The sequence below is a fragment of the Schistocerca nitens genome, chromosome 2 (genome assembly GCF_023898315.1).
Source record: "Schistocerca nitens isolate TAMUIC-IGC-003100 chromosome 2, iqSchNite1.1, whole genome shotgun sequence".
NCBI lineage: Eukaryota > Metazoa > Arthropoda > Insecta > Orthoptera > Acrididae > Schistocerca > Schistocerca nitens.
The window spans coordinates 321,447,329-321,977,553 of NC_064615.1; the positions used below are offsets into that span (position 1 = coordinate 321,447,329).

The 530,225-nt window shown below is 41.7% G+C and overlaps 2 protein-coding genes across 3 annotated transcripts; one reads left to right on the plus strand and one right to left on the minus strand.

The window, feature by feature from the left end:
* Window positions 1–19,959: 19,959 nt before the first annotated feature.
* On the plus strand, window positions 19,960–359,010 carry LOC126236108 (sialin). 2 transcript variants are annotated; one of them, XM_049945176.1, is made up of 11 exons: window positions 19,960–20,099; window positions 103,616–103,827; window positions 140,599–140,613; window positions 244,112–244,345; window positions 269,435–269,522; window positions 279,154–279,371; window positions 302,061–302,210; window positions 302,287–302,419; window positions 318,865–319,020; window positions 353,892–353,977; window positions 358,757–359,010. In XM_049945176.1, the coding sequence occupies exons 1-11, from the start codon at window positions 19,979–19,981 to the stop codon at window positions 358,874–358,876; spliced, it is 1,533 nt and encodes a 510-aa protein (XP_049801133.1). In that variant the 5' UTR covers window positions 19,960–19,978; the 3' UTR covers window positions 358,877–359,010. The 2 variants fall into 2 exon arrangements, with proteins under 2 accessions (XP_049801133.1, XP_049801134.1); XM_049945177.1 differs by lacking the exon at window positions 140,599–140,613.
* On the minus strand, window positions 358,920–471,602 carry LOC126236109 (5-methylcytosine rRNA methyltransferase NSUN4). Its single transcript, XM_049945178.1, has 8 exons — window positions 471,419–471,602; window positions 452,308–452,487; window positions 394,187–394,685; window positions 391,142–391,273; window positions 389,713–389,867; window positions 379,611–379,735; window positions 379,391–379,528; window positions 358,920–359,213 (listed from the first exon to the last, which is right to left on the minus strand). Exons 1-8 carry the CDS (start codon window positions 471,515–471,517, stop codon window positions 359,069–359,071), a joined length of 1,473 nt encoding a protein of 490 aa, XP_049801135.1. The 5' UTR covers window positions 471,518–471,602; the 3' UTR covers window positions 358,920–359,068.
* Between the last annotated feature and the right edge of the window lie 58,623 nt (window positions 471,603–530,225).

Sequence of the window (530,225 nt, forward strand, 5' to 3'; positions counted from 1 at the left end):
GACGGCAAGTTACATTTGGAGGAAGGAGGTGATTGGGGCGGCGAGGGGACAGTAATAAGCAGTAACCACCTCCTCCCCTTTTGCTAGAAACAGTCCGCGGATCTGCGCCAGCGTCGAATAGTTTCAACTGCATAACTGTCCCCCCCCCCCCCCCCCCCCCGCCCCCGGTAGCTGAGTGTTCAGCCCCACAGAATGTCAATCCTGGCTGGGTCGTAGATTTTCTCCGCTCAGGGACTGGGTGTTGTGTTGTCCTTATCATCAACATTTCATCCCCATCGACAAGCAAGTCACCGAAGTGGCGTCAACTCGAAAGACTTGCACCTTGCGAACGGTCTACCCGACAGCCACACGGCATTTCCATTTCCATCACAATAACTATGACCATTAACGAAATGATAGGCGGTTCATTATAAAGCTGTCGAATTAAACTATAAGATGTGAGTTTGTTACATAACAGTTTATTTAAAAACGTTTGAGAAAGAACGCAGATCGGCCGACTTGCGTGACTTGCTGTTCACGTAGTCAAGTGAGCCTGCTAGGTTCTGCGCCCAGTAGGTCTGGGCAGTGTAAGTGGTTCCTGACTGAACGGCACTTTAATACCTGTCACAAAGATCAGTTCGAAAATTTGTCGCAAGAGGAACGCCACTCAAAGCTTGAAGAACTGAAAGAAAATTTCAAGCAGCACTACAGTGAAGTAAGTGTTTCCAATCGTATGACTCTTTATTATTTATAAAGATGATAAATAAAACTATATATTAGAATCTGATATATCGCTTAGCAATGTGCCAGCTATCTAGTATCAGATTGTCAGCAACAAGGAACGTTTCTTTTCGGTTAAATTTTTTATTTCGGTTGCATTAAATCGCGTCGCACAGAGTTTCAGGTGCGATATTTTTTTGCCACTTCCTGAAAAGCCGTCAAAAACGCTCTCTCGGACAGGAAACTGTCATTGAGAGCCATTATTTGTTTTTGTGTATTTGTGCTTTTATGGATGGGATAACATATGTTGTAGTTTTATCTGTGTTTCAATTAATTAAAACGCAAATATTCCACTAGATAAAAATGTATTTTGCGACTACATTTCGCTGTCGTTGCTAGCGTCTATGACCGCTTTTCAGATGAACTGGGGGGAAAACGCACCTAAAACCAATCTTTTTTTGTTAGATTTTTATTTGGTCTTCAATAAATGAAACATTTTTTTTAAAAACAGGATTCTACAAAATTAATTGTAAAGTTTTTTGCCGTGGTAGGAGCAGGAAACAGGTGGACAAAGTTTGGGCGCAAGTTACAAATTCTCGCTGAGAATTGCGAAAGCAGGGAAACCCTTTGCGGCTGGGAATCTCATGAAGGATTGCCTCCTCGACACGGCGGATTGTATTTGTCCAGCAGACATCACGGAAAAGTGTGAAAAAATAGCTCTCTCGCCTCAACCTGTTCTCGCCGAGTCGAAGACATGGTCTCAGATATGGAGGAGTGATTAATGGAGAGAGCGGCAAACTTCGTTTCATTTTCTATCGCCCTTGATGAGTCCACGGGCGTTGCGCGCGTATCTCATTCGGGGTGTCGACGACAATCGCGCGTATCTCATTCGGGGTGTCGACGACAATCTGCGTTCACCGAAAAACTTCTCGACCTTATACTATTAAAAGACACAACCACGGGTTTGGATATTTTTCTAACAGTGGAAAACGTGTTCGAGTCAATAAATTTAAAAAGGGGAACGCCTGACCACTCTTAACAACGGATGGAGCACCAGCGATACGAGGGATACGCACTGGGTTCCTGGGTTACGTCAAGCAATTAAACAGAGAACCAACTCGTGGAGATAACATCTTGGACCTACTGATAACAAACAGACCCGAACTTTTCGACTCTGTAAGTGCAGAACAGGGAATCAGTGATCATAAGGCCGTTGTAGCATCCCTGAATATGGAAGTTAATATGAATATAAAAAAGGGAGGAAGGTTTATCTGTTTAGCAAGAGTAATAGAAGGCAGATTTCAGACCACCTAACAGATCAAAACGAAAATTTCTGTTCCGACACTGACAATGTTGAGTGTTTATGGAAAAAGTTCAAGACAATCGTAAAATGCGTTTTAGACAGGTACGTGCCGAGTAAAACTGTGAGGGACGGGAAAAACCCACCGTGGTACAACAACAAAGTTAGGAAACTACTGCGAAAGCAAAGAGAGCTTCACTCCAAGTTTAAACGCAGCCAAAACCTCTCAGACAAACAGAAGCTAAGCGATGTCAAAGTTAGCGTAAGGAGGGCTATGCGAGAAGCGTTCAGTGAATTCGAAAGTAAAATTCTATGTACCGACTTGACAGAAAATCCTAGGAAGTTCTGGTCTTACGTTAAATCAGTAAGTGGCTCGAAACAGCATATCCAGACACTCCGGGATGATGATGGCATTGAAACAGAGGATGACACGCGTAAAGCTGAAATACTAAACACCTTTTTCCAAAGCTGTTTCACAGAGGAAGACCGCACTGCAGTTCCTTCTCTAAATCCTCGCACAAACGAAAAAATGGCTGACATCGAAATAAGTGTCCAAGGAATAGAAAAGCAACTGGAATCACTCAACAGAGGAAAGTCCACTGGACCTGACGGGATACCAATTCGATTCTACACAGAGTACGCGAAAGAACTTGCCCCCCTTCTAACAGCCGTGTACCGCAAGTCTCTAGAGGAACGGGGGATTCCAAATGATTGGAAAAGAGCACAGGTAGTCCCAGTCTTCAAGAAGGGTCGTCGAGCAGATGCGCAAAACTATAGACCTATATCTCTGACGTCGATCTGTTGTAGAATTTTAGAACATGTTTTTTGCTCGAGTATCATGTCGTTTTTGGAAACCCAGAATCTACTATGTAGGAATCAACATGGATTCCGGAAACAGCGATCGTGTGAGACCCAACTCGCGTTATTTGTTCACGAGACCCAGAAAATATTAGATACAGGCTCCCAGGTAGATGCTATTTTTCTTGACTTCCGGAAGGCGTTCGATACAGTTCCGCACTGTCGCCTGATAAAGTAAGAGCCTACGGAATATCAGACCAGCTGTGTGGCTGGATTGAAGATTTTTTAGCAAACAGAACACAGCATGTTGTTATCAATAGAGAGACGTCTACAGACGTTAAGGTAACCTCTGGCGTGCCACAGGGGAGTGTTATGGGACCATTGCTTTTCACAATATATATAAATGACCTAGTAGATAGTGTCGGAAGTTCCATGCGGCTTTTCTACATCTACATCTACATCTATACTCCGCGAGCCACCTTACGGTGTGTGGCGGAGGGTACTTATTGTACCACTATCTGATCCCCCCTTCCCTGTTCCATTCACGAATTGTGCGTGGGAAGAACGACTGCTTGTAAGTCTCCGTATTTGCTCTAATTTCTCGGATCTTTTCGTTGTGATCATTACGCGAGATATATGTGGGCGGTAGTAATATGTTGCCCATCTCTTCCCGGAATGTGCTCTCTCGTAATTTCGATAATAAACCTCTCCGTATTGCGTAACGCCTTTCTTGAAGTGTCCGCCACTGGAGCTTGTTCAGCATCTCCGTAACGCTCTCGCGCTGACTAAATGTCCCCATGACGAATCGCGCTGCTTTTCGCTGGATCATGTCTATCTCTTCTATTAATCCAACCTGGTAAGGGTCCCATACTGATGAGCAATACTCAAGAATCGGACGAACAAGCGTTTTGTAAGCTACTTCTTTCGTCGATGAGTCACATTTTCTTAGAATTCTTCCTATGAATCTCAACCTGGCGCCTGCTTTTCCCACTATTTGTTTTATGTGATCATTCCACTTCAGATCGCTCCGGATAGTAACTCCTAAGTATTTTACGGTCGTTACCGCTTCCAATGATTTACCACCTATGGCATAATCGTACTGGAATGGATTTCTGCCCCTATGTATGCGCATTATATTACATTTATCTACGTTTAGGGAAAGCTGCCAACTGTCGCACCATTCATTAATCCTCTGCAGGTCTTCCTGGAGTACGTACGAGTCTTCTGATGTTGCTACTTTCTTGTAGACAACCGTGTCATCTGCAAATAGCCTCACGGAGCTACCGATGTTGTCAACTAAGTCATTTATGTATATTGTAAACAATAAAGGTCCTATCACGCTTCCTTGCGGTACTCCCGAAATTACCTCTACATCTGCAGATTTTGAACCGTTAAGAATGACATGTTGTGTTCTTTCTTCTAGGAAATCCTGAATCCAATCACAAACCTGGTCCGATATTCCGTAAGCACGTATTTTTTTCACTAAACGTAAGTGCGGAACCGTATCAAATGCCTTCCTGAAGTCCAGGAATACGGCATCAATCTGCTCGCCAGTGTCTACGGCACTGTGAATTTCTTGGACAAATAGGGCGAGCTGGGTTTCACATGATCTCTGTTTGCGGAATCCATGTTGGTTATGATGAAGGAGATTTGTATTATCTAAGAACGTCATAATACGAGAACACAAAACATGTTCCATTATTCTACAACAGATTGACGTAAGTGAAATAGGCCTATAATTATTCGCATCTGATTTATGACCCTTCTTGAAAATGGGAACGACCTGTGCTTTCTTCCAGTCGCTAGGTACTTTACGTTCTTCCAGAGATCTACGATAAATTGCTGATAGAAAGGGGGCAAGTTCTTTAGCATAATCACTGTAGAATCTTAAGGGTATCTCGTCTGGTCCGGATGCTTTTCCGCTACTAAGTGATAGCAGTTGTTTTTCAATTCCGATATCGTTTATTTCAATATTTTCCATTTTGGCGTCCGTGCGACGGCTGAAGTCAGGGACCGTGTTACGATTTTCCGCAGTGAAACAGTTTCGGAACACTGAATTCAGTATTTCTGCCTTTCTTCGGTCGTCCTCTGTTTCGGTGCCATCGTGGTCAACGAGTGACTGAATAGGGGATTTAGATCCGCTTACCGATTTTACATATGACCAAAACTTTTTAGGGTTCTTGTTTAGATTGTTTGCCAATGTTTTATGTTCGAATTCGTTGAATGCTTCTCTCATTGCTCTCTTTACGCTCTTTTTCGCTTCGTTCAGCTTTTCCTTATCAGCTATGATTCGACTACTCTTAAACCTATGGTGAAGCTTTCTTTGTTTCCGTAGTACCTTTCGTACATGATTGTTATACCACGGTGGATCTTTCCCCTCGCTTTGGACCTTAGTCGGTACGAACTTATCTAAGGCGTACTGGACGATGTTTCTGAATTTTTTCCATTTTTGTTCCACATCCTCTTCCTCAGAAATGAACGTTTGATGGTGGTCACTCAGATATTCTGCGATTTGTGCCCTATCACTCTTGTTAAGCAAATAGATTTTCCTTCCTTTCTTGGCATTTCTTATTACACTTGTAGTCATTGATGCAACCACTGACTTATGATCACTGATACCCTCTTCTACATTCACGGAGTCGAAAAGTTCCGGTCTATTTGTTGCTATGAGGTCTAAAACGTTAGCTTCACGAGTTGGTTCTCTAACTATCTGCTCGAAGTAATTCTCGGACAAGGCAGTCAGGATAATGTCACAAGAGTCTCTGTCCCTGGCTCCAGTTCTGATTGTGTGACTATCCCATTCTATACCTGGTAGATTGAAGTCTCCCCCTATTACAATAGTATGATCACGAAACTTCTTCACGACGTTCTGCAGGTTCTCTCTGAGGCGCTCAACTACTACGGTTGCTGATGCAGGTGGCCTATAGAAGCATCCGACTATCATATCTGACCCACCTTTGATACTTAACTTAACCCAGATTATTTCACATTCGCATTCGCTAATAACTTCACTGGATAGTATTGAATTCTTTACTGCTATAAATACTCCTCCACCATTGGCGTTTATCCTATCCTTGCGGTATATATTCCATTCTGTGTCTAGGATTTCGTTACTGTTCACTTCCGGTTTTAACCAACTTTCCGTTCCTAATACTATATGCGCACTATTTCCTTCAATAAGAGATACTAATTCAGGAACCTTGCCCTGGATACTCCTAGAGTTTACCAATATTACGTTAACTTTTCCTGTTTTTGGTCTCTGAGGACGGACGTTCTTTATCAACGATGATAATGTTCTCTCTGGTAAGCCGTCAGGTATTTTATCGTTTCGCCCAAGGGGGGGTCCCTCTAACCTAAAAAACCCCCGTGTGCACGCCACACGTACTCTGCTACCCTAGTAGCTGCTTCCGGTGTGTAGTGCACGCCTGACCTGTCTAGGGGGGCCCTACAGTTCTCCACCCAATAACGGAGGTCGATGAATTTGCAACCATTATAGTCGCAGAGTCGTCTGAGCCTCTGGTTTAGACCCTCCACACGGCTCCAAACCAGAGGACCGCGATCGACTCTGGGCACTATGCTGCAGATATTAAGCTCAGCTTGCACTCCGCGTGCGATGCTGGTTGTCTTCACCAAATCAGCCAGCCGCCGGAAGGAACCAAGGATGGCCTCAGAACCCAAGCGGCAGGCGTCATTCGTTCCGACATGTGCTACTATCTGCAGCCGGTCACACCCAGTGCGTTCAATAGCTGCCGGAAGGGCCTCCTCCACATTACGGACGAGACCCCCCGGCAAGCACACCGAGTGCACACTGGCATTCTTCCCCGACCTACCCGCTATTTTCCTGAGGGGCTCCATAACCCGCCTAACGTTGGAGCTCCCTATAACTAATAGGCCCGCCCTCTGTGACTGTCGGGACCTTGCCGGAGAATCGGCCACTGGCCGAACAGGCGAGGCATCCTGTGGTGTCTCGGAAACGATGTCATCACCACTAGGAAGCACCCCGTACCTGTTGGGAAGGGGTAAGGCAGCCGCCACGCGGCCAGATCCCACCTTCGCCTTTCGGCCAGGCACGCGCGAGCCCACCACTGTCCGCCATTCACCCTGGAGTGATGGCTGGCCGGTAAGATGCTCACTGCCGGAAGACGCAGCGACATCAGGGGTTCCATGTGATTCCAAGGCCACCGAAGTAGGCATAGGTCTCACCACAGTTGCCCCAACGCCACTACGAGCCGACGCCTGCGCCTCGAGCTCGATGAGCCTAACAGACAAAGCCTCCACCTGTCCCCGAAGAGTGGCCAATTCTCCTTGCGTCCGCTCACAACAACCACAGTCCCTACACATGACTATGTTTACCCTACTCTATACGGTGACAAATTCCCAAGATAATCTTCTGATGAGCTACTCTGATAATCAAGAAACACTCACTGAAATACGAGACGCGAAAACTACGCTAGGTTTTCCCAGAAAAACTATTTAAAAGCTAAGCGCAGCAAATAAGCACAAAAACACTGTTATTGAAATAAAAGGTTCTACCTAGTAAGCACTCGAACACGCAAGAAATTACAAAAATAAACTAGTAATTACACAGATAACTGAAAATAAGTCGCTGCTGTTTGTAAAATATGTAAGAAGCAAACGGTGTACTCGCCTTAGTAGTAGCAGGAGCTAGCGATGCGCTCTCGCTGACGGTCTAACTGACACTGACTGAGCTGCTCTAACCAAACATACAAGCCTGCACGATACGAGAGTCGATACAACGGTCGATAGCAATGGCGGTACTGTACACTACACTGTTATTGAAATAAAAGGTTCTACCTAGTAAGCACTCGAACACGCAAGAAATTACAAAAATAAACTAGTAATTACACAGATAACTGAAAATAAGTCGCTGCTGTTTGTAAAATATGTAAGAAGCAAACGGTGTACTCGCCTTAGTAGTAGCAGGAGCTAGCGATGCGCTCTCGCTGACGGTCTAACTGACACGGATGCTGTAGTATACAGAGAAGTTGCAGCATTAGAAAATTGTAGCGAAATGCAGGAAGATCTGCAGCGGATAGGCACTTGGTGCAGGGAGTGGCAACTGTCCCTTAACATAGACAAATGTAATGTATTGCGAATACATAGAAAGAAGGATCCTTTATTGTATGATTATATGATAGCGGAACAAACACTGGTAGCAGTTACTTCTGTAAAATATCTGGGAGTATGCGTGCGGAACGATTTGAAGTGGAATGATCATATAAAATTAATTGTTGGTAAGGCGGGTACCAGGTTGAGATTCATTGGGAGAGTGCTTAGAAAATGTAGTCCAGCAACAAAGGAGGTGGCTTACAAAACACTCGTTCGACCTATACTTGAGTATTGCTCATCAGTGTGGGATCCGTACCAGATCGGGTTGACGGAGGAGATAGAGAAGATCCAAAGAAGAGCGGCGCGTTTCGTCACAGGGTTATTTGGTAACCGTGATAGCGTTACGGAGATGTTTAATAATCTCAAGTGGCAGACTCTGCAAGAGAGGCGCTCTGCATCGCGGTGTAGCTTGCTCGCCAGGTTTCGAGAGGGTGCGTTTCTGGATGAGGTATCGAGTATATTGCTTCCCCCTACTTATACCTCCCGAGGAGATCACGAATGTAAAATTAGAGAGATTAGAGCGCGCACGGAGGCTTTCAGACAGTCGTTCTTCCCGCGAACCATACGCGACTGGAACAGGAAAGGGAGGTAATGACAGTGGCACGTAAAGTGCCCTTCGCCACACACCGTTGGGTGGCTTGCGGAGTATGAATGTAGATGTAGATGTAGAAGTCAAATCAGGCTGAAGCCGGCTGTTCCGTATTCGCGGCTGCCCATTGTCTGATATACCAGAAGGCACTTTGTGCGAAGATTGTCAACATGAAAAATGTTATGGACACAGTTGTTCGAACGGTTAATTATCTTCGCTCGCATGGACTCACACATCGCTGATATCGAAGCGGAATACCCAGACATCCCCTACCACGCCGAAGTAATATGGCTGAGCAGAGGGAAGGTGCTTCATCGGTTTTTCACCTTGTGGGACGAAATCATTACCTTTTTGGAATCCTAGGTGGATGGCGAGTTTGGCTTTTTTGAGTGACCTAACTGGTTATTTAAATACTTTGAACATTTCACTCCAAGGCGAAAATCACTCTGTTGTTGATTTAGTGCAGACGATTCAAGCATTAAAAAAAAAACTTACTTTGTGGGAAAAACAATAGCGCGAGGATAATTGTGGACACCTACCTGCATTAAAAAAGATGTGGATTTTTCAGATTATGTTCAAATCATTTGCGAATTACAAGAAGAGTTTGAAAAGAGATTTTTGGAGATAAGTGAGCTTCAACCGGCGTTAGATATATTTGTTCGCTCGTTTTCCCTTCGCGTAGAGGACGTCTCACATGTGTTTCAAAGTAGTGCTGATTGACCTGCAGTGCGATATCTGCCTGAAGGACCGCTTTCTTGTGTGTAAAACTTTGGATAACTTTTACGGCAGTTTTCCACGAGAGAAGTATCCTCTTTTGCACAAGCATGCGGCCAAAGTTCACTCAATGTTTGGTTTAACGTATATTTGTGAGCGCTTTTTCTCCCATTTAAAGCTTGCTAAAACTAAGAATCGTTCAATACTTACCGATAAAAATTTGACTAATTCTTTGAGGTTAGCCGTCTCCCGGAATATTATACCAAACCTAGACAAAATCATTTCCTCGAAAAATAAAAACGTGTAAAATGTTAATTGTCTTCTTTTACAATGTTGAATGTAAGGATTAAAGGATTTTATAACCTTAATTGAATTTTTTTCGTAAGTTTTCAAACGTGGTCAGATAAAGTCATTGCGTACAAAACAGCAGACTAAGGATCGGATGTCTAAACTCTGAAAAGGGATACAAAAAGCTGTAGCACGTAGTACAACAAAAAATATTTGCTTGTAACTACTAACAGTAAGAATGAGACTCTATATCCTTTATTTCTGTAATAGAATATTTATGATACTAGTTCATTTAAGAAATTGATTTATCTTGCAGAAGATGCCTACTGTACATATGACGAGTGTGCATGTGCAATACTAATTGAATCAACCTGTGGGTCAGAAAACTACTAAGTAGTTCTTAGAGTGTTGTTTTAGATAATGCCTTCTAAAGGTTTGCGTAGTAATTCTGCAACACTAACACTAATTGTTACCTAAACAGTAAATGGTTTGCTTGTTTCACCGCTCATCGACCACAGAGGTGCGCTTACTCTGTTATTTTGGTTTCGTTGGCTCTGACCGCGGGACAGTCCAGGGCAGAGCAGTGCTGTGCGGTGTGACTCGCTCCGCAGCTATCTCCCTCGCTCCTATGCCGACACTAACGACACACGGTCGCGTACGGGGCGCTGAACTACACTCCCTTGCGGCCGCGCCCGCCGGCCGCAATTCTCGGATGAGTCTGCACTAGACATTGCTAAGTCTTAACTGATACCGCGGCGGACAACATGTCCGTCCTCCGAGACTGCCGAACGAGCTCTGATCTTACAGCCGAACCACTTCGCCCGCCATCCAATTTAGGCGCAATCCGAATGTCACCGAAATGCTTCGTCTACCTTTTCGTTTTGCAGTTATTTATTTTTCTGCTGGTGGTTAATACTTATGAAATAAAGTGATGATAGCACGTTATTGAGAGATGCTGTAATTCGAAATTCAAGTAAATACGCTGCTTAGTTTGTCTAATATTAGTAACAGAAGACAGTCATTTTGGCGCGTAATTACCGAACGAGCAACCAGACGCGGAGAGAGACCACAATTTTTGTGGTCTTTCTCACGATGCCCGTACAGAACAAACCATATGTGATCGGTACCTCACGTCATCTTGCCACAGCTGCCTTCTCAACTGCTCTAAAAAGAACTTCTTGTAGCCGAATATGATGACTGCAAATACAGAAATATTACAGTATGTATTATTTGAAGTCTAATGAATGAGCGCGCCAACTTTCCGTCACTTCCGACATATAGTGTAACTGCAGGAGAGTTAAAAAAAATGGTTCAAATGGCTCTGAGCACTATGGGACTTAACTTCTAAGGTCATCAGTCCCCTTGAACTTCTTTTTTTTTTCTTGTTTTGTTTTTTTTTTTTTTTTTTTTTTTAATAGTTATACAATAATGACCCACCACCTTAATTATTAGTGGGTCCTATAAGTTTACAATAGCAGCTTTAACATTTATCTTTACTACAGACAGTTCTATGAGTTCTACTGGGCAGACTACGGCTGGTTTACTAGCTAACATAATTTCTAATTGCTACGATTAATTATTACTAACTGCCTGCAGCGTAACAAGTGTGCCAGTTTGGTAATATAAACCTACTTAGATGCCTTGCTCATAGAGCTAATCCCTATGAGCGAGCCCCTGGCACAGGGCAGGCAAGGGATAACTTATCGCTGCAGGTTCCTAATTTACTATCCTATTTTAATTAACTAAATCTAATTTATATTCTATGTCATAATTGGTGCATTTCCTAATTCGGGATCGCCCCAGTCCCCCTGGTCCTGGTCGTGGCGGATTCCAACTGTGAAGTCGACCTATCCACGAACAGGCGGTACAGGATTGGGGCAGAGGTCGCAATCGGTGTTTTCTATTTATTTATTTATTACGCATGAAGGTCTCTCAAAAAAGTTGTCAATACTTTCTGCGATACCTCGTTTGCAAGCGTGTTTATCAGTTGAAACGTCTCCTCTCGTCTTAAAAGGTCATAGGTGTCTGTGCTTGGTAGTTGTCGTCTCAATGTCCCGGCTACATCATCGAAGAGGGGGCACTCGTAAACCACATGGTCGGGAGTACCCTCCGGTGCGCCACAGTCGCACGCAGGTGTCGCCCTTCTCCCAAACCGACAAAGATAAGTCGGATAGGGGCCATGACCGGTGAGAAAGTGGAGCAATCCCCGGGTTGGCTCGAAGTACTTCATTTGCAGTCTGTCCTTTACGTCTGGTAGAAACTGGAAGGTTCTTCTACCAGTTTCATCTGACTCCCATGTTTCCTGCCACAACTCTACCCCTCTTTCCCTAATCTCCCCTTTTTCCCTGACTGGTGCCCCCATAATTTCTTCTACCTTGGTGATGACTCCCCTTTTTGCCCAGTACCACGCAGCCTGTTCTCTTATCTTTATATCCAGGGGACAGAGCCCCATTATGAGTAACAGGGCTCCCCCTGGAGATGTTCTGTATGCTCCCACGGACCTTAATATCATATTCCTTTGTACTCTTCTCACCGTCACAGCAGGCGCCACCCTCGTGAGCCTGTGAGCCCAGACTCCCGACCCGTAACCCACTATTGACGTCAGTATGCTATTATGGTAAAGTTTGATTAAATGAGGCGGGAGGTGGAATCTTTTGTGTCCTATGGAGATTAGATTATTTAGTAATTGTAGTGCTTTCTGGGTTACGGTTTCTATGTGCCTTGCAAAGTTCCACCTTTCGTCGATGATGATTCCTAAGTAGCGCGTTTCTCGTCTCCGAAGAACGGGCGTACCGTCAATTCTCACAGTCGGGTTTCTTATCAGCTGTCCTTTAAGTAGTAGATAGGTCGACTTGGATGGTGATATAGTCATTTTGGTCTTTTGGCACCATAGTTGTAATTTGTTTATTGCTCCCTCAATTTTCGGTTCTAAGTCCTCGCGACTTCGGCCGCCGACCAGCAGGAGGAGGTCGTCAGCATAAGCTATCACCTCTAGCACATCTTCGCTCTGTTGCAGGCTATCCAGAAGAGGCTCCATGTGGATGTCCCAAAATAGGGGACCCAACACGGAGCCCTGGGGGCAACCCTTAGTGATAGTTTTTCGGATGTTCCCGCTAGCGGATGATAGCTGTACCTCCCGATCTTCACAATAGCTCCTCAGACACCCATATAGCAGCCCTGGGCACTCCTTCTCCCGAAGGCAGGAGAAGAGCGAAGGCCACCACAGGTTGTCGAAGGCGCCACTGATATCCACCATGATGCCGACAACATACTTGCACGGGGCTGAGCCACAGACCTCGGCTGCCAGGGCGATAGCATCAGATGCCGATCGCCCCGACCTAAAACCGAATTGCCTGTCGCTCATCCCGCGCAGCATGCGGTGAGCATTCAGTCTTTCTGCTAATAGCTTTTCAAAGATTTTCCCGAAGCCATCCAGCAGGCAGATGGGCCTATAGGATTTGGCCTCTGTGGGATCTTTATCGGGGCCTTTCTTTATAATCACCACGTTTGCAGCTTTCCATATTTTTGGGAATTTCCCTTGCCTGAGGCATTCGTTAAAGATTTTTGTGAGTGGTATGGTTAGCTGTGGGGCTAAGAACTGCACTACCTCCGCCACAATGCCGTCTGGCCCGGGGGCTTTTCCTTTCTTTAAGGACTTGATATGAGCAGCAACTTCCTCCTCAGAGAAGGGGAGGACCGCCATGTCGTTGGCGTATCTACGAAGGTCTTCATTACGTAGTTGTCGCTGTTCTTCGGTGTCGTCATTTCTGTCATCGTCTGGCAACAGCGACTGGAGGAGGACCTCAGCAGTCTCCTGCCAGGATTCCGTCATCCCGTCCCCGTGCCTGAGCGATGATATCATTGTTGGGGAGCGAATCTTCTCCCTTACTAATCTATATGGCACACCCCAAGGGTCGAGGGCCAGCTGATCGGTAACGAACTTCTCCCAACTAGTAATTCTGGTCTTATGTAATTCTTTTTGGAAGTTGTCTTTTGCCTCCCGGTATAGCTGCAGCCATCTTTGTTTTTCCCACCAGACGACACTGCGCTGGTAGTGCTTCCTCAGTCTCCTAACAGACTGACGTAGTTGTTGCAATTCGGCTGACCATGGTGCCGGTGTGGCCGCCACGGCTCTCCTCCTGGTTGGTACGGCCGCCTTAATCGCCCTTGTTATTGCGTGTACCAGTTCTTCAGCTCTGTCGTCCACGTTGAAGTCCTGTCGTTCGTCTCCCTCTGGTGATGGAGGAATGTTGTACTCTCTGGCTAGGCGTTCCCAATCTGTTTTTCTAAAATTCCTTTGCACCTCCCACCCCATGGCCCAGCGGCACTCACTGTCTCCGATAATAAAGGTGATTAAATTGTGATCGCTAGTGGTGGCATTATCTTCCACTCTCCATTCTTGGAGTATGTTCACTGCGTTTGGAGTGAGCAGGGTCACGTCAATGTTGGTGCCCTGTCCTCCTCCAGCTACGTAGGTTGGAGGATTACCTGGTCTGTTTGCCACCACTAGTTGTAGAGCCATTATCATTTCTTCAGCTTTTGCGCCATTTTCATCCCTTGTGCCACTGTACCATAGGGGAGATTTGGCGTTAATGTCAGCAGTTATGATGATTTTGCGCCCCCGCAACGCCGTGACCACTCTCACAAGATGATCTATGTGTTGCTCAATTCTGTCTCCGTACTGAAAATACATGTTAATGATGATTACAATTCCCGCAGGAGATTGTATCTCCACGACGTTGCAGTGGCTGTTGGAGAACTGTGACAATGGTGTAGCACGCAGTGCAGCGTTAGTTATCAGAATGGCCGCTCTGGGGATGTCCCCACTGCTAACAGTTTGCCATGTTGCAGCAGTGAACGCGACTTTTCCAGCCAGAGAGTATGGCTCCTGTAAACAGAGTACATCCAGTCTCTTTTCCACCACTTCCTTTCGGAGCTCCTGCATCACTAGTCGACTGTTATGAGTGTTGAGTTGTCCTATTTTTATTTTGGTCGTCATGGGAAGTAAGTATGTATGTGGTCATGCGGCCAGTTTTTGTTCCAATCATATGCCAGTCGTCCGTTTGCTATCACTGATTGATGGTAAAAGTCATTTAGGTCAAAATTTTCTCCTCGTCTTTCAAACACTTTTTGGAGTAAGTCCCGCAGTGCTCCGAAATCAGTGGGGAGGTTCACCGACTTTAATTGTATTCTGTCCACAGCCTCCATCACCGAGAAGGTTACCCTTCGTCCGTACTTATGTCCTACTCGGACCACATGTCGTAAGGCAGTGGTCAGGGTAGTCGGCTGCTCCAGTCTAGCTAGTTGCATGGTGTACTCCAGATTTGGGTACACCCTCACCGGGTCCACAGGTGGCAAACTAACCACCGTGCTGTCTTTGGTGTTAGAGTAGGCAGTGGAGCTCGTTATCGTGCTTTCTTGGACAGGTTTTGCGGATTTATCTGTCACTACCACAGGATGCTCTTGCCGTTGTGGGTTTTTAATCGGCAGCGTGTCCCGGCATTGGGAGGAGGGTGCTCTAACCTCTGAGGGGAGCTTGGTTTGAATGCCGATGACCCTGGTGGGGGACTCGGTTTGTATGGATTTATCGACTGTTGGTAAGTCGGCGCTGATGAGCGACTTCAAGAAATTTCTGAATCTGCTTGCTCTCATAGCATCCCTCCTCCTTTTGCTCGGGGATTTATGCTTTGGCATCCTGGATGGTATGCCTTTTTCAGCCATAATCAATGCGAGAAATCAACCTCTGTTCGAGCATCCTGTAGGTAGGGCAGTTTCGTCCTGTGGCTCCACAAGACTTCTTGCCACGACTCTTGCATGGGATGCATACACCTGTGGCCTTACAGTCTTTCCTTGTGTGTCCATTGTCACCGCAGTTGGAGCAGGCCGACCCCCTGGTGCAGTGCCTCAGAATGTGGTCCAAGTCGCCGCAGTTGTGACAACGAGGTACCACAATATAATCTTTGGTATTTATGGCGTGGAATCCCACATATAGTCTGCCCAGTACCGTTATTTTCTTCCACATTGTTGCGGAGACCTCGGCAACGTGATGTACAACATCACGATCCCGAGGACCCGTTTTAAATCTTAGTTTGAAATTGTCTTGAAATTCTTTTTCATTTATATCTTCAAAATTTTGTTTTCTGATTGCCTCAGTCACCTCTTCATTGGTCATTACAGTGGGAACGTCATACATTATGACTAGGGGGTTCCTCTTTTTGGGGGGTTCGCATTTAACTACTGCATTTAATTTAGGATTTTCGAGTAGTTTATTCTTGTCCTCTTCAGACGCAACCTCCACAATCACCGAGTTGCGGCTGGGTTTGACTCGTTTAATCTTTATTTTGTCTTTTACTGGGTCTATAGTTGTAGTCAGAAGCTCCTGGATTCTTTTTACGCTTGTGTCTTTGCCAGGTAGGGTCCTAAGGAAGACTGCCGTTTCCTGTTTTCTTGTGACCCTGTCAATAGCCTCTTTTGTGTTGTTTTGTCTGGGGGCTTGTGCTGCCACTGCCGCCCAGGTCTTGCTCGGTTGTTGTTGTTGTCTCATCCGTGTGTTTTCTCTCTCTAGTTCCTCTACTCGTCATTCCAGTTTAGCATGAGCAATTGCCCATGCAGCCAATTCATTTTTTATTTGCAAGATTGCTGCCTGACTAATCTTGCCATTTTTAATACTCTGTTCCAGGAGCAGCGTAATTTTAGAGTGCCTCTGCATAACTGTGTAATCCTCTACTGCCTGTCCCGCCTCGTCCTGTGGAGAGGGATCAGGCGCAAGAGAAGCTCTCGAAGGCGCACTAGTATCACTCGTTTCTGTTGTGGCCATTATGAACGAGTGATGAAAGGAAGTGGGAGCCCGTCTCTTGCCCCGGACCGGCTCCTCTGGCATGGGGGGGGGGGACTTCTGCAGCTCGCCCACCGACCTCGCCCCCAGGTCAAGAGCACTCCAGAGCTGCCGGGTTCAGCGCGCCGTCGCCAGCGCACTGGTCCCCATCGATGGCCCCGTCGTCGATGATTTCATACGACGCTCCTCGGCAACTGCACCCCGCACTCCGGAGAGGCGGATGCACCCCTCGCCCTTCGCCGCCTACTTGTCCGAGCTTCCACCAGAAGGCCAAGGACCCACTCCTACTCAGGTGGTGGGTCGGTCCCCCAGTCGTTCAGCGGTCTGGGCCCATCTAACCTAGCCCAGGCGATGTCACCACCTCCTGGGTTTGGCAGAACACGCCCCGGTTACCCAGGGGCGCGGCGAAGCACCCTTGCCGATTCGCGCCGTGATCCCACGCCGACAAACGAGGTCGCCGGCATGCAGAGCACCTGCTGGTCTGTGCCCTGCGAACAGAAAGGGACTGATGTTCGGTCCCTTGACACAGCTCCCCCTGTGCCACGCACCCTTCGCTTTCGCATCGGGTTGGGTCGCAGCTCTCCCTTTCGTCGCAAGGCAGAATGCCGAGCTTAACGTCTGGCACCACGGGAAGGCGGAAAGAGCTGCTTGGGAAGGAGAGGCTATGAGAGACGCATCACTTCCCCTGTGAGGACTGCCACGGCACACCCGACTGGAAAGCGATACGCCCCAGTGCGAGCTTCCGTGCCTTACGGCGCGCCGACAACGGGCGGGCCCGTGCCGAAACGCGCCGTCAAGCGACTGACCTCACGCCAGACTCCCCTTGAACTTAGAACTACTTAAACCTAACCAACCTAAGGACATCACACACATCGATGCCCGAGGCAGGATTCGAACCTGCGACCGTAGCGGTCTCGCGGTTCCAGACTGTAGCGCCTAGAACCGCACGGCCACTCCGGCCGGCAGGAGAGTTTCAAAATGGCGTCTGTAGGTGATGTACGTCACAAGCAACGTGCCGTCATTGAATTTATCACTGCAGAGAGAGAAACTGTGGGGAATATTCACAAACACTTATGCAAAGTCTATGGAGCGTCTGCTGTTGACAGAAGTACAGTTAAAATAGTCGCCGGCCACGGAGGATGACGTCATCAGAAGGCGGTTCGGCGGAACTCCACGATTTGCAGCGGTCGGGGAACCATCCACGGCTGTCACACCTGACCTAGCCCCTCGGACTTCCACTTGTTTGGGCCATTAAAGGATGCCAGTCATGGAATACATTTTGAGGACGATGAGGAGGTGATTCACACAGTGAAGCGCTGGTTCCGCGACCAGGACAAGGCTCGAAACCGGCAGGACATACACGCCCTTGCTTCGCGCTGGAGGAAAGCCATAAAATGGAATGGAGATTACTCAGAAAAATAGGGTGTATAGAAAAAAAAAACACCATTCTTTCGTGTGTGTAATTCTCATTATGTTCAATAAAGAGTCGTTGAAGGAAAAATTCGGTGCATTAATTTCTGGGCATCCCTCGTATACAGGGTGAAAAGTATTTAAACCGACAAACTCTGGGAGGTTGTAGGGGACATCAAAGCAAATATTTTTCCCTAATGTCATTTTTTCATATGAGGAGTATTTAAGCCGGTAGAGGAAGATTTCTCTGGAGGCAAATTAATTAAACCAACAAACACTTTTCCATTTTTTTATGACCAACGGGCAACACATTGACACAACCCAATTTCAATCACAGTAGATTTTAAAAAATGCCTCCATTGACACGTAAACAAAGGGCAAAAACCCCAGGAGTATCCTGGATTGTTCCTGCTGCTGCTACTATCCAGGCAACCACATCCTCTTTTGATGCAACGGGAGTTGCGTAAATAAGGTAGCGCATCTCTTCCCATACAAAAAATTCCAGAGGGGACATATCTGGGGATCGAGCAGGCCATGGTACAGGACAACCTCTGCCAATCCACATTTCTGGGAACCGTCGGTCCAGAAATCGACGCACACGAAGACTGAAATGTGCCGTCATGTTGGAAACACATGCGTTGTCTTATAGGGAGCGGGACGTCTTCCAGCAATTCTGGCAATGCTCTGGCGAGCAAATTGTAATAGTGCCTGCCATTTAATGGCCTAGGTAGCAGATACGGCCCAATTAAACAGTTCCCAATAACACCGACCCACACATTAACGAAGAACCGCACTTGATGAACGCTAGTAACTGTGGCATGTGGGTTATCCTCACTCCAAACATGCGAATTGTGCATGTTGAAGACTCCATCACGCCCGACCGTTGCTTCATCGGTAAACAACAAAGAGGATGGAAATGTAGGATGCATTTCACACTGTTACAGGTACCACTGCGAAAACTGTGCCCTGGGTGGATAATCAACAGGTTCCAGATTGTCGACACGCTGTACGTGAAATTGACGTAACAATTGCTCTCGAAGGACTGTTCTTACATTCGTCTGATTCGTACCCATGTTACGTGCAATTGCACGAGTGCTGATTGAAGGATCCCGCTCCACATGCTCCAAGACAGCTTCCTCAAATTGCAGCGTTCTTACCGTGCGACGGCGTCCCTGTTCAGGCAATCTGCTAAATGAACCGGTCTCACGCAGACGTTGGTACACAGCAGCGAAGGTCGTATGATGCGGGATACGACAATTAGGATATTGTTGTTGATAAACTCGCTGTGCAGCTCGTCCGTTGTGGTGCGCTACGTAGTACGCACCAACCATATCAGTGCACTCACTCCAGGTGTATCGCTACATTAGTAAACAGAGACAATGCACTACTACACTGGTGGACAGCAGTTGCCTACAACTGAAGAGCGTAATACGTCCTCTAACAACTGAAGATCGTAATACGGCCTCTAAAAACTGAAGAGCGTAATACGGCCTTCACCGGTTTAAATAGTCCCTATAGGAAAAAATAACATTTGGGAAAAATATTTGTTTTGATGTCCCCTACAACCTCCCAGAGTTTGTCGGTTTAAATACTTTTCACCCTGTATAAACTGATGTACCTTGTTCGTTTCTTTTTCTGTGTCCTTGCTAGTCTGAGAAACTACTGTAGATAGTTTGATACGGTCTTAGAATTCCTGGGATCAATATCTCGCTACCATCGATACCGATAACAGGCAAAAATCATTGAGATTCTCGATTCCCAAACGGACGAACTACATATGTACATATCAAGTTTGTACGGAGTCCTCAGTGCGCAAGTCCTACTTGCACTTGACCAGTAGTTCTAAACGGTTGTCCGTCTGGAGCTCCCAGTTCCGTAGCCTTCACTTCTGGTCAAGGCTTCAAAATAGCATAAATTTGGATGAAATGGGCGATAACATGTTGGCGTTGTCTCCCTGTGAGATGAGCGGTCCTGCAGGCAACCGCAGAGCGTCCAGCATAAGCACGTACGAGCAGCGGCACACGTACCACTGTACCAGTGTGGCGGTTCCGGAAGAGAGAAGCAAATTCCGCTGAATATGAGAGGCACAGGCCGAGTGGTGGGGGGGAGGCGTCCACGTGGTGGCGGTGGTGGGGGGGCGTGGCGAGCCCCCACCAGCGTCAGCTGGGGCCGCGGCCGAAGCTACGGGCGCGCAGACAGTTCGCTGGGGACAGCCATGCAGGACGCCAAGGAAGCCGAGTTGCAGCGCGAGCGGCTCATGAAGCAGCCCGTCGCTCAGATGGAGCTGCGTGAGCACGAGCACAAGTACCCGATCGGCGGGAACCTCTTTGGGTGCAGTGAGTAGTCAGTCATTTCACTAAATTATGTACAACATGCCTAACAGTACGGGGCGACAGTGTGGCTATGACACTTTAAAGACTTTGCCGCTTACATTTTCTGCAACTATAGTGTCGTCGACTGGAATTTTGTGGTTTACTATTTCTTCCTTGGTTACGTACGGTTTTCGGAACGTACGCTGTGGTCTGGAGAATAATTTTTTAGCTGCCAACGTTGCGCCACCTGCTGCGGTTCACATTTTGATAGGCCGTTTCTGTTTCAGTTTCCAATTTAGTGTCTCCTTTATTGCACTTTAATTTTAGATTCGTTCTGAATACGAATTTATTGTGATAATAATTTTGCCTGACACATCGTAGGTTTCAGATATGTCGTCTCTCAGATCACTATAAACTTCTTCACGCCATGAAACATCGACTTGGCCGGCCAGTGTGGCCGAGCGGTTCTAGGCGCTTCCGTCTGGAACCGCGCGACCGCTATGCTCGCAGGTTCGAATCCTGCCTCGGGCATGGATGTGTGTGATGTTCTTAGGTTCGTTACGTTTAAGTAGTACTAAGTTCTAGGGGACTGATGACCTCAGAAGTTAAGCCCCATAGTCCCATAGTGCTCAGAGCCATTTGAACCATTTGAACCAAACATCGACTTGTGCTTTGTTCATGTTTATAGTTAGTCGCTGAACTTCGTGTATACGTCTTGATTTCTTCTTTTACTAGATTCTTGAATCTCTCTCGTTGGTCCCAATATTTTCCTGTATAATCTCGCGATCAGTTGTCAATTTTTAACCTTTCTCTATGTGCTAACACATTCAGCTCGAAACGAACATTCTGGTTTTTACTGCTATATGGGGCGGAATTTTGTCATGGCATGAACCGTTGGTCACAAAAAATCTTCTCAGTGGACGCTGGTGTAATTTAAGGGGTAATAAAATAGATCTATCGGGCAAACTCTAACTTAAAGCTTAGTCAATCCACAACGGTTTCCGAGTTACTGCAGCTATTAGTAAGTGTCGGAGCTGATAGTAAACCAGAATATCCTTTGTTAATGTACTTTATCGTCAATCTCTTTACATCTCATGTTCAGCGATACCACCGCAGATCTAGTTCTGCAGTTCGTATGCGTAGAATCTCTATTACTGGTCGTGGGCAGTTCTTAGATTCTTCTTAAACGGACAAACAAGTATTTAAAATATGCACAAGTAGTTCTTCTCATGGCAGTACGTTTTACCCTGTGCGTTTCTGCCTTCAGCTGGCACTCCAAAATAATAACGCACCAGTAAAATCGAGTGATATGCACAGCCAAGTTGTCTTATAGGAGAAGTTATATGAATTTCAAGTAAGTATAAACCGTTCCCGCCTGGTTAGCCGACCGGTCTAACGCTCGGCTTTCCGGAGCGGGAAGGAGCGCCTGGTCCCCGGCACGAATCCGCCCAGCGGACTTGTGTCGAGGTCCGGTGAGCCGGCCACTCTGTGGATGGTTTTTAGGCGGTTTTCCATCTGCCTCGGCGAATGCGGGCTGGTTCCCCTTATTCCACCTCGGCTACACTATGTCGGCGATTGCTGCGCAGACAAGTTCTCCACGTACGGTTGCACCACCATTACTCTACCACGCAAACAGAGCGGTTACACTCGTCTGGTGTCAGACGTTCCCTGGAGGAGTCCACAGGAGGCCGAACCGCACAGTAACCCTGGGCTCAGTGTGGGGCGGAGGAGGGGTGAAGTGGACTGCGGTAGTCGTCGTGGGGTTGTGGACCACTGCGGCTGCGGCGGGGATGGAGCCTCTCCGTCATTTCTAGGTCCCCGGTTAACATACAACATACAAGCATAAATCGTAACTTAAGCATACGACATATGGTTTATGATGTTTTCTTTTGCACACTGTCATTTCTTCGCATTTGTACGTTTCCCCTGCAAACGCCTTGTACGATTTTCCACATTTTCAGCAATTTGGAGTGTGTTTTAATATGTAGCCTCAAGACCAGCTTCTTTGACTGAGGAAGGTCATCAGATGTATCCATGTATGAAATTTTCAGTGCAGTTTTTTCTGTTTCTTCGGTTCAATTTCTTTCCTGTGAACTCCGCACGACTTCTTTCTAAGTGATCTTTTAATTTCGTAGGTTTAACAATCCATGCTCTGACGTCCCACTGCACATGACACTTTGGGATTATTCACTAGTTTTTCAAAATTGAAGCAAAAGGCAATTACAGGAATGTTTCATTTGTTAAATAAACGCTTTTATCCAGGTGCCAAGGAAAAATTTTCTAATATTTTTACAGTCTTCAAGTATACTGCAATGCGCCTTTTATTATTATACTAATCTGAAACTATAGTATCATGTCTCCAGTATATCTGTTCATGCCATTGTCGTACGTTAATACACTCCTGGAAATGGAAAAAAGAACACATTGACACCGGTGTGTCAGACCCACCATACTTGCTCCGGACACTGCGAGAGGGCTGTACAAGCAATGATCACACGCACGGCACAGCGGACACACCAGGAACCGCGGTGTTGGCCGTCGAATGGCGCTAGCTGCGCAGCATTTGTGCACCGCCGCCGTCAGTGTCAGCCAGTTTGCCGTGGCATACGGAGCTCCATCGCAGTCTTTAACACTGGTAGCATGCCGCGACAGCGTGGACGTGAACCGTATGTGCAGTTGACGGACTTTGAGCGAGGGCGTATAGTGGGCATGCGGGAGGCCGGGTGGACGTACCGCCGAATTGCTCAACACGTGGGGCGTGAGGTCTCCACAGTACATCGATGTTGTCGCCAGTGGTCGGCGGAAGGTGCACGTGCCCGTTGACCTGGGACCGGACCGCAGCGACGCACGGATGCACGCCAAGACCGTAGGATCCTACGCAGTGCCGTAGGGGACCGCACCGCCACTTCCCAGCAAATTAGGGACACTGTTGCTCCTGGGGTATCGGCGAGGACCATTCGCAACCGTCTCCATGAAGCTGGGCTACGGTCCCGCACACCGTTAGGCCGTCTTCCGCTCACGCCCCAACATCGTGCAGCCCGCCTCCAGTGGTGTCGCGACAGGCGTGAATGGAGGGACGAATGGAGACGTGTCGTCTTCAGCGATGAGAGTCGCTTCTGCCTTGGTGCCAATGATGGTCGTATGCGTGTTTGGCGCCGTGCAGGTGAGCGCCACAATCAGGACTGCATACGACCGAGGCACACAGGGCCAACACCCGGCATCATGGTGTGGGGAGCGATCTCCTACACTGGCCGTACACCACTGGTGATCGTCGAGGGGACACTGAATAGTGCACGGTACATCCAAACCGTCATCGAACCCATCGTTCTACCATTCCTAGACCGGCAAGGGAACTTGCTGTTCCAACAGGACAATGCACGTCCGCATGTATCCCGTGCCACCCAACGTGCTCTAGAAGGTGTAAGTCAACTACCCTGGCCAGCAAGATCTCCGGATCTGTCCCCCATTGAGCATGTTTGGGACTGGATGAAGCGTCGTCTCACGCGGTCTGCACGTCCAGCACGAACGCTGGTCCAACTGAGGCGCCAGGTGGAAATGGCATGGCAAGCCGTTCCACAGGACTACATCCAGCATCTCTACGATCGTCTCCATGGGAGAATAGCAGCCTGCATTGCTGCGAAAGGTGGATATACACTGTACTAGTGCCGACATTGTGCATGCTCTGTTGCCTGTGTCTATGTGCCTGTGGTTCTGTCAGTGTGATCATGTGATGTATCTGACCCCAGGAATGTGTCAATAAAGTTTCCCCTTCCTGGGACAATGAATTCACGGTGTTCTTATTTCAATTTCCAGGAGTGTAGTATTAATGACACAGCAGACGCCATAAATCTGACTGATTCACCGCGGAACAAATATGATGAACCAGCCACTCCAAAATACTATAAAATTTGCGTCCAATTAAATTGGGCTCAAGAATATGATGAAACTAGAGTTTGTTATTTTTCTTCCATACGATTGCTTTTACTTTTATCGATATAAATACATTTGTGAATGTATCAAAGTACCTCGCATGATAAAAAAATCTCAGACGATTTGGCTGTAATTTTCAAATGTCGTCTCTATGAAATAATGTTTACATTGTGAATAAGGTCGTAATCTATGATTTTTTGTCATAATTACTACTCAGTGGCACCATAACAAAAAATGTTCAAATGTGTGTGAAATCTTATGGGACTTAATTGCTAAGGTCATCGGTCCATAAGCTTCCACACTAGTTATCCTAAGGAACAAACACACACACCCATGCCCGACGGAGGACCCGAACCTCCGCCGGGACCAGCCGCACAGTGAATGACTGCAGCGCCACAGACCACTCGGCTAATCCCGCGCGGCAGCGGCACCATAGATACATACAATAAGTAAATTACACATTTACTGTGCGCATCACAGGCACATACAATAAGTAAACCACACACTCACTGTGCACAAATGTCTTGGCATCTGGACTCCCTTGTTCCGTATGACTTAGCTTGGTGGTGTTTTATGGCCACCTACACCGAACCTTAGCAATGAGATGGTTTAGCATACGATAGCATTGTTGAATTCTGCATTTTGTTATACCGTATTCGGGATGTTTGTGCTAGAATGAGCGATGCAGCGGGTCCTCGTCCATAGCAGGTAGGTCGTGCATGACGCAGGTTTCAGGCGCTCGCAGCCCGTATAGCTCGCTGATACGTGTGGGCCACGGACTAGCCTGCTGCTTGGCTAACAAGGGGAGCGTAACTTCCACTCACCGATTTGATTCGTATTGACAGGGTGTGTAGGGCACGATTAGGACTTCAGCATGTGTAAACAGGAAGACGCAACTCTCAACTGTTTTTGAGAAAATCGAGTTTGAAAACTATAGGCGTGCTTATGCTGTATGTTTTGTTGGGGCCCTAGTATATCGGGGTCAGAAGCCGAGCGAATAAGCACTTAAGTGTTCTCCCGTCAGTTCTCTGGATCGAATCTAGCTAACGGTACTACTTCTTTTGGTGAGTTGTCAGCACCAATATTCGGTGCTATACTTCGATATTGTGTGCGACCGAGAAGCGTTTACGATCGTAAAAAATTTGTTTTGCAATTGGCAATTGAAAAAATCCACGGAAATGCAAAAATTCGGCGTTCATTACATCTGCTGTGTATCGCGATAGTTACTGTTTGCTATGCTTCTACGGTGAGTATCATTCTGAGTCGTGGAGTGCTGCGTAGGTCACACATTATGCTTGTCACAAATGTAGATAGGATAGTATAAATAAAATGACTACACTGATTCCATTGAAATTTCTCGTGTATACTTTCGCCATTTCCAGTCTCTTTAAGTAAAAAAATCTTTTTCTCATTTTTTTCGTGTTAAACATTGAAGGAAATAGTAAATGTATGATTAAATATTGGTACTTTGCATGGTCACAATTAATCTTTTGTCGAAATTACATGGTAACGAAAAAAAAGCTGCGAGATTCGATCCAGAGACCTCGCATTTATGGAACTAAGCGTCTACAGAACACGCAGCTTAAGCAAGCCCATGTTTTCAGACTCGATATTGTCAGAAACGGTTGAGAGGTGCGACTTCCTGTTAACATACATTAAAGTCCTGGTCGTGACCTACATTTAACTGTCAATATGAATCAAATCAGTGAGGGCGATTTCGTACGGTCCCCTTGTGAGTGCAGCCCGCCACTTGTACATTAGTACTGCTGCTGTTGCTGCTACTGCTACTACTGCAGATGACTGTCAATGGCGTTCATACTAAAAATTTATGCCTCCAAACGAATTACTAGTCCTCCTCGTCCTATCATTTGGTTGTCGTTAAGTTTTCTGTTACAACTATCATTTGGTTGTCGTTAGGTTTTCTGATACAACTATCGTGTTTCCTAGCGTGCTGGCAACCCGCCGTGCTGTTACAGCGGGCGAGTCAGACAGCCTGCTGCCGTCTTTCTGCATCCCTTTGCGGTATTCACATCTGCAGACCGTTCGCTGTGCTACGTACGGCGCACCGTAGCGTCTGTCTAATAAATCCTAAACATGACGGGAGGAAAATCTGGCTCTGGGGTCGTGTACTGCGCGGTCCTTACAGTACCTCAATGGGCTCTTACCTCCAGATTTTCGGATTTCATGCAACAAAAGTGCAATGCTTTTAATTCTGTCAGTGCATATTTAATATGTGGAGTTCGGAAATTAAGACGCATGATTAGAAGAATCTATCCAGACCAACGATATATTCTATAACTGTTAATACTGTCACATACACATCTGCAATTATAAAAAATCAAGTGCTAGTAGGAGGACCCGCGTACCGAGCGTCCCGTATAAAATTAATTACATACATAGATAGTTCATCCATCCCGGGAAGAGAGAATTCTGATGATTTTCCTTGTAATCGATATCGACACTGGCATTATACCGGTTCCAGGAATTCAAAGACTCAGGAATATTTTAATTTTAATTTTAAATGTTTATTCGTGTAATTTCGCATTTGCTAATGTAATTTTTTACATATTTTGTTAATTTTTGAGTTATATTAACACGCTATATTAACTGGCAATTACATTTATGTCACATATTTTGGTAAGACCTATAGGGTACTTCCCGTCGATCTAGAATCATGAAATTTTGCAGGAAGCAAGGTTTCACAGTACAGGTAAAGGAAAAAAATATGAAAACTGTTAATTAAATCTCCAATGGATTGTAGATCCTAGTATCTGATATGTCTACCTATTCCTGGTAAAAAGTTATCTTAATAGACGGATTGACAGACACATGGGAAACAAGTGACAAAAAATATTTTTTCGTGTGAGATAACTACAAATTAACCATTTTCGGATTTGTCCCTTTACTTGTACGGTGAAATCTTGCTTCTTGACAAATTTCATGATTCTAGGTCGACGGGAAGTAGCTTCCGGGTTGTGATGAGTGAGTTTGCGAGTATCAAAACACGTGACACAAATAGCTGTATCTTTTGATTGCAATGACTTACAAGCTTATTTTTTTACGCCATGAAGGGACTGTAGAGCACAAATTTTGACTTGGTGTGTCTACCTATCCCTCAGAAAAATAGGTCTTAACAGTCGGACAGACAGATATTCGTGACCCATATGGGTTCTGTTTTTACCAACTGAGGTACGGAACCTTACAACTATCAGTTTGGATTCTGTAACTAATCTAGAGGTATGTGGCTCGAAGGAAGAAAGATTAAATGGCTCGTCGGCAGCATAATCATTAGAGACGGAGTACAAGCTCGCCTTGCGAAAGGATGGGGAAGGAAATCGGCCATGCCCCTTTCAAGAGAACCATCACCGTATTCGCGTAAAGCGATTTAGGGGAATCATTGAGGGCCTAAATTTGGATGGCCAGACGGGGATTTGATCCGTCGTCCTTCCGAATGTGAGTACAGAGAGCTGATCACTGCGCCACACCGCGTTGTATGTGTCTCAACGGCCTTTTCCAATTCTTTCAATTGGGCTCCACTTCGGCGGTTACCCCCAATAATCCCACCGGAGGGAGATACAGCTCTAACCAACACTGCTGGCTATGAAATCTTCATGTGAAATATTACTTTTTATTTGGCTGTCAAAGGGGATGGCCAGATGGCCACGAAGGGTAGCCACGCGGTCTAGGGCGTTTTGTCACGGTCCGCGCGGCTTCCCCCGTCGGAGGTTAGAGCCCTCCCTCGGGCATGGATGTGTGTGTTGTCGATAGCGTAGGTTAATTTAAGTTAAATTAAGTAGTGTGTAAGCTTAGGGACCGATGACCTATGCAGTTTGGTCCCACAAGGTCTTACCACAAATTTACAAATTCAAAGGGGATGGCTTGGTGTTCAGTTCTTTGCCACTTTGAAGTGACAGTTTTTGCAATAAGCCATGGGTTATTAAAACGTTTGCAACTAACTGAGCAAAGCAAAAAGACATACTTCACCTTATTCCAACGTCATCTATGCACGGCAGCACTGCACCGTGTGCCACCGCCCTCCCAAACTTGCTCTGCTTTCGAGATACAGTCCCCTCCAAAAAGACAATAACTTTTTTACAAAATCCACAGATTCAGACATTCTAAAAACGAATTACTGTGGTTAACTATTCTATTTAAGCTCTATGTAGAAAATTCTCCACGTTGTGTGGCACGTAGATAACAAATATGCTCACAATGTCTAAAGCCAGGTCCACACATTAAGGCCAAAGTTGGCGCTAGAAGTTTGTCCAACGACTAGATCGATGAAGTACCACTGAAACCAAAATTGGCCGCCATGTTGGTACGCTCCGCCGCTTGTTAGAAATGAGACCAAACATCAAAGAGCACTGCGGCCAATACCGGTACGTCAATCACTCATTGGCGCCAACGCTGTTTTTGGTTGTCGTCTCGAAACCAAAGTTAGTTTTGTTTGTCGCATGTACTTCCAGGTTATATTTTTGAAATCACAATGTCGCAGGAACAGTGAAGTAACATGCAGCTTCTTACCAGCAAGACGTATATTTGTGGAACCTCCCCCCCCCCCTTTTTTCCACAGGGAATCACAAAAATCGCGATGCCACTGTGAATGCACGGCAGTGAATCCAGCAAATGTTCAGTATGGATTGCACCATAGCACAATTATAAAGAAAGAGTCTTTAATGGCAATTATCGCCTTTTATTTTATAAACCAACCCCACAAACAGTACTCTAATGGAATAAGATCAGGTGACCTCAGTGAACGTAATGGATCAGTCATCGAGGAGTCATTTCTTGGGCACCGAGATCACCGGATCATCTTATTCCATTAGATTTCTTTTTTTGGGGTTGACATAAGAGCAAAGTCTATAAAATCAGAGCGGAGACAAAGGAGGAACTTTCAGCCCGTATTTTACAAGCGTGTGCTCAAGTAAAGGACCGTATGAATGAGCTCACATCAGTAACAAAGCAGTGTCTACAAGAGTTGTAAAATGCATTGCAATTGATGGTGGACTTTTCGAACATTTTTTGTGAGGAAATGTACACAACTAAACAAAACATTAGATCATAATGTTTCATTTATTGTCACTTGTATTTATCCTGTTCTCCACTGTTTTCACCAGTTTTCCCAGAAACTTCTAAGAACAGGACATATGGTCGGTCATATGACGTTTTTTGTTAAGAATCAGTAATACTATCAACCATCAAAACATGTATTTTTCTTGACAAATCTTCCATTACTTGGAGGTGATATTTCCTGTTGTCTGACAGGGATTCGATCCCAAGACCTTGCAGTTTCCCCTAGATCCAACGCTAGGTGAAGTTTTAAGAAAGGGATAAACTGGCATACAATGCAATCTCTAAAATTCAGTCAAATGTCTTCCATTCTCTTCTGCACAGTTAATCAGTATAATAGTAAACTACCCTTGTAGCCACAGTTTCGCCTGCATATGTGTTCAACGCATATATTGGATAATTGAATGTACCCCCTTCTCCCTCTGTCTGCGTCCCCCCTGTCTGTCCACCTCATCTTCCCACCCCTATCTGTCTACCTCCTCCTCCCCACTCTCTCTGTCTCTTCATATCCTTCTGCCCCTCTCTTTGTCTATTTCCTCCACCCCTTCTCTCTGACCATATCTCCCTCTTCCTTTGACCATGCCCTCCTCCTTTCTTTTTATCTCCACCTGCCCCACTTCCTTTTCCACCTGCCATTACCCCTCTAGATCTTCCACCTGTCTCATATATTTCCCACTCCTCCCCTCCCTCTGTCCATTTTCTCCTCTCCCTCACTCTACCTATCCCTCATCTATCCATCTCAACTTGTCCCCAGCCATACTCACCGGGATGTATAGCCCTGAAATACGGGTTCAACAAAGCAAGCTGACGCTACTCCCACACCGCACCTACCATGCTGGTCGGGCTACACATTGGAGGCTTGAAAAACATTTATTTGCCCATGACATACAGGCCTCCATGCAAATCAGCCTGATGCTACTCCTAGAAAACACATCTGTCATGCAGGGTAGCCTAAATGTTGGGGTACAGAAAACTGTGTCTTGCCTCTGACGTACAGGCTGTCCTGTAACCAGGCTGATTTGCAGGCTGGTACTGTTCCCACACAATATACCCATCATGCAGGGCAGCATATATGGCAGGGGCTGAAAAATATTTCTGCTCCTGCTGGTGCTAGGAGGTTATAAATCAAATGGTTCAAATGGCTCTGAGCACTATGGGACTTAACATCTGAGGTCATCAGTCCCATAGAACTTAGAACTACTTAAACCTAACTAACCTAAGGACATCACACACATCCATGCCCGAGGCAGGATTCGAACCTGCGACGGTAGCGGTCGCGCGGTTCCAGAATGTAGCGCCTAGAACCGGTTATAAACTCCTCAGTACTGATACTCGTGAGTCCTGCTGTTTCTGTGCCAAATATGGCTGAAATCAACGCAGGGGTTTGGGAGGAGATCCTGGACACACACACATACACTCTGCTTAACATATATGACAGATTAAGATACAGGGCTGTGCCGAGGGAGACAGAAAACAACACAGCAGATGCAACAGTCTGGCCTGCAAGGCTGCAGAAGCGATGGGCTGCTGAGAAACATTAACCCGGGCGTGCTGGCTATGCAGGTTGCACTCAGCTCCACAGCAGAGCTGACTGTGGGTTCTAGCTCGTGGGCCATAATGCAAGGCACAGGCTGAAACCAGCACTGAGCATAACTAAATCAAGGGCGCCATGTGCAGCCTCTGCTGTGTTTCACATGACAGTCATTCTGCTCAGCCGGCCAGAGTGGCCGAGCGGTTCTAGGCGCTACAGTCTGAAACCGCGAGACCGCTACGGTCGCAGGTTCGAATCCTCCCTCGAGCATGAATGTGTGTGATGTCCTTAGGTTAGTTAGGTTTAAGTAGTTCTAAGTTCTAGGGGACTGATGACCTCAGAAGTTAAGTCCCATAGTGCTCAGATCCATTTGAACCATTCTGCTCATGTGCAGTCTGGGAGTATGCCCTCGGCCATACATCATATATGTGTAAATGTAGAAAAGAATTCTTATCGCCCATAACAAGGGTGGACACCACCACCAAAACCCTCTTCTGGTGCTCCACTTCTCCCCCCGTCGCAGTCTGTATGGGTAATTTATAACTATTTTTATATAACTTTGTCGCTAGTCTCCCTTATCTAGTTGAAGGGGGAAGACTGCAGGCTGCCAGTTGTCTGTGTCCGGCCATTTCCAGCCTTAGAAATCGAGTAATAGCAATACTACTTACAGCACTGATATAACTATTAATGCAGTAACTGTGTACTTGTGCTTCGGGCCTCTTTGCTTGTTTCGAAATGAATGCTGAAACCGTTTTTCCTCCAGTGTGGAGGCTGCAAAAAATTCCTGGTGAAGCATTTCCACGAGTTATTTAAGCATCTAAGCATCTTTTACTTCTACTTTCAATTTATGCTACGAAGCGCAAAGCACGCGTGTATGGCTGTCTAGGCGCCGTGTGAAGCTTACTTTCTCCCTACTCCTGTCCTTCATTCTATGAAGAAAACGTTTGCAAAAAACTCAATATTCATGTCCCTTGTTGAACGCAAGACAATGCTGTGAAGTCATCAGTTTCTTGTCCAGTACTTGACATTCAAATAGAAAAATATTTTACCCACCCGCTTCTCTTTCTTGTCATACAACTCCCCCCTTAGGAAAATAATCTTCGAAAACTGACCACGTGTACTACCCCGCCACACAGACGGACGTATCAGTTCAGTACCACATTGAAGAGAACCACAATATGTAATGATTGGAAACTGATTACTAGAAAGTGTGTCCTGAGCCATTTGTTGTGAAATCTCAAAACTGTTTCATCATTCACCTCTCGCCGCCCCCTACTTCCTTTCACAGCTAAGATCGTGAGTACACACTTGGTTGATAATGTAGCGAAATCGCTACTACGGATGCACTTCACATGGATGTGGGCGAAGGAATAACTTTTTTTCTGTCTTTGCGTAACAGAATAATAATTATAAAAATTATATTTTTTACTGGAAAATGGCCTCTGACCGAAATCGGTCGTACAATTAAAAACATATTATACAGCAGCTTCAAATGCTACAATATGTCACTTCTGAGATTTGTTATAACCGTGGAACACAACCAACAAAAATTCTTTTAAAATCAACAACTAACTGAAGAAATAATGATGGATGAGCACAGCGAAAATGCAGTAGACATAAGTCGAGGCAACGAAAGCTCCGAAAGAAACATGTGCACTGTCTGCAGGGATATTGATGGCAACGTGCGAATTTCAAATTAAGTCATTAATATATTGATTATATCAGCTTCTGCCAAGCTGCGTCAAGGGCTAGTGCTATTTTTAAAATTTGTACAGTTGTAGGTTATTAATCAAATAACATGAGTGTAATGAACGACTGAGAATTGCGATGACAAAAATCAAAGTTATTTTTATTTTTGGTGGCTATTAATAATCTACATACATATCAGACCACGTATGCCCCTACATGTGCCTTATTGAGCTTTGAAACCAATATCAAAGTCACTTGACTGTTGCAGTAAAGGACGTGTCCATGTCATTACTCGTTATTTGAAATGGAGCTAAATGTCGCGATTTTTCTCGTATATAGTTGAAATAAAGTACAGATCTTAACAACTGAGCGGTGTTCTGTATTAGTATTACATATGTAAAACCGCAGTTAATATAATTTCTTCGGAATTCCAGTAGTAATGCAGTGATTATCGTTGCAAAATTCGGCCAGGTAAAATTTTATTTCATTTTTTTGTTCGGTTACATGCAATAAAATTGTGAAAAATTGCATGTCGCTCTATAACGTTTTCTTATTTGTGTAACTTATCACGTAGTTCTAAATTGGTAGAAATCGCTGATTGTCGGGACAAGGAGTGTTTTGTAGGCAGGTTAGTTCACAGGGAGGACATTGCCATAGGCTGACGTCAAGGGGCGTGGCAGTCCGGCATCTTGGTGTGTTCAAGATGTGTTTTTCTCTATTAAAGTCCTGTGTGAAACTTTCCGTCTTAGTTACAAGTTATTGAACTGACAGTTAATTTCGAACATATATTTTAATACGACGCACTTTCGTGGTGGAATACTCATCATCGGACGTAATTTGTTGACGCAACATTTCTTGTGAAGCATGACTTACAGCGCTGTAAAATAAACGATCGCTATACTACTCTTTACGTGAAATCGAATTATCAGTTGTAGTAGTATACACGAGTGATAGAATCTGATCGACACTAGAAGATGTACGATTTGTGGAATGTCGATTCTGTAATGGCTATTTTTAGTAGGAGGAACAAGGCAATGTTGTGTGAAAATTGTTGGCTTTGTTAAGCGTTCGTGCTAAAATTAATTTTAACGCACAGTTAAATATTACATAAAACCTCTGTTTCCTTTCTGTTCTTTCCGTTGCACAATGTTTCTTTTTCTAAGAACGTTCAGAACGTGCTAGGCTTTACTAACTTTGTTTTGTAATTTTGCATAGTCAGGAATAAATCTCGGTCAAGATTTAACTTTTGAGCTATTGCATCAGTAAAAAGAACGTTAAAGAACAAATGCAGTATACGCTTAAATGAAATTTTATTTACAACATTAGAAACCCCCAGTACTTTAATTTTTCACAGTAAATATTTCACTTTCACATACAACAATTTTTGGCTTCATTCCGAGCCATATTCATAGATGCTACTGGCCGTAAGCGTTAATATTATCAGTCATAGCACCGTCTAATGGAGAATATAAATTATACGAGTATTCAGTTTGTAGGATATCTCTACATGTTTCGACATAACGTAATGATATACTGCCCTCAATGCGTTATTTTTTTATTTTTTTAATAGAAGTTACCCTGGACATATATTAACCAATTTACGCTGTCTTAAATATGGGTGTACTTTTTCTCGGAGAAATTTATTTAGTGAATTTGCACCTCTACTTCTCTTTGTGGACAAAGCCTCTGAAAATTTTCACCGCATTACTCGTTATAGACTGAGAATTTCGTTTTACAATGACTTTTATCATAATTTTCAAGTGATGGTCAAGTGGCAACTGATCTCTCAGTTCAGAATTAATGGCTTGTCTAGAGACTTTCAACAACTAAAAGCAAACAAATGGCTCTAAGCACTGTGGGACTTAACATCTGAGGTCATCAGCCCCCTAGACTTAGAACTACTTAAACCTAACTAACCTACGGACATCACACACATCCATGCCTGAGGTAGGATTCGAACTTACGACCGTATCAGGCGCGCGGCTCCGGACTGAAGCGTCCAGAACCGCTCGGCCACAAGGGCCGGCCTTTCAACTACTATGAACCATTGTGTGCGAGGGGGGGGGGGGGGGCAAAAAGGAGGGAGGTTAAGATCAGTACAGTCGGAGCACAAGCTCGCATTCGGGAAGGATATCCCACTGCGTTCTTGCAAATGGACTACCTCTGTGTTGGACTTAAGTGATTTAAGGAAATCACGGAAAAACTGAATCTAGATGGCTAGAATGGACATACATATTTAGCACTCTTATTGCTGCGAAGGGACACTTGATTTGCACATGTGGAAACATCGATGACATCGTCTGTTGTCAGGACCGTTGCTCGGTGGCAGAAAAATGACGCCCCATCTTTTTTACTATCATCGATCTCTCCGATATCCTCCCCGCCCCCCCCCCCCTCCACCACCACCCACATCCAACGGCACAAGAATGCAAGTCTCCTATTATACTTTTAATCGCTAAACTAAGGTGACGACGCATCCTCATTTTCAGGGGACAGTCCTCAAGTTTCAGTCAAGTACGAATCACGGGAGGGGGCCGGGAACGGCTACTGCCACCCCGGGCAGCCGAAGGCGAGAATTTTTAGAAATTTCTGTATGGTTTTGTTACATTTAACGGTATTTTAAAATTCTAATTGTTCGATGAAAAAAAGTATGCAATAAGGGCACAGGGCATACGCACCAAATAATTCTTTCATGGTATGATATTATTATTTTAACACATGTAATAATTCAGTTAAAACTGTAACGTAAATTGTAATTTAATGATTAAATCATAAAATATACAGAACTCGTTTCTACGATATTATCGCACCTGGTGGATGTTATTGATACTTGGCTAATCAGTCAACAACTTCGTCAAATTTCTGGCCATAGATACCGCAGTATGCATTAATGTGTAAATTAAAGTGAGACAACGGCTTGCAAGCACAAGGCACACAATTTCTACAATTATGTCCTGACGATAAACAAGTCATGACACTCTCTTCCTGATATTATTTGCGTATACCTCAAATTTTAAGAAAACGACAGCTAATTTGTTTGAGAAAAGACAACGTAGCACTTTTCTTGTGCTGCGAGTCTCAGACACTTGGAGACAGACTTAACTGTGAGAACAGAAAGAAAGTCGGTAATCTGCGTGTCAACTGTTGGCGCACACAGAGAACACTGGTTATCCTGCTAGTGGAGGTGCAGTTGTGCCATTCCTGGTAGGGCATCATGGGCGAGCCGTTAGCTCTTTAGTCTTTCCCACACTATTTTGGAGAAACTATTCGTAAAAAACACAGTTCAGTACATCTTCTTCCGGTTTTCATGCTTGATTTATGTTCAGTTTTTGACATGTTGTCCACTGGGCCATCTTACCACTAAATCTGAGTGGAGTGCGATGGGAGATTGCCGTGTTAGGTGGTTTCGAGAAAATCGCGAGAGATGTTTTACGCGTCAGTGATGTGCCGGAGCGTTGCGACCCGGAACACGAACTGACGGCGGTCGTGTGGTTAGGATTCAAGCTCCGTAATCGGTGGATCGCTGGATCAATTCTCGTTTATGTTTTTTTTTTAATTTAAAATTTTTCAACATTAATCATATTATTTCGTACATATTACATTTGAAAGATAATATGATGAAAAGACACTTGTATTTGCACGAAATTTTGTTGAATTTCAATGTTTACTACTTTTTCTTTATTACAACAAATATTTTCAGACTTTTACGAGGGTGATTCGAAAAGTTCTCGGAATCACCACGAGAGGTCAGCGCTAGCGCGACGAGTTGTTCACGTGATATTCATTGAACTGTTGCCTGTAAACATGTGACACGTCACTGCTCTTGGAACAGAGCTGTAACTGTTACGTGGCTCTGCTGTTGTTCCCGCGTAGTGATTTGCGCAGATGGAAAAAATCGAGACTCGAGCAATGAATAAGTACTTCGTAAAGAAAGGTATGAAAGCAAAGGACATTCATGCCGATTTCCAGAAAACACTGGGAGACTCTGCTCCTTCATATTCAACTCTTGCCAAGTGGACAAATGAATTTAAATTTGGTCGGGAGAGCTTAGATGACGATCCACGCAGTGGTCGGCCAACATTTGTCACTACTCCAGAAATCATTGCAAAAGTGTACAAAATGTTCATGGAAGATCGCCGATTGTAAGTGCGTGGCCGGACGGGGTGGCCGAGCGGTTCTAGGCGCTACAGTCTGGAACCGCACGATCGCTACGGTCGCAGGTTCGAATCCGGCCTCGGGCATGGATGTGTGTGATGTCCTTAGGTTAGTTAGGTTTAAGTAGTTCTAATGACCTCAGAAGTTAAGTCCCATAGTGCTCAGAGCCATTTGAACCATTTGTAAATGCGTGAAATTGCTCAAGCTTGCCAGATGTCATCTGAAAGGGTATATCACATTTTAACGGAAGAATTAAAATTATCTGCAAGATGGGTACCGCGACTCCTGACGCTGGATAAAAAAACGCTTGAGAATGGACTATCTGAACAATGTTTGGCCCGTTTTAGGAGAAAAGAACAAGATTTTTTGCGCCGGTTTGTGACCACAGATGAAACTCGGGTGCACTAATATACCCCAGAGACAAAACAACAATCAAAACAGTGGAAACATGCTGATTCTCCGCCACCAAAGAAAGCAAAGACAATTCCTTCGTCGGGAAAGGTCATGGCATCAGTGTTCTGGGATGCGAAGGGGATTCTGTTTGTAGATTATTTCCCCACTGGGCAAACAATTACTGGACAATACTATGCTAACCTCCTGCAACAAAGGATACGCGAAAAAAGGCCAGGTTTAGCAAGGAAGGCTTGGTTCACATGGCTCTGAGCATTATGGGACTCAACTTCTGAGGTCATTAGTCACCTAGAACTTAGAACTAGTTAAAACTAACTAACCTAAGGACATCACACACATCCATGCCAGAGGCAGGATTCGAACCTGCGACCGTAGCGGTCTCGCGGTTCCAGACTGTAGCGCCTAGAACCGCACGGCCACTTCGGCCGGCGTAGCAAGGAAGAAAGTCATCTTCCATCAAGACAATGCGCGCCCGCACTCATGTGCCGTCGCCATGGCAAAATTACAGGAACTAAGGTATGAATTGTTGCCACACCCGCCTTATTGATTTGATATGGCTCTTCCCAGAACAGAAAATTTTTCATGATGGACGAATATTCACTTCAAACGAAGAATTGATAGCCAGAATTAACTACTATTTTGCAGGCCTGGAGGAAACTCATTTTCGAGATGGGAACAAGGCACTGGAACATCGTTGGACCAAGTGCATTAATCTACAAGGAGACTACATTGAAAAATAAAAAAAAAGTTTCAGTGATGTAAGTCCCTTTTTTCTATTCCGTTCCGAGAACTTTTCAAACCATTCTCGTATTTCTGTAGACAATTTAGAAACTTTATCAAGCGTCTTCAGACTTGTTCATACTTGATTGACAACGAATGAGATTCTTTTCTCGTGAAGATGCTATTAAAATACATTCAACTGTAAATCGCTAATTTTTGGCACCGATATTTAAGAAAATGTTACGGTACGCATGGTTTGGATCCAAATTGTCGGAAGAAAGAGAAATTTTTCAAAATGTCAACGAGCTTTGTTTTTCCTAAGAAACTCTGAAGATTCCTTATGCATGTGGGAATATTGCATTCATTCGATGTAGTAGATGCCGTCTTAATTTTTGTTTTCCGTGTCTGTGTGAAAAATATCATCCTGCAACTTGTAATGTAGAAAGCAAATCAGACGGTTAATGCATATTACCCACAGCTCATATTGTAACTCACGGTATTACTGAATAGTTATTTACACCATTGTTTATCGATGATTTGACTTCGGCTTTCCTAGCCTGTCCCTCGCCCCTGAAACCTGTCAGCAGATCGAAGCGTTCAGGTGCTAAAGCAGTTCTCGGTGCCTCACTCAGTTGCACGTATAACGGGTTTCGGAAATCTCGACATATATTTTCAGGCAAAGTTCATGCGTTTGGTCGTTTACTTGTTAATACTTATAATAATTTTTGTTGTGATGATAAAAATTAACAAACAACCAAATAACTTTGGATATTCAACAAACGTTCCCACAAAAACTGTCTTTTCAGATATTACCTTTCAAATGTAATATGTATGAAACAACAAGACTAGTGTTGAAAAAATTGAAAAAAAAAAAACACGAGCGGTAACCGATCCAGCAATCCACTGCTTACTGAGCCTGAACGCGTGAAACTTCTCTTGCGATTTTCCCGAAATCGTCTGCGTAGTATGTCTTAGTACTTGCACCTTATGTTGTCCTAATGCAATACTAAAATTGTGCGAAGTTTTCAGTAAATCCGTGGCCTTCCCCTGGTTAGTTTAATAAACAGCTCCCCAGAAGAAAAAGTTGTGAACTACTGAATTAAGTGATTCGACACTCAGGGTAAACTTACTCTTTTGGGAACTTGTTGGCCTTACCTCTGTTTCTTCATTGCACACGCAGATTTTTTTATAATGATTTCCGTACTTGCAACATTACAACACATGCTCACGAATGCAGCATATGTTCAGCAGGTTGCGTTCAAGATTTTAAGGCTGAAACTGGAATGCTTTTGGTATACAATGTAGCTGAGTAGTTCATATGACCATCGGTAGTATATAAAGCGTTATGGGAGTTCTAGGGATTACGCAGTACGGACAGTTTGAATACAGACTTCAGTAAGGGACTAACTTCAGCGTGAGAGAAAAATCAGTACACCCTAAGGTTCGAGATGTTAAGCTATTCCTAAAGAGACAATCTTCCTAAAGATATATTTCTCAATATAGCAAAGCCTGGTGCAGAGCTACGTCTCCGTTAAGTATCTTCAGACTTTTTAATATTTTTCGAGAGCAGAGAAGCTGCTCGGATGTAAGGAGAAATACTTGCTAAATAAGCATTACGTAATGGCTACGATGTGACGATTTGGAAAGTCGTAAATTCACAGTTGTAGAATACAAAAGTCATTTAAAGGTAAGTCTAAATTTCAAGCGTTTTACATTTTTGAAAATCACTGATGGTATTAGGTCGAAAGCACAAATCTGCTGCAGTTTCTCTGCAGACACGGTTCAATCACGAGAAGAGCTGAAGTGTACAACGAATGAAATTTACGGTGTTAGGTGTGAAGAAACCATTGTGCACATAAAGCATTGAAGGATGAAAACCTGTATACCTTATACTACGTACTTAACATCGGTGTTACACCGTACTTCAACATTACAAGGATGGTATGCTGCAAGTGAATGTATCCTCTTGCAAGACAGTTGGGGTGTATTCTCCACGAAGCGTGACGCGTTAGTTAAAATTGGATAACCACTCATTGTGAGTCCTTCCATTAGGAACTTTTTTAGCAATTCCCTTCCAATTCCGAATGCACCTTCCATGGTCTGTACTGCCACTGCAGTTATCTAAAATAGAAAAATAAAAAATAACTTTTGGTTGGAACGGAGAACAAATCGCGTAACTTTATCGCTCTGGATTTTATTGTGTCAAACTATCTGGCAATGTATTGAGCCTCGTCCACCACTGCCTATAGTCTAAATAAAACCTAGAAATTGCCATGTTCATTCCTGAGTGATTAACATCGAAGCTTGAAAACGATGCCTACAAGCACACAACATTGACCGTCTATATAATATGTTCCAAGTCGTACATGGAAAATGTATATAATATGGGAGTTTGGAATATTGCCTCTGAAGGTAGGCCTGTATTAGGCCTACCTCACATGGGGCGAGAAGACAGTTATCTGGGCACCACAGTATAACACATAAGCCATGACACACCTGCTCATTTTTGTTGTAGACTGTGATAGCAGCGCTCCAAGCGGCCAGCAAGCTATACTTTTGAATACGATATCGGATGAGTGCGAATAGTCGTTTATTTGTAACGTAGTTTTTACAAAGGGAGAGTACGTAGTGCAACAAATATCAACAATAGCATAAAAATTACAGCATATCTGTCTTTCTTTAGTTTTCTAAGCAATCTGAGAGGTGTGAAATGGCACATTACAGGACAGTTTATTTACGATTCTCTTGTTGACTGAACAATGTCGTTTCCCTATAAGAACAAAAAATCGCTACTAAACAGCAGAAGAACTGACAGTTTATTTACGATTCTCATGTTGACTGAACAATGTCGTTTCCCTATAAGAACAAAAAATCGCTACTAAACAGCAGAAGAACTGACAGTTTATTTACGATTCTCTTGTTGACTGAACAATGTCGTTTCCCTATAAGAACAAAAAATCGCTACTAAACAGCAGAAGAACTGACCTTTTCCCGAAAGACGTTGTATATCTACCCAACAGCGTTAAGTTCTGTTCGCTTCACTTCCAGCAGAATAACGGAATGTGGAACGTAGGGAACTTGTATCGAATGCAGTACGGTACTTCCGTTATTTAACGTACCAAATAAGGCACCAGAACTGTAGATAAGCAGAAAACCACACAGGAGTGGTAATAAAATGTCAAAGTAATAAAACTGTTCCCCAAAACAGAAGAAACTAGTTCTGCAATTCTTGGCACCTCGAAGACGCGACTGGCAAGAATCTTCAATACAGTCGTCTTTCGAAGATAACTACATTTACAAAAATATTCGTGCGTTGGAAAGTCAAGTGAAGGATAGGAAATGCGAATCATTACACTCCATAGAAATTTGTTATATGTCAAGAAAAGCGGCTATTAAATAAGAACAGACAGCAGCAGAAATACATGTTTCTCATACAGGAATGACTGTACTTATATTCTATTACTTTCTGTGGAGTTAGCTGCAGTTATAGACGTATTCAAGTATTTCTTCATGAATAAGTTGCAGCTTATGTCACTGAATCAGTGAGATTCGGCTCTTTTTACATTTATTTCACGATCATTCGTTTATCTGATATTTACTGATGATTGGAACGCAATAATATAGTAACTATTTCTTTAATTAAGTACAAATATAATTAAAAACAAACATTGATCTTACGGCTAGCTTTCTCGTCGCTTGGAGTGCTAGTGTCATTCCAACTGTCCGTCGATAACAACTTTCACAGCAGTCATTGTCGCGACTGTTGTGTAGACATCTCCTCCTGCGCAAGAGCTTGTATATGCCACGGGCAAAAACGATTAGTAACTACAAATGCTAAAGCTTCCCTTCAAGTAATGCAATAGTAACACTATCACATACTCCTCATATATGAAATAGGAGAGCTGTTAGATAAAATTGCCTGTTTAATTCTAGCGTATGATTCTACATGTCACCTTTGAGTAGTTATGTCATGCTGAACTCAAAGAGGCAATACACAGAGATATCAAAATGTCGATCAATACTCGTAAACGTTTCCATGCCGCCGAATTGTAATCACGGGAATTATTAATAATAAATATAGAAGCGGGAAAATGGCGTTCTGAATGGAGAGAAACTAACATGTGAAGTAAGATCCTCAAAATGACATTAACAGTAAAATATAGGAAACCGCAAAAGAGACGGAAGCAAGATATATCTAAAATACACGAAAAATAACGAAACGTGTAATCGAAAACTTCAATTGACCCATATGGCTCAAGAAGACAGATCAATACAAAAAAATTGTTTCTAAAAGAAGTCGCACTACACACCTATCGAAAATTCACGAGAAATGACGAAACGTGGAATCGACAACTTGAATGGAACTATATAGCTCGCGGAAACAGAGTGATAAAGGGTAAATAAATAAAACCTAAAAGAAATTGTGGCAAATTCGGAAAAAAAAACAAATATTTGTCAGAAACAAGATTATAAAATATGATTGCCATTCGTTTCACTCGCAGCAATTTAAGCAATGTTCTTAGGTTCCTGCCTAAACACTCCCTTGAAAATTGTGATATATTTGGAATTACGCAAGTTACTAAGACAATCAGAGTTAATATTTATCAAGAGGCCGCTCACATCCTTCGCATCGTAAACTCATGACGTCACACATGACGTCGTGGCTCAAAGTCGAAATGGGAACAGGAATTCTAGTTAATGCTGCGGACTTTCCTTTCGTTCGGAGTAATACTGAAGTTGAGTCACGAAACTGTTGCAACTCCGATTTAACCAAAATATTAAGTAACAGTTCGACAGTACACTGCAGATTCCATTGTCAGCCAAAGATCGTTTATGCATTTGACTAATCTCATTGGTGTTTTGTGTTCGACCACTGCCAACATTACATATCGAATAAAAGCAATACTGTGTGTGTATTAGTAACCAATACAGTAGGCAGTGAATGCCTTGACACACTGTCGATCTTGTTTGTTTCAAAATTGCTTATAAAGAACCCTGGGCTCACTGCTGAAGCTACGTACGATTTCTCAAAGCATTGTTGCGATACAGACTGGTATGAGTAAAATGTCGCGAATACTTGTTCTGGAAACCATAGGCAAATTGTTGAAATGGATACCATCCTCCAGAGCAAATAAGTCAGTGAGACATTTTCACAAAACATATAAACGCATGTTACTTCCGCGTGTTATTTCTTTCGGTTTTATTCTCGGTACTGAACTCTCAACTCTCGCGTGTAGTACCAGCACTGCATGTGTTTGGCGAAGTTTGTTTCCGTGCGCTGCGCGCCTGTTGGCTTTTGGCATGCTGCATTCCATCATCAACATCTGCATGCCATCAGGAAATGCTTGACAAATAACACCAAATGGGTAAGTACATATAAATATCTTACTGTGTGGTATCCTCCAGAGTTTAATAGATAAGTATAGTTTTTACTGCTGCTGTTATCATCGGAAGCAACGTGTATATCCTTTACATAAATATACATCACTTGCCATCCCTTCTCGGAAAATCTTCTCGAATGTCACATCTAGAGTTTATGAAGTATTTGCGTTACAAAAGCAATGAGTAAACTTATCGACGACTGAAATTAATTACCAAAGTTAAATATGAACATAGTTCAGAAGCTCGAGCTATATCCCACCGCATGTACTTTTTTAAAAACCACTTGTGGGTAAAATCAGTGAAACTAGAACTGAAACAGGAGATAAATGCGAAAGTAATTACAAAGAATCAAAGTGCGGGCCAGTACTGTAGCACAAAAATCATTAATAAAAAGCTAATAGAAATAAAACACAAAAATGAAAATGTACACTAATTAAAAAATTGAACTATGTTTCCCGTAAAAAATAACAACACTATTTAGGAAATCGTTGAACGGATGGCTGGCCCTTTAATTATTCTTGTCGACAGTAAACTCGTGGATAACAGGTATTCCCGTATAATTACAAATTAACTGTCAACCCGTTTATTCAGTGTCGTTTAATCAAGAAAAAATATTTATACCATATAAAATACTGCAATCGAGTATTTGTGCCATTGTGGCAATATTCTGTTTTATCTGTAAAAGTAAGAATTACGTGCGATCCGTGTGTTGGTTTTTCCTGAAATAATACTGTAGTGTTCCTGGATCAGAATAACAAAGTGACTGACATCTACTTGTTAACGGGACAGCTATCTTAGCAACAACAATCCGAGCAAGAGTTTAGTAACACCTTTCCCTGTGCACAGTTGTCTTATCGCTATGCTGCCGGTTACCACTCAGCTGCGGACAACAGTTTCGTACCTGTAACATTATTTTCGAGATTTATTCATACATGGTTTGTGCCTGTTTCTCTGTACGGAATGCGTGAAGCTAACCGTGAAGTATATGGGGAAAGTGGTAAGGCTATTAGCATCCTGCAAAGTGAGCTCAATAGTGCACATTAACGAGGAACGTATAAACGTACTCAATGCGAAACAGCACAGGTGCTGCTATCAGAAAAATAATGATTGTCTAGAGAAATCACCAACGACGCAAGCGTGAATGAACAAAAACCAACAGTCGCAGTAATTTCGTGTGACTCAGTGGTCCGGTGCAACTCTTAATTGGAACCCACTCGGTGACTTGCGTCTTCTTAACCCAAACCAGTTATCCAACCAGGGCAGTGGTGCTTACAGTTTAACGTGGAATCCGAATCACGTGTACTTCGTGGTGAACCTCCACGTCTTTGAGAGGTGAATGCTAGTTTAAAACGCAGATCGAAAAAGCCGATGGTCCGACTGAAATTCGATCTCGAACCTTCCAGTTTCCATGCACGCACTTTACTGCTAGACTACCAAGTCGTTAAATCAGAATCTAGGTCAGATAATTAATGGTCAGAATTCTTCCCCTCTGTGCCAACGGCCTTGCCGCATTGATAACACCAGTTCCCGCTAGATCACCGAAGGCAAGAGCTGTCGGGCTTCGCTAACACTTGGATGGGTGACCGTCCAGGTCTCTGGGGCGCTGCTGGCAAACTGGGTGCACTCTGCCCTTGTGAGGCCAATTGAGGAGTTTCTTGACCGAGAAGTAGCGGATCCGGTCACGTAAGCTGCCAACGGCAGGGTGAGTGATGTGCTTTCGACACTCCTCTCCATATCCGCATCCAGTGACGCCTGTCGGTTGAGAATGAGACGGTTATCGGTCGGTACCACTGGGCTTTCGGAGGTATTTTCGGACGGAGTACATTCTTTCCGTCTGTGTACACTCCACTGTTGCAGTGCGACGGAAAATACACGACATTTTAAAGCGATTACAAACGGCTGTAACCTATTTAATACATAGCGATATATCGATAAGTGTTACAGAGATTGTACAATAAAGTTCAGAATTTCCATCGTTGTGCAAGAACAGTGGATACCTATTTAATACATAACGATATATCGATTAAGTGTTACACAGGATGTAAAAGAAAGTTCAAAATTTCGATCGTTGCGTAAACTCAGTGAATCGGAAGACGGCGCATGCGCGGTGATGCAGGACCGTAGCGAGAGGGTGGTAGTTACGCTCCTGCCAAGGACGCATGCCTAGAGATAGCATAAAAACTAACCGAAAAAAGAAACAAGAAAGATTAAACGTTTACCAGGAGAGGTTAAGCGACTTCTCCGATACCTCATGTAGTCATCTTCTGCGTTCTTGAAGCATTTCCCTCGGCCATTGAATGTAAACATACGCTGTTGTCACAATCTCATTGCGCCCAAGTAGCAACATAAAGAAACGACTACCAGCGAACAGACGTCCACCGCTAAGATGGTTTATGGAACCCTAAATTAAAAAAAAAAAACAAAAAAAAGACGGTAGTGTGGTGAGTAATTGTGTTTGTTATCGGTGGTAATGTTTGTGTTGGCACAGATGACCTTGTTGGAGATACACAGCACGTGATATCGAAGCAGCTTTTTATGTCAGTATTCAGTTAGCTGCGTGCGAACAAACGTGCGTTTTTTCTAGACTCAATGTGTGTTCATTCTAACTTTCCCTGCCGACTGGTGTTAAGTGACACCACCATCCAAAAAGTAGCAGCTAACATGAAAAAACATTTCGGTGCTTGTGTTGCAACACATGGACGATTGAACGATATTGCCAGCATCTACATATATTATACACACAGTAGTAAAGATTTGAATTTTTAGAATTTAGGGTTGCACATCTTCTGGCTTGATTTAAGTACAGTTTTACAATAAAGCTTCTTTTCTACTAGACCTACATACAAAATTATAAAATTTGTTAAATCTGCGTAGAAAAAAATTACAGAAAGGTGATATTAATAGGATGCGGGTTAGGGTTGAGGGTGCAGGTTCGGCAGATCTGCGCAAAACAATAAAAGGGAAACCCCGTAATTGTCTCCCATGGTGACACAGAATTTTGAAATTTGGTTGAAAGGTGCGTACAACCTTCTTCTGTAATGGTGCGCCGGCCGGAGTGGCCGGGCGGTTCTAGGCGCTACAGTCTGGAACCGAGCGACCGCTACGGTCGCAGGTTCGAATCCTGCCTCGGGCATGGATGTGTGTTATGTCCTTAGGTTAGTTAGGTTTAATTAGTTCTAAGTTCTAGGCGACTGATGACCTCAGAAGTTAAGTAATAAATATGGCTAATAGCAAAAAGATAACCACCTCATCATAAGGCTGTGATGTAAGGCTTAGAGTTTGAAATAATCATATATATTTAACCAGTAGTTCCCTGCAATCGCCTGAGAACAGTAGCAAAGGGAAAAACAAGCGAATACAAGCTATGTGGTTTTTTATGTTGCAAGCAAAACGTTTTCCCAAAAACTACTGCACGAACTTTGTTTCGCTCACATACAGTACGTTCTTTCAGCGCCGCAGCAGACGAGTCAGCCAACGGCTTCCTGCCTCCCTTGAATCACACATAGATGCAGACGCGATTCGTCGCGTGGCATGGCGAACAAGTCTGCTCTAGTGAGTGTGCGCCAAAGAATTGCGGCGATGAGCATCAACAACGCAGCATAGTGCAGAGCCATTTGAACTTTTTTTTTTTTATGGTGCAAAAGCGATGTGTCACCCTCGGGCAGGCTCGTCGCCGCTTCCAAAAGCAAGGTGTCGACACATACAGGAAATGGCCGGAGCTCAGAAGTTCATTTGAAGCGTGAAGCGGCTTAATTATGTCACATTGACCCAAATTTCACAATTCTGCACAACGCAGCCATGCACGTGTCACACGATGGGAAGGGCACCTGCCCCTTCCCCGTTACGGGTGGCCGACGTAAGCCGAGGTAAACGTTTCAGACATACCGCAGCTCAGAATCGCCATGAAAAAGCCTCAACAGGTGGCATAAAGGTCCTTAGTGAAACTAGCCCCTCCCTCAGGGGGCGCTGATTCCCACACATTTCGTGGTCGAAAACGACTGATCGCATCGCAGTGAGCAACAGGACGGCGTTCCTGTTGACACCCCACGGGAGATTCAACCTTTCTATAAGGTCTCTGTGGGCCAGCAAGTCCAATGATCGTGATCGCACCCCATAGGAGTGTAGCTCGACCGCGTTTTTTGCTCTGGGGTACAGGGTGGAACCACTAGGAACCATTGAATACCATTCGACGACATTTGAACGTGGTCTGAAACAGGAAAGAGTGTTTATGCTTCTTCAATGCTTCTGTTTCAAGTCCTTATGTGTCGTGATCACGGGTGGGGGGAGGCATGTGGGGGAGTGTGACATTGTCACATGCGTGAATGAAACGGCGAAACACCTTTCAGCTCTGTGGTGCTACGCTGCTACTCTAGCACCTGTTTGCGGGCATGTCGAATCTGAGGGACCAAAATTTTCTTCCGTTTGTTGGCAAGATATCTTTTAACCTACTTAAGGTGTTCATTGTTGATGGATGCATTATTTTGAGAATATTTGGTTTCAGTAAATTCCCATCATTGACTTTATTTGTCTCTTATTGAAGTATATTCTGCAGAAAAAAATATCTTGGAGGAATAGCACTTCTCAAGCTGTTCGGGTCATTTCAGACCCTCCGTATTTTAACCATAATTATTAGAACAAATTCTGACAAAATTGAATTTGTCAGTACTTGTGCAGTAAGGAGGCTATGAAGAAGTGGAGTCATTGTTGCTTTGAACAATGGAATGTCTATTTCTATGGAAAGACGGAAAGGGGGGGAGTACAAGTCCTCTCTCTTTCTCTCCCTCTTATACAGAGGTCACGTATTTTGTAGATATTTTTTCTCAAAATGACCTCTCTGCAAGATAATGAAAAATCAGACACGCTGAATGTAGCTCATAGTGATGAAGTAGTCAGAAAGTGAAATCATATTTTAGAATGCAGCTCTTACTCTTCACTAGAAGACATAGATGATAACGCCAGAACAGCAAATGGTAAACAGCGCAGTTCTGACTCCAAAAGACTTGTCAACTGAATGGAAGACAGAACCCCAGCCTCAGATGGGTCGGCATGCATATAGTTCACAAAAAAATGGTTCAAATGGCTCTGAGCACTATGGGACTCAACTGCTGAGGTCATAAGTCCCCTAGAACTTAGAACTACTTAAACCTAACTAACCTAAGGACAACACACACATCCATGCCCGAGGCAGGATTCGAACCAGCGACCGTTGCGGTCGCGCGGTTCCAGACTGTAGCGCCAGAACCGCTCGGCCACCAGCGGCCGGCATATAGTTCACATGGCTCGAAGATCAACAATGTATGCCACTTCTCGCATTTGGAATGAATGCTCAGCTTCCAAATTGTTCCTTCCTCCATCAATTGAAAACGCAATACTCACTCATTCTAAAGCTGAAGGAAATCGTCTATATGGAGGTACGTGGAAAAAGTTAGATGTTCTTGATCTCGATGGTTGTATAGGTCTATTGTTAGTAGTAAGACTTCGTAAGTCACATAATGAGGGTACTGAAAATTTATGGGATGAATACAAAGGTCGCCCGATTTTCAGAGCAACAAGTTCACTAGAAACGTCCAGAAAGATATCAAGGGTTATTCGATTTGATGATCGTGAGGTAAGACTACGAAGACGTGAACAAGATAAGTTCGCCTACAACAGATTTGTGGCAGAAATAGGTAGAGGTTATATAATCTCAGTATGTTTGTCACAGTAGACGAGCAACTTGTTACATTCAAGAGTAACTGCCCTTTCCGCCATTGTGTGCCTAATAAACCAGCTTTGGGTGCTTTGTGACAATAGATAAGTTGCGTGTGGAAAATTCAGCCATGCGCCGGGAAACGACCGGCTAGCGCTCCTAAAAAGAACCAATGCCTAAGGGCTGTAATTGACTTGTCTTACGGCTTGAAAGGGCATAACATTATCTGTGGCAACTTTTCCACGTCCGAAGAGCTAGCACAAATGCACATTATGAGAAGTATCCGAATGATTGGAACTGCGAAAAAACGCCTTCCATTCGATCAAAATTATTGCAGAGCAGGGGCACTCCTATTTATACACCAACATTTGCTTTCAGAAAGGTCACAATGCTTGTATCATACTCCCCAAAGAATAGGAAATATGTTATTCTGCAAAGCACTCTTCACCACGATGCAAGACTCAGTGACGGAACCAAAAGAAAAACTGAAATTATTTGAGACTACAACACTACGAAAGCAGCTGTGGACACATTAAACAAGATGGTTGTGAATTACACAACAAAGAGGAAGACATGGATGATCTGTTATAGTGATCTCAGATATCATCGAGATATCTGCGTATAATCTTTACATGATATTCGAGACAACTTACCCTCAATGGAAAGCAAACACCCTTCAGCCAAGCGGACTGTTTCTAGAAACTCTTATCGAGCAGCTAATTGATGGGGAAATGGAGAGACGAGGACATCTTCCAAGAGGAAATGTTGCAAGAGAAGCTGCAGAGAGAAGAATATCGTTTGACTCTGCACCCTGTGTATCGGAAGAAAACGATCCTACGACTTGTAACAAGAGAGGCAGATGTCATTTACGTGGAAAAACTAATAACAAAAGTTCAGTAAAGTGCGCCAAGTGTAAAAGGTTTCTTGCAAGAAACGTCTTACATACACATGTAAAAGCTGTTAGTAAAAGTTGGGCATATACCTAGCGGAAACAGAAAAACAAGGAAGCCTTTTTTGTCCCAAACATCTTGAGTTTATGTGCAAAGTAAACACCGTAATAGGGCTAAAATAGCAGGAATTTTCAGTTGAAAGTGGTTTTTTACCCACAATTGAGGACTTCCGACAATCTGGGATCAGCGAAGGACAGTTTGTTTTTGCGAAACGCTGGATTTAAAAAATACCTTGCCAATTTGGTATGGATTATATAGGCGAGGCCACGCGCACTCTGAAAGAACGCTGCGCTGCGTTCTCCATTTGCAGTGCACGTCTCCATCGTCACAATCTTGTGAACACCTTCCTAGTGGAGCATAGAATCAGTCGTATAGAGTTGCCTCCATATTGTCCAGATATGAGAATCCATGGGTCATGCTAAAACGAGCGGTTTCCAGTCGTTCTGTCCTACCAGAGATCTTTACAGGACATCATAGACGCCGCTGTGGAGGAATGGGACCAAATCACATAGGCTTGTCTGGACAATTTGGTAAGGAATATGCCTGACCGCATTCAAAAGTGTCGCCAATTACGAGGAGGGCCAATTATTTCGTAAACAATGTGGTATGCGAGATGATAGTGAGAAGCAACTGTAGTGTTTGTAATGAACTCCTTTGTAACGCCCTTTCTCTCTCTTTGTTTTCAAAGTTTGTGGTTATGTGGTGGAAATGCGTTTATCTTCTTTATTTTCTTATGACTGCACCTGACGATAAAAATCGCTTTTGTTTTCTATTATGTCCTATTTTGACCACTGTACTTTGTTTTTGTTGCCAACATATCGTACGATATCGCCAGCGGACAAAGGAACGTAAAATCACGGATAAAGTTTTGCCAAACTGCCAGCCTCATGTGCAACCATTCAGTCTGTATTTTCGTCTTCGTTTATTCCAACCAATCCATCATAGACCTCTCCTATGTTATACTTACGAGGAGCGACTGCACCAATCTTCTATTCCTTTCTTGTCGTACTCAGTGCTTCACCATTAGGGGAGATGTATGAACATTCGAGACTGCCCAGCGTTGCGTAGACGCGGAAAAAAATCATATATTTTTCTCACCAAACAAAAGAATGAAACTGCATATTCTGACATTTTTTCAGCATCATTCTATTAACAAGAGCGAGAAAGAATAGGAGATGCGGAGAAACGTAAAAGAAGTTACAGAAAAAGTAGAAAAAAATAAGTTAGAGAGGCGCGGCAGGAAGAAGAGCGGTGCAAATGATGTTAATGGCAGCTCCAAATGAGAGGGAGTGCTGCGGGAAGGATGCCATGCATCTTTTCACGCATAAACGCCGCTGAATCACAATGTGTGGATTCAAAAGACTACGGCGTGTGACGCTCGTTGCATATTTCACTTACTCTTTATTTATTTATTACAAAGTGTTTTTCTCAGCGATACTGCTATAGATGTTTAAAGCTGCTTTTATTGGTACTGTTAGGCACTCATATATTGACAGTTGTCTGTATTTCTTCATTGTAAAGTTTTTCGTTTCTGTAGGAGCTTTCGAACTGACGTAGCTACAGTTCAAGTGTGTGTAGGCGAATAGTAAAAACTCAGGTGGTAACACACCACAAGCAAGTTTTTCGCTTTTGAGAGACTCAGGCAAGATTAACAACTCCAGGGCTTCATTTGTCATCTGTTGTATAGTATCGTAAACAATTTCCAAGAAGACATGACACTGTATGAATTATTTGTCTTGTTTAACTCATCCTTTTACAACCACATTAAAATTTAAGATATTGCCGCAGTCAAAAGCCTGCCGCCCTAGGTGGTGGAAAGGTTCGTCCCCCCTTCCCCCACTCCCCCCCCCCCCCAGACACACACCGCTCTCCCATGGAGCCGCACCTGATCAAGACTGCAAATCAGTGTATCTGGGAATGACAGGTGGAAATTTCAAAGGACACATAAGAAGCTGGAAATACGAAAATAGCCATTCTGCCTTTGCTGACACCTAATAAATCATGGGCATAAACCATCTAACGTGGAAATCATTAGGATGGACAATCACAACAGAAAACTTCTAACGATATAGTAAAACTGCCTCATATAAAGAGCCCTTGCAATGAACAAGAAAGTAAATGACCAAGTCAGTATAAGCAGCAACTCACTGATCATGTTGGCCACTAAAACAGGAACGGAGATGTATAGTATACTCAGACAAAAAATTTAAAAGGATATTGTTGTTGTGGTCCTCAGTCCGAAGACTGGTTTGATGCAGCTCTCCGTGCTTCTTTGTCGTGTGCAAGGCTCTTCATCTCCCAGTACTACTGCAACCTACATCCTTCTGAATCTGGTTACTGTATTCATCTCTTTGTATACCTCTATGATTTTACCTCCCCCCCCCCCCCTCCCGCCACTCACACACACCGACGGTACCCTCCAATACTAAACTGGTGATTCTTTGATGTCTCAGGAAGTGTCCTGTCATTTGATACCCTCTTTTGGTCAAGTTGTGCCACAAATTTCTTGTCTCCCAAGCCTACTCAGTACCTCTTCATTAGTTACGTGATCGACCCATCTAATCTTCAACATTCTTCTGTAGCACCACATTTCGAAAGCTTCTATTCTCTTTTTGTCTAAATTGTTTATCGTCTATGTTTCATTTTCATACATGGCTACTCTCCAGACCAACATCCGCAGGAAAGGCTTCCTAACACTCAAGTCTGTATTCGATATTAACAAATTTTTCTTCTTCAGAAATGCTTTTCTTACCATTGCCAGTCTACATATTCTCTCCAGTTCGGCCATCATCAGTTATTTTGCTGCCCAAATAACAAAACTCACCTAGTACTTTAAGCGTCTCGTTTCCTGATCTAATTCCCTTAGCATCACTCCGAAAATTGAACATTCTGGATACACAAACTACCTCAGTACTTCTTCAGGACGGTACAAATACAGTAATATCATCGCAAATTTTAAAAAGAAACAAATATTAATTTAACAAAAAAATGGTTCAAATGGCTCTGAGCACTATGGGACTTAACATCTACGGTCATCAGTCCCCTAGAACTTAGAACTACTTAAACCGAACTAACCTAAGGACATCACACAACACCCAGCCATCACGAGGCAGAGAAAATCCCTGACCCCGCCGGGAATCGAACCCGGGCGTGGGAAGCGAGAACGCTACCACACGACCACGAGCTGCGGGCATTAATATATCATAAAACATGTGCCACGAAAAGTTCTCTCTTATCTAACATCAAAAGAATAATATAGTAATATAGTAACATACCTGTAATTATTATATAACGCAAATATTGTATACAAAAAACAAAGTATACCACAAGCCACTGAAGGCGCTTCACAAATAAAAAGAAGCGAATAACGTATGGCACCATAAAAACAGCCTTTCATTTAGTTACATTAGACGACAGTTTAGTTTATGACATTTGGTTCGCACTGGCAGCGTTCTCGTTGCGGTTACTACGTGTAAAGTGCTTTCATACGAATAGTACATACTAATAGTTGTAAATGGTTTGTGCACGTGCACACCAACTGTCGCTTGAAAATGACATAACGGTGGAAAATAAACGTTATTTTAGGATTTTTGTATGACTGTGGTACCTGTCTTATGCAAGTAATTATTAATAACGTTGCATCTTACAGTACCACATGTCGACTATCTTACTGCAGTACAACTTATGTCTTAACAAGTCAGTGATAGTGCGGTATTTTTAAGGTAGCTGATTTAGTAGTAAAGCCTTGACCAGTTAAACATCATAAAAAATTCGCGTCTAACGTAAATAGTCAGGGCTAAGATTTTAGGTTTACCTAGCTTCGACTGTCAGCTGAAACCATTAGCTTTCATTAATTTAATTAGTAACAGCGTCTTTTAACATAACAAGAATTAGCTGTGGCAAGCTGGCCGGAGTGGCCGAGCGGTTCTAGGTTCTTCAGTCTGGAACCGCGCGACCGCTACGGTCGCAGGTTCGAATCCTGCCTCGGGCATGGATGTGTGTGATGTCCTTAGGTTAGTTAGGTTTAAGTAGTTCTAAGTTCTCGGGGACTGATGACCTCAGCTGTTAAGTTCCATAGTGCTCAGAGCCATTTGAACCATTTGAGCTGTGGCAAGTAATAATCATCTTGTGGTGCAGCTCTTCTTGTTGTCTCCGTGCTTGCTAAGAAAATGGGATGAGAAGTTCCGCCTTATGCAAGACACCCTTTTTTTTTCCCCTTTTGTTTCACCCATACATGTTTCAGCACCTCTGTGCCATCATCAGTGGGTTTTATTTTTATTTTTAACTGTAAATTTGTTGTTAACATATTAACATTTTCATCGTTTACAACATTATGTAAAGGTTGCATTTATAACTTAATTGGCGAAAAGTGACATACCTTACATTATACTATTGTCCTCTTGTTTTGGTAGCTGTTATGCTACACAATATACAACATGTCATCTGCAAACAGCAAAACGTAATTTATTTTCTATTTGTTATGTATTTACGAACGGAAATAAGACTGTATCACGTTTTCTTTCAGTAACTTACAGTTTTAAAGTTGTGGTACGTTTTCCTGTTTTGTTGGAGAAGTAAATGGGCTTACTTCTTTGCCTGTGTTCGTGTGGTAATGCAGTTTTTCGATTGCTCAAAACATAGGCGGAGTTTTCGCTGCCATTACGTGTTGTTGTGGCTGTGTGGCGTTCATTTGTTTCGTAGCGTGTTCTGCTGGCTGAGGCGCGCGAGTTTGAATTGTATTTGGTGTTAGTTGTGTGTGGTTTATGTGGGTTTGCCTGTGTGTGATGAGTACTGGGGCAGAGAGAGTGTGTATGTGTGTGTGTGTGTGTGTGTGTGTGAGAGAGAGAGAGAGAGAGAGAGAGAGAAAGAGAGAGAGAGAGACTGAAAGAAAGAAATAAAGAAAGAAAGAAAAGAGAAAGGATTTGTGTGTGTGTGTGTGTGTTTTACTTGTATAGTTCTTCTATTGTGGCGAAGAGAGTTTTGTTGCAGAGTGATGTGTATTCATTGAGTACTTTCTTTCCTTGGGCTATTGATTTTTGGATGTGGTAGTTTTCTTCTATAGTTAATTTTTGGTATAGGCTGCTGCTAGTTTTTAGGATGTGAAGGTCAGTTTCAATGTTTGTTGGGTGGTGGTTGTGTGCTACCAGGTGGTCTGCAAATGTTGAATGTGTGCTGTTGCTTTTCAGTGCTCTGAGGTGTTCATTATATCTGGTTCTGAAGGTTCTGCATGTTTGGCCCACATATACAGATTGACAGCAGTTGCAAGTAAGTTGGTAGATGCCAGACTGGCTGTATTTGTCAGTGTTGGTGGTAATTCTTCCAAGTCTGCTCTGTATTGTGTTGTTGGTTCTGTATGCTATGTTGAGTCCTTGTTTCTTTAGTATATTACCCACCCTGTGTGTGACTTTGTTGTTGTAAGTTATTATGTGCCATTTGTTGCTTACAGTCTGCCGATTTGTTGTGTGATGAGTTGTGTTTGTATGTGTGTGTGTTTCATGGTTATGTGCTGTTTGTTTTTGTATTTTGTGGTTTATTTTGTCTACTCTCTTTGCATCATATCCATTCTCCTGTGCAATTTGTTTTATTGTGTTCAGTTCTTGTGTGTAGTCATGCTTATTCATGGGTATTTTGTTCAGCCTGTGAAGTAAATATCTGAAGCTGGCTTCTTTGTGGGTTATGGGGTGATTGGATTGGTTATGAATAATGGTGCTGGTGAGTGTGGGTTTTCTGTAGATTGTGAATTCATGTTTGTTGTTTCTCTTGTGTATAGTGAGATCTAAGAAATTAAGTTTTTCATCTGTTTGTGTTTCTATGGTGAATTGTATTTGTGGGTGGATGGAGTTTATGTTATCATGAAGTTCTTTTATGCGGGACAGTGGTTCATCTATTAAGCAAATTATGTCATCTACGTATCTGTACCAATATATTATTTTGTACTGTTTTGGTATTACTATTTTGTCAAAGATTTGTTTTTCTATCTGGTTGAGGAAAATGTCAGCTAGGAGGCCACTGATTGGGGATCCCATGGGTAGTCCATCTTGTTGAGAGTAAAATCTGCTGTTGAATGTGAAGTAGTTCTGTTCTGTGATGAGCCTGAGTATGGCTAATATTTCTTGTATGTTTGTTGTGGGTATGTTTCCTTGCAGTTGGAGGTTTCTTTCTATTATGTATGATTTCTTCTGTTGGGATGTGTGTGTACATTGAAATTATATCAAATGAAACCAATGTTGCTGTGTTTGATATGTTTTCATTTTTAATTTTTTCTATTAAGTCACTTGAGTTCTTTAGACTTCTGTTGTCAGTGTATTTGTATACTGTCTGTAGCACAGTGTGTGTGTGTTTGGCTAAGTGGTATGTTGGTGCTTTGGTGAAGTTAATTAATGGACGTATGGGTATTCCGGGTTTGTGAACTTTAGGCAATGATTTTAGGGTGGGGGCCTTGGGATTTTTCTGTATCATTTTTTTAATCTCTGTTTCTGTGAAAATTGTTTCTATGTTTCTCAGGGTTTTCTGTAACTTACTTTGGTATCGGTTTGTTGGGTCACTTGTTAATTCTGTGATGTTGTTGCTTTGGATGAATTCTAATGTTTTGTGAATGTATTCCTGTTTGTTTATGACTACTATTGAATTACCTTTGTCAGATTTTGTGATGATGGCATTTTCTTGTGTTAATTTATTTTGTAGTTTTATGTAGGTTTTTTCTTCAGGAGTCCTAGTGTTTTCTTTTATGGTGGTTTTGTTCTCTTTGATTATATTTCTTATTTGGGTGTATGGGTGAAACAAAAGAAAAAAAGGTGTCTTGCATAAGGCGGAACTTCTCATCCCATTGTGGCAAGTAAGTTTAAATGCACACGTTGCCGCATGCTCGCCGGTGATTGGCCATTGTTTTACGGCTGTAGCTCCTGTGCTGCAGTTGTGACCGCTGGATGTCTGGAAACCCTGCTCTTCTCCGCTCTGCATGTCAGCCAGTCAAGCTGTCAACCCATAACCGTGTGTGACTCTGCGGTCAGATGAGGCGACCGCAATCGTGCCGTGGAGGAAACTTGGGTTGCTGGCGGTTGCGAGCTTCCGGGAAGACGGAGCTGGTCTTCGCGGTATGCCTCCGCGGCGTTACTTCACAGAAACACGTTTGTGACAACTCTCTTACTGGAAGGATAATGTTATCTGTAGCTGTATATCGCCGGTACTGGTCGGTCCCGTGCTGCTGTTTGAGCTTGTAGTAGAATACGTTCACATCTCTCGACATGTTTGAAATATTGTTGTTGTTGTGGTCTTCAGTCCTGAGATTGGTTTGATGCAGCTCTCCATGCTACTCTATCATGTGCAAGCTTCTTCATCTCCCAGTACTTACTGCAACCTACATCCTTCTGAATCTGCTTAGTGTATTCATCTCTTGGTCTCCCTCTACGATTTTTACCCTCCACGCTGCCCTCCAATGCTAAATTTGTGATCCCTCGATGCCTCAGAACATGTCCTACCGACCGGTACCGAACACAAATCAAATGCAGCTAGAAGTGGTCAGCACGTGCCTCAAGCTCGCTCATTATACATGACAATGGTAGCTACTCATGAATGGTTAGCGAGAATCTCGTGGTTCGTGTGTGCAAGGGTTCATGTACACTCGTAGTGAAAGAAAAATCGGTGAATTGTGATAACAAATTTCATGTAATGAAAACTGCTTGCATGACATCTACATCTGTTCCTGCATCGATTCCTACATCTACATCTACCCGTTAAAGAAATACATTATTTCCTCATCAAAATACACTGAGGTGACAAAAGTTATAGGATATTTCCTCATCAAAATACACTGAGGTGACAAAAGTTATAGGATATTTCCTCATCAAAATACACTGAGGTGACAAAAGTTATGGGATAACGATATGCACGTACACAGATGGCAGCAGTATCGCGTACACGAGGTATAAAGGGGCAGTGCGTTGTTGAAGCTGTCATTTTACTCTGGTGGTTCATTCGAAAAGGTTTCCGACGTGGTTATGAGCGCACGACAGGAGTTAACGGACTTTGAACGCAGAATAGTAGTTGATGCTTGACGCATGGTACATTCCATTTCGGAAATCGTTAGGGAATTCAGTATCCCGAGATCCACAGTGTCAAGAGCGTGACGAGGATACCAAATGTCAGGCCTACCTCTCACCACGGACAACGCAGTGGCCGAAGGCCTTCACTTAACAAGCCAGAGTAGCTGCGTTTGCGTAGAGTTGTCGGTGCTAAAAGACAAGCAACACTGCGTGAAATAACTGCAGAAATCAATGTGGGGCGTACGACGAACGTATCCGTTACGACAGTGTGGCGAAATATGGCGTTGATGGGCTACGGCAGTTGGCGACCGACACGGCGTTCTTTCCACAAATAACGAAAGTTATTCAAATGCTGGGATGAAATGAAAGGAAACCTTTCTCTAAATTTGTTTTACGTTCCAGCTTCCGTCTTACTATTTTTTAAAAGCGACAAGTCGCGACATTCCCGAAAGTTTCGTTCGTAATTGAGATTTTTAGCTTTATATTGAGCCGAGGTAACTTAAAAGAGGCATTGAGCGACATAAATACTTCAGCATTTATAATTTTAGCACGTTCAGAAACTATAAGAGGCAGAAAATAAACGTCTCTACTCTCAATTCAAATAGTTATAAAAGTGAAGACGGAAAACTTTAAGAAAAATCTATGACATTGGCTTTGGCACCTCGTTCAGCTGAGATTGAATGATGCAAATTCCTAGGAACACTAAACAACCGGTAGCTTTAAATTAGCCCAGCTGGAAATACCCTGACTCATTCAGGGTAGAATGCACGCTCCACCTGTTAAGTTTCGCAGAACTCCCTCCTTCGCCGTCGTAACATTGTGACAAATTGCACCGGAGCGTCTTAGAGTCTTATTAGGTGTACGAGAACATTGCGAACTCGCCGCGCCACAGATCACTATTGCAGAGTGCCACGTGGCTGCGAGTATGTGTCACTGCGGCGACGTACGTTCGCATCATTCTGAAGGCTGAGATGACCGCAGCTCCTTTGCAGCCGAAGGGACAAATTGCGGATTTGCGCGCATTGATCCAGAGATTACTGAAAATAATTCTGATAATGAAATGGTTCAAATGGCTCTGAGCACTATGCGACTAAACTTCTGAGGTCATCAGTCGCCTAGAACTTAGAACTAATTAAACATCACACACATCCATGCCCGAGGCAGGATTCGAACCTGCGACCGTAGCGATCGCTCGGCTCCAGACTGTAGCGCCTAGAACCGCACGGCCACAGCGGACGGCTCTGATAATCTCTTTGTGAGTGTTTCTATTGAGATGTGGTGTATGACGACACTTTTTAAACAGTAATTTCTTGCCATTTTATTTCGAAACTTCACAGATCAGAATGTAGACATATTTTTAGTTCTTTGAGCATTTGAGCATGTGCGCTCGTGCCCAGAAGCAAAGAACAATGAGATGCTTGAAAAACTGCCGCATTGTGCATGACGCTTAAATTTGAGATTTCGTTGCTACTAACTCCATCCGCATCACATTTGCAGACAGTATCCTCATATACCGTTGAATGTACCTACAAAATTGTATCATTATACGACGCATAGTTCAGGAGATATGACGTCATAAACATGAAGTGCAATGCGAGCGGGGTACCTACAAACAAATACCTGGGCAATAGCCAATGGCTTCTCCACCAGTAACCTAATATGACGAGAATACGTAAATCAGTCGATTAATAAAACAAATTTAAAGCACCTTCGACAGATTCTTGTGCGTTGATAGAGTAATAACGTTTTTAATCATCAAGGAAAGAACCCATTTGGTGAAATATTTTAAGGTCAGATCAAATGAATTGGAGGGCCTGATTCAGGACTCAGGGCAACGTCCCCATGTGGCACGTAAGCAGACGTCCATTTCATCGAGAGCCAAGGCGTAAATACTGAACAGTACCAATTAAAGCCATTTACTCGCGGCCCTAGTCAGAATGAGAAATCATCGCGGAAAAGAAACAGTTTTTTTGCACACGTCACGTGACGTCAGATTCTTGTGCGTTGATAGAGTAATAACGTTTTTAATCATCAAGGAAAGAACCCATTTGGTGAAATATTTTAAGGTCAGATCAAATGAAGTGGAGGGCCTGATTCAGGACTCAGGGCAACGTCCCCATGTGGCACGTAAGCAGACGTGCATTTCATCGAGAGCCAAGGCGTTACATAAGCAATGGTTGTTCGATGACCCCTTTTTAATTATTTGCAACCGATCCCTAGATGGCGCTGTGAGATGTGACGTAACTGTTGTTATAAAATTTGCAATTGTTAATGCAACTGCAGCTCAGATATTGGCTGAGTAGTTTATTTACAGTGAGCGTTTAGCGAAACAGTATTTTGCAAGAATGTAAATCACGCGCGAAGGTTATCGTTGGACGTCTTGCTTAACGATTATTGCAGATGCATATCTCTACAACAATGCCTCTAATCACTTCGTTCAACTTCTGGCAATCAATCATCTTCGGAAAAGACTATTTACCGTTGGTTTGCAGAACTTAGTCGTGGTATTGACTAAATCAGTAATGCATTTTGCAAAGGTCGACTAAAAACAGTTGTTGCACCAAAAAGCATTGTTGAAGGCGATCGGTCTCTGACTTACTGTGATATGGAGGCATCGTGATGTATATTTTGCAAGAACGTTTAGGGGCGAGGAACATCTCTTCCTGACGGATTTCAGACAAATGGCTTAAGCCAGTGGAGGAAATATAAAATATGAGCACAGTATCGTAACAGTAATCGAAACATTGGTATGTTTGTAAGAACCGGAAACTAAATAGCAGTCGCCTGTTTGGCTGTTCCAAGACTAACCAGAACCAGCAAAAGCGGTCCGTTTAAGAATCCGTGTCGAAAGTAGGAAGATGAGGGTGTAGCATCCCTTCGACGACGAGGTCATCTGAGACGTCGCATAAGCTAGGAATGGGTAACAACAAGGAAGGAATCTGCCGTTTCGTTTTTAACTTAATCATCCCATCATTTGTCTGAAGCAATTCACTCAAGATCCAAATCCGGCTGGTCGGACAGGTATTTGAAGCGTCGTCTTTTCGAATAAGACCCGACCGGAGTGTGCTCATAGGTACAGAGAATAGAAAAGAAACTGACGTTAGGAAACACTGGCAAAAATTAATCAACACTGCATTACGCATTTCGAGCTATTAACTTTTATTATCAAGTAGTTCACTACTTCTATATATTGAAATCGTTCCAGGTACAAGCCCGCACAGCCGTAAGGCCGAGGACAAGATTGATATACCAAAACGTGGAATGCCAGTTTGCTGGTATAACGATATGGGGTCATTGCACACTGGACGATTTCAAAGGAATCGCCGCGCCTTGCGGTAGACGGGCTGAGCTGCGGCAAAGGCTCTCGCGGCCGCAGACGCTTGTTGCATCAGCCGGGGCGGGCTCGCCAGTGACGTCACGCAGACACACCCACGTGACGTAACTGCGCCAGCAGGTGTGGCGAGTGACGTCACAACGGCACCGGGCGTGACGTGACGACGTGCCCACCGTCTCGTAGCCGCGCATGGCTTACGAGGAACTGCTCCGGCAGACTTCGTGTACAGATCATAACAAGTTTCTGCTGTTCCAAAGCAATGCTATTGCAGTGACAATTATTACGCACACATAATAAATTGTCATTCATTGCGCGATAGCATACAGGATGATCCATATTTCGGAAATCTCAAATAGCTTCTCACACAATGAAATTCTCACCGAATGGTCTGCCACCCTATTTCCACTAGTGCCACCTGAAGCAAACAAGCAACCTATGTGGCACAGATCCACATCTCACCATTCTGGTTTAGGCTTTACGTGGTATACTTGAATCAGTTCAGACAAATGGTTCCTTCGACAAGAACATGGACGATTCATTTTCCCTAAACTTGTCCCCCTAAATTAGAGTTCCATCTCTAATGATCTCGATGTTGATCGAACTTTAAACCGCAACTTCCTTTCCTTCAGCAGCAAACTGTATTTTACAGGTATCATGATGTCTGTACGACGCAAGGTAGGGCTAGAAATGCCCAAAGTGAATTCTCCCGCCCTCCTTGGAACAAGTCCAAGAAGTGTATAGACGCATTGGGACAGTACAGTCTGTCGTCGGACGCTGTAAAAGATTTTAATCATGTGCAAATCGTTTGAGGTCCCAGTGTGTTGACCAATCATTCAGCTCTGTAGCGTCCATCAGACTTCTGCCGCATGTCACTTTATTAGTCACTTTTCATTATGTTCTTGCTTTGTTCTATAAATCTGTTGGTAATGTACATAACAGCTCCATGTTCAACGACATACAGTCAAATTCATCACCTTCAGCGCTTACACTAAAGTGCTCCCATGAAATTTAAGTGAACATGCATGTAGACGAATAGCATGTCTACTACAATCACATTCATCTGTCTTTCGAAGTTCCATGACCAGAAATGTTAAAAGAATGTTGTCAGTTTGACTCCGTCGTCAATTGAACGAAATGAAAATTCAATATATCGTTCATCTCGACATTGATCATTCCCCATTACGCCGCGAACCCCTGACACCGTATTGGTCGCCATTGCACGAGGTAACGCTATAATTACAATGTTTCTTCCTTGTAACATGCATTTTTGAACATAATGCGATTGCAGTTCGTATTGGAACTTTTCATTTCGAACTCATTCTACCGTGGATGATATCTAAATAAGCCGTTTTAGCTTAGTCTTTCCATTCCGCTTCTTAAAAAAAATACATAAACTCGTGAATTATAAATAAAACACGTAGTAACTCGTTCTTTCTAGATACTGCTTGTTACAGCGTCAGCGATGATGACGGGCAGCATAGTTTCAGTGTGTTGCAGATGTTGTGGAGAGGCATTACAGGTACAGAAGAAGCTATCTTGTGTGTGTTAAACACGTAAAACCGTGAATTGTGTAAATGACATGTATTGTTTCAGTCTGCGGCAAAGAGACGTTTGAGAGCAAAGGAACATACTGTATTTTCAATGCACCCAAGTAACTCGCTATCTTAAACAAAGGCAAAAGGTTAAACACATGTACAATTCGTTATCGCACTCAACGTCCGGAAACAGTTTCTTGTTACGTTTTATTTATAATTCCGTGTGCTCATCATACATGAAGATGAGTGCAAAGCTTAACTTAAGAGTACAGCATTAAACGATTTATCACCAAATGATTGGTTGCAGGATTTTTATTACTAAATGTACAAGTTTTTTTATCGAGCAGTTCTCATTGATGGGACAAACAGAGGCATATGAAAACAACTGCAAGATGTCCAAGTGCATTTAGTAAATGGTACTACTGTGTGTCTTTATTCAAGTATTTGTCCCGGCTCTCTACTTGTTTTATTTTATTTTGTACCTCATCATTTAGCAGTTAGCCGAGTAAGCCATTTATTGTTTACATAGGAAAAGTTTTCAGAATGAAGCACCAGGTCCGAAAGTTGTGCATCTTTTGTTTTTTTGTGAATGTCATTTACTACACTAGACGCATTGCGAACTTATATATGTAGAGTTGTTGGTTGTTTACGTCTAGATCCATTCGAGCCTGCCGACCTAGGGATTCCGAGTTGGAAATGAAAATAGTTCCGGCATTTGTTTTACAACTGGTTCGTTTTCTTGTTTTATTTCTGTGACAGTAGCATTCCAATGCAAAATATGTAAGCCCAGCTTCCGCGTATCTGTTTTTGTGCTTGGAAAAGACTACGGTCGATGACACGCCGACATACTCTCACACGCCTTTGTTTTGAGAAGTGGGACATTTGTATCCTGGCATATTGCCTCACTTCAAAGCTCTGAGTTACTTACGACAGATTCTGTGGACTGGAAACTGATTTGTTTATTAAATCTCCTGAGCAGTGAACCCTTCAACATAGTGTTTCTCAAATATATCCTGGCATCAAACTACTTCTTCTTGTTCTTCTTCTTATCCTTTCTTCGAGTGTTGGGAATTTGAATGTTACGTCTTCTTGTTAATTGTCTCTGTAATTCGCGGTTAGTTTGTTTTCCATCCGTCCACTCTTTCTTGGTCTGCCCCTTGATATTTACCTATTGCTCGATAATTTATTGCTGTTTTGGGCATTCTCTTTTCATTCATTCTTGTCACACGAACTTTTCATTTGTTTCTATACTCCTTGATCTGTTCAATTACGCTTTGAAGCCCTTGGTCTTGTCTGGTCGTTGTATTCCTTATTTAGTCAGCTAGTCTATAGCCAGCTGCTCTTCTTAAAAACCTCGTTTTTGCCATTTTGTATTCTTCGTTCATTTCTACCTGTCACTGTCCAAGTCTCACTGTCGTAAAGTGTAGATATTATTGTGATTGTTTTGTAGAAATTTATTGGAGTTTCTTTCCTCTCTATTTTATTCAGTGTTCTGTAGAATATGGTTCCTTTAATGTAACTGAATCTTTCATTTTTTTCGTTATATATTTTTCGTTTGTCGAGGAGAAGTTATTTCTCAAGAGACTGATTCCCTGCCTCTACTTTCTAGTCATTTATTAATAATTTTGTTTCGGGCTGGATCTTTACCGTTAAAAGCCATGACTGTTTTTTGGCCAAAACTGATAAGTTATAGATCTGGCAGTTATTTTTAATTTATGAATGGCCTTTTGAAAGTTATCATTGCCGTCAGCTGTATGAAGCTGATTATCAGGAAAGAGGTTTTCCATTAAGTCATTTTGTTAGTTATGAGTGTGAGTCTCAACTCTTTTAGTCATTGAAATAGCGTCAAACTTATATCTGCGGAAACAAAAACTCCGATTTGAACAGTACAGCTACTGCGAGGTTGACCTTCTACAGTAGTACTTGTACTACCATGTTTATGTTCCTGTTTATTTCTTTTGATGTCCATTCAGTCATCGTCTTCAAGCCGCCATAGATACGAAAACTCATCGACTCATTCTATGATTCCATCGTTTACACTATGCTATTCTCGGTATGTTGATAATACCTTATTGTTGTCTCACTATAATTGATTTTCATGCCAAATTTCATACTTGTTCGTCCATTAGTTGTTTAAAGTTATTATCATTAATGGCAAACTGTACAATATCATCGGAAAAACGAATAATTCATATTCCGTGTTCCGTTGCACTAGATAACGAATCTAAAAAATTCCGCAAAGCTTGCTAAGAATGGAACGCTAAGAGATGATCCATTGTTTTCAAGCCCACTTCCATACTTGTTCTGTTTGGCGAAGTTTATTTGCACTAGTGCCAAACAGCACAGTGTCATGACCAAAACGAATATCTCGCATTCAGTCTTTGTTTTCCAGTTTAATATATGAAAACCTGAGCTAGGATTTTTCAGAATGGAATGCTTGAAAATAGCCCATCCGTTTGTAGAGCCATCCTGTTTCTTTGCATGATTCAAATCCAATCTGTGAGGGTGGTGAGTATGTTAGTGTGTACCTTGTACATTACGGATATGAGTCCGAAAGGCGTGTAACGAATGTGTTGCGAACGGCAACTACAAGAGACGGTCGTACCCTATCCGTTGACGGGGATGCAAGCACTACCTTGGCGCTTCCAAATGACTAGCTAATCCAACCCTAGTATTCAAAAATGTATTGAGAGATTGATTGTATTTTATGATTTACACAAAAATAGTTTTTCTAGAAACTTCTTTACCATCGAATGAAACAACGAATTTACTGTTACCAGTCCCTGTTCATTTACATCCACAACGCGTTTCAAAGGTTTAAACCCCCATCATCAGGTGGAGTTTTATGTGTTAATATGACAAGTATCTGTTGTGCTACACATGTCTTACTAGCACATACAAATCCGCCCGATGATGGAGGTTTAAACCTTGGAAACGCGTTGTGGATGTAAAAAACCAGTGACTGGTAACAGTAAACTTGTGTTCTATTCGATATCTATAGCAGTCACTGCAAAACCTAACTTAAAATGTTTGCATCTAAAATTCATTTATCATTGTTCATACGACACTAAAATATATAATTATTCATTCAGTTTCAAGAATAACAACAACCTACTGTCTGAGCTGTAGTATTCGTAATATTCTTGACAACGTCACTAATTTTGACTACCGATATCTTGGTCAATAGTAAACAAAGATAAATTAATTTAGTATACTTTGTGACAACGATCAGAGGTAATTTTTATTATTTTCCGTACAATCAAAAGTATGTCACTGTCAGCTACTGTGACTGCAGATGTTAGGTATATTCTAAGCACTGGCGATAAATTTGAAAATAAACTAAGCAATATGAAACAATATGAAACTTTGAGTTCCCGTGTGGCAGAGGCAGCCGATTTTGCTGAAAGACTGTGTACTTTAAAGGAAAAAAAACCTGCTGAACTAAATATTTAAAAGGCACACTGCTTAATTATGCTGCCAATTTTAAAGCTGTGCAACAGCATCATCTCATTTACTTAGGTGTGATTATGGGTACTCGGTTTGCTGTCGATCAGAGATCGTACTTCGATCACTGAAATCCTGAACACACATTTACGGACCAGGGGCTAGCAAGAAGGCAGCTAGGATCGGTCCAGCCAGAGGTCAGAGAGGTCACCTTCCTGTGGGAGAGCAACAAACGCAGCCGCGTGCAGGCTCGGAGGGGCGGGGCAATCGATGCGTGCGGAAAGCCAGTGGTAGGGGCAGCGGAGGCAGAGGGCGCCTCAAGGAGACCCGCCAAGGACGCGCCAAGGACACGCAACTGGGGCACGTTTGTGCTGCACTCCTATTTCAAAGGGACGGGTCTATAAACAGCTGCAGAAACTCTCGTGTCTTTGGCCGGCTGGTGTGGCCGAGCGGTTCTAGGCGCTTCAGTCTGGAACCGAGTGACCGCTACGGTCGCAGGTTCGAATCCTGTCTCGGGCATGGGTGTGTGTGATGTCCTTAGGTTGGTTAAGTTTAAGTAGTTCTAAGTTCTAAGGGACTGATGACCTCAGATGTTAAGTCCATAGTGCTCAGAGCCATTTGAACCACTTTTCTCTTGTCTTTGGTTGGATCATCTTCGAAATGCGCTACGATCCGACAATGACGCCTGATTGGCAGAGTTATGCGGTTGACACTATTTGACGCTGCCGCAGATCCGGGGACTGTTTCTGGCAATAGGGGAGCAGGTGGTTAGAGCTTATTACTGTCTCCTCACCGCCCCAACCCCCTCCTTCCTCCAAATGTAACTTGCCGTCAACCTCACTTTTGGCGTGCACAGATATCTAGGATTTTAGTAATAATGACAGTAAAACATATATGTAACCCGCCCGGAAAGCCGTGCGTCTTAAATGGGCGCTTCCGTATCGAGGAATTGCGCCAGCCACTGATCGAATCCACCCCTCGGTTTAACGACTAAGGTCAGTGTGCTTGCCAACGTGGATGGAGTTTTTAGGTGGTTCCTCACGTCCCTCTAGATGAATACCAAGCTGGTACCCATGTCCCGCCTCAGTTACACGATTCGAAAACTTTTATAAAATGTCGGTAGTTTTTACTTGAATAGCACTACTCACACACAGTGGGGGTACATATATTCTCAGGCTAAAGGGATGGTGACAATAAGGGCAACCGACCATCCGCTAAAATGGCCACGTCGACACTGCGCGGATGCGGGACAAAGGCACAAGAAGAAGTAGAAGAAGAAGTACGAGACAGTGCATTTGGCAAGGAAATGCAGAAGAGCAGCTGTGACGGGGATGCGAATAAAGTAAGCTCGAGAAAATGAAAAGGGCCTTTCAGTTGACGAAAGTTTTGTACAATAAGAAATCTACCTCCTTTCAAGCAAAGTTACAGCACTATGTCACAGTAATAAAACCACAATGTTAATGCAGTCGAGTACCTGGATTTGACTAAGAGAGACGAAGTAGGAAACCTGAAAAAGAAAGAGAGGAACATTCTAAGAAAAATATCTGTGCCAATAACACACAGGCGCGAATACAGGGACAGGAATAACGAAAATCTGTACTAAGAAATTGAACAACGAAATGTTACGTTGGGGAGAAAGCGTAGAATGATAATTTACGGCCTTCTCGTTCGGATGAATGAAGACAGGATATGCAAGAGAATTTTTGAACATGTGAACCGGATGAAATCTCACTGGTGCAAGTGGCTCCAAGAGAAGCGTCCTCAAAGATATGTAGATTGAACAATAAGCCACTCTGAACACAGATACGTTTCGGAAAAAAAAAGTTTTTACATCAACATCTCCAGAGAAAATCAAAAAAGAAAACTGGAGCAAAGTGGTTAAAGGAACAACATTGTTCGAAAGAAAAATTATTGTAATTATCGGAAGTTAAATGGGAAGTAGTTATTTATGTTGTCTATAGCTAGCGCAAATCGAATAAGAAAGTCTTAATATAATTATAATAATTTTTTATATCAGTGCTTCGTACATCGCTTTAGCATAACTTCCAAGACATTGCATTTCAGAGAAATTGTCATCTGAAAAAGGTTTGTCCGAAAATTTGAGAGCTATAATAATAACAGACTCCAACAATTTTGGAAGCGTCATAACTTGCAGAATATAAATGGAAGTGTGCACCAGCCATGATCACTATTTGACACAAAACTGTTGTTGTGAACATAGGTGTGCTGACTAGGCTGTGCCACCGGCTAGCTGTTTCTCTCAGTCATTTCCGCCTGCTTTCAGTGAAATTTTATTTTGTTTTGTCCTTAGTGGTGCCGTCTATTAATTTGTTTACATCAGTGAGTCGTACATTGCTTTAGAATAACGTCAAGGAAATTGCAACTCACAAATATGTAGCCTTTCAGTGGCACAACCCGAAAATTTGAGATGTAGGTGTGTCATGCTGCTAATAGCAAAAAAGTTTCAAACTTTGATAAAGTCTTAATTTACAGAATATAAAATCGAAGTCTGCACTCGCTGTTACAAACTTGGCTACAAACTATGACTGCACGAGCGTGTGTATGAAGGGATTGCTGTTTCTTTCAGTTGTTTCTTGCTACGTTCGGAAAGTCAGTTTCTGTTTTTTTCCCTTTCTCTCTCTTACTGAAGCGTTTTTTTCTTATTTCTTTCCTTCCCTAATCAACTTCCTGTGGTTTGCTGGCTCTACCTGTCGCTGCACGAACCATGTCGGATTTATTATTGATAGCAGCTGTGTATATACACCTTTACCTAGCTGGGATGTAACGAGTCACGCTGCAGGCACACCGACGTGAGCAGGCCATCACGTAAACAATTGAAAACTATCCTGTGATAAACGTAGCTTGTAACCTTAATAATTTTTGTATAATGGACATTAGACCATGCTGCAAGCCATAGCTCTCAAGTTCAAGTTCCGTCTTCCAGTGCTGGAGACGTCATCAGAGGGTATAAAGGCCAAGAAAGTTGTTGCAGTTTCAAACAAGTTCAGCAGCCGAACTGTTTATATGAGCGAGGGAGGTAGGGCAGTGGTTAGCACACTGGACTCACATTCGGGAGGATGAGACGGTTCGAACCGTCGTCTGGCCATCCTGATTTAAGTTTTCCGTGATTTCCCTAAATCGCTTCAGGCAAGTACCGGGATGGTTCCCTTGAAAGGGCACGACCGACTTCCTTCCCGACCCTTCCCTTATCCAATGGGACCGATGACCTAGCCGGCTGCGCGGGATTAGCCGAGCGATCTGGGCGCTGCAGTCATGGACTGAGCGGCTGATCCAGGCGGAGGTTAGAGTCCTCCCTCGGGCATGGATGTGTGTGTTTGTCCTTAGGATAATTTAGGTAAAGTAGTGTGTAAGCTTAGGGACTGATGACCTTAGCAGTTAAGTCCCATAAGATTTCCCACACATTTGAACATTTTTGATGACCTAGCTGTTTGGTCCCCTCCCCTAAATCTACAGACCGTTTACGTGTATCCACGCAACTGCCAGTTCGTCACGTCATCAGACAAGGGTGCAGAGTCACGCCGACGTGTCTTAAGAAGCTTCTAGTGATAAAAGAGTTGGCGCTGTTTGCTGTATTTAGCTTGTCTAAGTCCAGTGACTGTTCTTTATTGTTGTCCGAGTCCGTAGCTGAGTTGTCAACGCGACTGATTGCTATGCAGCCGACCCAGTTCGATTCCCGGTACTGATTGGGATTTTTCGTTGGCGGGAGGACTAGAACGTGGTGCTCTCAGCCTCGTGAGGCCAACTGAGGAGCTACTTGACCGAGTAGTAGTAGTGGTTCCAAAGTCAAGAAACACGGCAACGACTGGTAGAGTGGTGTACTGACCACATGCACCGCCACACTGCAACCAGTGAAGCCCCTGACAGAGTGACACGAGGATCTGTTGGCAACGATCGGCCTGTCTAGGGCCAGACAACGGAATTTCACTTTTATTTTGGGCTTTCCAACTTTTATGGCCTCTCTGTACGTCCTAACATAGTAATAATGAGATCTTTATAAAACCATAGTATCGGAGAAACGAATTTGATGGTTCCGTGGTCCCAGTGCATGATCTGCTATTAGCCGATTTATCCGTGTTGCCCAGATGACAATTTCTCTTGTGTTCCTTAAAGCGGACGTTAATATGTAGCTCCTACATACACTTGACCACATGTACAACGGATTTTCATACTCGTCCTGCAGCAAGCGACGGGCATAGGTCCCTTTTTAACAGAACAGTGTTCAGGTGTTGTCGCACCTTCCTTGTTGGTTTAAACATTGTGTCAGTACCTCTCTCCTGAGTGACTATCTTTACGAATGGGAGGAAGACTTTCCCTGTAGCTGTTTCCTTTTAAACTAGAAGCTCCACATTTTTTAGGTTGTAGTGCCCTGTTATCACTTTATTGGAGTGGACGTTTCTTCTGATGGCAGTTCTTATATGATTAAGTTCGTCGTCCAAGTACAATGATTCACACATTCTCTTAGCCCGATCCACCACTGTTATGATCATTCCTCTTTTCTACTGGGGATGGTGATTGAAATTTCTGTGGAGGCATCTATCTGTTTGAGTGGGCCTTCTATAGACAATGTATCTTAATGTTCCGTCGGGTTTTTTAAGTACCTGCACTTCCTTCTTCATTCTCATGACCTTTGTTCCACATCTTCCCGGGCCGTCCTGTTAATTTTTGGACGTTATAGGTAGAGGGTGGCCGGATGCGCCTCCTGTCGCCGCTCCTCATCGCTGAACAACATAGGTTACCACTCAAAGACCCAGTTAAATCTTACTGTACTCTGTGCAAGTCCCTGTTGCCTGTGGTATGGTGCCAGCAGTGAACGACGCAAGACAGCAAGAGATCTCAGCCCAGCTTCCAGTAATCCTCTCCTGGCGGTTCGCAGTGACACACCGCCTGTAACGTCTGCCCGGGTTTCAGCTATGATCATTCGCATATGCGTCAGAGCCAGTCGAGCGAGCCTACGATCTTCTCGTGAGGTAGTTCTTTCGGAACGACCTGTACGTACCCTTCCGACCACACTGTCGTGCTCAGTCCAGCCCGTTGCTATTCGGTCTGCAGTGATAACACGACAGCCAACTCCCTCTACGTTTTGTAGGTATGATGTCGCCACGTCCTTCACACCGATGATTCGACCTTTGTACCTTTCTGAAAGTCGCAAACATGACGATAAGCTACTCGTGGATGTCACCTGAGCGTGCTGTATTGCGATCTCCACTTCAAAAGTTCCAGTAACTTTAGACACAGCCAATAGCCATCATGTTCTTATGCCATTTTCATCTGTAGGATGAGTTTTTCTTTTTTACTGGAAATTAGCTCGCATGAATGTGAAATTTTAATCAACGTATGCCACAGGCGTATAGAAATACTAGAGTATTAGATTGGTAGAGTTCGGCCAAAGTGTCCACGTTCACATACGTCCCATTTCCGTTTCAGGTCTAAATTTGTACTCATTTGTACTTTTCCCTACCAGTGTTATCCACCAGATCACTGATAGAGAGCCAGGATTCTTTGAGAACAGGAACGTCATTAGCACTATACAGGGTGGTCCATTGATCGTGACCGGGCCAAATATCTCACGAAATAAGCGTCAAACGAAAAAACTACAAAGAACGAAACTTGTCTAGCTTGAAGGGGGAACCCAGATGGCGCTATGGTTGGCCCGCTAGATGGCACTGCCATAGGTCAAATAGATATCAACTGCGTTTTTTTAAAATAGGAACCCCAATTTTTTTATTACATATTCGTGTAGTACGTAAAGAAATATGAATGTTTTAGTTGGACCGCTTTTTTCGCTTGGTGGTAGATGGCGCTGTAATAGTCACAAACATATGGTTCACAATTTTAGACGAACAGTTGATAACAAGTAGGTTTTAAAAATTAAAATATAGAACGTAGGTACGTTTGAACATTTTATTTCGGTTATTCCAATGTGATACATGTACCTTTGTGAACTTATCATTTCTGAGAACGCATGCTGTTACAGCGTGATTATCTGTAAATACCACATTAATGCAATAAGTGCTCAGAATGATGTCCATCAACCTCAATGCATTTGGCAATACGTATACCGACATTCCTCTCAACAAGTAGTAGTTCAACTTCCGTAATGTTCGCACATGCATTGACAATGCACTGTTGTCGGTGGATCACGATAGCAAATATCCTTCAACTTTCCCCACAGAAAGAAATCCGGGGACGTCACATCCGGTGAACGTGCGGCCATGGTATGGTGCTTCCACGACCAATACACCTGTCATGAAATATGCTATTCAGTACCGCTTCAACCACACGCGAGCTATGAGCCGGACATCCATCATGTTGGAAGTACATCGCCATTCTTCACGCAGTGAAACATCTTAAAGTAACATCGGTAGAACATTACGTAGGAAATCAGCATACATTGCACTATTTAGTTTGCCATCGATAAAATGGGGGCCAATTATCCTTCCTCCCATAATGCCGCCAAGGTCGCTGATGTTCCACTTGTCGCAGCCATCGTGGATTTTCCGTTGCCCAATAGTGCATATTATGCCGGTTTACGTTACCGCTGTTGGTGAATGACGCTTCGTCGCTAAATAGAACGTGTGCAAAAAATCTGTCATCGTCCTGTAATTTCTCTTGTGCCCAGTGGCAGAACTGTACACGACGTTCAAAGTCGTCGCCATGCAATTCCTGGTGCATAGAAATATGGTAAGGGTGCAATCGATGTTGATGTAGCATTCTCAACCCCGACGATTTGAGATTCCCGATTCTCCCGCAATTTGTCTGCTACTGATGTGCGAATTAGCCGCGACAGCAGCTAAAACACCTACTTGGGCATCATCATTTATTGCAGGTCATGGTTGACGTTTCATATGTGGCTAAACACTTCCTGTTTCCTTAAATAACGCAATGAAACGTCTCCTTAGAAAAATTATTGAATTACTGTGCTGATAAACCTCTTACATTATTTGATTTTCAAACAGCTGAACAGAACTGAACGTACTCAGTTTCGCTCTTTACCTATTCTGATCAACACTAAACTGACACACAATATTTTTTAGCGCAACGCAATCTGACTTTCAGTAATCCCTACAAAAGAATGGCCCTAACTAACATTAACCTATACCTTTCATGTATCACTTACCTCACAAAAGTCTTCGTTACTCGAACTACTGCAATACAGCGAGCGCCAATACTGCCAGCTAAATAAAGGATTCTAACTACTGAAGGCAGTAACTACTGATAGGCATAGTTAGCAAATGAAAGATTTTGATAGAGAACAAACAATGTATTTACCTTAAAAGTGTTCAAAAGCCATAATACATATAGCAGTTCATGATATCCAGTCTTACAAATTTACTGTCTCTGTCCAGATCATCCGCTCTCAAAACTCCGCAATCTCACTCCCCACATTCACCACTGCTGGCGGCTCACCTCCAACTCCGCAATGCTACGCGCTGTTAATAGCCAACTGCCCAACACTACAATAGCCAACAACAACGCGAACCTGCCACAGACTGCACACAGCAGAGCCAGTGATTTTCATACAGAGCGCTATGTGGCGTTACCAATATAAAAACCTAAACAGCCTACTTACATAGCCCCCATGCTCCCCACAAAAAAATTTTACAAATTGTTTTGGGCAGTGGCCAATACACATTTGAAAAAAAATTTCATAATTACAATAACAAAGAAATCAAATGCACACACTTATTGATCCAATGTTGGTCAAAAGCTAAAATTTTCTCACAGTCCATAAAGACAGTCCTGATCATTAATCACAGTAAAATTGCAGCGTTTTTTTTCTCAAAGTCTGAGCAGTAAAAGGAAATGCACTCGGTAGTAGTGGATTTCTATGCAGTCTTGAAGAAGTAGTGTTGTCCTTCCAACGGAACGACAGTGCTGACTCTTGACATGCAGACGGGTAATGGGCCACAACAGAGCAAACCCACAGCAGAGTCAGTCGAAGTTTTGAAGATTATTGGTAGGTAGGTCATCACAGAGCAGACCCACTGTAGTCCTGCGTTTTGTCGGTAGTTTACATAGTTTCTTTTTTGTCGGTCATGTGGTGGAGAATTTCTCCCGGAATCGTAACTGCGCGGTGGACCATTGCGTCTGACGTTATTCTCTCTCCCTTGATAATAATTATTTTGGTTCCCATATTGTCTGTTTCTCTGGCTGTCTCTGTGATAGTCATTACCGCGGAGAGGTGATCTTTCCCTGTATTTATTACTACTCTGTCCAACGGTTGTCATACGGGTGGTGTCTGTTTTGGTCACGATTTACGTTGTAAGAATAGCCTTGTCGTGTGCAGTTATTATTTCTTTCATCGCGGAATTGTGACGGATGTGACCTGTAATTGTTGTGTTCTTGTTTTCGCGTCCCGTTATTGTCAGTGGCAATTTCCAGTTCTTGTAACAGTCCCTGAAAAGCTCCAATGTCGTCTTTGCAACGTCCTGCCAAAATAATATGTCGTAAATGTTCAGGCAATTTGATTAAGCAAATGCGGATGAGTTCTGAGGGGCTGTATGGGTTTGACAGGTACTGATTCTTGTGCAACATGTCTCCAAAATATTTCACAAGACTGGAAAATTCAGATTGTTGGAAATGTTTCATCATTATGATGCTATGTTTTACTCGGTCTTGTGTAGCTTGAGACCAATATGCTGAGAGGAAGGCATGATAAAATTCTCCTTCACTGTGACAATCCTGAATGACCGATCGCATTCTTATAGCTGGTTCATTCTCTAATTAGCCACACATAAATTCTAATCTGTGCTCTAATGACCAGTTGGGAGGAAAACAATGAGAGAATTGATGAAGCCACGCTTGTGGATGAATGTCGTTGCCGGAATTCTTAAATGTTTTGAATTTACATGTAGTAATAAACAGCTTATAATCAAAACATCATGTCGGCGAGTCGCATATCGATCATTGTTACTGCTTTTCGGCGGTTCCATCTCAAAATTCGGTGTACCTTCCCAATTTCTTTCATAATTTCCAAAGTGCCCTGTGTTATTATTTTGTGGCTGTTCCGTATTTCTATGTCCCTCTCCCCGTATTGGAGCGCCAGTGTCCTCTGAAATATGTAATTCTTGCATTACCTGTGTCAACTGATCTTGTACTTCCCAGATTTCTCTTTGGTGTTGCGTATTAATTTGATTATGATTTTGTTTGAATTTCCTAATTTGTTCGTACTCTTCTATATCATTGAAGACTACCGGTCTTGTGTCATTCAGATTATCATCTACCTTCGTAGATAAATTATTTAGCTGATACGAAAGTTCGACTACTTTCTCTGATAATGAACTAATTTCCTCCATGTGTCTTTCTGAACCAATTTTCAGAGTATCTACTGTGTCCTTTAAGTTTTCCTGAGTTTTTGCAAGTTGCGTAACCGAATCGGTAGATGCAACTGAGTCAATTTTAGCTTGCAGGGTCTCATGATTTTCATGAACAATAGTTTGCAGTTCTTTTATGGCTGCTTCGTGATTCTGTAATGCATTTTCATGCCGCGAAAAAATAGGTTGAAAATGCTCACAAATTTGTGTTTTTACATCATTAAAGACCTTTTGACATTTCGATTCGATGTTATGTAACTCAGTAGTTAAATCTTCACGTGTTTGTTCAAGCGTGGTGTCTAACGTTTGAAGATTTTGTTCCATTGTGTCTAACTTTTGAAGATTTTGTTCCATGGTGTCTAACTTTTGCTGTGTTTGTCTCTGATTTTGTTCCATTGTGTCTAACTTTTGAAGATTTTGTTCCATTGTGTCTAACTTTTGAAGATTTTGTTCCATTGTGTCTAAGTTTTGAAGATTTTGTTCCATTGTGTCTAACTTTTGAAGATTTTGTTCCATTGTGCCTAACTTTTGAAGATTTGGTTCCATTGTGTCTAACTTTTGAAGCTTTTGTCCCATTTGTTGCATTAATTGTAATAACAATGCACTGGTATCTGAAACATGTTCCTCAGTGCTATTCGGCAGTGCATTTGAACCAGCAATATTCGCATTTTGAAAAGCGGAAAATGTGTCTTGACTTATTTGAGAAAACGGTGAGGACCCAAAACCTGAATCTACAGTATTTGCAAGATTGTGTCCTGTCATTTCGGAATCCTGAGGCGAGCTGTTGCCGACCGATCGATCGATAATGCTTCTCTGTTCACTAATTGTTTCCCTGTCACCACCATTATTTGCCGCCCGCTCCATTTCCCTATGCACAATTACCAAATTACTACTTTGAACATTAGTTAATTCATTACTCGGTGGCGCTAACACACTGCTTTCGTCTTCACTGTCATTTCTCAGTTTACTTTGGAGCCTAGTATTACGTTTTTCACACGCCGTTATTGTCACAATATTTCACACGATAACACAGAAAAGCACAATTTGAAGAGCAAAATAAGAAAGCACATTAACATAGCACTGAAAATAGTATCTCGTTAATCGCAAGCGCAGCTATGAAATACTTGGTGCAAATCTACATGCATGCCACAACTCTTTTACTGTACAACAATGAAAGACTGCAACTACAAAGGAGATTCGCTCTACAAGTACGCGCTAGCAGTAAACAAAAGCTACACTAATTACACAAACTACGAGAAAAATTCAGAAGATTCCAGTAAGGTATCCTCGGCTAAGGGTCGACATATGTAACGTCCCCTTAGAAAAATTATTGAGTTACTGTGCAGATACACCTCTTACATTATTTGATTTTCAAACAGCTGAACAGAACTGAACGTACTCAGACATTTCGCTCTTTACCTATTCTGATCAACACTAAACTGACACACAATATTTTTTAGCGCAACGCAATCTGACTTTCAAAAATCCCTACAAAAGAATGGCCCTGACTAACCTTAACCTATACCTTTCACAAATCACTTACCAAAAATCTTCGTTACTCGAACTACTGCAATATAGCGAGCGCCACTCCTGCCAGCTAAATAAAAGATTCAAACTACTGAAGGCAGTAACTACTGATAGGCATAGTTAGCAAATGAAAGATTTTGATAGAGAACAAACAATGTATTTACCTTAAAAGTGTTCAAAAGCCATAATATATACAGCAGTTCATGATATCCAGTCTTACAAATTTACTGTCTCTGTCCAGATCATCCGCTCTCAAAACTCCGCCATCTCACTCCCCACATCCACCACTGCTGGCGGCTCACCGCCAACTGCGCAGCGCTACGCGTTGTTCACATCCAATTGCGCAACACTACAATAGCCAACAACAATGCGAACCAGCCACAGACTGCACACAGCACAGCCAGTGATTTTCATACAGAGCGCTACGTGGCGTTACCAATATAAAAACCTAAACAGCCTACTTACAGGTCCGGACACTTGGATGATGTTGTCCAGGATACCGAGCAGCATACATAGCACAGGCCCGTTGGGCATTTTGATCACAATAGCCATACATCAACACGATATCGATCTTTGCCGCAACTGGTAAACGGTCCATTTGAACACGAGTAATGTATCACGAAGCAAATACCGTCCGCACTGACGGAATGTTACGTGATACCACATACTTAAACGTTTGTGACTATTACAGCGCCATCTATCACAAAGCGAAAAAAGTGGTCCGACTAAAACATTCATATTTTTTTACGTACTACAAAAATATGTAATAAAAAATGAGGGTTCCTATTTTTAAAAACGCAGTTGATATCCGTTTGACCTATGGCAGCGCCATCTAGCAGGCAAACCACAGCGCCATCTGGTTTCCCCCTTCAAGCTAGACGAATTTCGTTCTTTGTAGTTTTTTCGTTTGACGCTTATTTCGTGAGATATTTGGCCCGGTCACTATCAATGGACAACCATGTATACTCCGCGACGTAAGCGAAAGTTGACAGGCATGTTTCTGCATCTGAAAGATGATGTCTATTCAAATTTCGCGCAAGCCGCATAAGAGTGGCACAAGTAGCGCCACCATGAGAATGCAAATAAGGTTTGTTTGCAAAAAATGTGTGTGAAATCTTATGGAACTTAACTGTTATGGTCATCAGTCCCTAATCTTACACACTACTTAACTTAAATTATCGTAAGGACAAACACACACACCCATGCCCGAGGGAGGACTCGAACCTCCGCCGGGATCAGCCGCACAGTGCATGACTGCAGCCGCCCTAGACCGCTCGGCTAATCCCTCGCGGCGAGGTTTGTTTTAAACACACGCTGTAACAGTCGTGAGCGTTAGTTACCTTTGGGACTGGACGTGGTGAGTGGATTTGAATCAAGAATGCCATTAAGGGGACAAAGACGCCATTATCAACACCTCACTGGGTTTGAACGAGATTGTGTAATAGGGCTACGAGAAGCTGGATGTACCTTCTACGATACTGCAGAAATACTTGGCAGGAATGTAGCTACTGTACATGATTGCTGGCAGCGGTTGTCACTGGAATGTATGGTCGCAAGAAGACCGGGCTTTGGATGGCCACTTGATACTACTGGTAGGGAAGATTGCGTGTTTGTCGTATAGCTCTGGCGCATCGTAATGCGCCTGCAACAGCAATTGGGACCGCAGTTGACACAACAAAGTGTTACAAATCGATTAGTTCAAGGACAGCTCCGAGCCAGCCACTAACCACCCCCATTGGCGACATCAGTGGTGTCAAACGAGAGCTCGTTGGAGGTCAGGCTGGAGGTCTGCTGTGTTTTCTGAAGAAAGCTGGGTCTGTCTCGGTGTCAGTGATGGTCGTGGGTTAGTTAGGAAGAGGCCAATTGAGGGCCTGTAACCATCCTGTCTGCGTGCTAGACACACTGCACCTTCACCTGGAGTTACGGCCCGGTGTCTGATTTCATATGACAGCAGGAGCGCTCTCGTGTCAGTCTAGTGATTCGACCTGTTGTGCTGTCATCCAAAAACAGCATTCCACGGAGCGTTTTCCAACAGGATAATGCTCGAGCGCATACCGCTTTTGTAACCCAACATGCTCTACAGAGTGTCGACATATTGACTCGGCCTGCAAGATCACCAGATCTATCTCCAGTAGATCACATATGGGACATCATCGGACGACATCTCCAGCGTCATCCACAAACAACAATAACCATTCCTGTACTGACCGAAAGTGAGACAGGCATGGAACTCCACCCCCGCCACCTGTGCGTTACAATGCACGCAGGTGTGCATGTTTGCATATTTTGGCGCTTAGACCGGATATTAATGTACCAGCATGTCACATTTGCAATGGCTTATCTCGAGCTAACAATATACGCGTTATCTTGCAATGTTAATCATTTAAATATGTTACCTAGACAAGTGGGTTTCCGAAATGTCGTTACTGCAAAAGAAAATGGTTCAAATGGCTCTGAGCACTATGGGGCTTAACATCTGAGGTCATCAGTCCCCTAGAACTTATAACTACTTAAACCTAACTAACCTAAGGACATCACACACATCCATGCCGAGGCAGCATTCGAACCTGCGACCGTAGCGGTCGCACGGTTCCAGACTGAAGCGCCTAGAACCGGTCGGCCACACCGGCCGGCCTCGTTACTGCACATTAATTATTTTATGTGTTGCGATTTTATTTTCCATCAGTGTAGCTGTAGCGACACCGTAAGCTTCCAAAAATACGAGAACTCTCGATACAGTGACATCGGTAAATGGTCTGTTACCGTAAGCTTCCAAAAATACGAGAACTCTCGATACAGTGACATCGGTAAATGGTCTGTTATGAGACTCGAGCGCTCCGTGACGCCGGCCATCGGTAAATGGTCTGTTATGAGACTCGAGCGCTCCGTGACGCCGGCCGATGTAAACAATTTAACTCGCTAAAATGGATTACAGAATCGTCACAGATCCAGATGGAATCTCGGCGAGACGTCTTTGAGATGTGGTAGTCGGGGCACGGCAGCCATTCATCATACACACACTGAACGCATGAGGTTTTCCAACGGCTTCTCGCTGTGCTCTCCGTAAGGAAACGAGCAGCTCACGCTCTACTGGCCTACTTGATGTGACAACAGTCCAGTCGTGGTCCTTTTACGACACGAGATGGCAAAGGGTGACAGTTGCAGGAGCAGACTAGGGGAGTACTAGAAGGGACTTAGTTAACAGTGGTAGCAGCTAGAGAATATGCAGTGTGCAGCTGGTCGCCCCAGGAAGTGTAACATTTCCCAACTCGTAAAACGCCAGTAACCCAGGTTTTAATGGGAAAAATAAATGAAATGAAAACAAATCAGAAAGATGTTAACCTTGATTTTTGTGGTATTACCTGTTACTTCGGCGGTGGGAGAGCTATTTAAAGGAGTGAACGATGGTGGAGAATTTTTGCATTTGTTAATATTACGAGACGCTGTTGTGGACTACACTCTGAAGACTTTCCAGATTCCAGATGTTTGACTGATATTAGAAATGTTTTCAAATGTAGATTAAAGATGTTTCTACGTAACAGTTTCTTCAATACAATGGAGGAATTGTTGATTACAGATGTTAAGTCATTTTATACAGAAAAAACCCTCCTGCCAATGCGAAAGTATTTTGTTGACCGCCAGCTAAATAGGGATAAATGATCCTCGCAATAAAATAACAGAAATCGGAGCTCGCACGTAAGAAATAGGTGTTCGTTTATCCCGCGCAGTGTTCGAGAGTGGAACGATGGAGAAATATTGCGAAAGTCGTCCGATGAACCGTCTGCGAGCCACTTAAGTGTGAATTGCAGAGTTGTCATATAGATGTAGATATAGAAGAAATGACCAATGTGTTGTCATATAAATGTTTGTATATGTCTATGTCTGTGTTTGTTTTCTATGCTTGTTCTTTTAACGTGTTCTATATCATAACTTTCATCGTGAATATCATCTGTGAAACTAACTTGTTCCAGCCATTGAAGCTCCGTCTCATACTTGCAGGCAAAATTTAGGTGTCCTGAACATCACGTTGTGATAATTATCACTGTGACCGTGCATATAAAGGACCTCCCTCCTTCTACCAAGTATACCTTAAGCTTTTACAGGGGAAGCGATAATTTGAGACACTAGCCATTCTCTAATCTTTCTTCAAGCTGCCTATTAGGAGCTTAGACCATTGATTCCCAACCTTTTCTTCCTGGTGCCCCCGTTTGCAAGCCCAGAATATCATATGACCCTCCTATGTTTATTTATTTACATATGTATTTATAATTTGTTTCAAAAACTGTCAGTAATCTGCAATCCACACTTTAGTAAAAGGGAATTATCAAATGCAGAGTAGTACAAAATTGTTGTTGTGGTCTTCAGTCCTGAGACTGGTTTGATGCAGCTCTCCATGCTATTCTATCCTGTGCAAGCTTCTTCATCTCCCAGTACCTACTGCAACCTACATCCTTCTGAATCTGCTTAGTGTATTCATCTCTAGGACTCCCTCTACAATTTTTACCCTCCACGCTGCCTTCCAGTACTAAATTGGTGATCCCTTGATGCCTCAGAACATGTCTTACCAACCGATCCCTTCTTCTAGTCAAGTTGTGCCACAAACTTCTCTTCTCCACAATCCTATTCATTACCTCCTCATTAGTTATGTGATCTACCCATCTAATCTTCAGCATTCTTATGTAGCACCACATTTCGAAAGCTTCTATTCTCTTCTTGTCAAAACTATTTATCGTCCATGTTTCACTTCCATGCATGGCTACACTCCATACAACTACTTTCTGAAACGACTTCCTGGCACTTAAATCTATACTCGATGTTAACAAATTTCTCTTCTTCAGAAACGCTTTCCTTGCCATTGCCAGTCTACATTTTATATCCTCTCTACTTCTCATCAGTTATTTTGCTCCCTAAATAGCAAAATTCCTTTACTACTTTAAGTGTCTCATTTCCTGATCTAATTCCCTCAGCGTCAGTCGACTCAATTCGACTACATTCCATTATCCTCGTTTTGCTTTTGTTGATGTTCATCTTATACCCTCCTTTCAAGACACTATCCATTCCGTTCAACTGCTCTTCCAAGTCCTTTGCTGTCTCTGACAGAATTACAATGTCATCGGGGAACCTCAAAGTCTTCTTCATTCGTCTGTAAAGAATTCGCCTTAGTATTTTACAGCCGTGACTTACTAAACTGACAGTTCGGTAATTTTCACATCTGTCAGCACCTGCTTTCTTTGGGATTGGAATTATTATATTCTTCTTGAAGTCTGAGGGTATTTCGCCCGTCTCATACATCTTGCTCACTAAATGGTAGAGTTTTGTCAGGACTGGCTCTCCTAAGGCTGCCAGTAGTTCTAATGGAATGTGGTTTACTCCCGGGGCCTTGTTTCGACTTAGGTCTTTCAGTGCTCTGTCAAACACTTCACTCAGTATCATATCTCCCATTTCATCTTCATCTACATCCTCTTCCATTTCCATAATATTGTCCTCAAGTACATCATCCTTGTATAGACCCTCTATATACTCCTTCCACCTTTCTGCTTTCCCTCCTTTGCTTAGAACTGGGTTTCCATCTCAGCCCTTGATATTCATACAAGTGGTTCTCTTCTCTCCAAAGGTCTCTTTAATTTTCCTGTAGGCAGTATCTATCTTACCCCTAGTGAGATAAGCCTCTACATCCTTACATTTATCCTCTAGCCATCCCTGCTTAGCCATTTTGCACTTCCTGTCGATCTCACTTTTTAGACGTTTGTATTCCTTTTTGCCTGCTTCATTTAATGCATTTTTATATTTTTTCCTTTTATCAATTAAATTCAATATTTCTTATGTTACCCAAGGATTTCGACTAGCCCTAGTCTTTTTACCTACTTGATCCTCTGCTACCTTCACTACTTCATCCCTCAGAGCTACCTATTCTTCTTCTACTGTATTTCTTTCCCCCATTCTTGACAACTGTTCCCTAATGGTCTCCCTGAAGCTCTCTACAACCTCTGGTTCTTTCAGTTTATCCAGGTCCCATCTCCTTAAATTAGCACCTTTTTGCAGTTTCTTCAGTTTTAATCTACAGTTCATAACCAATAGATTGTGGTCAGTCTCCACATCTGCCCCTGGAAATGTCTTACAATTTAAAACCTAGTTCCTAAATCTCTGTCTTACCATTATATAATCTATCTGAAACCTGTCAGTATCTCCAGGCTTCTTCCATGTATACAACCTTCTTTTATGATTCTTGAACCAAGTGTTAGCTATGATTAAGTTGTGCTCTGTGCAGAATTCTACCAGGCGGCTTCCTCTTTCATTTCTTACCCCCAATCCATATTCACCTACTACGTTTCCTTATCTCCCTTTTCCTACTGCCGAATTCCAGTCACCCATGACTATTAAATTTTCGTCTCCCTTCACTATCTGCATAATTTCTTTTATTTCATCATACATTTCTTCAATTTCTTCGTCATCTGCAGAGCTAGTTGGCATATAAACTTGTACTACTGTAGTATGCATGAGCTTCGTGTCTATCTTGGCCACAATAATGCGTTCACTATACTGTTTGTAGTACCTTACCCACACTCCTTTTTTTTGTTTATTATTAAACCTACTCCTGCATTACCCCTATTTGATTTTGTATTTATAACCCTGTATTCGCCTGACCAAAAGTCTTGTTCCTCCTGCCACCGAATTTCACTAATTCCTACTATCTCTAACTTTAACCTATCCATTCCCCTTTTAAATTTTCTAACCTACCTGCCCGATTAAGGGATCTGACATTCCACGCTCCGATCCGTAGAACGCCAGTTTTCTTTCTCCTGATAACGACATCCTCTTGAGTAGTCCCCGCCCAGAGATCCGAATGGGGGACTATTTTACCTCCGGAATATTTTACCCAAGAGGACGCCATCATCATTTAATCATACAGTAAAGCTGCATACCCTCGGGAAAAATTACGCCTGTAGTCTCCTCTTGCTTTCAGCCGTTCGCAGTACAGCACAGCAAGGCCGTTTTGGTTAATGTTGCCGGCCGAAGTGGCCGTGCGGTTCTAGGCGCTGCAGTCTGGAACCGGGAGACCGCTACGGTCGCAGGTTCGAATCCTGCCTCGGGCCTGGATGTGTGTGATGTCCTTAGGTTGGTTAGGTTTAACTAGTTCTAAGTTCTAGGGGACTAATGACCTCAGAAGTTAAATCCCATAGTGCTCAGAGCCATTTGGTTAATGTTACAAGGCCAGATCAGTCAATCATCCAGACTGTTGCCCCTGCAACAACTGAAAAGGCTGCTGCTCCTCTTCAGGAACCACACGTTTGTCTGGCCTCTCAACAGATACCCGTCCGTAGTGGTTGCACCTGCCGGACGGGGTGGCCGAGCGGTTCTAGGCGCTACAGTCTGGAACCGCGCGACCACTACGGTCGCACGTTCGAATCCTGCCTGGGGCATGGATGTGTGTGATGTCGTTAGGTTAGTTAGGTTTAAGTAGTTCTAAGTTCTAGGGGACTGATGACCTCAGAAGATAAGTTCCATTGTGCTCAGAGCCATTTTAACCATTTGGTTGCACCTACGGTACGGCTATCTGTATCGCTGAGGCACGCAAGACTCCCCGCCAACCGCAAGGTCCATGGTTCATGGGGCCGGGGGGGGGGAGGGGGGAGTACAAAATTATAGTGTAGTAGAAATGTATTTGTGTCCTACTTAAATAGATAATGATATTGTTTTCTCTTGGAAAGTGACAAACAAAATTTAGAATATCAGTGAAACTGTTTGTCTTTAAACATCCCCTGAATACTATGTTTCGAACTAATTGAAGTACATCTGAGGTCACTGTCCACGTCCAGGTGACTGCAGTATTTTGTTGTCATGATGGCTAGTGACGAGAATCCGGTCTCACATAGGTATATAGATAAGAACTGCACGAGGACTTGACGAAAAGTTAGGAGTGATAACCCCAGGCAATTCTTTCATAGTTGTCTTTTCCAAGATGGCATCATTGGCAACCATTATTGTGGTGTTTCTACCTTGTAGTTTCAAATTCAAATTATTCAAGATTTCTAAGAACAGTGCAAGGTACGCTAGAGAAAATATAAAGATGCCATCAGTGAATGACCAATGAAGTTCACCTTTTCCTTTTACCAAAAGAAATAGTTATTTCTTTGATTTCAATTCATACAGCCTGCTAAGCATATTGCCCTTCAAAAGCCACCAGACTTGCATGAGGCCATTACATAGGACTTGGAAAAAACGAGTTACACAGCACTTGACTTAATTTTAATAAGTACATTAACAGTCACTTTTAGTGCAGTGCTTCGTTTCTGAGATAAAATTTTTGAAGCTAGGGTCTGTCTCTGGATCATATAGTGACAGCCAGTAAGATTAGGATTTTTTTCTTTGGCAGTACTTAGTAAACAGAAGGTGGCTGGTGCTCTGCCAGTACAGATTCCAATAACTCCCATCATTTTTTCTCGTCCACAAATCGGCAGTGTCCTATTAAGTGATTTTGTTGAGCTGTGTTAGTAGAATTGTCACACTGCAAGACAAAAATGTATACATTTTAACTAGATGTTCTTTCTCATGTAGGCCCATTTCTTCGATCCTACGTTGTTCACTGTTGTTTGAAAGAGTTGTCTTGTATATTTTTCGCGAACATTTTCAGTCTTTCAACTAGCTGTTCTTTCACATTCATTTCTTCGATCCTATGTTGCAGACTGTTATTTGAAAGGCGTACTATCTTCTCCAGAAATAACTCTGGTTGCTTTAAGAATGGAAGGTTCGACTAACGTCTCACCAATAGTATGAGATTTTGTTTTGTTTTTACTATTAAGAGATAAATTTCGTATGATGCTTCAACAACTTTCTCGTTTTCCTGCTGAAAGGCCCCAGCAGAGTCCAGTTTCACGCTGTTTACAGAAGTTGTTTTTTCAGCAAATTGTTTTGGTTTATTTTTCAATGCCGGGTGAGCTGTTTTTATATGGAGTTCAGACGCACGGGCCGTAATGTGTTGTTCCTGGGATATTATGACACACAACACACTGTGGCAGTTGGACACTACCTTTTTCAATAAACATGTATTCATACTTACTATAGTCTTAATTATAAAATCTTGCTTCAGCAGAATTTTTTACTCAACGTACAAAACCGATAAAAAACTATCGGCATTTTTACTCGACGTACAAAACCAATAAAAATACTGTTTACTTCTACAGAGCACAACATACATAATACTAAATTAAGAACGCAGAGCGCATATTGAAGAATGTGTTGTGTCACCAATAACCTGATGACGTGCAAAGCAAAGCTGAGACTGACAATTTTACCAAAAAAATGCTCCCGGTAACTGTAATAAGAATATGAATTTTTGACTAGTCTGACTGCATGTTCCGGTTTTCTTCCTCTCGGCGACCACCCCCTATAAATCTCTAATGCCCCCCCCCCCCTTCCAGGAACTGCACCCCTCATGTTGGGAACCACTGGCTTAGACCGTGGTTTGTGCGTCAAGATCAAATATTTTGACGATTCGGGCATACCTTCACATGGAGGCGCGTTCCATCGTTCTCGACTACTGAGTGAGAGGGAACAGTCGTTCGTCATAGGCTTTATAGCCTCAGTACATGATATGCCTCTGAGCGGCGCTCCCGCTGCTTGACACTGGGTATCAGCACAACCAGAAGCAGCTGTCCTTAGCCTGCTTTACGCGAGCGATTTCCTGCTCAAAATCGACTACTCGTTGCGGGTGCACATAACGTGGTTGCGTGTAAATCAGCCACCAACCGCATTGCGAGAGCGATATATACGATGCCTGTGTTGACTACAGCCACTATGAAATACAGCTGACGAAGGCCGTCGGCTGATGCTGGGTTTGGTGAACCACAAACTGCTCCACAGAATTATTAAACATTTAGGCATTCCAGCCAGTCCGAATTAGAAACAGAATGTTGGCAGTGACCATTTGCTGATCCCATATGTAGCGCTTCTGCAAGATGGTGTATGCTGCTTGGACTTTTACAAGTTTCTATGTAAAGGAAAACGTAGTTCGTCATGGGGAAATCACTCGACCCTGAGTCGGCCTCATATTCCCGGACCATTTACCTATTTGGGAACACAGAGTACTTTTTCTACTCCATATTATGTCAAAATCAACACTTGCTTCTTTCATACACTATTTGTGACGTATATGTTTACCAGTTTTGTAGTTCATCACAGTTAATGCAGAATACTTTCTGTATAGTTTACAAGCAATTTGAACAGTTTAGGGCTTATTGATGTTTATAAACAAAACACTAACAAAAATTGATGCACAGTTATTTTTACAATTTTTCCTCGAATTGTAGCCGGCCGGAGTGGCCGAGCGGTTCTGGGCGCTCCAGTCTGGAACCGCGCGACCGCTACGGTCGCAGGTTCGAATCCTGCCTCGGGCATGGATGTGTGTGCTGTCTTTAGGTTAGTTAGGTTTAAGTAGTTCTAAGTTCTAGGGGACTTATGACCACAGCAGTTGAGTCCCACAGTGCTCAGAGCCATTTGAACCTCGAATTGTGGTGCTATTTAATCCTGTAACACGCATGTGAAGAAGACCAAACTTTAACAAGTTATGTTTGACATGATGGCTGACATACTAGGGCTTTCCAGTTCTGCATATAATGTATATTAACCACAAAAATATATCACCATCATCATCATCATCATCATCATCATCATCATCATTATCATCATAATCATTTAAGACTGATTATGCCTTTCAGCGTTCAGTCTGGAGCGTACCCCCCTTATAAAATTCCTCCACGATCCCCTATTCAGTGCTAACATAGGTGCCTCTTCTGATGTTAAACCTATTACTTCAAAATCATTCTTAACTGAATCCATGTACCTTCTCCTTGGTCTGCCCCGACTCCTCCTACCCTCTACTGCTGAACCCATGAGTCTCTTGGGTAACCTTGCTTCTCCCATGTGTGTAAGATGACCCCACCATCTAAGCCTGTTCGCCCTGACTGCTACATTTATAGAGTTCAGTCCCAGTTTTTCTTTGATTCCCTCATTGTGGACACCCTCCTGCCATTGTTCCCATCTACTAGTACCTGCAATCATCCTAGCTACTTTCATATCCGTAACCTCAACCTTGTTGATAAGGTAACCTGAATCCACCCAGCTTTCGCTCCCATACAACAAAGTTGGTCGCAAGATTGAACGGTGCACAGATAACTTAGTCTTGGTACTGACTTCCTTCTTGCAGAAGAGAGTAGATCGTAGCTGAGCGCTCACTGCATTAGCTTTGCTACACCTCGCTTCCAGTTCTTTCACTATGTTGCCATCCTGTGAGAATATGCATCCTAAGTACTTGAAACCGTCCACCTGTTCTAACTTGGTTCCTCCTATTTGGCACTCAATCCGTTTATTATATCTATTTCCCACTGACATTACTTTGGTTTTGGAGATGCTAATCTTCACACCGTAGTCCTTATATTTCTGATCTAGCTCTGAAATATTACTTTGCAAACTTTCAGTCGAATCTGCCATCAGAACTAAGTCATCCGCATATGCGAGACTGCTTATTTTGTGTTCACATATCTTAATCTCACCCAGCCAGTCTATTGTTTTCAACATATGATCCATAAATAATATGAACAACAGTGGAGACAGGTTGCAGCCTTGTCTTACCCCTGAAACTACTCTGAACCATGAACTCAATTTACCGTCAACTCTAACTGCTGCCTGACTATCCATGTAAAGACCTTTAATTGCTTGCAAAAGTTTGCCTCCTATTCCATAATCCCGTAGAACAGACAATAACTTCCTCCTAGGAACCCGGTCATATGCCTTTTCTAGATCTATAAAGCATAGATACAATTCCCTGTTCCACTCATAACACTTCTCCATTATTTGCCGTAAGCTAAAGATCTGGTCCTGACAACCTCTAAGAGGCCTAAACCCACACTGATTTTCATCCAATTTGTCCTCAACTAATACTCGCACTTTCCTTTCAACAATACCTGAGAAGATTTTACCCACAACGCTGATTAAAGAGATACCTCTGTAGTTGTTACAATCTTTTCTGTTTCCATGTTTAAAGATTGGTGTGATTACTGCTTTTGTCCAGTCTGATGGAACCTGTCCCGACTCCCAGGCCATTTCAATTATCCTGTGTAGCCATTTAAGACCTGACGTTCCACTGTATTTGATGAGTTCCGACTTAATTTCATCCACCCCAGCTGCTTTATTGCACTGCAATCTATTGACCATTTTCTCCACTTCCTCAAATGTGATCCTATTTCCATCATCATTCCTATCCCATTCTTCCTCGAAAGCTGAAACATTACTGATCGTATTTTCACCTACATTGAGCAACTCTTCAAAATATTCCCTCCATCTGCCCAAGACATCCACAGGATTCACCAGCAGTTTTCCTGACCTGTCCAAAATACTTGTCATTTCCTTCTTACCTCCCTTTCGAAGACTGCTAATTACACTCCAGAATGGTTTTCCAGCAGCTTGACCCATAGTCTCCAACCTGTTTCCAAAGTCTTCCCAAGGTTTCTTCTTGGATGCTGCAATTATCTGTTTGGCTTTGTTTCTTTCTTCAACATAACTTTCTCTGTCTACCTGAGTTCTAGTATGTAGCCATTTCTGATACGCCTTCGTTTTCCTTTTACAGGCTGCCTTGACTGTGTCATTCCACCAAGCTGTTTGCTTCATCCTACTTTTACACACTACTGTTCCAAGACATTCTTTAGCCACTTCTAGTACTGTGTCCCTGTACCTTGTCCATTCCTTTTCCAATGACTGTAATTGACTACATTCAACTAACTGGTACCTTTCTGAGATCGCTGTTATGTACTTGTGCCTGATTTCCTTATCCTGAAGTTTCTCTACTCTTATCCTCCTACATATGGACCTGACCTCCTGCACTTTCGGCCTCACACTCCCAATTTCACTGCAGACTAAATAATGATCAGTGTCATCAAAGAATCCCCTGAATACATGTGTGTCCCTCACAGCCTTCCTGAATTCCTGATCTGTTATTATATAGCCAATGACAGATCTGGTTCCCCTGCCTTCCCAAGTATACCGGTGAATGTTCTTATGTTTAAAAAAAGGAGTTTGTGGTTACTAAGCCCATACTGGCACAGAAATCCAAGAGTTGTTTCCCGTTCCTGTTGGCCTCCATATCCTCTCCAAATTTACCCATAACCTTTTCATACCCTTCTGTTCGATTTCCAATCCTGGCATTAAAATGACCCAAGAGCAGAACACTGTCCTTGTCCTTTACCCTAACAATCACTGAGTGCCTCATAAAAACTATCCATCTTATCTTGATCTGTCCCTTCACAATGCGAATATACTGACACAATCCTAATTTTCTTGCTAGACACTGTCAAATCTATCCACATCAGTCGTTCGTTTACATACCTTATTGCAACTACATTGGGTTCCATTTCTTTCCTGATGTAAAGCCCTACACCCCATTGTGCTATTCCTGCTTTGACACCTGACAGGTAGACCTTGTATTCTCCCACTTCCTCTTCTTTCTCACCCCTTACCCGAATGTCACTAACAGCTAAAACGTCCAGCCCCATCTTGCTTGCAGCCTCTGCCAGCTCTACCTTCTTCCCAGAGTAGCCCCCATTGATATTAATAGCTCCCTATCTCATTACCATTTGTTTGCCAAGTCGCATCTTAGGAGTCCCTGGTTTGTCAGTTAGAGGTGGGACTCCGTCACCTCCAAAGGTCCGAGGCATTTTGCTCTGATTGTTGCCAGCATCATATTTAAAGTACCAGGGAAGCAGGTTGCTAGCCTTACTTGCACCGAGTCCCATTGGGTTTTACCCCTAACGGTTGAGGGACTAACCGGTGGATTTGGTAGTCTTTGCCGTATGAGCACAAAGGTGACCACGACTCAGATTATGTCCGCGATGCCCAGCCTTATTCCAAAGTAACTGGTATCCCGACTGTCGGGACCACTTACTTGGCCACTCATACGTTGCCTGTGGTTCATGAACTAGGACATGACTACAGGAACCCACACCATGAACCACACAAAAATATATCTAATATTTTAATTTTTAGAATATTGCTAAATTAAAATATTATTTCTCTATAATTTGTCTGCAAGCGCAGGAAAGTTTAGCTCTGCTAGGTAGGTATAAAAAAAGTTTGTGAAATGCTTTATAATCTTAATGACATGTGTGTATCGTAATTCTGAGAAACGCAACTTGCGGAAGATAGCGATCGAAGGGATGAGTCACATTAAATTGTGTCTCAGGACATTCCTGAAGGAAAGTCTTTTCTTCATCTTCAGCATTCCTCTTGCCATTCGGTTTAACACTTCTGAAGGGCGAATTTTCCAGGTTTCTGCACCCATAGTCTACCACAGGCAAGCAATTAGTCTTTCATATGAGAGCCACATTTTATGCCCAAATTTCTCAACAGTTCCAATCAAGCTACCACTCCATCATTGAAACGTATCACTGCACATAAAAGCCTATCTACACCCACAAACACCTGTAGCACTTAGGCAACAAACTTTCAGTCGGACGTAAACAAAAGACTTCACAACAGCAAAGTTAAACAGGAAGAAATATGGTAACTCACATATACCGGAAACAAGCAGTGTTACCAATATACAAATGTCCCGAACAGAGTCGCTGGAAGGAAACATTTTCAGTTTTTTCCGAAATATTGATGGTTCCCTATAACTGAAATAAAGGGGGTGTAGGAGCGTACACGACCCTAACAATAAAATTTAGTAGGCCTATATAGCGGTCATTTATCATTCTAAAGGCAATAATGTATGTTATGTAATCAGGAGAGACTACAACATTTAATGATTTTTTTTAATTCTTTTTTTCCGTCATTCTAAAGTATCCTGTTGCCTTAAGAGGTTTAGAGAAAGATCTGTCCATGTTCTGTAGGCTGAAGAAAGGATCCTTCCTCCAGAAACGGTCGCTTGTTTTAGGCAACAGCCTCAGGAAGGGCAGACAAGCGCTGTCCGGGAACGATACGTTACGAAGGCAACTTACTCAGCATTGACACATTTACATTGTACGTTCCGTCGTCTTTTCCGTCAGTGCCACTACGGCTTTCTCCTTCTCATTGTGATTAAATTTAATGGCGTCGACAGCAGGCCGTCGCGGTTGCACGCGAAGGCGTTTTCCGCGATCACTGGGAGCTAAAGACGAGTTGTAATCTGGAGCTTGGCTGCGTCAAGTCGGTTCCGAGGCGGAGTCTAAGGCTCGCTTTGTTGAGTAATAGTATCGCCGTGCATCTGATAACAGCGCTGAACCTGCCAGCTCCGTAAACAAGAGTGCCACGGGACGCAGGCGGTAAGTGGTTTGGCTTCCGGTCAGGGTTGCTGGAGCGCATTATTCACTGGTGTGGAGCTTGGCCCGAATTTCAGCGCTACAGCCTCGCTCTGAGCTATTACTCATCATCAAGCACATTGAAGGGATTAGGCGCGCTCGGACGACGGCTGTTGCGTCAGGCCGGCCGAAGACACCCGACCAACTCGTATACTCCTTGACATCGTCGTGACTATCGTATGAATCACCACGGCACAGCTACTTTGCTTACGAAATAAGACCGCTCACAAATAGCACCGTAACTACCCACTGCTGGTGGCTTGCGTGCCTCTACGATACAGATTGCCGAAGGGTAGGTGCGTCCACATCGGTGGGGTACCTGTGGAGAGGCCAGGCGGACACGTGGATCTTGAGAGGGGCGAGAGCCTTTTTAGTAGTTGTAGGGGTGTCTGGATGGCTGACTAATCTGGCCTTCTAACATTAGCCAACATGGCCATGCTTTGCTGGTACTCTGAACGGTTCAAAGCAAGGGGAAACTACAACCGTTATATTGTACGGCTTAATGACGATGGCATCGTTTTGCGTAAAATATTTCTGAGGTAAAATAATCCCCCATTCGTATCGATGGATGGGAGCTAATCACGGGGATGCTGTCATCAGGACAGACATAACTGCGTTCTACGGGTCGGAGCGCGGGAGTTTAGATTCCGCGATCAGGTAGGTAGGCTGGAGAATTTCAAAACGGCAATTGATAGGTTGAAGTAAGATAAAGTGGGAATTAATGAAGTGCAGTGGCAGAAAAAGAGGGACTTCTGGTCAGATAAGTACAGGTTTATCGACATAAGATCAAATAGTAGTAATGAACTGAGTTGCTCTAATAATAAATAAGAAAAAAGGAAAGTGGAAAATTGGAAATTTGTGGTAAGATCTGAGGTCACTGGTCCCTCAGCTCACACACTACTTAATCTAACGTAAACTAATTTACACCCATGCCCGAACTAGGACTCGAACTTCCGACAGGGGCAACCGCGCGAGCCGTGACAAGGCGCCCGAGACCGTGCGGCTACCCTGCGCGGTTGCAGCGTGGGTAAGCTGTTACGAGCAGCATATTGAACGCATTACATCTACATCTATACTCCGCGAGCCACCTTACGGTGTGTGGCGGAGGGTACTTATTGTACCACTATCTGATCCCCCCTTCCCTGTTCCATTCACGAATTGTGCGTGGGAAGAACGACTGCTTGTAAGTCTCCGTATTTGCTCTAATTTCTCGGATCTTTTCGTTGTGATCATTACGCGAGATATATGTGGGCGGTAGTAATATGTTGCCCATCTCTTCCCGGAATGTGCTCTCTCGTAATTTCGATAATAAACCTCTCCGTATTGCGTAACGCCGTTCTTGAAGTGTCCGCCACTGGAGCTTGTTCAGCATCTCCGTAACGCTCTCGCGCTGACTAAATGTCCCCATGACGAATCGCGCTGCTTTTCGCTGGATCATGTCTATCTCTTCTATTAATCCAACCTGGTAAGGGTCCCATACTGATGAGCAATACTCAAGAATCGGACGAACAAGCGTTTTGTAAGCTACTTCTTTCGTCGATGAGTCACATTTTCTTAGAATTCTTCCTATGAATCTCAACCTGGCGCCTGCTTTTCCCACTATTTGTTTTATGTGATCATTCCACTTCAGATGCGAACATAGACACGAGTTGATCATCAAATATAAATTTAAATGTTAAAAAGTCTTGTGTTAAGGAAATTGTGTGGAGTCTGATCTTGTTCAGAAGAGAAGCGTGGACGATAAACAGTGCAGAAAAGAAGATAATAGCAGGTTTTTAAATGTGGGGCTACAGAAGAATGTCGAATATTAGATGGGTAGATGTAATAACTAACGATGAGATACTGAATGGGATGCAGAAAAATTCGTTACACAACTTGACTAAAAGAAGGGATCAGTTGGTAGGACAGACCTTAAGGCACAAAGGAATCACACATTTGGTAATTGAATAAAGCGCAGAAAAAGAGGGTGGGTAAAATTTGTAAAGGTATACCAAGACATGAATACAGTAAATGGGTTCAAAGGAATTTTGTGAAGCATCCAGAAGACATAGATGAATGTCAGTGTAACTTCCCTATCCTCCATCGGCTGGTAATAAGGAAGTGATTTGAGTTGCAGTTCACCGGCCGAGGTGGCCGAGCGGTTCTAGGCGCTTCAGTTTGGAACCGCCCGACCGCTACGGTCGCAGGTTTGAATCCTGCCTCGTGCATGTATGTGTGTGATGTCCTTAGGTTAGTTAGGTTTAAGCAGTTCTAAGTTCTACGGGACTGAAGACTTTAGATAAGTCCCATAGTGCTCAGAGCCATGTGAACCATTTTTTGAGTTGCAATTCTCCGTGACAGAACGGTCACCAGACTGCATTATTGTTGTTCCATTTTCAGTGTTGATACCAGGCCTGCTAGGATACATAAGTGGCGTGAACAGCGTCAGATATTATACTGTGGAGGGCACGGAGATGCCGCATACTCGTGTGAGACAGCTTTATCAGCACATGACAGAGGGACAGTGGGCTGATGGACTCCATGGGAATGTGAGGACAGGCATCTTCGTCTTCAAGGTTCTGGTCGACCACGTGTGACCACCAGGCGGGAGTATTACCGTATTGTGCACATGGGCCTGCCCGCTGAGAACAAGTAACGGACTCTGCAATATTCTGTGACGCACAGTACCAGTGGTCGGAGACTAAACAGCAACAGTAGCAGCGAATGACCGTCCTTTGCTTAGGCTGCCGTTAACAATACAACACAAACGGCTGCGTTTGGAGCGGTGCCGGGAATCATCGATTGCTGATGAATGGCGTCACAGTGAGTTCAGTGATGAATCTTTTCCACACTGCACCAAATGACGTTGGTCGGCGAATGTAACAGTGGCTTGCGAAGAGGCCCCATTCTTCCATTGAGTTGGAGAGGCACAGCGATGTCAGTGCTAGCGGTCATAGTGTGGGGAAGGACATTCTGCGACCTCATGTGTTACCTCTCATGCGACATTATCGTAGTGCAATTTGTGAACAGGACGATGGTCGACCACACATGACACATGTGTCTATGAGCTGTAAGCCTGATGTTGAGGAACTCCCGTGGATAGCAAGGTCCCCAGATACGCCCCCGACAGAACAAGTGTGACAACCGAGGTGGCGAAGTGGTTAGCACACTGGACTCGCATTCGGGAGGACGACGGTTCAATCCCGCGGCTGGCCATCCAGATTTAGGTTTTCCGTGATTTCCCTAAATCGCTCCAGGCAAGTGCCGGGATGGTTTCTTTGAAAGGGCACGACCGACTTCCTTCCCCGTCCTTCCGTAATCCGATGAGACCGATGACCTCGCAGTTTGGTCTCTTCCTCCCCCCCCCCCCCAAAAAAAAAAGAACAACCAAGCAACCAAGAACAAGTGTGGGACCACCTCGGACGTTAACTCTGTCCCAGTGCAAGTAGATTGTTTATCAACGACCAGTTGCAGCGGTTGTGGGCTATCTCGTCTCAGGAGAGGATGCAGCTGCCTTATGACACCCATCCCAACCGAATCGGTGCATGCACTCAGATCAGAGGATGTGCAACATCATATTGATAAGTGGGCTATTACTGCCAAGTTCTTTGTAGATTGTACTCGATTTTTTAACCACAGAAATGACATCACCTGCCCCCTCAACCTGGACAGTTTCATTTAGATTTCTGCTGCCCTTCTGGATGCTTTGCTTTTTTTGTCAGGCAGTGTAAATTTCCTTAAGATACTTCCAATGATCTCAGCCTGGCGTCTGCTTTTCCAGCTATTCGTAGTGTGTGGTCATTCCTCCTTAAGTCGCTCTAGACTGTTACTCTGAAAAGTCTTACAGTTGTTACTGTTTCCTGCGGTTTATCGCCAGTACCGTTAACGAACAGTAATAGGTCTCTTCAAGTGTAATGCGTGAATGTATTTACGTCCAAGGACAACTGCCAGTTCCTGCAACATTTATCGACCTTCCTCAGGTCTTTCTGCATTTCACTTAAGTCATCTGGCGTTGGAACCTATCTACACATATCAACATCGTTTGCAAACAGCCTCATCGAGCTCACGAAGTTATCCAGTAGTTCATTTATATAAACTGTATACAGAATCGCCACTGTATCACTTTCGTGGGGTATTCTTCAAATTACCTTTGCATTTGTCGATTCATTTGTTAAGAACCACATGTTACGTTCTGTCAGCATAATATTCATTTGAAAAATGTTTATCAAATGCAGTTGAACAGTTTTAGTTGTAATCCGGATGACAGGAACAGCTGCTACAGCTTGATGGAGGTTTCTCATAATGCATCAGTAACATCTGGATAGTCTTCACAAATTGCAGTTCTGTATTGTTGCCTTTTCATTTATGTTTCTTTGTTTTGTGGGTATTGCCAATGATAGCGTTCTTAAGAAAACATTTTTAAGTCCGTTATGATCAACTCATGTGTTACCTACTCATAATGTTTACTGTGTAATCACTGAAAATTCTCTGAACAAGTGAACTGTGTTTGACATTTTCAGTTTGAAGTGTGCTTAATAGAGAAAAACGAAAAAATAATTGTTACAGTCATTGTATTTTAGATTGTAGTGGAAGCCTTTGAATATTATTAGTAACTACGCTTCAGACCCTAAACCTAGTTACAGAGATGAAAGCTATACTCCTCACTTCTGAGCTCGCTCTAGAAAGACGTCGCGTGTGGAAACGTATTCTTCCTGCTGTTAGTATAACCTACACATGAGAACAACAAAGAATGTTTGGAAACTTTGTTATTTATAGATACTTCCAGGATAGCACAGAATTATTCCGACAGAATTGTCCTGCTAAATTCACTTGATATTTTCTTGTCATGTACATCAAATAAGTTTATTTTGTGACATCGCGTTATCGATGTATGGCTTTCATTTCAGGCAAATCGTTCCACACAAAAACTATAATTAATTTCGTCTTTTACAGTGCAAATTACTTGTGTTAGCGACCACTGATGCATTGCTAGAAAGACAAATGCTACAGTTGTTCATTATCTATAAGGTAATGTGTATGCACTGTAAAACAAAGGCTGCCTTAGCTCTTGGTTCTAATTTGGGCAGAGACAAGCTATTTACCTCTTCTGCGACAGAGCTACACTCAGACAGATCGAAAATCAACAAGAACGTAAGAAAACTCCTCCCTTACAAAAGTCTTGCTAGTTACAGTAGCCCATAAAATAAGGGTAAACATATGGGACTACAAGTTTGATAATGCCTGTTTTCTCTGCTTGTGCTAGAATAATTTTCAGCTTTTTTGAATACAGAGATGTGGCACAAAAATTTGTTTAGTGAATTTGTTGATGAACCTCCTCCAATTACCAATTTCCATAATATGAGGGCGTGCAGAACAATATTGCCTCCGAATTTTGTACGGGAAAACACCTTTTAAGTAAAACAAACGTTACTAACATTCTACATCGTTGTTCTTCATGTCAACATATTTATTTCTCAACATAAGTCACCCATTTTACCCAACGAGAGACCAGTTTGCTAATACCGTCACTGTAGAATGTTTGACTTCGTTGACGGAGCCACAACCTCACCTCTGCTTGCACCGCTTCGTCACTATCAAAGTGTAGTCCTGGAAGGTGCTCTTTGAGTTTTAGAAATAGATGAAAATCGGCTGGGTCCAAGTCGGGACTGTACGGAGGATGATCGATGAAGGTCGGATTGTTGCAGATGTATGAACGCTTATGTGTGGTCTGGCGTTGCCATGTTAAAAGAGAGGATCCTCCGTGTGAGGACGAACCCTTCGAATCCGTGCTTTCAGTTTTCTGAAAGTTTCGCAGTATTTTGAAGAATTTATGGTGGTGCCTTTATGTTTGAATTCTAAATGCACCACATCTTGGGCATTCCAGAGCTCTGCGAGAATAACTTTGCCTGCTGATGTCATGGTCTTGAACTGTTTTGGCGTCGGTGATCCTTTGTGGCGGAATTCCATCGATGCTCCCTGGTTTTTGGGGTCAAAATGGTGATCATAGCTTTCTTCAGCTGTCACAATGTTGTTAAGGAAACCATCACGCTCAAAACGCAAAAGAAATTGTTGACAGATATCCTATCTCCTATGTATTACTTCACGAGTGAACATTCAAAACTCCCAAGGCGTACACTGTTTTCTGTACTGCAGGTCTGCAACGATGGCCTTTGGACGCTCTCCTGGTGGGCTGTGGCTATTGTATACGACGATTTTCTCTGCTGAATTCAGCAACCCAATTCCGATAAGTCTGGTCGCTTGCCGTAGGCGGTTGTCCACTCCAAGCTCTGTCACACACGTTGAGGTCAGCACTACTGTCTCCTTCATTAGAAGCGCGAGCAACCCATCGTCGCACATTACTGATGTCATCACCGTGCGCAGCTTTCATTATTCTATGGATTTTAATTGGAGGCACGTTTCCTGCGGTTACAGACTCGATTACAGAACGCTGTTTCTGACGTATCGACATCGTTACGTTACACACAGCCATGTTACACGTTACATTTCGGAGCCCTGTAGCGATAGAGAATTGCAATATGCATCAGTGCAGTGGAAAGTCGACCGATACTGAAAACAGAAGAAAAAGTCAATCGATATTGAAAACAGAAGAAAAAGTCAAGAGTCATTACTTTTCAGCACACCGCCGTATCCATGGCCATACGAGTTGTCTCGTGTAGCGATAATAAATTGTGGACACAAACCTTTCTCGTGAATCAGTCTGTCGATTAGTGAAAACCGTATCAAAACACCTACAGTAGTTCCCCATATTAACTTTTACAACACAGACAGAAAAACATCGCTGGGAACTTTAATTCAGCATAATTCAGCCAGTTTACACGAATTATTTATAAATTATGTACAGAGCCCTTCCTCGTGAATCAGTGTAACTATTCGTGAAAACATATCCAGTAAGTCGCGTCCTGCAGCTTTCAAATATTGAAGAACAGACATCTTAAATGTTTAACATCAGAGCTGCTTTTTATTAATAACACCTGCTTTAAGAGGTGGGGGATTGTCCTGGAACACGGGCAGCCTTTTGCAACGCTTCGTCTTCGCAGCCTCCCAATCCTTATCGACAGATTTTAGTATTTTGTTCTTGTTACGGTGTGCCCCTTACGAGTATAATGTAAGTACCACACCATGGCCGTCTCCAAACACACCCAGAAAAACGTTGCCCGACGATAGTTGTGTACTCATGTTTTCCGGCGGTGATGAACCCACACGTTTCCACTGAGTGCTTTGCTCCTCTGCCTCGGAGGCGTATTGATGTGTCCAGCACTCCTCCGTAATGATTAGTCCGCTAATGACTGGCCCGATAAAGGGAACATTTCCGCCGCTGCCGAGGTTCCGCGGGTTTTTTTAATGGCTAGCATTCACGGAATCCTGTGGGTGGCGTGTAAGACGTTTGGTCCATGACTGATTTTCACTCTTTCAACTTTAGTTTCGACTGTGATCCGCCAGTCTTCGAGCACCAGGTCTGCCATTTCTTAAGATACTCCAGATTTGTTTGACCGTACTGGAAGCACCTGTACCACCTAACTACTGTCTTATACGATGATGCACTATTAGCGTGTAATTTCATCAACTCAGAATGATTTGTTGTAGCATCGTTCCCCATGCAATACAGAAAACGAATTACCGCTCGATACTCCACTTCAGCAGAGGGCTTTGATCCGGCTCCTGTAGTCTTGGGCTACTGTATTACGGCGCGGAGATTTCGAGGCCTACCTTGGCTGCAGACATGTTCATCGAAATCAACAAAATTTTAATTGCGTAACTTTATTTCTTCTTTATGATACTTAAAATTTTATCACTAACCGCACATTGTGAACAGTAATGGTTCTAAAGGCTGCTCAGTCCTTAACGCAACCGCCTGGCGGAGATTTTTTTCCTCGCCAGCAGCAGGGAGTATATTTCCCCTCCGTTGCGTGTTTGTTAGATGATGCGGTACGGTGTATTGGATGGAACTGTTTCGAATGAAATGGCAAAATACAAGTATTCTATTCACTAAAGAGTAACGATGTATGATTCATACGTGCATATGGAATCAACACATGCGGTATGAAACTATTTCAAGAAGAATCGGAGTACGATTCATCGATTGATAAATAAGTTTCGTGAAACTGGAAGTGTTTTTGACGGGAAATATGGACGGCCTCATACGGTACTCACAGAAGAAAGTCTGGATGACATTGGGTATGTTCTGGAAACGTCTAGAAAATCGTTCGACGTCTTTGTCAGCAAATGGGAATTTCCTATGGCGCTGTACAAAGTTACTGAAGTTACAGCTCTTTAGTAACTGCAGTGCAAGAACTTAAACCAGGTGAGCGTGCAACAAGTCTGCGGTTTTGTGAATGGATTTTCAATAGGGTGCATGACAAAGAAATTGATCCTCATCTAACTTTCTTTTTGGACAAACCATGGTCCACCCTACGTGGATACGTTATTCACAAAATGACCGTTATTGGAGTTCTGAAAAGCCTAATGTAATACGCGAGACGCCCCTGCATGATCAAACAATAGGAATGTAGTGCGCTGTTAGCGGAGGGAGAATAACAGACGCTATTTTGTCCCAGGAAACAATTAACAGTGAGAGATGTGGAATACATTTCGTGGCCTCTTTTGATAAATTAACTGAGAGAGAACATGCATTCGCGACCTTTCAGCAGAACTCTGCGACGGCACATACAGCCATCTTCTCACTGCAGGAAATTCGTGACGTCTTATCAAGATAGAGTTATCACTAACAATATATGGCCTCCTAGTTCATCCAGTTTAATACCCTGCGATCGTTATCTCTGGGGGGGAGGTGCTAAAAGAAAAAATTCACACAATGTACATGAACGTAAAACTGACATTCGCCAAAAAATTGCTGCCATTTCTCAGAAGGAATGAGCAATTTCCTAATCAGGTGTCGGAAATGCTTGAACAACGAAGGGAGGCAGTAACAGCGTCTCCTTGCTTAATATACGTGAGCAATTTTCTTGTGAAGTGTTTGCGTTATGTATTTTAGAAATAACTTACGCGACAAACCATACTATAGTTACCGCGGTCTTCCTGTCACTTGCGTCGCGGGCACAGTAGCCAGTTGCATTAACGATTGTTCACCCTGTGTAACATTTCGTCTACTTTCACGTCAGGAGTCTTCTCTCTGCTAAGAACAACATGCCGTCCTGTGACTTCTGAAATTTTCCCGGCGTATTTCTTCTTCTAATAATTTCCGGGTATGCAGCCGGATCCCGTCGACATTCTGCCACGATATTTCGGCCCAGAGACGTCCGGCCATCATCAGGTTAGTACGCAACTACTGAAGAGCCCAGGTGCAGTCGCGGTATTCATGCCGAATCTCGCGCATGCGAAATGTACTGGCATCCTACAGCGCATGCGTCAGGTGTTGACATGCGCGGCATAGGCGAGTTGTACGTGCTGCCCTCAGTGGTGAAAGTAAACGCTGTGATTGTATAATTTTAATAACAGGATTCCAATTTTTATCCAGCTGACAGCCGTTGTCACGATTTATAAGGTTATCGGCAAGACGTATTTCCACTGATTCTTTGATTACGGAATCCCAAAATCCGGAAACCGGAGCTAAAATTTTTGTTCCATTGTATTCCATTGAATGTCCCAAAGAAATACAGTGCTCTGCTACTGCCGATTTTGACGGTTGCCGCAGACGGGTGTATCTTTCATGTTCTGTACATCGTTCATGGACAGTTCTTGTCGTCTGGCCAATATATGCAGAGCCACATTCACAGGGAATTTTGCAGACGCCCGCTTTTTCAGTTGTAGATCGTCTTTAACGGATCCAACCAGGGCACGGTTATTTGCTGGTGGACGGAAGATAACCTTGATTTTATTTTTCTTCAGTAATCGGCCTATTTTTGACGACACATTCCTGGCGTATGGAAGGAACGCAGTTGATTTAAAGTCGTCATCAGCGTCCTCAGTGCGTTGCTTCTTGTTATGACAGCTGCGCATGGCCTTCCTTATTTGGCGTGAAGTGTAGCCATTCTCTTTAAAAACCTTCACCAAGTGTTCTAATTCTGCATGGAGGTTTTCATCATCTGATATTACATGCGCTCGATGTATTAAGGTACTGAGAACACCGGCTGTTTGTGCTGGGTGATGGCAGCTTTACTCCTGGAGATACAGATCTGTGTGAGTCGGTTTCCTGTACACAGAATGTCCTAGTGACCTATCATTTTTACGGCGTACTAGCACGTCCAGAAAAGGTAAAGTGCCATCTTTTTCAATCTCCATCGTGAATTTGATATTCTCATGTAATGAGTTTAAGTGATGAAGGAATTTCTCCAGTTCCTGTCTGCCATGAGGCCATACAACAAAAGTATCATCTACGTACCGCCAGAAGACCGTAGGCTTTAAAACAGCAGACTCAAGTGCTTTCTCCTCGAAGTCCTCCATGAAGAGATTAGCTACCACAGGGGACAAAGGGCTCCCAATGGCGACGCCGTCTGTTTGTTCAAAGAATTCGTCATTAAATAAAAAGTACGTTGAGGAGAGTAAATGTTCAAACAAGGCCATCATTTCTGCACTGAATAAGTTACCTATAAGATGTAACGATTCCATTAAAGGCACTTTGGTAAAAAGTGAGACCACATCGAAGCTGACTAATAAATCCGAGCTGCTAAGCTTAACTTCTTTCAAGCGACTGACAAAATCCTCGGAATTACGTATATGGTGGCAACACTTACCCACATTCAGCTTTAGTAGTGAGGCCAGATATTTTGCTGTAGAATAGGTCGCAGCACCAATATTACTCACTATTAATCGTAGTGGGGCACCATCCTTGTGTATCTTGGGAAGACCATAGAGTCTTGGTGGTACTGCATTGTGTGGTCTCAATCTCTTGATAACTTGTTCAGGAAGAGAACAGTCGTTCAAAAGTGTAGCAGTTTTATTTGATATTCGGCTTGTTGGGTCCTTTTCAATTCTGCGGTACGTAGAATCATTTATCTCGTTGTAGGCTTCTCTTGTCAGAAGAACTGTGGCGTTACCCTTATCCGCAGGCAGTACGACATCTGATGATGGCCAGACGTCTCTGGGCCGAAAATTCGTGGCAGAATGTCGACGGGATCCGGCTGCATATCCGGAAATTATTAGAAGAACATGCCGTCCTATTTGCTAAGAGCTCTTCAAACTGAGCTGGTGTGATACAGTGTACACCTGTATTTTGCTCATTAGGAGACCATCTTAAAGGATTAACTACCGAAACGAGTGTAGTTGCAGAGTTGTGGGACTGTGTCTGTGAGCCGGCCGGTGTGGCCGTGCGGTTCTAGGCGCTTCAGTCTGGAACCGCGCGACCGCTACGGTCGCAGGTTCGAATACTGCCTCGGGCATGGATGTGTGTGGTGTCCTTAGGTTAGTTAGGTTTAAGTAGTTCTAAGTTCGAGGGGACTGATGAACTCAGATGTTAAGCCCCATAGTGCTCAGAGCCATTTGAAACATTTGGCTGTGTCTGTTTTGTCCACAGGTTTTTTCAAGGCCCGGTACCTGTTCGCCGTGCTAGCAGCGGTGTCGTTCGCCATCATCTATGGGCTGAAGGTGAACCTGAGCGTGTGTATCGTGGCGATGGTCAACCAGACGTACATAATGCAGGAGCACATAATGCACCAGCACTCCAACGACTCCGGCAGCTCCGGCCATGAGTGCCCGGATGACCCCGACGTTCACGCCTCATCAGAGGTAAGGCATCCAGCACACTCGCTACGTTAAGTCTTACTCACACGTGACGTGTTTCTCGTCGTGGAAAGCCCCATACGCGCTCAGAAACGAGCTGGCGCGTCGCACGGAACGCTGCGCAAACAACCAACACGCTTGAAATAGCTGTTATCCCCGCAGTCTAGCTTGAGAGACAGCGCGAGGCCTGCTGGGGGCGGTGAAATAGGCAGAGTCCCCATCATCCCCTGTAATGTACTGCGTGTGACCAGCCAGTGACAGGCAGCAACCATGCAGTTCATTGGGCCACGTTCCATGGCATCTTCACAAAAGCGAACAAATTCACTCCTGAAAGGAGATTGCTCTTATTTACGCACAACATCGAATATAGTAGGACACACACTCATAAGCCAAGACATTATGACCATTGCCCATCGCAACGTTGATGTTCCCTGGTGGTGTTGCAGGCACGTGACGCGGTAACGAAAGTATGTAAGCGGAGCAGACACGGACGGGATTTCACCCTAGAGAAGATATAGGCTGCAAACTCGGAAATCCGTTGCGACTTTGCCCAAGAGAAGATTATTATTACGCACAGCCCGTGAACGAGTATCTCGAAAACGTCGAAGCTGTTCGAATGTTCACGCCCTACGGTCTCCAGCATCTACGGAAAGTGATGGAAGTGAAACTACCACTAGGCGCTAAATGGCTGGACATCCACGACTATACACAGAACGTGGATCTGCTCTATGAAGTCCGATCGATGGTGGTCTGTGTCATCTCTGCCGAAAGAGCACAATGCTGGTGCATGCACAAGGTTTCGGAACACTCCGTTTATAGTACATTGTTGAACATGGAACTCCAATGTGGAGCTCCGCAGCAGACCACCACCACCACGTGTTGACATGTTTACATCTTCAGTTACGATTGCAGTGGACACGGGACATCAGGATTCGGCCGTCGATCAGTGGAAACGTGTTGGCTCTTTGGGTGAACCACGTTTTTGCTACACTAGGTCGATGGTCGTCTCCACAAACGCCGTCATCGAGGTGAACGGCAGCTCGAAACGTGAAGTGCGCCACGGACACAGGCATGTTGCCAGCGGTATTTGCTATCGTAGACATTCTGCTGTGCTCGCATGGGACTTGTGGTAGTAGTCGAAAACACGCTGACAGCTGCGAACCATCTACATCCCTTCATGATTGGTGTCTTGCCCGACGGCGATGTCATCTTTCAGCAATATAGCTGTCCGTGCCCCGGAGCCAGAACCCTGCTACAGTGGTTCCAGGAGTATTACAGTGATCTCACGCTGATGTCTCGCTCACCAAATTCGCCTGATGTAAATCCTATGAAACTCATCTGTGTCGCCATCTGTCGCCATCACCACGCACGCAGATCAGCGGCGCGTTACGTACACGAATTACGTGAACTGTGCGTAGACATCTAATGCCACATACCTCCACAGTACTACCAATAAACTGTCGGATCCCTGATAGAATCAGTGGTGTATTTCGTTCCAAAGACGGACAAGCAAGCTATTAAGAAGATGGTCATCATGTTTTGGTTCATCAGTCTACTTCTATCACAATAATAAGAAAGTCCCATAATCTTTTAGAAAGCATGAAAAAATATTTGCAAAACGAAGGATGTCAAACGGTAACCTCAGAATCTATACGTTTACCCACTATACTGAAGTTGATACATGTCGTCTGCGTCTATCTGTTTGATATTACGAAGTCCAAAAGGCTTCAACCGCCGATATCAACTGACATTTAACTGTAACAAATCAAACCAAAAACGATTCTTTCTGATAAAACTTCAGCGGGCATAAAATGCTGACTTAACGACGATACTGGAAGTGCTGGATTTATCCAGTCCCACCAACTCGTGAAAAATACGGATATATTTCTTACGATTTCTAAGTAACTAGCTTATCTCCCGCTGCTTCGCTCGAGTTTGCGTAGTAATTACATCAAAAATTATTTTATTAACATGTATTAGATCTATTGAAAAATTAATGTATTAATGAGCCGTTTCTTTTGCCATGCAGTTCTGACAATATCAGTTTGTCGCCGTGGCTGTTAAATAGCTTGATTTAGTTTTTTCACGCTAATTAAGGCTTCTAAAGCATGGTCTTTTCCGAATGTACTTCTGACGAAAAAGTGAGCCTGGTAGCCGGAATCCAAAGTTTTTGTGAATCAAACATTTTGTGTTCTTGTGGGGATATTTCCATAGGAACATTCGTCACCTAACATATATTTCTTTATATCTAACTGACAAGTGAAATACCAATTTTCATGGATTTAGCTTTTTTTAATAGAACCAAATATTTTCTTAAAAGATTTCATCCGCTGTTCCACACCCTTAGAGGTTGAATTTCCAAAAAGATAGAATTTTTTTTCTAACAGAGCTGCCAATACAGATTTTCGTAGATTGAGCTTTGAAAAGGCATTCATAATGAATAATTTCATAAAACTTTTCATCCCCTATTTCACTCCCTTAGGGGATGAGATTCGAAAAACACTGAGACACGTGGTTTTTTTCCAACCGATAAATCAAATACCAATTTTCATAGGTCTGGCTTCAAAATTGTCTTAATAGCGACATATTTTCAAAAAATATTTCATCCTCTATTTCACCCCCTTCTTAACCGACGCCTACAATATAAGATCAACACCCACTGCAAATTTCAAGTTACTATCCTTTGTGGTTTCGGCTGGGCGATGATGAGTCAGTGAGTCGGGACGTTGCCTTTTGTATATAGATATTAAGGGAAAACCCATCACCATGTGTTAAGCACTTTAAAAGATATCTGTCTTCTTTTGATGAGTTGTGCACTGGACTGGGGAGGAGCAGAGGGCTCAAATGGTTCAAATGGCTCTGAGCATTATTGGACTTAACAGCGGAGGTCATCAGTCCCCTAGAACTTAGAACTACTTAAACCTAACTAACCTAAGGACATCACACACATCCATGCCCGAGGCAGGATTCGAATCTGCGACCGTAGCGGTCACGCGGTTCCAGACTGAAGCTCCTAGAAGCGCTCGGCCACTCCGGCCGTTGGAGCAGAGGAAAGTGCCCAAAATTAGGACGCTTTCCCCTGAAGAGAATCTCAGTGCACTCGACTGACCTCTACAGCGGTCTGGTGCAACTATTAACTTAGAGATTTCTGTCACTTTGCTGTGGAGCACTAGCGTCACTCGCTTCACTTGTTGCTTGGCAGTCTGACACTAATTGATTTCCTGCTGAAAAAAAATTATAAATATACCAGCTCTTCCTTAGTATTCCTGAATGTTCTTAAATAAGTCTTTTGAGCTAAATGGAAATTTTGAGTTTCGTTTTTATTGTATGACTCATTTGAACTGTCCGTTTGTTTAGATGGGTGGTAATGTGCTCACCTCCCATGCAAGCGGGCTATGGTTCGATTTCTGGCCGGATTGGAGATTTTCTCCGCTCAGGGACTGCATGTTGTGTCTTCATCATCATCATCAAATCGCACAATGTGGCGTCGAATGTAATGAGACCTGCCCTTGGAGGCCGAACTTCTCTGAATAGGGGCCTCCCGCTCATTTCATTTGAACTTTTGGTTTGGTAACGACCTGAAACAAGCGAATATCAGTCCGAAATCATACACAGTCTTTGAATTTTTTCGGTACAGCTAGTGCCCCCAGTCACTAATCCGAGAGTCTTCTCGGACTGAACGATTGATATTCGTTGTGCCAGATCAGGGGATACACAATAGCGCAAGAGGTCAGGTACAAATGATACCCACTGCTGTAAATTACTTATCACTGAAATGTAACACAGCATCAAAAACTTACGTCTGTAGCTTTATGACTATTACGCACAGTATCATTTAGTCCCTAAAGTTTGCAGCGAGAAGAATCAACATATTGGCAACTCGAATTCCTTCGATGTCTACCGACTGAGAGCCAGGAAACGAGAAGTCAAAATGTGGGTCCACTGCCCAGCGATTTAGGATACGAACAGCACTTGGCGCAAAGACTCACTCATTTAATTGTATGAAAGAAAAGACAACAATTTCAAGTCAATACCTGCTGTCGCTTATTTAAACCACAAATTAATTTTCTGGCATATAATATAGCGTAATGTTTGAAATTAGTCGATAATCCTCAGAATTTCTTTTAAAAATGTACTCATGTTCAGAAAAAAACAGAAAACTGTGAACGACTAGAGGTAGGACGTTCGTATTCACAAGATATATACATTAGTATGTTTTGCAGAAATTAGCATTTGAACCATGTCGGCGCGCGGGCTCAAGGACAACATCGCAATCGCGGCGCAACACCACCTGCCGGTAAAATGTGCCTGCGGCTCGCGCTGTCGCTATAAACCGAAGGTAATCGATCAGTGTGACTTCAGAAGACATGCAGGATGCCTCGCAGACATAATGCGCCAACCGTACCGTTAAATCAGTGAGTTTAAAAGGGAGCGCGTTATTGGCATAAGAGAATGTGATGCATCCAGTCAGGAAATTGCTGCTCGTGTGGGACGAAGTGTTTCGGCAGTGTAATGGATGTGCAGAATGGTTCACGGAAGGTCGTAGAACACGACGGGCGAGATGGGTCAGGTCGCACCACCTAGACCACCCCTCCCCCCCCCCCCCCACCACCACTCCCGAGAAGATCGATACCTCATCCGACTGGCACTGCAGGACAAATCTGCGATCTCCTCGGCTCTGGCGCAACAGTGGACAGTGGAACACATCGTACACTATCAGGCGTGACAAGCGTCGCCGTTTATTACGGCATGGCTTAATGCGCGTCCTCCACTTCTCCGCTTACCTTTGACGAATGTGCAGAAACATGCTGGACGCCAATGGAGTATGGAACGACGTTACTGGGTACAGGAATAGTATCAGATAGTGTTTTCGAACGAATCCAGATTCTTTTGTTTGAAAATGATGGCCGCATTTTGGGTTGCTGCAGACAGGGGCAGCGGCATCCAGTGACTGCATTCGCACAAGACAAACAGTGCCAACTCAAGGCCTTACGGTGCTGTTGGCTACAACCACACATCACAGTTGGTGCGTGTCCGGGGCACTGTGACCAGAATGACGTACGTGAAAGACATGCTGCGACACTTAGCCACACCCTTTCTGCACAACACTCCAGACGCCATTTTTCAGCAAGAATTACACGGTCACATGCTGCTGCACGAACATGTGTCTTCTTGGTATCACAGGGTGTCAGCCTTTTGCCCTGGCGCGCCAGATCACCAGACTTGGCGCCAATCGAAAATTTGTGGGATGTGAAACGACCGGTGCAGCGCTGTGGCCCAATGCCAACCACCACAGATGAACTTTGGAACCAGGTGAATGCAGCACAGATGGCTATACCGCAGGACGTCACTGGCGCCTTATATGCGTCGATGCCATGACGCATGGAACAAGTTATGAGGGCCTATGGCGGAACCTGTGGCTACTAGGCAACAGGACACATACTGAATCGAGGTGACTGAAATCCTAATCATTTCTGCAGAACATACTAGTATAAATGTCCTGTGAATGTAAACCTCCCATGTCGAAGATCTCCATATTCATTTAACAACCATGCCTGTTGGGGTTTGTTATGCGTCTGCAGGAACGGTAATGTCCAAGAATGATTGCCTATCGAAATTGGAAGGCTCCAAACGATACATATCGAAGTTGCGATAATAAATCGATTACGGAAGTCCCGTGGCGCGCGTTACGAGTATGTTTGAAGGTGTTAATACAGAACGACAAAAGAAAAGCGTTACAGAAGCACTTGTAAATTGAAAGGAGACGAGTTACCTTACTCGTCGCCGGTGTTATCGGTTGTGACAGTCCGCGTGATGTATAAGCTGCAGGGACAATTCCTTTTTTCCTGTACCCAGGGTAAAATGTGCCAAAATCGCGCAGGAATATCGGCAGAGTGTCGCATGCATCGACTTTCCCTTGCAAACGCAAGTTGTGAAAGTAGTATAGGTACTGGAACAAATACAGTTCGTCTCTCTGTCATGGACTCCCCTCTCTTTTTATGGTAGACGTGACAGACTTCCATAGCCGTTCTATATTCTGGGTATGGACACTGGCACCATCAGAAGAGACAAACTCGACAGAGTGGTTCACGAATTCGTGCTCGAATCCTTCAGCTTTGAGAGTCTGAGGCCGGCCGGTGTGGCCGTGCGGTTCTAGGCGCTTCAGTCTGGAACCGCGTGACCGCTACGGTCGCAGGTTCGAATCCTGCGTGGGACATGTATGTGTGTGATGTCCTTAGATTAGTTAGGTTTCTAAGTTCTAGGGGACTGATGACCTCAGATGTCAAGTCCCATAGTGCTCAGAGCCATTTGAACCATTTTTTGAGAGTCTGATACGACTGAAATCCGTCTGTGATGACTTTTGTTCCAGACAGTATGAAATGTTTTATGAGACCCACTAACGTCACCTTGTCTCGGGACAATACCCTCACAACGAAACACTTGCGTGACTCCCTTTGTATCCCACCAAAAACCCAAATATGATCTACTTCACTTTTAGAAGGTCGTCCTTCGTCTAGCAATATGAGACTCGTCTACTTCTACTATTTTATTCGGTCCGCCAATTGGCACACTGTCATTTGTCACTATCACGGAGCACACTTCTCGGCAAAATCCGAAGTAGTCACACACGGTATTTGCCGATAACTCAGTTTCTGATGTTGTGGCTTGCAACGTATAATCTCGAATCCAGCACGACACAAGAATTACGCTCGTCTGAATCGAATCTATAATGTATAGGACTCGAACCACGTATTTTTCCTGATGCTGGTTCGCTTTCCGGAAATTCCGCAATGAAATTGCAACGGAGTCTCAGTGTCCACACTCCTCTTATGCAGTTTCACAGACTTCGGACCACCACAGTCAACACAGTCCCTCCTTTCGTCGTGCGGCAGAAGTCCATATTTCCGGCAAAAAGTCAAACATTTGTCTATTCTGGATATGCATGGAATTAGATTTTCCCATGTGAGGCAATCCGCAGAAGAAACTTGAGAAGCTGCTCACATTACACTCGCTATGAAGAGACACTGTGTCGATTTCCCAATGGAATCACAAACAATAACGGCGGGAAAGTAATGTGTACTCGAACTGAAGAAACAACGTAAAACTGATAAAAATGACGATCACAAATAATTTATCATAAAGTGCGCCACGAGACTTCCATAATCGATTTACTATCGCATCTTCGATTGTATCGTTTGGAGCCCTCCAACTTCGATAGGCAATCATTCTTGGAAATTACCGCAGGAACATGCAGTCGATATGACTGCTGTGTTTTGGGTGCCACAGATAGGCGGGAGGACAATGTTTGTTGATAGCTTACCTTGTGACTGCTACCGTTGCTCCGTTCTGTCCCTGCATTTCACGGTTTTCCTAATATTTTGTTGACCGGGGACGGACACATTCGCGTTGCTCGCCATTCGCCTCGTCTCAGACTGTTGCTGAGCAACGGTGTGGACCGCTACGGAGACTCCTATATTGTTGAAAACTGCGCCACGGCAGTATGTTGTTTTATTCTAAGACGATATTCGGAAAATAATCATCACACAATTAGAAAATTATCGAGCGATAAATAGCAGGGGTGCAGCGAGGCAGCTAAAACCGGGCCAGTGTCCCCGACGGTTTGGTGCCGCCGGAATTAAAAATAAGGAAAAGAGAGGAAGAATTAAAATGGGAAGGAAAAATACAAAATTCAGTAAAATCGATCACATAGGAGAAGCGTTTGTTATGTCAAAACAATGAAAGATTGTTTTGGAAATCATTGTGATGTAAAGATTGCGATTCGCTTAGTTGCTTTAACCATGTCAAAGATCAATCTGCATTAGGGTGCGAACATCAGTTAACTGAATATGTAGAGCGAAATGGACTGCTTGTGAGCAAACGTTTTGGCCGGGCCTGTCACGGAGCATGAGTTATGAATAGCGTATATAATGCTGTGCGAAAAATAATCGAGTTACAGTTTCAATGTAGTCCTTAAAGGCCGTCTAGAGGCTAAGAGGCTAAGTAATAGACACCCCTGTATTGCCGAATAGTTGTGAACTTAACAAATCGTTTGGTCAGTCTGCTGCGGTAATAAGGTAGTTACTTTCAAGGTAACGCGGAAGACACCGAATCCAACGCGTTGGTCGGATAGATAAGGAAGCATATAACACTTAAGAGATTCGACGTTCTTAAGACTCTGACAGCGTAATTCCTAAGGCTAAGAACTGTAACGTCTGAAGTGCAGCTGTATGGCTTGAAAACATAATCGTATCATTTTCAGATTCTAAACACCCAGAAAAAATTAGCGTAGCATCGAAGGCCTTGCTGTCTGAGAGTATGGACGTTGCAGCTGTATTTGACTTCTTAGAAGCGAAACTTCCCATCGCAACCCCCCCCTCAGATTTAGTGGTAAGAGGCCCCAGTGAACAGCCCGTCAAAAACTGAACACGGATCAAGCATGAAAACAGGAAGAAGGTGTACTGAACTGTGAGAAAACGCAAAAATTAAACAGTGAACGGTCGAAGGACAAGAAGTTCAATGTAGAGCAGCGGGAAACACCAGCGGCGTAATGGTGAAGTGGTTATGGTGTTGGACTACCATAAGGGCGAGCTGTGTTCAAACCTTGCTTGAATTAATTGTGTTTTTTTTTTTTTTTTGCTGTATTCAAATTTTTGTCTGTTTCATGGTGTAACGTCCGTTTGCAACATTGAAGTGTAGGGTAGGAACCTATAATGATAATAGATTCTGCGCAACTACTCTGTTAGCAGCCGAAAGGAAGTGGCTTTCGAATGGGAACCGCAAACGTTTGATGACAACGTGACGAGTCAACCGAAACCTCCACCGGAGAACACGTCTGGTGTGTGTTTCATGTGATAGGAATCGTTTATCGAGACACCTAATTTGAATGACTGCTAAGTGAGTGAGATATGCTTCCTTGCCCGATTTAGGTGTTCGTATGAATGTGAATGTGATCACGCCCAGGGAAAAGATGAAAACATAATAGTTTTTCACATAAGCTGCAACAAATGAACGCAACTTTTCACAATCACACAGTTTCTCTGTGCTCTGTCAAAACATACGATTTCAACGTTTTTGAAGTTGCGTTGCGTTTTGGAAGTTTTGACTCTTGAATTCCTTTGTTGTAACATTGTTCACACCCGTTTATTTGTTGTTCTTATTTCCGTGAGATGTCTATGTTGTATCTCGCCTGCTGTCACTGTTCGTCACATTTAGTTGCGACGGTAATGTATTCTTACCACATGACTCATGTGGTATAACAGTTGTATAGTATGACAACTGCCAAGGCTACAGAAAGAAAACAAACATTTCAATGACCGGACGGACAGTTCATATCGTTGAGAAAAAAAATTATATGTAAAAGCGGCACGATGGAGTCTTGAACACGGCGCGGCCGTTTGACAGTCCAACACCATCACCAATTCTCAGTTTGTTCGTTATCGTTTGTTCTATTTGTTCGGGGCGGACATCCCATGACGCTTGTTCAAGTTCATCGTTGAGCCATTAACTCAGTTTTTTTTTTAATATATGGGCCAAATATCTCACGAAATAAGCGTCAAACGAAAAAAAAAAAAAAAAACTACGCCGGCCGAAGTGGCCGTGCGGTTAAAGGCGCTGCAGTCTGGAACCGCAAGACCGCTACGGTCGCAGGTTCGAATACTGCCTCGGGCATGGATGTTTGTGATGTCCTTAGGTTAGTTAGGTTTAACTAGTTCTAAGTTCTAGGGGACTAATGACCTCAGCAGTTGAGTCCCATAGTGCTCAGAGCCATTTTTTGAAAAAACTACAAAGAACGAAACTTGTATAGCTTGACGGGAGAAACCAGATGGCGCTGCCATAGGTGAGATGGATATCAACTGCGATTTTTTAAAATAGGAACCCCCATTTTTATTACATATTCGTGTAGTACGTAAAGAAATATGAATGTTTTAGTTGGACCACGTTTTTCGCTTTGTGATAAATGGCGCTGTAATAGTCGCAAACATATAGCTCACAATTTTAGACGAACAGTTGGTAACAGGTAGGTTTTTTTTAAATAAAAATACAGAACCTAGATACGTTTGAACTTTTTATTTCGGTTGTTCCAATGTGATACATGTACCTTTGTGAACTTATTTCTGAGAAAGCATGCTGTTACAGCGTGATTACCTGTAAATACCACATTAATGCAATAAATGCTCAAAATGATATCCGTCAACCTCAATGCATTTGGCAATACGTGTAACGACATTCCTCTCAACAGCGAGTAGTTCGCCTTCCGTGATGTTCGTACATGCATTGACAATGCGCTGACGCATGTTGTCAGGCGTTGTCGGTGGATAACGGTAGCAAATATCCTTCAACTTTCCCCACAGAAAGAAATCCGGGAACGTCAGATCCGGTGAACGTGCGGGCCATGGTATGGTGCTTCGACGACCAATCCACCTGTCACGAAATATGCTATTCAGTATCGCTTCAAGCGCACGCGAGCTATGTGCCGGACATCCATCGTGTTGGAAGTACATCGCCAATCTGTCATGAAGTGAAACATCATGTAGTAACATCGGTAGAACATTACATAGGAAATCAGCATACATTGCACCATTTAGATTGCCATCGATAAAATGGGGGCCAATTATCTTTCCTCCGATAATGCCGCACCATACATTAACGCGCCAAGGTCGCTGATGTTCCACTTGTCGCAGCCATGGTGGATTTTCCGTTGTCCAATAGTGCATATTATACCGGTTTACGTTACCACTACCGAGCGAGGTGGCGCAGTGGTTAGCACACTGGACTCGCATTCGGGAGGACGACGGTTCAATCCCGTCTCCAGCCATCCTGATTTAGGTTTTCCGTGATTTCCCTAAATCGTTTCAGGCAAATGCCGGGATGGTTCCTTTGAAAGGGCACGGCCGATTTCCTTCCCAACCCTTCCCTAACCCGAGCTTGCGCTCCGTCTCTAATGACCTCGTTGTCGACGGGACGTTGAACACTAACCACCACCACGTTACCACTGTTGGTGAATGCCGCTTCGTCGCACAATCGCTATATCTCTTCATTTATACCAGATGTACACAGCTTCAGTCTGATATTTATGCTTATCCTTCACTGTACCAACAGCCACTCCATCACTAATAGCCGAAAATTTGTAAAAACAAGACTAAAGCTGACAGTTCAAGCACGTTTCAAAGCAGTTGTGTTTACATGGGACCGAAAATAGATTGTGGAATGGGGCAACTGGTAACGAGAAGCAGATTTCCAGAATCGATTTAGAAGTTTTAGGTGACCACTCAGAAGCGGTATTGGAAAATCGGCGTGCGAAGTTTGGTTTTGGGAGACAGTTCAAAAATGTGTGTGAATTCCTAAGGGACCAAACTGCTGAGGTCATCGGTCCCTAGATTTATACACTACTTAAACCGACTTATGCTAAGAACAACATACACACCCTTGCCCGAGGGAGGAGTCGGACCTCCAGCGGGAGGGGTCGCGCAATCCCTGACATGACGCCTCAAACCGCACGGCCACTCCACGCGGCTGGAAGACACTCAGCATGTGTCAAGTTCCGCAGGGATTTAGTTGTAAAGCTGTTTCATCAAAACAACAGAAATAGTGCTGCTGTTCTTGGCGAGTATCGACGTATTGCAGGAGTACAGATAAGTCTTCTTTCCGCTCTGAGAGTGAAGAACGTGATTCGGAAGTTCCAGTTAACTAGTGATTTGTGAACTGAGCGGCCATCAAGATCACCGGATTTGAACCCGTGTGAATTCTACCTGTGGGGTTACCTAAGAGATAGGGTTTACCAGTGGAGCACTGACACACATTGGAGGTTGAAGATAAGCTTATCAAGGGAGGTAGCCAACATCGCCCCCCCCCCCCCCCCCCCAAAGATGTTTCAGGCAGCAGTAGAGCAGTCTGTAGCGCGGTTCGAGGTTAATTGGGGTGTAGATTGTCGTCACACTGAGCAACGTTTGTAACTTGGAACGTAAACCTGGTACGCAATTATAAAATGTTATCCTCTCACGTGGAATTTGTAGTAACCAAAACCAACCGCGGGAAAGCCTTGGGCTGCGGATCGGAGCCGCCAGGCGGGGAAGCCGCCGGCGGTGGAACACGCACCACCGGGTAAACACAAGGACGAGTCTGACGACAGACCAACGACAACCGACAACACCCGACTATGACCGACACAAGGAAGAGATAAACAACGGAGGCTTGTAGAAACCACAACACCAAACACCAACAGTAAATCCACTCGGAACCAGAGCCAGGCAAATGTCAACAACGAGCAACGACCAGGACGCACTACCGCCGAGATAGAGACACAATCCAGAGCGAGTACCAGACTGACTGGACTAGGTATTTTTTTTTTCTTTATTGTATTTCAATTCCCCATCGGGGCGGGCTGGCAGCAGCATATGCGCTGCTCTTCAGCCGAAAGACATAGAACAAAACAATAGAAGACATTTAAAAACAGCAAAGGAGAGAATAAGGTGAACATAGATATAAAAAAGGGGGAACATCATGGAAGGCAATAGACAAAAAACGGGGTGACTGTAAAATGGAGATAAAAAACTGTTTAAAAGTAGCACACAGAAAAAGCCACACACTGCGACGATTAAAAGAACACAAGGCACAGTATGACTGGAGCATAAAGGTATCGACGGATGGCGTAGCACATAACGTAACACTGACGGCGAACCTCAAGGCAGTACACAATTAAAATCACACCTCTTGATGCACAGGAGAAACAGCACTAAACACAACACTGATGTGGCACACGGATGATGATCAATACAGAGGATCTGCCAGGCGCTAGGAGATGAGGGAGACCTGAAGATGGGAGGGAGGGGAAGAGATGGGGGCGAGGAGCGGGGGGCGCGCTGAAGAGGGCCAGGTAGGGAGGGATGTGGGAAGGAAAGAGGCAAGTATGGGGTGCAGGGCCTCAGGGGAGGGGGGGATGGAGGAAAATCAATCCGCTCTGGGAGAAGGAGAGAAGAGGAAAAAGGGGGCCCTGGGGTGGGGGGGGGGGGGGAACAAGGCCAAGTTACAGTTGGAAGGAAGGGTAGATGTCACGGCGAAGTTCGTCATCCAGGAGGGGGAGGCGTTGGAAATTGCCCTGATGAAGGAGATGGAGGGTGCGGAGGTGGAGAGAGGGAGGGATACAGCGATAGAGGCGCGGCAACGGGCGGGGGGTGGAAAGGAAGGAGGAAACCAGAGGGTGGGGGGGATCAAGCCTGCGAACAATGTAAAGGATGCGGAGATGTTGGGGGAACAGGAGGAGGCGGGGGAAGGGGATCAGTTCATACAGGAGCCGTGTGGGGGAAGGAAGGCGGATACGGAAGGCAAGGCGGAGCGCATGGCGTTCAAGGATTTGGAGGGCCTTGTAAAAGCAGGTGGGGGTGGAGATACAGGCAACGCTGGCATAACAGAGGATAGGACGGGTGAGGGATTTGTAGGTGTGGAGGATGGTAGAAGGATGCGATCCCCATGTCCGGTCAGACAGGAGTTTCAGAAGGTGGAGGCGGGAATGGGCTTTCTGCTGGATGGTCTGGAGATGAGGGGTCCAGGTGAGGCGTCGGTCGAGGGTGAGGCCAAGGTATTTCAGGGTGGGGGTGAGCTGGATAGGACGACCATAAAGGGTGAGGTAGAAATCATGGAGGCGAAAGGAGCGAGTGGTGCGGCCTATGATGATTGCCTGGGTTTTGGAGGGGTTGAGACGGAGGAACCACTGGTTACACCAAGTGGTGAACTGGTTAAGGTGGGTTTGGAAGGTACGTTGAGACCGTTGAAGGGTAGGATAGAGAGCCAGGAAGGCGGTGTCATCAGCATACTGGGGAAGGTGGACTGGTGGGGGTGGCTTGGGCATATCAGCTGTATACCAGAGATAAAGGAGAGGGGAGAGGACAGAACCCTGGGGGACGCCAGCCGTGGGATAAAAGATACGGGAGTTGGTGTTGTGGAGGGTGACATAGGAAGGACGGTGCGAGAGGAAGGAAGCGACCAGACGGACAAAATTGATAGGCAGGGCGTAGGTTTGGAGTTTAAAGAGGAGACCGGGATGCTATACACGGTCATAGGCATTTTGGAGGTCAAGGGAAACAAAAATGGCGGAGCGACGGGAGTTGAGCTGGAGGGACAGAAGGCGAACAAGGTTGCGGAGTTGGTCTTCAGCAGAGAAGGAGGGTCGGAAGCCACACTGGGTAAGGGGGAGGAGGTGCTGTTGAGCAAGGTGCTGATGGATACGGTGGGAGAGGATGGATTCAAAGACCTTACTGAAGACGGAGGTGAGGCAGATGGGACGATAGGAAGAGGCGGCAGAAGGGGGTTTGTTGGGTTTGAGGAATAAGAGGACGCGGGAGGTCTTCCACAGGTCAGGGTAGAAGCGAGTAGAGAGGACGACATTATAGAGATGGGCGAGGACAGTCAGGAAGGAATAGGGGCTTTCTCGAAGGTGACGGTAGGTGACACAGTCGTGACCAGGGGCCGTGTTGCGTTTGGACTGGAGGATAAGTTTAATGTCTTGTGCTGTGATGGGAGTGTTGACGTCGGAGGGGGGCAACTGCCCCAAATACTGGAGACTAGGAGCAAGTGGAGCGACTGAGGTATCGGCACGTTCCATGACGGTGGGGAAAAGAGAATAATCAAAGTGGATGGACTAGGCCAGAGCGGGTCCCTATATACGAAACCGGAGGGAGCGGCTATTAGCCGCTGTCTGCACGTGGCGTAGCGGTGGCGCGCCCTCGCTGCGGAGCCGCTGCGCGGGAGAGCCGCCGCGGACGCGGAGCCCTCTGTAGGCTGGCCACGTCCATTTGTTCTGGCGCGTGGTCGACTTCCGCGGCGGGAGGTACTAGAGAATTAAAATGTGTTTTTCCTTCAATGGTTTATTCGTCATTTCTCTTCCACATGTCCGTCCAAAAGTTACCATGAAGATTTTATTGTCCTACGAGCAATCGTTTTCCAGTTTAATTAAGCCACACTGTACGTGAGAGGATCTACTGTTCCTCTCCGTAAGGGCAAGTCGGTATAACATGGTCTGAAACTGTGCCCTGTAACGAGGAACTTCTGGTCTACAGCTATGAAATATTTTCGGACTATCTGATTTTGGGAAAGTATCCTAATACTTTTGAACATCTCTCACAAAACCTGCGATATTTAGGCTTACGTTTAAATGTAAATGTTACGAAAATTCGAATTATTTTCGAAACATTTCAGTTTCGATTTGATGCTACACTGCTACTCAAATATTTAACGTATGGCTGCAACTCTTTGGCTGTGCGGGTCATGAGAAACTTTTTTTTCTTCATTACGAGTAATGGTAACAGGACCATTTGTCGTTGATATGTAACGGCAGTGGGCATTGCTTACATCCCGTCAGTGCCACGTCCACGCCTAGCCGACACCAGGCCTCCGGGCCTGTAGTTAAATAAAGACTTACAAAAAAAAAGTTTGGTGTACATTTAGTCAAAATGTACCTTCGGTTGTTCGTGCAGTATTTGTTACGTGCAATGCTGTTTCATGTATGGATAAGTTGGGGGAAAATTATTAAAATTATATTTCTGTTCACGAAAGTACTCAGAATAAAATAGACTTCTTAAACTTTTTATTGCTTATTTCACGTGTGACTCAAGTGGAAGGAGAGCGGTCGCGGTATTGGTGTAATGTTATGTGTGGGCATGTGAGGCGAAAGGGTGATGGTAAAGACTGGCAGTGAACGACGAAGTGTGGGCGACGGTTTGTTGAGATTGAAGTGGTGTAGCATGTGAGCGCGTAGGGGCGGGGGGATGACGGAGTCCCACTTGATGAGCTTTCCACGGTGTCGCCATAACTGTACTTGGACCCCTGCCACCATGTCTGTAGGCGACATGGTGAAAGTACACAGGGGGCAGTCATTCTCGAGGTGCAAGCCTCTCCAACTCCTCTAATGTTGTGGCGAGCTATTGAATATGACATCGGGACTAATTTGATAACTGTCGAAGAGTGGCTCAGTGCTCGCACGTGAGCTTTGCGGTAGGAAAGGCGAATGGTCGACTTAGGTTTATTGGGAGAATTCTCGGAAAATGTCGTTCATCTGTAAAGGAGACCGTATACAGGACGCTAGTGCGACCTATTCTTGAGTACTGCTGTAGTGTTTGTGATCCGTACCAGGTCGGATTGAAGAAAGACATCGAAGCAATTCAGAGAAGGGTTGCTAAATCTGTTACTGATAGCTTCGAACAACACACAGGTGTTACTGAGATGCTTTGGGAACTCTAACCGGAATCCCAGGAGGGAAGGCGACATTATTTTCGAGGAACACTACTGAGAAATTTTAGAGAACCGGCATTTCAAGCTGACTGCAGAACGATTCAGTTGCCTTCAAATTTAATTTCACTTAAGGACCACGAAGATAAGATACGAGAAATTAGGGCTCACACGGAGGCATATATCCAGTCGTTTATCGCTCGTTCTGTTTGCGAGTGGAACAAGAAAGAAAAACTCTGCAGTCATACTCATCATAACCGGTGTATCTAGTGGTATATTCCAGCAGGATAATACAAGAGCTCACCAGAAACGCTTCAAGGAATGTACAGATTCTGGCGTGGCCTGCCCAGTCCCCTGATGTGTCATCTATAGAGTGTATCTGAGATCCTGTGGGAAGACGTTTACTTTGACATGAGCCTCCAGCCAGACTGTCGGAGGAATTTTGCTTCCATGAAAGAGGTAATTCGTTAACGAATGGGACACGGACGCGTCAGTGTTGAACATATCAAAGCAGTGTATTCGGCAATACAAAGTACGCAAAAGTGCTTTTGTGATTAATATTCTCAACTTCCAGATGAAGGAGTAGTAGGAATTAGTCTGATCTCGCAGTCTCTAGTGGTATTGTAGTTTGAACTGCCAGTGACGTGCGGGGGGCCAGACGTTGGAATCCAAGAGATGTGCAGCACGTGCCATGCGTCCCCTTATAGGTCCACTACTGTGCACCCCACTTGCTGTCCACACAGAGGTTGATCCCTCACCTGTGGTCGAGAGGGAGGTCATTCCAAGGTGTGTCAGGCAGTGAAAGACTTTCCGGGAAGCTGATCGAAAGGCCTTCGTTTGTCCGATAAAAAGTTTCCAGACGCTACCTGTGGCTGATAAAGATCCTGAGCAGATGCAGTCACTTGTCCTGTTTCAGAGGAAGCTCCTCAGCGTGCAATGTGTGGACATTCACAAAGGGTGGGATTATTTGTAATTGTGACCTCCTGTGTTAGGCACGTAATGGAGCTCCTTAGGAATATGGCTGCCAAGAAGGGAAAGAAAGCCATTGTGCGCTCTGTGTGGATACTGGGAGGATGTAGTCATCTCAGATGTGAAACGGGTCCGTCTGGGTGTCATGAGTAGCACAGCGTGCAGCCAGCTGCAAATGATGGCTCGTGTGGGCACTAATGGTGTGCGTCACTTTTGATCGAAAATGATTCTCTCTGGTTTCCGGCGGCTAGCTGCAGTGGTAAAGACTGTCGGTCTTGCTCCTGAGATGAAGGCACAGCTCACTATCTGCAGCGTCATCTGAAGGACCAATTGCGGACATTTGGTACGGAGCGGATTGGAGGGTCCGAATTAGAGGCTGAGACGGTTGCGCGCCCGTGTAGGCTGCAGATTCCTTGACGCGCGCTATAGGGTGGTGGGGTATCGTGTTCCGCTTAATAGGTCAGGAATCCTTTACACACAGCAGGCGGCTATTCGGGTAGAAGGGGCTGTATGGAGTAGACTGAACGGTTTTTTTCAGGTTGAAGGGTCTCAGGAAAGAATGAAAGGGGCTTCAGTCTCGTAGAATGCACGTCAAACTCAGGACGTGGGTAGACTTGGGAACCATAGGTATGTATTACAATAGTAAATTGTAGCTTTGTGGGAAGAACCAGAGCTCCAAGTGCTAAGAGAAAGTACTGATGCTCAAATCGTTATAGGTAATGAAAGATGGCTAAAGCCGGAGATAAAGTTCAGCCGAAGTTATGACAAAGGACCCAACGGTGTTTAGAACAGATAGATTTAATCAGTTGGTGGTGGCTTGTTTGTTGCTGTTAGATGTAGCTTATCCTGTAACGAAGTTGAAGCACGTAGTTCCTGTGAGTTAGTGTGGATGACGGCTATACTTGACAACCAAAATAAATTAATAATTTGTTCCTTTTACCGACCCACTGACTCAGAAGATACTGTTGTTGGAAGATTCAAAGAAAATTTGAGTCTCATTTCAAATAAATACCTCATTCATACAATTGTAGTTGATGATGACTTCAACGTACCTTCCATATCTTGCTGAAAATATACACTCCTGGAAATGGAAAAAAGAACACATTGACACCGGTGTGTCAGACCCACCATACTTGCTCCGGACACTGCGAGAGGGCTGTACAAGCAATGATCACACGCACGGCACAGCGGACACACCAGGAACCGCGGTGTTGGCCGTCGAATGGCGCTAGCTGCGCAGCATTTGTGCACCGTCGCCGTCAGTGTCAGCCAGTTTGCCGTGGCATACGGAGCTCCATCGCAGTCTTTAACACAGGTAGCATGCCGCGACAGCGTGGACGTGAACCGTATGTGCAGTTGACGGACTTTGAGCGAGGCCGTATAGTGGGCATGCGGGAGGCCGGGTGGACGTACCGCCGAATTGCTCAACACGTGGGGCGTGAGGTCTCCACAGTACATCGATGTTGTCGCCAGTGGTCGGCGGAAGGTGCACGTGCCCGTCGACCTGGGACCGGACCGCAGCGACGCACGGATGCACGCCAAGACCGTAGGATCCTACGCAGTGCCGTAGGGGACCGCACCGCCACTTCCCAGCAAATTAGGGACACTGTTGCTCCTGGGGTATCGGCGAGGACCATTCGCAACCGTCTCCATGAAGCTGGGCTACGGTCCCGCACACCGTTAGGCCGTCTTCCGCTCACGCCCCAACATCGTGCAGCCCGCCTCCAGTGGTGTCGCGACAGGCGTGAATGGAGGGACGAATGGAGACGTGTCGTCTTCAGCGATGAGAGTCGCTTCTGCCTTGGTGCCAATGATGGTTGTATGCGTGTTTGGCGCCGTGCAGGTGAGCGCCACAATCAGGACTGCATACGACCGAGGCACACAGGGCCAACACCCGGCATCATGGTGTGGGGAGCGATCTCCTACACTGGCCGTACACCACTGGTGATCGTCGAGGGGACACTGAATAGTGCACGGTACATCCAAACCGTCATCGAACCCATCGTTGTACCATTCCTAGACCGGCAAGGGAACTTGCTGTTCCAACAGGACAATGCACGTCCGCATGTATCCCGTGCCACCCAACGTGCTCTAGAAGGTGTAAGTCAACTACCCTGGCCAGCAAGATCTCCGGATCTGTCCCCCATTGAGCATGTTTGGGACTGAATGAAGCGTCGTCTCACGCGGTCTGCACGTCCAGCACGAACGCTGGTCCAACTGAGGAGCCAGGTGGAAATGGCATGGCAAGCCGTTCCACAGGACTACATCCAGCATCTCTACGATCGTCTCCATGGGAGAATAGCAGCCTGCATTGCTGCGAAAGGTGGATATACACTGTACTAGTGCCGACATTGTGCATGCTCTGTTGCCTGTGTCTATGTGCCTGTGGTTCTGTCAGTGTGATCATGTGATGTATCTGACCCCAGGAATGCGTCAATAAAGTTTCCCCTTCCTGGGACAATGAATTCACGGTGTTCTTATTTCAATTTCCAGGAGTGTATTTTTAAAATTGTTGGTGGGCATAAAATTCCTGCGAAATCGTACTGAACGCTTTCTCAGAAAATTATTTTGAACAGTTAGTTCAGGAGCCACTCGAAGTGCAAATGGTTGAAAAATATAACTGACAACTTAACAACAAATAATCCTGAGCAAGTGGGGAGCATGATGACGGATGCAGAGATTAGCGATGACAAGGTCGGTGTAGCGAACATGAACACAGTAAAATTCAAAACCACCAAAAATAAACGCAAAATATACTTATTAAAAAAAAAAAACGATAAAAATTCGCTTGACGCTTTCCTAAGTGTTAGTCTCCATTCCTTCTGAATTAACAGTGTAAGCGTAGACCAGATGTGGCTTAAATTTAATCGTCAGTAATTGAGCGATTTCTTTTCAATTTAAGCCACATCTGGTCTACGCTTACACTGTTAATTCAGAAGGAATGGAGACTAACACTTAGGAAAGCGTCAAGCGAATTTTTATCTGTTTTTTTTAATAAGTATATTTTGCATTTATTTTTGGTGGTTTTGAATTGAATCATCAGTAATTGAGCGATTTATAGCAAGTAAATTAATAAGCGGCGGTACTGATCCCCTATGGCACAGAAAACAGGTCAGAACAGTGTTGCAGAAGCAACAAAACGAAGAAAGCATACTAAATTTAAAAGGACCGCGAATCTCCAACATTAGCGAAGCTCGCAACTCGAAATTTAGCGCTGACTTCAATGCGAGATGCTGTTAGTAGTTTCCACAACGAAACTCTGTCTCGAAATGTCAGTAAGTCCAAAGAGATTCTGGTCGTATGTAAAGTACATCTGCTGCAAGACAAAATCATAATCTTCACTGCGCAATAGTGGTGGTTATGTTACCGATGAAAGTGCAACTAAAGCCAAGTTACTAAATAAAGTTTTCCGAAATTCCTTCGCCAAAGAAGACGAAGTTAACGTTCCAGAATTCGTATCAAGAGCTAATTCCAACATGAGTAACTTAGAAGTAGATGTCCTCGGAGTAGTGAAGCAATTTAAGTCACTTTATAAAGGCAAGACTTCCGGTCCAGACTGTATACCAAATAAATTCCTTTTAGAGTATGCTGACCTAATAGGTCAACTCTTACATAGCAATCATAAGCAACCTCTCTCCCGACAAAAGATTCGTACCTAAAGACTGGGAAGTTGCGCTGGTCACACGAATACTCAATAAAGAAATACTCGCGGGAGTAATCTGATGAATTACAGACCCATACCACTGACGTTGATCTGCTGTAGGATTTTGGAATTCATACTGTGTTTGAACATTATGAATTACCTCGGAGGTAATGGTCTGTTGACACACACTCAGGACGGGTTTAGAAAATATCATTCTTGTGAAACACAGCTATTTCTTTATTCTCATGAAATAATGAATGCTGTCGACAGGGATCTCTAATAGATGTCATTTCTAGATTTCCAGAAGGCTTTTGACATCGTTCCTCACAAGCGCTTCTAATCATATTGTGTGTGTATGGAATATCGTTTTAAGTTGTGCGACTGGATTCTTGATTTCCTGTCAGAAAGGTCACAGTTTGTAGTAATTGACGGAAAGTCATCGAGTAAAACAGAAGTGATATTTGGGGTTTACCAAGGAAGTGTTATGGGCCCTTTGCTGTTCCTAATGTATATAAATGATTTAGGAGACAATCTGAGTAGCTATCTTAGATTGATTGCAAATGGTGCTTTTATTTATCATCTGGTAAACTCATCAGAAGATCAGAACCAATTGCGAAATGGTTTAGATAAGATATCTGTGAGGTGCAGAAAGTGACGGTTGACTCTAAATAATGAAAGGTGTGAGATCATCCAAATGATTACGAAAAGGAATCCGTTACATTTCGGTTACACGATAAATCACATACATTTGAAGGCTGTCATTTCAAATAAATATAACTACGGGTAACTTAAATTGGAACGATCACATAGATAATATTGTGGGGAAAACGAATCAAACGTTACGTTTTATTTCCAGAACACAAATTTAGAAGATGCAGCAAATCCATGACAGAGACTGCCTACACTACACTTGTCCGTCCTCTGCTAGAGTATTGCTGTGCGGTGTGGGATCCTTACGAGAAAGGACTGATGGACAACATTGGAAAAATTCATAGAAGGGCAGCTCGTTTTGTATTAGCGAGAAATAGGGGAGCGAGTGTCACGCATATAATACGCGAGTTGGGGTGGTAATCATTAAAACAAAGGCGCTTTTCTTTGCGGCGAGAACTTTTCACGAAATTTTAGCCTCCAATTTTCTTTTCCGAACGCGATAATACTTTTTGATGCCCTTCTACTAGTGAGAAATGATCATCTAAAAAATTAAGAGAAATAAGATCTCACACGGAAAGATATAAGTTCGTTTTTCCTGCGCTCTGTTCGAGAGTGTAATGGTAGAGAAATAACGCCAAAGGGTTTCGATGAACCCTCTGCCAGGTGTTTAAGTGTAAAATGGAGAGTAGTCATGCATTTGTGGATGTTCTACATATTGGCACAAGTAGCTCCATTTGAACTACTAGGAGGCTTTTGTCGGCTATATGCATTGGTTTGCCTTACCTTATTCGTTGGATGAAAGCTGCCATGCCACTGTCTCAACATGACTGTGACGTTGAAATCTTGTAGTCGAGATGTGAAACGGGTGTGTGGCAAGGGGGTAAATGGCAACTGATCCTTTTTCTGATTAGTGAGATGTAGATACTGATAGGGCACCATTAAATACATGAGATGAGATGTTGAAAATGCCGTGAAGTGTCGCTTAACACAGGCCATACATTGCCACTAGATTAATCTCGAAAGTTTTAGACAAAGCATATTTTAAAATTTTGGAGAATTCTTTTACGTTACCACCAAATAAATGTAATGTGATATGTATCAGTAAACGCTTGTAATGTTGTTATAATCATTGGTTCCCTTTGTCTTGTAACAACAGAAGGCGCTTAATCTACAGTAGATCTACGGAAATAGAAGTAGGAAGCAAGTAAAAATTTCAGTGAAGGTCAGACGTCAAGTGAGTGCTGATTTTTTAAACGTTTTATTACAAAAAGTTGTTGAGAGGCAATTCCTAAAAGCTTAGAGTTAGCAAGAAAAAATGATGAACCGCTTCGTATCAACAAAAGAATGTTAGTTGCAACACACCTCCTGTAAATCATACCTATTTGGAAAGCCTTCAAGTGAATAATGAAGAAGGTGAAAATCCAAAGTTTATTTATTAGTGTTGTGGCTACACGTAACAAAAAGTCAATAGTTTTACACATGTTGAACTGTAGTTTACTAATGTGAGAAGTTTTGAGTATCTACTTTTCTAGTGCAAAAGAAACCGACACAAAAGTTCGGGAACACTTGTATTTGAGTAAATAAAGAATATTGGTTGTTAAAGTTACAGAAAAAATACATTGTATCAAAATAAAGTATTATTTATTTTACTGACTTATTTTGTTGAGAAATAAATTATTTATCGCTTTTAGCAATATTTAATCAGTAACTGTCTCTACTAAACAGATTTATCGCATCTCCGCAGTGTTAAGGTAAATAAATAATTCGTCTTTATCAAGTTGAGAGACACTTTGTGTCTTTCGTTTTGTAAGTGTGGAGGGGGACTCACTTTACGAAAGTTCCCTTTATCCATGATTCACCATTACATAAAGCTATAAAACCGAATAATCGAACTTTATTGCACTCAATCCATCTGACACACAAAAAAATTGAAACACACAACACGAGGCTTTGCGACGGTGCAATAATGCTGTTATATCGCTGAGGTTGGCAGCAGTCATCTCGTTAGGACACGAAGTGTTGCTGCTAGTGCCGATACATAATAGAAGCACTGTTGAGGGCGTTGGCTAATTTTTCGAGAAATAAGTGATCCACAGAGAGAGAACTTTACTTACTGTACACAGGTTAGAAAACTCATATGTTGTACTTAACAGTGGCAAGGAATATGAAATTAACCGGTTCTCACTTTTCTGAATTGAAAACTTTTTGACACTGACAATACTGACGTTTTAAATTATGTTTCTGTACCCAGTTCATGGTTCAGTTACTCAGCCGATCCATTATACGCAAAATTATCATTTATACGCAAAATTAACGTAAGCTTTTGTGGTCTTCTAGCGATTTACGTAAAATGATTCGTTGAAGAAATCAGTCTATGTAAAATAAAGTATTTTCACGTACCTTATTGTTATCATAAAATATAGAGAACAATTTGCCCGAAATAACGTGCAGTACTTATGTATAAAGTACGGGTCGCGATCCTAGGTATTAGTTGACAGTTTTGTAGAACGTAAGAATTTTGTTACCCCTATGACAGATTACGTGAGTAAAAAAGTAGTGTAATAATTCATAGAAAAAAAAAGTTGGGCCGGCCGCGGTGGCCGAGCGGTTCTAGGCGCTTCAGTCCGGAACCGCGCGACTGCTACGGTCGCAGGTTCGAATCCTGCCTCGGGCATGGATGTGTGTGATGTCCTTAGGTTAGTTAGGTTTAAGTAGATCTAAGTTCTAGGGGACTGATGACCTCAGATGTTAAGTCCCATAGTGCACAGAGCCATTTGAACCAAAAAATAAGTGCGCATGTCATATTCTGTTCGTGTGTCTCTTTCCGGAGAGTTGAGCCGCCGGGTGTTGTCCTTTGACGCCTCTTAGGCGACTTGCGCGTCGGTAATGATGAAGACAACACCACACTCAGTCCTCACGCGGAGAAAATTTACGACCCGGCCGGGAATCTAACTCGGGCTCTTCGCATGGCATTCAGCCACACTGACTACACCGACCCTTCAAAATTACCGAGAAACTGAGGCAACAATGTTTTCAGTGGAACGAGTTAAGGTTGTTATATTTACAGTGAAATGTTTCACAAACGCGAAGGGAACTGCGCAGAATATGATTTCTGACAGCACTGTCTGTTGGCCAGTACTCTGTCTCCAGTGATCGTAATGTTGAAGGAAGTCTCCCTTCCTATGGTAAGTTTCGGGATCACAAGAAAAATGAGGTAGATAAATGAATGGCAAGCTTAGATGTATGCAACCTACATTGAGGACGCTGAAGTAGCAGATGTGTAGATACGAAAAGACTTGCCAAAGAAGGAAATCATCGCCGAACCTGATGAAAGATTAATGAGTACATTTTTAAGAAGGGGAATGATTAATAGCTTAATCTTTTAAATAATATCGCTGTGACGTGAAGCTTTTGTCGCTAGTATGGAAATCATTGTGGCAGTGAGAGCATGACAGGTTTTATCCTTTCAATTGGAGAGGCACTGGTAAGTATTTCCTGCTGCAGCATTTAAAAATAATTAATGTCTCTGAAGAGTATTGCATTTGACAGGTAGGAATTCAGCAGGAAAGGAAGCTATGCTGTCAACTGATAAAGGCTTGACACAAAGGCGTTGCACATAGGGCAGGACAAACGTTATTCACCTTAGAGCGGGCTCGAGAATTTCCCGATACGTCCAGAGTTCAAGCGATGCACAAGAAAATACGAACTAGCCAGAACAAGAAGCTGTAGCGCAATATCAAATTTGACAGTTTCGTCAAATGGTATCAAATCCTACCATAGCACAAACGCCATTGTATATGCAATAACAGTTTTCATGCAGTATGAATAGATATAAACATTTATGGCGATTTTTAAGTAAAACTAACAGTCCTCTCCTAAAAATAATTCTTCACAATGTCCAAGTTCAGTATACAGCACGAAGATCCCTCGTGGGGATAGTAGCAACTAGATCCTGGGAGAAGCGAAAGCTCAAGAGTTAAAGTGAATCGTGGTTACGGTCTTTTGTTTACTTATTAGCTGCTGTGTTTACGTATGACCTGCACCGTAGAAGATATTCCGCTTCACTTTTCAGAGTTATTTTGTTATTACAATTAATGTTGTTGTTGTTGTTGTGGTCTTCAGTCCTGAGACTGGTTTGATGCAGCTCTCGATGCTACTCTATCCTGTGCAAGCCTCTTCATCTCCCAGTACCTACTGCAGCCTACATCCTTCTGAATCTGCTTAGTGTATTCATCTCTTGGTCTCCGTCTACGATTTTTACCCTCCACGCTGCCCTCCAGTACTAAATTGGTGATCCCTTGATGCCTCAGAACATGTCCTACCAACCGATCCCTTCTTCTAGTCAAGTTGTGCCACAAACTCCTCTTCTCCCCAATCCGATTCAGTACCTCCTCATTAGTTATGTGACCTACCCATCTAATCTTCAGCATTCTTACGTAGCACCACATTTCGAAAGCTTCTATTCTCTTCTTGTCAAAACTATTTATAGTCCATGTTTCACTTCCATACATGGTTACACTCCATACGAATACTTTCAGAAACGACTTCCTGACACTTAAATCAATAATCAATGTTAACAAATTTCTCTTCTTCAGAAACGCTTTCCTTGCCATTGCCAGTCTACATTTTATATTCTCTCTATTTCGACCATCATCAGGTATTTTGCTCCCCAAATAGTAAAACTCATTTACTACTTTAAACGTCTCATTTCCTAATCTAATTCCCTCAGCATCACCCGACTTAATTCGACTCCATTCCATTATCCTCGTTTTGCTTTTGTTGATGTTCATCTTATACCCTCCTTTCAAGACACTGTCCATTCCGTTCAACTGCTCTTCCAAGTCCTTTGCTGTCTCTGACAGAATTACAATGTCATCGGTGAACCTCAAAAGTTTTTATTCCTTCTCCATGGATTTTAATACCTACTCCGAACTTTTCTTTCGTTTCCTTCACTACTTGCTCAATACAGAGATTGAATAGTATCGGGGAGAGGCTACAACCCTGTCTCACTCCCTTCCCAACCACTGCTTCCCTCGACTCTTATAACTGCCATCTGCTTTCTGTACAAATTGTAAATAGCCTTTCGCTCCTTGTATTTTACCCCTGCCACCTTCATAATTTGAAAGAGAGTATTCCAGTCAACATTGTCAAAAGGTTTCTCTAAGTCTACAAATGCTAGAAACGTAGGTTTGCCTTTCCTTATTCTTTCTTCTAAGATAAGTCGTAAGGTCAGTATTGCATCACGCGTTCCAGTATTTCTACGGAATCCAAACTGATCTTCCCCGAGGTCGACTTCTACTAGTTTTTCCATTCGTCTGTAAAGAATTCGCCTTAGTATTTTGCAGCTGTGGCATATTAAACTGATTGTTCGGTAATTTTCACATCTGTCAACACCTGCTTTCTTTGGCATTGGAATTATTATATTCTTCTTGAAGTCTGAGGGAATTTCGCCTGTCTCGTACATCTTGCTCACCAGATGGTAGAGTTTTGTCAGGACTGGCCCTCCCAAGGCTGCAGTAGTTCTAATGGAATGTTGTCTACTCCCGGGGTCTTGTTTCGACTCAGGTCTTTCAGTGCTCTGTCAAACTCCTCACGCAGTATCGTATCTCCCATTTCATCTTCATCTACATCCTCTTCCATTTCCATAATATTGTCCTCAAGAACATCGCCCCTGTATAGACCCTCTATATACTCCGTCCACCTTTCTGCTTTCCCTTCTTTGCTTAGAACTGGGTTTCCATGTGAGCTCTTGATATTCATGCAAGTGGTTCTCTTTTCTCCAAAGGTCTCTTTAATTTTCCTGTAGACAGTATCTATCTTACCCCTCATGAGATAAGCCTCTACATCCTTACATTTGTGGTCTAGCCATCCATGCTTAGCTATTTTGCAGTTCCTGTCGATCTCATTTTTACAATTAGTAGCACTTTAATAATGCGAAGACACGTCGTGGAGATAGTACCGAAAGTCGCTAGACAGCAGGGTAATCGAAAGCTCGAGCAGTACTCGAGAATTCTCGAGTCGTGATCGAACTGACGTCTTTGTGCAAAAGCCGGATACGTCTGTTTGTGTTTACAGAATGCGCGGGCCATTGGATGGAGGGCGAATGAGGGGCACGGACTTGCCAAGCTTTTCCGCCGCGCATGTGGCGAACTGGCACGCATCCCGCCTCCCAAGCGAACCAGCAGGTTAGCACTGTCGTTCAAATACTGAAGCGACAGTCTCTTTCAATAGTTTCCCTCCGAGGTAGATCTACCTGTTTTACATTTTCACGTTTCTCATTGAAAGCACTTAACAGTACAGAATCGCGCAGACCACCACAAAAAAGCTTTAACTTTCACTTTACATGGTACTCGACATTTCTCTAGATCGCTTCAGGCACCTGCCGGGATGGTTCCTTTGTAAGGTGACGACCAACTTCCTTCCCCACCGTTCCCTAATCCGATGGAATCGATGACCTCGCTGTTTGGTCCACTACCCCTAATAAACCAACCAACCAAGGTACTCGACTGTATGTTACCCCAAAGTGGTTTGGCATTGGTTCCGTCGATATACCCACAGCATAAAACAGTCTTTCAGTATCTGGCAGAAAATTTTGGACGGTTTACCGTTTCTCATGAGAAGCCGTCACTGACATGCAGTTATTCCTGGTTTTTCGCTAGCTTTAATTCGTTCGCGGATATGTAGAAAGCGAGGAAGGTTACTGCTCGACGTCCCATCTGCGACGTCTGTTTACAGGTGGAGCACATACTTAGTGAGACAAGGACGGGGAAGACAGCAGGCTGGATGTCAAGAAATCCAAAATCTTTGTACCTACACGTTGAATTGGACCTAACTCCTCTTGTATATGAATCCAATGTCTTAACCAAAGCATCATATCTCTCGGTCAGTGTTATGAAGTTCGGAAAAAATGCCAGTGCTTTAAAATTTACTTTGTATTGATTTTTCAGGCATTGATGAAACGATACCAAATCATTAATGACGGAACGGGGCCCTCTATTAAGGGAAATAGGCTGATACGGCTGATCTCTTACGTCACTTAAACAAATCGCGAAATTCTTCGAATTGGTGCTCAGTTTGACCTACTCTTTCAGTGCTTCGTATTATTCATGATGGATGCGAGATCGTGATTGTTAAACTCAAGGTTCAAAATGTGGTTATTAAACTGACTGTCCAAATGTAGGCTCTACCACCATACATAATGCGAAATCACTGGAATCGAAACGTTTCCAATTACCAAAGCCTCATCATCAGAGCTACACTACAAGAATCTGATAAAAGCGATTCAAAATTCTAAAAATTTGTGGTCATTTCCCGTGTAACCGTTTCTTTCCTAAAATGTGCTTCAGTACAATTGTTCTGCCCATTCAGTAAAATACACGTCCTCACGGAAAAGTGAACCACCCAGAAGACATAGTCGGATGTCAGTGTCAGTGTAACATATACGTATCGTAGACACCTTACTTTACTTTACTTTTTCGTGTCCGGAGATTTGTTTCAAAGCCTTTCAGCCCAATGTCGGGCCAAGTCCAATGTTTATCTCTTCTCAAGCCATAGTTCGTCAAGAGTACACCTAGTGGGGCAGATGGAACACTGTAGACGGTGTTCCATATCCTGAACTTCACCACAGTCGCATTTGTTGTCTCCTTCGTCCTTGAAGCCCCATTTGACTAGGTTTGCTTTAACTGGTGCTACGCCTGTTCTGATGCGGTTCAGTGTTCTCCAAATCTTCCAGATTGATGTACTGCCGCTGGGTATTTCTCGTGAGGCAGGGTAGTCCTCCGGAGGCTCGTTCAATTCACTAGTGAGAAATCTCTTGCGGGATTTAAGTCTGCAGGGGCAACAGTCTGGATGATTGACTTATCTGGCCTTGTAACATTAACCAAAACGGCCTTGCTGTGCTGGTACTGCGAACGGCTGAAAGCAAGGGAAAACTACAGCCGTAATTTTTCCCGAGGACATGCAGCTTTACTGTATGGTTAAATGATGATGGCGTCCTCTTGGATAAAATATTCCGGAGGTAAAATAGTCCCCCATTCGGAACCCCGGGCGGGGACTACATAGGAGGACGTCGTTATCAGGAGAAAGAAAACTGGCGTTCTACGGATCGGAGCGTGGAATGTCAGATCCCTTAATCGGGCAGGTAGGTTAGAAAATTTAAAAAAGGAAATGGATAGGTTAAAGTTAGATATAGTAGGAATAAGTGAAGTTCGGTGGCAGGAGGAACAAGACTTTTGGTCAGGCGAATACGGGGTTATAAATACAAAATCAAATAGGGGTAATGCAGGAGTAGGTTTAATAATGAATAAAAAAATAGGAGTGCGGGTAAGCTACTACAAACAGCATAGCGAACGCATTATTGTGGCCAAGATAGACACAAAGCCCATGCCTACTACAGTAGTTTATATGCCAACTAGCTCTGCAGATGATGAAGAAATTGATGAAATGTATGACGAGATAAAAGAAATTATTCAGGTAGTGAAGGGAGACGAAAATTTAATAGTCATGGGTGACTGGAATTTGTCAGTAGGAAAAGGGAGAGAAGGAAACATAGTAGGTGAATATGGATTGGGGGGAAGAAATGAAAGAGGAAACCGCCTTGTAGAATTTTGCACAGAGCATAACTTAATTATAGCTAACACTTGGTTCAAGAATCATAAAAGAAGGTTGTATACCTGGAAGAATCCTGGAGATACTAAAAGGTTTCAGATAGATTATATAATGGTAAGACAGAGATTTAGGAACCAGGTTTAAAAATTGTAACACATTTCCAGGGGCAGATGTGGATTCTGACCACAATCTATTGGTTATTAACTGCAGATTGAAACTGAAGAAACTGCAAAAAGGTGGGAATTTAAGGAGATGGGACCTGGATAAACCGAAAGAACCAGAGGTTGTAGAGAGTTTGAGGGAGAGCATAAGGGAACAATTGACAGGAATGGGGGAAATAAATACAGTAGAAGAAGAATGGGTAGCTCTGAGGGATGAAGTAGTGAAGGCAGCAGACGATCAAGTAGGTAAAAAGACGAGGGCTAATAGAAATCCTTGGGTAACAGAAGAAATATTGAATTTAATTGATGAAAGGAGAAAATATAAAAATGCAGTAAATGAAGCAGGCAAAAAGGAATACAAACGTCTCAAAAATGAGATCGACAGGAAGTGCAAAATGGCTAAGCAGGGATGGCTAGAGGACAAATGTAAGGATGTAGAGGCTTGTCTCACTGGGGGTAAGATAGATACTGCCTACAGGAAAATTAAAGAGACCTTGGGAGAGAAGAGAACCACTTGTATGAACATCAAGAGCTCAGATGGCAACCCAGTTCTAAGCAAAGAAGGGAAGGCAGAAAGGTGGAAGGAGTATATAGAGGGTTTATACAAGGGCGATGTACTTGAGGACAATATTATGGAAATGGAAGAGGATGTAGATGAAGACGAAATGGGAGATAAGATACTGCGTGAAGAGTTTGACAGAGCACTGAAAGATCTGAGTCGAAACAAGGCCCCGGGAATAGACAACATTCCATTAGAACTACTGATGGCATTGGGAGAGCCAGTCCTGACAAAACTCTACCATCTGGTGAGTAAGATGTATGAGACAGGCGAAATACCCTCAGACTTCAAGAAGAATATAATAATTCCAATCCCAAAGAAAGCAGGTGTTGACAGATGTGAAAATTACCGAACTATCAGTTTAATAAGTCACAGCTGCAAAATACTAAGGCGAATTCTTTACAGACGAATGGAAAAACTGGTAGAAGCGGACCTCGGGGAAGATCAGTTTGGATTCCGTAGAAATGTTGGAACACGTGAGGCAATACTAACCTTACGACTTATCTTAGAAGAAAGATTAAGAAAAGGCAAACCTACGTTTCTAGCATTTGTAGACTTAGAGAAAGCTTTTGACAATGTTAACTGGAATACTCTCTTTCTAATTCTGAAGGTGGCAGGGGTAAAATACAGAGAGCGAAAGGCTATTTACAATTTGTACAGAAACCAGATGGCGGTTATAAGAGTGGAGGGGCATGAAAGGGAAGCAGTGGTTGGGAGAGGAGTGAGACAGGGTTGTAGCCTGTCCCCGATGTTATTCAATCTGTATATTGAGCAAGCAGTAAAGGAAACAAAAGAAAAATTCGGAGTAGGTATTAAAATTCATGGAGAAGAAGTAAAAACTTTGAGGTTCGCCGATGACATTTTAATTCTGTCAGAGACAGCAAAGGACTTGGAAGAGCAGTTGAACGGAATGAACAGTGTCTTGAAAGAAGGATATAAGATGAACATCAACAAAAGCAAAACGAGGATAATGGAATGTAGTCAAATTAAATCAGGTGATGCTGAGGGAATTAGATTAGGAAATGAGACACTTAAAGTAGTAAAGGAGTTTTGCTATTTAGGGAGTAAAATAACTGATGATGGTCGAAGTAGAGAGGATATAAAATGTAGACTGGCAATGGCAAGGAAATCGTTTCTGAAGAAGAGAAATTTGTTAACATCGAGTATAGATTTAAGTGTCAGGAAGTCGTTTCTGAAAGTATTTGTATGGAGTGTAGCCATGTATGGAAGTGAAACATGGACGGTAACTATTTTGGACAAGAAGAGAAGAGAAGCTTTCGAAATGTGGTGCTACAGAAGAATGCTGAAGATCAGGTGGGTAGATCAGGTAACTAATGAGGAGGTATTGAATAGGATTGGGGAGAAGAGAAGTTTGTGGCACAACTTGACTAGAAGAAGGGATCGGTTGGTAGGACATGTTCTGAGGCATCAAGGGATCACCAATTTAGCATTGGAGGGCATCGTGGAGGGTAAAAATCGTAGAGGGAGACCAAGAGATGAATACACTAAGCAGATTCAGAAGGATGTAGGTTGCAGTAGGTACTGGGAGATGAAGAAGCTTTCACAGGGTAGAGTAGCATGGAGAGCTGCATCAAACCAGTCTCAGGACTGAAGACCACAACAACAACAACGTCCACATGAAGAACCATGCAGCGGGTGGCGCTCGTCGAAAATCTGTTTAAATTTTTCTCTATGTTCGTGCGCAATTCTTCGGGATTCAGGAGATGAGAATCCAGCTGCTTAGTATATTTTCCCATGTGGAGTGGGTTTCATGCATCCTGTTGTTAGCCTGCATGTTTCATTAAGGGCTGTAGTGACTTTTTTGGCATGTGTGGATCGGGACCATACAGGGCATGCATATTCTGCCGTGGAGAAGCAAAGTGCTTGAGCAGTTGTTCGTAATACAGTCGGACTAGCTCCCCATTTACTATTCGTCAGTTTTCTTAAAATATTGTTCCTGGCAGCAACTTTTTGGCAGGTTTTTTCAGAGTGATATCTGTACGTCAGTGATCTATCCAGCACGACACCAAGGTATGTTGGTTTGTCCGTATGGTCCAGTTTGTTGCCATTCCAGGTGACGTTCAGCTTCCTGTTTGCCTGTTTTGTGCGGAGGTGGAAAGCGCTAACCTGTGTCTTAGATGGATTTGGTTTGAGGGAGTTCTCTTTATAGTATTCAGACATTACGTGTAGCGAGCTTTCTAATTTCCCTTCTACTTCCTCGAAGCTATTTCCTTGCGCTGTAATGGCCAGATCATCGGCATACAAGAAATGGGTAGTACGTTCCGGTGTTGGTTGATCATTGGTGTATAGGTTAAATAGTAGGGGGGCCAGCACACTGCCCTGGGCGAGACCGTTCTTTTGTCGACGCCATCGGCTTTTTTTTCCGTCCAGCATTACAGAGAACTGTCTGTTTTGCAGCAGAGATTCAATGATTTTTGTGAACTGATGATCCTTGAATGTACAGTACAGTTTTTCCATGAGCTTTCTGTGGTTGACGGTGTCGTATGCAGAACTTAAGTCCACCAATGCTACAACTGTTATTTGTTTGTTTTCAAACCCTTCCTCTATGTGTTCTGTGAGTGCTAGGATTTGACTGGTGCATGATTTCCCGGGTCTGAATCCAGCCTGTTGGGGAATGAGCATTTTGGTCTGCGATATTTGCTATGCGGTTTAGGATTTTTCGTTCGTACAGTTCGTACAGATGGTACAGGAGTGCTATTGGACGGTAGTTCTTCGGTTGACCTGCGTCTTTCCCAGGTTTTAGTAGCGCCACTACCTTTGATTTCCTCCACATCTTTGGGATCTTACACGTTTTTAAGCAATGATTAAAGAACTGCAGGATCCATTGCTTGGCACTAAGTCCGAGCTGTTTGATCTGTTCCACGCACATATCGTCGACTCCCGCTGCTTTCCCGTTTTTCATTGAGTTCATTCCATGATTAAGATCTTTCATGGTAAATGGTATTTCGAACATGCTTGACTCTTAACTCTGAATTCTGCTGATTTTTATTGTCTGACATTTCTTCTTGGGTTTTCCATTTAGTAGGAGCGGATGGGCAATTTGATTGGGTGTTACTGAAGAGCTTTGTTTAGCTGTCCCAAAGTCACAAGTAAGTTTTTTTATTAAGTTCCAGGCGACTTTGCTACTGTGTGTCATATCCATTCTTTCCAGAGTTTCGACCCATTTCCTTTGTCTTGATTCACTAATCATTTCCATTAGTGTTTCTCCACATTGGACTACTTCTTCACTAAGGGGGTCCTGTTCGTAAAGCATTTCGTACTCCCTCAGGATGTTCTTTGATTCGTCAGAGAGACCTGGGATGAAATGCTCTACGAAAGTTTGATAATTTTCTGGAATTGGGTGTAGATTTTTTATTTCTGCATCCAGTTCCACAGCATATTCTGTCCATTTAGCTTTTTTAAAGTTGACACCATCGACGGGTATGTAAATGACTAGCGTTGCAATCCTGTGACGGGTTGGACTGCCACCAGAGTGACGTCATTATTCTTGGTGATTAGTGTTGTTACCAGGCCTGGTAGGGCATATAAGGAACGTGAATAGCATCATATGTTGAGGGATCACTGTGAAGGACACGGAGATGCCGCGTGGTCGTGTGAGACAGCGTTATCAGTATCTGACAGAATGTGAGAAAAGGCCTCATTTTGAGGTCTCCATTTGGCTGACTAGGCGAAACATGCAGTATCCATATTTGTGGCGTATTCGCATCTGACAGTGGTCCGATGTGGACTGCATGGTAACGTGAGGGCAGACTTATTCATTGTCAAAGTTCCAGTGGACCACATCTGACGACCTCGCGTGAGGATGGCTGTATTATGCACCAAATGTACCGTAACCCCTTCACGTCTGCGCTGCCACTAGAGAACAAGTACTGGACTCCTTGCAATATTCTGTGTCACCCCATACCATTGTTCAGAAACGTTTTTTTTTTTCACATTATTAAAATATAGATAGTTGTGTACTGTTCGTGACTGTAACTTGTAGTTTAGGCTCTGAGCACTTTGGGACTTAACTTCTGAGGTCATCAGTCCCCTAGAACTTAGAACTACTTAAACCTAACTAACCTAAGGACATCACACACATCCAGGCCCGAGGCAGGATTCGAACCTCCGACCGTAGCGGTCGCGCGGTTCCAGACTGTAGCGCCTAGAACCGCTCGGCCACCCCGGCCGGCTGTAGTTTAGGGATTATTAATTAATAAGTATTTTAATAACTATTGTTCGTAATTATAGGTATTGCTAATCATTATTAGTTAATAATTCCTAACCATTTTTCTTCTTGCTATAGTTATTCATAATCCACCACCTAATTTCTTAAGGTGGATCTTATGCCGTCGTAGCCACTGTGTAACGCTTTCGTAGCCACCGTGTCTGGCTGAATGAACTAGCACATTAGTAATGCACTAACACTTCGAGCCACACACACCATTGCCCGTATCCCACCAATAGGATGCAGACCATACATATTATTATTGTTATTCTTTTGTTTTCTTTTCTATTTTTTTCTGCAGTGTTGTATACTTTTGAAAACATATAAACAATTAAGGAAGCAAGAAATTATAGAAAATGAATGAGATAAATTTCAAGAAGCAAAAGATAGATGATAAAAGATATAGTATATAATGAGAAATGTTAGAATCACCTCCTTAATATTATTTACAGTTTTCGTTAAGAACGGACATAGATGGTAATTTAATTCTTACAATTTAAAGTGACCATAGAGCTACAATAGCCAGTCACTTTTAATTTAATTATATGCAATTGTAAATAACTGTAAGAAGCGATCAAAAACTTTCCGATTGAAGGCATTGCTGCAGCGTATATGCGACGTAGTGCGACTCCGATGTGAGTTTATAAGCACCGACATGTGGGCAAGAGATTAATGTGGTATTCGTGTCTTTCCGATGCTCTTGTGGTAAGTGCGGAAACGTGAGCTATGGCGACGTTTTTACGAAATTCGTCCAAAAACTACCAACGTGCAGTTACTCTTCTCTTGGCTGCCGAAGGACAAACACCGGTAGACATCCATCGGAGAATGAAGAGTGTATATTTGGCAGCTTGTCTGTCGAAAACAATGACTGCGACAAGAGGTGCTCAGACTTCATGACACGCACGCCGCCATATCGAAAAAATGTCAGTACGCAGAAGTTACGCCAGCTCAAGTGGGGAACACTTGAGCACCCGTCGTAAAGTCCTGATCTCTCCTGTTGCTACTATGACGCCTTCGGTACCTTGAAAAAGGCCTTCGAGGGTCGACGGTTCCTGCCGGAAGAGAAAGTGTAGCAGGCATATACGAACTTCTTCACGGAGCGGAACAGGGTGTTTTATCAAACGGGTATCTGTTTTATCAACCTGGTGCGTCGGTGGGTTGATTGCCTCAATGCTCACAGCGATATGGTCTGATCGGCATGCCCAGTCTGGACTGCGTGGCCTTCGAACGGAAACTTTTTGATCGTCCCTTATAATAATTTCTCAATTACGATCGATATCTTGATATAAAAATGTCTTCGCTGCTGTGAAACACATCTCTTCTGCTGAACAAATGTCCATAGCTCTTAAGATATGCGTTTTGGAGCTCACTTTTACTATGCATTTTTTTCTTGTTTTGGTCCGTACTACCTCTTCCCAAGATATAGAAATCAAAGAGCTTGCAGTGGAATATATTTGTTTCACAGTATCGAAAATGAACAAGTGCTGACAGCTCTTTAGATGTTCATTTAGAGCCTATGTTTACGGACCTTTTTTCTTCGAATAATCGCTCCTGTCATATCCCTGAATACTCCCGTTTCTCCTCTGACACCCTGTGCTACTGGGCTCAAATTGCGCAAATATACAGCTTTTTAGTGACTTCTATGACAATTCCAAGTCACTTTCACTTGCTATAGTAATAATACTTATAGACAGATGCATTTACTCTATTGTTTAATAGTATTTTGTTTTTGTTTTAGGGACAGATAGACGAGGTAACGTAGCGTTGGTTACAGTTTATGGTAACTATACATCTACAATAGTCAGTCGATTTTAAGACCTAATTATACTGAGTAATTTTGAATTACAAGTTATGTTATAATGTTAAAACTTCCATATTAAAATTAATGATTTAATTTAAAACATCCAGCCTGCAATCGACGTTTTAGTGTAAATTATTGTTGATCTCAGATTATATATAGTGAAATTCACTGTCACTTCCACTTACTATATTATTATTTATAGAAAGACAAGTGTAAGATTAAATATGATGCACTAGACAACTATAATTCACAGTCGCTTCTAAAGCTAGGTGCTATGTCTGTAGGAGTAGTGGAGCTGCCGTGGTTCTGGGACAGAGGACCCATTGTTTTCCTTATGTAAACAACCCAGCCACTTCACATAGAGTACATATGTAAACAAAGTTCATTCCATTAACCCACTCCATTGTTTGTTTATGACCCTAGTATTAACATACTGTTTACTTGTGCTCTTAGTTATATTTATGCAAGTCTAACTTACAACAAATGCTGTTAGCCTAATCTTAACGACCATAATTTATAACCTAATGTGGCCACCAGATGCTTTTAGCCTTACGTAAACAAAAACCACATTTGTGCTCTTAAGTTATGTTTATGCAAGTCTAACTTACAACAAATGCTGTTAACCTAATCTTAATGACCATAATTTATAAACTAACATGGCCGTCAGATGCTTTTAGCCTTATGTAAACAAAAATCACACTTCTGCTCTTTAGTTATGTTTATGCAAGTTTAATTTACGACAAGTGCTGTTACCCTAATCGTAATGTCCGTAATTTATTATCTAACATGGCCGCCAGATGCTTTTAGCCTTATGTAAACAAAAAAACTCTTGTACTCTTAAGTTATGTTTATACAAGTCTAATTTATGACCAAATACTTGTAGCCTGTTCTCAACAGCTAAAATTTATAACCTAGAAAAGGGTTACCTCCCATTCCCCACCTCTCTAGGCTGTGGTGGCCATCATCATGAGATGGACTCATCATTCGTTCTCTGGATGTCCGTCAATCACCATCAAAAGACAGCAGCAGCAGATAACGGCCACTGCCCCCAGAAAGTACAAGTGTGAAATTCAAATGACATTTGCAGTTTCGTTTTTGCAATTTGCAGCAGAGTATTGTGGCCATTAGCACTTTCTGCAAGAATTCCTATCATACGAGCAGTTACCATTGCTATGTACAGTTTTGGGGGAATTTGTTCTGACTTTGAGGGCACCTTGTTGATTTTCTTCTTCAAATACCCACTGATTTTCATGATCATCGTCCATAGACAAACACACATAGATTATCATAAATACGAGGCTTTAAATGTTAACATTAAGCGCTACAGTGCATTATTTAAACAAATATACTCTACCTACGTACCAAGTATACGTTTCACTATAAGGATCTTCTCCTTGCATTACTAGTGTGTTAAAAACAATGGTCTACACACTGTGACATCACTGTGAGGCCGCTGTAGAGGACTGTCACACGGTGAAATTATAGTAGACTTGTAAGTAATGGAAGTAAATAAAAAAATTCAAGTGGGAACATTTTGAGAGACAACTATGTAAATATACGTTTGACATTGCTAAAGTATACTGTAAACAATTTCCCACACTTGTGCTGCTGCTGCCACTACTGAGGATAGGATTGTAATATTAGAGGTATGCATTTTTATAGAAGCAATAAAAAAATATATACTGAGATCCCCACTGGGAGTGTGTGCATCCCCTGCACTGCTTGTCTGGAGCTCCCACCACTCATACCACTGCTAGGGCCCAGCCCTCCACTCCCACAGCCACAGCACTGTCACCGCATGCCACTACCTCCGAGTCAGCTGGAGAGGAGGTGTACAGTGATTCTCTCAGCAGTACATCCTGCGGCAGCATCGTGTGAAGGTAGAGGAACTGCCAAAACTTTCACCAGACACGTGCATAACAAAGCGGTGCCTGGAGCAGGTAGGCCTTTGTTCTAGTCCATCACACAAAGACCAACATGTGTCAACATCTAAAATGGGGATACTGAAGTTCAGGGAATGATATATATATGCACAGTAAGTCTCTGGTGACTCCCAGTTCTGGGTGACTTTCCCGAAATCTGCCCCTTTTCCTAGACCTCTCCAGTCGTTTTCCTTCACCCCTCTTCTTTCCCCTTCAACCCTTCTGCCTGAAGAAGGAGCCAGTGGTTCCAAAAGCTTGTCAACTACAAGCGTCTTTTACGTGTGTGTTCTGCCGCCGCTTGGTGAGTAGTTTTTTAGCTATCCAATTAAATAATTTTGTCAATAATTGGTTGTTTTCGTTGTATATATATATATATATATATATATATATATATATATATATATATATATATATATATATTCTTTGTGTGTGTATATCTACGAGCATTGGAACATAAATAGTGGCAACTATTTATTCACAACAGATACAAAAGAGTTATATGTTTTCACCCGTTACTGTCCTTCAAAGTGGTCACCAGCGTTGTGTAGAAACCGTTGCCAGCGATGTGGAAGGCGTAGCATACCGTTAGCAGAGCGTATTCTGTTGATGGCGCGAATGGAGTGGTCTACTGCCTGTCGAATCTCTGGAATAGTTCTGAAGCGAATGCCATGAAGTGGTTCCTTCATATTTGGAATCAAATGAAAGTCACAAGGGCTGAAGTACGGGGAGTATGGTGGATGGTACAGTACTTCCCAGTCCCATCGACCGAACAGAGCACCCACAGCTTGCACTGTATGCGCCCTCACATTGTCGTGCAAATTGATGGGTGGATTGCACAGAAAGTGTCGCCGCTTCTTTCGCAAAGCTGGTCGCAGGTGATGCTCCAAAAACGAACAGTAATACCGTGCATTGACGGTCTGCCATGGAGGAACGTAATGCGTTAGGATAACATCATTACACCATCACAACCGTACATGAGAACAAACCATAACTTTAGACCGATCCGTTCGCACCACCAACAGAACAGGCTCTGCTAACGGTATACTACGCCTTCAACATTGCTGGCAACGGGAACGTTGGTGACTACTTTGAAGGACAGTGACAGGTGCAAACATGTAACTCTTTTGTATCGGTTGTGAATAAATTGTTGCCACAATTTAAGTTCCAATCATCATCATATATATATAGCAAATATATATATACTAATATATATACTAGCAAATATATATATATATATATATATATATATATATATATATATATATATATATATATATATATATATATACTTACTTACTTATCGCGAATGGACCCAGAGGGATCACGCAAAGCTTTCTGACGTCGTTTCTTCCATACTTCTTTCATTCGTTCTCCATGTTTTCTTTTTCTTTCTTCTGTCCATTTTGTTCCTGGTCTCTTTAGTGCTTCCTGCTCCGACAATACATTCCACTTTTCCACCTTATTTCTAAAAGTTTTTCTATCTTTGACATCTTTAAGTTCAATATTTGCTTTTTGTAAATCTAATTTTACTTGGCTAATCCATGGTGTTGTTGATTTGACTTTTTCTATGTAAGTGAGAATTCTGTTGGTGAGTCGTGTGGGGGGAAGTCTAGTGACATGTCCATAAAATTTTAATCTTCGCCTTCTTATGTCTGCTGCCAGGTTTGATATAGTTTCTGTGGTGGTTCTTGATTGTATCCGGTATCCTTCTTCTGTTAATTTTGGACCTAAAATCTTTCTCATAATTTTGCGTTCTTCTTTTAGTATTTTTTCTAAATCACATTTTGTGTGGAGTGTGAGCGTTTCACTAGCATATAGTGCTGCTGGCTTAATTACTGCGCAGTAGTGTCTGATTTTTGTGTTCGAGGAGATGCATTTTTTATTGTATATTTCATGTGTCATACCATATGCTCTCTTCATTTTCTGTTGTCTGATCTTCTGTGCAACTTTCTCTCCTCCGGTTGGCTCCAAAATTTCACCTAGGTATTTAAAATGTTTTACTCTATTTATTTTTCCATATTTTGTGTTCAAACTGTGTATATGGAATTTCGTACAGAAAAATTCTGTCTTTTGAAACGAAATTTGTAAACCTACTTTATCCGCGCATTCCTTAAGGATCTCTATTTGTTTGGTGGCGATTTCTTCATCATCTGCAAGTATGGCCAAGTCGTCCGTGAATGCTAAACAAGATATCTCCACGTTGTCTTTGGTTCTACCAAGATGGATTGGTTTCCAGTAGGATTGATTTTTTAATTCTTTTTCCCATTCCTTAATGACTTTATCCAGGACTATATTAAACAAAAGTGGAGATAGCCCGTCACCTTGACGTACTCCAGTTTTTATGAGAAAAGGTTCAGAGATTTCTCCCCTGAATTTAACTTTAGATACAGTGTCTGTCAGTGATTCTTTGATAAGCCTTAGTGTTTTGGAGTCAAGTCCAAGTTCCTCTAAAATGTTAAACAAAGATTGCCGGTCAATTGAGTCATAGGCTTTCTTAAAATCTACAAATGTACAAATTTTGGGGGCATTTCTAATTGCTTTGTGTTTTAATATTGTCTTTAAATTAAATATTTGTTCTATGCATGAGCGACCGGGGCGGAAGCCTGCTTGATAATCACCAATTTGGCATTCCAGCTGCTCTTGTGTTCTTTTCAGCAGGCATGTTGAGAGAATTTTGTAGGTGACTTGTAAAAGTGAGATTCCCCTGTAGTTATTGACATTTGTTCTGTCTCCTTTTTTATGTAACGGGTGACTAAGGGTACATTTCCACTCCTCTGGCAATTTTTCTGTTTCCCATATTTTTGTTATTATTTTTGTGAGCTCTTGCAACGTCTTTGGTCCTAGGTTCTTTAATAGCTCTGCAACAATGCCATCTTCGCCAGATGTTCTATTATTTTTTAAGTTTTTAATGTGACATTTGATTTCTTCCTGTGTTGGTGGTAATGAATCCGGTTGAGCGTTGGCACAGATTTCTTTGGGAAACCTTAAACTAGGTTCTGGGCAATTTAGTAGGTTAGAAAAATATTGAGCCAATACTTGACAGTTTTCCTGGTTTGTTAGGGCTAATTTACCATCCGGTTTTCTGAAACATAAATTTTGAGGGATATATCCTCGTATTTTATCTGCGAAAGTTCTGTAGAAGTCTCTTGTATTATAGTTTTGGAAATTTTCTTCTATGGCATCCAGTTGTGCCTTTGTGTACTTCCTTTTTGCTTGCCTAATAGATTTTGAAACCTGTTTTCTAACCTCGTTAAATAAATGTAGACTTTCTTGTGATTTTTTACTGTTATATTCTTGAAATGCCTTTTTTCTCCTTTCCAATGCATTTTCACAGTCTGAATCCCACCAAGGGTGTTTGAATATCTTTTTCAAGGGAATAGTTTCCTTAGCTATTCGCGTGATTTTAGAATGAAATTCTTCCCATGTGTTTGCCTTTTCCTTCTCCCATTCTTCTTTTACTTTAGATTCTTTAATCTTCTTGGTGTCATATTTCTGTATTTCTGTTTTCTTCTGATGACTTCTTCGTGCTGTAAACTTGATTTTAATTCTAGTTAGGTAATGGTCTGAATCAATGTTTGCTCCTCTGCGTACTTGGACGTCGTAAATTTCTTTTTGTACTGGGTATGAAATCGCCACATGATCTATTTGAAACTCGCCAATTTGTTGTATAGGAGATCTCCATGTCTTTTGTTTTCTTGGACATTTTCTTAGAGATGTTGACACTATCTTCAGGTTATTCTGCTTACATAGTTCGACGAGCCTTGTACCATTTTTATTGGTAAATTTATGTGCAGGATATTTGCCTACGGTTTTTTGGTGGATTTTCTCTCTACCAATTTGGGCATTAAAATCGCCGAGTAGAACTTTTGTATCATCTTTTGGAATATTGGCCATTATATTCTCCAAATTTTCCCAGAACTTTTCTGTTTCTATGGGGTTTTTCTTGTTGTCTCCGTTTGTGGGAGCATGAACATTAACCATTGTGTATGTTTTGTTGGCACATTGTAAGCGCATCGTCATTATCCTATTATTTACGGGAGTAACTTCCTTGATGGAGCTGAGCACGCTCTTGTGTATGATAAACGCCATCCCGAGATGGGGGGCTCCTCTTCCGATTCGTTTATCCGTCTTGCTCTTAAAGATGCGATAGTTGCCATAATCTGATGTTTCTTCATCTGTAAAACGTGTCTCCTGTAAAGCTAGCTAAAGCATATATATATATATATATATATATATATATATATATATATATATATATATATATATGATGCACTGAGAACCATAAGGGTCTGAAGGCCCAAAGCACACCATTGTCGAGCCCACAGTTGTGTGAATATCTCAGAAACCAGTGAGACAGCTTCTCGTGAATGTTCATTTATATAACATGGGCCTACTGCCCAGATGAACATGACTCACCATATGTCAGAAGCATGAATAAATGCCACAGCCTCACAATTGGAGATGATGTGTCTTAGGCCCTCATGGTTCTCAGTGCCTCGCATATAACACTTGACAAAATTTATTGGAAAGTAGCTTCCACCTTAGCAGTGTGCAATCTACATTTTGCATAAACTATTTGATCAAAGTTATGCAGACACCTACTAAAAATTCTACCACTACCATAACGATTGGTGATATAAAGTGTCCCTGATAAGAGTCGTCATATGTCTTCTCAGGTATTTTCGTACACAAGGTGTTCCATTGATCGTGACCGGGCCATATATCTCACGAAATAAGCGTCAAGCGAAAAAACTACAAAGAACGAAACTTGTCTAGCTTGAAGGGGGAAACCAGATGGCGTTATGGTTGGCCCGCTAGAAGGCACTGCCATAGGTCAAATAGATATCAACTGCGTTTTTTAAAAAAAACTAGGAACACACATTTTTTATTACATACTCGTGAGATTTAGGAACCAGGTTTTAAATTGTAAGACATTTCCAGGGGCAGATGTGGACTCTGACGACAATCTATTCGTTATGACCTGTAGATTAAAACTGAAGAAACTGCAAAAAGGTGGGAATTTAAGGAGATGCGACCTGGATAAACTGAAAGAACCAGAGGTTGTACAGAGTTTCAGGGAGAGCATAAGGGAACAATTGACAGGAATGGGGGAAAGAAATACAGTAGAAGAAGAATGGGTAGCTCTGAGGGATGAAGTAGTGAAGGCAGCAGAGGATCAAGTAGGTAAAAAGACGAGGGTTAGTAGAAATCCTTGGGTAACAGAAGAAATATTGAATTTAATTGATGAAAGGAGAAAATATAAAAATGCATTAAATGAAGCAGGCAAAAAGGAATACAAACGTCTCAAAAATGAGATCCACAGGAAGTGCAAAATGGCTAAGCAGGGATGGCTAGAGGACAAATGTAAGGATGTAGAGGCTTATCTCACGAGGGTAAGATAGATACTGCCCTACAGGAAAATTAAAGAGACCTTTGGAGATAAGAGAACCACTTTTATGAACATCAAGAGCTCAGATGGAAACCCAGTTCTAAGCAAAGAAGGGAAAGCGGAAAGGTGGAAGGAGTATATAGAGGGTCTATACAAGGGCAATGTACTTGAGGACAATATTATGGAAATGGAAGAGGATGTAGATGAAGATGAAATGGGAGATACGATACTGCGTGAAGAGTTCGACAGAGCACTGAAAGACCTGAGTCGAAACAAGGCCCCCGGAGTAGACAACATTCCATTGGAACTACTGACGGCCTTGGGAGAGCCAGTCCTGACAAAACTCTACCATCTGGTGAGCAAGATGTATGAAACAGGCGAAATACCCTCAGACTTCAAGAAGAATATAATAATTCCAATGCCAAAGAAAGCAGGTGTTGACAGATGTGAAAATTACCGAACAATCAGTTTAATAAGCCACAGCTGCAAAATACTAAGGCGAATTCTTTACAGACGAATGGAAAAACTAGTAGAAGTCGACCTCGGGGAAGATCAGTTTGGATTCCGTAGAAATACTGGAACGCGTGATGCAATACTGACCTTACGACTTATCTTAGAAGAAAGAATAAGAAAAGGCAAACCTACGTTTCTAGCATTTGTAGACTTAGAGAAAGCTTTTGACAATGTTGACTGGAATACCCTCTTTCAAATTCTAAAGGTGGCAGGACTAAAATACAGGGAGCGAAAGGCTATTTACAGTTTGTACTGAAACCAGATGGCAGTTATAAGAGTCGAGGGACATGAAAGGGAAGCAGTTGTTGGGAAGGGAGTAAGACAGGGTTGTAGCCTCTCCCCGATGTTATTCAATCTGTATATTGAGCAAGCAGTAAAGAAAACAAAAGAAACATTCGGAGTAGGTATTAAAATCCATGGAGAATAAATAAAAACTTTGAGGTTCGCCGATGACATTGTAATTCTGTCAGAGACAGCAAATGACTTGGAAGAGCAGTTGAACGGAATGGACAGTGTCTTCAAAGGAGGATACAAGATGAACATCAACAAAAGCAAAACGAGGATAGTGGAATGTAATCTAATTAAGTCGGATGATGCTGATGGAATTAGATTGGGAAATGAGACACTTAAAGTAGTAAAGGAGTTTTGCTATTTGGGGAGCAAAATAACTGATGATGGTCGAAGCAGAGAGGATATAAATTGTAGACTGGCAATGGCAAGGAAAGCGTTTCTGAAGAAGAGAAATTTGTTAACATCGAGTATAGATTTACGTGTCAGGAAGTCATTTCTGAAAGTATTTGTATGGAGTGTAGCCATGTATGGAAGTGAAACATGGACGATAAATAGTTTGGACAAGAAGAGAATAGAAGCTTTCGAAATGTGGTGCTGAAGATTAGATGGGTAGATCACATAACTAATGAGGAAGTATTGAATAGGATTGGGGAGAAGAGAAGTTTGTGGCACAACTTGACCAGAAGAAGGGATCGGTTGGTAGGACATGTTCTGAGGCATCAAGGGATCACCAATTTAGTATTGGAGGGCAGTGTGGAGGGTAAAAACCGTAGAGGGAGACCAAGAGATTCAGAAGGATTTAGGTTGCAGTAGGTACTGGGAGATGAAGAAGCTTGCACAGGATAGAGTAGTATGGAGAGCTGCATCAAACCAGTCTCAGGACTGAAGACCACGACAACAACAACAACTCGTGTGGTATGTAAAGAAATATGAATATTTTAGTTGGACCACTTTTTTCGCTTTGTGATAGATGGCGCTGTAATAGTCACAAACAAATGGCTCACAATTTTAAACGAACAGTTGGTAACAGGTAGGTTTTTTAAATTAAAATACAGAACGTAGGTACGTTTGAACATTTTATTTCGGTTGTTCCAGTTTGATACATGTACCTTTCTGAGAACACATGCTATTACAGCGTGATTACCTGTAAATACCACATTAATGCAATATATGCTCAAAATGATGTCCGTCAACCTCAGTGCATTTGGCAATATGTGTAACGACATTCCTCTCAACAGAAACTCGACTTCCGTAATGTTCGCACATGCATTGACAATGCCCTGATGCATGTTGTCGGTGGATCACGATAGCAAATATCCTTCAACTTTCCCCATAGAAAGAAATCCGGAAACGTCAGATCCGGTGAACGTGCGGCCCATGGTATGGTGCTTCGACGACCAATCCACCTGTCATGAAATATGCTGTTCAATACCGCTTCAACCGCACGCTAGCTATGTATCGGACATCCATCATATTGGAAGTACATCGCCATTCTGTCATGCAGTGAAACATGTTTTAGTAACATCGGTAGAACATTACATAGGACATCAGTATACATTGCACCATTTAGATTGCCATCGATAAAATGGGGGCCAATTATCCTCCTCCCATAATGCCGTACCATACATTAACCCGCCATGGTCGCTGATGTTCCAGTTGTCGTAGCCATCGTGGATTTTGCGTTGTCCAATAGTGCATATTATGCCGGTTTACGTTAACACTGTTGGTAAATGATGTTTCGTCGTTAAATAGAACACGTGCTAAAATATGTCATCGTCCCGTAATTTCTCTTGTCCCCAGCGGCAGAACTGTACACGACGTTCAAAGTCGTCGCCATGCAATTCCTGGTGCATAGAAATATGGTACGGGTGCAATCGATGTTGATGTAGCATTCTCAACACCGACGTTTTTGAGAGTCCCGATTCCCGTGCAATTTCTCTGCTACTGATGTGCGGATTAGCCGCGACAACAGCTAAAACACCTAGTTGGGCATCATCATTTGTTGCAGGTCGTGGTTGACATTTCACATGTGGCTAAACACTTCCTGTTTCCTTAAATAACGTAACTATCCGGCGAACAGTCGGGACACTTGGATGATGTCGTCCAGGATACCGAGCAACATACGTAACACACGCCCGTTAGGCATTTTGAACACAATAGCCATACATCAACACGATATCGACCTTTTTCGCAATTGGTAAACGGTCCATTTTAACACGGGTAATGTATTACGAAGCAAATACCGTCCGCACTGACGCAATGTTACGTGATACCACATACTTAAACGTTTGTGACTATTACAGCGCCATCTATCACAAAGTGAAAAAAGTGGTCCAGCTAAAACATTCATATTTCTTTACGTACTACACGAATATGTAATAAAAATGGGGGTCCCTATTTTAAAAAACGCAGTTGATATCCATTTGACCTATGGCAGCGCCATCTAGCGGGCCAACCATAGCACCATCTGGTTTCCCCCTTCAAGCTAGACGAGTTTCGTTCTTCGTAGTTTTTTCGTTTGATGCTTATTTCGTGAGATATTTGGCCCGCTCACTATCAATGGATCACCCTGTATATTTGCAATTTCGTTCTGCAGTTTGTAGCTGGAGTGAGTGCAAAGAAATACCGCTTATTTTCGTCTTTAATGTGACACTCTGTCAGATGAAACTGTTACTTTGTCTCAGATTATGAGTAAAACGATTTTAAAGTGGAATTTTATATAGTCACGTGGCATAGCTGCCCCCAATCTGTCTGGTACAGTATTTTCTTAACTGATATGTATTAACAGTGACATTAAAACACGAAGAACAGCTATTGCTCCAGCAGACTCCATAGTATAGGGAATGGGCGTTTGAAGCATAATGTGCCATAAATCTTCTATAGCTTCCATCATATACAGTCAATTCCACAAGAAAGTGTACGCCGTTATCTGCATTAAATATACAGTACTGAAAGCTAGTCATGAGGTGCTTTTATAAGCAAGGGGAGCAATGAGATGGAGGGGGAGATGATGTGCAAATTATGAAGTGAGTGTGGTTTGGCTTCAAATGGCTCTGAGCACTATGTGACTTAACATCTGAGGTCATCAGTCCCCTAGAACTTAGAACTACTTAAACCTAACTAACCTAAGGACATCACACACATCCATGCCCGAGGCAGGATTCGAACCTGCGACCATAGCGGTCGCGCGGTTCCATACTGAAGCGCCTAGAACCGCTCGGCCATTCCGGCCGGCGAGTGTGGTTTATTACGATTCTACAGCATACAGTGTTTTCTAAACGTGTCACAAATCCAAACATGGGTCTGTGACCTGATCCTCCACACAACATGAGTTTTGTAACAAGAACACTGTCCAGGGGCACTTTGTCAGTTGGTCAGTGTTTCCTGTATGGGATGGCTACATAAAAAAACGTTGCAGATAGAACTGCTCGCAGTATGTATCGGTTTACTGTGCAAGGTTGCATTATTGCCGCTGTAGTTCAGTAGACATACACTGCTAAATTTCCTTTCTGGTTAGGTGTTTTGGGGTAGAGAGTAACGGCATGTGTACAAAGCATACCCAAGTTACTTATTGTAGTATGCAAGTATGACCACAGATATCTGATCGCAGATAAAATCGCGTATTGTCACTTACCTGGTTGTGGCAGATCCTTGAAACACGTGTATCGCTATAAATGTTCCAGTGGGTAATATAGGACGGTCCGTGATGCCTACTAGGTCCGTATCATCTTGGTATATACCAGTCGAAAAAGTAACAGAAAAGCTTGGAAAAAACACTGTATTTCTCACGGTACACTATTGCGTAAATTTTAAGAAACTACATTTAACGAAAACTGTGATGCTATCATATATCAGATGTAGCCACCACAAGAGAAGGTGAGAGCGTGTGCGGAAGCATATGGACGAATCATTTTTTCCTCTGTCGGTATGTCAGCAACAATCGACAGTACTGTTCCTGTCTATCTTCCTCCATGCACTGTGCGGTGGATTACAGGGTACGGTTTACATGTAGATGTATGCTGTTCTTTGAGGATGCTGTTGCCTACAAGAAGACAGTAACGAAATTCATATGATCGACGATCGGTACACAAACTGGATGTAAATAAATATAATATATTGCGTATAAATGGGTGTTTGGATGTTGTTACTATGATCTTCAGTCCGAAGAGTGGTTTGATGCAGCTCCCCATGCTACTCTATCCTGTGCAAACCACTTCGCCTCCGACTGACTACTGCAAATTACATCCTTCGGAATCTGCTTATTGTATTTATTTCTTAGTGACCCTCTACAATTTTTACCCCCACGCTTCCCTCCAATACTGAATTGATGATCCCTTCACGTATCAGAATGTGTCCCATCAACCAGTCCCTCTTTCTAGTCAGGTTGTGCCACAAATTAATTTTCTCCCTAATTCTATTTAGTATCTCCTCTTTAATTACGTGATTCACCCACCTTATCTTCAGCATTCTTCTGTGACACCACATTTCAAAAGTTTCTATTCTCTTCTTGTCTAAACTGTTTATCGTCTATGTTTCACTTTCATACATGGCTACTCTCCACACAGATACTTCAGAAAAGACTTCCTAATATATAAATCCCTATTCGATGTCAACAAATTTCTTTTCTTCAGAAACACTTTTCTTTCCATTGCCAGTCTACATTTTATATGATCTCTACTTCGGCCATCATCAGTTATTTTGCTGGCCAAATAGCAAAACTCATCTGGTACTTCAAGTGTCCCTTTTCCTACTTAATTCCGTCAGCATCACCTGATTTAATTCGACTGAATTCCATTATCCTTGTTTTGCTTTTGTTGATGTTCCTTTTATATCCTTCTTTCAGGACATTTTCCATTGCGTTCAACTGCTCTTACAAGTCCTTTTTTGTCTCTGACGGAATTACAATGTCATCGGAAAATCTCGAAATTTTATTTCTTGTCTCTGAATTTTAATTCATACTCTATTTTTTTGGTTTCCTTTACTGCTTACTCAATTTACATACTGAATAACATCAGGGATACGCTACAATCCTGTCTCACTCCCTTCGTATCCTTTCGCTCCCTGTACTTTACCCCTGGTACCTTCAGAGTTTCAAAGACAGTATTCCAGTCAACATTGTCAAAAGCTTTCTCTAAGTCTGCAAATGCTATAAATGTAGTTTTGCCTTTCCTTAAGCTATGTTCTAAGATAATTTGAAAGGTCAGTATTACCTCGCGTGCGGCTACTATTGTCCGGAATCCAAACATCACCTCCGAGGTCTGCTGCTACTAGTTCTTCCATTCTTCTGAAAAGAGCTCGTGTTAGTATTTTGCAACCATGACTTATCAGACTGATAGTTCGCTAATTTTCACATCTGTTAGCAACTGCTTTCATTGGAGTTTGGATTGTTACATTCCTCTTGAAGTCTGAGGGTTATTTCGCCTGCCTCATGCATCTTACACACCAAATGGATGGACTTTGTCATGGCTGGCTCTGCCAAGGCTATCAGTAGTTCTGACGTAGGATCGTCTACTCCCGGGGCCTTGTTTCGACTTAGATCTCTCAGAGCACTGACATATTCTTTTTGCAGTACCGCATCTCCCATCTCACCTTCATCTACGTACTTTTCCATTTCTGTAATACTGCTTTCAAGTTCATCTTTCTTGCATAGAACCTCTCCACCTTTCAGTTTTCTCTTCTTTGCTTAGGACTGGGTTTACATCTGAGCTCTTCATATTCATACAGCTACTCCTCTTTTCTCCAAAGACCTCTTTAATTTTCCTGTAGGCGGTATCTATCTTTCCCCTAGTGAAATATGCTTCTAAATCCTTACATCTATCTTTTAGCAATTGCTGCTTGACCGTTTTGCCCTTCCTTACAGTCTCATTTTTTTAGGTGTTTGTATTTCCTTTCTCCTGCTGCATTCGCTGCATTTTTATATTTATTCTTTCGCCAGTTAAACTCTATATCTCTGGTGATACCATGGATTTCTACCAGGCCTTGTCTTGTTACGTATCTGATCCGCTGCTACCTTCACTATTTCATCTCTCAGAGCTATCCATTCGTTTTCTACTGTGTTCCTTTCCCCTGTTCTAGTCAATTGTTGCCTAATTCTCCCTCTGAAACTCTCAACAGTCTCGGTTTCTTTCAAATCATTCATCTCCCATCTCCTTAATCTCCTACCTTTTCCAGTTTCTTTAGTTTAATCTATAGTTCATAACCAATGAATTGTGGTCAGAGTCGACATCTGCCCTTGGAAATGTCTTCCAGTTTTAAATGTGGTTCCGTAATCTCTGTCTTACCATTATATAATTAATCAGTAACCTGGTGTCTCCAGGTCTCTTTCACGTGCACAAGCGTCTTCCATCATTCTTAAACGAAGTGTTAGCGATGATTAAATAATGCTCAATGCAAAATTCTACCAGACGGCTTACACTTCCATTCCTGTCCCCCATCCATATTCACCTATAATTTTTCCTTCTTTCCGTTTTCCTACTATGGAATTCTAGTTCCCCATCAAAATTAAATGTTCTTGTCCCTTAAGTATCTGAATAATTTCAATTCGTCATACATTTTCTCAGTGTCTTCATCATTTGTGGAGCTAGTTGGCATATACATTTGTACTAGTGCGATGGGTGTTGGCTTTGTGTCGTATTTTGGCTATGAGAATGCGTTCACTATGCTGTTCATAGTAGCTTACCTGCATTCCTATCTCTTTATTCATTATCAAATCTACTTATTTGATTTTATATTTATGACCTGCCTCTCCTGCCACCAAACTTCATTAATTCCCAGTATATCTAATTTCAACCTACCCATTTCACTTTTTAAATTTGCTGACCTACCTGCACAGTTAAGGGATCTACGATTACTGGTAACAAGACATTCGAATCAGCATCAGGTGTGTAATATCTAGGAGTAACCGTTCAGACCCAGTGGAACAATCACATAAGACAATTTTTAAGAAAGTCAGGCTTCGTGCTGAAGTTCGTTGGCAGAATCTTAAGAAAATTTATTTCATCATTTACGAAAGATGTGGTTTACAAAACATCTGTTTGACCAATCCGTTTTATCAGTATTTGCTGTTCACGTTGAGTCCTTACCAGGTTGGATTAATAGAAAATCCAACGAAATGCTGCATGTTTTGTCATGTCGAGCGAAGTTTTTCCTGTTGAGAAAAAATAGTCGAAGAGTGTATGCTGCGAGCGATGTATTACTTCCTTCCACACACATCTAGCAAAATGACCACTATGAGGAACTAGAGCTAAAACGCACGTTTACCAACAGTCATTCTGTCCATGTGAATGGGGCAAGGATGAGGGTTAATGTACTCTCCATAACACGCCGTAAAGTGGCATGTGAGGGTTACACATCTGATTTCTCGGTACAGACGTCCTATAGACACTAGGGTCATCTGCGAGAGCTGTTGTATTTCTTGCATGGAGTCCCGTTTAAGTTCCGACAAAAGCCCATATATGGTGCTTGTCATAATACACTAGCATGATCGTAAATCTTTGATCACTACGACAGCATTAGCATATAAAAGGATTTAAACGAGAGATTGGCTTGCGCCCTATTGGAGGTCCCTGACCTTGATGGTATGGTAGCTAATATCAAGTGTCAATGAACTTTTATAATGTACAGTGGTTCTTCGCTGTCGTACAGAAGTGGTAAGATTCCTCCGATTTCATACTTGTGGATGAGTACATTTTTGCGCCATTGCCAAACTTGGATGTAGCAATGACAGAAACAGAAGTGCTGGTGACAATAAGCAAACTGAATTCAAAAATCAGTAAAATGGAAGTTGCAGATGTATTACCAGCTAGTTTTGCCAGATGGCGCTGAAAAAAAAAGTCAAAGAATGGCGGAAAACCGGCTGCAATCTGTATCAAAGACCCTCTGCCCTGTACGGTGATTATGGTATATATTATGTTCGCCCAAGAGTTGATTTCATTCTTCAAAGTCTGCATCACTTAACAGAATTATACATAGAACAACGAGATATGTGAAGATTTAGCGCATTGAAGACTGTAGTTTTGATAAAACATTTGCTTATGGGACGCATATGGGGAAAGGTGGTACCACGCAGCAATACTCCAAAACAGGGCTGACAGGTGTGGTCTAGATTTGTTTTCGAGAATATTACGAAACGCCTATTTGAATCTTCTTAAAAATATATAATTTTATTGTATCATCATGTAGTGGACTGGACATGGGACATCATGTTATTCCGTAGATCTTAAGAAAAAAGCATTGCGAACTGTTACTGTTCCAGGAAATGCTGTTATTCTGCAGATATTAAGAAAATGAGACAGTATTTTAAATAGAGTTAGGCAGATCCCTATTACAGAAATTACTGATTTCTGCTGAAGACGGAATGCTACCGTACCCTAAATCGAGTGTCAAACTCTCCAACAGCGTGTAGGATAAATGAACAATGCGCTAAATCTTCACATATCTCGTTGTTCTATGTATAATTCTGTTAAGTGATGCAGACTTTGAAGAATGAAATCAACTCTTGGGCGTACATAATATATACCATAATCACTGTACAGGGCAGAGGGTCATTGATACAGATTGCAGCCGGTTTTCCGCCATTCTTTGACCTCTTTTTTCAGCGTCATCTGGCAAAACTAGCTGGTAATGATTCCATACTGCGTAGTAATAGTCGAGAAGAGTGTGAATAAGTATGGTGTAGGCAATCTCTGTTAGCACAGATCTGCTGCATTTTCGAAGTTTTGTGGCAATAAAACTGCGGTTGTGCACACCTTATTTTTTTGTGCAGGTAACAGCATTGTCTGAGAAATGCTTTAAGGGGCATGGCGTGGCGGAAATCTTTGTTATAGATGCCACTTGATGGTTTAATCAGATCTTGGCTGTATACTAGAAGCTAACCTGCAACGGGACTTCGGAATAGACATAAGCAAATCCCTATTAAAGAAATTACTTCTAGATTAGTGGTTTTTCTATCCTATGCACATATTGAGTAGAAGAACAGTGATTGTGTGTGTGCATGTGTGTGTGTGCGTGCTCTACTCTCTCTTGCGTAATTCCGAAGGAATTTATACTAGATATATGATGGTGACGGTAAAAGATTCATTGGACAGTATAATAACCGGTCAAGAAATTCCCGAGATTTCTGCTAACAACATTTTTCCTTTACATAATGGTACACAGATAAAAACTTCCCGGTGTAGAGACAAAGGAATTTACGTTTCAACTACTGCTTTGCTAGCGCTTCTCGTAAGTGCTTTCACGATACTGGCACGCTACAGGGAAAGGATGATTCTACTATTAACTACTTTTATACAAGGATTCAGTCAAGTTATGAGCTGGTGAACAAATTCAATACCCAATAAAGACCTAGATACAGGTATGTGATTACTCCAGTAAAGTATTTAGGTGTTATTGTTTAATGAACTAATTATCTAGTGTGCACCTACACTCATGGTCCATTGGATTAGAGATGGCGCTATGTTTGGAGACAGTGCGTTCTTGTCGCTACAGCGGATGGCGTAGTTCGGCGCACCACCTGCTTGTCAACACTAGTAGTGGGGAACAACGAAAAGACGGATTTCATCGCGGCCAGATCGTGGTCACGGGACAAATCAATCTCGCAGGACGTGCATATACTGGGCTTTTCTTTCGAGGAAAACCGCCGAAGCCAGAGTAACCTGCCGTGGGAAACCCATGTTGCGGATTGTAACAATGCATACACCCGTCTGAGTATTCAGTAGTTGAGTGCTGGAGGAAAACAACCATGCTATCCACAACCTCCTCTTTGCTATAGGGTCCAGAAGCCACCGCCCATACATTTATTTCTGCTCTACACAGATCACAAGGCACAGTGATTAGCTTGGGCGTAGAAACACCGTCAATGAATGCTCTGAGCACTGCAAAAGGTCATGTGGGCTGATGAGTCGAGGTACATGTTGATGGCAGGGTAGGAGTTCATCGAAAGCACGCATCCAGCTTGCAGCTTCTGGTGGGGAGGTCGGGCCGGGTGTTGGGGGTTACATTTACGTAGGATGAATGAAGCCCTGCTACGACTTCCGTTCTCTCACCGTGAACAGTGAAACGTATTGTCCCCTCACTTGCATACGTTTTTTCGTTTCCAGTAAAATATTACACCTCCCCATATTGTCAGCATGGCTCAAGGGATACTCCACAGAACGTACGGGTGCTTATGTTCCTCCCATCGCCTTCTCGACCCATGTCACCTGAACTACATCCTATAGACCACATCTGCGATTCAACGATCGGGGCAGCGGCGGAGCAATCATCAGCTATAAATGCTGCGACAAAAAGTGTGCGTCTGGATAGGTAACGGGCAACATCAATACTGCCGGCCATAACGGACTCCGTGATGCCGCGTCGTAACGTGTGTTTATACTATGCGAGACGTGCCTCGAGAAAAAGTTGTGCGAGGATTTCATCTACACAGAGTAAAACATAGTATGAGAACTAACTTTCGGGAGATATGGTAGTGGAATCCATCGAAGATACAATTAGGAACTTTATCCGTATGACGAGGAGATTTTGCTCTTGTACTAGCTTAGCGCTCGCTACTGCGCTCGCGTAGACTGTATGGCTCGCAGAGATGTTTTTGTTTTTCTTTAATCGAATTTTCATGTTGTTCATAAACTGTAATGCCTTCTAAGCTTTTCACGTTAATTAAGTCCATATAAGCATGGCCTTTTCCAAATGTACTTATGACCAAAAAGCGATTCTGGTAGCTGGAGTCCAAAGTTTTTGTTAATCATACATTTTGTGTTCTTGTGGAGATATTTCCATAGCAACTTTCATACCTAAGAAATATTTCTTTGTATCTAAACGAGAAGTGAAACACCAATTTTCATAAATTCAGCTTTAAGATTTTGTTTTGATGTAACGAAATATTTTCCTAAAAATTTTCGTCCCCTATTGCACTCGCTTAGGCATTGAATTTCCAGAAACACTGAAACACGTATTTTTTTGATTTCTAACCGAGAAGTCAAATACCAACTGTCATAAATTTAGCCTTAAATTCCTCTAGTAGTTCTTCAGTAATTATTTATTTTCAAAACAACTTTCACCCACTACTTTGCCCCTTTGTGGCTAAATTTCCAAAAACGCTGCAACACGTATTTTTTATTTTGTGACTGAGAAACCAAATATCAGTTTTCGTAGGTCTAGCTTCAAAATTTCCTTAATAGCGACATACTTTCAAAAATCCTTTCATCCTCTATTTCACCCCCTTAGGAGTGGAATTTCGGACAATCTCTTCTCAAACAATGCCTTCAATATAAGATCCACATCCTCCCCAAACTTTAAGTTTCTATCCTTAGCGGTTTGGGCTGGGCAATGATGAGTCAGTGAATCAGTCTGACCCTGTTTCACGCCCCTAGGTGTTCAATTTCCAAAAAAAGTGAAACACGTATTTTTTTATTTCTAACTGAGAAGCAAAATTTAGGTTTTCATAGATTTAGCTTTAAAAATGCTTTCATAATAAAATATTTTCATAAAAATCTCATCCCCTATTTCACTCCCTTAAGGGTTCAATTTCCAAAAACACTGGAACATGTATTTTTTTAAAATTTGTAATCGAGAAGTCAAATGCCAATGTTTATAGATGTAACTTTAAAAATACTTTAGTAGTTCCTTAATAATGATAAATTTTCAAAAAAACCTGTCACCCAATATTTCGCCCCCATAGGGTTAAATTTCCAAAAATGCTGAAACAAGTACTTCATTATTTCTGATCGAGAACCCAAATACCAATTTCCGTAGGTCTAGCTTCAAAACTGTCTTCATAGCGACATTTTCAAAAAAAAAAAAACCTTCATCCTCTATTTCACGCCCTTAGGGTTGGAATTTAAAAAAAATCCGTTCTTAAACGACACCTGCAGTATAAGATCCACATCTTCTCCAAATTTCAAGTTTCTATCCTTAGTGGTGTGGGCTGGGCGATGATTAGTGGGTCAGTCGGGCAGTCAGGACATTACCTTTTATATAGAGAGATTACTGATTGGTCCGAAAATCGAAAAGATGGATGCGAAGCTGCGAGAAGCAGTAACTGTTCGAGGAAGGCTTTCTGTGACAGCAATTCCTTGCGACAGGTGATTCAAACACAAGTTGATTTTTATTAATTCAGTTTTAATGAAAACTGTTAAATACATAAGTATACTGTAAAATAAATACGTAAGTATACTGTAAAGAATACTTAAAATGTAAACCAGCGTATATATCTATAATACAAAATTTGCATATCGCAGCCGGTAACTCTGCTTTTATTCTCCCTCGATCTTTCCCTTCTGTATGGCCCCATCAGAATTTTCATTAAGGATCACACTCATTTCCTTGCACACAGCTTCCCTTTTCGCATCACGGCACCATTCGGGATCCCCAAAAGCGAGTCGCTTTTGTAAAATTCATCCCTCTTCGTTCATTGTTCCGTACGCAACAAGGAACGGCGCTTACGCTGCTCTGAACAAATGAGCGAGATACGTCGTTCCGCACTCGTAGCTGACAGGTGTGTGGCTCACCCCGAAACAGCTTCGCGCAACCCATTTCGCGGTGGTATGCCCTTTTACATTACACGAGGCTTGCCTCGCGAAATTGTTGCGCGAGATTGTTTCGCGTAGTGTAAACGCAGCTTTAGACAGCATGGGAGACGCACGTGACTTGCGATGATGCTACGTCACCAGTGCCGGTTAAGGCCCGAGCGACATGTAAGCAGCTGCCTGGGGCGCCGAGCTGAAGGGGTGCCAGAGGCGCATCTTTTGGTAGATTTGTACACATGAGTGTATCGTAATTAGGAGCGGAAACAACCTGTTTCCACGCTCCCGAGATCCGTACCCGAAGACTGGAAAATTACACAGGTCACACCAATATTCAAGAAAGGTAGCAGGAGTAATCCACTAAATTACAGGCCCATACCATTAACGCCGATATGCAGCAGGATTTTGGAACATATACTGTGTTTGAACATTATGAATTACCTCGAAGAAAACGGTCTATTGACATACGGTCGACACGGATTTAGAAAACATCGTTCTTGTGAAACACAACTAGCTCTTTACTTGCTATTGTCAAGGGATTTCAAATGGATTCCGTGTTTCTGAATTTTGCAGAAGGCTTTAGACACTGTACCACACAAGCGGCTTGTAGTGAAATTGCTTGCTTATGGAATATCGTCTCAGTTATGTGCTTCCCTGTCAGAGAGGTCACAGTTCGTAGTAATTGACGGAAAGTCATCAAGTAAAACAGAGGTGATTTCCGGCGTTCCTCAAGGTAGTGTTATAGGCCCTCTGCCGTTCCTTATCTATATAAACGATTTAGGAGACAATCTGAGTAGCCGACTTAGGTTGTTGCAGATGATGCTGTCGTTTATTATCTAGTAAAGTCATCAGGAGATGAAAACAAATTGCAAAACGATTTAGGAAAGATATCTGAATGGCGCGGAAATTGAAAACAGACCCTAAATAATGAAAAGTGTGAATCATCCACATGAGTGCTAAAAGGAATCCGTTAAACTTGAGTTACACGGTAAATCAATCAAATCTAAAGGCCGTAAATATAACTAAATACCTAGGTATTGTTATTACGAACAATTTAAATTTGAAAGAATACACAGAAAATGTTGTGGGGAAAGCAAACCAAAGAGTGCGTTTTATTCGCAGAACACTTAGAAAATGTAACAGATCTACTAAATAGACTGCCTACACTACGCCTATCCGCCCTCTTTTGGAGGACTGCTGCGCGGTCTGCGATTCTTACCAGATAGGATTAACGGAGTAAATCAAGAAAGTTCAAAGAAGAGCGGCACGTTTTATATTATCGCGAAATAGGGGAGAGAGTGTCACGAACACGATTCTGGACTTGGGATGGACACCATTACAACAAAGGCGTTTTCCATTGCGGCGGAATCTTCTCACGAAATTTCAATCACCAACCTTATCCTCAGAGAGCGATTATATTTTGTTGACGCTTACCTACATATGGAGAAACGATCATCATAACAAAATAAGAGAAATCAGAGCTCCCAGTGAAAAATATAAGTGTTCGTTTTTCCCGCACGCTGTTCGAGAGTGGAATAATAAGAGTTACGGTGAAGGTGGTTCGATAAACCCTGTGCCAAGCACTTAAGTATGATTTGCAGAGTATCCATGTAGATGTACATGAAGGTTTACCTCTAAAGGTCCCTGTAACAGCCCAAGGAAAGGAAAAGGCAACACTCAAGTGCGAGGGAAGGAAAGAGGGGGTTGGGGGGGTGGAAGGGGGAAAGGCGCCAGGTGACACGTAGCTTGTGTGGAAAAATGTTCTAGGACCGGCCTATGCATTCCGGCGCCTGACACCCACTGAAGTTGGTCAGTGGAAAACAAACGGCTGTGCTGCTATACAACGGCTGTAAGATGCACCGCACAACACCGCTTTTGTAAAATAGAGCGTAGACAGCCTCGAAGACAGGAAGCAAAGTTGCGCGCGCATCGATTATGCTCCGCGTCCTGCGCAAGGACACCAACCTACAGCGAAGCCCGGTGGAAGTGACGTGAGCACATTTATCTGTAAGGTGGCGCTGTATTTGGGGCCGGCCCCTGTATTTATAATCGGCGCTTGGCGAGCCTCCCGCGCAGGGGGCAGCGGCCGCGAAGACAGAGCTGAAACCGCAACCATGGAAACGCGGCGGCGGTGCGAGGAGGCCCCCAGCACGGCTAGGGATCAGGAATGTCCTCGTGTATTCGCGTTAGTCTCGCGACGTCATACGTGATGTCTCTGTCTCCGTACGCTCGGGGGCTCGACCTACGTGTCTCCGCCGCTTCCCGTTGAACCGAAAACTCGTCGCTGAAGTCGGCTGTCGGGTACAAGTAGACTACACCAGCGTAAAAGGGAGGCCGTGTACAAGAGTTCGACATTGGCGCTACACATGCAGTTGTTGAGCATGACGATTATTCTAGTCCAATACAAAAGCTGATCGGTCAGCTATGAATATTGTTATTATTACAGGTATTACTATTGTTACTTGCGTCAGGGCCCTGTAGGATCCGGTTCTAGGCGCTCAGTCCGGAACCGCGCGACTGCTACGGTCGCAGGTTCGAATCCTGCCTCGGGCATGGATGTGTGTGATGTCCTTAGGTTAGTTAGGTTTAAGTAGTTCTAAGTTCTAGGGGACTGATGGCCACAGATGTTAAGCCCCATAGTGCTCAGAGCCAACCCTGTAGGATCACGCAAAGCATTCTGCCTCACTTAAGCATTCTTTCTGATCTTCCACGATTCTCTCATTTTTTGTACATGGAGTCTCTGTTCTCAATCCACATTTTCCATGGTTTCTTTGGGCTTGTTTCTCTGACCTAACATTCCACTTGTATACCTCGTCTCTATGTTTTTCTCTTCAATTTCTATTGCATCGCTTTGTGCTTTTTCGAGGTCAGATTTGTCTTGTGCGATCCATTGTGTTGATTTGACCTGTGTGATCTTTGGTACTGTAGACTTGACCCCTTGTATCTGTCAGAATTCTGTCCATGTGCCTCGTTAGCGGTAGCCTGCTGAAGGAAGAACGGCAGCACAGGGTAGCCTTGCGGTCTAGGCGCCTTGTGTCACGGTTCGCGCGCCTCCCCCCCCCCCCCCCCCCCCCCCGTCGGAGGTTCGAGTCCTCCCTCGGGTATGGGTATATGAGTTGTCCTCAGCATAAGTTAAAGTTAGTTTAATAAATGTGTAAGCCTGGGGACCGATGACCCTCAGCAGTTTGGTCCCATAAAACCTTACCACTAATTTCCAATAAAGGAAGAACGCAAAATCATAAGAAAAATTATCGGTCCGAAGCTGGCAGAAGAGGGATACAGATTACACTCGCGGAAAACCACAGATATGATGTCAGACCTAGCAGCAGATGTCTGAAAAAGAAGGTTAAAGTGCCTGTAGAACTTTAACATTCTTTTTCAGACATCTGCTGCTAGGTCTGACATCTCTGTGGATTTCCTAGAGTATAATCTGTATCCCACTTCTGTCAGCTTTGGGCCGAGAATTTTTCTCATGATTTTGCGTTTTTCCTTCAGTATGTTTTCCATGTCGCTTTTCGTATGGAGGGTTAATGTCTCACTTGCATACAGTACTTCAGGCTTGATTAGTGTGTTGTAGCGTCTGATCTTTGTTTGAATGGACACGCATTACTTATCTATAAGGGTGAGTCACTAACTATTGCCACCTAGAATAATTCCTTAAGTATGATAGTAACTGAAAAGTTTGTGGAACAAATGTTGCATGGGACAACGGGGGCCCTGATGTGACGTTGGTTTTTTGTGCTAGGTGGGGTCGCTTCAGAGATATGAAGGTCAACATTTTTTTTAATGGGATGCTATAGTTTGATACTTATTTTCTTATAGCTGCTATCGAGACGACTGCAATGATGTGTAACAGTAAGGTCAATGAAGGTCAAAAAGGTGGCATGATCGTCCATATAAAGGTGTTCGAATCACTTCGGCACTTATCGAAGCACTGCTCTGACAATTCTGTCTCGTATACTGTGCAAATAGAAAATATCCGCGGAATACAGCGTATGCATCTTACGTGCCATTCGACGGTTTCGCTACACAACACTAATAGGAACGGTAAGACTAGTATCGTCGAATCAAGCGAGTGTGAATGATGTATTCCTTCGAAGAACAAGCCGATATGCTTCTCATTTACGGAGAATGCCACCGAAATTCATTGAGAGCCAGAGACTTATACGCTGAAAGAAATCAACGTACTCACCCTACACGTCGCACATTTAAATATGTGTATGATAAATTGAGAACAACTGGATCTGTAACACATCGGAAACGTATCCGGCAAAGGAAAGTTACTAACGAGGAAATGGAAATTGGTACTCCTGCCACTGTGGTTCGACATTCTTGTGTCAGTTCGCGTCAAATCGCGAGGGAATCTGGCATGAGCCAGAGTAGTGTTGTTCAGGGTCTGCATCGCCATAAGTATCATCCTTACCATATCAATCTCCACCAAGAATTAACTGGTACGTATTGTATGCGTCGCACTGAATTCTGCCGATGGGCTCAACTTCAGATTCAGAGGGATGACACATTTATTAATTTGATTTTATTTACTGATGAGGCTACATTCACGACCCATGGAAATGTTAATTCGCATAATATGCATTATTGAGCAATTGAAAATCCATGTTGGCTGCGGCAAGTTGCACACCAAAAACCGTGGTCGGTGAATGTATGATGTGGTATTCTGGAGGACAGAATTATACGCTCCTATTTCATCAAAGGAAATCTTAATGGTAGAAAGTACACCACATTCCTGCAAGAAACATTAGGTTTGTTATTGGAAGAAATACCTTCAGGAACAAGCAACAGAATGTGGTATTAACACGATGGGGGTCCGGCACATTTTTCGCTGATGGCTAGAAATGAGTTTCAGAGAAAATTCCCAAATCGTTAGATTTGACGCAGAGGAGATGTGTCGCGGTCGGCTCGTTCGCCAGACTTGACGCCTCTGGATTTTTTCTTGTGGGGATTCGTAAAAACCATTGTTCGTAAAGACGTTCCAACTACACCTGAAGAACTGTCAGAGCATGTGCTTTGATAAGTGCCGATGTGATAAGGAATACCACTCAATCCATGATAAGAAGATTGTAGCACTGCATTGGTACCAGTGGTCATCACTTCGAACACCTTCTGTAAAAAGACGTTCATGTCACATTTGTGACCTTCGTTGACCTTCAAAGACCTTACCGTAACACATCATTGGATTCGTCTCGATAGCCGCTGTCGGAAAATAAGTACCAAACTATAGCACTCCATTAAAAAAAAATGTTGACCTTAATATCTCTGAAGCGACCCCATATAGCAACAAAAAACCGTCATATTATGGCCCCCGTTGTCCCGTGCAAATTTCGTCCCACAAACTTTTCAGCTACTATCATACTTTCGGAGTTAATCTTGGTGGCAATAGTTAGCGACTCACCCTATAAAATATATATAAACACAAGATGTATATATAATATCTTATGTTCTGCCGTAAACTTTCTTCATTTTCTTTAGTCGAGTCTTATGTAGGATCTTTTCTCCTCCTGCTGGTTCTAGAATTTCACCTACATATTTTAAATGCGTCGCTTTGTTTATGTTGCCGTATTTTGTGTCTCAGTTTTGTAATGTTTGTTTTGTGCAGGAGAATTAAGACCTTTGTAAAGAGATTTGCAAGCTAACTTTTTGTGCACATTCTTTTAATATTTCTATTTGTTTGGTGGCTCTTGTTTCGTCGTTCGAGAGGATGACCAGGTCGTCTGGAGAAGCTAGATTTCTGCCTTTTCACGGGGTCGTCGTAGTCGTGTTGGTTTCCAGCTCGCTACTTTGTCCAGGACTAGATTGAACAGTTGGGGGGGGGGGGGGGGAGGGGGGATAATACGTCGCCTCGACGTACACCAGCTTTCGTCAAGAAGGAGTCAGAGATGTCATCCATGAATTTGTAAGTATTCTTATAAAAGGTGTTGAAAACAAATGTCGGTGATTTTGGGAGGTGGTAATACTAAAACAAGGAAAAAATCCAATAAACATGGGCTCCTACCTTGAGAGCTATGAGAACGTGTTTAATACAACAGGTGTGTTTCACAGTATGGAAGAAGAACAAGTGCTCAGACCTTTTAAGGTATGCATCTTAAAGCCTGTGTACTTGAGAGTTTTTTCTTGTTTTGAACCATTCTACCACCTCCCAAACTGTGGAAAGCAGTGAGATTGCTAACGTGCTTCAGAAATCCATGAAGTCGATATCTACCTGTTATGACCGAAGGGGCAAGCGTCTTGTACCCTTCGCTCCCCTACGTGTCAGCTACAGTTTAAAACCGTATAAGCCTCTTCCAGCAAGTGTTCTGACGTCGTCGTCAAAATTTCAAATCGATGGAGAGAAAATTATTTACAAATTTCAGCTACAGTAGCAACTACTGGTAGGATTTTGCGCTTGGTTGTACCGTTTCTTCTATTCACTGTTGTTATATCTCTGCTGCCCCAGATGCCGGGTTTCCGTAATCAGTTGCAAATGATGACAGCAGCCACTAACCAATCTGTTAAATCTGTTGTTGTTCGGTTTCGTTCGTTTTTACGCAGCAGACTGTCGAAATTACGCAGAAAAGAGTTAAGATTGTTTGGTTCCTCAGAATCGAATTCAGTATTGCACGTTGACGGCGACCCTCTAAATGAATGTATGCAATACAGACAGCAGCGTTAACTAACGGCGAACCGACGGCGTCAGCCTCTTCCCTGTTCAACTGCGCTCATCCGTCAGTCACTTGTTATTTCGATCGCTTGCGAGCGGGGACCGTACTCGCATGGTGCTATTTTCTCGTTGTTCGAGGTTACTTCAGGATTTGTGCGCTTAATTGACGTTAAAATGAGTGTTCTTCAGCCTCTGTAGAATTATGCATTGACCATCAAATTACCTGAAAAATATGTTGGGACCGATACAAACTATTTTATAAGCAACTGATGCTCGAAAATTATCTCGCTTATGGAGTTTTATTTTCCGATTTTGCCATATTCGTTATGAGCTCACTTCCTCACTAAATTTCTCGTTGTGATGGTCAGCGACAGATTACTAGTAATTCAAGTAACAATGTCAGCTAATGTCAGGCATTGACACTTTCATTTAGAATATTGGTGTTCAATTATACAGATACAATCAAGTATTTTGAGAACATTCTGCTTTAGTTTCTGTTGAAAATTCACGATCCATTATAACGTCTTGGGTTCCACTAGTAAAAAATTCATCGAACAAGACACTCTACATCATGGTTGTTAGACCACAATGTGGTTCAGTATGGAATGCCATTCGGAAATCAAAGGGGACGGGATATAAGTTCTACTTTGTACACTGTTTGCAAGGTATTGTGTAGGAATTAAGCAAGTTGTGATTTACGCTAGTGGTTTTTCCTGAATCCGTGGTGGTTCTTTAACAGAATCTTCTTTTCCTCCAAGGACGTCATAATACCTGAACCTGGAAGATATTCAGAGATCCTCCAGCAGACAATCATCAGCAGTATTGGCCTATAACTATGTGCATCCGATCTTTTACCAGTTTTGAAAGCAGGAGCGACCTGCGATCTTTTCCAGTCATGCGAAACTAATCGCTTCGCAAGCAGTCTTCGAGATTTTAACTGATTCTCCCGTCGCTTCTTCGTAGAATAATTTGATCATTATAAATGAAAAGTACAATATAGTGTATCCTCTACATCTACATTTGCATCTATACCCCGGAAGCCACTTTATGGTGTGTCGCGGAGGGTACTTTGTGTAGCAGTATAAATCCCCTCTTCCTATTCCAGTTGCGTGTAGTTTGCGAAAAATAAAACGATTGCTGATAAGCCTCCGAAGTTTTCGGAGGATGTACGTAGGAGGAAACAACATATGAACGTACGCTTTGGGAACTTGACAGTAGACAATACCGTGATGCAGAACGCCTCTATCGCAGCGTCTGCCACTGGAATTGGCTTACTATATCCGTCAAGCTTTCGCGCTTACTAAATGAACCTCTAACGAAACGTGCGCCTCTTCTTTCTATCTTCTGTATTTCCTCTATCAGTCGTATCTGTTACGGATCCCATACTGACGGGCAATATTCAAGTATTGATCGAACGAGTGTTTTGTAAGCTGCTTCCTTTGAAGATCCTTAGGTTTCCTGAGGATTCTTCCAAAGACTCTTAGTCTGGCATCTGCCTTACCCGCAAATAATTTTATGCGATCGTTGCACGTCAAATCGCTCCGTACGCATACTCGTAGATATTCTATGGAAATAACTGCTTCCAGTGACTGTTCTGCAATCGTGTAATCGTACAGTAAAGCGTCCTTCTGTCGACGGTCAAGCAGTCCGTTACATATGTTATGCTGAGCGGCAGCTGTCGCTCCCTGCAAAAAGCATCGATCCCTGCAGGATTTTCTGCATTTTACTACAATTTTCTAGCGTCGCGACTTTTCTCTGTACAGTAGCATCGTCCGTGAAAAACCTCATGGAACTTCATACGTTTCCTGCTGTGTCGTTTACAGGGTGACAAGTATTGGAACGGTTTGCGTTACTACGTTCAAACTGCACGGTTGGCCGCGGGGCATGATGGGAATTACGGGGATGGTTTGAAAAGTTCTCGGAACGGAATAGAAAAAAAAGTACTTATATCACTAGAACTTTTTTTATTTTCCAATGTAGTCCTCCTTGTAGATTGATGCACTTGGTCCAACGATGATCCAGTGCCTTGATCCTATCTCCAAAATGAGTTTCCTCCATGCCTTCAAGATAGTTGTCAACTCCGGCTATCAATTCTTCCTTTGAAGTGAATATTCGTCCACCAAGAAAAATTTTCAGTTTTGGGAAGAGATGGAAATCTGACGGAGCCATATCAGGTGAATAAGGCGGGTGTGGCATCAATTCATGCCTTAGTTCGTGTAATTCTGCCATGCCGACAGCACATGGGTGCGGGAGCGCATTGTCTTGATGGAAGATGACATTCTTCCTTGCTAAACCAGGCCTTTTTTCGCGTATCTTTTGTTGCAATTTGTCCAGGAGGTTAGCATGGCATTCTCCAGCAATTGTTTTCCCAGTAGGGAGATAATCTACAAACAGACTCCCCTTCGCATCCCAGAACACTGATGCCATGACCTTTCCCACCGAAGAAGGAATTCTCTTTGCTTTCCTTGGTGGCGGAGAATCAGCATGTTGCCACTGCTTTGACTGTTGTTTTATCTCTGGGCTATAACGGTGCACCAAAATTTCATCTGTGGTCACAAACAGTCGCAAAAAATTTTGTTCGTCTCCTAAAACTGGACAAACATTGTTCCAGTATGTCCATTCTCATGCGTTTTTGATCGAGCGTCAAGAGTCGCGGCACCCATCTTGCAGATAATTTTTTCATTTCTAATTCTTAAGTTAAAATGTGATATACCCTCTCAGATGACATCTGGCAAGTGTGAGCAATTGCACGCACTTTCTCGGCGATCCTCCATGGCTCTTTTGTGCACTTTTGCAATGATTTCTGAAGTAGTGCCACATCTTGGCCGACCACTGCGCGGATCATCGTCTAAGCTCCACAACTAAATTTAAATTCATTTGTCCACTTGGCAGCAGGTGAATATGAAGGAGCAGAGTCCCCCAGTGTATTCTGGAAATCGGCATGAGTGTCCTTTGCTTTCATGCCTTTCTTTACGAAGTACTTAATCACTGCTCGAGTCTCGATTTTTTTCAATCTTCGCAAGTCACTACGCGGGAGCAACAACAGAGCCACATCGCCGCCACAGCTCTCTTCCAAGAGCACTGTCGTGGCACGTGTTTACAGGCAAGAGTCCAATGAATATCACGTGAACAACTCGGTCGCTAGCGCTGACCTCTCGTGGTGATTCCGAGAACTTGCGCATGCGTATGTGAATATGGTTTGTGTTAGGGACGCAGCTCACTTTCATTTGGATGGCTTCCTCAATAAGCAAATTTGGCGCATGTGGGGGACAGAATCCGCATTTCGCGGTCGAGAAGTCTCTTCACACTCAACGGGCGACTGTGCAATGTCCAGTCACGGAATAATCGGTACGATATTCCTTGATAGCATAGCGACTACCGAATGCTACGAGAAGGTTATGCAAGATGATTTCATCCCCATTATCCAAAGTTACCCTGATTTCGACAGTGTGTGATTCATGCAAAGCGGGTGCTCGATCCCATTGAAACAGCAGACTGATATCCACGAGGAACACTTTGGGAAAAATTTTGTGGGAAGCTCCTGTAGGACCAAACTGTTGAGGTCATCGGTCCCTAGGCTTACACAATACTTGATCAAACTAACTAACTTACGCCAAGGACAACACACACACACACACACACCCATGCCCGATGGAGGACTAGAACCTCCGACGGGGGGAGCAGCGCGAACGATGGCAAGGCGACTAGACCGCGCGGCAACCCCCCACGGCGAGTAATTGGGGACGGAATTCTGGCTCTGGGGGTACCCAGAGGCCACTAGCATGGGTCTCGATAGGCCGCCAATTCTCTGGATCTGAACACATTTGGATCTGAACACATTTGACTTCTTTTTGTAGAGCTATATTAAAGAAAAGGAGTATAGCAAAAACCCCAAAACCATTGCTGAGCTGAAAACAGCCATTCAGGAGGTCACTGACAGCATCGAGGTTCCGACACTTCTGCGGGTCATTCAGAATTTCGCTATTCGTCTGTGCCACATCATCGCCAATGATGGCAGCCATATCGAACATGACATAACCTAAATCCGATTATGTGTAGTGACGTTTAAATGTTGGATAAAGTGTGTGCACGCCGATGCGTGTAAGTAATTTACATTTTTTTCATATAGTTCAATAAATGTCACCCTGTATATAGAGAGTGATTCAGCTGCGCCTACCGATTCGTTTTATGCAACCCGACTACATCTGAAGTAGGAAAGGTATCCAGACAGGCGACAGTCACATAATCGATATAAGTTCCCTCTCATAGCTATTAGCAAACGGAATCATACAAGTGACGATTGTGAGTTACACGCTACTTTTGCATGAAGATATACCTTACTTCTGCCATACTTATACAAGTGTCTCCAAACTTTTGTTTAATTAACAATGTAGTCATACTGATTTTGCATGTCTCTGTAAGTTTATTCCGTTTATAGTACTTAATCTCTCGTAAACGGTTCAGGAGCATTGCCTCATAAAATCTGTTTCACCATCGAAAAAAAAAAAAAATTAACAAGAGTTGTCAAAATGGGAAGCGTGGAAGCAACAACATTTCTTGACTAAAGATCCTTTGAGACCAAATATGAAATACTAGTTCAGATATGTAGATGATGTTCCATGTAAGTGGACGGTCGCTGCAAAATAGCTCAACCTTTTTCTCATAATTTAAATATTCAACATAAAAACTTCCAGTCTGGAATGGAGATTGGCAACAAATCCATAAACTTCTTAGGTCCAACCATTGACTTCCGTACACAAACGCATTATTTCAAGATGTACAGAGAAAAGACAACTACAGATGCAGTAATAGCTTCTTGCTCACAACTTCGGGCAACACGCAAATATACAGCTTTCCAATCGATGTGAGCCATTTCTTAACTGTTCAAATGTCCAAAGAATATTTCAAAGCATAATTATACACAGTAACATTTATTGCCTCAACCAGTGGCTACAACACGCCTAATTGAGTGGATCTTGCATAGGAAACAAAAATTTAAAAGTATATCACTCCTCTAGGCTCTTTCTGCTCTTTATTCCAATGTTTGCAGGGAGTGGTGTACAATTCCATACTTAGGATAGGTATCACAGAGTATAGCCAGAACGTTGAAAACCTGCAACTGTAGAATTTCCTACTATGCGAGGAACACCACAACCCAGTGTATTTTCAACAGTTATGATAAGACACAATTACTAGAAACAGTGGGGTCTACAAAATTGTTTATACTGATTGTGATAAATTTTATGTTGGTCAACGGAGCAGAAGCTTAGAAACTACGTCGGTTCAACGTGAACACAGCTGAGGTTGCAGAATTGTAGCTCCACATTAGCTGAGCATGTACTGAGTGAGAGCGACAGCTACCACCCGCAGTTCCATGTCCTCCACTTAGCAAACAAGAGCCAAAAAGTTAATCTGTTGGAATCACTCGGAATCATCAACGTCTGACCCACTGTGCTGATTTGGTATTAAATGACCAAACACAGCTCAGCACGTTCGCTCTTTTAAACTTCACTTAATCCTCGCGGCTTTCGAATGCTTCCCACACCGTCTGTTCCATCGTGTTGCTTCATTTTCCTGTGTTTATTTATTTTATTGTGCTTGTCTGTGTATTCCCTGTACTTTGTTATTACTGTTGTCAACTCTTATCTTTTGCTCAGTTTCTGTACCACCGCCCCTGTGTAATACCTCTTCAAGTTTAATTTAATTTAAATTGTTATATAGGCTCTGCTTCTTCGAGTTTAGTGTTAATGTTTCTCTGGTTTGTTCCCTTCATATTTATTTAACGTTCAACTTTAACATCTTTCATTTCATTTCCACAGCACTATCAAAGATTACATTTACTTTTTTTTCGTAACTTACTTTAGATGTGAAACATCTTTTCCAATGTTATTCACGAATATTATTCGTTGTTTGATCACTATAGTCAATTAAAATCTGATGATGGCCTTGTAAGCCGAAAACATGATAACATAGTAAATTAATTGTGTAGACTATATATACTAGAACATTTTATAAATCTGCGTTGATATTGTTGTGTATGAGGCGGAGCTATGGGCCTCATGGAAAAAGGGAGAGCCGGCTGAGTCACGCAGTTTGACTCTTAGTATGGTCACGAGGTGTGGCCATTAAATGCACGCGTTGATCACGTAGGCTGACGTGAGGATCAATGAACTATACTTGACGGGATGTCTCTGGAACATCTTAGGTGATTAGAAAGTAGTAGAAAGGAATACAATTAAATACTTAGCTTTAATTCAGCATCAGCGGTGAACGTCGATCTTGACTTTGTACGATAACATTTACAGGCGCAGTTATAGACTGAACTGCGAATACTTCTTTACAATTCTGATTGCTTCACACATATAGATCAATAGTCGATGCATAAACTGTATGTGGCGCCAGGCTAAGTCGTAGCTACTGACTTAGCTGAAGGCTGTGCTAACTAACGGCTCTACAAAGATGTTGTACTGCAAGTGGTAAATGAATTGCGTTACAGATCACACAGTTAGCACGGCTTAGAAATGAGATGTTTCTTTTTGGATCTTCTGTTTTTCTTGTACCTTAGCCGGCCGTTGTGGTCGAGCGGTTCTAGGCGCTTCAGTCTGGAACCGCGCGACCGCTACGGTCGCAGGTTCGAATCTTGCCTCGGGCATGGATGTGTGTAATGTCCTTAGGTTTAAGTAGTTCTAAGTTCTAGGGGACTGATGACCTCAGACGTTAAGTCCGATAGTGCTCAGAGCCATTTGAACCACTTTTTTCTTGTACCTTTGTCCCGAATCGGCGCAGGATTGACATTATTACTGACGGATCTGGCACGGTTAATTTAAGGCGTAGCCCATGACCCCCCGGGTATTGTAAATGTTCGCGAACGGTCTGACTGGGGCGGGACTTGGGCACGAGCCCCTATTAACCTAGTGGTATGTGAGAAACCGCCTAAAAAACGACATCCGTGCCAACCGGCGTACCGATCCCCGGCGTTAATACGCCCGGCGGATTCGCTCCGGGCCGGCCGCTGTGGCCGAGCGGTTCTAGGCGCTTCAGTCCGGAACCTCGCTGCTGCGACGGTCGCAGGTTCCAATCCTGCCTCGGCCATGGTTGTGTGTGATGTCCTTAGGTTTAAGTAGTTCTAAGTCTAGGGGACTGATGACCTCAGATGTTAAGTCCCATAGTGCTCAGAGCCATTTGAACCATTTGATTCGCTCCGGGGCCGGTCCACCTGCCCTTCCGGAAGCGGCGCTTTCTCAGGCACGGCGGTCCGGGCGGCTGAGGTGTTCGTTTTTGGATGCTGTTATTATACTGTATCTTGCCCTCAAACTGCTGAATGAACTGGTGCGTCCAAAACACATTTTCACTGTAGCTGTTATTGGGGTAGCAAAGCAGCGCGGAGCTGGTGCCTAGAGCACTGTGGACTGGCGTGCCCCCCGCCTGGAGCCGGCATGAGGCCAACGTCGTGTTGCAAGCCGGCTGGGCTGTGAAACGGCTCGGCTATTTGTACTCCTCGTTCCACTTCTGCTGTATTAAAACGTTACGCCCCCTTCCGCCACGCCGACTTATTTTAAGACGTACAAAGATTGCTAACGTAATGGCATGAGGGCGAAGTAGGTTCGCAATCCGCATTTCTTTCCACAGTTCATTTTTCTTACGGGAGAGCAGGGATTCCTTTAAGTGCCGCCTTCAGAAAGATTAACCGTGCATTTTGACGACGAAACTTGTGCGTCCCTTGATCTCCTGCTCTATGTTCCTCAACCGACGCGTAGTGATTTGGTTTCGTTTTGCTGATCAGGAGTAAGGAGCAAGTCCTATGATAGACCTAGTTGCTGCTTCACGGAACACTTGCCGCACAATCTTCTGCAAACATACGAAGCTATTCTAACTGTATCTGACAAGGGGATCTTAAGCACCTGCTCCCTTGTATTTTCTTAAAATACAATTATAAAATACTATCTGACTTCTAAAGATTGAACAGTATTACTAACGTATATAATTTTTTTCGTTTTAACAAAAAGGCATTTCGCATGTCTGTATCAAATTTTAGTTTATTTTCATACGACCAGTGACCAAAATAAATTATATCTCAATATCTGCTATTTAATATTTCTATTTGTTAATAAATGTGGACTTTAAATAGAAATAAAGAAACAGCAACTGTCGAGATTCGAGCCAGCGAGTGTACAGTTAACAGACTTTTACGTTATATTCTCAGCTTCCAACGACTACATTAATACTCTAAAAAGGTATTTTATTTATTTATTTACAATTAGCGCCTGAGGATGGACATTTCGTATTATAAGTACAGATAAGTACGAATGTTAACCTACCAATAATATGAGGGAAATCTTTGGAAAGGGACACACACATCGTGGCAAGATTACATCTAAACTCTGTATTACAGGATACGTGATAGTAGTGAAGGCTTGGCTTGATGTGATAGAAACGGACGACTTAAGTTACCAAAGCTTTACTGAGTACTAAGGGGAAACAACTTGGCATTAATCGATGAGATATGTCAGGATCTGCTACAATCATTGCGACATCTGAAACCTAGAAGATTATTTCTGAACTAATGTTCATAATTATGAAATAGCATACCTCATCATCATCCGTTCCAGTAATATACTTTGTGAACAGTTTCTGTCGTATTTCATCACTCGATTGACCGAGCCACCTCTTCCTGGCAATGCCATTTTTCTCAGAAATTTCAGTTCAGTGGCTGCTAAGGATTCCTTTTCTTGATTTTGAACGGTTTATTTCTCGTCGTCACACTGGTCGTTCTAAAACTGCGTAAACTGTTAATCCTGTTTGTTTTTGAACTTTTGACGTTTGGGAACTTGATAGGTGGGTCTGCGCCCTATATTGTAGTTTTTACTTTACGTGATACATTTGGAGTATATGTTGACGGTAGATGTAGTCTAAAAGTATGAAGCAGGAGGTGTACCATCATATCTCCATGAAGAAAAAAAAAAAACTTGTCATCACGATAACGAAGAAGATACGTGCCTAGAAATATGATAATTACAGAACACGAGCAGTCTGCCTCTCACTTCTAAACTCGTGTCTCGAATAAAAAAGAAAATCGGTAAAAAACTTCAAAGCGTGCTGGGCACGATTCACAGGAAATAAACGTACCAGGTATATGCTTCTAGCCTTCGCATTTAGTAATCTGAAGATGAAACTTTTTTTAAAGAAAAGTAACCTTTTCTCAAAAAAAGGTGTAAGCTACACGGAAAGACGGATAACGTACATAATGTCCAAAATTAGGAGGGAACAATAAGACTGGAGGACCAAGAACAAGATGCAGATTAAAAAGGGCGTGTGACAGGGATTACGAGAAGCGTTCAATAAGTAATGCAACACTTTTTTCTCGGCCAATTTTGGTTGAAAAAATGCGAAGTTTGTTGTGGAACGTTGTGGAATATGCCCACTTCAGCTCCTATAGTTTCATGAAATTCCTACAGGTGGCGGCGCTATACGTCGCCTCCAGAATGGCACCTGTAACGGAGGTGCGTTTCTAGCAGAGAGCTGTCATTGAGTTTCTTTGGCGAAAAGCCAGAGCACCGCAGATATTCTCCCCCTGCGGGTCCGGGGATTAGAATAGGCCCGAGGTATTCCTGCCTGTCGTAAGAGGCGACTAAAAGGAGTCCATCCCCCTCACGGGGGTAGTTAGCGCCTGCGTCCGGAGACGGACGGTTTCACGACCTATAATCGTGGTCTTTTTGGTTTTTCACTTCTCGTTTCTTCCTTCCTTTTGTTGGTTCTTTCTTTGCTCTTCTCCACTTCACTGTCTCCTTACTTTTTCCCTTGACTTCTCCTTGCCTTCTCATTGCCTTTTTCTAATTGCCTTCTCATTGCCTTCTTCTCCTTGCCTTCTCCTTGCCTCCTTCTCCTTGCTTTCTCATTGCCTTCTTCTCCTTGCCTTCTCTGGTCTCCGCCTCGGCGTTTGAGACAGTCTGTCCTCTTTCTCCCTCTCTCTTCTTTTTCCTCTTCTTCCTTCCTCCCTGTGCGTGTCTGAAGGCCGACCCACGCGTTCGCACGCGTAGCCGGTGACGGGGTAACGCGTAAGTCCCCGCCCTGGGTAGACATGTAAGGCACGCGCGTACCCCCTGGTAAAGGCCAGGCCCGGGGAGGGGTGATTGCCTGAGCTGATACCTTCTGACCATGCCGATTGGTCCCTCCGTCTGTTTCTCGGGAGGTGTGACCTGAGGTGTAAACATTCACCTAAGGCGGGAGTGCCCTCTGAGAGGGTCCCCACAAGGAAGGAGCGCGCCATCGGAGACGCTGGCAATCATGGGGGATTCCTCCGCAATGGATTCTACTCCATCGCTTTCGACTTCGACCCACAAACGGAAACGTGACCAGCCAACAGTGACAAAAATACTACCGCCTGCCCCACAGTTCCTCGTAGTTTCTCGATCTGAGGACGGAAAGGATTTTTCCTCTGTCAACCCTTTCGTTATCCAGAAGGGCGTAGATGCCATAGCCGGATCTGTCAAATCTTGTACCAGGTTGCGTAACGGTACCTTATTACTAGAAACTGAGAGTGCCTTTCAGGCACAAAAACTGCTTCGGGCCACACTCTTGTACACGTTCCCTGTCCGGGTGGAGGCCCACCGCACTTTGAATTCGTCTCGTGGTGTAGTCTATAGTAGCTCTCTCGACGGATTGACTGACGAGGAGCTTCAATCTTTCCTCGCTGAGCAGGGCGTGACGGCTGTCCATCGGGTCATGAAAAAGGTCAACAATGACCTTGTACCGACCCGGACACTTTTCTTAACCTTCGATAGTGTTAAGCTGCCATCGCGCATCAAGGCGGGCTACGAGGTTATTTCTGTTCGCCCCTATGTCCCGACACCTACGCGCTGCTACCAGTGTCAGCGTTTCAATCACACTCGACAGTCTTGTTCCAATGCGGCTAAATGTGTCACTTGTGGCAGGGATGCCCATGAGGGTGACTGTCCACCTCCGTCTCCTCGTTGTGTGAACTGTCAGGGTGACCATGCCGCATCCTCCCGCGACTGTCCTGTCTATAAGGAAGAACGCTGTATCCAGGAAATTCGAGTCAAAGAGAAAGTGTCCACCTCGGCTGCTCGCAAGCTATTGGCTAGTAGGAAGCCCACGCTGCTCCCAGCGGGGAAATACAGCACTGTCCTCGCCTCTCCTCGGACTACCCGGGAGGTAGCAACCCAGACATGCGATCTGACCTTCAGCACCACGGTCGTCCGTTCGGCCAGTGCTAAGATCGCGCGGTCGACGTCTCCTCTTCGTCCCATCACCCCACAGACACCAGCCCCTTCATCAGCTTCTGCTAAGACGAAGACCCAGAAGTCAGATGCACGGGCCTTCAAGAAGGAACCGTCCCGTGCAGACTTCCTACGTACCTCGACCTCCCAGCCTTCGACCGGTACTTCCACCAAACGACCTTCCAAGAAGGCTAATAGGAAGCACAGTTCTCCTTCTCCGCCACGGCGCCTTTCTTCTCCTGCGCCACCCAGCGGTTGCCGCCCCAGGCCGTCATCCGTTTCGCCTGGCCGCACCGCTGGTAGCCGAACATCTGGCCGTTCACCGGCGGAGGAAGCTCCCCCTCCCGGCCATCCTCCTGAGATGGCCGATGACCCTATAGACCCCATGGACGATGACTGTCCGCCTCCTGCTAGCGGCGGCAGTGCTCGCTCGAAGCCAGGCCCTAAGCGGCCTTCGAGGTGACCCCTTCTCTCATCTTCCTTTTCTTACGATGGCACTTATTAACTGGAATATTCGCAGCATTCGCTCCAACCGAGAGGACTTGAAGTTGCTGCTCCGCTCGCATCGTCCGCTCGTCGTAGCCCTCCAGGAAACGAAGCTACGCCCATGCGATCAAATTGCCTTGGCACACTACACCTCTGTGCGTTTTGACCTACCCCCTGTGGTAGGTATCCCAGCTCATGGAGGGGTTATGTTGCTGGTCCGGGATGATATTTACTACGATCCCATCACGTTGCACACCGGCCTGCAGGCAGTTGCCATCCGCATTACTCTCCCCACTTTTACGTTTTCCTTTTGTACCGTTTACGCTCCATCGTCATCTGCCGTTACCAGGGCAGACATGACGCAACTTATTGCTCAGCTACCTGCACCATTTTTGTTAACTGGAGACTTCAATGCCCACCATCCTCTTTGGGGCTCTCCAGCATCCTGCCCGAGGGGCTCCTTGTTAGCAGACCTTTTCAACCAGCTCAATCTTGTCTGCCTCAATACTGGCGCCCCTACTTTTCTTTCGGACACATCTCATACCTATTACCATTTAGACCTCTCTATATGTACTCCCCAACTTGCACGCCGGTTTGAGTGGTATGCACTTGCTGATACATATTCGAGCGACCACTTCCCGTGTGTTATCCATCTCCTGCAGCATACTCCCTCTCCGTGCTCCTCTCGTTGGACCATCTCCAAGGCAGACTGGGGGCTCTTCTCTTCCAGGGCGACCTTTCAGGATCAAACCTTCACAAGCTGCGATCGTCAGGTCGCACACCTCACGGAAGTCATTCTCGCTGCTGCTGAATATTCCATCCCTCACCCTACTTCTTCTCCACGTCGCGTACCGGTCCCCTGGTGGACCGCAGCATGTAGGGACGCTTTACGTGCTCGTCGACGTGCTTTACGCACCTTTAAACGCCACCCTACAGTGGCGAATTGTATTAATTATAAACGATTACGTGCTCAGTGTCGTCGTATTATTAAAGAAAGCAAGAAAGCCAGCTGGGCTGCTTTCACCAGCACCTTCAACAGTTCTACTCCTTCTTCTGTTGTCTGGGGTAGCCTGCGCCGGCTATCTGGCACTAAGGTCCACTCCCCAGTTTCTGGCTTGAAGGTCGCGAATGAAGTCCTTGTGGCCCCTGAGGCTGTCTCCAATGCCTTCGGCCGCTTTTTCGCCGAGGTTTCGAGCTCCGCTCATTACCACCCTGCCTTCCTCCCCCGCAAACAGGCCGAGGAGGCTAGGCCATGTGACTTCCGCTCCTCGAATTGTGAAAGTTATAATGCCCCATTCACCATGCGGGAACTCGAAACCGCACTTGGCCGATCACGGTCCTCCGCTCCCGGGCCTGATTCTATTCATATTCAGATGCTGAAGAACCTTTCTCCTGCGGGTAAAGGTTTTCTTCTTCGTACATACAATCGCATCTGGATTGAGGGACATGTTCCCGCATGCTGGCGCGAGTCTATTGTTGTCCCGATTCCTAAGCCGGGGAAGGACAAGCACTTGCCTTCCAGTTATCGACCTATCTCGCTTACCAGCTGTGTCTGTAAAGTGATGGAGCGAATGGTTAACTCTCGATTGGTTTGGCTGCTCGAGTCCCGACGCCTACTTACCAATGTACAATGTGGATTTCGAAGGCGTCGCTCTGCTGTCGACCATCTGGTTACCTTGTCGACCTTCATCATGAATAACTTCTTGCGGAAGCGCCCGACCGAGGCTGTGTTCTTTGATTTGGAGAAGGCTTACGACACCTGTTGGAGGGCGGGCATTCTCCGCACCATGCATACGTGGGGCTTTCGCGGTCGCCTCCCTCTTTTTATTCGTTCCTTTTTAATGGATCGACAGTTTCGGGTACGTGTGGGTTCTGTCCTGTCAGACACCTTTCGCCAGGAGAATGGGGTGCCACAGGGCTCAGTTTTGAGCGTCGCTCTCTTCGCCATCGCGATCAATCCAATAATGGATTGCCTCCCAGCTGATGTATCAGGCTCCCTTTTCGTGGACGATTTTACCATCTATTGCAGCGCGCAGTGTCCACGTGTCCTGGAGCGCTGTCTTCAGCGTTCTCTTGACCGTCTTTACTCCTGGAGTGTCGCCAATGGCTTCCGTTTTTCTGCCGAGAAGACGGTCTGTATTAACTTCTGGCGCTACAAAGAGTTTCTCCCACCGTCCTTACGACTCGGTCCCGTTGCTCTCCCACTCGTGGAGACAATCAAATTTTTAGGCCTTACCTTTGACAGGAAACTTAGCTGGTCTCCACATGTGTCATATTTGGCCGCCCGTTGTACCCGTTCTTTAAATGTCCTCCGTGTTCTCAGTGGTATGTCGTGGGGAGCGGATCGAACCGTCCTACTTCGTCTATATCGGTCGATCGTCCGCTCCAAGCTGGATTATGGGAGCTTCGTATACTCCTCTGCACGGCCATCCATCTTACGCCGCCTTAACTCCATACAACATCGGGGTTTACGACTTGCGATCGGAGCATTTTATACCAGTCCCGTAGAGAGTCTTCATGCTGACGCTGGCGAATTGCCACTCACCTACCGGCGCGATATACTGCTTTGTCGGTATGCCTGTCGGCTACTGTCAATGCCCGACCATCCTTCTTATCGTTCCTTTTTTGACGACTCTCTTGACCTTCAATACGGGTTGTATGTCTCTGCCTTGCTACCCCCTGGAGTTCGCTTTCGTCGCCTCCTTCAACACCTTCATTTTTCACTCCCTGCAACCTTTCGAGTGGGCGAGAGCCGCACGCCACCTTGGCTCCAGGCTCAGGTCCGCGTTCACCTCGACCTCAGCTCGCTCCCCAAAGAGGTCACCCCCGGTTCGGTCTACCACTCCCGTTTTTTGGAACTTCGTTCGAAGTTCAACAACATGACTTTCATTTATACAGATGGCTCTAAGACCAATGACGGGGTCGGGTGTTCCTTTATTGTCGGGGCACAAAGTTTCCAATACCGGCTCCATGGCCATTGTTCGGTCTTCACAGCTGAGCTCTTTGCCCTCTACCAGGCTGTTCTGTACATCTGCCGCCACCGACATTCTGCTTATGTCATCTGCTCAGATTCCCTGAGCGCCATCCAGAGCCTCAGTGATCCGTACCCGGTTCACCCTTTCGTACACCGGGTCCAACGCTCTCTTCAGCAGCTGGTGGACGTCGGTACGCCGGTTAGCTTTATGTGGGTTCCTGGCCATGTCTGTATCCCTGGGAATGAAGCTGCAGATGCCGCGGCCAAGGCTGCGGTCCTCCAGCCTCGGACAGCTTCTTGTTGTGTCCCTTCGTCCGATTTTAGCAGGGTCATTTGTCGGCGCGTTGTGTCGCTGTGGCATGCCGATTGGGCTGCACTTACCGACAACAAGCTTCGGGCCTTAAAACCTCTTCCCGTGGCTTGGACGTCCTCCTCACGCCCTTCTCGGCGGGAGGAGGTCGTTTTAGCAAGGTTAAGAATTGGACACTGCCGGTTCAGCCATCGCCATCTGCTGACGGCTGCGCCGGCGCCGTTCTGCCCATGTGGGCACTTGCTGACGGTTAGTCACATTTTAATGTCCTGTCCCGATCTTAAAACACTGCGCCTCGATCTTAACCTGCCTACTACTTTAGATGCCATTTTAGCGGATGACCCACGAGCAGCTGCTCGTGTTCTTTGTTTTATCAATTTGACAAACCTCGCTAAGGACATTTGATGATGTTTTTTAATCCTCTGCCTGTCAGTCTGTCTTTTATTGTGTTTTCCCTTTTAGTTGTTGTTGTCAACTTGTGCCTCGCGGTGCATTCTTAGAGTAGTCAGGGCGCTAATGACCATTGAAGTTGTGCGCCCGAAAACCACAAAAAAAAAAAAAACCGCAGATATTCGTAGTCGCTTGCAGACGGTCCTCGGAGACCTGACTGTGTACAGAAGCACGGCGAATCGTTGGGCGAGGCACCTGTTACCATCGCACACCAAGGTCGCGCAAACCCGTCCGTTCTCCCGCGTGCCGACCGGTCACGCGCAGCTGTCTCTGCTGCAGTGTTGGAACGTGCGGACACTCTCATTCGAGGTGATCGAATTTCACAATCAAACGCTTCGCTGTTGACGTGGACGTCTCCGTTGGTAGTGCTGGCACACTCGTCCATCAGTTGGGGCACTCAAATGTGTACGCCCCCTGGGTTCGTCGTCGTCTTACAGAAGACCATAAAGAGCAACGAAGGGCCATCTGTGCGGAATTGTTTGCGCTTTACAAGGCCGACCGTGTCAATTTTTTGTTGAACATCATCACAGGCGATGAAATGTGGGTTCATCACTTCGAAACGGAAACAAAACGGGAGTCGATGGAGTTACGCGGCACCACCTTGCCTCTGAAGAAAAAGTTTAGAGCCGTACTCTCGGCCGGTAAAGTCAGGCGTCGGTCTCCTGAAATTCTGAAGGCGTAGTACTGTTTGATGTTCTTCCTCATGGTGGAGCGATTTAACTCTGAGTTGTATTGTGCTACCATAAGGAAATTAAAACGGCTTCAGCATGTTCATCGCCACAAAAATGCAAACCAACTTCTTCTTCCCCATGACAGCGCGAGGCCTCACGCAAAATTGCGCACACGACAAAGCATCATTGAACTGTCCTTTCTCATCCACCCTACAGTCCGGAACTCGCAACTTCCGACTGCCGTTTGTTTGGCCCAATGAGGGTGTAGTTCGCGGGAAGCAGTAGGAGGTTGATGGGCAGCTTATCGATGCACCCATGTTGCTAGCTACGACCTCCCAGTGAGGTGACGTAAGGCCGTTGCATTGAACGGAGATTATGTTGAAAAATAGGGTTTTGTAGCCAAAAGAGTAGGGAATAACCTCGTGTACTGGAATCGTGAATAAAATAAACCAACTTTCATTAAAAAAATGTGTTGCATTATTTACGGATGCCTCTCGTAGTTTTTCGCACCTACTGTTCAATATGTACATCGATAAAGCAATTCTGGAAATAAAAGAAAGGCTCAGGAGTGGGATTAAAATTCAATGTGAAACTATATCAGCTCTAAGATCCGCTAATAATATTACTGTCCTCGGTGAATGTGAATGAACTAAACAGTCTAATTACTCCAATCATCTAATCACTACAGAATATGGATTGACAGTAATCGGATAAAATTAGATGTAATGAAAAATATCAGAAACGAGAATAGCGAGAAACGTAACATCAAAATTGGTGATCGCGGAGTAGACGGAGTTACGGAATTGTACTAACTTGGAAGCAAACTAACACAAGGCCGACGAAGCATGGATGACATAAAAAGCAGACTAGCACAGGAAAATAGGACATTCTTGGTCAAGAGATGTCTACCGGTATCAAACACAGCCTTAATTTGAGGAAGAGATTTCTGAGAATGTACATTTGGAGCACAGCATTTTATGGTTGTGAGTCATGGGTATGAGAAAACCAGAAAAGCAGGGATTCCAGGCGTTTGAGATGTGGTGCTAGAGAACAGGGGCAGTCAACTTGTTTCACCTACTGACCCCTTTGGTATATTTATTAGTTATGAAATTTTTGTTTCCGCCCACCGGTTCCACAGTAATGGTGATTTACTGTATAACGTAGGAGAGTTCCTTTACTTTAAGAAGTTTATTAAGCAAAGTTGCAGAAAGTTCAAGCGTGTACTAATAATTACTTACCAAATACTTCATGTCATAATTTTATGAGAAACCAGTGAAAATGTTTTCAAACCCCCTACCGCATACCGCCCATTATGAAAGTTGGAACGCCAGCTATTGGGCCCTAGCAACCGGCTTGACTACTTCTGCTCTAGAAGGATGTTGCAATTTAGGTAGCCTGGCAAGATAAGAAATGAGATGGTTCTCTGCAGAATCGCCGAGGAAGTCGCACGGAGGGAAGAAGCTTCCCACGCGAAACATTTTGCCATTGCAAGCATCTGATCGAATAAAGACGTAAAAGTCCACGTTCACAGGTGTTACTTGTGTGAATGTTTGCAGCATCCGTATGTGGTTCCAGTGAAGCATCACATATAATTATACAGCAAGTAAGAAGCGCTTATCGTTCATGACGAAACGGAACATTTCCAATCTGTTGTGCGGTGAGTGTGTTCTACCTAGGGATAAAGTAATCTCTGCAAAAATACTGACACTGGCACTAGCACAGAGGTTCAGTTGATCCTTGTGTGTGTGTGTGTGTGTGTGTATGTGTGTGTGAGTGTGGAGAGGGAGACTGGTTTTTGTCAAGACACTGGCCAAAAAAAATATTTCAGGCAATTTGACAAGACAAGCTGTCGGCACAAAGTCTTTTGGTTTTTTGTCTCTAGCAGCTTAAAAAAACTGAATTCGCGAAGACTGCTGGAAATTACCAGTCGTCGGCTTAAAAGCACTATTTCCTTTCGAGAACTTTGCAATACTTCTTGACGAAAAGGTTTGTGTTTCATTTTCAATTAAGGGAGGGCTGCCCACAAGTTAGCACATATTACATAAGCAGCAATAAACCTGGAAAACATAAATTAGTTGACACGGAAGTTTGACTTGCCCACAAAAGTGCATTAATGGGTATCCGTCGATTTCTGTCAGGACCAGTATCCCCTTCCTCCTCAACCGCCCCAATAGATTCGATTCTTCGAACTCTCACGAATAAAACGTCATACCTACTGTACTATGTGTCGTACAAAGATATAATTTTATGTGACTCTCATTGGTGTATGTATATACTGACTACAAATAGTGTTGCGAGAAGAGTGAATGGTTACAGCAGAAACGGTGAAAATGCAGTAAGCGATAACTTCTTTTTCTCTCAAAAATTGTTGAGGGTATCAAAGAGAAAAAGTTTCGAGAAGGGCTGAAATTATGCACAGAGTTTACGGGATCGCTGAGTGCTGTTATTCTGATATACTGTATGAGTATCATTTGGATAATTTGCGCGTGCTGAGTTACGCTGCCACAAAACATATTCGCGAACTCAGTCAGCAGTTATATCCTTTTTTCCTAGCCTTATCCCATGCCCTTCCTATCGCCACGTCCAGCACCCCCTTCTCCCCTCCCCCCACCCGCCCCTCCCGTGAGACAAAATTTGTGAGTCTTCAGTCTTCGACTGGTCTGCTGCGGCCTGCCACAAATTCCTCACCTCTGCCAACCTTATCTCAGAGCAGCACTAGCGACCTACGTCGTCAATTATTTGCTGGATGTATCCCAATTTCAGTCTTCCTCACAGTTTTTACCCTCTACACGTCCCTCTGGTACCCTGGAAGTTATTCCCTGATGTCTTAATACATGCACCTGTCATTCTGCCCCTTCTTCTTCTCCCTGTTTTCCGTATATGTCTTTTCTCGACGATTATTTGGAGAAACTCCTCATCCCTTACCTTATCAATCCACCTAATTTTCAACATTCTTCTGTAGCACCTCATCTCAAATGTTTCTATTCTCATTTCTTCCGGTTTTCCCAAAGTCAAGGTCTCATTGCCATACAATGCTCTGCTCCAAACATACATTCTCAGGAACTTCTTTCTCACATTAAGACGTATGTTTGATACTAGTAGACTTCTCTTGGTCAGAAATGCACTTTTTACCAGTGCCAGTTTGCGTTCTGTGTCCTCCTTGCTCCATCTGTCATGGGTTATTTTGCTGACTAGGTAGCAGAATTTCTTAATTTCGTCTATTTCGTGATCACCAATCCTGAGTAGTGGCATCGTGGGGTTTCTGGTGCACTTTTGATATCAAATTGATGTCAAATCAATTACGCAAATTAATGAAATTGATCAGTTAATTACTCTTCACCCCCTCATGATGTCACGGGTCGTCCCTAGCTGCCAAGTGGGTCCCTTCCCCAACCACCCCTGGAAATGGCGGGAAATTCAAATTTATTGGCAGGAATATCAAATTCTGTGTGTTCACCTTGAGATTCGGAAACCAACTGATCTAGTTCACAACACCACCACTAGATGGCGCTGTTTGCCATCCCCATCCTCACCACCATCCCTCCCTCACTACCCCAAATCCCCTCCCCTCCACTAATCGTGAGGGAGCTTCAGTCTGCGCCAAGCTGTCGGTCAGGAATGACGTAATTCTTTATTTTGTACACAGTGCAATATATTGTTTATTTAAACAGTTTGAGTTGCCATTGATCGAGCACTAGATAGTATCTCCCTTCAGTTTCGTCAATAACTACTGGATGTAAGGTGGATATTTTCGTTATTAGTCCAGCTAATAGCGTTATGTGGGAAGGGGGTCGTGGTAATAGGATAGCAAGCTATCACTGAAGCACAGGATAATAGCCTCCTGCCGATCTTCAAGTGAATAATAGTAATAAAAGGATTCATGATTGCAATACAGGATCAAACAATAAACACCAGATATTACAGCAAGATCCCGATATCACAACAGATAAATGCAGACTTTGCAGACAACAAATAGAAACAGTAGATCACATCACAAGCGGATGTACCATACTAGCAAATACAGAATACCCCAGAAGACATGACAATGTAGCAAAAATAATACATCAACAGCTTGCCTTACAACATAAACTTATAAAAAAACACGTTCCCACATGCAAGTATGCACCACAAAATGTACTGGAGAATGATGAATACAAATTATACTGGAACAGAACCATTATAACAGATAAAACAACACCACATAACAAACCTGACATCATACTCACCAATAAAAAGAAGAAATTAACACAACTAATCGAAATATCCATACCCAATACAACAAATATACAACAGAAAACAGGAGAAAAAATTGAAAAATACATCCAACTGGCTGAGGAAGTCAAGGACATGTGGCATCAGGATAAAGTTGACATTATACCAATTATACTATCAACTACAGGAGTCATACCACACAATATCCACCAGTACATCAACGCAATACAGCTACATCCAAACGTATATTTACAACTACAGAAATCTGTAATTATTGATACATGTCCAATTACCTGAAAGTTCCTAAATGCAATGTAACATACACCGTACAGTTAAAAGAAAGTCACGCTTGGTCAAGGTCCGCGTCACTTTCCATTTTTAACCAGACATAACGTCTGAGAAAAGAAAGAAATAATAATAATAATAATAATAATAATAATCCCAATGCACCCTCCAAACCCACCTTGACCAGTTCCCCATTTAGTGCAACAAGTAATTCCTTCATATCAACCCCTCCAAAACCCAGGCAATCATCATAGGCTGCACCACCTGCTCCTTCCGTCTCCATGATTTCTACCTCATCAATTATGGTTGTCCCATCCAGGTCACCCACACCCTGAGATACCTTGGCCTCACCCTCGACCAACACTTCACCTGGATCCCTCATATCGTGATCATCCAGCAGAAACCACCTCCTCAAAAACTCCTGTCTGGCCGGATGTGGGGATTGCATCCTTCCTCCATCCTCCACAGCTACCAACTCCTCATCTGTCCTATCCTCTGTTATTTCAGCATTGCCTGGATCTTCGCCCCTCCCCACTTTTATAAGGCCCTCCAAATCCTAGAACACCATACACTCTGCCTTGCCTTCTGTATCTGCCTTCCATCCCCCACATGACTCCCGTATGACCTCATCCCCTTTCCCCACCTCCTCCTTTTCCTCCAACATATCCGCATCCTTACACTGTCCACAGGTGTGATCCCCCTCACCCCCTGGTGTCCTCCTTCCTCTCCACCTCCCGCCCATTACTGTGCCACTATCTGCTGTATCCCTCCCTCTCTCCACCACCACACCCCCCTTCTCCTTCATCAAGGCAATTTCCAGCACCTCACCCCCCCCCCCCAGATGATGATCCTACCAACTGTAGACTGGCCTTGTTTCTGCCCCCTTCCCCAGAGCCCACCCTGTTTCCTCTCCCCTCCTTCCCCCACAGTAATTTCAGTGCCTCCCCCCCTGAGTCTCTGCACCCCCTCCTCGGCTGTTTCCCTGTCCTTCCCCCCCTCCCCAGCCCCCTACGGCGCGCTCCCCGCCTGTCTCCCTCTCTCCCCCCCCGCCCCTCCAGTACCACCAATCCCCCATTTCTTCCCTTCTCCGTCGTCTCTGTACACATGGCAGATCCTCTCAGTTTGTTTGTTCTGTGATAAGCCATCCGCCGCAACTTTCAGTGCTCCGGCCGGACGTACTTTGCCTTGGGTTATTTTAATTGTCACAGTGTGTGACTTTTCGTGTACACTACTTTTTTAAGGTTTTCATCTCCATTTTACAGTCGCCCCTTTTTGTCTGCTCTCTTCCATAATGTTGCCCCATTTTATATCTATATACCGCCATATTTTCTCATTTATGTTCTTTTAAATGTCTTCTATTGTATAATTAATGACTTTCGCCTAAAGAGCAGCGCCTATGCTACTGCCAGCCCATCCCAAATGGGGAATTGAAGTACCATAAAAATAATCAACGCACATGCACCGACTAATGACTACAATAGGAAAAACTGGACGGAATTAATGACTTCTGGACGACAATGGAAGAAAGTCTCAGGAAAATTCCTGCACATAGAGTCAAAATAATACTAGGAGACTTCACCGCTGAACTCGGAAAAGAAAATGAATACAGACATACCACACGAAAACATACTCCGCACAAGCCACGACCTCGCCATTATGTCAACAAAATTCAAAAAACCAACACGGAAACTTACCACATGGAAATTCCCCAGCGGAAAGCAAGAACTACAAATCGACCACGTAATAGTTCAGAAAGACTCACAAAGAGAAATTTTGAACATAGACACACGTAAGCCGACCGGTGTGGGCGTGCGGTTCTAGGACCGTCAATCTGGAACCGCGTGACCGCTACGGCCGCAGGTTCAAATCCTGCCTCGGGCATGGATGTGTGTGATGTCCTTAGGTTAGTTAGGTTTAACTAGTTCTAAGTTCTAGGGGACTGATGACCTCAGAAGTTAAGTCCCATAGTGCTCAGAGCCATTTGAACCATTTTGACACACGTAAAGGCTACTTCAACTCAGATCACCATCTACTACAGATCAGGATTCGTCTTGTGCCCAAGAAAAAGCTGAGAAGAACAAAATTTTTAGACAAGATCCAGAATACCTTACTTTAAACCAGACACAAATATTAGACAAAATTAAAATGGAGAAAACGACAGACTTGACACAACTTTCAGGAAGAATCCGAGAGGCCATGGAACTGGCACAAGCACCACGCACAAGGAAACACCATTGGTGGAACCACACATGTGACCAAGCTATCGATCAAAGAATGAGTGCATGGAAAAAATTTAGTAGCCATAAATCCTCAGAGAATTTGATGAACTTCCTGAAAACACAGAAACAATTAAGCAAAATCATTCGCAGTGAAAAACGACAGTATGATAAACGGCGACTGACGGAGATCGAATAGGACTTCTACATCTACATCTACATCTACATTTATACTCCGCAAGCCACCCAACGGTGCGTGGCAGAGGGCACTTTACGTGCCACTGTCATTACCTCCCTTTCCTGTTCCACTCGCGTATGGTTCGCGGGAAGAACGACTGCCTGAAAGCCTCCGTGCGCGCTCTAATCTCTCTAATTTTACATTCGTGATCTCCTCGGGAGGTATATTCGATACCTCATCCAGAAACGCACCCTCTCGAAACCTGGCGAGCAAGCTACACCGCGATGCAGAGCGCCTCTCTTGCAGAGTCTGCCACTTGAGTTTATTAAACATCTCCGTAACGCTATCACGGTTACCAAATAACCCTGTGACGAAACGCGCCGCTCTTCTTTGGATCTTCTCGATCTCCTCCGTCAACCCGATCTGATACGGATCCCACACTGATGAGCAATACTCAAGTATAGGTCGAATGAGTGTTTTATAAGCCACCTCCTTTGTTGATGGACTACATTTTCTAAGCACTCTCCCAATGAATCTCAACCTGATACCCGCCTTACCAACAATTAATTTTATATGATCATTCCACTTCAAATCGTTCCGCACGCATACTCCCAGATATTTTACAGAAGTAACTGCTACCAGTGTTTGTTCCGCTATCATATAATCATACAATAAAGGGTCCTTCTTTCTATGTATTCGCAATACATTACAATTGTCTATGTTAAGGGACAGTTGCCACTCCTTGCACCAAGTGCCTATCCGCTGCACATCTTCCTGCATTTCGCTACAATTTTCTAATGCTGCAACTTCTCTGTATACTACAGCATCATCCGCGAAAAGCCGCATGGAACTTCCGACACTATCTACTAGGTCATTTATATATATTGTGAAAAGCAATGGTCCCATAACACTACCCTGTGACACGCCAGAGGTTACTTTACCGTCTGTAGACGTCTCTCCATTGATAACAACATGCTGTGTTCTGTTTGCTATAAACTCTTCAATCCAGCCACACAGCTGGTCTGAAATTCCGTAGGCTCTTACTTTGTTTATCAGGCGACAGTGCGGAACTGCATCGAACGCCTTCCGGAAGTCAAGAAAAATAGCATCTACCTGGGAGCCTGTATCTAATATTTTCTGGGTCTCATGAACAAATAAAGCGAGTTGGGTCTCACACGATTGCTGTTTCCGGAATCCATGTTGATTCCTATATAGTAGATTCTGGGTTTCCAAAAACGACATGATACTCGAGCAAAAACATGTTCTAAAATTCTACAACAGATCGACGTCAGAGATATAGGTCTATAGTTTTGCGCATCTGCTCGACGACCCTTCTTGAAGACTGGGACTACCTGTGCTCTTTTCCAATCATTTGGAACCCTCCGTTCCTCTAGAGACTTGCGGTACACGGCTGTTAGAAGGGGGGCAAGTTCTTTCGCGTACTCTGTGTAGAATCGAATTGGTATCCCGTCAGGTCCAGTGGACTTTCCTCTGTTGAGTGATTCCAGTTGCTTTTCTATTCCTAAGACACTTATTTCGATGTCAGCCATTTTTTCGTTTGTGCGAGTATTTAGAGAAGGAACTGCAGTGCGGTCTTCCTCTGTGAAACAGCTTTGGAAAAAGGTGTTTAGTATTTCAGCTTTACGCGTGTCATCCTCTGTTTCAATGCCATCATCATTCACACAGAACAATGCAAGAAATTTCTACAGAAAGTTCAGAGAAAATTTGACTGGATATCAACCACCCAACTTGTGCTTCAGAAGACCGGGTGGAACCCTAGAAACCAATACCGACAACAATTGTGACATTCTGGCAAAGTACTTTAAAAAACTCCTCAACACAGACATGGAAGAACTGATGACAGAAACGAGCACGTACAATCCAGATAGTGAACCTCCAACCCTAGAAGAAGTTAAAGAAATAGTCAAGTTATTCAAGAGAATAGGAGAAGACGGCATCATCGCGGAAATCTGGAAGTTACAAGACCCATCCACAGGATCTTGGAAGATATTTGGGAAACCATGAAAATTCCTGACGACTGGAAGACTACCCTGATACACCCACTACACAAAAAAGGTGACAAGACTGACCCGAACAACTACAGAGGAAGATCCCTACTACCGGTCACATACAAGATCCTCTCTAAAGCTTTACTAAATACACTAGAATGCCAGACCAACCACTTGATTGGGGAATACCAAGCAGGCTTCCGTAAAGGGCGGTCTTGTGCGGAGCAAATTTGGAACCTGAAAATGATTTTACTACACAAACAGAATCTGTTCATTACCTTCGTCGACTTCAAAAAGGCGACTGGAAAACTCTCTTCAGAATACTAGCTGAATACAAAGTAGACAACAAAACACGGACTATCATAGAGCAAACCTTGACCAACACGACCTCCAAAGTAAAGTTCCATGGGGAACTATCATAGCCCTTTGAAATTCGCACAGGTGTCCGACAAGGTGATGACCTCTCACTTCTCCTTTTCAGTCTAGTGTTAGATAAGGTAATAAAAGAAAGGGAAATATCACAGCAGGGGATAACCTTAGGAAACCTACAGATTAAAGGCCTGGCTTTTGCAGACGATCTGGCGATTCACGATTTACAAAACGGCAAACTTCAAATACCTCGGTGAAACACTACAAATGAGCGGACATAATAGAGACTCAAACGAAGAAAGAAAAACTAAACTGAACAAGGCATACACAATAGTGTGGGATCATTACAACAAGAAGTCTATCTCACAAAAAGCCAAATTACGCCACCACGACACGGGGGTGCTTCCCGAAGCACTGTATGCAGCAGAGACCACACTAATCCTAGGGCATACACGTATCAGACAACTAGAAAAAGTAGAACGGAAAATACTTAAGAAAATATTTGGCGCAACTAACAACAATGGTGGTAAGTTCCTATGGGACCAAACTGCTAAGGCCATCTGTCGCTAGGCTTACACACTACTTAATCTAAATTAAACTAACTTAGGCTAAGGACAACACACACACCCATGCCCGGGGAGGACCCGAACCTCCGACGGGGGTAGCGGCGCGAGCCCTGACAAGGCGCCTCTGACCGCACGGCTACCCCGCGCGCGGCAACAACAAGAACCATACAGATGAACTATACAAACATACGGAGACAATCACAGAAAAGATTAGAAAACGCAGACTACAATTCTAAGGACGCGAATGTCATCACACAGACTGGCCAAACAGATCTTTGACTGAGCAACCACTAGAAACAACAAATGGGTAGCTGAGGTAGAAAACGACTTGAACCAACTCAGCTTCACACCAGACACAATAAACTACAGAATAAAATTCAGAAACACCATTAAGAAAAATAAACAACATGAAATACACTGTGACAAATAACAGGCGTAAAGTGGACCGAAGAACGCATAAAATGGACCGAAGAACGCAAACAAGATCACAGCCGGAAGATGAAAGAAATATGGGCAACCAAAAATGCGACCAAGATGAAGCCGAAGACACGAAGCCGACAAGAAGCGTGGACAGAGGACCGGAAACAGAAACAGAGCGAGCAAATGCGGGAAGTTAGGGCAGCAAGAAAGGCAGCAAAAGGAATTGGTCATGTAGTTTAGTCTAACTGCGCTCTTTAAGGGCAAAACGCCAATATTATATATACTGTACGTGAATTTATTGTGGTTTTGTTTTGTGGGTTAAATAAATATTTATTTTTAGCAGAACCACACCAACTGGTGGCTCTAATGTGATTGCCAGTGCACAGAAATCACAAACGTTATTTCAATTTTGCTGGCAAACCTACCATTAAACGACGCCCGGATGTAAATGCCTCGAGTGGCTGTGAAAATACCATCTTTTTCCTGGAAAGATGTGAAAATATGGTATTTGCGAGTCGAATCTCAATTTGTTATAGCGAATACAAGCAGTGAAGCGACGAAATATTATTACACTTTGGGATCACTAGGTAGCGAAGTTGATGAATTAATTTTGGATTTAATATCCAGACCATTATCAGCTTCCCCGTTGTTGTTGTGGTCTTCAATATAAAGACTGGTTTGATGGAGTTCTCCACGCTACTTTATCCTGTGCAAGGCCCTTCATATGCGGATAACTACTGCAGTTTACATCCTTCTGAATCTGCTTACTCTATTCATCTCTTGGTCTGTCTTCTTGCGCGGGATAGCCGCACGGTCTTGGGCGCCTTGTCATGGATTGCGCGGTTCCCCCCCGTCGGAGGTTCGAGTCCTCCCTCGGACATGGGTCTGTGTGTTGTCCTTAGTGTAACTTAGTTTAAGTTAGATTAAGTGGTGTGTAAGCTTAGGGCTGATGACCTCAGCAGTTTGGTCCCACAAATTTCCAATTTTCTGCCTTCTAATATTTTTAACCCCCTCCCCCCACACAAACAGGTGGTACTTTAATGTTTCAGAATGTGCCATATCAAATGAACCCATATTTTAGTCAAATTGTGCCCCAAATTTCGTGTCTCCCCAATTCTGTTCAGTAGCTCCTCATTAGTTGCGTGATGTACCTACCCATCTAATCTTTAGCATTCTTCTGTAGCACCACATTTCAAAAGCACCTGTTCTCATGTTGTTTTTGTAGTCCAGGTTTCACTTCCATACATGGCTACACTCCAGACAAAGATCTTACCCACTTATGTCTACATTCGATTCCAGACAAATATCTTACCCATTTAAGTCTACATTTGATGTTAACGGCCAGCCGCTGTGGCCGAGCGGTTCTAGGCGCTTCAGTCCAGAACCGCGATGCTGCTACAGTCGCAGGTTCGAATCCTGCCTTGGGCATGGATGTGTGTGATGTCCTCATATTAGTTAGGTTGAAGTAGTTCTAAGTCTAGGGGACTGACGACCTCAGATGTTAAGTCCCATAGTGCTTAGAGCCATTTGAACCATTTTTTTTTCGATGTTAACAAATTTCTTCAGCCATTGCCAGTCTAAATTTTTTATCCTCTTTACTTCGACCATCATCAGTTATTTTGCTGCCCAAATAGCAAAACTCATCTACAACTTTAAGTGTCCCGTTTAGTAATCTAATTTCGTCAGCATCACCTGATTTAATTGGACTATATTCCATTATCCATGTTTTGCTTTTGTTGATGTTTCTCTTTTATCCTTCTTTCAAGACGCTGTTCATTCCGTTCCCTGAAGTTTAATTACTACTCCAGTTTTTTCTTTTGTTTCCTTCACTGCTTGCTCATTGTACAGATTGAATAATATTGGAAATAAAATACAACCCTGTCTCATTCCCTTCTGAACAACTGCTTTCCTTTCTTGCCCCTTGACTCTTATAACTGCTGCTGGTTGCTGTGCAAGGTATAAGTAGTGTTTCGCTCTCTGTATTTTACCCCTGCTACCCTCACAATTTCAAAGAGAGTGTTGCAGCCAGCATGGTCAAGAGCTTTCTCGAAGTTTACAAGTGTTATAAACGTAGGTTTGCCGTTCCTTAACCTGTCTTAGATAAATCGCACGGTCAGTATTGCCTCGTGTGTTGCTACATTTCCCTTGAATCCAAACTGATATTCCCCGAGGTCGGCTTCTACCAGTTTTTCCATTCTTCTGTAAAGAATTCGTGTTAGTATTTTGTACCCATGACTTATTAAACTGATAGTTCGTTAATTTTCGCACCTGTCAGCAGATGCTTTCTTTGGAATTGGGGCTATTACATTCTTCTTGAAGTCTGAGGGCACTTCGTCTGTCTCATACATCTCGCACGCCAGATGGAAGAGTTTTATGATGGCTGGTTCTCCAAGGCTCCAGTAGTTCTGACGGAATGTCGTCTCTCTTGTGGCTTTGTTTCGATTTAAATCTTTCACTGCTCTGTTAAATTCTTTTCGCAGTATCATATTTTCCGCCTTATTTTCCCCGTACCATGATTAAAGGGGGGGGAGGGGGGAAACAACGAATTATCTGAGATTTTGAAGAATTAGAGTCTCGTAAAGCTACAAAATTCCTAACTGAAGTAAAACTAGAGGACAAAAACCCATCTAATTTACTCAACAAGATGCGTACTCTTGCCTTAACGCAAGTAACAGATGATTTTTTTAAGAACTACATTTCTTCAACGACTGCCAAACACTGTGTGAGCTGTACCGGCTGCTAGTTCAGATGTGCGAGGGCGTGATGAAAAGTAATACTTCACTTTTTTTTTGTGAAAACTCTTAAAGTTTTTTTAAGTAAAAGAGCCTTAGTTAACATCTTACATCTTTATTCTTCGTGTCTACGGATTTATCTCTCAACACAGTCACCGCCAGCGATGAACACATTCCCTAGACCAGTTTGCTGATACCGTCACTGTAAAATGTTTGAGTTGTTGTCGGATTCACAACCTACCTCTGCTTGCACCGCTTCATCACTATCAAAGCGAAGTCTTCGAAGGCGTTCTTTAAGTTCTGAAAACAGCTGACTGTGCGGAGGACGATCAGTGACACTGAACCCACGGCGGCTGATTGTTACAGATATCGGAGCGCTCGTGTGTGGTCTGCCATTGTCATGATGAAGGAGAGGGTGTTCCATGTGTGGGCGGCTAGAAACTCTGTTACAGAACGCTGTTTATCACTCACCGGCATAGTTACGTTATACATCGCTAGGCTACACGCTACAGTTCGGAGCCCTTTAGCGGTCGAGGGTTGCAGCTTCCGTCAGAAAAGAATAAGACATTCAGATGCATTACTTTTCAGCACATCCTCGTAAGTCTCGAAGCAATGGCTTCTACGGCTGACAGAATCGTAGAAACTAAGACGCCTAGTCACTTCATATATGTCACAGTTTTGCTCCCTTCTGAGAGGACATACGAGAGGAGATCAAAAAGTAATGGGAATTTTTGTTTCTCTTAAAGAACCTTTACTTATTTATCGACATTAACTTTGTCCCCTTCAAAGTAATCCCCTTGAGATATAACACACGTGTGTCCGTGCTCTTTCCAGTTTTGGAAGCACTTCTGGAACTCACTTTTCGTTATGGTGTTCAGCTCCTTTGGCGATTCTGTTGCCGGCCATGGTGGCCGAGCGGTACTAGGCGCTTCAGTCTGGAACCGCGCGACCGCTACGGTCGCAGGTTCGAATCCTGCCACGGGCATGGACGTGTGTGATGTCCTTAGGTTAGTTAGGTTTAAGTAGTTCTAAGTTCTAGGGGACTGATGACCTCAGATGTTAAGTCCCACAGTGCTCAAAGCCATTTGAACCATTTTTGAGCGATTCTGTTTTTATCTCATCAATAGTTGCAAAATGACGTCCTTTCATGTCCGCCGAATGCGATAGCTGAGGCAACATAGCGGTGTCGTTTTTTTTCCAAAAAAGCACGAACAAGCTTTGAGATGTGAAATGGACTATTATCGTGGTGCAATTTCCACGAGCGGTTTTGTCACAATTCTCGTTGTTTTCTTCGGATTGCTGCACACAGACGGCGCATAATGTGCACATAGTATTCCTTATTGGCGATACGAGCGTAAGGGAGGAACTCATGATGCACTACCTCATTTTAATCGAAGAAAACAGTGAGGAGAACCTTTACATGGGATCGAACTTGTCGAATATTTTTCGGTGTTGGCTCTTCAGGCAGTTTCCATTGGGACGATTGGGGCATGGTTTCGACATCGTACCCGTATACTCATGTTTCGTCACCAGTTACAACCTTGTTTAGAGGTTCTCGATCGTTGTCGACTTTATCCAGCAATTCCTGGGCGATGTCTGTGCGACGTCGTTTTTGGTCGAAGTTCATAAATTCGGAACAACTTTTGGAAATTTGTGGTAAGATCTTATGGGACCAAACTGCTGAGTTTATCGGTCCCTAAGCTTACACACTACTCAATCTAACGTAAACTAACTTACGCTAAGGACAACACACTCACCCATGCCCCAGGGAGGACTCGAACCTCGGACGGGAGGAGCCGCGCGAATCGTGACAGGGCCCCCTAGTCCGCGCGGCTGTCCCGCGCGGCGAACAAACTTTGCATCAAAAGGTTTCATGCCTAGAACATACGAAAAATTGCTTGGCATGAGTTAAAGGATATGCCGACATCATCAGAAACCTCTCCGATAGTGATTTGGCGATTTTCCAGAAACGTTTTCTTTACTTCTTCCACATGCTTATTAGCAATTGATGTGCTAGAGCGACGAGGGCGGTAGTCGTCTTCAACGTCTTCTCGACCCTCTTTGAAACCTTTATACCAGTCGTAAACTTACCTTACTCATACTAGATTCGCCAAAAGCCACAGTCAACATTTCGAATACTGTGCTGCACTTTATTCCATTTTCAAGCAAAATTTAATGCAAATTCTTTGCTCCATCTTCGACGATCACTCGAAAACACAAATAACCTTTTCGACTGTCAACAATAAACTAAATATTCAGAACAGCTGAAAATGCAAACATGCATCAGGAAGTGTACCAATAAGTTAAATAAATTCAAAATCGGATGTATAAAGCTCGCGAAATTAAAAAAAATTCCCGTTACTTTTTGATCACACTGCGTATTTTCCCCTCTGGAAAAACTGCTTTTATAACTAGCAGCCGGATTCGAAACTATGAACTTTGACGCGATAGAGAAGCAGATCAAAATCTCCACAGCATACACAGAAACATGCCGTGTGTTGGTATCGTTATAAATTCAAGCAGAACGCGAAAAAATGCGCACCGCCATGTTCTTTCTCATCAAAATTCAGAGGGAAAACTGCTATGCTCCTCATTTCGTGCAGCGCTGTGTGAGGACGCTAAATCATCTCATCTTCTGCTCATACTGACTGCAACACAAATCTTCGATTTTTGATTGATTCCGGAGTAGACGTTTCCGTACTGCCAGCAACAGTACTCTAACGGGCACTCAAACGATCGAGAAAACTAAATACAGTGTTTATTATTTCAAAACTGGTCGCCATAGCAGTTAATACTACTGAGAGACAAGACGCTCAGTGCCGTCACGGAAAAGTGTTTTGAGGTCCCATACTCCGGGGAGCGTAGGGGACGATGCGGGTGACCCGCACCGCCGACTACGCAAGGTCCTAGCGGAAGCAGTTTGCCATTGCCTTCGTCCGACAGTAATGGGGATGAAGGCGGCACAACACCCAGTCATCTCGAGGCAGGGAAAATCCCTGACCCTGCCGGGAATCGAACCCGGGACCCCGTGCGTGGGAAGCGGGAACGCTACAGCAGGACCACGAGATGCGGACCTCTACGTATGAAGCAAATCGAAGGCCACGAATGTCTTTCTTCAGGGCTCCGGACGTATAGAAATCACATAGGCAGAGATCGGGACCCTGTGGAGGATGAGAAAGGGCTTACGAGCGAAATTCTGCAACTTAGTCTGTTGCCAAGTCTGTTTCGACTATGCAGCAGAAGTTTCGTTCGTAAGCCCTTACACATCCTTCATTCAGTCGTGATCTCTCCCCATGCGATTTACATACTTTCATGGCTGTCGACTTGATTCGGACGAAGAGGTGCAAACCTGGGCACAGTTATGATTCCGTAGGCTACTGCAAACATTTTTCCATGAAGGCATTGATCGTCTAAGGTCACAGTGGGATAAATGTATTAATAGTTATGGCGACTGCTTTTTCAATACATAACATACGGTATACTTACTTTTTCCATCTTTCTCGTTTTCATTTGACTGCTACTGATTCAGAGTGGTCAGAAATGACGTGAAAAGCTTGTAAGAGTGTTGCAGGGAAGTTTCAGCTGAGCAATAACTGTTAAGGAAAAAATTTCGATACGTTGTGCCTTTCCCAGTTATTTAGCATCGAAGTTAGCCAATCAAGCAGTTACACGCGCAGACTCCGGCGGCTCGCCAGATACAGTTAGTGTACCTGACAAGATTCAAACCCACAACCTTCCGCATATGTGGAATGTAAAGTAACTATTACGCTACGCCATTGCTCTTTGCAGTTCTCCTATTTTTAAAGCTCAAGAGCATCAAGCAAAATCACACACTCTTCTGTTTTTTCGTCGATTACTCGCAAACGAGGGCCCACCAGGGCGAATGGCTGCAGGGACATCCCTAAGATCCTAACCTAAGTCAACGTCAACAAAATCGATCGCACCCTTGGGAACCTTTCCTTCTGAGTAAATATTCACTGAGAGCCTCGTCAGTTGTAGTGCTAATGAGGCTACGTAGCTACAGATCGTAATGAACTTGCTTGCCCATGACCTTGGCGGTTAATGATTACGCCAACACACCTGCCTCCCTGGAGAGGTTCCAGAAGCTATACAAAGACAGCAACGACGCAAATTGAAACCTGTCGCTTCCGCGCCCAACGCCACACAAGACTGTGCGCCGTGCCTTCTCGTACCGATGTTCGTTAGTTATTTTACACCTCACTGACAAGTTCCTCGTGCACGCAGAGTGAGTCGCATGTTCACAGGGAGCTACTACACTGTTTGCTGTATTTTACGACAAACTACAGCGGCCTTAGCGATATCCCAATCAGAGTTTTTATATCAACTCTACCGGAAAGGCCCGCGACAGGTCAACTGTGCACGCCCTGTATGGCCATGCACAGTGCGGGGCTAGCAGTTGTCAAGTTCCGCGCAGTTCGCCAAATTGCACGAACCTGACCAACAAGGCAGAATGTATAGGATGGTTATAATTAAACTTTCGCTACATGAGTCAGTATGGACGGAAAACTGTTTACCAAAGAGTACCCTACTTTATAGGAATGATGTGCAGACAGTGCGCTGCAGCGTTTGCGTTATTCGTAGTGTTAGGGTCATGGCTTGCCGTTGACGCCGTTCCTAAAGCTAATTTAACAAAACAATAGCAATAATGCTTCTGCTCGTCACGTCTTATCGCCGCATTAAAGGAATACGGTGAGGCCCTGTTTCCGAATAGGGATTGAAGAACATGATTCGGAAGTTCCAGTTAACTGGCGATTTGGGAAATGCTCCTTGGAGAATCCGGCGGCTAATTGCGCCTCAAATTGTTGAAGAAGTTATTGTTGCCATGACTGAGAATGCTGGGTGCAGTGTGCAGTCTAACAATAGTGCACGAGCTATGCCACGACGCTTGAACATTTCGTGATCCACCGTTGGAAAATTGGTGCGAACAATTGTGAAATAGTACCTCTAGTGCGGCACCCAGGCTGTCGTGGATGCAGGTGTTCGTCAAATTGAGCAACGTTTTAACCTGAGACGTAAACATAAACGCAATTAAAAAATGTTGCCACCTCATATGAAAATTAGAGTGTTCTTCTTTCAACCGTTTATTCGTTATTTCTCTTCTGCATGTCATTACAAATGTTTCCACGAAGTTACATTATTCTACGATCACTCGTTTTTCATAGGGACCCCCTCAGATAGCGAATTTTTAACTATAACCACTCTGTACATGAACACGCCCCATTGCAGGTACAGTAAAACGTCCCGACATTCTTCTTTTGGACTAACGAATCCAGCAGTGCTTCGCAATTGATAGATATGTATGGGAATTTGATACACCGTGATCGAATTATTTATTGCATCACCTTCTGTAATTCAGTATTTTTGTTTTAATCGTTGAATATCTTAGGTAAATTTTGTGTCTATAGGAAGCAAATATACACAGTAGTTTGTATCGATTTTATTTTATTCTCTTGATTTATTTCTATAAAATAAGTTGTTATTTACATTTTAATGCTTCCTTAAGGAACCAGCTGGAAGTGAATGTGCCGTCTGATATGTTTTTTTTTTCCTTCTGGATTATGAGTATTAATCTCTGATGTAACACTGAATATTAATTTTACGACATAACACTGGTAGTTTTTAGTGTTCGTACATACACAGTTAATTCTGTACATAGACAGTTATCTCACCTGAATCCACTATTGCCACTTAATACTTTGTCGGTCCTCCACGTGCCTAAACCACTGCTTTGCATTGTGTAGGCATTGAGAGAATTAACTTTTAAATTTATTCCTCACTCAGTTCATGAAACCACATGAGCACAATAATCTCCAGTAGTTCCGGTCTATTCCGTGGCTCAAGTTTTCGACAGCATTTTCGATAACCTTTCAGCAGTTCTCAATAGGATTGAAATCGGGGCTATTTCCAGGCCATTCGAACCTTTGAACTCCACTCTGCCCAAGGAAAGTTTTTACCTGAAATGTAGAAATGCGTAACAATTAAGTTGGAACATCATCTGCTTCACGCTTGATACAAACATTCATCACAGGACTTAACCTTCAAAGCTCTGCAGCAAGGAGCAAAATCATTCCGTAAAATGCAACTGGAAACATCTCCAAACTGGTCTCTTCTTATGGTCATAAGCTTCCTTTCAAGGCTGCTGATGTATACATTTGCGTTTGACTGTGCCATATATGAAATCGAGACAGCTTACTCCGTGTATAGACATGCATCCCCAAACAATCTTTGTTGCCGGATGCTCGGCTGTTAGTGTTATACACTTAGGCAAAACTTCTTAACCTATTCTGCAACGCACAAACACTTTTCCCTCGGAGGCACACAGATTAAATTTAGACTCATCTGAAAATATTATTCAGTTCTACATCTCCGGCGCCCATGTCACGTGTGCTTTTGCCCATTTCAGATGGTGTTGTCGCATTGTTTTCGTCAGTAAACGCTTCTTTCTGTGTCGATGGACAGCGAGTACAGCTTCCAGCAGTCTGTTTCTAACAGTTCCACTGGTTACTGAGAAGTCATAAATTTCTTCCCAGTCTCGCGTAATAGTTTAATTGATGACAGGCAGTGATCCCCAAGAGAACGTATTTTCAGTTGCATATCTTGTATGAAATTTTCACTCTGGAGCAGAATGAGCGCTGATATCAAACTTCCTTGCAGATTAAATCTGTATGGCGGACCCAGACTTGAAGTCGGGACCTTTGCGTTTCACAGACAAGTGCTCTACTGGCTGACCTACCCAACCACCACTCACGACCTCACAGTTCCACTTCCACCAGTACTTGGTCCTCTACCTTCCAAACTTCACAGAAGTTTCTGTATCCTATCCTTTTTGACAGTAGACGTCCTTTTGCTACCTGTTCCTTTCTTGCAATTGACATTCCCTTTCTCCTAGTATTTTTTCAGTAACTTCGAAATTGTAGAGTGATTAAAACATATTGGATACCTGTCTTGTGCCGAGACCAACTGACGCATAGGCACGTATAGCAGCTTTGTTCTTTGGCATTGATTCCACTGGCCAGCCCATATTTTCACTTCTTTTTGTCATCACAAAAAAACTATATGAACACTGCTTCATTGTACATGACAACAATGGCAACAAGGAGTTGGATATTGTTGCAAAAAATGTGATACGAAGTGAAACAGTAAAGGGTGAATATGTAATCGACGATTAAACAACAGTGGACTGGTATAACCTGAAGCAAGCAGCCACCAAAGGCAAAATTACGAAGTAATAATTGGCGATGCAATAAATAATTCCACCACTGTATGTCGTAATCTCCTTCTCCCCCTCTCTCTGTCCATGTCCTCATCCCCCTATCTTTCTCCGTCTCTTCATCCTTTTCCTTTGTCTGTTCATCACCTCCTTCCCCTCGCTCTGTCCATTTCCTCCCCCCCCCCCTCCTTCCTCTGTTCATTTAGTCCTCTCCCTCTATCTTGAGTTTTGTTCATTGTTATTCCAAATACAGATTCGGTAGTAGTATTCTTACCATAAGCTGATAAGCCATAAATATATCTTTTCTGTTTTCTGTGAAGAACAACTATGAGGAATAAAATAAAACAGCACATTGTTGTGTGTACAATTCTTTTGTTTAAAAATATGTGTAAGAGGGGGGATATGTATGATGGAAACAATTTTTATAATCGTTTAAATGCCCTGCTGTCATAGTTAGAACTGATTGCGAGAAAGAAAACAAAACTGCACATATTCACAGCAAGAGCAGAGCACAGGATTTTCTTTCTATAAATTGGTTTTAACAGAAAACCTTAACATCGTTAGTTAGAAGATACACAGCCCATGTCCTTATTAGTATTTATTAGTGTATTGTGTATAAATTTGAAGTGAACTGATCAAGTACTTTTAGAGATTTGTGCTAACAATTTTCCCTGTTGTCTATTATATAGGCATTTAAATATTATATATATTAAATATATAATCTGTCCATCAAAGCGTTTGTCAGAGTAGCAAGTAGAAATATGTGGTAAATTGCTCAGCAACTTTTGAGATTTTTTGACATTTCTCCTTTACAGTAACAGTATGCATGGTGTCCTAGAGGGTGGTACTGTTCCTCATCCTCTCTTGCCATAGTAATTGGTAATGATGTGACCGATTCACTTCTCTTGTGCCTCACATAGTAGTGGTTGTGATACAGCATTGTACAAAATGATTCCCTATTCGAATCGAGAGCTTGCTGCCATGGCGTTTACTTATGGAAAGGCAAATGGCAACAGGCAGTGGGCAGCAAGGTTGTATCAGGAGACCTATCCTTGCTGACAACAACCACAGCATTTCAATGTTTCGCCGTTTGTCTGAGGCAGGGTCGTTTCAGGAAGAAGAAAATTATGAAGGACTTATCCGAAATGTTCGGACTCCAGACTTGAGGAAAATGTGATTAACACTGTAGGAGGCGACCGCCGTGTCAGTACCGGGCAGTTGGCAAGCCAGTGCAGAGTCAACCAACCGACCGTGTGGAACAGTCTCCTTGACAATAGTTACAACCCTTATCATTTACAGTGTGTACAAGTCTTAGCCTACTAGCGACAGACTTTCCACCTCACTTCATGGGCAGTTTTGTCACTGATTTCTTCACCAGACAACTGTGAATCACGGATTTGTGCCATCCATTCTATTCACAGACCCTGCCACCTTTACGTGGAGTGGTATCTTCAATTTTCATAACAGTCATATGTGGGATAATATGCAGAACCCCATGGTATGGTGACAGCGAATCATCTACATCGATGTAGCTGGAATGTATGGGCTGGGATAATTGGCGACAGTATTTTGGGACGTCTTCCTTCCACGTCGCCTAACAGGCCGGAACTATCGGCGTTTCTTGCGGGTGACTTTGCTTCCCCTGCTGGAAGAAGTGCCATTGAGATTTGAAGGGTTATGTGGCTGCTACATGATGGTGCTCCAGCCCACTTCACCGTTACTGTCCGGATGCATCCAGTTCATATCTTCCCTCGTTGATGGATCAGAAGAGGGGGTCCAGTTGCATGGCCTCCTCGTTTGCCAGATCTCAAGCAGTGCGACATCTGGTTATGGGGCCATCTCAGAAGTATCGTGTATGCTGAGCCCATTCCAAATGTGGAGACACTGGAGCAGCGTATTCATTCTGCCATTGACGCTCTTCGTATGCAGCCTGGCTGGTGTGAACGTGAGAGACAGAACACGCCACGGCTCGTACACGAATGCATTGAGGCACATGGAAACCATTTTCAACAAATACTGTAACTGTGGCTGCATAGTACAGCACGTATTAGACTGCAGTCTCTGTAACACTGGGTGACTGATAAATGGTCTCTGTCATGGAAACCACGCATTTCCGAATATAAGTTCATTAAACCCCGCATGCATCCACTGCGGAGATCGGTGGAGGCTGTTGTGCACGGAATACGACTCGCTGCCCTCTGGCAGGAGTCTGGCGACAACAGGTGTGGTCGGTAGGTCCGACATTATGGCGCCAAGTCCCACAAGAAGATTCAGTGCTGGCGGCATCTGACCTGACCCTGTCTAGAACCCGTGGGTGCAGCTGGTGATGCCCAGTTTTCTCGTAGTCTGGCATGGACTTGGCGTCGTTGTGGTGCTGCTGGATTTTTATGAAGCTGCCTCAACATGCAGAGTTATTTATATGGCTCTGAGGCATCATTGTTGCACTGTTATCCAGCCTCTGATCGTGTAGCTCACAACAAGCGTCTTGTCATGGCGTGGTGACATCACCCTGCCTGATTTGGCTATTACTGCTGAACATTGCAAGTTTCTGTTGAGTACAGCTATCCTTTTGTGTACAAGTTATACTGACCCGTGAGTCGCCACACTGCACTTAGCGGCCTGCAGTTGCTACCACAATACTTCGCGGCGGCTTTCCTACCATTTCTCGCTTATTTCACCAAAAACTGAGTAGTGACACTACACTGCCTCCCGTCTATGGGGAAGACCTGGCCCCTCAGGTCTTGCTCAGGACCAGTTCTTCACAGCGACTGCTTACATATCTGATCTATAGAATGAGTACACGCTACTAGACCAGCAATTTTTAAACGGTATATACTTACTACATCAATCTTTATGGCTGCTCTCCATCTTCTTCAAGTTCTACAAATTTATTCTCTGTCTCTCACTCAGGGAATCCAGTCCACTGCAATTTTAACTGTCCATGGATAAAGTTTCTGAATGGCTCACATCTCAGAGAAATAGAAGCTATGCAGAGTAAAATCGGAGTCACTGTGGTGCTAAGAATCACGACACTGAAAATCACAATTACCCATCATCTACCATCTATCGTTTCTCCTGCTGCATTAGTTGTTTTGCAGTGATCAATCCCTCATATGAGTATCAACCGTCTTAGTGAACGGGCTAGGCTTGGTTCCCAGATATCGCTTAGGAAGGTAAGATTTAGCTTAGGAAACATCTCGAAAGGCTCGTCCAGCCAATACAGCTGTGGTTCTGTTACCTTTAAAAGAATAACTCCTGTCATTGTAGCTGATAAATGCAACTCATTGCCTCTTAACTCGAAATATCTTGCTCCCATGAGCTTCCCTTGTTCACAGCAACTTAAAAACCACTATCATGTCGTGATACACAGATTACACCCAGTGTAAACCTGCTTGTTGGAAGCATAGCTTTGGTTACATAAACTCTTTTTGGCATGGCCGAACCTCTGCCTTGCGCCTGAACAGTTGTACGGCAAGTATCCCTCAGCCATCTGGATCTTATGAGTAGAGCATATGGTGACCACTTCACTTTGGCAATGTTGTAGCTCACCCTCGATCATTACCAAATGTTGGTCTCCATCTTCTGCCATCACTAACATCCCATCCTCATTCACTTGCACAGACTTCCACACTATCTATAGCCTTAGGGGTAGGTATACACCATGTAACATTTAAACAACGCGTACCTGGCTGCCACCGCTACCTTTCCTGGCACGGTTACAATCGTGCACTATCTGTTTTTACTTCCACTGTTTCTAGATGGTAGTAGAAAGGCAGGTTCTAGGTGCTGGATTCCACTGCTAACTGTTCAGGTAGATCTGACAGAAATGCCTTCCATACCTTTCTCAACCCCTTCAGATATTGCTCAGGTGACAATTAGACCAGACTGTCACCCATAAAACGCATGATGAATGGCTTACTGCAACCTAGTCAACTCCACTCTTGCATCCCAGATATGATCCCTAGTGATTGCAATAGTATCATTAGCATTATTCTTGCATCTAATACTTGCAACTGTGCTTGAACTGCCTCTAAATCTCGGTTTAGAATGGTAGCTGATGCTTTGGCATAATCCATTACTTTCCTAGTTGGCTGTCGAAACATGTGTGTCTTGTTCAACGTGCCACTTTCCAAACTCGCAATTTGTACAAATGCCACTCCACGCCCATCCTATTCCCTTCTGCTAATTCTGTAGTGGCTTCTGCCATGCTATTCAGCTTGCGTACGTCGTTTGCATCTGACGTCCCAAATATTATCTTGAATATCCTGCCTACAGCATCTATCCATCCATTTTTCACCCTTCATAATGTGTAGTACGGTTCCTACGACTCCCTGCATCTGCTCCTTCAAAGGTACATATGCCATGAGCAATTTCTTCTCTTCTCCTACACCTCCCTTTCCATTACTACTTGCTAATATCTGTAAATTCAAACACACCTCTTCCCGCCTCCTTATCTTCTTCTGCAGCTCCCACAGATTCAATACCAAACTTAATAACTATTTGTGACTTAGATAATACCACATCCTGCTCCCTGGAAAACAAAAATTCCTCCATCCAAATTATGATCTCACAAGACCTCCACTCAGCACCTGTAAAACTAGCATTCTTATTCCCTCACCTTCTCCAACCGGCAATCCGAGGACAGACACTATTATCACCTCCCCTCGTCCAAGAAGCCTGCTGTCTCTGAACAGCACCTCTTACCAAGTAACTAAAGACAATCCTTACCCTATAATACACACAAGACGAGACCCTACCAAAAATTACTTTAATAACATAGACAACACAGAAAAAGAAAACAACCAAAATTGCAAGAAGAATGATAATAAAACACAAATCATATTTGCTGCTTCCTCGGCCTTAGTGTATCTGTGTAGAAGGTACATGCACCTCCTTCTCCTTTTGCTCATTATCTTGCTTACGATTCCTCGACTTGCGCCATAGGGTGGTGGGGTTTCGGGTTCCGCTGGATAGGTCAGGAGTCCACTACACGCAACAAGCGGCTACACGGGTAGCAGGGGTTGTGTGGCGTGGGCTGGGTGGTTTTTTTAGGTTAGATGGCCTTGGGCAAGTACAGAAAGGGCAACAGCCTCAACGGGTGCGGGGCAAAGTCAGGACATGCGGGGACCAAGCAGCAATCGGTATTGTAATTGTCAACTGTAGAAGCTGCGTTGGTAAAGTACCGGAACTTCAAGCGCTGATAGAAAGCACCGAAGCTGAAATCGTTATAGGTACAGAAAGCTGGCTGAAGCCAGAGATAAATTCTGCCGAAATTTTTACAAAGGTACAGACTGTGTTTAGAAAGGATAGATTGCATGCAACCGGTGGTGGAGTGTTCGTCGCTGTTAGTAGTAGTTTATCCTGTAGTGAAGTAGAAGTGGATAGTTCCTGTGAATTATTATGGGTGGAGGTTACACTCAACAACCGAGCTAGGTTAATAATTGGCTCTTTTTACCGACCTCCCGACTCAGCAGCATTAGTGGCAGAACAACTGAGAGAAAATTTGGAATACATTTCACATAAATTTTCTCAGCATGTTATAGTCTTAGGTGGAGATTTCAATGTACCAGATATAGACTGGGACACTCAGATGTTTAGGACGGGTGGTAGGTACAGAGCATCGAGTGACATTATACTGAGTGCACTATCCGAAAATTACCTCGAGCAATTAAACAGAGAACCGACTCGTGGAGATAACATCTTGGACCTACTGATAACAAACAGACCCGAACTTTTCGACTCTTTAAGTGCAGAACAGGGAATCAGTGATCATAAGGCCGTTGCAGCATCCCTGAATATGGAAGTTAATAGAAATATAAAAAAAGGGAGGAAGGTTTATCTGTTTAGCAAAAGTAATACAAGGCACATTTCAGACTACCTAACAGATCAAAACGAAAATTTCTGTTCCGACACTGACAATGTTGAGTGTTTATGGAAAAAGTTCAAGGCAATCGTAAAATGCGTTTTAGACAGGTACGTGCCAAGTAAAACTGTGAGGGACGGGAAAAACCCACCGTGGTACAACAACAAAGTTAGGAAACTACTGCGAAAGCAAAGAGAGCTTCACTCCAAGTTTAAACGCAGCCAAAACCTCTCAGACAAACAGAAGCTAAACGATGTCAAAGTTAGCGTAAGGAGGGCTATGCGTGAAGCGTTCAGTGAATTCGAAAGTAAAATTCTATGTACAGACTTGACAGAAAATCCTAGGAAGTTCTGGTCTTACGTTAAATCAGTAAGTGGCTCGAAACATCATATCCAGACACTCTGGGATGATGATGATGATGGCATTGAAACAGAGGATGACACGCGTAAAGCTGAAATACTAAACACCTTTTTCCAAAGCTGTTTCACAGAGGAAGACCGCACTGCAGTTCCTTCTCTAAATACTCGCACAAACGAAAAAATGGCTGACATCGAAATAAGTGTCTTAGGAATAGAAAAGCAACTGGAATCACTCAACAGAGGAAAGTCCACTGGACCTGACGGGATACCAATTCGATTCTACACAGAGTACGCGAAAGAACTTGCCCCCCTTCTAACAGCCGTGTACCGCAAGTCTCTAGAGGAACGGAGGGTTCCAAATGATTGGAAAAGAGCACAGGTAGTCCCAGTCTTCAAGAAGGGTCATCGAGCAGATGCGCAAAACTATAGACCTATATCTCTGACGTCAATCTGTTGTAGAATTTTAGAACATGTTTTTGCTCGAGTATCATGTCGTTTTTGGAAACCCAGAATCTACTATATAGGAATCAACATGGATTCCGGAAACAGCAATCGTGTGAGACCCAACTCGCTTTATTTGTTCATGAGACCCAGAAAATATTAGATACAGGCTCCCAGGTAGATGCTATTTTTCTTGACTTCCGGAAGGCGTTCGATACAGTTCCACACTGTCGCCTGATAAACAAAATAAGAGCCTACGGAATATCAGACCAGCTGTGTGGCTGGATTGAAGAGTTTATAACTAACAGAACACAGCATGTTGTTATCAATGGAGAGACGTCTACAGACGTTAAAGTAACCTCTGGCGTGTCACAGGGGAGTGTTATGGGACCATTGCTTTTCACAATATATATAAATGACCTAGTAGATAGTGTCGGAAGTTCCATGTGGCTTTTCGCGGATGATGCTGTAGTATACAGAGAAGTTGCAGCATTAGAAAATTGTAGCGAAATGCAGGAAGATCTGCAGCGGATAGGCACTTGGTGCAGGGAGTGGCAACTGTCCCTTAACATAGACAAATGTAATGTATTGCGAATACATAGAAAGAAGGACCCTTTATTGTATGATTATATGATAGCGGAACAAACACTGGTAGCAGTTACTTCTGTAAAATATCTGGGAGTATGCGTTCGGAACGATTTGAAGTGGAATGATCATATAAAATTAATTGTTGGTAAGGCGGGTATCAGGTTGAGATTCATTGGGAGAGTGCTTAGAAAATGTAGTCCATCAACAAAGGAGGTGGCTTACAAAACACTCGTTCGACCTATACTTGAGTATTGCTCATCAGTGTGGGATCCGTACCAGATCGGGTTGACGGAGGAGATAGAGAAGATCCAAAGAAGAGCGGCGCGTTTCGTCACAGGGTTATTTGGTAACCGTGATAGCGTTACGGAGATGTTTAATAAACTCAAGTGGCAGACTCTGCAAGAGAGGCGCTCTGCATCGCGGTGTAGCTTGCTCGCCAGGTTTCGAGAGGGTGCGTTTCTGGATGAGGTATCGAATATACCTCCCGAAGAGATCACGAATGTAAAATTAGAGAGATTAGAGCGTGCACGGAGGCTTTCAGGCAGTCGTTCTTCCCGCGAACCATACGCGAGTGGAACAGGAAAGGGAGGTAATGACAGTGGCACGTAAAGTGCCCTCTGCCACACACCGTTGGGTGGCTTGCGGAGTATAAATGTAGATGTAGATGTAGATTCCTTGATTGCACTAATATTCTCCCTGGAATTGCTTCTGGTGTACCCTTGAACAGTCTTAAATCTCTGACATGTACAGTCGTTGATCTCATTTGCAACTGTGACATGGTTTCAATCACTTGGTATGGGTCCTGGTACCATGTCACAAACATCTTCATCTTCCGTTTTAGAGTCAACCTCACCCATGTACTGAGATGAAGTTCGCATACGTTTTACAGCCTCCTCTAGCTTTTCCTGTGCTTTGGTGTTTGCTTGTTGGACTTCTTCCAAACTTCTCAAACCATTATCCCAAATTCTCTGACTGACTCTCTGTTCCTGTTTCCTTTCTGCTTAATCATATTGAACCATGACATCATCTTTTTACCATAAACCTCTTTGAATGGCAATAATTTGGTGTTAGTGTCCCAGTTTGTATGGTGGGGGTTCACATACTAACTAAGCATCCTCTCAATATTCTGATGAACCTGCTCCGTCCTTCAGTTTAATTGAGGATGAAGTAGACTAGTTCTTAATTTTTTCACTTTCAACAACCAACACAACTGCTTCACTAGGTCCTACTTGATGTTCATCTTTTGATGCATAATTATTATCTCCAGCACCCCAATCTTCAACAACCATCTACTCATGAATGCTTGTTCAACTGTGATTGTCCACTCATCCAGCATCAGCACCATCTCAAAGTACCAATAAAAATTGTCTCTTATAGTCAGCACAAAACAAGTCTCCACTGAGGTTGGATGAACTACCTTAATTCTTCTGCTCCAATAAAACCAAATGGTTCCATTGCTTCTGGCAACCTCTGCAACAGTACTTGTTTCCGACTCAAATCTGCACAATACATACAATTCTTGACATATGGATTGACATCACTTTTCCTTCCTCTCCACCAGTACTTCTCTGGCACCCTCAAATTCATTGCCCTGCTGCCTCCATGGCCATATAAAATGTGATCATGCATTTCTCTCAGTACCTCTTCCCTTAACTTCGTTGGTACGACCACCCATGGTCCTAATCCTGCCTTCCTACACAATAATCCATCACACACTGGTGCTGCTTGCTGTAATGCGTACACTCTCCATCAGCACTCTGTTCTGCATGCCACTCAGCAAGGTCTTCACCCAGTGCTTGTATCATCACTGTCTTCCTTCTCAGTGCATCCACATTTCCATGTTTCCTCTCTGGTTTATGGATTACTTCATACTGAGATTCTTCAAAGAAAATTCTCCACTGGCTGTATCAATGATTTTTATTAAATCTGCGACCAGTTTCGCACCACTTATCGGTGCATCCTCAGGCAATATACGCTATTTGTAACACAGTAACGTTGAACATTGCCCTGTAGCCACTCCCCACCATTCACATCCAGTATACCGTCATCTGGTGAAAGCGGTAGTTAAAATTTAAAAATTTTTTAAATGATGGGAGCGGCAATGACCATGCAAGCCGTGCGGCAGCGGACACGGCCTGACTGACTGGCCAAAACCCGGAAAGCTCTCACGCAGTGGCGCAAGGATCGCCAGAGGCCGGATGACGTGTACAAGGTGTGAAGAGTTGGGGGTGCTGAACATTTGATGAACAATTCCTTATGTCTCTTTCTTTTTCTTTTTCTTTTTTTTTACAAAAAAAAAAGTCTAATACCATACTAGGTGGCTAATATAAAACACAGCAGTTAGTTAAAACCATAAGAATAATAAATGTGGTGGTTCTGAATGCGTAAGGCCTGGAGTACGCAGAAAAATATATAGGACAGAACCTACTAACAAGAAAGCTATAGGGGTAAGGCCACATGTTTAAGTAATCAAAATTTTCTAAAAGACCCTTGTGCCTCAGATCGGTCTGGGCATTAAGTGAGGAGCGAGGGGATTTCTTCAGAACTCTGAAGATCTCAACCTCTTCCAAAACATTAAGGGTGTTGCCCTTATTTTCCAAGTGTAACACTCGCATGTTGTTCTGGATACCAGTGATATTGTGACCCATTTCCCGCAAATGCGCACCTATGGCAGATTTTGAACCTGGGTCGCTGATGTTCTCCTTAAAGCGGGTCTCAAAACTTCTTCCTACCTGGCCTATGTACTCCTTATCACAATCATCACAGGCGATACTATATATCCCCGACGAAGTTCAGGCAAAAGGAGGCTGCAACATGGAATATTTCAAGTCGTATATTGGACATGAATGGTGGGGAGTGGCTACAGGGCAATGTTCAACATTACCATGTTATAAATAGCATATATTGCCTGAGGATGCACCGATAAGTGGTACGAAACTGGTCGCAGGTTTAATAAAAATAATTGATGCAGCCAGTGCAGAATTTTCTTTGAAAAATGTCAAAGTTTGGCTCTGGTTGCCCACCCTACAAAACATACTCAGATTCACTGAGTTTTAACGCCCATCCTGTCAAAACTTCAAAGCAGCAATGTCAGTTACTACTTCCTCCCACACAGATAACACCAGAAGTACATTACTGCATACACCATGCTAAACACCTCTCTCTCTCCATGGTAAAATAATTCCTCTCAGCTCCGTTCACTATCTGGAGAGACCATTATTTGATGTATCACGTGACAATGTAGATTGCTTCCAAAAATCTGGAAAAATGTACACTGGACTCAGCTTCAGTACTTCTTTTAACTTGGCTTTCTGACACTCCTGAGGCCACACAAATTTAATACCTATTCTTAGTAACTGAGTAAGTAGCTGTGCTTTATCTTCAAACCTTTTCATGAATTTTCTGTAATAATTTGTGAGGCTCAGAAAAGACTGTAACTTTGCTTGTTCCTGGCAATGGAAAATCGTGAACTGCCTGTATCAAATTTGGATCGGTCCTTACATCGTCCTTAGTAATTATATGACCTAAGTAATTTACTTCTACCAATGAAAAGTGACTTTTTCAGTAGTCTGTATCAAATGAGCTGCTTGTAACCTCCTGAATACTTTCCTTAGATGTTGCCTATATTCCTGCATATCTCTTAAAAAAAAAACGATTATATCATCTAGATTAACTAAACGCTGATGAGGCTTCAGTCCTTTTGGTACTCTACTCAACAACTTCTAGAATGCTGCTTGAAAATACAGTCATCACCTTATCCTCGGGATGTGCCTCTAATTGATAGTAGCCACTCTTGAGGTTCATTGCCAAGAAATACCAGCACTGCCCAAGATTATCAATGGTTTCAGTGATGTTTGGAATGGCGAAACCATCTGTCATAATCTTACTGTTCAAATGGTGGTAGTTGCAGCAAAACTGATACTTCCTCTATCCGTCTGTAGACTTCTTCGGTACAATCACAATTCCCACCTCCCAGGAGCTACTACTCTCTTTTGTTATACTGTTGTCAACCAACTGTTGATTAACAAACTCCTCCAAAATTTGGTTCAGAGACTGTGGTATTCTATACGGCCTCTGGTACTCCGATGCTTCGTTCCTCATCACAATCCTGTGTTGTTTCATGAGCATTGCAGAAAGAACAAGTCTTGGAATTCTAGCCATAGTTCCTCCATTCATGCCCTTTCTGTTCCTTTCAAGTGCTTCACCTTCTCGCAACATGCAGTGTTAGCAGCACCCAGTGCCCTTTCATAGTTAACGCCTTCTGTGCAGTTATCTTCCTGCTCTGGAATTTCAAACGTCGACACTAACATATGCTGTAACATCCTTGGTGCCAAAATTATCAACACTGATGGGTATCACCTTGCCTATGTACCTTTCCTGTATGTGTAAAGTGCTGCATCTTACTAAAAAACACACTGTTTAACACCTCACTATACACTACATATCAACTGGTAAATCAGGATCCAAATTCACCTACAGCAGCTTCCCAGTGCCACTCAATGCACAGTCATGTGAATAAAGCCTTAATGTGATGGATTGAATTGTACAACAGATGCTCCTCGCAACAGATTAACACTCGTGACAACTTTCTCTAGCCAAAATGTCCTCGCACAATGTTCCATCACACATCGTGAAAGGTCAGTTATGGCTTGATGTTGATGCAGAAACTCTAACTCTAGGGTCATGCTTTAGCCCTCGCTTATACTAGGCATAACTTCCACACACTGCCTGTAACTAAAAATCCATTGTTACAGATCCCAGTGGCCATGTACAATTATCAGCCACCCCACGCAAATTATAGCATGGTGGGTCCCATTGGCTTTTACACACTAAATCTCTTGAGGCCACTGATACAATCACTCCAGTGTCCAACAAAATCATATAATTCTCACCACCTGCATTCGTATGCATTGCATTTGTTTTTACTGGGAATGCCTTTCAGCTGGTCTGGACTTCCCTTTCAAGTTTCATGGGTGTTTATTACTCCATAGACCCTCCCTACCATTATTCCTGAAATATTGTTTCTTGTCAATACCACCCCTGAACTGACTGAACTGCCCTCTTATCCCTGTCACACCATAAGTCTCCTCAAATTCCATTGTGAGCCTCACTGCTGCACGGAGATTCGTAGGTTTTCTGCTACAGACCCCAAAGGCAGCCTAACATGATGTACTACTTTGCTGCAGCAAACAGTAAATAGTGCACTAAAATAATTCCATTTCACTTAGAATGCATGCCAGAAGTCGCACTGAAATTACTGCACGATTCTTTGAATATGAGCCGGAAATTGCACAAATTTCTCTTTGAATGCATGCTGATGTGCAAATAAAATGGATAAAAACATGTTTTGTAGTGCTCTCTCCATAATAACTAGAAACCACTGTCAAGTGCTTGTATAATGGTCAGCTGTGCTACGGTCAACTCAGAGAAGCAATGCATCTGCCTGTTTTCTAATACCCATGCACTGTTGTGACATCATACCTTCTGGCACCATGAGTGCTATGTTGTTCATAGCACCAGGTCAGTAATTTTCTTTGAATTTGCTTGTAGCATATTGTGCAAGTATATAGTAAGAGAGCATCTTTAAAGTACTGTCCTTGTACTGACATTGTGGGCAAGTGGAGTAAGCGTACATTGATAATTTGTGGACCCAGGTTCAATTCCCACTGAATCCAACTTTTTTTTTTTTTTCATTTTATTTTATTCCTCACAATGTTAACCCAATGTCAGTGTTCGGTATATGACTGTGGTGCATCATACTGCAGCAATTGGACACAGCAAACTCTGCTACAAATCAGTTACCTCAAGTACAGTTCCAAGTTAGATGCCCTGTAGTGTGCATTTCACTGACCCAAAACCACTGCCAGTTGTGACTTCAATGGTGTCAAGTGAGGGCTCATTGGACGGCAGGGTGAAGATCTGATGAAAGCTGGTTCTGCCTGGGTGCCAATCTTGGTCGTGTGTAGGTTAGAAGAAGGCTAGGTGAGTGTCTGCAACCAACCTGTCTATGTGTTAGACGCTCTTGACCTACACCTGGAGTTTCGGACTGGCATGCAATTTCGTATGACAACAGGAGCACTCTAGTGTTAATCCCATGCATTCTGACTGCAAAATTGTACATCAGTCTGGTGATATGACTTGTCATGCTGCCGTTCGCAACAGCATTTCAGGGTTGTTTTCCAATGGAATATCACTCACCCACATACTTCTGTTGTAACCCAACATGCTCTATAGAGCATCGGCATGTTGCTTTGGCCTCTTCGATCACCAGGTCTGTCTCCAATCTAGTACATATGGGACATCATCATATGACAACTCCAGCATCATCCACAAACAGCATTAACTTTCCCTGTATTGACTGACCAAGTGCAACAGGCGTGGAACTCCAGCCCACAAACTGATATCTGGCACCTGTACAACATAATACATGCATGTTTGCTTACTTACATTCAACAGTCTTGTGGTCACACCAGCTGTTAATGTAACAGCATTTCACATTTGCAATGGCTCATCTTGTGCTTACATTAACCTCTGGTCTTGCAATGTTAATCACCTAGACAATGTAATCCCAAAATTTTGTTTCTCTATATTGGATGAACATGGGCTACATGTTTTTTAATATCATATACCATATCAATAGGTAATCTTATTAACGAAAATCTTGAAGAGTTCTTGACCTGCTTACTTCCAATTTTTACATGCCACTCAGATATCAACCAAATTTATTTCAATTTTTTACACAATAATCTAGTAAACATTCAGGCAAATATAGGCTATATATTTTTGTAATATATATAATATATAACTATACGTGTAATATATACAGGGGAAACTTTGTTATCAAAAATCTTGAAAAGCTCTTGACCGACACACTTCAAATTCTCACACAATACTCTAATGAACATTTGGATAGACATAGACTATATATTTTTAAATACATTCAGTAGGTAAATATGTGTGTAATACCTAAAAGAGGAACATTGTTACCAAAATTTTCAAGAAGTTTTGACCAATTTACTTCCAATTTTTACAAAATACTCCAATAAACATTGACAGGTAGGCTATATATTTATATTAATGACAATGCACAGATTTTCTATTAAAACTGACTGTGGGCTAGAAAATGTGCTGTGAAAATGTGTTCTTTTGATTTCTTTGTTGCAGTCAGTTTCAACTATTACTGGATGGCATGTAAACCATTAGACAAATTGTTTCTCTCACATGTTCTTTTCCTTTATATATACACTATTGGCCATTAAAATTGCTACATCGGGAAGATGACGTGCTACAGATGCGAAATTTAACCGACAGGAAGAATATGTTGTGATATGCAAAAGATTAGCTTTTCAGAGCATTCACACAAGGTTGGCGCTGGTGGCGACACATACAACTTGCTGACATGAGGAAAGTCTCCAACCGATTTCTCATACACAAACAGCAGTTGACCGGCGTTGCCCGGTAAAATGTTGTGATGCCTCGTGGAAGGAGGAGAAATGCGTACCATCACATTTCCAACTTTGATAAAGGCCGTATTCTAGCCTATCGTGATTGCAGTTTATCGTATCGCGACATTGCTGCTCACGTTGGTCGAGATACAATGACTGTTAGCAAAATATGGAATTGGTGGGTTCCGAAGGGTAACACGGAACGCTGTGCTGGATCCCAACAGCCTCGTATCACTAGCAGTCGAGATGACAGGCATCTTATCCACATGGCTGTAACAGATCGTGAGATCGTGCAGCCATGTCTCGATCCCTGAGTCAACAGATGGGGACGTTTGCAAGACAACAACCATCTGCACGAACAGTTCGACGATGTTTGCAGCAGCATGGACTATCAGCTCAGAGACCATGGCTGCGGTTACCCTTGATGCTGCATCACAGACAGGAGCGCCTGCGATGGTGTACTCAACGAAGACCCCGGGTGCACGAATGGTAAAACGTCATTTTTTCGGATGAATCCAGGTTCTGTTTACAGCATCACGATGGTCGCATCCATGTTTGGCGACATCGCGGTGAACGCACATTGGAAGCGCGTATTCATCATCGTGACACTGGTGTATCACCCAGCGTGATGGTATAGGGTGCCATTGGTTACACGCCTCGGTCACCTCTTGTTCTCATTGACGGCACTTTGAACAGCGGACATTACATTTCAGATGTGTTACAACACGTGGCTCTACCCTTCATTCAATCCTTGTGAAACCCTGCATTTCAGCAGGATAATGCACAACCGCATGTTTCAGGTCCTGTACGGGCCTTTCTGGATACAGATAATGTTCGAGTGCTGCCCTGGCCAGCACATTCTCCAGATCTCTCACCAATTGAAAACGTCTGGTCAATGGTGGCCAAGCAACTGGATCGTCACAATACGCCACTCCCTACTCTTGAAGAATTGTGGTATCGTGTTGAAGCTGCATGGGCAGCTGTACATGTACACGCCATCCAAGCTCTGTTTGACTCCAGGCGTATCAAGGCCATTATTACGGCCAGAGGTGGTTGTTCTGGGTACCGATTTCTCAGGATCTATGCACCCAAATTACGTGAAAATGTAATCACATGTCAGTTCTAGTATAATATATTTGTCCAATGAATACCCCCAGAACCATGGACCTTGCCATTGGTGGGGAGGCTTGCATGCCTCAGCGATACAGATGGCTGTACCGTAGGTGCAACCACAACAGAGGGGTATCAGTTGAGAGGCCAGACAAATGTGTGGTTCCTGAAGAGGGGCAGCAGCCTTTTCAGTAGTTGCAGGGGCAACAGTCTGGATGATTGACTGATCTGGCCTTGTAGCGCTAACCAAAATGGCCTTGCTGTGCTGATACTGCAAACGGCTGAAAGCAGGGGGAAACTACAGCCGTAATTTTTCCCGAGGGCATGCAGCTTTACTGTATGGTTAAATGATGATGGCGTCCTCTTGGGTAAAATATTCCAGAGGTAAAATAGTCCCCCATTTGGATCTCCATGTGGGGACTACTCAAGAGGACGTCGTTATCAGGAGAAAGAAAACTAGCGTTCTACAGATCGGAGCTTGGAATGTCAGATTCTTTAATCAGGCAGGTAGGTTAGAAAAGTTAAAAAGGGAAATGGATAGGTTAAAGTTAGATATAGTGGGAATTAGTGAAGTTTGGTGTCAGGAAGAACAAGACTTTTGGTCAGGTGAATACAGGGTTATAAATACAAAATCAAATAAAGGTAATGCAGGAGTAGGTTTAATAATGAATAAAAAAAATAGGAGTGCTGGTAAGCTACTACAAACAGCACAGTGAACGCATTACTGTGGCCAAGATAGACACGAACCCCACGCCTACTACAGTAGTACAAGTTTATATGCCAACTAGCTCTGCAGATGATGAAGAAATTGTTGAAATGTATGATGAGATAAAAGAAATTATTCAGGTAGTGAAGGGAGATGAAAATTTAATAGTCATGGGTGACTGGAATGCAAGAGTAGGAAAAGGGAGAGAAGGAAACATAGTAGGTGATTACGGATTGGGGGTAAGAAATGAAAGAGGGAGCCATCTGGTAGAATTTTGCACAGGGCATAAGTTAATCATGTTAACACTTGGTTCACGAATCATAAAAGAAGGTTATATACATGGAAGAATCTTAGAGGTACTAGAAGGTATCAGATAGATTATATAATGGTAAGACAGAGATTTAGGAACCAGGTTTTAAATTGTAAAACATTTCCAGGGGCAGATGTGGACTCTGACCACAATCTATTGGTTATGAACTGTAGATTAAAACTGAAGAAACTGCAAAAAGGTAGGAATTTAAGGAGATAGGATGTGGATAAAATGACTAAACCAGAGGTTGTACAGAGTTTCAGGGAGAGCATAAGGGAACAATTGACAGGAATGGGGGAAAGAAATACAGTAGAAGAAGAATGGGTAGCTCTGAGGGATGAATTAGTGAAGGCAGCAGAGGATCAAGTAGGTAAAAAGATGAGGGCTAGTAGAAATCCTTGGGTAACCCAAGGAATATTGAATTTAATTGATGAAAGGAGAAAATATAAAAACGCAGTAAATGAAGCAGGCAAAAGGGAATACAAACGTCTCAAAAATGAGATCGACAGGAAGTGCAATATGGCTAAGCAGGGATGGCTAGAGGACAAATGTAAGGATGTGGAGGCGCATATCACTAGGGGTAAGATAGATACTGCCTACAGGAAAATTAAAGAAACCTTTGGAGAAAAGAGAACCACTTGTATGAATATCAAGAACTCAGATGGAAACCCAGTTCTAAGCAAAGAAGGGAAAGCAGAAAGGTGGAAGGAGCATATAGAGTGTCTACACAAGAGCGATGTACTTGAGGACAATATTATGGAAATGGAAGAGGATGTAGATGAAGATGAAATGGGAGATATGATACTGCGTGAAGAGTTTGACAGAGCACTGAAAGACCTGGGTCGAAACAAGGCCCCAGGAGTAGACAACATTCCATTAGAAATACTGATGGACTTGGGAGAGCCAGTCCTGACAAAACTCTACCATCTGGTGAGCAAGATGTATGAGACAGGCGAAATACCCTCAGACTTCAAGAAGAATATAATAATTTCAATTCCAAAGAAAGCAGGTGTTGACAGATGTGAAAATTACGAAACTATCAGTTTAATAGGTCACAGCTGCAAAATACTAATGCGAATTCTTTACAGAGGAATGAAAAAACTGGTAGAAGCGGACCTCGGGGAAGATCAGTTTGGATTCCATAGAAATATTGAAACATGTGAGGCAATACTGACCTTACAACTTATCTTAGAAGAAAGATTAAGGAAAGACAAACCTACATTTCTAGCATTTGTAGACTTAGATAAAGCTTTTGGCAATGTTGACTGCAATATTCTCTTTCATTAATTCAGAAAGTGGCAGGGGAAAATACAGGGAGCAAAAGGCTATTTACAATTTGTATAGAAACCAGATGTCAGTTACAAGAGTCAAGGGGCATGAAAGGGAAGCAGTGGTTGGGAAGGGAGTGAGACAGGGTTGTAGCCTATCCTCGATGTTGTTCAATCTGTATATTGAGCAATCAGTGAAGGAAACAAAAGAAAAATTCGGATTAGGTATTAAAATTCATGGAGAAGAAATAAAAACTTAGAGGTTCACCGATGACATTTTAATTCTATCAAAGACAGCAAAGGACTTGGAAGAGCAGTTGAATGGAATGGACAGTGTCTTGAAAGGAGGATATAAGATGAACATCAACAAAAGCAAAACGAGGATAATGGAATATAGTCGAATTAAGTTGGGTGATGCTGAGGGAATTACATTAGGAAATGAGACACTTAAAGTAGTAAAGGAGTTTTGCTATTTGGGGAGCAAAATAACTGATGATGGTTAAAGTATAGAGGATATAAAATGTAGACTGGCAATGGCAAGGAAAGCGTTTCTGAAGAAGAGAAATTTGTTAACATCGAGTATAAATTTTTATTGAATTGGATTGGGGTGAAGAGGAGTTTGTGGCACAACTTGACAAGAAGAAGGGACCAGTTGGTAGGACATGTTCTGAGCCATCAAGGGATCACAAATTTAGCATTGGAGGGCAACGTGGAGGGTAAAAATCGTAGAGGGAGACCAAGAGATGAATACACTAAGCAGGTTGCAGTAAGTACTGGGAGATGAAGAAGCTTGCACAGGATAGGGTAGCATGGAGAGCTGCATCAAACCAGTCTCAGGACTGAAAACCACAACAACAACAACAACAACAATGAATAGCCATTTATCATCTGCATTTCTTGTTGGTGTAGCAATTTTAATGGCCAGTAGTGTATTTTCATAGAAAAATTGTACACACAAAATGTGCTGTTTCCATTCTTCCTCACTGTCAGTTTTACAGAAAACAGGGAATTTGTTTTTATGGATTTTTGGCTTGTGGTTAGAGTACTACTACAGAATCTGAATCATCTGAAGCTTTGTAACCCCACTATTCCCAGATTAAAAGTATGCAAAATACTGGTCCTGTCACTGAAGCTGCTAGCTTTTGAGAGCCAGCACCTGGAGGGGTGTCTCTTATACCCTATATACCAATATTCCAAACAGATGGCCCCATTCATTTTATGTGACTTCAATTTCCAATCAAGGTTTCTTTTGCAATAATAATGAGCAAAGCTCAAGTTGACAGAGAGGGGTAAAAGGGGGTGGAGTGTGGGGTGGGGATGGAAATAGACATAAAGAGGGAACATGATGAGATGAACAGAGAGGGGGGAGAAGGAGAAGTAAGAGGTTGACAGAAAGAGAGGAGAGAGGAGATGGGCCAACAGAAGGTGGTGAAGGAGTTTAGGATGTGTATCCAATTCCCATACATATTTAGCAGTTGTGAAACATTGGTGGGTTCACTAGTCAAATATATATTGCTGTTGTTTGTTAGCTTGGATGTATTAATGTTTGTTCAGTTACACAACAACTACTAGGTTGGTAAGTAAACAAATTTTGTGTGATTTTCGGACAATATCCTGCTACAATCTAACCTAATTGCATTATGTGGAGATCTTACGTGACTGTAGAAAAAAATAACAAACCATGACTAACCTAATATTAATCTTGTAAATACATATTTGTATCATAAAAGTAGTTTCTTTTAGGAGTGTACTTCTTAATTTTGTGTATATCATGAGGGATCCATGATGTATCACTGTTGTATAATAACACAGTGTTAATTACTGCTGCGTGTTTGTGTGTTACTTTATTTTACATTGACATTACATTCATATTATTTCATTTGTGGTGATGAGTTTGTTTATATTATTACTTTATAATGATGTATACAGGTTTAATGTTGATTCTAGAACAATATCCATTTATGGACTATTCCAATTACTTCTAACTTTAATTACATTCATGTGTAATCAAATGTGATTGATGTTCCTGTTAATTGTTGTATATGTTTTATGTATGTGTGTTGTGTCAGTGTTGTCACTGTCACTGGTTTCATCGTCATACTGGAGCTACTCAAACTATCTATGTCACCCTTTCATTATTTCCTGCACCTTCTGTATTGATGAGTGTGTTTATATATCTCACATTCTGCTTTTGAGACATTGTTAGCAATTGTGTGGAGTTATGTCCATGTACCCAGACTCCTGAGTGCATTGTATAGTGTATTTTCTGTTGTGTGTTCTGTGTTGTTATGTTAATACTTGTATCTGATGCATTTCAAAAGGAAGTGTTCTGACGAACCAGTTTCCCTGCCTACGCATTGATTGCTTTCTGAACGTGACACATGCTGCAAATGCATGGGATGAAGGCCATATCCAGTCACAAAATTAACCATACGTCGGCTTGGAATGACATGATGCATCCGTAACTGCTCCTGGATGTTGGGGAAAAGTGAATAGACTCAACAGTCCTTACCACTTTCATTGCACTCTTTTTGCCAAGTATCCACACTCCAATTTTTAGTTGGCACCTGCCATCTGTATGCTGCCAAGTGATGCAACACTCTCAGGCCTACCCATCTTCACCCAGTTTGTTGGAACTCGATATCTGATAGTTACATTTATTGGGTATATTCATAGCACCACATACAGCAAATCAACTGATGTGGAGCTGAACACATCAGATAGTCTAAGAAGCACACTCCTCTGCCCCTGAATAACAATGATTGTGTTCATGACAAGGGTGAGTGTATGTGCCCATGTACTAGCTGCAAAGCTTGATACTTACTCAAGAAGCGCACAGCGGCACATTGTTATGTGTGTATGTGTTAATCTATATTGTGTCGAATTTACTCTGGCTAGTCCGTGAAGTACACTTTCAGCTTTGTTCATGATTAGATGTATGTGTTTGTTGAAGCTATGTTGTCCATCAATATGCACTCCCAGTTACTGAGTTACTACTTCAAGTTTTATGTTTTTGTTGTTAACTGTAATAGCTGGGTGTCTTTATAGTGATCCCAAGAGTTTTGTATATGCTGTTTTCTGTGCTGCTGTGGATAATTTGTTTTGATTTCACCATTGTGTGTGGTATACCACTGGCTTTGTTTTCTGACAATGGTCTTTCCTTGGGCTGATTTGACAGCTACCAGGTCATCAGCATGTTCAAGAATCCTATCTGAACGTTAATCTCCCTCAGTTAAATTCAAGAGAGGTTCAGTTGTGATATTTCAGATGATGGGTAAGCAGATATAGAGCCTTGTAGACATTGTGGGCTTTCAAATAAGAATAAATGATGTGGTGGTGACCCTCAACTACGTACCACATTACAAGCCAAATACTGCTGAGTCTACAGTATACGATACGAATATACACAAAATTGAATGGTTGAAGGTTCCTATCACTTGGCAATTGTGAATTTTGAATGTAACATAAACATTTAAACATGGAAGATTGCAATTAAATAAATTATGCAGGTACTATTTTAATGACTTTAAATGATGAGAACGATAGCGAAGTACCTTTAAGAATGCCCTTTATTACTGTAAAACACTTATTGGTGTCAATGGTCCAGCAATTAAATAAAATATAAGTTGTAACTCTTCAGGCTTTCCCGGTGAAATCTTGACATGTGGAATAATCGGGTCTACTGCCAGATGTCTCAGGTAGCACCTGAAGAAGGCAACGAGTTACGTGGCTGAAATATTGTGCCAGAGCGACACAAACATCCGGCAGTAGACCCAATTATTCCACGTGTCAAAATAGAAGTTGAATAAGAGGGAAACAATAGATTCCTATTTCACGTAATTAGTTATGAACAACAACATAGTGCATGAGATATTCACTTCTAAATGCATCCTACGTCTTCATTGCAGAAGCCACAGAAATCTCACAAGTGCACAAGTTGGCACTACAAAATATTTCTATCTCCCGCAACCATGCGTCCCTCGTGCCGTACTGTCCAGCACTCTCTCGTGTCCTCTCCCATACTGTCCATGACCCTCTCCGTGTGCTGTGCGACTGTCCCTCATGCCGCAATGTCCAGTACTCTCCCTCCATTCACTTTAGTAGTCGGCTCCCTTAGTAACGAGTGCTGTGACTGGCGACAGCACTCCCGTTATGTCTCCAAGCCAACGCACACTCAGAAACATTTTGAAACACATTTGAAACACTGGATTTACATTTAAATAACTTGAAATCAAATAAATATTCCTATGGCTGGACCATAAACACGCTCTAACACACATTATTAAATATATAAATAAATCAAATAACATATATCAAAGGAATAGAAACAAAAGGTAGGCCTGTAGTCTAATATCTCTGTGCTTTATAAAACACAGTAAATAATTGACTAATTTCTTCATGAACAGTGTACATCACATATAAACAAAGATATATATGAATAAATATATTTATAAGCATGCTGCTACTGTTTTTTCGTGTAACTGTGGAGTACTTATGGCATGACGCGATCGATAGTAATCAGCCACTTTGACCTCCAACACCTAATGTACTATTCAAGTTACATGCTTTTAACTTATACCAATTTATGTTTACACTAATAGCTTTCTAAAGACATGCCGATCGACAAAATCGGATGAATCGTTTAGATTTTGGAGATTCATTGCTGGGTGTTACTTGTATAATTTATAGTCAGATACTAAACTTTAAACTAATAAAGATATTGAAAATCTCATTACACCATCAGAATTGTCATGGAAATAATGATAACATACACGTTTGTTTTTAAGGTATCATGATTCCTCTGGTTATTATTAATTTCTATATGAACTGCGAAATGTCTGCCATTATGGTTTCACAAAGTCTGCCATCTTTGGCACTCCTGGCATGTCTCCTTCATTGACACAATGTCACCATGGAATTCCCAGCCACGCTGTCGGCCTGGTCCCCGGCAAACATTCGGCACCATCTGGCCGCCGACGAGCCGCAGCCTACTGAGAGACCCCAGCGCGACCACGCCAACTCCAAACTTAGAATATCCTCAGGGCACCACAACTTGCCCATTACCTCTCACACCTCCACTTATTAACATTCTGACTTGCTGGAATGTTCAGAAGTATCACCCTTCAGTTTATACCAGTACATATAAAACAAATCTCAAAGAACAGAATCTAATGATTAAAGCACTAGGCCAATATTGTTTACAAATTTTTTGTAGTGGTGTGGGAGAAGCATGAATTTCGAAATAAACTTAAGCTAACACAAATTATCAATAAAATGGCATGGCATATTAATTAAACGCCTGCATTTCAGTTATGCATAAACAAGCCTGAATTTCAAAATAAACTTAAACTAACACAAATTATGAATGAATTGCATTTCAGTTATGCAAAAACAATATTTGGACAAGAAATAAAATTTTTAAATGTATTTTCACTTATGTGCAATTTTGTAAGCACTTCCTGTGCCACTCACTCAGCACTAAGGGGCCTTCTTGCACAATTTTTTTTTTTTTTTTTTTTTTTTTTTTTTTTTTTTTTTTTTTTCTGTTGCACTACACATGCTCACACGGATTTTTGCATGAAGTATTGATCAACTAACATCAGTTATTTGATCAAGTGCCTCGCAGAAATCGTGTCTGCCTCTGAATTCTGAGTTCCACTGTTTATCATGACAAATTTATCTACAACAAAAACCATATGTAGAAACACCTCAACAAACCGTTTCCCAAAACCAACCAGGATCCTCGCTAAAGATTCCCTCCAGCAGAAAACGATACTTTAGGAACAAATTCACAAGGCAAACGACTGAATCACAGTAAGCTTAAATTCTCATAAGTTCTGCTTAATTGACTTTAATAAATCTTTCCTACCTCCATGCACCAAAATTGCATGCACGTATAATTACAATATTAATACCCTTCAAATTGGCCATTAAATTCTTTGCCACACTCTTATACAAAGCATAAATCAATACATATTTTACTTAAATCCACGAGGTCACTGACCTCCACGCGCCCTCAGTGCCTAAACTTCCCCCTCATGCACACATATAGTGCCACAATAAACTAACAAACTACTAATGAATCTCAAAATAAACATATAAATTATCCCTCCAAAATTACTACCACTAATTAAAAATTAGAAAAGCTTTACACTTCAGCCCTTTCTCTATATACCCTTAACAATTTTAAACTTCTCTCATTTCCACATATGCGGCAGCAATGACCGTAATGTTCTACCATACCAGCACCAATCAGTCTCACTAGAATCACACTACTCCTTCATATACCAATTTGTACAAACTCCATTACACAAACTATCCCCATACACACTATTTACTTCAGCCCTCTCTAAATTTTCTGTTAGTTCTTCCACACATTTTGCCGATTCACTACCCACAGCATGCACAACTTTACTGCTTTCCCCTCCAAAATATCAACACTTGTAGCTCCAACAAAATTACACATCAATTCACTGTTAACACTTTATTTTCCTGAAATAATACATCGATTCCTAAGCCATCATCACCACAAATATTCATCTCAGCAACCTTATCCGCTGATACACCATTTAAATCGCTACAAAAATTCACATCAGAAACCTTACTTTCCGCCGTCGACAAATTAACTTTACGAGAATTGTAACACAACTTTATCGTTCGCCACTACATCACACAAATTGCTGCTACCTTGTTGTACAATTTTGGGACTTCCAGACTTGCTACATTCCACTGTGATCGGACAAAAATCAGCACACACTTTTATTTCTACACACCCTTCATCCAGATTAACCCCCGATCCTATTTTACATACATTCTCACAGTCACACTCTGACAAATGTTTTAGATCCACACATTCATAAATACGTTTCGTTTCACCTTCATTCATGACTAGAAACGTGTAAATTCCTTCCCCCAAAGTATCAATACCAGTTGCTTTTACATCATTACATAATTACCATTACTCTGCTCCTTTAAACAGAAATCATCTAACTCCACAGATACATTTTTAACTTCAACTGCTGGCAAGACCAATGCTAAGCCTCCATTAGTAACATTGACACTTTCCACCAAAACACAATCACCCTCACTTGCAGCTGGCGAGACCAAAGCTACGCCTCCTTCACTAACATTGAGGCTTTTTTCCAACTCACAAATATTTGCTACTACAACACCTTCCTTACTGCAATTGCTAGTATTTGCTAATACCTCTCCAGAGCTCTCCACACAATTTGTTTTCACAAAATTCATCTCCTCTTTAACTTCTTTTTGAATCACTGAATCTTTCCATTCATCACCATTCACACACTCATTCATTACACATTCATAACTTACATCATTCCCCCACAAATTTATTTCCATTACTTTTACTTAAATCTCTCACAAATCTATGCTTCCACTGTTCACACTTGCTTTTATTGAAAGAGCCACCTATATAGCCTTCTTCTTTAACATACTCCATATTACATATTTGTTGCCTTTCTCCAAACCTATCAACATTTCCACCATTACTATTATCTCCAGTCCTTTTCATCACCTGTTCAGATTGCCATCCCCGGACCTGAGATGTGGCAAACATCAGTTTCCCAACTGGTTGTTATGTGATTGCACTTTGCGCAAATTTCCCCCATCAAATCTGTGTCCATTACTTGGGTACCGTTCACGGAAGTTATCACTCCTGTTTGTTCTCTGACCATTCTGCTCATTTCAGCTACTATGACCCTGAGAAGTCCTTTGATTTATCTCACGATTATTATTTTGGTGGTGATTATTTGGATTTCCATTGTGATAACTACCACCCAGTTTGCTCTGAGGTTTGAACTTCAAAGTCCTCTCTAATTTTTCTACAAATTCTAGAAATTTGACTAAGGAAGCACGTGGACTATAGACAAGATCCCTCTGCAAATCTTTGGGTAATCGCCCTTTTAACTGGTATCAAGTAATCATCAGTAACCAAAACTGAGAAACAATCAGATTATTGTGATTTACTGATAATAACTTGATACCAGTGCCTATGAGTTGAGTTTGTACACTACAGCACTGAAGATGATCACTATGTGATTGAAAATCGATTTTGATATCAATAAACCATCAATATTACAGCCAACGCTGACCTTCCTTTTAATTTAATAAATAAATCAAATAAACATATATCAAAGGAATAGAAACAAAAGGTAGGCCAGTAGCCTAATGTCTCTGTGCTTTCTAAAACACAGTAAATAATTGGCCAAAATCTTCATGAATAGTATATATCGGATGTAAACAAAGACATAGATGAATAAATATATTTATAAGCATGCTGCTACCATTTTTTCGTGTAACTGTGGAGTACTTATGGCCTGACAAGATTGATAGTAATCGGCCACTTTGACCTCCAATAACTCATGTCCTTACGTGCCTTTAATTTATACCAATTTAGGTTTACACTAATAGCTTTCTAAAGACACATTGATCGACAAAATCGGATGAACCGTTTAGATTTTGGAGATTTGTTGCTTGGTGTTACTTGCATAATTTACAGTCAGATACTAAACTTTAAACTAATAAAGATCATCGTGCAAAGAATGGTAACGTACATGTTTCTTTTTAAGGTATCGTGATTCTTCTGGCTATTATTAATTTCTATATGAACTGCGAAATGTCTGCCATTATGGTTTCACAAAGTCTGCCATCTTTGGCGCTTCAGGCATGCCTCCTTCATCGACACAGTGTCACCATGGATTTCCCAGCCACGCTGTCGGCTTTGACCCCAGCTAACGTTTGGTACCACGTGGCCGCCAACGAGCCATGGCCCACCAAGAGGCCCCAGCGCGGCCACGCCAACTCCAAACTTAGAATATCCTGAAGGCGCTAAAGCTCACCTGTTACCTCACAACATCGTTTGGTAATTGGTTTGACAACCTTTGACAAACTTACCACTCTTCCACTCTGTTCCTACAAGTAGTCTCTGAAACTATTGTACAAGGATCTGGGTTCCTCTAGTTCTTGAAATCATGCAAAAATTTTTGGCTGCCAAAGATTATCAAGGGTACCAGCTATGTCTGTCCTACAATTTGGAAAGCCTAATTAATTAAATAAATTTCCCTGTTCTAAAGCCAACTTGGTGTTGACTAAGGTCATGGAGTTCCCTGTGAGCCTGGAGGTGATTACTACTGAAGCCTCTCATGGGAATTAATCAGTATACTTAACAAGCAAACTGGTTGGTATGATTTTGGTTCTGATAGATCCCTATCTGCAGTTTTTTTAATAATTGCTGCCTTAGCTGTTTTCCAGATTACAGGTGCCCCAACACAGCCTCAGGGTATCATTTATTAAATTTGTTGAATATGGGTAATCTGCAGTGAGATCTGGTGTGATGTTTCTGGTCCTGGTCTCTTCCTGGTGCTTTCTCAATTTTTCCAGCAGCAATTGTTAGCATGAACTCTTCTCATGCATATGGGAAGGTGACAGTTTCTGTAGTGTAATGCTTGTACATTGTAGCCCTAAGGTAGAGTGTGTGTGTGTGTGTGTGTGTGTGTGTGTGTGTGTGTGTGTGTGTGTGTGTGTGTGTGTGTCTGTTCATGGATTGTCGTCAGGGTTGTCATCAGGGAGGAGTTCGTTGAGCACATATTGTGCTGTTAGTTTACATTCCCCTCTCATAGTTCAATTATCCTGCCTTAGCTTAGTCAGAACAAGAAAGGACTTAATTTTTCTGTCATTGTTTTGTATGGTATTCCTCAGATTAGATCAGAGAGATTCAATTCAGTTTTCATTCCGTAGACCCAAGGATGATATGGTTCTCATGAGTGTGAAACATTATCAGAAAGAATAACATAAAAAACATAGAACATCTTAATATAATACTACTCACTTCCCTGACCATTTGTCAGGAGATTGTGAAAATATGTCAATACAGTATAGTAAACTGGAATTGTTAATATTTACAGAATTAATACAATGTCGGAATGAAACATATTTAAGCATTTTTAATAAAATTATCATACACAAAAGACCTGATCTTGACTGTTGTGGGCAAGTGCTGTCAAAACTGAAATCTAACAGACAGTTTTACTTAAGCTGGTGTAACAGACCCTGTTAAGATATTCATCTATAGTGTAGGAGGAGCTACCTAGCAAAAAGTCTTTCAAACTCTGTTTAAAATGTGATTTACTGGAAACAAAGTTTTCAATGGTTGCTGGCAATTTATTGAAAATACCTGTTCCTGAATATTGGACCCATTTATGGACCCAGGTAAGTGATTTTGGGTCTATATAGATTGTTCTTACTCCTAATATTGATACTATGTATTGAGCTATTGGATGGAAACAAGGACATATTATTTTCAACAAATTTCATTAAGGAATAAATTTACTGAGAAGCAGTGGTTAGAATACCCTGCTCCTTGAACAGGTTTATGCATAACATTCTTGAATTTACACTACAAATGAGTCTTATTACATGCTTTTGCATTTAAAAACTTTTTCTTGGTTTGACAAGTTACCCCAAAATGTGATCCCATACGACATAATAGAATGAAAGTAACCAAAGCATGCATTTTTAATATTTATAGCTCCTACTCTTGACATCATTTGCACTGCAAATACAGATCTGTTTAGGTGCTTCAGCAATTCTTTGGTCAACCCTTCCCAACTGAATTTATTATCAAGTTGTAATCCCAGAAATTTAACACTGTTGACCTCTTCTATTCACATGTTTTCATATGTTATACGCATGCTGGTAGGAAATCTCGTACAGGTTCTGAACTGCATGTAGTGGGTCTTTTCAAAGTTTAATGACAGTGAATTAGCTTTACCCCATTTATTAAAGTCAGTGAAAATTTGATTAGCAGCCATTTCTAAATCTGTACTTGACCTGCTATTTACTGTTTGTATCATCTGAAAATAAAACAAACTTAGCATCTGGCAATGTAGTGGACGAGGGGTCATTGGGGTACACAAGAAAAAGCAAAAGACCCAAGATGAATCCTTGAGGAACACCACATGTGATTAATTCCCAATCAGATGAAGATTGACTGCTTACTCCATAGGTATTTCACAATGACAACCTTTGTTTCCTATTAGTTAAGTAAGACTCGAACTGTTTTGCAGCACTGCCAGGGATGCCATAATATTCTAATTTACTTAAGAGAATGCTGTGACTCACACAGTCAATGGCTTTTGACAGGTCACGGAAAATGCCAGTAGCCTCTAATTTGTTATCTAATGAATTGAGTGCATTCTCACCTACACTTGCAGATAGCCTTCTCTAGCTTGAAGAGTCACAACCTTCTCTATATCGGAACTCTTAATATACTCACATATTGTATATGTGATGTGACATAGTGTTCCTAGTGTTGTTACCTAGTCATGATTAGAACAATTAGGAATGTATTTTTTGCATCCCTGTATTCTTGTAGTCAAATCAGACTGTTTCATGTGTTGATTTCCCCCTGGGAAAGCCTTCTCTTGCGTTTTGTATCCTGTCTTAGTCAAGATAGTTCAGAGCTCCATAGAGCATCTGTCTTATGCTGGCTAGGGAAGAACAGTATGTATTTTCATTGGGCAGTTTGTAATATTTGCTAAAGTCTGTGTGTACTTACATCTGCACTTCCCTCTGCTTAATATATTTTGATGGTGTATGATCTGTTTTAGTCTCTGTGTCAGTGATGATTGCATTATGATCACTTGTCATTACATTCAGATGAACACTCCAGCCTGTGTTTATATTTATAACTCTATGGTTAATTTGCTTATGCCTTTATTGCTATTGCCACTTGAATTTCCTGTATATGTAGGTGGTTGTTCTTCTTTGTTGATAATGTACAGGTTGTTTACACTTAGGGTGTCATTACATATAGGTGAACATTTCAATCTGTGTTTATATTTATAGCTATAAGATAAGCTATCATTATCTCTATATTGCTGCTGTCACCTGCATTTATTATATATATTTATTACATACAGGTTGTTCAGACCTAGGGTGTCATTAATGATCTTACCTCAGTCATCAATCCAATGTTAACGATCTTACCTAGGTCACCAGTCCAACCACATTGCCACAAGGTGGATCTGGCATTGATGTCAGCTACAATGATCATAATGAAATTTTCACTCTGCAGCAGAGTGTGAGCTGATGTGAAACTTCCTGGCAGATTAAAACTGTGTGCTTGACCGAGACTTGAACTTGGGACCGTTGCCTTTCGCGGAAAGCACTCTACCAACTGAGCTACCCAAGCACAACTCATAACCTGTCCTCACAGCTTTAATTCCGCCAGTACCTCATCTCCTACCTTCCAAACTTCGCAGAAGCTCTCCTGTATACCTTGCAGAACTAGCACTCCTGGAAGAAAGGATATTGCAGAGACATGGCTTAGCCACAGCCTGGGGGATGTTTCCAGAATTAAATTTTCACTCTGCAGCAGAGTGTGTGCTGATATGAAACTTCCTGGCAAATTAAAACTGTGTGCCAGACCGAGACTCGAACTCGGGACCTTTGCATTTCGTGGGCAAGTGCTCTACCAACTGAGCTACCCAAGCACGACTCACAACCCATCCTCACAGCTTTAATTCCGCCAGTACCTCATCTCCTACCTTCCAAACTTCACAGAAGCTCTCTTGCATACCTTGCAGAACTAACACTCCTGGAAGAAAAGATTTTGCGGAGACATGGCTTAGGCACAGTCTGGGGGATGTTTCCAGAATGAAATTTTCACTCTGCAGTGGAGTGTGCGTTGATATGAATTAAAGCTGGGAGGATGGGTCGTGAGTCGTGCTTGGGTAGCTCAGTTGGTAGAGCACTTGCCTGCGAAAGGCAAAGGTCCTGAGTTCGAGTCTCGGTCCGGCACACAGTTTTAATCTGCCAGGAAGTTTCATATCTGTGCACACTCTGCAGCAGAGTGAAAATTTCATTCTGGAAACATTCCCCAGGCTGTGGCTAAGCCATATCTCCGCAATATCCTTTCTTCTAGGAGTGCTAGTTCTGCAAGGTATACAGGAGAGCTTCTGCGAAGTTTGGAAGTTAGGAGACAAGGTACTGGCAGAAATAAAGCTGTGAGGACAGGTCATGAGTCGTGCTCAGGTAGCTCAGTTGGTAGAGCACTTGCCGCGAAAGGCAAAGGTCCCGAGTTCAAGTCTCGGTCAAGTACACAGTTTTAATCTGCCAGGAAGTTGCAGTGATCATGTTCTTCCCTCTTTAGTAAAGTTCTGTCTCTTGAATCGTATCTGTATATGGTTGAATCGTGTGGGACTACTGGGCATACAATGACACCAGTAACCATGCCTCTGTACCGCTGATGATCTTTAACATTACAAAATGTCTGTTCCATAACTGTCTGATTAATTAGTGTGCCACGTGATATCCATTGTCACCATAGCAATGATAGCCCCTCTATCTCCTATTACACAGTTGTCCAGGGAAAGGTAAACATATTAATTTCTGATTTTTAAAGTATGATTCTTTAAGGTACATGAAATCAGTGTTAAACTCTTGGGCTAACCTAGGAAGTTCTGCACTCCTCATAGCATTGAGCTCCAAGATCTTCATGCTGTTGTATACACATAGTATCTCATGGCCATCCGCTGTGTGTCAAAGTACACCCTCTCATAAGCCCTAACAAAGTACTGTAAATTTTCTCAGTGTTGAGAACTTATGAATGTTGCCTGCAGATTTCTGTCATTAGGTCAGCTGGTTCATTCCGATCAGTGGGCAAGTTTTCCATTAGAATTGTGGAGAGGTGACAACCAAAAATGTAAAGTTCTACACAAATGTTTGGAAATCAACCATCAGCGATTTGGCACACCTGTGACTAACACTGAGGCAAAGACTATAAAAAAAATGTTAAATAAAATTTACATTGTGGCCTGTATGATGTTTGTTGTGGGCAGGGCTGGTTGTGTACTGTGTTTGATGGGGGCAAGGCTGACTGTTCCTACTTTTCCTTTGCTGGAGGGACTGTTGCGTTATGAGTTTGTATGAGTGGAAGCTAGTAAACACATCCTTACAAGCTCGATATGACTTTGTCACTGGATACCTTGATATGACCGACAGAGGCCATTCGTTTAAGACAATAGTGGCCTTCTGTTGCTCCGACCAGGAAAGACCCATCTGTAATGGGATTATAGTTGGTGGAACCCACAGAAAAAGTATTTACATTTTTAGTGTTCTTTCATCTGTACCAGTGTGTGCTTCTGGTTGTGCTCTCATGGTTTTTCATACATTAACACTGGTAGCTATAGTTACAGATAAGCTTTTTTTGCAATTATGTGTTGCACATTGTTACTTGAACAAGTTCAGCTATACAATTTTCACTTAACGTTCTAGTCATCAACCAAAATGTTGTTTTGATTCAATTTTCCAGTTATTTGATTTATTAGCTATACACTTCATTAGAGTTGTTAATGCGTCCTATATCATTGACAAATTGTTTTATACAGGGTGATTCTTTCCACCGTGTGCAAACTGTAATGATTGGTTGATAGGAGGATACAGAACAAAAAAGGTCTAATGAAATTATGTCCAGATATGTATGGTTTCCATGCTAGAGAGACCATTTATTCAATCATACATTGTTACAGAGACTGCAGTCTAATACACACTGTACCATGCAGCCACAGTTACAGAATGTGTTGAAAATGGTTTCCATGTGCCTCAACACGTGTGTATGCGCTGTAGCATATTCTGTCTCCATATCTGGAATGGGCTCGGCATATTGAGATCTGGTGAACGAGCAGGCCGTGCAACTGGACCCCCTCTTCTGATCCATCAACCAGGGAAGATGCAAATGAGATGCGTCCAAATGTTAATGGCGAAGTTGGCTGGAGCACCATCGTGTAGCAGGGGAAGCAAAGCCACCCACAAGAAACGCCAATAGTTCTGGCATGTTAGGCAACATGGAAGGAAGGCTGGTCCCAAAACAGATCGCCAATTATCGTGGACCACACATTCCAGCTGCACTGATGCTGATGATTCACTGTCACCATACCATGGGGGTTCTGCATACTATCCCACAGATGACTGTTATGAAAAGGTGGCCTCATCTGTGAATATGATGGGTGACACAAATCCCAGAATCACAGTTGCCTGGTGAAGAACCCAGTGACAAAACTGCTCCTGATGAGGAAAGTCTGTCACTAGTAATCCTTGCACACACTGTAAGTGATAAGGGTAGTAACAATTGGCATGCAGAACGTTCCACATAGTCGTCTGGCTTGCCCTGTACTGGCAGGTCAACTGCCTGGTCGCTTCCATGGTGTTAATTACATTTTCTCACAAGTCTGGTGTCCAAACATTTTGGGTATGTCCTTCATCATTTCCTGCTTGTTGAAACAACCGTATCTCAGACAAATGGTGAAACACTGTTGTAAACATTGAATGCTGTGTTGTTGTTGGCGAGGATAGGTCTCCTGATACAACCTTGCTGCCAGCTGCCCGTTGCCATTTGCCTTTCCATAAGTAAACACCATGTTGGCAAGCTCCCAATTTGAGTACAGAACCATTATGTACAATACTGTATCACATCCACCACAAGGTGAGTCAGCAAGAGAAGTGAATCGGACACAGCATTACCAATTACTATGGCAGAAGAGGGCACTAGGGCATGATGTATGAGGAACAGTACCACCCTCTAGGCCGGGGAAGTCATGCATAGTGTAACTGTGACTGCACATTACAGCACATATTAGACCACAGTCTCTTACGATTGAATAAATGGTCTGTAGCATGGAAACCATACATTTCTGGACATAAGTTCATTAGCTCTTTTTTGTTCCTCTTTCTCTCATCGATCAGTCCCTGGAGTTGGTACACGGTGGAAAAAATCACACTGTATAGTGGGATCTAGCCTACTCCTGCTATTCTTTCCTTCCATTATCTTTTCAATTATAGTTTCCAGCAACGACTCAAGTCTTAATATTTGCTCAGCCATTTGATGTTTTTGACAGATAATGTTCTTTACTAAACTTTCCTTCTTGATGACTTGTAGGAGGACATCTTCATTCCTTACCCAATCAATGAATTTGATCTTGAACAGTTCCTTGTTACACCTTCCAATTATTTGATTTCAGTCTTCCCCAGTGTCTGCATTTAGCACCCCCTTAAAGAGCGGCTTTTCATGAATGTTTTTCTGGTCTTGATATTTATATCTCTGGACATTAACAGCTGTTTCTTTTGTAGGAAAACCATTTGTTTTGCAACAAAGTGTTTCATGCATCTTCATTCTTTATCCATTCTACTTCTGAGATGGCAAGATTCATTCACCTCTTCAAGAGTCTCTAATCCAAGTTTAATGTTCAGCCATCCAGTATGAGCATCTGCCATCCACACCATTATTTTTGTTTTCTTTTTGTTAATGTTCATATTATATCTATCAGCTACCACACATTCCTGTTTGTTAGTGGCTATTCCAGTTCACTTTTGGCAATTACTGCTATGTCATCAACCAATTCCCATATCAACTTACTCCTTCACTTCCCTCGTTGCCTCTTTAATATACAGAAATTAAATTTCATTAGTGACAGTGAAGAACCCCCTGCCTTACAGCTTTCCTGGTTTTGAGCTCTTGGCCATTCCCATCATGGCTAACATCTCCACTCTGTTGTTCATGAAGAGAAAGGTTTACTCTTCTATCCCAGTAATTGTCAACACACTGTCTAAGAATGGAGAATGTTTTATTCTAAATTCCTTCCCAAATCTACGAATTTAGTGTATGTTTCCTTGTTTTTCCTAAATATGCTGTTTGTTAATAGTAGCAGCAGCAGCAACACTAAAGTGCTTTTCTAATGCCCCTAGTTCTTCTAAAACTAAATTGATGTCTCCTTTCCCTTGTATTCTTCTATAAAGAATACATGTTCGTATTTTGTGACTGTGTGATTATTCCACAGTCATCTGTAATTACTATCTTTGGAAGCTTGATAGTGTGTTTTAGTTTTCTTTCTTTCAAAACCTGACGGAAATTTTCCATTTTTGTTCATATCATTCATGGGCTTGTTGCTGCTTGCTGTGCTCTTTGAAACCTGTTAGTTACGCTAGTATTTCATCCCTATCTGGGCATTTGCTTCTTTGTAATTTGTGCAAAGCATTTATAAATTCAATGATATGGACTGAGTCACTCATGAGTTAAAATATGTAGAGAACTGTCCTGAGTGTCAGAAGTGAATGTGAGGGTGTTCAGCATTGTGGGGATCCAAAGGAAGTTTGGCATATTTAAGGACATCTCATTACATTCTGAAATGTCACTACAAAGTCAGGTGTACCCCGAGGTAGAAAAACAGACCACCAGACAGTCAGGGTGGTCTTGGGAGACATTGGTTTGCTCCAGAACAGAGTCCAAGAGTGAGTGCAAAAGAGTAGTTGAGAACCAGAGCCAGGAAAACCGCCAGTCTGATGCTCTGGCTTCATACTAAAACCAGCAAGTGATTCCATCCTTACACTCCTCAGTAGTCACTCAGACACAGAATGGGGAGACTCGTTGGTCAGCGTATTTCACAAGAACAAATACCTTCGGATGAGGTATTGATTCTATTTGGCATGTAGGTCACAATAGTCAGTATATGAGTACTGAAAGTGAAAATTTAAGTAGAAGAAATTCGTAATTAATAATAAAAGTTCCTGATACCTCCTACATTGGCCAGGTGACATGCACAGACCCTAACCTAATGTAGCCCTAGTGAAAGGAAAGACCAAGCTGCCCCCAATACAACAATGCTTAGCAAAGCTGCTTGCTACTGCAGACAAACTTCATGTCACTGACTGTTTTACTTACTATCAGGTACACCTCTAAAACTGAAGGATTAAAAGAAAACCAATGCCACACCCAGCTGGACCCACTCAGAGATGATCGTGCCCCATAAGGCAACGAAATTGCAGGGATATTGAGTGCGGTGTTTCACCTGCTGTTCAAAATAGTACTGTGCATTTGGTCACCAAAAATATTTAATTAAACATCATGGTTCATATTCTCAGTAATATGAAAGATTGGGCCCATGAGATGATAAGAAGACAACCCCAAAACATCACAGAACAACATCTGGATTGAAATATACTCTCCATACAGTACACTCCTTGGTCCATCAGCGTACTCTGATACCTTGCATCATTTTTGCATTGTTTGAACAGAGGCAAAATAGCAACTCTTTGGAACACATTGTTCCAGTCAGATTCTCTCCAGTTTCTGTATTGCTGCCTCATTGAAGAGTGTGCACCTTTATACGCCACTGCAAGCAATGGTTGCTAGGGAACTGGTTGAGATGGATATGCATTCACTGACAGCAGCAATTCCTGTTGAGTTTGAAACCGATTGTCATTGGTCATGGGCACATCCAAACACGATAACCCCTTTTAGCCATTATGTCACATTCCACATCTAACTGTGCTCATTCCACACAATGCCCTGATGGGTACATACACAGCACTTCACTATGTAATGGCCCTCTGATGCATGTACTTTTACTGGATTTCATTAAAAGCTTTTTTTATTACATAGTGCTAAACTGTTTGTATTTTATTTCTGAAGTCATCAAAATCTGTGATAGTTAAGTACATTTAACTGACTCTGTATGCGTTGGTTATTATTTACTATTCCAGTTTCTGAGACCTTTTCGAATACACTGGAGTTGTTAGCACTCATCATATGTATCTAATGCACAAATATTTCAGTATTACACTTTGCTTATTGCTCCACAGAACATGACATTTACAGTTCAAAAGGACATTACTGTTCTCAAAGTTCATAAAGACGAATTTTGTGGCCTTATTACTACATCAACTATAAACAACACATTTCATACTGAAAAGCCTTAATGTTTTGTCAACCATGACCTATCAGTACTATTTCACTTTCAAGTAAAGACTAAAATACTCAGAAGATTTACAATACACTGAACATTTTGGCCATCAGTCAAAGGGCTTTACTTTTTTTACACCTATTACCTACAAACATTTAATTCAGAATGTTATGTAGTTACTGTGCAGTGCAGCACATACATTCTGGAACAGAAGCTAGTACACATACCACTACGTATTCCACATGAAAATCTTGTCTTTCTTGAATACTAAGGAAATCTTTGCACATTTCAAAACTATAATGTATTTGAATAGAACAGCTAAGTCTTGCCTAACACATCTTCTAAGACATAATAGGAATAAGCAAGCAAAAGCATCACTGATGACTTTAAACTGATTGCAAATGTTTATTACACACACACACACACACACACACACACACACACACACACACACACACACACACTTGCAAATGTTTATTACACACACACACACACACACACACACACACACTTGCAAATGTTTATTACACACACACACACAGAAATTATATTCCAAGTTAAGCAAAACAATAAAAATGGCTGAAGGCCTTACAAAAATTTGACTGATTCTATTACTCATGAATAATGATCCTTTCATATTAATGATCAGACTTTAATGCTCTGAAGCTGAAATGACTGTCTCCTACTGTGAGACTCTTAGTGCACAGTCAAATAATAATCTTGTTAACATGAACAACATGTAATCTGACACATTATTAAATTGGAATTAGGAAGGTTTTGAACACAAGTAAGCACATTAAACCTTTTCAACCATATATTTGTAGTTTCATTTCAAACCCTGATGCAAAGTATAGCTAAAGTAATCAAATGTTCTCACTATGACATGGCTTGAATAGCATGACACAGTGCACTATCTTGTGAGACAGGGAGCAAAACTCGGATCAGCCAGTCTGAGTGTGATTTTTAGGTGATTTCCCACACTTGTTTAGTTAAATGCTAGGCTGATCCCCAAATTCTGCATCAGAGAATACGATACACAAACTGTTAAAATATAATATGTACTAGATATAATATAATATAACATATACAAGAATCACAGAGTGGTGGTGCACACAGCTTCTCTTCCTTAAGTTATCTGGATGACTGTAATGCCAGGAAGGGCATTCAGCCACAAAGTTAAATAATATAACAAGATCTGCCTAAACCTGACATAGAGGACCCTGTACTAGATGTGTTAAATGATAGGGAAAAGAGGAAGAATGAAATATTCTTGGCATTAGTTGTAGTTGGGTGGAAGATACACCTTTTATCTGTAAGTGGCCAACGTATTGATCAGTACAGCATCACTCACACATTTTTGTCGAGTTAAGCACGCAGTACGTGGGTCCATTCTCCCAAATTGTTCTTATCATAATTCATCCATCTGAAGACAGTGAAAGCTGGTTTGAGTAGAGTTACTTCCTGCTTATACTGCCAAATTCTGCATCTTTGTGTCTGCCTTTGCAAAATACAACTGACTGCTTATGTCTGTCTCTGAGAACTGCCTGTTCTAGACTTATCTCTACACACACTCGCAAAAAATGACAGTGTGCCTTCATAACAAGGTGTTCCCTAATTTGTGTTACAAGACAGTTTTAAAGATGTAGAAAATTGTTACCATTCAGGTTGAGACCTCAGACCTTATAATTCTTATACCCTCTTTTACATCAGTACTCTATCTTCATAGATTTTAGTTGTTATGCACTGGGAAAAAAAAAAGCCAGGTGCGAAGGTGTGAATAGGACTCATGCATTGAGGATTCCATAGAAACTTAATTACATACATAGACAGTTCATCCATTCCGAGAATCAAGAATCTCAATTATTTTTGTCTGTTATAGACATTTATATGAGCAAGATATTGGTCCCATGGATTCCAAGATTTTTGAGAATGTTTTAATTTAAATAATATAAAAGTGACATAAAGTCATGGAGGCAGGTGACCATTATGATTATAATAATAAGCAGTTCTGGGACACAGTGGTAAATGTCAAATATCAGGCAAGGAAAGACTTTACTGCTCATAGGGTGCATTTTGGAAATTATCCATCATTTTAGATATCCAGGAGTAATTACGGCATGCAAATACAATGCTTCAAGTTGTATGTGAAAGAAACATTTGCAGACTAGTCCAAAATGTGTCATATGAGCAATAAAGTCATTCCTTTCTTGTTGTTTGACTTTTTCTGTTGCGGCCCAGTCAGCCTGAAAGCACGACTTCTGACTGCTTTAATTTCAAATTTTGACATTGGATTACAAATGACAATAGAAATATTTTTTTCCTGTGATATAATTACAAATTAACAATTATCAGATTTTTCCCTTTAGTTGTACTGTGACATCTCACTTCCTGGCTAATTTCATGATTCTAGGTCATGGCCATACCTTTTGATTGCATTGACTTAAAACCTAATGTTTATTTTACTGCCAAGGCATCATAGGCCCCAGTATGTGACACTAATTTAAATGTGATAGGCCTACCTGTTCATGAAAAAAAGGGGTCTTAACAGAAGGTCAGACAGATGGACAACAAAGTGATCCTGTAAGAGTTCCATTTTTACTGATGGAGGTACAGAAACATAAAGAGTATAAAAAACATTCATTAATCAATAGAAACATCACAGTCACAGATCACCTAATACAAAAACGTATACCTATATGACACTAGTAGGCATAGAATAAAATGTCTCCTCAGTAGGCGTGTTTTTACATTATTGCAGCCATACCTTATATCAGTAATAGTGAAGGGTCATATGACTGCCTGATACCACTTTATATGATCTTCATCTCTCCAAAACAACCAGTGAACTATTTACAAGGAGATGATTAATATTTTGCCTGGTGAGCTTATGTAGTGCACTGTTTGACAAAGGCAGGTGGGTGGTTGTGTGATCCTACATGGCTGCACATTAAATGAGAAATATGTCACACAGGATGGGCCATTCAATTGGTCTGAGACGCAGCAAGGCCTCCTGCTGGGTGCCTACTTCTGGGGGTACATGGTGAGCGAACTGCCTGGCGGCCGGATGGCTGAGGTATACAGCGCGCGCTGGGTCATGTTCACTGCTGTTGCCATCAATGTGCTGGGCACTGTGCTCACGCCACCCGCGGCCTACTTCCATTTCTACTGCCTGGTTGCGCTGCGTGTGCTCGAGGGCATTGGAGGGGTAAGTATTCCACATCTACACCTTTACACATACATATTCATTGAGAGTCTGGCATAGGCAAATTCTCATTATACCAGTTATTATTGGCTTCTTCCCATTCCATTTGCATGTGTAGTGTGGGAAGAACAATTGCTTAAATGCCTTTGTGTGCGTGGTAATGAGCCTAATCTTATCTTTGTGATCACTACAGAAGTGTTATGTAGGTGGTTAAAAAATAGAGGGAAACATTCCACGTGGGAAAAATCTATCTAAAAACAAAGATGATGTGACTTACCAAATGAAAGTGCTGGCAGGTCGACAGACACACAAACGAACACAAACATACACACAAAATTCAAGCTTTCGCAACAAACTGTTGCCTCATCAGGAAAGAGGGAAGGAGAGGGAAAGACGAAAGGATGTGGGTTTTAAGGGAGAGGGTAAGGAGTCATTCCAATCCCGGGAGCAGAAAGACTTACCTTAGGGGGAAAAAGGACAGGTATACACTCGCACACACACACATATCCATCCACACATATACAGACACAAGCAGACATATTTAGAGACCAAATATGTCTGCTTGTGTCTGTATATGTGTGGATGGATATGTGTGTGTGTGCGAGTGTATACCTGTCCTTTTTCCCCCTAAGGTAAGTCTTTCTGCTCCCGGGATTGGAATGACTCCTTACCCTCTCCCTTAAAACCCACATCCTTTTTTCGTCTTTCCCTCTCCTTCCCTCTTTCCTGATGAGGCAACAGTTTGTTGCGAAAGCTTGAATTTTGTGTGTATGTTTGTGTTCGTTTGTGTGTCTGTCGACCTGCCAGCACTTTCATTTGGTAAGTCACATCATCTTTGTCTGTATATGTGTGGATGGATATGTGTGTGTGTGTGCGCGAGTGTATACCTGTCCTTTTTCCCCCTAAGGTAAGTCTTTCCGCTCCCGGGACTGGAATGACTCCTTACCCCCTCCCTTAAAACCCACATCCTTTCGTCTTTCCCCCTCCTTCCCTCTTTCCTAATGAGGCAACAGTTTGTTGCGAAAGCTTGAATTTTGTGTGTGTGTTTGTGTTTGTGTGTCTATCGACCTGCCAGCCCTTTCGTTCGGTAAGTCACATCATCTTTGTTTTTAGATATATTTTTCCCACGTGGAATGTTTCCCTCTATATATAAAACAAAGATGATGTGACTTACCAAACAAAAGCACTGGCAGGTCGATAGACACACAAACAAACACAAACACACACACAAAATTCAAGCTTTTGCAACAAACTGTTGCCTCATCAGGAAAGAGGGAAGGAGAGGGAAAGACGAAAGGATGTGGGTTTTAAGGGAGAGGGGTAAAGAGTCATTCCAATCCTGGGAGCAGAAAGACTTACCTTAGGGGGAAAAAAGGACAGGTATACACTCGCACACACACACATATCCATCCACACATATACAGACACAATGGATGTGTGTGTGTGTGTGCGAGTGTATACCCGTCCTTTTTTCCCCCTAAAGTAAGTCTTTCCGCTCCCGGAATTGGAATGACTCCTTACCCTCTCCCTTAAAACACACATCCTTTCGTCTTTCCCTCTCCTTCCCTCTTTCCTGATGAGGCAACAGTTTGTTGCGAAAGCTTGAATTTTGTGTGTATATTTGTGTTTGTTTGTTTGTGTGTCTATCGACCTGCCAGCGCTTTTGTTTGGTAAGTCTCATCATCTTTCTTTCTTTTTAGATATATTTTTTCCACGTGGAATATTTCCCTCTGTTATATTCATATATATATATATATATATGGTTGTAATAGAGGGAAACATTCCACGTAGGAAAAATATATCTAAAAACAAAGATGATGTGACTTACCAAATGAAAGTGCTGGCAGGTTGACAGACACACAAACAAACACAAACACACACACAAAATTCAAGCTTTCGCAACAAACTGTTGCCTCATCAGGAAAGAGGGAAGGAGAGGGAAAGACGAAAGGATGTGGGTTTTAAGGGAGAGGGTAAGGAGTCATTCCAATCCCGGGAGCGGAAAGACGTACCTTAGGAGGAAAAAAGGACGGGTATACACTCGCACACACACACATATCCATCCACACATATACAGACACAAGCAGACATATTTAAAGACAAAGAGTTTGGGCAGAGATGTCAGTCAAGGCAGAAGTGCAGAGGCAAAGATGTTGTTGAATGACAGGTGAGGTATGAGTGGCGGCAACTTGAAATTAGCGGAGATTGAGGGCTGGTGGATAACGGGAAGAGATGATATATTGAAGAGCAAGTTCCCATCTCCGGAGTTCGGATAGGTTGGTGTTAGTGGGAAGTATCCAGATAACCCGGACGGTGAAACACTGTGCCAAGATGTGCTGGCTATGCACCAAGGCATGTTTAGCCACTGGGTGATGCTCATTACCAACAAACACTGTCTGCCTGTGTCCATTCATGCGAATGGACAGTTTGTTGCTGGTCATTCCCACATAGAATATGTCACAGTGTAGGCGGGTCAGTTGGTAGATCACGTGGGTGCTTTCACACGTGGCTCTGCCTTTGATCGTGTACACCATCCGGGTTACAGGACTGGAGTAGGTGGTGGTGGGAGGGTGCATGGGACAGGTTTTACACCGGGGGCGGTTACAAGGGTAGGAGCCAGAGGGTAGGGAAGGTGGTTTGGGGATTTCATAGGGATATACCCTATGATATACCCTATGAAATCTCCAAACCACCTTCCCTACCCTCTGGCTCCTACCCTTGTAACCGCCCCCGGTGTAAAACCTGTCCCATGCACCCTCCCACCACCACCTACTCCAGTCCTGTGACCCGGATGGTGTACACGATCAAAGGCAGAGCCACGTGTGAAAGCACCCACGTGATCTACCAACTGACCTGCCTACACTGTGACGCATTCTATGTGGGAATGACCAGAAACAAACTGTCCATTCGCATGAATGGACACAGGCAGACAGTGTTTGTTGGTAATGAGGATCACCCAGTGGCTAAACATGCCTTGGTGCACGGCCAGCACATCTTGGCACAGTGTTTCACCGTCTGGGTTATCTGGATACTTCCCACTAACACCAACCTATCCGAACTCCGGAGATGGGAACTTGCTCTTCAATATATCCTCTCTTCCCGTTACCCACCAGGCCTCAATCTCCGCTAATATCAAGTTGCCGCTACTCATACCTCACCTGTCATTCAACAACATCTTTGCCTCTGCACTTCTGTCTCGACTGACATCTCTGCCCAAACTCTTTGTCTTTAAATATGTCTGCTTGTGTCTGTATATGTGTGGATGGATATGTGTGTGTGTGCGAGTGTATACCCATCCTTTTTCCCCCTAAGGTACGTCTTTCCGCTCCCGGGATTGGAATGACTCCTTACCCTCTCCCTTAAAACCCACATCCTTTTGTCTTTCCCTCTCCTTCCCTCTTTCCTGATGAGGCAACAGTTTGTTGCAAGGGCTTGAATTTTGTGTGTGTGTGTGGAAACATTCCACGTAGGAAAAATATATATCTGTGTGTGTGTGTGTGTGTGTGTGTGTGTGTGTGTGTGTGTGTGTGTGTGTGTTTCCACATCTGCTTCTAAACCCCCAGACTGATTTCAAGCAAACTTAGTACTCATCTCCTATACCATCAGGCAACAGTCACTATCAGGATAAGAATCACCTGCCTATCATAATTCAGGAGATATGACATCATAAACAATGAGATGCATGAAAAAATGTTGCATCATGCATGAAGTTTTAGTACATTTATTCTTTCACTAAGACACTTCAACATTCAACTCAGTGTAAGGAAATCCCTGACATCTGGCAGCACTTTTGGCAGCTTTCACCTAGCAAGAGCTAACAGTTGTAGGTGAAAGCAATAGCTGTCTGTAAAGCTATGAAGAGGCATTTTCATAGATATGTTTACAAAATCACATTGTAGACACCTGAAACAGCTGTACTTATACATTGGTACATTATGCATATTTCTTTGTATGACTGTTTCATAATTTCATAGGTATTTTCACAAATACATGGAAATGAAATTTTTTGATATTACACAACAAACACAGTCCATTTTTTGTTTCCATTTCTAATAGAAAATTAAAATTAATACCTGGGCATTGCCAATTTTGTCAGCTAGTATTCCTATATATCCTGCTTTAAGCCAGTTCTTGAAACTGAATGAGTAGGCTTTCAAGGGATAGTTTGTGTCTATCTTTAAGGATCTTCCATTTCAGTTTTTTTCAGTATCTCTGAGAAGATCTCCCAGCAGTCAAACAAACCTGTTATCATTCATGCTACCCATGTTAAAAATTCAATACCCTTGTTGGTCATATTTGGAAGAGGTCCCACACAGTTGAGCAGTATTCTAAGATGGGACACAGGAGTGTAGACTGAGTACATGTTCCCTCCATCCTGTGAATAACATACAATTTGAAGTCATTTACAGGAGACGCGATAAAACACTAAATTTTGTTTTCAGCTTTTCTTAAAATGTCATAACTATAATATACTGTACTTAATACATAACTGATACACAATTGATGATGTTTTAAAAAATTAACAAACTACAACATACTAAGTACAAGATCTCTCCTGCTCAAATTTTCAGATCATTCTTCATGAACTCTTCAACTGCATATTAACATTTCTGCACCAGTTTGTCATACAGGGTTTTTTCAGTGTTTCTAAATTAAAACTGTTAATCTAATTTCTAAATTAAAACTGTTAATGTAATTGGATAGGTATGAAATCTACTCATTAAGTGGTGGCAGTAGAAGAAATATGTAAATGAACATATTTACTTAACCTTTATGTTTTCTCCTGCTGGTGCTTCATAAGTGCCTTTTTTATCCATCCATTTACATTATATTTTCAAAAATTGACTGTTTTCATTAATACAGAGCAATTCTTTTCCTTTTGTAAATTTTCATACCCATGTACTGTAGAAAAGGTCATAGCCAGGATTTTGCTAAAAATTGGGGGAGGGTCTGATTTGTTAAAGAGGACCTTACAAAGTCTATGTTTTTCATTTATTCATAAAATTTTCATAAAGAATTATAAACCATATTATTCGACAATGATCTCAGAGTTTTCACCAAGCGGAGATATAATCTCCTCACTTAGGATTGCTGTATTTTGGCAAACCACTAAGAAGCAGTCATGCTCCAATCTCCCTTCACCCTCCAAGGTCATTTTAACTCCTCTTATTTCAGTCTGAATTTGAGCTGAGGAAGTGATCAGGAATGGATGAGTGCTAATTTTTTGGGATGCTGATTATTACCAACAGGGCTTTTGGGATAAAGAGATCTCTGTTTGATAGAAAAGCTAGAACAGTTTTTGATGGCAAAAATGCAAATGATCTGGAATTATTACACTTTCCCAGATTTCCTCATTTAAGTATGCATCTCTCACATCATGTAATGTAAGGAAGATCATTTCCTGCATATCTTGACAGATAAATTCATGAGCATAAACGAGGAGGATTTGGATTATTATTTGTTTATCATATGGCTTTTGGTGCCAGGAGTCTCCAAAGAAATGTTTGGTTTATTTTTGATGCTGCTCTATTCATTTAAACAGAGGGGCTGCTTGTCTAAGGAAATCAGAATCTATCAGCAAAGAAAGATATTCATAAGAAATTGGGTGTGGCCTGCAATAAAGGCCAACCACGGCATTTGCCTAAACAGAAAATGGTAAACCACAGAAAACCATTTCAAGGTTGCTGGTGGATGGATACAAACCACCTCACCTCCAGAGTCCAGGGATGGCTAGCTCAGTGGCCAAACAAACACACAGAGCTACCCCAAGTCAGTGGAGAATTTGGAAAAACTGGGTGTTGTACATTGTTTTAAAATAAAATGCATCATAACAAAATATTGAATTCTGACATTGCGTGTTTTTCCATTAATTGTACATTTTTAGTCATTTGATAGCACATGAATGCATGCATATTTTATGATTTTATTGTGTATGGAGGTTTCAGTTATCACAGTATCACAAGAGTACAAATAGATTTTGGATGAAAGGAGGAGGGAAGGATGCAGGGCATAGTCGACTTGGTCGAATTTAAGCAGCTCACTGAAAAAAACTCTTAGAAACGAATGAACTATAGAATGTGCTGTCATCCTGTACCACTTCTAATCCCCACAAATCCCTCTCCATTGTTCCATATCAGAATCAGTTTTCATAACTGAGTACCGCCTGCAGAACGGGATTAGGTGATATTTCGCCATTTGGTCTACAAATGATAGAATATTGAGAGAATATTTTAAAGGTATGGAATCATTGCCATTTGGCAATATTTTTGTTGATTAACACAATTTTTGGGTGACAGACAAATGTGATTGTATTTTTATATACTTACTATATGATATAATTAATGTTATTTTAGTGAAATATTTTTGTGAAATACTGAAATATTGCAACCTCATAGTCCTACTAGCCTCCAAATAATGAATCCAGTGCTAACATTAAACTGCTATGGACAGGTAATTGGGCGATTATAGCAGTACGTACATATGTTTAACTTACTATAATGCTAGCGAATGAATCAAAACCAATTTTCCTCTTCATTTCTTGTTATAAACTAATTCTAATTAGAAACTATCACATCAACACACACTACAAAACAATAAATGGTAGCAATTACATTAAATTTAAGTGCAAGTATGAACTGATCTGATTAATAAATTAAAAGTGCTACTGATCGAGTCAGTAGATGTCTGATGATGGCTTTGTAAGCTGAAAACACAATAAATTAATACTGCAGAACAAAAGCAAACCAGAGCTTTTCATTTATTTTAATGTTGTTTTGCCAAGAAGTGATGGAAGATTCAGTTAACATGAACTGTTAACAAAAGAACAACTGAGCTCAAGCAAGGCCAATAAATGGTCTTGACTAAAATGGGGGGTGATAGCTGCTAGCACTATGTGAGTATGGATCATTTATCATTGGCCTTGCTGACTATCGATGGTGCACATCCCATTTTCATCATATGATTAAAAATTAAAATATCTTCCAGTTTCAATACACAGTAGTTAGATCATAGGTTATCTGACAGAGGGGTGGGGATCCAGATCTACTTTGTCTACAACCTTGTTGCAGAGTTTGAGTGTAAAGTTTTAAACAATGGATGGGCAGCATAAAGTTATTTTGATTCCTGGTGCTGTAATCATGCTGAAAATGATTTGATAAAAATAAATCAGGGTTGCTAAGTACAAAAATAATCAGTTTATAAATGCGCAGTGAGGGAACACTTAATATACTTAAATTTTCTAGGAGTCTGACATGATTATCTTTGTGCACATTTCTGATGATAGTTTTTTTGAAGTGTTGATATTCGAGACATATACTTTTAGCTACCCCAACATATGATTGTGTAGCTTATTACTGATTTGGAGCAGCTGTGATATACCATTTTCCTTATGTTCAAGCTGGTAGCATTGTATAATTTCATCATTGCAAGTGCTAGGCTATTTAATTTATTTGAATGATATTGTATTTGTGAGCCCCATGATAATTTTGATATAATTACATTCCTAAGAATTTCACACATTATCCTTGTTTTGTGATGGATTTGAACTCACTTCTACATCTACATCTACATCCATACTCCGCAAGCCACCTGACGGTGTGTGGCGGAGGGTACCCTGAGTACCTCTATCAGTTCTCCCCTCTATTCCAGTCTCGTATTGTTCATGGAAAGAAGGATTGTCGGTATGCTTCTGTGTGGGCTCTAATCTCTCTGATATCACTGTTCGACATGGGTTCTATTTATGATATTAAAGTATGTGCTTCTAGACCATTTTACAGTGGGAAATTCAAATATGTAAACAAAATATCGTTGTCAGGGATACTTTTTATGTAATATGTATATATATGTATACTCACAATTAATGGCAAACACAGAGACGTTATAGAGAAATACGGGTATGTTGCCACATCCAGTAGTGATAGAACGTGATAATTTCTTCTGCAACAGCAGGGTGGGAAGAATCAGACGTCATTAGGTTATCCCCCACCACACCTATGTCATTAAAACCACCTGAAACATCTCATTAACTCAAACGGCGACAGCCGGTTGCTGCCTCAGCAGTAAAGCTTCACGCCTCCTAGGGGCAGGTGCATCGAGTTTACAACAGTGATGTTAGCCTCAATTTGTGTCAGTCTTAAAGAGTGGGTGTTTTGGCTGACAAGTAACTGTCTGTCATATTTCCGAGCACAGTTGAATTTTTTAGTTCCTGTGTGTAAACTGATTGAGCCTGGTGCTGAAGGTAACACGACTGCTTGTTTTTACACATCAGCTTTCTTCTAGTTCCCTACTATTAATTTAATACAGGTGTATTACCAGAGTGGTATTTTTAAATTTGCAGAAATGCCACATCGTCGTGGATGTCGATATAAGCCGGACAACTTCTGCTACATCTGTTGGAAGTTCACTTTATATAGAAATAGGAAGAAAATTTCTTCAGTCATAAAGAAAGCAAACAAACATTGCTTTGGAGTAGAGGTAGGAGACCAAGATAAAGAATGGGCACCACATTTCTGTTGTGCTACATGTTACTGCAAACTAATTCAGTGGTGGAAAGGTAAAGAGAATGTGGCGTTGTTTGCTGTTCTCATGGTGTGGAGGGAGCCTAAGGACCACGTTACTGATTGTTATTTCTGTCTAACAAAAATTCAGGGTTTTACAAACAAAAAGTCGAAGAGGCACATTGTTTACCCAGATCTGCCTTCAGCGAGAATGCCAGAGCAGCATTCCGACAACCTTCCAGTGCCTTCAAGAGCTCGAGGTCAAATTCCGAGTGACAGTGAAATAAGTAGTACTGAATAAATCACAGATGATGATTCTTTATATCACTGCACAAGTGAGTCATCGCCACATTTGTTAACACGGGCAGAATTAATGATTTAGTACGTGATCTAGGACTAAGTAAACAAAAGGCGCAGCTGCTTGGTTCAAGATTACAAGAGTATAATCTACTGCACCAAAGCACTAAAATCAGTTTGTTCAGGCACAGAGAACATGCCTTTATTTCTTATTTTTCAACTGACGAAGCACTGTTATTTTGCAATGACGTTGCTGGCCTGTTGAAAGTGCTGAACTTCACTTATATTTCACAGGAGTGGAGACTTTTCATAGATGCATCGGAAACAAGTATGAAGGGTGTTTTGCTCCATAACGGAAATGAAATACCCTCTGTTCCAGTAGCTTTCGCTAGTTTGACAGAAGAGAATTACGAACTCGTACAAAGGATGCTAAATTCATTAAAATACAATGAACACAAATGGAAAATATGTGCAGAGACCAAGGTAATTGCTATGGTACTGGGAATGCAACAATGCTACACAAAGTATGCCTGTTTTCTTTGTGAGTGGGATAGTCGAGACCGAAATTCTCACTACGTGAAGAAGAAATGGCCCAAGTGAAGATGGAAAGTTGGCGAAAAGAATGTACAACATGAAAGTCTGGTAGCTCCTGAATATATACTACTTCCACCGCTTCACATCAGACTTGGCTTGATGAAACAATTCATGAAGGCCATGGATCCAACAGGCTGTGGGTTTGCATATCTAGCTACCAAATTCCCATGTCTTTCAGCTGCAAAAATAAAGGAAGGTGTATTTGTGGGCCCACAAATCAGGGAGCTGCAGAAAGATGCAAATTTTGAAGCATGTTTAACTGATAAAGAAAAAAACCACATGGGACTGTTTCAAGATGGTGTCGGAAAACTTCCTCAGAAGAAGAAGAGCTACTAACCACAAAGCAATGGTGAAGGATATGATCAAAGCATATCAGGATTTGGGGCGCAATATGTCTTTGAAGGTACATATGACGGACTCTCATCTGGACTACTTCACAGAGAGTTGTAGTGACGTATCGGATGAACATGGGGAAATATTCCATACAGACATTTCTACCATAGAAAGGCACTATGAAGGGAAGTGGGTACCTTCTATGTCAGCAGATTATTGCTGTAATATCATTCGAGAGAAGAAAGATTCACAATACAAGAGAAAAAAGTTATGTGCATTACAAGGCAGTGGCTCATTGATTGTCAATTTTCTGTAATTTCTCATGTCAAATAAATGCTTCAAAGTGTATACACAAAGGTTACTGTGTTATATGTTAGATCCCACCCTCCATTAATGTGATGAACTTATAACATCATAAAGATGTGCATTTGTTTGTCGAATTTCACCTCACGTTTTGCTGCACTATATCAGAAATTGAAAAGAGAAATAAAATTGCGATTACTCATAAACTATCCCTGACAGAAAAAAAAGCAAAAACAGTTTTCAATTCAGCTATCAAAATACAACTAGGATCACAATATTTTTTATCAGAAATAGAAAAAAAAGGTTTTTTTGTAGAACAGTGTATTATCCTCATGGTCTCTTCACGAAATATACGTAGGAGGGAGCAATATACTGCTTGACTCTTCGGTGAAAAGCCCATACCGAGCTACTGAGCATCTCTCCTGCAGAGTCTTCCACTGGAGTTTATCTATCATCTACGTAACGCTTTCACGATTACTAAATGATCCTGTAACGAAGCGCACTGCTCTCCGTTGGATCTTCTCTATCTCTTCTATCAACCCTATCTGGCACGGATCCCACACTGCTGAGCAGTATTCAACCAGTGGGCGAACAAGCATACTGTAACCTACTTCCTTTGTTTTCGGATTGCATTTCCTTAGGATTCTTCCAATGAATCTCAGTCTGGCATCTGCTTTACCGACGATCAACTTTATATGATCATTCCATTTTAAATCACTCCTAATGCATACTCCCAGATAATTTATGGAATTAACTGCTTCCCGTTGCTGACCTGCTATTTTGTAGCTAAATGATAAGGAATCTATCTTTCTATGTATTTGCAGCACATTACACTTGTCTACATTGAGATTCAATTGCCATTCCCTGCACCATGCGTCAATTCGTTGCAGATCCTCCTGCATTTCAGTACAATTTTCCATTGTTACAACCTCTCGATACACCACAGCATCATCTTCAAAAAGCCTCAGTGAACTTCCGATGTCATCCACAAGGTCATTTATGTATATTGTGAATAGCAACGGTCCTATGACACTCCCCTGTGGCACACCTGAAATCACTCTTACTTCGGAAGACTTCTCTCCATTGAGAATAACATGCTGCGTTCTGTTTTCTAGGAACTCTTCAATCCAATCACACAATTGGTCTGATAGTCCATATGCTCTTACTTTGTTCATTAAACGACTGTGGGGAATTGTATCGAATGCCTTGCGGAAGTCAAGAAACACGGCATCTACCTGTGAACCCGTGTCTATGGCCCTCTGAGTCTCTTGGAAGAATAGCGCGAGCTGGGTTTCACACGACCGTCTTTTTCGAAACCCATGCTGATTCCTACAGAGTAGATTTCTAGTCTCCAGAAAAGTCATTATACTCGAACATAATACGTGTTCCAAAATTCTACAACTGATCAATGTTAGAGATATAGGTCTATAGTTCTGCACATCTGTTCGACATCCCTTCTTGAAAACGGGGATGACCTGTGCCATTTTCCAATCCTTTGGAACGCTACGCTCTTCTAGAGACCTACGGTACACCGCTGCAAGAAGGGGGGCAAGTTCCTTCGCGTACTCTGTGTAAAATCGAACTGGTATTCCATCAGGTCCAGCAGCCTTTCCTCTTTTGAACGATTTTAATTGTTTTTCTATCCCTCTGTCATCTATTTCAATATCTACCATTTTGTCATCTGTGCGACAATCTAGAGAAGGAACTACAGTGCAGGCTTCCTCTGTGAAACAGCTTTGGAAAAAGACATTTAGTATTTTGGCTTTTAGTCTGTCATCGTCTGTTTCAATACCATTTTGGTCACAGAGCGTCTGGACATTTTGTTTTGATCCACCTACCGCTTTGACATAAGACCAAAATTTCTTAGGATTTTCTGCCAAGTCAGTACATAGAACTTTACTTTCGAATTCATTAAACGTCTCTTGCATAGCCCTCCTCACACTACATTTCGCTTTGCGTAATTTTTGTTTGTCTGCAAGTCTTTGGCTATGTTTATGTTTGCTGTGAAGTTCCCTTTGCTTCCGCAGCAGTTTTCTAACTCGATTATTGTACCATGGTGGCTCTTTTCCATCTCTTACGATCTTGCTTGGCACATACTCATCTAACGCATATTGTACGATGGTTTTGAACTTTGTCCACTGGTCCTCAACACTATCTGTACTTGAGACAAAACTTTTGTGTTGAGCCATCAGGTACTCTGTAATCTGCTTTTTGTCACTTTTGCTAAACAGAAAAATCTTCCTACCTTTTTTAATATTTCTATTTACGGCTGAAATCATCGATGCCGTAACCACTTTATGATCGCTGATTCCCTGTTCTGCGTTAACTGTTTCAAATAGTTCGGGTCTGTTTATCACCAGAAGGTCTAATATGTTATTGCCACGAGTCGGTCCTCTGTTTAACCGCTCAAGGTAGTTTTCAGATAAAGCACTTAAAAAAATTTAACTGGATTCTTTGTCCCTGCCACCCGTTATGAACGTTTGAGTCTCCCAGTCTATATCCGGCAAATTAAAATCTCCACCCAGAACTATAACATGGTGGGGAAATCTACTCGAAATATTTTCCAAGTTATGCTTCAGGTGCTCAGCCACAACAGCTGCTGAGCTGGGGGCCTATAGAGACATCCAATTACCATGTCTGAGCCTGCTTTAACCATGACCTTCACCCAAATCATTTCACATTTCGGATCTCCGTCAATTTCCTTCGATACTATTGCACTTCTTATCGCTATAAACATGCCTCCCCCTTCACTGTCCAGCCTGTCTGTGCGGTATACATTCCAATCTGAGTTTAGGATTTCATTACTGTTTACGTCTGGTTTCAGCCAACTTTCTGTCCCTGGTACTATATGGGCGTTGTGACCGTTTATTAATGAGAGCAGTTTTGGGACCTTTCTATAGATGCTCCTGCAGTTTACTATTAGCACATTAATATTGTTATTCCCTGTTGCATTTTGCCTACTCCTACCTTGCCGCGTCTCAGGAGGCGTCTTGTCAGGCCTAGGGAGGGAATTCTCTAACCTAAAAAATCCCCATATGCACTCCACATGTACTCCGCTACCCTTGTAGCCGCTTCCGACGTGTAGTGCACGCCTGACCTATTCATGGGGACCCTACATTTCTCCACCCGATAGCGGAGGTCGAGAAATTTGCACCCCAGATCTCCGCAGAATCATCTGAGCCTCTGATTTAAGTCTTCCACTCGGCTGCAAACCAGAGGACCGTGATCGGTTCTGGGAACGATACTACAAATAGTTAGCTCTGATTCCACCCCGTGAGCGAGGCTTTCCGCCTTCACCAATTCCGCCAACCGCCTGTACGTACTGAGGATGACCTCTGAACCCAGACGGCAGGAGTCATTGGTGCCGACATGAGCAACAATTTGCAGTCGGGTGCTCTCTATCGCTTGCATATTTTGTTTTAAGCTATGTTAATTGAGTTTTGCCATGTTTAATTTTGACCCATTTAAATTAAACCATGGAAGTAATTTTTCAAAGGTATTTACGACATTTTGAGGAATTTTGTCAGTACTGTTAGTATCAGTGATTACACATGTGTCATCCACAAATAAAAGTGAGTGACACTGAATATTAAGTGGTAAGTTTTTTTATGTAAGCAGAAACAGAATAGGACTGAAAACTGAACTTCATTACATCATTAAAATCTTCTCAGTTTACAAACTTCACATAAAGTACTTGAACTTTCAACAGCTGCCTCTGCCGTCATCATCAGGAGTTAAAATACTGGCTACAGGGCCGTGTATGGTATTTGGTCATATGGATACAAAGAAACCTTCCAGCGAGGTCCAAAGTGACTTAAGCATGGAAGGCAAGTTGGGTAGCTTATAGCAGCTCCATCCCACTGTGGAGCCAAATGACGTCATTTAGAATGAGGGACCAACACCACATTTGCAGCAACCACTCTCACCTTCTTAAAAGTGTCAAACCTTTGGCTTTGTTTGTATTCAATGTCTAGAGCTCATCTCCACACCCTACTAAGTGTGTACCCCTGGTCTCTGCTGCTATTTATTCTTATTTCTGCCACTTTTTTAATAGAATCCCAAAAGATGATGTTTGAGGCAAACCTTCATCTTTCTTAATGTTATTCTATACCTGCTTTCTAGGCAGTGTTCACCAATGATTAACTTGTGAAGTCCCTTATGTTTAATATGCCATGAATGCACAATGCTCAACAGCAATGTGAGCAGTTTACCCTTGTAAATAGTGCCACATTCACATGGGACACCAAACACACCGGGAACTCAAAGACTTATGCTGTCTTCAATGGGACATAATACACTATGTGATCAAAAGTATCCGGACACCTGGATAAAAGTGACTTACAAGTTCGTGGTGCCCTCCATTGGTAATTCTGGAATTCAGTATGGAGTTGGCCCACCTTTAGCCTTGATGACAGCTTCCACTCTCACAGGCATACATTTAATCGGTGCTGGAAGGTTTCTTGGGGAATGGCAGCCCATTCTTCACGGAGTACTACACTGAGGAGAGATATCAATGTTGGTTGGTGAGGCCTGGCACAAAGTCGGCATTCCAAATCATCCCAAAGGTGATCTGTAGTATTCAGGTCAGGAGTCTGTGCAGGCCAGTCCATTACAGAAATATTATTGTCATGTAACCACTCCACCACAGTCCGTGCATTATGAACAGTGCTCAATCATGTTGAAAGATGCAATCACCATCCCCCTATTGCTATTCAACAGTGGGAAGCAAGAAGGTGCTTAAAACATCAATGTAGGCGTGTGCTATTATAGTGCCATGCAAAACAACAAGGGGTGTGAGCCTCCTCCATGAAAAACACGATCACACCATAACACCACCGCCTCTGAATTTTACTGTTGGCAGTAGACACACTTTCAGATGACGTTCACCGGGCATTCGCCATACCCACACCCTGCCATCAGATCGCCACATTGTGTACCATGATTTGTCACTCCACATAACATTTTTCCACTGTTCAGTCATCCAATGTTTATGCTCCTTACACCAAGCGAGGTGTCATTTGGCATTGACTGATGTGATGTGTGGCTTATGAGCAGCTGCTCGACCATGAAATCCAAGTTTTCTCACCTCCTGCCTAACTGTCATAGTACTTGCAGTGGATCAGGATGCAGTTTGGAATTCATTTGTGATGGTCTGGATAGATAACTGCCTATACACATTACGACCCTCTTCAACTGTCAGTGGTCTCTGTCAGTTAACAGATGAGGTTGGCTTGTATGCTTTTGTTCTGTACGCATCCCTTCACGTTTCCACTTCACTATCTCATTGGAAACAGTGGACCTAGGGGATGTTTAGGAGTGTGTAATTCTTGTGTACAGACATATGACACAAGTGAGACCCAATCACCTGACCATGTTCGAAGTCCGTGAGTTCCGCGGAGCACCCTGTCTTGCTCTCTCATAATGTCTAATGACTACTGAGGTCGCTGATATGAAGTATCTGGCAGTAGGTGGCAGCACAATGCACCTAATATGAAAAATGTATGTTTTGGGGGGTATCCAGATACTTTTGATCACATAGTGTATATTTCTTATCTTGGAGATGGACTGGAACACTACTCTCAGTTCATGTGTCTTCAGCATATGTCTGTCTTACTAGTAATTGCTCCACATTATGAAAGAGATGCAGCTGGCTTAGCCTCTTCTGCCAATTCACAAGGCATAAAAGCTTATGCAGTTTCTCCCTTGCGGTAACCATTTTTCCTAAAAATGCACATCAAATGCTGAAATTCAGACTCCAGATTATCGTCATCAGAAATAATATTTTCTCTGTATACTGATGTGTTCAGGACCACTTTCTTATGTACAGGAAGGTGAAAACTCTTGGTATTTCAGTACTGTTCAGTGTGCCTCCTCCCATCTGCTCAGTTAAAAAATCCAAGAATAGAAGCTTGCTGTTCCTCTCCATCTTGTCAGTGAATTTAATGTTGGGGCTGACACTATCCATCTAGTCAATGAATTGCTGCAGTATATTTTCACCATGAAGGCATATTATGAAGGTGTTGTCAACATACTGTAGGAAGCAAGTGGACACAACCTCACAGGATTCAAAAATTACTCCTAGAACTGCTCCATGATATAGCCTCATGGTGAAAATACACTGCCACCAGAAAGGATAAAAAATATGAAATTTTACTTGTAGTGCTTAAAGAGTACAGTAGGCAGAAGACATTATTAAATTAGTGATGTGGGCTACACAGGGTACGAAACTTATAACACACTGAGCTGCTACTTCTGGCAGCAATAACATCTCTAGCAAAGCTTTGTATCAAGCTGAAATGATCTTGGAAACAGAAATGGGTACCATACATCATTCCACACTGCTTCAACTCATTGCCAGGGTTCATTAGTTGTAGTGTCTGGCAAATAGGAGCATGCCAGTTCCTTGCCAATCCATGACCATATTTTTTCTCTGGGTAAGAAATCTGTTGAATGTGCTGGCCAGAGCAACAGTCTAATATCCTCTGCGTAGAGGTGGGCCAGACAGCATGTGCAACATGTGACTGTGTTGAAAGGTAATGTCATGAGACCTTGAAGATGGGGAATACACACTGCCCTTAAGACTTATGAAATATATCACCTACTGTCCCAATTATGTGAACTGGAGGAGACTGTGTTTTATACCCAGTGACACCCCATACCATCACATCTGTGCTGGGCCTATATGATGATGACAGATGCAGTCTGGCAATGTTCATTGTCTTCAGAGCCTCCACACATGTATCGTGATGCTGTATAGGGAACTGGGATTGGTCAGAAAAGACAGTATGGTGCCACTCCTGCATTGGCGCACCTCTCTGTTGCTGCAGAAAATGTATTTATGTATCCTCAGTATTCAGTACGCAGTATGTCCAGGAAAGGAGTCCCTGATTTCAGAATTAAATATCTCAAAAACTATGCTCTATAGATGAGTACAACACAGGAATATTTATGAATTTTATGCCGAAGTTCCGCAATACTTTGTTAAACTTCTGTCAGATGGTGTTGTACACTGTGCAGCTCATGCAATATCAGCATGCATAATTAAGCTTATACTCTGTAAACAGTCTTTGCAGCCAATAGCCTGCTGACAAGGACTGCACTGCCCCCGGAGCAACCTCTGCAAGAAGTGAATATAAGCGCCTCTCCTGCCAGCCTCAGCTGGACGTTAGTGAAAAGTATTCGCAGAGTAGTAGCGTGGCCTAGCAGAGAGTGCTATGAGAACAGTTAGTAGTGATCCACAAACTGTGTGACAGACTTGTCTGAACATTGCATATATCACAGGACTCTGATTTGTATTGCCTGTCGCCCGTCGCTTGCAACACTAGTTCTAAATTCAAAGTTAAGTATTGTCAATCTGCTTTATTGAAATAAAACTACTAATGTTATTTGCTTTTAATTGTTATACTGCATTCGAAGAATGCAGCATCCCTGAGGCACCCTATATGAGATAAATGGGCAAGGCCCCACATTAAGCTTCTTTCATGTTTCAGTTATGAACTGATTGTTCTGAGCTGTGGTGCACTGTTTATAGGCACTAAATGTTGCAAATACAGTGCCATCTGTTATCAACTTTCCAAATTAATCCAAACCTTCTGTATAAAATTCTTACTGCTTTCACAATAAACATACTGTTTGTTGCACTAGTCTATCAATCTTAGTTTTCAAGATATCAAATCAGGGACTCATTTGCCGAACACCTTGTACCTTTAGAGAAATTGATTGTCCTCACCATTATTCAAGATTTACACCTCACAGGCAGTGTCATCATTTTCTTATCACCCTGAATCTAATGAAAGTGCTGTAGAAAGATGAAATTTATTCTGTTGCCTCAGTGAGGCCTGAAATTATGAAATGGAGATGTAAGTTGGTGAGCGGTGAATTTTAACAAGCCAGCATGTGATGTGATTTCCCAATGCTACATCTCATGTCTGTACTGGGACTGCTGCCATATTGTGGATGAACAACACATGTGACTATTCTCACATCAAACATCCTAATGACAATGCAACAGTCTCTATAAAGCAATGTTTGGTACTAATTTTATGGTGAACTTTCTGCCTGCTGTTGACAGGCACAGTGAGGTCATGGAAAGTATTGACAAATTCAGTTGATTATAAGATCTCTGTTCAATCAGTCAGCATTCCCACAAACGGTGACATTGGATTTTTTGCTACTTTATTGTCTTGTCAAATGTTGATGCTTTTATGTTATAATTAGAAAATATCAAGTTCAACAGAGTTTTTGGCAGTGACTCACAAGACAGTGGACGTTCATTTTTAAAACAGAAAAGGAGGCCACTAAGATTTCTCGGAACAAAGAAAGCAGTACTAGAGGACATGTGACTTGTCAAATTAGGAAATAATGCACTAATTTTCAAACAAACATTTAGACTTTGCTGTTTGTGTTCAATGAAAGTGAGAGAGAACAAGCTTTGTGTATGCTGTTGCCACAGAATACCTTTTGGCTTTTAATTGTATTGTCATAAAGTTAATGGAAAATGGTTTTTTTCCATTGTGATTTGAAAAAGAGGAAATAAATATATGAAAATGAAAAAAATTGTTTTCTGATCCCATTTTTATGAAGATACCAAATTTTAAATGTTTTTTTATGGATGGAAAAATTGGCAATCCTTCCTGATTTGTTTTGATTTTATGATTTGTGCACAAGATATTCTGTTGTTCTCATGGTTACACAACAAAACTTCCATAGCAAGTTCTGGACATCAAAATGGAACAGTATCGGTACAGTCTTGCAGAGCTTGTGGAATTTCATCTTGTTAATGGGAAAGTTCAAGGCAGTGCTCTTGTACACTGAAAAGCTTTACAGGGAATGATTTCCCAACAGACATCTCCTAACAAGACAAGTGTTCCCATCTATAGATCGGCAGTCACAGTGGACTGATTTGTTAACATCATGGAAAGAAGGACCTAGAAACATTAGGTTCACACTTGTACCTAGTTTCAGTAACAAAATTGTGAAACAGTTTACAAAGAATCCTATCACAAATACCATGCTATTGCACATGTATGGGAGCATCCAAGAGTAGTGTATGGTAGATGCTTCATGAGTGTGGTAGATGCTCCATGAGTAACAATTTCACATATTTCATACAAGATAACTCCGTGATTAGAGAAAAGCAGAATTCAACCTATGAGTCCAGTGTTGCCAGTGGTTATCTCAGCACCTTGTTACTCAACCAGATTTCCTCCACTTCTTGTGTTTATAGACATTGCCTCACTCATTCACAATAGTGTTTTCAATGGCAGGAATAATTGTGTGTGATTATCAGAGCTTATGCTATAGCTTGTGGTGCATCACCAAGTGCAGTTTTCTGTACATGTTGGGATTGGCTTTATAAATAACCATCTCATTTGTATGCAGCTCCTGCCTTGCTACTTGAACAGCTACCTGCACTATCACTTCCTGCAAAATCTTTTACCTCAGTTCAAAGATGTGCCCACAGTTCTTTGTGCAAATACATCTTGCAATATGATGGAGCACCACCTCCTATCAATGCATGAGCATCTCAGTGCTACATTTACTTAGTGTTGAATTGGAAGAGGAAGCCCTATACCCTGGCCACAGGATCACCTGACACTGATTCTTGTGATTAGTCCATCTGGGGAACTCAAAAGAAATTTGTTTACAAGACTTCACAGGATACAGATGTGGCTTAGTTGACAGGATTGTAGCTATTTGTCATATGCTCATGTTAGGTGTGAAGGTAGGTGGTTCCCACCTGCGTGAACAGATTTTGTGAGCTGTACAATTTTTGTTATGAACAATACAAGTAATTTACACTTCATTATGTACTACAGCAATGTGCAAGTAATTGTAAAATATGTGTGCAAATAAGAGATGAAAATAGTATCATGGAAACAAATTTAAAAGTTATCAGTCTAATTAATACTGATAATGTAAACATAAATGATTTGAAAAAATGATCAGCAATACTGGCTGATGGAGGATCAGGAAATGTAGGATATGTACATCATAGAAATTTGATTAGTATCATTATACATTACATTGTGACAGCAATGTCAAAAAACATTCCCAAGATTGTGTATATTATGAAATTTGCTTCCCAGATCCCAATTTTCTCGTCTAAGAATGTTTACCCACACATCCTCTATATACTTTTAATTGTTACTCACTTTCACTGAATCATATTTTTATTGGAACCTACATAATATACATGTTAGGGTTGCATACATGCCAAACAACTCTCAAGTGAGAATAAACACAGTTACCACAAACAATGATCACTTGGAATCTAGCTTGCGCTGTTTGTTCATGAAGTCCAGAAGGCAGTACAATGCAGATCTTAGACTGATGATGTATTTTTCAAAGCCCTCAGTACAGGTCTGCATTGTCATATAGTAAATAAAATAGGAGCATGTGGAATATCCAAAAAAATACGTTATTGGAGTCAAGGCTGACAGTAAACAGAACTCAGTATGTCATACTTAATGAGGTGACATTGTCAAAAGTGAAGGTATTGTCTGGTATGGCGTAATGCAGTGTGAATGAAGTGTAGAGACACTTGCAGATGATCACCAACTGGTGCAAAGAGTGAGATGTAACCTTAAACATAAATAAAAATAATTTAAACAGACATAACACATCAATACTGTTTGATTAAATCATAGCCAGTCAGTCACTTGTATCAGATACAACCTGTAAATATACAGAAGTTTCTGGTCCAGAACAATCTATAGTGGTGTGATCACATATGTCTAGATTTGAGGAAGGCTGATGCCAGACTATCCTTAGAAAGTGTAACTCAAAGGTGAAGGAGATATGCTGGCTTGTGGGCAAATTCTTTCCATTTCCAAATCAGTTTTTTTAATAAGAAAAAAAAACTCTACCATCTGGTGAGCAATATGTATGAGACAGGTGAAATACCCTCAGACTTCAAGAAGAATATAGTAATTCCAATCCCAAAGAAAGCGGGTGTTGACAGGTGTGAAAATATCCAAACTATCAGTTTAATAAGTCATGGATGCAAAATACTAACATGAATTCTTTACAGACAAATAGAAAAACTGGTAGAAGCCGACCTCAGGAAAGATCAGTTTGGATTCCGTAGAAATGTTGGAACATGTGAGGCAGTACTGATCCTACGAATTATCTTAGAAGATTGATTAAGGAAAGGCAAACCTACATTTCTAACATTTGTAGACTTAGAGAAAGCTTTTGACAATGTTGACTGCAATATTCTCTTTCAAATTCTGAAAGTGGCAGGGTTAAAATACAGGGAGCAAAAGGCTATTTACAATTTGTATAGAAACCAGATGTCAGTTACAAGAGTCAAGAGGCATGAAAGGGAAGCAGTGGTTGGGAAGGGACTGAGACAGGGTTGTAGCCTCTCCCCGATGTTATTCAATCTGTATACTGAGCAAGCAGTGAAGGAAACAAAAGAAAATTTTGGAGTGGGAATAAAAATCCATGGAGAAGGAATAAATACCGAGGTTTGCTGATGACATTGTAATTCTGTCAGAGACAGCAAAGGACCTGGAAGAGCAACTGAACCAAATGGACAGTGTGTTGAAAGGAGGATATAAAATGAACACCAACAAAAGCAAAATGCGGATAATGGAATGTAGTCAAATTAAATCAGGTGATGCTGAGGGAATTAGATTAGGAAATGAGACACTTAAAGTACAGCCCAATAATTTGTTAACATCGAGTATAGATTTAAGTGTCAGGAAGTCTTTTCTGAAAGTATTTGTATGGAGTGTAGCCATGTATGGTAGTGAAACATGGAAGACAAATAGTTAAGGCAAGAAGAGAATAGAAGCTTTCGAAATGTGGTGCTACAGAAGAATGCTGAAGATTAGATGGGCAGATCACATAACTAATCAGGAGGTACTTTACAGAATATGGGAGAAGAGGAATTTGTGGCACAATTTGACTAGAAGAAGGGATCGATTGGTAGGACATATTCTGAGGCATCAAGGGATCACCAATTTAGTATTAGAGTGTAGTGTGGAGGGTAAAAATCATAGAGGGAGATCATGAGATGAATACACTTAGCAGATTCAGCAGAATGTAGGTTGCAGTAGTTATTTGGAGACAAAGAAGCTTGCACAGGATAGAATAGCATGGAGAGCTGCATCAAAACAGTCTCTGGACTGAAGACCACAACAACAACAACAACAAGAGAATCAGTCATCCTTGGAGTATTGCTGCCGTGGTATTCCGTCCAAAGACTGTTTCGGTGCTGCTCTCCATGATAGTCTAACCTGTGCAAGCCTCTTCATCTCCAAGTAACTATTGCAACCTACATCAATTTGGACCTGTTTCCTGTGTTCATCCTTTGTCTCCCCCTATAATTCTTATTCTCCATGCCTCCCGCCAATACATTACCCAGAGTTACTTGATGCCTCAGAATGTGTCCTATTGACCAATCCCTTCCTGTAGTTAAGTTGTGCCACAAATTTCTTTTCTCCTCAGTTCACTTTAGCACCATCTCATTAGTCAAGCAATCTACCCATCTGTCTAAAGCATTCTTCTATAGCACCACATTTCAAAAGCCTCTATCTCTTCTTGAACTGCTTATCATTCACATTTCACCTCCATTCATTCCAGACAAATTCCTTCAAAAAAGACTTCCTAACACTTAAATTTATATTCTAACTTAACAGATTCCTCTTTTTCAGAAATGCTTTTCTTGCTACCGCCAGTTTGCATTTTATATCTTCCTTACTTTGGCCACCATGTGTTAATTGTTGCCCAAATAACAATACTCGTCTTGCGGCATGGCGGGTTCAGATTGTGGCGTAAGATGATTGATCACTTATCTTCGGCATACTGTTCCGACAAAAGTTCCACCTACCTCAGTACGGCATCAGATCACCAGCCCATTTTCCTGCATACGTAGATTCTGTTCAGACGATGTTAAAAGCAGTGTTGAAGAAAAATTTACAAAGTCAGCGTAAACTCTAGTAGCAAGCTGTCCTGTAATATCTTATTAAAAATTTCGGGTGGAGGGTGATTGCTTCATTTCTTTAGAAAAATGGCAAAATTCTGCAACGAGTTCTTTTATTTCTTTAGGTTCAAAATTAAACACTTGCCATCAGCCCAAATTTAATTAATGAATAATACCACTGTCCTCAGCTCACAGTTCATCCAACCCAGTGCACACACAAGGCAGCCAGAAATGTACTAAGTCCGACCCAAATTATTACGTGATTTACAGTCATATACAGTATATGGGTTTAACATTCAGTCCCTTTCAGCGGATTTCTAATAAAAAAATTGCTCGCCAAATATTCAATAAACGAATGTGAAACATGCCACATGGAATTTTTACTAAGGCCAAAAGTTCACACACAGTTCTCTTTCCAACAAAACAATCCAAAAACTTCCAAACTTCACAAAGCTGTCTGTAAATGCAACCGCTATTACGGCCACACAATTTGGACATGAGAAGCCAATTATTTCTTCATTTTACACATAATAAAGACAGAAGCATTCAACAGGACCTGCACATCTGATAGCTGACTAGCGACTGACCCACTGCCATTCCTTCCATGGCCTATAACTACTTGCAGTGTGCTGGAAATGCTTAACTCTGGTTGGTTGTTCAAAATGACCAGTCAGTCAAAACAATCCTTCGAGTTCTTTTTTGAGCTAAAACTGTCTTACACCAATCAACATTCGCAGATGCATTTATGTCACTTCATCATGCAAATATTAATAAAATGTTTTAACAAAACCAAACGAAAAGCAAACTAATCTTGAAATAACTTTAGAAAACTATTACCCTGCAAATGGCTACTCTGGCTGCCTTCTTACAAAAGCAAATACTCTTGGTACGTCATCAGCACGGTGGGGAAATTGCTTGCTTTCTTGCTTACTTAACACTTTCCCATAACGTAGTTACGTAATGCTTTACATCATATAATATTGAATCTTTACATGTGTCTCACATACACATTCTCACTCACTCTCATTTACTTACACAACAGCATATTAACTGAATAATAATCTTTTCTGAATTTTATATTACGAAAAATGAAAAGTATTTAACTTTTTTTTAATTATGGAAATCTATATACATTTTTCTGCTATTTTCTGAAGTTGAGTAATGATTCCAAATGATACTAAAAGACAAACTGTTATCAATCCTAACTAACTTTAAGCTTCCAAGTGTCACTTTGGGGTGTTTTAGGTAATTTTTTCTAAATCTGAAAGTATGCCAGCTAGAAAGCTGAGATTTTTACACAATCTTCTTTTTAATAACAAAGGGCAGTATACTGACTTTGAACAAGATTTAATAATATTTAATACTGTTTATTTAGATTCTTAGGGGCTTGAATATTCTGTCGCTCGAATTGACACAGGTACCGCTTCCCACGTCTAAGCTAGCGACAGTTGCGAATGAGTCATGCAAAGATACAAGCGGCTGTTTCTATCACCACCAACAGCTCCAAAGCTACGAGCAATACTGCAAAGTAGTGCAATAAATGCTATTGCGTATTGACTCTCGACATTACACTCTACTACTTTTAGTGTCTCATTTCCTAATCTAATTCCCTCAGCATGGTCTGATTTATTTCGACTACATTCGATTACCTCTGTTTTTGATGTACATCTTGTAATCTCTTCTCAAGACACTATCTATTCTGTTCAAGTGCTCCTTAGAGTCATTAAGTGTCCAAATTTCAGTGTCATCAGCAAACTGCAAAGTTTTTATTTGTTCTCCTTGAACTTTATTCCCTTTTCAAGTTTATCATTGGTTTCCTTTACAGCTTTCTCGATGCATAGATTGAATAACATCAGTGATAGGCTACAAACCTCTGATGCTCACACAAAAAAGTATATGATGGCATAGTGTTCTAGTTTATCATATTAAATGAAATGAACACAACACAACTACTTAAAAAGGTAATACAGGCAACTCTGTTTCACAGAACAACACAAGTTGAGCTGACCAACAATTTGATGTGCAGTTGTATTTGTTTCAAAGGTAATTCCTTTTGCATTTCTGGGTAAATAGTCTTCCTCAGCCAGCTCTCTGAAAAAATTCCACTTTGTCTTGTAAGGTAATGTTTTTGTGTTACAGGGTTTGACTTTCCCAGCGATGCATGTTATGATCTCTCACTGGGCTCCACCTCATGACCGTGCTGTCCTTACTGCCATCATATATGCAGGTATGTAACATACTACCAGATGTTATCACAAATTAATAAGAAAAGTGAGAACACTATTTTGTGCACCACAAGCATCTCCAGATTAACTGACTACGTAATTTACAGTTTTGTGCACTAAAGATATTTCAAAAGGAACTGACTTCTTAATTTGCAGTTTTCATGCCATTTGCATGGAGTAAATAAATCATAGTGTAATTCCATTCTTATGTTTTTCACATTTATTATGGCAATTACTTTTCTCCTCCACATATACAGGAGTTGGACATAATATATGGAAACACAGTGAGAAATGAATACTTGAACGTAAATGCAGATGCTAGCCAAGCCTATAGGTTGCACTGTTGTATTTGACCCGAATGGCACCTGTGCAGTGTCCTTAATACACTGTATGTGCTAGTTGTGGTCAGAACAACAATGTTCTGTGTAGTTGTGAGTGCATCATGTCAGAACTAATTGAACTCAAACATGGGCACATTGTTAGTGCTCGTGTGGTAGGTGCTTCTTTAACCAAAGTAGATCAAGTGTTTGGTGTTTCAAGAGGTACTGCATCGAAGATTTATAACATGTACAGGGAAAGTAGAAAACATCATCTACTAAGTCACAATTCAGATGAAAGTTTGTATTCAGTGATCATGATAGACAGTCAGTGAAGAGGAATGTGACAAAAAATAAGGGGACAACAGCTGTAAAAGTCACTGCAGAGCTGAATGAACAGTATCACCTCACTACTGAATTAGCAATACACTGATAATGTTACTCATGTGAAAGCATTTGAAGATGATCATGATCGTATGTAATGGACAAGGTATGGAACTAATTTTGCGACTCTTGAAATATTTCTATTAAAAGGAAGCAGTAGCAAAACAAGTGGGGATTGAACCAAGAGTCTAATAGTAAAAAAAGTAAGTTGCACTAAAGTAAAAGGCAACAGTTGCCAGCCTAATTAAGCAAATTTGAACTGAGTCCTAGCACTGTTCATAAAGAAAGTAACTATTTGCATTTGCTTTGCCTGATACTGAAATACAATTTTTACTTATAGGACAGGTGGCAGTAGTACACTTTAGCAAGCAGTATACCAGAGGTTTGGTATGAACAACACAGAAAGAGTATTAAACTGTCTTGGCAACAACTGGCACTCAGTAACACTTATTATCTGTATAACAGTTAATAATCATTACAGGTAAATGATTACATAGGGCAGCATATCTGATGTTACCTCAGTTCCAATGTGATTGTGCACCTGCAGTCTCACCTGGAGATGGTGGCCAGTTGAACCATCGAAATATTGTGTTGTCAGGACAATAAAATCCATCTGTGTGCCCATGAAGAGCACCAACACTTTAGATCTTTCTTTGGCACTTATAATTTAGTTAAACTTTAACTATTCTTCTACGAAAAACATGCGAGAGTACTTCAGAAACAAGAGTCAAAGAAAGCTGCTAGTCCACAAGTGTTATTAAATGTTATTACAGAAATCAAATTCTTTTCAGTTCAATAAAATAGGATACTTAGAAATATCGTAGCACTTGGACCCTGTCTAGGTAAATGACTTAAGGATAAAATATGGGTGCTCAATGCAAAGTTTAAAGAACACAACTTGTTATTGGATAAGAAACCACATAACTGGTCTATGAAAATTTACAGTACTTAACTGACTGAGATGAAGGTGGTGGCTGTGGCGATTTCCTGTGGCTACTCAAAAAGGCAGCAAAAGTATCCTTGACTGTTTCTGTATAGCAAGCTCTGAAAAATTTCCTATTAGTGTTTGAGTTTCATAGTATAGAGCTAACCAATATAGGCCATGAATAATGAGCCAAATTTCTTTCACATCTGAGGCTATATTAAATAATCTTGCTGCTCTTCTTGCCTCGTTCAGCACACAAGATGCGAACACTTTGCATGCTAGCCACCAATTAACTTGTGCCACAAAGGAACCTCGCAGTTTGATCACCAAACCCACCTTCTCTCTCCCCACCATTGTGGGTCTCATTTAGGAGGGATGTCCCTCCACCCGTTATTACAAATGTACTTCCTTTTCATGAACCATTCTACAAGAATAGTTTTAACATTCCCATACTTCTACAGAAATTTACTTCTGAAGTTACATACATACATTAATTATAGTAACATAAATTATTAACTAGATGTTAACTAGGTGTTGTATCAAAGCACATGGTTAAACAGAAATCACATTTAATAACAATATAAGGAAAAGATAGTTTGCTACTTACCCTAAAGATAACATGTTGAGTTGCAGACAGGCACAACAGAAAGGCACATACACATTGGATTTTGGCCAAAGCTTTCTTCAGAAAAGGAAACACACATCTATATAAACACAAGCAAGCACATGTCACACACACGAGCACCATCTCTGGTGGCTCGGCCCGGAATGCAGCTGTCATGTAGAATGGAAGCAGCAATCCGGCAGAGGCCGGGAAGGGGTAGCAGGTTACAGATGGTGGAAGAGAAGAGCACTGTCTGGCAGAGTGTGCAGGTGCTAGACAGCCAATAGGTGCAGTGTCAGGAGGAAGTGCGGCTGGGAAGAGGGGAGAAGGGAGTGGGGAATGGGGAGCAAACAAGGAGGGGAGCAGAGAAGGGGAAAGATGGGCAGGCACATTGGCAGAGGAGGTCAGGAGACAATAATAAAGAGGAGGTGATAGGACAGAGGAGGTGCAAACTGTTGGGTGGAGGGTGTGGGGACAGTAGGTTATCACAGGTTGAGGCTGGGAATATTTCAGGAGCAGAGAATGTGTTGTAAGATTAGCTCCCATCTGCACTGTTCAGAAAAGGTGGTTGTTGAGGGGAGGATCCAGATGGCTTGGTTAGTGAAGCAACCATTGAAATCAAGCATGTTATGTTCAGCTGTATGTGGTAACATAGGGCTGTGTACTTTGCTCTTGGCCACAGTTTGGCAATGGTCATTCATCCTAAAGTGGTATTTCATCTCCCAGGAAGCCTCAACAACATCCTAGACCATCCCTATGAACAGTAAGTCTCTCCTGAGCCACAGTTCTGGGTGACTTTCCCAAAATCTACCCCTTTTCCTAGACCTCTTCAGTCCTTTTTCTTCACTCATCTTCCTTCCCCTTCAACCCATCTGCCTTAAGAAGGAGCCACTGGCTCCTAAAGCTTGCCAATTACAACAGTCTTTTATGTGTGTGTTCTGCTGCCACTTGGTGAGTAGATTTTTGATCTATCCCATTAAATAACATTGATGTTGGCATTATAAGTTGCATAACCTGGCAGTTGCAGTGCAAGCTGGATTCCAACACCAGTCATCAGTGATGCAAATTCCCATAACAGGAAAATGTGGTGCCAAAGCCATAAAACCTTGACTACAGAGCAATGGAAGAAAGTCATTTGGTCATATATGTATTGTTTCATATTGTTTCCAACTTCTGGCCGAGTTTGTGTCCCAAGAGTGAAATATGGCGGGGGTTCAGCGGTGCTTTGGACAGCTATAATGTAATATTTCATGAGCCCAATAGTTACTCTGCAAGGTCACATTACTGCCAATGATGATGTGACTGTTTTGGCTGATCAGGTCCATTCGATGATATGATGTTTGTTCCTCAGTGGGGATTCTGTGTTCCAAAACCACAAGATTTCTCTTTGTACATCTTACATCATCCAGGATTGGTTTTGTGAACACAAGGATGAATTGTCACATTTCTGTGGGCACCACAGTCACCATTTATAAATATTATTAAACCTTTGTGGTCTACTTTGGAAGGAAGGTTGCATAATCGCTATCTGCCACTATGATCATTACTTGAACCTGGCAGCTATGATCATTACTTGAACCAGGCACTGTTTTTCAGATAAAATGGTGTAAGATTACCTTGAAAACCATACAATATCTTTATTTATCCATATGACTGGAATATTTTTGTTTATCCTTATGACTGGAAGCTTTTTTATATGCCAATGGTTTTCCTACAGTGCAGTAGGCCTGGTAATGTGTTGTATTTGTGGTGTTTCCATATTTTTGTCCACTCTCTGTGTGTAATAGGAAATTACGTTTTGTTCCCATATTTACGTTTAAAATTGCACAGTTGAGTCATAACAGACTGTATTTACTTGTTAGGCATACTTCCTTATTGCTGCCTGTATTTTGTGTACAATGAGAGTTCTGTTGCAAACTTATGTAATGCAACAAAATTTTATTCTAACTATTTAAAATCTGTTTTGTATTTTCAGCTCTTTTGTTGTGTTATTAGCCTAAGAAATACATTCATAAATTTGTCACCTTAATGCCACCAAGAAGATAAACATTAACATAAATTCACAAGTTAGAGTATTTTTACTGTGCTTTGTGTGGAAACAATTGGACTGCTAGTACACATGGAAGTTGTATCAAATTAGTGTAATATTTCAACAATGTAGGAAAAGACAGATTGCTACTTAACTGTAAAGTAGACATGTTAAATTGCAGACAGGTGCAATTAAAAGACACTTACATATTTCTGTTGATCAGTATTTATCCCTAAATTATAACGATGCATAGTGTTTTCATTTGCAGTGCTTATGAAAAATTCTTTTAGTCTGTACCCATCACTTATTGCTATAGCCAAGATATATATTATTAACATAAAGAAAGAGGGTGAAAGCAATATTAAACTATTTTTGTCATTTAATTTGTGATGATAGGGAACTTGTTATTTCCAAAAATTATGTAGTAATATGTTATTGTTCCTTCAGGACTAACACAAATGACTGGACCAGTTTCATATCATAGCTGTGAAAATTGCCATGTGCACCCATTAATGTACAGGGAGTGGCAGAACTGACTAAGCAGTTTTAAGGAGCAATAAAAAGTAAATCTGGATGTATAGAGAAAAAATGTTTTTATTTTCTAAATTAGTACAATATACCATTTTACATACACTTAGTTTTGAAAATAATGTCCTCAAGATGGCAACCATTAGCATCAACACATTGTTGTAGACGATCCCTGAAGTTTCGAGCAGCTGTTGCACACATATTGCAGGGTATGGCGTTCCCTTCATCAGTAATCCGCTCTTTTAACTATGGTGGGATGTGAGGGCGCCTTTTGGAAACTGTTCCTTCAAATATCCTCAAAGAAAGTAGTCACAAATGCTCAAATCTGGTGATGGCACAGGCCACTCATCATCATCCCTCAAAGAGATGAGGTGTCCCGGAAACATTTCTCTCAAAACATCAAGTGAAATTCGAGCTGTGTGAGCAGTGGCTCCATCCTGTTGGAACCACAAGTCCCCCAGTCCATGTTCTTCAACAATCTTGTCCATTCTGGGTTGCAGAAAATTTTGCAACATTGAAACATAATGTATGGAACTCACTGTCACGGTCACTCCTTCCTCCTCGAAAAAGTAAGGGCCTACCATGCCAAATTGTGATATGACACACCTCACTGTCACTTTAGGAGAATGTTGCAGTCTTTCATGAATAATTTGCAAGTTATTTTCAGCCCAGTACCGAAAGTTTTCTTTATTCACGCACCACCTAAGATGAAAATGTGCCTCATCACTACCAAAGAAAGCTGCATTCGGAGGAATCTGAGCAAGCATTTCCTTACACAGATTTTGATGGTTGGCATAGCCTGCTGGGCGTAATTCTTGAACAAGCATTATTTTGAAAGGATGGAACTTCAAATCTCATTGCAGAATCCTTCTCAAACTGCGGTCTGAAATCCCCAACGCAACAGCATGTTGTCGAGCAGAACATTGCGGCGATTCTTGAACTGCTATTCTCACCTGCTGCACATTTTCTGGTGTTCTGATAGATCTGCGTCAGCCATGTGTATCTATTCTTAGTGTGCTACCAGTTTCCTCCAACTGCTGAACCCAAGACCGAATTGTGTTTGCATTAGGAATGACATTGTTGCATGGAATCTTGAACTGTCACCGAAAAGCTCATTGTGTAGTGATCACAGGTCTGTTGTTTTCATAATAAGTGCGAACAGCAAAACCAGACCATGTTGGCTTCTGAAATGGGGTCAACGACTGAACAGAGGCAGACCACGTGCAACTGGCTATCCCCACCACGGCACCGGCGGTAATCGATAGAAACTGCTTAGTCGGTTCTGCTGCACCTTTACATGTCTTATGGCTATCTGGATGATGTTTATGTGAAAATACTGAGATGTAGATTGTGGACTAATGTCAACATTTCTGATAGACAATCATAAGAACTCAGAACATGACAGTAAGTATAAGGCATAGTATGTAGACTCTCATGGTCAGTGTCCATGTGAATAAAATCCTTTTGGGTATTTGATCACCTAATTTTGAACCATAAAAATAACTGTAAAACCAATATTTTGATTAATTTTACAATGATTCTCTTCAGGATGATCAAACTGCTGGGTTCTGGATGTGATCTCATACATACCATCCTTTTTCGATTGTCATGTGACACTGGACATCACAATCCTGGAATTTAATTGGGCAATTCAAAGTGAAGACATCTGAGGAGGGATGGTTGTACAAAAGTCTGTTCCCTGTGCTGCCCTGGTAGATGATGGGCACACAATGGCAGCTTGTACCCAGAGCTAGCAAGACATTGATTTCATGTGGTATTCTCTTGTGGTCACTTATTTCTGCTGTTGAATCTTGGTCTTGAGGAGTTGCTGTCTGCTGAACACACATGTCCCTCTGGAGTGGGGTCACTGGCAGTTGGACTGTTGGCAATATGTAACCAAGCTCCATGTTCAATTGCCTCAACAGCCTCCATTATTTTCTACTGTTGCATCTGAGTCTGGTGAGGAAGAGCTTCTGAAAACTGATAGACTGTTACAGTTCAAAAGATAGTGTTCAGCTATTGCAGATTTCTTGTGTCCTAAAGATCATTCTCCTTTATGTGAGTGTTAATCTGTTCCCCAATTTGACCAACATAGACATTGCTGCATTCAGATCGAAGTTGGTGAATGCCTGCAGTGTGGAGAGCATCTATGGAATGCTTCATGGACTTTAGTAGATCCCCTCTCATTACATGAGGGGCATCAATAATCTTGTAGGCAAGACAATAAAATGGAGATGAATTAAATGACTATTTTGGAGTGGCTACAAGATCTGAGGTCTTCCTACCTGTCTCAACTATTCACTTTATAATAGTGAACTAACATTACTATTACTGTACTTTTGCATGATGTGTGATTAAAATATTAGACTTTACATGCCTGACAAGTTACTGTTCATTTTAACTCATAGTATTAACATTTACGGGGTCTCATTTAATCAGGCTAAGTCATACATAATTTACTCTACAGCTGAACTATCTAATAAAGTTTAGAAAGGAGCTAATTCCTACTCATAATTATTTGAGTTTCCATCTCTTCAGAAACAAATGCAGTGTCGCTCTTATACTGCTCTTCTTTTACCATCCAAAAAGTGCCTGGACTGAGTTTGTGCCTAATGCATAAGCCTTTTTTCTTCCCCTTATATCATAACCTTTATTGAGAACAATTGACATCTAGTATTAATGTAATTAGGAATGGTATTCATTTGTATCAGTTTTACAAAGAAGTTGTGTCCAGCATCAACATATTATACAACTTCTAATTTCACTATGTTATTCTACTCATAATAAACAATGAAGTCCATAATTATTACTATAAAAGAAAATAGTGACATTAATTAATTTTAATTAAAACTGGCGCAAGCACAGGTAGGAGTAAATAATGCTGGTATCAAAATCATTGATTTTCCAATCTAAAACACCAAGCATAAAATAACAAAGTAAATTTGGATACAAGTTGGAAAAGTGTGTTCTGGTCAGCACCATTCTATTTAATAGAAAAGTTAATATTTAAAAATTTGTAACTTATATAGTGAAAAATAACTACACACTTTTGTGTTATTAACCTAAATATCTTGTTATGTGAACTCAGCACAAAATGATCAGAACGCAACCATACTGAAATATTCCTTCCATCTACTCTCTGGCTTCCGTGATATAATGAGAAGGCACACTCGCAACCTCAGCCAGAATCCACATAGTCTTATAGAAGTGTAGCATGCAAGATCAGTGACGCGACAAGCTGTTTCCACGGATTTAATTCGAAATGTTTTTGGTGGACCTGGATTAATTGCCTACTGTGGCACACTATCCAGTCATATTAAATAAGGGTTGCAAGCCTTGATTTGGCCTGCAAGACAGGTTTAAATTTGACAAGTCAAACATTGTGTAATTATTTTCAGATAAGATTCCTATATGTGATCGCTGGATTGGAAATGTTCACTGATAACAGTTCAATAAATCACCTGATACTGGCTATTGTCAACTGCCATTGATAATTACTGAGTTCAGTGTCAACAGGGAAAGGTTACTCATGAACATCCCTCTCAGATTTTCATGGATATGGATGAAGTTTACTAGCATCAGATAACTCTAGCCAAGTCTGTCACTTCTTTCTCTAACCACCAATTCCAGCTAGCAAATATCTTGATGTTTGCTCAGAATCCTTATTTTACTGTAAAAGTGCACACGTAAAACTTCTCACCACTCACAGTTACTCCTCACCATTTGCAAAGAACAAAAGGAAAATGCCTAAGCAGAAATTACAGTCCACACACAGGAATGCCCTTCGGAGTTCTCTCATTCTTACATATTGAACTCAGTCACTTGGTTGATCAAGAAAGATCACCTACTGCCAATTTCTGATATACACAATAAAGACACAGTCTCTGCCTCAGAAGGCACACCATTTCTACACTTCTGATTTTGTGATCACCCTATCATTTTACAAAATTTTTAAAACATAGGCCTTTCAGCCAGTCAGAAACCAACAGCAAAAAGTATGCATTGTTATTGACCATTCCCCTGTTACTGCTTACTGCACACCTGAAAAGTGCTTCCCTCAACAGAACATTAAGAACCCTTTCTGCAAAGTTCATTTAGGGAAATTTCTCTCCCTGTAAAGCCAACTGTTTAGAAGGATTAGGGAAAATCCAGCTGATTCTCTTCAAGCTGAACAAAACCCTCTTACTCCCATTCACTGGAAATTGGCCAAGCCAACTTTCAACTACAGTGCTGAAAATGGACTAGAAATGATTTGTTTCAGTATACAGAAGCAGATTAATTAAATAGCCAGAATATTCTCTTTTTCCACATTAGTAATGATATGAATGATCTACAAAAAAATACGACTAGCTTAACAACTAATTCTTCTTGTTTAGATGATTATTGAAACTTATTTATCATTTTTGTAGAAGAAATTTCCATCTCATCATTCACAGTTAAGAAAAACAACCATTTTCATCAGTTTTCTCACAGGAAGTGTACTTGATAGTTGTCAATTGGCCTTATTTGCAAGGAATCTTCTTCTTCATTTGACTCCTTTCAATGAAGTTTGTGTTGCTGTTGTGGCTTTTCAGTTGGGCAATAGTACACAGCAATATTCTGTTGACACAAGTGGTTAATTTAAGTAAGTTGTGGGACAGTATAACGAGTTTTGTGGGCACATATTCCCTGAAGAAAATAACAAGGTTTTAAAGTGAATCACAGTGTTCTATTTCTTGTTTATGTTCCTGTGTACTGCTCAGTGCATCCAGTATATGATCATCTTTAAACACACTACTGTTAATATCACAAGTCTAATCAGTGATTTGTCTTTTTAGCATTTTAGCTTTGTTTACTTCTGTTGCAGGTACAGCATTGGGTACTGTGATATCCTTCCCCTTATCTGGAGTCATTGCTGGCTTTTTAGGTTGGGAATGGGTCTTCTATATTATGGGAGCTCTAGCTTCAATCTGGCTTGTACTCTGGATCTGCCTCATAAAAGACACTCCTGAACAACAGTACTTCATCACTGAGGAGGAGAGGAATATGATAATGGATACAACTGGTGACAGGGTGCACCATTCAGTAAGTTTTGCTAGACCATGTTTTCAGATTTTTTGTAGTGCATGACATTACCAGACATGCAACCGTAGCTACAGGTATCTTTTTTCTGTCAACAAGTTGAGCTATTTGTTGTTGTAATGTTGACCATCCTGGAAGAACATAGTAAATTAGTGAAAATGATGGGTGTTGCTAATGTAAGTTTCTTTCCAAAGGATATTGTGTCATTAAATTTTAGCATAGAAAGGAAAATGGGTCCACCAAATTGGAACCAGACGGGCAAGAAAAGTATGAGGAGCTGTAAAAAATCTTACATTTCTGTAGCTGGTAAAGATATGCCTGGAAAAAAAGAACTATATTAAAAGTGGTACATGCAAAAATGTTGTTTATTTACATATTTATTTATTTATTCATCTTTTTATTCCTGTTTAGATATATATTGGATACATCAGTGTACATTTACAACTATAGGTACAAGGTAAATTACATTTTGAGCACATCTATTATTATTTACAATAGACTTATACACATATGTAAAATAATTAATGAAAACACAGGCAGTATAAAAATTTCAATATTAGTTTAATTTGCTACATATAAGCAACCAGTTTCAATTTCTATTGCAATGGATGAGACATAAGAAAAATTTTTATGTTTCCTTTCATTGACACAGTGTATTTAGCAGTTCTCAAGATATTATTTTCTAATTCTTTTGGACTGGTCTAAAAATATTTCTTAACACTGTACAAACATGCTGTTTTTAAGTACTCTCTTAGTTTTATTTTGGACACTGGTAGTGCTGTTATACTTTTTAAACTGCTTGGTAATCTGTTGTATAATAAGTAGACTGCTCTAGTGTGGTCTTTATCAGCCAGTTGTTGTCAGATACTGTTGATGTGACAGTCATCTTTTACATTTATTCAGTAATTGTGTAATTCACTGATTAGCATTGGTGTACAATTTAATTTGAGGTACATGATAGTTTCAAATATATACATAATGTAAGTAATAATTTTGTATTCTTTGAATTTGAGTTTACAGGACTTGCTTGGTGATAGCCTTCCAGTACATCTGATTTTATTTTCCTTTTTTTAGTGGTCTGTTCATATGCACATTTTCTGCCCTACCCAACATTATTACGCAGTATGCTAAATCTGGAATGGAATATGTAGGAATTTGGTTTTCTACCTGCTAGCACAATTAGAAATACCATACAAGCAGATTGCTGAAGACTGAGCATGTGCTATGGAAAGAGGAAAACCGAAACAAATGCATTGATATGCAAACAGTATTTATTGAACAAGATATATCTACCACAGGGGTTATATAACAAATTAACATGGAGGCATGCCACCAACAATGTTGCCGAGAGTTATGCAAAATCTAGGGAAAGACACATGTACAATGGTCATGTCACTGTGTGCTGACCTGTAACAAAATACCATTAACAAAGCGAAATTAAGGCCCAATTACAGGTTCACATTCGCAGAGCAGAGAACAAAACCGGTGCATTGCATGAGACCTCTCTCCATGATTTGCAACTGCACGCTGAAAACACTATATACAATATTTCTCTCTGAGTGTTTTAAGTTGGTCGTATCTACATGAATTTATATTCCCACAAAGGAAAGGGGTGCAATGTTCAATAATAACCACATCAGATTATGAATGAATGTAACTATAAGTTCATGCAAAGCGTTAATACAATGACATTACTTCATGTGCTAATAGGCACATGCACGTGGGTAGGTGACTTGTTGAGAGCCTGTGAGGCATCTCAAACACACTGGCATGGGCATGCAATCTGTACTGTTTGGTGAGATTTGGAGGAGGGGGGCGGTCATCCTTACTAATGTTAATGTAGTGGTAATCAAGAAGCAGTTCATGGAATAACTGTCTAGGAAAGGGCACTTTGGGTGTCCGATTACAACTAAGAAGGGTAGGCTGACTGTTCTTGCTGACTATAGAAGTAGCCTGCAATGCTTGCACTGTGTGGTCACATGAGGCCAACTTTCCAGTACATGGTCTACTGGCTGCTCGTTCACGCATCTAGCAGCACTGTGTGGCAAGCTGTTAAGTTATCTGTCACATGATTAAACATTACATATCACTCAGTGGTGGCATTCAGAGTCACTTGCTCAGTGTCTACAGGAAGAGTGTCAGCCTTGGGGATAACATTCCAGCCACACGTTTTGCCAAGGAAAACCCACATATCGCAAAGAAGCAGCTGGAGAAAGTCCATGCCAGTAGGGTGTTAGCTATGAATATAAATCTGGGTACGTGCAGATGCATCTTCTGCTGCTAGGAAAGATGAGTGGCAGGCATGAACATTTGGGTGCGCATTGCCACACATAGTACGTCTAACAGTGATCTACACTCATGCTCATAAATTAAGGATAATTGCAGAATGTGGTGCTACACAACGTGGCACTACAAAAAATTGGTGCTAATATCATAGGCACATAGGGAACACACGCAACACAGATCTGTAAGTCCACGGTATTGGTGATAAGTTGAGAAAACCGTCCTGAAACACATGTGCTACAAAATGCCACTGTTTCCTGCGCCTGTCCCCCGACATCAAATGGGATATGATCACCATGCACACATACACAGGCCGCACAATGGGTTGGCATACTCTGAATCAGGTGGTCGAGCAGCTTCTGGGGTGTAGCCTCACATTCTTGCAACAGTGCCTGTTGGAGCTCCTGAAGTGTTGTAGGGGTTTGAAGATGTGCAGCGATACGTCGACTGAGAGCATCCCAGATGTGCTCAATGGGGTTTAGGTCTGGAGAACAGGCAGGTCACTCCATTCGCCTGATATCTTCTGTTTCAAGGTATTCCTCCATGATGGCAGCTCAGTGGGGCCATGCGTTATCATCCATCAGGAGGAAGGTGAGACCCACTGCACCCCTGGAAAGGTGGACATACTGGTGCAAAATGACGTTCCGATACACCTGACCTGTTACAGTTCCTCTGTCAAAGGCATGCAGGGGTGTACATGCACCAATCATAATCCCAACCCACATCATCAAACCATGACCTCCATACAGTTCCCTTTCAAGGACATTAAGGGGTTGCTATCTGGTTCCTGGTTTACGCCAGATGAAAACCTGGCTAGACTCACTGTTCAGACTATACCTGGACTCGTCCGTGAACATAGCCTGGGATCACTGTTCCAGTGACCATGTACTATGTTCTTGACACCAGGCTTTACGGGGTCTCCTGTGACCAGGGGTCAGTGGAATGCACCTTGCAGGTTGCCAGGCGAATAAACCATGTCTTTTTAGTCATCTGTAGATTGTGTGTCTGGAGACAACTGTTCCAGTGGCTACGGTAAGGTCCTGAGCAAGGCTACCCGCAGTACTCCGTGGTCATCTGCAGGCACTAATGGTGAGATATTGGTCTTCTTGTGGTGTTGTACACTGTGGATGTCCCGTACTGTAGTGCCTGGACACATATCCTGTCTGCTGGAATCATTGCCATAATCTTGAGATGACACTTGGTTGCACACGGAGGGCCCGTGCTACGACTTGCTGTGTTCGACCAGCCTCCAGTCACCCTAGTATTCTACCCCTCATAACATCATCAATGTGTGTTCTTTGAGCCATTTTCAACACACAGTCACCGTTAGCACGTCTGAAAATGTCTGCACACTCACTCGCTGCGCTGTATTCTGACAGGCACCAACACACCTCTACGTATGTCGACTGCTGCCAGCACCACCGTGCGATGACCACAGGTCAAATGCACTGCATGGTCATACCCCGAGGTGATTTAAACCCGCAAACTGCCCACCAGAGCATTATTTCACCATGTAACAGCATTATCCTTAATTTATGAGTATGAGTGTACATAAACAGTGTGGAACATTTTATTTATCAAAAATACTTTGCTACTTATGTTTGAGCTGATCTTTTCCATATTATTTTACTAGATCATAAGTCTGTCTATTGTTAATCTCAGGAACTTGTAACTGTCAACTTCTGTTAGTAATGTGCCTAAAAATCTTATATTTAGTTCCACTTCATTTGTTGTTCACTTTGCAAGTATTTCCATGTAAGTTGTTTTCTTTTGATTTACAAATATTTTGTTTTCATTTAAATATCCATTTGCCTTTCTATATCCATGATAGTTCTTGTTTCTATATCATTTATTGAGCTACTGCTTATAATGAGGGATTTATCATCTGCATACACCATTACATTTTCTTTTACTGATGCTGACATGCGTACCATTATAACATAACAATATAATAGAGGGAAACATTCCACATGGGAAAAATATATCTAAAAACAAAGATAATGTGACTTACCGAACGAAAGTGCTGGCAGGTCGATAGACACACAAACAAACACAAACACAAAATTCAAGCTTTCGCAACAAACTGTTGCCTCATCAGGAAAGAGGGAAGGAGAGGGAAAGACGAAAGGATGTGGGTTTTAAGGGAGGGTGTAAGGAGTCATTCCAATCCCGGGAGCGGAAAGACTTACCTTAGGGGGAAAAAAGGACGGGTATACACTCGCACGCACACACACATCCATCTGCACGTACACAGACACAAGCAGACATATTTAAAGACAAAGAGTTTGGGCAGAGATGTCAGTCGAGGCGGAAGTGAAGAGGCAAAGATGATGTTGAATGACAGGTGAGGTATGAGTGGCGGCAACTTGAAATTACCGGAGATTGAGGCCTGGTGGGTAACGGGAAGAGAGGATATATTGAAGAGCAAGTTCCCATCTCCGGAGTTTGGATAGGTTGGTGTTGGTGGGAAGTATCCAGATAACCCGGACGGTGTAACACTGTGCCAAGATGTGCTGGCCGTGCACCAAGGCATGTTTAGCCACAGGGTGATCCTCATTACCAACAAACACTGTCTGCCTGTGTCCATTCATGTGAATGGACAGTTTGTTGCTGGTCATTCCCACATAGAATGCATCACAGTGTAGGCAGGTCAGTTGGTAAATCACGTGGGTGCTTTCACATGTGGCTCTGCCTTTGATCGTGTACACCTTCCGGGTTACAGGACTGGAGTAGGTGGTGGTGGGAGGGTGCATGGGACAGATTTTACACCGGGGGCAGTTACAAGGGTATGAGCCAGAGGTTAGGGAAGGTGGTTTGGGGATTTCATAGGGATGAACTAACAGGTTACGAAGGTTAGGTGGACGGCGGAAAGACACTCTTGGTGGAGTGGGGAGGATTTCATGAAGGATGGATCTCATTTCAGGGCAGGATTTGAGGAAGTCGTATCCCTGCTGGAGATCCACATTCAGAGTCTGGTCCAGTCCCGGAAAGTATCCTGTCACAAGTGGGGCACTTTTGTGGTTCTTCTGTGGGGGATTCTGGGTTCGAGGGGATGAGGAAGTGGCTCTGGTTATTTGCTTCTGTACCAGGTCGGGAGGGTAGTTGCGAGATGCGAAAGCTGTTGTCAGGTTGTTGGTGTAATGGTTCAGGGATTCCGGACTGGAGCAGATTCGTTTGCCACGAAGACCTAGGCTGTAGGGAAGGGACCGTTTGATGTGGAATGGGTGGCAGCTGTCATAATGCAGGTACTGTTGCTTGTTGGTGGGTTTGATGTGGACGGACGTGTGAAGCTGCCCATTGGACAGGTGGAGGTCAACGTCAAGGAAAGTGGCATGGGATTTGGAGTAGGACCAGGTGAATCTGATGGAACCAAAGGAGTTGAGGTTGGAGAGGAAATTCTGAAGTTCTTCTTCACTGTGAGTCCAGATCATGAAGATGTCATCAATAAATCTGTACCAAACTTTGGGTTGGCAGGCCTGGGTAACCAAGAAGGCTTCCTCTAAGCGACCCATGAATAGGTTGGCGTACGAGGGGGCCATCCTGGTACCCATGGCTGTTCCCTTTAATTGTTGGTATGTCTGGCGTTCAAAAGTGAAGAAGTTGTGGGTCAGGGTGAAGCTGGCTAAGGTGATGAGGAAAGAGGTTTTAGGTAGGGTGGCAGGTGATCGGCGTGAAAGGAAGTGCTCCATCGCAGCGAGGCCCTGGACGTGCGGAATATTTGTGTATAAGGAAGTGGCATCAATGGTTACAAGGATGGTTTCCGGGGGTAACAGATTGGGTAAGGATTCCAGGCGTTCGAGAAAGTGGTTGGTGTCTTTGATGAAGGATGGGAGACTGCATGTAATGGGTTGAAGGTGTTGATCTACGTAGGCAGAGATCCGTTCTGTGGGGGCTTGGTAACCAGCTACAATGGGGCGGCTGGGATGATTGGGTTTGTGGATTTTAGGAAGAAGGTAGAAGGTAGGGGTGCGGGGTGTCGGTGGGGTCAGGAGGTTGATGGAGTCAGGTGAAAGGTTTTGCAGGGGGCCTAAGGTTCTGAGGATTCCTTGAAGCTCTGCCTGGACATCGGGAATGGGGTTACCTTGGCAAACTTTGTATGTGGTGTTGTCTGAAAGCTGACGCAGTCCGTCAGCCACATACTCCCGACGATCAAGTACCACGGTCGTGGAACCCTACTCCGCCGGCAGAATGAAGATGGATCGGTCAGCCTTCAGATCATGGATAGCCTGGGCTTCAGCAGTGGTGATGTTGGGAGTAGGATCAAGGTTTTTTAAGAAGGATTGAGATGCAAGGCTGGAAGTCAGAAATTCCTGGAAGGTTTGGAGAGGGTGATTTTGAGGGAGAGGAGGTGGGTCCCGCTGTGATGGAGGACGGAACTGTTCCAGGCAAGGTTCAATTTGGATAGTGTCTTGGGGAGTTGGATCATTAGGGGTAGGATTAGGATCATTTTTCTTCGTGGCAAAGTGATATTTCCACCAGAGAGTAAGAGTGTAGGACAGTAAATCTTTGACGAGGGCTGTTTGGTTGAATCTGGGAGTGGGGCTGAAGGTGAGGCCTTTGGATAGGACAGAGGTTTCGGATTGGGAGAGAGGTTTGGAGGAAAGGTTAACTACTGAATTAGGGTGTTGTGGTTCCAGGTTGTGTTGATTGGAATTGTGAGGTTTTGGAGGGAGTGGAGCTGGAAGTGGGAGATTGAGTAGATGGGAGAGACTGGGTTGGTGTGCAATGAGAGGAGGTTGAGGTTTGCTGGAAAGGTTGTGAAGGGTGAGTGAGTTGCCTTTCCGGAGGTGGGAAACCAGGAGATTGGATAGTTTTTTGAGGTGGAGGGTGGCATGCTGTTCTAATTTACGGTTGGCCTGTAGGAGGATGCTCTGAACAGCCGGTGTGGATGTGGGAGATGAAAGATTAAGGACTTTTATTAAGGATAGGAGTGGACGGGTGTGTTCATTGGCTGAGTTGATGTGTAGGTGAAGGGTTAGGTGGGTGAGGGCAGTGGATTGTTCAGTTTGGAACTGGTATAGGGACTGATGGAAAGAGGGGTTGCAGCCAGAGATGGGAACTTTAAGTGTGAGGCCTTTGGGGGTAATGCCAAATGTCAGACAAGCCTGAGAAAATAGAATATGGGAGCGTAATCTGGCTAGGGCGAAGGCATGTTTGCAGAGGGAATGTAAATAAAACTTAATGGGGTCATTGTGGGGGTGTTGTGAGGGTGACATGGTATTAGAAGGTGGAAAGTGTAACATGAGGTGAAATGAATATATATATATATATATATATATATATATATATATATATATATATATATATATATAAAAAAATCACTCCTGGAAATGGAAAAAGGAACACATTGACACCGGTGTGTCAGACCCACCATACTTGCTCCGGACACTGCGAGAGGGCTGTACAAGCAATGATCACACGCACGGCACAGCGGACACACCAGGAACCGCGGTGTTGGCCGTCGAATGGCGCTAGCTGCGCAGCATTTGTGCACCGCCGCCGTCAGTGTCAGCCAGTTTGCCATGGCATACGGAGTTCCATCGCAGTCTTTAACACTGGTAGCATGCCACGACAGCGTGGACGTGAACCGTATGTGCAGTTGACGGACTTTGAGCGAGGGCATATAGTGGGCATGCGGGTGGCCGGGTGGACGTACCGCCGAATTGCTCAACACGTGGGGCATGAGGTCTCCACAGTACATCGATGTTGTCGCCAGTGGTCGGCGGAAGGTGCACGTACCCGTCGACCTGGGACCAGACCGCAGCGACGCACGGATGCACGCCAAGACCGTAGGATCCTACGCAGTGCTGTAGGGGACCGCACCGCCACTTCCCAGCAAATTAGGGACACTGTTGCTCCTGGGGTATCGGCGAGGACCATTCGCAACCGTCTCCATGAAGCTGGGCTACGGTCCCGCACACCGTTAGGCCGTCTTCCGCTCACGCCCCAAAATCGTGCAGCCCGCCTCCAGTGGTGTCGACAGGCGTGAATGGAGGGACGAATGGAGACGTGTCGTCTTCAGCGATGAGAGTCGCTTCTGCCTTGGTGCCAATGATGGTCGTATGCGTGTTTGCCGCCGTGCAGGTGAGCGCCACAATCAGGACTGCATACGACCGAGGCACACAGGGCCAACACCCGGCATCATGGTGTGGGGAGCGATCTCCTACACTGGCCGTACACCACTGGTGATCGTCGAGGGGACACTGAATAGTGCACGGTACATCCAAACCGTCATCGAACCCATCGTTCTACCATTCCTAGACCGGCAAGGGAACTTGCTGTTCCAACAGGACAATGCACGTCCGCATGTATCCCGTGCCACCCAACGTGCTCTAGAAGGTGTAAGTCAACTACCCTGGCCAGCAAGATCTCCGGATCTGTCCCCCATTGAGCATGTTTGGGACTGGATGAAGCGTCGTCTCACGCGGTCTGCACGTCCAGCATGAACGCTGGTCCAACTGAGGCGCCAGGTGGAAATGGCATGGCAAGCCGTTCCACAGGACTACATCCAGCATCTCTACGATCGTCTCCATGGGAGAATAGCAGCCTGCATTGCTGCGAAAGGTGGATATACACTGTACTAGTGCCGACATTGTGCATGCTCTGTTGCCTGTGTCTATGTGCCTGTGGTTCTGTCAGTGTGATCATGTGATGTATCTGACCCCAGGAATGTGTCAATAAAGTTTCCCCTTCCTGGGACAATGAATTCACGGTGTTCTTATTTCAATTTCCAGGAGTGTATTTTCATTTCACCTCATGTTACACTTTCCACCTTCTAATACCATGTCACCCTCACAACACCCCCACAACGACCCCATTAAGTTTTATTTACATTCCCTCCGCAAACATGCCTTCGCCCTAGCCAGATTACGCTCCCATATTCTATTTTCTCAGGCTTGTCTGACATTTGGCATTACCCCCAAAGGCCTCACACTTAAAGTTCCCATCTCTGGCTGCAACCCCTCTTTCCATCAGTCCCTATACCAGTTCCAAACTGAACAATCCATTGCCCTCACCCACCTAATCCTTCACCTACACATCAACTCAGCCAATGAACACACCCGTCAACTCCTATCCTTAATAAAAGTCCTTAATCTTTCATCTCCCACATCCACACCGGCTGTTCAGAGCATCCTCCTACAGACCAACCGTAAATTAGAACAGCATGCCACCCTCCACCTCAAAAAACTATCCAATCTCCTGGTTTCCCACCTCCGGAATGGCAACTCACTCACCCTTCACAACCTTTCCAGCAAACCTCAACCTCCTCTCATTGCACACCAACCCAGTCTCTCCCATCTACTCAATCTCCCACTTCCAGCTCCACTCCCTCCAAAACCTCAAAATTCCAATCAACACAACCTGGAACCACAACACCCTAATTCAGTAGTTAACCTTTCCTCCAAACCTCTCTCCCAATCCGAAACCTCTGTCCTATCCAAAGGCCTCACCTTCAGCCCCACTCCCAGATTCAACCAAACAGCCCTCGTCAAAGATTTACCTTCCTACACTCGTACTCTCTGCTGGAAATATCACTTTCCCACGAAGAAAAATGATCCTAATCCTACTCCTAATGATGCAACTCCCCAAGACACCATCCAAATTGAACCCTGCCTGGAACAGTTCCATCCTCCGTCGCAGCGGGACCCACATCCTCTTCCTCAAAATCACCCTCTCCAAACCTTCCAGGAAATTCTGACTTCCAGCCTTGCATCTCAATCCTTCTTAAAAAACCTTGATCCTACTCCCAACATCACCACTGCTGAAGCCCAGGCTATCCGTGATCTGAAGGCTGACCGATCCATCGTCATTCTTCCGGCGGACAAGGGTTCCACGACCGTGGTACTTGATCGTCGGGAGTATGTGGCTGAGGGACTGCGTCAGCTTTCAGACAACACCACATACAAAGTTTGCCAAGGTAACCCCATTCCCGATGTCCAGGCAGAGCTTCAAGGAATCCTCAGAACCTTAGGCCCCCTGCAAAACCTTTCACCTGACTCCATCAACCTCCTGACCCCACCGACACCCCGCACCCCTACCTTCTACCTTCTTCCTAAAATCCACAAACCCAATCATCCCAGCCGCCCCATTGTAGCTGGTTACCAAGCCCCCACAGAACGGATCTCTGCCTACGTAGATCAACACCTTCAACCCATTACATGCAGTCTCCCATCCTTCATCAAAGACACCAACCACTTTCTCGAACGCCTGGAATCCTTACCCAATCTGTTACCCCCGGAAACCATCCTTGTAACCATTGATGCCACTTCCTTACACACAAATATTCCGCACGTCCAGGGCCTCGCTGGGATGGAGCACTTCCTTTCACGCCGATCACCTGCCACCCTACCTAAAACCTCTTTCCTCATCACCTTAGCCAGCTTCACCCTGACCCACAACTTCTTCACTTTTGAACGCCAGACATACCAACAATTAAAGGGAACAGCCATGGGTACCAGGATGGCCCCCTCGTACGCCAACCTATTCATGGGTCGCTTAGAGGAAGCCTTCTTGGTTACCCAGGCCTGCCAACCCAAAGTTTGGTACAGATTTATTGATGACATCTTCATGATCTGAACTCACAGTGAAGAAGAACTTCAGAATTTCCTCTCCAACCTCAACTCCTTTGGTTCCATCAGATTCACCTGGTCCTACTCCAAATCCCATGCCACTTTCCTTGACGTTGACCTCCACCTGTCCAATGGGCAGCTTCACACGTCCGTCCACATCAAACCCACCAACAAGCAACAGTACATGCATTATGACAGCTGCCACCCATTCCACATCAAACGGTCCCTTCCCTACAGCCTAGGTCTTCGTGGCAAACGAATCTGCTCCAGTCCGGAATCCCTGAACCATTACACCAACAACCTGACAACAGCTTTCGCATCTCGCAACTACCCTCCCGACCTGGTACAGAAGCAAATAACCAGAGCCACTTCCTCATCCCCTCGAACCCAGAATCCCCCACAGAAGAACCACAAAAGTGCCCCACTTGTGACAGGATACTTTCCGGGACTGGACCAGACTCTGAATGTGGATCTCCAGCAGGGATACGACTTCCTCAAATCCTGCCCTGAAATGAGATCCATCCTTCATGAAATCCTCCCCACTCCACCAAGAGTGTCTTTCCGCCATCCACCTAACCTTCGTAACCTGTTAGTTCATCCCTATGAAATCCCCAAACCACCTTCCCTAACCTCTGGCTCATACCCTTGTAACTGCCCCCGGTGTAAAATCTGTCCCATGCACCCTCCCACCACCACCTACTCCAGTCCTGTAACCCGGAAGGTGTACACGATCAAAGGCAGAGCCACATGTGAAAGCACCCACGTGATTTACCAACTGACCTGCCTACACTGTGATGCATTCTATGTGGGAATGACCAGCAACAAACTGTCCATTCGCATGAATGGACACAGGCAGACAATGTTTGTTGGTAATGAGGATCACCCTGTGGCTAAACATGCCTTGGTGCACGGCCAAGCACATCTTGGCACAGTGTTACACTGTCCGGGTTATCTGGATACTTCCCACCAACACCAACCTATCCGAACTCCGGAGATGGGAACTTGCTCTTCAACATATCCTCTCTTCCCGTTACCCACCAGGCCTCAATCTCCGGTAATTTCAAGTTGCCGCCACTCATACCTCACCTGTCATTCAACATCATCTTTGCCTCTTCACTTCCGCCTCAACTGACATCTCTGCCCAAACTCTTTGTCTTTAAATATGTCTGCTTGTGTCTGTATGTGCAGATGGATGTGTGTGTGCGTGCGAGTGTATACCTGTCCTTTTTCCCCCTAAGGTAAGTCTTTCCGCTCCCGGGATTGGAATGACTCCTTACACTCTCCCTTAAAACCCACATCCTTTCGTCTTTCCCTCTCCTTCCCTCTTTCCTGATGAGGCAACAGTTTGTTGCGAAAGCTTGAATTTTGTGTGTGTGTTTGTGTGTCTATCAACCTGCCAGCACTTTCGTTCGGTAAGTCACATTATCTTTGTTTTTAGATATACCATTATAACATAAGAATTGTATATAGAATAATTAGTTTAGTTTGGCCATTGATTTGGGTAAACAACAAATGGACAATGATACTTTTAGACAACTACCTTGTTTTGAAAGGATATGTTGTAGCAATAGGGCAAAAGTTTGTTGTTTCATGGCGTATCTTTGTGCCCTGGAACCATACTTTTGCATTAACTGGGGAAAAAAATAAGAGTACTGGATGTAATGGTTACTTATGAATGGAAATGTGTAACACCTGAAGCTTGTTTAAGTACATCTCTCATTATAAAGGAAATGAGCCAGAATACTTTGTTGTTGTCAATGTCCTTGAAGGGATTACAAAGTGTGACTCAAACTGGAAAATTACTCATTATGTAGTTGAATATCAAGGCAGATGATCAAAATACAGTATATCTGCATTTTAGTCATAATGTCATTGAACTTTGGGTACGTCATTCTCTGCTAAAAACACAAAGAGAAAATCAGCCTCAAATTAACATCCCTATACCTGCTATGAGGTTTCCTTTGGTGCATAAAGAGCTTCTTCCTCTCTGGACAGAAAAAAATTGGGGATTTGTTGGATATGTGTAACTACCTCAATGTAAAATATAGGGAATTCTATGTGAACTTATCTTCTGAGTGAACTGTTTAATTTATTTTTACTCTGTTTAATTTTTTTCTTTGTTATTACTTCCAGTCCTTCATATGACTAGTTTTATTTTTTTAGTTTGGAAGTTAATTAAATAAATACATTGTATTATTTCAGTATCTCAGATAATATATCCTGTTACAATTTTGCACTGCAAGAGCAAATCATTATTTTTTATATACAACAAAATTTCACAATGTACTTTTACAGGACATGTAACATTCTTACAAGGAAAGCTACATAAAAATTAAGATAACTTTCCAAATACTGCAAAACATTCTAAATACATACTGCTGTTCTATAATACATACTGTGTATCTTGATTATACACAATCTTAATATATGAAAGGCAGTGTCCCAACTGATTGACCAACTCACTCACTCACTCATCATTTCTCAGCCCAAACCGCTAACAACAGAAACTTGAAATTTCGAGAGGGTATAGGTGTCATTTAAAACGGGGTATTTCGAAATTCCACCCCCATGGGATGAAGAAGCAGGGGATGAAATGTTTTACGAAAATACTTCATTGTGAAGTATTTTTAATGCTACGTCTATGAAAATTTGAATTTGGCTTCTCAGCTAGAAATTAAAAAAAAAATGTTTCGCTGTTTTTGGAAATTCAACCCATAAGGGTGTGAAATAGGGGATGAATGTTATTAAGGAAATATTTCATTATGCAATCACTTTTTAAACTAAATCTATGAAAATTTATATTTGACTTGCATATTTCACTGCTTTTGGAAATCCTGAAATATTGTATGATCAGAGGTACACAGTAGACGATGAGTCATATTGTTATTGACTTGACAACTGTTTGAATTTTGCAGTCAGATTAAAAAGTACCATTCTGCTGGGAATTAACTTTGCAAAAACTTGGAAATCTTCATTTTGAATGTCAATCACATCTTACTTATTTTGCTGCTCTAGCAAGTGTAAACCCTTCTAGGAGACATTAGTGGCAAGAATTTATGAAATGTTGCTGAAGTGAAAGATTTGTTGTATAAGCAACTATGGAGTCCATCTGAATATTTTTTCACGTACAATTCAGATATTAATAAAACATGGACACACTTCCTTTGATCAAAATGTAGACTGAGTTGAAAAGTGATGATATGTTTTAATCATGTTGTAATTATTCCTCAAGAAATTATAAAGGCTTTTTTGTGGGCTTTGATGCATTGGTAAGCATAAAGCTTCCGTGGCCATTGTCGCTGCCAGTAAAATTCTTCTGGGATGTTGACTGCATTGTCAGTATATAAAACTGTCCAACATTTCGACTACTATTGCAAATGGCCTTCCTCAAGGCTTTGTGCTGAGCTAGACTGCATTTGTCTATGAAACTGATCAGCTGCAAGGTGTTAATGCATTCTTGTGAATAGGAGAAACAAGGAAGACAGAATGTTAAGATCATCATCATCGTCATCGTCATCATCATCATCATCATCATCAGATTGAAGGGAAACAAGAGACACTGTAATGTTTTTTAAATAAAGATTTGTTATTAAAATACATCAGTCACTGTTACCACCCATATCAGAGACCATTGCTTCTCACAAGAACAGGCTCACTGGGAACAAACTAGTGAAAGACAAGGACTCATATTTCAATCAGCTGAGTTAATTGTTCTGGGATTTCCAGGAGTGAGAAGGGATGGTTACAGTATTTCAGAAAATCTCTTTTTGTGAACACCATTTGTACCATAGGTTGGATCTGGGAAATATTTTGAGGTATCTCAAATGTCTACACATGTTTGAGAACACAGAAAGAAATGAGATCTAGTCTGGTGATCATAATGCCTATGATATAAATCTGCTCCTCCCACTTAAGCTGTCAGGAAGTAGGTGCATAATGGTGAAACATTGTGGAGGGGAACCCTTCCATTGGAAATAGTTTTTACGTGACACAATTTTTAGTTTGTTCAGGTTTAGGTGTGGTAAAGTAGAATGACCCAGAGATGCCACTCTTCATCAGGCTGACACCATATGTACACCCAGTGCCATCGAGCTTATGCTCAGTCACAGTATCTGATCTTTTGATATCTCACACCCTGCAGCTATACCTGTTCATGTTTAGATAGATATTTAGCATCTTTGTTCTGCCAACTGAATCAGTGTCTTTAGGCTAAAGTGGGCTGTATATCATCAAACACATTATGGATGCTCCATATTTCAAATGTTTTTCTCCAGCATCATTCTGTGCTTTCTATCTGCTGAAATTACCAGACTTAGTGCAGAGTTCTGTTGCTGATATAAATCTGTGTCATATCAGATATGCTCCATGTAGCTCAGCTGGTGAATTTTGATCCTAGTGTGAACACAGCACAAGTATCGTATACAGAATGTAAATTTCAGTATTAGAAAATCTTTCCTTAAAGTATCTGTCTGGACTGTAGTCTAGACAGAAATGAAATATGGATGTTAAAAAGATGAGACTAGATCTTTTGAAATGCAGTGTTACAGAAGAATGCTGAAGATTAGATGGGCTGACTGAATAAGTAATGAATAGGTCCTGAATAAAATTAAAGACAAAAGAGCCCTGGACTAAAAGAAGAACTAGGTTGATAGACAGATTCTGAGGCACCAAGGAATAGTTAATTTGGTGATGGCGGAAAGCTTGGAAAAAAAAAGGGGGGGGGGGTTAAAAATTGTAGAGGAAGACTTTTGTTTTCCCACTTTAGATCACAAAAGTAATTTATTAACACTTCATTGAATGCACTGAAACACAGAATAAGTGACTCATGGTTCATAAGAACTGTTGATCCTGTGAATTTTCCAGGAATGCATATGACAACAGAATAAACACAACTTGAATTGTGGTGACAGGTACAACTCATAGGCATGGCTGAAATGGTATCACAATCCACCAAACTAGAACTTAATAATGTTAAGTGGATGTCACTATACACAGATCCCAAGCAGGCCCAGGTGTCATGAACAAATATCACAATCAGTCCACAGTATATCCAGATATAACAACTGTATTGTAGAGTTGTCGTCAGTGATTCAGTCAGCCGCAGAAAGGAATAAATTTTTGCTATCAAACTGAAGTGAGAGTGTGCCTGTAGTCACTCGGTCTTAAAATGGCCAGTTCGGTCTTAAAACGGGCAGCTGATGGGTTCACCATAGCCTGCTGGCCCGACATACTGTTCCAGTGAACCCGCTGGACATAGGTGTAACAAAGTGTATTAATAGTACGGGGTCATGCATTGATACTACCCGTGGGATTACAGAAGAGACCAAAGCTTACAGGATTACAAAAGAATAGTTCATTAAAAACATATCCAAAAAACTTACTCAGATGAACATCCGTTTTTTGTAATTTATGTAAATCATCCCTCATTGGCTGAAGTTGACATCATACAGCACAAACATGCCCTCACCAGATCTATATAATGTAATCCTGCCTATCCAACAGCAGCAGCTTCAGTGACTTGGGCCTGCTGACTGTTCTGGACATTGTCAACTTTAGCTGATGGGTAATGACTTTTTGATTTTAATAAGTATAAATTACCTTATTTTAAGTCATATAATTAGCACAATTTCTAAAGCTAGTCATTTTAAATAAAATAATCATTGTGGTCTAGCTGTTCTTCACTAATTTTAATTGTCAGTTTGACAACTCATCTTGGAAAGAGATCACAAAAGGCAGTAGGTCTCTCCTGGCCATGACGGTATCTTATCAGCAGTACTAAAATCTTGTGCCTTTGTAACCATTCAATGAATCAAGGTGTATTTCCTAAAAGACTAAAGTATACAGTAGTAACACAAATATACAAAAGTAAGATAAGTGACTGACCTTGAATTATGGCCTAATCTCATTTCCTTTCCATCTTCACAACATTTCTTTGAGAAGGTAGCTTAGAACAGAATACTGAACCATCTTTCTGAGAATAACCTTCTAACAACAGCTCAGTTCGGCTTCTGTAAAGTCTTCTGTATGGAGAAGCCAACATGATCTCACTAAATTCTGATAGAGCCAAATAATAAAAATTACCATGTTGGCATCTCTGTGATCTTGCCAAGGCCCTTTGAGTGTGTAGATCATAAATTTCTGCTATGAAAACTAAAATGTTATAGCATTAAAGGATATATTGCATGGATGTAGTCAGGTCACATTAGTAAATGGTGCTACAGGAACAAAATTAAATTCAGGGTTGGGAAACACTAGATACGGTGCACCACAAGATTCAGTACTTGACTGACTCCTGTTGTTGGTTTATGTAAACAATTCACTGAGGACATTGCAGAACTCTTCAAACACTGTGTTTATTGATGACACAAGGATACCATTAAAGGGCTGAAATACATCCATAGCAGACACAAACAGGAGAATAATGAAACAGGCATACAACTGCTCACAGACAACAACTTAACCTTTAAGCTTGTAAATACTCTTATTATGCAGTTCCAAACAAATTAAAATACTTACAGGTACCCTAAGTAGAGATTAGTGGGCATATACTGGATGAGACTCAATGTGCAAAGTTCCTGGTGGACCAAATGGTTAATGAGGTGCAATAGCATTTGGAACCTAAGTTTTTCCTGCTCTGCACTCAGAAATATGTCTCAGACAGGATTGCTTGAATACTTTCATTAAGTTCTGTCTTATGGTTTATCTTCTGAAGCATTGCAACTAAGGTGAAAAAAGTATTTATTCTTCAGAACTAACAATATTATGAAAAGGATAGTTGCTACTCACATTATAGTGGAGATACTGAGAAGTGTGCACTAAGAGTATTGTGCACCATTGACATCTGGATATATTGGAGAAGCCTCAGGTACCATGGGATTCTTACATTTTGGTGTGGCAATACATATACTCCCTAGTGGTAATTGTGGTTAATAACCAGAGTTAGTTTAGAATGAACCCAGAAATTCACAACCACAATATCAAAAGTAAGAAATAATTTCAATATTTTCTACGGATCCCTCTCTTAGGTGCAGGCTAGAGCCCCTACATTCTGCTGCAAAGTCCATAACTGATTTGCAGTGGACATCAGGCATGAAATTGAAAAATCTCAAATATTTAAAAACAATTTAAAGGAATACATCATTTGCCACTTCTACAGATTATCAAAAATTTGGACTCAGTAATGTAAATTTCACAAAACTCTAACATTTGTATTAGATACAGTCTGACTTTCCAGTACAGAGACAGCTTGTAGTTGTCTGTGTTAAGTTACACAAATGCTTTGTTTGTAGAAAACAGTGGCCAAGTAATATAGCATGAGGAGCAGTGGTTTTTGCAAGGAATCTGGTTTTCTCCTAACATCCATGTAGAAATAATCTAGAAGTAATTATCAGTTTAAGTAGATTAAAAGTGTTAGTCATATTATGTTGTTAGTATACTTTACAGAAGTCACTAGCCATTTTCCTTCTATCTGTTAATCCATAACTTTACAGGTTCGTCATTCCTAAGGCTACCCTTTTTCACGGGATTTATGGAACATGATGTGTGAGTGAATGGATGAATGTAGTAAATACACAGAGATGAAGACTAATGCAGGATTGATTAGTGTCAGGGTTGCCACAAGTTCTCAAAATCAATGAATATCATGGAATTTCAAACATATCAGAAAAAAAACTGGAAAAATTTTGTTTTTGTCTCAGTAGCATGAAATTGTTTGTTTACTGAGATGTCTTGCTTTGTCGCTGGCGGGGCACAGCTGAGTACGTGCACCACTTCTGTACTCTCTTATTCTTACTGCTTCTCCCTTCCCACTCCCCCCCCCCCCCCCATGACCTTGCAATCAGTGCTGCCACCACTACTTGCAGCTGCCAATGAGACATAGGAGGGGGGGGGGGGGTGGCATGAGGAGTGGTTTGCTTGGATCTGATTATCAGAGCTTTTTGACACAGTGGCTAGAGACAACAGTCAGTGTGCATGAGTTGTGTCTGAGTGATTGTGTGAATGTGTGTGCGCCCTCGTTTTCTGACAAAGGCTATGGCAAAAAATTTAGTTGTGAGAGTGTGATTGTCTTTTCTGTGTGCGTGTCTAAGGCTCAGAGATTATCTTTATGGTGAATTGCTACCTATCCTCATTGGTATCAATTCTCAGAGTATTTGCTTAAGTTATCTGTTGTGTGGGTGATCACCGCAGTCTCATTTCATCAACATTGTGTCTGTGACACATGAATAGCTGGCCACAAGAGTGGACTTCCATGATTGACCAAAACTGCAGGCCATTTCTGGGGGTATTTTTAACGGATTGGTCTTGCCGATCTGAAGCCCATAGTTTCCCACAAATGTGCAGGCCCTATCTGTCAGATCTAGTCTCACTGATCTCCCCGCAGGCTGGGTATGTCTGTGTGTGGCGTAATGTGGCGGATTTTCATGGTTATCCATGGACCCAGGACTGTGGTGCTCCTCAGCAGGCCAGAGGCCATGGGTGATGGATTGCAGGAAGTGCAACTGTCTCACTGCATGTACATTGTACAGTGCGGTATTTTATAGACTTTTATTTATTCTAGTACATTTTGGCACATTGAAAGTAGTTTATATATTAGAAAGTATGGATGATAAGGAGAAGAAAATTGTGGCAGTCGCTGGCAGTTTATACACTATGTACTCATATATTTCTTGAAAGCAAAATAATGCAGTACCTGTAGAATAATAGACATAACACAGTGGGTAATAACCGACAATAACAAACATAGTAGAACAAATATTTTATTGGCAGTCACCTATAGTGTTGGTTTACACAACTTTTCCCTACCTTATACATTTCTTTCAAGAGGCCTACTTTTTTCTGAGGTTATTTCTGAAAGCAGTGAAGGTATTTTAAATCTGTCTTGCGACTCAAACAAAATGTGTGTTGTTGTCACCAAATGTGTTTTGCTTTATTGAAATAAAATAACATCAGTGGTCTTAATGAAACATATATACCATTTGGCTTGCTTTCTCCATCTAAAAAACAGTTCATTACAAAGGATGTTGATGTTAGTACTTAAGATTTTTGCTTGCACATTTAGAAATACAGAAGTCCTTACATTTTTTTCGTCAGCTTATGCCATTACTTACCCTTGATATCTCAGAATGTCAGGGAAAAATGCTAAAACTTGTCTGGAAATCAGGGAAATATCAGGGAATTTGACTTGGGGAAACTTGTGGCAACCCTGGATATGGAAAGTTATATCAAACCAGGCTTTGAACTGGAGATCTCAACAATAGCCATGTACATCTGTGCACAGGCAGGCTGAAGCAGTTATTCATCATTAGGATAGCAATGACAGTAATAGAATGGTCCTGCGTATTTCCCTGCACTAGATTTTACACACAGGATGTGAACTGCTTTGCATTAGGTATTTTATTTTTAGTAAGTTTTGAAACACTAGTACAATTGTATAAAATAATGTATTCAAGTGACAAGTATTCTCAGGCACGTTGATATGTAAAGTCCTAAAAATATGCAGGAATCCTCACTCCATCATTTACAGACATATTTAAGTGCCACAAAATGCATCCTTTGGAACACTGTAATCTTAAGCCGACTTGTATCTGTTAATCTGTTTATTAAATTTTGTAGCTCCGAAAAGAGGTTGTAGAACTAATACATAAAGAAAAAAAATCACGTAAATCACCAACAGTATGAATTAGGATGAATCGATATTCACCGCAGAGAAGAAGCATTGAATGGCGTGCTGGCACATTTAAAAGTAGGCTAAACTATAAGACAAAATCCTTCATCAATTCAGAAAAATGTACATGTTTATATGAAGGTCACTCGGAAGGTACAGAACATTTTTTTCTACAGAAATTTTTGATATAATGAAACACAAGTGTGTTTTATATACAATGTGATACCCATGCTACTTTTCTACATAGTCACTGTTCGAATTTAGGCACTTTTCATACCTCTTTACCACCTATACTGTGCCTTCTGCATCCTCAGTTGCCGCCAAGTTGTCAAACTATTGATTAATGGCTTCTTTATGTTCATCATCAATTCCATAGCACTGTCCACTCAAAAAAAATCCTTGAATTTGGGGAATAACTGATAATCGATTCATTAGTTACGCAGAGATTAAAAGGCTTGCACAGGATAGAGTAGCATGGACAGCTGCATCAAACCAGTCTCAAGTGATAATCACTTGGGGCTAGGTCTGGACTGTATGGTGGATGTTGAAATATTTGAAGCTAGTCCTGCATCAATCCCACTCAATAGACATGCATTATTGTGAAAGAGGATGACTCCACTGGTTAGCAGTCCCTGTCCCTTGTTTTTAATGGTGCAGCAAGGTCATCGAAGTGTCTGACACTAGGCCGCTGAATTTATGGTCTCACCTCTAGGCATAGTAGTCGATGGGCAGGACATCCTTAAGATGCCAAAACACCATAGCCACAATCTTTCTGGTGCTCAGAATTTGTTTTGCTTTTTTCAGTTTCATTCGGGGATTGCGAATGATGCTATTCCATTGACTGGCACTTTGTTTCTGGTTTGAAATGTGGTGTTCAAGTCTCATCACCAGTGACAATGTGATTCAAAAATTTTATCGCCACCTTTTTCATAACAATTAAGAAATGTCAATGCAGCTGCCGTTTGTTTAGTTTTGTGTTCATTTGACAAAATTCGAGGAACCCACAGGGTACACATTTTTTTATAGCCCAGATCTGCACATACAACACAGTTCTTGAAATGTCTGGGAAGAATGAGTGCAGAGCAATAATTGTAAAATGTCTTCTTGGATCTTTGTTTTGAGTCTATTAGACACCAGTAAGAACCAGTCCGAGTGATTTCTTCAGCATGAACATTCTTCTGTCCACCTTTAAACATGATACACCACTTCCAAACTGACACTACATTCATCACATTACCATACACCATCATTATCTGTGCATAAATTTTGATGAGTTGGACTTTTTGCACATGTAAAAAGTGGGTAACAATCATCCATTTTGTCACACATTTTAAAGTCACACAGCTAAGCAGTAAGCAACCATAATGGATTGTAGCAGCTGACAAACTGAAGCAGATGAGTACCAAGGTCAGTGGTGGTGGGGGATGCGGTCACGTGTCAAAACAAAACATTCTTTACGTTCCGAATGACCCTCGTACACGCACAACTCACACACACATGATCACTGTCATCTCCTGGTGCTAAGGCCTGGCTCCTGGCTGCAGAAATTAGTGATCTTTGCTGAGGTGGGTAGTGGGGTTTGCAGAAGAGATGTAGAGCAAGGAGGGGAAGGCTTAGAAGACTAAGGGCAGTGGAAGATGCTGTGTGCTGCTTGTGACAGTGTGCAGGAACATAGCAGGGATATAATAGTAGGCTGCTAGACACAATGTAGGAAGGCTGTGTTGTGGAGAGGGGTGGGTGGGGTGGCAGAGAAGGGGAAAGGATTATTTATGTTTACTGGGGGGGGGGGGGGGGGGGATAGAAGGCTTGTGTGAGGCTGGAGTGGGAGCAAGGAAGGGCATAAGAGGCAACTGGAGATGGGGGATAGGGAAGGTTGAGGCCTGGGTGGGTGACGGGAATGAAGAATATGTTGCATATAGCGCTCCCACCTGCACAACCCAGAAAAGTTGCAAAATTCAGAAATCCATCCCCAATTTTACATTAATTACTATGTATGTAATGCTTTTATCAAATACTTACTTTCATTATTTATGAAATGGCTTACTGAAATCAGTGTATGAGACTTTTATGTTAGATTTACGCATCTTTTTTACAATAAACTAGCAGGACGAGCTTTCAGCAATAAAATAATTGGTAAAATGGGCTATCATATGAACTATTTTTTTCTTCTTGCAGACACGCCACGTTCCATGGAAAGAAATGTTTACTTCAATGCCTTTCTATGCCATTCTTGTGTGTCATTTCTGTGGCAATGTGGGTTGGTACATGTTGCTGATGCAACTGCCATCATACATGAAGCATATTTTGCACTTCCCAATTAAAAAGGTAAGAATCCTTTCACATAATGTTGTTTTGCCAACCCAGTCATTGTTGTATATTCAGTATAATACTTCATTTTCAGAATGCTGGCCTATCTGCACTCCCTTATTTCTGCATGTGGCTTTTCACCTTAATTCTGGGCAAAACACTTGAAGCCCTTGAAGACAAGGGTGTGATTTCACAAACTGGTTATAGGAAGATTGCCACATCAATATGTGAGTACACCTATGTTCACCTTCATTTAAGGTTGCTGGTTGATTTAGACATACACATTTATTATGAATATAATAGAGGGAAACATTCCACGTGGGAAAAATATATCTAAAAACAAAGATGATGTGACTTACCGAATGAAAGTGCTGGCAGGTCGATAGACACACAAACAAACACATCGACCTGCCAGTCACATCATCTTTGTTTTTAGATATAATATATTATGAACATTATACAAATCTGGCTCCTTGTATCACGGTTACCTAAATTGTCTCAGTCACAACTGCCGCATAAGCATATACTACATCATACATAGGGTGGTCCATCTGATGTTTCGGATGAGATTATCTAGGAAACTATACATCGGGTAAAAATAGTGGGTAAGACAAGTTTGTAAGCTCAAAGGGGGACATCAAATGATAATACACGTGACCCCCAGCCCCACACCCTTGGGTGGGGCAGGAGGCATCTTTTAAATCTTAAATGGGAACCCCCATTTTTTATTGCAGATTCGGATTCTCCATAAAAAGATTATCAAGTTTTGTCTGAAACACATTTTTAAACCATTGACAGATGGTGCTAAAATAGAGAAAAATTAATTTTTTTTTTTTTTTACAAAAAGTATCCTACCCACCACAGTTTATGATGGAGGGATGCAGAATGGTATTAAAATCTCGTTAGGGAACTCTTCACAATTGCATTACTCACCCGACTGTGGCGCTACCATGCCCAAACTGCAAACTGTGGCTCAGTATAAAGGTCAGTGCAATGTGATCAGATGTCATTTCACTTTCTGGTTTTGAACCGTAAACATCAACTGACGAAAGTAAATTATTCTTTAGTGCAACATGGCTCACTATCCTCCTACAGAGATTGTTGATATGATGTTAATTTTAGGTGAATGCCATGACAATAAGGCTGCAGCTGCGCAATTGTATGCAGATAGTTTCCCAGACACAACATCCAAGCTAAAACATTATTCAAAATTGCACTCAACGAGCTCGAAATGGATACATGCACCATCCACATTGTCATCGCAAATACAATGAAAATGACACTCGTACCCTTACCTTTCTTGCCTGTGTTCAACTGGATCCAGAAATGAGTAGTTGTGCGATTCAGAGACAAACTGGAATAGAAAAATCAACTGTTTTGAGGGTTTTGAAGGCACATAAATATCATGTGTATCACAACACACTGACACAGCCATTAATGCTGAAAGATATTGAAAATATCCGTGCATTTCTGCCAATGGGCCTTGGAAGTGATAAGAGGTGACAATAATTTTTTTAGATACGTTATGTTCACCGATGAAGCCACATTCAAAAACAATGGCGAATTAAAACGTCATGATTGTCATTATTGGTCCCCTGTCAATCCATACTGGCACAAACCCATTTACAATCAACACAAATGGTCGTTAATGGTCTGGTGTGGAATTTTAAACAGTTACTTGATAGGACTGTATTTTTTTTTTTTTTTTTACCGAAATGTTACTGGGGAATCTTATTTACAACTTATCCGTGATGATTTGTTGGAGCTAATGGAAGATGTTGATTTGGAAACTAGGCAATGAATGTGGTTCCAACAGGACAGAGCAGCTCCCCATTAGTCTAAAAATGTGCAGAACATTTTAAATTTATGGTACCCTGGTCGGTGGATAGGATGTGGTGGACCAATTCATTGGCCTTCACGTTCACCAGACCTAACATCTCCTGGAAAGACAGCCCACAACCCGAAATGATATGGAGCAACGCATTTGAAGAGTGTGTCCAACCATACCAGGGGATGTGCTGCTCAAAACTGTGGACAACTTTTGCAGACGATTGACGAAGCAAATGGGGATAATTTTGTACAATTTCTTCATGGCTAATTCCATTAATTAAGCACCCCAAATTGTGAGAGGCAAGGGGACTCACACTAATGAAGCACCCCATGGGAACATCATTCTACTACATCCATGTCATTGTTCCTGGATAACGCTAAAAGTAGGATACAGTACATTTTGTACAAAAATAGCTTAATTTAGCACAACGAAAGAACTGATGCACATTTTTTATCGATTTGATGCGTCTTTCTCAGATAATTCTAAATAAATCGGAGTTCTTTGCCAATTTTAGTTTTTCTCGATTTTAGCACCATCTGTCAATGGTTTAAAAAAATGTTTCAGACAAAACTTGATTACTTTTTTAAGGAGAATCCGAATCTTCAATAAAAAATGGGGGTTTCTATTTAAGATTTAAAAGCTGCCTCCCACCCCACCCAAGGGTGCGGGGGCTGGGGGTCACGTGTAGTATCATTTGATGTCCCCCTTTGAGCTTACGAACTTGTCTTACCCACTATTTTTACCCGATGTATAATTTCCGAGATAATCTCATCCGAAACTTCAGATGGACCACCCTGTATAAAATGTCTGTTTTCACTTAATCTCTAATGACAAAATCTGACAGAGAGAATGATAAAATTAAACTGTCCATAAGAAAATCTGACATTGATGTACAATAGATTCATACTTTTGTGCACCAAATTTGTCTGTGGAATTTACGTAAATAATAGGAGTTAGTGTATCTGTGCATCTTAACACAATACCGCTGCGAAATAATATGTCAGATTAACGCAAAAGATGAAGTGAATATACTTAAATGACTAAGATATGGTATCTAGATAAGGTGTTCTGTGACCCATTTTGGCACTCCAGTTATTCTACACTGTACAAGTAAATAAACAAACGCCGTGTAGCTCCCAGCCTAGTACAGAGCCTTTTTAATTGAGATCACTTTCAAGCAGTTACCTCACTTGGCCTCCCAGTGCTGAGCCTTCACATTGGTAGACAATGCTAAATGCAAGATCACAGAAGCATTCAATATGGCAAAAAGTAAATGTACATTCAGGAAAACAGGATCAGCACCATGCATTTGCCCTGTAGACATAGGTACAGCCAACAAGGTTACCAATGAAAAGTATTGCATTGGAACTGAGTCCACCATAATACAGAATTTATTTGAAGACATTGCTGCTTACAGGAAATTGTTAATAAATCAAAAATTGTGTATGAGGAACTAACTAAACATATTTTAAAGATGATTCAGGACTATAATACCTTGTCAGAACTGGGCATTCCTCTGTAAAGTGTTGCTACCTTATACCATTCTCAAAACCAGAAAAGGAAAGCTGGAATTTTAAAGTCTTGTCAGTGTTTAAATCTGTTAGACATAGTGCACAATCTCAGTTGGGACAAAAAACTGGTCACAGCCTTTTCAAAGGACTTGACACAGCATTTTCCTGTAGTAGTTTAGGAAAAGTGCAGAATTTCTAAACAGGAATGGCCAAATGGATTTTGACCCCTGCTCATTCTAAATGTATTTCCCATGACGTCTCTACTAGAGTGAGGAGTCAGTCACTTTTTTCAGCTTTAGTCACCCTTTATTTAAATGCTGTAAAATGTTTTTATCACTTTTTAAATTTTTGTTGCCTATTTCAGTGATTTTGGCTCTTTTAGGAAGAGAATAAATTATTTACTTTTGTTTTCAAGTTTCTGTTTTTACGAGGTTCATCTAGAAATTAAGTTCTGAACACATCCAGGGATGGCACAAGTAGTTGGATAGGAATGAGCATGTGGAGGAGTAGAGAGGAGGAGGAGATATGTGGGAATAATGCAATGCAGTTTGTCCTGTGATGACGAGGTTACTGCAGGGTGCTAGGACAAAATCGATGCTCTGGTATTGTCTCCCCCAAACTACAATATTCGTGCAGTTATCTGATTTTTGCACACTCTTAGAAACAATCCCCAGCAGTGATCCATCACAAAAATTATGAGTGACAGTATGGTCAGACAATGGTGCACACAATTTGCTGAAGGACAAACCAGTATTTGTGAAGACTGTAGTGACTGACCACCCCATATAACGCCTGAATTGATGGAAAGTGTATAGCAAGCATTTTGCAGAACCAGCACTTCACAATTTGGTTTTTATAAAATTTATGCTAGATGAGTGCAACAACTGACAGATGAACAAAAAAATCAAATGTGTGGCCACACTACTGACATTCCTGCAGCACACAGAGAAAAGTGATGAGTTACTGGGGATGAAACGTGGGTGTCAAACCTCATTGTTACTGGGTATGAAATGTGGGTGTCACATGCCACACCAGAATAAAAATAACAATCCATGTATTGGCAGCATAGTTGTTCACCTGTGAAGACCAAATTTAGACAGACAGTCTGTCAAAAAAGTCATATGCACTGTCTTCCGGGATTGACTTGGTGTCCTGTGTGAGTTTTTACCATGAGGGGAGACCATAAATGCTGATCGGTATTGTCAGGCACTGAAAAATCTGAGGTCAAAGATCCAGAACAAAAGACATGGGGTGTAGACAAGAGGCATTATGCTAGTGTATGACAATGCAAGACCCCATACAGACGATGTGTTGGAACAGGTTGGATGGGAGGCCTTCAACCGTCTATCCTACAGCCCCAACCTTGTGCCAGGTGATTTTCATCTCTTGAAGCGTTTTCTGACAGGAAGATGTTTCCATGATGGCACTGAGTTTGAAGTGACTTTATCGCCCTGGATATTGGCGGCAGATTCCTATGACATGGGCATACAGTTGATGGTGCACTCTTAACATTAAATGTGTCAACAATGGTGGTGTCTATGCTGAGAAGTAGCAAGTGGATCTATGTAAATATTCCCATAAATATTTCTTACTTAGTGATGTTTTTGTTTTCTTCATTGGTCATCAGAACTTACTTTTTGGATGCTCCTTGTATGTTCATTCAAACAACTTTCTGGAATGCTCCAGTGATGAAAGTAGATAAAATCTAACCTTAGTTCCTTCTGAAATTTGAGACAGGTGGTTTCTTTTTCACTTTTTGAGCGTTTTTATATTTTGCACAACTGTTATTAGTGGCAAACTTTGTCTGTTACAACTGCTTCTATTTTTACTATTAATAAAATGTTGCAGGTGAATCTGTTCTAATTTTGCTTTAGTAACAAAACCGCTACATTGATACTATGTTCAATTTTGACAATAAATTGAATGAAACAACAACTTTTCTGTTACTTGTAACTATTGAAAATAAATGTTTTGAGAAGGGGAAATGAAAATTTCTTTGTGACTGGCTTGAGAAGGCAGACAGTTTGAAAAGTAAAGTCTCTGAATGGAGGAAAAAAGTCAATGTCAGTTAACTATTTTGCAGTGTTTGTCCTTTATCAATTAATTTTGAGACAAACGGTTTTCAGGTAATTTTTTACCACTCACTTTCAATAAATCATAAGTGAAATTTTGAAATTAAATGTGGACAACATCAGTTACATGTAGAATTTTCAGACCACACAACCATCAAGTCTGATATGTTTGCCAACAATACGGACCTTAAGTACCAAGGATAGTTCCGATTTGAACAATGAAAACAGTAATTTCCATTTACGCTATGGATTCATCAAAAGATATTTGTAAAATTTTTAAGGTGTTCCTTGATAGTGTTCCTGAACATTTTTCACTTTCTTCTAAGAAACTGAGATACCTACTAACTGATGGACTGCCATCATATTTCTGGAAACATTGTTAGAACAAGCACGTTCATCATATTACACATTGAATTTTGAGGAAACTACCAATTTTGAGGGTTCATTAGTTTTTTAATTACCTTGTCGCTGGTCATCAGCTCTGAACAGTCTGTGGACCCCTGACTAGTTGATAAACACTTCTTCTTTCTGTCCAAGAATTCTGTTTTTATCCAAAACCAGAACTCAACAGCTCTGATTTGTATGAAGGCTTTCATTATGCCTTTTATTACAAGCACAATCTGAACTCAATCAGTTAGATACATCTACTATGAACTAACTCCAAGCTTCCAAATCAAAACCCAAAAGTATATACATTAGCATTTACATTATTAATCTTCTGGTAATTGGTATTCCATGATGGCATGTTTTATGCAGAGATTCTTTGCGCCCACCAATCTCTGTGCCCATCATGATGCATTCACCACTTTAACATTCATGGAGTGGCACAAAGCTCATGCAGAAGATCTCAGAAAATAACAAAACACACAAAACAGGACCTGCTCATTAACAAATCTTCCCATGAAATAATTAAACCTTTAACCTCTGTACAATGTTTGTAGGTGAACAAATGAACTGATCTTCTGCTAACAGCGCTTTTCATTTATATTCAAAATTGGAACTTAATTTCCCCCTCAATGAACAAAATGATTTATTTCAAAAACTTTGGCCACAAAACATTTGGGAAATCTTGTACCCTCATACCTGTCACCCGCTTGTAAATGAACAAGCATTTGACTGCTAATCAGTTTCCACCCATAATAATCCAATGTGAAAATAACTTAAGTTAATTATAAGCAATAAATTGCACTCTGGCCAGTGTCTCTTTCTGTTTCCATTTTAGACTAATCACAAGTCTGTATGCAGCATATATAAAATCATGTATAACCATAAGTGGTTTTACTGTTGTCTAGAATCGCTAAATGAACCAGATAAATCATCAATGCAACTATTAGAAACATATAATCGTCGTTGTCCTATGTACTGCAGTAGTTCCACGCTAATCAGAAAACAAGTTACCACATTTGGTCTTGAAAGTTTCACTAATACTATTCCCCTCAAAATGTATTCAGATTAAAATTATCTGCGCACGGAAAAAATACAAAGCATTCTGCAGAATTAGAGCAACCCCCTATAAATTACAAAATTCTACAACCTTCAAAGTTACACAAAGATTTATCTTCCCTGATGACCCATCAGTAGGTCTAGATTAATACTCTAGATTATCTGGTACTTTAGGATAAGACCTTCATAGATAAGAGACCACAGAAAGGTTAAAGTTTTATCCATTGTCATTGCTCACAATTCCCATGACTGCTCTGGTATTCCTTGTTAACAAGATCTTTACTATCAGCTTCTGCATCAACCTAACTATCCATGCCTTAAGTGGTCTTCATGCTAGGACAATTTCAGTCATATTCAACAACCAAGGACAGTCTCTCTTCCAAGTGATGCAGTCTCCAAGTACACTTCAACTTATACCCAATCACGACTTTTTGGATACACCAACCGTTTTAATCCAAACTTTAAAATAAACTCAATTAGTTCACTTTCCAACAGAACATAACATTTGAAAGTTGCATACAAAGACCCACAGAGGCACCTTTAATACCTTAAGCATAGACAACATGCCACCCCTTTCTTGGGGCCTCCTTCCAGAACCTACTCCTTCATAGCTCTTTAACAGTGCAGTATTACAGATTGTCTCTTCCCTACATCTGTCTTTTCTCTTATATTTCCTTAGTGCACAACATAAGAATATTTATGATTTTGTACACTTTTCTGACTCAGCTGAGTAATTAATATATCCTTCCATAATTAACAAATTTCTCAGATTTTGCAATATACTAAATATACTAGACCATTTTGAAACATATGAGGATTATTATTACTCTTCTTTTAGTCAATAATGAAGGCTCTCAAGTCTTGCAACACTGTACATGCCTTTATCCTTTCCTGTCTCAGGTCAGCTGAAATGGCTGCTTTTTGGTGCGGCATCTTAGTTGTTAGGAATGGTCCCTCATACAAAGGGTGAAATATACCTAAAATTTTTACACTTTTTGGCTCTTTTTATGACTTGTAATGAAAACTAAATCCCTTACCTTGTACTGTATGAGTGCATCTTTCTCCCATCTCTTTTTCTTCTCTCAGCCCCTCTTGTTATTCACATTGTTACTCAGTAACCCCCATGCACCAACATCTCCCTGGCCATTTGACCCACTTCAGGAGTGATTCTCCTTCTTTTAACTCTCCTACTGTTTCCAGTGAGGATACCTTTCTAAGTGAATGTGGCAACTCATTTAATACCCTTGCAAATTCTGTCACCTTGTCTGTTGGTTTCTAATGTATATCCATGCAGTAAGTCCCGACAATGTTTGCCCACCTTACACATGACCTGCCCTGCTGTATTACTTTGGGGCTGAAATTTAGAAATTCAGATATGGTTCTCACCTTCCCACACCAAAAATTCTTTATAAGATATGGTTCACGCCTTCTCACACCAAAAATTCTTTAAACTATTTGGCCAAAAACTGTGTTCCATTATCCAACATGATCTCATAATTTCATTACAATATTATGAGATGTTGCCTTTCTTATTGGGTATAATTTTGCTAGTTTGGCTCAGCATTCCAATACCAAAAATATATACATCATTCCCCTCAGCCCCATCATTCCGCTCAGCCCCTAGGCAGAGGACCATAAAAGTCCATGGCCGATATATCCCACAAATTATGTGGAATGATGGGATACAATGTAGTGTGCACACACCAATAGTTTGTTCTTCAATGTTCTGACACATCTCACAGGATCTCAGGATTTTTCTAACTAGATGATTCATATTCTTAAAGTAGTGAAATTTGTTCATGTGCATGACACACTTTTTTTGGGCTGAAATGAGCAAATCTGATATGTACTTACAAAGTCATTAAATGAATGCTATTTTATGGGATGAACAGTAACTATCTTTATGCATTGTTTTTCCTATGAAACAATATTCCTACGTACAATTTCCAGTTGTTAGTCATATCAGTATGATTCCTGGGCAGGGCATTAATTCATAAATGTGACTGTCTAGTTTTTGTTCATGCATTTACTTTCAGAAAATAAACAGCAAATTTTCATTTTTGTTTGATCGAAGACCTACCGGTAGTCAAGACAGAGCATCGCATATTATGTTATCTTCTCCCTACGTATATTTGATAGTAAAGAGAAATTGCTGTAGAAAGAGAGCCCAGTGTGTTAGCCCACTGTGTTGAAGTTTTCTCTTTAACAGAAATGTCAATACACTATAGAATGCATGTATTACTGTCTCATGTCCCATTAGTAGGTATTTAAATTTCTTGAATGCCCACACTACTGATAATGTTTCCTTTACTGTAATGCTACAATTTCATTCTTGTTGAATGAGCATTTTACTAGTGAAAACTATTGGTTTTCCTCTCTACTGTGTGATCAGTCACATCACATATTCCTTCATGGCAGTTTATATCCCATCTCCATACAGTGTTCTGTTTTAATAACCTCATCAGATGTGGCGCATTAAGCACTGAGTTGACAAGGAGTTTTCTGTAGAGTCCCATCAGCCCAAATAATGACTTGAATTGTTTTTTTTTTTTTTTTTTTTTTTGTTAGTTGATTCTAGGCACAGTCTGATCATACCAGTCTGTGTAGTTCAAGCTTAATGCCCAAAGTATGTACAACATGTCCCAAGAACTTAACCTTGTTTCTCCCAAATTGCAATGTTGTCAATTTAGTGGCGACATCCTGGAAACTTAATCTTATGAAAAATTCATCCAATGTTTGCATGTGTTCTTTCTATGTGGTGGATGTTACTACGATGTCATCAACATACAACAACAATTTACTTCATAACTCAATGCCGATTGCTTTACCCAAAGCTCTTATGAAAGTAGAGACTGATATGTTTATGCCATATGGTAGCATTTGGAATTGATACAACCTCCCTTCAAACAGGAATGTCATATACTTCGTGAATCTTCATGTAAGGCAATCTGCCAATAACTGGGTACCAGGTCCATTGTGCTGATTTACTTTAATCCTTCAAACTTTGCTAGCAGTTTCTCTATTATAGGGGGCCTATACCTTTCTGATAAACTGAAAGAACCAGAGGTTGTAGAGAGTTTCAGGGAGAGCATAAGGGAACAATTGACAGGAATGGGGGAAAGAAATACAGTAGAAGAAGAATGGGTAGCTCCAAGGGATGAAGTAGGTAAAAAGATGAGGGCTAATAGAAATCCTTGGGTAACAGAAGAAATATTGAATTTAATTGATGAAAGGAGAAAATATAAAAATGCAGTAAATGAAGCAGGCAAAAAGGAATACAAACGTCTCAAAAATGAGATCGACAGGAAGTGCAAAATGGCTAAGCAGGGATGGCTAGAGGACAAATGTAAGGATGTAGAGGCTTGTCTCACTAGGGGTAAGATAGATACTGCCTACAGGAAAATTAAAGAGACCTTTGGAGAGAAGAGAACCACTTGTATGAATATCAAGAGCTCAGATGGAAACCCAGTTCTAAGCAAAGAAGGGAAGGCAGAAAGGTGGAAGGAGTATATAGAGGGTTTATTCAAGGGCGATGTACTTGACGACAATATTATGGAAATGGAAGAGGATGTAGATGAAGATGAAATGGGAGATAAGATACTGCATGAAGAGTTTGACAGAGCACTGAAAGACCTAAGTCGAAACAAGGCCCCGGGAGTAGACAACATTCCATTAGAACTACTGATGGCCTTGGGAGAGCCAGTCATGAGAAAACTCTACCATCTGGTGAGCAAGATGTATGAGACAGGCGAAATACCCACAGACTTCAAGAAGAATATAATAATTCCAATCCCAAAGAAAGCAGGTGTTGACAGATGTGAAAATTACCGAACTATCAGTTTAATAAGTCACAGCTGCAAAATACTAACGCGAATTCTTTACAGACGAATGGAAAAACTGGTAGAAGCGGACCTCGGGGAAGATCAGTTTGGATTCCGTAGAAATGTTGGAACACGTGAGGCAATTCTAACCTTACGACTTATCTTAGAAGAAAGATTAAGAAAAGGCAAACCCACGTTTCTAGCATTTGTTGACTTAGAGAAAGCTTTTGACAACGTTAACTGGAATGCTCTCTTTCAAATTCTGAAGGTGGCAGGGGTAAAATACAAGGAGCGAAAGGCTATTTACAATTTGTACAGAAACCAGATGGCAGTTATAAGAGTCGAGGGGCATGAAAGGGAAGCAGTGGTTGGGAAAGGAGTGAGACAGGGTTGTAGCCTCTCGTCGATGTTATTCAATCTGTATATTGAGCAAGCAGTAAAGGAAACAAAAGAAAAATTTGGAGTAGGTATTAAAATTCATGGAGAAGAAGTAAAAACTTTGAGGTTCGCCGATGACATTGTAATTCTGTCAGAGACAGCAAAGGACTTGGAAGAGCAGTTGAACGGAATGGACAGTGTCTTGAAAGGAGGATATAAGATGAACATCAACAAAAGCAAAACGAGGATAATGGAATGTAGTCAAATTAAATTGGGTGATGCTGAGGGGATTAGATTAGGAAATGAGACACTTAAAGTAGTAAAGGAGTTTTGCTATTTAGGGAGTAAAATAACTGATGATGGTCGAAGTAGAGAGGATATAAAATGTAGACTGGCAATGGCAAGGAAATCGTTTCTGAAGAAGAGAAATTTGTTAACATCGAGTATAGATTGAAGTGTCAGGAAGTCGTTTCTGAAAGTATTTGTATGGAGTGTAGCCATGTATGGAAGTGAAACATGGACGATAAATAGTTTGGACAAGAAGAGAATAGAAGCTTTCGAAATGTGGTGCTACAGAAGAATGCTGAAGATAAGGTGGGTAGATCACATAACTAATGAGGAGGTATTGAATAGGATTGGGGAGAAGAGAAGTTTGTGGCACAACTTGACTAGAAGAAGGGATCGGTTGGTAGGACATGTTTTGAAGCATCAAGGGATCACAAATTTAGCATTGGAGGGCAGCGTGGAGGGTAGAAATCGTAGAGGGAGACCAAGAGATCAATACACTAAGCAGATTCAGAAGGATGTAGGTTGCAGTAGGTACTGGGAGATGAAGAAGCTTGCACAGGATAGAGTAGCATGGAGAGCTGCATCAAACCAGTCTCAGGACTGAAGACCACAACAATACCTTTCTGGCTCCATTATTCTACTTACAGTTTGTGTATCCAACACTATATGTACATTCCATCTGGTGCAACTACTAATGGATTGTTGTAGCATCTATTGGACATTTCTAATATGTTTCATTGTAACATTCTTTCAATTTCTTTATGTACTAATGGCTGAGTCAATACTGTATGGAGTAGGTCTAACATAAAATGGGTAGTGTGGTTTAATCTTCAACCTACAAAAAAAGTCTTTAATAGTGCCTGAGCATGTAGAAAATACTTTTATTTGTCTACATAATGAAGAAATATATCCATCTCGTCATGAATGCTTAGATTCTTTGATTTGTTAATGTTATCAATTATAACTGTTTCATTGATTTGTTCCATGTCTACAACCAATTGTTTCCTGTCATCCTGTTCTAGAGCAGTTTCTGTCACTAAAGTGACTCCTTATCTGGCTGTGTTGATTTGCTCAAAATGTACAACAGCTAAATCCTCTTGCTGTCCTTATGTGAATGTCACTGTTCTATTTTGGAAGTTTAACACTACACTATTGTTTGACAATCAGCCTATGCCTAAAAGATAGATACCTTTAAACCATCCACAACAAGCATCTCATGTTCAAATGTGTTTAATGTAAACATAACAATTAATTTTGCATTTACTGGTTTGTGTGTTATGTCTGTTGCCCTGTTATCTTCATTCCTGTGACTGGTAACTGAGGGAAAGCACCCAACAAATTATTTCACTGTAAGAAGTAGTCACCTACCACTGTTATGTCACTACCAGAATTTAAAAGTAACTTCTACACTTAGTTTACTTACAGTGCATGTTTATTTTGGTGTCATATATTATTTTGTTTCTGTGTTACCTATCTGTAGTAAGACATCTATTGTAAACGAGCAGATCTTTTCTAATAACACATGTTCATTTATATTCAAAGTTGGCATAGGTTTCTCCTTCAATCAACGAAATTATTTTGGCCACAAAATGTCTGGGAAATCTCATACTCTCAAACAATGTTGAAGATAAAAAAAACTATTACAAACAAGCATTACATTTTGGTCAGAGAATAAGCATTGCATGAAAACATGTCACCTAAGAACTTTCTTTATTGGCAAAGCATATGATGAAATGTTACATCAAAAATTATGTGAAACACTTTCCGAAGCTATACTGTCCCTAAAGAAATGCTTTATGCTAGGCTCAGATAGACATAATGCCAATAAAATGTTTTTAGGCTTTTAGAAAGTGATGCCCAGAAGACCCGATGCAAACAACTTACAAATACTGGAACTTGCAACATTCATACAATGCATGATGCATGTGTAAAGGCTTTAAGTGTTCAGGTGAAGAAGCATACTAATATGTGATCAATATTTACCACTGTCTTCATGGTTGGCCTGTTCATTGTGAGGAACTGAAAGGAATTCAGTGTAAGCTTAATATTCCAGATCACAAGCTTTTGAAGCATACAGGCACAAGATAGCTTACTTTAAGATCTTAAACCAACAGGATTTTGGAACAGTGGTATGGTATTCAGTTTCTTAAGCATGTACCTATAAAAAATAATTCAGCTTCTGTTCGGTCCTAATCCTATAAGGGCAGACAAATGGAAATGAGACAGAAAGCCAAAAGTAAGTACACTGTTAATTATTTCAAAAGTAATTGCCATAACTATTAATACATTTACTCCACTGTAAGAGAAGATGGTCAATGCCTTCATCGAAAAATGTTTGCGGTTGCCCGCTATGACGCTGTTTACCTTTGTTAGTTTATATTTCATTGACACAATAAACTAACCACACAGTGGTGTAATACCATATAAGTCCAAAAGTAAAAGTGTCACAATAAAGTAGATGAAATTGACTTATCTTTTTATTGGCTTCAGTGTCCAGTGGAAGTATGGTGCAATCCTCTGTGATAGGTCCAGGGTTGTTGAATAAGTCTGCTTGGAGTCTCCATTTTTTCTATTAAACCATGATGTTTGTTGTTCTCTCATTGTTACATAAAGTTATTTTCCATAACATCGCAGTTCGACATCAAAATTAACAGTTCAACATCAAAATTAATGTTTTGGAGAACTTTTTATGCTTCACTGTTATTACATGTGTCCAAAGAGCATCACAGGTGTAGCTGCTAAACTATTCGAGTTACAAATGCTACAACTGGCGTTGTTCAAACCATAATATAGAGCAACAGAATTTCTCGGTCTTTCTAGAACATTCTGTTGTTAAAAAACATTTCACGTAGTTTATTTAGTTAAAGATTTGTAAGACAGATACTTAATGATAAAAGTTTGAACATTTGTAATTATTGATTTTAATATTTCCTGTTAAGATGTTACATCTATTTGCAACATATAAAAGATACGTTTTGAATGATACTAGGAATGAGCATTACAAAATAACATAAATATTGTAGTTTGTTTCAAATTAGATTTTCTGATAAATTCGTGAAAACTAATTTTAACTACTTTTCAAAGTGCTTCTCTGTGTGGTCTAATCTATCAGTATGTAAATAAAATTTACAATCACAAAAATTTTGTGTTCAATATCTAACTAAGTTCAAAAGTATCCATAGAAAAGTTTATATAATTTGACAATGGAAACAAGTTCAAATGTTTCTGGAATTTGAATGATATCGTAAACTTCACGTATTTAGAAAAAGGTTCTGTTAGACCTTGTTCTGCTATAATACAGAAGCATGATTATACCCAAAAAATGCACGTCTTCATCCAAAGCAAATCTATGGCCATGAATTTCTTTCTTCAGGATGTCAAAAATATGGAAATCACGTGGCGAGAGATTGGAACTGTATGGCCTGCTCAAATGTTGCCAAGGTTGTTTCATTAAGCTGCAGAAGTTCCACTGCAAATCCTTTACATATCTGCCAAACAGTCCCAATTTCTTCCCATGTGATTTCCATATTTCTGGGGCCCTCAAGAAAGATGTTCTTGGCCACCAATTTGATTCGGATGAAGAGATGCATGCTCAGGTAGAATCATAGTTCTATAGGCAACTGCTAATATCTTTCCCTGAAGGCTTTGACCATCTTGTGTCACAATGGGACAAATGTATTAACAATTATGGTATTTACTTTTGAAATAATAAACAGTTTACTTAAGTTTTTCCTTGTGTCTCATTTTCATTTGACTCCCCTTATGCAATGCCAATGCGAATGCTTAAAATAAAAACTTCAATGAAAGCAAAACTTCATTTCATAATTTCATCTTCAGAACTATTCAGTAAGTTCACACAAAGTTTTCAAAGCCAAACACCTTTGATTCACAAGTTGTATGCACAAATAGGAAACATATTTCAAACCTTCGGAAAATCCAGGATGTAATGTAACAAGCTAAGCCCCAACCACTGTGCTGCATTCTACATGGGCATGACAACCAACAAGCATTCTGTTGACATGAATGGCCACTGACAAACTGTGGCCAAGAAACAACTGGACCACCCTGTCACTGAGCATCCCACCCAACACGACATCCTTCGTTTCAGTAACTGCTTCACAGCCTGTGCTATCTGGATCCTTCCCACCGACACCAGATTTTCTGCATACTCTCCCTGCAATATATCCTACATTCTCATAATCCCTCCTGGCCACAACCTTCATTAGTCATTGTTCTTACCTATCCAGTCCCTTCCCTGTTCCTATTCCGGCACTACACAGCCTTCTATTCCACCAATGCACACAGTCTTTTTACTTCTCTCCTTTTCCGCTAAATCTGCCCCTTCTCCCTCCCCTCTGTCTAAGCTCCCAACTCCACCTAGCTGCCCCACTCTCCACCTCATCCCTGCACACTCCCAGCAGCACTTTACCATCCCTGACACCTACCCTGCTATCCGTCCCCTTCCCCATTTCAGCCTCCCCCTTACCCCCACCCAATTGCCTCTCTCGTAATGCCCTGCTGATCGCAATCTGGCTCTATGTGTGTGAGTTGCAAAAATGAGAAAAATTTTACCTTTTAAGATAACAATCATTATTTCATAAAAACATTCTTCCCAGTGCTTAACCATTTAGTATTTATTCAGCTTCTTACATGAGCGTATATTGACAAAATAATATTTTCTGATATCTTGCAGCAGTGGTGGTTGATGTTTCTTTTTTTAACAACAGAAGTACACCTCCTTTGAAAATACGTCCTCCTGTAGTCCAGTCTACTATCAGAAAAAAAAATCATTAGTAAAGTCATGGAATACACAAGTCTGTTAAGAAAAACATGGAACATTAACAAGCCAATGATGTTATTTACAATGCTGCGTTCTCACAGGCGAAAATGATAATTCAGGCTATTTACAACTTAGAGTTTCTCCATTGTGTCTGCCTCACAATGTTCCACCAAACAACTGAAATACAGTCTTGCTCCACCAAATAGACCCTCTTACAGTATTTTACTGGTAAATAAACAGAACATTGTTATTGGAAAATGTCCCTTGAACCATCACAGAACGCAGTATTTAGATTTATGTCACACTCTGCATTACCCATTATGAAGTGATGCTATACCCTATATGAAGTAAAACTCCGAAAATCTGTAAGCTACAAATACCAAATTAATATCACACAGTGACAATATTGTCTGCAGAAAGTGTTACGTAAATCTTAGTGTAAAGAAGATACTCTGAAAAAAATACAGAATTTTACAATTAGCATTTTCACTTAGAAATATGGTAGTCACAATTGCCTTTCCAAACAAGTAATTTCTTCTGTATTGCAGCATCTCTAGGAGGAGGTGCCTGTCTTGTTGCTGTAACCTATGTTGGCTGTAATAAGGTTGCAGCAGTTACCCTTATGACCTTTGCAGTCACATTCATGGGTGCCATGTTTGATGGATACTTGGGAAACCATATAGATATTGCACCTCACTTTGCTGGTAAGTTAATTGTTTTGATTTTTCTTAACTGTAAATTGTTTAGTTTGTGGTGGTGGTGGTGAATTTAATGTCGCAGAATATAACTTTTCATGTTTGTTGTGTTACCTAAAAAATTTGACCAGGTTCAAGTAGGAAATGCACACTTAGGGTTCTGTATGAACTTAATTATGTAAGTAGATAGTTTATCCATTCAAGAAATCGAGAATCTCAACCATTTTTGCCTTTTATCGACATTGATACTGGCAAGATATCAGTCCCAAGGATTCCAAACTTTTCACAAATGTATAATGTACAAGTGACATAAAGTCATGCAGGAGGCAGGCGACCATTATCATGATAATCAGCAACTCTCCATTCATGCTGACTGGGTGACAATGGTAAAAGTCAAACATCAGGCAAAGAATGACATTACTACTCATATGACACATTTTGGAATTTATTCATCATCAGATATCCAGGAGCAATTACTGCACATAGAATGGCATTTCAAGTTGTATGTGAAACATTTACAAACTAGTCTGTGAATGTTTGTTTCACGTACAATTTGAAATGCCATATCTATGTGCAGTAATTGCTCCTGCATGTCTGATGATGGATACATTCTTAATAGTGTTGTATGAGCAATAGTCATCCCTTGCTTGATATTTGATTTTTATGGTTGTGACCCAGTCAGGCTGAATACAGAATTTCTGACTCTTTTAATTTCAAGTTTGACGTTGGGTAACAAATGACAAAAAAATATTTTTCATGTGGTATAATTACAAATTAACCATTTTCAGATTTTTTCCTTGTTTCTTTCCAATTTCATGATTCTAGGTCAACAAGAAGTGACCTGTAGGATTTGATAAGTGGGTTTGCGAGTATCAAACTATGTAGCATAAATGGCTGTACCTTTTGATTGCATTGACTTATAAGTTAACGTTTATTATACCGCCAGTCAACCATAGTCCTTAGTATGTGACATAAATTTCAGCTTGATACCTCTATCCATTCCTAAGAAAAAGCATGTCTTAACAGATAGATGAACAGTCAATCAGTCTGATAACAAATGACAAAAAGATTGTTTTTCATGTGATATAATTACAAATTTACAGTTTTCAGATTTTTCCTTTGTTTGTGCTGTGAAACCATACACCTTGCCAAATTACATGATTCTAGGCCAACCTTATAAGTTTTGATGAGCGAGTTAGTCAGTATTAAAACATGTGACATAAATAGCTGTAGCTCCTGACTGCACTGACTTAGAAGCTTCAATGTTTTATGCTGCCAAGGGACCATAGACCTCAGTACATGACACAAATTTCAACTTGATATGTCTACCCATTCCCGAGAAAAAAGGGGTCTTAAGAGAAGGATTGACAGACAGATAACAGAACGATCCTATAAGGGTTCTGTTTTTACTGACTGAGGTACAGAAGCCCGAAAATCATCTTTTAATGTTAACAGGGGTAGCAGTGAGTACCAGTTGTAATGTAACAGGTGGTGAGTGAGTGAACTGCTTTAAGATCTTGTGGTATAAAGAGCTATTTTTTCCACACCTAGGGCAGCATATTTAACATTAAGATGCTAATTTAAAAGATGGTGATGCAGTTCTCTCAGGAACTTCATTTTAATGAATTAATGCATCATATTTTTTATCGCAATGTTGAACTATTAATTATAAAATTTAAATATATTTAAACAGTTCAAATTATATACATAAAATTAAATATTCAATTTAGTTACATGTACTACCCTTGTAAGTCTAGAGGCTACAGGTGATGGCAAAAAAGCAAGTATATGGGGAAAGTTAATATGAAAGTGTGTGGAAGGAGTTGGACCTGATGGATGTGATGGTAGCTATGCACTTTTTTGCTTTCCATGTTTGTTATTTGAGAACAGTGAGGTGTGGGGTACAGGGGGAGTGATCTAGGAAATATTAACACATTTATTCAAAACATAGTGGACATCATAAACATGTAAATCACGTACTTGCTCTTAGTGCATTAGGTAAAGCTAATACTGTAACAATTTTAAGCTGCACCAATCATGATGACATAGCAAAACACAGTGTCTTCATTTTTGTAATATTGTAGTACACATGTAAAATTTTGCATGAGCGGCCACTGGTCTTCAGCTCTACAGTGTCCACATATGCATGTAGTTTATTAACTATTGAATAAAAAGGGTCCAGTTTATATATTTCCAGCACTAAAGATCCAATCCATCAATATCTTAAATACAGTAAGTACCCACTTAAGTCACCTCCCTCAATCTTGCTTGATCTACTTCCAGGAATAGCCAGGCTGTTCCTCCTCCTTTCTCATCCTATAGGTATATTAGACTGGCATTGCAAGATTGATAGATTGATTACATATTTTATCATTTAGGTTCCTAGTACAATGTTATTATTTTTATAATAAAGATATTTAAAAAAATCTTTTGTTCTTCATATTTAATGTATGACATTGAATTTGCAATGCATACACTGCAAAACTGATCACTGATAATGGATAAAATAAACATAAAAAGAATTACTGAATCAGGTCATATGGCAAATTAGTGATTGAAGCTGGGAGCCTCTTTAATGATGCCTGAATTCAAAACGTTTGATCACTGTGAGGCAGCAACATGTAAAAATCACATAGCCAGTCGTTTCATTATCATTGTTAGATGACAATGAAATGTAATGACACCTCACATTACATATAATTAAATGAAATTCTGAAGGTGGCAGGGGTAAAATACAGGGAGCGAAAGGTTATTTACAATTTGTACAGAAACCAGATGGCAGTTATAAGAGTCGAAGGGCATGAAAGGGGAGCAGTGGTTGGGAAAGGAGTGAGACAGGGTTGTAGCCTCTCCCCGATGTTATTCAATCTATATATTGAGCAAGCAGTAAAGGAAACAAAAGAAAAATTTGGAGTAGGCATTAAAATGCATGGAGAAGAAATAAAAACTTTGAGGTTCACTGATGACATTGTAATTCTGTCAGAGACAGCAAAGGACTTGGAAGAGCAGTTGAACGGAATGGACAGTGTCTTGAAAGGAGGATATAAGATGAACATCAACAAAAGCAAAACAAGGATAATGGAATGTAGTCAAATTAAATCGGGTGATGCTGAGGGAATTAGATTAGGAAATGAGACGCTTAAAGTAGTAAAAGAGTTTTGCTATTTGGGGAGCATAATAACTGATGATGGTTGAAGTAGAGAGGATATAAAATGTAGACTGGCAATGGCAAGGAAAGCATTTCTGAAGAAGAGAAATTTGTTAACATCAAATATAGATTTAAGTGTCAGGAAGTCGTTTCTGAAAGTATTTGTATGGAGTGTAGCCATGTATGGAAGTGAAACATGGACAATAAATAGTTTGGACAAGAAGAGAATAGAAGCTTTCAAAATGTGGTGCTACAGAAGAATGCTGAGGATTAGATGGGTAGATCACATAACTAATGAGGAAGCTTTGAATAGGACTGGGGAGAAGAGAAGTTTGTGGCACAACTTGACTAGAAGAAGGGATCGGTTGGTAGGACATGTTCTGAGGCATCAAGGGATCACCAATTTAATATTGGAGGGCAGCATGGAGGGTAAAAATCGTAGAGGGAGACCAAGAGATGAATACACTACACAGATCCAGGATGTAGGTTGCAGTAGGTACTGGGAGATGAAGAAGCTTGCACAGGATAGAGTAGCATGTAGTGCTGCATCAAACCAGTCTCAGGACTGAAGACCACAACAACAACAAATGGAATGATATGCCATATCAGATACTGTAATAGCTGAGTTGCAAAACTTAGACTTTATGTGAAAATGAAAAAGAAGGCAAATGTCATTACCTGTTCCTAATCACAAGTTATCCAAGTTTATGAAACTACAGTGAGTTTGACAATATACTATATCCCTTACTATGGGTAATTATTTGTGGGTATAAATTTAATATTTACATGATGGCATTATGTGCAGGTGAGTCAATAAGTCACAAAACATGACACTCTGAAAACATACTGCACTGTAAATTTAAAAAATCATCAAACAATGGAAAATCCAGGATAGAATGTAACAATATTATGAGACCATATAGCGGAGATTCTGAGTCACAGATAGGCACAACAAGAAGATTTTCACACTTAAAGCTTTTGGCTAACGGCCTTTGTCAACAGTACACACACACACACACACACACACACACACACAATAGAGACAAATAAATTTATTTCTCTCCTTTTCTGCTACTTCCCCCCCCCCCCCCCCCCCCGCTTCTTCCTCCCCATCTCTCCCCTGCCTGCAACACTTCACTGTCCGCCATACTCAGCAGTTGCTGTTTTAACATTGTGCCTCGCAGTGCATTCATAATTTAGTCTGGGCGCTAATGACCACTGTAGTTGTGTGCCCCCCCCACCCCCCCACCCCACAAAAAAAAAATTACGGTCCCTCCCCCTCCCCACCCCAGCCTCCTCCTTTCCCCCAACCAGTTGCTACTCCTATCATGCACTGGTGCTGCTGCTCGCACTGTGGTTTCAGTTGCCTGAGACTGCAGTCGTGTGTGTGAGTTGTGTCTGCGTGTGAGAGAGAGAGAGAGAGAGAGAGTGTGTGTGTGTGTGTGTGTGTGTGTGTGTGTGTGTGTGTGTGTGTTGTTGACAAAGGCCATTGGCCGAAAGCTTTAAGTGTGAAAATCATTTTGTTGTGTCTATATGTGACTCAACATCTCTGCTATATGGTGAGTAGCAACTTTCCTTCTCATAATATTGTTTAAAAAATCATCCTAGCATTTGACAAGGCCTTCAGAGTCTGCAGCAAAGAATTATTCTTGCCTCCAAGTGACCACTCATGCTACAGCCATATTATCTTTAGTGTTGCCCACCCAGTTGGTAGTCAGTGGAGACCAATTTGGGGCTGTATGGTGGATTTCTATGTATTTCCAGTGATCCATTTGAAATACTCTCTGTGCTGGCCCTGCTTGCGAGGGCATGCATTTTCATCCAGAAGAATGATGCCTTGTCAAGAATCCAGGTAGTTTTTAGAATACAGCCTATTGCAGTTCCCACAGAGGTGCTATACTCAGATGCAGAATTAACAGTTCCATCATGAGTGGATGTACTAGCTGAAGTACCAACCATCATGTACCACAGATATGAAAGATACCTCAAGTTCTATCATCACCTCTCTAAAAAGGGCAGGACCTATCAGTACTTGAAGAGTTTGACTGTGTGTGCAGCAAGTCAGTGGCAGGCCCAGGGATTCTGTACCGGGAGAATTCTAGGTACTATACTTACCCCCCTTACTGTCAGGTCTGAAGTGCTGCCTCCAACTAAAACTGAAACTGAGCCAGTGTGATCACTTCATCTGTAAGTAAGCCTGCTGTGACTCATGTAAGGGGGGAGGGGGGGGGGAGCAAATGCAAAAGGGTGGGGGGTTCTGTTAATCATCAGCAGTTCAAACATATGGTGAATAATGTACTCCTTACAGAAATTCTCGCAAGTAATAAGAAGGAACACCAAGCACACTTGGTGTCTGCCCTTGGGTGCCTGGCTGTTGCGGCAGCCTCTAAGAGAGCAGGGTGCAACCAGCTGGTGATTGTGACACATGTTGTAATGAAAGATGCCTCTTATTTGAGCTCTGAGGTCATACTCAGATCATTCCAGCAAGTGGCAGAGAAAGTTGAGAAGACAATCCGTGCTTATGAGATTTTAATGAAGTTCACAGTCTACAGCATTGTCCCAAGAACTGATTGTCTCTCCCTAGTTCTAAGCTGAGTAGAAGTCTTCAGACAAGAACTTTGAAGGTTCTCTGATGAGCTAGGTATTGATTTTCTTGACTTGTGCCACAGGGTCAAGAGCTTTAGGGTCCCACTAAAAGGGTTAGGAGTGCATTACACATCAAAGATGTGTAGGGTAGCATTATGGTATGCACAATGAGATTTTTTAGACTAGGCAACACTCCTCCACCTCCAAGACCCTGAAGTGTTAGCACAAGACCCAATTAAATGACCCTCACAGAAGAGACAATTCAGTGGTCAACTGCTGAAGTATTTGTAACAAAAAGTTCTGGAATTAAAAGTGCTCCTAAAAAGCAGTGGAGCTCTCATAATACTAGGTAAAAAAGCTGGCTAAAACAAAATTGGTAGCAGTGAGGTTTTTGGAATAATTCTAAATGGATATCAAAAGGTTTGGTTAATGGGAAATGGATTTGTTGTATTTCTTGCAGTAGGCAAGAAACATGAATCTGTTGGGATATAAATTGAAGCTACATGCAAGACTGAATGGTCAGAACACAGCATCAAGGTTGGCATAATCTTTTACTCGGGTCTTTGTATCAACCCAAAAATATTAATGGCAACAAATGCACCTGCCTTCTTTGAGAATGTCCACATTGAAACTAGTATCAGTGACCATGAGGCAATTGTAACAATGATTTTGACAGTACAAAGGGAATGAAACAAGCAGAAAAATTCACTTATCCAGTATAGTAGGTAAAGAGGCAGTGGTGTCACATCTCAAGGAAAAGCTAAAAACCTTTTTTGCTAGGCATGAATATGTAGAACAGCTGTGGCTCAGGTTTAGAAAAATAGTTGACCAACCACTGAACATAAATGTATCTAGTTGAGCAGATCATGATGGGAGGGCCCCTTCATGGTATACAGAGCATAGGGCTATAGACAGATGCTCAGTGAAACACTTTTGATTCTCAGATATGTTGTATGTATTAATCCTCTTGCAAAAAATCCAAGTTTTAGACCTTCTCTCCCTTTGCATTATCTCCCACCTTGAAAAAACCACTAAGAGATGGCACTGTTTTCAGTTTTTCCTCAGTTACTCACTTCCAGTACACTTTACGCAAAAATACGCTATCATCAGTTTTAAATACTGTTAAATTTCTTGCATGTTTCATATACAACATGTTGGAAAATACATAACAGCTGCTGAGGTACAAGGCTGTGAAAATCTGCAAAAATGTCAAGAACTCTCAAAAAGTTAGTGGTTTTGCCTTAATAAACTTTTTTTTTACTGCAGTTTTGTGCACAATGCATCATAACCAGTATTGTAGGAGATTTAATTTCCTTCAAGATTCATGCAACATATTTTTAATTACTCCCTATACACACCGAGAAATGTTGCATTAAGAATTCTAGTGAAAGTGGGTGAGGAACGTTACCATCTTCAGTCAAAAATAGTATTTCTGAATGTAATGTCACCTTGAAGACATTTTGTATGCAACATATACACCTAGTACATGAGATTCCTGCAATTTCTGGGGAATAAGGTTTTTTAAAAAAAAAAAAACACAAATTTTTAACACAAAAAGTCGTGACATACCTCCTAATATTGCACTGGACCTCCTTTTGCACAGCATAGTGCAACAACTTGACATGGCATGGACTCAACATATTGTTGGAAGCCCCTGCAACATGCTGCGTCTGTAGCCACACACAGGTGTGAAAATGTCACCAGTGCAGGATTTTGTGCACGAACTGATCTCTCAGTTACATTCCATAAATGTTCAATGAGCTTCATGTTGGGCAATCTGGGTGGCCAAATCATTTGCTTGAATGTCCAGAATGTTCTTCAAACTGATCACCACGAACAGTTGTGGCCCAGTGATATGGCACATTGTCATCTGTAAAAATTCTATCATTATTTGGGAACATGAAGTCCATGAATGGCTGCAAATGGTCTCCACATAGCCGAACATAACCATTCCCAGTCAGTGATCCATGTAAACACAGTGCACACCATTATGGAGCTTCCACCAGCTTGCACAGTGCCTTGTTGACAACTTGGGTCCATGGCTTCATGGAGTCTGCACCACACTTGAACTCTACCATCAGCTCTTACCAATTGATATGGTCACAAGCCCAGGAGAGGCACTGCAGTCGAAGTCATGCTATTAGCGAGGCACACGTGTTGGTTGTCTGCCTCTGTTAATGCCAGATCTTGCTGTACTGTCCTAATGAATATGTTCATAATACATCCCACACTGATTTCTGTGGTTATTTCATGCTCTGTTGCTTGTCTGTTAACACTGACAACTCTACGCAAATGCTGCTCCTGTCAGTTATTAAGTGAAGGCCGACGGCCCCTGCATTCTTGTGGTGAGAGGTGAGTCTGAAATTTATTATTCTTGGCACACCTTTTTACACTGGATCTTGGAATATTGTATTCCCTAATGATTTCTGAAATGAAATGTCCCATATATCTGGCTCCAACTACCATTCTGTGTTCAAAGATTGTTAATTCCGTTGTGCAGACATAATCACTCGGAAACCTTTTCACAAGAATCACCTGAGTACAAATGACAGCTCCTGTCCTTTTATTACCTTGTGTACACAATGCCATCAACATCTGTATATGTGCATATCGCTAGCCCTTGACTTTTGTCACCTAAGTGTATACATATATTGCAACAAATTACAATTTAAAAATAGGACTTAAATTTTATTTTAATGGAATATGCAAAATCTTAAGTTAAAAATTCACCGATTTCTCTTGTTTTGACTCAAATGTGGTTGATGTCATCACTTTCGCAACAGGTAGTGGATCATCTAACATGTCTTCTGTGTTGAATTCAACCTCTGGTGTATTACCATACAATTCAGATAAAATGGAGCATTGAAATCCTGCTTTTTTCAGCTGTATTTGTTGCCACAAGTTTTTCTACATTGGTATGAAATTAAGTTCAGCAATGTCTGTGAAGCTGGTTCTTTATTCGTTGGCACTGGAGTTAGAACACCAATATCCTTCTCCCAGCCCCACTTCATGGCATCTTTTTCAGACTTCATCAACTTCTAGACAAATTCATGCATGATACTGAACTACACTGAAGGGCCAAAGAAACTGGTATAGGCATGCATATTCAAATTCAGAGATATGTAAACAGGCATAATACAGTGCTGTGGTCGGCAACACCTGTATAAAACAACAAGCGTTTGGCACAGTTGTTAGATTGTTTACTGCTGCTACAGTGGTAGGTTATCAAGATTTAAGTGAGTTTGAACATGGTGTTATAGTCGGCACATGAGTGACGGGACACAGCATTTCCGAGGTAACGATGAAGTGGAGATTTTTTTCCCGTACAACTGTTTCACGAGTGTACCATGAATATCAGGAATCTGGTAAAACATCAAATCTCTGACATCACTGTGGCCAAAAAAAGACCCTGCAAGAAGGGGACCAACAATGACTGAAGAGAATCATTCAGTGTGACAGAAGTGCAAGCCTTCTGCAGACTGCTGCAGGTTTCAGTGTTCAGCCATCATCAAGCGCCAGCAGAGCTTTTGGAGCTGAAGGCCTACTCGTGCACCCTTGATGACTACACAATGCAAATCTTTATGCCTCGCGTGTCCCTGTTACTACCGATACTGGAAACATGTTGCTCAGTCAGACGAATTTTGTTTCAAATTGTATCAAGCAGATGGATGTGTACAGGTATGGAGACAACCTCATGAATCCATGGACCCTGCATGTCAGCAGGGGACTGTTCAAGCTGGTTGAGGCTCTGTTAATGGTGTGGGGCATGTGTAGTTGGAGTGATATGGGACGCCTGATATATCTAGATACAACTCTGACCGGTGATGTATGTAAGCATCCTATCTGATCACCCATTCGTGTCCATTGTGCATTCCGACGAACTTGGGCAATTCCAGCAGAACAGTGCAACACCAAACATGTCTAGAATTGTTTCAGAGTGGCTCCAGGAATACTCTCTTTTTATTTCAGACATTAGCCAAGTCCAAACCACGTCATGTTGCAGAACCTCTGAGAGCTCGCAGGGGTCCTACATGATATTAGGAGGGTGTACCAGATTTTTCAGTGCTCATTTAACTTTAGGACTCTGTAACTCAAAATGAACAAAAATGTACTTGTACCACTATTGAAATAAGCCCTTCAAATGTACTGCCCTCTTGCATCTGAAATTTTTCTCAACTCGAGACATCGGCACGTCAGTTCACTAGTTGCATTTGTGAAGCACTTTCTGATAACAGTCAGCATGATATCTTGTGGTTTTATTATTACTGAGGTGAATTTTGTGCCTAATGAATACGTATTTAATGTATCTTCACAATATTATGTAATCAGTAAGTAAGATATTGCAGTGCTCATTTTATAAAGAAGAATGATGCAAATGTCCAAAGCAGCACTATATTGTTCTTTATAACAGCAGACGCACTGCGATATCATATTCATCCGCTGATACCAGGCAGCAACTTTCAACTAAAATATCCTCCCTTCTATGCGAATCACATAATGTATGTATGAGCACACGTTGTGATGTAGAAACAATGACACATGGAAGTTTGGGTCTGGCCGTGAGTCATAAGTGGATAGCCAAAGTGGTTAAGGTGAATGCTCGTGTGAAATCTGGGTTTGAGTACCAGACCATTGCAAATTTGCATTGTCTCATTCCCTTATACTGCTGATGGTTGTTTGTATTTACAACTATTAATGCATATACTGTAACCAGTAAGCGCGAAAATTATTTGTAAGTCAGTGATTTGTTTTACTTTTCTCTTACACAACATTTTAACACGTCTTAATGAATCTTGTACTATTGTGATGGATTTGGTGGTTTTTCATCTTTTTCTAACAAACACTGAATTATGCATTTGATGTCTACAGCCATGTTCAAGATTTTAAAGATTACAGCCACATTCAAGATTTTAAAGATACAAGAAACATATCAGCCCAAACAAAATTGCTTTTGGCAACCACTTGTCAAGCACAAAATATACAGCAGGCAATGAGGAATGAAGTTAGACATACTTGAAGAATTGGAAATGTGTAAACAGAAGATAAATGAGGAAGACAAATTCACGAAAAAACAGTCTGAATTTAAATACAATGACTTTTTTGCTCTTTTAAAAATGAGTAATTATTCGGAAAAGCAGTTAGCTTAATACATGTCAGTAATTTATAAAATAGTGTGATAATGTCTGAGACCTTTATCAATACAGTATCTTTGTATTTATTTGTAACGCTATGATCTCTGAGAGACAGAGCATATGAACACATAACAAACAACTGAAGGCATGTGTCAAATTTTTGTGTATAAACAACTAAACATGAACTCACACTGATACCAGATTGTGCCATGGTATATTAAAAGATCCTGGAAAGCAGAATCCAAACAAGGGTCAGGAACAAATTTAAACCTTCAGACATGGGAGACGAAGTGTTTCCCTTGTCTTCACAGTGAGGCATCTCCAGGAGCACCGCTGTGAATTTGGGGGAGATACTGTGATTGCCTTTCTCGATATAGAAAAGCCATTTGATAGTGTGTGTAGAAGAAATGTCAGGGAAACACTAGAAAAGAAGGGAGTGGAAAAAGAGAGAAGAAGCAGAGAGGAGGCCGTGCACTGTGGAAGCCTGAGTTGTGTGAAAATGGGAGCTGAGAGGACAGATTGGTTTTAGCAAACAAGTGATGTGAAACAAGGTAGTGCATGGTTACTTTTCCTCTTCATTGTGGTCTTGGATAAGATAATGGCTAAGGTGGCAGAAAAAACTGGAGAAGACAAGATGAAAGCAATGGTGTTTGTGGATGAGTCGATGATCTGAGGAAACGGAGGAGGAGACTCACGAAGAGCTGGATGCTCGGGAAGAAACTGTGAGACAATGTGGAATGAAATTAAATGTAAACAAATGTGAGATCCTGGTTGCAACTAGAAAGAAAAATGGACCAATTAGTGGAAGAAGGATTGAAGGTAAATAATTGAAGAAGGTGGAAAACATCAAGTACTTGGGAATTGTGATGGAGGAAAATGGAAGAAATGAGAATGATATTAGTAAACATGGCAGACAGGCAGAAGCATTGTAGATGTCCCACAAAAAAGCAAACAAGTAATATGTAGAAGTTACTACATCCCAGTACTGACCTAAGCATCTGAAACATGGGTAATTAAGAAAAGAGATGCAAGCAGATTACAGGCATGTGAAATGAAGTTCCTCAAAAGTGGGATAGGATTAACAAGGAGAGAGAGGATGAGGAATAGAAGGGTAAGTGAAAGAGGAACCCTTGCAGAGCAGGGTAGAAACATCACGGCATGAGCACGTAAAGAGAATGGAAAACAAGAAGATTCTCAAGAAGATACATGAAATGAGGATGTGAAGGAAAGGACCAAGAGGAATACCAAGGAATACATAGCTGAAAGTGTGGAGGAATGTGTTGAGAAAAGGGGTGACGACAGGACTAGACTGAACAGAGAAAGAGGGTGGGGAAACAGGAGTAGATGGCGAGGCTCATGTTCCAAATATACCCAGTCTCTGACTGCGAAACCATTCATGATGATGATGACATTGATCTGATGTAAAAACAAATGTGTTACATATAGTGAAACATTAAAAATGTAAGTATGTCACACAAAAATAATAGCATTGCTCTAATCTGTTCATGCAAAATGTTAGAAAATTTTGTATTTCATATTATGCTAATCGCACTGTATTACATGCAGCTCTGATGGAAACCTTAATTAATAAATTCAGAATATATTGAGTTGCAGATCCTGATACCCACAATGCTGGAATTACGTAAATATTATTTTTGTAGGTAGTATTCCTATATTTCACAATTTTATTTATATTCATGAAAACTATATGTGGTTTGGTCATGGTTTGTTGAGTTGTTGATAGAGCCTTCTTCAGAGAACATATTTCAATTACAACTTACTTAGGGGTATTTCAATTACAACTTACTGGGGGGGGGGGGGAGTAATAACCAACAGCTCAGCAAACTTGGACGTGAACTGCAGTCCATGTGATATATTGCTGATCATAGAGACAATACAATAAAAGATGATAATAATGATAATGATAATAATAATAATAATAATAATAATAATAATAATAGCAACTAAGCATCTCCACTATATGACGAGTAGCAACTATCCTTTTCATAATATTAATATTAATATAATTTTTATAGAGAGATAGAGATAGAGACAGAGATAGAGAGAGAGAGAGAGAGAGAGAGTACTTGCAGACCTATTGAAGAACATAGGCCCAAATACACTTGAGGAGCTCACACAAATCATCAGAGACATCTGGAAAACAGAAAAGGTATCTGAAGAATGGAAATGTGCATTCATCTATCCATTACACAAGAAAGGTGACAGAACAGATGTCATTAACTACAGAGGGATTTATCTCCTTGAAGTGACCTACTAAATTCTATCGGCATCCGTTCTTCAAAGAACACAAGAACAGCTTGAAAACAAAATTGGTGACTATCAAGCCGGTTTCCAACTGGGGCATTCTTGTGCTGAATGAATTTTCAGTTTGTAGATGCTATTGAAATATAGAGCAACCCAAAGTTCTCCGATCATCTGTATGTTCGTCAACTTCCAGAAGGCATACGATTCAGTCGGTCGATAGTCCCTCTTTAACATCTTAGAAGAACAAGGACTTGATCGAACATGAAGACTCATCAAGGAGATACTCATGGGCATGAAGTCAAAAGTGAAATTCATGGGCGAATTGTCAGAGCCCTTTGAGGTAAAGACTGGTGTGCAACAAGGTGATGGATTGTCACCACTGCTCTTCAACCTTGTTCTGGATAAAGTCATCTGAGAATGGGAGAAAGAATCGAAAACCCAGGACCACTGGAAACCCATTCAACTCAGACAAAAGAATGAGGACATCGAGGTCAGTTGTTTAGCTTTCACAGACGACCTAGCTATACTAGTGGCCTGCGAAAATACAGTGATCAAACAGATTGAAGTCCTCAAGGAATGCGCTGAGAAAACTGGACTACAAATTTCATTCAAGAAGACCAAGTTCATTTGCACTAAATTTTACATTCGGGAACTGAACACAAAATATGGGCAGATCAAACAAGTTGTACACTTCAAATATCTCAGTGAGATCATAGAACCAACAGGGTTGGAAAAGGAAACACAGAAAGTTCGGTTACAAAAGCTCAAACGAGCATATGGGAGAACACATGAAATCTACAAAAAGAAATACAAAGATCAAACATTATAATACAGTGATTAAACCTGAATATAATACAGTGATTAAACCTGAAGTGCTGTATGCGAGTGAAACCTTGGTACTTAAGAGAAGAGGTGATCTGGACAACATCTTGAAGGGGGGGAAAAAAATCACGAGGAAAATGCTGGGACCAGATAAAACAAAGGAGGGGTATAGACTCAAATTGCGCAAAGCAACAGAAGAACTGTCCAACCTTGCCACAGATATCAGGCACTGAAGACTGAAATTCTATGGACACATTCATAGAATCCCATTTTCAAGGCTAACTCTCAAGATTTTGACATACACTGCCAAACTGAAGAACATTCCATGGATAGAAGAAGTCAAATATGACTTCAAAAAGTTACAGATAGAAACATCGGACATACTAGACAGGAAACTTTACCATCAGAAGATAAATAGATGGGTAGTAAAGTCAGAGAATTAAGTCCCTAACAGACCAGGGACCAAGTTGTCAAAAGAAAGGAAGAAAGCACATAGCAAAAGAATGAAAGCTATATGGGCTATTAGAAAGGTGAATCATAAATGTAATGCGAGATTCAACAGGATCCATATGCACATAATAATAAATAAATATTATTATTATTTACTTTCCTTTCTCAGACGTTACGTCTGGTAAAAAATGGAAAGTGACGCGGACCTTAATCAAGCGTGACTTCCTTTTAACTGTACAGTATATGTTACATTGCGTTTAGGAACTTTCGGGTAATTGAACATGTATCAATAATTACAGATTTCTGTAGTTGTATATATATGTTTGGGTGTAGCTGTATTGTGTTGATGTACTGGTGGATATTGTGTGGTATGACTCCTGTAGTTGATAGTATAATTGGTATAATGTCAACTTTATCCTGATGCCACATGTCCTTGACTTCCTTAGCCAGTTGGATGTATTTTTCAATTTTTTCTCCTGTTTTCTTCTGTATATTTGTTGTATTGGGTATGGATATTTCGATTAGTTGTGTTAATTTCTTCTTTTTATTGGTGAGTATGATGTCAGGTTTGTTATGTGGTGTTGTTTTATCTGTTATAATGGTTCTGTTCCAGTATAATTTGTATTCATCATTCTCCAGTACATTTTGTGGTGCATACTTGTATGTGGGAACATGTTGTTTTATTAGTTTATGTTGTATGGCAAGTTGTTGATGTATTATTTTTGCTACATTGTCATGTCTTCTGGGGTATTCTGTATTTGCTAGTATTGTACATCCGCTTGTGATGTGATCTACTGTTTCTATTTGTTGCTTGCAAAGTCTGCATTTATCTGTTGTGGTATTGGGATCTTTAATAATATGCTTACTGTAATATCTGGGGTTTATTGTTTGATCCTGTATTGCAATCATGAATCCTTCTGTCTCACTGTATATATAGCCTTTTCTTAGCCATGTGTTGGATGCGTCTTGATCGATGTGTGGCTGTGTTAGATGATACAGGTGCTTGCCATGTAGTGTTTTCTTTTTCCAATTTACTTTCTTCGTATCTGTTGATGTTATGTGATCTAAAGGGTTGTAGAAGTGGTTATGAAATTGCAGTGGTGTAGCCGATATATTTATATGAGTGATTGCTTTGTGTATTTTGCTAGTTTCTGCTCGTTCTATAAAGAATTTTCTTAAATTGTCTACCTGTCCATAATGTAGGTTTTTTATGTCAATAAATCCCCTTCCTCCTTCCTTTCTGCTTAATGTGAATCTTTCTGTTGCTGAATGTATGTGATGTATTCTATACTTGTGGCATTGTGATTGTGTAAGTGTATTGAGTGCTTCTAGTTCTGTGTTACTCCATTTCACTACTCCAAAGGAATAGGTCAATATTGAAATAGCATAAGTATTTATAGCTTCTGTCTTGTTTCTTGCTGTCAATTCTGTTTTCAGTATTTTTGTTAGTCTTTGTCTATATTTTTCTTTTAGTTCTTCTTTAATATTTGTATTATCTATTCCTATTTTTTGTCTGTATCCTAGATATTTATAGGCATCTGTTTTTTCCATCACTTCTATGCAGTCGCTGTGGTTATCCAATATGTAATCTTCTTGTTTAGTGTGTTTTCTCCTGACTATGCTATTTTTCTTAAATTTGTCTGTTCCAAAAGCCATATTTATATCATTGCTGAATACTTCTGTTATCTTTAGTAATTGGTTGAGTTGTTGATTTGTTGTTGCCAGTAGTTTTAGATCATCCATGTATAACAAATGTGTGATTTTGTGTTGGTATGTTCCAGTAATATTATATCCATAATTTGTATTATTTAGCATGTTGTATAGTGGGTTCAGAGCAAGGCAGAACCAGAAAGGGCTTAATGAGTCTCCTTGGTATATTCCATGCTTAATCTGTATTGGCTGTGATGTGATATTATTTGAATTTGTTTGGATATTAAGTGTGGTTTTCCAATTTTTCATTACTATGTTTAGGAACTGTATCAATTTAGGATCTACTTTGTTTATTTCCAATATTTGTAGTAACCATGAGTGGGGTACACTATCAAAAGCTTTTTGGTAATCAATGTATGCATAGTGTAGTGACCTTTGTTTAGTTTTAGCTTGATATGTCACCTCTGCATCTATTATCAGTTGCTCTTTACATCCTCGTGCTCCTTTGCAGCAGGCTTTTTGTTCTTCATTTATAATTTTGTTCTGTGTTGTATGTGTCATTAATTTCTGTGTAATGACTGAAGTTAATATTTTGTATATTGTTGGTAGGCATGTTATGGGGCAATATTTTGCTGGGTTTGCTGTGTCTACTTGATCTTTAGGTTTCAGATAAGTTATTCCATGTGTAAGTGTATCAGGGAATGTGTATGGGTCTGCAATGTAACTGTTAAATAATTTAGTTAGATGTGAATGTGTTGAGGTGAACTTCTGTAGCCAGAAATTTACTATTTTATCTTTTCCAGGGGCTTTCCAATTGTGCATAGAATTAATTGCTTGGGTGACTTCATGTTGCAAAATTATCACTTCAGGCATTTGTGGTATCATCTTGTATGTGTCTGTTTCTGCTTGTATCCTCCGTGCATGCCTGTTATGTTGCACCGGGTTTGACCATATGTTGCTCCTGAAGTGTTCCACGTCTGTTGTGTTTGGTGGATTGTCTATTTTAATGTGTGTGTTATCTATTGTCTCGTAAAATTTCTTTTGGTTTGTGTTGAATGTTTGGTTTTGTTTCCTTCTATTTTCACTTTCTTTGTATCTTCTAAGTCGTTTGGCCAATGCTTGTAATTTCTGCTTCTTTTCATCTAATTGCTCTATCACTTCTTGTTGTGAGATTTTACCTAACCTTTTTTGTTTTTTGTCTGATATTTCATTTCTTATAAATTGTGTTAGCTGTCCGATGTCTTTTCTCAGTTTTTCTATTCTGATCTGTAGCCTGTGTTGCCATGGTGGTTTTGTGGGTTTCTTCTGTGTGTTGGTTGGTTCTGATTTCTGCCTAGTGTGTATATTTAGCGTAGTGAGTGCTCCTATATAAACCAGTAGTTGTAACTCTTCCATGGTTGTATTTTCATTTATTTTGTTGGGTATGATTGTGTTGATAGTTGTTATTGTTGTTTCGACTTGTGGGTTATTTGGTGGTCTATGCAAGAATGGTCTAATGTCTGTATTTGTGTCTTTGTATTATATATATGTCAGCTGAAATTTTTCTTCTATATTTAACATGGGTGTCACTTCGTGTTCTATTTGTGCTTGATCTGGTGGCTGTCTTAAGATTTTGGTTTCCTCTGATTGTTTAATTGATGTGTGTTGTTCTTTGTTTGTTTGCTCTGGGATGTTTGAGTCCATTACCGTATTTTCTTCTTCTTCTGATTGCACATTATTTCGTTCCAGTATTTGTTGTACTTGTTGTTTGATTTTTCTAATTCTGACTGGGGTATCCTGTTATTTTTGATTATTACACGTATCTGATCAGCTAGTCGTTGTTCTGTTAAAAATTTTAATTCTGGGTATCTGGTAATAAATGTTGTGTATAATTGTGATCTGTATCCAGTTGTGTTGGTTCCTAAGTTTGTTGCTTGGTAATAACAGAACATGAGGTGTCGGTTAACTTCATCTGACCATCTCATCCTCTGTCTTTGTTTTCCTTCTAGAGTGGTTGCAGGAAGCATATCCTGCAAAACACCTCTATTTGGTTTTAAATCATTTTCTGTGTGGCTCGCAGTGTCGTTACCTGTGTGGACGGGCATAGGGTTCAAACGTCGTCCCCGACCATGACAGCGCTTGTCCGAGGCTTCATTAGTTCTGTCCTGAACCAACTAATCACACTAATTGTTATTATTATTATTATTATTATTATTAGACCAATCCACCTATCCCAGAGGATAACCCACTGACACCTGACCATGTCTTCTAGATGCTTCACTTTTTTCTGTCAGGCAGTATATGTCCTAATCTTTGCAGTGGTGTGAGAATGAAACTGAAACAGTAGTTCTGTGTCTTCCTGTGTGAAGGAACATTTGAAAACAGTATTCAACACTTCTGCTTTTACTTTGGTAACCTCGGGCTTGTTTCATATAAGAATGCCTGGACACAAATTTTGGTGCCATTGACAGCTTTACATATAGCTCAGTAAAGATAGCTCTGAAAAAAGTGTTGCATTGCAAATGATGGAGTAATTTTGACTTTCAGATATGTTGTATGTGTTACCCCTCTCATGAAAAATCCAAGTTCGGACTTACTTCTCATTATGCATTATCCACTGTCATGAAAAAAAAAAAAAAAAAAAAACACTAATAAATGACCCTTTTTCAGTTTTTCCTTTGTAGCTTCCTTTCAATGCACTTTAGGCAAAAATATGCCAGTATTAGTTTTAAAGAGCATTAAATATCCTGCATGTTTCATATACAACATGTTGGAAAATTCATAACAGCTACTGGGATATGAGGCTTTGAAAATTTGCAAACTTGTCAAGAAAGTGCAAAATGTTAGATATATCAATGGTTCCAATTTAACATCTTTTTACTGCATTTCTGGGTGCAATGCATAATACCCAATGTTGCAAAGGAATTTCCTTCAAGAATCATGCAAAATATTTGTAATTACTCCCTACAGATGCCAAGAAATGTTGATTTAATAATTTTAGTGAAAGTGGACCCGAAATTGTAAATACCATCCACAGCCAAAAATATTATTCCTGAATGTAATATCATCTTGAAGACATTATGTATACAATATATACAATTAGATCATGGGATTCATGTGATTTATGGGGAATAAGTATTTTTTAAAAAGAGAAACAGAAATTTTCAACATTTTTACATATACTTATATTTCAACAAAATACAGTTTAAAAATAGGCCTTAAACTTTATTTTAAAGATACACACAAAATTTAAGTTATAGATTCATCAATTTCTGTTGTTTTGGCTCTGGTGTGGTTGACGTGTAGAATTCGTCACTTCGACCAGTAAGTAGTGGATCATCTAACTTGTCTTCTTCCATGTGGAATTCAATTTCTGGTGCATTACCACATGATTCAAATCCACAATGAAACATGGAAATCCTGCTTTTTTTTCAGCTGCATTTGTTGCCACAAGGGGGGGGGGGGTTGGTTTTTTTATCATATTCAGTAGTGTCTATGGAGCTGGTTCTTTATTCATTGGTACTGGAGTTAGACCACCAATATTCTCCTTGCAGCCTGACTTGAGGGAGTCTTTTTCATACCCCATCCAAATTTGAACTTGCTGGTAAGTACTACATGCATGATATTGAAATGCATCCCTTGTTGTTGGTAGGCATACCAAACTGAATTTGGTGTTTGTAGCAGCCTTAGAAAAGTGGAGATATTGCAACATGTATATAGAAGTGTTTCAGACACAAAATCCCAAAAGGAAGGTAAACTAGCTCTGAAACCTCTTGTGCTTTTCCATAGGATGCCATCTCTAATCAGTCTGAAGAAGGGGGAATTTAATCAGTCTGAAGAAGGGGGAATTAAATCAGTTATTACAGTGTAACCAATGTCATAAATTCATGGGAAAAAATCCACAAGAACATATACTAAAGTTACTATAAAGTATAATCAAAATTATTATGGAGGGCAAACAGGGAGATGTTTTAAAATAGGATACAAAGAACATGTGATAGGCAAGGAAGGTGGAAATATATACAACTCAACTTTTGCCAAACAATCGCCATAGTACTCTTGCATAACGGAGTGAAAGGGTATAGACTAGATTTGTTGGAGGAACTGGTAATCTCCAGGTATTTCACTTACAAGGATATTCTCATTTCAAATGGACATTTGCAACCCAAAAATAAGATATTTACAGACTGTTTCCAACCCTTATTTTTAACACCATAACAGACTGGTTTCTAATCATGCAGGCTGTAACAAAGATGTCATTTACCTGTTTACCCATTTTCCTAGTATTACAGCCTGCAACGAGATTATATTACATAAAAAAATTTAGTTTTATCTACATCTACATCTACATTTATACTCTGCAAGCCACCCAATGGTGTGTGGCAGAGGGCACTTTTCGTGCCACTATCATTACCGCCCTTTCCTGTTCCAGTCGTGTATGGTTCATGGGAAGAACGACTGCCGGAAAGACTCCGTGCGTGCTCGAATCTCTCTAATTTTACATTCGTGATCTCCCCGGGAGGTATAAGTAGGTGGAAGCAATATATTCGATACCTCATCCCGAAACACACCCTCTCAAAACCTAGACAGCAAGCTACACCGCGATGCAGAGCGCCTCTCTTGCAGAGCCTGCCACTTGAGTTTTCTAAACATCTCCGTAATGCCATCACGCTTACCAAATAACCCTGTGACGAAATGCGCCGCTCTTCTTTGGATCTTCTCTATCTCCTCTGTCAACCCAACCTGGTACGGATCCCACACTGATGAGCAACACTCAAGTATAGGTCGAACGAGTGTTTTGTAAGCCACCTCCTTTGTTGATGGACTACATTTTCTAAGGACTCTCCCAATGAATCTCAACCTGGCACCCGCCTTACCAACAATTAATTTTATATGATCATTCCACTTCAAATCGTTCTGCACACATACTCCCAGATATTTTACAGAAGTAACTGCTACCAGTGTTTGTTCCGTCCTTCTGTATGTCATTATATGTCGGTCTTCACTATAGATCTCACTTGATGTCATTACTAATGTTTGAAAATACATTTTTATTGCATTTCATAATAACATTAGTATATGTTGTGTTTTTTCCATGAAGTTATGATGATGGTTACAGTGTAGGTAAATAGTTAAACCCCCCCTTCTCCCTTCTTATCCATCTTTTAGCTTATTCCCCACCCCTTCCCCTCTTTTTCACTTACAAATAATGTACCTTAAGTTATTTTAATTTCGTTCATTTTAAATGTTTTGGGAAAGTGTGCAACTGTGTGATTCATGATTTAAATAATAAAAACTGCAATAGTTACTTATTTTTTTAAGCTTAGCATAACACTTTTAAGAATTTATTCTCATTTTCAAGTGCATTTGTTTACATGAATATGTTTGGTGGTGTCTGCATATGTGATTTTCTGCCTCTCTTGCATCTTTTCAAAGTTAGACTGCAATCGATAAATAAGACAAAATGAATTTTTAAGGGTTTTTAAATGCTATTTTTAGAAGTGGTATTTTTGTTTGTTTACTTAAATGTTTTGTGCCTTGTCCATTGTACAGAATATAACACACATGCAGATCATCACTTATACTGTTTGTTTACAAAATATGCTGCAAAGATATTATGGCAATATAGCTTCACAAAGAGACTGTACACAGTCAGAGTTGTTGCAGTGATTTGGATTACATTATATGTATATATAAGGTTGTAAATAATAAATCTATTTTTAGCACTATTGACTGCTAAATCATCGATTACAACTTTTTTTCTAATGAGGAAATGTACATATTTATGAAAATTGTCACAGTTATCAGATGCAGGAGAAACATTTGAAGAAATTAATTGATTCACTGTTGAGCTTTTCATTGGGAATTTTTTCTCCTTGCTTTTTGTGATGCACAAAAATTTCAAGCTCCTCCATTAAATCCAATGCATAAGATTTTTGGAAGTGGTGGAGTATCTTAAAATCATCTTCTATGTTTTGGAATGAGTGTCCAGTGTTTATTATGTGTGTTGCTATTACTGATTTTGTAAATTGGGTATGTGTGTAACAGTTCATGTGTTCAGTGTATCTAATTTGAAAATTCCTGCCAGTTTGTCCTAAGTAGTAGCTTGAACAAGTTTTACATGTTACTTTGTATATTCCTGAGTCTGAGAATTTATCTTTTTTATTGTTTAAGGTGTGAACTAGTTTCTGTTTTTGTTTGCTGTTTGTGGAGAAAGCTACTTTCAATTTATATGACCTACATGTGCCTGCTATTTTTTGAGAACTGTTACTTATGTAAGGAATGTTAGTCATACTTTTGACTGCATTATTAATTCCTTCTAAAGAGCCAGGAATTTCTTTCTTTTTTGTTATTTTTCTCTGCATTCTGCTTATCATTGAGCTAGGGAAGTCATTAGCCCCTGCAATTTGCTAATGATGTCTAATTCTTTCTCCCTGTCAACTTTGTTCATTGGGATTTTGTTTGTTGTGTGTATCATCGTTTTGCAAGCAACTTTTGTGTGTACATCTGGGTGACATGATGTGGCAGGGATTGTGTTCCTGGAGATTTTTTTCTGTATATTTTGACATTGTGCCTGTTGTTTTGCACAACTCTACAAAATTAATGCTAGTGTTTTATTCATTTATTCATTTTTTTTTCTTTTTTTACATTCAGCTGTGAAATTTATTTTCTTGTGCATATTGTTAAATAAGTTTATGATGTTACTGGTGCCCTTGGTGTCACCTTTGAGTAACATTAAGGTATCATCTACATATCTTTTTGCAGTCTACTATATTTTTTTAAGCAGGGTTCCTGGCTGCAGAATATTTTCTGTTCTGGCTGGTTTATGAAAATGTCTGCTATTGCACCAGATATAGATGAGCCCATGGCTATCCCATGGTTGTTGATAAATGTTACCATTCAGTGCAAAGTAGTTGTAGTTGAGGATTATTTTTAGCAACTCCATAAATTCAATAATTTTAGCTTGTGAAAACTTTTTGTGCCTAAAGAAGCCATTTCAGTAATAAGAAGAACCTATTAAAGCACAAAAAGTGTTCATAAACTAAAATTATTGGATTTATAGAGTTGCTAGAAATAATCCTCAACTAAAACTACTTTGCATTGGGCTGCTTAAAAAAACATAGTATACTACAAAAAATATGTAGATGATACCTTAATGCTACTCAAATGGTGACACCAAGGACACCAATAACATCATAAACTTATTTAACAATATGCACAAGAAAATAAATTTAACAGCTGAATATAAAAAAACAATAGATTTAATTTTATTGTAGACTTGTGCATAGAAAACAAAAACAACAGGCACAATTTCAAAATATATAGAAAAAAGACAATCTCCAACACAATCCCTGTCTCATCATGTCACCCAGATGTACACAAGAAAGTTGCATACAAAATGATGAGACACACAGCAAACAAAATCCCAATGAACAAAGATGACAAGGAGAAAGAATTAGATATCATTAGGCAAATTGCAGTGGCTAATGACTTTCCCACCTAAATGACAGACAGGATGCAGAGACAAATAACAAAAAAGAAAGAAATTCCTGGTTCTTCAGAAGGAACCAATAATACAATCAAATGTATGGCTAGCATACCTTAACAAAAGTTAACGTTTCTCAAAAAAATAGTAAACCTACTTCAGTCACATAAATTGAAAGTAGCTTTCTCCACAAACAGCAAACAACAGAAACTAGTCCACACCTTAAACAATAAAAAAGATAAATTCTCAGACTCAGGAATATACAAAATAACATGTAAAACTTGTTCAAGCTACTACATACGACAAACTGGCAGGAATTTTCAAAATCAGCAATACACACTTAAGAAACACTGGACATCTGTCCGAAAACACAGAAGATCTTAAGATACTCCATCACTTCCAAAACTCTCATACAATGGACTTAATGGAGGAGCTTGAAATTTTTGTGCATCACAAGGAGCAAGGAGAAAAAATTCTCAATGTAAAGCTAGACAGTGAATCAATTAATTTCTTCAAATGTTTCTCCGGCATCTGATAACTGTGACAATTTTCATAAGTATGTACATTTTCTCATTAGAAAGAAACTTTAATTGATAATTTAGTAGTCAGTAGTGGCAAAAAATACGTTTTTTATGTGGAACCTTATATATACATATAATGTAATCCTCTTTTTAGCATGTTTTGTAAACGAACGTTGCAAGTGATGATTTGCATGTGTGTGATATTCTGTATAATGGAGGAGTCACAATATCCGTAAGTAGACAAACAAAAAATCATTTCTAACAAAAGCACTTTAAAATCCTTAAAAATTCATTTTGTCTTATGTTTTGTTTGCAGACTAACTTCAAAAGATGCAAAAGAGGCAGAAAACCACACATGCAAGCATCACCAAACATATTCATGTAAATGAATGCACAAATGCACTTGAAAATGAGAATAAATTCCCAAAAAGTGTTGTGCTAAGCAGCAAAAAATGAGTCGCTGGTGGATTTCATTATTAGTTGCTTACTTTTGACATAATTCAATAGTTCCATACAATTTTTGGCCAATAACAAAATAAAATGCTGCATGTCTATCTTTTTATACTACTATACTGGCACTAAGTCTTCCCTTCTTCTGTATATCACTATTTTAATAATTTAATGGTATTCTAGTTTTCTCAGTGCTATTCTTTCCCAAACTTTTGTGCACGTAGCCCATGCTTACACATACACTGCCCTCACACACCCTAAATTTTCCTCAACTCAAGAGACATCAGAGCAATGTCAGTTCACTAGTTGCGTTTGTGAAGTACTTTCTAATGACAGTGACATTTTGTGGTTTTATTATTTTATGGAGATGAACTTGATCTCCATTTGTGCCAAATGGCCATACATTTAACGTATGTTTACAACATTACGTAACAAGCGAGTGTAGAAATTCTTTGTAAGTCAGTGATTGTTTCACTTTTATTTTATACCTATATACGTAGTATATAGGTGTATATAATGTTAACCATTTTATGTGTTAAATCACTGATTCTTCTGAAGAAGATGTTTTTAAATATGTCAAAACCTAGGTAAAGGGGTTTTAACAAGCCTTGTACTATTACAATTGATTTGGCTGTTTTTCACCATTTCTTCATGAAGAGCACTTGTATTTAGTCACAGAATTCCAAGCAGTTTGACTTGTATGTAAATTATCACATTTTCAACATTGTAATCTACGCACACCAGATGCTTAATACTTTTTATTTCATTTTTTACAATTTTGTATCTTTGTATAAATCTTAATTGACCTGCTGTTTGAAATGCTATTCAGTACTTCACTGTAATAATGTTAAAACCGTTGGCTACTGCTACTTGTTTGCATAATTAGCCATCCAATGGGAGCTTTCATTGGCAACCTACCATAGCAAAGAAATACATCTTTTTATCTTGTGGTGGGTTGTTGGAGTCATCCTTTATTACTGCACCCAAGTGTGCTTGTTTATGATAAATGGAAAATTTTTAACTCATTTACTGCCCTTGTTACTGTTAAGTCTCTGAAATTAATTTTCCTTTAGGACTCTTTCTCGTAAGTGATATTGCTGGGTAAAAGTCACGTGCATGGTGTGCATGTCCTTCTCCCCTCCCTTTATAACAATAATTATATCATCTATGTAGCTTTTGCACATAACTATCTTCTGCATCAACAGTGGGTTATTCTGAAACACCGCCATCTCTACATTATTGATAAATATGTCCATAGGTAACCCAGTGAGGCGACTGTCCATAGCTAAACCATGCTTCTTTTGGAACAGTTCCTCACCAAATTCAAAGTAATTAAAACTGGGTCTAAATTCCTACAGTTCAAGAAATTATGTTAGTTCACCCTTTCCCAAAGTGCCATTTCATATTAAATTTCTTCTTATTATTTGTTAAGTTTCATCTAAAAGTTACCCTACTACATAGGAAATTAACTGAAAATCTGAATAGTTTTTTATAAAAAAACCTATTTCATTCTGCAATTGGAATGTCTCTTCCATCAATAATAATATGCATACTTTTGTTCTCTTTGTGAATCGTTATTAAGGCATTGACTGGTGTGTGTGTGTGTGTGTGTGTGTGTGTGTGTGTGTGTGTGCGCGCGCGCGCGCGCGCACTATTTGTGCTAGTAGTCTTTGTTTCTTATGTAAAAGTGACAAAAATTGCTTGCTGTCAGCTTTTTTTCTTAAGGGGGGCTTGAAATGATTTTGTTGGGTCTCTGTCAACTTCTGCAGTAACATTCTTTTACAAAAAAACTGTAGTACGTTTGTATTGTAATCATGTTCTGTGACAGTGACCAGAGAACTATCTTTATCAGCTCTTATTGTTATTGCTTTACTTTCATTTACCTTACAATTAATGCTAGCAATAACTTTACTGTTCTTGTGTATTTTATTACTGTGTGTTTTTGTGTTTCTTTGGTAATCAGTTTGTAAGCCTGGACCACTATCTCTGCTTCTTCAACATGCACCACTTTCATTTGTGCACAGACTGTCTTTCTCATCTAACATATCGGCTATGTTATTTTCTGTTATTGCTTCAGTGGGGATATATTTCATATCTTTCTATAACATAGCCTCTTCCTCTTTAGAAAATCCTATATTATCTAAGTTTTCTACCCTACTAGCAAAACAGTGACCTTGTCTTGTGTTAAGTGTCTTGTGTTTTCTTGTCTTCATCACTTCATCAATTTATTAATTTTATTACTATGTCTCTCATGTAACTCAATCTCATAATGTAAATATTACTTGATCAACTTTATCATTAAAAACCATAAACTGTGAAAACAATGTTACTGCTAGTAATGTTCAATGAAGCTTTTAAATACAACAATTCAGCCTGTCTTTCAGTCCATAGGCTTCCCTAATTTCACATTTCATCCAAAATTCCTCTTGTTTATACTTAACAGGCAAAGCACTTTTTTAATAGTTACATATGTTTGTCGTAGCATGTGTTGTTGTAATTTTGTACAGAAAATATTTCCGATTGAATGCAGAGTGTGTGTGTGTGTGTGTGTGTGTGTGTGTGTGTGTGTGTGTGTGTGTGTGTGTGTGTGTGTGTGTAAAACAGGGGGGGGGGGGGGGGGACGGTGTGAAGAAGGAAAACAGTTTATTAAATTGAAATATTATGGCTGTATTATGGAAAAGTTAGCATTTCAAACAGCAAGTCAATTAAGGTTTAAAGTAAAACATAAAACTGTAAAAAATGAAATAAAGTATTATGCACCTGTTGTGTATGGATTACAATGTGGAACATATGATCATTTTTATACAGACTAATCTGATCAGAATTTTATAACTAGGTACAAAGAACATAGCAGCCCCAACAAGACTGCTTTTAGCCACCATTTGCTAAGCAGAAAACATACAGAATGTAATGTTGAAAATACTAGAAAATTTTACACATCGCACCTAAAGGAATGAAGTTACACATACTTGAAGAATGGGAAATATATAAATGGAAAATAAAAGAGCTGGACAAATTGACAAACAAACAATCTGAATTTAATTACTATAATTTTTGCTCATTTTTAAAAATGAGTAATGATTCAGTAAATCATTTAGCTAATGACATATCAATAATTTATAAACTAGTGCAATAATGACAGAGACCTTTATCAATACAATGTCTACATATTTAGTTGTAACGTTGCGGTCTCTGAGAGACAGAGCACATGAACACACAAGAAACAACTGGAGGTACCTGTCAATTTTTTATATATAAACAACTAAAGATGCCCATCAAGTAACACAGTCAAATGACATTTGTTATATTGATCTGGTGTAAAAATAAATGTATAATGTATGTCATTAAAGATTTATTGCACTGCTATAATCTGTGGACACAAAATGATTGAAAATTTTGTATTTCATGCTTTGTTAATAACACCGTTTCTTCTAATGTAAATGTAATGGGTTGAGAATGAATGACGATGTTCAAAACTAGACACCAACAGAAATATTCTATGCAACTGTGATGGAAACCTTAATTGTTGTTGTCGTCTTCAGTCCTGAGACTGGTTTGATGCAGCTCTCCATGCTACTCTATCCTGTGCAAGCTTCTTCATCTCCCAGTACCTACTGCAACCTACATCCTTCTGAATCTGCTTAGTGTATTCATCTCTTGGTCTCCCCCTACGATTTTTACCCTCCACACTGCCCTCCAATACTAAATTGGTGATCCCTTGATGCCTCAGAACATGTCCTACCAACCGATCCCTTCTTCTGGTCAAGTTGTGCCACAAACTCCTCTTCTCCCCAATCCTATTCAGTACCTCCTCATTAGTTATGTGATCTACCCATCTAATCTTCAGCATTCTTCTGTAGCACCACATTTCGAAAGCTTCTATTCTCTTCTTGTCCAAACTATTTACCGTCCATGTTTCACTTCCATACATGGCTACACTCCATACAAATACTTTCAGAAATGACTTCCTGACACTTAAATCTATACTCGATGTTAACAAATTTCTCTTCTTCAGAAACGCTTTCCTTGCCATTGCCAGTCTACATTTTATATCCTCTCTACTTCGACCATCATCAGTTATTTTGCTCCCCAAATAGCAAAACTCCTTTACTACTTTAAGTGTCTCATTTCCTAATCTAATACCCTCAACATCACTCGACTTAATTCGACTACATTCCATTATCCTCGTTTTGCTTTTGTTGATGTTCATCTTATATCCTCCCTTCAAGACACCATCAATTCCGTTCAACTGCTCTTCCAAGTCCTTTGCTGTCTCTGACAGAATTACAATGTCATCGGCGAACCTCAAAGTTTTTATTTCTTCTCCATGGATTTTAATACCTACTCCGAATTTTTCTTTTGTTTCCTTTACTGCTTGCTCAATATACAGATTGAATAACATCGGGGAGAGGCTACAACCCTGTCTTACTCCCTTCCCAACCACTGCTTCCCTTTCATGTCCCGAGACTCTTACAACTGCCATCTGGTTTCTGTACAAATTGTAAATAGCCTTTCGCTCCCTGTATTTTACCTCTGCCACCTTTAGAATTTGAAAGAGAGTATTCCAGTCAACATTGTCAAAAGCTTTCTCTAAGTCCACAAATGCTAGAAACGTAGGTTTGCCTTTCCTTAATCTTTCTTCTAAGATAAGTCGTAAGGTCAGTATTGCCTCACGTGTTCCAGTATTTCTACGGAATCCCAACTGATCTTCCCCGAGGTCGGCTTCTACTAGTTTTTCCATTTGTCTGTAAAGAATTCGTGTTAGTATTTTGCAGCTGTGGCTTATTAAACTGATTGTTCGGTAATTCTCACATCTGTCAACACCTGCTTTCTTTGGGATTGGAATTATTATATTCTTCTTGAAGTCTGAGGGTATTTCGCCTGTCTCATACATCTTGCTCACCAGATGGTAGAGTTTTGTCAGGACTGGCTCTCCCAAGGCCGTCAGTAGTTCCAATGGAATGTTGTCTACTCCGGCGGCCTTGTTTCGACTCAGGTCTTTCAGTGCTCTGTCAAACTCATCACGCAGTATCGTATCTCCCATTTCGTCTTCATCTACATCCTCTTCCATTTCCATAATATTGTCCTCAAGTACATCGCCCTTGTATAGACCCTCTATATACTCCTTCCACCTTTCTGCTTTCCCTTCTTTGCTTAGAACTGGGTTTCCATCTGAACTCTTGATGTTCATACAAGTGGTTCTCTTATCTCCAAAGGTCTCTCTAATTTTCCTGTAGGCAGTATCTATCTTACCCCTAGTGAGATAAGCCTCTACATCCTTACATTTGTCCTCTAGCCATGCCTGCTTAGCCATTTTGCACTTCCTGTCGATCTCATTTTTGAGACATTTGTATTCCTTTTTGCCTTCTTCATTTACTGCATTTTTATATTTTCTCCTTTCATCAATTAAATTCAATATTTCTTCTGTTACCCAAGGATTTCTACTAGCCCTCATCTTTTTACCTACTTGATCCTCTGCTGCCTTCACTACTTCATCCCTCAAAGCTACCCATTCTTCTTCTACTGTATTTCTTTCCCCCATTCCTATCAATTGTTCCCTTATGCTCTCCCTGAAACTCTCTACAACCTCTGGTTCTTTCAGTTTGTCCAGGTCCCATCTCCTTAAATTCCCACCTTTTTGCAGTTTCTTCAGTTTTAATCTACAGGTCATAACCAATAGATTGTGGTCAGAGTCCACATCTGCCACTGGAAATGTTTTATAATTTAAAAGCTGGTTCCTAAATCTCTGTCTTACCATTATATAATCTATCTGATACCTTTTAGTATCTCCAGGGTTCTTCCATGTATATAACCTTCTATCATGATTCTTAAACCAAGTGTTAGCTATGATTAAGTTGTGCTCTGTGCAAAATTCTACCAGGCGGCTTCCTCTTTCATTTCTTAGCCCCAATCCATATTCACCTACTACGTTTCCTTCTCTCCCTTTTCCTACACTCGAATACCAGTCACCCATGACTATTAAATTTTCGTCTCCCTTCACTATCTGAATTGGATGCTCAGCATTGGATGCTCAGTGATCACTTTGAAGGACACAGAGATGCCCTATACTCATGGGAAACTCCTTTGTCAGCACCTTACAGTGTTTGAAGGGGTCTTCATTGTGGGTCTCCATTTGTCCAGCTGGTCAAATTGTTTGACTTTAAGGGAACATGAGGGCAGTCATACAGGGTGTACATACAGTCAGGGAACACTTTCAATATTTATTGCAGTATAACTAAACATTGTACAGATGTCATACATATTGCATGTTGAAGAGAAACTCTGAAAATTGTTTTTGCAAACATTTGATATGCGAACCATGAGTGACCCAAAAGATGTCTATATGGTAATCTAATTCTCGCCATGCCTGTCCCAGCATGGCATCGTCGACTGTGGCAGTTGCTTCCCGTATTCTCTCCCAATGCTCTGCTACATCACGTGGTTGAGGTAGTACATACATGAGAACTTTAATGTATCCCCACAGAAAAAAGTCACACTGAGTGAGATCTGGTGATCAGGGAGTCCATTTCATGAAACAGCTGTCCCCTTCTGCAGCACGGCCAATTCATTGATGCAGCAGCTCCGTGTTCAGGTACCCACAAACTTCACAATGAAAACGGGGCGGAGCCCCATCTTGCTGAAAGATGAACAGAGAGTCTGATTGTATTTCAGGCATCAGCCACATCAGCCACATGTGCAAGTAGGAATATCCAGTCACAGTGCTCTTGGCAAAGAAGAATGGCCTGTACAGTTTTTGAAGTGACAAGGCACAAAAAACATTTACCTCTGGGGAATGACGCTCAAATTCAGTGCATTCATGTGAAGACTTTGTACTCCAGATTTGACAATTATGCCTGTTCACTTTCCTATTTAGTGTGAAAAGTGGCTTTGTCACTAAAAATTAAGCGATCAACAATGCCATCCCCATCCTCATTTAGTTGTTGCAAATGCGAACAAAACTCAAAACGCTTGTCTTTTTCGTCGTCATTAAGCTTCTACACTAGCTCCAATTTGAATGGTTTCATAGACAGCTTCTGTCGCAGGACTTTTCAGACAGTCATTGGAGCCATTTCGAGTTCATGGGATGCATGACGCACTGATTTGTTTTGGACTCCTTATGAATGTCTCTCGTACATGCTCCACATTCACTTCACTCACATTGGGACGTCCGCTTCTCTTTGCCGGGCACAAGCAACCTGTCGTAACAGATTTGTTGTACCAGTGGTAAATGGCCTTCCTTGTTGGTGACTTCTTACCATACTTGGTTCTAAACGTCTGTTGAACAGCTGTAGCACACTTGTTTTTGGCGAACTCCAACACACAGAAAGCTCGCTCCACACCTGAACTTGCCATATTTGCGGCTAGCGCTGACTATCGGCAAATTACCATATTTCTCTGTGGCGGTATACATGAAAAAAAACTTTCAGGGTTACTCTTCAAAATGACATATGTATGATATCTGTACATGTTTGGTTCATGTGCAATAAATAATTTAAAATGTTCCCGGACTCTCTATACATCCTGTATTTACTGTCAAGATCCAAGTTGGCTACATCTAACAATCACAAAGAAGGATTGTGTACAATGTACACCATAACCTCTCAACATCTGCATCTGTCATCTGAGAACAAGTAATGGACTCCCTGCAACCGTCTGTGACATCCAGCACCTTTGGAGACTGGCAGCAGCCAGATTTGGGAATTACTATCCCATCTGTAGGCTGCGTTTGGAGTGGTGCCCTGACCGAAAACATACAGTACTGATGAATGGTGTCACATTGTGCTCAGCGATGAATCGCGGTTTGGCACTGCCCCAAATGACCATTCTCAGCGAGCATGTTGGTGACGTGGGAAGATGTCCCATTCATACATTTCGGAGAGGTGTAGCAGTGTTATGGTGTTATGCCTGGTGTCATTCTGTGGAGAACAATTGGGTATGACTTCAGGAGTTCGCTGGTAATGATTGAAAGAACTCTGATGGCACAATGGTACACCAGAAACATATTTTCATTGGACATGCATTTGGGAGAACGACAGTTCAAATCCCTGTCCAGCCATCCAAGATTTATGTTTTCCATGACTTCCCTAAATTGCTCCAGGGAAGTGCCAGAATGTTTCCTTTGAAAAGGGATTTCCTTCTCTGCCCACTCATAATCCAAGCTTATCTAATGACTATGCAGTTTAATGGAACATTAAACTCTTTATCTTCCCTTCCTTTTCCTTATGTGCCAGTATCTCGGTGCCATGTTTCAACAGGACAATAGTCATCTATGGATGTTGAATTACTGTCATGATCAGCCAGCTCCCCAGACCTGTTCCAGGAGAACGTATGTGGAACCAGCTCAGACATAGACTCTGTTCCAGTCGCATTATCCAGAATATCAAGGACCAGTGACAGCAGTTGTGGGCCAGCTTGTGCAGGAGAGGATTCAATGACTTTATGACACCCTTCCCTACCAAATCATCCCATGCATCCAGGCCAGAGGGAGTGCTACATCATATTGATAGCAGGACTCAACTATAATATACCACAAATCCCCAGTAGCTGGAAGAAAGCACAGGTCATACCCATCTACAAGAAAGGTAGCAGAAGTCATGCAACTGCTGTAGACTCTTAGGATATATTCTGAGTTCAAACGTAATGAGGTATCTCAAAGATAATGACTCCCCCCATGCCAACCAGCATAGATTCCAGAAACATTGGTCAGGCAAAACTCAACTCACACTATTCTCATGTAACATCCTAAAAGTCATGGACCCAAGGAGTCAGATAGCTGCAGTATTTATTGACTCCCAAAATGCATTTGACTCAGTTCTACACCAACACTTATTATCAAAAGTATGATCATGGGGGGGGGGGGGGGTATTAAGTTAAAATTTGTGGCTGGATTGAGAATTTCGTGGTAAGGAGGCAGCATCTTGTCTCGGATAGAGAGTCATAGACAGCAATAACTTCAGGTGTTCCTGGAAATGGATTGTAACTTTTGCTGTAGATGTTTTATATTGTTACCTTGGCAGGCAATATTAATTGTAACCTCACAATTTTGACAGGTCATGCAGCTATCTATAATTAAGTACTATTTGGAAGAAACTGCACTAATATTCAGGTAGATCTTTATAAGATTTTTTTTAAAGTGATGCAGTGATTCTCAACTTGCTTTAAAATTTCTAAAATGTAAAGAGTACTATATGAGTACACTATCAGTGAGTCACAACTGATGTCATTCAACTGATGCTAATATGTGGGTAATAGTCTGTAGGGATATGATATGGAACAATTACATAGGCTCAGTCATAGATGAATCATGTGACAAACGTCATTTCATTGGCAGCGTATTGGGAAAATGCTGCCAGTTTACTGAGGAGATTGTGTACAAAACACTTTTGAGACCCATCACAGAATTTTGCACAAGTGTGTGGAACATATACTGAATAGGTCTAACAGATGATATAGAAACTATATAAAGGGCAGAATGAAAGGTGGAAGTGCATGCGACTCACAGGAGAGTATCATAGAAATACTGAAAACATGAAGTGGCAGACACTTCAAGATAAAGACACCATCTAGCCTTCTATAGTCTACTCAACAAAGTTCCAAGGACAATTATTATGTGAGGAATCTAATAAATGATATACTACTGCCTCCATGTATCACTCCTGTAGGGATCATGAAGACAGAATTAGATCAATTAATGTGCACAAAGAGGCTCCATACATGAATGAAACAGAAAGAAAAATCAGTTAGATATAGATCACATGAGGTGCTGCATGGATAGGATCATTCTGTTCCATTTGTGCTCTGCAGTCAACCAGCATGGGAATCAATATGAACAAACTTTGTTAAAATTCAACCATTTACAAAGGATCATGTATTTTATCCTACTGTACTCCAGGGCACATGCCAAGTCATTGATTTTCAAATAAAAATTTTCACAGATCATTGCTTCCAAACGTTCCAGTGTGACATCACTAGAAAACTTAACAGGGCGACCAGAATGCCCATTGTTTCTGAATACTCTTTATCCTTTGTTGAATCCCTGTATGCAGTTAAACACAGGTTCCCATGAAATACATTTTTTACCTTATACAGGATGCATTTCATGATGAATGTTCTGTGTAGACAACCTTTTCATCGAGGGAAAAAAAAAATTTAAACTGTACAGTTTTAGTGAGGCACGCTCCTGAAACACACATGTTACCTTGCACTGGCAACATCATACAAACTGTTGATTGCAGAATACTGTGTATCGGCTGTCTTCAGCCTCCATGTGCTGTCACATTCTAGAAAGAAATGGATACAAAATTTAAAATGGTATGCAGTATTTTGGCATTTGCAACTTATTTCTGACATACTTTTAAAAAATGAAATTGATAATGACTTTTTTGTTACAGGCACAATGATGGCTATCACAAATACTATAGCTACAATACCAGGAATTACTGTCCCTGTGCTTGTGGGCTACCTCACTGAAGGACATGTAAGTATGGAAGAATTGGAGTTCACATATAATAAATGAACAGAAATTAATAAGATTCTAACACTAGATCCTGCATCTGAGTTAACGAAAAATGTTCCCTTGCGATGAATAGTTTAAAAATGAGTGCACTATTTGCATTAAAATATGAAAGTACAGTGCTCCAGAAGGAAATTATATTCAGATCAGGATGAACCAGTTTTTAGCTCTAGGTTTGACTTTATAGATATGTGGCTACGCAATCTATGTTATATGAAACCATGTTTAATTATTTTCTATAGCAGAAATGAAAAGTTATACCTTAGTTTTTCGGTAGCACTGGTGCCCACCTGTAGCTGTGTGTGTCTTACTAGTTAAAAATAAACAATTTTCATAGGGTAAAGTTATTGCATGAATCATATTTTATACTTAAGTCTGTGCCTTTATATCTTCTTCCCCAGTGCAATAGAAGATTTTGTGATCCAGGTTTTGTATTTAAATTATTATGTAAAATCACATCATGCATAGTAGGCCATATTCTGCTGATAGATAACACTGTCTAACATCAAATAATATTCATGATAGGTAGTGAGGTGGTGGTGGTGGTGGTGGTGGTGGTGGTGGTGGTGGTGGTCTTCAGTCCAAAGACTGGTTTGATCCAGCTACTCTACCCTGTGCAAGTCTCTTCATCTCTGAGTAATTACTAAAACCTGCATCCTTCTGAATCTGCTTATTGTATTCATCTCTTGATCTCCCTCTGCAATTTTTACCCTCCATGCTTCCCTCCAGTACTAAATTTGTGATCTCTTGATGCCTCAGAATATGTCCTGCCAACCGATCCCTTCTTCTGGTCAAGTTGTGCCACAAATTTAGTATCAGAGGGCAGCATGGAGGGTAAAAATCGTAGAGGGAGACCAAGAGATGAATACACTAAATAGATATAGGTTGCAGTAGGTACTGGGAGATGAAAAAGCTTGCACAGGATAAAGTAGCATGGAGAGCTGCATCAAACCAGTCTCTGGACTGAAGACCACAACAACAACAACAACAACAACAACAAATCCTCATTAGTTATGTGATCCACCAATCTAATCTTCAGCATTCTTCTGTAGCATCACATTTCAAAAGTTTCTGTTCTCTTCTTTTTTGAAATATTTATTGTCCATATTTCACTTCCATACCTGGCTACACTCCATACAAATACTTTCGTAAAGGACTTCCTAACACTTAAATCTATATTCAATGTCAACAAATTTCTTTTCTTCAGAATCGCTTTTCTTGCCATTGACACTCTACATTTTCTATCCTCTCTACCTCACTCATCATCAGTTATTTTGCTTCCCAAATAACAACACTCATCGACTACTGTAAGTGTCTCATTTCCTAATGTAATTCCCTCAACATCACCTGATTTAATTCAACTGCATTCCATTATCCTCATTTTTCTTTAGTTGATGTTCACCTTGTATCCTCGTTTAAAGACACTCTCCATTCCATTCAATTGCTCTTCCATGTCCTTTACTGTCTTTGACAGAATTACAGTGTTGTCAGCAAACATCAAATTTTTTATTTGTTCTCCCTGGACTTAAATTCCTACCATAAAATTTGTGCAGTGCAAAATTTGTTAAGTCATTCAGTTCTGTTATTATGATCTGTGTTGCTATGCATGATATGAATGGGTGTTGCCATAGGATAGTCTAGACAGGGAATTGCCTGTGTATATTGTGGATTGGAATTACACTGGGGCAGCTGTATTGGATAATGGAATGGGAAAATAAATGAGGCTCTCCCATGGAACTGTAGGAGAATTTCTGAACAGGAGGAAAAGATTTGTGCCTTTCAAGCTGAATTAGATTACATGAAATTTGAACTAGATAGGTTGAAGGGCAAAAGAGATCATGGGAACTGGTAAAGTTAACTTTACATGAAGTAGGAGGGGAAGAGCCTCATTCATCTGTAGATCATAGTTTTGTCACCAGAAGTCTTGTGTACCCCACTAAGCGTGGGTCGGTACCAAAAGGGAGTAAAAAGAAAAGAGTCTTCCTGCTAGGTAACAGCCATGGCAAGAGTGTAGACCAGATGGAAAAGGAAAAATCAGGAACAGAGTACCGTGTCACAAGTGTTGTGTAGCCACATGCTAGCCATAGCCAAGTGACAGAGGACATAAGGAATTTGTGTAAGGATTGTAACAATAAAGGATCAGGTTATCGTTGTAGGTGGAGCAGGAAACAACCTGGCTGAAGATGAAAATTACAGCATTAGTGGTAAGCTGGATGAAATAGGAGTAGCAATTATCCACGCAAGTGTGGACCAGCTCTCGGTCAACACTGCTGTGAGCTGTTTGAACACTGAGTTGGGCAGACTGCTGCTGGCTGAAATTAAATCCGATATGAGTGCAGTTTCTTGATGCTACAGTAGGGAGTTGGGGTAATAAGGTAGAAGAGCTTCTTGTCTGTTTTCTCAAAATAGAGAGCTCTGTGCCCAGGGGTGATTCTAGAAGTCGGGGGCTAATGGGGTAGGGGGGGGGGGGGGGGGGGGGGGGAGGGAATGGAATATCGCTTGACAAAAGGAGAGTTGGGGTCCTCCACCGACAATTGGTAAATTTGGCATTGCTTAAAGTAGTTTTTGATAATTGTTTTGGTGTTCAGAGTAAAAAAAATGTGCGTTAATAAATAATAAGACGCCCATTTTAAGTTAAATGATATTTATTGGTTTAGATGGTAAGCTATTTGCCGCTCTTATTCTTTTGTTGAAATGTGTCTGAAATACATTGCAACCTCTATTGCCACATAGTTATAAAAAAATGATTGAATCTGTTGGAGTAATATATTCGCTAATTTCTTAAGTCATTTTATCCAATGTAATATGATACTCCATTGGCGGGGGTGGGGGGGTGGGGGATGGACTGTTTGTAAGCAGTTAATAGCCTGTAGTAATTTAAATGTAGATTTTCTAAAGGATTTTGATAGGAAAAGTGATACAGAATCCTCTTTTGGATCCTGCAATTTTATCTCAGTAATTAACTTTCCAACATAGGTGGATATAGACTGCAGGACCCTAATTGTAATGTTTGTGCCTTAGAGTATAGAGACCCCTCAGTGGAAATCAGTCAGAATAATTAATGTTTTTAAGAATGGTTGACAAGAGATGACCTGGGATGAAATTTATAACGAACCAATTACTGGCATAAAAGTTAATCTATTCCAGGGTAAATTCATACCATTATTTGAAAATAGCTTTCTGCATAAACTAATAAGAAAGCACGTTTAAAAAACACGGATCACTAAGAGGGTTAAAGTAGCATGCAAAGGAAAAGGGAAATATATCTGATGCCAATAATAATTCGAGATCATGAAGTAGCAGTAAATTACAAATATTATTCAAAATTACCAAGAAAAGGTATTAACAAATCAAGGAAAACACACATCGTCAGAAATCAATAATTATTCCACACATACATAAATGATCTTCTGTGTAATATACAACAAGCAGCAGAATTACATTCTTTTTGCAAAGATACAACATATTCAGTTCTCTATATCTAGAGGTGCTACACCAATGGTAGTTGTAAAACGTGGTGGGGAATAAGAACATGGTTAAGACTTTAAAAATTTTAGGTGCCTACAGTGAAGAAAATGTAAACTGAAAAAAGCACTTTTTTGCATTCCTAAAACAACATGGTTCAACCACATTTGCTCATCAAATCATTGAAAATCTAGGGAAGACAAACATCTACAAATTGACATACTCTGCATATTTTCATTTAGTAATATCATGTGAAATAATGTTCTGGAATAACTCCTCTTTAAGAAAGGAAGTCTTCACTGCTCAGAAATGTCCTGTAAGAATATTACGTGGTATCCACCCGAATTCATCTTGTAGATCTATATTTAAGTACTTGGGCATATTGATTACTGCTTCACCGTATATTTATTCCCTCATGAAGTTCGTTGTAAATAATCCACTGGAAGCCTAAAGGAATGATGATGTGCATAATTATACCAGAAGAAAAAATGAGAGTTATTATCCACTATTAAGGTTGTCTTTAGCACAAAAAGGAATGTATAGTGATGCAACCAAAATTTTTGATCATCCGGTGATATAAAATACCTCACAGACAGCAGGGTAAAATTTGAGATCAAATTGATAAAGTTTCTCCTTGAAAACTCTTTTTATTCTGTAGAACAATTTCTATTATTGTTGTGTCTACTTTTGTAATATCTAAAAGATTGTGGGTAGTGTGTGTGTGTGTGTGTGTGTGTGTGTGTGTGTGTGTGTGTGTGCGTGTGTGCGTGTGCGCGCGCGCGCGCATCCATATTTATACAAATTAATTTGTCTTCTGAAAGTAAACTGACTTGCTCCACAACATAATGATTTGTCATGCAAGTACTCCATAGAACATAAAACTAGGGTAACTTTTAATACTATGTATGCCTATGACTACGCAGCTGTTCTGGTATTCCATATTTTGAGAGGTGTCAATCATCTCTTAAGTTGTATGTATGTCTCATTTGAATGAGAACTCTTCTACAAAGTTGCAGGTGGTCATTGTTACTACTAATTCAGTTTTATATCTGCTCTATCACTGCTCTTGCATTTACGTTTTCAGTCAAAACTTACAATCAGTGTTTCCATCCCAATATCAAAGGAAATTCAAATAACATCCTTCCCCCCAAACATAATTGTTTAACTCTTAGTGCCTTGTTACAGTACAGGAATTATTAATTAAAAATCAGCAAGAAATATAATTGTGAAAACAGGTTGACTGCACTGTTATTTATACTTTTTTTTTTCTTTCCACAGCAAACAATTGCTCGGTGGAGGGCAATTTTCTATGGAACATTTGGGGTTAATATCTTCCTCTTTATATTCTACATGATATTTGGAACAGGTGTTGAACAACCATGGAACAAAATTGATTAGCTGCTACTGGCGTTGATGGCTTATTTAATTTAAATAGTGTCAAGCTTTATTCCTATTTTGTGATAATTTTATTTAAAGTTACATTGTATTTAATATTGTTGAAATGTGTACAAGTGATGTGTATGTGCAAATAACACTTTGCAATAATAAACAATATTTGTTAACAAAATATTCACAGCTAATTATTATGCTTCATGCAGTCCTCATGAATTTGCAGAAATACAGTGGCCCAAAGTTGGATGGTAGGAATGGCAGAACTAGATGACCATAACGCAAGCCATTTCTGTGGCTGAAACGGAAAATGCTTCTAGCAGAATCCAGGGCTGATGTCAGATCTCTAGAAAAAAAAAAAAAAAAAAGGAATCAAACACATCAAAATTTGCTTGGTTCAATGTGTTAAATGTCTACAAGTGCAGTGAACAGTGAGGAACAAAACTGCTTTCACAGGAAAAAGAATCCACATCTATAAAGCAATGAAGACATGGCTCTATGCATACATTACACTTCAACACAAAAACATTTTCTGCACTTTCACAAATATTCCTGTCATCAGCTGTTCCCAGAGACAGGCAACCCTACCAACAGTTCCTCTACTGTTTTCACTGGATTTACCTCTTCAGTTTCTACTGGACTTTCATACACTGACTACTTCATGTAACCCAACAGGGAAAGATTCATAGGTGTGCGATCTGGTGATCATATTTGCCAAAGTACAGAATCTACAGTTCATTTTTTAGAATTCTGGGAATTTTTCATTGTTTTAGTTTTCAGTTAAATTTTTGTGATATTGACTGGTAAGAACCAATACTTGTAACAAAGGATATTAATGTATCCCGCTTCTGCAGAATAATATTGCAGCAACAAAACATGAATGAGAGAAAAAAAAATTAAAATAAAACTTAAGTCGCAAAGGAAATATGCCATATACAACAATAAAACACAGTGCTCATACAAGTGTCTGCCAACAGCAAAGTGTGTCAAAGGCTTCAGAAAGACTATGCAATGCTTCCTAACAACAAATTACATCTGATGAGCGTGACGTGACAGCTATTTACATTAGATTCATTTGAGCAGTTTACTGGCGGGCTCTTGTGAATGTGCAGTTGAGTCGAGTATGAGTAGTACCTTCTCCCGCTTCTGGCTACAGATGTGTGGCTGGGGGCCACTATCCAATATTTCCCCAGTTCGGAAATATCGGAGATCTGGGGCTGATCCACAGAGCAGTCCGAGTTGTAGTGGGGAGGTGGGTAGTCTCCACGTGACCTGTGTGTACGTTTAGTGATACTGCTGTTTCCTCTTCATTTATTGCTCTATGGAAAGCTAAAATATGTTATCAGCTTCAGGTTTTATTTCCACCTTTCTGACAGTCAAGCATTAATCGACTTGCAGAACAATGAACTTATTTTTGTCAGTTTCCTAAAGAGCTTTGGCTTTTATTAATCTTTTATGGTGAGGCAGTCAATTTATTTGAAACGAAGTGTTTAATTTCACACTGTTGGCTACTTTCAACTGTTCGCTGCATTTCAAGTGCATGTTTTCCATCTTCTAGCTTGTATGGAATTATGTCATAATAAAGAACCAAACATGAGATAATAACAGCGCTGGTAGTCAAGAAAATTTACATCCGAATCTGGACATACCAATGTGCACTTTAAGCTGAATTATGGATTTTAGTACGGTTCACAAAATTCTGATGCTGTTGAAGTATCCTCTGATGTCTTGTTTCTTTTATGACATAATGCAAGATCTTTTAATGTTTTACACATACGAACATACAGGCTTCCTGCATCAACATAGTTGCGCAAGTGCAGTGATGCCTGTTATCTGGCGCTCTCTGGCAACTGCTGAAACGAACCAATTTCCAACAGGTCATGGGAAAATATTGCAAATGGTGGTTTCAAAAGCATTACTTTCAGAGTAACATTCCTTTTATGCAAGATGAACTATGTGCGAGAATGTACGATGAATTTCTTAAATCACAGAGCGTTTGACTCTCATTTAAACATTAACTCTTTGAGGATGACCATCTAGAAGAATTTCAAACCCAGAAGATCAGACATTTACGTCATTATTAAACATTTTACTGGAAGATCAACATCATATGTGGAAGCTTATCTTCTCTTACAGTTTATTAATCTTCGAGACCAATATTATATGTGAAAGCTTTGTTTTTCTTGTGGCAACACTATTTATATTAATTTAAACCATTAACTTTTCTTATTTGTGTGTTCATGCTACTTAAGAGTGATCTTGCTATTGGCTGACTACCTCACATGTCCTACGCTGTCATCAGCTGGCGAGATCACGTGACATGAGCAATGACTGGCTTACAAAAGCACATTGCAATCTCGATTTCTATGCTTCGGAAAGTAACATGCGGTGTTTGGTGGAATTCGAATTTATACCTTTGTAACACGCTGCACATCAAAGATCTTTCCAAAACTTGTGTCCCCCCCCCCCGAGTTTCGTTTTCTAAAGTGCTGGAAAATTCTACGTCGGTCTATAAAACCATAAACATTCAAAGGATTGATAAGTTTTAGTGCCGAGGAGAAGTATACTATCACTTAACATGGAAAAAGTGTATTTTCAACCGGAAAATTAACTTATTTATCTGTAGGCTTATCCAGATTTCTGGACACTATATAACGCTGCAACACACATTCAATGCTTGTCTGCACATTCCTGTAACAAAAAATGTTCCATCTTCAACAATCAGTCATGAACTATAAACTATGAGAAATTCCACTGTGAACACAACAGAGACAATTGTCATTTTTTTTTTATTTTGAAAAAGTTTGTGCCAACAACCTTGATGTGATAGGCAGTGATTTGTTTTGAGAAACATGAGCACTTCTCAGATATGTATCTCACACACATTGCTGACTCACAACTTCTTTAACCATTGGTTTCTTATTACTGTACAAGATATTAAACTGAGTAACATTGAGCCTGAAAATTTGGCACACACTGTCTAAGGTGACTTTACTTATAACTGGGGAGAGGGGGAGGGAGGGTGGTGAATTTTTTTTTACAGCTTAATGACAATCAAGGGTACAAACCAAGGTACATCTCGATGCTAAAACTAGAAATTCACAATTGTGCAATGGTTAAAAATCACAAAACATCTTGATGGATGATTTTATGGCAAAAAAAGTGGATGAGCTGGTCACCAACCCATCCTGCAATCAATTTCAAAGCTTTCCAAACTGCAGTTTAATACCAAGGTTCTGTGGGTCATTGTTTTCCTGCTACTCTTCATGGAAATATGTCACCAGTTTGGCCTGTGCAGTTTGTTTCAAAAGTAATGGGTAGCAGAAAGTGGGAGGTTTGTCAGTGGCTATAGAGCAGATCTTTAACACTACTTTCAATAGTAACAGATTAACTATTAGTGGTAATGGAACATCTTTGCAGTGGTAAGCAGCCTGTAAAATTCCAAGAAGTCCAATTGTTTGTAAGACAGTTGTGAATAGACACACGTGAAGTGAGAGAGGTGACTGAACTCATTGGGAAGCTTAGGAACATCAAGAGACGGGATGGCTACATCCTCCAGACACACTGGCTCTGTGTTCCCAGTGCGAAAGGCTGCAAGTTGTTCCTGGACAGTGTAATCACAGGATATTGTCATAATCATCTAAACAATCTGCACAGGCTGAACTAATCTTAACTGAAAGCAGGAAAACTTGGCCATCAGAAGCATGTCACCATGTGATCGTAACTATTAGATAACTTTGAAATCCACTAACAAATTTCCAAATATTGCTCCTCTTTGTTCAATGGCAGATCAGTGACAGCAACAGAATATCAGTTACACCTTAGAGCTAGTAAAATTTACAATACAGACAATGATGGTTTTAAGGCCATAGTAGAGATACAATACATTTCAGTACCTGCCTCCACCAAAAACAATATGTGCCCTAATGTTGGTCACTTCAACTTGGCCGAAAAGGCAGTTATCTCAGTATTGGTACATATTTTATATGACAATGGGGCAATTAGCTGGAAGGATTTTATGGGTCAGATATCAGCCACAAAAATCTATATGTTCAATAAAGACATTATACAGGGCATAACTGTCCTAAACCACTTTAAATAACTAGTAATCATAGACACTTAAGATGCAGAGTAAAACTAGTTATAAATCTAGAACGAAAGACTCATCAGGCAGGAAGTCACTAACAAATATTATCAGGATTTATTACAGCTTAGGATGGCACAAAGACTGGTGGAACAAACAGGCAGTTCCTGTGTTTAATGACAGTGGAATTCATGAAGTGAATGGCTAAACAGAAATGAAATGCAGAGCACAGTGAAAGTTGTATACACAAACAGTCAGGGAGTAACCTGAATTTAAAACATAATACAGGCTAAGCCAATTACTCTACTATCAATGGCATGCATTGAAGGCTTCAGAGAATAGCGAGAACTGCAGAGCGGTTGCAGGGCTGCGTTATTTACTAGCACTCTGCGTTATTTACTAGCACTCCCACATCACTTTATGGGCCCACATGGCATGCCTGCGGCTGTGGCGGCACCATCTACAAGACACAGCTGTGGTACAAAGCCAGAGTATCTCTGACCTGTATTCCATAATGATACTCAGGCTAGGTAGAGAATCCGAAACACCGCCAGATACTAAAGCTCTTCCTCCTATAATCGGTACATAGCGCCAGATATGGCTCACCCCACATCGACTTCATCGAGGAAGGGGAGAGAAAGGTGCTGGAATCCCCATCAAAAGCTCCTACAGTAATTCCTCATTGTGATGGTCCAAATTAAAGGCCGGTGCTGTCTGTGGGACTCCTGGCTGATCGGGTTGGACTGGAGTGCTGCTTGGTCCTACCTGCAGGGGACTGGATATCATATGTCATTCCCGGTTGCGAAGGAAACAGTGGTTTGGCCTTCGTGGACACCTCAGTCCAAGAATGCTCAGCATCCATTAACTACTTGGAGAGAGGGTTTTTCGTGTTGGTGGGAGCTGAAAGACAGCTGAGTGGGTGGAAATGGTTCCATCTCTATTGGCTCCCATTGCTGGTCACTGCCGACTGCCTGTCTCACACAAGGGCGGAAGTTGTAGCAGTAGCAGACAGGCTCACAGGCAGGATTTTCCTGGATGTGGTTGCATAAGTCATGCCTTGTTGGCTGCTGGGGGACGTCTCATTGTGGCCGGAGCTGATTTCGATTACCGACTAGGTATTTATGGCCAGCTGCAAGATCAAATATTTGCTGCCCTTTACTGCCAATGACAACAACTTGGCCACACCTGGAGTTTCAACCACAAGTCTGAGCCCACGCAGTTATATGGCTGTCTGCACGGACAGTCGATCACCGAGTTGGGCACAGCAGGTCGAAGAGCAGGGAACGGGATCTGCACCCATGTAAAATTTCAGCTGGACTATAGCCATCCATAGGGGTGGACTGGTAGGTGATGGGAAAGCTTTCGTGGAGTCAACTTGCACGTCCTGATCAACTGTTCAGCTTCCAAGTTGGATGCTGGATTGAAAGGGGTGGTGATTAAGTGCTTGATACCACTAGGTTTACAAAAGTCCTGAAACGAGATGCTGTGAATGAAGAGTGATTGTCAAAAACTAGAATGGAAGGTGCCACTTCTACTGGAAATATAATGGAGAGGACATGAATGGTAGCTACTGTGGTGCTGATGGCCACCTGTGCCACATTCAGAAAGGTGGAGTGGCCATCAAAAACTATGAACTGTATTGCTCCTCAGTATGGTCCTTCAAAATTAACATGTACTCTTTGCCAGGCATGGTCAGTGTGGGGCGTATGGCTGAAACACTGTGATGAAGCTGACTGATTGTGGACACAGGTCTAGCTGTTTTGGAGTGTGTGTCTGTTCTTTGGTGGGATCAAAAGCAGGCCAGTTTAAGTGACACCTTCATTCTGCAGATTCCCCAATTTGCAGTGAGGAGAAGCTTCAGTATGTGGGAGTTGAAAGAAGGCGAAATTCCCACCTGGCATTCACAGTTGTCCATGGTGAACAATATGAAAGCTTCAGTTATGTTAAACCGGTTTCATAAAGAGAAATAAGTGCACCATGCTGGGTCTGTGCCCTTAAGCGGGTACTGTACCCAGCTGTGCTGTGCTGCAGACAACACACGGCAGAGCAGTGATCATTGTCCGTGTCTGTTGCTACTTCACACACTATAGTTGGGCATTTGGTGAGGTGGTGTCATTGACTGGCGTCTAAAACAAAACACAGTGCGTCATTCCTGCCAAACTCCACATCTGGGACATATGGCAAGTGGGAAAGTGTGTCACATTTGAGTGCGTATGGTGGGCCAATAATAGATCTCTTAGGAATAATGCCCACTGATACAGCCACTGCACATTTTACCAAGAAGTTCTGAGTGGAGACCATGTAGTGAAATGGAGGGCTTGTGATTGGTGATCAGGTGAAACATAGTACCATATAGACATATGTGAAACTTTTTGATACTCATTCTCCATTTGCAAATAATTTTGCTGTGCTGCATTTAATGTTTTAGATGCAAACATAACATGCTGTTGGGTGAGGACCACAGAGTGCTAACTCACTGCTATGTCACGCTCTGCCATATGGCATTATTTAGATGCAGTATCAAGAGGTACAGGGTCAGCACACTGCTGTCCCAGCCACTGTCAGCTTTCCAGATCTTGGAGCCACTACCACTCATTCACATACCTCCTTAACTGAGATCATGAGATTGTGTGGACACTGTTAACAGTCCTTTCACAAAGAAAGAATCTGTGACAGTACGGGGAATTGAACCCAGCTCATCTGCACGAAAGACAGGTGTGCTGGCCACTTAATTAGGAGACAGACAAAAGAAATTTTATAATGGAAAAATGGGTATGGCTTACCACTTTCCTGTAACATTCATGACTATTTGAGACAGCTTTCAACTTGGCTGAATTACTGACTCAGCCTGTTAACTGTTGCTGCTATGGTCTTCAGTCTAAAGACTGGTTTGATGTAAGTCTCTAGGTAAGTATACTGAAGAATATAAATGCTAATACTAAAGCTTTCATTAGACTTCATCAGGATATGTCAGTTATAATAAGATAAACATAATGTGTAATGAATACACTGCAAGGAGAATTGTGCAAGTGAACAGTGAAGTAATAAAATAAGTTAAGGATTTTTTATGTACAAGGCAGCTGAAGAAAATGAGTGAATGGACAGAGAAAAGAAAAACTTGGACACATAACACGACTAAGAATGTTAGTACAACTTTTTTTGACTGCGGCATGTATGGGTTGAGTTGGGTTGGGTTGTTTGGGGAAGGAGACCAGACAGTGAGGTCATCGGTCTCATTGGATTAGGGAAGGACGGGGAAGGAAGCCGGCCTTGCCCTTTCAAAGGAACCACCCCGGCATTTGCCTGGAACGATTTAGGGAAATCACGGAAAACCTAAATCAGGATGGCCGGATGCGGGATTGAACCATCGTCCTCCCGAATGCGAGTCCAGTGCGGCATGTATGCCACTGAACATAGTAAGATAAGGCAAATGTTTGCAACCAGTAATAACATGATAACTGAGCAGGAGCATAGCACAGCAGAGTTTAAATAGGCACTCGCCCGTGGTGGGCTCTATTGGAAGTTCACATTATGGCTCCTTCATGGTGCACTTTTGTGGATGACAAAACACTGCCACTGTGCACAGCTTAAGTATGTGCGCATTACTTCATTCCTATTCCCTTAGGGAATAGCTCGGATTCACAAGATGTCCACGGCATCTTCCTCCGTGAGGTTCTGACTGAGATGACGTGCTGATATTGAGATGTATGGTCAGAAGTATTTGGGATATGGGCAGCATCACAGTCCGCCTTCCCATATCAATCCATACGGTAGGATGAGTGACGTCGGTATGAGCTACATGTCCACATCAGGTCCGGGGCCTGGTCGTGGTGGTAGTGGTGCCTCCACCTGGCGGCAAAGGCGGAGGAGATGGCTATGGTGTGGACAGCGGCTGCATCGGTGCCGGTACGGTATTGGACAGGCTGCACCAGACTCATCCACTGGTGAATGGGGACCCCTCATATGCTGTGGCAGTGACCCAGCCGCATCACGTGATACCAATGAGTGACACATACTGACGTGGCAATGTCGGTGTCTCGGCCGGGGTTGTCCGATCATCCATACGCAGGCACAACTGGTCGTAATGATATGCACAGACGCCCTCCTCTGTATGGATGTCACAGAAATGGCAGCCACGGTGTCAGAATACGAAGGTGGGAATCCATTTTTCACGACTACCAAACCCGCAGGCCCAGACAGTCACCCCGGGCCGGAAACAGATGACAGCTGCACGAGTTGGCGACCCTGCCTAGGCCCCAGGAGATGCAGAAGTATCCAGGGTTGACACCCATGGAGCAGTTCGGTACGAGTGTTGTCGCTGAGTGGTGTGAACCGACAGGAAGAAGGAAATGTCGGACAGGGACCAAGTCACGTACTTTTTTATTTGCGTTTTAAATATTCCAACTAATCTTTCGACCTCACCATTGGACTATAGGTGGAAGGGAAGGGCAAAAATGTGGCGAATCCTGCGAGCATTGCAGGAGGAGATAAACTCCTGTGACACAAACTGAGGGCTGTTGACAGAGACCAATGTTGCTGGAAGTCCTACGATGGAAAAAAAGTTTCGACAGGGCTGCCACGGTGGCAGAGGCCAAAGTTGATGGGCAATTAACAACATACGGGTACAAAGAGAATGTATTGACTACTATTAGCCAGTGTGCATTAAGAAATGGCTGGGCAAAATCAATGTGTAGATGGTCCCAGGCTTCCAAAGGTTGCGACCACAGAGACAGAGCGAGTTCCCGCGGGGCAGCTTGCTGGAGTGTGCATGGAGAACGTGCTGTAACCAAATGAGTGATGTTGACATCTAAACCAGGCAAAAAAACATGATGGTGGGCTGATGCCTTGATGCGTGACACTCCCCAGTGATCAGCATGCAGAAATTGCAGGATCTCCAAACAGAGAGCCGAGGGAACCACTACATGAGGAGTTGAATAGTTCGTACCAAAGAGTAGAACACCATCAACGACAGAGAAATGATGCCGAAACACATAGCATTTACAGAGGGGGTCGGTTGCCCACAATGGAGACACCTCAGGCCAGCCACTTTGTATGCAATGTACCAGTTTCCCTAAAATCAAATCGGTAGCATTTGTCTGCATGACCTGAGCGCTAGTGATTGGAAAACCATTAACAGTTTGTTGACCACATTCATTGGAAACAGAGAACTCCTCCCAATCAAAAACTGGGTCCAGACTGGCCAGAAAATGGGAGTGTGTGTTAGCATTCTCATTTTTAACCATGAGGCAGAGTGCAATTCGTAGCTGTACTGAGAGAGGAACAGTGCCCAGCACTGAAGGTGGTGCATTCCTTTGTCTTAACTAGCAAAACTAACAGCTTGTTATCCATGATGAGATTGAATTTTACACCATACAGGAAAATATGAAACTTCTTTAAAGCATAAACAATGGCGAGGGCTTTTTTCTCTATTTGTGAATATCTAGTCTGAGCTGAATTAAGCATCTTCAATGTGTATGCTGTAGGCCACTCAGAGCCATCAGAATATTTATGAGCTAATACTGCCCCCAGTCCATGTTGGGACGCATTTGTTGCTAACACTACATGTTGATTGGTACGGACTGTACCATAGACTTCAGTTTGGAAAACGCCATTCCGTACACCTGCAACCAATGGAAAGATGTTACCTAATGCAACAAAGCATTGACCCCAGCAAAAACTGATGATAATAAGCAATCTTACCTACAAAAAGCATAAGTTCCTTGACTGGCATAGGACGCAAAGGAGCCACAATGGCAGAGACATTCTGATGAAGGGGTTTCATACCAGCACTAAGAGACGTCAAACCCAAAATAAACACTAGAAGGCTGGAGGAAGCAGCACTTTTCCAAATTGTCTTTTAAGCTGGTGGCATGATGCCAAAAAGAGTGTACATATGTTGTTGAGAAGTTCAGCAACAGAGGAGCTGGAGACCACAATGTCATGAAAATAGCTGGCATGCCCAGGTACAGACCTCTCGAGTTATTCGAAAATCCATTGAAATATACAAGCCAAAATGCATGTTAACAACCAAGAGCCATTGAGGGTCAGCATCAATGGGAAGCTGCAAATATGCATTGGAGAGGTTGATCTTGGAAAAATACTGACCACCAGCGAGCTTAGCAAAAAGTTTTTCAGGGTGCGGCAAGAGATACATTTCAATGATAGACTGAGCATTGACAGAAACTTTGAAATCACTGCAAAGGCATAATTGTCCCGAGGCTTCTTGACAGTGACTTGGGGGGTAGCCCATTCACTGTGTGCAATCAGTTGGACGACCGCTGAGGCAGTGATGCGGTCGAGCTTCGTCTTCACTTGGTCACGGAGCGAGCCCAAAAGAAACAGTGTCTGGCCAATGGTTTCATGGTGATGTGGACTTCGAAATTATGGGCACAACCCAAGCCTGCAGAAAACAGGGTGGTAAAGTCAGAGCATGAAGAGTCAAGTTGTGTATAATGCACTTGATCGGAGATGAGATTAACTTCATCGGGAATAGTAATCCCAAAAAGGTTAAAGGCATCCAAACCAAACAAATTTTCTGTGTGTGCATTGTTCACCACCAGAGAAGTCAGCGGACAAACCACAAATGTATATGTGACTGGGGCCAAGAAACTACCTAATATCGGAATGTTTCGTTTATTGTAGGTGACTAATGTATGTGACACTGGCACTAAGGAGGAGAACACAAGTCCACATGTTTGCAAGCTGAGTAATGACGGGAGCACAAGTGTTGACTTGCAGGTACAAAACCTTCTTATGAACCTTGACAACATTAAATAGCTTACTGGATGCAATGGAGATTGCTGATACACAACTGACATCCATGTCAACATCTGCAATAGGCCATTGGAATTTTTTGTTACAAACAGGAACAATGTGGTCTGTTTTGTTGCATTGCTGTCATCCTCAATACGGTGCCTGCAATTCTGCAGTCTACACCAGTGGATAAATGTGACATTTATCTCAAGTCATCAAACTTATGTAAAGGTGTGGAAAATGGATCTTTATATGAATACGAGGACAGTACATTTATGAACAGGAGTACCTAGACAAAAATTACTGTTCCTTTGCAGTGAAAAATTTCCTGTCAACCCCAATATCAGCCTAGCTTCATTTCCCTCAAATTTTTCCATTTTTTTAAAGTCATTCTGGAAACTAATAGCTTAAAACAACCACACATAATGGAGAATTACTGGTCACATTGACAGCAATGCATATGGGTGATTTTAGTGTATAAAAACAGTAATGTTTAATATGTTGACGAGCTTATCTGGGAAATATTTTCTGGAAAGCCTGACCATTCATCCGTAATGGATATCGAGCACCTGTGCATTACCCAACAAAGCTTTTTTAATCCAGAATGAATTTTCAGCAGAGTTTGAGCCAATTTGAAATTTCCTGACAGATTAAAACTGTGTACCAAAATGATATTTGAAACTGGAAACTTGCCTTTTTCAAATCTCCACAAACTCTGGTGCAGAGTGAAAGGCTGTTATGGAAACAAAATTCTAGGCTGAGGCTAAGCAATTTCTCTGCAGTATCTGTTCTTATAGGAGTGTTAGTTCTGTGAGGTATGTAGGAGAACTTTTTTGAATTTTGGAAGGTACTGGAAGAAGTAAATGTGTGAGAGCAGATTGTGACTCCTCTCTGGATACCTCAAATGGAAGAGCACTGTCCGTGAAAGGCAAGGTTCCAGAATTGAGTCACGGTCGGGCACATGGTTTTGGTCTGCCACGTATAATAATTGCCATACAAGGTGAGTTTTAAAGAAATCGCCCCTTCATATTATTACATAACACTGACTAACCAAAAGCTACATTACAAAGCGAGGTGTATCACGAAGGGTCTTATGCTGAATATTACGTTAAATTGCAGACAGGCACAATTAAAAGACAAGTCATAAAGTTTTGGGCCAATGCCTTCAATAGCAAAAGACACACACACACCAATCACACATAGGAACAAGCTCACCTCATGCACACATGACCACTGATTCTGGCAGCTCAGACTGGAATCGTACATTGTTGATATTGCTACCTGGAATTTCCATTGATTGATGATGTTGAATGTAATAGAAAAAAAAACCATCATCATAATTAATTCTGGAGGTGATAATATTCCTTGCATTTTGCTGATGCCCTGAAATTCACATACACCATTTGATTTTAAGCAATTGCAGTTTCACAGCTGGTTTGCATTCAGTAAGCACATCAAAAAAGAGTAGGGGCAATCACTTTCTGTGGCAAAAAAGGTCATGTTTTTCATATAGTTTGCTCAAGAGTCTGCATGCTGGACATTCAATTTCCTCTCCAGACAGACAAATGAAAAACACTGTTTACCCTTAAGCTTTGTTTTCTGTGTAAATAAAATATGGTGTAATTGTAGCCACACATTTGACCTCAGACTAAAATAAGAAGAAAATCAACTGTCTACCTTGCATTTTGCATAAAGTTAAGCCCATTCCATTAAATTCAGCCTCTTTACTCTGAATAAAAGTTGATTGATGCTGTGTACTTCAGCTAGAGTAAAATACATTCTACAACCACCAAAGTTACTTTGTTATTTGATTCCACAAGTGTTCTTTCCTTTAGAATGAAAGTTCATGGCATGGTGTATGGATAATAGTTAATCCCACAATGCTGCACCCAGATCAAAAATACCCAAAGTATAGCTATAGATTATGACTTAGACACAACACCCATTGACAAGTTTTTCCAAAGAATCTGTAATGAGACACTAGTCAACATGTTCCACAACTTCCTGCCATGTACTATTTTCATGCAGGCTTGTTGCTATTCTTGGAAATTATCATCAGGGAGCACAATCAGGAACACTGAACAGTTGACACAGTGGCTTACAGCTGCAACCACCAGGTTCAAAGCCAAGGAAGATGACATGTGTAGGGCATCTTGAACAAGGTACAGTAGGTGTTTCACTGTATCTGGTAAACTTACATACAATGAATGCTGGTGAAAAAAATGGGTCCTCATCAGCTGACCAACACTAACTGACTAAATTTGCCTGAACCAAGATGTCCCAGATCACCATAGTGCACTATGTTTGAGAGATAGTCTTCAGAGAATTATATGTAACATTGATCTGTCTGTAACTTAATCTATATTCCATACATTTTTGTGACCTATGGGGAAAATGCCCTAGTATTCTCTCTCTCTCTCTCTCTCTCTCTCTCTCTCTCTCTCTCTCTCTCTCTGTGTGTGTGTGTGTGTGTGTGTGTGTGTGTGTGTGTGTGTGTGTGTCCAGTCTGACAATGGGAAACGTAAGACGACCATCTCATCACATTTTGCTTACCTCTCCTATTTGAATAACAAGATTGTTTTCTGCTTGAAATGACTACCTATAGCTGCATGGGCCATGTATAAAGCCAATAGAAAAGATTACTATCGTGTATAACAACAACACTCAATCCTCAATAATCACTGAAATTAATATTAAAATTGTTGTTGTTGTTGTTGTGGTCTTCAGTCCTGAGACTGATTTGATGCAGCTCTCCATGCTACTCTATCCTGTGCAAGCTTCTTCATCTCCCAGTACCTACTGCAACCTACATCCTTCTGAATCTGCTTAGTGTATTCATCTCTTGGTCTCCCTCTACGATTTGTACCCTCCACGCTGCCTTCCAATACTAAAATGGTGATCCCTTGATGCCTCAGAACATGTCCTACCAACCGATACCTCCTTCTAGTTAAGTTGTGCCACAAACTCCTCTTTTCCCCAATTCTATTCAATACCTCCTCATTAGTTATGTGATCTACCCATCTAATCTTCAGCATTCTTCTGTAGCACCACATTTTGAAAGATTCTATTCTCTTCTTGTCCAAACTATTTATCATCCATGTTTCACTTCCATACATGGCCATACTCCATACAAATACTTTCAGAAACGACGTCCTGACACTTACATCTATACTCGATGTTAACAAATTTCTCTTCTTCAGAAACGCTTTCCTTGCCATTGCCAGTCTACATTTTATATCCTCTCTACTTCGACCATCATCAGTTATTTTGCTCCCCAAATAGCAAAACTCCTTTACTACTTTAAGTGTCTCATTTCCCAATCTAATTCCCTCAGCATCACCCGACTTAATTCGACTACATTCCATTATCCTCGTTTTGCTTTTGTTGATGTTCATCTTATATCCCCCTTTCGAGACACTGTCCATTCCGTTCAGCTGCTCTTCCCAGTCCTTTGCTGTCTCTGACAGAATTACAATATCATCGGCGAACCTCAAAGTTTTTATTTCTTCTCCATGGATTTTAATACCTACTCCAAATTTTTCTTTTATTTCCTTTACTGCTTGCTCAATATACAGATTGATTAACATCGGGGAGAGGCTACAACCCTGTCTCACTCCCTTCCCAACCACTGCTTCCCTTTCATGTCCCGAGACTCTTACAACTGCCATCTGGTTTCTGTACAAATTGTAAATAGCCTTTCACTCCCTGTATTTTACCCCTGCTACCTTCAGAATTTGAAAGAGAGTATTCCAGTCAACACTGTCAAAAGCTTTCTCTAAGTCTATAAATGCTAGAAACGTAGGTTTTCCTTTTCTTAATCTAGCTTCTAAAATAAGTCGTAGGGTCAGTATTGTCTCACGTGTTCCCGTATTTCTACGAAATCCAAACTGATATTCCCCAAGGTCGACTTTTACCAGTTTTTCCATTCCTCTGTAAAGAATTCGCGTTAGTATTTTGCAGCCGTCACTTATTAAACTGGTAGTTCGGTAATTTTCAGCCCTGTCAATGCCTGCTTTCTTTGGGATTGGAATTATTATACTCTTCTTGAAGTCTGAGGGTATTTCGCCTGTCTCATAAATCTTGCTCACCAGATGGTAGAGTTTTGTCAGGACTGGCTCTCCCAAGGCCGTCAGTAGTTCTAATGGAATATTGTCTACTCCCGAGGCTTTGTTTCGACTTAGGTCTTTCAGTGCTCTGTCAAACTCTTCATGTAGTATCGTTATCTCCCATTTCATCTTCATCTACATCCTCTTCCATTTCCATAATATTGTCCTCAAGTACATCGACCTTGTATAGACCCTCTATATATTCCTTCCACCTTTCTGCTTTCCCTTCTTTGCTTAGAACTGGGTTTCCATCTGAGCTCTTGATATTCATACAAGTGGTTCTCTTTTCTCCAAAGGTCTCTTTAATTTTCCTGTAGGCAGTATCTATCTTACCCCTAGTGAGACAAGCCTCTACATCCTTACATTTGTCCTCTAGCCATGCCTGCTTAGCCATTTTGCACTTCCTGTCGATCTCATTTTTGAGATGTTTGTATTCCTTTTTGCCTGCTTCATTTACTGCATTTTTAAATTTTCTCCTTTTGTCAATTAAATTCAATATTTCTTCTGTCACCCAAGGATTTCTAGTAGCCCTCGTCTTTTTACCTACTTGATCCTCTGCTGCATTCACTACTTCATCCCTCAAAGCTACCCATTCTTCTTCTACTGTACTTCTTTCCCCCAGTCTTGTCAATTGTTTCCTTATGCTCTCCCTGAAACTCTGTACAACCTCTGGTTTAGTCCGTTTATCCAGGTCCCATCTCCTTAAATTCCCACCTTTTTGCAGTAAAATTATAACACTTAAAAAGTCAAGTATGATGAGATGTTTCCAAAAACCGCATAGCTGTAAGAAGATGCTTTATTCACAACTACTGGTTTCAGGTCAGTATAAACACTTCTTCAGGTTTATTTATCAAGAATACAAATCGCGTGAAATTTTTGAAATGGTAGAAATACTTTCAACAAAAAACAATGACAAATACTGACAATTGTTATACAGGGTGTTTGGAAATTCCCATTATAAACTTCTATGACTTGTCGAGCGGAGCGAGAAGGCAATTGTTTGAATAAGAACCCATGTCAGAAACATACAGTTTATGCGCTACAACCATCTCAAAACATGTTGGCAACGCTATCACTTCCACAAGTAATTGATTATGTGTGACCCATTACATCACTTGTTTTACAGTTCCACTCATGAATACCCAGCTTGTGTACTTGTTGACAGGTTCTCTTCAATGTGATGCAATATGACCTCTCCGCTTCAGGTGTATGGCATCTCCTTGGAGCTCCACAGCCACACCTGCTGACAGTGAAGGTACCCCTTTCTCGAAACCATTGCTTAATTATGGTGAAAAGGGTATGTGATGAAGTCATACATTGTGGTTAATGTTCTTGATAAAGGCAGTGAGCAGCTCTTCCATTACCATGGTTTCACCATACAGAAAGATCAAGTCAGTGTATTCTCCAACTGTGTACTCAAACATATTGTTCTAATACTCGCAGACATGTGAATGAGGTTCAAACCAGGTCAGAGAGGTATGACAGACATCAGCCAATCTGACATAAGCACCCTCCCCCTGCCCCCCCCCCCCCACCAACATGACCACCCTGTGGCATATCTACCTAGCAAACACACGTTAGAGAGTCAAACCACACTGATGGGTTGTCATATGACTGCTTTGTTGCGTTCTTTTTTTTATCTTTTTTAATGCCAGCACTAGGCTTCTGTACTTCTACTATTTCAAAAATTTTACATGGTGATTGTATTCTTGGCACACAAACCTGAAGACTCGTCTACACTGACGTGAAACAAGTAGCTGCAAATAAAGCATCTTCATACATCTCTGTGGCTTTTGGGAACTTTTCATCATTCTTGACTTTTCAATTGTTATAATGTTTATAATAATTTGAATGGTTATTGGGTGTTGAGTGTTTTTATTGTTATTCACAATTTCTCTGAGCTGTGTTGCCCTCCGCAAAAAGTTGGCTGTACGTTATCATTACAATTACAGGGGATTATAGCCCATAAATTACAGGCCTCCCACCACTTGTCTCAATTCTGACACAAGTGACTGAAATTTTAATAGAACAAGGAAGTAAAGACTCAATAAACTTAGTCACTCTAATATTAAAATGTGTATGTTACACACTCTTGCATAGCAACAATAATATTAACCTTTGTTTTGTGTTTTCTTGTAAATTGAATATTACTTCAGGGAGTTACATAACAAATATACTATACATTTGCTATGTAACTCCCTGAAGCAATTCTCAATTTACAAGAAAACTATATACTATATACTATACATTCCTCCCCCCATGAACCATGGACCTTGCCGTTGGTGGGGAGGCTTGCGTGCCTCAGCGATACAGATGGCCGTACCGTAGGTGCAACCACAATGGAGGGGTATCTGTTGAGAGGCCAGACAAACATGTGGTTCCTGAAGAGGGGCAGCAGCCTTTTCAGTAGTTGCAGGGGCAACAGTCTGGATGATTGACTGATCTGGCCTTGTAACATTAACCAAAACGGCCTTGCTGTGCTGGTACTGCGAACGGCTGAAAGCAAGGGGAAACTACAGCCGTAATTTTTCCCGAGGAAATGCAGCTTTACTGTATGATTAAATGATAATGGCGTCCTCTTGGGTAAAATATTCCGGAGGTAAAATAGTCCCCCATTCGGATCTCCGGGCGGGGACTACTCAAGAGGACGTCGTTATCAGGAGAAAGGAAGCTGGCGTTGTACGGATCGGAGCGTGGAATGTCAGATCCCTTAATCGGGCAGGTAGGTTACAAAATTTAAAAAGAGAAATGGATAGGTTAAAGTTAGATATAGTGGGAATTAGTGAAGTTCGGTGGCAGGAGGAACAAGACTTTTGTTCAGGTGATTACAGGGTTATAAATACAAAATCGAATAGGGGTAATGCAGGAGTAGGTTTAATAATGAATAAAAAAATAGGAGTGCAGGTTAGCTACTACAAACAGCATAGTGAACGCATTATTGTGGCCAAGATAGACACAAAGCCCATGCCTACTACAGTACTACAAGTTTATATGCCAACTAGCTCTGCAGATGATGAAGGAATAGATGAAATGTATGACGAGATAAAAGAAATTATTCAGGTAGTGAAGGGAGGCGAAAATTTAATAGTCATGGGTGACTGGAATTCGTCAGTAGGAAAAGGGAGAGAAGGAAACATAGTAGGTGAATATGGATTGGGGGAAAGAAATGAAAGAGGAAGCCACCTTGTAGAATTTTGCACAGAGCATAACTTAATCATAGCTAACACTTGGTTCAAGAATCATAAAAGAAGGTTGTATACCTGGAAGAATCCTGGAGATACTAAAAGGTATCAGATAGATTATATAATGGTAAGACAGAGATTTAGGAACCAGGTTTTAAATTGTTAGACATTTCCAGGGGCAGATGTGGATTCTGACCACAATCTATTGGTTATGAACTGCAGATTGAAACTGAAGAAACTGCAAGAAGGTGGGAATATAAGGAGATGGGACCTGGATAAACTGAAAGAACCAGAGGTTGTAGAGAGTTTCAGGGAGAGCATAAGGGAACAATTGACAGGAATGGGGGAAATAAATACAGTAGAAGAAGAATGGGTATCTCTGAGGGATGAAGTAGTGAAGGCAGCAGACGATCAAGTAGGTAAAAAGACGAGGGCTAATAGAAATCCTTGGGTAACAGAAGAAATATTGAATTTAATTGATGAAAGGAGAAAATATAAAAATGCAGTAAATGAAGCAGGCAAAAAGGAATACGAACATCTCAAAAATGAGATTGACAGGAAGTGCAAAATGGCTAAGCAGGGATGGCTAGAAGACAAATGTAAGGATGTAGAGGCTTGTCTCACTAGGGGTAAGATAGATACTGCCTACAGAAAAATTAAAGAGACCTTTGGAGAGAAGAGAACCACTTGTATGAATATCAAGAGCTCAGATGGAAACCCAGTTCTAAGCAAAGAAGGGAAGGCAGTAAGGTGGAAGGAGTATATAGAGGGTTTATACAAGGGCGATGTACTTGAGGACAATATTATGGAAATGGAAGAGGATGTAGATGAAGACGAAATGGGAGATAAGATACTGCGTGATGAGTTTGACAGAGCACTGAAAGACCCGAGTCGAAACAAGGCCCCGGAAGTAGACAACATTCCATTAGAACTACTGATGGCCTTGGGAGAGCCAGTCATGACAAAACTCTACCATCTGGTGAGCAAGATGTACGAGACAGGCGAAATACCCTCAGACTTCAAGAAGAATATAATAATACCAATCCCAAAGAAAGCAGGTGTTGACAGATGTGAAAATTACTGAACCATCAGTTTAATAAGTCACGGCTGCAAAATACTAACGCGAATTCTTTACAGACGAATGGAAAAACTGGTAGAAGCGGACCTTGGGGAAGATCAGTTCGGATTCCGTAGAAATGTTGGAACCTTACGACTTATCTTAGAAGAAAGATTAAGAAAAGGCAAACCTACGTTTCTAGCATTTGTAGACTTAGAGAAAGCTTTTGACAATGTTAACTGGAATACTCTCTTTCAAATTCTGAAGGTGGCAGGGGTAAAATACAGGGAGCGAAAGGCTATTTACAATTTGTACAGAAACCAGATGGCAGTTATAAGAGTCGAGGGGCATGAAAGGGAAGCAGTGGTTGGGAAAGGAGTGAGACAGGGTTGTAGCCTCTCCCCGATGTTATTCAATCTGTATATTGAGCAAGCAGTAAAGAAAACAAAAGTAAAATTCGGAGTAGGTATTAAAATCCATGGAGAAGAAATGAAAACTTTGAGGTTCGCCGATGACATTGTAATTCTGTCAGAGACAGCAAAGGACTCGGAAGAGCAGTTGAACGGAATGGACAGTGTCTTGAAAGGAGGATATAAGATGAACATCAACAAAAGCAAAACGAGGATAATAGAATGTAGTCAAATTAAATCGGGTGATGCTGAGGGAATTAGATTGGGAAATGAGACACTTAAAGTAGTAAAGGAGTTTTGCTATTTGGGGAGCAAAATAACTGATGATGGTCGAAGTAGGGAGCATATAAAATGTAGACTGGCAATGGCAAGGAAAGCGTTTCTGAAGAAGAGACATTTGTTAACATCGAGTATAGATTTAAGTGTCAGGAATTCGTTTCTGAAAGTATTTGTATGGAGTGTAGCCATGTATGGAAGTGAAACATGGACGATAACTAGTTTGGACAAGAAGAGAATAGAAGCTTTCGAAATGTGGTGCTATAGAAGAATGCTGAAGATTAGATGGGTAGATCACGTAACTAATGAGGAGGTATTGAATAGGATTGGGGAGAAGAGGAGTTTGTGGCACAACTTGACCAGAAGAAGGGATCGGTTGGTAGGACATGTTCTGAGGCATCAAGGGATCACAAATTTAGCATTGGAGGGCAGCGTGGAGGGTAAAAATCGTAGAGGGAGACCAAGAGATGAATACACTAAGCAGATTCAGAAGGATGTAGGTTGCAGTAGGTACTGGGAGATGAAGAAGCTTGCACAGGATAGAGTAGTATGGAGAGCTGCACCAAACCAGTCACAGGACTGAAGACCACAACAACAACAACATTTATACATTATTCAGAAACTTAAACTGCACAAAAATAGGGGAAGATGTTACCTGATTTCCACCTGCACTTTGGTCTCTTCCCAGATCTTTCTCAAAGCCATGTGTACAACACCATCATTCTGGATTGGAGACAAGCTGCATGTTGCATAAACCACAGACCCACCAACTCTCACCATTCTCAAGGCATTGCTAAAAATAATTCCAAACAGTATTAAAACAGTCAAGTAATTAGGTTCTTTGCACCGAGATAACAAAGTACACCACAAAGTACCTTAAAAGCTTTGCTTGGAGCTCAGGAAGCCGGAGTCGTTCCTTCACTCTTGTTGGTTTAAATATATTGTTGTCATTCTCAGTAACACTATGTCTGTCAGTTGTGCAAGGGACATCAACCAAAATCTATAAAAAGAAAAAGCATACAGTACAGACTATGCATAAATCAAAGAAAAGTTTGTAGTATATTAAGTATACTAACAAACCTAGACAAATGACACAACATGACATAGTAGAATTGCTTACAGAAACTGACAACATTAGAGTGGAGCAGAAAAAAGATAAACAATCCACGTAGTTATGAATTCCCACGATATCTAAAAACAAAAATGATGTGACTTACCATACGAAAGCACTGGCAGGTCGATAGATACACAAACAAACACATACATACACACAAAATTCAAGCTTTCGCAAAATGGTTGCTTCGTCAGGAAAGAGGGAAGGGGAGGGAAAGATGAAAGGATGTGGGTTTTAAGGGAGAGGGTAAGGAGTCATTCCAATCCCGGGAGCGAAAAGACTTACCTTAGGGGGAAAAAAGGACAGGTATACACTCGCACACACACACATATCCACCTGTCTTTCAACATCTTTGCCTCTGTACTTCCGCCTCGACTGACATCTCTGCCCAAACTCTTTGCCTTTAAATATGTCTACTTGTGTCTGTGTATGTGCGGATGGATGTATATATATATATATGCTGACACATATTTAATGCTGCTGAAACTGAAGAGAGAAAATTTGCTTCACTTTGGACTATACTACCAAAGAGGTTATAAGGGACTGATACCAAATGTAGTGAGTGGGTGCCAGGAGGTGCCATATTAAAACTCAGCCGAGCTTTTCAAATGATTTATTTGTTTCCACTACAGAGCTTCGTTCACCTCGGTCTGTGTCACAGGCCCCACATTGCTGAGACCACTGCCCCAGCGATCTGTGCAATGCAACGCTGAGTCATGCCGGCCTTGTTCGCCAGCTGTAGAGTTCCAATTACGTCAGGACGGCTGCGCCAGCAGCCGACTCAGCAGCCACCATCCCCGTTGACTCGGCACTGCTCTGCCAGGAGGCATAGGCCGGCCACGCTGCTGCTTCTCCCTAGGCTGGCGTAGCTGGGAACGTGGCGGCAACGGCCACCCCCACTATCCGGATTCCAAATTTGCGGCCCGCACCTCGGGAAGTCTCTGGTGTGTGTCGGGAGACGAGATGACTGCCTGCAGTAGTGACCCAAAGAGTGGTCCACCCTGGCTGGCCGCAGACCCCGCGTCAGCCTCAGAAGGTTGAACCAACGACCCGCCGTGGACTGGGACTCTGTCGCCCCATCTGTTGCTTCGCTAACGCATCACTCCGAGTCATGTACGCCCCACACCCCGGTTGCGCCAGTGGGCCCCTTCTTCCTGTAACCTGCGACATGCAAACCGCTGCGTTTACACTTTTCAGTGGTTCGATGGCCCCTGTGGCCTCCATTACACTTTGCAACCGCTGGTCAGTGTAACTTACTGCAATCCGGCCCGCACCTAGCTGCAACTTGTGCTCAGAATATCACACAAAACTAACTTTCCCTATCCTAAATGGTGGTGCCGCTACAGTATTCCCCTCTTCAGAAAGACCCGGTCCCTGGGTCGTCCTTTAACTAACTCTTAAACTTGTAAGGTTTGTCTATTATGACAGGCTTACTTACTACTAGAAAACTTAAATGTGGTCTAGTGTCCCCTTAAAACCATGACATAAAACAAAACGTAAAAATTCCTTACTGGACGAACACTGCTTGATCAACCCCTCATCTACTCATCTCACGCCCTCGGTACCCAATCCACTGGGACTTTGACTACCCTTGGTTCCCTTTTGGAATTAGCTCTCCACCTGATCAGAAAGAAAACAACACATAACAAAGTTAATGCTGCGATTACACTTGGTACAGAGGTGCTCAAAATGATCGTTATTTGCCGTTGCGTTTCCCTATACTGCGCGACATGTTGAACAAGCTGTTTGGCTGATATACGCCCCTCTTTGTTCTATAACAAACTGGTTTACGGATCTCAACAGACTTGGCTCCAGAGTTTGATTTAACAAGGTCAGATTTTGCCTTGGCAAAACTCTAAAGTGGTTTCTGGCCAGTACAGCTGTGGTTGGGTAACATTCAGTTGTGTGACTCCTGAAATTGACGCTGGCAGATGGAAGGTTGGTCCTATTATGTTACACTCAGTTCCATTGATTAAAATTCCGCTCCCCTCAAGCTCTACCTGTTTCGCTTCCATAAACACTCCTTGCTCAAAACAACTTGCCACTACTATCAAATTCTTGTAGATGGTGAAGATCCAATGCAACGGCAAGCTCAATTTTGGCTCCATGATGTCCTTGAACAGTCTATTTCTTTCCCCCTGTCTAAAAAATAACTGCACCATGCACGTGTCCCATATTTGTAGCATCACAGATTTTCCTCCGACATTCACTATTTTAGATGCAAAACAACACCGACTGAGTGACTACTTTCATCCTTAAATTTACATTATATAAACTGGTGCAATAAACACGACTTTCCTGACCCAGCACAGTCAATAACAAAAAATTTAAATAAGAAATCGTATGACTCTGACATCATTCAACACATATTTATTACGTCTTTACCGCAAAATTTACTCTGACGCATTTATCTCTCCAGAACTGTGTTTGATGTCTCCTCCAACAACACTCCACATACATCAGATGCTATGCTTCCCTTTCCAGTGACCTGAGGACAGGGATCACCATCACCCTTCCTCCCTCTACAAAAGGACTGCTGCCCCTAGCAGGCTCACAATACTCGAAAACACATATAAAATACAATGCCTAATTAATCTACGGAAACCCAATGATACACGACACGGAGGAAAAAAAAAAAAACAACTACAAATACTCTACTACTTTCTAGATCGTAAAGAGTATGGTACTTCATGCTGTACTCTATCTTCCTGGTTTTCTCTGCGCTTAGAACCTCTCTTCACTCTCTCTTTCTTCCTCTTTTCTTCCTGTGACACACCTGGAATCACATCTGAGCAACCCTTAAATGGCCGTAGTCACCCAACGTGTACTATCATCGTTCTAGCTGGCAGCTGAAGCTTAACATTAACGGGAGATGTGGTTTCAACAACTTGGTATGGCCCTTGATACCTCGTGAGGAACTTCTTGGTTTTCCCTTTTTGCATATAGGGGCTGGACAGCATTACCCATTGCCCCACTTTATACCGCGGTAAAGTTCCTTTCCGCTTTACTGCATCTTCCTGCATTTCCAAAGCCTTTGTATTCGCCTTTTGTACTCGTTTCCAAACATCCCGAATTGTTCTCGCGAATTGACGTATTGATTCACCAGTCCTTCCTTTCTGTACCTTCACTAAATCAAACAGTGACGGCATTTTTCGCCCGTACACTACCTCATATGGAGACAAACCAGTATTTGTATGGACTTTTGTATTGTACACGTATACAATACGCTTCAAATACTCGTTCCACTGATGGTGATGAGAATCCGCATAAAAACTCAGCATCTTCTCGATTGTTCTGTGTACCCGTCCTGTCCTTCCGTTGGCCTGTGGATGCAACGCGCTCGTCCTCAACTTCTTTACGTTCAACAATTTACATAGTTCCTTCATTAAATCCGACATGAAGTTGGTCCCTTGGTCTGTAATTATTGTCTCTGGTACACCAGATTTCAAAATCCAGTTATTTACTAAGCATGCGCGACCATTGCGGCCTGTTGATTTGGCATAGCCATCATCTCCACATACCTTGAAAAATGATCTATTATTGTCAGAACGAATCTGTTTCCTGATGGTGTTCACCTAAAAGGTCCTAAGACATCAATCCCCAGGGAAGATAATGGACATGTTGCTTCTGGTAATCGTTGTAGCTGTATCTGTTTCCGACTCAGATCTGCTCTCTGCGCACATGGTATGCAATTCTTGACATAATGATCCACATCTCCTTTCCTATCTCTCCACCAATACCTCTCCGCCACTCTCCTATTCGTCACTCTACACCCTCCTTGACTGGATAACACATGATCATGTGCTACCTTTAAAACCTCATCCCTCAGTTTTGCTGGCACTACTACTTTCGCCCTAACTTTGTTTCTCTGCACAGAAGACCATCGTACAAATTAAACTGTGGCTGTGTCCAATACAATTTACAATCGTCGTCCGCGTCCTGTAATTTTTGCCATACTGCTAGGTCATAACCTATGACTTCTACTTTCGCCACCTTCCTACTTAGTGCATCCGCATTACCGTGCTTCTTCCCAGGCTTGTGTACCACCTCGTAGACGAATTCACTAAGCCTTACAGCCCATCGAGCGAGTCTAGTAGACAGATCCTTCAACCCCAACAACCATTTCAATGCAGCATGATCCATCACTACCCGTAATCTTCTCCCATATAAATAACATTTAAAATATGTGATTCCATAGATTATGCTAAGCATCTCCCTCTCTATTGTTGAGTAATTCTTCTCTGGTGTATTCAACTGCCTAGACGCATAGGCTACAGGATGTTCTTTCCCATCAATTTCCTGACTAACGACACACCCTAATGCTCGATTCGATGTATCGCATGCTAGTATAAACTCCTTTTCAAAATCTGGAAACACACGAACCTGACTTGATGTTAACACTTCTTTCAGTTTGTCGAAACGCTTTCTGACACTCTTATGTCCACTCAAATTTCACACCCGTCCGTAACAATCGTGCCAACGACTGTGCTAAATCTGCAAAACCCTTCACGAACTTTGGACAGAAATTGCAAAGTCCGATGAATGACTGCACTTCCTTAACTGTTTTCAGTTCCCAAAAATCCCTTACAGCCTGTACCAACTTCGGATCTGTTCGGACTCCATCCTTACTGATAATGTGACCCAAATATTTTACTTCTTCTAACGTGAAATGACGCTTTTCCAGGCTCAGCGTCAAACGAGCTGCTCTTAACCTCATAAAGACTTCCCTTAAGTGCTGTCTATGTTGTTCCATTCTACTTGAAAACACTATAATGTCATCCAAATAGACAAGACACTGCCTTGGTTTCAAACCCCTCAATACACTGTCTAGCAACCTCTGAAACGTTGCCGGAGCATTTTTCAAACCGAATGGCATTCTAATGTACTGGTAATGGCCTCCAGGTGTAGAGAAAGCAGTTTTTGGATAATCCTCTGGAGCCACCTCTAACTGGTGATAGCCACTTGTCAAATCCATCGTAGAAAAGTACAGGCACTGTCCTAAATGATCCAAAATCTCTTATATGTTTGGAGTGGGGTATGCGTCCATTACTGTCTTATTATTCAGGTATCGGTAGTCACAGCAGAACCTGTTGTATCGCACAAAACTAACTTTCTCTATCCTAAGCGGTGGTGCCACTACAAGGTGAACTGCAGCTGTATTTTTAGTGCACCGTAGGTCACTAAGGTTCCAAAGCTGCAAACAACCTCTCAATCACAAATTAAAAGTTAGTCCAAATAGGGAAAATAACTGCTGTATTGGGTGTTAGCCTTTCACTCGTTTTATAGGCTACAAGAAAGCTAACAGTAAGTCTTTATGTGAGGCATCACCTCCCAGTGCATCAAACTGGCGTTAATTAATGGTACCTGTTGAAGTATCAGTGGACATGCAGGCCCAGTGGGAATGCAGTGGCTGCATAGAGTACTATCAAGTGTGTGGAGAAATAGTACAATACCTGACGATTGGAGAAGAGGAGTCATTGTTCCCATCTTCAAAAAAGGCAATACAAGACTTTGTAAAAACTACAGAGGAATAACCCTTATGAGTCATACAGCAAAGATTTTTGAAAGAATTTTACTAAATCGGATAAGTGAAAAGATAGAAAAGGAGCTGAGTGAAGAACAGCATGGGTTTAGGAAAGGAAGAAGCACAATCAACCTAATATTTTCTATCCGTCAACTGATGGAAAAAAGTTGGGAGTATAACAAAAGGGTGATAATGGTTTTCATAGACATAGAAAAGGCATATGACTCAGTTAACAGGGAAATAATCTGGGAAGAAATGAAGAAAATATATATAGAAGATGGATACATTAATGTAATACAGACAATGTACAAAGGACACAATTGTAGACTTAGAACATCATTGGGGAACTCTGAATACCTTGAAATAAGACAAGGACTTAAACAAGGAAGTATTCTATCTCCTGCACTTTTTAATGATGTGATGGAGGGAATGAATAGGGCAGTTAAAGATATAGTAAAAGAAAAAGACAAAAAGATGATTTTTGCAGATTATATGGTAATATGGGGCAATAAAGAGGTAGATGGACAGTTACAACTTGATGCGTGGAAGGAAACAATGAAAAGGTATGGATTAAAAATAAATAAAGATAAGAGTGAAGTAATGGTATTTGGAAGAGAGAAAGGGATCAACAGAAATATTACTTTGAATGGAGAACCCCTCAAAGTGGTAGACAGTTTCACTTATTTAGGGAATGAAATATTTAGTGATGGAAGAATAACCAACGAAATTAATAGGAGGTTACAGAAGGGAGGCAATTTCTACCAAACAATAAAACACCTGATTTGGAATAAGGAAGTTTCAGAAAAAACAAAACTCCTTATGTATAAGAGTTATTACTTCCCCATTGTCACCTATGGAGGAGAAACATGGACAAGAACAGAAAGGGACTGGAGCAGACTGCAAGCAGGGAAAATGAAATTTCTCAGAGCAGTTAAGGGAAAAACAAGAATGGACAGACTAAGGAATGTAGATTTCAGAAAGGACCTTAAACAAGGAAGTATGAGAGAAGAAATTGAAAAAAAGAGACTAAGATGGTGCAGGTATGTTACGAGGATGTGTCGCCAGAGACTCCCCAAAATTATGGAAGAGCTAAAGATGGATGGAAAAAGACCTAAAGGGCACCCAAGAACACAGTGGAAAACGGGAGTGAGAATAGCTGTAGAAAGGAGAGGTGTGACCTGGCAGCAAATGGAGGAAGAAAAGTGGTGGGAGGACCAAGCCAAATGGAGAGGACTCGTCAGCACCCAGACCCTGCAGTAGCTGGAGTGGGATCCAGATATAAATAGAGTAACACATAAACTGCAAAAACCCTTCCGTACATTCCTCAAGCTTTTCCCCATTTTCATGGTTTAGCTCATTCTGGCATAAGGACTACAATGAAACTCCTAATGAGTAGAGTTATTTTGTTATACATAAAAAGTGATGAATGGATTTAATCATGTGTTAGCTACCAGAAAACCAAGTTCACTCACCACATAAAATCGCAATTTAACAAATTTGTATAACTTGATGAATGTTTCAGAGTTGTACACACCGTCCTCATTGGATCTTTGTCTCCTTCTAATGGCATGATGTACTGCTCGACTAGCATTGATTGTTTCACATCCTGGATGGAAGTTACACTACTCGAAGATATCACAGCTGAAAAACTAGCAAAGGCCTTCCACCAGCACTGGAGTGTAAGATTTGGCGTTCCATCACAGGTAATCACCAACCACGGAACACAGTTCAGATCATAATTGTTTAAAGTCTGAAGTCTGCAATCATGGCCCATAACACTTCTAACTGGGCAGAAACTTTACCTACTGTTCTACTGGGGCTATGTATTGCAGTACGAGAGAAATCAAACCATTCCATTGCACAGATGGTATTTGGAAAGACAATAAGACTTCCTGGTGAATTTTTTGAAGGGCCATCTACGAAGATTGAACGTGATTCAATTGCATCTGATTTGCCAAAGCAAATGTAACGTCTGAAACCTAGTTGACCTACATATAGCACATCAGGATCAGTCTTTGTTCCTAGAGGCCTACAGACATGTTCCCAGTCTTTCTAAGATGTGACAGGGTTAGAAAACCATTAGAACCTACATGTGAAGTTCCTTTCCCCGACATAGCAAGGTGTGAAAAATATTTCACCATCTAGAGGAAATGCAAACACATAAGTGTGTCAGTGGACAGACATAAACCAGTCTACCTTCTCCAGAAAACAATGAAATCAGAAAAGGATCTTCCACAATTTTCTAAGGACATCCAACTGCAACCTTTTCCAGACGAATCACTTTCAAATATCAGAGTGTAAAGTCAGGAAGGACTATAAGGTTTCCACCTCGGTTCTTAGAGCAAGATATCTCTGTTGAGATTATTAATGAACTACCACATCAGACATTGTCAAGAGCGTCCTGTCATCAAGTACAATTTTTCTTGTCATTCTAACATACTCTGTATTTTTGTTGATGTTATTTTTACCTTTTATAAGAAATTAACTTCACCACAATGTATAAATTCATAACTTCACTGCTGGTGCGGGAGCAGTGTAGAGATCACATTGATACCGAAAGAAATTTTGGAAAAGCTATCCATTGTAATAACAAAAAGTAATTGGCGTTCACCATTATTCACAGGCTGTTTCATGATATCCTGAAATACCTTTGATTTTTATAAAAGCTCTCTGTGATCTGGTTCAAAAAAAGCAGATGACATTGTGTAATTAATTATGTATATTGGAAAATATTAAATAAATATTGTTTAGCAACATTTTTTGAGCTCCAGTAAATATTCCATGCAATCACAATTGCAATCTGAAAGAACATCTAGGATGAAAGACATTTTGCAGTGATGATGACACTGATAGACCACTTCTCGAATGGTTACATGAGCGGATTTCTATTATCAAGGAAATGAAGGACCGGTGGAATGTCACAACTGTTATTTACAGAGACTTGGTAACCATGCTGAAAAATAGTGTCATGTATCTGTGTCACTTTGACATGTGCTACAGCAGTCAATAAAATTTCCTTGGCTTACCATAGCATTGTGTAATTTACTTTTTAAAGTCACCTCACATTACTACACTTTAATCAATTTTACAACTAACATGCACTGAGACATGAGAAGGACTCATATTCCCCTGATAATAGTAAAAGACACTGTTAGTTGCCATGCAACATTATTTCCAGTATATCAGCTGTGTCTTGAAAATTATTAATGCAATATTTGGAGTCATTATTGTTACAACTGGTGAAATGCTTGTATTTATACTAAGACTATATACTTGGTGACTATTTTCATTACATTTCATTGCCACAAGATATGAATAAAAAAAATTGTGATATAAGTAAATTTTAGCACAGTAAACTAAATGTTCACAGTTTTATGTTGTAGTGAGATGTATATTTTGACATTCTGAATGAAATATTATGGCACATTATTAGAAAACTGCAGCTTTGTGGTGTAAAAGTTTCATAAAAAGACTGAATAAATGTAATTATAATGTAAATAAATTAATGTATTACATTAATACACTTTAGTCCTTGAGTTTCATCGCTACAGTCATTTTGGTGATGTTGAATGTTGTACCTAGTTTTAATTGTGTATACACATGAAAAATGTAATCAAATACAATAGTCAAACAATGAAATGTACTTCTGAGTTTAAGAGCTGGTCATAGGCTCATACACACAGATTGGCAGAAGACTGATGACTCTGGAACTTGGGTCACATTATTCTAGTAGTTAAGAAAGGTATGTGTTTTGAGTAAAATTACTTCTCAAAAAAACATAAAAGATCATGGGACAAGTAAATATAGTCAAAGTGGCAGAACTGGGAATCAACAATCATATGAAATAGATGAGATATACAGTCTGCAGTGCTGTAAACTGAAAATGGTTATTATTATTATTATTATTATTATTATTATTATATTACAGTAATAATAATAAAAAGAAGCAAATAAAACAAAGGGGAAGGGAAAAAGACGAGCAAAGAACCTGTAAAATGAAAGAAGAGTATGTGAAATTTCAATGATACATTTCGTTCAAGAAGGGAGATAAAATTTTGCATAATCTATGAGACATTAAGCAAAGGCTCAAACAAACATGCTATCAAATGAAGACATAACAGATAATGACATTTTCCCAGCAACCAATAGTATTCTTACAGTGGACATGCAATTATATCAGTTATGTGATTGCAGGTGAAGGATGAGCTAGACATATTGAAGTCAGCAGTTAAACACTTCCTGCATATTATGTTGTACCAGTGTCAGGAAATATTTTCTTGAGGGAGCTTGTTGTCTTGTGAGAATCACCAAACTGGAAACCACACAAAAGTACACTCACTTTGTCATACAAGTCGTCTTCATCAATTGCACTTCCATCACCTTCAGTAATTATGATTTGTTTTTCCCATTTCTCAAAGTCATATAGATACTGTTTGAACATTGACTTAATTCTTCTGACTCTTGAGTGCTGAATATCATTACAAACGAGATACTCTGGTGAGAGAAAAGTAAGTATAAATATTTCAGAAAAACTTTTACTTTGTACTCAATATTCTAAGAAAGGAATACCAAGACAAACAGTATGTATGACACATAAAGAAATAAAATAAAGACAATAAGGAAAGCATAGATTGCCTCTGACTTGCAGACAGGCACAATGGAAAGAATGCTACAAATAATCAGCTTTAGGACAAAGTCCTTAATCAGAAGTAGAAAACACACACGCATCCACACAACACACAAACAGATGACCACTGTTGTCTTCTGTGCACCACATTCTACACAGCTATGACAACTATCAAGTTGTCTGTTCACACAAATGACCCCGCCAAATTGAGGCAAAGAGAAGTTACGCCACACAGTTGAGTTGCTGAACATGCCGCCCAACACAATGTTCTTCACTTTTATTACTGCTTCACAGCCTGTGCTATCTGGATTCTTCCCACCAACACCAGCTTTTCCGAACTGCACAGGTAAGAACCCTCTCTGCAACATATCCTTCGTTCCTATACCACCCCTGGCCTAAACCTTCATTATCCAGTCCTCCACCTGCCTATCCACTTCCCTGCTCCCACTACACTACTACACTTGCTGCCTATCTCACTAACACACTCAGATAGTCCTTTTCCCTTTATCTACTTCTACTTCAGTTTCCCCCCCCCCTCCCCTCATCCCCCCTTCCCCCTCAGCACTGCCTTCTGGTGCTGCAACTAGCTACCCTACCCTGTCCCGACTACACTCCTCCATATTCCCATAGGCAACACTAGAATCTTCCCCCACCCCTACCCTGCAATCCCACTTCCCCACCCAAAACTTTTCTGTATCCCTAACTTTTATTTAATTGCTGCTTCTGAAAACTGGCTTGATATCTCCAGAGCCAAGGATTTTGCTCACACGTTCTGTGATCTGTTACAAGTATACGGTCCAACTACGACTGCATCTGTGGTGAACAGGAATCTAGCTGGGGTGATAGACAGTGGTCACATGTATGCGAGTTGTACTTCAGTGAACTTGTGTGTGTGTTTTCTACTTCTGATGAAGGCCTTTGTCCAAAAGCTTTGTTTTCCTAGCATTGTTTCAATTGTGCCTGTCTGCAACACAATGCCTTCTCTATGTGGTGAGCAGCAACCTATCCTTTCCACACTCTCATTATTCCATCCTGAACTTTCCACTGTCTGAAATTAATAATGAGTGAAAAAAACACAACTTGAAACAGTGAATTAAACAACAGGTGCTATGAAGCATTTTTAAACTGTTTTGGGACTTACTAGGATGAAGCGTCTGCAGTATCATGTAAGACTTCCCACCCGGTGCTGCACACATGTCCAGCACTGCATCACCAGGCTCCACACCAAGTGCCAAAACCGGCAGCAGGGATGACCCATTAAGCAAAAAGTAGTCTGCAGTTAAAAATAGTATTGTCAGTCACCAGTGCTTGCTCCATAAAAAACTAACTACAGTGCACTGGCCAACAGAATTTACATATCAGCCTTGGATCGGTGTTTGAGCTATACAACACATAGGAATCCAGAAGTGATACACTAAGAGAGTTGTATTGAATTTGATTGGTTTATCAAATATCATAATTAGTACAAAAATGAAAATACACACGTTCATTTACTATATAACTGTACTGCATAGATATATTCCAAGCATCAAGAGAAAACCACCTCATCATTGTTAACCTACATCAGGAACACAGCTATAACATACAAGAGAGCCTACATCTAGTAACACTGCTAGTAACATCAAAAACCATAAAGAAAGTAGTTCAGATCAGCACACAACAAAGCTCAAGCATTCCCATAAAGCACACAGACTTTAAGACAGAAGCATGCACAAGTAGAGCTATAACAAAAAACAATGACTATTTTGGAAACCAAAAATTTCTTCCCTTAAAGGAAAACAAAATCAGCAGCAAATATGTCAAAATCATCTAACATATGCTAATCACATAAAGAGTATTACACCAAACTGAATAAATTAATTTGTCCTACCACGCTGATGTTTTCATTTTTAAGACTATGTGTCATCAACAGAGTATATGTTAACATGAATATTTCCAAGAAGTTAAAACTGTATGCCAGATTGGAACAAAAGAACCAGGTTTCTCAGTAATATTCCTCAGAATATCGTAAAACTGAACTTTCCCTCAGTCCTACCTCTTATCATAGCATCAGGGGAGAGTTTCTGTGAAATTTTGACAGTATGGAGAACTACTTGCAAGTTTAAACATTCAGTCAGTTCACGAGCTGTACTAGCACAGAAAAAGTATTAACATTAATAGAACAAAAAAATCAGTCCAAGTCACAACTATTTTATTTTTCATTCGATGATTAGTTTCGGGCTGAGACCCATGCTGGAAGTTCGTAAACTGTTAATATATTCCTAACAAAACACAGTGTTCATATCCCAATCTCTCACAAATGTTCATTGCAAAAGAGATGACTTGTGCACGACACTTTCACAACTGACCAAGTATCTAGCAGGTGCTCCTTCATAGATATGTTTCCTGGCTGATATCCATCCACCACTCGAAGTACCTAACAAAAATGACTAGAACAGTTGTCAAAACGTGGTGCATAAAACTGAATCCACAATCCCGGGATTGGAATGACTCCTTACCCTCTCCCTTAAAACCCACATCCTTTCGTCTTTCCCTCTCCTTCCCTCTTTCCTGATGAGGCAACAGTTTGTTGCGAAAGCTTGAATTTTGTGTCTATGTTTGTGTTTGTTTGTGTGTCTGTCGACCTGCCAGCACTTTCATTTGGTAAGTCACATCATCTTTGTTTTTAGATACATTTATATTATATTATAGATAGTTTAACTTGTTAGAGATATGTGCCCTTAGACAAACATCCAAATTACACACAAATGGGGAAATGGAATTTAATAATCAATTTGTTTAGTAAGGCAGAACCAAGGAATAACGTTCATGACATTATAGATATAAGGTAAGCCTGTGATGCTGAAGCACGGAGGAAAGAAAAATTTTGGGATTTTGGGAAACGTGGGACTGGGGCATACAGATTAATTTAGAATAAATTGGAATGCATCAATATTAAAAGTGTAAAATCATAGTATGTGATTTAATTTATATTTTAAGAAGCCAATGTAGTATATGAAAAGTTGAAGACAGAAGTGACACCACAATGTTGACCAATGACACTGAAGGAGCAATGAGCTGTACAGAAATTACAGCTGACAATGGAAGGTCTGAAACAGGACAATATAGCAGATGTTACAAATGCAGAAGTCAGGGAAAATTTATGGGTCGGGCTGGGTTATTTGGGGGAAGAGACCGAACTGTGAGGTCATCGGTCTCATCGGATTAGGGAAGGATGGGGAATGAGCTCAGCTGTGCCCTTTCAAAGGAACCATCCCGGCATTTGCCTGAAGCGATTTAGGGAAATCACAGAAAACCTAAATCAGGATGGCCAAACGTGCGATTGAACTGTCATCCTCCTGAATGCGAGTCTAGTGTGCTAACCACTGCGCCACCTCGCTCGCTGGAAAATATATGATATGATATATGTGATGTGGTGTTTAAACTGACAGACAAAAGTAGATTTTATTTGTGGGTTTCTCTTTGAAATTGGAAGTGTATTTTCTTTTGTGTTTTGATGTTCATCTGCAGTTTTCTTTCAGAATTTGTGTAGTTGGGTTTAGCTGGAGTCACTTCAAACAAGTACTGGTCATCATGTTTCACGCGATGGCCCGTCTCAAGGGAAAATGTCAGTTTGTTTCTCATTAAAAACAGTTTTGCAAACGATTTTGTTTGTCCATTCAATGTGATTATAAATTGGACTAAAGCAATATTAGTTTAAAAATTAATAGGGACCACAAAACACAAATAATAAATACTAGAGCTTCAACAATCACTGAATAGTGCTGCTGCATTGTAATAACGAGCTAGACAGGGTGGCATGGGTGAGCACATGAGGAAAATTGCTTCTGACTCACTGCTTCATGTTTTGCTGTCCTACATTACACTAACTGAGGATCGCTCTATCGAATATACACATAAAATTGCATTTTAAGAATGTTAGTTTGAAAGAGGAAATAATCTGACTTTTTCTGTTGACTCTCTTTAACTCCATATATTTTGATTTTCTCCATCAAGGCATTCCAAAATACAATTGAGAACATCTGGGAGTAAAAATGGCAAGGACTATGAAAACTAGAATAAGTAACACAGAATACTGAGAAAACTAACAGCAAAAGATGAAGAAACTGACAAGGATGAAAAGATCTAGCTGAATAAATGACATTTCTTTCAGAGACTGTCTGGCATCATTACTTTCTGTACTCACTTAAAACTCCAGTTGATCCAGTTTTTGGTTCTGGAAATGGCATTACATTTCCTCTTTCAAAAGTGAATACATTCAAGTATTTAGGAAAATTGAGAGATTCTTCACTTTTAATCACAACTGGAAAGTCAGAAGCATCCTTATAGTAATTGTAATGTTGCGATTCAGGAACATAGTCATCCAGTCCCTTCAGTTGGGTAGCAGGGACAAATTCCTGGAGTGCACCAGCTGACAGTCCAATTGAGGGATCAATAATGCGTAGATTATCAATTTGGTGCCGTTCTTTGTCATAAGCTGAGTCTGCATTTTTAGCTCCAGTATGATCTCCCACTTGGATGGATGATGCCAACTGTTCTTGTTTTGAAGATATATCCTTTTCCATCTTCCTATCCATTTCAAAAACTCTTTCCAGCTGCCTCCGTTTTGTAGTTTCAGATTTTTTTGCTTTAATTCTTTCAGCCTCAATTTCAAACAGTCTTCTTATGTTTATTGCTCCTTGATTCTGGAATAACAATAAATGAAATTATGAAAACAACTGCGATTTGAGTAAATAAACAGGTGTATTTGAGATTAAACAATGGAAAATACAATACAGTATAACAACTACAAAAATCAGGCTGCACTACTACTTACCACTGACAGGCAGTATTGAGTGGCAGGAGACACATTTAAAAATATTTTGAAAGTAAATTATAACAATATTATGAAAAGGGAAGCTGCTACACACCATATAGCGGAGATGCTAAGTCGAAGATAGACACTACAAAAAGACTGTCACAGATATAGCTTTTGGCCTGTAAGGCCTTCATCAAAATTAGAACACACACACACACACACACACACACACACACACATATGCAAATGAAAGTCACACACACATGACTGCAGTCTCAGGCAACTGAGGACACACTGTGTGCAGCAGCACCAGTGCATGATGGAAGTGGCGATTGGGTGGGGGTAAGGAGGAGGCTGGGGTGGGGAGGGGGAGGGATAGTAGGGTTGGGGGTGGCCGACAGTGACATGCTGTTGGGGAGTGTGCAGGGACGAGGGGGAAAGGGGGTAGGGCTGCTATGTGCAGTTAGGAGGATAGACGGAGGGTAGCGGAGAGATGAGGGGGGGATAGTGTAAAAGGAGAGAAGTAAAAAGATGGGGTGCAATGGAAGAGTGAGGGATGTGTAGGAGTAGGATTAATCCACTAAATTACAGGCCCATATGGTTAACGTCGATATGCAGCAGGATTCTGGAATGTATAATGTGTTCAAACATTATGAATTACCTCCAAGAAAACTTCTATTGACACACAGTCAACATGGGTTTAGAAAACATCGTTCCTGTGAAACACAACTAGCTCTTTATTCACAAGAAGTGTTGAGTTCTTCTGACAATGGATTTCAGATCAGTTCCGTATTTCTGGATTTCCAGAAGGCTTTTAACACTGTACCTCACAAGCGGCTTGTAGTGAAATTGCATGCTTACGGAATATCGTCTCAGTTATGTGACTGGATTTGTGATTTCCTGTCAGAGAGGTCACAGGTTGTAGTAATTGATGGAAAGTCATAGAGTAAAACAGAAAAGATTTCTGGCATCCTCCAAGGTAGTGTTATAGGCCCTTTGCTGTTCCTTATCTATATAAACGATTTGGGAGACAATCTGAGCATCCACCTTAGGTTGTTTGCAGATGACGCTGTCATTTATTGACTAATAAAGTCATCAGAAGATCAAAACAAATTGCAAAATGATTAAGAAAAGATATCTGAATGGTGCGAAAATTGTCAGTTGACACTAAATAATGAAAAGTGTGAGGTCATCTACATGAGTGCTAAAAGGAATTCATTAACCTTCAATTACACGATAAATCAGTCTAATCTAAAAGCCGTAAATTCAACAAAATACCTAGGTATTACAATTACAAACAACTTAAATTAGAAGGAACACATAGAAAATGTTGTGGGGAAGGCTAACCAAAGACTGCATTTTATTGGCAGGACACTTGAAAATGTAGCAGATCTACTAAGGAGACTACCTACACTACGCTTGTCCATCCTCTTTTAGAATACTGCTGCGTGGTGTGGGATCCTTACCAGATAGGACTGAGAGAGTACATAAAAAAAGTTCAGAGAACGGCAGCATTTTTTGTATTATCACGAAATGTGGGAGAGAGTGTCACAGAAATTATACAGGATTTGGGGTGGACATCATTAAAACAAAGGCATTTTTCGTTGCGACAGAATCTTCTCACGAAATCCCAATCACCAACTTACTCCTCCGAACACGAAAATATTTTGTTGACACTGACCTACATAGGGAGAAATGATCACGACAATAAAATAAGGGAAATCAGGGCTCATACAGAAAGATATAGGTGTTCGTTCTTTCCGCGCGCTACACAAGATTGGAATAATAGAGAATTGTGAAGGTGGTTCGATGAACCCTCTGCCAGGCACTTAAATGTGATTTGCAGAGTATCCATGTAGATGTAAATAGATAGCTGTAGATGTGTAGTGCTGGAATGGGAACAGAGAAGGGGCTGGATGGAACAGGACAGTAACTGACAAAGGTTGAGGATAGCTGGGTTACGGGAACATAGGATATATTGCAGGGAAAGTTCCCACCTGTGCAATTCAGAAAAGCTGGTGCCCAGCATACCCATTTTTCTGAACTGCACAAGTGGGAACTTTCCCTGTGCAATTCAGAAAATCTGGTGTCCAGCAACACCAGCTATATGGTGAGTAGCAATTTTCCTTTTTCACAATATTGCTACATTCCATCCTGGATTTTCCATTGTTTAAAAGTAAACTAAGTTGTCGACATTGTCCTGCAGATTTAGAGAAACACAAACATATTCATAAGGTGCTGAAACCTGGCAGCAGTGAGTAGTGAATTCGGCAGGGGTGAGTAGTGGGGGTACAGAAGAGGTGTGGGGCAGGAGGAGAAAGGATAACAGATTAGGGGTGGAGGCCGATGCTGTACTGTTGCCTGTGAGAGTGTGCAGGGATGGACTGGGGACAAGATGGTGGGGATGCCAGGTGCACCATTGGGAGACAATTCTGGAGGAGAGAGAGAGAAGAGGAACTAACTGTGCATGTACAATCTGGGGAAGGCAAAAGTGTGGCATGTGTGAGGCTGGAGTGGCAGCAATGAAGGGCACAGAAGGGGGTTGAGGACATCGACCTAGCAAAGTTCCCACCCATGCAATTGAATAAGATCTGATATTGATGGAAAGAATCCAGATAGCAAAAGCTGAAAAGCAATAACTGAACTCAAACATAGCATGTTGCATGGCATGCTTGGCAACTGTGTGGTCCAGCAGTCTCTTAGCCACAGATTGGCGGAGGCCATTTAGGCAGACAGACAGCTCGCAAGTGGTCCTAAATCGACAGACCACAAGACACACTGCTTTTGATAGGACAGGAAACACCGTTGAACACCTTTGACAGGAGTGGAGCAGTTGTTAATGAGAGGATGTACGGGAACTGTCTTGCAATCACCACAAGAGGATAGGTTGTAAAAAAGGGATACCTTGCTGCCATGTGGGTGGTAGCTGTCAAAATGGAGGTATTGTTGATGGTTGGTAGGTTTGATGTGGATGGAGGTACTGATGAGGCCAGACTTGACGTGGCAGTCGAGATCACAGAAGGTGTTCATTGGGCTGAGGAGGACCTAGTGAAGTGAATGTGGGAGAAGGTATTGAAGTTCTGGGAGAATGTGGAAAGGGTGTCCTCTCCCTTGTAACAGACCATGAAGATGTCATCAATGAACCTGAACCTGGTGAGCGATTTGGGATTCTGAGTGGCTTGGAAGTTACTAAATACAGCCTTCTGAAACTCCTTCACCAAAGAAGAAAAAAGTAAATATCCCATAAGTCCAATCAAGAACAGATGCCAACATGAGTAACTTAGAAGTAGTCAACCACGGAGTAGTGAAGAGACTTAAACCATGTAATAAAAACAACTTTTCCAGTCCAGACACTAAAACATTAAGGTTCCTTTCAGAGTAAGCTGATGCAACAGCGCTACACAAACAACCATATACAACCACTTCCACGACGAAGGATCAGTACCCACAGACTGGCAAGTTCCACCAATATTCAAGCAAGGCAACAGGAGTAATCACCTGAATTACAGGACCGTATCAAAAACGTTGATTTGCATGAGGATTTTGCAACATATATTGTGTACAAACATTATGAATCACCTCAAAGAGAATGATCTAATGACATACAGTGAACACGCATTTAAAAAACATGGCTCTCGTGAAACACAACCAGCTCTTCACTCACACGAAGTGTTGCATGCTACTGACAAGACATTTCAAATTAATTCCATATTTCTAGATTTCCAGGAGGCTTTTGACACTGTACCTCACAAGCGGTTTGTAATCAAATTGCATGCTTATGGAATAATGTCTCACTTAGGCGACTGAATTCATCATTTCCTGTCAGAGAGGTCACAGTATATAGTAACTGATTCATAATAACTGACAGAAAGTCATCGAGTAAAACAGAAGTGATTTCTGGCATTCCCCAAGGTAGTGTTATAGGCCCCTTGCTGTTCCTTATCTATATAAACGATTTGGGAGACAATATGAGCAGCCATCTTAGGTTGTTTGCAGATGATGCTGTCATTTATCGACTAATAAAGTCATCAGAAGATCAAAACAAACTGCAAAACAATTTAGAAAAGATATCTGAATGGTGCAAAAATTGGCAGTTGACCCTAAATAGTGAAAAGTGTGAGGTCATCCACACAAGTACTAAAAGCAATCCGTTAAACTTTGGTTACACGATAAATCAGTCAAATCTAATTGCCATAAATTCAACTAAATACCTAGGAATTACAATTACAAACAACTTAAATTAGAAGGAACACATAGAAAATGTTGGGGGGATTGGGGGGGGGGGGGGGAGGCTAACCAAAGACTGAGTTTTATTGGCAGGACACTTAGAAAATGTAGCAGATCTACTAAGGAGACTGCCTGCACTAGGCTTGTCTGTCCTCTTTTAGAATACTGCTGCGCAGTGTGGGATCCTTACCAGATAGGATTGATGGAGAACATCAAAAAAGTTCAAAGAAGGGTAGCACGTTTTGTATTATCATGAAATATGGGAGAGAGCATCACTGAAATGATACAGAATTTTGGTTGGACTTCATTGAAAGAAAGACTTTTTCGCTGCGACGGAATCTTCTCACGAAATTACAATCACCAACTTTCTCCTCCAAATGTGAAAATATTTTGTTGACACCGACCTACATACGGAGAAACAATCACCACAATCAAATGAGGGAAATCAGAGCTCATATGGAAAGACATAGGTGTTCGTTCTTTCCGCATGCTATACGAGATTGGAATAATAGAGAATTGTGAAGGTGGTTCAATGAACCCTCTGCCAGGCACTTAAATGTGATTTGCAGAGTATCCATATAGATGTAGATGTAGAGGGAACATCCAATTGTACCAATTATTATGCTTTCTTCCCATTCCACTCACATATGGAGCATGGAGAGACTGACTGCTTCAATACCTTTTTGTGAGCTGTAATTAATTTAATCTTGTCCTCATGATCCCTAAAGTCATCATTTAAAGTTGGTTCTTGAAACTCTGTAAGTAGGCTTTCTTGGGATAGTTTATGTCTGTCTTCAAGAGTCTGCCAGTTCAGTTTCTTCAGCATCTCTGTGACACTATCCCACAGGCAAACAAACGTGTGACTATTCATGCTGCGCTTCTCTGTATACGTTCAATATCCCCTGCCAATCATATATGGCATGCATCCTATACACTTGAGCAATATTCTAGAATGGGTAATTTGTAAGCAATATCCTTGGTAAACTTATTGCATTTCCTCATTATTCACCAACAAATTGAAGTCTCCACCGGTTTCATCCATAACAGCCTATGTAATCATTCTTTTCATATCCCTTCAATATTATTGAATTTTCCTAATGCATTAGCTTATTGAGAAAGTGAAAAATGAATGTCTATATACCATGGGCATCACCATTTTTTGGGGCACTCTGGATGCTTGAGACCATGTATTTCAGTGGCATTTAGAATTCCTAAAGCATGCCTGTTTAAGCCTAGATTAAAACATCCTTTGTGATTACCAAGAGTAAAAAAGTTACAATATTTAAATTTACCAAAAGTGTGTGTATAATCATTATGAATTATGTATTATGTCCTAAACAATCATGAGAACTGTTTCACAATGAATATTTTTTCAAACTAAAACCAACTTTATTTGTATTGGAAATGTAAATAATTACCCTTTATCTACATGATTTTATTTAGTTCATTTTTCAAACATTAAAAATAAATGTATGAACACAAACTGAAAACTATGAAACTAAGAATGAAAATGTAAGAAGTTAAAAAGTCACAAACAATAAATAAATATGGTATCGTGAACATTAGGTAAAATAATCCTACAAAGTTTATCCTAATGTGAGCCAAATGCATTTCTCCTTTTGTGAAAATTGGATGTAAATATTCTAGCAATATTTCTTATGTCTATTCGATCCAACAGTAACTCGTGCACACTGCAAACTTCTACTTCATAGAGCAGTAAACCTGTGTTCTGCTTCACTACTGGAAGCTAGGCATACAAGCATTTGTATTATCAATGCTTCAAACATTGATTTCTAGGTATGGAGGTACCACATTCTGCCCTTTTTTCTCCAACAACACTTTTTCCAAGGAAACCTATTTCTTCATGCCAGGTTGATCAAGTATTCCATATCCACACCCTTGGCAGCCATATAAATACACTCCTGGAAATTGAAATAAGAACACCGTGAATTCATTGTCCCAGGAAGGGGAAACTTTATTGACACAGTACAGTGTATATCCACCTTTCGCAGCAATGCAGGCTGCTATTCTCCCATGGAGACGATCGTAGAGATGCTGGATGTAGTCCTGTGGAACGGCTTGCCATGCCATTTCCACCTGGCGCCTCAGTTGGACCAGCGTTCGTGCTGGACGTGCAGACCGCGTGAGACGACGCTTCATCCAGTCCCAAACATGCTCAATGGGGGACAGATCCGGAGATCTTGCTGGCCAGGGTAGTTGACTTACACCTTCTAGAGCACGTTGGGTGGCACGGGATACATGCGGACGTGCATTGTCCTGTTGAAACAGCAAGTTCCCTTGCCGGTCTAGGAATGGTAGAACGATGGGTTCGATGACGGTTTGGATGTACCGTGCACTATTCAGTGTCCCCTCGACGATCACCAGTGGTGTACGGCCAGTGTAGGAGATCGCTCCCCACACCATGATGCCGGGTGTTGGCCCTGTGTGCCTCGGTCGTATGCAGTCCTGATTGTGGCGCTCACCTGCACGGCGCCAAACACGCATACGACCATCATTGGCACCAAGGCAGAAGCGACTCTCATCGCTGAAGACGACACGTCTCCATTCGTCCCTCCATTCACGCCTGTCGCGACACCACTGGAGGCGGGCTGCACGATGTTGGGGCGTGAGCGGAAGACGGCCTAACGGTGTGCGGGACCGTAGCCCAGCTTCATGGAGACGGTTGCGAATGGTCCTCGCCGATACCCCAGGAGCAATAGTGTCCCTAATTTGCTGGGAGGTGGCGGTGCGGTCCCCTACGGCACTGCGTAGGATCCTACGGTCTTGGCGTGCATCCGTGCGTCGCTGCGGTCCGGTCCCAGGTCGACGGGCACGTGCACCTTCCGCCGACCACTGGCGACAACATCGATGTACTGTGGAGACCTCACGCCCCACGTGTTGAGCAATTCGGCGGTATGTCCACCCGGCCTCCCGCATGCCCACTATACGCCCTCGCTCAAAGTCCGTCAACTGCACATACGGTTCACGTCCACGCTGTCGCGGCATGCTACCAGTGTTAAAGACTGCGATGGAGCTCCGTATGCCACGGCAAACTGGCTGACACTGACGGCGGCGGTGCACAAATGCTGCGCAGCTAGCGCCATTCGACGGCCAACACCGCGGTTCCTGGTGTGTCCGCTGTGCCGTGCGTGTGATCATTGCTTGTACAGCCCTCTCGCAGTGTCTGGAGCAAGTATGGTGGGTCTGACACACCGGTGTCAATGTGTTCTTTTTTCCATTTCCAGGAGTGTAATTCCAAAACATTCCTGTTGATAAAGGGATAGAAATTCATGTAGATCCAGGCCCTCGGACAATTGCTACGGAACTTTTTTTTTCTTAGAAGTTGCAGCTGTTGTAAGTCGAGCATAAATATCTTAACATTACATTCTTCATATTAGAAAGAAAACTTTTCATTTATCCTGAGTTTGTTAAGGCCCTCAGTCATAAATTCAGCTGATGAATAAAGTCCTAAGGCAGTTCTTTTTTTTCTTGGAAACTCTTGTTCAGGATTTCCAGAAGTTTAGTTACTACTTCTCCATTAGGAAACCAAGTCATATTTTGCCAACCTCAAAAACACTAAGTAGGCCAATGACTCTTCACACCCCTGTTCTGTTAGTTCACTCACTGCCTTGAGAACCAAAGGACATTTTTTTCAAACTGTCATTGATTTGTGACCAGCAGAACAACCATCTAGTGGGACATAAAGGCTTGATCTTGACAACATTATTGACATGTCCTTCAGCCACATTTTCAATAATAAGCATAAACTTGACTTCTGCTTCTGTGTTTAAAAACAGTATTCGCAACTGATGAGCTGATTCCTCCATAGCTGAGTGGTCAGCGCAGCAGACTGCCATGTGAGGGAGCCAGATTTGATTCCCGCCTGGGTTGGAGATTTTCTCCGTTCGGGGACAGGGTGTTGTGTTTTCATTTCATCCTCATCGACATGCAAGTCGCCAAAGTGGTGTCAACTGCAAAGACTTGCACCAGGCGACCGGCCTACCTGACAGGAGGCCCTAGTCAAACAACATTTCATTTTTCAGCTGATTCCATGGAGATTTTGACAGTTCTTGAAATTTCACAGCTCGCTTTCAAAATGAAGCAGACTTATGCTTATCTACCATGCTACTTCATCATTTGTAGTCCTACCAACACAATTTACTAAAACTTGCAATATGGTCTATTTAGTGAGTAATGTAAGTGGATTTGATTTACTGGAAGGTTAGTAAATCCCGCAAACCATTAATTCTTACTGCACAATAACTTTCAATACGTGTAATAAGTTACACCTGGATATATTTGTTCAATGGTGTCATTTTTTGTCAACTAAGATTCAAAAAATTGAAATTGCTTTTCAAACAATATTTGGGGGGGGGGGACCACACGTCCACCCTAGCGGTGAAGCCCATTCTAAACACATCTGTATGTACCCTAATCTCTCTTAGCTTATTCTCATGATTCCTACATGAGATACACAAAGGTGGCAGCAGAATGTTTGCACAGTCTTCTTCAAATACGGCTTCTTTACATCCACCCAAGAGTATTTTGCAGGAAAAATGTCTTTCTTCTGAGGATTCCGATTTAAGTTCCTTGAGCACTTAAGCTATACTTCTGTATGGGCTGTAGGTACCCTTTACGATCATAGCAGCAAGTTTCTGAATTTGTTTGATGTATGTTGTTATGCTTACTTGATAAGGACTTCAAACAATTGAACAGTATTCTACAATTTGTTGCACTAGCATCTTGCAAGCAACTTTGCAGAACCCTTCCAACAAATACAGGGTGTTACAAAAAGGTACGGCCAAACTTTCAGGAAACATTCCTCACACACAAAGAAACAAAATACGTTATGTGGACATGTGTCCGGAAATGCTTACTTTCCATGTTAGAGCTCATTTTATTACTTCTTTTCAAATCACATTAATCATGGAATGGAAACACAGCAACAGAACATACCAGCGCGACTTCAAACACTTTGTTACAGAAAATGTTCAACATGTTCTCCGTTAGCGAGGATATATGCATCCACCCTCCGTCGCATGGAATCCCTGATGCACTGATGCAGCCCTGGAGAATGGCGTATTGTATCACAGCCGCCCACAATACGAGCATGAAGAGTCTCTACATTTGGTACCGGGGTTGCGTAGACAAGAGCTTTCAAATGCCCCCATAAATGAAAGTCAAGAGGGTTGAGGTCAGGAGAGCGTGGAGGCCATGGAATTGGTCCACCTCTACCAATCCATCGGTCACCGAATCTGTTGTTGAGAAGCGTACGAACACTTCGACTGAAATGTGCAGGAGCTCCATCGTGCATGAACCACATGTTGTGTTGTACTTGTAAAGGCACATGTTCTAGCAGCACAGGTAGAGTATCCCGTATGAAATCATGATAACGTGCTCCATTGAGTGTAGGTGGAAGAACAAACTAAAATGAGCTCTAACATGGAAATTAAGCGTTTCCAGACATATGTCCACATAACATCTTTTCTTTATTTGTGTGTGAGGAATGTTTCCTGAAAGTTTGGCCGTACCTTTTTGTAACACCCTGTATAATGTCTCCAGTCACATTCCCTAATACTGATTTTATGCTGGTCCTTAGAATTTATTCACTCTAGTTACTTGTATGGCGTGGCATGTTCAAGATGTTCAACACTAATCTTGCACTGAGATATAGGTATTAACTTGTATTTATCTACACTTAAAGAGAGCTGCCATTCACTACACCAAGCAGAAATTTTGTACAGTATTTCTGCATTTCCTTTCAGTCATCAAACAACAATGTTTTCCTGTAGACAACCTTACCATCATTCAACGATCTCATGGAGCTGCTGATCCTACCTGATGAATTGTTTGTGTGCACTGAGCACATTAGAGAGCCCATTACATTTCCTTGGGTACACACCTAACATTATTTTCATTTCTGTAGAACACTAATCATCATCCAGTATAATGTGCTGGATTCTACTAGCCAAATATTCAAATGTTTGCAATGTACTCTGTATAATGGTATCTTAATTAGTAACCTATAATGTGGTATAATGTCAAACACCTTTCAGAAATCCACTTGTTCACCTGCATCTATTGGTTGCTAGATGTCATGAATAAAGCAAGCTGAATTTCATATGAGGAGTTCTTCCCAAATCCATTCTCTTTCTTTGAAATAAACTTGTTTTCTTCCAGGAACACCAGAACATTTTAGCTTAAAAATGATCTAGAATACTGCAACCAATGAGTGTGAGTGATATTGGCCTGTAATTCTGTGTCTGATTTTTTATCCTTTTTGTAAAAAGGAGTGACTTGTGCCTTTCTTCATTCAGACAGGACTAATCATTGTCCAAGAGATTATAAAAAGTAAAAAAAATAAAAATAGTTGGGAAATGAGTTAGTTCTGCAGTGTATTTGTGGTTCTGTAAGGGCCTGGTGTCTAGTTTGCTTTAAATATAGTCTTCATTCTTTTGTTTCAATAGCAGGGCTACTAATGTCATTACCTCTCATATTTTAACCTACATGGTTGACAAACTTTGTTGTGGAAGTATACTCTTGTGCAAATTTATTGTTAAACGTGGAATTTAATATTTCTGCTTTCTGTCTACTGTATTCAGTGTTAACACTAGACAGATCCACAAGACACAGAATGGAAGTTTTGAACCAGTTCACTGACCTTATAATGACCTGAACTTCTTAAGATTTTCTGTCAGCTCTTTTGCCAGGATCTGACTATGAAAATTATTTCCAGCATCGCACACAGTGTTTCTTACAAAGATGCGAGTTGCTATTCACTTTTCTCTGTCAATTTCCTGCAGTCTCTTTTGTAGTGATAATATAGCACTCTCTGTATTTGCAATATTCTCTGAATGGTACCATTAAATCAGGATGAGTCTTTGCAGCCTTTTACTCCTGTACTTGTAACATATTTACCTATATCACAGTTTGTAACATGTTTCAGCTTTAACCACAACTGTTCTGTATTTGCCAGACCTGAACTAATTTTTCTCAGTTCATCCTTTAAGTTGACAGTGACACACTATCAGTTCAAACAAATGCATACCGTCCTAGCTTTCCTGATGACCATTTGGCCTTCAATGACCATTGTTTCTGTACTAGCATATGGTCATTAATCCAGCTCTCATTAGTCACATTCTTGAAAAGATAAGGTCTGTTTGTAGCAAAGAGGATTAATTTGTAGCCAGGAGCTCTAAAATATTTCTTTCATGTGTGGGTTATTAGAATAGTTGGTTGAGGCAGTTGTCAGACAATGTATTCAGTATTATTTCACGAGACTGACTGTCCTTACTGCCAATAATGTATGTATGGTTTTTCCCAGTCAGTGTTAGTCAGTTTAAAGTCTCCACCCACTGCTACTGTACGTTTCAGGTATTTCCATGCAATACAGTTTAGGTTATCTTTGAATGATTCTACGACTGTTACAACTCAATTTGGTGGTCTACCTCCACTGACCCTGACTTCTCTTGTCCATGTTAGTTTGCATTAGAATTCAGTTTGAATCTCGCTAGACTTGATGTTTTGATATAGCGGAGATGCTGAGTCGCAGAGAGGCAAAACTGGCATAGTTGTGCCTATCTGCAACTCAGCATCTCCACTATATGGTGAATAGCAACTTTCCTTCTCGTAATATTGTTACATTCCATTCTGGATTTTCCATCGTTTGATAGACTTGATGTTTCTCTTTTACTACAGTAACACTGACCTTTTCCATGATCTTTCTTACAGCATCTTTCTTGATGATTTGCGTCACTTTGCCAAATTTAGGTATTACACTATAATCTCAACATCTCTATAATCTTAAGAACTCCATAGCTTTGCTCTCTTATTGCATATCTTGTTGAGCCTACTGACACATGCTGTCAAAACAATTATAAACAGTTTTTGAAAGGTTTCCAACTTATACAGCGTATTACAAAAAGGTACGGCCAAACTTTTAGGGAACATTCCTCACACACAAAGAAACAAAATATGTTATGTGGACATGTGTCCGGAAACGCTTACTTTCCATGTTAGAGCTCATTTTATTACTTCTCTTCAAATCACATTAATCATGGAATGGAAACACACAGCAACAGAACGTACCAGCATGACTTCAAACACTTTGCTACAGGAAATGTTCAAAATGTCCTCCGTTAGTGAGGATACATGCATCCATCCACCCTCCGTCGCATGGAATCCCTGATGCACTGATGCAGCCCTGGAGAATGGCGTATTGTATCACAGCCGTCCACAATACGAGCACGAAGAGTCTCTACATTTGGTACCGGGGTTGCGTAGACAAGAGCTTTCAAATGCCCCCATAAATGAAAGTCAAGAGGGTTGAGGTCAGGAGAGCATGGAGGCCATGGAATTGGTCCACCTCTACCAATCCATCGGGCACCGAATCTGTTGTTGAGAAGCGTACGAACACTTCGACTGAAATGTGCAGGAGCTCCATCGTGCATGAACCACATGTTGTGTCGTACTTGTAAAGGCACATGTTCTAGCAGCACAGTTAGAGTATCCCGTATGAAATCATGGCGGTGAATCGAGGAAGTACAGTACATACTGATGAAACTAAAATGAGCTCTAACATGGAAATCAAGCATTTCCAGACACATGTCCACATAACCTTTTTTCTTTATTTGTTTCTGAGGAATGTTTCCTGAAAGTTTGGCCGTACCTTTTTGTAACACCCTGTATAAGCAGGGAGCATATAGCTTATTACATGCTGAACAAATAACAGTTTGATACTGGTACAGCTCGAGCTCTGCCTAGAGCCCACAATAGCTTCAGAAAAGGAAGGGGAACATATGACAATCACACAATATTGACATGTGATATTGGGACAGCCATTGCACTTGTACTGATGAGCAATCCCTCACAAAATATAGCGAGGGTCTCAATGAAGCCTTTGCAGATCGTAACTACCCTCCCAACCTTCTACAAAAACAGATCTCCAATGCCTTATCTTCCCAGTCACCCAACACTTCCCAAAGTACCACTGTCCAGCCACAGAGGTGCATTCCCCTCATGACTCAGTACCACCCACAACAGAGCAACTGAATTACATTCTCCGCCGGGGTTTCAACTACCTCTCTCCATGCTCTGAAACGAGGAATGTCCTACCCACAATCCTTCCCCACCCCTCCTACAGTGGTATTCCACCGACCACCAAACCTAAGTGGTACACCACCAACCACCAAACCTACACAATATCCTCGTCCATACCTACACAACCCCTGTTTCCAACCCCTTGCCTCATTGGTCATATCCCTGTAACAGACCTATATGCAAGACCTGCCCCATACATCCTCCCACTGCTCCAGTCCGGTCACGAATTCACTTACCCCATCAAAGGCAGGGCTATCAGTGAAACCAGTCGTGTGATCTACAAGCTAAGCTGGAATCACTGGGCTGCATTTTACATGGATATGACAACCACCAAGCTGTCTGTCCGCATGAATGGCCACTGATAAACTGTGGCCAAGAAACAACTGGACCACCCTGTTCGTGAGCACGTCACCTGACACGATGTCGTTCATTTCAATTACTGCTTCACAGCCCGTGCCATCTGGATCCTTCCTACCAACCCCAGCTTTTCTGAATTGTGCAGGTGGGAACTCTCCCTGCAATATATCCTATGTTCCCATAACCCTCCTGGCCCCAACCTCCGTTAGTCATTGTCCTTAACCATTTAGCCCCTTCCCTGTTCCCATTCCAGCACTACACAGCCATTATCTCACCGACACACCCAGTCTTTTTACTTCTCTCCTTTTCTTCTACCCCATCTCCCCTCTCCCCACAGTCCAACCTCCCAACTGCACCTAGCTGCCCTACTCTCCACCTCATCCCTGCATGCTCACAGCACCACTTTGCCATTTCCCACCCATATCCAGCTATCCCTCCCCCTCCTTGCCCCAGCCTCCTCTTTACACTCATTCGGTTGTCTCTCCCATAATGCGCTGCTGCTCCCAGTCTGGTTCCAGCTGCCAGAGAGTGTAGTCTCGTGTGTGTGTGTGTGTGTGTGTGTGTGTGTGTGTGTGTTTGGACAAAAGCTAACTTTCTGAGTCTTTTTGTTGTGTTTCTCTGCAATTCAGCATCTGCACTATATGGTGAGTAGCAACTACCCTTTTCATTGTATTTCTACATGAAACATTTCCACCTAACACCACGACACAAGATAATCATTTTTCGTACACTGAAGCATAAGTAGTGGGGAGAACTGCTGATACCCTCCTTATCTTCATCCTCAATTAAATTACAATAATGTTAACCCTCACCAAATGAGACAAAATACACTACTGCAGCATTAGAATCTGTATCAGACCAATGCCTTCAGCACTGAATAATTCTCTGCTTTTGGATGCAGTAAACTTGGCTTTTCATGTCTGCTATTAGTTTCTAATGGATAACTTTATGTAGTGAACAATCCAAACTTTTGTACACCCCAATTGTTCAGAAATTAGCTTAGCTGAGGAAGCTTCTTTGGACCAAACAGACATACCAGCATTTACAAATTCCTTATTCCCCTCGGCTATGCAACATCTATCTATTCACCCAATGTGAAACATCAAACAGTATCAAATTATTTGGCATGACCACTCAAATTTAGTGGACAGATGTGATTAAAATAGTCACTTAGAGGTCGAAAATAAAATGTCCAAATGTCCAAGCACATGTCAGTCTTTACTTAAATTCCCCAGTAATAAGAAGGTACAACTATGTTCATCTTATGAATATAATTCAGAAGATAGTTGAGCTACAGTGATACAGAAATTCGGCAAGTTTTCTCTGGATTCCAGTGTGGAAGGCATACAAGAAATGAGTAAGTGAACATGCTTGCATAGAATGCAACACATTCTGGGCATTTACTTAACATCAGTGCATCCCTGAAGGCATATAACAAGGGGAAAGAGGAGCATGAAGAAACACAATGACAGTGAGACTGCCAGTATTATAAACAAGTGGAAAAAGGATAGAAAGGAAAAACAATAACAGAGAGACTGCCAGTTCCTTCTGAGAAATCTTGATTTATAGGTTGGACATGCAGTGGAGGACACCTAACGTTGAATCATACAGATGTGCTACCATGTGGAAACATCCCCAGTCACCTCCGCACAATAGGAGTCAGAAATTCCCCAAATTACTAGCGTGAATCACATAAGAAGGTTATATAAATCATATATTCTTCATATTCATGTTACATATGAGTGGTACGGCTATCAGCAGGTCATTACGTACAAGAGACTGAGCACTTAAAAACACTGTTTCCTACTAGTGTCATTGTCTTTCGTCATGAATTGTCACCACTTTTTTAAGGAACTATTACCTACATACATAAATGAAATCAGAATATTTCAGGGGACATTTTTTTACTAGTTTTACATATTGCATAATCTTTACTTTACATATGCAAGCAAATAATCTGAAGGTTATGTTGCAATATGACTAGTACAGTATATCTGTATTATTCTTTACTTTTTCTTTTCTTCAATAATGTAAAAGAACTGCATTTGTCATCTGTTGTTATGATTTGATATTAGTTACCCATATACGGGCTCTGCATATAAGTAGAGAAATTTGTTTTAATCATTAGCTGTACCACTTATGCAATACTGTGCTAGACACATGGTACGGACACCAAATAACACAGGTAATAGCAATAATAATGATGAAGGCTTTGGTCCTTGTGGTCCAAAATTTACATTATTATTATTATTATTATTATTATTATTATTATAGTTACTCTTGCTGCTTCAATGGTTCACGTCGCCACATCTGATAACATTGTGAAAGCTGCACAATATTTCAGTGGGACAGCTGCTCATCATCTTCAGGTTCTTACTGACGTGTTGCTGCAATGGCTCACTAGAAAAGTGCAGGCACCAAGGGTTGAGGCTGTAATGTCATCATAGACAGTTTAAGTGTGCGGACTTCTGTGCTGACGTGGATTTATTCGTCTGCGGCCAATGATGCCTTAGTACTGCCAATGCTGGTTCCCATGTGTTACTGAGTTGGAATCCCGCTTCTCTATTGATCAGGTCGTGACTTATACAAGGTGGAGCACAGTTAAATGCTTTTTTTAGAATTCATGTTGTGGCGGCACTGTTGGTCGAATAGAGGGGAGAGAGAGCCTGGTTTACAGTGACCAACAGGAAGTTTGTATTCAATTGTTGTTCAGTTGCAATAATGCAGTGGATACGTGAGGAGCACTCATTTTGTGTTGTAGTGGTTGGTTGGTTGGTTTGTGTAATTAAAGGGACCAGACTGTGACGGTCATCGGTCCCTTTTTCCAAAAAATTAAAACCACCCAAATAGAATAAAAACGAACAGCAGGAAAGACATCAGACGACACAGGACAAGAAACACTCCGACAGAGATCAGACAAAACAAATTAAAATCACACAGAGTGTGACGGTGGTTGGCCGACCATAGAGAAAAAAAAAGGAAAAGCCAAATACCGAGAACACATTATAAGCTCAGGTTAAAATCGGAGGCCAAATGCCAGAATCAACACTATAAAACAGAAACACTCAGATTAAATGATAAAAACCCCCTGCCCGAATAAAACGTAAAACTAAGCCAGCCATAGCAGGGTCATCTGCTAAAAGGGCAGGGAGCGTGTCACGTAGTGCGAACGTCTGTCTGAGCACAGCTAAAAGAGGACATTCCAATAAAATGTGGACCACAGATAAAACGGAGCCACAGTGACACAGAGGTGGGTCCTCACGGCGCAATAAGTGGCCGTGCGTCAGCTGAGTGTGCCCAATGCGCAGTCGGCAGAGGACGACAGACTCCTTGCGAGAGACGCGCAAGGAGGAGTGCCACACAGTCGTCGTCTCCTTGACGGCACGAAGTTTGTTAGGGGTGGCCATACCGCGCCATTCAGCGTCCCAAAGCGAGATAACTTTGCGGCGGAAGACTGCCCTCAAATCAGTCTCTGGGAGGCCAATGTCCAGAGATGGTGTACTGGTGGCCTCTTTCGCCAGGCGGTCAACATTTTCATTTCCGGGTATCCCAACATGGCCCGGGGTCCAAACAAAGACCACAGAGCGGCCGCAACGCGCAAGAGTATGCAGGGACTCATGGATAGCCATCACCGGACTAGAACGAGGAAAACACTGGTCAAGAGCTCGTAAATTGCTCAGGGAATCGCTACAGATCACACAGGACTCACCTGAGCAGGAGCGGATATACTCTAGGGTACGAAAGATGGCGACCAACTCAGCAGTGTTAACGCTGCAGCCAGCCGGCAAGGAAAGTTGTTCGGAATGGTCCCCTAGAGTTAGCGCATAACCGACACGACCAGCAACCATCGAACCGTCAGTGTAAACAACGTCAGAGCCCTGATACGTGGCCAGGATGGAATAAAAGCGGCGGCGGAAGGCCTCTGGAGGGACTGAGTCCTTCAGGCTCTGTGCCAAGTCGAGCCGAAGGCAAGGACGAGGAACTCACCATGGGGGTGTACGCAAAGAGGCCCGGAAAGGAGGTGGAACAGTGAAAACACGACGCCCGGAGAGAAGTTCTTTGATGCGGACCGCGATCGTACAACCTGACCAGGGCCGACGTTCTGGCAGATGGATTGCGGGAACAGGAGACAGTAGTTTGGATGCCCGGGCGCCTCAATCGCAGTGGAGGGACACCAGCCTCCACAAGTACGCTGTCCACAGGGCTGGTCCGGAAGGCACCAGTGGCCAGTCGTATCCCGCTGTGTAGTATTGGGTCCAGCACCCGCAACGCAGATGGGGATGCTGAGCCATAAGCCAGGCTCCCATAATCCAGACGGGACTGGATTAACGCCTGGTAGAGCCGTAACAGGGTAGATCGGTCGGCGCCCCAGCTGGTGTGGCTCAAGCATCTCAGAGCTTTTAGATGCCTCCAACACGCCTGTTTAAGCTGCCGAATATGAGGCAGCCAAGTCAACCGAGCATCAAAAACTACCCCCAAAAACCTGTGGGTCTCCACCACAGCAAGAAGTTCGTTGTCAAGATAAAGCCGCGGCTCAGGATGGACTGTTCGGCGCTGGCAGGAATGCATAACGCGGGTCTTGGCAGCCGAAAACTGAAAACCATGAGCTACAGCCCAAGACTGCGCCTTGCGGAGAGCGCCCTGTAGCTGACGTTCAACAGCTGCAATGCCAGTAGAGCTATGGTAAAGGCAGAAGTCGTCAGGATACAGGGAAGCGGAGACAGAATTTCCCACCGCTGCAGCAAGCCCGTTTATTGCGATTAAAAACAGGCAGACACTGAGGACAGATCCCTGTGGTACCCCATTCTCCTGGACTCGGGAGGAACTATGAGAGGTCGCGACTTGCACGCGGAAGGTACGATACGACAGAAAATTTCGGATAAAGATCGGCAGAGGGCCCTGAAGACCTCATCCATGAAGCGTAGAAAGTATGTGATGACGCCATGTCGTATCGTACGCCTTCCGCATGTCGAAAAAGACAGCGACCAGGTGCTGACGGCGGGCAAAGGCAGTATGGATGGCCGACTCCAGATCACCATATTGTCGGTGGCGGAGCGGCCTTTACAGAACCCACCCTGAGACGGAGCCAGAAGGCCCCGAGACTCCAGTACCCAATTCAAGCGCCGGCTCCCCATCTGTTCGAGAAGCTTGCAAAGAACGTTGGTGAGGCTACTGGGGCGGTAGCTGTCCACCTCCAAAGGGCTCTTGCCCGGTTTCAAAACAGGGATGACAATGCTTTTCCGCCATTGCGACGGAAACTCGCCCTCGACCCAGAGACGGTTGTAAAGGTCGAGGAGGCATTGCTTGCAGTCCACTGAAAGGTGTTTCAGCATCTGACAGTGGTTGTGATCTGGCCCAGGAGCGGTATCAGGGCAAGCGGCAAGGGCACTGTGAAATTCCCACTCACTGAATGGAGCATTGTAGAATTCAGAATGGTGGGTGCGAAAAGAAAGGCTCCAACGTTCCATCTGCTCTTTAATGGAGCGGAAGGCCAGGGGGTAATTGGAAGAAGCAGAACTCAGAGCAAAATGCTCTGCCAAGCGGTTGGCAATTTCGTCAGAGTCTGTACAAACTGCTCCATTCAGTGAGAGCGCAGGGACGCTGACAGGGGTCCGATAGCCATAGAGGCGTCGGATCTTGGCCCAGACCTGCGATGGAGAGACATGGAGGCCAATGGTGGACACACACCGCTCCCAGCACTCCTGCTTGCTTTGGCGGATAAGGCGGCGGGCCCGCGCACGCAGCCGTTTGAAGGTGATGAGGTGTTCAATGCAGGGATGTCGCTTGTGACGCTGTAGCGCCCGCCGGCGATCTTTAATCGCCTCAGTGATCTCAGGCGACCACCAAGGCACAGTCCACCGCCGAGGGGACCCAGAAGAACTGGGAATGGCAGATTCTGCGGCAGTAATGATGCTGGTGGTGACTGAGTGAACCACCACATCAATGTCGTCACTAGAGAGAGGCTCAATAGCGGCAATGGAGGAGAACAAGTCCCAGTCAGCCATATTCATAGCCCATCTGCTGGGGCGCCCAGAAGAGTGACGTCGTGGCAGTGACAGAAAGATTGGAAAATGGTCACTACCACACAGGTCGTCATGCACACTCCATTGGACAGACGGTAAGAGGCGAGGGCTACAGATCGATAGGTCGATGGCGGAGTACGTGCCATGCGCCACGCTGAAGTGTGTGAAGGAACCATCATTTAAAAGCGAAAGATCGAGCTGTGCCAAGAAATGCTCAATGGTGGCGCCACGACCTGTTGCCACCGACCAGCCCCACAGAGGGTTATGGGCATTGAAGTCGCCCAGTAACAGGAAAGGGAGCGGCAATTGGGCTATCAGCGCAGCCAGGACATGCTGCGCGACATCACCATCCGGTGGAAGGTAAAGACTGCAGACTGTAACAGCCTGTGGCGTCCACACACGAACAGCGACAGCCTCTAAATGTGTTTGTAGAGGGATAGACTCGCTGTGAAGAGAGTTAAGGACATACATGCAGATGCCACCAGACACCCTTTCAAAAGCTGCCCAGTCCTTATAATAACCCCGATAGCCACGGAGGGCGGGGGTTCGCATTGATGGAAACCAAGTTTCCTGAAGAGCAATGCAGAAGAAAGGATGAAGGCTGGTGAGTTGTTGGAGCTCAGCTAGATGGTGGAAGAAACCGCTGCAGTTCCACTGGAGGATGGTATTGTCCATGGCTGAGAAAGGCGTGACGGGACTGGGAAGGCAGATTACGCCGCTGCGTCACCTTCTGCCTCCGATGGAGCACCCGTGCAAGTGCTATCCATTGTGTCTGAGGGACCGGCGAGATCGAGGTCCTCAGCGGACGCAAGAATCTCCACCTCATCCTCAGACGCAGAGCTTGTAGGTAGCGGTGGAGTAGGTGCCACCGCAGGTGCCTTGGTCTTACGGGTCTTCAATGTCGTTTTCTCTCGCTGTTCCTTTGGTTGTCGTTGTTGAGAGGGCTTATTGGAGTCAGTCTCCGGGACCGAAGATGATCGCGAAGCTCGACGACCAGCGACCTGTGGCTTCTTCAGCCACTGGTTGGTGTCTGCTGTGCCGCTGGTAGGAACCTGGGAAGGAAGTGACCCAAGGGATCCCATCCGAGCGAGAGAAGCCGAAGAAGACTTACGCTTCTCCGGCTTAGAAGTAGGAACTGGTGTCCCCGGTGGTTTAGTGGGTGCTGCTCCCGAGGTAGATGGTGTGGGAGCAACAACGAGAGAAGGGGCACCCATCATCAAGGGCGCAGGTGAGGTCCTCTGACTCTGAGAGCTGCCTGTTTGTGGTGCAGCTAAAGGAGCTGGAGCAGGAGTGACAGTTGAGGCATAAGATGCCATCATGCACACGGGATGTAGCCGTTCAAATTTCAGCTTAGCCTCAGTGTAAGTCAGTCAGTCCAGGGTCTTACATTCCATGATTTTGCGTTCTTTCTGTAAGATCCTGCAGTCTGGCGAGCAAGGTGAATGAGGCTCTCCACAGTTGACACAGATGGGAGGTGGAGCACATGGAGTATCGGGATGAGATGGGCGTCCGCAATCTCGACATGTGAGGCTGGAAGTGCAGCGGGAAGACATATTGCCAAACTTCCAGCACTTAAAGCACCGCATCGGGGGAGGGATATAGGGCTTGACGTCACAACGGTAGACCATCACCTTGACCTTCTCCGGTAATGTATCACCCTCGAAGGCCAAGATGAAGGCACCGGTAGCAACCTGATTGTCCCTCGGACCCCGATGAACACGCCAGACAAAATGAAAACCTCTACGCTCTAAGTTGGCGCGCAGCTCATCATCAGACTGCAAAAGTAGGTCCCTATGGAAAATAACACCCTGTGGTGTGATGGTAACGTTAACATCCCCCAACTTGTAACAAGCAAGTAACCTGCGTGACTGGGCAGAGGATGCCGTTTTTATCAAAACTGACCCAGAGCGCATTTTGGACAAGCCCTCCACCTCCCCAAACTTGTCCTCTAAATGGTCTACAAAGAACTGAGGCTTCACGGATACAAAGGATTCCCCATCAGCTCTGATACAGACGAGATAACTGGGCGAATACGTTTCACTTTCATTCATTGCCTTTCGTTCCTCCCATGGTGTGGCCAGGGATGGGAACGATTTGGGGTCATAAACATTACCTTTAAAATGAGCCCTCGAACGCTTAGAGACTGCTGGTGGCTGTCCATCAGCAAGAGATGATGTGCCACGCTTCATTGCGTGTCATCCACCCTGATGCCACCTACTCCGACCAAGGGCCCTCCCCATGGGTGCCACCCAGCCACAGCAAGGGCCACCTGGCAGGATGGCCATTACCGGGAGTCCTAATGCCCCAGGGAGATGGGCATCTACTCCTTGGCATACATGGGGAGTAAACGGTGCAGGCAACAGTAGAGCGATCCCTGTGTTGTCAGGGGACTACAACCAACAGGGTACATGGCGGCCCCACCACAACGGACTGGCTACCGTGCTGGATCTTAGGTGCAAAAATGTATGAGGTCATTGTCGCAGCGAAAAGCAACACTGCACAGTGCAGCGTGGTAATCGCACCCAGGGACGTATCCTCGCCCAAGAGATGGAAAACGAGCTGGACACCATTGCAACGACGAGAAAGCCGGCTAAAGATCTCAATGCACGACAGATACAGTGCACCATGTAAAGCGCCCTTCCCCAATTGGCTCGCTCTTCGGAACAATTTTGAAAGATGGAGGTCAAACCCGAGAGGGTACCATCACATAAGGCCGAAACATTTGAGACTCCTTTTAGTCGCCTCTTACGACAGGCAGGAATACCGCGGACCTACTCTAACCTCGGAACCCGCAGGGGGGTGTGCTGTAGTGTATTTCTCTAATTCCCACTCGTTCATTGCAATGCAGCATGCTTTTTGTTTGCAATTTTCAGTAACCCCTCGCAATCATGTTCCTGGACAGCAACCAATTTTAAATTGGGTGAAGGCAATCAGAACAACAGGGGATGTGTCATCTGTATGCAGAGGGCCTGAGAGAAGCATTACAACAAAACAAAGTGTCAAAAGAGTTAGAGCAGCAGTACTGCAATCTATGAAACACTCAGCTCAAAAACACACACTTGCTCTTGGAATTTCAAGACATTCTCTCCACTGGATTCTTCATAATGAACTGATTTTTCATCCATATAAAATATGCATGGTCCAGCAATTGTCAGTATGGGATTATGTAACATGAAGAACATCTTGTGAAGATATGCTTACAACCACACCCCGTTTTCTTTTCTGATGAGCCACATTTTCACCTCAGTGGGTGTGGAAACAAGGAGAACATGCAGTGCTGGAGTGACACCAACCCCAGGTAAATCCACCAGAGACCTCTGCACTCAGGCCACGTCATTTTGTGGTGTGCCATATCAAGAGCAGGCATCATTGGCCCAAAATTTTTTCCAGGAAAATCATAGCGCTATAACTGTGAATTTGGATCATTACTTAACTATGCTGCAAGAGTTGCTCCAGCCGGCTTTCGAGCCAATACAATTACAGGATACTTGGTTTCAACAAGACAGTGCCACTGCACACACAGCAGGCATTACCATGAACTTTTTGAGGCAAACATTTCCTGGAAGATTTCTCTCTTGTATGGGGGATCTCAACTGGCCCACACACACAATCACCGGACTTACCCCCCATGCATTTTTTTTTTTTTTTTTCCTTTGAGATTACCTGAATTCAAAGGTGTGTTGCAACCGTCCCAACACCCTGGAAGACCTACAGAATAATACTGAGGCTGAAATTGCATGAATACCAGAAGACATGGTTGAAAGAGTGCATGAGAATTTCAGAAAATGACTGCGGCAGTGTATTGATGGGGAAGGTAGACATTTGACAGATACACTGTTTAAACCATGTAATCAGAAACTTCCAATATAAGAAAAATAAAAATGTAAGTTTCTAAGTGTTCAATATTTTTTTTATTTCATTCCCAAATCAGCAATTTACTACACTCCACCCTGTACAAATTTTGACCGCTGCTTTAATGATGAGTCCCTGTACGTGGAAACAAACGAAAGGATCTTTGGTCCATCACATTTCGGGCTTGCAGCCGGATCACGTTGACATCTTGGCACGATATTTCGGCTAACAAACATGCAGCCATCTTCAGGTGAGTACAAGACTGAAGATTACTGTAATTTCTTTAATCGCTTCACAGAGACATGGGTCTGCATCTAGTGCGACGGATGACGAAAATTGATTTTATACTTTCGACTACCGCGCCTCAGCTGCGCGAAGGCGCTTTACGACAGATAGCGCAAATGTAGGTATACCACTACGCATGCGTGGCCCGCTTCTGCTGCAGAGCGCGCCAAATTAGATAGGGGGCACGGTATTAGCCTTCTCCACTGCGCAGGCGCCGCCGCGCCAATTTTCGGTATATATAGAACGACGCGCACCAGTAATCTTCAGTCTCGTACTCACCTGAAGATGGCTGCATGTTTGTTAGCCGAAATATCGTGCCAAGATGTCAACGTGATCCGGCAGCAAGCCCGAAATATGATGGACCAATCAATACGCCGGGAAAACTTCAAGATATACATCAGACACCTTTACGGGGAGGAGATGGTAGCACACGTCCAGAGTTTGGATAAGTTACGCAACAAACGAGCAAGACAACTTAGCTCTCTGTGCTTTTTATTGAAGTGTCGGGACAATGGCTTTATCCCTACGTTTGCCAAAGTGACACATTTCATCAAGACCGCCGCCGCCAGGAATATAACTTGGAAGGCTAGCCTGGCTCTAGTAAAGGAGAGGATTTGCTTCACTCGCCGTGAACTGGATCTGATTTCAAGACAACTGTATCACTTTCATTTGGAAATAGCATCCAGTCTTCCTTCTTTCACCTGGGAGTGGGTTGACGGAGTCACTTGGGCCAAAGCGGACTGGGCTCATAACAAGTCATCTTCTAGGCAGTCATCGAAGTTTGCACGTCTATCGACAGCATCGCCACAAGAAGGCACTTTTCGACGCTCCGTGGTTAATTTCACGGATAGAGCTTTGGACAATGCGACGCTGTCTGTACTCGGAAAAGGACTTAACTTCGCTCCTACACCTAAGACTCCACCTTTCGCGGATTTCATAAGTGCTATTGAAGAAGCTGTTAGACCCCTTCCCAGCGACGCAGCTGAAGAAATCAGGCGTGAAACATGCCGTGCACTTAAGAAAGCGACTCCTCTGAAGAACAACATTTCTTCTAGCGAAAGGGCTGCACTTCGCAAACTACGTGAAGATCCCCACACTGTGGTTCTCCGAGCGGACAAGGGGACCGACAAGGATCCGACGAGCAGAGTAGAAAGAAAAACGACAGTTTTGTTAAACTCTTCATTAAAAGACTGAAACCGCATAGCTCTGTTCCACCGAGGCTTTATGGTCTTCCGAAAATTCATAAAGAGGGACTACCATTACGCCCTATTGTCAGTAATATCGGTGCGCCAACCTATGATTTAGCACAACATCTGTCTTCGTTATTGAGACCTTATGTGGGCAAGTGTCCACATCACATTCGTAATTCCGACGATTTTATTAGTAGACTGAAGTCGCTCCAACTCCACAATTCTGACTTATTAGTGAGTTTTGATGTCGTCTCTTTATTTACTAAGGTTCCACTGATGGATTCACTGGCACTCATTAGCAGAAGGTTCAAAGCCGACATAACAGCATTATTTCATCATTGCCTGTCCTCAACTTATTTCTTATTTAATAATGAATATTTTGAACAAGTTGACGGTGTTGCCATGGGCAGTCCCTGGTCCCCTCTGGTAGCAAACCTTTTTATGGAGGACTTTGAGGAGAAGGCACTCGAGTCGGCAGAATTTAAACCGAAAGTCTTCTGGCGTTACATGGATGACACATTTGTAGTTTGGCCCCATGGAGAAGAAAACTGGCAGGATTCTTAAAACATCTGAATTCCATTCACAATAATATTCAGTTTACCATGGAGGTCGAAAAAGATAGATGTCTGCCGTTTCTGGATGTCCTTGTCAATCGTAGAACCGATGGATCTTTGGGGCATTCCGTCTACCGGAAGCCCACACACACAGATCTGTATTTGCAGGCGACAAGCTGCCACCACCCTGCACAAACCACGGGTTTGCTGCGTACTCTGGTGCACTGGGCACATGTGGTATCTGATAAGGACAGCCTTCCTAAAGAATTAGAACATTTGCAATCCGTCTTCAGGGAGAATGGATATTCTACATGCCAAATCCGCACAGCTGTAACAAAGAAGAAATGTAAAAAGAAACAAGAAGAAGAAGAAGACAAAGAGGTGGTCAGGTCCAGGGCGTTTCTTCCATATGTGGGTAACCTCTCCTCTAAAATAGGAAGGATTTTAAAGAAGCATTGTGTTAAAGTGATCTTCCGACCACCTACGAAAATATGGGCTTTGCTTGGCTCTGTGAAGGACGATCTGGGTCTGAGGAAGGCGGGTATTTATAAGATCCCTTGTCAATGTGGCAAATCCTACATTGGCCAAACTACTCGCACAGTACGAGAAAGATGCGTGGAGCATGAGCGCCACACACGTCTACTACAGCCCAACAAATCAGCCATAGCAGAACACTGTATTTCGACAGGACACTCCATGGATTATTGTGGAACAAAAATTTTAGCGACAACTAGATCTTTTTGGGAATCCATTATCAAGGAGTCCGTGGAGATACGATTGGCAGAAGATCTTATTAATCAAGATGGCGGCTTTCATATGGATAAAGCATGGGATCCTGTAATTTCTTTAATCGCTTCACACAGACATGGGTCTGCATCTAGTACGATGGCTGATGAAAATTGATTTTATACTTTCGACTACCGTGCCTCAGCTGTGCGAAGGCGCTTTACGACAGATAGCGCAAATGTAGGTACACCACTACGCATGTGCGGCCCGCTTCTGCTGCAGAGCGTGCCAAATTAGATAGGGGGCACGGTATTAGCCTTCTCCACTGTGCAGGCGCCGCCGCGCCAATTTTCGGTATATATAGAACGACGCGCACCAGTAATCTTCAGTCTCGTACTCACCTGAAGATGGCTGCATGTTTGTTAGCTGAAATATCGTGCCAAGATGTCAACGTGATCCGGCTGCAAGCCCGAAATATGATGGACCAATCAATACGCTGGGAAAACTTCAAGATATACAAAAGGATCTTTGTTGCTCTGTAGGTCATGCTATGTCCTGTGTCAAGACAGTGTTCAGCCACAGGAGACACTTCTGGCTGACCCATGCTGGTGTGACGTCTATGTTCAGCACATCTATCCTCAACAGTGTGACATGTTTGGCCAATGTACGATTTCCCAAACTGGCACAGGATTTTATGTATCCCTGGTCTCCTTATACCTAGGTTATCTTTAACAAAACCCAGCATAGTTTGCACTCGTGCTGGAGGGCGGAAGACACATTTTATTTGACGTTTTTTGCACAGCCTGCCAATCTTGAAGGACACGCCCCCAACACATGGCAGAAAAACCATCCTTGTTTAAAAAATTCTAGAAACTCTATTTAAAAACAAAATTGGCAAGAACCTAAAGACAGTCCACAATCCCACTTTGCCTACGTCTATCAGCTCACCTTAGTGCGGCATACTGACAGAAACAGTACAGATCTTGGAAAAAGCATACATCACTATATTTTTTTTATTGTATTTTCTGTTCTTTTTGTACATCAAAGACTGACTGCATTCAGTAATATTGTTTAAGGAAGAAACTTTATTTAAGATCAAAACTGGGTCATTCCATCTCAAATCAACTAACAGTCTAAACCTTGATATCTCAGATTTGGATGAATTTTTTTTCAGGTAATGCACCCACTAACACTAGTTTAAACTTGAAATTTCAAATTTTTCTGACCTTGGGTTTTTGAGTTTCAAGGGCTTAAAAACAAAAACAGCCTCTGTTTTTGATCAATCGATGATTGTTTTAAAATGCTGTAACTCAAAATCTATGCAACCTAGAGAGCTCAAACTTGCACCATTGTTTTCCTCTAAAAATTCCCTTCAATTTGATATGTAACATGACTATGCTACCTAAATCTGAAAATTTTAAACTATTCCAAAAAAACATTTTTTGAAATTTCCAAAATACGTACCCTCAGATTTTTTTATAAAAATTATATGTGTTGTCCAGTCTAACTGACTACATGCATGCAAAATTTCAAGATGGGATCTCAACGGGTTCTTGTATAAAATAATATTTTACTACCGCAATACACACTAGTGAGGTGAAAAGCAAACTATTTCTAGGCTATAAATACTAAGGTAGGCCTGTGTAATTCTAACAAACTTAAATTATTATGTTAGCCTTTTTATGCAACATTACCCTCTTATTGTTTTTTAATTCATTAAATGATATTTTAATGCGAGAATAAAATATATATAAAAATAATAACTTAAGAATTTTATCATTTTATACGACATTCACTTTTTACTATAAAAAAACGTGAGATTTGCATATAGGGTCTAGGCTCTAGTTTTGGCCACTACCCCACTTATGGCCACCTTGATGTAACGGGTGCAATTTTAAGCTCCTTTGGAATACCAGCCAGTCCTACCATAGATTATTATAAGCAATATGAAATGTGCTATTCAACTGTCTATAGAAACATTTCTTTGTTTGGTCTTGTTTGAAGTCACCATTTAATGAAAAGATCTGTGTTACAGAAGTTGAGTTATATAGTGTTTTTCTTTAAGCAACACACAATCTGTTTTTTTGTACTCAACATGTTGTACAAAGCATCAGAAGAATCTTAATTTATTGAGAGGTGAGATTAAGTATTATATTTTCATTTCCTACAAGTTAAATGGAAGAACCCTGGAGATACTAAAAGAGATAGATTATATAATGGTAAGACAGAGATTTAGGAACCAGGTTTTAAATTGTAAGACATTTCCAGGGGCAGATGTGGACTCTGACCACAATCTATTGGTTATGAACTGTAGATTGAAACTGAAGAAACTGCAAAAAGGTGGGAATTTAAGGAGATGGGACCTGGATAAACTGACTAAACCAGAGGTTGTAGAGAGTTTCAGGGAGAGCATAAGGGAACAATTGACAGGAATGGGGGAAAGAAATATAGTAGAAGAAGAATGGGTAGCTTTGAGGGACTAAATAGTGAAGGCAGCAGAGGATCAAATAGGTAAAAAGATGAGGGCTAGTAGAAACCCTTGGGTAACAGAAGAAATATTGAATTTAATTGATGAAAGGAGAAATATATAAAAATGCAGTAAATAAAGCAGACAAAAAGGAATACAAACGTCTCAAAAATGAGATCAACAGGAAGTGCAAAATGGCTAAGCAGGGATGGCTAGAGGACAAATGTAAGGATGTAGAGGCTTATCTCACTAGGGGTAAGATAGATACTGCTTACAGGAAAATTAAAGAGACCTTTGGAGAAAGGAGAATCACTTGCATGAATATCAAGAGCTTTGATGGAAACCCAGTTCTAAGCAAAGAAGGGAAAGCAGACAGGTGGAAGGAGTATATAGAGGGTCTATACAAGGGCGATGTACTTGAGGACAATATTATGGAAATGGAAGAGGAGGTAGATGAAGATGAAATGGGAGATATGATACTGCGTAAAGAGTTTGACGGAGCACTGAAAGACCTGAGTCAAAACAAGGCCCCCGGAGTAGACAACATCCCATTAGAACTACTGACAGCCTTGGGAGAGCCAGTCCTGACAAAACTCTACCATCTGGTGAGCAAGATTTATGAGACAGGCGAAATACCCTCGACTTCAAGAAGAATATAATAATTCCAATCGCAAAGAAAGCAGGTGTTGACAGATGTGAAAATTACCGAACTATCAGTTTAATAAGTCACAGCTGCAAAATACTAAAGCGAATTCTTTACAAACGAATGGAAAAACTGATAGAAGCTGACCTCGGGGAAGATCAGTTTGGATTCCGTAGAAATGTTGGAACACGTGAGGCAATACTGACCCTACGACTTATCTTAGAAGAAAGATTAAGGAAAGGCAAACCTATGTTTCTAGCATTTGTAGACTTGGAGAAAGTTTTGACAATGTTGAATGGAATACTCTCTTTCAAATTCTGAAGGCGGCAGGGGTAAAATACAGGGAGCGAAAGGCTATTTACAATTTGTACAGAAAGCAGAAGGCAGTTATAAGAGTCGAGGGACAAGAAAGGGAAGTAGTAGTTGGGAAGGGAGTGAGACAGGGTTGTAGCCTCTCCCCGATGTTATTCAATCTGTATATTGAGCAAGCAATAAAAGAAACAAAAGAAAATTTCGGAGTAGAAATAAAAATCCATGGAGAAGAAATAAAAACTTTGAGGTTCGCCAATGACATTGTAATTCTGTCACAGACAGCAAAGGACTTGGAAGAGCAGTTGAACGGAATGGACAGTGTCTTGAAAGGAGGATATAAGATGAACATCAACAAAAGCAAAACGAGGATAATGGAATGTAGCCGAATTAAGTCGGGTGATGCTGAGGGTATTAGATTAGGAAATGAGACACTTAAAGTAGTTTTGCTATTTGGGGAGCAAAATAACTGATGATGGTCGAAGTAGAGAGGATATAAAATGTAGACTGGCAATGGCAAGGAAAGCGTTTCTGAAGAAGAAAAATTTGTTAACGTCGACAATAGATTTAAATGTCAGGAAGTTGTTTCTGAAAGTATTTGTATGGAGCATAGCCATGTATGGAAGTGAAACGTGGATGATAAATATCTTAGACAAGAAGAGAATAGAAGCTTTCGAAATGTGGCGCTACAGAAGAATGCTGAAGATTAGATGAGTAGATCACATAACTAATGAGGAGGTATTGAATAGAATTGGGGAGAAGAGGAGCTTGTGGCACAACTTGACTAGAAGAAGGGATCGGTTGGTAGGACATGTTCTGAGACATCGAGGGATCACCAATTTAGTATTGGTGGGCAGCGTGGAGGGTAAAAATCGTAGAGGGAGACCAAGAGATGAATACACTAAGCAGAGCAGAAGAATGTAGGCTGCAGGAGGTACTGGGGGATGAAGAAGCTTGCACAGGATAGAGTAGCATGGAGAGCTGCATCAAACCAGTCTCAGGACTGAAGACCACAACAACAACAACAACAACAAGTTAAAGTTGATAAAACCAAAAAACATGTCATTAATGTGGCCGTAAGTGGGGCCTCGAACCTCCTTTAAGATGTGTATGAAATAATCATAGCAAAAAAACTTATGAGTGCTCTATACTGTACTGTGTCTTAGTGCTAAGTTGTCCAAGTGATCTAGTATAGAGTGGTGTAGTCTTAGTGTACGCCGTGCAATGTATGTGGTAATATATCAAACATCATAAAATACGATTATTTATTATATTTATTTTTTCTAGACTATTACGAATAATAGAAAAGTAGATATTTAAGTTGTATATATTTACTTACTTTTTGATCGTATAATTTGTTGCCTTACAGAAATGGCATCTCAGAAGAATTGGACGATTATTGCTGCTATATGTTGTAACTCTTTTAAAGTAGAAAAACATAATAAAGTCCATGTACAATCACTAAGAAATGTAACAGGCTGGATGTGCTCTCTAGACTTAGGAATCATTAGTGGCATGGAAATATGTGATGAATGTAGGAAAAAGGTTAGTGACAAACACAAAACAGAAGTAGTTTTACCTTGCAGTAGCAAAAATGTAAACGATTCTTTTATTGATCTTCAATATTCAGTAGACTATTTGAACAAGTCACTGGAAGTCATTGGTGAGCCACCACTAAAAAAGAAAAAGTTTGCTGTGCCTACCTATACAAAGAAAAAACTTGATAAAATAAAGTCTAGCTTAGAAAAGAACTTACTACCAGAATCGAGCCCTGAAGAAGTTATTACTGAACATTCCGAAGATGAATCGGAGATTATTCAACAGTGAAAAGAAAAGTTTGCTCAAACAACAAGAAGAAGTGAAAACATGATGATTTTGTCTATCTTACCTATGAGTTTGAGCTGCCAGAAAATAGAAGAAGAATTTGGAGTGACAAACTACATGGCTCATGCAGTAAAACTGTTAGTAAAAGAAAAAGGAATTTTGTCAAATCCTAATCCTAAACCTGGAAGAACTCTAAATGTGAATATTGTTGACTGTGTAAAAGACTTCTACAATTCTGACAATGTTAGTAGAATGATGACGGGGAAAAAAGCTTGTGTGACCATGAGAAATAAAGATGGAAAGATCCAGGTTCAAAAGAGGCTAGTGTTGGCAAACTTGCAAGAAATATACCAATTATTTAAAGAAAAGATCCCTGCAAACAAAATTGGGTTTTCCAAGTTTTGCGAATTAAGACCAAGGAACTGTATCTTGGCTGGAAGAAGTGGCACACATACTGTTTGTGTGCGTACCTTACACAATCATTTCACTGGACTACCATCCAAGCTACACTGCATCCTTTCATCATATATTATAATGGGAGGGAAAACTAAAACATCTGCAGTATGTCTTCATATCAGATTGCCTGAAACATAATACAGTCGCTGTAGTAACACGATTCACGATGTCCGTCGCACTTCACGTGTTGTAGACCGGGAACTATCCGCTAGGCATGCCCAATGTAAACTGACTGGGCACGACCCGTGCTGCTTGAGTTGTTGTTCCGCCGGCAGAGGGTGCGGCCGAATTCTCGCGTGTCCTCTGGTGGACGGGACTTTACTTGCGGCAACTACTGTCCTTGATGCGCCATGCCAATGTGCGCCTCCCACGATCTTTCTGGTGGCTACTGCATTCCTCCTCCTTCGGGGGGTGAAGCCACTGTGATCCACTGCGCCGGAAGGTGGAGCGTTGTGCAGTAGCAATGACCTCCACATCCATTGGAAGGCTGGAGTCGTGGGGATCTGCCAACCCTCAAGCTGGAACCTTTGAATACGGTTGGAAGTGACCCACACGAAGAGGCCCCCGTCGTCCCACCACCAGAGCCCAGGACAGAACGGGCGACAAGCCATCGAACTCCAGATCCCGGTCCACCTCGGGAGGGGCAAGACCCAGTGGCGGGGACGATGGGGAAGGGATGACCACAGGTGAACCAGCCTCCTGAGAAACCGGGCCTGCGAGGGGGGCCGGCTCTCACTGGGGCATCTCTAACAATGGCGATGCCAGTGCTGGAGCTACTGGAGGCCGCCAAAGCGGAGAACCATCGCAGTGTGGCGGAGCCTCAGTTGAGAGGGGCGGTAGCGTCCCCTGAGAAAACTCCTTCCAAGACTGAGAGGCGGTCTCGTAAAACAAAATAATTACGAAGACGGTCCGAGGCCCGACCTGTGAACTACTTGCCGGAGAACCGGGTCAGCTGCCGTTTCCCTGGCGACTCTAGAACTAGTGATTGTGAAGCCATCAACCGCTTGGCGGGATGTCACATCCAACTGAAAACACATAATATCCTCCCGATCGAACTTAGGATCCGGGCCCACCGGAAGACGGGAAAGAGCGTTGGCATTGGCATGCTGTCCGGTAGGGCGAAAATGAATGTCACAATGGTACTTAGAGAGGAAGAAGGCCCAGTGCTGCAGTCTGTGGGCCGCCCTATCCGGAATCTGAGAGGCGGGGCCAATTACGATATTAATGGCTTATGGTCAGTGATTAACTGAAATTTCGTGCCATACGAGAAAGGGTGAAACTTGGTAACAGCGTAGACAATGGCCAAAGCCTCTTTTTCCATCTGGGAGTAATGGGCCTGCGCGGGACTAAGAGTGTTAGACGCAAACGCCAGTGGCTGCTCGGAGCCATCCGTGTTGCGATGGGCCAGGACCGCCCCCACCCCATATTGCGAAGCATCTGTAGCCAGGACCAACAGCTTATTGGGGTCAAAAGTAGCCAAACAAGGCACTGACGTGAGGAGGCCCTTCAACGAGTTGAACGCTCGCTTGCATGCAGGCGACCAATCAAAAGGAACACCCTTGTGCAGAGGGCAGTACAGGGGGCGGGCCCTGGGAATGAACCGGTTGTAATAGGCAATCTTGCCTAAAAAAGCTTGTAACTCCTTCAGCGAATCAGGCCGCAGAAGGTCAACAATACCTTGGACCAAACTTCCTAGCGGTTGGACGCCGTGCCGAGAGATGGTGTAGCCCACATACTCAATGGACGGTTGGAAGAAGTTCGACTTACGCAGGTTGCAACGCAGGCCCACGGACCTGAATTTGAGAAAGAGGGTGCGAAGGTTGTGCGAGTGTTCCTCCGTCCTGCGGCCTGTGACAATTATGTCGTCCAGGTAATTAATACAGTGAGGGATTGTCGACGTGACACGCTCAAGATAACGCTGAAATATCGCTGGGGCACTGGATATTCCGAAGGCCAACCACTGGTATTGGTAAAGGACAAACGGGGTGTTGATGACCAGCCGCCTTTTGGAGACCTCATCAAGTGGTATCTGACGGTAAGCCTCTGAAAGATCGATTTCCGAAAAATAATGGACTCCCGCCATGACGGCGAACAATTCATCAGTACGAGGCAAGGGATAGGTGTCTACCACCAACTGGAAATTAATGGTGGCCTTGAAATCGCCACAAAGACGTAATTTTCCCAAGGGTGTCCTGACAATAACGAGGGGTGAAGCCCACTCACTAGAAGAAATGGGAAGAACGACCCTGATGGCTGTCAGCCGGTCTAGCTCTGCTTTTACCTGAGGGCGGAGAGCCAAGGGGATCTGCCTCGCGCATAGAAAACGCGGGCGAGCCGACGCCTTCAACGTTAAGTGAGCTTCAAAGCCAGAAACACGCCCCAGGCCTTCCTCAAAGCCATCCTTAAAGTCAGAGGTCAAAGATAGGGAACATCTTCGGAGACCAACTGTATGGTGTCTGTGATAGAAAAACCGAAAGCTTGAAAGGCATACAATCCAAAAAGGTTCGCATCACTGACAACAATAAATATAAGAGGCCGAGTGACTGATTTGTAAGTAACGTCGGTAGTGAACTGACCCAGTAGGGGAATGAACTGTTTACCATAACCGCGGAGACGCCGGTAAACTGGCGCCAACGGGGGCGACCCAAGGTCGGAGTAAGTTCGTGCATTCAACAAGGAAACTGCCGCACCTGTATCTACCTGCAGTTGTAGTTGGCGCAACCGAACCGACACCTCGATAAAGAGCTTGTGTGTCGATGCGGCCGGAGCCTGGCCCGATGCAACTTCCTGAATGTCCACCTCCATGTCCTCTGCACCTGCTTCCTTCGATTCCTTTGAGGCTGAGCGGCAAACTTTAGCAATGTGTCCTTTTTTATTACATTTGCGACAAACAGCCCAACGCTGGGGGCACTCTGACCGATCATGATGTACATAGCACGATGCACAGGACAGTAACAGGGGCCGGTGGAACTCTGTTTACGCGCCGTGCGGGAGCGGCCGCAACGGCCGGATCGAACCGCTCGCACTTCGTCCACCCAGGACGCAGTGGAGGCAGTCGCGCTGCCCTGAACCGCCGCGACATCGCACCACGCTTCCAGCTGTTGACCTGCGGCGTGAGAGACTTCATACGATTGAGCAATGGACAGGACTTCCTCAAGTGAAGGGTCTTCCAACTGCAGGGCCCGTTGCTGGACCTCCCTATCAGGGGCTGAACGAACAATGACGTCTCGCACCATAACGTGGGCATACGATTCTCGCGACTGCTCCGTGACAAAATGACACTTGCGACTAAAACCATGCAGGGCAGCGGCCCACGCCGGGTAAGACTGATAGGGCTGTTTCTTGCATTGATAGAACTCGACCCTAGCCCCCACAACATGCGTGTGGCAGCGATAATAGGAAGACAGCAATGAACACAATGCGTCAAAAGACAAGGACGAGGGTTCCTGCAATGGCGCTAGCTGCCAAAAAAACTTGATACAGCAAGGGAGATATCCAAGACAAGAAAAGAGCATGACGTACCTCCGTATCGGCAACATGAAACGCCTGGAAATGCTGCCGGAGGCGATGTTCATATGCGTCCCAGTCCTCCGCCGTCTCATCATACGGGGGAAAAGGAGGAGGGAATGGCGCAGAAGCAGACTGCGTGGAGAGCAACGCCGGAAGCGCTTGTGTCATGGTTGCCATGAGCTCCTTCTGCTGCTCAACCAAAACCCGCACTAAATCCTCCATGCCGCGGATAAGCTGCGAAACCGGAACGACGACGCAACACGAGAAAGAATGACCCTACTCGTTGCCAATTGTTTAGTAACACAATTCACAATGTCTGTCGCACTTCACATGTTGTAGACCGGGAACTGTCCGCTAGGCATGCCCGATGTAAACTGACTGGGCATGGCCCGTGCTGTTTCAGTTGTTGTTCTGCCGGCAGAGGGCGCGGCCGAATTCTCGCGTGTCCTCTGGTGGACGGGACTTTACTTGCGGCAACTACTGTCCTTGACGCGCCGTGCCGGTGTGCACTTTCCGCGATCTTTCTGGTGGCTACTGCAGTCGCTTTCTATGTATTCCAGAAAATAACTGCTAGAAATGATAAAGCAAACCTTGCGCTTTGCACTTAAAAAGATCACTAACATTTCTGATGGCAGCACTGCACAATATAAAAATAAGAAAAACTTCCTTAATTTGAGTTTGCATAAAACTGATTTTGAAGTTGAGGCAGAGTGGGAGTTCTTTGCAACATCCCATGGCAAGAGTGCATGTGATGGCCTTAGCAGAACTGTTAAGCGGCTAGCTGCAAATGCGAGCTTACAAAGGCCATATGACCAACAAATCTTAACACTCAAATCACTTTATGTATTTGCCATGGAAAATATAAAAAACATTGACTTTGAATATTGCACAACAGAGGACTATGAACTAACCAAAGAATATTTACTTCCTCAGTTTAGTGAATCAAAAGTGATTTGTGGGAACACAAAAGTTTCATTCGTATAAACCCTGCACAGAGAGTCAAATTACTGTCAAGCCTTATAATTTTAGTCTGGATGAGTCTCTTGAATATGTGACAACACTGAACCAAATAACTCCGTCACATGTGGAAAATATTGCTGCTGGTTTTGTGACAGTAGCTTATGATGACTCTTGGTGGCTAGCATGCATTGAAGAAAAATACAATGACATGTACCGAATAAATTTTTTACACCCAACGGGTCCAGCCCAGTCTTTTTACAATCTACAACCAAGAGATATATTAGATGTCCCAGGAAATATTCTTTTACAAACAGCGAATCCAACAACAGCTACGGGAAGAATCTACACTTTAAGTGCTAAAGAAATGAAGTTGTCTTCTCTTGCTTTGGAAAAATATCTTAAAAGATCATAAAAGAAGCACATTTAAATTATGTTACACCTATCCTCACTAAACACTAAGTTGTATAAATACCATGTGTATTAACTTTGTAAATAGCAATTAGTATTAGAAATACAGTTCTATCCATGCAAATATCAACAAGTTAATCTTTTTCCCAAGAGAAATTACTTATATGCCAACTTCTAATATAAGGAACTTGTTGTAAATGATAACAAATAACACTGGAAAACCAAGAAAAAGATAATCTCTGCCATTTACAACTAAGGATGAAGGTGAGTGGCTTTATTCAAAATTTTAACTTGTAGCATGTATATTACCAATTAAAATGTGTTCACTTCCTTATGATGCATTGTTAAAAGAATCACAAACATTAAATTAAAACAACACTATATCATTTAATGAATTAACAAACAATAAGAGGGTAATGTTGCATAAAAAGGCTAACATAATAATTTAAGTTTGTTAGAATTACATAGGCCTACCTTAGTATTCATAGTCTAGAAATAGTCTGCTTTTCACCTCACTAGTGTGTATTGCGGTAGTAAAATATTATTTTATACAAGAACCCATTGAGATCCCATCTTGAAATTTTGCATGCATGTAGTCAGTTAGACTGGACAACACATATAATTTTTATAAAAAAATCTGAGGGTACGTATTTTGGAAATTTCAAAAAATGTTTTTTTGGAATAGTTTAAAATTTTCAGATTTAGGTAGCATAGTCATGTTACATATCAAATTGAAGGGAATTTTTAGAGGAAAACAATGGTGCAAGTTTCAGCTCTCTAGGTTGCATAGATTTTGAGTTACAGCATTTTAAAACAATCATCAATTGATCAAAAACAGAGGCTTTTTTTATTTTTAAACCCTTGAAACTCAAAAACCCAAGGTCAGAAAAATTTGAAATTTCAAATTTAAACTAGTGTTAATAGGTACATTAACTGAAAAAAAAAATCATCCAAATCTGATGTGTCATGGCTCAAGTCATGTAGTACAATTGGTTGATTTGACATGGAATGACCCACCTTCAATCATACATTCACCCTTTGTAGCTAGCATTCTCTAAAGTACTGAAGCTGTTTTCATTTTCACACTTCAGCTGAGAAACAGAATATCGTAAACTTATCTCAGATGATTGGTTGGTTGGTTGATTCAGAGGAGGGGATTATCTCAGATGGTTGGTTGGTTGGTTCGAAGGCGGGGAGCAAACAGCACGGTCACCAGTCCCATCAGATTAGGGAAGGATGGGGAAGGGAGTCTACCATGCCCTTTCAGAGGAACCATCCCAACATTTACCTGAAACGATTTTGGGAAATCTTGGAAAATCTAAATCAGGATGGCAGGACGCGGGTTTGAACAGTGGTCCTCCTGAATGCAAGTCCAGTGTGCAAACCAATGCGCCACCTTGCACGGTCACCAGTCCCATCAGATTAGGGAAGGATGGGGAAGGAAGTCTACCATGCCCTTTCAGAGGCACCATCCCAACATTTACCTGAAACGATTTTGGGAAATCTTGGAAAATCTAAATCACGATGGCAGGACGCGGGTTTGAACAGTGGTCCTCCTGAATGCAAGTCCAGTGTGCAAACCAATGCGCCACCTTGCTCGGTATATCTCGGATGGAATACACAGCAATGAAAACATGGTTCTTGCGAACAGAAGCATTTCTTTTTGCCATTTGTGTTGGCTGGCAAGTGAATGCAGTTGTTGGTTCTTCCCCCTCCTTGTCAATTACGATGTTTTAACTCGTGTACACATTTGAGTACATTGTCAACATTATCAAGCTTCTAAATTTCAGTACTTTTTGCAGCAATCTCCATTTGCTAATCGTTATTCCAAATACACATTCTATTACTTGCTGAGTCTTAGAAAGACATTTGTTGAAAGTAGTATGCTTTTGTCCAAGTTTTGACACTGTAAATTGTCTAATAAGGTAAGTCTTCAGTTAGATGCCTCGTGACTGACTTGTTGTTGGCCGTCTATTAGACGTTACTCAGTTGCAGTGGGTGAGCTTCAGCGGTCAGCCAGTCCATGCAGTAGCACCATTCATCTCATTGTATTCTCACAGGAAGGACTTTTAAAGTGATTACCAGGGAAAAGATTAGCTCTGCCAGAACACTTAACAAGCAGCTGCCACAGGGCTAAGTCCTCACCCCACTCTTCTCCAATCATTATATTTCAACTATATTTATACATCAATTTATATATATACAACCGAGTGAAACATTCCACGTGGGAAAAATATATCTAAAAACAAAGATGATGTGACTTACCGAACAAAAGTGCTGGCAGGTCGATAGAAACACAAACAAACACAAACATACACACGAAATTCTAGCTTTCACAACCAATGGTTGCTTCATCAGGAAAGAGGGAAGGAGAGGGAAAGACGAAATGATGTGGGTTTTAAGGGAGACGGTAAGGAGTCATTCCAATCCCGGGAGCGGAAAGACTTACCTTAGGGGGAAAAAAGGACGGGTATACACTCGCGCACACACACACATATCCGTCTGCAACATACACGGACACATGCAGACATTTGTAAAGGCAAAGAGTTTGGCTTTACAAATGTCTGTTTTTGATCAATCGATGATTGTTTTAAAATGCTGTAACTCAAAATCTATGCAACCTAGAGAGCTCAAACTTGCACCATTGTTTTCCTCTAAAAATTCCCTTCAATTTGATATGTAACATGACTATGCTACCTAAATCTGAAAATTTTAAACTATTCCAAAAAAACATTTTTTGAAATTTCCAAAATACGTACCCTCAGATTTTTTTATAAAAATTATATGTGTTGTCCAGTCTAACTGACTACATGCATGCAAAATTTCAAGATGGGATCTCAATGGGTTCTTGTATAAAATAATATTTTACTACCGCAATACACACTAGTGAGGTGAAAAGCAGACTATTTCTAGACTATGAATACTAAGGTAGGCCTATGTAATTCTAACAAACTTAAATTATTATGTTAGCCTTTTTATGCAACATTACCCTCTTATTGTTTGTTAATTCATTAAATGATATAGTGTTGTTTTAATTTAATGTTTGTGATTCTTTTAACAATGCATCATAAGGAAGTGAACACATTTTAATTGGTAATATACATGCTACAAGTTAAAATTTTGAATAAAGCCACTCACCTTCATCCTTAGTTGTAAATGGCAGAGATTATCTTTTTCTTGGTTTTCCAGTGTTATTTGTTATCATTTACAACAAGTTCCTTATATTAGAAGTTGGCATATAAGTAATTTCTCTTGGGAAAAAGATTAACTTGTTGATATTTGCATGGATAGAACTGTATTTCTAATACTAATTGCTATTTACAAAGTTAATACACATGGTATTTATACAACTTAGTGTTTAGTGAGGATAGGTGTAACATAATTTAAATGTGCTTCTTTTATGATCTTTTAAGATATTTTTCCAAAGCAAGAGAAGACAACTTCATTTCTTTAGCACTTAAAGTGTAGATTCTTCCCGTAGCTGTTGTTGGATTCGCTGTTTGTAAAAGAATATTTCCTGGGACATCTAATATATCTCTTGGTTGTAGATTGTAAAAAGACTGGGCTGGACCCGTTGGGTGTAAAAAATTTATTCGGTACATGTCATTGTATTTTTCTTCAATGCATGCTAGCCACCAAGAGTCATCATATGCTACTGTCACAAAACCAGCAGCAATATTTTCCACATGTGACGGAGTTATTTGGTTCAGTGTTGTCACATATTCAAGAGACTCATCCAGACTAAAATTATAAGGCTTGACAGTAATTTGACTCTCTGTGCAGGGTTTATACGAATGAAACTTTTGTGTTCCCACAAATCACTTTTGATTCACTAAACTGAGGAAGTAAATATTCTTTGGTTAGTTCATAGTCCTCTGTTGTGCAATATTCAAAGTCAATGTTTTTTATATTTTCCATGGCAAATACATAAAGTGATTTGGGTGTTAAGATATGTTGGTCATATGGTCTTTGTAAGCTGGCTTGTGCAGCTAGCCGCTTAACAGTTCTGCTAAGGCCATCACATGCACTCTTGCCATGGGATGTTGCAAAGAACTCCCACTCTGCCTCAACTTCAAAATCAGTTTCATGCAAACACAAATTAAGGAAGTTTTTCTTATTTTTATATTGTGCAGTGCTGCCATCAGAAATGTTAGTGATCTTTTTAAGTGCAAAGCGCAAGGTTTGCTTTATCATTTCTAGCAGTTATTTTCTGGAATACATAGAAAGCGACTGCAGTAGCCACCAGAAAGATCACGGAAGGTGCACACCGGCACGGCGCGTCAAGGACAGTAGTTGCCGCAAGTAAAGTCCCGTCCACCAGAGGACACACGAGAATTCGGCCGCGCCCTCTGCCGGCAGAACAACAACTCAAGCAGCACGGGCCATGCCCAGTCAGTTTACATCGGGCATGCCTAGCGGACAGTTCCCGGTCTACAACATGTGAAGTGCGACAGACATTGTGAATTGTGTTACTAAACAATTGGCGACGAGTAGGGTCATTCTTTCTCGTGTTGCGTCGTCGTTCCGGTTTCGCAGCTTATCCGCGGCATGGAGGATTTAGTGCGGGTTTTGGTTGAGCAGCAGAAGGAGCTCATGGCAACCATGACACAAGCGCTTCCGGCGTTGCTCTCCACGCAGTCTGCTTCAGCGACATTCCCTCCTCCTTTTCCCCCGTATGACGAGACGGCGGAGGACTGGGACGCATATCAACATCTCCTTCGGCAGCATTTCCAGGCGTTTCATGTTGCCGATAAGGAGGTATGTCATGCTCTTTTCTTGTCTTGGATATCTCCCTTGCTGTATCAAGTTTTTTTGGCAGCTAGCGCCATTGCAGGAACCCTTGTCCTTGTCTTTTGACACATTGTGTTCATTGCTGTCTTCCTATTATCGCTGCCACACGCATGTTGTGGGGGCTAGGGTCGAGTTCTATCAATGCAAGAAACAGCCCTATCAGTCTTACCCGGCGTGGGCCGCTGCCCTGCATGGTTTTAGTCGCAAGTGTCATTTTGTCACGGAGCAGTCGCGAGAATCGTATGCCCACGTTATGGTGCGAGACGTCATTGTTCGTTCGGCCCCTGATAGGGAGGTCCAGCAACGGGCCCTGCAGTTGGAAGAACCTTCACTTGAGGAAGTCCTGTCCATTGCTCAATCGTATGAAGTCTCTCACACCGCAGGTCAACAGCTGGAAGCTTGGTGCGACGTCGCGGCGGTTCAGGACAGCGCGACCGCCTCCACTGCGGCCGTGGTGGACGAAGTGCGAGCGGTTCGATTCGGCCGTAGCGGCCGCTCCCGCACGGCGCGTAAACAGAGTTCCACCGGCCCCTGTTACTGTCCTTGACAAATGTCTGCTTGTGTCCGTGTATGTGCGGATGGATATGTGTGTGTGTGCGAGTGTATACCCATCCTTTTTTCCCCCTAAGGTAAGTCTTTCCGCTCCCGGGATTGGAATGACTCCTTACCCTCTCCCTTAAAACCCACATCCTTTCGTCTTTCCCTCTCCTTCCCTCTTTCCTGACGAAGCAACCGTTGGTTGCGAAAGCTAGAATTTTGTGTGTATGTTTGTGTTTCTATCGACCTGCCAGCACTTTCGTTCGGTAAGTCACATCATGTTTGTTTTTAGATATAAATTTATATATATATATTTATTTATAAATATATTTCAAACGTGTAACCAGGAGGTCTGAAGTATAATTTAAAAATCAATTATTGAAGCAAAGTTAATTGCAACAATTAACAACTTGAATTGATAGCAAGTACATCCATTTTTATACATAAGATACGTTTATAACAAGAGCACAACATTGCTGATTCCACAAATACCATACAGTCTTTCTGAAATTATATTTTATGGTTCCTGTAAGAAATCCATATTTCAAATGCAGTGAATAGTTAATTTTGTACTCCATGTTTTGCTTCCATGAACTGAGGATTTACAACAACTAAAGAGCATAATAGGATGATAGGTTTCATGTGGAACCTATACTTGGGGCTAATTCCAAAACTGTGTCAAGTTTCAGTGAGAAACTATGTTGCAATGCTGAAATTCAATGAAATGGCTGTGTTCAAAAGTAATGTTCATTCAACTGATACTAAAGAAGAAAAGAACTTGTTTTACACACACAACTGTAACCCTAACACATCAGCTAAATTAGTATTACTGAAATATTAATCACAGTATTAAATTCTTAATAACTTTGGAAATAATACAGACTCCCTAAATGTAAGACCAGTTTTGGAATCAGCAAATATAATTCTTTCAGACAAGCCACTTTACATATCATTTCACAGTCCTTTCAAATCTCATAAAAACTACATTTATTTTATTTTCCTAAGATGGCAGAATTGCTTGTGCTAATTGTGGAATCAAGTATGGTTTCTACCACATCATATACATTCTGACTAATTTAATACGCAGAGGTAAAATTCTTTTAAACTAACACTAATATAATTTAAAATTGTGCTAACATTCAGGTAGCTAATTTTACTCCAAAAATGTTTATTAGTTTAACTCACCACTAGATGACAGTGCAGCTTATCAACTTCCACACTATTCAACTGGTCACAAAAAACACATCAACACCTCAGTCCTCAATAATAACAAAAAATGGATGTGACTTAATTGGTGAATCACTTTGAAATGGATTACCAGTTTCGTTTGGTGAGTGCTGGACACTGATATGAATAACTATTGTGTTGTGACAATGCCACGACATTTACAGTGCCGCCACGACAGTACGCGCAAATGGCGATAGAGGCGCTCCGCAACTCGGCTGAGCGCGGGAGCGCCACCTAGCTACGAACGGCGCTGGCCGCACGTCACGGCTTGGCAGTCGAATAAGAGATACTGAGTTGTTATCATGTAACCAGCTATTGTTTCTAAGTGGTGTTTGAATATCCACACAATTATTGGTGATTAAAGGTTATAACACTTTTTGGCGACGAGCTCGGATATTTTCACTGCGTTGTGGATTTGTGTGTTCGTGACGGGGCAGACATGGAACAGCTTATGCAAGCGCTCATTGAACAACAAACATAGCTCACGGCTGCTATTCAGGCGTTGTCGACGTCGCTTACTCATCGTCTGTCTTCCTCTTCTCTGCCTCCATTCCCTCCTTACGACGAGGCCGCTAAAGACTGGGAGGATTATGAGAAGCGTTTGCGGCAACACTTCTTGGCTTTCAGCGTTGTCGACGCTCCTATGTGTAAGTCGTTATTTCTATCTTGGATTTCCCCACGGATCTATCAGCTGCTATCTCAGTTAGCCCCTCTGCGGGAACCTGCCTCTCTGTCCTTCCAAGGAATGTGTGACTTATTGTCTAACTATTACCGAAAAAACACCCACGTCATCGCCGCCCGCGTGGCGTTCTACCGGTGTCGTAAACAGCCCCATCAATCTTACCGGGCTTGGGCGGCGGAACTACACGGTCTGAGTAGGAAATATCAGTTTGTCACGGACACTCATCATGAGTCTTATGCTGATTCAATGGTTAGGGATGCTATTCTATGGCTTGCTCCTGATAAAGAAGTTGGCAATGTGCCCTACAACTGCCAAACCCGTCGTTGTCGGAAGTTCTAAGCATCGCTCAATCCTTTGAAGTGTCTCACGCTGCTGGAGCACAAATAGACGCGTGGTGTGATGTAGGCGCTGTACAGTCAACTTTTGACACGGACAATTTGCCTGTTTCACAGGAGAACGAAGATGTGGCGGCGGTTCACTCGCGTAAACAACGTCGCGTTGGGCCGCAACGCTCGCAGCGAAAACAGCAACCACAGAAGCAGGTTCGTTCCGCACTTCCTTCTTGTCCATGTTGTTTCGTACAGCATGACAGGGCCGCGTGTCCAAAATGTTGGGCCATGTGTAATTCCTGTAGAAAAAAAGGCCACATTGTTTCTGTGTGTCAGTCCCCTAAAGTTCCTGTCGACAAGGACGAGGCATCGGACATGGATGTTAACTGTGTGCTTTCTCAAACAAATAAGTTGTTTGTTACTGTTAGTGTTCTGGATAAAGACATTCGCTTGCAAGTGGACACTGGCTCTGCAGTAACTCTCATTAATTCTCGCACGTATTTGGAGTTGGGCTCCCCTCCCTTGTCTCCAGTTACGCGAAATCTGAGAACGTGTAATAAACAGAAAATTCCTATCATTGGCCAGTTTGATGCTTCCACTGCCTACAAGTCTGTTGTTAGGCCCCTCACGTTTTATGTGGTGGATCATGCGGGCACTGAAAACCTGTTCGGTTATGATGCTTTCTAGTTGTTCGGGTTCTCCATTGATGATGTGCACCTCATATCTGAGGATATTCCGTATCAACAGCTGGATGGATTGTGTTCTGAATTTTCGCCCGTGTTCCCTGCTGGTCTGGGTCGTGCCAAGGATTTTGAAGCCCACATTACTCTTAAACCTACAGCTCGCCCTAAGTTTTTCCGGGCACGCCCTATTCCGGTGGCGTTGCGTGCACCTGTCAAGGCTGAGATAGACAGGTTAACAGCTTCAGGGATTCTCCTTCCTGTTACCTCCAGCGAATGGGCATCGCCCATCGTGGTGGCTTCTAAACCAAATGGGAGTCTGCGATTGTGTGGTGATTTTAAAGCCACTGTCAATGCTCAGAGCCTCATTGACACTTATCCTCTTCCCTGTCCTGAGGAGTTATTTACCAAGCTTGCTGGGGGCCAGTTCTTTTCCAAACTTGACTTATCGGAGGTGTACCAGCAGTTGGATGCTTCTTCCAAGGAATTTCTCGTCATCAACACTCCTTGTGGGTTGTATCAGTACCAGCGGTTACCATTTGGCGTCGCTAGTGCGCCGGCCATTTTTCAGCAGTTTTTGGAACAGCTCACAGCTTCCGTTTTCCGGCTCCATAAACTATCTGGATGACATTGTTGTCACGGGGGCCTCCACTGAGGAGCACCTTCGCAATTTGCGTTCCCTGTTTCGGGTTTTGCATTCGGCTGGGTTGAGGTGCAATCTGGACAAGTCACAGTTCTTCCAACCCTCCATTGTGTAACTTGGTTTCCACTTGTCTCATGACGGTATACGTCCTCTACGTCAGCACGTTGCAGCCATTAACGCTCTACCCCGGCCGTCTACGGTCAAAGAACTTCAGGCGTTTCTAGGCAAGATTGCTTATTATCACAAATTCATTCCATCCGCGGCGGCGGTAGCTCATCCTCTGCATCAGCTGTTACGCAAAAACGTCCCTTTCTGTTGGTCCGACGAGTGTGAGCAGGCTTTTGTCTGCCTGAAGGCTCATTTGCAGTCGGCGCCTTGTCTGGCCCCATTCCGTCGAGGTCAGCACTAGGTTTTGGCGACTGACGCATCACAGTATGGCCTAGGGGCTGTTCTCGCCCATCGGTATGAGGATGGGTCGGAACGACCCATCGCCTATGCTTCCAAGACCCTCAACGATGCGCAACGGCGTTACTCTCATATCAAAAAGGAGGCGCTCGCTATTATTTATGCTCTAAAAAAGTTCAGCGTTTTTTTGTGTGGTTCTAAGTTTCACCTCATCACCGACCACAAGCCGCTGGTCTCTCTGTTCAGCCCATCGGCGTCGCTTCCGGATAAGGCAGCTCACCGCCTGCAACATTGGGCCTTACACTTGTCTCGTTTTCACTATGAGATTCACTATCGCCCCACAGCCCAGCACGCCAACGCTGACGCATTGTCGCGATTGCCGATGGGCCCCGACCCGGTTTTCGATCGTGATGAACGACTCTGTTTCCACATTGATGAGGAAGAACGTCGTGCGGTCGAGGGTTTTCCACTTACAGGTTCGCAGGTCGCGTCGGCTACTGCACGGGACCCGGTCCTGCGTCAGGTGGTCGATTTTGTTCAAAGGGGTTGGCCGGACAGGATCAAGGGCCGGGCATCGGATCCCCTTCGCAACTACCATGCCTTGCACCTTCGTCTGTCTGTTCGTGATGGTGTTGTTCTTCTGGTCACGGATGGCTCTCTTTGCAAAGATGTTCTCAAACTGTTGCATGAAGGCCATTGGAGTATTTCTCGGACTAAGTCCCTGGCCCGCAGGCACGTTTATTGGCCCGGTATTGATTCGGACATCGCCCACATAGTTGCTGCGTGTGGTCAGTGTGCTCCACAACTGGCTGCACCTCATACAATGCCCTCTCCGTGGCCTGATCCGGTGCAGCCATGGGAACGGGTGCACGCTGACTTTGCCGGCCCCTTCCTCGATACTTATTGGCTACTGTTGATTGACACCTTCTCGAAGTTTCCGTTTGTTGTTTGATGTCCGTCGCCCACCACTGCGGCGACGACGCTGGCTTTGTCCAAAATCTTTGCGCAAGCAGGCCTTCCGTGATTTTTGTACTGGACAAGGGATTCATCATGTTACAGCACCGCCCTTCCATCTGCAATCGAATGGGGAGGTCGAGCACCTTGTCTGCACTTTCAAAAGCCAGATGAAAAAATTCCTTAGTGATTTTTTCACAGATGACGCTCTGCGGCAATTTCTGAGTTCTTATCGCTTCACGCCTCTGGGTGATCGCAGCCCTGCTGAACTCTTGCATGGCCGCCAACCGCGCACTCTACTGCACCTGCTTCACCCTGTCAGGCCTTGTGCTGTGTCCCCTAGTGCGGGAAAACACTCGGTTGGTGCCGACGTGTGGGCACGAGGGTATGGATCTCGCCCTAAATGGGTTCCAGGGGTGGTCAAGGACCTTCGCGGCCGTCGGCTTTGTGAAATCCGTACGGACGACGGCACGGTTGTTCGCCATTACGACCAGATGTGCCCACGAGTGGTGGCCACGCCGGTGCCACCGCCCCTTCCTTCGCCTCCACCAGCCCGAGACGCCAGTCCTGTCGCTGCTGCCGATCTACCGTACGTGTTGCTGCAGCCGACGTCGCTACCGCTTCCGAGTACGCCGGAACCGGCCCCAGTCGCGACGCCGCCTTCTCCAGGACCCATCTCGCTGGAGCACACCCCCAGGTCCACGACACCTATGGATGTTGCTCCGGAGTTTTCACCCATCATCTCGTCCAGGAGGCACGTTCCACGCACGAGCTTCCGTCCTGGACATTTTCGACCATACTCTCGTGTCTCTCCGTGGGATCTTCTCAGGGCCTCACAAGAGGCCATGGATGTCTCCGCACTGTCCATGTCTCCAAGGAAGTGAGTGTTTTTTTTTTTTTCAAGGGGGGAAAAGTGTTGTGACAGTGCCACGGCAGTACGCGCAAACGGCGATAGAGGCGCTCCGCAACTCGGCTGAGCGCCACCTAGCTACGAACGGCACCGGCCGCACGTCACGGCACGACAGTCGAATAAGAGATACTGAGTTGTTATCATGTAACCAGCTATTGTTTCTAAGTGGTGTTTGAATATCCACGCAATTATTGGTGATTAAAAGTTATAGCATATTGTTCTGTTGTTTACAGGCAAGTGACATTCCATCCTTCTGATGTTTTAGGCGAAAGAAATTGTAGCTACTCAATGGGGCTGCAGCACGTAAATTTCTCATTTCACTGGAAGTTGGCTCACCAATACGGCTCCTTCAGAATTTCAACGTACAAAAGTTACACAACAGAGCCAGATTTTCCCTGGGGGGAGGAGGGGGGGGGGGGAGAAAAACAATGCCAAATGTCACTGAAGCAACAATAATTAATGGCAAACATAAGGGAGAAGACAGCCTGATTCCACACATTCCAATGATTCCCACTGATTTGTCCTTCGCATTCAAACAGTATAGTTTCTTATGTGTCTTGCTTTCATGATAACAATCAACAAAACTCAAGGGCAGGGACAGCACATTGCCAGATTAAATTCATAAAATCCATGTCCATTTATATGTTGTTTGTTTCAGAGAAGGAACTCTTGAAAACCACAGATCTATACATCAAATCAGAAAACCAAAATATTGTTTATCTACTTGCTTTACACTAGATGTTATTATTACCTTGCATTATTTTAAGTTGGCTCAATCACACAGCAAATGGAACAGTCAAACACATTGTTCATTCTTGTGATCTATAAATTAAAAATGTATATAGTTCACCATCAATTTATACCAATAAAAGTAATGGAATCTCATCAGTATGAATAATCTTTTATTTTTCCACACTGAATTACAGATTCTGGATTTCATACAGATCTTCCTTTTTTATTTATGCAGAGGTAAATAAATATACAAGGGCAGGGCAATGCCTGCTGGGTTTTGCTAGTGAAGTATATACACTAACAGCAAAAAAAGTTGCAATACCAAGAAGAAGTTGCATGATATAAACGAAAGTTGGTAGGTGTGTTCCTACATTGGAAAGATGAAACCTGTTTGCATTTCACTCCAGTCACGTAAGAGTGGTGCTAGTAGCACCACTGTGAGGATGCAAATCAGGTTTGCTTTAAATACATGGTGTAATTATCATCAGCATTATTTACCTATGATATCTGATATGATGTCAAGATAGGTATATATACAGGTAGATATACAAACAAATCCACAGCACAGCCAAGGGCAGCCATATGGTGCCCCCCTATGCCAACCTGTTTATGAGTTGCCTAGAGGAAGCCTTCCTAGCCTCCCAAAACCCTAAACCTATTGTGTGTGTGTGTGTGTGTGTGTGTGTGTTTTTTTTTTTTTTTTTTTTTGTGTTTGGTTTTAGGGCGCAAAACTGCTATGGTCATTAGCGCCCAGCCTGTGACTTAGTAAAAAAAAAAAAAAAAAACTAAACTGAAAATCAGCAGCAATGGGAACAAAGTCATAAAATTGGAGAAACTAAAAGCAGAAGGAAGGCTTAAAAATCCACTACAGAAAGGGGGTGGTTGTCCCCAAAAAAAGCTTCAAATAACTGACGTCATTTCACTAGCACTAATAAACTGGAGAACGCGGTCGGCTGAGCGCGTGTCATCTGCTAAAATCGACGATAGATCAGGCGATAGCTGTAGACGGGCGCGTAACGGATTAAAATAGGGGCATTCAATTAAAAGGTGTCTTACCGTCCACAGCTGAGAGCAGTGGGGACAGAGTGGGGGAGGATCGCCGCTTAAAAGATGTCGATGGCTAAAAAGACAGTGCCCTATCCGGAGTCGAGTTAAAATTACCTCCTCCCGACGACGCGTTCGGGAGGAAGAAGCCCAAGCGCAAGGAAGAGCTTTCACTTCCCGCAATTTATTATTGGGAAGTGTTGACCAATGCGCATGCCATAAATGAGCAACTTTGCGACATAAACCGCTCCGTACATCGGTGAAGGGAAGCGACGGAATAGCTGGCCGAGGAAGAGAGACTGCAGCCTTGGCCGCTATATCGGCCGCCTCATTCCCACAGATACCAGCGTGTCCCGGGAGCCAGAGGAACGCCACCGAGACGCCCCCCAGATGGAGCAAGCGCAGACAGTCCTGAATCCGGTGGACCAGAGGGTGCACAGGGTAAAGAGCTTGGAGACTGAGGAGAGAGCTGAGAGAATCGGAGCAGATAACGTACTGTATCCGCCGATGGCGGCGGATGTAGTGGACAGCCTGGAGAACAGCGTAAAGCTCCGCAGTATACACCGAACACTGGTCGGGAAGCCGAAATTGATTTGGGGAGTCGCCAACAATATAGGCACTCCCTACACCTAACGATGTTTTCGAGCCGTCGGTGTAAATAAATGTGGCGTCCGTCAGTTGTGCACATAGAGCAGCAAATGCCCGACGATAAACAAGTGTAGGGGTACCATCCTTGGGAAATCGACAAAGGTCACGGAGCAGGCAGATCCGGGGACGGAGCCAAGGCGGTGCTGTAACCCAAGTTGTCAAGAAGGTTTTAGGAAAGCGGAAGGAAAGAGAATGGAGCAGTTGACGGAAGCGGACTCCCGGGGGTAGTAGGGAGGAGGAGCGGCCAGCATAACCTACATCAAATGAGGCGTCGAAAAAAAGGGCATGGGCTGGATTAGCAGGCATGGAAGACAGATGGCTAGCATAACGACTTAGAAGGACTGCTCGCCGATTGGACAACGGAGGTTCAGCAGTCTCAGCATAAAGGCTTTCCACAGGGCTAGTGTAAAAAGCTCCAGACACTAAACGTAATCCACGGTGGTGGATAGAGTCGAGACACCGAAGAATAGACGGCCGAGCAGAGGAGTAGACTATGCTTCCATAATCCAATTTCGAGCGCACTAAGGCGCGATAGAGGCGGAGAAGGACCACTCGGTCCGCTCCCCAGGAGGTACCATTCAGGACACGGAGGGTGTTAAGCGATCGCAGACAGCGAGCCGAAAGATAGGAAACGTGGGAGGACCAGCACAGTTTTCTGTCAAACATAAGACCCAAGAATTTAGCGACATCTGAAAACGGAAGGTTGACAGGTCCTAGATGTAAGGAGGGCGGAAGAAACTCCTTACGTCGCCAAAAATTAATACAAACGGTCTTACTGGGAGAGAAACGGAAGCCTGTTTCGATGCTCCAAGAGTGGAGGCGATCGAGACATCCTTGAAGACGTCGTTCAAGAAGGCTGGTCCATTGAGAGCTGTAGTAGATCGCAAAATCATCCACAAAGAGGGAGCCCGAGACATCGGGAAGCAGACAATCCATAATTGGATTTATAGCGATGGCAAACAGTACAACACTCAGCACAGAGCCCTGGGGTACCCCGTTTTCTTGGGAGAAAGTGCGGGAGAGAGTAGTGTTCACCCGCACCCTAAATGTGCGCTCTGCCATAAATTCGCGAAGAAAAAGGGGCAGCCAGCCTCGAAAGCCCCAAGAGAACAGTGTGCGGAGGATGCCTGTCCTCCAACAGGTATCGTATGCTCTCTCCAGATCAAAAAATATTGCTACCGTTTGGCGTTTCCGGAGAAAATTGTTCATGATATAAGTGGAGAGAGCAACAAGATGGTCAACTGCAGAACGATGCTTTCGGAATCCGCATTGGGCAGGTGTTAAAAGACTGCGGGATTCCAGCCACCACGCTAAACGGTAATTCACCATACGCTCCAAAACCTTACAGACACTACTCGTGAGAGAAATGGGGCGATAGCTAGAGGGGAGATGTTTGTCCTTTCCAGGTTTCGGAACAGGAACGACGATAGCTTCCCGCCATCGTCTGGGAAAAGTACTGTCGGTCCAAATTCGATTATAAAGACGAAGGAGGTAACGCAGACTATGGGTTGATAAATGCAGCAACATTTGGACGTGGATACCATCTGGTCCTGGGGCGGAGGAGCGAGAAGAAGAGAGTGCATGTTGGAGTTCCCGCAAGGAGAAAACAGTATTGTAGCTTTCGCGATTTTGAGAGGAGAAAGCAAGAGGTCGCACTTCCGCTGCACGTTTCTTCGGGAGAAACGCTGGCGGGTAATTTGAAGAGCTCGAAATCTCGGCAAAGTGCTGACCCAACGAGTTAGAAATTGCGACGGGGTCCACTAATGTGTCATGCGCGACAGTGAGCCCAGAGACCGGGGAGAAACTAGGCGCGCCTGAGAACCGTCGAAGCTGACTCCAAACTTCCGAGGAGGGAGTGAAGGTGTTAAATGAGCTAATAAAGAATTTCCAGCTTGCCTTCTTGCTATCGCGGATGACACGACGGCATCGCGCTCGGAGCTGCTTATAGCGGATACAGTTGGCCAAAGTAGGATGGTGGCGGAAAACACGGAGAGCACGTCGCCGCTCACGTAGTGCATCACGGCATGCCTCGTTCCACCAAGGAACTGGGGGGCGCCGGGGCAATTCGGAGGTGCGTGGTATTGAATGTTCCGCAGCTGTAAGAATAACGTCGGTAATATGTGTGACCTCATCGTCGACGCTGGGAAAGTGACGGTCATCGAATGTCGCTAGAGACGAAAAAAGTATCCAATCGGCTTGGGCAAACTTCCAGCGTCGCGGGCGCATATATGGCTGTTGAGGCTGCAGTCTAAGGACACATGGAAAGTGGTCACTCGAGTGTGTATCATCAAGGGCGAACCAGTCGAAGCGCCGAGCTAGCGGAACAGTACCGACCGCGAGGTCCAAATGAGATAAATTCGTCGTGGAGGCAGACAAAAATGTAGGGACCCCAGTGTTGAGGCAAACTAGATCTGCTTGGTGGAAGACATCTAGCAATAGGGAGCCACGTGGACAAGGATGTGGAGATCCCCAAAGCAGGTGGTGGGCATTGAAGTCCCCAACCAGCAAATATGGGGGTGGAAACTGACCAAGAAGATGAAGGAGATCAGCTCGTGCCATTGGTGTGGACGATGGAATGTATACAGTACAAAGAGAGAACGTGTACCCGGAAAGGGAAAGACGGACGGCGACAGCTTGGAAGGAGGTGTTTAAATGGATTGGGTGATAATGGAGAGTTTCATGGAGAAGAATCATGAGTCCTCCATGTGCTGGAGTGCCTTCAACAGAGGGGAGATCGTATCGGACGGACTGAAAATGAGGGAGAACAAAGCGGTCGTGGGGACGCAGCTTTGTTTCCTGAAGACAGAAGATGACCGGCGAGTAGGATTGTAAGAGGATCGACAATTCATCCCGATTAGCGCGAATACCGCGGATATTCCAGTGGATAATGGACATAAGGTGAACAGAAAATGGAGGAATGTGACCAAGGTCGCTGTCAACTCAACGACTGCTCTGAGCTTGCGACCGACAGCATGGAATGGCATTCAGCCGAAGGCAGAAGATCCTGATCCATAGGTTGGTCAGGAGCAGCTCCTGCCACCAGCGACCTGCCGGTTGATCGGCCGCCAGCAGTGCGCCTCGGTGACACAGAAGACGGCCGAGGGCGACTTCCGCCAGGTGGTGCTGTAGATGGGACACGCCTTGGCGGAGAAGGAGAGGAACTGGGTTTCTTTGTAGCCTTCTTGGAAGTATGATGTTTAGATGAAGGAGGAACCGATGGTTGGGAAGTTGCCGTACGTAAAAACTCTTCACGAGTATGCTCTTTTTTCGAAGACTTGGCGTCTGACTTTTGGGCTCGAGATTTAGCAGAACCCGACGAAGGGTGAGCCATAGAGTGGGCAGGCGAAAGTGGTGAGGTTGAACGGGCGATCTTTGCGCTGGCCGATCTGACGACCGTGGTACTAAAGGTGAGGTCGCAAGTCTGCGTGGCCGCCTCCTTTGTTGGCCGATGAGAAGCAAGGACAGCGCTGTATTTTCCTTTCTGAGGCACGGTGGGCTGTCGACTGGCGAATAATTTTCGAGCAGCAAAGGTCGACACCTTTTCCTTCACTCTTATTTCCTGGATGAGTTTTTCGTCCTTAAAAATGGGGCAATCTCGAGAGGAAGCAGCGTCGTCACCCATACAGTTGATGCAGCGAGGGGATGGAGGTGGACAAGCACCCTCATGGGCATCCTTGCCACACGTAACACATTTGGCCGGATTGGAACAGGACTGGCTGGTGTGATTGAACCGCTGGCATCGATAGCACCGCGTAGGGTTTGGGACGTAAGGGCGAACGGAAATTATCTCATAGCCGGCTTTGATTTTCGATGGGAGTTGAACTTTGTCAAATGTCAAGAAGACAGTGCGGGTTGGAATGATGTTCGTGTCAACTCTTTTCATAACTCTATGAACAGCCGTTACGCCCTGGTCAGACAGGTAATGCTGAATTTCGTCGTCAGACAATCCATCGAGGGAGCGTGTATAAACTACTCCACGCGAGGAATTTAAGGTACGGTGCGGTTCCACCCGGACAGGGAAGGTGTGGAGCAGAGAAGTATGCAGCAATTTTTGTGCCTGGAGGGCACTGTGTGTTTCTAACAACAGGGTGCCATTCCGTAATCTGGAACAAGACTTTACAGGACCTGCAATTGCATCGACACCTTTCTGAATAATGAAAGGGTTTACCGTGGAGAAGTCGTGACCTTCGTCAGACCGAGAAACAACAAGGAACTGTGGCAACGATGGAAGAACGGACTGTGGCTGAGACTCAGTGAACTTATGTTTGTGAGCAGACATAGTGTAAGGTGAGGAAACCATTGCGGAAGAATCCCCCATGATTACCGGCGTCTCCAATGGCGCGCTCCTCCCTTGTGGGGGCCCTCTCTGAGGGCACACCCGCCTTAGGTGATTGTTCACACCTCAGGTCACACCTCCCGACAAACGGACGGAGGGACCAATCGGCACTTTCGGAAGGTATCAGCTCGGGTAATCACCCCTCCCTGGGCCTGGCCGTTACCAGGGGGTACGTACGTGTCCTACCTGTCTACCCGGGGCGGGGAATTACGTGTTACCCCGTCACCGGCTACGCATGGAAGTGCGTGGGTCGGCCTTCAGACACGCACAGGGAGGAAAAAAGAGAAAGAGAAAGGAAAGAAGAGAGGTCAAACGCCGCAGCGGAGAAAAGGGTAGAGAGAAGAGGTAAGGAAAAGAGAAGGATAAGGGAGGATGAAGACTTACAAGCAAGGAAGGCGAAGAATGTAGTATATTTACAACCGTCCGTCTCCGGACGTAGGCACAAACCAGAACCCCAGAAGGGGAGAAAGGGAAAGAAAGAGCCAGAGGTGAGGAGGGGGGCGAAGATGGGGGATGGGGAAGGATGCGGAAAGGGAAGGCATGCAGCCCGGAAAGGAAGGAAGGCCACATCAGCTCGGGGTCCCGTGCTCGCTATGCACGTATCCACAAAAGAGTTGTGGATCCCCTGGGGGGTAAACCTATTGTCTGGTTTAGGTTTGTTAATGATATCTTCATGATCTGTACTTAGGGCCAGGACACCCTATCCTCATTTTCCTCACAGTCTCAACACTTTCTCTCCCATCCACTTCAATTGGTCCTCCTAAACCCACCACACCCACCTTGCAAACTTTTTGGATGCTGAGCTGCTCATCCCTGGTGGCCTCATCTACACCTCTGTCCACATAAAACCCACCATTTCGACAGCTGTCATCCCTTCCACACCAAAAAATCCCTCCCATACAGCCTGGCCACCCAGAGAGGGCTCAGTCGGGAGCTCCCTTGGCCAGTATGCTTAAAGTCTCACAAAGGCCTTCAGAGACAGACACTATCTCCCACACCTAGTTCGTAAACATATTTCCCATTCCATGTCACCACACACTCCCAATCCTCACACCACCCCCAAGAACCAGCCACAAAGTAGAACCCCCTTTGTCACCCAATACCAATCTCGATTAGAACAACAGAACCACATCCTTCATCAGGGCTTTGATTAGCTGTCAACATGCCCTGAAATCAGGGACATCCTACCCATGATCATTCCCACCCCTCCTAAAGTGAAGTTTCACAGTGCACTCAACCTCCACTATACCCTAGTCCATCCCTATGTATCTCCCAATCACAATCCATTACCACATGGATCATATCCCTGTGAAAGACCCACAAACAAAATGTGCCCAATCCACCCACCCAACATTTCATATACCAATTCTGTCACAGGCTTACCCTACCTCATCAAAGGCCAGGTCATCTGTGAAAGCAGCCTTGTTATACACCACCCCTGCTGTGCTCATTGTTCAGCTTTTTGTACTGATTATGATTAACTAATCAGCTGTCCACAAAGATAAATGGCCACCGCCAAACTGTGGCCAAGAGCAAAGTGGACTATCGTGTGGCACAATATGCAGCTGCACATAATATACTTGATTTCAATGGCTACTTCACAACCAAGAGCAGTTTGGATCCTCCCCTCCACCATCAGCTTTTATGAACTGCACAGATGAGAGTTATGCTTACAATGCACTTTCTAAATTGGTGTGGAGCTCATCATCAGACTACAAGAGGAGATCGAGATGGAAAATGATCCCATGGACCATGTTGAGGCTTTTATGGGGAGTGACGAAAACAGGAATATCACACAACTTGTCACAGACAAGTAACCCTCGGGATCAGGCTGGGGATGGTGTCTGAATCAAGAACGCGCTGTTTTGCATCTTGGACAATGCTGTCACTTCTCCAAACTTATCTTCAAGGTGTTCAACAAAAAATTGAGGCTTCGTAGATAGAAAGGAGTCTCTATCAGTTCTGCTACAGACTAAAAACTGAGGTGAATATGGCTCTCTCCGTTCTGTAGCTCTAGGACAGGAACAACAGAAGAAGTTGACATACCCCAGAAAGTGTTCTTGCCCAAATACTTGAATCGCAGGTGGGGATGCAAAGCCATGACAAGAGATTTAGGAGATCGAATCTAAGGGCACTATGGATAACATGTGCACCACGTAAGGCATCCTTCCCCGTATGGCTTGCACTCCCGTAGAATTTTGAAAGTGGCAGGTCAAACCATAGAATGGGACCTGAACTCATAGGGCCGAAATGTGTGAGACTGCTTTTAGTTGCCTCTTACGACAGCCAGGACTACCTCGGGCCTATTCAAACCCCCGGACCCGCAGGGGGGATAGTCCGGGCCCTGTGCTCACCACACCTGTACTCACAAAAGAGTCGTATACTTCCTGAGAGGATATGGGAAATAGTGAGATTCATGCTGCCTATCTGTCAAGGTGGTTGTTAATGATGTTCAGATAAACATTTCATCACAGTTATATCTCAGTGGTAATTTTTATATTAAGTCATTTCACTGTCAAGTTTTCCATCAAGATGGAATCTAAGTAATATGATCTGTGAAAAAATTAGAGAATATGACAGCCATATAATTACATCAAAATAAAGCCTGATATCTGAACTGCTGAAACTTAATGAGTATGATCAGGCACACATATTTAACTCACATCAAATGCTATTAATATTAGCTGTTTTATAAACTCACCTCTAGGTCTTCCACTGTTGTTTCAGTATCTCCAAAGTTGTTAATGACTGCACAATATTTGTGAGGAGACAACAGACCAATCCGAATTGATGGCCATTGTTTCCCATAAATAGACTTGTAAAAATCATCAAAATGTTCTAATGCTTTATCTTTTGGTGATTTCCTCTTTGCAATGACAGACTGAAATACAGACAGAACAAATGATAATTTTGGAATAATTGCTACAGCATTGTTGACATGAGCTCTCAGTTTCATATATTGTTTCCTTTAGGTTATATTTAAAAAAAGTTATTATGAAAATGAAAAAAAAATAAATAAATCTCTTTTCAAACACTAATACTCAGAAGCACAGATGTAAACTGCTGTCTTAAGTTATAAAGTAGACTTCTGTGACTTAAGTGATATTTTGTCATCTAATATTTACCTGACTTTAATACCTTCATCTCTAGTATAAAAATAAAAAAAGATACAAAAATCAAAACTGAGGAAAGATGCAATACAGAAAAAGACATCATGCACTAGACATTTTCCAGAATCAGTGAAGAATAAATATGAGGGTTTGCTGAAAAATAATGTCTCCAAATCTTTATGTTAGAATAAAACAAATGTTATTCACATTCTACATCTTTATTCTTCATGTCCACATATTAGCAGCCCTCTACCACTAAAGGGCTCCAAACTGTAGCATGTAACAGGGTGATATGTAACATTACTATGTCAGTGGGTGGAAACAGGCTGCTGTAATCGAGTTTTGAATTTGAAGAGTTCATCAACACATGCAGCACCCTCTCATTCAGCATAACAATGTCAGACCACACATGAGTGCTGCAACATCTGCCACAATCCAGCACGTTGGATTCACTAGTATTGCAATCAACCCAAGCACGCGTTCAGAAACAGAAGAAATAGTAAACAATGTTCCTGAAACTGTCATTGACTGCGTTTCTGTGAATCGTCTCACGCTCAGTTTTAAAAAGACAAGACACTACATATTCAGTTCTGCACATTTAGGGGTACTACACCAATGCTAAGTGTAATGCATGGCGAGGAAGTAATAAATAATGTGGAAACTTCAAAATTCTTAAGTGTTCATATTGAAGAGAATTTTAACTGGAAAAAGCACATTTTGGAATGCCTAAAACAACTTAGTTCAGCCCATTTTCCCTTATAATCACTGCAAATCTTGGGGAGAGAGAAATCAGTAAGTTGACATAGTTTGCATATTTTAATTCAATAATGTCATATGGAATTATATTCTGGAAGAACTCATTCTTAAGAAAGAAAGTTTTCGCTGCTCAAAAACTTGCTGTGAGAGTAATATGTGGTGCACATCCACAAGCATCTTGTAGATGACTGTTTAAAGAGTTTGGCATTCTGACTACTACTTTGCAGTATATTTATTCCCTCGTGAAGTTTGTTGTAAATAATCCACTGCAGTTCAAAAGGAACAATGATGTACATAATTACAATACCAGAAGTAAAAATGACATTCATTAGTCCACATAAAGTTTTTCTTTATTACAAAAATGGGTGTACAATATTGCATGAAACATTTTTGATAACTTACCGAGGGATATAAAATGTTTGACAGATAGCAAAGAAAAATTTGAAAGCAAACTAAAAAAGGTTCTCTGTGACACCTGTTTCTATTCTGTAGAATTTCTATTACTCTAATGAGTAAAATGTGGTGAGTAGGGATTAGTAACTCACATCTGCAGATATTTTTAAAGAAAAAAATGAGGTAAAAACCTTTATAAATGTTCAGCATGTAGCCATTTATATATATACATGTAAAATGACTCATTCCACATCATTATGATTTATCATACAAATGACCCATAGGACATGAAACTACCTAACATCACTGTCACTGATCGTCCTCCGTACAGTCCCAACTTCATCCCATCTGATTTTCATCTGTTTCCAAAACTTTATGAATGCCTCCAAGGACTTCACCTTGACAGTGCTGAAGCGGTGCAAGCAGAGGTGAGTCTGTGGCTCTGTCGACAAAGTCAAACATTCTACAGTGATGGTATCAACAACTGGCCTCTCGTTGGGAGAAATGTGTTCATCGCCAGACCGGCTATATTGAGAAATAAATATGCAGACAAGCAGGATAAAGACGTAAAATGTTAATAACATTTGTTTTATTTAAAAACCTTTAAGAGGTATCACACAAAAAAATTTGGACGCAATACTTTTCAGCACGCCCTCATACATCTATAGGTAATACACACTCTTTGACAACTTTAAATATTTTCTAGTAATGAAGGACTTCGCTGATATTAATATAATGATTCTTTTAAAATGAGATTAAGAAGTGTAGTATTCTACTGTAGGTCAAAATGTGTGAAACTATTAATAAATCCATTTCACTCATGCACTTCCTCCCAAAGTGCAAAATTTATTATCATTTTAAATTGGGAATCTGAGTGGTTCTAACATTTTATAGTACCAAACGAAGTATGGAGCAGGCCAGGGTGAAGTAATGAGGGGCAGGAAGTTTGGGAGGGGGGGGATGGGGGGCAAGAAGGGAGGGAGGTAGAAAAAGGGATTGTTGGAGGTGCAGTTCTCATATACACAAGTCAGATAATCTGGTGTTTGAATAGGGGAGGGTAGAGGGATGTTCTGACAGCACAGCTTATGAAACTGAGCAAGTTGCACTTGGTGGCATGTTCTGATATAATGTAATTTACCTTACGTTTCAATGAATATAAATTTTAGAATTTTAATATGAACAAACATATAAATATATGCATGCAATAATTTTATTTCTGTTAAAGAAATAATACTGACCCTGCTTCCCAATGCTTTGATCCTGGTCGTGTTTGCACACTGACTTCAATTTTCTACCGATTTCCATCTTTCAGCAGGAACACAACATTTCTGTATTTTTAGTACAAGAATAAGCTTAATTTTAAGTTTCCTTTATACTCATGCTTCTGTTAATACTGTATATATTATAACGTTGAAACATTTCTGCAGCCGTTTTCCAAAAACCTGCGAGTACCCGTCTTGCAACAGAGAAGGCATCTACATTAATTCACTAATTTAACTTCTAACACTCTGAAGTGTTTAACATAATGGTGTGCATGTATAGCACTTTTCAATCATTGTGTTCCAAATTACTCTGGTAAAGACCTTCATAAGTTAAAAGGTTCAAGTTATGTTTGGTGAAGTCTCCATTATAGAGAACCACATATTTCCATTATTCCACTGACGTGTAAATACTGAGCAATTGCTTCACCTAATGTTACATCTACATGATTGTTTCCCTTTAAATCCCTGTACACAGTTCCAAATGCATAATGCATTCAAAAACTGGAATCAGAACCACTACACATCGTGGCATAAAATCAAATAGGTCAACCACGATGCACACAAACTATCTGAAGACAGAATAGACAGAGGTCCAATTCCTTTAAGTTGAATGATGATGATAACAGCATAAAATCAGAGGTTTGTACAAGAATACACAAAGGATCAACAGTTGGATCTCACAAAATGTGACAACCAAGTTGCCAACCACCATATCCGACTCATGCTTGGTGGATCACATGCCAGGTAAATGTGCACCGCAGAAAGCACTGGTGACCATCATTAGCTGAAGAAGGCTTGCACATTCCTCACAGGTGGTTGGGAAATATAATGCTGAAATATTTGTGCACAGTTGTCTAAGGGAAAGGCAGTACCTCAGGCTCTAAAGTCTTCCTGATGCAATGGCTGCTATTCAGGTTGCCCCAACATGTAGGAGTTATGAATGCAAGTTGTAGCAATTAGTGTCAACCAATTTAACTATGAGTTTTCCCACTATACTGCTCAAGAATGCAAGCTATCTTCCACCAAAGTCGCACTAAATCATATGTATGCTGTTGTCATTGTAGGATTGGTCTGAATACACTACAGTTGGCAATTCAGTATCAAACAATGGCATTCACGTTCATTTCATAGATTTTGGTATTCCCTCAATAATGGCAGCCTGCGTAATAGAATGCACGCCACTGTTTGATCATGCATGAAATTGCACTGGACAGCAAAACACAGACAGATTGAAATCCACTGTAACACTCCAGCACTGATCGAACACTGTACACGAAGTTATGTGGTCATATGTGGTTATGCAGGCAAGGTGGCAGTAATCTCATGCTGTGAGTACATCGTAGGGTCCTGCACCCATCCATCACTTAGTACAACCCAATTTCATCCCCTGATTTCATATCTTATAACTGAGTTGAACAGTCATGATGTGACAAATCCATTATACCAGAAATAAATTATTGTCCTCGGATATCAATTAAGCACACTGGTGCTTACTTTCACATTTTAATTTAATAGCCTTTAATTGGCTGGGCTTGCGATAACACTGACACTAAAACCACTCTGCTGGGCTTATGTGTACACCATCTCCGCAATATTAATCACTTAAGCAGGTGACAAAAGTCATGGCATAGCGATATGCAGGTAGTATTGCATAGGTATAAAAGGGCAGTGCATTGGCAGAGCTATCATTTGTACTCAGTCTATTCTTGTGAAATGCTTTCCAACATATTTATGGCTGCATGATGGGAGTTAACAGGCACTGAACACCATCTGCAGTGCCCCTTCTGGGCTCATGACCATATCAGTTGGACCATAGACAACTAAAAAACCATGACCTGGTCAGATGAATCCCAATTTCAGTTAGTAAGAGCTGATGATAGGGTTCGAGTGTTACACAGACCATGGACCCAGGCTGTCAAAAAAGCACTGTGCAAGGTAATGGTGATTCCATAATGGTGTGGACTGCGTTTACATGGAATGGACTGGGTCCTCAGTTATGTTTAATTGGTTGGAGAACATTTGCAGCCATTCATGGACTTCATATTCCCATACAATGATGGAATTTTTATTGCTGACAATGCCTCATATTTAGTGCTTTACACTTTTCTGGCGATTCAGTGTCATCTCGTGGAATCTGGTGTATTGCTGCTTCCCAACACAATATTTCAACATCATAATTCGGTGTCTTTACCAGGTGTTTCTTGTGACTGGTCAACAAGCCATTCATGGACTTCATATTCCCATACAATGATGGAATTTTTATTGCTGACAATGCCTCATATTTAGTGCTTTAGACTTTTCTGGCGATTCAGTGTCATCTCATGGAATCGGGTGTATTGCTGCTTCCCAACACAATATTTCAACATCATAATTCGGTGTATTTACCAGGTGTTTCTTGTGACTGGTCAACAAGCTAACCGTATCCCGTGTTTATGTCAGGGCGGTGTCTGGTGTTCCCTAGCCATCTGCACCGATCTGGCCATTTCTGGTGGTGCTGTTTGCCTCTAGGTGTTCCATCTTCAATCCACACCTTTTTCCACTGTTTTTCCCAGTGGCAGCCATGTCAAGGCGTTCCATAATAAGCTTGTGCCCGCCAGATGCATTCCCAGCACAATCGACATGCTGCAGATGTTTCTTACGCTGTTGGCAATCATCCTGCCTTCTAGAATGCCCCCGCCATTCTCCTAAACTTGTGGGTTTGGTACTCCTTTACAAAGTGCACTGCCTACCAAATCAGGCTGCTGTGGGAATTGTATATTCTGTCTACGCACTCCACAGTAATCTCTCATGGCGATGGCCGCTGTCTGGAGTTCTGTACTGTGTCTGCTCCTAAGGTGCATGGTGCCTGGGGTTTCACATGGTTAATGTTGTTCTGTCTTTTGTCCATGAGCACTACAGTTGTCTCCTGAGGAGGTAGTTACTTCCCCATGCTCCATAAGAAATTCAATCCCATTAATTACATCTCATGTTGTCCGAGGTTCATTAATGGAGAAGGGAACTTTTTTCCATTGTCTCTTTGTAATTCTAATGCTGAATTTCACTTTGTACTGGTCTGGTATCCTGCCTCCCAGTTGATCAGGTTCTCTCTCATCTCGATTTTGATAGATTTGGTAATCACACTATCCCAGAATTTGGGGGTCTGAGTGAGGAACCTTATTTTATCATAATTCATGGCATGTTCAAGTTCTAGGGAATAATCTGCTACTGCTGATTTAGTGATCTGTCATAGCCTGGTATGTTTTTGGTGTCCTTTCCATCTTATTTCAAGTGTTCTGGTGATTTGACCGATATTAGATATACAACATTCACCTGTTATATGGCACATACCATGTTTCCTTAACCTCCATATCACCTTGACCATTCCAAGGAGCAACCTGATCTTTTTAGAAGGCCTGAACACACTTTTGATTTTTCAGGATCCTGCTGATCTTTGCAGATATAGGACATGCATGTGGTAGAAAGGCTACCCTCCTGGTCTCTTCTTGTTGTTCTCCCATTATATCAGGTCGTCTGGTGAGATGTAGTGCTTTGCGGATGTCCCTGTTTGAGTACCTGTGGTCGTAAACATTTGCTGTAGATGTTCTAACTCTGCCAATCTGTCTGAATCGGACACTGTCTTGACTAGGTGTACAAGTGTTCTCAGTAACCTGTTTTTCTGCACTGGATGATGGCTGCTGGCAGCCTGTAATATAAGTCAGCGTGTTTTGGTTTCCTACACACACTGTGTCCTAGTGTCCTATCTATCTTCCTTTTCACCAGGACATCCAGGAATGGAAGTCGATTATCTTTCTCTAGTTCCGCTGTGGACTTAATGTTGAGGTATCTTGAGTTCCTATGGCCAAGGAACTCATCCAGTCTTTTCCAGCCATGTGGCCAATTGACGAATGTGTCATCAACGTACCTGAAGAAACAGGTCAACTGGCAGGCAGCAGCTATAAGTGCCTCATCCTCAAATCTCTCCACAAAAAAGTTTGCCACTACCGGAGACAAGGGACTACCCATCGCCGCTCCTTCAGTCTGTTAATAAAACTGGTCTTCACATAGGACGTAAGTCGATGTTAAAATATGTTTTCCTGGTGGGTGTGGACCTAGTACAGAACGCCTTGGCATGGCCACCACTGGGGAAAACAGTGTAAATGGCCACAGATGGAAAACGGAACACCTAGAGATAAATAGTGTAGTGTCGGCAGACTTGCCAACACTACGCACACTAATTGAAAGAGGCGGCCAAGATGCACGCGCTAACTCACGAAGGATGGAGTGAGGTCTGAAACAGGAGACTTAATGAATGTGATAAAGAAAATACGTATCTTTGGAATATACTTAACTTTTAATACATCCTTGTATACATCGTTCTTGATGAGACATCTGGAGATTGTGGCGATACAAGTGACTCTTTATATACAAGCTATTTAAGGCTAATGGCGTCTTGCTAATTCGTAGCCATTAACTTAGCTGAAGGCTATTCTAACTGTCTCTCGGCAAATGAGAGAAATGGCTTCGTCCGTATAGTCGCTAGCAACGTCGTCGTACAACTGGGGCGAGTTCTCGTACGTCTCTCGAGACCTGCCGTGAGGTGGCGCTCGGTCTGCGATCACACAGTGGCGACATGCGGGTCCGACATGTACTAATGGACCGCGGCCGATTTAAGCTACCACCTAGCAAGTGTGGTATCTGGCAGCGACACCACAAATAGCTCTCCCATAAATGGCCACAGTGGGCCTGGACAGCATAGGAAACACCAGACACTGCCCAGCCATAAATATGGAACACGGTCAGCTTGTCGACCAGTCGCAGGGAACACCTGATGAAGACACCAAATTACAACATCGAAATACTGTGTTGGGAAGATGCAGACCACTGGCAGTACAACGAATTCCACGAGATGACAATGCAACATGCCACTGAGCCACAATTGTTCACAATTGGTTTGAGAACATGCTGGACAATTTGAACGAATGATTTGGCCACACAGATTGCCCGACATGAATCCCACTGAACATCATTTATGTGACACAATTTAGATGTCATTTTGTGCACAAAATCCTGCACTGGCATACATAATTGTGAAAGTGTAGGCTTCCATCACCTGAAGAAATATTGAGCCCTGCTGCTCCTATACTCATATATAATTGCAAAAGTGTAGCTGGTGCTGAGTCCATGTAATGTTGAGTTTCTGCACTACATTGGGTAAAATGAGGTACAACACAATATTATCCCATGACTTTGGTCACCTCACTGTGTGTGTGTGTGTGTGTGTGTGTGTGTGTGTGTGTGTTTTGAGAGATTACAGTATGAACGCCTGCATTTTGGTTTGAGCAGACATTTAATTACAGTGTTGAGGAAGAGCTTCTGAGTAACTTAAACATACATTCCAACATTCCGGAGACCACAAATAATCACCAGGGAACTCCTGAGAGTTGGTTTCAATGTGTTACAGAATCCTGGTGAGGGACACTTAAAGGAATGAATTTTAAGCCACCAGCTTGCAGCCTAACTTAGAAAACTCTAGCACCAGTTCCTTTAAAAATGCTGCACAACCAGTTTTCTCTGTGTGTGTATGGAGGTGGTGGTATTTCCATTTTGGAAAACTTAAAGGGACTTATTGTACCAAACATGTCTATTGTGCCACTAGGGTTGGCGTAGGTCATGGGCATCCACAGAACTTTTCCAACAGGGGGCAAAATTCTAAAATTCCCAACTTTCATACAACTGAGTCAGTGTCCTGAGAAAATATCATGCCCCAATAACTAAGTATGACAAAAAGTAAATAAATACTTCAGATTACTGATAGCTGTCCACTTAGTATTTCAAGGTAGATTGCTTTGGTACCCAAGGTAAGTGGTTACACCAAATAGAGTCTGAGATGTCTCAATCTGTGGAGAGAAAAGAATGGTTACACAATCTGTGGTTTACTAGACTAGCAAAACAATCAATTAGACATGGGAGTGTGCTCTTTGGGTGTCTGTGTATGTGTGTACTATTCCCGCAAAAAGAGCTAGTGCTCGAATGCTAGTATGAGTGCTGTTGTCTGTTATGTGTTTCTCTGTTCCTCGCATTGGTCCACTGTTAAGGAGTGGTTGTCTTTCCCTTATTTAAGTATTGCTCCATCCAGAAATTTCCATTATTGTTAAACAATCGTTGCCAGAAATTCATTAAAAACTGTAATAAACAAGAAGCCAGTATCCAGATTACAGGAGGGAACAAGGGCCCCTTTTGCATTTGTTTCATATGACTGTGGTCAAGATATTTAATGGCTGGAGAAGGCACATGGGAAGGTAGCTGGGCTGGCCCAAGAGGCTTAGTCAGGAGGCAATGACATACTTTCATTGGTGTATAGATGTAACTCTTGCCACAAGTGACTGATGTGGGAATTCCACCAAATCATACTTATAAACATTTAAAGGGGGTACTGAGTGGCAGAAAGGTACAATGAAAAGTACTGCTGGATATTACTCAGCTATTGGACAAAGTCATCCATTGGATGTAGACAACAAAATTCCCACATACTCATGTAAGCATAACTAACATGCACAAGACCACTGTTATCTCCATGAACTAACGCAACTGTTCTACTCCACAGCGGATTTTCAATTGTATGTTTTCACAAACATTTAATGCTTATACCACTAACTAGATCAATTATCTTCTAAATTTTCCCATTTTTTTCTTAATATTAAAAATTCACAGAGTACTTATGTCTTAGGTCAGGAACAGAATATTCATTTTAAAATTATATTTTATGAGAACCTATTAATTTTAAATGTATAGTGTTTGATATAATTTTCACATACATTTGAGCACCATTTCTTCTTCTTTCATCTCACCCTCTTTGGAGAATGTTGGATCAATCATTTTTTGTGTGTTGTTCTTTTCTCAGTACCCAGTATTTCTTCTTTCTTCATTTCGTTTCATCTTCCGAGATGGTCTGTTTGGATTTTTGTGCAGATCTGTCTTGGAACCTTATATTTTCATCTTTAGTAATTAATTTAGCTGTTTAATTGATTAGTGATTTTTTTCTTAAATCTTTAGTTCTACTGGGTCTTTCTCAGTTTCTTTATACCAGCTGGGTTTTGTTTTTTGGCTACGGAAAAAGTCAAAATTTTGTTTTGTTCACCTATTAAAGTTCATTCTGAGAAGGTGCCCATAAAAATTTATCCTCCGTTTTTACATTGTATCTTAAAGTTTTTCAATTTTTCTGTAGAAAGTTTCGTTTTTGACATACTATCTTATTACCTTTGAATTTTGGTCCTATGACTTTCGTTAAAATTTCTCTTTCCTTTATCTTAAGTTTCTCCATTTGGCCTTGGAAGTTCATGTTTAGTGTTTCTGCTGCAAGCAGTGCTTCTGGCTTAATCACTGTCTTGTAATGTGTAATTCTGGATCTCCAGAAAAGGGATTTTTTGTTGTATGTATCTTTTGTTAGCTGGAAGGCAAGTTCAAGTTTATTTTCTCTGCATTTCATTGCTTTGCTTTCCACAGGATTCCAACTAATCCATTCTCCAAGATAGATATAGGCTGACAATTACTGAACAATGTGTAAAAAAAAACATAAATTACTTACATGCCATGGCATGCACACACTTTATTCAACATTTAAACGTCACTACACATATTCGGATTTAGGTTATGACATGTTCGATGCGCCTGCCATCATTGGTGATGATGTGGTGCAGACAAATAGTGAAATTCTGCATGACCTGCTGAAATGTCAGAACATCAGTGCAGTTGATGACATCCTGATTGACTGTTTTCAGCTCAGCAATGGTTTTGGGATTACTGGTGTACACATTGTCTTTAACGTAGCCCCAGAAAAGGAGTCGTACTTGTTCAGATCTGGAGAATATGGCGGCCAATTGAGGCCCATACCAGTGGCCTCTGGGTATCCCAGAGCCAAAACGTGGTCCCAAAGTGCTCCTCCAGAACATGAAACACTCTCCTGCTTTGATGGGGCTGAGCTCTGTCTTGGATGATCCGCATCTTGTTGAATTCAGGGATCACTTTGGATAATGGGGATGAAATCATCTTCCAAAACCTTCATGTACCATTCGGTAGCCACCATGCCATCAAGGAATATTGCACTGATTATTCTGTGACTGGACACTGCATGCAACAGTCACCCATTGAGGGTGAAGAGACTTCTCGATCACAACATGCGGATTCTCAGTCCCCCAAATGTGCCAATTTTGCTTATTGATACACCCATCCAATTGAAAGTGGGCTTTTTTGCTAAACCAAACCATATTCACATCATTCCATGGTCCTAGGGCTTATTGGCTGATGGGTTTGAATTTTGTACAGGAAAAGATGCAGGTCTTCAACAACTATTTGTCAGTGTCTCCCAGTTCATTCCCACCGGTTGAGCAGCTCATCTGATTGATTTCCTCGGGCTGCTTTGAAGCACAGTGCGTGTCTTCTCAATGTTTTCAGGCATTTTCACTCTTTTTTGGACAACAGACATTGCCAGCACTATCATCATGAACACTGCCCATTCTATCAAACTTGCAAATCAAATTCTTGATTGTTAGCATTCTTGGACTGGTTATCTTCAGCTTGAACTCAGTCACAAACTTCCTTTGAGCTCCAGCTGGGCTGTTACTGCTCACATGGTGGGCCTTCACAAGCGCTATATACTCAGCACGCTGTATCTTAACATTTTCATGGGCAAATGGCCAACAGCAACAAGGCATATGCCCATGCTAATCCCCATCATGTCCTGCGGCCAACTGTGCAGTTTGAACATCCTAACACAAATCTTTCAGAAATTATGATTATTTTATTACATATAGTTCAATAATCATCACCCTGTAAATTCTTTTACTATTTCAGTCTTTGTCCTTGGACTTTGAGGTATTTACATGAGTTATTGACAGTTATTATGATTTTTCTGAAGGAAATGTGAAGACCTATTTTAGCTGCTTGTTTTTTTTTTAGTCCAAGGATTTGCTCCTGTGCTTCTTCCATTGTTTTGGCAGAAAGGACTATATCACCTGCAAAGGCAATGCAACATACTTTAAGGTTCTTCTTTTTGCAATCCAATCTTACACCACTCTTTATATTTGTGTTCCATTCTCTGACTACTGTCTCAAGCAGACAACTGAACAGCAATGGTCAGAGCCCATCCCCCTGTTGCATCCCTGTTTCAGCATCATTTATATGAAATTCTCATGATTTATGTTAGCCAACTGACCCAAATGTTTTATTAAATTGTAATATAATGCGTATCACTAGGACAGAATGACATCATAGGGAACACCACTTTTTAAAGTTTGTGAGATTTGATTTATGGGTAGCAAGTGGCCACACAGCACAAGTATTGGCACTTTGTGATTTAGGGCTTTCCCACAAATGAAACTTTCATAGGAAAGTGTGTTGATATACATTCTGGAATTAACAGTTTGATCAATTATTTGTGAACTGGAAGGAAACTTTGAGTCTGCTTCTTGTGAATTTGGCTGCCTACTAGAGTTGCTGAAATAATTAGTGCCACTACAAAAGAGTTACATTTTAATGAAAACACTGTTCAAAGATATTCCTTATGCTGCCTACTCATTTGATATAATCAACTCCAGCTACACTCATAGTCAGAAGTATTAAAAGCTATCAACGACCATCTTTGACAAAATACAAAAGAGAGAGGTGAGATATGCAATTACGGATATTCGTTAAAGCCATCAACAACTCTTTCCTATTACAGACCTTAACACAGTGGATGCTGCAAACAACCTAACAAAATGCAGAAAAACTGTAGGGGTAGGCAACATATACACTAAATTCATTAATAGCTTGGGTCCAAACACATGACAATGGCTTTTAAATCCATACAACGATATTCTGTGAAGTTGCATGTTACTGGAACCTTTGAAGAGATGCAAAGTTATTGGCACTCTTACGTCAGGGAAAAACATCACTTTGCCAGAAAGCTACAAACCAATCACACTTTTATGCATTTGCTTCAAGATCCTTGAAAGAATACTTTATGCACAGATTACAAACTTTTTATGCAATAGCATACCAATAGAGAAAGCTGGTTTTATGCCAGGAAGAAGCTGCTACAATCAGGTCCTCTCGCTCACAACGCACATAGAGAGAAGATTCCAACAACTCAAAACATCTGCTGCATTTATTGGTTTAAGTGCAGTCCGTGGTACAGTTTGGGAAGAAGGACTACTACTCAAGGTGTACCTGCTGATTCCTTACACATTATTTCTTCATCTACTCAATGAGATGTTCAGTGACAGATTTTTCCAAGTACATATTAACGGGTAGTCAAGCATTTTCCATAGCCTACAAAATGGCCTACCACAAGGGTCTGTACTAGCTCCTTTAATCTATACATCTCAAACATGCCACCAACATCTCTCAATTCATGCATGCAGATGGTATTGCCTTTGTACCCAAAGTCCAAGTTTTACTCAGACTGAGGATGTACTGTCAGAAGACCTCCGCACAATTAGTTAATATTTCAAATAATGGGGACTCAAGTCAGATCAACCAAAACTGAAGTTACGTCATTTCATCTCAAAGAACTCCTGCCATTTACTATGATGGAGACGGTTAAAGCACAATCTAGGTCCTATGTATGTCAGTACCACTCTCAAGAGAATACCCACCTTCAGACAACAGCTCGAAAAATTATTAGCAAAAATCAAAACTCGAACTAATCTAATTCAGAAACTGGCCAATATGTCATGGGATGCTACAGCCAAGAATCAGCCCAAAAGCCCTTATACACTCAACCGTACGATACTGTGCTCCTGTCTGACGCAATACCTGCCATACCTACCCTGTCGATACACAGTTAAATTGTGCAATGTGAACCATAACTGGAACTACTCGAACAATTCCGATCCAGTGGCTGCTGTTACTGAGCAATATCACACCTCCCCAAACTAGATGGTTAGCAGCCTTCAAATCACAGATGGAAAAATGTAATGCCAACCCACCCCTCTCCATTTATTTCAATCCATATTCCCTTAAACAGCAGCAACTGAGACTGAAATCAAGACACCCATCTGTAACAGTCCTCAACCAGTTCAACAACATCAACATCAGTGACCACCGGACATCACTTGGCAGACTCCGACCTCGTGACAGATCTTATTCTGAAGGTAGCCTAACAGGATTCTCTCTTCCCAGAAGACAGTAGTGCAACAACAGTTTTGCACAAACCACGTTATCTGCAACAAGAGCCCAACTCAGTGGGGAGCTTTAGAATGCAACTGATGGAGAGCTGACGAGCAAGTAGTCCCCCATCTGGCCCTGATTTGTCCTGATATATCCTTCAGGGTAAATTAAAAGGCATCCACAAAGAAAGAACTCACAAAATTGTAATTTTTTAAAATTGGAGTTCTTTTTGGAGGTGAGAGAACAGTCTCTGGACCAAACTGATGAGCCAAAATCAATTCAGGTAAATCGAATCATGCATTTATAGATAACAGTTCCAAACAAATTTAATTATAATGGTGAGTTATAAATAAAGAACAACATTCAAGAAAACTGAACGTGCTTTTCTCAAGAAGATTAGATACTTCCCCCTTCCCTGAATTCATTATTAGCAAAGCGGGAGGGAAGAAAACAAGTTGTTGATCGTCTAACAAGAAACTGAAGAACCCTAAGATTTAAATACATTATACTCCCATAGATGCTATACACAACACATCAGTTTCCTGATATGCATCTGTCAAAGCTTGAGAGAAGTGGACAGAAACTAATTCACATCATAATACACTCCTGGAAATTGAAATAAGAACACCGTGAATTCATTGTCCCAGGAAGGGGAAACTTTATTGACACATTCCTGGGGTCAGATACATCACATGATCACACTGACAGAACCACAGGCACATAGACACAGGCAACAGAGCATGCACAATGTCGGCACTAGTACAGTGTATATCCACCTTTCGCAGCAATGCAGGCTGCTATTCTCCCATGGAGACGATCGTAGAGATGCTGGATGTAGTCCTGTGGAACGGCTTGCCATGCCATTTCCACCTGGCGCCTCAGTTGGACCAGCGTTCGTGCTGGACGTGCAGACCGCGTGAGACGACGCTTCATCCAGTCCCAAACATGCTCAATGGGGGACAGATCCGGAGATCTTGCTGGCCAGGGTAGTTGACTTACACCTTCTAGAGCACGTTGGGTGGCACGGGATACATGCGGACGTGCATTGTCCTGTTGGAACAGCAAGTTCCCTTGCTGGTCTAGGAATGGTAGAATGATGGGTTCGATGACTGTTTGGATGTACCGTGCACTATTCAGTGTCCCCTCGACGATCACCGGAGGTGTACGGCCAGTGTAGGAGATCGCTCCCCACACCATGATGCCGGGTGTTGGCCCTGTGTGCCTCGGTCGTATGCAGTCCTGATTGTGGCGCTCACCTGCACGGCGCCAAACACGCATACGACCATCATTGCCACCAAGGCAGAAGCGACTCTCATCGCTGAAGACGACACGTCTCCATTCGTCCCTCCATTCACGCCTGTCGCGACACCACTGGAGGCGGGCTGCACGATGTTGGGGCGTGAGCGGAAGACGGCCTAACGGTGTGCGGGACCGTAGCCCAGCTTCATGGAGACGGTTGCGAATGGTCCTCGCAGATACCCCAGGAGCAACAGTGTCCCTAATTTGCTGGGAAGTGGCGATGCGGTCCCCTACGGCACTGCGTAGGATCCTACGGTCTTGGCGTGCATCCGTGCGTCGCTGCGGTCCGGTCCCAGGTCGACGGGCACGTGCACCTTCCGCCGACCACTGGCGACAACATCGATGTACTGTGGAGACCTCACGCCCCACGTGTTGAGCAATTCGGTGGTACGTCCACCCGGCCTCCCGCATGCCCACTATACGCCCTCGCTCAAAGTCCGTCAACTGCACATACGGTTCACGTCCACGCTGTCGCGGCATGCTACCAGTGTTAAAGACTGCGATGGAGCTCTGTATGCCACGGCAAACTGGCTGACACTGACGGCGGCGGTGCACAAATGCTGCGCAGCTAGCGCCATTCGACGGCCAACACCGCGGTTCCTGGTGTGTCCGCTGTGCCGTGCGTGTGATCATCGCTTGTACAGCCCTCTCGCAGTGTCCGGAGCAAGTATGGTGGGTCTGACACACCGGTGTCAATGTGTTCTTTTTTCCATTTCCAGGAGTGTAGTATGAGAAACCACAAAAGAAAATCTGAACCACACAAATCTAAGAGTGATACATGAAGTCTGAGCTGTGGACAGAAAGAATGACTGGTTGTTCAAGGAAGAATGTGACATGGGTGTCCTGTTTACAGCAGCATTGCTTGCACTGTTTGCTCTGTCAAATATGCACTGTGCCAGCTAGTGAACACATTGCAATGTTACTTTTATTGCAACTTTCAAAAACATGAAACATGTCATCATCCATCTAATCTATGGGCTTACAGTTGGAAGTGAATGTTGTGAGACAACTGCCAAAACAAAATTTACAACAATCACCCTCTACCAGGAACAACATTTTACCCAGTGGATAGATGCCTGAAAGAATATGGTACACTTGTGACAGCTGTTTGATTTAGTGATCAGAGATGACTGTCAATGTACAGTAAAGATGATGAAACTGTTGCAAATTGTTATTTCATGAACCAAAGAATATGCACTAGTTTGTTTATGATTCATCTTCAATGTTGGACATTCAGCTCTATTTCATTAATGTACTGTTATTGGATAATCCATTCAGTTGTTTTTAGATGGTATTTAATCCACATGATTGATGGTACTATTTAACCTTCAGACTGGTTGTGGCAATCCAACTCAATCAAAATACTGAAGCACATAAAGTGACCCAAAATGTATTCTCATCAAAAATCAGTAGTGCTACAGTAAGCATAAAGTGTGCCAGGTTGCGTGCACCCTGTACAAAGACCAAATATGCAGGGACTGAAGTTTCATACCTACGCAACAACAGCAATGTCTTAGTCTTATCAATTTTACCATTAGGCCCCCGAAAACTGCATGATAATTTATACCATGGCATAGATTACAGCAATGATCCAGTTTCATGGTCTTGGTACACTTTCTTCTTGACTTACGTAGGCATACAGGAGCACACAGAGCCACTCATCACAGTTCTTGATTTTATGAAATTCAGCTGCAATGCCATTTCTTCACATATAAACATGAGGTGGAAAAATTGTGATTGTAACTCTATGTGTAACACTATGCACAAAACATTTTTCTTCATTTAAGACCTAGACTGTATATATTCTAGGTTAGTCTCCTGTTTTCTTACAGTTGGGTTGTTTGGGGGAAGAGACCAAACTGCGAGGTCATTGGTCTCATTGGATTAGGGAAGGCTGGAGAAGGAAGTCGGCCGTACCCTTTCAAAGGAACCATCCCAGCATTTGCGTGGAGCGATTTACTTGTTTTCTTAGCTGTTGCTTACATCTTACAATATATAATTTAGACTTGTCTTTTTATCATCCTACATTAATTTGTGGGATTAATAAACATTGTGATCTGTACCAAAAGACTGATGACATTACATGATGCAGATTCCAATACCAAGAAATGACTAATGGATGACGTCACTAACACAAAAATATTATCAAAACAGAAACCCATTAACAGACTTCCAAAGGAAGAGTGGATTTGGGCAGACACATTCTTGTTCTTAACATCTTCAAAAATAGGAAACTCTTGTAAACACCAGACCACAGTGGAAAGGTATGGGTTTTATGTTTTTTTGTACCTTTGACTACATACAACCAAACCGAGCCAGTGACGAAGTCATTGGTAAATGCAAAACGACAGTATCATAATTTTCAATACACTTGCTATATCCATTAGACCAATGTAGGTATAGCATGCAACACAATCCAAGCAGCCACCCACAAGAACTAAATAGCATCTACAACTAAAATACACAGACAGAAACAGAGAAAACGACATCTATGCAACATACAACATTACACTTCAAAGAAAATACCATTCACTTCCATTGTTGAGTATACCCCAGTTTTTACACATCTACTACAGTATTTTATTAGTTCCCATTTTCACTACTTTGGGAACAATTTCTTTCGCTATGTCTTATCTGAGGTTATTCCAGGTTACACTAAAGTTTATCCTTAGCAACCAAATATTGTATATTCTGATATATGCGGCACAAAACAAAAGCCAAAGTTGTACACTTTGAAGAGGGTATTCAGATCATTCTGTGGCAATACCATTTGTCTTTTCCCTTACACTCTATTTCAGTTTCCTTTTAATTTAAAGAAATGGTGAAAAATCAGAGAACTGTATTTATGTCATATTTTTTGACAATACGTCCCAATTTGCATACAGACCAACGGAGGCCTCAAAATGGGTCAAATGGCCAAAATTATAACTGCAAGAGTGATCAGCAAACCACATCTCTCCAACGCTATCATGAAATCACACAACGCCACAGAGTAAGGAGTGTTAATTGCCTGACACTGAGTTATCCTATCAGCCCAACTGCTGACTTAGTTTCACATTACACTGAGAGTTTTGTTGTTCTCCAAAGTATTTGTCCTCCTACCCCATATTCTGCTACCTGTACTATTGCACTTCATTCCATTTATGCATTTCTGTAATGTCATAAAGAATTCTCGTCAGTAGCATTTTCAGATCTGTTCTTTTATACTGAATGCAGTTTGCATGCATATAAAATTATCTTGGAATGGAAAGACCTTACGCTACTCAGGATAATGATAATTATTGTCCTGGCAAGGGAAAAAAGTAATAATTACCGCTTGAGATCATCCTGCTCAGAAGTGTCTGAGAGCAAGCTGACAATCAGATCATCATACACTGTGACTTCTCGAAACAATTTTACTAAATTGGCTGTCTAACATGATGACTCAAAGGCGTTAGCAGGACAACATAACTATATAAAATTCTTACGTAATGGGTTACGGGCTGTCTGTTACTTTAAATGTCGTGTTACAGAAACCTTCGTCACTGATCACACAAGCGCCGTGTACGGATGGCAAAGGTACAAGAGCTTCAATTCTCGAACTACACTGCAACTAATCTCATGAAGAACGTTCATAGCTACATACATACACCGATGCCCGTAAGTTTAATACGCTATCACACTACGCGAACAAAGCGGGACATTTGAAAAATATAAGTTTAAAATGTTATAAAGAAGTTCAACACTGATTAAAACAATGGCAACATGAAGTATATTCAGAAGACAATAGTGGTGCACATGGTTAAGAAAATTAAAGAAAGACAATTAACACCGGCAAAACTGTATCAGAGAAATATTAAGTTACAAATCTAAAATTATTTCTTACCCAGTGAGTATTCTTATGTTTGAATCTTCTTTGAAACCTCAAAAAATATGACACCCGGCACGGATGCCGACAAAACATAACATTGAAATTCACAGCCATAGTGGTAAAATAACTGTCGCGTTTCAAAAATGTTTTCCTGATTTACAGCAGACGACCCCTTCTGTTGTTAATAAAAGAAAAACAAACAAATATCGCAAAGCACTTCAACAGTTCTCAAAGAGAGAACGTATGAATGCTAAACATCGATTATACCCAGGACCACACAAGCAAGTGAGACGCGACAGCTCGTGGCATTCTATAGTGGCACTGTGAATTATACGTTTCACGCAGGAAGCTACAAATTCTACGTAGTTGCACAGCTTTCAATATGACGTCAACTGAGACCAAATAGGTGGATATTAATGTTGTAGTGCATGACTTACACCTGTAACACGTAATAAAAGAAAGACGAAAGCAAAATTAGATTTCACTCAGGGTAAATTAGCAGTTACAAACATATTTTTAAAATAAAAGAAATAACACTCGGTAATGAAAATGCTACCAGTTATAGCAAACCAACCAACAGTTGGCCTGTAAACATCTGTATACACATCATTCTTCCTAGATTTTAGAATGTAGGTACGTCGAATAATTCTAATATTTAGTTTAACTGTTGCCACATCACGCTTGGGAACTATTTCCTACATATAATCTATATTTTATAAAGTTCATGGTCTCACAAACCATGAGGTTTATAGAACTCGCATTTTTTATTACAGAAAATTTGACACTAACGTTATGGGTGTGGAACTTCAGTTCGTAGTGATAGCGGATGATAGACAAGACAGTGGTACGGAGTACACAACACACTTTCTTTAATAGAAACTTGATACAAACAAGGACACATGACACAATGTAACGCCATTTTCATTCTCTGCTTTCGTATGGCATCATATTCTGGGGTAACTCATCATTGAGTAAAAGAGTGCTCATTGCACAAAAGCGTGTAATCAGAATAATTGCTGGAGCTCAACCACGATCATCCTGCAGACACTTGTTTAAAGAGCTAGAGATCTTCACTGTAACCTCACTATATATATATATATATATATATATATATATATATATATATATATATATATATATATATATATATATTCACTTATGAAATTTGTTATTAACAATCCGAATGAATTCAAAAGTAATAGCAGTGTACATGGCTACAACACTAGGAGAAGGGATTATCTTCACTACTCAAGGTTAAATCTAACTTTGGCTCAGAAGGGGGTAAATTATGCTACCACAAAAGTCTTTGGTCACTTACCTAATAGCATCAAATGTCTGACAGATAGCCGTACAGCATTTAAAAGGAAATTAAAGGAATTTCTTAATCGCAACTCCTTCTACTCATCAGATGAATTTTTGGATATAGGAAGTGGGTAATTTATCCAAACCCCGCCAAAAAAAATTAAGTGTCATGTAATATTTTGTGTAATATAATGATGATGATGTCGTGTGACGAGGGCCTCCCATTGGGTAGACCATTCGCCTGGTGCAAGTCTTTCGATTTGACGCCACTTCGGCGACTTGCGTGTCGATGGGGATGAAATGATGATGATTAGGACAACACAACACCCAGTCCCTGAGCGGAGAAAATTTCCGACCCAGCCGGGAATCGAACCCGGGCCCTTTGGATTGACATTCTGTCGCACTGACCACTCAGCTACCGGGGGCGGACTTGTGTAATATAACATCTTGTATAGACACCTTTTATTAACCTGACAAATTCCACAGCATTATAAAGTGTCATATTCATCATCTCAAGTACTAATCTAATCCAATTCGAGTCACAGAGGAGAGCATAGTGTAGAGGTGATGACTAGGGGGAAGTAGAGGCAGAAGCGCTGATGAGGGTGGTCTGGTGTAGGGTGTAGAGATGATAGTCACGGAAATGGGAGGCTGCATGGATGGTGCGGACCCCGCGGGTGAGCATGGGAAGGGGAAGTGGGGCAAATGTATCTGGTGGGTCTGTGTGGAGCTCAAGGTAGTGTGAGAACTTCCTGGAAATGGTGTTCCAGGGACTTAGGTGTGACTGTGCAATCAGAGTAGGCGCCTGCGACTGCCAGCTCCTTGTCTGTAAGTGTGAGGCTAAGATCCTCCAGGCAGAAGCATCAGACATCAAGCAGTGTCTGGAAAGGAAGGGATGCAGTCGCAGGGGGAAGAGGATTTGGAGTAGGGGAGGAAGCCACCACAATGGTATCCATATTAGGGGGCTTGTCAATGAGATACCAAGCAGATTTCAATAGGTTGATGAAGGTCGTGACTGGCTTCCTGTTAAGCAGAATGTCATACGTTTTGGGGCTACATTGGAGAATTCTATATGGGTCCGAGAATGGGGGCTGGAGTGTGGCAAGGACAGTATTGTCATGCAGTATGGCATAGTCGCCTGTGGCTAGATCTTTGGTGAAGAAAATTTTAGGAGGGCTATAGCAGAAGGAGGAGAGCATGAGGCTTGTCAATGTGACGCAGGATGCTGTCAACCAAAGCCAAAAGCAAGGCTGGCGTGGGGGGTATTTGTAAGAGGTAAAATCACCCTTTATGCACTGTGTGGACACCCAGAAACACCCACGAGAGTAAATCTTACCCATGGCACGTAAGAATGGCCTCTTGACAAGCTCATTAGCTTGGCGGTGGTTCTGTAACAGGTAATGCCACATAGTTTACAGAATTTGGCAAACAGCAAGGACTCAAATTGTTTACCTTGGTCCATGGCTATAGAGGTAGGGCAGCCAAAACAAGTGAAACAGGTACACATGAGAGCTCTGGCAACTGTTTCAGTAGTGGTGTCTTGTGCCTTGGATGAGGTTGTCTTCGACTCAGCATGTTACCCGATCAGCAATGGAGAGGAGATAGCAGTAGTTGATTAATGGAGGAGGGGGGCTGACCAGGTCCACATGAATGTGTTGGAAGCATCCCTTCAGTATTTGGAAGGTGTGTTGTGGGGCTGAGTGTGCCAGATGATTTTACATCGCTGGCACGGTACACAGGCCCTTGTTCACAACTTGCAGTCTCGCTTAACATGAGGCCACACGTATCGCTCAGTTATAAGGTAAATAGTAGGTTTGACACTGCAGTGGGTGAGTTTGTGAAAAAAGTCGAAAATAGTACTGCAGAATTGTTGTACGACAAGTGAGTGTGTGCATTCTGGGATATGTCACAGAGGACAGGGTGGTTGAAACAGGAATAAACTTTAACTCAATCATGAGGGTAGAGGAGGAGTTGTTTAAAATGTCCTGTAGCTGAGGGTCATTATGCTGTGCCTGTGCGAGCTCGTCAAAGTCGATCTTTGCCGAGATGGTTCTGATGCATGACAACTAGTCAGCATCTGTGTTGTCTGGGCCTTTCATGTGACAGATGTCTGTACAAAGAATTCGAGATGAGGGTAAAGGTGGATGCAGTCGTCCTTGGGTGGACTACAGAAGGCGTTAGTTAGGGCCAGTGATCCATATAAATGACAAAGGGGCGTCCTTCAGTATCTTCTCTGAAGTACTGCACGGACTTTGCAAATGGCCAGCAACTCCCGTTCATAAGCAAACTACATGCGCTGTGCCCTGGTCAGCTTACGGGAGAAGCAGCACAACAGTTGATTGGAATCGTCTACGTCTTGCTGAAGGATAGGTACTATCGCTAAATCGCTAGTGTCAGCAGTGATGGATAAGGGAGTTTCTGGAATCTACATCTATATCTACATCCATACTCCGCAAGCCACCTGACGGTGTGTGGCGGACGGTACCTTGAGGGAGCAATATACTGCTTGACTCCTCGGTGCAGGTATGTTCTCGAAATTTCAACAAAAGCCCGTACCGAGCTACTGAGCATCTCTCCTGCAGAGTCTTCCACTGGAGTTTATCTATCATCTCCGTAACGCTTTTGCGATTACTAAATGATCCTGTAACGAAGCCGCTGCTCTCTGTTGGATCTTCTCTATCTCTTCTATAAACCCTATCTGGTATGGATCCCACACTGGTGAGTAGTATTCAAGCAGTGGGCGAACATGTTTACTGTAACCTACTTCCTTTGTTTTGGATTGCATTTCCTTAGGATTCTTCCAATGCACCTCAGTCTGGCATCTGCTTTACCGACGATCAACTTTATATGATCATTCCATTTTAAATCACTCCTAATGCGTACTCCCAGATAATTTATGGAATTAACTGCTTCCAATTGCTGACCTGCTATACTGTAGCTAAATGATAAGATAAGGAATCTTTCTTTCTATGTATTCGCAGCACATTACACTTTTTTACATTGATATTCAAGTGCCATTCCCTGCACCATGCGTCAATTCGCTGCAGATCCTCCTGCATTTCAGTACAATTTTCCATTGTTACAACCTCTCAATAGACCACAGAATCATCCCCAAAAAGCCTCAGTGAACTTCTGAAGTTATCCACAAGGTCATTTATGTATATTGTGAATAGCAACAGTCCAACGACACTCCCCTGTGGCACACCTGAACTCACACTTACTTCAGAAGACTTCTCTTCATTGAGAATGACATGCTGCGTTCTGTTACGTAGGAACTCTTCAATCCAATAGGATGAGTTAAGGTGACTGCCTGAACCAGATCATCCTTGATTGTGTGGAAGGTGTGCTGCATGTTCGTGACCCACATGAGCTTCCTGTGACCAGTTGTATTTTTCAGTTTTGAGGGCCTCTGTTAAGGGTTGCTGCAGGGCAGCGGCATGGGGCAAGTGAAAATGAAATGGTCGTATGGCATGTTGGCTGGGATGCCCCATTCAGGTTCAGCCGCCAAGTGCATGTCTTATTTCATTCAGCGCCACATTTGGCGACTTGCCGCCGATGATGAGGATGAAATGATAATGAAGAAAACGCAACGCCCAGTCCACAAGCGGAGAAAATCTCGAACCCAGACCCAGTGTGTGGGAGGCAAGCACGTTACCACCCAGCTAAGCAGGCGGATGTGGGGGAAGTGCCAGTGATAGAAATGGCCATTCCAAAGAAATGGCGGAGTTCATGGTAGGTGGAGGGTGGCGATAGGTTACGAATCAGATAAATGTGCTCTGGAGTTGGGCAGATACTAGAAGCATTAATGATGTGGCCCAAGATGGTGACTTGCTCCTAATGGAGTTAACATTTGTCAGTGTCGATCACTACATCATTGGCTTCAACAGTGCCAAGAACTTGTTTGAGGTAGGTGGAGTGTGAGTACATGACTGGCGAAAAAATGAGGATATTGTCGAGATATGCATAACAAAAAGAAAATTTAAAAAGCATGCTGTCTATAAGTCATTGCCAGGTTAGTTCAGTGTGTTTCAGTCTATAATGCACAGAAAGGAACTGAAACAATCCAAAAGATGTGGTTATGGCAGTCTTGTGAATGCCATCTTTGTACTTCGGTATCTGCAGATACACGTTTTTACAGTCAATTGCACTGAACACTTTAGCACCGGCAAGATAGTGTGTGAAGTCTTTGATATTAGGGACTAGGTAATTTCCTATGACTGTGTGAGCATACAAGGTACGATAATCTCCACAAAGTCTGGATGAACCATCTTTCTGAGGGACAAGGCAGCAGAGGTTTGGTTGCAGCACATCGTGTGCTGGCTTGGCAGGGGCAGCGGTGTGCTGCACAGGCATGGGATGGCAAAGGTGAGGCTGTTCTGCAAAGGCGCAGGCATGGAGCTGGAGACGACATACTGCAGTGGGGGAGGTGAGCAACGGTAGCGCGAGAACAGTTGGACTTGCGAGACAAGTAATTCACCTCACTCTTCACTTTACTGAGACGTGACTGAACGTGAGTATTGACATGTTCAGCTCTCTGGATTAAAAATATGAAGAGCCCAGAAAATTTTCATAAATCGTCTGCGAGAAATACAGTCTAAAAGAAGTCAGATGATCGTAACCATTCTCTTGAAAAAAAGTCCTGCAAGTTATTACACTTCTGTTATGCCAACAGCACACCATGGAAGCGTTTCATTTCTTCCTTGTAACATATCTCCAGTCCCACCACACAGAATGTTGTGGAAGTGGTGTCAATTTACGTATTTTCTCTGTAGTGTACCTGTTCGTTTGGGCTGCTATTTGTTGAAATAAGGTATCTGTAAAGATTAACTGAAAGAAACCAACTGGCGATGATAGAACATTACCAGTGTCGGTGATAAAACCACACTCTGAATAGTCAAAACAAAAATCTGTGAAGTCAGGTTCATTTTAGGTTCACATTCGCCATGAATCTTCTGCTGAATTACCAGAAAAATGCACGCTTTCACGGTTTTAATCGTCATCTTCACTAGAATTGTTTAGAAATGAACCACTTATATCATCAAAATCACTCTCACGTTCGTTGTCACTTAAATATTCTTCTAAGAGCTGTAAAATCTCTTCCTCAGAAAGAAAAACGTGATTAATTAGCCATTCCGCGCGTGTGCGATCTTGAACATAATAATTCAAACATTCCTTTGAACACAACTGCAATAGTTTTTCACAGAGATAACACAGAAGGCAGCACTGAGCACTTTTGATGCCTAGTACTGTCAGAATCGAGAACTGAGCATGTGAGAGTAGCGAAAAATCGTGTCGAGTGAAGCTCGACATCGGGGTGGAAAACAAATTCACAATGTCGAGGGTGTCGAGTAGGTGGCGCATTCGTAGCATCTCTGGAGCTAGGCAGACGCGCGTATACGAAGCTTTTCTAAGTGATTAATATTGAAATAAGAGCTAATTTAGTTAATATTACATTTTAGACCAGAGTATATACTTCTTCTTTTGGCTATCTATTGAATGTTTCGCTTTTCTGACGGTATTTAGATCGAAAAGGAAGTATTACGTAAAAGGCCGTAGTCGCTAGTTTTGTTTACGTTTTATAGGCGTAAATTTCGCGCGAGTGTAGATTTTAGTTTTTGTCTAGAGTTACCGCTTCAAAGTCAAATTAATTCGTGTCGGTCATACAGAGCTAGATAGACTTAAGTAAGTCTTGGTGGTGACTTAGTACCTGTGTACCGCATTTTTAAAATGTGACTACGCCTGTTCAGGCTGTTTTAGTTTTATTTCAGGACCATGCCCTCGTAGACATATTATAGAATCAGGTTTATCTTCTGAAGAAGGCTCAATTACTTGGGCTGAAACCTAGGTAAAGGTTGGTTTCATTACCACGATCGAGGCTGATTGTTTCTTATATATTAGGAATCTTTTGTTTGGTATTTGACCTACTTTTGATGGCAAAAGATGTCTCCCTTTAATAACGAGTAAGTACAGCAGCCTGTACATGACAAAACTTTTTGCAAACTCTCTATTTTCTATCATAGTTTTGTCAAACAAGCCAGTACACATACCAACCAATTTCAATTTAATCTCTCTTTTCAAGCAGACGCATTTCGTACACCGACAGCCAGAACGTTATGACCACCTGCCTAATAGCCAGTATATCCACATTTGGCATGGATAACAGCGGTGACATATCGTGTCATGGAAGAAATGGAGCCTTGGTAAGTCACTGGATGGAGTTAGCACCACATCTGCACACACAAATCACCTAATTCCCATAAATAATGGGGAGGGGCGCGCTGAGCTCTGATGCTTCGTTCAATTGAACGTTTAATGTAAAACTTCTGAACTTGTGTGTCTGTGTCTGGTTGGTATCTGAGAAATTATAATGAAACTTATTTTGACATCGAAATACGTAAATCTCAGTGCAGGGCAATAGAATTATCTTAAAATTAAATTCTGAACGGACATATGTGAGGCTTACGCTACACGATGCAAACTCCAGACTAGCCAGTACATCAAATAATTCTCCCGCGAGAAAGCAATCCATTTTCAATTAAATTTAGAAATGCTATCAGTCTGCAAAACAAAATGATTCCGATTAATATGTTGGCCCTGAATATTATTAATCTTTAGATTAGAGATTAGATTAGTACTTGCTCCGTAGATCATGAATACGACACTTTGTAATGATGTGGAACGTGTCAGGTTAATAAAAGGTGTCCATAGAAGATATTACATTACACAAAATATTACATGACACTTAATATTTTTAATTTTTTGTGGGGGTTGGGGAAATTACCCACTTACTATATCCAAAAATTCATCTAATGAGTAGAAGGAGTTGCCATTAAGAAATGAGAAGAGTTGAAGGAAATAGATTTGCTTCCTGCTAAATGCTTATACATATTCATGTAATAGGAGGATGTTTAGCAAAATTCAATATTATTTGCATGTAAGACCACACTCTCTTAGGAATTATTTTCTTCGATTTTGTGACTTCAGTCTGATTTAAAAAAAGATGAAATTGCTGTGATTGAAACGAGCAGATATGACATACATCTTCTTGCTTGTCATGAATACTTTGCTCTTTATTTCGAACATGGTACGATTTCTGAGGGTGTCGTTAAGCATAAATATAAGAGGGCAGCTTAAATTGGTGTGAGTGAAACGAGCAGCAATCATATTCCTAGTCTTGCTTGTCAGAAACATGTCGCTTCTTATTCTGAATATGTCTTGAATTCCTTGTATATGATTAGTAAAGACCGTAAAACCACAGTATACACTGCTATGGGTAAAATGAGTAGCAATGACATTTATATTCTTGCTTGTCACAAACATTAAGCTGATATCTAACTGTTAACAAAGTTTCTCTAAATTAGGTCAAGACAAAGATAGCACCAGCACAACGAGTGAAGTACTTGACTTTACACACTGATCTTTCTGGGATTGCAAGCTCATGATGTCAGGCCACCAAGTCTCTAGAGCTGCCAGGAGATCACTTTCAGTGTGTTGGTCTCGGTTACGTGACCTCCATGCCTTGAGGCAGAAAAGCTATTCTTTGCATATTTTGTATTACGGAAACAATTTTTTTTATCTCTTTCGACATGAATGAGTGTAAGCATGTCATAGTGTGGGAAGGTGTATAAATTCAACAACCATCCGAGAGAACGTGCTTCAAAGGTTCACCTTGAAAGATTGAAGGTAATTGCAGCTCTTCGAAAACGTCACCAGTCTTACATTTATCAGCATAAAGCCTGTAATAAAAATTTCCTTTATGAATTCGAGTTAATGCATCACCAGCGAGATTAACCCCAAATAACAAGACCCCCCACCCCCTACTAGGATATAACTTTCTCTTTCAGATGAAATTGGCAAACTTGAAAAGTCACATGACTGACTTCTGTCTGTGACATCTACTGTCAACACTAGGTACTTAGTGGCCTGATGTCATGAGACCATGATCCCAGGAAGGCCAGTGTGTAATGTAAAGTGGCGAAGGATGTCACATGGTCTGACTGCCAGCCAAACACCCAATGCAATTTGTAACTACAATGTTGTTGGGACTTTCAGCTGAAATTGGATAACAGTCATGTGACATTCCTCACCCACTCCTTTGGAAACGCCATATTTATTTCTATCGTATTTTTTGTTTCTGTACTCTAACTTGTGTTATAACAGTACGACATTGCAAGGCAATGGCGCATTGAAGATATATCATATAAACATCACTCTTGGTACCATATGACTTGTTGTAAGTAAATGTCAGTTAAGGTAACATTGGTAGTGAATGTGTCCAGGAGATTCAAAGATGAATGACATTAATGCTCAGGATTATGTGCACATGTTCATTGCACACATGAACATGAGCATGAGTTTACAGAATCAAAGAAAGTAAATTCGCATACTAGTGCACAGCAATATTATTTTTTTTTCGTTTTCGCGTTTTAGGCAGATTCTAAGATTTTCTTATTCATGTAATGGCAGTAATCATGTAATATTCAGTGTCATTTACATATAAGAACACGCTTTCTCATGAACGCATTTTTCGCATTTATGACTTCAGCGTGATTAAAAAAACGAAAGATGAATTTGCTGCCATTGAAACAACCAGTAAAGACATTTTAATTTTGCTTGTCTTAAATATTTGACTGCTTTTTATGAATACGTCGCAATTCCCAAGGGCATAGTTAGGCAGGAAACTAAGAGTACAGCTTAAATGGCTACGAGTGAAACGAATATTGCTGATCGTTTCACTCACAGTATTTCTGTTTTTTATTCAGTCTGAAGTCAAGAAAATGAAGAGGCAGTGCGCTCTTACACAGAATGCTTGGAAATACTTGTATATTGGAAATGACGTCCACTGGGGACAATATAAGTCTGAACTCTCTCAATTTTATTCGTAAAACGTTTCTGTGTATTTGATTGTGATATGCCTCTCGTGTATGCTGTTTTTCATTTCTTAAGTGACAAACTGTGCGTGGACAATTGCAATACATTGAAGATTATGTCTGGTGGTGTAAGACAAGTCAACAAAGGGGGCCATAGATTTTTTGAGATGATACATTCCCCAAAAAACTCGTCCAGGCGGTGCATAGTATTGTTAGCTGCAGTACCAACTTGTTAAAACAATGAGTAGCTGATTTCAGTTTCCTTTAGCTAGACAATGAAACCGTGGATCATTAAACAACAATATTCACTGTTGATGGTTTTTTCAAACAATAAAGGTCCAATAAAGCGTCATCTAAATATTACTAACCACATTTCAGTTTTCTGATTCTATAATGGCGTTTAAAGCACAGCACGAGGATTCTCCATTGACTATAATGGGTGTCTTGTAGGTTAACATAACGAGAGAGGTGCACCAGGCCTCGCTTGTATAGCAGGCGACATCAAGAGTATCAGCGGTATTCCTCTCAGTAAAAGGTGTGAACCAGTTGCAGCAAGGGCACACATACCTGGGAGCAAGGTGGGGGTTACACATCCTCCCCCCACCTAGTTCTCAGAAAAAGGAAAAGATATAGTTTAGTTAGGTGGTTTTCTTTCGAGAAACTGGACCTTTTTTATGGCTGCTCACATGTCGCCATTAATCTTCCAGAACACGAAAAATACTCCATACCGCTGGTCTAGGCCCTTCCTTACAAAGTACTGTATGGGCACTCTTGATTTGCAGTACTGAATTTCACTTTTCACAGTATTAATCTTTCAATTCACGCGCTGTTGTCGTATTATCCATGAACAGTTTCAGTGTTTGCTTAACCACTTTATGGGCGACTGCAAGCCTGATATATTTTTCTCGTGCCAACTTGCACTTTCACTGGGCTAAGCTGCAAGCAACTTCTGTTCGCTAGCTTTGGTAGTCTTCCAATTTGCTCAGTAACACTGAGCTGGTGTCTCAAAATTTCTCAGTATGGTGACAAACTAAATTACGACTGCTTACAGATGTTTCCAGGAAATACCTACTGCACTAAATTATAATATTATCGCCTTGTCGAAACACTTGTTCAAGAAGAAAAATAAGTTCTGCAGTTCAAAGCTCCATAATTTAAAAACAAAAAATATGGTTCAAATGGCTCTGAGCACTATGCAACTTAACATCGGAGGTCATCAGTCGCCTAGAACTTAGAACTAACCTAAGGACATTACACACATCCATGCCCGAGGCAGGATTCGAATCTGCGACTGTAGCGGTCACTCGGCTCCAGACTGTAGCGCCTAGAACCGCCCGGCCAATTTAAAAACAAGTTGAATATGTAAATACTACACTTTGCATTCAGTGGCCTTCATCAATCGAACCAAACAGTTAAGTGTTACGCAACAGTAGAACAAATTGAAACAATCAAATCTCTATGAAAAACTACTTTCTTCCGAACATCCAATGTAATTTACATCCATTGACCATTGTCTCATGCACGGCGAGTTTCTGAACACACAGCACATAAATAGCATTGCATATTGCAGCAGATACTTCTCTTACATGAATAAAGAAGTCCCAACAAAAACAAAGATGAAAATAAGGTATTAGTAGGCTATGTGTCGATGTATCATTAAATGAAATTTAACTATAACAGATCAAACAAAAAGTGACATGTTCGTGATAAATCTTCAATGCGCCACTGCCTTAAAATGATATAGTGTAATAACATGCAAGTCATAATATAGAAATAATGAAATACTATCAAAACAAATATGGGGTAGCCATAGTAATGAGCGGGGCATGTCACATGACGGATTTCCGATCCCAGCCGAACGCCGTTGTAGGTCTTCATTTTAGTCACTTGTCTTTTTATGTCGTGCTATGAAAAAATAATGCTTGGCTCTAATAAGCACATAAATTATTATACTATGGTCAAATACTATGAGATTTATGAATGGGGGTTGCAAATGAGCATTTTGACCCCTGTTCACACAATACAATACGTTGTGTTTACACAAAGCCTCTTTTCTGTTCAACTTTACGTGTGCACTTACATTTCCAACACGGCAAGGGCATACTCGTAATTTATTCAAACTGGATGGAGTGCACCATAGCACATCACTTCCCTGTTTAGGTATGAGGCTCTTGCACTATTTATGAAACGACATGCAGCTGGTGCCCATTTGTGTTCCGTTATATAGAACTTTGAGGTTATACTTTAAGGCCATTTATGTGCAGTAATGTCTGTTGACACCAAAGAAATTTAGAGATGATTGTAAGGAAAGAGAAATCATATGGTATGTCTCTTCTAGCCATTATTTAAATAAAAATTGGAGGTGTGATGTTTCGAGCGCCAAATATTTGATAAAAGGTCTCTGATCATTTCAATGTAAAGAACAAGTCATGAAGTAGGAAAATAGAGAAGAGGCCTACAAATTTAGGAAAAGTGCATATGAAAACAGTGGTGACTTAATGGCTCAATAATTGAGGAGCCTGATACCTAAACAAAAGAAATGATGGGAAACTGGTGCTCTTCAAGAAACTATCAGAAATTGAAATGAAGAAAATTGATTATGCAAATTCACAGTTCTAGTGGATTTGAGATATATGACATTTCCGAATTGGTTAAGTGTAAAACCAGAATTCCACAAGAATGCATTTCTTACGTGTGCATACTTTCACTACCTCTCCTGCAAGGCAACTTATATGTGGGAACACCTAACTTGCACACTGTCATGTCCACTTACGCATAATTTACGAAACTTAGAAGGTGTTCTATATCTATATCTATATCTACATCTACATCTACATCTACCTCTACATCTTCAGACATATCCTGGAAGCCACCACATGGTGCATGGTAGAGGGTACCACATACCACACCACTTTCTTGTTACACTCGCAAACAGAGTGAGAGAGAAACATCTAAAGCCTCTGTATGGGCCCTAATTTCTCTCATCTTGTCTTCAGGTTCCTTATGCGAAACGTTCGTTGTTGGCAGTTGAATCGGTTTGCAGTTGACCTCAAATGCCGGTTCTCTAAATATCCGCAATACTGCCTCGTGATAAGAGTGTCATCTTCCCTCCAGGGATTCCCAGTTGCATTCATGAGGCATTTCCATACTGCCTGCATTCTGAGTGAACGTACCAGTAACAAATCTAGCAGTACACTTCTGAATTGCTTCGACACCTTCCTTTAATCCGACTTGTTGAGGATTCTGGGCACTCGAGAACTACTCAAGAATGGGACATAGAAGTATTTATATGCTGTCTCCTTAATAGATGAGCTACACTTCCCAAAATTCTGCCAATAAAACAAAGTCGAACATACACCTTCCCAACTACCAACCTGACGTGCTCATTCCATTTCATATTGCACTGCAACATTATGCCGAGATATTTAGTCGCAGTGACTGTGTCTAGCAGAACAATACTAACACTGTATTCGAATGTTACAGGATTTTTTTCCTACTCATCCGCATTAGCCTTCAGTTTCTATATTAAGAGTAAACTGCCATTCATCATTCCAACTATAAATTCTGTCTAAGTTATCTTTTATCTACCTACAATCACTCAAGGATGTCACTCCCCTGCGCACCACAGCATGATCAGCAAACAGCTGCAAACTGCTGCTCCCTCTGTCTGCCAGATCATTGACGTATACAGAGAATAACAGCAGTCCTATCATACTTCCCTGGCACACTCTTGAGAATACCCTTGTCTCCAATGAAAACTCCTTGCCAAGGACAATGTACTGGGTTCTAGTGTTTAAAAAGTCTTAGAGCCACTCATATTTCTGGGAATCTAAACCATATACTCAGACCTTCATCAACAGCCTGTTGTGAGACACCATATCAGACGCTTTCTTGCATGTTGTTGCTTCCGTTCCCATCGCCTATGAGCTTAAGTAGCTGCTGTTAGGCAGGTCTGCTCTCATTGTCCTCTGATGTGCCCCTTGAGCTCAGCGGACGTGCCTTTATTTATACGTACTTTGCGAGTGCTACTGTGGCTGTGCTCCTTTCAAAGATGTACTTTGGCTTTCGATAGATGTCTCTGTTGTCTAGGTATCATAGAAATTGCGGCAGATGAATTAAAGCAGAAGTTCTTTACATATTCAGCTTGTTTTTCACTGCAAGTTTGAAAACTGTGGCTGTCTTTTCTTTCTTTGAAAGTGAGAAGTGACCATTTCATACTCGTTATTTAAATACCTCTATGTCACACGAAAAGTACTTAAGAAGCTCTCCCAGTGCTTAATAAATGTGCTAACTGGGATGAATGCCTATATTCGTAGGAGACTGTACTTCACCTGCATATTTGCTTTATTTGAAGATGTTCGGGGTCTGGAAAAGAAATGTCCTAAGATAAGTAGGTTGTAAAACAGGGCCTGGAAAAGAAATCTCCTAAAATAACTAGGTTGTAAATGCTCGAGACTATACTTCATATGCATATTTGCTTTATTTGAAGATGTTCGGGGTCTGGAAAAAATCTCCTAAAATAACTAGGTTGTAAATTCTCTTTTATACTGTATAGGTGGCTGTCTGTGAGACTAAGTCATGTTTTAATTCTTTCTCACATGTGTCAGGCCTTTTTATATCTTTTGTTCTGACAATGAGTGGTAGTTTGTTATTACCAGATAATCAATGTTTTTTGAATATTCACTCGCATTTCTGTGTTTCATGCTTAATTTGTAAATTACTGACAATGACAAGTCTCAGAAGCTCTCAAACACATGAAGGTGAATAGTAAAATTTTAGCCAATGACAGGATAGGAGCCAAAATTGTCATGTTTGTAATTGGACCTTTTTATCCACTTCACGAATTGTTACCCATTACATCACAGTGATGTCCTAGAACATAGGACTTTGTTGTGTGTAATACACCTCCCGAAACCTTTATGTGGCGATAACACATTATCTGACACTTAATATCAATAAACTGTAACTTTTTGAGGGATCCTCAATATGATAATGTACTGGGACAGCATTTCTTAATAGGAAATAAATTACAGTATGGTTGTGATATAAAACACACCAAATACGACCTTGGCAAATCCGATATGGTCTCAGCCAGGTGCTTCAGCCAAAGTATATCTTAGAAAGGACCACAGCCACAGTATGCTTCGTAACAAATGTACATAAAAACATGTGGCTTTCTCGAAGGCACCTAAGCATGTCGCTATTGTCAAAAAATCGTTGTAACTGCAGCTGTCGTTCTAAAGACCAATTCACACTGTCCAAAACGGCACTGTCATGTCACAGTGCTGTCACGTCAAGGTGTATTCACACTGTCCATCACGTCATGGCACGTTAAATCAATTCAAGTCACGTGATCTCAGGTCGCATGGTCGTCTTGAACTTTTTTTTTCGCAGGACTTCCGATCTTCGCAAGATGATTTTCAACTGGTTTTGTGTACGAAGAGTACATACAAAGCACAGGTACATGTGGATGATGTAGTCCACATTTGTACAAAACTGATATTTATTGGAATCAAATAGTTTGCAGCTTGCAAGGGTACTTGTACATTAGGGAAGGAAGGCAGAATTGCAAAACAATGCAAAAAGATCCTGGATCCAAAAAGTGTCATTACGTGGTACAGAACGGAAATTTCACACTCCATACAAGGCGATGGAGAAAGAGGAATATGCATTTCATATTTTAGAAAGTCAAAGCATCAGTTTTTTTCATTTGTTATGTCAAATTGCTTCAAGAATTGCTAAAAGGAACACAGTATTACGAGCTGTCATTGCATTCAATGAAAAATTGGTCTGTTTAAGGTGCAGTTGCCAGTCCAGTGCAAATTTTTGTGTAATAGTCAAATCTCCCTCAATATGTTTCCCTTCAAGATGTATAGGTTTTCTTTCCTTTTTGTTTTCGGCTTTTAATAGTCCAAGTGCCTTATTTGTACTGGAAATAGCTAGTGAAATCAAAGAAATATTGATGACTTACGCTTGTGGACCTGTTTCACACACAATCCAGAGAGCCACTTACTAATAAATAAGCCTGCCACTAACACATATTTAACAAATAACTGTAATATATTTCTTGATGTATACTTTACAAAAGAAGCATTTTGCAACTGTCACAATGCCTGAAGATTTCAGTCGATTTGTTTATGATACATTATAAATAGCTTGCAACATATACAAATAAATTCCACTCTCTAATCAGATTCTACCTGCAGTACTTTTTTTAGTTCTTTTTGTAGCCATATTGCTATCCATTACATTGTAAAATATTAAACACGGTACCAATACGAATAAAAATCCACTTTATAAGTGTAGTAGAGGGTAGGTAATTTAATACACTTATGTTGTAAAATACGACTGCTGCCTCAGTGCTTCAGTTAATCTTTCATCATTTATTGTAAATTTTATCAAAAGAAGTGAATAAATGAAACAATTTGTAACAAATAATGAACAACATCCAACTGATATCAACTACGAAAACGACATCAAAACGAAATATGGAGATCTGAATGTGGCCTTTTACCATGAGGAAATGATCCTGGGGGGCGGGGGGGTCAAATGATCAACAATGGGTGATGACATCAGGCATCAAAACTTTCTTCCCAAGAAGCCTTGATGGTGGCATGACATGACATGAGGTGACATTATGGAACAGGACGGCCAGTGTGGATACCGCCATTTGAATTTCATTGCAGAATGTTTTGATGAGATGTGACATGTTGGATGGTGTGAATTGAGCTTAACAGACTAATAAAACCAGAAGGTCGTTATGTGTTCTCCTGGTTCATTCATTGCGAATCTGGAAGCTACTGCTGTCTTTTCATTTTCTTTGAAAATGAGAACCAGCCCACTTCACCCTCATTATTTACATTGTGGTATGTATTACGAGAAATACTTGAGGATCAGCTCCCCCCAATGCTAAATAAATGCATTGGATATGTGAAGTATTTTCTAATTTGTGTGAAAAATTAAAATTCACTGCCAGAAAAGTAAACTCCTTCATTTGCATTTGAAAGTAACTCAAGTAAATAACTGTCATAGTTTATAAATTTTCTTTTACACTTTATAGGCAGCTGAGAGTGAGTTTAAGTCACAATTTAATTATTTTACACATACGTCAGTTTTTTTCTATGTTTTTATTGTGACTGATAGTTTGTTTTTAACAGATAATCAACGTGTTTTGAAGATTCACTCATATTTGCGTGTTTCAGGCCTCATTTGTAAGTTACTAACAATGGCAACTCACTCAGGAGAGAATGCTCTTGTATGAAGATGACATCCTATATTATAGAACAAAATCGTGTTAAATTAATAAAAGAAGTCCTATAATCACAGAAACACAAAGATGAATAATAAAATTTTGCTCAGGGCATGATGCAAACTCGAGTTTTGCAATTTGTAACACCAGTTTGATACCTGCTACACTATAGTGTTGTTGCACAAATTGTGACTTTGTCCTGTGTCATCCATCAAGTGAAACCTTTAAACACCAATAACTCATTATCTGACGTTTAATTCCAACAAATATAAACTTTTTGACATATCGTCAATCTGCTAGTGTTTTTGAAACAGCATATATTTATAAGACATAAGTTACAATGAAGCTATAATATAAAATACACTAAAAACGAGCTTGACAAAATCCAATATGGCTTCTCTCAGGTGCTCATGGAGGCATCTTCCATGCCACAGACATATATGTAGGTCTGTGCTCCATGCAATAGGTGCAATTCGCGGACCCCTTGGAGTCATGACTTTATGTGTACACAACAGGGAAGTGCATGCTACAGCGTCAAATATACAAGGTAGGGTTAAGTCCCTGCAGGATGACTGCAGTTTTTTGTGCAGTGTCTTAGCTAGTTTGAGGAAACATATAGAGGAAGAGCATGTGATTGCAAGGGAAAAAGAGAAGTTTATGTTCCAGTCAATGGAAGGTAAGTAGTTTTTCATAATAATTTTATGATGCACAAAAAAAATATCTGGTACAGTCACTTAATTGGCGTCAGTCAATCATGCAACACTCTAATATGCAACTCTGACTAAGCTACAGATAAGTGTATCACCATATTCGAGATTATTTGCAATCCAAGATGGTTTATACATTTAATACATTTAATTTCTATAACAGAAGCTTCATCCAGCGATCTATATTGACTTGATGTTCCATAATGACAGCTGTGGGCAGGTCTGTGTTTAAAGACTTTAATCAACAGGTGACTGACGTCATTTATGTCAACAGAGCTGCTTACAGGCCAAGTCACCAGGTGGTGCTATCAGTCTTTTGGCCTTTCTGATGACATTATGAAGATTAGATTAGATTAGATTCAGTTTTCGTTTCATAGACCCAAAAGATGAGATGATTCTCATGAGTGTGGAACATGTCCGACAGTACAACATAAAAAATATAAGACACTTGAATATAATAATATTCACTACCCTAACCTTTTTCCAGGAGATTATCAAAATAGGTGAATACAATACAGTAAACTGGAACAGCTAATATTTACATAATTAATACACTGTCAGAAAGAATCATTGTGATAGGCTATTAATAAATTTATCATACACAAAATACCTAATCTTGACTGTTGTGACCAAGTCCTGTCAAAACTGAAAATCTAACAGACATTTTTACTTAAGCTGGCCTAACAGTCTCTGTTAAGATATTCATCTATAGAGTAGAAGGAGTTACCTATCGAAAAGTCTTCCAAACTCTGTTTAAACCGTGCTTTATCTGAAACCAAGTTTTTAATGGTTGCTGGCAATTTTTCTAATTTATTATCTAATGACTTCAGTACATTCTCACTGTAGTGTAAATAGCTTTCTTTATATCAGACCCATTAAGAAATCCAAAGTGTGACTTTGACAATACATTATTTGCAGTTACATGCTTAAGGACACACTTGAACACAACCTTTTCAAATATTTCTGAGGAAGCTACCAAAAGTGAAATTGGTCAGTAGTTTGATGGTATCTCTTCATCCCCTTTCTTGTAAAGAGGCATTCCTTCAGGGTCCAGGAGACACATATCCATTCAGGTGCTTCGCCACATTATATCTTTGAGAGGAGTCACAGTATTTCTTGTAATGTATATGTAAATCATGGAAGATACCTCCATGATGTAAATCTAGGCAAGTTCTCTTCCAATTCATTCGACAGCACAAATCTAGAACCACTTGATTATATACGTGAAAAGTTAGTGTCATGTCAGAATAATGGGCTTAAGTCTTCAACTAAGTAAATTGATTAATCTGCCAGGAAGTTTCGTTTGACATAATGTTCTTAAACAGTGAGATAGGAATATCAGTCTGGCATTCAGTAACTCCTTATAATCACTTATTTGCAATAAAGGAACATAATATAGTTTTAAGTGACAAAATGGATTAAAAAGTATTGTAACTGCGTGTGAACATGCTGGGGTTCATAATATTGTAGAACAGTCAGTACTGAAACATTCTTTTTTATTTCAGTATAATGATCATAATTTTTTCTTTAGTCATTGGTTGTAAATATTTTAGTGAAATGGAAATTTATTTGTGGCTTTAGAGATTTAAAACTACTCTTGACTCTCAGTAAAATTCTATGTAAATATAACAGTGTCTGAATTGGCGCTATCATTGAGCAATGACTGTTCTGCACAGTAGTGCAAGGTTTGGTTAAAAAACTGGGTAGTGTACCGGTAAAACAAATGTATAATTATAACATCTATGATCGATCAGACATTGACTAAGTCAAAAAGATAAAAACAAAGCTGAACTATTAAGACAAAAACTTTACTTTTCAATGTACTCTCTTTGACAACCAAAATGGTGACACTGACAGCGTTCTAAGTCCATCTGTCAGCACACTCTGTGCAATGTACGTTGTGGCAATTCCAGGTAGATGTCTTGTCTTTTGTGTGAGGTGTTATGTTACATGCACGCCTTTGGCCCAGTGGTAAACATCACATCGTCTGAATGCAATGCATTCTAGAATTTATATAATGCCTTTCATCTGAATGCTGAAGTCGTGAATTTAATGGTAGTATAGTTACAACACATTTCACTTTCTGACACACCAGTAATGACAGTTCGTCAAAAAGCATTTTTGCAATAGATTTGTTGGCTGACTGTCTGCCTTAGAAAACTGCATGCACCAGAGCTCTCTGGGGCCTATGCTGGTACCCGACAGTGACTGCCATGGCAGAACTGCAGTTTCTCGCCTGTGACGATAGTGTTGCTACTGCTCATTGCTTTGGACAGTAGAAAATGCTTTACTGTTGTCGAGTGTTGCTCCACAAAAAAGTCTATGGTCTGCATTTCACACTCAATGGATAGAGAGGAAGATGACCCATTTTTATATGACGAGTACTGTATTACGCTAAAATACAAAAAATGGGTATGCATCAAAATAATTTTATAGTTTGCAATCCAATAAGAATATCTCACTACATTGTTTAATGTTATTAGTAGAGATTATATACATCATAAAAACCTTAAAATATGTATGAAAAATGTCGAAATATGAAAGATCAAATAATTGTTTAATGTTATTAGTAGAGATTATATACATCATAAAAACCTTAAAATATGTATGAAAAATGTCGAAATATGAAAGATCAAATAATAAAAAAACATGGTATTTACTGCGTACGTTATAACTCAAAGTCAAACCTGTGCATATCAGTTACAAGGAAGAGAAAGGCCACGCAGAAAACGGTACATTTAGGACACTGACATCATTTTCTGAATACTTTCTGGTAGAGGTTAGGAAGGGGGTATTTCTAGGATTATTTTCAAAAAATTTGAAAAATGGGGATGCATACCGTGTTTCTTGTTCCTTATTTGCTATTGTTGTCAGTAACAAGAGGATGCGATGCGAGTGAGTCGCTGCGAAACAATCGATATGTACAGGATCAACTTCGAGATATATCGCACGCAGAGTGGCACACTCAAAAACTCTGTAATATTTTATTTAAAAAACAACATACAGTCATGAAGTTTTTGAACAGCATTAACTTTTAATTAATACTATTGGGCCAAAGCATCATTTATAATTTATTTTACATTTTCCTGCTATTGTAAACATGAACTACCAAGTACTGTCCCAATGTTGGGTAGTAAGAGTGTGTCTTCGATCACTCAAAGCATTTTTATAAGCGGAAAAGGATAGTTCTACATCAAGTGAGGTAACTGGGCAGTATTTGAATTTGGGAACTATGTTGGCATTTATTGTTTCTGGTAAATGTTCACCTGTCCCATTAATAAAACTGTCAGTTTGGCACTAGGGTTCAAAGCCTGGGTTACAAGAACATTTTTATTCATTAAGTGAATTGATTCCTTCAACGCCAAACCTTGAGTTTCAAGCTTTTTAATACTTGCAGGTACATGGGAAAAATGAATGCTAATCACAGCAATTTCTTTTTTAATACTGGAGTCATTAAAAGCTTCCTTGCCCTGGCATACCGCCAAATCCTCTGCACTATCGGAGCCTTTTACTACCCCTCAAAAGGCCTCGAAATGTTCATAGTAAAACAACACAGTTTCGACCCACGTACCCCAGCAAGTTACCACTGGTTCGGGAGGTAAAGACACATTTGGTAGTATATCTTCGTAGGTCTTATTGCGAGCAGAAGCCTTTAGAAACTCTTCCTCTGTGGATGTAATCAGTTTATTTACATTCACAAGCGTGGAACTTACTTCCTCAGCGAAGTGTTGTACTCCATGAGTAAAGCATGTCACATGAATCAAATTGGGATGGGTTTTTCCTGCTTTGATCATATATGGAGCAGCATCTGAAATAAACATAAACACCTTTTCATCTGTAGAAGATTCTGGAAATATTTTTGTACCCTCATTCACAAATCTCGTGGTCGTAGAATGATTTACTTTTTCAAGTTCTTTGCAGGCCGCTAGACAGGAAGAAGAATGCTCTTCTTTTAAAGGACCAACAATTAAATTTGCAATGTAACGTCCACAAGTGTCTGTACTTTCGTCAACTGAAATCCAGATAATGCTGTCCTTGAGTTCACTGCGTATTTCTTTTCTTCTGAATATTTACGTAAATTGTCGATATGTAATTTTTGTGCAATGTCCATTCATCTGGTATATTTTGATTAAGCAAAATTTGTGCAGGATGCCCTTGACGTTAGGGTTTGAAAGTTTGTGAAGTGGAATATTGCTTGCAATGAATGGTTCACATAGATCCATATTAAACAGACTATTTTTAAAATTACCTTTGGACATATCCTTTCTTATGCATTCCTGCGATATGAAGATTTGTCTTGACATGCTGGTTTATTTGAAACTTTTTTTTTTTTGCACGAAACGTTTTTCTCGCAAACTCGACAGTATAAAACAATTCCGTCATGTGTAAATGTTCCAGAATGGCCTTCTGTCCAGGCAACGACATTTATGCTTTCTGGCAGCATGGCGCACAACACGGTACAAACTACACGTCGTAAACACGTTCAACTGTGTACAAGTAAATAGAGAGCTAAACCGAAACAATGGGGGTGCAACTAAAAGCTTGCGTAGTTTAATTATTGTCGACGCGAACGGTATGACAGTGGAGGGGTTTAACCAGGGGCGCGGGCGCAGGAGCATTGACTCTCTCTGCCTGTTCCTGTTCCCTTTCTGTAAAGAATTCGCTAGGCAATGGCGTCTCGGTTAGCGATTGCACGCAGTTGTAGGTGGCGGTCAATCTGTGAGACATGAAAACTAGATCGAGCTAGAGACCGCCGGTCTAAATTTTTGAAATATTGTAAACATAGAGGGAAAATAAGAATCGTCACTAGTTTCTAGTTAAAATATGCAGTAACAGGTGAAAAGCAGCCAATTATGCTAATGCATATGCAACATGCAAACGCATATAATCTGGTTGTAATTTTTCCTCCTATCTATGTAATTATGTAGTTATGTAGTTCTCGATTCGTTCGAGCAATCAATCATTAATAATAGGAAACACAATCATAACTCAGTCACTCAAAATGATTCAGAAATTTTACTTGTTAGAATGAAATCAGGCGATGATTCTTCTTTTCTGTAGGCTCGTGCTTTGTGGCAGTCTGCTAATCTGTACAAATAAAATGCCTCGTATTTTTGGGAACGTTGTATAATCAGTCGGGAAACCTCAGATCAAGCGAATATTTGGATTTGATGAAGTTCAACCTTCCGAAGAAGTTATGGAGCTCTTTGATTATTAAATGCAGGTTCGTATCCAGTCTTTCAGAAGTTCCCTTCTGATTAACAACTACATCTACATTTATACTCCGCAAGCCACCCAACGGTGTGTGGCGGAGGGCACTTTACGTGCCACTGTCATTACCTCCCTTTCCTGTTCCAGTCGCGTATGGTTCGCGGGAAGAACGACTGTCTGAAAGCCTCCGTGCGCGCTCTAATCTCTCTAATTTTACATTCGTGATCTCCTCGGGAGGTATAAGTAGGGGGAAGCAATATATTCGATACCTCATCCAGACACGCGCCCTCTCGAAACCTGGCGAGCAAGCTACACCGCGATGCAGAGCGCCTCTCTTGTGGAGTCTGCCACTTGAGTGTATTAAACATCTCCGTAACGCTATCATGGTTACCAAATAACCCTGTGATGAAACGCGCCGCTCTTCTTTGAATCTTCTCTGTCTCCTCCGTCAACCCGATCTGGTACGGATCCCACACTGATGAGCAATACTCAAGTATAGGTCGAACGAGTGTTTTGTAAGCCACCTCCTTTGTTGATGGACTACATTTTCTAAGCACTCTCCCAATGAATCCCAACCTGGTACCCGCCTTACCAACAATTAATTTTATATGATCATTCCACTTCAAATCGTTCCGCACGCATACTCCCAGATATTTTACAGAAGTAACTGCTACCAGTGTTTGTTCCGCTATCATATAATCATACAATAAAGGATCCTTCTTTCTATGTATTCGCAATACATTACATTTGTCTATATTAAGGGACAGTTGCCACTCCCTGCACCAAGTGCCTATCCGCTGCAGATCTTCCTGCATTTCGCTACAATTTTCTAACGCTGCAACTTCTCTGTATACTACCGTATCATCCGCGAAAAGCCGCATGGAACTTCCGACACTATCTACTAGGTCATTTATATATATTGTGAAAAGCAATGGTCCCATAACACTCCCCTGTGGCACGCCAGAGGTTACTTTAACGTCTGTAGACATCTCTCCATTGATAACAACATGCTGTGTTCTGTTTGCTAAAAACTCTTCAATCCAGCCACACAGCTGGTCTGATATTCCGTAGGCTCTTACTTTGTTTATCAGGCGACAGTGCGGAACTGTATCGAACGCCTTCCGGAAGTCAAGAAAAATAGCATCTACCTGGGAGCCGGTATCTAATATTTTCTGGGTCTCGTGAACAAATAAAGCGAGTTGGGTCTCACACGATCGCTGTTTACGGAATCCATGTTGATTCCTACAGAGTAGATTCTGGGTTTCCAAAAACGACATGATACTCGAGCAAAAAACATGTTCTAAAATTCTACAACAGATCGACGTCAGAGATATAGGTCTATAGTTTTGCGCATCTGCTCGACGACCCATCTTGAAGACTGGGACTACCTGTACTCTATTCCAATCATTTGGAACCCTCCGTTCCTCTAGAGACTTGCGGTACATGGCTGTTAGAAGGGGGGCAAGTTCTTTCGCGTACTCTGTGTAGAGTCGAATTGGTATCCCGTCAGGTCCAGTGGACTTTCCTCTGTTGAGTGATTCCAGTTGCTTTTCTATTCCTTGGACACTTATTTCGATGTCAGCCATTTTTTCGTTTGTGCGAGGATTTAGAGAAGGAACTGCAGTGCGGTTTTCCTCTGTGAAACAGCTTTGGAAAAAGGTGTTTAGTATTTCAGCTTTACGCGTGTCATCCTCTGTTTCAATGCCATCATCATCCCGGAGTGTCTGGATATATATATATATAATTGTACGATTCAAAGGGATATATATATATATATATATACACTCCTGGAAATTGAAATAAGAACACCGTGAATTCATTGTCCCAGGAAGGGGAAACTTTATTGACACATTCCTGGGGTCAGATACATCACATGATCACACTGACAGAACCACAGGCACATAGACACAGGCAACAGAGCATGCACAATGTCGGCACTAGTACAGTGTATATCCACCTTTCGCAGCAATGCAGGCTGCTATTATTCCATGGAGACGATCGTAGAGATGCTGGATGTAGTCCTGTGGAACGGCTTGCCATGCCATTTCCACCTGGCGCCTCAGTTGGACCAGCGTTCGTGCTGGACGTGCAGACCGCGTGAGACGACGCTTCATCCAGTCCCAAACATGCTCAATGGGGGACAGATCCGAAGATCTTGCTGGCCAGGGTAGTTGACTTACACCTTCTAGAGCACGTTGGGTGGCACGGGATACATGCGGACGTGCATTGTCCTGTTGGAACAGCAAGTTCCCTTGCCGGTCTAGGAATGGTAGAACGATGGGTTCGATGACGGTTTGGATGTACCGTGCACTATTCAGTGTCCCCTCGACGATCACCAGTGGTGTACGGCCAGTGTAGCAGATCGCTCCCCACACCATGATGCCGGGTGTTGGCCCTGTGTGCCTCGGTCGTATGCAGTCCTCATTGTGGCGCTCACCTGCACGGCGCCAAACACGCATACGACCATCATTGGCACCACGGCAGAAGCGACTCTCATCGCTGAAGACGACACGTCTCCATTCGTCCCTCCATTCACGCCTGTCGCGACACCACTGGAGGCGGGCTGCACGATGTTGGGGCGTGAGCGGAAGACGGCCTAACGGTGTGCGGGACCGTAGCCCAGCTTCATGGAGACGGTTGCGAATGGTCCTCGCCGATACCCCAGGAGCAACAGTGTCCCTAATTTGCTGGGAAGTGGCGGTGCGGTCCCCTACGGCACTGTGTAGGATCCTACGGTCTTGGCGTGCATCCATGCGTCGCTGCGGTCCGGTCCCAGGTCGACGGGCACGTGCACCTTCCGCCGACTACTGGCGACAACATCGATGTACTGTGGAGACCTCACGCCCCACGTGTTGAGCAATTCGGCGGTACGTCCACCCGGCCTCCCGCATGCCCACTATACGCCCTCGCTCAAAGTCTGTCAGCTGCACATACGGTTCACGTCCACGCTGTCGCGGCATGCTACCAGTGTTAAAGACTGCGATGGAGCTCCGTATGCCACGGCAAACTGGCTGACACTGACGGCGGCGGTGCACAAATGCTGCGCAGCTAGCGCCATTCGACGGCCAACACGGCGGTTCCTGGTGTGTCAGCTGTGCCGTGCGTGTGATCATTGCTTGTACAGCCCTCTCGCAGTGTCCGGAGCAAGTATGGTGGGTCTGACGCACCGGTGTCAATGTGTTCTTTTTTCCATTTCCAGGAGTGTATATATATCCCTTTGAATCGTACAATTTCGTACCAGTTATCTTTTGTCATAAATCTCAATATTCAGATTACAATTCTTCAAATAATGCTCAGGCTAATCGGCACAAAGACAATCTCGGAAGCTTTTTTCTAACAACCACCAGAGAGAGTACTGTTGCTGTGGTCTTCAGTCCTGAGACTGGTTTGATGCAGTTCTCCATGCTACTCTATCCTGTGCAAGCTTCTTCATCTCCCAGTACCTACTGCAGCCTACATCCTTCTGAATCTGCTTAGTGTCTTCATCTCTTGGTCTCCCTCTACGATTTTTACCCTCCATGCTTCCCTCCAATACTAAATTGGGATCCCTCGATGTCTCAGAACATGTCCTACCAACCGATCCCTTCTTCTAGTCAAGTTGTACCACAAGCTCCTCTTCTCCACAATTCTATTAAATACCTCCTCATTAGTTATATGATCTACCCATCTAATCTTCAGCATTCTTCTGTAGCACCACATTTCAAAAGCTTCTATTCTCTTCTTGTCTAAGCTATTTATCGTCTACGTTTCACTTCCATACACAGCTACACTCCATACAAATACTTCCAGAAACGACTTCCTGACATTTAAATCTATACTCGATGTTAACAAATTTTTCTTCTTCAGAAACGCTTTCCTTGCCATTGCCAGTCTACATTTTATATCCTCTCTACTTCGACCATCATCAGTTATTTTGCTCCCCAAGTAGCAAAACTCCTTTACTACTTTAAGTGTCTCATTTCCCAATCTAATTCCAGCAGCATCATCCGACTTAATTCGACTACATTCCATTATCCTCGTTTTGCTTTTGTTGATGTTCATCTTATACCCTCCTTTCAAGACGCTGTCCATTCCATTCAGCTGCTCTTCCAAGTCCTTTGCTGTCTCTGACAGAATTACAATGTCATCGGCGAACCTCAAAGTTTTTATTTCTTCTCCATGAATTTTAATACCTACTCCAAATTTTTCTTTTATTTCCTTTACTGCTTGCTCAATATACAGATTGATTAACATCGGGGAGAGGCTACAACGCTGTCTCACTCCCTTCCCAAACACTGCTTCCCTTTCATACCCCTCAACTCTTACAACTGCCATGTGCCTTGTGTACAAATTGTAAATAGCCTTTCACTCTCTGTATTTTACCCCCGCCACCTTCAGAATTTGAAAGATAGTATTCCAGTCAACATTGTCAAAAGCTTTCTCCCAAGTCTACAAATGCTAGAAACGTGGGTTTGCCTTTCCTTAATCTTTCTTCTAAGATAAGTCGTAGGGTCAGTATTGCCTCACGTGTTCCAAACTGATCTTCCCCGAGGTCGGCTTCTATCAGTTTTTCCATTCGTCTGTAAAGAATTCGCGTTAGTATTTTGCAGCTGTGACTTATTAAACTGATAGTTCAGTAATTTTCACATCTGTCAACACCTGCTTTCATTGGGATTATTATATTCTTCTTGAAGTCTGAGGGTACTTCTCCTGTCTCATACATCTTGCTCACCAGATGGTAGAGTTTTGTCAGGACTGGCTCTCCCAAGGTTGTCAGTAGTTCTAATGGAATGTTGTCTACTCCGGGGGCCTTGTTTCGACTCAGGTCTTTCAGTGCTCTGTCAAACTCTTCACACAGTTTCATATCTTCCATTTCATCTTCATCTACATCCTCTTCCATTTCCATAATATTGTCCTCAAGTACATCGCCCTTGTGTAGATCCTCTATATATTCCTTCCACCTTTCTGTTTTCCCATCTTTGCTTAGAACTGGGTTACCATCTGAGCTCCTGATATTCATATAAGTGGTTCTTCTTTCTCCAAAGGTCTCTTTAATGTTCCTGTAGGCAGTATCTATCTTACCCCTAGTGAGATAAGCCTCTACATCCTTAATACTACAAAGAATAATTACGCGCTCATGGCATAGCTATTGTATGAAACTACTTTGCGCATGGATTCTGCGAGTATGAAGATAGAAAATTAGTAAACGTCATTCAAGGATAGAATTGTATCAGAATAATTCATCGAATATAAAGAGATATTACATGGCCTCTAGTCATTAGTATTACTTCAAACACTGTCCAGACACATTAAGGTGACCTCCTGCATTGTGGACTGCTGCAAGACATACAAGAAGAGTGTCAAAGAGGATCTAGAGGGTACCAACAGAGATGTGGAGCCATGCCAACACGAATGCCAAGGCCAGCTGTGCTATGATTCACAATTGAGTGTCAATAGCGCGAACAACCAGATCAAGATGGTCCCACAGATCCTCGACTGGGTTTTTATCCATGGAGTTTCGTGGCCTGGTTCTTTTTGAACCACACACATACATTGCGACATGTCTGACACGATGCATTGTCCTTCTAGTAGATGTTATTGTGCCAAGGATGAACAAACTGCATGCAGCGGAGACGCGGTCCTTAGTCGCATTCTTGTATTGATCCATTGTGCCTTCCAGAACGACGAGGTCGCATGGAGAATGCCACAAAAACATTCCCCCAGACCATAACGCACACTCTTCCAGCCTGGATTCTTCCGATGGTTGTTGTAGTGTATTTGTTTTCAAATTTTTCACGCCATTGGAGCATAAAATATGATTCATCTCAAAAGCTACCTATCACCATGCAGTGGATGTAGAGGTGGCGTGCCGGCCGGAGTGGCCGTGCGGCTCTAGGCGCTGCAGTCTGGAGCCAGGCGACCGCTACGGTCGCAGGTTCGACACCTGCCTCGGGCATGGATGTGTGCGATGTCCTTAGGTTAGTTATGTTTAATTAGTTCTAAGTTCTAGGCGACTGATGACCTCAGTAGTTAAGTCGCATAGTGCTCAGAGCCATTTTGAAGGTGGCGTGCTAATTCCAGACTTTGCCGCTGATGAACGGCACTCAGAGTAAACCAGGCGCCCGTGGTGGAGGCCGATACAAGCAACATTCGCTGAAAAGTCATTGACGAGTCACTGTTGGTAGATCCTTGATTCACCTCTGTGGTCGGTTGTTCATCAGTTGCACCTGTATTCACTCATACACATATCCAAAGCCGTCATTCAGACCTGTCATCTCTGGCCTGTGGTGCACCACAGTTGCCTCAGCCCCAGTTTTGGATAGCACCATTTTGCCACACATGGTATATTTTAACCACTGCAGCACGCAAACAGTTTCCAATTTTAGCCGTTTCGTAAATGCTTCTCCCAGTGGGACAAAAGTCAATGACCATGCCCTTCTGGACAGCAAATAAATCACTCCTTTTCCGCATTAGTTAACAATGGAAGTATTTTTCACAACCGCCGACATGCTTTATACGCCTTCCGCTACTAGTGCTGCCAACCTACTGTCTGTGTGAGATTACCGCACATTGACAGTGACCATAGCGGTGGTCACATTAATGTGACTGGACTGTGTATCTCATTCCTTTTCCGTTTAGAAGCGGTTCTTCATGTAATTTTTGTGTCAGGAATTCGAATGATTTCATCAAGGCACAAAGAGTAAATGTGGTGTAATTAATTTTACTGTCATTGTTTGATTTCTTGCGGCCGATTTGATTTCTTCCGACCTAGTAGATAGTGTCGGAAGTTCCATGTGGCTTTTCACGGATGATGCTGTAGTATACAGAGAAGTTGCAGCATTAGAAAATTGTAGCGAAATGCAGGAAGATCTGCAGCGGATAGGTACTTGGTGCAGGGAGTGGCAACTGACCCTTAACATAGACAAATGTAACGTATTGCGAATACATAGAAAGAAGGATCCTTTATTGTATGATTATATGATAGCGGAACAAACACTGGTAGCAGTTACTTCTGTAAAATATCTGGGAGTATGCGTGCGGAACGATTTGAAGTGGAATGATCGTATAAAATTAATTGTTGGTAAGGCGGGTACCAGGTTGAGATTCATTGGGAGAGTCCTTCGGAAATGTAGTCCATCAACAAAGGAGGTGGCTTACAAAACACTCGTTCGACCTATACTTGAGTATTGCTCATCAATGTGGGATCCCTACCAGATCGGGTTGACGGAGGAGACAGAGAAGATTCAAAGAAGAGCGGCGCGTTTCGTCACAGGGTTATTAGGTAAGCGTGATAGCGTTACGGAGATGTTTAGCAAACTCAAGTGGCAGACTCTGCGAGAGAGGCGCTCTGTATCGTGGTGTAGAGTGCTGTCCAGGTTCGAGAGGGTGCGTATCTGGATGAGGTAACGAATCTATTGCTTCCCCCTACTTATACCTCCCGAGGAGATCACGAATGTAAAATTAGAGAGATTCGAGCGCGCACAGCGGCTTTCCGGCAGTCGTTCTTCCTGCGAACCATACGCGACTGGAGCAGGAAAGGGAGGTAACGACAGTGGCACGTAAAGTGCCCTACGCCACACACCGTTGGGTGGCTTGCGGAGTATAAATGTAGATGTATATGATAAACTCTGTGAATATCTTGCAGTGCGTTCTCTACAATAATGTAGGCACACTGCACATTCCGAGGTTAAGGTATGGGTTCATGGAGAACGGTGATCGAAAGTGATATTTGAAGTATTCAATTACATTTAAACACAGTGGAAGGAAGTTGCTAACGCTGGTGTGATTAATATTACATGATCACAAGTTAATGTAAACATGAGGTGAGCCAAAGAATGTGAAATGCTGCTACATTAATACCCAGTGTAACCGCCAGAAAGTTGAATGCAAGCATGGAAACGTGTATGCATTGTGTTGTACATGTGCTGGAAGTCAGTTTTTGGAATGGAGTTCCATGCCTGATGCACTTGGTCAATCGGTACAGGGATGACACTGGCATTGTCATCAGATAATGTTCCACATGTACTCGAATGGAGACAAATCTGGTGATCGAGCAGGCCAATGAAACATGTCGATACTTTGTGCAGCATGTTGGGTTACAACAGTAGTATGTGGACGAGCGTTATCCTGTTGGATACCACGCCCTGCTATGCTGTTCATGAGTGGCAGCACAACATGTAGAAACAGCAGATTGATGTACAAATTTGAAGTCAGCGAGTGTGGGATAATCACGAGAGTACTCCTGCTATCACATGAAATCACACCCCAGGCCGTAATTCCAGATGTTGGTACAGTGTGTCTAGCATATATAAAGCTTTCAGTTGACTCCACTGAAGTCTCAAGTGACAGTGGTTTGAGGTCAGTAGAATGCATGCTGCAGGGTGTCTGGCTTGAAGCTGTCTCTGAAGTAACTGGTTTGTAACAGTTCGTTTTGTCAGTGTGATTGCAACTGTGAATATGATTGCTGCTGCAGATGTAGTAGGATGCGCCAGAGCCATAAGGTGAACACTATGATCTTCCCTCTTGGTAGTACCACATGGCCATCCACCTGCTTGTGATCATCTGGAGCCTAGCATCACCGCTGCCACCAATCATGTACAGTGGCTACATTCCTGCCAAGTCTTCCTGCAGTATCGCAGAAGGAACATCCACCTTCTCATAGCCCTATTACATGACCCCATTCAAACTCTGTGGAGTGTTTATAATGGCGTCTTTGTCGCCTTAAAGGCACTCTTGAGTAACATCAACTCACCACGTCCAATCTCAAAGGTAGCTAATGCCCACGAACAGTGTGCATTTGAAGCAAACCTGATTTGCATTCTCATAGTAGAGCTGCTAGCGTCACTCTTATGCGACTGGCGCGAATTTTGAATAGACATCATCTTTCAGATGTAGAAACACGCCTACCAACTTTCGGTTATCTCACACATTTCCTTCTTGGTGTTTCGATTTTTTTCTGTCAGTGCATATTCGCTTCATAGCTATTCACCTACCATATGGGTTCTACGTAATAAACAAACTTAAAATTCATGTCATTGACGGTCGAGTCGAAGTTCTTCAGAGATGTTTGTATAGTGAAGGAGCTTGGTATTCACAAAGCAGATATCTGGCCATTAACACAGCTTACTGAGCCGAGCTTGTGAAAAGACTAATGACTTTCAGATTTTGTTAAAGAATTAGTTCTGACAATTTACAGGTTCATTAAATAAAACGGATAAAGGAATCTCGAGTGTAGTGGTCTACACCGTGATTAGAACTGAGAGCTCTCGATCCTGTTGCGTCACAAGACATGTGGGAACCACTGAACTAACAAGATGCTGCTGGAACATGCTCTCTCATTGCAGTACTTGTCGCTGAGCTTCATAACGCAACCTCAAAGGTGAGAATATTTGTTGTTTATGTGAAGTATGGCATTCCTAAAGTCTGAAAATTAATTTTTTTTCTTTCAGTGTATCATTTTACATGAGGATTATGTAGCGTTAATCATCTAAGTTGAAAGAAAGTGGCAATTGAATTTAGTGGAACAATTCAGGACCACAACCACAAGTAAATGCACTGTTACAGTGTTGTGTAATGTTGCCAAGTCTTATCTGTGCTACGGGCAGCAAATAGCGAAATGCTTGTCATGCCCATCTCAAATGGGCTCTCAGAGTTGAGGCGCAAGCACTTGAAGTTTTTATGCAGCATTGTCTCCTCATACTAATGTATTTAAGCTACTCATTTAAATTTAAGGTAGCATTCCTCATTTTTGAACGTTTCTGACAAGGAAGGGGGCTGGTAATTCCTGTGTTACATAATTTCAGCACAGATATCACAAAGCTCGTAATATTAATTTCCAATCGTACAGCATATGGCATGTGAAATACTGAAGTATTTTCCAACGATTACAATTTTCCCACAAAACAAACGAATGATACATTTACATTGATAGGTTGCAACGAAAATGTATTTCAGTGGAATGAAAAGTGATTGGAAATCAGCCTTCCCACACGTCATGAAACAGTAAGATATCAAACACTTTGAAAGTCAAAATCGACTGTCTGTACATCCAGTCTTGCGCCACATACAAAAGAATTTTACTACTACCGTAAGAATACAGTAGTATGTTGGTGGGAATGATATGAAAAAATGCAATCAACTAATTATTCGAAGCCACACAGTAATCAATTCATTTGAGGATCCAGGAAAGAAGAAGTTGAAAATTACGTTAATCAGTGCAGTAAAGTGAATTATTATTTTCTGTTGCAAATTATTAAGTCTGGACAAAACAGTTTCATTTAAAACGGTATATTTCTTTAGGATACAGATTTGTCACTTAACTGAAAAAAAAACGAACTTCAAGGAGATCCTATACACACAAAACATACTTCATGAAAATACCAAGGAATACTACATTGAACGTTAAAAACATTTTTCCTTTTTTACAACACTTCCACCAAAAGGATAAATAAAACAGTCATATGAAAACAAAGAGTTACTGTTTGACTTCCTTCACACCAATCTCTGCACACAGCAAATTAAATGGAACTCTCTCAAGTGGCTTTGTCAGCAGAACATCTAACTGGTTTTTTTCATTATATGTTCTACCAAAATTTCACCATTCAGAAATCTTTCACGAACATAGAAGTGTCGGACCTCTTTGTGTTTTGACAGACGATGATGTTGAGGGTTTTTTGCCAACTTTAATGCACTGGAATTGTCAATATAGAGTGTTGGAGGTTGTTCCAGCATTTCAACCAAGTCACTTAGTAAACGACGTAACCAAATTAATTCTTTGGCTCCTTCACTTGCTGAAATGATTTCTGCTTCAGTTGTAGATGTAGCCATTACCTTCTGCAACTGACTTGTCCATGATATTGCCCCTCCATGGTACTTTGCCACAATACCAGTTGTTGAACGTCTTGTCTGTTTGTCTCCAGCAAAATCAGCATCACTGTAAATTCTCAGATTTTCTTCTCTATCATAGCTAATGCCATAATTTCATGTAGCTTTCAGATACCGAAATATGAGTAACTCGGTTCCAGTCTGAAGCAGTTGGTTTTCTCATAGCTCGAGCAGCTTTATTGACTGCAAAACTTATGTCTGGACGAGTTGCTATTGAGAGATACATAAGACATCTAACTGCCTCGCTATAGGGAATGGAGGACGAAATTGCTTCTGTTTCATTCTGATCATTTTCTTCATATCCATTGGGAGTTGAATTCATGTTAGATTCTGCCATTCGAAATCTTTCCAGTATTTCTTTCGTGTACTTTTCTTGACTTATCATAATTGCTTCATTTTCATGTTGTTTTATTTTTATGACAAGAAAACTGTCAAAAGTACCCAATGTTATATCAAATTCACATTGTAAAGTGTTCAGAAATGCAGTTATTTCTTCTTCGTCACTGCCAACAATTAGGCCATCATCAACGTAAATAGCTACATAAAGTCTTTTTTTTCATTCATTTGCGATAAAACAAACAAGGATCTGCAGCACTGTTCTGAAATCCTGCTTTCTCCATAACTCCCATAAACCGTTTGTTCCAGCAAGCAGGCCTTACAAAATTTTGTAAGGCCTGTGTTTTACAGGCAACTGTTAACATCTCCATTGTTTGCCTTGATGTTGTAACCTGTATGTGTCCTAAGATCCGATGACGATGGCTTTAGTTTCGCCGAAACCGGTAATCATGGAATAAAAAGAATTCCTGCGATCTTGGCTACCAGTCTATTGTTTTACAAGCATCTAGATCTCTTCCACATGAGCACAATGTACTCTCTACAAAACTGCTCATTATATTTTGGATAATACATCTATATATATAAAACAAAGTCGGGTTTGTTACAACACTTATAACTCGAGGTCTGCTGGACAAATTTTCATGGTTTTTGATTTGTTGGATTTGTCTCCGCCCCGAATAGCAGAATACATCTTAAAAATAATGCCCCGAATAGCAGAATACATCTTAAAAATAATGAAAAATTGACGAATAAAAATTTTCATGGGTTTTGATTTGTTGGATTTGTCTCCGCCCCGAATAGCAGAATACATCTTAAAAATAATGAAAAATTGACGAATACTTGAAAAATGCGTTATTTTCCCTAAAAGTTCTTTAGTTTCGGAGCTGTTAAATTTTTTTGTCAAAATCTGTAAGTAATGATTGACATTTATGCATGCGTTCATAAACTATTTAAAATGGATGAATAAACTATTATGTGTATTTTTTTTAAAAAAAGATTGAAAAATATTACGCGTGCGTTCAGAAATGTGTAATGAATACTTAATCATTTCAATAAATGCTCATTTGTTTATTACATGTCAAACATTTGTTGTCCAATCCTGTCAAATACTGTAACAACTATTTATGTGTGCGTTCAGAAATTTATTTTGTGTAAAATGTCTCGAAAGTTCAGGTAGGTACTGTTATATTTGTTTGTTTTAGACATTAATTTGTGTAAATTATTTATTAAATTAATTAAAGATTTATTCTACAGGTTAACAAAAGTGTAAATGTCTTTTCATAGGTTGTCTATGATTTTTCTTGATAAGCTATTGTCTATGTCTCGATTGTTTTATGTGGTTTTGTGCAAGTGCATATTCAGTATTACTATTAATAAAAATGCCGCGTCCTAGAAGATCTAATCTTTCCCAGCGGAGCCGTAATGCAATTAGGCAACGGAATATCGCGAGTCAATTATCTGACGAAGAACGAGAAATTGCCCGAGAAGAGCACCGCGTTAGGATGGAGCAAAGAAGGGCCTTAATTCGTGCTTCTCAAACACAAGGGCAAAGAGAGGCAGCCCGTGAAACTGCTAGATTAGAAACGAGTAATCGTCGAGCTTATCGTACAGATGAACAGAGGAATAATCTTCGAAGTGCAAGAAGAAATGGTTCAAGTATTGATTTGAATCGAGCAGCGTTTCGATATGATGGCACCATCGACTACAGCTTGCATCGTTTAGTTTGCATTGGTCCAATGGACGTTGATTGCCAGCATTGTGGCGCATTGAAGTTTGCTGGTTAAACGCCTGGTTTGTGCTGCCTTAGTGGTAAAGTGACACTGCCATTAGTGGTCCCGCCACCAGAGCCATTGCGTTCCCTGCTTTATGGCGAAACACTAGAATCACGACATTTTCTAGCGAACACTCAAAAATACAATGGCTGTTTCCAAATGACTTCATTTGGGGCGGAAATTATCGAAGAACACGGATATAATCCGACATTTAAGGTAATTTACGTTAAAAACTTTATTTTCTATGATTGTAAAAAAAATTTGGAATGTAGTTTGTTAGATTTCTGTATTTGTGTCTCAAATAAAAATGGTATGTTATTATTTGAAAAAAAAGTGTTTGTAAATCTAACTATAACTATGGCTTTGAATTTACAGATTCAAGGCCAGATTTGCCATCGCATTGGATCATTGCAACCTATTGAAGGTGCACAGCACAAATTCTTGCAAATATACTTCATGGGCAATATGGAAGAACAACTTGACCGGCGTCAAGGGATCAACACAGCTACGAAAAGAGCAATTCTCCAAGATTTGCAGCAAATGCTTCATGAACATCATGCATTGGTCAGGCTGTTCAAGACTGCTTTAGAGCGCATGCCAAGTGATGACTATAAAGTTGTTATCAGAGCAGATAAAAGACCAGCTGGAACACATGAACGCACATTTAATGCTCCAACAATCGATGAAGTGGCAATCCTGATTGTTGGTGAAAACTTGGAAACACGTGATATTGTGCTTACACGACGCAATACTGGGCAACTACAAAGAATATATGAAACACACCGTTCATATGACGTGTTACAATACCCGCTGATGTTTTGGCAAGGAGACGATGGATATCACTTTAATATCAAAATGATTAATCCATTGAATGGTAAGATTAATATCATTGTTTTCATTTTAACTTGATATACATTTTATTGTGTTTGCTTTTGGTACACAAAAAAAGTTGTCTCTCCTAATTTAGTAGAGAGTAGCTGTAAGAGTCGTTAACCTATTAGGGGTTCTAAAATACAATTTTTACTGTATTTGTTTCAGGTGAGGAAACTACCAAGAAGGTTAGTTCGATGAATTATTACGCATATCGTTTGATGATTCGTGAAAATTCTGACAATTATTTGTTGCGATTTCGTCGACTGCTTCAACAATACTGTGTTGACATGTACGTTAAAATCGAAACGGAGCGCCTGACTTTCATCCGGTTGAATCAAGCTAAATTGCGTTCGGAAGAGTATATTCATTTACGCGATGCAATAAGCACAGAAGGAGATTCAGAAAATGTTGGTCGACTGACTATTTTACCAGCGACATACATAGGTAACCCGCGTCATATGCATGAATATGCGCAAGATGCAATGACATATGTTCGTCATTATGGTCGGCCAGATCTATTCATTACATTTACATGTAATCCGAAATGGATGGAAATTATTCAATTGCTGCTTCCCGGACAAACATCAAGTGATCGACACGACATCACCGCACGGGTTTTCAAGCAAAAAATTCGGTCACTAATAAATTACATTGTTAAGCAACACGTCTTTGGGATTACTCGATGCTGGATGTACTCAGTCGAATGGCAAAAACGAGGCCTACCGCATGCTCACATTCTAATTTGGTTAGTAGACAGAATTCGGCCAGATCAAATAGATGACATCATATGTGCGGAGATTCCTGCTCCTGAAACCGATCCAGACCTACATGATGTTGTAATCACGAATATGATTCATGGACCATGTGGCACTATCAACCGCCGATCACCGTGCATGGTCGACGGCAAGTGTTCCAAACGGTATCCGCGAAAATTCACGGCAGAGACCATTACAGGCAACGATGGTTATCCATTGTATCGGCGTCGATCGCCCGATGATAATGGTAGAACTATCACAACTAAAGTGAAAGGAAACGATTTCATAGTTGACAACAGTTGGATTGTTCCATATTCGCCACTTCTTTCCAAAACATTCAAGGCACACTGTAATGTTGAGTATTGCAATTCGGTCAAATCTATTAAATACATTTGCAAATATGTCACGAAAGGGAGCGACATGGCGGTTTTTGGTATCAAACATCCAATATCAACGATGAAATCACGCGCTATCAAGTTGGTAGATATGTGAACTGCAATGAAGCAATTTGGCGTATATTCTCATTCCCTATTCACGAACGTTATCCCACTGTTGTACATTTGGGGGTGCATCTAGAGAACGGTCAGAGAGTATATTTCACAGCGTCGAATGCTGCTCAACGTGCCGAAACACCTCCAGCGTCAACACTGACCAGTTTCTTTGCGATTTGTCAAAACGATCCGTTCGCACGAACGTTGCTTTACTCGGAAATGCCACGTTATTGCACTTGGAACGCTACATCGAAGAAATTTCAACGTCGGAAGCAAGGCGATGCAGTTCCTGGTCATCCAGATATGCGTTCTGCTGATGCTCTTGGTCGTATTTACACAGTTCATCCGAAGAATGATGAATGTTTCTATTTGCGGTTGTTGCTGGTACATGTTCGAGGGCCAACATCATTTGAATCACTACGAACTGTTAATGGTATATTGTGCCCCACATTTCGTGCAATATGTCAAGAGCTGAATTTGCTTGAAAACGATACTCATTGGGACACGACAATCGCTGAAGCAATTATTTCTGCATCTCCAAGTCAGATACGCACATTATTTGCTATCATCATTTCGACATGCTTCCCATCGAACCCACGTGACCTGTGGAACAAATACAAAGATAACATGTCAGAAGACATTTTATATCGAATTCGTGTCAAGGTGCGTTTACACTGCGATTTGTATCGGCACATGTATGAGATACATGTATATGCGACTTTGCGACATGTATCGCGATTTGTATGAGTTGACAAGTATCAGCCTCATACATGTATGAGCGTGCGTTTACACTGGTTGATATGTATCACTGTGCGATAGCTTCCGACGACGATTTGGAAGTTTTCACATTTTTATGTGCTGATACACTTGCTCTTTTGGAAGATGATGGGAAGAAAAGGCGGAGGAAGCGTAGATGGTGGCACAGAGAGTTTCTCGCGAATTAACGCTAGAGGATGGCGCATATTTTATAAATTATGTTAGGATGAGTATGGAGGATTTCCGCGGTTTGTTATCACTTGTGGCTCCTCTTGTGTCCAAAACCAACACAAACTTTCGGAAAGCGATTCCACCAGAGGATCAGTTGGCAGTAACACTTCGTTTTTTAGCCACTGGGGATTCCTCGTAAAACGAAGATTTCATGACAAAACATTTGCATTGTCGCGCGATTGCTAATGCCAACGTCTCACACACGATTGTCGGCATCCGTTGTCAACATTATCACGCGAGGCCGCCGGAATAATAGCAAAACATTGATATACGTGCCAGATGCATGAAAAAATTATATAATGTATTACATACACTGATATATATATAAAACTTTTACCCTCACTTCTTGGGATAAAACTTGCACAATGGCCTCGCAAACACGAAGAATAATGTTGCATATGGCACTTTTTGATATTCTATGCAGATACATTAACGTCGAAACGACAGTCGGCACCTTCAAAACTCAAACAGCCGCCAAAGAGCCTGGACCTACGCATGCGCTAATCGTCGAAATAAGCGGCAGTCGACAAGACGACAGGAAATGATAGTACTGCGCATGCGCGAGTTCTTCAAATGTCGCTCATACATGTCGCGTATATGGCCAAAAAGCGATATACAAAATGTATACGCGACATGTATGAGCTGGAGGGTCCGCATACAAGTTCCGTGTATTTTTGTATGAGGTGATGTATCGCGACATGTCAAATTGACATGTCGCTCATACATGTCGCGATACATGTATCCCAGTGTAAACGTACCTTCAGCTCAAGAAATCCCGATCTTGAGGCGAATGAGGAGATGCATAACCAGGCTTTGCTCTTGATCGAAGATATGTGTTACCTCATGTGCGGCAGTTTGTTTGTTAGGTTAGGAATGCCAGCGCCAGATCGCGGAATGAATGACGCATTTAATAGAGAATTGGAAGGTGAACGTGAATATGATACACATGAACTAATCCAATCAGTTCAAACGAATGTACCACTGTTGAATCCTAAGCAGAAGGAAGTCTATGGTACACTGATTAATGCAATTGATGATGGAAATGGTGGCTTATTTTTTTTTTTTTTTGATGCCCCCAGTGGAACTGGGAAGACATTCCTCATGTCATTGATTTTGGCCACTGTACGTGCGAGATCCGAAATTGCGGTAGCAATTGCTTCTTCTGGAATAGCGGCCACATTGTTAGACGGATGCCGTACGGCTCACTCAGCGTTAAAATTGCCATTAAACCTTCAAACTACTGAACAACTGACATGTAACATTTCGAAACACTCCGCAATGGCCAAAGTTTTAGTAGCATCAAAAATCATCGTATGGAACGAATGCACAATGGCGCACAAACGCGCATTGGAAGCACTTGACCGAACATTAAAAGATCTGCGCAATGACTCGAGATGTTTTGGTGGTTCAATGATTTTATTATCTGGCGATTTCCGACAAACACTACCAGTAATTCCAAGATCTACTGCTGCCGACGAAATAAATGCTTGCCTCAAAGCATCAAATCTGTGGCGATATGTAAACAAACTTCAACTGTCTGTAAATATGAGAGTTGCATTGTTGAACGATCTATCTGCTGATGATTTCTCGAAGCAATTGCTGACTATCGGTAATGGCCGTGTTCCTGTTGACGAATCGAGCGGTTTGATTTCATTTCCTCCAAATTTTTGCAATTTCGTCTCATCAAAAGACGAGCTTATCAACAAAGTATTTCCGGATATCATTGCTAACCACAAAAATACTAAATGGTTAAGTGAGCGAGCAATTTTGGCGGCTAAAAATAAAGATGTAGATGACCTCAATTTTATAATTCAAAATCAAATCGTAGGTACTCTGTATTCATTCAAATCTATCGACTGTGTAACAAACGAAGAAGAAGCCACTAATTATCCAACTGAATTTTTGAACTCCTTGGATGTGCCTGGTTTACCACCGCACAATTTACAACTGAAGGTTGCCTCGGTAGTCATCATGCTCAGAAATTTAAACCAGCCAAAACTGTGCAATGGAACGCGTTTGGTGATAAGAAAACCGATGAGCAATGTGATTCACGCGTCGATACTTAAAGGAAAATTTAAAGATGAGGAAGTTCTTATTCCAAGGATTCAGATGATCCCAACAGATATGCCCTTTGAGTTTAAACGAATTCAATTCCCGGATCGTCTTGCCTTCGCCATGACGATCAACAAATCACAGGGCCAATCCTTGACTATTTGTGGCCTCAATCTAGAAAATGCGTGTTTTTCTCATGGTGAATTGTACGTGGCATGCTCACGTGTCAGCAAACCATCCGCATTATTTGTTCTTGCGGCTGACCAAAAAACAAAGAATGTCGTTTACCACAAGGTGCTTGAATGAAAATCCGATTAATGAATTAATCAGAGTGTATCCCAACCTGCACAACATAGTTTTCAATGATTTTTTTCTGACATGTGTTTGAAATACTTAATTATTATTATTTTTTTAATTTTTATTCTCATTCTGTATGTATTCATCATCATTCATCAAAATAAAATACTTTTATATTTCTATCTATATTAATATTATTGTGTATCATTGTATTACGTTCATCAAAGCCTAAATTAGTTCAGCTAAAAGGTAACACGACATTCATTGACTGTTAGGCGGTACGAAGTTCGCCGCGTCAGCTAGTCAAAAATAGAAGAAATATCTTCAGTTGTAAGGAACGATTCTGTATGTTGAAAGTATGGTCTAAGACAGAGTTATAACATCATTGAAATATCATTGTTTTTCAGTACGATATAATATGCAAATCTTCAACTCACTTTTACCGGAAATGCATTTTTAGGACTTTACACCCATAGTCCACCAAACTCCTCAATTGTGAAAGTGTTACCAGTGCAGGATAATGTTCCGTAAGTGTGTGATGGGATGTATGTTGAGCACTCTGGGTGGCCAAATCATTTGCCAAATTGTCCAGAATGTTCTGCAAACCAATTGCAAACAGCTGTGGCCCAGTGACATTGTGCATTGTTGTTTGGGAACATGAAGTCCATTAATAGCTGCAAATGGTCTCCAACGAGCCAAACATAACCATTTCCAGTAAATGATCAGTTCGGTCAGACTAGAGGACCCAATCCATTCCATGTAAATACAGCCGACACCATTTCGGAGCCAGCACCAGCTTGCACTGTGCCTTGTTGATAATTTGGGTGCATGGCTTTGTGGGGTCTGTGCCACACACAAACCTGATCATCAGCTCTTAGTAACTGAAATTGGGACTTATCTGAGCACGCCGTGGTTTTCTAGTCATCTAGGGTCCAACTAGTATGGTCACAAGCCCAGAAGAGGTGCTGAAAGCAACGTGCTATTAACAAAGGCACACACAGTGATTGTCTGCTACCATAGCCCATTAATGCCAAATTTTGCTGCACTGTCCAAACATCGTATGTCCCACATTGATTTCTGTGGTTGATTTACCTATTTTTGCTTGTCTGTTAGCACTGACAACTACGCATGTCATTAAGTGAAAGCTTTCGGCCACTGCATTGTCCTTGGTGAGAGGCAATGCCTAAAATTTGGTATTCTCTGCATACTCCTGACACTGTGGATCTTAGAATATTGAATCCTTAACGATTTCTGTAATGGAATGCCCCACGTGTTTAGCTCCAACTGCCATACTGCATTCAAAGTCTGTTAATTCCCATCATGCGTCCATAATCAAATAATAAGATAACAAAACAGAAGGCAAGAAGGATCTTTAAATATACCATTAACATAAGAATTACTATAACAATCTGTCTACCTGAACGTCTACTCATGACAGGAACTTTACAAATTAAAAACAATGAGCCATACTCCTTGCTCACACAAAATGCTTTGCCTATTTCAGATGGCTCATAACACTAAGTTTACTTTCCTTATATAAAGTTTAAGTTTACCGTATTTACTCGAATCTAAGCCGCACTTTTTTTCCGATTTTTGTAATCCAAAAAACCGGCTGCAGCTTAGAATCGAGTACAAATTACGCGGAAGTTCTGAAAAATGTTGGTAGGTGCCACCACAACTTACTTCTACCGTCGAATGTATGTACTATGTAGCGCTACACAGGCATGCTTTGCAGGCACAAAGATAAATACTGGCGCCAAAACCTTTGCGTCAGTAAATAAATTAAAAAAAAAAGGTGGAAGACGAGCTTTTTTCTCCGCCCCGAGTTTCGACCACTGCATTTTCATATATTATCCAACGAAGTAATACAAATTCGTTATTGTTCATCTTCGAATGTAGCAGAACTTCAATGTACTACGAAAATCCGACTGGCAAGACTGTTAGGGATGTTTTTCAATAATGCCAACTACGTTCTGAATTTTTTCTACCTGTGAGAAGAGACGGTTGCTAATAGGAACTTTCATGAATTGTGAATCACATGCAGTTTTCTCTTCACCATAAGAATAATACGAATATAAATGTTTTGCCATGTATTTTTTCGTGTTTGCTGCTATCTCATTTAAATCCTGTCAGCCTAATAAACTACGAAACTAGAGAGACAACAGAAAACGCGGAAGAATATACATATCATGTCATGTTTATATTCGTATTATTCTTATGCCTAATAGTGATACAGTCAGAAATGAAGCAGGGCAATTTACTAGATTTTTAAATCTAAGATGACTCTAATTTCTGTGCAGAATATAATGCACTAAAGATGCGTCTGCAAAGATTTTCAAACGTAGAAAAATTTTCGCTAAACTCTCGGTCAGAACATATTCTATTATACGCAGTCTATTATTTGGTTCTTGTTGATGATTATCAAAGCAAGCAGCAGTGTAAGTAACAACAGATAACAGTCTCTTGCCATTGTTTCGCTAATGAGACGATTTCTCTCTTTTTTTAAAAAAAAATTGTAAGCGGCGGTAGCCTGCACAAAGCTAATGAGACGATTTCTCTCTTTTTTTTAAAAAAAATTGTAAGCGGCGGTAGCCTGCACAAAGCAAGCCATGCCACGAGCGACGACAGGTCGTAAACACTCATTACCAGAATGCGACATAACAATGCATGACACAGTACAATTATGCATTTACAGCTTAGAGTGACGTAAACACCTATAACAAAGAGAACGGCACTTATCAGATCAAAGAAAAATGTGCAATCAATGCAAACCAGACGAGGCACGTGAAAAAGGAAGGGTACCCGTATAAATACGGACGGAGCACCTGAAGCATAGCACTGGCTACCTGGTAAAGCTTAACTGCCAAGCTTACAAATCGAACCAAACTACTGTAGCTGTAACGTCATTCATTCGACCTAAATTGTGTCTCATATTACAATGGACCAACTTTGTTTTGATTTGGAGGTGCGGCCTAAAACTTTTCTCTCCCCTTGAATTTCGAGTCTCAAATTTCAGGTGCGGCTTAGATTCGGGAAATTTTTTTTTCCTTGATTTCGAGTCTCATTTTTCAGGTGCTGCTTAGATTCGAGTAAATACGGTAAATGTTAATAATTTTGTTAATAATAACTTTATACAGATGGTAATATTCTTCGTGAGCTCATCTCAGTATCAAATTTGACACCATTTTTAGATTTTTTTGTAGCATATCTGGAAGCAGTTGTAGCATCTGCAGTGAATGTTTTAGGTTTCAGTTTTAACATGGTTGGTTCCTGGACTTTGGAATTCTCAAGTCACGCAGAGCCACTGTAACATGCCAAGGGGCTCCCCATGTCAATTTACTGCTTGCTGCAATAGCCTGGGTGCTCTCCAAGTGTCAACTGATTTATCTGGCACAGCCAAGTCACGGCAACTTGTCAGCTATTCGCCACTCAACCAAATACACTGCTTTTATACACAGTGCTTAGCAACCTCACCATTTGTTATGTCAAAAGGAAATATGTGATGCATGTCCTAAAAGTAAGTACTGTTTTGGAAAAAAAAAGCCTCATAAAATCATTTTTTCACACTAAAATTTATATTTGCAAGAAAAAGCATTTCTTAAGCTATATTGCTACATAGTTGCCACTATTGTTCACGCATTTGTCATAGTTGAAAACCAACTTTTCTACATTTTTATCATAAAAAGATGCCACCACTCAAGGCAGCCACTGCTGAAACACTGTTTTGTGTGTCGTCATTGCTGTCAATGTGCCTTCTTCCAAAAAAACATGCTTCAGGAACAAGCGGTATTCAGAAGGTACCAGATCAGGGCTATACAGCAGGTGATTGAACTGCCCCCAACCAAATTGCTGAATAAGGCTTAGCATGACACAAGCAGAATGAAAATGTGCATTGTTATGAAGCAACACACAACCTTGATTTAGCATTCCGAGCCTTTAGTTAATTAATTAACTCATTAGTTGCTTAGTTTCATATTCCATGGACCATTTTGAACATTAAATCATCATGATGTATTAAATCATCATGATGTATTAAATCATCATGATGTGGAATGAGTCCTTTTACATCCACATCACAAATTAATTTGTAAATATGGCTACATGCTGACATTTATAATAATTTTTTTAATATACAGGTATGAGCTATAATTCCTATCCACCTTCTTTTGCACATTACAATAACAGAAATTCTTCTACGGAATAGAAGTTGTCAAACAAACTCTTTTAGTTTGTTTTCTGATTTTACTTTGCTGTCTGTCAGGCATTTTATATCACCGGGTAAGTGATAAAGATTTTAGTTGCAGCACTATGCATCCGTTTTTATGCCAAAGGCAATCTTAATGTGGGATACTGAATGTCACTCTTCCTTCTTGTACAGTAATTATGTACATCATTGTTCCTTTTGAACTGTAGTTGGTTATTTACAACAAACTTCATGTGGCAATAAATGTACTGTAAAGTAGTAGTAAGAATGCCCATCTTCTTAAACACATGTTTACCAGAGGATCACAGGTGAGAACCACGTAATATTCTTAAAGCAGTTTTTGAGCAATGAAGACATTCCTTCTTAAAGATGAGTTACCCCAGAACATTATTCCATATGACATTATTGAATGAAAATGTGCAAAATATGTCAGTTGTATCTGGTGACATGGGTTCTGCCCAACACCAAATTTTAAAAAATAACAATGAAAAAAAGACAAAATGAAACTTAGTTGGCATGCCAGTACAATACTGCTTAATACAATTACAAAAGAGCAGAAATCTTGGCTGTGGTGATTGTAACTGTCTTGTGTATTTGGTGCAAAGTGTTAGAATTTTAATAAAGCAAAATGACAAAATTTTAGAATGGTATCACATATAGCTAGATCACTGACAGACCTAAGACCAGATGTGTCTTATGGCAGTGAGAAGGTCCCGGGAGAGAGCAGACAGTGTAAGGCTGACCATAAGCAAAAACCCAAAGCCACAAATTGTTATTTTAAGTACCAATGTCATTTAGCCTCTAAAGTGTGGGACTGCCATGGCTGGATATCATGAGGCAGCCTCTGCATCACATGTCCCCCATCAGAGTGATACACTGCTCCAGAAAGTTGTTCTGTATACTCAGCAACCCACAAGATGCATTCTTCCTGTACAAGAGCTCCCATGGCTCAATGAATTTGGTGCCTTGCCTGCACTAAATTTCACACGAGTCATAGTTTAGCTTGGAGATCAATTGTCCCCATATTTTCACTTGGTGCATTTCTGAGAGACCTCAAACCCTAGAAAACTCTTTGAAAAGATTTAGCTTTGCCAGAATTGTTTTCTGGAGGAGCACAAAGATAGGATGGCATACACAACCACCTGTGACTGGAAAGTTTCTCAAGCACTGTGACTTAATGACATAACATCCAACAAATTGTATTCAATGTGATTATAATGCCCTGCTGCCAAGTGCACAAGTAACAGCAGCATGAGAATATCAGTCTTAAAGAGTAATCAGCTCGCATGGGGCCACACAAAGCGGAAGATTGTAGTTTTAACTCTGTCACGAAAGATCATTGCTGACCTGCAACAGATTCTTGTTAATCAATGGTATGCATTATCAGATCTTTGTTGAATGGCCTAAGTCACAGTACAAGGATATGTTGTGAATCTTGTATTGTTATGCAAAGGCATTTCAGTCTCATTATTGCTATTCTGTAGGGCATTGGTGGATGAACACCATGCATGCTAAATGCTTCCACACCCCATGGTTCTTTTTATGGTATTTCTTGGTACCAAATTACAATATTAGATAGCCAGTGGACATTTTAGTGTGTACATTATTACCAAAATCCCACATTGTTTTGTGGCTCTCTAAGATCCCTCAACTCGAGACACGACTGGGGAAAAAAGAGGAATAAGGAAAGAAAACATATTATGCTAGTTTCTCTCTGCAAAATACATGATTTTTAATATTTGGAGGCAATGTTTACCCAGTAGTTTACCTACACATATTGTACATAATCAAAAATATATAATTTGTAATATTTTTGTCTGTTACTGTGACTTAAGTATTTTCATCTAATGTAATTCTCACATTACGTTAAATCCAGTGATACAATAATCTCATGAGGAAATCAATAGTAAGCACTCTGAAAGACTGAAGAAAAATATTAGATGTTACTTCTTACTTTTAGGATGAACGACACACAACTTGAGGAATAAAAGTAATGTTATAGATGTTTATATATCTTGGTTCATACCATGTTTGCTTAAGTCTCGTATCATATTTACTCATATGTAAGAAGGGACAGTTGTTAGAGATAGCCAGAATATCTCAATACATTTTAAACAAAATACTGGACATCTTTGCCAGTATTCAAGTCCAGTTAGGATGATAATACTGTGCTGAATTACCCCAAACTCCTTAGCAACTGCTTGACCTCTTCGGGATACACACTTTCTCATAGAGATTGCCAAAAAGCAGAAGTGCTGAGTTGTGAACAGGCACTCATGAAAGGATGAAAACTTGCTAGCTTTGAAAGTTATCCTTTGGTAAGCTAAAGTAAAACACAGGCTTACATATGCAACAAAGAAAAAACTAAAATCCTCAATCATTTAATTCCCCATGAATGAAACAGGACAGAGTCCAACAGTGATACTTTCAACCACATCATGTGTCTGCCACAATATTTGAGGCTTTACACACAAATCCAGGTTTGTTTCGGTTTATTTGCTGTCACCGAACCTATTCATGATGTTCTTCCAACCAGCATATTCAGTTGTTAATGGGACACACAATTAGAGGTTACATCCAGAGGGACTACATGTAGTATGGATTAATATTTTCTTCTCTATTATTTGCAAGGCATTTTTCAGTCAAGTTACTTTGTGATAGTCCATAATCAAGAAATAACCATTCCTGACTAGTTTATAGTGAAAACCTCTCAATACTTGAAAGTACTTCCAGCCTTCAAACAACACTTTGATACACTCCAGTGGCAATTGCTACCTCACACCATTCCTGCTGTGTGTCACCATTCCTTAACCAGTGTGTCACACACCATCAAATCAGGAAAATAATGTTGCTGATATTCTGCAGCAACTGTATGCTTATTGTATTACATGATAATGACTCCTTGTACCCCAGTTCATGAGCAAAGCCACATGTGATGTCACATCACTTTCACCTCTCTGCCCAAGTAAAATGGCATTTTCTCTTTCTGTATAGTAATAGTCAATCCTTTCAACTTCAAAATATTGCAAGCACAAGACTGTTCCCAAAGGTTATCTGTAGGTTTCAACTAATGTACTAGCTGTTTTGGTTAGACTTCCTGTAGGAGAAATAAGCAAATAAATTAAGTTTTGAACTGTATTACAAATTTGTAGCTATCATCATTTTAAGAACGGGAAGATGTGTATGCATGTGGAATGTTTTAAGATATGTAAACTTATGAGTCACAAATACTGATATGCTGCAAGGTAGGAGGATTGCTACATTTGCCTTCATTATAAAGATGTTTGCAGACTGAAGGGAGGGAGAAAAGGAGGCAAGGGAGATTTTCTTATTGAAGTGAACTATTTTTGCTCAATTCATAGACGATATTGTCATCTTTAAACTAATCTCTAACAATGGAAACACCAGGTTTGAATATTAACAGTATAAGGAAAAGACAAATCAGTGGCACAGCCATTGGTGCCTTCATGGCATCCTCCCATGGACCACCTATAGGAGACTTTCCTAGCTTCCCAAAACACCAGACTACCTATCTGGTTGAGGCTCATTGATGTCTCATGATCTGGGCTCAGGGCCAAGACACCCAATCCTCTCATTTCTTCACAATCTCAATATGTTCTATTCAATCCACTTCACCTGGCTCCTGAACCTAGTGTCCCACCTTCCTACTCATTGACATCCTCCCCAATGATGGTTTCATCCACATCTCCATCAAGATTAAACCCACCAACCACCAACAGTTTGAAAACTGTCATCCCTTCCACACCAAATAATCCCTCCGATACAGCCTTTCTAACCAGGGACAGCATATCTGCAGTGATAAGAACTCCCTTGCCCTGTATGCTGAGAGTCTCACCAAGGCCTTCACAGATGGGGCACCCCCCAAGACCTAGTCTGCAAACAGATCCAGTGTCATTTCCCCCCCACACACCCTCAATCCTGCCACCACCTCCAAGAACCAGTTACAAAGTAGTGCCCCTCTGTCACCCAATATTGCCCCACACTGGAACAACAAAAGCACATCCTTCATCAGAGCTTTGATTAACTATCATTATGCCCTGAAATGAGGGACATCCTACCCAAGATCCTCCCCACCTCTGCTAAAGTGGTGTTCCATCACCCACTCAACCTTCATAGTGTCCTAGTCCATCCCATCCTAATGCCACTCCTGATCCCAACCCATTGCCACGGGTATCTTATTCTTCTGAAACACCATGGTACAGGACCTGCCTAATCATCCCCCCCTCCCCCCCCCATCCATCCATCCATCCATCCATCCATCCATCCATCCAGAACTTCCTATTCCAGTCTTGTCACAGGCCTATCCTATCCCAACAGAAGCTGGGCTACCTGTGGAAGCAGCAGTGTCATACCACCTCTGCTGCAATCGTTGCATGGCTTTTTATATCAGTATGAGTACCATCCAGGTGTCCACCAGGATGAAGAGCCAAGAGCAAAGTAGACACCCTGCAGCTGAACATAAAATGCTTGATTTCGGTGGCAGCATCGCTACATGAGCCATCTGGATCCTCTTCTCCACCACCAGCTTTTCCAAACTGAGCAGATGGGAGTTATCCTTACAACAAATTCTCCAGTCCCCCCAAAATTATTCCAGCCATAACCTACAGTAACCTACTATCCCCATACCCTCCATCCAACGGTTTCCACATCCTCTGACCTTTCACCTCTTCCCTATTTCATCCCCTCACCCTCTCTGTGTGCCACACACTGCCAACACACCTGCCCATCTTTTCGCTTCCCCACTCTTCTCTGTTTTTGCTCCTCATTCCACCTCCCCCCTCCTTGCCCCACAGCCTCCCAACACTGCACCTGTAGACAGTCTATGCCCTGCATGTTCACAGACAATGCTCTTTTCTTCCTCCACCTGCACCCTGCTATCCATTCCCTTCCCTGCCGCCTCCAGATCACTGTTCTGTTCCACTTGCAGTTGCATTCCAGCCCATACTGCTTGAGATGGTGGTCATGTGTTCACTAGGTGTGCTTGCTTGTGTGTATGCAACTCAATGTGTCATCTTTGTGCTGATCAGCAACCTGTCTTTTCCTCATATTGTCAAAGCAACCTCTATCCGATGAAATGCCATATACTAACTATTCAGTATGCCTTGTGTGTAGTACTTGCTAGGCGCTTTGAATTTCTTTAATTTCTTCTGCCACTATAAAATGTGGAATTTTAATCTTCACCTTTAAGAATAAGAAAAGGGGGGAATTTTCATGTAAAAATTTCCATCAATAGTGGAGTCTTGACAGATACATAGACAACACAAATATTTCTTTTCAAACGCTTACAACAATATTTGTCCCATACAGGTATTTTCAACAAAATAAAATTTGCAGTGTAATATTGTTTATTGACAGAATGGTACATCAGTACGAATTTCAATTCGTAGCAAGATTATCAAGATGGAATACTACATTTCCTCCAAAAAATTCTGCAGCGAGACAGGGACTATAATTTGAATGTCTTACAATATCTACAACTGTAATGACAGTTTATTAATACCATTCTGTGAAAAGTAATGTTTTTTATTGTTGGATACTTACCAAATTTTTTAAAAAATTGTGCTTCTGCTCAGTTCATGTCCATATGTACATTAAATTAACTTTTTTGCGAGATTTGAGCTCTGTAATACATACAAGGTGTGATCAAAAAGTAACAAATTTTTGTTTTCATTAAATAATCTCTATCTTGTCCCTTTAAAAGTAATCACTCCTCAGATATACTACACTTATAAAGTGCTTCTTCCAATCTTGGAAGCAGTTCTTGAACTCACTTTACATATTGGTGTTTGGGTCCTCCAACAATTCTGTATTTACATCATCGATGGAGGTAAAATGACATTCATAGTTCTCTTCAGCTTTTAGAATAGAAAGAATTTGCATGGGGCTGCATCCAGCAAATACAGCAGCTGAGGCAATAACACAGTCGTGCTTTTGCGAAAAAATCACAAACAAGCATTGAGGTGCAAGTGGAAACGTCATGATCCAGTTTCTATGAGTGGTTGTGCCAGGATTTTTGTTGTTTTCTTTGGACTGCTTCACACAAACAGCATATAACTTCCAGGTAGTATTCCTCATTGACTGTATGACCATAATACAGGAACTCATCATGCACTATAATTGGAGAAAACACTGAGAAGAACCTCTACTTGTGACTGAATTTCTCAATTTTTTTCTCATCTCTTCAGGCATTTCTACTGGGCAACTAGGCCTTGGTTTCAATGTCATACCCATATTCCCACATTTCATCACTTGTTACAACCTTCTTTGGATCATTGTCAGCTTCATTCAGCTATACCTGAGCGATGGCTACACATCATCATCTTTGGTCAAAATTCAGCAATTTCAGAACAAATTTTGCTGCTACACACTTCAAATGTGGTGCTACATTTAATTCCACCTTTCAAGCAAAATTTAATGCAAATTCTTTGATACACCTGTTTTGAAAGTAAAAATTCACTGAGCACTTGAAAACACACAACCTTTTTGACTGTCAACAATAAACTAAATATTCAAAATAGCCAAAAATGCAAACACACGTTAGGAATGTGTGTGTCAACAAGATAAAGAACAAATTTGAAAATCAGACACATAAAGCCTGCAAAATTAAAAAAAAGTCGTGTCACTTTTTTTATCACACTTTTACACTAATAGAAGCATAATTAACTGTCTGCAAATCATCAATGACTGTAGGTTATTGCAGGTATTCTGTCTTAACCACTTCACGGTCCAATTATCTTCTTGATACCACTCAATGTTGTAACACTACATCCTCATAAATAACCATTCCCCATGTTTTCAGGCTTCACTTGCGATGGTTATGTCCTGTAGTTGTGCCTTGTGGTCACATGGGAGCTGCCCGAAGTGGCACCACATTTGAGCTGCGAGGAACCTCGGCCAGAAATGCGAATTAGTCTGTGGAAAGCTATTGGGGAAGGACAATGTGGGAAGATCAGGGATGGGTGTGAGCAGTACGTGCAGAGATACAAATTCAAGTGGCCAGCTATGGGTCAGCCTGGTGCACCTCATGGAAATTTTATCAAAGTATGGATATCAGTTCCAATTCACGATGGGCGGGTGGTGATTACCATCTTGGCTCTAGGGGAGGCCGTGCTGACAATACCCAAGCTGCTAATGACCAGTGCGGCTCAAGAAGGGTGTTGTGCCAGTGGTAGTTTATGAAAACATCAGTTGTGCGGTTTCTTGCATTCTGATTGTGACTCACTTTCAAGCTGTGCTAGCAGTTTTGAGGATTCAGAATTCTCCAATTTTTTGGAAGGCCTAAGTGTGTGTGGTTGTAATACATTCAGCTGTCAAAGATTTGTGTGTTTGGAAGGTTATATTATTGTTAAGCTGTGTTTTAATGGGTGATCATTTTTTATCTGGTTGCACTAGCGTTTAATTTTGTTGGACATCTGTATCTCATCATATTCCGTAATTGTTTAGACCTGTTTGTGTGTTTTTTAAATTGTCTGTTTTGTATTGCCTTTAGTCAATTGGCACGATTAATATTAGCTTCAGGCGTTTTTTTTGTGTCTGTCCTTATCATATTTCACTTATGAATATTATCCTGAACTTGTGCCCAGCTACCCTATTCCATTATTGTCCCTTCTAGCTTATTTAGTTAATTAGACATAGCCCTGCTGTTATACCTTGTGCTCCTGTGTCCCCATCACATTACGTTTATTTTGAGGACCAGGGATTTTCTGTAAGAGATTAACCCTGCAGTGTGTAATGTCCACCACAGTGGACAGCTGTTAATGGTCACTTCTTTGGCATTTTTAATAAGTCCCAAGCCTGTAAATGCACGCAAGGCACAGCACTAGTAGGGAATGCACACTGCAGTGGACTGCATGCATTTGTTGGATTCTAGCACAAATAATACTTCCTTCTTTTTTATTATGCTTATGCTCTACAGTTTGCAGGATTCCATTAATAATAACTGTTTTTAACTTGGTAAATATTTACGCCACTACAACACCCAGCTATTTGTCATTCCCAGTGTTTCCTGGGCCACAAACACTATTTGATTTTCAGCAAGAAACTAAATTCACACCGAAATAAATGGCTCCAATGCCGTCATAAGACACTTTAACAAGTACCTTTTATTACTGGCTGGTGACTAGTTTTGGACTTAGTGTCTGTTCTCAAACCATCCAGCTTCGTAAGTAATTGAAATACAGACCAGTAAGAATATTTGGAACAGCCACTGCAGACAATCTGCTGTGACAGACACTGTAACTTGCCTCCTGTAAAACTATTTGTGTTGCCATTTGGTTTGTCTGCTGTGACTATTCCAAATATGCATACTTGACTTTACTTCAATTTCTTACAAAGACAGATGGTTTGAGAATGGACATGACATCAAACGAGTCACCACCAGTAAATGAAGGACACTTCTCAATGCAACTTATGATGGAATCCCAACCATTTTTATCAATAAATAAAAAGTTGTGGTCCTATTTCAGCTTCAGCACGTTGGAGGTCCATAAATATAAATCTACGTTCTTTGTAAATTCGAAGCTACAAATCAATGAGTTTACTGGACAATGGAACAGTGTATTACATAACAACATTGGATATACGGTGTGGCTGTAAACTGGTAGTGATATTAGGTCACAGGTTCACAGGAGAACATAAGCTCTCAATGCAGTTAAAATGTCTTACCATTTATTTTAATTAGGTGTCATAACTGGAAAACAAAGCTTTGAAGAAGCCATTTGATGTAAATATGAAACAGCAGTACCATGCAAGTTAAGGTAGACAAAAAGATATGTCCTAAAAGTGCGATTAATGAGAAAAAGGTATTGTAACTGATACTTAAAAAAGACAAAGTTAGCAAGAAACCACATATTAGTAGAGATCAATCAAAGATGATAAAAATAAATCTCAAATTTTAGGAAAGCATAAATTATTCATGGAACCCCACCACACATGCAATACACAGGGAATAGATGGGAAAAGCCTGAATCAATAAGAAATATAAAGAGAAAACTTTTAAAAGGAATGCAGAACATAGAATTTCAGAGGTTTTAGTAGACCCCCATGAAAAGTGGTGATATTTTATACTAGTTATTTGAAGGGAACTTTCACTGTATAGCAAAGGTTTCGAAAAAGCTATAACAAAACTAGGCCATTTTTACACCAAATACACGAAATGCATTCACAGTTGTGAATATTGACAACCATCAGCTGTACAACGTAACAACAACAATGAAAATTTGTGCCAGACCGGGACTCAAACTTTAATTTCCCTCTATTGTAACGAGCAGTCCCCTTACCATTTGGCTATCTGAGCACAACTCGCAGCCACACCCAAACTTCCAAATATCATCAACTATGTTTCTATGATCTGTACTATTAACCCATTATGTATAGTCCTGTACAGGGAGAAATTTTACTTGAAAGTTGCTCACCCAGTGTTGGCGGGTATCAGTCGACGCCAGGCGAGCAGTAAGGTGTGCAGGAGAGCTTATTTGGAGTTTTGAAGATAAGCAGAGAAGCACAGGCAGAATGAGGCTACAAGTTCGGACACACAAGACTTGCAGCAAGGGGTGGGGGGGATGCCACAGGAGAGAACAGTGTTGCAACAGGAAGGGCATCCAGTCACCTCTTAAAACCGTGCCAACCCCTTCTATCTATGGGATGACAGCACAAGAAAGAGGAGAAGCAAAAAAAGGAGAAAAAGAAGAAGCAAAAAAAGGAGAAAAAGAAGAAGCAAAAAAAGGAGAAAAAGAAGAAGCAAAAAAAGGAGAAAAAGAAGAAGCAAAAAAAGGAGAAAAAGAAGAAGCAAAAAAAGGAGAAAAAGAAGAAGCAAAAAAGGAGAAAAAGAAGAAGAAGAAGCAAAAAAAAGGGAGGAGGAGGAGGAGGAGGAGGAGGAGAAGAAGAGGGAGCAGAAGCAAAAAAGAAGAAGAGGGAGCAGAAGTAAATGTAGAAGAAGAGGGAGCAGAAGTAAATGTAGAAGAAGAGGGAGCAGAAGTAAATGTAGAAGAAGAGGGAGCAGAAGTAAATGTAGAAGAAGAAGTAAATGAAGAAGAAGTAAATGTAGGAGAAGTAAATGTAGAAGAAGAAGTAGAAGTAGAAGAAGAAGTAGAAGTAGAAGAAGGTGTTTCCTTTTCTATTACACTGACCTCTCATGCCATTTGCTTTTAGCAAGGAACAAACAAGTAAGACAAAATGATAAACTGATGCCATACTGGTAAGAAACTAACGATTCAGCTGATTAGATTGAAAATCCACTCGAGGTTTGAATGTTTTACCTTTCATTGCACAACTAGTTTCGGAGTCCTGAAGCTCCATTCCTAGTAGCCACACAATGGTTTGTGTCACTGACAGGTAAATATCAGAAGCAGTTTTAATCTCAAAAATTATGTATGGCATTTGAGAAGTGATAATATAGTAAATAACATTAACAAAAATTGCTTACATTCAAACAAAGACGATACAAAGTACAAGGTTTGATATAGTTTTTGAATGAGTCATATGCCAAATGACACACAATGGCCCCACAAAATAACTAATATTAGAGACTTGTATAAAGTCTGTATTTTTGTCTTATTTGATGAAGCAATAAAAAAAGGGACACTTTTCAAATCTAAAACTTTCACTAACAGAATGTGACAGTAGCAACATCTGCAAAAGAAACAGTTAGTTGAAAAGATAACCAGATGCAAAAGAGAATGCATCAAATACTCTAATTTCTTGTTTTACTTATTACTCTCCAACATCTTGTCTCTCTATGAATCACAGTATTTCTAATCTACTTTTCCTTTCTAACATACGGCCTGCTTTTGTAGATTTAAAAGTTCGATTTCAATGGCTGTTTTGTTCCATTAAATTAATATATAGACATGAAAGTAACAAATATTCTGTCTCCTAACACTAACAAAGACTGTTATACATAATAACACAATGTTTTTAAAAAGAAGTCTTCAGAAGTAAGTGAAAGGGAAAAGGAAACACTTGAAATGCTGGAGAGTAGTCCCTCCTCATATATATTTCTAAGCCATACATTTTACAGAAAACAGTTTGTTCATATAATTAGAATGATATGCAATTAAACAGCTATCTGACAGCATTCCAGCTCGTTTATTTACAAAGTTTGAGTTGCAATGGTGCTACATATGCTCCCAGCTTCATTTTGTATTTATAATAATTTACATTTTGAATATATATAGAAGTAATTTCATTCACTGACCTGGAACTTTTTTCTGACTTATGAAGCAGCCTTATAATAATTAAAAAAAATGTTTTGTTAATGCCTGAAATTGCACATGGACTAACTTCCAGGTAATTACAATGTTAATGAAATGATATTTTACTTAGCAGTATGCTACAGCAGAGTGAATATGATGCAGGTATGTAAAATTTTATTATAGTAAACCAACAACCATAACTGAATTTTTAACTGGTTTTAAGATTTTAAAAAATCTGATTAGAAACTGGTAGCTAGAATCTGTGTGACAGTAACTTATTATCATGAACATAACTGACAATTTAATTTATATTAAGAACTGATACTGCATCATAAATTAGTTTGATAAATTAAGTGTGTCAAAGGAATGAAGTGTGTTACTCCTTCAAAATTCAAAATCCACAGAAATTTGCTATGTCTGGCCATCTGTCTTTCTTTTTTTCAGAGAAGTGGCCAGATGTGGGAGGAGGGGGGAGGGAAGTGGGGGGGGGGGGGAGCATTGAGAGAAATACATTTGCATCATTTCTGTCGTCCATCTCTTTTGCATTTTAGTATGATGCAGTGATACGACAATACACTTTCACTTTTTTTCAATACCTAGAAACTTTTTTTGTATTCAGATTTCTGTTTGGAAGAAAATGTTAAATTCATTCAGATAAAGCAAGACAACATGGGCAATTCCTGAAAATATACTGTTCCAGTTGCACTAAAAGGGAATAAAATTAATATTAAAATATAGCCTATAAAACAGCTCTTGTAAAAATGTATTGTATCCCTGCACTTATCCAGAAGACAATGTCCTATAATACATTAAGCATCTCCTTTTAAATTTATGAAGTGTAAATTTCAGCAGGAAACCTAGCTAAATCAAATATATTGAAATGAATGTTCACAACAACCAGTAATGCGAATTATGATTATAATATGTGACAGTTTATATCATGCTTCTCATTGGAATCTAATGAGAAAGTATGGTCATAAAACAGACTATTTAATTCAAAACAAAAATTATTACTGCATACCACCTGTTAATTTTTAAGGGATCTGTCATACCCGTTCACTCTGTTTAAAACTGGAAGACTGCTTTGATTTCACTGTGATGTTACACTTTGTTAAGAATTTCCACTGGGAATGTTCAAAGTTTTCCCCCCCCCCCCCCTCTACTGCTGTCTGCTGCAATTTCTCTATTTACTAAAAAAGGGAGCCTAGTAAGTGGTATGTATATCCTGTGTAAACATTAACTGAATAATGCACAACTGGGAGAAAAGCAATTTCACGTTTATAGCAGTTGCTTCCTTTTATTAATTCATTGACTGTTGACCTGTTTCAAATCATTCACCATTCATGTGATCCCTGCAGAGAGAGAGAGAGAGAGAGAGAGAGAGAGAGAGAGAGAGAGAGAGAGAGAGAGAGAGAGCGCTGGAATATACAATAGCATAGGGTCATGTTAACAATTTTACTTTTAAGGCTCATAAATATGAATTTATTTCAATGACATGAGTGAAGAATTGTTTTTCTTACATAATATTGTAGTATGTTTCTATTTTATTTCCTCTAAGAAATAATTTGCCACAAATCAGAAGACCAATTTACAAATATTTTTGGGCCGATAATTGTGTGTTTACTTTTCTGCTCTGATTA

Coding starts and splice junctions, on each gene's coding strand:
- LOC126236108 (XM_049945176.1), top strand. CDS start 19,979: ATGCAGGACGCCAAGGAAGCCGAGTTGCAGCGCGAGCGGCTCATGAAG. Junction 244,346..269,434: donor TGCTCGAGGGCATTGGAGGG/GTAAGTATTCCA, acceptor TTTGTGTTACAG/GGTTTGACTTTCCCAGCGAT. Junction 269,523..279,153: donor TACTGCCATCATATATGCAG/GTATGTAACATA, acceptor CTTCTGTTGCAG/GTACAGCATTGGGTACTGTG.
- LOC126236109 (XM_049945178.1), bottom strand. CDS start 471,517: ATGGCTGTGAATTTCAATGTTATGTTTTGTCGGCATCCGTGCCGGGTG. Junction 394,686..452,307: donor CAACAGTGGAAGACCTAGAG/GTGAGTTTATAA, acceptor TTGTTATTCCAG/AATCAAGGAGCAATAAACAT. Junction 379,736..389,712: donor AAGACGACTTGTATGACAAA/GTGAGTGTACTT, acceptor TTCTTTTTATAG/ATTTTGGTTGATGTCCCTTG.